Source organism: Gorilla gorilla, chromosome 6, assembly GCF_029281585.2.
Source record: "Gorilla gorilla gorilla isolate KB3781 chromosome 6, NHGRI_mGorGor1-v2.1_pri, whole genome shotgun sequence".
In the NCBI taxonomy this organism is placed as follows: domain Eukaryota; kingdom Metazoa; phylum Chordata; class Mammalia; order Primates; family Hominidae; genus Gorilla; species Gorilla gorilla.
The window spans coordinates 45,595,586-46,162,386 of NC_073230.2; the positions used below are offsets into that span (position 1 = coordinate 45,595,586).

A 566,801-nucleotide genomic window follows, 5' to 3' on the forward strand; every position below is an offset into this window, starting at 1 on the left:
CAGTGTCATAGAAAAAATAGCCCAAGATAAAATGAAAGAAGTTGAGGAAAAATCCATGCAATGTTAAGTTTGAAATGGAGATATCAATATGAGGTCCTATTTTTAAAAAATATTACTATTAGCTGTAACCCATGAAAAAGCCTAAAAAGAATAATACTGCAACAGCAATTAGCACTCCTAATATTCAAATCTTAGTTTTTAAATACAGTTCCCCACTTACAAGGAACCAGTACTTGGAGAAATGGCTCCTCTAGATCTTTGGATAGAAAAGAGCAAGATGAGCCTGGGACAACTTGTGATAAAAAGCAAGAAAAGGCTCAATGGTTAGGGGGGTCATATTAAAAAAGACACAGTGACCACACTGATGTGGCTCCTAAAGGTCACATTTGGGACAATTTAAACATCAAAAAATATATATAAAGGCTGTGAGTGATTAGAACACTTAAAATAATTTTTTAATCAAACAGCTCATACTAATACTCTAAAAGAATACAAAAAAGAAAATAGAAAAAGAGAAGGGAGATGTCGTCTTTACAAAAATATCACCTAACAAATGTAAATAGAATGGTAAAATTTAAAAATTACCATTTTGCAACCCCAAGTACAATTATTCATACACATTTTATTTATATGTCTTATAAAACCATTAAGGGACAAGTCATCAAGGAACAGAATATGACAAATATTACCCTATCATTTACTAATTAGAAAAAATATATATCTTAAAATTGAGAGATCTCTAAACCAGTACCTTAACAAGGTGATCAAACTTAGCATAAGTCACTAATAGTTGCTAAGAGTATTACACTTTGACATAATTGGCCCTCTGATGTGACTACAATGGGACTGAAAATATCATCTATGAAGTATTATTGCCAAAAATGTTTACTCTGAATCTTATCAAAAAGCCTCTAGACCCAACCAACAATTTACAGAAAATAGACGGAACAAATAGTCAAGCTGTTAGCGAAAGAAAAAATAAAGTCATTCTTGGACAATTGGTGGTAATTTAAATATGGATTATGTATTAGATATTACAGAATTATTTATAATCTTTTAGGTGTTCCTACATAGACTATGTAGGAAAATTCCCTTATTCTTAGTAGCTGCATGCTGAAGTATTTAGGGTAAATCTCATGCTGTCTGCAACTTTCTTTCATATGATTCATAGGGGGAGATACATACACACACACACACACACACTCGCACACACACACTAAGTGTGTGAGAGTGTATGAGAGAAAGAATATGTGGCAATATGTTAACCAGTGAGATCTGGATGCAGGTTAATATAGATGTTCATTATTGTATTATTTGTTTAACTTTTCTGTAAGTTTGTTTTTAAAAAATAAAAAGTGATTAAAAATTGTTCCAAGGGAAAGCTATACAGATAATTTTTTTCAATTGCAATGCTGAAAAAAAAAACAGTTTTTATTGCAAAATGACTAGCTTGATTATCTGTTCTTTCTTTGACAACATGGAAAAGGAGTTAATCCATTTCTTTCTGACAGTATGTACTTCCTAGCTTCCCCATAACTATCGACAATATCACTAATTTTCTTTCTACAAATGTGAAAATTGGTTATTGTTTATAAAATAGAAATGCAAAATATACTTACTATTTTATAATTGTTCTTTAAACAGAATTAATATGTTTTCATAAACTCCATTGTAACAATGCTATCATTCTCCACATTTAAAAAAATGTAATGACAGCCACTAAAAGAATAGAAATACAATCTATAGATTTGAAATTAATAAAGTGGGGGCCAGGCACGGTGGCTCCTGCCTGTAATCCCAGCACTTTGGGAGTCTGAGGCAGGAGGATTACTTGAGGTCAGGAGTTCGAGACCAGCCTGGCCAACATGGTGAAACGCTGTCTGTCCTAAAAATACAAAAATTAGCTAGGCCTGGTGGTGTGTGCCTGTAATACCAGTTACCTGGGAGGCTGAGGCAGGAGAATCATTTGAACCTGGGAGGCAGAGTTTGCAGTGAGCCCAGATCATGCCACTGCACTCCAGCCTGGGCAACAGAACTAGACTCCATCTCAAAAAAAAAAAAAAAAGAAAGAAAGAAAAAAGAAAAAAGGAAAGTGTTACAGAATCTTTTTATCAGTCCAATGCAGGGAAAGATATAAAAAGACATAGCTGAACTTAAAAATAATATAAACACTCTCTGAACCAGAAACTGAAAGAAAATTCAAAGTGGCCACCAGTGCTAAACCCACAGGCCTTCTGAGCTCTGGCGTGGAAGCAGGGTCTGAGGGTGCCAATTACCTGAGGCAAAGAGGCCAGAAAGAGAACCATTCAAGACAAGGAATCAGAGAGTCAGACTCAAGACTTAATGCCTGGAATTAGGGTAGGGCTGCCCTGGCCATGAAAGGGAATGGGGCTAGGGGAAGAGTGATGAGGAATACCCAACAAACTGTGACCAAAAAGCATGTGGTTACAGCTTTTAGGAAGCTATGGGCATAAGGAAATTGGAGGACACAGAAGTAGCCTCCTAAACAAAAATGGAAACCAACCACCCGCTGGCTCACACCTGAATCTGCATTATGTCTCTATCACAGAAGAAATTAAGAGCTCATTATATTATGTAAACCTAGTGAGAGAGAGAGAGAGACCTTTCCACCCAAAATGAGACTGCAAACTAAATTCCAAAACATAAGAAAGAAAGAGAGTGAACAAAGTCAATAATCGTAATTTTTTAATGAAAGTTTTAAAATCAGTGGGTTTCAAATGTACATGAAAAAGTAATAGCATTTATTAGAAACAAACAAAAATAATGAAACAGTTACATATGAAACTGAAAACGATAGTTTTGAGATAGAATCAAATATTTCAGAAACGCAATATAAAGTCAATGAAGTAATGTAACATGGTAAATTAGAAAAATGGAAGATGGTACTGAGGAAGTTCCACATGCAGTACAGAAATAAAATAATAACATGTTCAAATGAAAGAGCAATTATGATGCATACAGAAGAGATTGAGAAGTTCCAATACATACATAGTAGGTGTTTCAAAAGAAAAGATTGAACGGAACAGTAGAGATAAGTTACATATTTTAAAGTTTGCAATATTCAGTAGAGATAAATGGATACATCATAGAATAATAAAATAAAGAATCTATTAAGACTATAGGCCTGACGCGGTGGCTCACGCCTGTAATCCCAGCACTTTGGGAGGCCGAGGCGGGTGGATCATGAGGTCAGGAGATCAAGACCATCCTGGCTAACACGGTGAAACTCCGTCTCTACTAAAAAATATATATATGAAAAAAATATATATATATACAAAAAATTAGCCAGGCGTGGTGGCCGGCGCCTGTAGTCCCAGCTACTCCGGAGGCTGAGGCAGGAGAATGGAGAGGCTGAGGCAGGAGAATGGCGTGAACTTGGGAGGCGGAGCTTGCAGTGAGCCAAGATCGCGCCACTGCACTCCAGCCTGGGTGACAGAGCGAGACTCCGTCTCAAAAAAAAAAAAAAAAAAAAAAAAAAAAAAAGACTCTATAAATTGTGTGTAACTACAAACCAACAAAATTGCTTCAAAGAAAATATACAAATTGCTAATAAGCACATAAAAAGATGTTCAACATCATTAGTCATTAGAGAAATACAAAACAAAACCACAAGAAATAATTTCACACTCATCAGGATAGCTATTTTTTAAAAAATGAAAAATAACAAATGTTGGCAAGGATGTAGAGAAATTGAAACCTTGTGCATTGCTAGTGGGTATGCAAAATGGTACAGCTGCTGTGGAAGTTTGGCAGTTCCTCAAAAAGCTAAACGTAGATTGTGCACCCATGTACATAGCAGCATTATTCACAGTAGCCAACAGGTAGACGCCAACCCAAGTGTTCACTGAAGGATTAATGGATAAACAAAACGCTGTATGTACATACAATGGAATATTCAGCCATGAAAAGAAATAAAGAATTAAAACAAGCTACAGTGTGGGTGAACCTCAAAAACATTAGGCTAAAGGAAATAAGCCTGTCACCAGAGGATAGACACTCATCATTTCACTTATATTAGGTACCTAGAGTAGTCAAATTCACAGAGACATAAAGTAGAATGATGATTTGCAGGGACTAGTGGGAGGGGAGATGAGAAGTTATTGTTTAATGCTACAAAATTTTGGTTTTGCAAGATTAATCATTCTGTGGATAAATGGTGAGATGGTAGCACAACAATGCAAATTTACTTGATGCCACTGACCTGTACATTTAAAAAGGCTTAAGATGGTAAATTTTATGTGTATTATATTAAAATGTTTAAAAAGCTAGCACAGAAATACCATATAAGCCATCAATTTGACTCCAAGATATGTACCCAAAAGAATTGAAGGCAGGAACTAAAAATGATACTTGTATGCCAATGATCATAGCAGCACAACTCACAATAACCGAAAGATGGAAACAGTCCAACTGTTCCTCAAAAGATTAATGAATAAACAAAATGTAGTATGTGCACACAATGGAATATTATTCAACCATTAAAAACGAAGTTCTGATAGATGCTACAACATGAATGAACCTTGAAGACATTATACTAAATAAAATAAGCCAGGCACAAAGGACAAATATTTATAATTCCACTTACCTAAGGCACCTAGAATAGGCAAATTGATAGAGACAGATAGTAGATTAGAAAGTAACAGAGACCAGAAGGAGGAAGAATGAGGAGGTTTTACTTAATGGTTACAGAGTTTCTATTTGGGGCAATAAAAATGTTTTGGAAATAGGGTTACACATCATCATGCATATAATTAACGCCACTGAATTGTACACTTAGAAATAGCTAAAATGGTAAATCTTATGTTATGCATCCCTTATTACAATAAATTTATATATAGCAAAAATTGACAGAGATATAGAGAAATAATACATATCCAGAATTATGGTGGGAAATTTTTACCTGCATCTATCAAAAAACATTAGTGGACAAAAAAATTTTAAAGGATATAGTATATTTAAACAATAAAACCAAACTGCTTGATAGGATGGATGGATGTGGTGTATATAAACAGTGCTCCCAACAAATACATGAAATATAAGCCTTTTTTTCTCTTCTTTTTTTTTTTTTAGAGACAGAATCTCACTCTGCTGGCCAGGCTTGAGTGCAATGGCATGATCATAGCTCACCACAGCCTTGAACTCCTGGACTTGAGCATTCCTCACCCTGCAGCCTCCTAAGCAGCTGGGACTACAGGAATGTGCCACTATGCTCAGCTAATTTTTTAAGCTTTTGTAGAGATAGTGTCTGACTGTGCTGCCCAGGCTGTTTTCAAATTCCTGGCCTGAAGCAATCCTCCCACCTCAGCCTCCCAAAGTATTGGGATTACAGGTGTAACCCAAAACACCGGCTATGAAATATATTCTTTTAATATGCACATAGATTATTCAGAAAAGTTGAAATGCATTGAATATTCTTTGCTGATATCTGGTCAAAGAATTAATAGCATGTAAATTGTAACCTCTGACTATAATACAATGCTATTAGAAATAAACAATAAAGATTATTTAAAAGGAAAATTTCCCTTAAGCTTCAATACTTGAAACCTTTAAAATGTAATGAGGCTATTACAATAGAATAGTCATAAATTAACACTTATAAAAATACTATATATCAAAATTTATGAGATGCAGCTAAAGTGGCATTTAGAGGTAAATTTATTAGAATCGAATGGATATATTAAAAACTAAATGACTGAAAATTAAATCTTTAAATCAAGATATAAAAGAACAAGAATATTCTGAAGAAAACAAAAAATATGCAATAAAGATTAGAATAAAAATCAATGAAATAGAAAATAAAAGAAACAGCAGAGGGCATTCACAGTTGCTTTTTAACATTGATATTCTAGTCAAAACAATAAAATAAGAAAAATAAATATATGACACAAGAATTGGGAAAGAATGGATGAAACTCTTTATATTTTCATATTCCATTATTGTCTACAGTAGTCCTTCCTTATCAGCAGGGGATACAGTCCAACATCCCCAGTGGATGCTTGAAACCACAGATAGTACCTAACTTTATATATCATATGTTTGTTTCTGTACATACTTACCTATAATAAAGTTTAATTTACAAATTAGGCACAATTATAAATTAATCTGAGTGGCGAGATTCCCCAGTTTCAACTACCCACCATCAATCAAGGTCCAAAATAGGTGAGTACAGTACAATAAGATATTCTGAGAGAGAGAGAGAGAGAGAGAAAGAGAGAAAGATTTCATTCACAAACTTTTTATTACAGTATATTCTTATAATTGTATTTATTATTAGTTATTGTTAATCTCTTATTGTGCAAATCATTCTAATGATCTTTTACAAAGAACACCAAAAAAACAATACTGAAGCTTAGAAAAAAAAGACATAAATTAATGGGAAAATTACCAACTCCAAAGATTGGAAAACTCTATATTAAAGAATCTGTAATTATCTTTAAATAAATCTACAAATTAAATATAAACACAAAGTCTTACCTGACAATTTCACTGAAGTTGACAAAAGACTAAGAATTTCAAAGACAAATTTGAAGAGGAACAAGAAGGGGAGGGGGCATATTATATAAAGCAATAGTATTTAAGACTGTCTGGTATTAGCTCAGGGTATTAGCTCAAGCAAGTAGAAGTGATAGCTCAAAAGTAGATCTACTCACATATGGAAACCATATATGACAGATGTGTGAGAATAAACACACCATTCAATACAGAGGGCTGGGGAGGGGAGGACAAGGAGCAAGATGGCCAAATACAACCCTCCAGCAGTAGTCTCCCACTCCCCTGAAGGAACACCAAATTGAACAACTGTCCACACAAGAAAGCACCTTCATGAGACCCAACTCTTAAGTGTGTGAACACAGTACCTTGTTTTAACATCACGACATTTAACATCATAACAAGAAAAGAGGCACTGAAGAGGGTAGGTAAAACAGTCTCGAATTGTTGTCACCACCCCTCCTCCATTCCCTGGTGGTGACTTTGTGGTACCAAGAGAGAATCTGTATGCTTGAGGGAGAGAGAACAAAATAATTGTGGACTTTTGCATTAGAACTCAGTGCTGGCCTGTCACAACAGAAGGCAAGATAGGGCAGAATTCAGCTGGCATCCAAAAAGGGAGCATTTAGCCAGCCCTAGCAAGAGAGGAATCATTCATCCCAGCAGTTGGAACCTGAATTTGGGCTAGCCCCACTACTGCGGGCTGTAGGGCAATGGGCTCCTAAATAAATTTGAAAGGCATTCTAGGCCACAAGGACTTCAATTTCCAGGCAAGTCTTGGTGCTATGCTGGGCTCAGAGCCAGTGGTCTTGGGGTACACATGACTTAGTGAGATACCAGCTGGGGCAGCCAAGGGGGTGCTTGCATCACCACTCCCCCAACCCCAGGCATCACCACCCACAGCTCTGAGAGAGACTCCTTCCTTCTGTTTGAAGAAAGGAAAGGGAAGAGTACAGAGAACTTTGTTTTGCAACTTGGACACCACGTCGGCTACAGTATAATAAAGCACTAAACAGAGTCCTGAAGCCCAGAATTCAGGCCCTAGTTCCCAGATGACAGAAGGGAACCCACTGCCCTGAATGGAAAGACCCAGTCATGGCAGGATTCATCACTTGCTGACTAAAAAGCCCTTAGACCTTGCAGAAACTTCAGCAGTAGACAGGCAGTAGTTGCCACAGCCCCTGAGAGAGACCCATTACTGTACTGGCTTTAGGTGTAACTCTCTACATTCCCAGCTATGGTGGCCATGAGGAGAGACTCCTTATGTTCGAGGAAAAGAGAGGGAAGAGTAAAAAGGATTTTGTCTTGCGGCTTGGGTCCCAGCTCAGCCACAGTAAAATAAAGCACCAGATAGATTCCTAAGATTCCCAATACGAGGGCCTAGCTCCTGGATGGCATTTCTAGACCCACCCTGGGCCAAAAGGGACTCTGCTTCCCTGAAGGGACAGATCCAGGCCTGGCAGGATTCACCAACCTGCTGAGTAAAGAGCCCTTGGGCCTTGAATAAATATCAGTGGTAACCAGGCAACAGTCACTACAGGTCTTGGACAAAACCAAGTACTGTGTTGGTTTCAGGCGTGACCCAGCACAATCCCAGCAGTGGTGGCCATGAAAGTTCTTGTGTCACACCTCCCTCAAGTCCACTCAGTATAGCATGGGGAGATAGACTCTGTTTGTTTGGATGAAAGTAAGGGAAGAGAATAAGACACTCTGCCTTTTAATCCAGGGAATTTTTCTAGATCTTACCCAAGATCACCAATGTGGTACCACTACAAGTCTGCAACAGCCACAGTGATACTGAGCTTGGGGTGTCCTCTAATGCAGATATAGCTACAGTGACCAAAGACTTAGATGACAACACTCAATTTCATTTGAATACCTGAAAAGTATTCTCAAGAAGGATGGGTACAAATAAGCTAAGACTGCAAACATTAGAATAAATACATAATGTTCAACGCCCAGACACAAACATCCACAAGCATCAGGACCACCCAGGAAAACACAACCTCATCAAACAAACTAAATAAAGCACCAGTGACCTATCCAGGAGTGACAGAGATATGTGACCTTGCAGACAGAGAATTCAAAATAGCTGTTTTGAGGAAACTCAATGAACTTCAAGATAACACAGAGGAGGAACTCAAAATCTATCAGATAAACTCACCAAAGAGATTCAAATAATTTTTAAAAATCAAGCAAAAATTCTAGAGCTAAACAATTCAATTGAGAAACTGAGGAATGCATTGGAGTATCTCAATAGCAGAATTGATCAAGCAGAGGAAAGAATCAGTGAGCTTGAAGACAGGTTATTTGAAAATACACAGTCAGAGAAAACAAAAGAATAAAAAATAAAAAAGAATGAAGCATGTCTGCAAGATCTAAAAAATAGCCTGAAAAGGGCAAATCTAAGAGTTATTACCTCAAGGAAGAGGTAGCGAGAGATATAAGGGTAGAAAGTTTATTCACAGAGATAAGAGAAACTTTACAAACCTAAAGAAATATATCAATATTTAAGTACCAGGAGGTTATAGAACAACAAGCAGATTTAACCCAAATAAGACTACCCCAAGACATTTAACAATCAAACTCCCCAAGGTCAAGAATAAAGAAAGGATACTAAAAGCAGTAAGAGGAAAGGAACAAATAACATACAAAGGAGCTGAAATACATCTGGCAGCAGACTTCTCAGTGGAAACCATACAAGCCAGGAGAGAGTCACATGACATATTCAAAGTGCTAAAAGGAAAAAAAACTTTTATTCTAGAATATTATATCTGGCAAAAATATTCTCCCAATATGATGGAGAAATAAAGACATACCCAGACAAACAAAAGCTGAGGGACTTCATCAACAGCAGACATATCCTACAAGAAATGCTAAAGGAAGTTCTTCAGTCTGAAAGAAGAGGGCATTAATGAGCAAAACAAAAATAAAAACAAAAACAAAAATCCTGAAGGTATGAAACTCACTAGCAAAACTAAGTACACAAACACAGAATATTATAACACTGTAATTGTGATGTGTAAACTATTCTTACCTTAAGCAGAAGTACAAATAGATGAATCTACGAATCCATAAAAATAATAACTATACAACTTTTAAAGACATGGAGTAATAAGATATAAATAGAAACAACAAAAAGTTTAAAAGTAAAGGGGATGAAGTTAAAGTGTAGAGTTTTTATTCATTTTCTCTTTGCATTTTTTTTGCAATGAGGGCTAAGTTGTCATCAGTTTAAAATAATGATTTATTTGATGTAATGTGCAAACCTCATGGTAACCTCAAATAAAAAAACCTATAGCAAACACACACACACACACACGCATGCACACACACTTGTGCACACACACACACACACACAAAAGCAAGAAATTAAAATATACCACCAGAGAAAATCACCTTCACTAAAAGAAAGATAGGAAGGAAAAAAGAAAGAAGAAGGAAGGAAGGAAGGATGGAAGGAAAAAGGAAGGAAGGCAGAAAGGAAGGATAGGAGGAAGGGAGGAAGGAAAAGAGAAGGGGAAGGGGAAGGGAGGGAAGGAAGGAAGGGAAGGAAGGAAAGGAAGGAAAGGAAATGAAGGAAAAGAAGGAGGGAAAAACATAAAGCAACCATACCACAAATAGCAAAATAAGTCCGTCCTTACCAATAATAACATTGAATGTAAGTGGACTAAATTCTCCAGTCAAAAAATCAAGTGACTGAATGCATTTTTTTTAAAAGACCCAACTATCTGCTGCCTACAAGAAACACATATAAATCAAAACAGAGCAGGACAGGAGCAGCTATACTTTTATCAGATAAAATAGATTTCAAGACAAAAACTGTAAAAAGAGGGAAACTGGATCATTATATACTAACAAAGGGGTCAATTCAACAAGAAGATATAACAGTGGTAAATTTATATGCCTCCAACACTGGAGCACCCAGATATGTAAATAAAATATTATTAGAGCTAAAGAGAGAGGTAAATCCCAATACAATAATAGTTGGAGACTTCAATGGCCCACTATCAGTATTGGACAGATCATTCAGACAAAAAAGATCAACAAAGAAACATCAGATATAATCTACACTGTAGACCAAATGGACCTAATAGATATTTACAGAACATTTCATCCAGAATATACATTCAGCAGAATATACATTCTTCTCCTCAGCATATGGATCATTCTGAAGGATAGACTGTGTGTTAGGCTACAAAACAAGTATTAAAATATTCAAAAAAACTGAAATCACATCAAGTATCTTCACTGACCTCAATGGAATACAAGTAGAAATCAATAACAAGAGAAACTTTGGAAACTATACAAACACACAGAAATTAAACAATATGTTCCTGAATGACAGCTGAGTCAATACAAAAATTAAGAAGGCAATTGAAAAATTTCTTGAAGCAAATGAAAATGGGAATACAACATATCAAAATGTAAGAGATACAGTGAAAGCAGTACTAAGAGGGAAGTTTATAGCAATAAGTGCCACATCAAAAAGTGTAAAAACTTCAAGTAAACAACCTATTGACATATCTTAAAGAACCAGAAAAGCAAGAGCAAACCAAGCCCAAAATTAGTAGAAGAAATAATAAAGATCATAGCAGAAATAAATGAAATTGCAACAAAAAAGAATAGAAAAGATCAACAAAATGGAAAGTTGTTTTTTAAAGATAAATAAAGTTGACAAAAGTTGAGACAGACTGAGAAAAAAAGAGAGAAGACCCAAATAAATAAAATCAGAGTTGAAAAATTAGGCATCACAAGTGATACACCAGAAATTCAAAGGATCATTATAGACTTACTATGAGTAGCTATGTGCCAATAAATTGGAAAACCTGGAAGAAATGTATAAATTCCCAGATACATGCAATGTACCAAGTTTGAACCAGGAAAAAAAAATTCAAAACCTGAATAGACCAATAATAAGCAACAAGACGGACACCATAATAAAATGTCTCCTAGCAAAGAAGAGTCCAGGAACTGATGGCTTCACTGTTAAATTTTACCGAACATTTCAATAACCGATACCAATCCTACTCAAACTATTCTGAAAAATAGAAGAGAAGGGAATGCTTCCAAACTCATTCCATGATACAAATATTACACTGATGCCAAAACTAGACAAAGGCACATAATAAAGAAACTATAGGCCAATATCTCTGATATAAAACTGGTCATTCATCATGACCAAGTGAGATTTATCCCACTTGCAGAGGGGACCAGCCTGTCTCCCATGGGTCCCACACCCTACCCCAACCCTACAACTATGTGTCACTGGACAAGGAACCCCTGGCTTGCTTGGGCTCACAGCACAGACCCTCCAATTCTGGGCTGATTGCACTGACTAATTGCTGACACACATCTCTCTGGAGTAGAGCCCCCAGTAAACAAGCAAAGTGGTGGGGCAGCAAGCCAGCTGATACGGAGCCCAGAGGGTTGGGTGCAGGATCATGGCCAGGGTCAGCCATCCCTCTAAGCTTGACTTGCTCCCATAAGAGACTTTAGCTTTAAGGGACCTGTTGAACCTGACCTCTGCAGGGCGGTCTTGCATATCAGATGGAGCTGGTCGGACCTGAGCACTCCTTGGTCTGCTGTCCTCTCTTGGGGCCCCAGCCTGGCCATGCATGTTTATAGGGCAGTCTTGGGTACCCTGGAGGCCCTCCTCATAGCTTCTGCCCTGGTGAACTGTGACTGACTGGTGGAGGGCTCCAGTGAGGTGGCTCCTACAGCCACACACCAGTCTTCACATTTCCTCCCCATACTATAGCTTCCCCAAGCCCACATCAATTCCCCACATCACTTTGCTGACACGTCTGCAGGGGCAGGTTTTGTTTTACTTGCCCAGCCAGCACACAGGAGTGCAATAGGCCCCTCCACTCCTGCTAACTGCCACTGCAGACATAGCCTTGGTGGACACAGAGCCAGCAAGCCCTGTCCCCACCAGCACCCCTCCCTTGTGCTACACTGCAGAAAGAACAGGGGATCCTCTCACACCCTGAGAGATCACTCCTGCTCGCAAGGCACAGAGAAGGCACCCAGACCTCCAATGGCCAGCACCCCACCCCAAGCCAACACCAGCTCCAGTCCAATAATGCAAACAGTATTATGTAAAGAGACTGAATCTACAACTGATTGTTCTACTTGAAAGAGATGGGGAAAATGAAACCAACTTGGAAAACATATTTCAGGATATCATCCATGTGAACTTACCCAACCTAGCTAGAGAGGTCAACGTTCAAATTCAGGAAATTCAGAGAACCCCACTAAGATACCTCACAAGAAAATCATCCCCAAGACAAATGACCATCAGATTCTCCAAGGTCAAAATGAAAAAAACAAAGTTAAAGGAAGGCAGCTAGAGAGAAAGTTCAGTTCACCTCCAAACGGAAGGCCATCAGACTAACAGTGGATCTCTCAGCTAAAACCCTACAAGCCAGAAGAGACTGGAGGCCAATATTCAACATTCTTAAAGGAAAGAAATTCCAACACCGAATGTCATATTGGCCAAACTAAGCTTCATAAGCAAAGGAGAAATAAGGTCCTTTCCAGACAAGCAAATGCTGAGAGAATTTGTTACCACCAGACCTCCCTTTCAAGAGCTTCTGAAGGAAGCACTAAATGTGGAGAGGAAAGACCATTACCCGCCACTACAAAAACACACTAAAATACACAGACCAGTGACACTATAAAGCAATCACATAAACAAGTCTGCAAAATAAATAGCTAACATCATGATGACAGGATCAAATCCATACATATCAATACTAACCTTAAATGTATATGAGTTAAACATTTTAATTAAAAGACATAGAGTGGCAAGTTGGATAAAGAAAACATTGGTATGCTGTCTTTAAGAAGCCCATCTCACATGCAGTGACACATATAGGCTCAAAATAAAGGAATGGAGAAAAATCTACCACACAAATGGAAAACAGAAAAAAGCAGGGGTTGCAATTCTAGTTTCTGACAAAACAGACTCTAAATCAACAAAGATCAAAAAAGACAAAGAAGGGCATTATATAATGGTAGAGGGTTCAATTAAACAAGGAGATCTAACTATCCTAAATCTATATGTACCCAAAACAGGAGCACCCAGATTAATAAAACAAGTTCTTAGAGGCCTTCAAAGAGACTTAGACTCCCACATAATAATAGTGGGAGAATTTAACACCTCACTGACAATATTAGACAGATCACTGAGACAGAAAATTAACAAAGATATTCAGAACCTGAATTCAGCACTGGATCAAATGCATCTGATAGACCTACAGAACTCTCCACCCACAAACAGCAGAATATACATTCTTCTCATCACCACATGGCACATACTTTAAAGTCAATCACATAATTGGAAGTAAAACACGCCTCAGCAAGTACAAAAAACTGAAATTACAGCAAATAGTTTCTCAGACCATGGCACAATCAAATTAGAAATCAAGACTGGGAAATTCACTCAAAATAATTAAATTACATGGAAATTGAATAACCTGCTGCTGAATGACTTTTGAGTAAATAATTAAATTAAGGCAGAAATCAAGAAGTTCCTTGAAATTAATGAGAACAAAGACACAACATACAAGAATCTCTAGGATACAGCTAAAGCAGTGTTAAGAGACACATTTATAGCACTAAATGCCCACATCAAAAAATTAAAAAGATCTCAAGTTAACAACCTAACATCACAAATAAAACAACTAGAGACCCAAGAGCAAACAAATTTCAAAGCTAGCAGAAGACAAGAAATAATCAAAAGCAGATTTAATCTGAAGGAGACAGACACATGAAAAGTCATTCAAAAGATCAACAAACCCAGAAGCTGGTTTTTTGAAAAAAATTAATAAAATAGATAGCTTGCTAGATAGACTAATAAGGAAGAAAAAGAGAAGATTCAAATAAACACAATCAGAAATCATAAGGCAGATATTACCACTGACCCCACAGAAATGCAAACAACCATCAGAGAATATTATGAACACTCCTATGCATATAAGCTAGAAAATCTAGAAGAGATAAACTACTTCCTGGACACATACACCCTCCCAAGACTGAACCAGGAAGAAATTGAATCCCTGAACAGACCAATAACAAGCTCTGAAACTGAAGCAGTAATAAACAGACTACCAACTTCAAAAAGCTTGGCACCAGATGGATTCACAGCTGAATTCTACCAGATGGACAAAGAAGAGCTGGTTCCATTCCTACTGAAACTAATCCAAAAAAATGAGGGGGAGGGACACCTCGTAACTCATTCTATGAGTTCAGTATCATACTGACATCAAAACCTGGCAGAGATACAACAAAAAAAGAAAACTTCAGGCCTATGTCCTTGATAAACATTGATGCAAAAATCCTCAACAAAATACGGGTAAACCAAATCCAGCAGCACATGAGAAAGCATACCCACTACGATCAAGTAGTCTTTATCCCTGGAATGCGAGGCTGGTTCAACATACTCAAATCTATAAATGTGATTCATCACATAAACAGAACTGAAGACAAAACCTACAGGATTATCTCAATAGATGCAGAAAAGGCTTTCAGTGAAATTCAACATCCATTCATGTTTAAAAATTCTCAATAAACTAGGTATTGAAGAACATACCTCTAAATAATAAGAGCCATATATGCCAAACCCACAGCCAACATCATACTGAATGGGCAAAAGCTGGAAGCATTCCCCTTGAAAACCAGCACAAGACAAGGATGCTTTTTCTCACCACTCCTATTCAACACAGTATTGGAAGTCCTGGCCAGGATAATCAGGCAAGAGAAAGACATAAAGGGCATCCAAATAGGAAGAGGGGAAGTGAAACTATCCCTGTTTGAAGATGACATGATGCTATATCTAGAAAACCCTACAGTCTCAGCACAAAAGTTCCTTAAGCTTATAAGTAACTTTAGGAAACTCTCAGGATACAAAATCAATGTGCAGAAATCACTAGCATTCCTATAAACCAACAATAGTCAAGCTGAGAGCCAAGTCAAGAATGCAATCCCATTCACACTTGCCACAACAAGAATAAGATGCCTAGGAATACAGCTAACTAGGGAGATGAAAAATCTCTACAAGGAATACAATAAAGCACTGCTCAAAAAATTAGAGACGACACAAACAAATGAAAAACATTCTGTGCTCATGAATACAAAGAATCAATGTTGTTAAAATGGCCATATTGCTCAAAGCAAGTTATAAATTCAATGCTATGCCTATTAAACTTGAGATTCTTCACAGAACTAGAAAAAACTATTTTAGAATTCACATGAAACCAAAAACGAGCCTGAATAGCCAAAGCAATCCTAAGCAAAAAGAACAAAGATGGAGGCATCATACTACCTGATTTCAAACTATACTACAGGGCTATGGTAACCAAAACAGCATGATACTGGTACAAAAACAAACATATAGACCAATAGAACAGAATAGAGAGCCAGAAATAAGACCACACACCTACAACTATCTGGTATTCAACAAACCTGACAAAAACAAGCAATCGGAAAATGACTCCCTATTCAATAAATGGAGCTGGGATAACAGGCTAGCCATATGCAGAAGATTGAAACTGACCTCTTCCTTACACCATATACAAAAATTAACTCAAGATGAATTAAAGACTTAAATGTAAAACTGAAAACTATAAAAACCCTAAAAGACAACCTATTCTGGACATAGAAATGGGCAAAGATTTCATGACAAAGACTCCATAAGCAATCACACAGAAGCAAAAATAGGCAAATGGGATCTAGTTAAACTAAAGAGATTCTGCACATCAAAAGAAACTATCAGTAAACAGACAACCTACAGAATGCAAACTACGCATTTGACAAAGGTCTAATATCCAGCATCTATAGGAAACTTAAACAAATTTACAAGAGAATAACAACCCCATAAAAAAGTGAGCAAAGGACATGAACAGATACTTTTCAAAAGAAGACATACATACAGCCAAAAAGCATATTAAAAAAGCTCAACATCACTGATCATTAGAGAAATGCAAATCAAAACCACAATGAGATACCATCTCACACCAGGCAGAATGGCTAATATTAAAAAGTCAGAAAATAACAGATGCTGGCAAGGCTGTAGAGAAAAAGGAACACTTATACGTTGTTGGTGGGTGTGTAAATTAGTTCAACCATTGTGGTAGACAGTGTGGCAATTCCTCGAAGACCTAAAGACAGAACTACCATTTGACCCAGCAATCCCATTACTGGGTATATACCCAAAGGAATATTAATTGTTCTATTATAAAGACACATGCATGCATATGTTTATTGCAGTACTATTAACAATAGCAAAGACACGGAATCAACCCAAATGCCTATCAATGGTACACTACATAAAGAAAATATGGTACATATACACCATGGAATATTATGCAGCCATAAAAAGAACAAGATTATGTCCTTTGCAGGAACATGAATGAAGCTGGAGGCCATTATTTTTAGGAAACTAATGCAGGAACAGAAAACCAAATACCTTATGTTCTCGCTGATAAGTGGCAGCTAAATGATAAGAACACGTGGACACATAGAGGGGAAAAACATGCACTGAGGACTACTAGAGGATGGCGGTTGGGAGGAGGGAGAGGATCAGGAAAAATAACTAATGGGTGTTCGGCTTAATACCTGGGTGATGAAATAATCTTTACAACAAGCCGCCATGACAAAAGTTTACTTATGTAACAAACCTGCACGTGTACCCCTGAATTTCAAATAAAGGTTTAAAAAACCTGCACATGTATCCGTGAAATTAAAAAATAAAAGTTAAAAAAACATGTTAATGCTGCTTGCTTAACTAAAGGAGAACAGAGATATACAACTAAATGAAATCAGGAAAACAACGGATGAATAAAATGAAAATATCAATAAAGAGATGGAAACATTTTAAAAAAACAGAAATTCTGGAGCTGAAGTGTACAATAGCTAAACTTTAAAAATTTACAGTAGGTATTTAATAGTAGACCAAGTAGAAGAAAGAATCAGTAAACTTGAAGACAGCTCATTTGAAATTATTAAGTTAGGGAGTGAAAAGAAAAAAGAAAGAAGAGAAATGAAGAGAGACTAAGGGTCTTATAGGACACCATCAAGCCAACCAATATACACATTATAGTAATTCCAGAGGGAGAAGAGAGAGAAAAGAGGAAGAGAGTCTGTTTGAAGAAATAATAACCAAAAACTTCCCAAATTTGAGGAAATAAATGGACATACAAATTCAAGAAGCTCAAAGAACTTCAACTAGGATAAAATAAAAAAGAATTACACCAAGACATACTGTACTCAAACTGTCACATCACAATGAAAAAATCCTGAAAGCAGCAAAAGAGACTAATCACTTATGAGGGAACCAACTCTGTAAGATGATCAGCAGATTTCCCAGCAAAAACCTTGCATGCCAGAGGGAGCGGGGTGATATATTCAAAGTGCTAAAAAAAAAAAAAAAGAAAATAACTGCCAATCAAAAATACTATCCAGTAAAACTATTTTTCAAAAAATTAAGTGCAAATTAAGACTTTCCTAGATAAATAAAAGTTAAGAGAATTTAACACCTCTAGACATATCCTACAAGAAATGCTAAAGGGAGTCCTTCAAGTTGAAATGAAAGGACACTACATCTTAACTTTTAAAAAAATTACAAAGTCTTTACAAATTTGGAGAAGGAAGCTGGGTGTGGTGGCTCATACCTGTAATCAGCACTTTGGGAGGCCAAGGCAGGTGGATCACTTAAGGTCAGGAGTTCGAGATCAGCCTGGCCAACATGGTGAAATCCCATCTCTACTAAAAATACACAAATTAGCTAGGTGTGGTGGCACAGGCCTATAGTCCCAGCTACTCAGGGGGCTGAGGCAGGAGAATCACTTGAATCTGGGAGGCAGAGGTTGCAATGAGCTGATATCGTGCCACCGTACCCCAGCCTGGGCATCAGAGCAAGACCTGTCTCAAAAAAGATTTGGAGAAGGAGACTTTACTTATTGTAAAGGGTTACAGCATGCAAGGTGGCCATTCTTCAGGCAGGGAAGCATGGCCTCTGACAGAGACCCAGAAACTGGCACTTCAAAGGAATAGGGGTTGGGGTAGGAGGTTTATGCTGAATGAGTTGGTGAAACATACATATTTAACAGGTTATAGGAGGAGCTATGAATATTCATGAAGGTGGTTCTAATGCATGTGTGTTGAACACACATGCACGTTACATGGTCATACATAGCCCATGTTCACTTTGGGGTGGAGCCTTAACATATAAATGTATTACAGTTAGGCCCTAAATGTCAAAGGATCTTTTCAGAACACAAAGGCACTCAAGTGCATAACTCCTGTAAACTGGCCAGAAACAGTACATTGTTGGTGGTCTTCTTTTCAGGGGAAAATAACTAAAATCAGTGTCTTGTTCAATCAACACTGTAGTTATGGCTTGAGGAACAGAGGGACTCAGTTAGTCAGTGTTTGATGGTTGGTGAGCTGCAAGTGCTTCAGCATTGCTTACCTCAAGGCCAGTGCTTGTTTAGCTGCTAGAGAAAGAGAAAAACCTTGTGGCACTTAAAACATAGTTTATTATCTAAGTGTAGGAGTACATGACTTAAACCATTGCTTCCATGGCCTTAGATCCTATTTATAATTTGGTATCTTATGGCCCTAGAGAGCCAGTTCTGTCAGTCTTATAATCTCTATTTTAATATTAATTCTGGTCAGTTTTTGTATCTAAACCCCAAAAGGGAGGGAGTATGAATGAGGCATATATGATCTCCCACGCCATCATGACCAAGAACTCAGTTTTTAAGGTCTTTCTGGAGTCCCCTTGGCTGGGAGGGAGTCCATTCAGTCGTGAGGGGCTTAGGTTTTTATTTTTACTTTACAACAGCAATATAAAAGCATATGAAAATGTAGAGTTTTCTGGGAAAGGTAAATACGTAAATAAATATAGAATCCTCTAGTATTGTAATCACTTTTATTCTGGTATAGAAGTTAAAAGACAAAAGCATAAAAATAACTGTACACCTATGTCAACAGATATACAATATAAAAAATGTAATTTGTGATATCAATAACATAAAATCAGCAGGGGAGAGAAACGTAGAGTAGTTTTATATGCAATTGAAGCTGTTAGCAGTTTAAAATAGATTGTTGTAACCTTAAGATGTTTTACGTACTTCCCATCCGAACCACTAAGAAAATTTCTATAGAATATCCACAAAAGGAAGTAAGAGAAGAATCAAAGCATGTCACTACAAAAATCAACCAAACACAAAAGGAAGGCAGCAAGAGAGGAAAAGAGGGTAAAAAAAAATAGCTTCAAGACATACAGAAAACTATGAAAAAATGGCAAAAGTCTATCAGTAATTACTTTAAATGTAAATGGATTAAAACACCAATCAAGAGATATATTTGGCTGAGTGGATTTTTTAAAAATCCACTTATATGTTATCTATAAGGGACTTTAGATCTAAGGACATACATAGACTGCAAGTGAAAGAATGTAAAACTATATTCCATGCAAATAGTAACCAAAAGAAAGCAAAGGTGGTGTGTTAGTTCATTCTGATATTGCTATAAAGAAATACCTGAGGCCAGGCACAGTGGCTCATGCCTGTAACACTTTGGGAGGCCAAGGCGGGTGGATCATGAAGTCAGGAGATTGAGACCATCCTGGCTAACACGGTGAAACCCTGTCTCTACTAAAAATTCAAAAAATTAGCCAGGCATGGTGGCGGGAGCCTGTAGTCCCAGCTACTGGGGAGGCTGAGGCAGGAGAATGGAGTCAACCTGGGAGGCGGAGCTTGCAGTAAGCCAAGATTGTGCCACTGCACTCCAGCCTAGGCAACAGAGTGAGACTCCATCTCCAAAAAAAAAAAAAAAGAATACCTGAGACTAGGTAATTTATCAAGAAAAGAGGTTTAAATGGCTCACAGTTCTATAGGCTGTACAGAAAACATGATGTTGACGTCTGTTCAGCTTCTGGGGAAGCCTCAAGAAACTTACAAACATGGCATTAGGCAAAGGTGGACCCAAATTCTTACATGGCAGAAGCAAGGGCAAAAGAGATGGAGGCGGGAGGAGCTACACACTTTTAAACAACCAGACCTTGTGAGAACTCACTCACTATCACGAGAACAGCACCAAGTGCATAGTGCTAAACAATTCATGAGAAACCACTCCCATGATCCAACCATCTCCCACCAGGCCCCACCTCCAACACTAGAGATTACAATTCAACATGAGATTTGGGCAGGGACACAGATCCAAGCCATATCAGGGGGCTATACTTACATCAGACAAAATAGACTTTAGTCATTTATGCCTAGTGTTCCATTATTGGAATGCTAAGCTGCAGGAGATCTGTCACAGTGGTGGTAGAAACTCTAGGGAAAGGAGCAGGCCTTCTGAAAGGTTGGAAGGCTCTGCAGAGCTTCGGGGGGAATAGCTGAAGGCAGCTGTTCTCTAATCCTGAGACAGAGGGCAAAGATTATGTGCAAGGGAGTGAAGGGGAAGTTATCTTGATCAGGCTTGTTTGTTTGAAGTTGTCCAGGAATTGACCTTTGAACATCCATGCACGTGATGTTCCCTGAAAGGGGAATATATACACGTTAATTACCCACAGATAATACACGTTAATTACGTGCAGATTGTGTTTGCTCCAGGCTCTTGGCATGTGCCTGCACTGAATAAAAGCAAGCAGCTCCAGCTTCTCTAGGCTGCACTTTGGCCACTAGAGCCGGGCAGTCTGCTAGCTGTTCTTACACGGCATACCTGTGTCTGAGTACTCGTTTCATCCATCAGCCAGAGTCTGTGGGACAGACTTGGCAGGTGGTGCCGCATCTGAGGAACACTGCAACGGATCACAACAGAATCCTCAAAAACAAAGGTGAAGTGACTGTGCAGTAAGTAATTGGTGCCTGCTCAGGATTTCCAAGTTCAAGGGGATTTTCAAGCTAGGGTTTCACCATGAGACAACAGTTATCATCTCAACAGCAACAGTATATAAAAGTATTGAAACAGCTGCTTAAAGCTATTGGATCCTCTGTCTCAGAGGCCTAATTAAGGGACCTAATGCGAACTGTTGTTTCCCATAACCCATGGTTCTCAGAAGAAGGCACGCTAGACTTAGAGCTCTGGGAACAAGTGGGAAGAAATCTTAAAAGACATCATGCACAAGGGCAACGGGTCCTAGTAACATCTTTAATGTTATGGGCGTTAGGTAGGGCTGCTTTGTCCCTGCTCTATACAGAAGAGCCTAAAAAGGGAAGGGAAGAGGAACCATCACCTACCTTACTGCCCCCTCCTCCTCCCTCAGCCCTGCCGTTATGGCTATAGGTGCCACAGAAGAGACAGAGAATTTTCCTGAGCCCCCTCCCCCAGTAAATTGGAATAAAGACAAGGGATACACTACGGGACACTCTCTTAGGCAAGTGGCATTAGAAGAGGAGCTCTTGGCCTGCCCAGTGATGCAAGATCAACAAGGCAATTGGGTACATGAACCCATTACTTTCAACACTTATAAAGAAATAAGAAAAAGCATTAGAGAAAACAGAGCTGCTAGCCCATTTACAAAAGGATTAATTGAGGCCATAGCAGATAACTTCCATATGACCCCATGGGACTGGTCAGTGCTAGCTAAAACAACTTTAGAGGCCAGTCAATACCTCCTCTGGAGGGCAGAATATGATGAATTGTGCGAACAAGAAGTCAACCAGAATCAATTGGCCAGGCAAAACATAATGGCTGCTGTGCTCCAGGGGAGGGGTCCCTATGTCAATGTACAACAACAATTAAATTTTGTCCCCCAAGCCTAAGCACAAAGTGTCCTTGTGCACCCTCAGGTTTTGGGACTGAATCCCCAAAGATGGAGTTCAACAGGGATCTTTTGTAAATGTAGAACAAGGGCCTCAAGAGCGATTTGTTGAATTTATAAATCAGTTAACCAAGGCAATTAAGAGACAAATTAGTCATGCCCAGGCCACTGATATCTTATTGTTGCAACTGGCTTATGAAAATGCTAATGTAGACTGCCCGCAGACAATGCAGGCAATCAGAGGAAAGGCAGCTACAGTCGGGGAACTTATATGAGCATGTCAGCTGGTGGAGACTGAAACACACAAAGCCAAAATATTGGCTATGGCATTAAAGCCTCCTTCCCGCTGGCAAACTACTCCAGTTCTTATCTTATATTCCTGTAGTTATACCTACAAAGGTAGTTCACTACCCCATATCTAATGCTTTAACACTTTTCACTGATGGCTCTGGTAAAAATGGAAAAGCAGCTATCTGGTGGGAACCACATAATTCCCTCACTCGATCTGGGTTTACTAGTACTCAGAGAGCTGAGGTTGGAGCCCTGGAATATTGGCCCTGGAATCCTTTTCCGCTCAGCCCATCAATATTGTTAGTGACTCTGCTTACTCCATTTATTTATTGCAAAACCTTGAAACAGCCCTCATTAAGTCCACTCTTGAGCCCACCTTCTGTGTCCTTTTTCTTCAACTTCATTGCTGGATCAACATACACATCCTATTTTCATTACACACATTCAGGCCCACAGCTCACTGCCCAGTCCACTAGCTCATGGCAATGATCAAGCAGACCTGCAGGTTATGACGTCACTGCTTGAACAAGCCACCCAGTCACATCAATTTTTCCACTAAAATTGGAGAAATTTAAATAATTTCAGCTAACCCAAAGACTAGTGAAACAAATTATCCTGCAATGCCCTGATTGCCAGCTCACAGGCCCATCCCCTCCTTCAACAGGTGTTAACCCTAGATGACTAGAACCTAATGAGTTGTGGCAAACAGATGTTACGCACGTCCCTGAATTTGGAAAACTAAGACATGTACATATATCCGTAGATACCTTTTCCCACCTAATTAGTGCACATGCTCTTCCTGGAGAGTCCACCTGATATGTCATTAAACATCTTCTCTTAACTTTTGTGTTTATGTGGCAGCCCACAAAAATTAAAACTGATAATGGTCTGGCTTACACCAGTTCACAATTTCAACAATTTTGTCACACATGGAATGTCCAACATTCCATGGGTATCCCCTATAACCCCCAAGGACAGGCCACAGTAGAACGTGCCCACTCCACCCTTAAAAATATGCTCAGAAAACAAAAAAGGAGGAATATGAGTAAGGACCCTACAACACTACTAGCACAAGTCTTATTCACCCTTAATTTCTTAAATTCAGATAGTAAATTTTAATCAGCCATATAAAAGCACTTTGCTAAAACCTCCCAAGATGTAAAACCTCTAGTTTTATGGAAAGATGTAAATGGTAATCTACGGTGCAGTCCAAATGATTTATTAACATGGGGAAGAGGATATGCTTGTGTTCACACCCCCTCAGGTCCACTTTGGATTCCAGCATGACACATCAAACCATACCATGGCATGGCTGGGACCCAACCTGGTACCAGAAATGAAGGAAATGATCCTGCAGGACCCACAGCCCCAGACGATGCAGCTTCCTTGGACAACACAGGCCCTGGACATTATGCTGATGGAGACAACTCAGAAGGCTGAGCAAATCCTGCTCCAGACACAAACACTGTTCACTCCAGATAATCTGTTCTTTGCTATTCTCTCTGTTGGACATTGCAACTCTCATAGGGTATTGGTTTTTCTTATTCTCTCACTCTACCTGCAGCCTGTACCTGCTACACTCTATTAGGTCCATCTTCTAGATCCTCCTTTCTTCCACTCTATTACTTTGGCAGACACCCCCTTCCCAGCTTCTAACAATGAGACTGCTTGGCTAGGAGGGATTAATATACCCCTGGTGGGGTTTCTCAACAACAACCCTATAGAACAATGTGCAAAAACACCCCTGCTGGATAGACCCCCACTCCTGGGGGTCACTCTTTAATTGGAAAAGAATATTACTGATTATACTCATGTTTGCCTTATGTTATCTACTGGTTCTAGGATGCAAAGCCAGAACACAACTGTAACCACTGTGCCTGTCAAGCCTGTCACTGTGCACATCTGTGTGCTGCTTCAATCAACAAAACCTGATGCAAAAAACAGAAAAGGGGGGGATGTAGGACATCCATCAGAGTGATGGGAGAAACTATCGGGAAAGGAGCAGGCCTTCTAAAAGATCAGAAGGCTCTGCATAGCTTCAGGGGAGAATAGCTGAAGGCAGCAGTTCTCTAACCCTGAGGCAAAGGGAGAGGAGTATGTGCAAGGAAGGGAAGGGGTGATGTTCCCTGAAAGGAGAACAATAAATGTTAATTACCTGCAGATTGCGTTTGCTCCAGGCTCTTGGCACGTGCCTGCACTGAATAAAAAGCAAGCAGCTCCAGCTTCTTGAGGCTGCACTTTGGCCACTAGAGCCAGGCAGTCCCCTAGCTGCTCTTACACTGCATACCTGTGTCTGAGTACTCATTTCATCCATCGGTCAGTGAGGGTCTGTGGGACAGACCTGGCACTAAGCATGTGGGAGTTATTTATATCCTACTGCTCAAGATCATTGCCAAGGTCTGATTGCAAAAATTCAAAAAATTGCAACCTCAGGCATAAATGAGTTAAGTCAGAAACTGCCCTAGAAACAAAGAAGGACACTTCATAATGACAAAATGATCAATTCTCCAGAGAGCTATCACAATCATAAGCAAATATACTCAACATCAGAGGTCCCAAATGTATGAGGAAAATATTGACATAATTGACAGGAGAAATAGACAACAATAAAAATAGTAGGAGGCTTCAATATTCTATTTGTAATAGTGAATAGAATAACCAGACAGAAGATCAATAAGGAAACAGAGAACTTGCAAAACACTATAGCTCAATGGGACCTATAGACATATACAGAACACTGTACCCCAAACAGCAGAATATACATTTTTCTCAAGTGCACATGGAAAAATTCTCCAGGACAGACCATACGTTAAGTCACAAAACAAGTCTTAACAAATTTAAAAAGATTGAAATCATACCAAGTATCATTTACAACCACAATGTAATAAAACCAGAAAACAATAGCAGAAGGAAAACTGGAAAGTTTACAAATATGTGGAAATTAAACACCAAACTCTTAAACAAACAAGGTCAAAGAAAAAAATCATATAGGAATTTAGAAAATATCTTGGGACCAATGAAAATGAAACCACAATGTACCAAAACTGATAAGATACAATGAAAGCAGTACTAAAAGGGAGGTTTATAGTGATAAATGCATACATTAGAAAATATGAAAAATCCCAAATTAATGATCTAAAGTTACACCTCAACAGAACAGATGCAACTGATGCAACAGAAATGAAAAGGATTATATGAGATTGCTATGAACAATTATACAACAACAAAATAGAGAACCTAGAAGAAATGGATGAACAGCTAGAAACATAAAACCTACAAAGACTGAATCATAAAGAAACTAAAAATCTGAACATATCTATAACTAGTAAGGAGATCAAATTCGTTATCAAAAATCTTCCCCCAAAAAAAGCCCATTATTAAATGGCTTTATTGAAGAATTCTAAAAAATATTTAAAGGACAATTTATACCAAAACTCCTCAAAATCTTCTAAAATATTAAAAAAGAGGGAACACTTCCAAACTCGGTTCATGAAGCTGACATTACCCTGATAAGAAAAGAAAACTTACTATAAGAGAAGAAAAAATTCAGACCAATATCCATAATAAATATTAATGCAAAAATTATAAACAAAGTACTAGCAATTCGAAATCAACAGCACATTAAAAGAATTATACGCCATAACCAAGCAAGATTTATTCCTGGAATGTAAAGATGGTTCAAGATATGAAAATCAATCAATGTAAAACATAACATTAACAGAGTGAAGGATTAAAAGCACATGATCGTCTCAGTCAATGAAGAAAAAGCATTTGACAAAATTTAATACACTTTCATGATAAAAACACACAATAAGCAAGGAAAAAAAGGAATGTACCTCAGTATAATTAAGGCCATATATGCGAAGCCTTCAGCTAACATCATACTCAATGGTAAAAAGCTGAAAGTTTTTTCCTCTAAGATCAGGAATATGGCAAGGATGCTCATTCTCACCACTTCTATTCAACATAGCACTGGAAGTCCTAGAACAATGACACAAGAAAAACATATAAAAGGCATCCAAATTGGAAAGGTAAATGTAAAATTATTCCTGTTTATAGATGATGTGGTTTTATATTGTAGAAAACCCTAAAAGTTCAACAAAAAAAGCCTGCCAGAACTGTTAAACAAATTCAGCGAAGTTGCAGGTTACAATATCAACACATAAAATTAGTTGCATTTCTATACGCTAACAACGAACAATCCAAAAGGAAATTTAAGAAAACAATTTCATTTACAAAACCATAAAAACAATCCTTAGGAATAAATTTAACCAACAAAAATAAAAATATGTACACTGGAAACTACAAAATATTGCTCAAGGAAATTGAAAAAAACACAAATAAATAAATAAAAACATATCCTGTGTTCATAAATGAGAAAGCTTAATATTGTTAAAATTTCCACACTACCCAAAGCAATCTAAAGATTCAAGGCAATCTTTATAAAAGTGGCAATGTCACATTTTTTGCAAAAATAGCAAAAACCATCCTAAAATTCACACAGAAAATCAAGGGAACCCCATACAGCCAAAATATCTTGAAAAAGAAAAAAGTTGGAGGCCTCACACTTCCTAATTTCAAAACATTATAAAGCTACAGTAATAAAAACTATGGTAATGGCATAAAGACAAATGTTTTGACCAATGGAACATAATATAGAGGCCAGAAATAAACCCTTGTGCATATGGTCAAATGATCTTGGTCAAAGGTGTCAAGACCATACAATGAGGAAAGGATTATCTTTTCAACAAATGGTGCTGGGAAAATTGGATATCAACATGCAACAGAACAAAGTTGGGCATTTAAGCTACACCATAGATAAAAACTAAATGGATTAAAGATTTGAACATAAGATCCAAAACTCTGAGACTCCTAGAAGAAATTATAGTGGAAAAGCTTCATAATATTGGATTTAGTAATGATCTGTGTATAGTGAATGAGTTCACCATGAATGAATATTGATTATTATGATGTTGCCTGCTTGTATTATGTTTCATTTTTTAAAAAGCAACTTTTATAGATAGCATAATTTCATGAATAAATTTTTATGTCAATATCGTGCAGCCAAAAGTAAAAAATTATTAACAGTGCTTTCATTTGAATTCTTTTTTAACACAATAATTTGTTAAATTATTTTATTATGACACCAAAAGTGCAGGAAACCAAAGCAAAAATAGACAAATGGGACTATATCAAACTTAAAATCTTATGTGCATCAAAGGAAACAATTTACAGAGTGAAAAGGCAACCTATAGAATGAGAGAAAATATTTTCAAATCATATGTCTGCCAAAGGGCTAATAATCGAATATATAAAGGACTCCTACAACTCAACAGCAACCAAAAAAATCCCAAGTAACTTGATTAAAAAACTGGCAAAGGACTTACATATATATTTCTCCAAAGAAGACATACAAATGGCCAAAAAGCATATGACAAGATGCTCAATATCATTAAACATTAGAGAAATGCACATCAAAACCACATAGATATCACAAAAACAAACAAACAAACAAAATATACCAGGAAATAACAAGCATTGTCAAGATATGGAGAACTGGAATCCTTGTGCACTGCTGGTAGGAATGTAAAATTGTGTAGCTGCCATGGAAAACAGTATGAAGTTTCTTTTAAAAATTAAAAAGAGAGTTACATATGATCCAGCAATCTCATTTTGGATATATATCCAAAGAATTGAAAGCGGGATCTTGAAGAGCTATTTGCACGCCAGTGTTCACTGAAGCATTACTCACAATAGCCAAGAGGTGAGAGCAACCTCAAATGTCATTTAAAGGAAGAATGGATTTTTTTTAAAATGTGGAATATATATGTGACGAGACCAGCTCGGTCCGGGAGACCCTAACCCAGTGGCGCTAGAGGAATTAAAGACACACACACAGAAATATAGAGGTGTGAAGTGGGAAATCAAGGGTCTCACAGCCTTCAGAGCTGAGAGCCCCAAACAGAGATTTACCCACATATTTATTAACAGCAAGCCAGTCATTAGCATTGTTTCTATAGATCTTAAATTAACTAAAAGTATCCCTTATGGGAAAGGAAGGGATGTGCCGAATTAAAGGAATAGCTTGGGCTAGTTAACTGTAGCAGGAGCATTCCTTAAGGCACAGATTGCTCATGCTATTGTTTGTGGCTTAAGAATGCTTTTAAGTGGTTTTCCACCCTGGACGGGCCAGGTGTTCCTTGCTCTCATTCTGGTAAACCCACAACCTTCCAGCGTGGGCGTTATGGCCATCATGAACATGTCACAGTGCTGCAGAGATTTTGTTTATGGCCAGTTTTGTGGCCAGTTTATGGCCAGATGTTGGGGGGCTTGTTCCCAACATATATGCAATGTTATTCAGCCTTTAAAAAAAATCTCATCACATGGTACAACATGGATGAACCTTGAAGACATTATGCTAACTAAAATAAGTCAATCACAAGCAGATGGTCTTATTGATTCCTTTTAGATGCGGCACCTCAAATAGTTAAACTAATTGAAACAGAAAGTAGAATGGGGGTTGGGGAAAAGGGGAAAGTGGGTAGTTTTTCAACAGGTATAAAGAGTTTCAGTTTGTGAGATGAAAAAGTTCTAGAAATCAGTTGTACAACAATGTGAATACAGCTAACGCTATTGAACTATGCACTTAAAATGGTTAAGACAGTAAATTTTATATTATGATGTGGTGTGTGATTTTTTTTGGCCACATTAAAACAAAACAAAACACCCTGGCCCAGAGCCATCTTACAAAATTTCATTAAAATTAACATCATTCCTATCTGACTCTCTCCCCGACCTCTCCTTCTCCTCCATTCTCATCCCTCCAGCTCCAACTTCAATTGGGATCAACCATCACTGTCAGAGAGTGGGGAAGGAGGCTATTAGAAAGACAGAAGAAACAGACAGCATCCTTTTATCCAGGAGCAAGTTGTCCATATGTAAAGGACCTGGCTAAGAGAAAGGGGATGGCTTTCCTCTGAGAGGAGAATGAAGTGCTGATCAACATAAAAGACTAGGCATTCGAATTTCTGGTATAGGACTATAGTTTACAACTTAGAGTGAACTAGGAATGAACAGAAGAGTCAATAGACACACCCAGTTTTAATCTGCTGGCCAAAAAAAAAAAAAAAAAAAAAAAATCCTACTTAGCTTGTTTAAGGAGACAATAGGAAACAAAAATAAAGATGTTTTAAAATTATAGCCTGCATATTTTACCTGTTCAATATACTGGTTTAAAATATTAATGCATACAATGTTAATACAGAGAGAAAGTTGGAAAGGCTGTACCTAGATGGTTAACAGTTAACAGTAATCATCTTTGGGGAGGGATTGGAAAAGGGTGTGTTTGAAAGGAGATTTTCACTCTACACTCACTACATATTTATGCAAGCAGTATGTATTCCCATGTCACTTATGTAAGTGATGTGGTATTTTTAAAGTCAAAAGTTGAAATTAACATATTGTGCAGGTTTATTTCATATAGGTAATGGGTCTAAGTACTGTCTAACTTTGTTATAATCAGATATTAGTGAACCCCTGTGAAACACAAACTTTTTTTGAAACTGTTAGAACCCAGCATTGATAATAGAGCCAGATGAGAAAACTGTTTTTCTAGATGTTTCTTTTTTCTGTAGCTAAAAGAAGAAGAAAGAAAAGAGGAAGGAAAGAAGGAAGGAAGGAAGGTCCAATTTCCTTTTTCCTAAAATTTTAAACAGGCTAATTTTTAAAACAAACAAACAAAAAGTACCTCAATAACTCTATCAGTTTCTGATTATAGGAAGTGAGTTCACCACAAATGAATATTGATTATTATAATGTTGTCCGTTTGTATTATTTTTCCTTTTCAAAAAAGCAACTTTTATGGATAGCATAATTTTATGGAGAAACATTTATATCAATATCTTGCTGGCAAAAGTTAAGAATTACTAACAGTGGTTTCATTTGAATTCTTTTTTAAACACAGAATCAGCATCAGGTTTCACATGCTTACAAAAAGACTAAGAAAACCCCCAATAACTCCAAAAGGCAATGTGGATAACTCCCTTTGAAAATAATTAATGATAATTGTAAACATTGCTTTCCTGGATATTCTGCCATTATGTTGGCCCTTCCTCACACGTTACCACTAGAATCTTTAGGAGCATCTTCTTGCCAACATAAACTGTGTGAAAACTTTACAAACATAGCTGGGAAGAATAGACCAATGACCTCTGTATGACTTCTTGGCAGCTTTGCAAGTCAGAGGCCTAATTTGAAGTGTGGAATTGGTGGTTTGACCAGTTTTGGCTAACACTGGGTCCACATGTCAGAGAGATGCAGCAGCTCCCTCCCCGGGTCACCAGCTCAGTCCCATGCATGGTGAGTCACAATGGCAGAGGGTGCCTCCTTCCTGGCTGTCTTGACTCACTCAGTGGAGCAGGAGAGGATTTTCATGGGAGTTGTGGTCCTGTGTTACATGACAGACCGCAGTGAGCTAAACTGCTTCACCAAAATGCAATCAAATACCTCAAAGAAGGAGAGAACAGGATGGAAATGACCAAATTTACTGATGGTTTGGGTTGGCAAAGTTCTATAAAGTTCTAACATTAGCTCTGGCCTCATAAATCATCATTAGCTCTGTCTCCCACTTCTGATAGTTAAATTGCTGCAGTTGAAGTTGGCTTTTCAATAAGTTCTATAGCAATTTACATGCAGTCAAAGTTGAATGAATGGTAGACTCGCACGTTGTTCCCTCCATTTTTCTCCTGTAATGCTTGTCTTTCTCCGTCTTCCACTTACTGTCTTACTGCTTTATATCACTTATATCCTTGAAGATTAAAGTTGCAGCTGATCTATTTCAGTAAATATTCCCATATTTGTGTCATTCTCTTAGGATTTCTATTCTGTGTTCTCTTAATTTTTGCTCCATATCACTTATTACTTGATTTAAAGTCTTTATCACTTGCCACTCAAAGCACTATATTTTTTAGTCACTCCCTGTGTTTCTTCTCTCACCTGAGTTCACTGTGTCCATGTTTCCTTTTGGTCTCTTCTGCTCCAGCCTACTCTAAATAATGATATTCCCAAGATTCAACCTTGGTTCTCTTTCCTTCTCAATCTGTACACTCGCTTTGAGCAATAGCATCTATACCCATGCACATGATGATGTCTCTCTTGAGCTCTCCAGGTTTATCATCTAGTTGCCTTCTAGACATCCAGATGAACTACACCTATCACAGACATGAAATGTTGAAGAATGAGTTTATAGCCTTCCTCCTGAATTCCTGATTTCAGTTAATGGCAAAATTCCTTAACCAATCACCCTTTACCCACCCCTTTATTTTCCCAAATAAAGGCAATTGTCAGCTTTCGTCAATTCTACGTCTTTAATAGATTACATATTTAATACTTCTTTTCCATCTACCCTAATGTGTATTACTGATTTCCATTATCAATATATTTCTTGCAAAACTTCAGGCTTTCATCATGTCTCATATAGATTCAGTAGAGGCAACGTAGAGAATGGATTTGATAGAAGCATTGTGTTTACATGAAATTATAAACTAATATGTTCATTGCATCATTTATTCAACAAATATTTCTAAGCCCCAGTTCTGAGGCAAAAAACAAAAGGTATACCTAATTTAAAATGCAAAGTGGGAGGATGAGTGGCAGATGAATTGGGGATATAATGGTAGAACTTTCCCTAGTAATTTCAATGTTGACATTGTCATAATTTAAGTGAAACATTGCAAATATTTCAAGTAATTTAGATAGTTCTTTCATATTTACAGTAGCTATAGATCTCCCTACTACCTCAGCTCCATGAAAGTTTGGGAAGGAGATAAAACCTCTTCTGAACATATTTCTTTTGATAGTAGTTGAGACATTGAATTAATGTTTTTTAATTGAGTTGAAATTCACATAACATAAACTTAAGTATTTGAAAGTGAAAAACTCATTAGGGTTTACTTAGTACATTTCAAATGTCGTACAACTACCACTTCTGTCTAGTTTCAAAATATTTTCATCACCTCAAAGGAAAACCCCTTAACCCGTAAGCACTTTCTCCCACCCTCCCCCTACTCCCAAATAAGCACCAATCTGTATTCTGTCTGTATGGCTTTACCTATTCTTAATATTTCATATAAATGGAATCACACAACATGTAATCTTTTGTGTCTGGGTTCTTTCACTTTGCATAATGTATTGAGGTTTATCCACATTGTAGCATGTTTCAGCACTTTGTTCCTCTTTATGCTAAATAATATTCCATTGTAGGTATACATCACATTTTTTTCTGACCATTAATCTGTTGATGGATATTTGGGATGTTTCCAACTTTTGGTTCTTGTGAATGGTGGTACTATGAACATATATATGTACATATACTTGTTTGAGTACATGCTTTTAATTCTTCTGGGTATATACTTAAAACTGAAAATGATGAGTCATATGGTAAATCTATGTTTTATTTTTGAAGAACAACCAAACCGTTTTCCACAGCAGCTTCCCTATTTTACATTCTCACCAGAAATGCACAAGGGTTCCAATTTCTTGTCATTCTAGTGGCTGTGAAATCGTACCTGTGGTTTTGATTTTCATTTCCCTATTGACTAATGATTTTGATCATGTTTTCATGTCTTCTTGGTGATTTGTATATCTTCTTCGAAGAAATGTCTTTTCTGTTTCTTTTCCTATTTTTTAGTTGTGTTGTCTTTTTATTGTTGAGTTGAGGAGTTCTCTATATATTCTGGATATTAGAACCTTATCAATTAGATGATTTGCAAATATTTTCTTCTATTCTGTAGATTGAGTTTTCATTTTCTTGATAATGTTCTTTGATGTAAAGCCCTTTTAATGTTGATGAGTACAGTTAATACCAAAATTTTTGTTGTTGATCTTTATGATTTTGTTCAGCTATCGAGGAATCCACTGCCAAATTCAAGGATTTGCCAAGATTAACCCCTATGTTTTCTTCTAAGAGTTTTTGGTTTTAGCTCTGATATTTAGTCTTTGGCCTATTCTGAGTTGATTTTTGTAAATGGAGTGAGGTAGGGGTTCTCATTTCACTCTTTTGCTTATGTATTTCCAGTTGTACCAACAACATTTGTTGGTGAGATTATCATTTTCTTCATTTGGTGCCCTTGTTCAAAATCAAGTGGAAATAGTTGTATGGGTTTATTTCTGGACTCTCGATGATCTATATGTCTCTATACACCAGTGCCACACTTTCTTGATAACCATAGCTTCTTTGTAAGTTTTTAAGTCAGAATATATGAATTCTTTAACTTTGTTTTGTTTCAAGATTGTTTGGCTATTTTAAAATTATTGTTAAATTCTTGTAGAATTTAACAATGACAATTCCATATGAATTTGAGGATTAGTTTTTCCCTGTTTGTAAAAAGGCTGTCGAAATTTTGACAGAGATTTCACTGAATCTGTAGATGATATTAACATAAAAACTTTTGAGAAATTAAATTTAACAGCATTTGTGCAAAGAATGATTCATGAATTAGGCAGCACTCAGAATAGAAGAGGTTCAGAGCTCCATTTTGCAATATAGGCAGTATTTATAGACAGAACGTGATGTAAAGTGCAGAAATAGCTTGATTGATTAGAGCTAGACATTTGACTGACATGGACATGGTCTGATCAGTTGGCTGCCTGTGATTGGTAAAGATCAGGCTATGTGTTCTAAAAATCAGAACCCCAAGTTGTTTCTTTATGTACTAAGTTAGATTGTGATGCACTATGAAGGAACTCAAAGTATGGAGACAGCATCAGGTCAATGGCCTCCTGTTTATTTAATTTAACAATGGCGATCAGAAATATTGCCATCTTAACTATATTGCCTTCAAGTTCTTGAATACGGTATGCAATTCCAATTATTTACGTATTAAATTGCTTTTAGCAATGATTTTTAGTTTTCAGTATACAAGTCTTTCATTGTTTAAATTTATTTCTAGGTATTTTAATTTTTGAATGCTTATGTAAATGAAATTTTCTTAATTTACTTTTCAGTTTGTTCATTACTAGTGCAAAAAATACAACATAAATTTGTGTTTATCTTGTACCTGCAACTTTGCTAAATTATTAGTTTTAGTTGTGTCATTCTTGTTTTTTCAGATTCCTTGGAATTCCCTAGATACAAGACCATGCCATCTCTGAATAGAGAGTTTTACTTCTTCCTCTCTAATTTGCATGCATTTTATTTCTTTTCCTTGCCCAACTGCTCTAACTAGAACCTCCAGTACAATGTTGAAGAGCAGTGGTAGAAGTGGGCATCCTTGTCTTGTTCTTGATCTTAGGGGGAAAGCTTTCTTTATTTCATTATTGAGTATGATGTTAGGTAGGTGTGGGTTTAGGAATTTCCCTTCTTTTCTTAGTTTCCTGAGTGTTTTTATCAAGAAACAATGTTGATTTTTTTCAAATGCTCTGTGTCAATTGACATGATCACATGGTTTATTTCATTTTATTATTATGATGTGTTAAGTAAACTGATTTTCTTTTGTTGAACCACCCTTCCATTACTAGGATATACCCCACTTGGTCATAGTGTATAACCTTTTAATATGCTTTTGGATTCAAATAGCTGATATTTTGTTGAGAATTTTGAGTCTATATTCATATAGGAATATTGGTCTCTAGTTTTCTTATGGTGTCTTTGTCTGGCTTTGGTATGAGAATACTAGTAGCCTCATAGATTCAGTTAGGAAGTGTTCCCACCTCTTCAATTTTTTAGAAGAGTTTGAGAAGGATTGGTGTTAATTCTTTAAATGTCCAGTAGAATTCACCAGTGAAGCCATCTGGTCTTTGACTTTTGTTTTTTAGGTTTTGTTGTTGTTGTTTTTAAAGGACTGATTAAATCTCTTTGTTATAGATCTGGTTATAGTTCCTGTTTTTTCTTGAGTTAGTTTTGGTAATTGCTGTGTTTCTAGGAACATGTCCTTTTCATTCAGGTTATTTGTCAGCACACAACTGTTCACAGTCAAATCTTATAATCCTTTTTCCTTATATAAGTTTGATATATTGTCTTCACTTTCATTTCTCATTTAATTGAATATTCTCTTTCTCTTTTCAAATTTGGGGAGTTCTGAGACATTTTTCTCCACTAATGTAGTTTTTCTTTTTCTCTCTCTCTTTTCTTTGTGTGACTTCTGTAATATATATTTTGGTATCCTCGTTGATATCCCATAGGTTCCTTAGGCTTTGCTCATTTTCCTGTTATTTCTTTCTGCTCCTAAGACTGGATAATTTCAGTTTTCCTATCTTAAAATTTACTGATTCATCCTTCAACATGCGAAAATGTTTCTTGAAATTCTCAAGTGAAGTTTTCATTTCACTTATTTGTATTTGCAAGCCCAAGATGTTCTATTTGGTTCCTTTTGATAATTTCTATATTTTTATTGATATTTTCCTTTTGTTTATACATCATTACCCTAGTTTCCTTCAGGTTTTATGTTCTTGGCTTTGTGTCTAGAATTGGTGGGTTCTTGGTCTTGCTGACTTCATGAATGAAGCTGCGGACCCTCATGGTGAGTGTTACAGTTCTTAAAGATGGTGTGTCCAGAGTTTGTTCCTTCTGGCGGGTTCATGGTCTTGCTGACTTCAGGAGTGAAGCCACAGATCTTCACAGTGAGTGTTACAGCTCTTAAAGGTGGCATGTCCAGGGTTGTTTGTTCCTCCCGGTGGGTTTGTGGTCTCGCTGACTTCAGGAGTGAAGCTGCAGACCTTCGCAGTGAGTGTTACAACTCTTAAAGCAGCGCGTCTGGAGTTGTTCATTCCTCCTGTTGGGTTCGTGGTCTCCCCGGCTTCAGGAGTGAAACTGCAGACCTTTGCGGTGAGTATTACAACTCATAAAGGTAACGCGGACCCAAAGAGTGAGCAGCAGCAAGATTTATTGTGAAGAGCGAAAGAACAAAGCTTCCACAGTGTGGAAGTGGAGGTGCGTTGCCGCTACTGGCTCGGGTGGCCTGCTTTTATTCCCTTATTTGGCCACACTCACATCCTGCTGATTGGTCCATTTTACAGAGCACTGATTGGTCCATTTACAGAGTGCTGATTGGTCCATTTTTACACAGTGCTGATTGGTGCATTTACAAACCTTTAGCTAGACACAGAGTGCTGATTGGTGCGTCTACAATCCTTTAGCTTGACAGAAAATTTCTCCAAGTCCCCACCCGATTAGCCAGACACAGAGCACTAATTGGTGCATTTACAAACCTTTAGCTAGACACAGAGTGCTGATTGGTGTGTTTACAATCCTTTAGCTAGACAGAAAAGTTCTCCAAGTCCCCACCCAACCCAGAAGCCCAGCTGGCTTCATCTCTCAGTTTCCTTTAGTTCTTTGAGCATATGTAAGACAGTTGACTTAAATCATTATCTAATAAGTCCAATATCTGGGCTTCCTTAGGAATGGTTTCCATCAATTTCTTTGAGACTTCAGAGGCTACACATGAGTGAATGCAATTAAATCCACAATGTGATGCCTCTACATATTCACCAGAATGTATAACATTTAAAAAGGAAAAGAAAAAGGAAGAACACAAAACACAAATGAGTATAGTAAGTGTTGGCAAAGATGCAGAGTAACTGAAATTTTCATTCACTGCTAGGGCATGTATAAATTAGTAAAACCTAAAAACTATTTGGCAGTGTCTATTAATGTTGAATATATTGAATATATACCCTGTGCATAGTAACACTAATTCCAGGGATCTTCCAAAATCAAATGTATAACTATGTGCATCATAAGACAGGTACAAGAATATTCATAGCAGCGTCATTTGTAATTACCCCAAACTTTAAATAATCTAATGTCAAACAACAGTAGAATAGGCAAGTAAATTTTAGAATTATATACAAAAATGAAAATGAAACTATTATATTCTTGAATATGGATCAATCTTACAAATATAGTATTAAGCAAAAAGAGCCACATAAGAGTACGTATTATGTATGACTATTTATAAACATTCAAAAGCAGGCAAAACTAATTTGGTGGTAGGATTCAGAATTGTGCCTATCTGTGTGTAGGGGTATAATGACTAAGACTGAGCATGAGGAAAGCTTCTAAATTGCTGGTAAACATTTAAAATTTTGCTGTGAGGCGGTGGTTACACAAGTTTGTTCACACTGTCACTAAGACAAGCACTTATGATTATTATACTTATTTTGTATATGTGTTATGCTTTAAAAGGTTTTCACATCTATCAGTTTATAAAATTTTTTAAATTGTATTTTATCAGTATTGGCGAGGATACAGGGAAAAATTGCTCAAATACTAGCAGTGGGAATGTAAGTTAAAACAACTACTCAGGGGAGCAAATCAGTGAAATCTATAAAGGATTTACATCGTGCACACTTTGTGATGCAGTACATTCTCTTGTTGGTATCTGCACTCTAGAGAAATACTTGGACCTAAGTACAAAAAGGCATCTACATATATATTTATGGTACCATTGCTTCTCATAATAATATTAATAAACGTGAGGGTGGGGGAATGGTACATTAATTATGTATGTATATATATACACATATTAGTTCTGAGGACATGCAGCATTTTCAGAGAATGAGGTAGATTTATATACAGATATGGAAAGATTTCAATGATAAGTGTAAAAAAGTAACATCTACACTTGCAAATGCACAGGAACTAGGAGTCATCATCTACAGACTGGGTTTGTAATTAGGACCTAAAAGGGATATAAGCATAATTGTAACGTTTAAGCTTTTTTTTTTTTGCATGGACATAATCTTACTTGTGTAATTTAAAATTAATAACGGTACTTAGAATGACTTTGGAAAAATATACAAATAATGAAATGGGGATCCAAAGAATGTTCACTGTATACCTCTGTACTTCTAAAAATGTGAATAACTGTAGCATCAGTTGGGAGAAAAGTTTAATTAAATTTTAAATAAAACAATAAAAGGTGCCTAACTTCGTGTGAAAACAGACATATAGATATAATTAAATGTGACTACCCCTTAGAGATGTTAGTTATGAACTAGGAGCGCTGAGAAAAGGTATCCTAAATAGGTCTGGGGGAAGTGAGAGTTAGAAGAGGTGACTCTTGAGCTGAGTACCGACATAGAAATGGTATGCCCTGTTTTTATTCCTGGAGCGCTCAGCATGAGGTGCCCAAGAGGCCCTGAAACCCATTTCCATGACATTTTCCCACGAGCTGGAGCATAAACCCCCACCGAAGCGGAAGGCGCAGAAACGCGGACGAAGAGGAAGCGGACGCTTGTTAAACCGTGTGATGCACAATGCGGGGAAGTCCAACCAGCTCCGTGTTTCAAAGCTGGATGCCCAGATTTCCCACCCATTCCTACAGGCAGACCGGCCCGCCCTCTACCTCCTTCCCGCGTCGTTTACTGGTCAGTAGAAGATTGACAGGTCATCTGGCCAATAGGTTGGCTCCTCTATGGAGGCACTCAGGAACCAGTCGGGTCTTTGGTCCCTCGAGCGAGATGCGAGCTGTGTGCGTCGACGTCAGCGTGCTGACGTCACGGGCCGGAGGTCCCGGGGCTGCTGGGTGCGGGCGGTGGGCTGCGCGTCGTCCGCTGGACTGGGTCCCGGTCACGCCCCGCCAAGCCCCGCCCCTCAGGCCGGGGCGCGACCGCGGATCCGCAGTTCCCGGGCCAGCCTGGGGCGGCCGGCCAGGAACCACCCGTTGAGGTAGGCTGGGTTTCTCGTTCCCCTATTTGACAGGTTGGAAAACTGAGTCTCCTGGGTCAGATGACTTACATGGGGGCGTACAGGGGACCCGCGGACGGAGGCCATATCCTGGTCCTGTTCTGTTTACTGAGTCCTGCGCGAGCCTCCAGGGGAGGAGGAGGGGCGAGGCAGGCTGTGCTTATAATGGACACAAGAGTGAAGTTGCAGAATGCTGAGCCCCGCTGCTCCCACGGCGTGGGCCGGGATTCAGGGATGGATATAGGTAGCGGGACTGTCCCCATTCCTCCAGCCTGCGGACCCTGAGGAGTCCCCGGTGGGGTCGGCCCCGGGCTGGCGCCATGGGCCCCCAAGAAGGACCAAGAATTGGTGACTGGGTGTAATGCGTGGGTTGTCCAGACACAGGCGGTTGTGAGTCTCTTCTATTCATTGAGAAAAGTCGTGTTCAAAAAAAAAAAAAAAAAGAAAGAAAGCACGAATCATGAATGTTCTCCCTGTGGTTTCAGTTAACTGCTTCGCCTACTCGTAGATATCTCGCCATTGTTTGAAATCTTAGTTGCTTGAATACTTTTGATTTAGCGTTAGGGATTTTTCCCCCTCTCTTTTAGTTCAAACATGGGTGGACATTGTGGAACTTTTCTTTGTTCACTGTGTCATTTGTCTTCTATTTCACAGATGGAATCACTGAATTCATCACTTGACACAGTACTAGTTTGGATAAGTTTAGCAAGGTAACCAAGTAACGGGTCTAATTAAATCTTTACTGGAATTAGTCCAGTTTCCCACATTTCCTTGTTAGGAAGAATTCTGAAAGGTAATTCCCGTTTGTATACCGTATCTACCCATACGCCTCTTTCTGGAAGCAGGATCTCACAAAACGACTTATGGTATCCTTGTTTTATTGATGGATTCTGATAATTAAGGTGGTGGATTATTCATGTTCATAAAACGAAAACATACAATATGTTGTCGTGTAGAAGTCACTGTCTTTAAAATCTAACTGTCTCAAACATTGGTCTTTGAAAACTGCATTGTTGCATTGCCTAAAACTGCATGAAAGAAATGAAATGAAACAGCCTCTGAGGGATATTACCTTACTTATGTTCACAGAAGGATGGTGATTAACATCATTTGGATTTATTCAATGGACAGTTTGCCTGAGTGATTGTCTATGCCACTCATTGTTTTAGGTTTTAGAGATTGAGTAGTGAGCAATTTAGATAAGGCCCCTACCCTCAAAGACTTTAACTTTTGTTGGAGAATATAATAAACATGTAAATCAAAGAGACAAGTTTAGATAGGAATAAATGTCAGAAAAGATACTACTGGGTAGAGAGTTTGAGAGTGACTGCGTTGTATGGAGAAATGGGATGGTCAGGGAAGACCTCCCTAAGGAGGTAACACGAGGTGACATTTTGGGTGATAGCTGAATGTTTAGCTGAGTCAGCCATGAGAAAATGGGCTGGAAGTTTCTAGGCAGATATAAACAGTGTAAAGGAGCTAAAGGAAGAATGAACTTGGCATGTTCCAGGGACAGAGGGAAGCCCGTGTGGCTGGAGCTGAGTGAACCTAGGGGAGGGTGAGGTGAGGGGACAGTGGTCAGAGGTGACACTGGAGAGGTGTACAGGGATTGGATCATCTTGTATCCCATGTGAGCCTTACAGGCAGGCAAGGGAAAGATAATTTGTGTACTGCAGAGTCTTGTTTTCTTTTAGTGATACTCATAAACTCTAGCCAACTTTCTGCTTTGTTTTGGTTATGAAATCATTGCAGTAATTTATTGTGTATATATTTTTTCTCCAGAGGCCCTCTTAATGAAAAGATCTTGTTTCCTTCAGCACCTTATCCGATGTAGCTTGTTTCCTTTCCATTGTTATATGCAGAACTCAAAGTCTTTGCTTTTTCTTAAGCTCCCTGCTTTTAATCCTTTCTACTTCCAACCGTGAATACTCTTTCTTATTACCTGTACCTGCCTTCCACTTGGAAAGCAGTGGCAGTTGGTCCCTGCTCTTCTCCAAGCCAAATTCTAGGAAGCTGCATTGGCAAGTGGATTATTGTTCTTCATTAGAGCTTGTATTACTGACCAGGAACATAACGCTTGCCTTTTTTTACTACCTACGATATGCCAGGTATGTCACATACATTCTATTCCTTCCAACATGTGGCAAAGGAAAATATTAAGCCTTTTTGATAGTGAAGGAAACTTAGACTTCAGCTACTGAGCTAGTACTGATGGAGCTTAGATTTGAACTCCCATTAGGTTTACTCCAAAGCCTAATTCATTCTACCCCACCTCCTGTTAACCTCCAACCTTGCTACCCTGAACAGCAAGTCTCTATTACTTAAAATTATGTTTTATGATGTGGCATTTTAGAGATCACATGATTCACCCCTCTTAGTTTAGAGCTAGGGCTGTGGAGGCCCAGAGAAGTCAGTGAGTTTTAAAATAATGCACCTAATGGCCAAACTGCTATCAAATTTTCACCCTGCTCATTTTCAGGCTAGTGTTTTTTCTGCTTTATGAAAGTCTCCTATCAATATATTTCTGTACATATAAAAACATAATATTTCAACAGCATGAATTTATTGTCCATAAACTTGTAAAAGTTAATTTTAAAAAGATGAGACATTGCTTCTTCTTGGGCTACAATAACCATTTGCCTTATTTTCCTTCCCTTTTCTGAACAATGAACAGGTATAAACTTTCTGGATGAATCTGGTCTCTGTTAATAGAAAGCTGTGGTTTAAAAATGACTTTTAAATTTTTGTTTTAATTTTAGAAATGTTTGAAAAGGAGTTTAAAATGTGTTACTATTTTCCTAGCCTTAATCTTATGCTTAGAAATATGGGAATATTGCCTACAGTTTGCTAACTCATAGTTTCTCTTAGCAAGTAGAGTTTCTTCCTGTTATTGAGGAAGCCCTTAGGTCAGTGATATAACTTCTTTTTCTTAGTAATATATTATGTTTAAAAATAAGTCAAAATCAGTTTATAAATTAATATGAATAAGAAAGCTGTTAACAGTGGTCTTAAAATTTAAAAATGCCCATTATTTATTTCTAAGATTTGCATATTTTAGTAATTATGAGTGGAATATGGTAGATGAATAATAACAGACTAATAAATAGCTTAATTTACTTTCTGTATGTCTTTTTGACTCTCCTGTAACTTAATAGAATTTATCTTTTTCTTTAGAATAATTTTAATGGAATTAGTATCTTCTTTTTTAAATATTGGAAGGTACTTAAGTTTAAGCAAAAGAGAGTTTTTGCTCTTTAGGCCAAAATATCAAAACTAGACATCCTGGCTGTCTCTATTCTTTAAGATCGTTCATGCAACTAATGCCCATATTCTGAAGACCCAGGTCATCATGATTTGACCACCATCTTCTGCCATGAGCCTAGTGCCCCAAATTGGACTCCTGGTCTTTGCCTCAGGCTTTCCAGCTTCAGTGCCATTACTTGTTCTGCTTGGAATGCCCTCTGGATAGACAACTCCAGCCAGCCAAAATTCTACCTGTCCCTCTAAGTCCACTCAAATGCTGCTTTATCAATAAAGCATTTCCCGTGTCTCTATAACAGAAGCCTTCTTTTCTCATAGCACTTTTGGGAGCCTCTCTTTGACACCAGTTACCAGTCCTGATATCTTTAGTATTGCACTATTACATACACAGGTGTTAAAATATATGTTGACTTGAGCTTAAAAAACTTGACAATTTGTGTTACATACGTGCACAGTTTTTTGCAGATTGTAGAGCCCTGTTATTTTATTTACACTTTTATCATCTTATCTTTGAGAGACACACTGTTAGGCTTTTCTCAGCTTTGGTTCCACAGAACCTGTTTTCTGTTTTAGTTAAGGGTCTGCCTTCTGCAGTTATCAAGGGGTCCTTTGAGAGGAACTCATGTCTTTGGGCTATAAATGTTGAAGGCACACTGTCACAAATAAAATCAGTGTTCTCTGTGTTTATGGTATTGGAAAATACTAACGACGATTTCCACTTTTTAATATTATAGATGAGAAAACTGAGGCCCAGAGAGACTAGCCCTGTGTTACTTGCAGTGCTAGGCTAAGAAGCCTGGTCAGTACCCCTGGTTCATGGCTGCAGAGGCTTGTAGCAGGCTGTCATCAGTTCTGATGTCCTGTGTTGGAACTCCTGGCAGCCTCTTACACGATGTATCAGTACAGCTCAGGCCTTTCCAGTTGTTTTGCTTGCTTTATTTGTGAGCTGACCTGGATCCGGAAGATACCTCTTGTGGTGAATCAAGATTAAAGCTTTAACTCTCACCAGGAATCCCTGACTCTGAGCTATTTAAGCCTGGAGGATCTTCCTGAACAGGCATGGGTATGGAATCAAGTTCAGTAGGCTCTTTAGTTTAAAACCCTTCTCTTCTTCCTCTCTAGTTACAGTTTTCAAAATAGTATTGTGAGACTAGTGAGCATCCTCAGTGTATTCAATCTGGGGTTTGGAGGAATCTGGCCCAGGACCTTTCAAGTTGCAGTAATCATAGGTTTCTCTGTCCTATATTTTCCAGGACGGTATACTTTTCAAATACTGTGCATTATTGCTCACCAAAGTATATTCTTGTTTGCTTTTTGTTTCAGGAAAATATATTCTCAGAATTATTTTTTAAAATTAAGTATTTATTAAATTAATGATGTAGAAACTGAATTTCAGGTACCTTTTTCTATTTTAATTGCATGTTAAATTCCTCAAAGGTAACACAGAGGACGTTAGACTTTTCTCTAGCCCAGGGAGGAACACCAGCCAAGACTTGCCTTGGGCATTGGTGGTAATAACTGATGCATATAGAGGGCTTTCTTTGTGGCAGGAGTTGTTCTAAATGCTTTATTTCAGGGCTTCTGTTCCTCAGCACTGTTGATATTTTAGGCTGGGTAATTCTTTGTTGGGGACTGTTCTGTGCATTGTGGGATGTTCAGCAGCATCTCTGGCCCCTACCCACTAGAAGCTAGTGGTACCTCCTCTAGTCCATGTCTTTTCCATTTTATTTCCTGCATTGCATTTAGCATAGTGTTTTACTTATGGGAGATGCTTAATAAATATGTCCATTTGTTTGGGTTAGATGGGTTCCTACTCATGTAGTGATTTCTGTTTCTATATACTTGTATTCATTTTTGTAGCGTGTTGTTAGAATGACTTCACTAAATAGCATTCAAAATATATTGGAAAGAAAGATTACGAATTTAGTTAATTTGGGAGAGTTGGGAATATTTTTATTAATTTCATTGTAAATGAAATTAACTGGAGATTAAATATTCTTAGCTTATTTAATATACTGCTGACCCTTGAATAATACAGGTTTGAACTGCACAGGTCTAGTTGTATGTGAATTGTTTTAAATAAAACAGGGACCTGACCTAAAATAGTTTTCACAGCATGTGGAACCCATGTATGCAGGTGGTCCTGGAACCAATTCCCTGCATATACCAAGGGAGGGACTGTACCATATTGAAACTCCAACCATATGTGTAAGTTTGTCTAACTTTAGTTAGCAAGTACTCAGATGACTTTGTGCTTTCATACAGTGATAGTTGCAATTTTTAAACTAATTGAATACCTAACACATGCCAAGCATATCGTTGGGTGCTAAGAATATAGAATGTTCTCTAGGAGTTTTCAGTATAGTACTGAGAAGAAGACATGAACAATATGTGAAACATGTGAAAGACTGGAGGTGCTCTTAAAGGTATATGGGATATATATTATACATACGTGGTCAGAGAAAGTTTCATCCAGGAAGTGATACCTAAGCTACCTTGAACAATTAATAGGCTTATTCTTGCTGTTAATATGATAGTTTGGTGGTTCAAGGAAAAGGCATTCCAGGCAGAGGGAGAACTGGGGCAAAGGCAGGATGGCGAAACTTCCTGTGTCAGTCCATATGTGTCGCTTCCTATAGATACCTTAGGCTGAATAATTTTATAAAGAAAAGAGGTTTAATTGGCTCACAGTTCTGCAGGCTGTACAGGAAGCATGGCTCGGCTTTTGGTGAGGCCTCAGGAGGCTTACAGTCATGGCAGAAAAAAAAGCTGGAGCAGCATGTCACATGGCAAGAGCGGGAGCAAGAGAGAGAAGGGAGATGCCACACATTTTTAAACAAGCAGATCTCATGCAAACTCAGAGTAAGAGCTCACTCATCACCAAGGGGATGGTGGCAAGGGGATGGTGCCAATATATAGTATATGATATATACTATATATAGTATATAACCGATATAGTATATAATATATACTATATATATAATATATAACCCATATAATATATAATATATATATAATATATAACCCATATAGTATATAACATATACCATTCTTGAAAAACTTGCTCTCAAATAATGCAACAAAACAAGCAATAAAGAAAATTATGACTATGGAAATACATATATATATAGGCAGCATATATACTATATGTATTTCCATAGTCATAATTTTCTTTATTACTTGTTTTGTTGCATTATTTGAGAGCAAGTTTTTCAAGAATGCTGCTAGTTTCAAACTTTTATTGAGAACTTTATGAAATTAAAGAGATCCTGCTACTTTTGTTGTATTCTCTGCCTCTGTAATGTGCTCTGAGTCTGTTCTTATTATTAGACTGTAAAGCACACTTTATTTTCTGAATATTTTAGCCTGTAGTTGAATTGAGTCTTGTGATTAGTGGTCTTTGTGTGATTCTATTTGCTAAAACATGAGTTAGGCTGATGATAAAGGGGATCACGAGGTTACTTCGGTTGCTGATCTTCTTGAGGGTCTGATTTTCTTTATGACTGCCTAAGAAGTCTTTCAGAGAAAAGGATACTGGTGATTTTTAAAACCTAGGCATCAAGATTTTGAGACTGACTTTCTCTGTCTGTCACATGCGCTAACCTTTGGACTACAAACCTTTATCTGTGGTATGATTCATAATTTCTTTTTGGACCTATGTGCTGTTCTTGTATATCACATCATAGGAGATAACATAGGTAACTTCTGCCTGTTGATAGATACCCCTGGGCATAGATGTGAATGGCACACCTTTCATTAACCTGCTCTATTTTGTGACATGGGGAGTTGGTCTCAGCTGTCTCCTGGGGCAGTTAAAGTAACATCTTCCCTAGCATTGCTGTTAGTGTGCCACTTCCACCAACCAAGAGCCACCAAAGGGACAGTGAGTAGAAGATGGCTCTGTCAACTGGAGTGACATTTTCAGGAACACTTATCTCCCGCATTCCTGAGGAGTTTTATGTTGTTGAATGAAAAGAAACCTAGCTTGTCTATGAATAGCTGTGCTGGCTTTGCTGACTACTTACCAGCTGGCCCCTGGGAATTCAGCTTCTGTTTTCTCTGTATAGAAAGATAGGTCTGGGGAGGCGTTGAAGAATGTGTGATGAACACCTTCTTTGGGATGAAGGATAGTTACTAAAAGAAGAGTACACTTTTAGCCACTTGCCTATGATTCCTGGGAGAGCAGTGAGCTCACCGCTGTGGATACTATTGATTTTCAGATCTAGATTAATAAGATCTCAAGTCCTGTGCTGAAAGTTGACAGCATTTGTTTGAAAATTGCTTGTAGTAAGTATCGAAGGAATGACATTATGTGATGCAGAGATGTCCTCATATGCATTGGAAAATATTTCAAGTTCCTTAATTGAGGGACCTTCACCTGTCCAGATAGTAATATGACTCTTGACTCCTCCATTGCCAAGGTTGGTGATACATCTCTAAGAGGAAGTCGTAAATATTCATAGGAATATTTATATATACACTGAGGAGCAACACGACTCCTTGAGTGCTGGTCTGCTGATGGTTGACAAAACTAATGAGTCAAAATTGGCAAAAATAATGGTAACTTCGCACTAGCCATCAGGTATTTTATAACTGATGTATTGTGTGATTTTTTAGGACAGCTAAAAGTAGATTTTGTCATGAGGGACCAAGGAAAAGTTCTGGAAAAAGATAGTCAACAACCAAAAAATCAGCAGTATTTTGTACTTGTGGGAGTGACCTTATTAGTCTCCTAAAGGAAAAATTGGGTTACAAATAGCTCTATGACCTGGAAGATTAAAACAAAGGAGTTTCTAGGTGAGCTGTGGAGAAAATACAGCCATGTGCTGCATAACAACATTTAGGTCAACAGTGGACTGCATATATGATGGTGGTCCCGTAAAATTATAATACCATATTTTTGCTGTATTGTTTCTGTGTTTAGATATGCAAATACTTCTCATTGTGTTACAGTTGCTTATAGTATTCAGCACAGTAACATGCTGTACAGGTTTATAGCCTAGAAGCAATAGGCTGTACCATATAGCCTAGGTGTACAGTGGGCTCTACCATCTAGATTGTGTCAGTTAACACTGTGATAATGAGGAAGTCACCTAATGACACATTTCTCAAAATGTATCCCTGTCATTAAGTGACACATGGCTGTATTTAAGTTTAGGAGTTAGAGCCAAAGCTGAGAAAGGGGGAAAAAAGCTGCAAAATCAATTTGAATGCCAGGAGAAATCCACTTTGAGGAGAATAAAAGGTTGGAGACAATAGAAGCTGGAGGAAGGTAGCTATAGAGACCCCGTTGTTTCAGTTACTTTGGGCTACCTGACAGCAGCTTCTAAAAAAAAAAAAGAGAAACAAATGAAAGAATATTCTTAATCCCCAGGGCCCATCTTGAGAGAGACTTGCGTTGAACGAGTGGTGAGACCCAGCTCCAACATGCCAGCTGGCTGACTCAGCCCGTGCTAGTGAAATAACTGACTACCAAGTTGTTGACCCCTGCAGGGTTGATGAGCTAACAAGTATTTCATACCACCCAACATTACTGGGCAGCTGTGTGGCATCTTCCCATTTTGCCAACCTGTAGTCTATGGAACAACTTATATACATTGTCAAATGCCTTTCCTCTTTCTGGCTTGCTCTTCTTTGCCTGGACCAAGCAACAGTCCTAGTGGTGTAGTTATTGTCTATAATATATACTTGATTTTTTTCCATCTCTTCAGTCATTCCCTTGTATTATTTATGTATCTTCCCTATTCACTAGATGTAGGTTCTGCTGAGAGCATGAGAACTCTTGTATTAACTTTGAATCCTTTTAGATGCCTGTGTGGTGTTACATTTTTTCGGTGCTCAATGCTTATGGTTTACTAAAATGGGAACTCTTAGTGGACTTACATAGGGCCCACTTCATAATTGTTTTCTGTTCTACAAATAGATACAATTTATTAGTTTTTTTTTTCATTTTTATGGCATAGAAGAATATTCTTATTTCTGCCTATCTTATGTTTTAAAATTTCATCTCTATGCTCCCCTGAATTCCTGATTCATATCCAACTGCTTACTTTATCTTGACTTGGATGTTAATAAGCATCTCATGCTTTATGTCTAAACTGAACTGATATTCTTGCTCAAAACTGCCCCTTGTCTAGCTTCCCGCTTTCACTAAATAGCACATCCATCCTTCCAGTTTCTCAAGCTCTAAATCTGGCAGTTCTGTTTTAGTCCTCATTTTCTCCCATACCCCATGGCTAATCTGTCGCCAAATGCTTTGGGCTCCTTACTTGGAACCAATCTATTCTCATCCCCTCTACTGCCCTCACCCTATTCTATGGAGTCAGTACGTCATCTCTCTCCTGAATTATTGCCGCTGTCTCCTAACTGGTTTCCCTACTTCTTTGCTTCTTTCAGCAGAGCCTCTTAAAACTTAAGCTACATTATTTTTCTCTTCTACTGAAAATCTTCCGGTGTCTTCCCATCTCATTCAGAGTAAGACTTTACAGTGGCCCACACACAAGGCCCAGCCCTTTGTTAACTGATCTGTCATCATCTGAGGTGCTTCCCCTCTCTCACTTGGCTGCAGCTTCGCTGGCCACCTGGCTGCACTCCTCTGTGACCAGCTCCACCCCTCCTCAGAACTTTTGCCCCTGTTCTTCCCTCTATCTGCAGTGCCCTTCCTCCTTGTATCTACCTGGCATTTCTCCCTTATCTCCTAGTCGTTGCTCAGATGCTGCCTCAATGAAATAATCTCGACCCCTCAGTTTAAAATGACAATGTTTCCAGCCCTACTTTGTCTTCCATGCCCTTACTGTAGAAGGTAAACTCTGTGAGGATAGATGTTTTGTTCATCACCATGGGAGTGCTCAGAAGGGGACCTGACACAATTTTAGTGCTCAAACATATTTGTGGGGTGAATGAAGTAGATGTGATATATTCTTGGCAAACTTGAATTTTCAAACATTATCAAGTGCGGTTCTTAAACCATGTAGTTCACATCCAGATTCAGCTTCTCAATGTATATTTTAGGTTTGTCTCGTAAATTATGAAAACATTGATATGCATTTACCCAGCCATCTTTAAATCTTAATATTTATCTCTGCATTACGTGTCAAATGAAAGTTTAGTAATATTTTTAATATTCCTATAGGAAATAGATCACATAGAAATTGCGTTGCTTTAAAAAACAGTTGGAGTTCGGGAGATAAATTAATGTCTGCCAGAGGAGTGACTTAAAAGCACCATGACATGTATTTTTCCCCTTAAATTTTTCTAAGTCATTGATGTTAATTTCTAAACAAATCTGAGTCTTAAAGCAGATTGTTGAAAGGTTAAGTTCTGTTATGTGCACACAATTACTTTTATCTGCTGATGGTAACAGAAATCATTGAATGAGACAAGACTACAAAACAATGACCAAACTTTAACAGGCAGCCTTGGATGTGTGTGTGTGTGTGTGTGTGTGTGGGAAAAGGGCAGAACACAAAGCATTCAAGAGTGAGAAGATTTATTAAGATGGAATGAAAGCATTAATTACACCCCAAATGAATATAAATAACACTGGAAAATATGATGCCTAGAAAATAAAGATTAAGAATAACACCATGGAAATAATATATAAAGATGTTACCATGGAGTTGGGCTGTCGAAATTCATAAAGAAAAGTAAGGAGAGGAGCAGAAGGAAGTGCAGTTGAAATGTGCATCCAAGTGTAATAAGTCAGCCATGTGAATTAAATAACACATGGTGTGTCTGAGCCTTGGTAGGTGGTGCTTTGTAAAAGATCTGTCTTTCCCCAGGGGTCCCTGAGTTCTAGTGCAGGGAACAAATGAAGGAGCAACTTGGCTTGTAAAAGCTTGTGGTGTATGTTGTACACGTTTTTACTAAAGACCTGAGCAAACTTTAGACCCCAAACCATTGGATGATGTGACTCCACTATTTCACATACACCTTATAGCAGCAACAATAATAAAAGACCATTTTCAGTTATATAAGTGACATTGGCTCAAAATGCAAATAGAATGACTTCTATCTATTAGTCATGCATGCTTTAGAAGCCTTTAACTACCTCCATTTGTGTTTAGGTAATTTGATAGTTGTATTAAGGGCAGAATGATTTGGGTATCCGGAATTCTTATATGGGTTTTCCTTTAAGTCTATCGGTGCAACTCAAACTTGTGTATCTAGGAATTTTTATACAAAGGTACGTGTACAAAATTCATATGCATTCTGTTTTATAGCATGATTTAAGAGGTTTTTGAGGATGTTTGGTTTGTCTTTGCCTTTAAGTGTAGCGTACTTAAGAGCAAAGTTGGTCTCATGATTTTTTTGCCATGAAAATTTGCCTTTGCTTTCTTTGCTATACAATAGTTACCTCTTATCCATGGACAGTACATTTCATGCCCCCCCCCCCCCCCAGGGGATGCCTGAAACAACAGATAGTACCAAACCCCTATAAATATTTTGGTTTTACTTATACAATAATGGGCAGATAGCATATGCAGTGTGGCTATTCTGGACAAAGGGGTGATTCATGTTCTGGGTGGGATGGAGTGAGATAGTGGGAGATTTCATCATGCCACTCATGATGACACACAATTTAAAACTCATGAACATTTATTTCTGGAATTTTCTATGTAGTATTTTTGTAGTTCAAGTGTTTCAGGTAACTGAAACTGGAAAGTGAAACTTCAGATAAGGTTGGGGAGGGGGATTATGGCACATACATATGCTACATATGTGTATGTATACTGTATGCATCTTATGTTTAAATGTATTCATATTGTGTGTATGTGTGTATATACTGTGTATAGATAGACAGGTACAGACACAGCAGTGCCATCTCAAAACAGCCTTATGCCCTTACGTTTTTCCGAATGAATCAGAAATAAGTTGCATACATGATGACACTTATCCTTTAGTACTTCAGCGTGCGTCTCCTAAGAATAAGGGCATTCTCCTGTATAACCATTACTAAACTGTAATCAATTCTCCAATTGACTTTTGTGGCTTTTGTTTTTAATTCAAGATTCATTCTAGGCTTGTGCATTGCATGTGATGCTTGTGTCTCTTTATGCTCTTTTCTATTTGAAGAGTATTCACACCACTATCCTTTTTATTTTTGTTTTTCACCACATTGATTTCTCTGAAGAGTCCAGGATAGTCGACTTGTAGAATGTCCCATATACTGTTTATTATTATTATTTTTAATGACTAAATTCAAGTAAAACTTCTGGCAAGGATTTATCATAATTGATGTTATATAGTTCTTGTTGCAACGCATCAGAAGGCAGGTAATGCCAGCTTGCTCCAGTATTGGTGATGCTGTTTGATTACATGGTTCAGATGGTGACTGCCAGATCTCTCCACTGTAAAAGCATATTATCCCCAATGAAATTATTAAATAATCTGAGAGATGCTGCTTTGAAACTACAATATCATATCCCCCAACAACCTTTTAATAATTGCCGGCATCCATAATGGTCCTTGCCTGAATCTGTTACTACACTGGGAGTTGCAAACCATTGATTTTTCTAATTTTATTATTCCTTTTACATTTTTATGTGACTTTTTTCTGTATAGAAGAACTCTTCCCATGCCATCTGTCTTTTATTTACAATATTACCATGGACTCATGGAATTTTTAAATTTGTCCAATGTAAATTCCAACATTACTGTCATTATTCATTTTTATGTTTAAGTTGTCCCAAATGGACCAGGGGGAGCCCCTTCATGACAGCCTACACAATTTTTTTAATGGTTATAACTTTTTGTGTCTTCTTTAAGAAATCTTTGCAAAAAATATTGCAAAAAAATTGTCCTACACATTCTTCTAAAGCTTTGTATTTTTAATTTTTACATTTAGGTCTGTAAATCATCTTAAATTATTTTTTACCTGGTGTGAGTTAGGGTTTGAAGTTCTTTTCAGTTTTAATATCTGGTTGTTTTCTTCACTGTTTGCAGAAAACAGACTTTATTTTCACCATTGGATTACTTTGACAGCTTTGTCAAAATTGAAATGACCATATATGTGTGGGCCTATTTATATACTCTCTATTATGTTCTATTGACCTATTTGTTTATTCTTATGCTAGTACCATACTGTTTTGATTACTGAAGCTTTGTGGAGTCTTTAAGCTAGGTAATGTGTCTTCTATTTTTGTTCTTTTCCCAGATTGCTTTGGACAGGCTTATTTCTTTGCATTTTGTATACATTTTAGAATTAGCTTGTCAGTTTCTATTAAAAAAAAAAGCATGGTGGGATTATGATTGGGATTGAGTTGAATCTGTAGATCAGTTTGAGGAGAATTGATATCTTAACAAAATGAATTCTTCCAATCCATGAACATGGTATATCTCACGATTTATTTTCAACTACTTCCATTTCTCTCAGCAGTATTATGTAGCTTTCAGTTTTGCAATATTGCATATCTTTTATTAAATTTATTCCTTAGTGTTTTGTTTTTGATGCTATTTTAAATGGCTGCCTTGCCTTTCTTTTTTTGCTTTCTCTTTCTCTTCCTGTGTCTAGTTTCTTTTCCCACTCCCCTGGGTTGAAGGAACTGGTAAATATATGAATCACAAAATCATAAAAGTGAGCTCTTGTTAACAAAGTTTTGTTGTTGTTGTTTGTTTGCTTGCTTTTTTAAATGGAAGGCAAAAGTATGCGGCATGATAGATGTAATTATGGAGGTCTGTGTACACTCTTCTTTGATAGGGGCAGAGAGGGTTAGAAGAGTAAGAGGAAACAAAGGTTTCCCTGAGAAAATGGGCTTTGAATTAAGGCTTATCAAATGGGTCAGAACTTTAGAGATAAGGAGAGTGGCACTCAAGGTGCCACTGGAGAGAAAAATGCAAGCAGAGGTTTGTGAGAACGTAATGTCTTTAGGGAACTGCTTGTGATTTTTTACCATGATGAAGTGGCTGTGGAGAAGTAGGCCAGTGTTAGGTTAGGCAAAATTAAAGAGTTTGAGCTCTACCTGAATGAAGGTCCCAAGAAACCATTTAATAAATAACCTCATAAATTTAATTTGCTTCTCTAAAAAATCGGCTGCTGTCAACTAAGTGCTTTTTTAAAAAAATGAACTAATGCTTAATATTTGGAAAATTTCCTGTTACAATTCAGATTTCTGGCTTCCACTGATAAATATAAGTCTGCCCTCTCTTTCCACACATATAGCCCCTGAAGATCGGGCGCACACTCCTCTCCTGTTTGTTCCTCCTTGTCTCCTGAGGCCAACTGTCAGTTTCCAGTTTTCTTTCAGCTTACATTGTTGTTGTTTTTTTATGTCAGGGATGTGTTTCTCCCTGGCTCTTTCCAAAATCCTTCCCTCTCTATGTGTTTCTCTGTGTCTCTTTCAGAATAAGAGACTTAGCCACATTTTAAGAGAGTGAAACAGATATCCACTTGGAAATGAAGAGTTGTCCTACAAAATTTGAAATTATGCAAGTTACCCCTGCCACCTGCCTCCAATTAAAAACCAATCAAAATGTACATAATTTCAAAGCTTTTGGCCTAAATGAATTGTAAGTTGTGTTCGTGCATGCTTTTGAAATGCAGTGAAACGTTTTAATGAGTAAACAGAAATGTCTGTCCTCCTATTAGGATTAGTGTTGTTGTTGTTGTTGTTGTTATTTTGAGATGGAGTCTCGCTCTGTCGCCCAGGCTGGAGTGCAGTGGTGCGATCTCGGCTTACTACAAGCTCTGCCTCCTGGATTCACGCCATCCTCCTGCCTCAGACTCCCGAGTAGCAGGGACTACAGGCGCCCACCACCACGCCCGGCTAATTTTTTGTATTTTTAGTAGAGATGGGGTTTCACTGTGCTAGCCAGGATGTTCTTGATCTCCTGACCTCATGATCCACCCGGCCTCCCAGAGTGCTGGGATTACAGGCGTGAGCCACTGCGCCCAGCCAGGATTAGTTTTTATCTATATGTGTTTTGAATTATGTGAGGTTTTAGGAATAAGCTCTGATATGTTTGTCTGACTTGTGGGAGCAGTTGTGAGGTTTAAATGACATAATGTATCTTAAGTACTCAGCATTGTGCCTGACACAGTAAGTCCCAGTTGAGGAAGCTCTATTCATTTTGTTATTGTTAATATATGATATACAATGTTATGTAATATATAATTATGTTATATTAATATGTGTGGTTAGTTTATACTTTTGTCCTGTAGTATGTTGCAATCTTTAGTATTCTTGTGTTGTTACATGTTCTTGTTCAGATAATGTCAGTATTATCCTAGCTTTATTTAATAATAGGATAGATTTCCTTTTTAACATTCTGAATCAATATGTAGGATTTTGTCTTTTATTTCAAATATTGAAATGCCCATAAAACTGTCTGACTCCAGTCCCTTTGCTAGGTAATTATTTTTCACTATTCTTTTTTTGGAATGGTTTATTCTATTCAGGTCATTTGCTTCTTCTTAGTGTAATTTATATATTTCCAGAGTATTGACTTTAGTTATGGTTTTCAAATGGAATTAAAATATTACTTATACTTTGAAAGTGACCTCTTCTATAGTGGTACTTGTATTCCTTTATTAGTACTCCCTTTATTAGTATTTTACATTTGCCCTTTTAAAGGACTGATCATTGGATTTATCTGTATATTTTAAATTTGTTTATGAAGTGTTCATCAGGCACAAAAGTAGAGTTTTTGTTATAAAGAATCACATTTTTCCCACTCCCTAGCTTGCAACAGTTATCATCATCCTCCTTTTGGATTTACTAATTGTATTCATTGTTTTTCTTTTTTCTTTTCTATCCTTTTCCATATAGAATAGTTGCAGCTTTCTAACCTTATTATTTAAATGCCGAATTATTTAATTTTATTCTTTATTTTAAAAGTAAGTAGATTACTTTAAGGTAGTGATTTTGATAGTAAGCCCAAGTTTACAGCTTTCCATTGTTTTTACTGTCATTTTTTTCCAATAGTTTGTTTTACTTTTTAAATATTTTTATCTCAATGTTATTTTAGTAAATAGTACTATGTTATGGAAGTCTATTTTATGCACTGCTCATTCTCTATAGAGTTCCTTATTGCAAGATTTATTACGTGTTTTTTGGTGGTCTAGTTTTGTGAACAATTTTATAAATATGGCTTACCTCCTCAACATAGTATATAGTCTATGACTGTAAAGTTAAAAAATAATTATCTGTCTTAAAAATTTTAATTATAGTATTGAAATAATCTGTATTCGTATCATTAAAATATCAAATAGGCTAAAAAAGTAAATGTCAAAACCTTTCATTGTGATTATAATCTTCCATTTACATAGCATTTGCCTTTTTTTTGTTGTTAAAACATTTTGTATCTCTGTTCTTTCTGATAAAGCATACACTGATACTGAGTGGTGAATATTAAGCCTAATTTTATATATATATTTGGACTGAGTCTCGCTCTGTAGACCAGGCTGGAGTGCAGTGGCACAGTCTCGGCTCACTGCAACCTCCGCCTCCCTGTTCAAGTGATTCTCCTGCCTCAGCCTCCTGAGTTGCTGGGAGTACAGGCGCACGTCACCATGCCTGGCTAATTTTTATATTTTTATTAGAGACGGGTTTTACCATGTTGGCCAGGCTGGTCTCGAACTCCTGACCCCATGTGATCCACTTGCCTTGGCCTTTCACAATGATGAGATTACAAGCGTGAGCCACTGCCCCTGGCCACACTTATCAGTTTTTAAAAATCCCAGTGTTAGCCATACTTGCTGAGTTGAAAGAATATGTGTCAGAATTTTCAGAGCTTAATTATGCACCTTGAGTTATTGTGGACTTATTAAAAGCCTTTGTGTGAGCTGTGAACCTCCTCTGACTTTTATTGGGTGTGAATTAGTAATCATACCCAAATACTCGCAAGTCAGAATAAACAAATTATTGTATAGTCAAGTTCAGTGATTCTAGCTTTGCTTTGAGCTTGCTAACTGTAGTCCACTTAATAATTCCAGTTAAGGAAAATTATTGATAATTACTTGTAAGTTTATAAAGAGATACTGGGGGAATATCTGAGTGATGATACAACCTTTCTATAATTCTTTTTTTGGAATTACCACTTGCATACCATGTACAGAATGTGCGAGTATTTTGTAATAGCTATCCATCATTTAGATTGTGTCTGAATAATATCTCTAGAAGTTCCCAAAGAGTAGTTTGTAGCTGATGGTGCCAATGTAGGTCATTAGAAATATCTAGACTCCATCTCCCAAGAAACTACTCCGTATTATCACATTGGTGACATTATTCGTGTTTGAACCCAGACCTTCTCCTTGTTAACTGAGAAACCTGATTAGTCAGCAGCTTAAAGAGCCCACTTGCAAGTGGCTTTGCCTTGCATGAGTAGGCTCATGTCTCAGTGTCTGCAGTGAACACCTTAACTGCCATGTGGACTGAATGTTTACTTCAACCTGACCAGCCTGTTGTTTCCTTATGTAAAATGTTACATCTTAATCAGAAACATGGAATTAGAAAAAGGATGTGACAGGTATGCAGAGGATTATTAAATTAAATTGTTGTCAATTAATTTTAGGAATCACTTGGCCAATGGATGGGAGATAGTTGATGCAGTGTCACATTGGATCATGACACTCCTTTTCCTGTGTTTTCCTGGCTGACCCATCCTCTTTCTGATGGGCACATTCCCTCTTCTCCTCTTTAGACTTGAGCATGTGCCTGTCAGCTTGTTCTCATTGCTTGGCTTGCGAGCTATTTTGTTTCTTTGAGGATATAGCACATCTACTGTGATTCATTATGTGTTTTTTTAATAGTGTAACTCTCAGTATTACTTTGTTTCAAAATTATTCCCCATTGTAGACCTCATGATATATATCTATGGAATGCTTTGTAGAGTTTCATACATAAACTTCTTTTTCTCTGTTTTAAAATTTCACTTGTTTTCACTTGGCACGTTAGGAATTTGCTGACAAAATTTGATTCTTTGACTCCAAAAATATTTTTTAATTTGAAGTAATACCAAATAACTGGCCGAGTGAGTTTATTTAAATGCCTTATAGAATTTTTCACATAATATTTTGAGATGACTGGTTTTTACCCAGATTTCTCTATATAGTTGCCTCAGCTATTAATTTGGATGTAATTTATGAAATAAATTTTTAGAAAAAATATTTCTAAAATTGGGACTACTGGATTTAAATTTTAAAAGCCTGTTTTTTTCTGGACATTGTATTTAATATGGATCATATATGGCACACAGGAAAACAAGGCTGCTTTGAAATGTCAACGTAATTGTAATGGGCAGTTCGCCAAAGAAAGATTTGTTTGCTTCTGGCTTTATGAAACTTTTCCTGTAGAGCTTCGTGGTGAAGCTTCTCAGACTCAGGAGGCTAGAGTGTCACACACATGCATCAGCTCCCTAACCTTGCCCACTGCCAGTCCTTTCCCTGTGAATTTCTGATCCTGTGAGATAGCATTACCTTTTTTCTTTCTTTCTTTCTTTCTTTCTTTCTTTCTTTCTTTCTTTCTTTCTTTCTTTCTTTCCTTCTCTTTCTCTCTCTTTCTTTCTTTCCCTCTCTCTTTCTCTCTTTCTTTCATTTTTTTTTTTTCTTTCAGGGCCTTGCTCTGTCTCCCAAGCTAGAGTGCAGTGGCATAATCTTAGCTCGCTGCAGGCTGGAACTTCTGGGCTCAGGTGATCCTCCTGCCTCAGCCTCCCGAGTAGCTAAGACTACAAGTCTACACTGCCATACCCAGCTAATTTTTAAATATTTTGAAGAGATGAGGACTCACTGTGTTGCCCAGGCAGCTCTCAAACTACTTAGCCTCACAAAGTGCCAGGATTATATTTGTGAGCCACTGTGCCCAGCCACTTGTTTCTTTTTTTAAGAATAGCTTATCTACAAACCATCTTTGAGGTGTTTTCAAAATGTAGACAGCCTCATATAGGCAGACCTTAAGCAGAACTTTTTATTTTATCTAAGTTTGAATTACTGGTTGAATTTGACATATCAGTTTTCCAGGTCTTGTTAGCATGCCATAATGTTCCTCATGTCACATGGGTGCCTTTAGAATATGAAGATGACGCTGTCTTGCTGTGTTTTAGTATTCTGGATTAGCTTCCTTCCTACATCTCTCTTCTCTATGCATGCTTATTTTTAAAGCATCTGTGTTTTTTCAGGCCTCTTTCTCATACTAGCAAGGTAAGTTTATAAATGTCAGGTTATTCCCTCACTGTTCCCATTTCCTACTTATAGCTGCTTCACCTCGGAAGGTGAGGGCTCTAAACAGGACTTTTGTGTCATTAACCAGGTCTCATAACAGTGGGGGGCCTTGCAAGACAGCCAGCTCAGGCTGCTTCCTGCTTCCAGGGGCACCCAGTCCCAGGATACAGTGGTCATAGCCATGGCAGTCTGTCCTTTGGGACTCTCAAATCCCATGACTGTATTTCGCACACCATGTGAACACTTCTTGATGTGTCTCCTACTTTCTTCTGTGAATCTGGGGTAAGGCAGGATGATAGAGAGGAAAGAGCCAAGTTTTAATCCTAACTATACACTATCTTGAAATATCTCTTAGATGGATCCATGTAGGCCCCACCGTTTTTGCCTGTAAAAAGAGTCAGAAAGATCAGGCTGGCAAAGTCAATTGCCTCCAGGCTAGGTGAAGATTGAGGCCAACTGGAGAGTGCGTGCCCCACTGAAAGTGGTCAGCAGCTTGGCTTTATTATCATGGTAAGAGAATGCAGACCTGGTGATTCTATATCTTTTGACTTTTCAAGAGAAGCTGGAAATCTGGGTAAAAAGTAATTAATTAAAATGTTAGCAGTTAAGTCAGTATCTTAAGAAACACTGTACAAGACCAAGAAAACATGTCTCTAAGCCAAATCATCTCCAAAGACCTTTAGCTAAGATGATGACTAAGGCCTTTCTAAATTAAATATTTTTAATGTCTATTATTCCAACATTCTTTTGGAGGAAAACATACAGTGTCCTGGCTGCTGCCATAAGTAGTGCTGAGAAGGCTGGGTGGTTGGGTTGAGAGACTTGGCTTGGCTGTCAACAGGAGGTGCACAGTCTCTCTCTTCTTCTCCTAGGAAGACTGAGAGATTGTGGGGCTCCTGTAAAACGCAAGTAGTGGTAGCTCCTGCACCATAGCAGCTGCTGTCCACCATCTGGGTAGTGTCACTTCTGTGTGGAAGCAGATGGAGCTGATGTTTTGACCCGGCTCTGTACCCATCATGAGGTGCAGCCTAGATCAGGTGAAATTCAGGCAGCGTACAGACCTGTGAGCTTGAGAATAAATGTATAGGTTACTTTAAGCCATTGAGTTTTTAGTGATTTGTTAATGTAGCATAAATAGAAATAGCTGACTGATACTGTAGTATAGAGGAGGATAGTTACACATTGGTATGAAACAAGATATCAATCTCTTTTTCAAAAAACAACCAAAGGGGATTCTCATCTTCTCACCCAAATGTTTTTCTTTATTTTCTAATTCTTCACTCCCATACTTCCCACACAGTTGGGATAAATTCTGAATTGCAGATTTAGCTTCCTGTGTATACAGCCAATCAATACTTAGCACCCTCTTTAGAGAGGTATGGCTTTCCTTAAGCCAAGCCCAGAGAGGATCTCAGTACCCCGGATTGAATATTTAATACTTCTGAAATGACATCTGGAAAAATACCCAAGCTTTTCCTCAGAAACAAAAACAAACAGTTGTAATCTCCTGAATTCAACAGAGATTGCTGAGAGCCTACTCTCTGCTAGTATATGTGCTAGATGCTAGATAGAATTTATGCAGTTGATATTTGTTCTGTTCCTGCTGTCTGTCGTGTGCTGTGGTCAAATTCAGAGCCTTTAAGGAATATACTAGTTAGTGGGAGAGGCAGTGAAGTGGATAATTAAGGCCTAGTGTGGTAAGCAGTATCATTTAGTGGCACATCCACAGACATAGGGGAGCTTGGGGGAAATGCATCTGACTGCCTGGAGGTTGGAATATGGGGAACATTCAGAAAAGTCTCTCTGAAGGAACTCACCCCGTACTTCAGCTTTCTGAAGGATATGGTTAGGATGAAATCCAATAACCAGACAGTAGAAAGTGGCTGTAAGGAATGATCCTTCTCTTTACTCATTAAAAGGAAGGGCTCTTTCTCAATGAGTGTCAGAATCACATGGTTCAGGTATTGGGGATTAACCAAGAGCCACATGTGATATTGGTGCATATGCACACCAAAAATTTATAACTTGATTGTGTATGAAAATTCCATGACACTTTTTATGCACTTTCTCAGACTCTCTTGGCATTGCCTCAAGAACCTGCAGCCACTGGCTTTGCTGGGCAGGCAGCTCTAATCTAGTCTGTGGGGTTCCAGCACCTAGGCTAGCCAGTCCCACACCCAGTTTTTGTATCTTCCCTCAAGACTCGAATGAAATGCCATCCCAGAAATGTGTAATCTGGCTTTAAGAGAGGCTACCTTGGGCAGATGAAGCAACTAGAAATGTAGTAGAGTTAACTCACTATCAGGAGGAATTTGACAGGTGGAAATAGGCAACAAGAAGCAGCTGGGTAGATGTAGTCCTCCCCACTGTTCCCCTCAAAGCCCCCACCCCAAACTGCTCTGAGGCGTGGTTTCTCCATTTCACCCATCTGGAAATGTATCACCTGGCTGAATGTACCTGTCTGCCCTTAACCTGCTGTGTCGCTTCAAGGCTGGTGAAGAAGCTAGTGCAGTGCTTCTCGTTCTTCCCTGTTCCACTATTTTTAATTCTCATTTAACCTATATATTTTTTAAGGAACTCAGGCTAAACGTTCTATGTGTTAAGCCTGAGTTCCTTAAAAACATTTAGAAGTGTATCTAGTATATTAACTCAAATACATTTGTATTTAGAATGTTTTAACTCAACAATGAAATGAGTCACAGAAAAAGAAGCCAGTCTTATTTTAAGGGCTAATAATGCAGAAATCAAGAGTTTCCTACAGAGCATAAATTAGCTGATATTTCCTTAGTATTTTTCACCAGTGCTTCCCAGATTTCCCACTTTACAGTCTGCTTTGTAGGAGTAAGAAAGATTCTTGAGCTCTCCCTTCCCACTAGCCCACAGGCCCTTACCGATCCCCCAAATAGATTATCAATCAGCAGTAATTGTTTTTTTGGGGGGACGGGGAGTAGAGCCTGTCAACTTTGTTGACCTGCTGTTGTGTGCTGCAAGAGGCCATATGTGACTGTTAGTTTCACCAGCAGTAAGGGAGATAGAAGATAAAGATGGCCAAATGTTTCTGAGTTTGAATAGTATGTTTCTAACATGAGTCCCTCAAACTAATTTTTCTTCTTCTCTAATTTTTCTGTTTTTAAGTAAAATTTTCACTCAAAAAATTAATTCTAGAAGTCTAAACCATATGTTTTCATAACCTAACAGAGATTAACCTTGTCATTGGTTACATCTAGACCAATTAATTCACTGGATTAAATAGGTAAACTAGAAAGAAAAAGAAAAGCAAGCTCGCTCTCCTTTTTACAACTTCCCTTTTTCCCAGAGAAAGATCAGTTTGATTAGAGCCAATCTGCTCAGAGATGTCTCTGCTTTGTGTAACTTTTTTTATTGAGGTGAAAGTATCTATAAATTCTTGCTAATTAGCAGTTACACATATACATATGAAAAATAATGTAATGATTCTCATTTCCCAAGCCATGTATTTCCATTGTGTATTTAATGTCTTTTTTTATTTTGAAATATATTTCACATTTCTGAGATTGATACGTTTCTTAATCTTTCTTATTCACAAGAAGTGGGTTTGTGGAAGGAAAAAGGAGTGAAACTAAGAAAATGATTTAATTTCCTTGAAAATGATCTTCCTCCTAAAATCAGTCCTTGGTTTGAATTTTGAATTCGTTCAATTTTCTCTACATATTAGTGAATTTAATAATTTAAATTAATTTTAAAATATAGCTGCTAATTATTAGACTGGCTTAGAATTATTTGAGTTGCTTTTTCATAATGTAGGATATATTGTTGCAAAAATATGTCTGTATTCATTCATCCAGATTTCTTTTTTTTGTTTGTTTTGTTTTGAGACAGGGTCTTACTCTGTTGCCCAGGCTGGAGTGCAGTGGCACCATCTCAGCTCACTGGAGCCTCTGCCTCCAGGTTCAAGTGATTCTTCTGCCTCAGCATCCCAAGTAGCTGGGACTACAGGTGTGCACTACCACTCCTGTCTAATGTTTGTATTTTTTGGTAGAGACAGGGTTTCCCTATGTTGGCCAGTCTGGTCTTGAACTGCTGGCCTCAAGTGATCTGCCCGCCTCGGCCTCCTAAAGTGCTGGGATTACAGGTATGAGCCACTGCACCGGGCCTCAGCTATTTTCTTAAACTTAAAATATGTGTTTCATCACAAAAGATGTATTAATTACATTCATATTTACTTACTGTTTCAGAATTAACTCCTAGAAGTCTGACAGGTGATAGTGCTTTGCAAGCTTTGTGTTAAGAGCTGCTACTGGGGAATATGTTGTTGCTGTACCTTCCACTAGGGTGGCATTGATCTCATTAAGACAGAAATTATGTAAGAATGCTTTTAATTTGGGAGCTTATTATTTTCTTTCCTTTTACTAAATGCTTAAGTGGCTTCTTACTGAGTTTTTCAAAATGCTTTGCTGATTTGCTGACTCTGAGGAAACAAATTGAATGACAGAGACACATTACCTAATGTTGCCTATATTGGCAGAAAAGAAAGGGAAAGGCTGCTTAGGGTTCTTAGGACATCTGTACAGAACCCCAGCAAAGTGATGTTTGAATTTAGTGCCTCTCATTGTAAACATATAACAAGTGCAAAAAGTGTGAAAAAGGCCAAAGGAGAGGGAAAATATAATCTCATTAGTCAGAGAGAATCATTGGTAATATCTGATATATTTCTTTTTTTTTAACATTTTTATTTTTTTATTTTTTATTTTTATTATACTTTAAGTTTTAGGATACATGTGCATAACGTGCAGGTTAGTTACATATGTATACATGTGCCATGTTGGTGTGCTGCAGCCATTAACTCATCATTTACATTAGGTATATCTCCTAATGCTATCCCTCCCCCCTCCCCCCACCCCACAACAGGCCCCGGTGTGTGATGTTCCCCTTCCTGTGTCCAAGTGTTCTCATTGTTCAATTCCCACCTATGAGTGAGAACATGCAGTGTTTGGTTTTTTGTCCTTGTGATAGTTTGCTGAGAATGATGGTTTCCAGCTTCATCCATGTCCCTACAAAGGACATGAACTCATCATTTTTTATGGCTGCATAGTATTCCATGGTGTATATGTGCCACATTTTCTTAATCCAGTCTATCATTGTTGAACATTGGGGTTGATTCCAAATCTCTGCTATTGTGAATAGTACTGCAATAAACATACATGTGCAAGTTGGAAAACACTCTGCAGGATATTATCCAGGAGAACTTCCCCAATCTAGCAAGTCAGGCCAACATTCAAATTCAGGAAATACAGAGAATGCCACAAAGATACTCCTCGAGAAGAGCAATTCCAAGACACATAATTGTCAGATTCACCGAAGTTGAAATGAAGGAAAAAGTGTTAAGGGCAGCCAGAGAGAAAGGTCGGGTTACCCACAAAGGGAAGCCCATCAGACTAACAGCTGATCTCTCGGCAGAAACTCTACAAGCCAGAAGAGAGTGGGGGCCAATATTCAACATTCTTAAAGAATTTTCAACCCAGAATTTCATATCCAGCCAAACTAAGCTTCATAAGTGAAGGAGAAATAAAATATTTTACAGATAAGCAAATGCTGAGAGATTTTGTCACCACCAGGCCTGCCCTACAAGAGCTCCTAAAGGAAGCACTAAACATGGAAAGGAACAACCGATACCAGCCACTGCAAAAACATGCCAAATTGTAAAGACCATCGAGGCTAGAAAGAAACTGCATCAACTAACGAGCAAAATAACCAGCTAACATCATAATGACAGGATCAAATTCACACATAACAATATTAACCTTAAATGTAAATGGGCTAAATGCTCCAATTAAAAGACACAGACTGGCAAATTGGATAAAGAGTTAAGACCCATCAGTGTGCTGTATTCAGGAAACCCATCTCACGTGCAGAGACACACATAGGCTCAAAATAAAGGGATGGAGGAAGATCAACCAAGCAAATGGAAAACAAAAAAAGGCAGGGGTTGCAATCTTAGGCTCTGATAAAACAGACTTTAAACGAACAGAGATCAAAAGAGACAAAGAAGGCCATTACATAATGGTAAAGGGATCAATTCAACAAGAAGAGCTAACTATCCTAAATATATATGCACCCAATGCAGGAGCGCCCAGATTCATAAACATAAAGCAAGTCCTTAGAGACCTACAAAGAGACTTAGACTCCCACACAATAATAATGGGAGATTTTAACACCCCACTGTCAACATTAGACAGATCAACGAGACAGAAAGTTAACAAGGATATCCAGGAATTGAACTCAGCTCTGCACCAAGCAGACCTAATAGACGTCTACAGAACTCTCCACCCCAAATCAACAGAATATACATTCTTCTCAGCACCACACTGCACTTATTCCAAAATTGACCACATAGTTGGAAGTAAAGCACTCCTCAGCAAATGTAAAAGAACAGAAATTATAACAAACTGTCTCTCAGACCACAGTGCAATCAAACTAGAACTCAGGATGAAGAAACTCACTCAAAACCGCTCGACTACATGGAAACTGAACAACCTGCTCCTGAATGACTACTGGGTACATAACAAAATGAAGGCAGAAATAAAGATGCTCTTTGAAACCAACAAAAACAAAGACACAACATACCAGAATCTCTGGGACACATTTAAAGCAGTGTGTAGAGGGAAATTTATAGTACTAAATGCCCACAAGAGAAAGCAGGAAAGATCTAAAATTGACACCCTAACATCACAATTAAAAGAACTAGAGAAGCAAGAGCAAACACATTCAAAAGCTAGCAGAAGGCAAGAAATAACTAAGATCAGAGCAGAACTGGAGGAGATAGAGACACAAAAAACCCTTCAAAAAATCAATGAATCCAGGAGCTGGTTTTTTGAAAAGATCAACAGAATTGATAGACCGCTAGCAAGACTAATGAAGAAGAAAAGAGAGAAGAATCAAATAGATGCAATAAAAAATGATAAAGGGGATATCACCAGCGATCCCACAGAAATACAAACTACCATCAGAGAATACTATAAACACCTCTACGCAAATAAACTAGAAAATCTAGAAGAAATGGATAAATTCCTCGACACATACACCCTTCCAGGACTAAACCAGGAAGAAGTTGAATCTCTGAATAGACCAATAACAGACTCTGAAATTGAGGCAATAATTAATAGCTTACCAACCAAAAAAAAGTCCAGGACCAGACGGATTCACAGCCGAATTCTACCAGAGGTACAAGGAGGAGCTGGTACCATTCCTTCTGAAACTATTCCAATCAATAGAAAAAGAGGGAATCCTCCCTAACTCATTTTATGAGGCCAGCATCATCCTGATACCAAAGCCTGGCAGAGACACAACAAAAAAAGAGAATTTTAGACCAATATCCCTGGTGAACATCGATGCAGAAATCCTCAATAAAATACTGGCAAACCAAATCCAGCAACACATCAAAAAGCTTATCCACCATGATCAATTGGGCTTCATCCCTGGGATGCAAGGCTGGTTCAATATCTGATATATTTCATAGGTACCTTCTTGTAAGAATTCGGTTTAGGTTTATTTTACAGAGTTCTGAACATACTGTGTATGTGTGTATTCCATTTAGTATTCGATTTTTAATTTAGTTATCATAACCCAGGCATTTTTTCTAAGTCATTATAAATGCTTCATAAACATTTATTTTAGTGACTATACTGTGGCTATACCATGATTTATCTAATTATTCTAATTAGTTATTTAGGTTGTTTTCTAATTGATACTATTATAGATACCTTATGATAAAGTCTTTTAATATAGATTTTTATTGAAATATAATATACACTATTCAGTTGTGTATACATGTATATACTATATAGTATTTTGAATTTTTCATGAGCCAACACATGACTAAAACTACTGTGTACATCAATAAATTATCACTAAATGAACACAACTATGTTACCACTACTCAGGTAAAGAAATAGAACTTTACCAAGTCCCCTAAATATGCCCTCTACCCTCTGCCTTCTAATCACTGTTTCTTCCCTCTTTCTTGAAGATAATCACTAACCTGACCTTTAAGGCCATGAATCAGTTTTTGCTTTGAAGGTCTGTAGTTTGATTAATTTCATTTAGATTTAGGGTTACAAGATCAGGAAGTATGGAGGTTTTAAAGTATCTTATTTCACATAATCAAATTGCCTTCATAAATGCTGTGCCATTTTACCACCACATTGTTAAAAAGTATGAGAAAGACTTTTGTTCCTGAGTGTGGAAAGGAAGAGAAGTCAGGGTCAAGTGTAAAGAGACGAAGTTCTGGACAGTGAATAATAGGACCAAATGGGATCATATTGCTTTAGGGACATCTCAGCTGTCTGTTTCTAAATTCTATTTTATGGCTTTGAAAATCCTCTTTTTTACCTAGACATTGCCAGTCATTGTGGCAGAAAGAAAGGAGAGCGTGGTGAGCCACGTACTGGCGATTCATGTACCAGCTCTGGACACAAGTGGCATATGAACTTCTGCCCACGTTACTTGCCACGTTCATGGCTAAAGAACAGATATGAGTTCAGTAGAGCCAGGAGTATATAATCCCACAGGGAGAGGTCCTACAGGAAAGGAAACTAGGCTGCTTGACAATCATACCATCCACCACACTTTGTTTAATGTCTTTGTCCCATCCATAAGCAGATCAGATTATTTGGATTACTCATTTTTAATTTTTATTATAAAAGTGCACTCTGGTCTTGAGGGGCCTGCATCTCTGTATAGGACTATATCTTCTGTAATTATTGGTCGGGTGGTTTGCATAGTGCTAAACTTTTTGTTTAGTGTGTGCACTTCTTTTCCAAGAAGAGGCCTAGAAACATGCTTGTTCATTAAGAGGATGGGGAAATGCTAACTAACTTTAGTTTATAAGGTACTTTTGATGGAAAGAAATTCCTCCTCAGGAAGTAAGGATATTTGTGTGATTTTTGTTTTTCATTTGAGGCAGTGTCTTGTTCTGTTACCCAGGCTGGAGTCCAGTGGCATGATCATAGCTCACTATAACCTCAACTCCTGGGCTCAAGCGATCCTCCTATGCAGCTCCTGAGTAGTTAGGACTATAGGCATGTGCTGCCATGTGCCGCTGATTTTTCTTTTTTCTTTTTTGTACAGACAGGACCTTACTATATTGCCTAGGCTTGGAAATAAGCTTTTTTATAGCTAATTTACACATTCTGCTTACATGCTCCAGGAAAGCATTCAGTAAATGATTTTCTAGCCCATGCACAGTTATACTTACAGGACTGTGGAGGTTTTCTCCCTGGCACAGCAAGGTAACTGAGTCGTTCACCAAGAGGTTTGGTCCAGGTCATCAGGAACACCTTTCAGTTGTAGCTAACATCCTGTCTTCACCCTTTCCTACAGTCAGTTTGCTTCCTCTCTATTGCCATTCTTTGCTAAAACAGCTATTTTGTAGTATTGCTCTAAAACATTATGTGTTGCTTCTCATTTCTCTTTCTCTTTATGTCTTCATGAAAACATAAATCAGTCAAGGTACTCTGTTGTTCAGTTAGAGAAATAGTTGCACAGTGGAGAGGGTTGCACAGTTATATTTGATCAGCTTGGATTTAACATAGTGTCTCTTCTTTATTTCCCAAAGGTGTCTTCTCTTTAGGGATGGTGAGGTTGGAAAAAGGCTCCTGTAACCCTCCTCCAGGATGAACCACCTGCCAGAAGACATGGAGAACGCTCTCACCGGGAGCCAGAGCTCCCATGCTTCTCTGCGCAACATCCATTCCATCAACCCCACACAACTCATGGCCAGGATTGAGTCCTATGAAGGAAGGGAAAAGAAAGGCATATCTGATGTCAGGAGGACTTTCTGTTTGTTTGTCACCTTTGACCTCTTATTTGTAACGTTACTGTGGATAATAGAGTTAAATGTAAGTTGGTGGTTCTTTCATAACTTTTTAAGAAGTGTTTCCAGAGACAACAGGGTTTTTTTGTTCGTTTGTCTTATCATTTGTTTCATTTAGTAATTTCCATCTTTTTCCAAATGAAGCCATTGCTTTTCTCCTCCTGATTTGGACCTTTCTTGTTCTTTAATATTATTGTTTAAGGCAAATGTGATCAGTTTAAAACTCATGTTGTCTGGGGTTTTGAAATTTGAATTCCTGGTATTTTGCTCTGTAACAGGAGTTGACAAACTATAGGCTGTAAGACAAATTCAGTAGGCCTGTTTTAATAAAGTTTTATTGGAACGTGGCCAGGCCTGTCTGTTTACATATTGTTTATGGCTGGCTTTTGCACTGAGTAGTTGCAGTTGAATAGTTGTGACAGAGACCCTCTGACCCACAACGGCAAAAATATTTGTTCTCTAGTCTTTTTCAGAAAAAGTTTACCCATCCTTCCTCCAGAAAATGTAGAATGCTTTTGGAATATGTTTTAGATGTTTCATGTACTTTTCTAGTTCCCAGGTTTAAGATTTTGCATATGTTTGTTCTTTACTTTCTTGCAAAGAGATTAGTTATTTATATTTCATCAGAAAAGTTGTCCTGGAGGCATTTGGAGGTTTATGCAGTTATTCTGTATTACCAACTAATTGTTTAGACCAGTACTGTCCAATAGAAATATAATGCAAACTATTAAATATGTAATTTAAAATTCTCTAGTTGCCACATTAATAAAAATCAAAATAAACAGATGAAACTCATTTTAATAATATTTTTTATTTAACCCAATATATGTGTTTTCTTCCCAAAGCCTGTGGTCTGATTGTTTACATTTCTTACCAACCAATAGGTGAGCTCCTCCGGGAGGTTTTCCTCACAAGCAAAAAGTGTCTGCTTTCCTATTTTCAGCAGTTCATTTATTTCCAGGAAATGTTTGCTAAGACCTAGGTAGTAATCATTATTCCCTGTTGTTTATTTTTAGGGGGTTACTCTTTGCTAGGCACAGTGCTAAATGTTTTATGAGAATTTATTATAATACAAAAATATGAAAAGATGCTGAGATTCCTGTTTGAAAATTATTTAAAATTTTGCCTTTTAACAGCAAGAAGCAACATCTTAATCTAATTTTTGATTAGTATTCTAATTCATAGCATAATTTCAATTTAAACTCCACTCTCTTAATAATTAGGGTCACTGAATCTCATTTAATTTCATCATGAATCCTAATAGAGGAACTAAACTCATTATGAAAGCAGACAGTTACATTAGAAAATAATATTTGTCCCATAATCACAGTGACATGGAACATGAGTCCACTGTTAAGTTTCTGTTTACAGATTTTTCTTCTGTTAATTTTGCACTGTGGGATTGCTTAAGTTTTGTTTATAATCAGACAGCCCAGTGATATGACATAGTAATTTAGAGTCTCTTTTTGCTATGTGTTCCACATGTGCACATTAAAGAAAATATTTTAATTAATGTATATTTTAAAGGAGTAATATGATTTCAAAACTGTAGCTATGTAATGAGAGATGAAAAGGAAATGCGTCTTTTTTTTTTCTTTTTTGAGACAGAGTCTTGCTCTGTCACTCAGGCTGGAGTGCAGTGACACGATCTTGGCTCACGCAACTGCCACCTCCTGGGTTCAAGCAAATCTCTTGCCTCAGCCTCCAGAGTAGCTGGGACTACAGGGCGCACACCATCACGCCTTGCTAATTTTTTTGTATTTTTAGTAGAGACAGGGTTTCACCGTGTTGGCCACACTGTTCTTTATCTCCTGACTTCATGATCCACCTGCCTTGCCCTCCCAAAGTGCTGGGATTATAGGTGTGAGCCATCGCGCCTGGCCGGAAATGCATCTTTTAACAGGAAACACATCAGTAGTTTTAAGGGGGCACACTTTACACTTTAAATTTATTTTAACGTCAACAGCAAGTCCGGGCATTCATCGCTTTGGCTGCTTATATCACTGTATGCCTTTAAATGAGGAAAGTCATGGGGTAGAACTGGGGTGGGGTTCATGGGATCACACTTCTCATTTCTCTCCTTTCTGTTTTGTCCAGGGAAGTGGAAATGAAGTAGGCTGCCCCCTGTTCTTGTTCACAGACAAGTTATCTGTTTACATCTGCATGCAACGTGTTATAAATGAAAAATCACCAGGCCTAGCAATTTAGAAATGTGTTTTTATCCTCACTTTTCCACCAACTACTAGTTTCCCCAGCTGTAAAATTAAAAGATTGGAAAAGGGTATATGATCAAGCAAGAACATCAGGACTTTTTTTAGTATGATTGTTTTTCGATGCCCAATTTCTAGTTCTACTTGTTTTGAATTGTCAGTCTTGACCTGGCGTTTTCACTACACGCAGTACCATTCATTTTGCTTTGTTGTCTCTCTCTAACTCTCTAATCATTCAAATCCATTTTTTTAAACATGTCTTTACATTTACCAAATGCCAGAGAACAGGCTTCTAATTCAGATGTTGCAAGCTCTACCAAAAAAAACTATATGGGATTTAGAGTTTAGCTGAATAAATATGGCACATAATCTTATACTGCCTTGTGATGTACTCTTTAAAAGAAGAAAGAAAATGTCATAAAGGGTGCTTAGGGCTTTAGAATATGGAGAACCAGCTGTTCTTTGCAATTATAACAATAACCAAACTACTTTGCCTTCATGTATGACTTCCACCTTAGCCACCTTCCCTCCTTGCCACAGGGACCTGACTGGCACCATCCCAGCCTCAAATGCAGGGCTCGGTGAGCCAGAGAAGCCTAACACCACCTTAGTTCATTTTCCTTCTAGAAGATCTTAGGGCTGCTGATCTCTTTTCGGTCAGTCAAAAGGATGGTTTTGATTCTATCCAAGGCCTCTTGGTCCACCTTTGAGTAGACTGATTTCCCAAGTTGGATCTGGAATTAATTATGGCTTGCGTTCCCTGAGGACTCTTTTCCCTCTGCAGACTCTCTCCTACACTCTGTAGACAGTGTGAACAGGGATCAAAGTAGTGACAGTTGAAAGGAATTTGGTTTTCTTTTTAGCTTTTGATACTTGATTGAGACTATGGTTCAAAAAAAGCCTTTATCAATGCTTAGTGACTTTTTTCCTACTATTTTCTAACTGGCGTTCTAGAAAATGTCATAACAGTCCTAATTTGACTTAGAGCTGTCGTGACCAGGTCTTTGGCCTTGGGCAAGCTGTTTAATAAGTTCTCTGGGCCTTTTGATCAATTTAATAAACTAATACTGGTCTTGCCTTCCTCATGGGTTCATGTGAAGATCAAATGGAAAGATGTGTACAGCAGCCCCTTTGAAGATACAAAGGTCTGCATGATTATAGTTCATGTCATTTATTAATAACTAAAATAAATTTAACCCAGAAAGAAGAAAAAAATGCTGGTTACTGTTTTCTCACTATTGTTACATTTAAGTTTCAGGTACTTATTACCCTGCTAATTCTGATTCTATTACCTCATTCCTACTATGCTCTATAAATGGTGATGACCAAGTATAATAGAAATTCAGATGAGGTAGATCAGTGGCTTGGACTTGTTTGAGGGAGTGAATGGAAGAGATGGACTGTGAATTGGATTTGGAAGGATAGGTGGCAGTTAAGATGGGAGGATGATCTGGGAAAGATGATCCTTCAGTGTGGGAGCTTGGGGAGAGGGTTTGGAGATCACGGTGCATGGAAGTACTGAGGCAGGAGTGTGTGCTTATGTGTGGGGAGTGCGTGCTCAAGTGCTTGTATTTGGAGGGAACAGGGACAGAGGCTGAGAAGATACTAGCTTGGCTAGAAAGTAAGGTGCCTATTGGAAATGAAATTGAATAGGTAGGCTGGTGCTAGATTATTCAAGTTATTAAAAGGTATATAGAAGGATTTGTATTTACTGCAATGGTGAGCTGTTACAGATTCTGGAGCAGATTGGACAACATGATTTTGAGATTTTCCAGAAGTCAGTGACTTGCAGTCTACATCACAGCCTCCTTGACCTGTCCAGTTGGATGTCTGACTTAACATGTTTCCCCCAATGCATACACACACCTGCTTTCCCCCTTTTTCATCAGTAAGAAAATGCAGAGACTTAGGCCAAACATGAAAACGCATTTTGATTTGCTTGTTTTGTATTTTTCATGCTTCATATCCAGTCTAAAAGTAAGTCCTGTCAAATCTGCCTCCAAAATATATTCAAAATGTGACCACTTCTCTTCTTTTCCACTGTTTCTCTTCTTTTCCACTGTTTCCCTTCTTTTCCACTGTTTCCCTTTCTTTTCCACTGTTTCCAGCTTCAACCAAGCCACATTATCACTCATCCAAACTGCACTCCTGGCTGGTCGCCTGCTTCTTCTCACCCTGCAATTCATTCTTCTCACAGTAGCCAGGGTAACCTGTGAAAAACAAAAGTCAGATCATGTCACTTTCTGTTACAGCTCTTCACTGGCAGGCCATGCTTTTAGAATAAAATCCAAATGTCGTATTTTGGCTTGCAGAGGCCCCAGAAGCCTCTCAGACTTCCTCCCCACCCTCTGTTCCTGGCTCACGGTAGATGAGCACACTTGCCTTCTTCTGTTCTCAGAAAGGAATAAGCTCCTTTCTATCTTGGGACCCTTCTACTAGTTGTTTCTTCTATATGAAATGATTAATTTCCTTTATCTTTTTATAGAATTCAACTTCTTATTTTGCTAGTATCAGTTTAAATGTCTTCATTATTCTGTCGCACTGTCCTGCTTCTGTTGTCTGTGTAGCATTTGTTTTCTTATTTGCTATCTCTTTCACCTTGCCAGAATATAATCTCCATGAAGACATATTGTTTTGTTTACTGAAGTATTTCCTATATTTAGAACAGTGCCTGGTGCATAATAGATGCTCAGCAAATATTTGGTGAATGGATAAAGATCAATGTGGCAGTGGTGAGCAGGTGGGACAGATTGGCACTAAGAACATGAATTCAGAAGCAGGAATGTCATGGAAGGTGGTGGGAATAGGAGGGAAAGAACTAACCTGAGAGTCACTAAAGGAAGGAGTATGAGAAGACTTGTTGATAGGCCGATTTTATCATCCCCAGTATGCAAAGATGACTGAAGTTTCCAGTGGTGAAATCTAGAGGAGTAGTACCAGAACTGACTGGGAAGGAATTTTGTGTGAAACTAAAGATAGTTTATTTAACACATCTTGAGGTAGAGACAAAAATTTTGAAATGAGGATTTAGAGTATAAGTTAGGGATAGAGATATAAATTTTAGATAATGTCTGTTTAAAGCCAACTCCAAATCAGAGCATTTTAAAGTACGCAGATACCAGAGAAAAGCTATGGGCTATTTATTGCAAAACTCTATGGGCTGCTTTGATTCCTGTTCTCCCAGGAATAGCAAGGGGAGGTCTCTATGTGGTAGAGAACCCCTGTTTGCTGTAGGCCACTTGGAATAATCATTGTTATAATATTCTGGATGTTGACAAGTTTCCTTAAGTCTGGAGAGACAGTAATGAGACTAAATGGTTGTGTGTCTTTCAATCATTATTCCTCCTTCCTCCCAGGTTTTCAATTCTATTCATTTGTAGAGGTCTATAGCCAAGCACGTCTACAGAGCATCCATACTAATTACAAAGAAATGTAGACCTCCTTAAGGGATTTTAGGGCACAGGACAGTATTTATGGTATGCTTTCATTTTTGCATAACAAATACAAATATGTGAAATGATACCTAAGCTAGGAATACCCTTCCCTATGGCAACTTTCATTCGAATTTGAACCTGGCAAAGGTGTTCCTTAATGTTTTCCCTCTTATCCAGGTCTCTGGTTAACTGTCCTTCCATTGGTCCTCTTTTAAACCCTCTGCATTTGTTTGCTCCCTGTGATCAGGCTAATCCAGGGGCTCTGACAGTTACCCTGCTTGGGTGCTGCATTAGCTGCCGACACATGTCCCCTTACTTGATTTTTTAAAAGTATTATGCTCCATAGTTTCATTTGTCGAATTTTGAGCTCGATAATGTAAGATTTATTTTGACAGTAGCATTGGGAGAGGACAGAAAGTTGTATCAGGTTTGAGTCTAGTACTGTCCTTATTTCATTATCTATTCATGTTAAAAATATATTTAAATTGATAAAAGTGCAGAATCTTTAAATGCCAGGAGAAATAAAAATGAGAAACCACGGAGAATGTTTACACTTCTATTCTGTATCATGCTAATGGCCATCATTGACGTTTGCCCGGATGTCGGGGAGTCTTGGCCTTCCAAGGCCTAAGACAGTGGAGCGTGATCAGAAAGTAAGGTAGTCCTGGATAAAGGTGAATTGCCTTCTTTAAAAATATACTTTTGTGTGATGGAAGACTTTATCTTAGAAGGGAAAAAATAATTTTCTTAACATTTTAATTTTCCCAAATATGAACTACAGAAGCCATTATTTTTCACTATACATTTATATCTGTTGAATGAATGAATTCAGAGTTGAGGAATTGGAGAGTGCCATCCAGCCCTTTTCTATTAAAATTAAGAGAGTTCTTTTCTTCCGCACTTTAGCATTTCTGGGTTCTGAGAAGATAGGCAGGAAAGTTGGATAGGAAATCTTACCTTGTTTTATTTCCACACATAAACCTCTCCTTGTTTTTGCTTCTTACTCTCCTTTCTAGGTGAATGGAGGCATTGAGAACACATTAGAGAAGGAGGTGATGCAGTATGACTACTATTCTTCATATTTTGATATATTTGTAAGTATTTTTTATGTTTCATTTCAGATGTGATAAAACTGACCCAAAAGGCAGATTTCCTGTAAATAGACTTCAAATTCCATGCCCTTTTTTCCTCTTTTGAACACTGACCATATTTTCCTTTTCTTTTAATTCCCCACCCATTCAATGTTCTCTCTCTCTAAATAAGGAATTGTCTCATCATCTCAAGGAAATAAAAGATTAATGACAGGTAAGGGAGGGCAACAGAAGGAGCCATTCCTACTTTCTTGTTGGAGAGCTTTTATTCTTTCAAATGGCTCAAATAGAACCCATTGACATATCTAGTCACTGAAAGGAAAATTCACCTATTTATATAATAAGATGATGAAAATGACATCTTTTTTTTCTTGCCTTGTTTTTTCTTTCATAATGGGAGATTAATGTGAGACCTAATTTGCTATTGCATTAAGTTGTAGAGCAGGGATTCCCAAACGCTGGTCTACAGACCAGTGCCAGTCCCTGGTAGTCTCCAGCTAAATCACAATAATGAAGACAGTCTGGTGAGTTCTTCATAAAGCTATGTCATTTTTGTATATATTTTTTAAAACATCCCTTTATTTTCTTACTTTCAGCTTCTGGCAGTTTTTCGATTTAAAGTGTTAATACTTGCATATGCTGTGTGCAGACTGCGCCATTGGTGGGCAATAGCGGTGAGTATGCCCTGCATGAGTGGGTCATCTCCTCCAGTGCTGGTGGCCAAGTCCTGCTCTCACCAGGCCTGGGCTGGGAGAAGATACAGTTCTAATGCAGGTGGAATCCCACTAAGCTTTCCTGAGTCCCGTTTCCTCCATACTTAAGTAGGTTTAATACTCCAGGGCTTCTTTCCAATGTTAATGAGTAACTAGATTTGTCTCTTGGTGCTGAGCCAAATGAGGAATCTAGAAGCCCAACAGTGATTATTGGCCAAGCACCAAGCCACCCTCTACCTCATTTTGCAAATAAGAGATGAGAGGAGACCTCTGTCACAGAGATATTTGGAGAATGTCTTATTTGGTTGAAACTGCTTAGTGATTGTTTTCATGACATGGTCCGTACTTATTTAGGTAATTGCCTTACCCCCTCCTTTCTTCCCCACAACCCCCCGTCTTGGAGGGAAAAGCTCTCAGTCTTTCTGTTGTTGCCTTGGACTTCTCAAGGATGAAGACTTTTTTACTCCTCTGTTTCCTGGCATCTAGCACAGAGAGCTTTGGTATTCTTAATAAGTATTTAGAGATTGATAGAATTACTAGCAGTTCTGCCTGACAGATGTCTGAATATTTGCCTTTTGTAAAGCTTTAATAAGTCAGTTCTATGGGAAGAAAATGTGGAGCTCCTCAGAGTAGAGAGAACTGCTCAGAAATAACCTGCAGTTCTGCGATTAGAGGGTGAGAGCTCGGGTCTGGGTGGCCCAGACCTGGGTTTCTCCAGCTGGGAATAGGACTTGTGCTGCCCTCCTGAGTCCACTAGGGGGCGATGTCTGTCTGGGCCAGCTCTTCTGAGCATTCTCAGAATCACGGGGCAGCGGTCAGACTATCTGTTAATCTGGAAGCTCTCATTTCATGGATATAGGCTGACAGTCTTGGCCAGACTTGACTCCCTTTCCTGAATACTCTTTTGCTGATATCATCATAGCTTTTGTTGATTGTACCCTCCCATTTTTCTGCATTTTCTACAACAGATCCCTTTGGGATGTTGTATTCCTGAGTCCCCATATGTATGCTAGTATTTGTCAGACCATCCCTCTCAATGTTTGTTTTAGAAAAGTGTTTGACATATAGATATTCAGTGAGAGCTGTAAGACAGTATCTTCAATATCTGCTTTCAGATTATCTGAAGAATAAGTCTAATTTAGCAAATCATTTTATTGCTTCTGATTCTTGTTTTAAAAAACATTTGCAGAGAACAGTCTAGAAGCTGGAAGGAGGAGAAGTCAGCTGGTATTTAAAGAGTGCTTAGTGTGAGCCTGTAAAGTTAATTAGTGTCAGAATATAAAATGCTAAACTGCCTCCTCTCCCAAGCAGCTGTGTGTATGTGTGTGTGTGTGTGAGTGTGTGTGTGTGTGTCTGCAACTTTGTTAATACTTATTGAGCAAGATACTTGGTGTTCCCTGTCCTCCCTTCTGTCAGTCAAGCTACTATTGGTATTCATTTTGGTCAGGTTTCACCATGCTAAAAATATTAGTTGAAGGAACAGTGACAAGGCTCAGGTATTATGGTATCTCTGGACTTCACAACCCCTGGCGAGAGCCCTACCTATGCACTTTACCGGTCTCTTCATGTGCTTATAGAGGCTTTGGAATTGTACCTTCTGGTGGATCAAACTTAGTTATCTAGCACACCAGCCTGCTGAAATGTGGGAGAAGAAACCAGACACAGTCATTTAGGGATTGTGTCACATGTAGAAGCCCATTTTGCCCCAGTGTGGGTCTAGGGGAGAGAGACTGAGTGATATGGGAAGGAGCCAGGCTAGGCACAGGTTTTTCAGGCATTGCCTGCCCCTGGCTCAGACAGGTCTCTTGTGAAGAGGGAGGTACCTTCACAGTGTGAGATGCCTAGTGTGAACAGTGCTGGATTATGTGTCTTGCAGTTGACAACGGCAGTGACCAGTGCCTTTTTACTAGCAAAAGTGATCCTTTCGAAGGTATGGCCTACCACTTTTTCTATACAGTTACCATCTTCAGTGATGAAGCCTCGTTTTTCAGTGTGAGTTTGTGGTAATTGCATTTCCCTTTCCTGGTCATATCTTCCAGCTTTTCTCTCAAGGGGCTTTTGGCTATGTGCTGCCCATCATTTCATTCATCCTTGCCTGGATTGAGACGTGGTTCCTGGATTTCAAAGTGTTACCTCAAGAAGCAGAAGAAGAAAACAGTAAGTTCCTCTCAAAGTCAGCCTCCTGAGGCGGACTGGGTACCAAGCTGGGAGGAAGAGATGTGGTTTCTTGGTGTGAATGGGGCTGCAAATGGGTAGAGTTAGGCAGTGGTGGGGTCTTCATTCTTTAGTGGCTACAGCAGAAATCGAGAGAAGGGTTGGGTGGATGAAAGGGTAAGTAACAGAAAGCAGCTCCTCTCTCCAGCTATCAGGCCAGGCTTCCCCTGGAAGAAAATGTGAACACTGCTGAAAAGGGCATTCAAGCAATAACAAAAAATAGCCAGCACTTTTTTCTCCCCAGACAGCTTGTTCTTTTCTCCCTGTTAGCAATAGGCAGGACAGTAAGCATTTTGTGCATGTAAACAGAACTGTGCTGTTTAGGGTCAGAGAAAATAAAACCAATTTTAAGTGAGTGGAAGCAACTATTCTAAATACAAGCCAGTGATTCTCCAAAGTCTCCCATTGTGATCCTTACAGCAGTTGGTGGCTTCAGATGGGCCGCTGTTAGAACAGTTAAATGCCTAGGGCTGGGGACCATTGGTGGGTTTAGGATGAAGATTATTCACAGGAGGATGACAGCAAGCCAGAGCGATGCTCAGCCTTTCACCATCCTCTGAGTAGCTGAGTCATAGCTAACAAGGTGTACTCATGAATCCTGCCAAAGCTGCTATAATCTCATCATGGCTTTCAATATCCCAGAATATTCACTAGGAAGGCCAAATGATTGATTAAGCTTTATGGTAAATTACCAAGCTGAAATTCTTCTCCACATAATGTCCTTAATGGAAGCCCACATGCCCCACCCACCCATCTTAAAGGTGAAACAATCAAAGCTCATTTCAGACACCCATGCAGTTTCAAGACATGCTGTTTTTATGCCTCTGCTGGCCATCTGGCTCAATTTGCCCTGCCTCATAGGAAAAAAAAAAGTATCTTATAGAAAGTTAAGCATGATTATAACTTCAAAAAACAGCAGGATGCAAAATAATCTTGCAAGTGGTTTTATTTTGGAAAATCTCATTTACATAGAAGAAATACATAAGAAAAGAATAATTCAAGAGTAGATTTTAAAAACCCATTAATCAGACTGAGTTGTACCTTCTATCCTATGCCGTCTATTCCTTTGTGAAAGTGTATTTTGGAGAAGTTATAAGTAGAGCTAATGAAAGTCTTTTTTAATTGTATATAAATATAAAACTGAACTTTGTTGAAAACATATGAACTATTACTATGACTGAGGCTTGAATGGTTATAGGATTAAACCACATTCAAAGTGACTAATAAAGCAGAACACACAATTAATGAAAATTTTAAATTAGCACTTATTTTCATTGTCAGTAGCATGTATGACACACGTACCTGGTATCTGCTATTTGGCCTGGTGCTTCCTCCGACTTTATCCTGAGGTTAACTCAGCTTTCAGTCAAAAGAACTTAAGTGTTGGTGGCCTTGCGTGTGTTAGTGTTCCTCAGCTGTCCACGTCCTGCTTTCTTACCTTTTCTTTGCTTTTTTAAGACACTTTTTTTCTTTTGAAACCTTCTGGTTGCATAAATATTTGTCATCGTGATTGTTCTTTATATATTTATAAAAGGCCATCCCTGTATTGCACTTTACATCTGGCATCTCTCTAACCAGATGTAGCCAGCAGACCATTTGTAGGAACTGACCATGTTTTTTATTTTACTTTGTGTTTTGGTTTTGATACTGTGCTTTTTTGTAGGAAGGCAGGTACTCACAAGGGAAAGATGTAAATACTGAGTTATTTATTCTAAGACAGGACCTCACTTTATGAAGTGCAATGGCACAATCATGGCTCACTGCAGCTTTGGCTTACTGGGCTCAAGCAATCCTCCCACCTTAGCCTCTCCAGTAGCTGGGACTACAGGTGTGTACTACCACACTCGGCTAATTTTTAAATTTTTTATAGAGACAGGGTCTTGCTATGTTGCCCAGGCTGGTCTCAAACTCCTGGGCTCAAGCGATCCTCCATCCTTGGCCTCCCAGAGTGCTATGATGACAGGTGTGAGGCACCATGCCCAGCCTCATGAGGCACTTATTTAAACTGCTTAGTTATCTGTCCTTACAGTATTGTTTGTCATTTGTTAATGAAACTTATTGTTTGGTTGAAACATTTTTAAAGTACCTCTTTTTCTAAAGGTATTTCATTGTAATAATAATACCATTTTATTTTACTTAATCTTGCCGAAAAGCTACCAGAAAGGTGACCTCATTCCCAACATCTGAATTTCTTCTCTTCCAGGACTCCTGATAGTTCAGGATGCTTCAGAGAGGGCAGCACTTATACCTGGTGGTCTTTCTGATGGTCAGTTTTATTCCCCTCCTGAATCTGAAGCAGGTAAAAAACTTGATTATTATTTGTGCTTGTATCTCTCATTCAAAGGCTCTGCTCTTCCTTCCTTTCCCTACCCCCTCTATTTCTCAATATACTTAGCTAACATCTAACACGCCAGGCATTAGGGATATGAAAATAGGTGAGACACGGTCTCACATGAAACCAGTGGTAAGACACAGAGTTGTAAAAATAAATGTCATGGAGGAGTGATTAGACACCATGGTTTGTGATGTGTACCTTAGAAGACACACAGACAAGGGGAAGCATCTCAGTGCTCTTATTATTGCGGTTCATCACCAAACCAACCTCCCTCTAGGACTCCCATGTCTGAGAATGGCAGCACTGTCCACCCAGTTGCCCAGATCAAACACCAGAGCCTCACTGTTGGCTCCACCCCGTTCTTATAGCTCACATCTCATCATTCACAAAGTTGTTTCCATCCTCTCTCCCTTATTTCTACCTCCATTTTCTCATTCAAATCCTGCCACTTCCTATCAGCTCCAACCTCATTTCAGCGTTACTTTCTGCAGTTTCTGCAAGAGCCTTTGTCTCCCTGCCTCCAATTTTGTCTTTCACTAACCAGCAACCAGAGTGCTCTGTTAAAAATAACAATTACACTCAGCAACAAAAATAAACAACCTGATTAAAAAATATGCGAAGGTTTTGATAGACATTTCTCCAAAGAAGATAAACAAATGGCCAATAAGCACATAAAAGATACTTAACATCACTAATCATTAGGAAAATGCAAATCAGAACCACAACAAGATACCGCTTCATACCCATTAGGATGACTATTACAAAAAGCAAAACCAAACAAAAAGACAGAAAATAAGTATTGGTAAGGATATGGAGAAATTGGACCCCTTGTGCATTACGGGTGAGAATGTAAAATGATATAGCCCCAGTAGAAAACAGTATGGTGTTTCCGTAAAAGATTAAACATAGAGTTACCATATGATTCAACACTTCTACCCCTGGGTATGTACCCAAAGGAAATGAAAGCAGAGACTACAGCAGATATGTGTATACCCATGCTCATAGCAGCATTATTCACAGTAGCTAAATGGTGGAAACAAATCAAACAGCTGTCAGCAGATGAGTGGATAAACAGCATGTATGTACATCCAGTGGAATATTATTCTGCATTAAAAAGGAATGGAAAGCTGGGCACAGTGGCTCATGCCTATAATCCCAGCACTTTGGGAGGCCAAGGTAGGAGGATCGCTTGAGCCCAGGAGCTCAAGACCAGCCTGGGCAACATAGGGGGACCTTGTCTCTATTAAAAAAAAAAAAAGAAAGAAAAGAATAGAATTCTGACACATACTATAACATGTATGAACTGTGAACACATTATGCTAAGTAAAATAAGCCAGACACAAAAGGACTGTCGTATGATTTCACTTAGATGAGATACCTAGAGAAGTCAAATTCTCAGAATGGTGATGATGGCTGCACAACAGCATAGATGAACTTAATGCACTGGATGGTGTGCTTAAAAATGGTTAAAGTGGTAAATTTTATGTTAAATATATTTTTATATGGTAAAAAAACCACTATTTTTAAAATTGCTAACACTTTTTTAAGTGTCAGGTGCTGTTCTAAGCTTTATTAATATTCACTCATTTACTCCTCCCTTGTCTGCTTATCTTCTGAGATACAGATCACAAACCATAGTGTCTAATCACTCCTCCATTACATCCATTTTTTACAAGTCTGCGTCTTACCACTGATCTCTTGTAAGATTGTGTCTAACCTATTTTCATATTCTTAATGCCTGGCATATTAGATGTTTGCTAAGTGCCTCCACTCTGTGATGTAAAACTCGTATTATCCCTAATGTAGAGATGAGCAAATGTGGCACAGAGAACTGAAGCAATTTACCCAATATCACACTAATAATAAGTGGTGTAGCTGGGATTTGAAGCTGGGGTCCAGTGCTAGAGTTCATGCTTATAACTGCTAAAGTATATTAGCCTCTTGGTGTTTATGAAAATATAGACTTGGTCATGCCAGTCCCCTGCTCAAAAGCCTTCAGTAGCATAAAGGATAAAGAAATCAGTAGATCTTAGCCTGGCTGGAAGTGCCCCTGTGAGCACTGTCACCAGTTGTCTAGCTTCTCACCTTGTGACTGCCTTCTGGTGTGCTGTTCATAGCTCTTCTGAAAATGTTGTGCTCTAGAGCCCTCCAGCCATTGTCCACCTTGCTGTTTCCATTCTGAGCATGATCTCCTCTGCAATCCTAGTGTTTGCTCACATGTTCCCATGTTCTTCCCAGCCATGCCTACCCTTCCCATCACTCCCGGCAGTCTTAGAACATCCTCAGCATGTTCTTTGGAACGTCTTCCACAGCCCTGTCATCCTGTGTTGTCTGCACTGCCTTCAGCGCTGACCTGGTCTGTTTCTACTGCTGGGTTGTAAACTTGAGTTAGAGACTACATCATTGTATTCCCTACATTAGGCCTAGTTAATATTTTAACACACACACACACACACACACACACACACACACACACACACACACACACAGTGGTAAAAGGGATTCCAGACAGAAAGAGCCATGAATGATTGAAGGTTACAGCAATGTGAAATATCAGTGTACTGGAGGAACTCCAAGTAACTTGAGATTCCGGACTATTGGTGTTGGATCTGAAAGCAGCATACGACACAGAAACATAGATCCAGATGAAATACAGATATGGATTTGTAGAAAATCTGTTTCTAAAACAGTAAAAACTAGAATTAAGTATTAAATTTTTTATTACCTCATAAGGATTATTTCATTGAGATGTTTTGTGTCATAGGACTTTACTCTTTGAAAAAAGGAAATTCATATTAGATAGAGTTCATGCATCTCTACTTCTTTTTCTAAGACTAATACAGGTTCTCAGTACTAATGTGTTTTCTTAACTAGAGTTCAGAACATAGAATAGTAGTGATACAAGGAACACAGCCTCAAGCATGCCTCATCAAACTTTCTAGTTCTGGGATCCATCTGCATTTCACCTTTATCATTTACCACCACCTAGTGGTACCCTGGAGCATTACCATTTCCTTGAGTTAGGAAGGTAAACAACAACAAAACATTTTCATGGTGTTCCACTGTGTAGCTGCTTTGTTTGACAAAAGACAGGTTACTAATGGGCAGAGAAGGAGTGGTCAGAGTGGACTACCTTATTATATTTGCATTGTCTGAATGTTCAATTTAGGAAAGAATTAAAAATGAAAACTGTTACTGGAATTAATATGCCTAGAAAAAAAAGACTACTCTAGAGCAAAGCTTTTCCCTTATGCCAATAGCTAAAAATTGAAGCCTTTCAGTAGCTTGAGGTTCTAAGCTGCTGTTGCCCTGCTACAGCACTGACTTCCCTGGTACACATGAGGGCGTCCGAAAAAGGCCTGATGTGCCTTTTTTTGTCTTTTTTTTTGTCTTTTTTTCCTCCACCACCAAATACGTTACCTGGCTTATATTAGACTTATAACTGTTGAAGAAAGGGATGAAAAGAAAAGGGAAAGAAATAGGAGGCACCATAAACAAAAATGTTAGCATTTTTCCTTGTAAAGGAGCAGCCTGAATTTTAGTATCACAGGGATAGCACGGTTTATTAGATACACTTGCAAAGGATATAAAAATAGTTTGTTTGCAGGCTTGCTTGTTGATCAGACCGCATCCTGCATCCCTTTGTATTAAATGGAAAGAATTAGGAAGCATGATCCTCTCTCACATGACTGGATTGAAATTATGTGTGGTCAGAGAGCTTAAGTGAACCAGTTATGAAGCTGAAGAAAGGGTAACTCTTCACCTCCTAAACCATGGAAAGATTAACTTAAAATGAGGAATTGCTCAATTGCAGAATATAGCCTGTCCTGTGCAAGTCTAGATAAGGCATTCATTACAATTCTAAGTTGCCACCTCCCCAGAGTAGCCATGCATCCTGGTTTGCCTGCAGCAGCCTTGCCTTCTTCTGGTTGCCCCATATAGTTATTATTAGAAGCCCTTGTATCTCTCAGCAGTGTTCTTGTTTAGGTGATCATTTCTATAATCGCCCTATGTGTCGTGAATAGATTTGAAACACAGCTTTTTCCACCTTTTAATTAAAATTTTTAAAATTATTGAAAAGTCATTGCCAGGGATACTGAATAATATTGACTTTTTAAAAAAGCTTGATTGAGGTGTAATTTGCATATAATAAAATTCATCCATTGTAAATGTATAATTGCATGATTTTTAGCAAAATTTATAAATTTTTAATCAGTATTACAATGTAATTTTGGAACAGTTTCATTACTTGAAAAACTTCTTTCATGCTCATTTGCAGTTAATCCCCACTTCTACCTCTAATCCTAAGTAACCACTGATCTTCTTTGTATCTTGACATATTTACCTTTCCTGGGCATTTAATGTAAATGTAGTGATATGATACATGGCTTTTTGCATCCAGCCTCTTGCTTAGCATAAGGTTTGAGGACCAACCATGTTGTAGCATATATCAGTGTTTTGCTCCTTTTTGTGGCTGGGTATTATTCCGTTATATGGATATACAACATTTTGTCTGTATCCACAAATTGATGGACATTTAGATTGTTTCCACCTTTTGGTTATCATAAGTAAATCCAGCTATGAACATTCATGTACATGCCTCTGTGTGGATGTTTATTTTTGTAATTCTTGAACAGATTTCTAAGAGAGGATTTGCTGTGTCATGTGGCAAGTTTCTGTTTAACTTTTTTTAAAATTGTCAAACTGTTCTTGATCGTGGCTGTTTTTATTTTACGTTCCCTCCAATAATGTACAGTAGTCCTTTCTTATCCACAGTTTCACTTACCTGAGGTCAATTGAGGTCTGAAAATATTAAATGGAAAATTCCAGAAATAAACAGTCCATAAGTTTTTAATTGTGTGCCGTTCTGAGTAGCATGATGAAATCCCACACTCTCCTGCTTCATCCTGTCCAGAACGTGAATCATCCCTCTGTCCAGCAGTTCCACACTGTGTGCACCGCCCACCTGGTAGTCACTTAGGAGCCATCCAGGTTATCAGATCGACCATCCCAGTATCACAGTGCTTGTGTTCAAGTAATCCTTATTTCACTTAACAATGGCAAAGTAGTAATTCTGGCAATTCATATATGCCAAAGAGAAACCATAAAGTGCTTCCTTTAAGTGAAAAGGTGACAGTTCTCAACTTAATAAGAAAAGAAAAAAAAACATATGCTGAACTTTATCATGTTCGTCATATGGCAAACTTTTTCATAGGTATATATGTGTAAGAAAAAACATAATACTGATAGGATACAGTACTATCTGCGGTTTCAGGTATCCAGGGATAAGGGAGATTACTGTATATGCATTTCAGTTTCTCCATATATTCACCAATGCTTAGTATGGGGTCTTTTGGATCATAGCCCGGCTAGCAGATTTAAAGTGGTATCTCATTGTGGTTTTAATTTGTATGTTTGTAGTGATACTGAGATATTTTTCATGTTTCTATTATATGTAATTCATAAGTCTTATTTAGAGAAAAATCTGTCTCAAGTCTTTTGCCATATTTTTAATTGTTTTCTTTTTATTATTGAGTTGTAAGAATTCTTTACACATTCCAGATAAAAGTGCTTTCATATATGATTTACAAATATTTTTTCCCAGTCTATTATTTGTCTTTTCATTTCTTCCTAGAGTCTTTTGAAGCACAAGTTTTAAATTTTGATTAAGTGTAGTTTATGAATTGTTCTCTTATGGATAATATATTTGTGTTCATATCTAAGAACTCTTTAACTGTATGACATGAAGATTTTCTCCTACATTTTCTTCTAAAAGGTTTTTTAGTTTTACATCTTTCAATTAAGATTACAATACATTTTGAATTGATTTTCAAATATGGAGGAGGTAAGGGATTAATTCATTCTCTTGCTTTTGGATATTCAGTTGAACAGCACCAGTTCTTGAAAAGACAACCTTTCCCCATTGTACTGATTTGACACGTTTGCTAAAATCAGTTTACTATAAACTGATTTTGTGCCAAACCAATTTTTATTTTTTTAATTCTGCTTTCTTAAGGTGAATACTTATATGATTGATTTGATACTTTTTTTTCTTTTCTTATATAGCCATTTAAAGCCATAAATTTTCCTCTAGGAATTGCTTTAGTGATATCACATGAATTTTGATATGTTGTGTTTTCATTTGAATGCATTCCTTGGCTTTCAGCAGGTTGACACGGATGTGTCTGCATGTGGATCTCTTTGTATATATCCTAATCTGTGTTTATTCTCCTTATAAAATGTGTGGATTAATATTTCTCAGCCAATTTGAGAAATTTGAACCATTAATTCTTCAAACATTTTTCAGACATTTTCCTCCTTCTGGGATTCTCATTATATGGTTGATTGATATGCTTGATGTCTCTGAGCACTTCAACTTTTCTTCAGTCTTTTTCTTTCACTCAGAGATAGTTTGTTTTGACTGTCATTTTTTCCTGGGAATGGTCACACTCTCTTGATTCTTTGCCTATCTTGTGTGTTTTTTTTTTTTTGATGAAAAGTATTTTGCTGAAAATAAAGTAACTCTGGATTCTGATTTTTTTCCTGAAACATTGCTGTTCTTGCTCTTTATTTGTTTAGTAAAGAGTTATATCTTTATATAGCTGTGCTAAATCTGTGCTAAATCTGTGAAATCTATACACCCTGGGATGTGTGGCTGCTTCTGTCTTCTCTCAGTTTTTTGTTTTATTGTCCATTAATTCTTGCCTATATTTTTAAGCCTAGCTTCCTAGGAGTTACCCATGTCTAGAGCCTACTGATTAGGCAGAGCCTAGCTAGTGATTACACAGAGGATTGCACTCAAATACCTGGATCAAGGCTTCCATCCTCTGCCAGGTAGAAATGTACATGGGTTGGATAGCACCTTCAGCATTCAGGCCATTTTCAAGTCCTCCCCAGCTTTTACTTTCTGCTAAGTCCTTTCCTGCTCTCTCTGCGTATGCTTAGAGCTCAGGCTAATTGGCTGGCTTGGGCTCTCTTGGGTCTCCTCTGTGCATGGAGACAACACCAGCTGGGCATATGCTTGTCCCAGTGGTGACCACAACTCAGGCTCACAGAGTAGTTGGCCCTTTCTGCTCACCTGCCTCTGAATTTGTCACTTCACCGTCAGTGTCACTGGGCATGAGCGTGGCTCCCCACTCCAAACTAAGCGATCTCCCTTCAACTGAGTAGCTTTACTGCCAGTCCCCATGGCCTGCCTCACCCTAGCAGAACCTCCATGCCCGTTGAGCTGGGTACTGGGAGGTTGGAGAAGAACAGGAGCAGCTCCAGGCAAGACACAACTGCTATTCCCTGAATTCTGCAGTGTTTCAAACATAAACATTTCTCCAGTTGTTGTATGCTTTTGGTCATTTCTCCAGTGGTGAGATGGCTAGTTTTGCCCATTTTGCCACATTTTGGGGGTGCCTTTCAGGGAGAGGATTTATTGACTTCTTCACTTGGCCGTAGCAAGAAGTCCCTTTTAAAATATGTAAAGAAGACATACTGTTATGTTTTAATTAAGGGTTTAGCTTTATTTAGGACTCCCAAATAATTCCAAGACATGGCAACTCACTGTGGTTTCAGTGCCACTGGCCTAGCAGGTGGAAGTGAGCTTGGGAACAGGAAGATCTGGTGTGACCATCTTCCTCATCCTCCTTCCACAGTAAGGACAGGCAGTTCACCACCTCCTGTCTCTATGATGGACAGTGTGTTAATAGGGTAGAAAGTAAAGCCTTCAACAGTTAAGTCTTTACCTATTCATTTTACTACAAATTCAACCTAACCGTGTGACATTTATGAGGTTAAAATGTTTTCTTCAGATTATCAGGCATTCTTTCCCTATAACAAATTTGTTCTTGGCTATAATTCAGGTAGACATTCTCCTTAGGGGAAAAAAAATGTCCTTTTTAAAGTATGTTATCTAACAAGGTTCAGGCGCAGTTGAGAGAGGCTGCAGCTTTTACGTGTGAATTGATGGCATCTCTCGCCCACTACTTTGGTCTTCTCTCAGGGCCTCCTCTGCTTTTTTTTTTAATTCCCCTTCCCTGATTATGAAAGTCATGCATTTATAAAAGTGGAAAGAACAAAAATTAGAAATCACATATCCTTCAAACTATTTGGTAACATCAGTATTGACAGTTTAGTTTCCTTCTTGGGGTGGGTGTGTGTGTGTGTGTGTGTGTGTGTGTGTATGTGTGTGTGTCTGTGTGTTTAATCTCACATCATTGTGCCCATGCTGCCTATATTATTCATATTCTGCTTTTTAAAAATATAATTTAAAAATTATTAATAAAGTCAATTCAAGTTTATTGTAGAAATGTTAAAATATCCAGAAAAATATATAAAAGTTACATGGTTATTTTCTTCTACTCTTTCTCATTTGCACACATATATTTAGTTTTTAATTTTATCAAATGTGATCTCATGGCATATAAAGTTTTATTTGCTATACATTTGCTTTTACCTTACAGCGCATGCATTTTTTATGTTATAAATTCTATATAACCATAATTTTAAGTGGATACAAGATATTTTATGGAACTACAGTATTAACCTTTCTTCTATTCTCAGACACTTAGCTTTCTTTTCTAATTTTTAGAGAGAAGATCTACATAATGAATAATAAGCATTATTTCCTCAGGGATAGGTCTATCCTAAGGAAAGAATTCCAGAGTGGAATGACCAGGTCAAATCTAGGAATATCCTGAAGCTCATGAGACATTGATCCAGAAGGGCCAGACAGTGGTCACTGCCACAGTGCCCTCTCACTGCTCTCTCGCTCATCTGCCATAGCCATTGTTAGAAACACCTACATTCAATTATTTGTACCAAGCTCAACATTTTTGCGTGTAAAAAATATATGCAAGCTTGTCAGCAAAGAGGCAGAGGAAGAATAGTGATTGAGAATAGTTTTTGGTCTGCATGAATATTCTTAGTACATAAGTGAAATCCATTTTGACAGATTAGTGTAAGTGATAGATTATTGTTTAAAGGTTTTCCTGTTACAAGAAATAAAGTAAAGCTTACAAATAGCAGTTAACCTAAATCTCTTGAGGATTAAACATATGTTTAATGTTTTTATGTGTATATGTTATAATTTTAAACATATTTATTTATAATAGTTTGTTACTGTAATGGAATGAAATACTTTTTCTTTGTCCCCTTCTCCACCATGTAGGATCTGAAGAAGCTGAAGAAAAACAGGACAGTGAGAAACCACTTTTAGAACTATGAGTACTACTTTTGTTAAAGTAAGTGTTTGAAATGAAACCGTAACAACAAAGTAGTTAAGTATGGAGATTTCCTTTGAGTAGAGTCAAAGTAGAATTCAAAGAATAAGAGTGTAAGGATAGCCAGATTTATCTTGCATGAATTTATCGGTCACATTTTATTAATGCCAAGTGTCTTAACATTTTTTATACAGGTATACATTTATAAGGTTTGAAAATACATCAGATTTCTAAATTTCTAAAGAATAGAGATGAATTTATGTTAGTTTACTTAGCCAGAATGTCTACATGCCAGTCACATGTCATTGTTTTAATGACAGGTACTAATCTATGTTAAGAGGACAGCAGTCCTGTGAGATGCAGGTGCTGTTATCACCTCCATTTTACATTTGAAGCAGCAGAGACATAGAATGGGTCACTTATCCAAGGTTGCACAGCTAGACGAGGCAGCGCTGGGGCTCAGGCCCACACTTTCTGGTACCAGGTCCACTGCAGCCCCTCACTGGGACATTTCTCAAGGATTTTGGAGCCTCTGAGATGAAAGCTGCTGTACATCCAAAGCAGTCATGCTTAATGGGCTCCAAAGTGGAACACATCGTTAAATCCCTTTAAGTCATCAAAGAAAATCATTTTAACATCATAAATAGAAGGCAATTGAAGTAAATTGTAGTAGCAGCAAATCTGCCTGACAGTTTAACCACAGAAGGAAAAAGCTGCCAGATTGTGAGTCATTGGGAAGCTGGGATAGAAGCTGACTGGGTGGGAGAGGCAGCCAAGGTCACGGCGCATGGAGCCCCAGTGCCTGCCTCCTCACCCCCAGCACACCTCAGCCGCGTCTCTCCACCACAGTCATGTAGACACGAAGCAAAAATGTGGGCATGCTCGTAGTTGAGCCTTTTCTGAAATATTTTAACATGAATTCTAGTGTGACCACACCCATGGTCCTTCGTGTGTCTGTCACAGCCCCTTTTCAGCACACAGACTTTTATGTACATGTAAGGTGACCGTGGCATTTTGCCTTTTAATGCTATTTCTTAAATACTTTTGTCTTCTCTCTTTTTCTAAGTGTGAAAAACCCTCACAGAAAGTCATCGAGGCAAAAAGAGGCAGGCAGTGGAGTCTCCCTGCCGACAGTAAAGTTGAAATGGTGACGTCCACTGCTGGCTTTATTGAACAGCTAATGAAGATTTATTTATTGTAATACCTCACAGACGTTGTACCATATCCATGCACATTTAGTTGCCTGCCTGTGGCTGGTAAGGTAATGTCATGATTCATCCTCTCTTCAGTGAGACTGAGCCTGATGTGTTAACGAATAGGTGAAGAAAGTCTTGTGCTGTATTCCTAATCAAAAGACTTAATATATTGAAGTAACACTTTTTTAGTAAGCAAGATACCTTTTTATTTCAATTCACAGAATGGAATTTTTTTGTTTCGTGTCTCAGATTTATTTTGTATTTCTTTTTTAACACCCTACATTTCCCTTGTTTTTTAACTCATGCACATGTGCTCTTTGTACAGTTTTAAAAAGTGTAATAAAATCTGACATGTCAATGTGGCTAGTTTTATTTTTCTTGTTTTGCATTATGTGTATGGCCTGAAGTGTTGGACTTGCAAAAGGGGAAGAAAGGAATTGCGAATACATGTAAAATGTCACCAGACATTTGTATTATTTTTATCATGAAATCATGTTTTTCTCTGATTGTTCTGAAATGTTCTAAATACTCTTATTTTGAATGCACAAAATGACTTAAACCATTCATATCATGTTTCCTTTGCGTTCAGCCAGTTTCAATTAAAATGAACTAAATTATACTGTGTGCTGTTTTTTCAAACATGAATATTCCGCTTGATTCATGAGAAGTCAGGATGTCTGTTAGTTTTCTTTCATCATTCATTGTGTCATTGAAGAAAAACCTAATTGCCTGTAGTGGTGATGATGCTGGCTTGGGTAGAAACTGACCTTTTGTGCATATCAAGTCACTTCTGAAGGGGTGGCCTGCCCCTCCACACCTGTGGGTATTTCTAGTCGGGTGGGGCGAGAGACTGAGAAAAGAAATAAGACACAGAGACAAAGTATAGAGAAACAATAGTGGGCCCAGCGGACCGGCGCTCAGCACACCAAGGACCTGCACCGGCACCGGCCTCTGAGTTTCTTCAGTTTTTGTTCATTATTATTTTCATTATTTCAGCAAAAAGGAATGTAGTAGGAGAGCAGGGTGATAATAAGGAGAAGGTCAACAAAAAACGTGAGCAAAAGAATCTATATCATAATTAAGTTCGAAGGAAAGTACTATGCCTGGACGTGCACGTAGGCCAGATTTATGTTTCTCTCCACCCAAACATCTCAGTGGAGTAAAGAATAACAAGGCAGTATTACTGCAAACATGTCTCACCTCCTGCCACAGGGCAGCTTTTCTCCTATCTCAGACTTGAACAAATGTACAGTCGGGTTTTATACCGAGACATTCAGTTCCCAGGGGCAAGCAGGAGACAGTGGCCTTCCTCCATCTCAACTGCAAGAGGCTTTCCTCTTTTACTAATCCACCTCAGCACAGACCCTTTACGGGTGTCAGGCTGGGGGACAGTCAGGTCTTTCTCATCCCACGAGGCCATATTTCAGACTATCACATGGGGAGAAACCTTGGACAATACCCCGCTTTCAAGGGCAGAGGTCCCTGCGGCTTTCCACAATGCATTGTGCTCCTGGTTTATTGAGACTAGAGAATGGCAATGACTTTTACCAAGTATACTGCTTGTAAACATTTTGTTAACAAGGCACGTCCTGCACAGCCCTAGATCCCTTAAACCTTGATTTTATACAACACATGTTTTTGTGAGCTCCAGGTTGGGTCAAAGTGGCTGGGGCAAAGTGGCTGGAGCAAAGCTACAAATTAACAACATCTCAGCAAAGCAATTGTTTAAAGTACAGGTCTTTTTCAAAATGGAGTCTCTTATGTCTTTCCTTTCTACATAGACACAGTGACAGTCTGATCTCTCTTTCTTTTCCCTACAACTTCTATCTGTGCTTGTTCTAAGAGTGGATCAGATTTCAACAGTGCAACAGGGAGGCTTGCTGGGAGGCTGGAGTCTAACCAGGATGAGCGTCTCGTAGTGGAGAAGGGGCGAGGAAAGTCTCAAATGTCTGGCCTTGAGACTAAAACCTTAGAACTCAATGGTGTCATGTGAGTGAGAATCTCCTGTTTCAGGATTGGAGTTGCATATACACCAACCTCATAGATGATGCTTAAGTTGCCAATCAGGTTGTTAATTTAACCTGAGAAGGAGCTCTCACCCAGACATGCTGGGTGAACCAGTAGGATGTTGCCAATCCTCAGGGGAAGCCGAGTCTGGCTCAGAAGTCTTACCTCTCTAAGCACAGACCAAGAGGAATGACGTATAGTATTTGAATATGCTAGGAAGTCAGACTGTGGGAGCCTACAGTGATTATCTCAACGATTGAGTTATATATTCCCCTGGGACTGCATAGATTCAGCCCAGGGGCATGGGCACCCACTCTGCCATGTTTCGGTGGGGTAGGAGTGGAGCCATTTGTCCTTTATGCTCACATTGCTGAGCAATCCTCTGATAGACCCTTATCACTCATTTATCTGATGTTATTGTCCTCTAGTAATCCTTGCTCTGGTTGATGCTGAAATCATTTTGTCTCTGTAGAGGGACTTGATATGATTCCATTTATGACATTCGTTACACAGTTGAACTCAGGGCTTCTATATCCCTGGTTTCCTGTGGAGAAAGAAGCACATCACTGTTGCCCACATCTGTGATCCACCTGTGCTAATAGGTTCATGAGTCTTGTGTCACCCTGTTTACACTGAGGAAATGAAACCAAAGGTATTATTGTCTCTGAATCAGGTGCCTCTGGAAGGTACAGATACTGGGTGGAATGTTAGGATCATCTCCGTGCTGCAAGATGTCCTCTGGTCTTCAGGACAGTGTCATGGGAGTGGACCGAAGGTGCCATGTCTGAACAGTCCTGGGCATCAGATTCCCAACTCACCTAGTAGCTAATGAACCTTGAATATCAAATGCAGGGAGCCCCACCTACCCACAGCGTGGAGAGGGTGTTTGATAGTAATCTTGTATGTGTGAAGATGGATATTTTATTTCCATTAGCTGTGGGCTCTTGAAAGTGAGCAAAGTTGGTTGTGGTTTAACTGTCCTCGTTTTGTCTTACAACACCCTAGCCACTCCATGCACAGCCCCAACCGGTAGGGGCCGGTTTGACTTTGAGCATTTTCCATGAATCAACCACATTTGCCAGAGCACGTAAACAAAAGAAGCCTGAGAAAATAAAACACCATCCGCCACATCAGCGCCCTCCCACCACCCACTCTGCCTCCTCCACCAGCACCACCGCATTCTCTCTCTACATTGCTGAAGTTCGGGGCAGCCCAGCTTGCGTTGGGGAAGGAAATCGCTAAGAAGTGTGAAACCACAGGAGACATTGCCCAGTACCTCGGTTAGTGATATCAGCCCCACAAAGCCCTTCGTGATCTGAAAGTTTCCTCTCCCAGTGCAGAAATCATTCCAGATTTCTCTCTAGAGGCCAGGTATTTGCCCTAAAGAGATTCAATCAATTCATGAGAATCAAGGAGTAGATCTAAATTAAATTTGATCTTTCTTAAGTCTGGTTGGTCTTGCTTTGTTTACAAGTAGGATTCTCTACTTGGTTTCCAAAAGAACATGTTTCACAGAAAGAAGCTGATTGTAGGCAAACCAGAAAACCTTCCCCATGTTCAGTAACACATTGTTTTAATTCTAATATATAAAAATGTTTACTTTAAAAGGATTCACCGGAGAAAACAGAAAACACACAATCACTTATTTTTTCACCCACGTACCAACAATGAACATTGTTTTATCTTTGTCTGCAGAAATACACAGACACACATATAAATGAATGGCATGCCTATTTGTGTTATTACTCAGCAGAAAAAATGGCCAAAGGACATGAACAAATATGGCACAGAATAATATAAAATAGACCTTAAACATAAAAAGATGTTCATCTTCACTCACAGTAAGAAAAAAAGCAAATTAAAACCACAATGCAGTACTATTTTTACCTGTCAAATTAGCAAAACCCAACGTTAAGCAGTATGCTGTCAGTACTCACACACATTGTGGGAGAAGGGGTTAGGGCTATTTCTATGGAGGGCAGTTTGGCAGTACCCATCAGAATTACCAGTGCATATGTTCAAATGACATAAAACACTATCATTCATTTCAGCATTTTTTATAATAGCAAAAGACTGGTACTAAACCAAGGCACAGATTAAAAGTATGTTCACCAGTGAAAAATATCTGTATTTAGCTGGGCACAGTGGCTCACACTTGTAATCCCAGCACTTTGGGAGGCTGAGGTGGGCGAATCACTTGAGGTCAGAAGTTCGGGACCAGCCTGGCCAACCTGGTGAAACCCTGTCTCTACTAAAAACACAAAAATTAGTTGGGCGTGGTGGTGGGAGCCTGTAATCCCAGCTACTCGGGAAGCTGAGGCAGGAGAATCATTTGAACCCAGGAGGCAGAGGTTGCAGTGAGCCGAGATCAGCCACTGCACTCCAGCCTGGGCCACAGAGCAAGACTCTGTCTCAAAAACAAAAAAAAGAAAAAAAAAATACCTGTAGTGAAGTGCCCCTGTATATAAACATAAAAAGAGCTTCAAGATTTATAAATGGAAAGAGATGTGCAGATTAATATATGCTATATACTCCCTGTGTAAAAAGGGGAAATGAGAACATATATACATGTACATGGATACTTATATATGTACATCCATATTTAACTAAATAAAAATTGGAGTGTTTTCGAACCATGTAAGTGTTCAAATGTATTTATCCCACAATAGGATTTATGCTATGAATATTATTTTTCAACTCCATATCTATTTATTTTCCAGTTTTTAACCCATTTCCTTTTTGCCCCAAGAATACTCATTTCTAATCCTAATGCAACAGAAATGTATATGATGTTACATTAGGATTAGAGAGAAGTTCTGTTTAGAAATAACTCCAAGAACAGTTTTTGTTTTGTTTTGTTTTTAAGAGAGAGAGAGTCTCACCGTGTCGCCCAGGCTGGAGTGCAGTGGCGTGATCTCAGCTCACTGCAACCTCCGTTCTGCCTCCGGGTTCAAGTGATGGTCCTGCCTCAGCCTCCTGAGTAGCTGGGACTACAGGTGCACGCTGCCACTCCCGGCTAATTTTTTGTATTCTAATAGAGACGGGGTTTCACCGTGTTGCCCAGGCTGGTCTCAAACTCCTGAGCTCAGGCAGTCCACCCGCCTCAGCCTCCCAAAATGCTAGTATTACAGGCATGAGCCACTGTGCCCAGCCCAGGAACAGATTTGACATTTTATTTTCACGTTGAAAATCAGTCATATTTGCTTCAGCCTCAAAAGAGTGTGTTTATGTAAAAACAGCGAGCTGCACTTTTTTCTAAATGGGAAATGGGTTAAAGAATCTATACTTTTTGGAAGATGCGTATTTGTCTATGAATTTCTGATTGTTCATCTGGGTTAATTTGGGGCTGTTTGAAATAACACTATCGTGAATGAACATCCTTGCACATAAATCTTGGTACACCCCTTTCGTTTCCTTGGGAAATAGATGGGTCCCATGATAAGAACACCCTCCAGGTGGCGTGTGTTCCCCCCCGTGTGTAGTGAGCTCTGCGATGTTTCCTTACGGCTTGTGTGGAGCACAGCTGGAGTTCAGGCACTATTTCAGTCACTTGCTGGCCTCCACCCTGGCTGCATATTAGAATTATGAAAAGAGGATTTTCCAAGGTCCTGATGCCTGGCCCGTGATAAAGGCTCCCATAAGGAGAGCCCCTGGTAGGATGGATAAGGCAGCAGGTCTTAAGTCAGACAGTCCTGGAATCATGTGAACTCTGGGACTCACTCAGTGGTTAATTGGGCATATTTTTTAACCTGGAGACCTGGTTTTCTTATCAGTGAAACGAGCATAATGGCTGTAAGGTGATGCAGTTGAGAGCATTAGAGAGAGAGGATGCAAGCTGCCAAGCCATATTTCTGCTGCTCAGTAAGTGGCTGGTACTCACTATTCCTCAAACACAACAGAAAAAGCAAATAAATGAAAAAGAACCTAACAAATCATGGTGCAAGCTACGCATCTACTCAAATAACTTTTCATGGCTAATGAAAATCTTGAATTTCTAGCTGTTTGGCTGAATTATATTGGTGTAGTGTCTCTGGTTATCTCTTATTACTCAGAATTTCTCACTGGCAGTTATATAGGACTTTGATTAGTATAATGGGGAAAACATTAATCGTGACCTTCTTGAAAGACCAAAAACCTTCAAAAATGAAATCTATGAGGAAAGGAATTCCAAAACAGTAGAAAGAATGCATAATTAGAAATATTTTGAGAACTGTTGAACTGAAGTTTTACTTTTTTATAGTTGAGAAATATATGAAGTTTTTTTATATATAGTTTTTCCTTTTTTTTTTTTCTTTCTTTTGCTTTTTTGAGACAGAGTCTCCCTCTGTCGCCTAGGCTAGAATGCAGTTGCGCGATCTCGGCTCACTGCAACCTCCGCCTCCCGGGTTCAAGTGGTTCTCCTGCCTCAGCCTCCCAAGTAGCTGGGATTACAGGCACAAGCCACTACACCTGGCTAATTTTTGTATTTTTAGTAGAGACAGGGTGTCACCATATTGGAGTTTTTTTCTTTTTTATTTGACAAGCGTGTGGAGTATGCTAACTCTGTAGTGACTATTGAGATACGTGTTTTTATGTAAAACTGTATAAATCTTTGCCCAATTTTTCCATTGCACACCTGTGGGCGCTGCCTGTTCTGGTACTTATTTTGTCCAACCATGTGCTTCGGTCTTTAATCACAGAAGTCCTATATGATGGATGGGGGCTCAGCATATAAAAGTCTTCCCAGCATTGACAAATTGGCAGGTTGGCTTATAACCCTCTAATTATCTGAACAGCATTGGAGCAAGGAGGGGAAATGTGAACAGCCAAAGAGGCAATTTCCTTCCTACTTCATAGCCTAATACGGAAGGACATTTTCATGTGTTAATTGAAACTACAAGTAACCTGTTTTCACTCTAAGAGGAAATAACATAGAAGGTAAGAGCGGAGGTCCTGGAGCCTGGATGCTTGAGTTCAAATTCCAGCCCTGTTTCTTAGTAGCTGTTTGATTATGCGAAAGTTCTTTAGCCCCCTCTGCCTCAGTTTCCCCATCCATAGAACAGAGATAATTGTACATATAGAATTTTTGTGAGAATTAAATGAGTGAACACGTCCTTAAGCCAGGACCGGGTACATGGTGGGCACTGTATTTGTGATTGCTATCATTACTTCCTCAGGGTGTTAATCACTGAATTTGTAACTTTAGGTAGAAATCTGAAATTATTTAATCTAAACACATTCTTCTAAAGACAGATGAACTTAGGCAATGTGGGATGGTTAAGAACAAATTGTGGCCGGTCATGGTGGCTGAAGCCTGTAATCCCAGCACTTTGGGGGGCCGAGTTGGGCGGATCGCCTGAAGGCAGGACTGAGGTTAGCTGAGTGTGGTGGTGGGCACCTATAATCCCAGCTACTTGGGAAGCTGAGGCAGGAGAATCACTTGAACCTGGAGGTGGAGATTGCAGTGAGCCAAGATCATGTCACTGCACTCCGGCCTAGGCAACAGAATGAGACTCCATCTCAAAAAAAGGAAAAGAAAAGAACAAATGGTACAGCTTGTTAGAGCCAGACCAAGTGGCCAGGGCTCTAACTAGCTGTGAAGTGTGACTAGTATTCCTCCCACACCATGTGACCTCCCGATATGCGGTAGCTGTGCCGTGGTGGAAACGTACTGGACTAAGAACGATGCAAAACCTTCTTCTACCTCCTACCTCAGAAATGCACGTGGGTGTTCCAGAATCTCCTCCAAGGTGATTCTGCAGAGCTCTGAGCCTGTTTAGTCTCTGGAAGGAGCTGGGGTGTCAGAATGTTATACATACCCAGAGAGCACCATGAACCGTCCTGCTGTGCCTGAAATTTACAGTCCATTAGCACCCCCAAAAAGAGCAGCTGCAGATCTAGGACACACACTCACAGGGGTAGAATTTCTATACTCTTTACAGCCAAGGAAGCAATAATGGTAATTCCAGAGTAGGTCAATTTTACCCAAAGAGAAAAAACAAATGGGAAATTAGTGACAAACCAGTGGCCTGGAGTGTAGATAAGGAGAAAACACAGGTGCACCATTATTTCCTTAAGAAAATTCTCATTGACTCTGGTGAGGATGCCTTTAGTAAAGAAACAATGCATGTTTTGTTTTGTTTTCCCCAGTTGAAAGTAGGTGAAAGGAAAGACGTGATGTTGGATAAATGTGTGTGTGTGTGTGTGTGTGTGTGTGTGTGTGTGTGTGTGTTTAAATATACACACCCTCTGGGTTCAGAGGGACCTAGCTTTAAATTACGACTATTACTTTAAAAATAGTGACCTTGAGTAGGTAATTTAATCTTTCTCATCTGTGAACTGTGAGCCTTAATTGTACTGACCTCAACTGGCTCATCAAGGATTTCTGGATGCCTAGTGCATAGTAGACACTCACTGGGTCCCTATTCCCACCACCTAACCTCTCTGCGGAGAGTAGAGATAACTGTTAGTGCTTTTGCATATGTGTGGAATCTACTATGTGAAAGGAAAAGAAAAACTCTGGATCCCAATTCATCATGCTATGTTTTAGAAAAAAATAAGCCAAAAGCTGGGTCATGCGAGAGGCTGCCTTTCCTATTGTGCCTAAACAGAGAGCTACAGATGAAAGGTGAAATAGCTCCAGAGGTAGCTACTCTATGTTAACCATATCTTATGTAAAGTGCTGATTTATTGAGCGCAACATGAATGCATAATTGGCAGTTCCCCTACCTGCTCCCTTGCCCTTGCAACATGTGGATTGTTATACCCTCCCTCTCTCCCCTCCAGCCCACATTCCTTTTTTAAACATTGAGGCCCTCAATTTCATCTTTGGAGAAAGGTGTAGACCATAGACTGTTTCTGTGATTCCATGTTATTTTCTTCTGATCATGCCCTTAGCCTAGGCAAAATAAACTTCTAAGTTGATTGAGGCCTGTGTCAGACACTTTTTGGTTTGTTACTGTCTCTAGAGTAGAGATACCAACAGTGCGAGCCGATACTGTGGAGGACTTGCATGTGCCAGGTGTCATTAACTCATCTAATCCACATAACTCCAGGAAATGGGGCATTATAACTTCATTTTACATGAGGATATGATGGCACATAGAGTTCCTGGAACTCACCTGAGGTCACACAGATACTAAACACCATACCCAGGAGTCCTGGGATCAGAGAGCATGTGCTGAACCTCTCCATCACGCTGCCTCTCTGCTGTTAGGGCAGCTCTCACGGGGGTATCGTGAGGATCAGGAAACACAGTGTCTGCGAAACACTCTAGAGCTGAGCTCACACGGTACGCATCACAGTAGATGGTGTCCTAAAGCCACTGGAATGTCCTAAACCAGATGAATCTGACTCTGGTGACCTTTCAAACAGAAGCCACATGGGCTCCTTCGTTTGGTTGTAGTTCCTCTTAGAAGGTGTGATAACCACGATCTCAGGGAAAGAATTAGAAATGGGGTGTTGGACCATTCTTACAACCAATACAGAATTCCACAGCCCAATTGCCATGCTGTTTCTTACCTTGGATGTTCAATTTGATGTCATCCAATTAAAATACACATGGACAAAAGTCAACTTTTCATTTTTTTTAAATTTATTTTGCTTATTACGAAAAACACACCACATAATTCAACTAGCAAAGAAGACTGCTTCAGGGCGTGTAAAATGAAAGGCTTCCAGGCAGTTATGTGATTAAAGAACACTAAGAGAGGGACAAGGCTAGAAGCCGCAGGCTGTCTACACTATAGCAGGCGCTATTTGGGTTGGCTGGAGGAGCTGTGGAAAACATGGAGAGATTGGTGCTGGAGATTGCTGTGGCTATTCCTCATTGTTATTACAGAGTGAGGTTTTCTGTGTGCCCACTGGTTTGAAAACCATTATACAATGATGATAGAATAGTACACACATGAGAACTGAAATGGCCCAAACCCAGAAAGAAAGCCCAACTAGATCCTCAGAAGACACTTCTAGGGACAATAACCGATGAGGAAAAGATGGCCTCCTTGTGCCACTGTCTGTTATGATTTCTCTCCATTGCAGCAGAAAGCCGTTGTTCTAAGCAGACAGCAGGTGATGATGGCAAAATAGACCACACTCTTGAGGAGCAGGAGGAGGTACATGTAATATGCAGAGGTGTTTGTGAGCTGCAGCAGTAGTGTATCTAAGAGAAATTGCACATGTTCTTTTTACAGAATAAGATATATTAATGGGAGAGGGGTTCACAAATACTTATTTCTGATGATTTATGTTGAAGTGATATTCCACCACCACCAAAACCTGAAAGTAAACATCTACTGCTACCACCACCACCAAGAGTCAGACAAGTCAGAATTCAGCTTTCAAGTTGATTAACAACCTCTGCTAAATTCACTTAGAACATTCCCAACTATTAAAAAGTAAGGTTGCATTGTGGAAAATCAAAGAAAGTGGTTAATCCAGATTTGCTGATGTGTTAGGTAGTTGTGGCACACTCACCTGTCTTTCCTAAATGCCTCTAATTATGGCTATGCTATTATTGGGTGATTGCATTTAACATTATTTGAGGTTTTGCAAGAGATATGTGATGTCAAGGAATAAGTAAAGACAGTGGGGGTGGACCACTAGTGCCTACTCAATGAGCTACAAGAGTGAGTCTCTTCCTGCGGAAATTTCCATTTATATGTTTTGTTTTCATAAAGTGAGAATTCCAGAAACATCAGTCCTTGGTGTGGAAAAGCATCTCAGGAAGTGATGTGTCCGTGACTCCCTGCCCTTGGTCAAGTGAGGTGGTACTGCCCCTCCTTGCCTGGCGTGGCAGCCTAAGTCAGAGCCCCTTGGTATTGGAAATAGAGGAGGGTTGAGCAGGGCTAGAGCCAATGCTTCTAGTCACATTCTTTGTGCATATGTAGAGAGAAAAAGCCAGAAACAGGTATTCATTCTGCATCTCCTAAATGAGATGCCCTATGCCAGACATCTCACATTCATGCCTTTATCTCTTCAATAACTGTGAATCTTGTGTAATTATTCTTAGTTGGCTGATGAGAAAACTGTTACTCACAAAATGTAGGTCACTTACAGCTAATCATTGAAAGAGCTGGAGAAAGTCTAGTCTGCAAAGCTCAGGCACCCACCCAGCCCCAAATTATGTCCCTTTCGTTTCAGATTCCTGCCTTGTAATGTCTTGCTATCGGTAATTCTTGCTATTTTTTCTAATGTAGAAAAAATAGAGAACTTAGTAACTGCACAAATTCTTTGTTTGATGTCCTGATTTGAAATCCCAGACCTAGCTGTGTGACATGTATAAGGGATTTTTATAGTTATTTACTTTAAAGGGACTGTAAAATGGGAGAAAATACATTGTACTACTTTATAGGAGTATTAAGATGATTAAACTAGAAAATGCAGAACAAGCTCTTCTGTGTAAAAAGCACTTGATAAACACTAGTTCGTGTTATTAGCTGCTAGCAAAGACCAAAGACTAAAAACAAAACAACTCGAGAAGCAACATGGTATCATGTTTTCCCCAGTCATTAAACAAAAGACACAAGGCCGGGCACAGTGGCTCACGCCTATAATCCCAGCAGTTTGGGAGCCCGAGGGGGCAGATCACGAGGTCAAGAATTCAAGACCATCCTGGCCAGCATGGTGAAACCCCATCTCTATTAAAAATACAAAAATTAGCCAGGTATGGTGGTGTGCACCTGTAGTCCCAGCTACTTGAGAAGCTGAGGCTGGAGAATTGCTTGAACCAGTAAGGCGGAGGTTATGGTGAGCCGAGATCGCGCCACTGCACTCCAGCCTCGGTGATAGAGTGAGACTCCGTCTCAAAAAAAAAAAAAAAAAAAAAAAAGACAGACTGATGAATAAAGTCTGTTTTTCGAAATAACTGAAAGCATATCACTGTACCCTCTAATTTACAGTCATCTCTTACATGAAGCAGTAGTTAGGTTTGTTAATACAACTCCTAGAAAATGAGGGACTAATTTAAAATATCACTAGGTCCATTCTGCAGCATCCAACCTAGCAAAATCCATTCCCTGATTTTTCAAGCCAGAGAAGTTCAAAACTTAAAATGATCAGGAGGAAAGGAAAAACACAAAAACTTACCATTTGCATCTTTTGACCAATTGTCTTTGGGATCCATTGTGATTACATCTAGAAGAATGAGAGCAAGTACTAGTCAATTGTTCATGTCCATTATTTGTCAAGGTGTGTGTGTGTGTGTGTGTGTGTGTGTGTGTGTAATTAAATGAATATTGATAAAACCTGTCAACAGAGAGGCAGGAGGACAGTTATTAAAAATATGAGCCCTCAATTCCAGAAATAATTGGTCTGATTCTATGTATTCAGGTAGATCTAATTTATATACTATGTTTTTGCATATCAAAATGTTGAAGTTCGTGAAGAATACATTTTTCTTTTTGATCACAACTGGAGTGTAGTATCCAAGAACATTTGGTTTTCCTTCTGTATTCATAGCTCCTAGCACAGTGCCTTTTTATTTATCAAAAACAGACCACAAAGTATGTTTTTGATAAATACTTGTTCAGTGGAAAAATAAACAGAACAAGCGGCTACTTTACACCCTTCAGCAAACACTGCTGACCTGAAATCAGCAAAAACAATAATTTTGGGTTTTTTTTTTTTGACGCAGAGTCTCACTGTCGCACAGGCTGGAGTCGAGTATAGTATGGTGTCATCACGGCTCACTGAAGCCTCAAACTGCGCAGGTTCAGGAGATCCTCCCATCTCAGTCTCCCGAATAGCTGGGGATACAGGCACACTCCACCAAGCCAAGCTAATTTATGTACTTTTGTAGAGACAGGGTTTCGCCGTGTTGCTCAGGCTGGTTTCAAACTCCTGGGCTCAAGCAATCTTCCTGCCTTGTCCTCCCAAAATTCTTGGATTACAGGGATAAGAAACCACACCTGGCCAAGAATTCATTCCGTCCTAGAATCCACAACAGAATCTTACATGTTTGAAGGAGTCTGCCTTAGAAAAATTTCTCATCTAAGCAGAAAAAAGCAGTCATACCTTTCCAAATCATGCATATCCCCAATGTCCCAAGCAAGTACCCATGATTTTCTGGAGGTATAGTGTTTCCGGACGTAAGAACAACAATATTAATAAAAGCTAGCATCTACTGAGTGCTCATTATTGTGTCAGGCACTATGTTAAATGCTTCCCATGCATTTTTTTGTTTAATTCCCCAGTAACACTTAAGTGAGCATTATTACGTAACACGCACGTACATGAGTATTACATGGCCCCATGTTCTGAATGAGGAAATAAAGTTTAAAAAGTGCAGACAACTTGCCGAGAGTCATATCAGTGAACAGCAGAGCCAGTATTCAGACAGTAGTTGTAGGGGAAGAAAAGAAACTGGACATATGAAAAGTACTTTGTAGAAATAATTCACAGAAATAGATAGAAAGTAATTTATAAAGAGACAATATAATGTCACCATTGTGTACTCTAAGAAAATCTCTTTCAGTATGTTAATTACTCTCAGCAAATGGTCGTTTTTATTACAGGAGCTCAGCATTTCAGTGCAATTCTTTCTGGGACTAGAGAGAGAGAGGCCAAGTCACATTGACAGTTCTCTCAATAAAACCTGAGGTGAGAGTTGAATTTATCTGTGATGTTTAAAAAGAAAAAAAAGAAGAAGCAGCAGCAAACATGCATACAAAGACAACATATTTTAAAACAGAAGAAAACAGAGTTGCATTGGTGTGTTGGTTTATTATTTTTCTAGTAGATGTGTTCTTGTATATATGGACATGATTCTGGTGTGCAATTTTATGCACTCACTGAGATATTTATTTCATGAATTCTAAAAACATGGACTTGAGGTATGGGTTTTGGGTAAGTCTCACGAATGCAAACGTTAGTTATCAAGTCTGCATGTCCAGATATCTTTAAGGGCTAACTTTAATGGGTTTTCAATGTCTTTTTATTTTCCTTAGGATGACTTCATTTATTAAAAGATAAATGAAAATGACTATCACTTATTTCCATGAATTGATTGAGGAAAAAAGAATAAAGTAACTATTCCCCATAATAAAATCTCCAAGTGTATCCTGAGTTCTGTCTCTCTCTCAATCAAGGTTGGTTGCAAACGTGGACCAGATTAGTTTTATCTCCTTGAAAAGCACTTCACTGATTATATAATATGATCACTTCCATGTTATATGTTTAGCTTTTCTCAGAAAAACAAACTTCCAAGAAAGAGCATTAGAAATCTACTGTAGAATGACATTAAGAGAAGTGTCCTCCTTAACGTAGCTGCCTTGAGAAGCGCACGAAAGACATTTTACTGTTAGGCCGGGCACAGTGACGCACGTCTGTAATCCCAGCACTTCGGAGGGCTGAGGGGGCAGATCACGAAGTCAGGAATTCTAGACCAGCCTGGCCAACATAGTGAAACCCGGTCTCTGCTAAAAATACAAAGATGACCCGGACATGGTGGCGTGTGCCTGTAGTCCCAGCTACTTGAGAAGCTGAGGCTGGAGAATCGCTTGAACTCCAGAGGCAGAGGTTGTAGTGAGGTGAGATCACGTCACTGCAATCCAGCCTGTTCAACAGAGCGAGACTCCGTCTCAAAAAAGAAAAAAAAGAAAAGAAAAAAGACACATGGATGAGTAAAGTCCGTTTTTTGAAATAACTGAAAGCATATCACTGTACCCTTTAATTTACAGTCATCTCGTACACGAAGCAGTAGTTAGGTTTGTTAATACAACTCCTAGAAAATGAGGGACTAATTTAAAATATCACTAGGTCCATTCTGCAGCATCCAACCTAGCAAAATCCATTCCCTGATTTTTCAAGCCAGAGAAGTTCAAAACTTAAAATGATCAGGAGGAAGTAAAAAACACAAAAACTTACCATTTGCATCCTTTGAATAATTGTATTTGGGATCCACTGTGGTGACATCTAGAAGAATGAGAGCAAGTACCAGTCAATTGTTCATGTCCATTATTTGTCAAGGTGTGTGTGTGTGTGTATGTGTGTATGTCTGAGTGTGTCTGTGACTGTGTGTAATTAAATGAATATTTATAAAACCTGTCAACAGAGAGGTAGGAGGACAGTTATTAAAAATATGGGCCCACAATTCCAGAAATAATTGGTCTAATTCTGTGTAATTAGGTACATCTAATTCATATATTATGTTTTTGCACATCAAAATGTTAAAGTTTGTGAAGAATACTTTTTTTCTTTTTTGTCACAACTGGAGTGTAGTATCCAAGAACATTTGGTTTTCCTTCTGTATGCATAGTTCCTAGCACAGTGCCTTCCACAAAGTACGTTTTTGTTAAATGCTTGTTCAATGGAAAAATAAACAGAACAAGTGGCTACTTTACAGCCTTCAGCACACACTGCTGACATGAAATCAGCAAAAAGAATAATTTTGGGTTTTTTTTTTTGAGGCAGGGTGTCACTGTCACCCATGCTGGAGTGAACTATAGCGTGGTGTCATCATGGCTCACTGAAGCCTCACACTGCCCAGGCTCAGGTGACCCTCCCATCTCAGCCTCCCAAATAGCTGGGAGTATAGGCACTCACCACCATGCCCAACTAATTTAGGTACTTTTTGTAGAGACAGGGTTTCGCCATGTTGCCCAGGCTGGTTTCCAACTCCTGGGCTCAAGCATTCTTCCTGCCTTCTCCTCCCAAAATGATGAGATTACCGGCATAAGCCACCACACCAGGCCAAGAATTCTTTCAGGCCTAGAATCCACAACAGAATCCTACATGTTTGAAGGAGTCTGGCTTAGAAAAATTTCTCATCTAAGCAGAAAAGAGCAGTCATTCCTTTCCAAATCATGCATATCCCCAACATCCCGAGCAAGTACCCATGATTTTCTGGAGGTATAGTGTTTCTGGACACAACAACAACAATATTAATAAAAGCTAATATCTACTGAGTGCTTATTATTGTGTCAGGCACAATGTTAAATGCTTCCCATGCATTTTTTCTTTAATTCCCCAATAACACTGAAGTGAGTTGTATTATGTATGGCCCCATGCTCTGAATGAGGAAATAAAGTTTAAAAAGTGCAGGCAACTTGCCGAGAGTCATATCAGCGAATAGCAGAGCCAGTATTCAGACAGTAGTTGTAGGGGAAGAAAAGAAATTGGACATATGAAAAGTACTTTGTAGAAATAATCCACAGAAATAGATAGAAAGTAATTTATAAAGAGACAATATAATGTCACCATTGTGTACTCTAAGAAAATCTCTTTCAGTATGTTAATTACTCTCAGCAAATGGTCGTTTTTATTACAGGAGCTCAGCATTTCAGTGCAATTCTTTCTGGGACTAGAAAGAGAGAGGCCAAGTCACATTGACAGTTCTCTCAATAAAACCTGAGGTGAGAGTTGAATTTATCTGTGATGTTTAAAATAAAGAAGGAAGAAGCAAACATGCATACAAAGACAACATATTTTAAAACAGAAGAAAACAGAGTTGCATTGGTGTGTTGGTTTATTATTTTTCTAGTAGATGTGTTCTTGTCCATACGGATATGATTCTGGTGTGCAATTTTATGCACTCTCTGAGATCGTTATTTCATGTATTCTAAAAAATGGACTTGAGGTATGGGTTTTGGGTAAGTCTCACAAATGCAAATATTAGTTATCAAGTCTGCATGTCCAAATAACTTTAAGGGCTGACTTTAATGGGTTTTCAATGTCTTTTTATTTTCCTTAAGGTGACTTTATTTGTTAAAAGACAAATGAAAATGACTATCACTTATTTCCATGCATTGATTGAGGTAAAAAGAATTAAGTAACTATTCTGCATAATAAAATCTCTAAGTGTATCCTGAGTTCTCTCTCAATCAAGGTTGTTGCAAATATGTACCAGATTAGTTTTATCTCCTTCAAAAGCACTTCATTGATTATATAATATGATCACTTCCATGTTATATTTTTAGCTTTTCTCAGTAAAACAAACTTCCAATAAGAGCATTAGAAATCTACTGTAGAATGACATTAAGAGAAGTGTCCTCCTTAACTTAGTGGCCTTGAGAAGCGCACGAAAGACATTTTATTTTTAGACCGGGCACAGTGACTCATGTCTGTAATCCCAGCACTTGGGGAGACCGAGGCAGGTGGATCACTTGAGGTCAGAAGTTCAAGACCAGCCTGGCCAACTTAGTGAAACCCAGTCTTTACTAAAAATACAAAGATGACCCAGACATGGTGGCGTGTGCCTGTAGTCCCAGCTACTTGAGAAACTGAGGCTGGAGAATCGCTTGAACCCGGGAGTCAGAGGTTGTGGTGAGGGGAGATCACACCACTGCACTCCAGCCTGGGCAACAGAGTGAGACATCATCTCAAATAAAAAAAAAAAAAGATGCATGGATGAGGAAAGTCTGTTTTTTGAAATAATTGAAAGCATAACACTGTACCCTTCAATTTACAGTCATCTCTTACATGAAGCAGTAGTTAGGTTTGTTAATACAACTCCTAGAAAATGAGGGACTAATTTAAAATATCACTAGGTCCATTCTGCAGCATCCAACCTAGCAAAATCCATTCCCTGATTTTTCAAGCCAGAGAAGTTCAAAACTTAAAATGATCAGGAGGAAATAAAAAACACAAAAACTTACCATTTGCATCTTTTGAATAACTGTCTTTGGGATCCACTGTGGTGACATCTGGAAGAATGAGAGCAAGTACTAGTCAATTGTTCATGTCCATTATTTGTCAAGGGGTGTGTGTGTGTGTGTGTGTCTGTGTGTGTGTAATTAAGTGAATATTTATAAAACCTGTCAACAGAGAGGCAGGAGGACAGTTATTAAAAATATGAGCCACGATTCCAGAAATAATTCTGATTCTATGTAATTAGGTAGATCTGATTCAAATATTATGTTTTTGCACATCAAGATGTTGAAGTTCATTAAGGATACTTTTTTTCTTTTTGATCACAACTGGAGTGCAGTATCCAAGAACATTTGGTTTTCCTTCTGTATGCGTAGTTCCTAGCACAGTGCTTTACACAAAGTACGTTTTTGATAAATACTTGTTCAATGGAAAAATAAACAGAACAAGTGGCTACTTTACAGCCTTCGACACACACTGCTGACATGAAATCAGCAAAAAGAATAATTTTGGGTGTTTTTTTGAGGCAGGATGTCACTGTCACCCAGGCTGGAGTGGAGTATAGTATGGTGTCATCACGGCTCACTGAAACCTCAAACTGCCCAGGCTCAGGTGATCCTCCCATCTTAGCCTCCTGAGTAGCTGGGAGTACAGGCACTCACTCCCATGACCAGCTAATGTTTGTATTTTTTGTAGAGACAGGGTTTCGCCATGTTGCCCAGGCTGGTTTCCAACTCCTGGGCTCAAGCAATCTTCCTGCCTTGTCCTCCCAAATGATGAGATTATCAGGATAAGCCACCACACTCGGCCAAGAATTCTTTCAGTCCTAGAATCCACAACAGAATCTTACATGTTTGAAGGAGTCTGGCTTAGAAAAATTTCTCATCTGAGCAGTAAAGAGCAGTCATTCCTTTCCAAATCATGCATATCCCCAACGTCCCCAGCAAGTACCCATGATTTTCTGGAGGTATAGTGTTTCTGGACATAACAACAACAATATTAATAAAAGCTAACATCTACTGAGTGCTCATTATTGTGTCAGGCACTATGTTAAATGCTTGCCATGCATTTATTTGTTCAATTCCCCAATAACACTGAAGTGAGTTGTATTATGTATGGCCCCATGTTCTGAATGATTAAATAAAGTTTAAAAAGTGCAGGCAACTTGCTGAAAGTCATATCAGTGAACAGCAGAGCCAGTATTCAGTCAGTACTTGTAGGGGAATAAAAGGAATTGGACATATGAAAAGTGCTTTGTAGAAATAATCCACAGAAATAGATAGAAAATAATTTATAAAGAGACAACATAATGTCACCATTGTGCCATTGTGTACTACTCTAAGAAAATCTCTCAGTATGTTAATTACTCTCAGCAAATGGTCATTTTTATTACAGGAGCTCAGCATTTCAGTGCAATTCTTTCTGGGACTAGAAAGAGAGAGGCCAAGTCACATTGACAGTTCTCTCAATAAAACTGAGGTGAGAGTTGAATTTATCTGTGATGTTTAAAAAAAAAAGGAAGAAGCAAACATGCATACAAAGACAACATATTTTAAAACAGAAAAAAACAGAGTCACCTTGGTGTTTTGGTTTATTATTTTTCTAGTAGATGTATTCTTGTCTATACGTATATGATTCCGGTGTGCAGTTTTATACACTCACTGAGATCTTTATTTCATGTATTCTAAGAAATGGACTTGAGGTATAGGTTTTGGGTAAGTCTCACGAATGCAAATGTTAGTTATCATGTCTGCATGTCCAAATATCTTTAAGGGCTGACTTTAATGGGTTTTCATTTTCCTCATGGTGACTTTATTTATTAAAAGATAAATGAAAATGACTGTCACTTATTTCCATGCATTGATTGAGGTAAAATGAATAAAGTAACTATTCCCCATAATAAAATCTCTAAGTGTATCCTGAGTTCTCTCTCTCTCAATCAAGGTTGGTTGCAAATGCAGACCAGATTAGTTTTATCTCCTTTGAAAGCACTTCATTGATTATATAATATGATCACTTCCATGTTATTATATTTTTAGCTCTTCTCAGAAAAACAAACTTCCAAGAAAGAGCATTAGAAATCTACTGTAGAATGACATTAAGAGATGTGTCCATCTTAATGTAGTTGCCTTTAGAAGCACATGAAAGACATTTTACTGTTAGGCCCGGCACAGTGACTCACACCTGTAATCCCAGCACTTTGGGAGGCTGAGGCGGGTGAATCACCTGAGGTCAGGAGTTCGAGACCAGCCTGGCCAACATGGTAAAACCCGATCTCTACTAAAAATAGAATAATTAGCGAGATATGGTGCCAGGCACCTGTAATTTCAACTTCTCAGGAGGCTGAGGCAGAAGAATCGCTTGAAACTGGGAGGTGGAGGTTGCCGTGAGCCGAGATCACACCATAGCACTCCTGCCTGGGCTACAAGAGTGAAACTCTGTCTCGGGGAAAAAAAAAAAAAAAAAAAGACATTTTACTTTTAGAATTTAGTGTAAAGTAAAACAGATTATAAAACTGTAACTTGTCTCCTGTATGGTATTCACTGCCCTGGAACTTACTATGCTTTTTATTTCACCCTGATCACTGGAAAAATCAGAACACTTAAGCACAGTGGTAAAACTACCCTCAAGCTTTGCACTTTTGTCTCCTCTTTGTGTCTCAGCAAAGGAAATAGAAAATTGGGACTGTTTTTATAACCCCACTTCAGTTAGTTTCAGGAAAGGCTATACCTAATACAGTAACTACACGAATGAACACGTCCATGCTACCATTTTGAAAGCAAGCATTTTCCCTGCCATTGTTTCCTTTGCACTCCATTATAGCCCAGGAGAAAGTCAAGGCAACTGTCCAAATCACATTTGATCATTGCAGAAACTCAGGATCTGAAAAGCTAAAGACTTACCCTAGAAATTTGGAATGGTACATGGCAAAGATCTTCAAACATTTTGTTAATGCTTGTTCCCCCAGGCTATAAAGGACTTGTTAACCACAGGAAAAAGCACAAAATGAGTCCTTTTCATGCCCACTTTGGAGATGTTGGACTGTTATGTTCATATTCAGGATGTTGACATATAGTGACAGACTGGACCGCTGGGCCAGAGCACATTCAGCCCTTGGACCAATCGTCTAGAGATGTACAGAATCTGCATCAAAGACACTGTTTTGGGACCTCGTGCATGAATCATGAGTGACCCTGAGTGATCAGGAAGACAGTATATTCTCTGCACTGTCATGCATCATCCTTAGGACAGTAACTCATCCTTGTCTGTTCATCCACATTTCCACTAAGCCTGGCGTGTCATAATTGTACAATAAATGTTTATTGAGCTGCATTCACCAATGGCAGGAAATGCATTTATTGTGGAAAATGGAAGAATGTTTGTACATGTAAGCCTTACCAACCTGTAGTTATGAAATGTTACTTTATGGTGATATATAAAATGAAACTCTGAAAAACCCAAGGCCTCTGTAAAACTGCAGTGGCCAAGACTATTCTATGTTTTGTAGAGCCACACTCCACAGATAAACATTATCTACAGATAAATATGATCTACAGTTATCTTCAGATAAACATTATTTTGTCAACAATGAACCCATGGTTTGTAGGTTAAACTTTGTGGGTAGCAAGATTGAGGTGAGTGACGCTCCTGCTTGGGCAGAACATTCCTGAAAGACATATATATGTTATTTCCCGATCAAGTAAAGTCATCAAAAGAAGGGAGAACACTTTTTGAGCGTTTACCACGTGTCACGTTGCTAGATGCTTCTGTGTATGTTGTTTCTTTAATCCATCTAACAACCCTAAAAACCAGCACGTGACTTTCTTATTTTGGATAATGGAGCTGAGGCTGAGAAACCTTCAGTAACTTTTTCAATTTTGTTTTCTCCAAAACCTATACCATTTTAATTCTATAGAAAAGTAGCAGGGCATTTATGCTACCATTAAATGTAACAATTTTTAAGAAAGATTTATGTTTGTTTTTCATTAATACTGAAAGGAAAAAATGCAGCATTCACTTTCAGAGAAGTGTTCTGACAGATGATATGCGTAAACACATACCTGTCTTTATTGGAGGAAAGATAATTTCTTGATCAACTCCGTTTTTATTATTCTCATGTCTGACGATACATCTGTGTTCTTTCTCCAGTGACTTTTCTGGCACCGTTAACCAGCTAAATTTCATGTATGTGTCGTTAGTCTTCATGGTGTTCCCCTCCTGGGATCGCAGAATCGTGTTGCTCTTCTCTTCTTGCCAATGTATCTTAATAGTATCTGGGAAAAATCTCTCAAGAAGACAAAGGTATGTTCCAGCCTTCTGGAGCTTTGTTTCAGCAATTGAAGGAAGAAAAATAGTGGGCTTGGGGGAAGCATCTGCATCAAGGTGTTTATCTATGGGGAGAAATGAAATATGAGTTTAAAAGAATCATTAGAGAAACACACACATTGCACGGTTTGGAATGGCCTAGTACATAACCATAAAAAGAGAAGATGCCATTGAGCTGGTGTCCACTGCGGCCTTTCATCCAGGATAGGCTGCACGGTACTTATTATTGTGCTTATTTTACAGATGTTGAAAAGAGGATCAAGACATTAAATAACTTGCCAAAAGTCACAGCTCTCAAGTGTCAGATGCTGGATTAAAACCTGGCCTTTGTTTATTCTGCACATGCTGTGATGAGTGTGATTTTTAACTGCTTCCTACCAGGGCTTCCAACGTTCATGAGCATATTTGTTTTATTTTTTAATCTCTTTTGTTTCATCATAGTGAAGCAGGTTTTCAAGGTGGATGGCAGAGGAAAGTGGAAGGTCAGAAAACCTTAATGATCTCTCTACAGATGAGACTCTTTGGTCCTTTTCCCACTTCCCTTTTCCATCCTTTGTAACTTATGTTCTTTGGCCAAATATGACACATTCTCATGTTCTGCAATTTCGTGTACTCCCACTCTTCATTTAACTGATTCTGCGATGCACCATATTTATCTTGTTATTTACCTTATTTCCCATATGAATCAATGTCAAAATTTTTGTTGTTGTTGTTGAGACTGGAGCTTGCACTGTCATCCAGGTTGGAATGCAGCGGCAAGATCATAGCTCACTGCAGTCTCAACTTCCCAGGCTCAAGTGATCCTCCCACCTCAGCCTCCCAAGTAGCTGGGAGTACAGGTATGCACCACCATGCCTGGCTAATATTTGTTTTTTCTAGAGACATATTTCACCATATTGACCAGGCTGGTTTAAAACTCCTGCGCTCAAGTGATCTGCCTGCCTCAGCCTCCCAAATCCTGGGATTATAGGTGTGAGCCACCATGCCTAGCCATTTTGTTCACTTTTATTTTTAACATACATAGTCGCTTGTTTTAAAGAGAATCTACTTCCGCATGTACATACTGTCTATCAAGTTGACCGTGTAGCTTCAATGTGTATACCAGGAGCAGTCCCCCTAGTTAATATCTAACTTTATATAACATCTCAATTTCACATCTGCACCCTCCAAGTTTTGGGATGCAGCAGTATTTACAGCTGTACCTCCAGATTATTCACCATCTCTTGAATTTAGAAACAAAATGGCAACATTTCCAAAACTCTTATTTAAATTTTTTCTTGGTTATTTTCAGAAGTACTCTTGTGTTAATCTTCTCCAGTAATGCACTTATAAAAATTTTATTTTGCTTTAGAAAATATTCACCAAAAGCACATTTTATTTTGGAATTTCATTTGAAGTTTAAGAATGACTAAGAATGCACCAGGGGTGTATTTTTTATACTGGTTTTTATATAAATTTACCCCATTAATGAGAAGGTCTATGTAAATCAGTGTATCTATATTTTGACTCTTTATGTCTCTCCCAGAATTTGTATCTGTCCTAATATGCTATTTAACTGTTTTAAATCTCCGTTATTCTCTTTGTCTTAGCTTGCTGAATAAAATGTGTATGTAATTGCTCTATTAAAAGTCATGATTTCAGAGCTTCATAGGCATAGGGTCAAGATACATAACAAAGCATCATATGTTTACAAAGGCATATCACTTGAATCTGGAATGTTAATGGGTTATACATTCATTTTTAAGCTAATAACTGAAATTATAAATGTTACAATTCTTTCTATTTTGATTTCCAATTGAAACTCCAATGCTTTGGCTGGTTTGAAGTGAGTTTAATAATTCAACAATTTCTTAAGAAAATAAGAATTAAATTTCTCATTTGAAAAGAAAAGAAAACAATCTTGATAATTTCTGTCTGTGTAGCAAAGCTTCTGATTTTCATACAAAATTAGTAAACATATACAGAAATATTAATTTTTGAGCATGCTATACATTTAATTAGGCATAAAGTGCTCATCTTAATTTCATACTCTTTGTTTTTAGTGTAAATAGTATTTTACTTGTTATACTTCTGAGACAGTGTATATTTCTCCATCATATAGTTTGTTTCTAATTTTAAAAGCATGTTATAAAATATGATTAATTTTTCAATTGTACATTATATTTATATAATTTTAGTCTCTAGTCAATATATTTTCCAATCTAATTTTCATCCTAAGAACTAGTGTCTCTTCATGGAAATACTTCTAATTCATTGTACTAAAGAAATTAAAAATCAAATGATAAACTTGGACATTTTCTGTATGGTACCACAGCATTCATTGCCTCTTGTCCCCTTTCTTTGGCTAGATGCTTTAAGTTTCATTGTTTTCAGGACAAAATGAATCTGGAACTTCCATAACTTTCTCAAGGTAATAGTTAACAAATCATTAAATAGCGTACTCGATTATACATGGTAAGGGCCGATATTCTGGATCATCCTCTCACATGATTTTTAAAATACTACTTTTAAAATGTACATATTAAGAGTGTTTTTTATGGTCAAGTATGGTACATTTTTACTTACTTCAATAACAAATAGAATTTATATATTTTATTTATTTAAATAAACCTGTTGGATTCATTTATGTACATTTATTTGCATAATCAAATAGTATATTTGAGTTAAATTGTCTAAGTTGTTTGTAGTTTATTAAAATGCAGCATTGTAAATTTGCCAAGTATCAACTACATTTTTATAGATGGTATGATATATTAAATCTACATATGGATATTTATTTAAGAGTTCTCTATTTCTTATTTTTTCATTAGCTAAATAGTTATAGCCATTTTATGTCTAAATATGTATTTCAGATTTATGATGTTTCCAACTGGATTTAATTGATTTGATATCTTGACCATTTTTGGTAAGATTTTAACCTTTTTTTCCTGAGACATATGAACAGAACCATAAACTAATTGGCTATAAATCTTAGGACAAATATATTGGTGTTAGAAATGATATCAATTAAGATAAAGGATTAAGTAAAGCACATAGAACAACAAAAATAAAAAATAAACATCTTAATGCAATGTTTTTGCCACGTGATTAAAAAGTCTGCTAACAAGAAACGAATCCATAAGTTCAATTTTTTTGTGTGTGAGCTGATGTTAAGATAACCTTCCATTTGAGCAGTTAGAAGTACAGCTGAATCCTCTGGAGAATTGCTGCTCTGTAAATTCGATGGGCTGAGAGCAACTCTCCATAGTAGATCCCATTGTCTCTTTACATGTGAATCCAGAGAACATTTGTTGGGCAGCTATTGTGGGTTGGACAATGTGCCAAGTACTTAATTCACACTATGTCGTGCAATTCTTATACAACCCTGCTGAATTCATACTGTTATCCCGTTTTATGGATTAGAAAACTGAGGCCAGAGAATAATCACTCAATTTCACTAAGCAGTGAGCAGTGGAGCCAGAGTTCCAGGTGGACCTGACTCCAACACCCGGGCTCCTTCACAACAAGAGTAAACATGTGTTTGACCATCAGAGATGAATATGTGTCCACTCTATAGAGTCTATCACAAACTTACCTGTCATAATACATTTGGTCTCAGGGCCAAACATTTTAATGAGATCGTTTCATACATTATATATGAGCACTTTATAGAAGTCCATATATGCACAAAGCCAAATCCTATTATTTGTGCCATGTTATCTATGTTCTCTTTTAGTATGAGCATTTGTTTTAAAGTCTCTCCTAAGATTTCTACATGAAATCCCCATCCAATTCCTCTTTTTTCTAAACATTATTACATTATTCCAGTTTAATCATTTCCTGCCTTCCCTCTATTACCTTGGAAATGTTGTATTCTTCCGATACTTACCTGTGACAACAAGTGTTGTTCCACTGCCAAAGAGTTTCTTATAATAATTCCACAGTGATTCAGTCCATATCAAAAACTCTAATTCAGTTTCCCTGAGTTCTTCAAATTCTGGTGATCTGGGATTCTCAAAAGACCAGGGTTCCAGTCCTGGTTCATTTTGCTCATAACAAGTTCTGTTGCTCCACAAATCAAATAACTTAAAGCTTTTGGTGTTTTATTTATCTAAAAACAGTGATGTTTCAAAATCAGTTCAACATCGCTACCAGCACTGAAGTGAGACCAAAATGAAACAAGATATAAAAAAGCAATTTGATTAAAATGTTATAGGTCCCAGTGCAGTGTGGCTCGTGCCTATAATCCCAGCACTTTGGGAAGCTTAGGTGGGAGGATTGCTTGAGCTCAGAATTTTGAGGCCAGCCTGGGCAATGCAGTATCTAGTGAGACCCCATATTTACTAAAAATAAAAAAAGCATTAGCTGAGCATGATGTGCACGCCTGTAGGCCCAGCTACTCGAGAAGCTGAGGCAGGAGGGTCACTTGAGCCTAGGAGTTTGAGGCTGCAGTGAGCCTTGATCACACCACTGCACTCCCGACTGGGCAACAGGGGAAGACCCTGTCTCAAAAAAAAATGCTGTGGAAATATAAGAGATTATGATGATGATGATGTCATTGTTATGATTAGCAATCTGTTTGCTATGATTGTGTGCCTTGACATGACATTTTAACCCTATAGGACCAAGCATTGCCCTTACTAAAAACAATTCAGCATTTTGGAGTGGCAGTTAAATCCATAGCAATTAAGCAGGAAGAATAATTTCTCAGTTCCTCTGTTTGCATTCCACTTTGCTCTGGGATTCTCAAAGCCATCGTCCCCATCATCACAAGAAACACGCCTTCCACACACCCAATCTTTAGTAGGTTATCCTTTGCCTTACCTGCCGTGTTAAGAAAATCAAAGGGAACATTGGCTAAAGTCTAATATATGCAGTCAGTGTCAGTGTATGGAAATTCTTCACTTGTGTTTTTCAAAACAAGTGAGCCTTTTTCTAATCAGCAGCACAACTTATTTGCCCTCCAAGTTTCACCAGAAACTTCAGCCTCAAACTGACTTCTGTCTAGTTTATGCCGAAGTCCAGCTCGAAACACCTGGCTTGACCCTTCAAGGGAGAATGGGTAGAGAAAAGGCAGGAGGCCTGGTCCTCAAATCCATCTCTCTGTTGTCACTTTAGATCACTACATGTTATCTGCCTGACCATGTCTGCTGAGCATCACCATCTGCGCATTTCATTAAATGTCAGGATGCCCATAGCACTGATGCAGTGGTAATATGCAGTGGGTTTTTCATGACCATTCCTTTCATTTTCCAAAACGGAAGTTGAAGGTAATGCCCACTCTTCCATTTCCTTCTAAAGGACTCATGCATTGAAGTCTTTTTCCAATTTAGTAATAGAAAAAATATGATATTTGAAAATTTGGTGTGCTTCTTTTTATCAATTAGTAAGATGTATGTATTCCCCTACCTTTTTCTCCTTCTTTTGAGCATAAAATTTTAAACTATGCTCCTCGCTAGGTAATCACAGGCCTTTTTCCTTCTCCTTTCCTTAGGGCTTTAGATCATCTGTGTATATTTAATGGTCTGACTGTGCTTGTGTATTTTAATTTAGGTCTTCTCAAATAGATTTTGGAAACAGGTAGCTTAAATAAATAACAAAGAGTTTGTGCATTTAGCATGTTTCTCTTTTGTCCCCAGGAGTTGATTGTTTTGTAAGGCCAAGCTCAAATAAGACACAAGGAATGGATAATATGTTTGCAAATCTTAGCTCTGTGATAGGGACACCTACACACTAAATTTAGATAGAAAGTGCCAGAACCTAAAATGAGGCTTTTTTTCCAAAATTTTTCTCTCACAACATGGGGAGGTGCCTTATGTATGGTACAGTCTTTGTGTAACCTCTCATATTAAAAAATGTTCTTCTAATACTCTGCTTTGATCCAGAAGGACTAACTGGAGGAAATATCAACATGAAATGAACTCAATGAATGCTAGTTTTGGGGATAGCACTGGTAAAAGGAAAAAAAAGCAAAGAAATTTATCATGGATTTGGTCATTATTACTTGGAGCTACGGTCCTTGTAGTTTTTACTTACTTCATACAAATGTAGAATAACAGAATAAATCGGAAAAAATAATTTCCTTTTATTTTGTGAGTGGATCATTGTTTCTTAGAGTAAAATATTCAGGGACACCATCATATGAGGAATCCAAAATGGACAGTGAGACCTGAGATGCCTTAGAAATCTGCTCTGAGATAGATGCTTTACATGCATGTGAAGCATAAAACAAAAATTTTAATGAAATATAAGGGCAAAAAAGGCAATATTTCTCAACTGATATTGGTATTCATATAATCTTTGAGGTATGATCCAGTTAAGAAATTGAATGTTATAATTAGACATTTGACTTTTTTACTTGTATCCCTATAAATTTACATATTCAAGTTGGGGGAGGGGAAAATACATATTTTCTTAAACTTGTATAAATTTTCTCTGGAAAATGAAAAATCACCTTGTATTCAGGCAGATCATATTTGAGATAATACGTAAAACATTCTAATTACTTTTAGAAGCAGGTACAATTAGGCTTTTAGAAATAAAAAGCATTTTACGAATGGTGACATTTCTTCTGACGTGAGCTGTTGAATAGATGGGGATTGATACATTTATCTGTATTCCTGAGTGTATAAAGATCTCTCATGGGTAGTAACTTGAATTCTGGAAGAGGAAATAATATTTCTATCACCTACCAAGTGCCAGGCATTCAGCTACCCTGAAAAATTGCTGTTCGTATACTGAGGCCAGGAATGTGACATATTCAGGTAAGGTTGATCATTTTTTTCTAAAAAAAATCTATCAGTTTTTCATTACTGGAATAAAAACAGAAAAAAAATTACTTACCAGGCGAAGTTACTATGAGCCTAGTCCCTTTTGCAAACGTCTTGATCCAGTCAGTACTATCACACTGGTTTAAGCTTCTACAAAAATCTCAACCTTCTGATCCTCATGACATGACTAGCAATCCAACAACTTTGAACTAGCAATTTCATCTTCTGGCTTTTTTGGAAGTCCTTGAATATCAGTTTTGTGACATGTGATAGTTTGTAATTTTTCCTCATAAATTGTCTGCTTTCTTCTAAGGCAGTAATTCTTGAAAAGCATCAACAGAAAAAGGAAATGTTAAGATAAAAAACCAACAACAACAAAAAAAGAAAGGCCCGGCTCAGTGGGTCACGCCTGTAATCCTAGCACTTTCAGAGGCTGAGGCAGGTGGATTGCCTGAACTCAGGAGTTCAAGACCAGCTTTGGCAACACAGTGAAACCCCGTCTCTACTAACATACAAAAAAATATTATCCAGGCGTGGCGGCGTGTGCCTGTAGTCACAGCTACTCGGGAGGCTGAGGCAGGAGAATTGCTTGAACCAGGGAGGCAGAGGTTGCAGTGAGCCGAGATCGTGCCATTGCACTCCAGCCTGGGCGATAGAGAGAAAAAACAGCAGGCTCAGTGGGTCAACGCACTACTTTTCTAAATTACCAGGAAAAGTATTCAGAGAATTGTCGTTTTTTTTCTTTTTTAATTTCCAGGGGTTCAATTGTGTTGAAACTGCTTTGAGATTACATCAAAGGAAAAGCCCTTCTGTTCCCACAAACACCAGGGCCTCTCTGTTAGTAATTTGGGAAGATACTTCTGAAAGGAGGAAGCTCTTTAGTAACTGAAAATGCAAATGTGTCAACGCAGATATACTTGAGAAATATGAACAAAGGTCTCCACTTTCAAAAAGCCACTTGTATCATTTGGCAACACGATGCTTTACCAAGGCAATGCCAAATGAGGAAATGTTTTCCACAATGACTTATTATCATTTTTCCTGGAATAGCAGAAGAAATTTGTAGAATTCTATGTCCCATGAAGTAATACATTCTTTATTTAAACTATGGCATACCCAAAAAAAAAATTTAGTTATCTGATATGTTGAAAAATCTTCCATCTTAAGCTGGTGTCGGCTGTGTGATCTCCTGTGTACAGATGAGGTGTTCAGGTGCAAGGACTGAGGAGGACAAGCCTTGACGACCTCCATGTCCACTCCAGATCCACCCTGCTCCAGCCTAAGTCTCCTGAGTCTTCATTCAGGAAGGTATGAGTGAGGTCACAGAGGGCACCTATCCATACACGGCAGGCCACAGCCCCCACACCAATGGAGAAGACAATAGGGCTGGGTGAAAATTATGTTTGGAAAGGGTTTCTTCTTAATAGAAAATTCAAAATTATTATGTGGCGCTGTCAATGACCCTTTACACCTGTGATAGAGGGAATGATGCCCACTCAATCTCTTTTTGTCCTCTGGCCTTCCTTATTTCAGGACCATGAGGGGAAGCATCAGAAGTCTTAGCAGCTGTCAATATTTCAAGAGCCATGAAGGATTTAACGAATAAAATGTGAAGAAGTAATGAATTATAAAATCTTTTATTAAATTTACCAAAAAAATACAAGAATGATATGAAGAACACAGTATTTAGTTTTCCTAAGGGCATAAAATAAAACCTAAATAAATGGAGAAACATACATTGATGAATAAAAAGCTTCTATCATAAAGAGGCCAATACACCCTAAATTCATCTATAAATTTCCAGCAATTTTAGTCAGAATTACTACGACATGTTGTTCTTCTAGGGTGTGAGGTTTAATGTTAGGCTAGATAAGTTGATTTTAAATTCTACAGGGGTGAATAAATATGAGATGATTGAAAAAGAATTTTCTGAAAAATGGTACAGTGAATAGACATTTGGCATAGTAGATAATACTTGCCACAAAGCTACTGAGATAATATGATAATGATACAAGAATAATGAAATAGACAAATAAAACAGAAATTCTCCAGAAAATGTGTTAAGTATGTGTAGCCATTAAAAACATGCTGAAGCATTTTTAAATTGTAAGGAAATGGTGGATTATTTGGAAACAGGCATTAGGCAAATAATTACCTGAGAAAATAAAAATATCACTCTACCTCATCCCAGATAACACAGGGTCCAAATAGATTAAAATTAAAATGACAAAGCTACAGATGGCCAGAAGGAACATGTAGAAGAATAATTGCATCCATTGAGTAAAGAGGCATGGGATGCATTTACTCAATTGCATCAATTGAGTAAAGAAATGGGGTAGGAGAAACTTAAAACACATTAATTTTTAAGAAGTAAGAATGTGGAACATTTTCTATTTTTATAGTATTTTCAAATAAATGTTTTTGAAAGAAGAATAGACAATGAGGACTTGCTAAAAGATTTAGGGAGGAAAGTCACATGATCACATTTGCACTTGAGGAAGATAAATGTGCAAGCAGAAAGGAAGGGGCGCTCCCCAGGACAGCAATTTGGGTGAAGCAGATGGTTTTATAGGTGGTCGCCATAAGCCAATAAAAGGCAACAAGGACCTGCGTTGTTGCAGTGATGGTGGAGATGGACAGAGTGGCTGCAGCAATAAACATTAACAAGTTTACTCGAGTTTTTAAAATATTCTTATGAAATAAATTATTATCTCAGGAAGTTGGGCATGCCCTTAACATAGGCAAAATAAACTTCTAAGTTGATTGAGGCCTGTGTCAGACACTTTTTGGTTTGTTACTGTCTCTAGAGTAGAGATACCAACAGTGCGTGCCGATACTTTGGAGGACTTGCATGTGCCAGGTGTCGTTAACTCATCTAATCCACATAACTCCAGGAAATGGGGCATTATAACTTCATTTTACATGAGGATATGATGGCACATAGAGTTCCTGGAACTCACCTGAGGTCACACAGATACTAAACACCATACCCAGGAGTCCTGGGATCAGAGAGCATGTGCTGAACCTCTCCATCACGCTGCCTCTCTGCTGTTAGGGCAGCTCTCACGGGGGTATCGTGAGGATCAGGAAACACAGTGTCTGCGAAACACTCTAGAGCTGAGCTCACACGGTACACGTCACAGTAGATGGTGTCCTAAAGCCACTGGAATGTCCTAAACCAAACGAATCTGACTCTGGTGACCTTTCAAACAGAAGCCACATGGGCTCCTTCGTTTGGTTGTAGTTCCTCTTAGAAGGTGTGATAACCACGATCTCAGGGAAAGAATTAGAAATGGGGTGTTGGACCATTCTTACAACCAATACAGAATTCCACAGCCCAATTGCCATGCTGTTTCTTACCTTGGATGTTCAATTTGATGTCATCCAATTAAAATACACATGGACAAAAGTCAACTTTTCATTTTTTAAATTTATTTTGCTTATTACAAAAAACACACCACATAATTCAACTAGCAAAGAAGACTGCTTCAGGGCGTGTAAAATGAAAGGCTTCCAGGCAGTTATGTGATTAAAGAACACTAAGAGAGGGACAAGGCTAGAAGCCGCAGGCTGTCTACACTATAGCAGGCGCTATTTGGGTTGGCTGGAGGAGCTGTGGAAAACATGGAGAGATTGGTGCTGAAGATCGCCGTGGCTATTCCTCACTGTTATTACAGAGTGAGGTTTTCTGTGTGCCCACTGGTTTGAAAACCATTATACAATGATGATAGAATAGTACACACATGAGAACTGAAATGGCCCAAACCCAGAAAGAAAGCCCAACTAGATCCTCAGAAGACACTTCTAGGGACAATAACCGATGAGGAAACGATGGCTTCCTTGTGCCACCGTCTGTTACGATCTCTCTCCATTGCAGCAGAAAGCCGTTGTTCTAAGCAGACAGCAGGTGATGATGGCAAAATAGACCACACTCTTGAGGAGCAGGAGGAGGTACATGTAATATGCAGAGGTGTTTGTGAGCTGCAGCAGTAGTGTATCTAAGAGAAATTGCACATGTTCTTTTTACAGAATAAGATATATTAATGGGAGAGGGGTTCACAAATACTTATTTCTGATGATTTATGTTGAAGTGATATTCCACCATCACCAAAACCTAAAAGTAAACATCTACTGCTACCACCACCACCAAGAGTCAGACAAGTCAGAATTCAGCTTTCAAGTTGATTAACAACCTCTGCTAAATTCACTTAGAACATTCCCAACTATTAAAAAGTAAGGTTGCATTGTGGAAAATCAAAGAAAGTGGTTAATCCAGATTTGCTGATGTGTTAGGTAGTTGTGGCACACTCACCTGTCTTTCCTAAATGCCTCTAATTATGGCTATGCTATTATTGGGTGATTGCATTTCATATTATTTGAGGTTTTGCAAGAGATATGTGATGTCAAGGAATAAGTAAAGACAGTGGGGGTGGACCACTAGTGCCTACTCAATGAGCTACAAGAGTGAGTCTCTTCCTGCGGAAATTTCCATTTATATGTTTTGTCTTCATAAAGTGAGAATTCCAGAAACATCAGTCCTTGGTGTGGAAAAGGATCTCAGGAAGTGATGTGTCCGTGACTCCCTGCCCTTGGTCAAGTGAGGTGGTACTGCCCTCCTTGCCTGGCGTGGCAGCCTAAGTCAGAGCCCCTTGGTATTGGAAATAGAGGAAAGTTGAGCAGGGCTAGAGCCAATGCTTCTAGTCACATTCTTTGTGCATATGTAGAGAGAAAAAGCCAAAAACAAGTATTCATTCTGTGTCTGCTAAATGAGATGCCCTATGCCAGACATCTCACATTCATGCCTTTATCTCTTCAATAACTGTGAATCTGGTGTAATTATTCTTAGTTGGCTGATGAGAAAACTGTTACTCACAAAATGTAGGTCACTTACACCTAATCATTAAAAGAGCTGGAGTGAAAGTCCAGTCTGCAAAGCTCAGGCACCCACCCAGCCCCACATGATGTCCGTTTTGTTTCAGGTTCCTGGCTTGGTAATTTCTTGCTACCTGACTCTATTGTAGAAACAGAATAGAAAACTTACTAAGTACATAACTCTTTGTTTGATGGCCTGATTTGAAATCCCAGATCTAGCTGTGTGACATGTATAGGGATTTTTATAATTATTTGCTTTAAAGGGACTGTAAATTGGGAGAAAAATATGTACCATTTTATAGGAGTATTAAGAGGGTTAAACAAGAAAATGCAGAACACAGCCCAAGCCCTTCTGTGTAAAAAGCACTTGATAAACACTAGTTCGTGTTATTAGCTGCTAGCAAAGACCAAAGACTAAAACAAAACAACTCGAGAAGCAACATGGTATCATGTTTTCCCCCGTCATTAAACAAAAGACAGGACAGGAGGCCGGGCACGGTGACTCATGCCTGTAATCCCAACAGTTCGGGAGGGCGAGGGGGCAGATCACGAGGTCACAAATTCGAGACCATCCTGGCCAACATGGGGAAACCCCAACTCTACTAAAAATAAAAAAATTAGCCGGGCATGGTGGCATGCGCCTGTAGTCCCAGCTACTTGAGAAGCTGAGGCAGGAGAATCACTTGAAGCCGGGAGGCGGAGTTTGTGGTGAGCTGAGATCCTGCCACCGCACTCCAGCCTGGGTGACAGAGCAAGACTCTGTCCAAAAAAAAAAAAAAAAAAGAAAAAAAGAAAAAAGACACATGGATGAATAAAATCTGTTTTTTGAAATAATTAAAAGCATATCACTATACCACTGTACCCTCTCTAATTTACAGTCATCTCATGCCCCAAAGCAGTAGTTTGCTTTCTTAATACAACTCCTAGAAAATGAGGGGTTAATTTAAAATATCACTAGGTCCATTCTGCAGCATCCAACCTAGCAAAATCCATTCTCTGATTTTTCAAGCCAGAGAAGTTCAAAACAAAATGATCAGGAGGAAGTAAAAAACACAAAAACTTACCATTTGCATCTTTTGAACAATTGTCTTTGGGATCCATTGTGATGACATCTAGAAGAATGAGAGCAAGTACTAGTCAATTGTTCATGTGTGTGTGTGTGTAATTAAATGAATATTTATAAAACCTGTCGACAGAGAGGCAGGAGGACAGTTATTAAAAATATGAGCCCACAATTCCAGAAACAATTGGTCTAATTCTGTGTAATTAGGTAGATCTAATTCATGTATCATGTTTTTGCACATCAAGATGTTGAAGTTCGTGAAGAATACATTTTTTTCTTTTTTATCACAACTGGAGTGTAGTATCCAAGAGCATTTACTTTTCCTTCTGTATTCATAGCTCCTAGCAGAGTGACTGCCACAAAGTACGTTTTTGATAAATACTTGTTCAAAGGAAAAATAAACTGAACAAATGGCTACTTTACAGCCTTCAACACACACTGCTGACATGACATCAGCAAAAAGATTAATTTTGTTTTGTTTGTTTGTTTGTTTGTTTTTTGAGGCAGGGTCTCACTGTCACCCAGGCTGGAGTGGAGTATAGTGCGGTGTCATCACGCCTCACTGAAGCCTCAAACTCCCCAGGCTCAGGAGATCCTCCCATCTCAGCCTTCTGAGTAGCTGGGAGTACAGGCACATGTCAGCACTCACTCCGAGCTAATGTTTGTATTCTTTGTAGAGACAGGGTTTCGCCATGTAGCACAGGCTGGTTTCCAACTCCTGGACTCAAGCAATCTTCCTGCCTTGTCCTCACAAAATGCTGGGATTACAGGGATAAGCCACCACAGTCGGCCAAGAATTCTTTCAGTCCTTGAATCCACAACAGAATCTTACATATTTGAAGGAGTCTGGCTTAGAAAAATTTCTCATCTAAGCAAAAAAAGCAGTCATTCCTTTCCAAATCATGCATATCCCCAATGTCCCAAGCAAGTACCCATGATTTTCTGGAGGTATAGTGTTTCTGGACACAACAACAACATTAATAAAAGCTAGTATCTACTGAGTGCTCATTATTGTGTCAGGCACTATGTTAAATGCTTCCCATGCATTTTTTCTTTAATTCCCCAATAACACTGAAGTGAGTTGTATTATGTATGGCCCCATGCTCTGAATGAGGAAATAAAGTTTAAAAAGTGCAGGCAACTTGCCGAGAGTCATATCAGCGAATAGCAGAGCCAGTATTCAGACAGTAGTTGTAGGGGAAGAAAAGAAATTGGACATATGAAAAGTACTTTGTAGAAATAATCCACAGAAGTAGATAGAAAGTAATTTATAAAGAGGCAAAATAATGTCACCATTGTGTACTCTAAGAAAATCTCTTTCAGTATGTTAATTACTCTCAGCAAATGGTCGTTTTTATTATAGGAGCTCAGCATTTCAGTGCAATTCTTTCTGGGACTAGAAAGAGAGAGGCCAAGTCACATTGACAGTTCTCTCAATAAAACCTGAGGTGAGAGTTGAATTTTTCTGTGATGTTCAAAAAAAAAAAAAAGGAAGCAGCAAACATGCATACAAAGACAACATATTTTAAAACAGAAGAAAACAGAGTTGCATTGGTGTGTTGGTTTATTATTTTTCTAGTAGATGTGTTCTTGTCTACACGGTTGTGATTCTGGTGTGCAATTTAATGCACTCTCTGAGATCTTTATTTCATGAATTCTAAAAACTTGGATTTGAGGTATGGGTTTTGGGTAAGTCTCACGAATGCAAACGTTAGTTATCAAGTCTGTATGTCCAAATATCTTTAAGGGCTGACTTTAATGGGTTTTCAATGTCTTTTTATTTTCCTCATGGTGACTTCATTTATTAAAAGATAAATGAAAATGACTATCACTTATTTCCATGCATTGATTGAGGAAAAAAGAATAAAGTAACTGTTCCCCATAATAAAATCTCCAAGTGTATCCCGAGTTCTCTCTCTTTCAATCAAGGTTGGTTGCAAATATGTACCAGATTAGTTTTATCTCCTTGAAAAGCACTTCATTGATTATATAATATGATCACTTCCATGTCATATTTTTAGCTTTTCTCAGAAAAACAAACTTCCAAGAAAGAGCATTAGAAATCTACTATAGAATGACATTAAGAGAAGTGTCCTCCTTAATGTCTTGGGAAGCTCATGAAAGACATTTTACTTTTAGGGCAGGCACGGTGGCTGACGCCTATAATCCCAGCACTTGGAGGCCGAGGTGGATGGATCACTTAAGGTCAGGAATTTGAGACCAGCCTGGCCAACATGGTGAAACCCCATCTCTACTAAAAACACAAAAATTAGCCTGGTGTGGTGGCAGGCGCCTGCAATCCCAGCCAGTCGGGAGGCTGAAGTAAGAGATCACTTGAACCCGGGAGGTGGAGGTTGCAGTGAGCTGAGATCGTACCACAGCACTCCTGCTTGGGCAACAAGAGTGAAACTCCGTCAAAAAAAAAAAAGGACTTTTTACTTTTAGAATTTAGTGTAAAGGAAAACACATTATAAAACTGTAACTTCTCTCCTGTATAATATTCACTGCCTTGGAACTTACTATACTTTTTATTTTGCCCTGATCACTAGAAAAATCAGAACACTTAAGCACAGTGGTAATAGACTACCCTCAAGCTTTGCACATTTGCCTCCCCTTTGTGTTTCAGCAAAGGAAATAGAAAATTGGAACTGTTTTTAGATAAACATCATTCCGGCAACAACAGATAAACATCATTTTGTCAACAACGAACCCATTATTTTTAGGTTAAAGTTTGTGGGTAGCAAGATTGAGGTGAGTGACGCTCCTGCTTGGGCAGAACATTCCTGAAAGACATATATACGTTATTTCCTGATGAAGTAAAGTCATCAAAAGAAGGGAGAACACTTTTTGAGCGTTTACCACGTGTCACGTTGCTAGATGCTTCTGTGTATGTTGTTTCTTTAATCCATCTAACAACCCTAAAAACCAGCATGTGACTTTCTTATTTTGGATAATGGAGCTGAGGCTGAGAAACCTTCAGTAACTTTTTCAATTTTGTTTTCTCCAAAACCTATACCATTTTAATTCTATAGAAAAGTAGCAGGGCATTTATGCTACCATTAAATGTAACAATTTTTAAGAAAGATTTATGTTTGTTTTTCATTAATACTGAAAGGAAAAAATGCAGCATTCACTTTCAGAGAAGTGTTCTGACAGATGATATGTATAAACACATACCTGTCTTTATTGGAGGAAAGATAATTTCTTGATCAACTCCGTTTTTATTATTCTCATGTCTGACGATACATCTGTGTTCTTTCTTCAGTGACTTTTCTGGCACCGTTAACCAGCTAAATTTCATGTATGTGTCGTTAGTCTTCATGGTGTTCCCCTCCTGGGATCGCAGAATCGTGTTGCTCTTCTCTTCTTGCCAATGTATCTTAATAATATCCGGGAAAAATTTCTCAAGAAGACAAAGGTATGTTCCAGCCTTCTGGAGCTTTGTTTCAGCAATTGAAGGAAGAAAAATAGTGGGCTTGGGGGAAACATCTGCATCAAGGTGTTTATCTATGGGGAGAAACGAAATATGAGTTTAAAAGAATCATTAGAGAAACACACACATTGCACGGTTTGGAGTGGCCTAGTACATAACCATAAAAAGAGAAGATGCCATTGAGCTCGTGTCCACCGTGGCCTTTCATCCAGGATAGGCTGCACAGTACTTATTATTGTGCTTATTTTACAGATGTTGAAAAGAGGATCAAGACATTAAATAACTTGCTAAAAGTCACAGCTCTCAAGTATCAGATGCTGGATGAAAACCTGGCCTTTGTTTATTCTGCACGTGCTGTGATGAGTGTGATTTTTAACTGCCTCCTAGCAGGGCTTCCAACGTTCATGAGCATATTTATTTTATTTTTAAATCTCTTTTGTTTCATCACAGTGAAGCAGGTTTTCAAGGTGGATGGCAGGGGAAGTGGAAGGTCAGAAAACTTCAATGATCTCTCTACAGATGAGACTCTTTGGTCCTTTTCCCACTTCCCTTTTCCATCCTTTGTAACTTATGTTCTTTGGCCAAATATGACACATTCTCATGTTCTGCAATTTCGTGTACTCCCACTCTTCATTTAACTGATTCTGCGATGCACCATATTTATCTTGTTATTTATCTTATTTCCCATATGAATCAATGTCAAAATTTTTGTTGTTGTTGTTGAGACTGGAGCTTGCTCTGTCGTCCAGGTTGGAATGCAGCGGCAAGATCATAGCTCACTGCAGTCTCGACTTCCAGGCTCAAGTGATCCTCCCACCTCAGCCTCCCAAGTAGCTGGGACTACAGGTATGCATCACCATGCCTGGCTAATATTTGTTTTTTCTAGAGACATATTTCACCATATTGACCAGGCTGGTTTAAAACTCCTGCGCTCAAGTGATTTGCCTGCCTCAGCCTCCCAAATCCTGGGATTATAGCTGTGAGCCACCATGCCTAGCCATTTTGTTCACTTTTATTTTTAACATACATAGTCGCTTGTTTTAAAGAGAATCTACTTCCGCATGTACATACTGTCTATCAAGTTGACCGTGTAGCTTCAATGTGTATACCAGGAGCAGTCCCCCTAGTTAATATCTAACTTTATATAACATCTCAATTTCACATCTGCACCCTCCAAGTTTTGGGATGCAGCAGTATTTACAGCTGTACCTCCAGATTATTCACCATCTCTTGACTTCAGAAACAAAATGGCAACATTTCCAAAATTCTTATTTAAATTTTTTTCTTGATTATTTTCAGAAATACTCTTGTGTTAATCTTCTCCAGTAATGCACTTATAAAAATTTTGTTTTGCTTTAGAAAATATTCACCAAAAGCACATTTTATTTTGGAATTTCATTTGAAGTTTAAGAATGACTAAGAATGCACCGGGGTGTATTTTTTATACTGGTTTTTATATAAATTTACCCCATTAATGAGAAGGTCTATGTAAATCAGTGTATCTATATTTTGACTCTTTATGTCTCTCCCAGAATTTGTATCTGTCCTAATATGCTATTTAACTGTTTTAAATCTCCATTATTCTCTTTGTCTTAGCCTGCTGAATAAAATGTGTATGTAATTGCTCTATTAAAAGTCATGATTTCAGAGCTTCATAGGCATAGGGTCAAGATACATAACAAAGCATCATATGTTTACAAAGGCATATCACTTGAATCTGGAATGTTAATGGGTTATACATTCATTTTTAAGCTAATAACTGAAATTATAAATGTTACAATTCTTTCTATTTTGATTTCCAGTTGAAACTCCAATGCTTTGGCTGGTTTGAAGTGAGTTTAATAATTGAACAATTTCTTAAGAAAATAAGAATTAAATTTCTCATTTGAAAAGAAAAGAAAACAATCTTGATCATTTCTGTCTGTGTAGCAAAGCTTCTGATTTTCATACAAAATTAGTAAACATATACAGAAATATTAATTTTTGAGCATGCTATAAATTTAATTAGGCATAATGTGCTCATCTTAATTTCATACTCTTTGTTTTTAGTGTAAATAGTATTTTACTGGTTATACTTGTGAGACCGTGTATATTTCTCCACCATATAGTTTTCTTCTAATTTTAAAAGCATGTTATAAAATATGATTAATTTTTCAATTACACATTATATTTATATAATTTTAGTCTCTAGTCAATATATTTTCCAATCTAATTTTCATCCTAAGAACTAGTGTCTCTTCATGGAAATACTTCTAATTCATTGTACTAAAGAAATTAAAAATCAAATGATAAACTTGGACATTTTCTGTACGGTACCACAGCATTCATTGCCTCTTGTCCACTTTCTTTAGCTAGATTCTTTAAGTTTCATTCTTTTCAGGACAAAATGAATCTGGAACTTCCATAACTTTCTCAAATCACTAAATAGCGTACTCGATTATACATGGTAAGGGCCGATATTCTGGATCATCCTCTCACATGATTTTTAAAATACTGCTTTTAAAATGTACATATTAAGAGTGTTTTTTATGGTCAAGTATGGTACATTCTTACTGACTTCAATAACAAATAGAATTTACATATTTTACTTATTTAAAATAATAAATAAAATTTATTTTATTGTTGGATTCATTTATATACATTTATTTGCATAATCAAATAGTATATTTGAGTTAAATTGCCTAAGTTGTTTGCAGTTTATTAAAATGCAGTGTTGTAAATTTACCAAATATCAACTATAGTTTTTATAGACGGTATGATATATTAAATCTACATATGGATATTTATTTAAGAGTTCTCTATTTCTTATTTTTTCATTAGCTAAATTGTTATAGCCATTTTATGTTTAAATATGTATTTCAGATTTATGATGTTTCCAACTGGATTTAATTGATTTGATATCTTGACCATTTTTGGTAAGATTTTAACCTTTTTTTCCTGAGACATATGAACAGAACCCTAAACTAATTGGCTATAAATCTTAGGACAAATATGTTGGTGTTGGAAATTATATCAATTAAGATAAAGGATTAAGTAAAGCACATAGAACAACAAAAATAAAAAATAGACATCTTAATACAATGTTTTTGCCACATGATTAAAAAGTCTGCTAACAAGAAACGAATCCATAAGCTCAATTTTTGTGTGTGAGCTGATGTTAAGATAACCTTCCATTTGAGCAGTTAGAAGTACAGCTGAATCCTCTGGAAAATTGCTGCTCTGTAAATTTGATGGGCTGAGAGCAACTCTCCATAGTAGATCCCATTGTCTCTTTACATGTGAATCAAGAAAACATTTGTTGGGCACCTATTTTGGGTTGGACAAAGTGCCAAGTACTTAATTCACACTATGTTGTGCAATTCTTATACAACCCTACTGAATTCATACTGTTATCCCATTTTATGGATTAGAAAACTGAGGCCAGAGAATAATCACTCAATTTCACTAAGCAGTGAGCAGTGGAGCCAGAGTTCCAGGTGGACCTGACTCCAACACCCGGGCTCTTTCACAACAAGAGGCAACATGTGTTTGACCATCAGAGATGAATATGTGTCCACTCTATAGAGTCTATCACAAACTTACCTGTCATAATACATTTGGTCTCAGGGCCAAACATTTTAATGAGATCATTTCATACATTACATATGAGCCCTTTATGGAAGTCCCTATATGCACAAAGCCAAATCCTATTATGATATCTGTGCCATGTTATCTATGTTCTCTTTTAGTATGAGCATTTGTTTTAAAGTCTCTCCTAAGATTTCTACATGAAATCCCCATCCAATTCCTCTTTTTTCTAAACATTATTACATTATTCCAGTTTAATCATTTCCTGCCTTCCCTCTATTACCTTGGAAATGTTGTATTCTTCCGATACTTACCTGTGACAACAAGTGTTGTTCCACTGCCAAAGAGTTTCTTATAATAATTCCACAGTGATTCAGTCCATATCAAAAACTCTAATTCAGTTTCCCTGAGTTCTTCAAATTCTGGTGATCTGGGATTCTCAAAAGACCAGGGTTCCAGTCCTGGTTCATTTTGCTCATAACAAGTTCTGTTGCTCCACAAATCAAATAACTTAAAGCTTTTGGTGTTTTATTTATCTAAAAACAGTGATGTTTCAAAATCAGTTCAACATCGCTACCAGCACTGAAGTGAGACCAAAATGAAACAAGATATAAAAAAGCAATTTGATTAAAATGTTATAGGTCCCAGTGCAGTGGCTCGTGCCTATAATCCCAGCACTTTGGGAGGCTGAGGTGGGAGGATTGCTTGAACTCAGAATTTTGAGGCCAGCCTAGGCAACACTGCACCTAGTGAGACCCCATATTTACTAAAAATAAAAAAAGCATTAGCTGAGCATGATGTGCACGACTGTAGGCCCAGGTACTCGAGAAGCTGAGGCAGGAGGGTCACTTGAGCCTAGGAGTTTGAGGCTGCAGTGAACCTTGATCACACCACTGCACTCCTGCCTGGGCAACAGGGGAAGACCCTGCCTCAAAAATAAATGCTATGGAAATATAAGAGATTATGATGATGATGATGTCATTGTTACGATTAGCAATCTGTTTGCTATGATTGTGTGCCTTGACATGACATTTTAACCCTATAGGACCAAGCATTGCCCTTACTAAAAAAAAATTCAGCATTTTGGAGTGGCAGTTAAATCCATAGCAATTAAGCAGGAAGAATAATTTCTCAGTTCCTCTGTTTGCATTCCACTTTGCTCTGGGATTCTCAAAGCCATCGTCCCCATCATCACAAGAAACACACCTTCCACACACCCAATCTTTAATAGGTTATCCTTTGCCTTACCTGCCGTGTTAAGAAAATCAAAGGGAACATTGGCTAAAGTCTAATATATGCAGTCAGTGTATGGAAATTCTTCACTTGTGTTTTTCAAAACAAGTGAGCCTTTTTCTAATCAGCAGCACAACTTATTTGCCTTCCAAGTTTCACCAGAAACTTCAGCCTCAAACTGACTTCTGTCTAGTTCATGCCAAAGTCCAGCTTGAAACACCTGGCTTTACCCTTCAAGGCAGAATGGGTAGAGAAAAGGCAGGAGGCCTGGTCCTCAAATCCATCTCTCTGTTGTCACTTTAGATCACTACATGTTATCTGCCTGACCATGTCTGCTGAGCATCACCATCTGTGCATTTCATTAAATGTCAGGATGCCCATAGCACTGATGCAGTGGTAATATGCAGTGGGTTTTTCATGACCATTCCTTTCATTTTCCAAAACGGAAGTTGAAGGCAATGCCCACTCTTCCATTTCCTTCTAAAGGACTCATGCATTGAAGTCTTTTTCCAATTTAGTAATAGAAAAAATATGATATTTGAAAATTTGGTGTGCTTCTTTTTATCAATTAGTAAGATGTATGTATTCCCCTACCTTTTTCTCCTTCTTTTGAGCATAAAATTTTAAACTATGCTCCTCGCTAGGTAATCACAGGCCTTTTTCCTTCTCCTTTCCTTAGGGCTTTAGATCATCTGTGTATATTTAATGGTCTGACTGTGCTTGTGTATTTTAATTTAGGTCTTCTCAAATAGATTTTGGAAAGAGATAACTTAAATAAATAACAGAGTTTGTGCATTTAGCATGTTTCTCCTTTGCCCCAGGAGTTGATGGTTTTGCAAGGTCAAGCTCAAATAAGACACAAGGAATGGAGAATATGTTTGCAAATCCTAGCTCTGTGATAGGGACACCTACATACTAAATTTAGATAGAAAGTGCCAGAACTTAAAATGAAGCTTTTTTTCCCCAAAATTTTCTCTCACAACATGAGGAGGTGCCTTATGTATGGTACAGTCTTTGTGTAACTTCTCATATTAAAAAATGTTCTTCTAATACTCTGCTTTGATCCAGAAGGACTAACTGGACGAGATGCCAACATGAAATGAACTCAATGAATGCTAGTTTGGGGAATAGCACTGGTTAAAGGAAAAAAAAAGGCAAAGAAATTTATCATGGATTTGGTCATTATTACTTGGGGCTAATGTCTCTGTAGTTTTTACTTCATACAACTGTAGAATAACAGAATAAATTGGAAAAAAAGATATCCTTTTATTTTGTGAGTGAATAATTGTGTCTTAGAATAAAATATTCAGAGACACCATCATAAGAGGATTCCAAAGTGGATGCTTTGACCTGAGATGCCTTAGAAAGTTGCTCTGAGATAGATGCTTTACATGCATGTGAAGCATCAAAACAAAAGTTTTAATGAAACATAAGGGCAACAAAGGCAATATTTCTCAACTGATGTTGATATTGATATAATTTTTAACTTTGAAAGTATGAACCAGGTAAGAAATTATATGTTATAGGTAGACATTTGACTGTTTTACCTGTAGCCCTATAAATTTACATATTCAAGTTGGCGGAGGGGAAAATACATATTTTCTTAAACATATAAATTTTCTCTTGAAAATGAAAAATCACCTTGTATTCAGGTAGATCATATTTGAGATAATACGTAAAACATTCTAATTACTTTTAGAAGCAGGTACAATTAGTCTTTTAGACAGAGAAAGCATTTTACAAATAGTGATATTTGTTCTGAAGTGAGCTGCTGAATAGATGGGAGTTGATACATTTATCTGTATTCCTGAGTGTATAAAGACCTTTCATGGGTAGTAACTTGAATTCTAGAAGAGGAAATAATATTTCTATCACCTACCAAGTGCCAGGCATTCTGGTAGGTAATTTCCATATTTAATTTCATTTAATCTTTATAACATCCACTTTAGATAAGTAATCTCCATTATCTTCATTGTACAGATCAACGTGAAAACAGAAGTTTCAACTTTGTTCTGGTATTGAAAAATATTAAGGACATTTGAAAAGAATGTTTATGAAGTAGTGTGAAGTGAAAAAGCCAGATCTATTATTGTGTATCTAGTATGATTCCAACTTTGTAAAACAAACAAACAGAAAGGCAGAGAAAAATGTTTAAATAAAAATATAACAAAATGATAATGTGATGAGGGTCAATATCAAATTATAATTTTTTGTTTATTTTTGTGTTTTCCAATTTTTCTATAATGAACCAGCATTTTTATAATTTGAACAACTGGTAAATCAAAATACACTTCCTAAAACGAAGTTACATAGAAAGTGCTAGCTCCAGGAGTCGAGAAACAAAGTCCATACCTTTTCTTGCACCGCACTTTCCTGAAAAATCACTTCTCAGAAAATTACAAATTATGAATTTGATTGCTACAATTCTCATTAAGTCAATTGGATAAAAGAGAATCGGAAGGTCACTTTTTAACTTATAAGTTCATTTTATCATAAGATCTCAACCACTAAGGAATTAAAAATGTAAAACTGCTTTCATTTTTTCCGATGCTTTATCAACTTTGTGAAAATTCTCTGAAAACTTTCATTTCAGTGGATCTAACAGACTAAGAGTATCTTTATGAGATGTTTTCTCTTATCCAGGCAAAATTACATCTTTAAACTTAAGCTAACAAATAATAAACAAACTCATTGGACCAATTTAAATAACAATAAATGCAGCTTATGTTACTTCTAAATATGGTCACACCGAGAAATATTTTAACATTTGATATTAATCATTCTTTCGTCAAATTATCAAATATTTCATCTTTTGGTGACCAAATAAGGAGGGTAGCTGATTTTACTTTTTTTTTTTTTTTTACTTTTTTCCATTGGTTATTTTTAGAACTGAAGAAATAAAATCTCAAAACTAAACTTGTTCACAAAACTTTCAACAGAGAGATACCAATGGAACATAAGGCCTCCTCCATCCTTCAGAGATTTGCAGTTGGTCTAAGCTCCTTAGTAATGTCTCCCATGCTAGGGCAGGAAAAGTTCTGACTCCTAAGGCATGAACCAAGTCACCTGACCTCTCTGGAGATTTCACCATGATTAGTGACCAAACCAGGAGGGAATCCTAGAATTCTGAGCCAGCTCCTGCCTGCCAGCCTCCCATCCCTTCTTTACATTGCAAAATTTAAAGAAAACTTACCTGTAATGATAAGCTTTGTTCCGGGACCAAATACCTTGATTTTTTTGCCCAACTCTTGCCCACCACCTGAGAAGCCTTTATAAGAATCTCCCTTTGTGTCTGTCTTAAAATTGTGCCAACATTTTTTTCAATATTTACATAAATACATAAAAATTGGCCCAGCTGACATTAAGTCAAGACAAAGGTCAAACAAAATCACACTGGATCTGAATGTAATCAGGAATTTAAGAACTGACCTCACCCTGCCCTGGGCACTTTGGGTTATGTACATTCTCTCCTTGTATCCCATACATTAGAGAGTCTGATTTTACCTTTTCTCATGATTTTGCCTGAATCTTCTAAATCTTCCCTAAAAAGTTTTCTTGTATACACTTTGTCTTAAGTGTAATTTAAAGTTAATATTTCCTTAATTTTCAAAGAGAGACAATAATAGGATTCTTATGTTTGACATTTAATAAATAGATATTCAATATGATTTATAGGTATTTTGGGATTCATATGTATGGAGGGATGGGTATCTAGATTGATTCTAAAATAACTTCTTTTTGGCCAGGCACAGTGGCTCATCCCTGCAATCCTAGCACTTTGGGAGGCTGAGGCAAGCGGATCACTTGAGCTCAGGAGTTGAAAACCAGCCTGGTCAACATGGTGAAACCCCATCTCTACTAAAAATACAAAAAAAACCTAAAACATTAGTTGGGCATAGTGGCGGGAGCCTGTAATCCTAGCTACTCAGGAGGCCAAAGCAGAAGAATCTCTTGAAACTGGGAAGCGGAGGTTGCAGTGAGCAGAGATGATGCTACTGCATTCCAGCTGGGCGACAGAGTGAGACTCCATCTCAAAAAATAAAAAATAAAAATAAAGAAAGTAAGTTCTTTTTAGAATCCAGTTCTCACTGATAGAATACTGATGAGTTGTCTGATGAGTTGTTAGAAAATATGAATTCTTAATGATGATTCATTGCTGAAAGACTGCTACTTTTGACTTGAAAATATCTACACAGTTTCATCAAATTAAATCGTGTGCTACTCAACAGAGAATCTGAGGCAGCTCTGAGTTATGCGACTTAGCACTGCAATATAGCATAGCTGCGATAGCTCCTACATCAGTTTCAACATATCTAGCAAATTTGATGCCAATACAGAAAGACAGCTGAGTGGAATGACGTCAAAATGACTCATTCTACAGAAATACCCTAAAAATTATATTTTGAGTATTTAATAAATGTATATCCCATATGACTTTTTGGAGGAGAGAGGTCATTTCAGTGCCATAATTAGAAGTAGAAGAATTGTATTAATACACAAATAGTAATACAAATTAGGAGTTGTTACTAGAAAAATAGTCAACTAAAGAGTCCATTCATAGGGTCAAGCTACAGAAGAGGAAATATTCAAAGTTTAAAAATATGACTTAATATTTCTAAATATCACATAAGGGTCCAGACCAGGCACTTTGGAGTAGACAAGCTTAGATAGATCCCAGACTTTTCCACAGTGACTAGTCATGTGACTTTAAGAAAGTAACTGATCTTCTGTAGGCCTCAGTTTCCTCATCTGTGAAATGGGACTAAGAGGATCTCCTGCATAGGTCTGATGAGCAAGGAGATAAAGCATTGAAACTATTTAGCATGGTGTCTGGCTCTCAATAAACTTTACTAATATTAATTTTCTCCTTAAAAGGACAATATTGGGTCATTTTATCAAATCCTCCCACCAAACGCAATACATAGATCTTATAAGCAATAACTGCTACACAAATTAAGAAAGAAAATGAGCTCATGAACCCAAGACCTTCTGCTTCTCCGGCAGCCACAGGCCAAAGAACGTGGACAGGGCCCAATCAAGCCAGAATCTAGAATACTTATCTGCCAGACTGGCAGCTTTTGAGCGTTAAGACTGTGTCTTCTTTGCCCTTTTATCTCTAGCATCCAGAACAAAAACTGTTTTGATAAATATTTGCTGAGAGGATGAATGAACAAATGAATATGTAAAATGATGAAGACTCTTTTCATTGACCTTGGAGCTGACATGGCTGGTTGAACTTACAAATTCTATTAAACCGGGCCATTTCCAGGTGATATAACAAGAGTCCCAATTGCATAAATTTTGACTGACTTCAGCCTCCTTCAAAGAAACTAGAACACTAATAAGTGGGATGTATTGACCTTCTATAGTAATTTACTATAAGAAGTAATTTTTTTCTATACTATTTCTCAGGATGAGATCAAAATCAATAACATGGGTTTGGCAGGCCAGCAGAAGAAGGGAGCACTATGTTATATCTCAAAATACAGAGAAGAAGTAATTAATAAAACTCCATTTTTATGTCTCTCACTTAAAAGACCAACAAAAAAGTAACCTGGAGCAAGGACTTACACTAATGGTGTATAGACATGGGCCTCAAAACATTTTAATTTCTTGCCAGAGTCTATCTTTTGTGTGTGTGTGTGTGTGTGTGTGTGTGTGTATTCTTAAAGTAGAATTTTAATCCGCTTACAGACAGGGAAGGGAAGATATCATGTACAAAATCGTTTTGTTTCCATATTCAGCTAACCTGCAAAATTGCTGTTCGTATACTGAGGCCAGGAATGTGACATATTCAGATAAGGTTGATGATTTTTTTCTAAAAATCATCTATCAGTTTTTCATTACTGGAATAAAACCAGAAAGAAAAGTTACTTACCAGGTGAAGTTACTATGAGCTTAGTCCCTTCAGCAAATATCTTGAACCAACCAGTGGTATCACACTGGTCTAAGCTTCTACAAAAATCTCAGCCTTCTGATCCTCGGGACACAACTAGCAATCCAACAACATTGAACTAGCAATTTCATCTTCTGGCTTTTTTGGAAGTCCTTGAATATAGGTTTTGTGACATGTGATAGTTTGTAATTTTTCCTCATAAATTGCCTGTTTTCTTCTAAGGCAGTAATTCTTGAAAAGCACCAGCAGAAAAGGGAAATGGAAAAAAAAAAAAGCAGGAAGAGAAAACAGCAGGTTTAATGGGTCAACCCACTGCTTTTCTAAATTACCAGGAAAAGTATTCAGAGAATTGTCTTTTTTTTTTTTTTCCAGGGGTTAAATTGTGTTGAAACTGCTTTGAGATTACATCAAAGGAAAAGCCCTTCTGTTCCCACAAACACCAGGGCCTCTCTGCTAGCAATTTGGGAAGATACTTCTGAAAGGAGGAAGCTCTTTAGTAACTGAAAATGCAAATGTGTCAATGCAGATATACTTGAGAAATTTGAACAAAGGTCTCCACTTTCAAAAAGCCACTTTTATCATTTGGCAACACGATGTTTTACCAAGGCAATGCCAAATGAAAAAATGTGTTCTGCAATGACTTATTATTTCTCCTGGAATAATAGAAGAAATTTGTAGAATTCTATCTCCCATGAAATAATACATTCTTTAATTATACTGAGGCATGACCAAAAAAAACAAATCCAGTTATCTAATATGTTGAAAAATCTGCCATCTTAAGCTGGGGTCAGCTGTGTGATCTCCTGAGTACAGATGAGGTGTTCACTTTCAAGGGCTGAGGAGGACAAGCCTTGATAACCTCCATGTCCACTCCAGATCCACCCTGCTCCAGCCTAAGTCCCCTGAGTCCTCATTCAGGAAGATATGAATGAGGTCACAGAGGGCACCTGTCCATACACAGCAGCTCACAGCCCCCAATTCAATGGAGAGGACAATGGGGCTGGGTGAAAATTATGTTTGGAAAGGGTTTCTTCTTAATAGAAAATTCAAAATTATTATGTGGCGCTGTCAATGACCCTTTACACCTGTGATAGATGGAATGACGCCCACTCAATCTCTTCTTGTCCTCTGGCCTTCCTTATTTCAGGACCATGAGGGGAAGCATCAGAAGTCTTAGCAGCCGTCAATATTTCAAGAGCCATGAAGGATTTAACGAATAAAATGTGGAAAAGTAATGAATTATAAAATCTTTTATTAAATTTACCAAAAAAAATACAAGAATGATATGAAGAACACAGTATTTAGTTTTCCTAAGGGCATAAAATAAAACCTAAATAAATGGAGAAACATACATTGATGAATAAAAAGCTTCTATCATAAAGAGGCCAATACATCCTAAATTCATCTATAAATTTCCAGCAATTCCAGTCAGAATTACTACGACATGTTGTTGTTGTTCTAGGGTGTGAGGTTTAATGTTAGGCTAGATAAGTTGATTTTAAATTCTATAGGGATGAATAAATATGAGATGATTGAAAAAGATTTTCTGAAAAATGGTACAGTGAATAGACATTTGGCATAGTAGATCTTAATTTTTATCACAAAGCTACTGAGATAATATGATAATCATGTAAGAATAATGAAACAGACAAATAAAACAGAAATTCTTCAGAAAATGTGTCAAATATGTGTGCATATTTAAAACATGCTGCAGCATTTTTAAATTGAAAGGAAATGATGGATTGTTTGGAAACAGGCATTAGGAAAATAATTACCTTAGAAAATAAAAATACCACTCTACCTCATCCCAGATAACACAGGGTCCAAATAGATTAAAATTAAAATTACAAAGCAACACGTGGCCAGAAGGAACATATTGGAGATTTATTGTATCCATTGAGTAAAGGGGCATGGGATGGAAATGGGGTAGGAGAAACTTAACACATTAATTTTTAAGAAGTAAGCATGTGGAAAATTTTCTATTTTTATAGTATTTTCAAATAAATGTTTTTGAAAGAATAGACAATGAGGACTTGCTAAAAAATTTAGAGAGGAAAGTGACATGATCACATTTGCACTTGAGAAAGATAAATGTGCAAGCAGAAAGGAAGGGGTGCTCCCCAGGACAGCAATTTGGGTGAAGCATATGGTTTTATAGGTGGTCGCCATAAGCCAATAAGAGGCAACCAGGACCTGAATTGTTGCAGTGATGGTGGAGATGGACAGAGTGGCTGGCACAATAAACATTAACAAGTTTACTCGAGCTTTTAAAAGATTCTTGTGAAATAATTTATTATCTCAGGAAGTTGGGAATGAAGAAAAAGACACTTTAAAATTGGAAAACCCAGGTTCAGATTCCAGTTCTTCCACTCCTGGCGATGTGCCCTTGGGCACACACACTTCTCAGAGCCTGGGTTTCCTCATCTTTTAAATGGAGAGAATTAGACCTATTTCCCAGGACTTTTGTACGATATTTATAATCGAGCATGGGACACAGTAGGGGCTAAAAACTGATTAATTTTTTCTTATCATTTATGTAATAATTCAGACAGAGAGACTTCACTTCATAAGGTAGAATGGAAAGACCTTATTTCTGTGTCTTTTTATCTGAAAATAATAAGTTACTGTTACTTCGTACTGTCAATTACCCTTTGCACCTGTCATAGATGGGATGATGCCCATTCAATCCCTCTTTGTCCTCTGCTTTTCCTTATTCCAGGACCATGTGGGGAAGTATCAGAAGTCTTAGAAACTGTCTACATTTCAACAGCCATGAAAGATTTAAGTAATACAATGTAAAAAGTAATGAATTATAACATATTTTATTAAGCTTACAAAAAAAAAAGAACTATGTGAAGACCATGATGTTCAGTTGTACTAAAGGCGTAAAACGAAACCCAAATGAATGTGTATAAAGATAAGCAGTTTTGCCTCTAACCCTATGTTTTGGAACACACACATCCTCCCCGCCACATTTGTCATGTCTTGAGTTAACAAACTGAGGCAACTTAAATCCTGCTTCCAAGAAGATGGGCTATGAATGAACAAATATATAAATAACAAGTAAGTCAAGTGAGGTAAAGCACAAGTTGATACTGCATTGCTTGAAGTTTTGCATTACTTTTTCAAGTCTGATGATAATAATTTTCATAGAGAACAGCTTCAACCAAATTTGTTAGACCATCAAAAGATACGAAAATATATCTCACATTTCATTTCAGGGTTTGGTTGCCAACATGAACCAAAATAATAATTTGCACATTTTTTTCACATTGGTTTATCTTTCAGAAATTGTAATGGATCTTAATTAAATCGGGTACAGCAGTAAGTTAAGACACTTCTGAGAAAGGCCACCCTCTGAAGCAAAATAAACACATTATCTGACATGTACAAGAGATTAAAAAATCACATACTGACAATCTGTGGACCACTAACTTTCATAAATTAGCATGATTTGATTTCACGTATGTCATCACTTAGATAATATCAGATATGTTACAATATAGTCCAATGGATCTTCACTTGTTTCTAAAAACACCAGGGCAGTGTTTGGGAGAGGCCCGGTCACTGAACTTTCAATCAGATTCTCCCTTTTAGCAATTGTGCCACCTGTCTTCATTCTTAACCTGAAGATTTAGTCTTTTAGGGTTTCTTTTGCACTTGGGGTACTTAACATGCCACTATGCATATTGTAGATTTATAGATACTTTTCAACTGATACTGCTCCCACAGGCAAACATGCCTGGTGAAACACTTGTTTCTTTTTGGCAAACAAGAAATGTTTGCATAAAAGACTCGTGTCTGGAAGAATGTCTTGAGAAATTAATATTCTACTCTAAGCCCCAAATCTCCTTTTCACTTACCTTCCCCCTGCTCTAGGATGACAATCCATGGGCCTGTGCTTTCTGATAGTGAAAGAGAAGAAAACTCATAAATACAGTGTCTACCATGAGTCAGGCACTAACTATGCATTTATCTCTTTCTGCTTTACCCTATAAATGGTTATTACCATTAAAAGTCATGTGAGGAAACAGAATTAGGAAGTTCAAACTGAGCCAGGATTTCAGTTCAAGTTTTCCAGATCCCAAACCCTGTTCATCAATTACTTCACACTTGAAGAGATATGTGTGGAAGGAACGCAGTTCCCAGGTATAGTCTAGGTCTGTATAATATAGAGAATCTGTATCTCAAATGGCCGTATAGAGGATGCTGGGTATTGCTTTCTAGGAATCACAGAACATATTAAACGAAATAAAAAGCAGACGAAATGGTTGATTTGCATATTCTAAAAAGCATTGAGTAGTCAGTGCCAACACCTAGCAAAATAATCTGTAAGGAGCGGGGCTAGTTGAATCTGAATATCAAATTATATCTCACAATTTACTTTCTTTTTATTTGTCTTTCAGTGACACCAGGAGATTATAGCATCCATGGGGCCATTTGGGCCATGCACTTCAGAATGACAATCATTGCCGTCATGGCTGGCCTATTGCCCTGCACATGTCAGGGGGAACACAAAGAGTTTCTAAACCTGCAGTAAGTTAGAGAGAAGACTGGGTGTTCCCTGCATTGGGTCTGTAGTGTTTCGGTCGGGGACTCTGTTGAGACAGCCTACTCCAGTCTCAGATTTGACCACACAGGGTTGGGCCTAGTTTGTGGGTGTCTTTCTGGCAGGTGAAACCATAGCTTCAAGAGCTCCTGTAACCTCCCTTCAGATCTCATATCACAGGAAACTCAATAATAGTTGGGTCTCTGCACTCTTCTCTCATTACTAGGAGAAACAAAAAACACAGAAGTCAACAAAACACTATCTGCTTGAGAAAACACCCTTGCCATTCCGTCAGATGATACAATATACTGTTGCCGTTTACTGCAATAGGAAAGTCTGGGGAGGAAAATAATACATGCTTGGAGATTGGGGGAAGGGAGTGGAATTGGAATCAATAATTTTTTTTGTACTTGTCAGACATCCAAAAAGAGAGGTACTGAGCTAAATGTAATGGTATAGATATGGTTGCTACTATTGTTCTTGCTATTTTCTAGGTGTGGCTGGTAAGGCCTTGGACATGAACAAGTCCTAGGTCACTCTAAGAAGGCAGAAAGCAGGCCAGGGCTACCCAATTTGAACCAAGTGTGTGGCCAGCCAGTTGGGATTGGTTCCAGGTTTCAGAGTGAAGAGTAGGAAATTCCAGCCTTGGTTCAGCAGGTCCTTCTATTATAAGAATTTACTAATCTAATCAGAAAAAAAGCTAACCTCTATGTCCCACATGCCCATATGTGTGATGGGCATCCCAGGGAAACTGCTCTGATTAGTAAGGGATTTCAGAACAGTTAGGAAGCTGTAGAAACAAAGGGCAGTAAATAGCTATGGGAAGACAACATGGGTAGATGGAGTGTGAAGTCCATCCCTGCTGACATTTGTCCCCTTCTGAGCAGTGTGGTAGTCACATGTTTGGCCTATATCAGACTTGACTAGGGCCGAGGGGTACCACTGAGGAAGACGACGCATAGTTGTCACAGTTCCCTTTTGAAAGAAATGTGATTTTGCTGAAAGAAGTTCAACACAGACCACGAGAGAGGCAGGAAGAGGCACTGGACTGAGAATCTGAAATGCAAGAATGTGGCCCTACCTCGGTGGTTAAATTAGCTTGAGACAAGTCACTTGCTGTCTCTGTGTCCCCAGCTTCCTCATTTGAAGTGGGGACATTGGGCTAAATACGTTCCAAGGGCCCTCCCTGTTCAAACAGCCTATGAACCAATGAACAAGAGCATTAAGGAGTCTGTTGTGGTTGCAGGAGTATGAAAGCAGTCAGGGGGTGGTCATAGGAAGATTTTCTTACAGGTCCCTTCTGACTCTGTGACATTATGAGATCCCAGCAGGCACAGTAGTAAGTGGCTTCATCCGACTTGGCAACATTGTTAATGATCAGGTAAAAGATACCATCATGTTTATCATCTGCCTCCAAGCGGGGATTGGGCCTGTCTTGCTTGTAATTTTTGGCTGAGCCATAAAGGATTCGTCTCAGGGGCTCCCCTTCTTGTTGTTGATACCAGTGCACAACGGTGTTCTCGAGGGGAACCCCAGACAGCTTGCACCTTTTGTGCACTGTTCTGTCTTGTCTGCGTGTGGAGGAGAGTTGATCCTGAGATACCCTCATTTTGGTGTCTCCATCTGAAAAGCAAGGAGAGAAATGAGAGGCACTGAAAACAGTCAACTGTGGACACAAAGGACAAGAAAGGACTGAAGTCAAACTACAAACCCAAGCCAAAGACAAGAAAAACCCATGAGGTTGACATTGCCAGTGGCTAGTCAGAGTAGATGCTACAAGGGAGCACAGATTAATATACTGAAGATGTAGTGGCAGCTGTTGCTCTGTGATAGGGAGGGAAAGGTTTGTTTTAGAACCAATGAAAGTCCTTCACAGGGAGATCTGTTGCAGTGGTATTTGTCATGTTCTGGTGTAAAGAAACTATCAAATCCAAGAAGATCTCATGAAAACATTTATGTTATAATAAGTCAATGTTAACATCCCCTTTGGAGTAATTCCCTCCTATTGTTTTGGAGTAATTCCCTCCTATTTTTTTTTTAAGTGTTACTTTCTCCACTCCCGTTTTGGCCATATTTTGTCAGAGTCGTGGGTAGCTATGCATTATCATGAGTATTGGAGGAAAAGTATAATCACTGTGTACAGTAACAAATGATATTATAATTTCACAACCTCTTGCAGTACTATGTACATTTTATAGATTAGAAGTGTCCCCAAACTTCACAGTGTGATAAATATTAAAATTTCATGTAGTTATTGCTTTAGACACTGTGACGTTATACTCTATTGTGACTGAAGCAAAATTTTGGAGGAAAAAAATCTTTTTGGTTTATTATCCTCCACTCTTTTCCCATGCATAATTTTTAGTTTTTCAGAATTAAAGTTATAATTTACTGTTGTTTGGAGGACAATATTAGATGTTATTTTTATTTATTTACTTATTTAGAGACAGGGTCTAGCTCTGTCACCCAGGCTGGAATGCAGTGGCATCATCGTAGCTCACTGCAGCCTCGAATTCCTGGCCTCAAGTGATCCTCCCACATTAGCCTTCCAAACAGCTAGGGCTACAAGTGACTACTTCCACATTCAGCTAATTTTTGTGTGATTTTAGAGACAGGGTCTCACTATGTTGCCTGAACTGGTCTCAAACTCCCGGCCTCAAGCGATCCTTCCACCCTCGCCTCCAATCCTCACACCTGGGATTACAGGTGTGAGCCACCGCGCCTGGCCTGTTTTTACGTTTCTAAGCATCGCTATTTTAGCTGAGATAGCTCAGCAATTTAGTCATAAGGGAAAGGACACAAAGGAAGTGATTTGTTGAGCACTATGTCAGAAGCTTTCATATATGGAGGCTCATTTAGACGTCAGCAACTCTATGAGGTGACTAATGTTAGCCCCACCTGAAGCTGGATAAACAGAATGAAAAGGCATTAAGAACTTTCCTAGATCACATTGTCAGTAAGTGGCCCAGCAGGAATTTGAAACTCAGGTCTATGTCACTCAAAAGGCCTTGTATTTTCCAGCACTCTTTCATTCATTCAAAGTCAATAAACCAGCCCAAAAGCCAGCCCAGGCTCCAGAGGGGTGAGGCTGGATGATAAAGTTTCTCATTGAAAGAAGCATCAGAGGTTGGGCCCTTGGGCTCCTGCTCAGACTTTGCTCAGGACACATGCACCAGAGAACAGCGCTCTGTGGCCAGCAGCCAGGTGCCTCTAGGAGGTAGAAAAGGAGAGGTGTGTGTTTGCACAGGTGCAGCAGACGTGGGAGGTGTTTGTGTTCAGTTACAGTGGAGCATTTTGATACAGTGTGTCCCAGCAGGCACAGTAATATATCCCTGCATCCTCCTCAGCAACTCGGTGTATTCTCAGGCTGGAGGACAAGTCACTTTGCCATTTCCTTGCTTCATATCTTTCCTCACTAACACCTTGTTCATGGACAACATTTTCATTTGAGGAGATATACAGAATTCGCTTTAGGGACCGGTCTGGCTTCTGGTGGTACCAGTGTATACATACATTCTTCTTAAAGGTACTGGATTTTATCTGGCATTCAAAAAATGCTGTATTTCCTTTTTTCTTCGTGACAGATGTTACAAGTTGTGTTATGAGATTTTCTCCGCTTGTATCTGAAAGAAAAACCAAAAATTTTGAAATTTTTCAATATGAAATGTTGATGTTGATTAAGATAGTATGTTTGTTCTCTATTAAGGGAAAGCTTGGGTGTGAAGTTTACATTTTCTTCCTGAAGAGCTCAAGGTAATGGTGGAATTTGTCAGCTTAGCCTGAATGACCATGTGGCTTTGTTCCACCTGAAAATAGTGTGATTTAAATGTCCACGCTTAGGTTGATTCATATCTGCTATTGTGAATAGCACTGCAATGAACATACACATGCATGTGTCTTTGTAACAGAATGATTTATATTCTCTTGGGTATATACCCAGTAATGGGATTGATGGGGATACCATGCAATACTATGCAGCCATAAAAAGAACAAAATCATGTCCTTTACAGGGACATGGTTGGAAGTGGAGGCCATTATCCTTAGCAAACTAACACAGGAGCAGGAAACCAAATATCACATGTTCTCACTTATAAATGGGAGCTGAATGATGAGAGCACATGGACACATACAGGGGAACAACACATACTGGGGCCTATCAGAGGGTGGACGGTGGGAGGGGGGAGAGGATCAGGAAAAATAATGGATGGGTACCAGGTTTAGTACCTGGGTAACGAAATAATCTGTACAACAAACCCCATGACACAAGTTTACCTATATAACAAACCTGCACATGTACCCCTGAACTTAAAATAAAAGTAAAAATTAAAAATAAATAAATGTCCACATTTTCTGTGCCTCCCTTCCAATGAGCGAGATGTCCCTTGGGTAAAGCAACTCACACGTCCACAGAGAGGCCACCAGGATGCCCCGCAGCAGAAGGAGCATTCTGCAAGTTCTTGTCCAGAGAGGCGGCTGAATACAGGGTATTCTAATCACAGAGAAAATCTGAGGTCTGAGGTGGCAAGAGGAAGTGCGCTCTGCACACACAGCTAAGACGCACAGACTGCAGGGGAAGGGACCCATGCTACTTTACTCAAACATCCTGTGAAACTGGTTTTCTAACTCAGTGTAGCAACGGATTTCTCATTGCTGTGTGATTTTTACTATCTGAAGATGTTTGTGTAAAGAACCATTTTCTTGCTAAAAGATAAACATTCTTTATTGGTCTAAAACAGAGAGGGAGAGAGAGAGAAACCCTAAAGTCTGCCTTTGAGGTGCCTCAGGGACCAGTGTTCTAACACGGTTGCTCCTCACTGCACATCATCACCTAGATCCACTTAGCTGTGGATCCAGGCTAAGGGAAGAGCTAACTTACGTATGACCCGGCTTTATCCTGTAGACAGCCCAGCCACAGCAAACTAATTTCAGATTCTCTTACTTTTGAATGTTACCATTAAATGGGAACCTTACAGAGGCTGTGTCCTTGAAGTATACTTTTAAAACAAAACATTTTTAATACATTTTGAAAACAAGGGCCATTGTTATTTCCTATAATAAGACAAGTGTAGATTCAGTAAGAGTCAGAAAGAAATGCAGAGAAAACAGTCACTTTTTGTCCCCACCAACCAGAGACAACTACTATTAACAGTTTGGTGTATTCCCTTACAGGCTAATATCTGCTCATCTTTTTCATTTGCTTCACATAGATATAAGATGTGTGCTCGATTTTAAGCTCTGTCTTTATACCTTAAGGTAACACCAGGAATATTTTTCTGCTCTGTGGTTACTTTCTTATCACGTTCTGACACTTAGCAAGATTCCCTGGTTCACTACCACACTAACCATCAGATCACATAGGGGTCTGCAGATTTTATTTATTTTACATGGCCAGTCCCATGAATGACAGGAACAGAAAAACAAGAAATTATTATTTAATTGATCTCTTAGGTTTTGAACTTCTATGAGGTTCCTGTTGCTCATTTAGTATCTAGTTAGTGAAAGTAACTTAATTATCTGCCTTCCTTTTCTTAATATCACTTCCTCACTCTCCTACTAGTCTTCCTGTGTCTCCCAAACAAACTAGCTGTCCTCAAAGCCTGAGACTCACTTCCTGGGGGAACTCAAACTAAGACCGGTTGACTGTGTCCCTTTCAATACAGATACCCTCCCGGTTGTTATAACAGTTCCATGTCCCTCCAGACTTAAGAGTAGCAAGGACTTTTGTGTTGCAATAGCCCATTTGTGTAGTTACAACAGAGACTATGTTGTCCACCAACATAGAATATATTTACTATTGGGTCCTTTGCAAAAATAGTTTGCCAACTCCTGTTTTAGAGCAATTAAGGTTTAAAGGACTATGTTTTACCTTCATTTATTTTATTTCCAGTTCTTAACATTTCCTTGTGTGAATTCAAGTTTTTGACCCATATCATTTTTTTCTTTTGCCTGAATAACTTCTAGCATTTCTTGTGAAGTGCATCTGCTGGCAATGAATTCTCTCAGTTTTTATTTTGTCTGAAGCTGTCTTTATGCCAAGTGACAGTTTTTTCATTTAACACTTTGTAGATTTCACTCCAATGTCCTCTTGCTTGCATGGTTTCAGATGGAAAATCTGCTTTTTTCCCTGTAGCTACCTTCAAGAGTTTCTCTTTATTTTTGGTTTTCAACAGTTTAAATCTAATATGTCTAGGTATTTTGCTCTGTTTTTAATATTTATCCTGGTTGGTGTTTTCTTAGCTTTTTTGTTCTGTGGTTTGGTATCTATCACTACATTTGGAATACTCTCAGCCATTTTTTTTCAAATATTTGTTCTGCTCTTTGTCTCTTTTGTTTCAGGGATTCTAGTTACAAATATGTTTGAAAATATGATATTGTCCACAGTTCTGTTCTTCCATGAAGATATGCTTTCTCTCCTGTTCTTTCCTTCTCATCTCCTTGCATTGCAGTTTGGGTCATATCTAGTGGCCTATCTTTATGTTAACCAAATCTTTCCTTATCTCCATAGGGTCTACTGGTGAGCCCTTCAAAGGCATTCTTGATTTCTGTTACTGTGTTTTTTTTTTATGTCTTGCATTTTCATTTGAATTTTTTTATGTAATTGCTGTCTCTTTGCTGAAATTCTCTGTCTGACCTTGCATGTTGTCTACCTTTTCCATTAGAGCCTTTAACATACTCATCAGTTATTTTAAACTCCCTGCCTGACAGCTCAAACATCTGAGTCATATCAGAGTCTGATGCGTATGATTGCTTTGTGGCTTCAAGACTGTGTTCCTTCTTGTTTTGGGGTAAGGTACTTAGATTTTTTTGTTGAAAGGGGACGATGTTGTATAACACAGTAGATACTGAGATAACTATATTTGATGCTTAAAAATGCCTACATTGGCCAGGCACGCTGGTTCATGCCTGTAATCCCAGCACTTTGGGAAGCCAAGGTGGACAGATCACGAGGTCAAGAGATTGAGACCATCCTGGCCAATATGGTGAAAATCCCGTCTCTACTAAAAATACAAAGATTAGCCAGGCATGGTGACGCATGCCTATAGTCCCAGCTACTCGGGAGGCTGAGGCAAGAAAATCACTCGAACCCGGGAGGCAGAGGCTGCAGTGAGCTGAGATCAGCCACCGCACTCTAGCCTGGGTGACAGAGCAAGACTCCGCCTCAAAAAAAAAAAAAGAAAAAAGAAAAAAAAAATGCCTACATCTTTCTTTCTGCCAGACCTTTAGTGTGGGAGTTTGTGTTAATCTAGTTAGGAGTTAGACTGGGTTAGAAGTTTGTTGTTGCTACTAAGTTGTCTGGATTGGAGTTTGTTCTTCATAGGACATCAGAGACTTCAGATTTCTCTAATCATCCCTTGTTTTTGGCTTTGAGCCATCCCTTTGTTCTGCTCCCCAGAGACAGTCTGTCTTTTGAAGCTCTCTTCACTGCATTCTACTGTTGCTTTTGCTCAAGGTAGTATGGTGGTGAGGTGAGGAAGGGAGACATTCTCTGCTATTTTCATTCAGCTTCTGTCTTAAACAGGCAGGGTCAAACCGGGACTTGAGAATGTAACTTCACAACTGTTGCTGCTCTTATTCCAGAGGTGGCACATTTCCAGTCATAGGAGGCACCCACCAGTGTCCTTGGGCTATGATTTTGACACCCACCCTTCCGCACATTAAAACTCATTACTCTGTGGAGACAGGGATAAAGTATTGGGCAGAGTTGATGGTGGCCTCCTTTTCCCTCCCTCAACTAAAACGAAATTCCATGGAAACCTTCTCTTGCAGATTAAGTCCTTCTTCTACAGTGGAGAGGAGGTGGGGTAGGTCTGGGTGAATTTAGACAGTGGCTACTGTTCCCCTCCTACAGCCAGTACCAAAAAGGGGAGCTTTCTCTGGATTCTCCATGCTCTTCCCTGAAAGAGCCTGCATAGGGTTCCTGGAGAAAAAGTCTAAAAGATGGTGGGAAATTCCCTAAATTTTTGGCCCCCAGAGGCTCACACTCTCCCACTAGTCTGCATTCAGCCTTTATAATTTCACTAAAATGTCTAGTTTAATTTCCTATCAGTTTTCTTTCTAGCTGTAGAGACCACATATTAGATGCTATTTTTACCTCCTCTCTCAGAGTCAGGACACAGCGTGGTTACGAGGACAGACGCTGAAGCCAGAACCCCAGCCCCTCCCCACCCCAGTTAAGAACTCTGACCACAAAGTAAATCACATCGCTCTACCTCTGTTTCCTCCCCTGTAAGATGAGAATCACAACAGACCAATGTGAAAAGATGTCCCAAGGATGAGATGAGTTACATGTAAAGGATTTAGAGCAGTGCCCAAGAGGGAGCAGAGTACCCTGAATAAACGGCTGCTGCAATCACAGGCAGAAGCCGGGAAAAGGATCCATCCTGGTGGGTATCTACCTTGTCGGTGGATCATCTAATGCCCCCTCCCTTCCCTAGGAGGATCTGAGACCTGTGCAAAGGAAGTGTGCTGGCTGGACTGTAGGAGGATCCCTCAGAGTGGAATGAGCCTGAGGAGAGGGCAGGAGCTTCATTTCACACTCACCCCCAACATGAGTGGAGCAAATGAATGCTAACCTCTTCAAGGTCACAGGACACAGCTGAGGAAACATGGGCATTTGGGGTTTAAGAAGGTATTTTATCTTTCAAATTATTTCATATTAAAGTGGAAAAAAATGAAGATGACATTGCAAAAGTATTGCAATGGTTATATAAGATGTGTAAGATACCCAGCACATTTCCTGCCACTCAGTGATGCCCTCTTTGAGTCTGGATCATATAAACTTTCAGGTAATCCCTGGACCTTGAGCACAGAGTACACTGATTTCTGTATGTCCTAATGTGTGAACATAATCAAGTTTCCAGATGTTGAGGGGGAAGTCCTGGGAGGTGCAGTCCAACCCTGACAACCCTGCTAAGCCTATGCTCCTGTTGGAAGGGGGCTGGTACACACAGACCTAAAGAGGGATTCTATGTAGGTGAGGTGTCCTGACATCTCTCATCTGTGATTCCAGCAAGCACATAACTATCTCCATTTCCTTTTTCCTGAGAATTTATCTTGTAGGTCAAAACAGATCTAGGAACATCATTTTCAGCTGCAGCCCCTAAGTGAATTGAGCGGGTCATGTTGTTGAGGAAAATGCATCAAGTTATGTTTCAGCCAGTATAAGCGGCTAGATACCACCCCAGATAGTATTTGGACTTTTAATATTTTTCTCTGGAAATTAATATTTCAGGTTGCTCCAATTTCTTCTATCCAAAACAAGCTGTAAGCAAAGAAGAGAAATCCATATGAAGACCTGAGGTATAAAGATGCACCATTAAATAATTTATTTGCTCTCTCCTCAAGAGTCAAAATGATGGGGAACCCGTATGAGTCCAGAGAGAGGAAAAGATGATGCTTCCAGCAACGACATCCTGCTGTGTCCCAAGGAGAAGGCAGGGAAGTGTGTGCTTGATGCCCAGTGGGCTCAATAATCACAGCAGTAAATGACCTCATCTTCCTGTTTGTGAAATTTACTTTCAAGGTTGAAGTGGAAGGATGAGCATCATTGTAAGCCACAACACCTAATGGACCCTGAGCAGGTGCGATTGTCAACACACATCCAATGCCGACTTAGGTTTCAGCTGACACCAGTATTTGACTTCATTTTTAGTCTTGGCTGGATATTTTACAAGGTATAAAAGCATCCTTATCTTTTGCCCTGGGTATTTTAAATTTGTGCCAACTTTAACTCCCTGAGAATAACTGTAAGCAAAGAAAATTAATTCTCATGAACACCTGATATGTAAAGATGAAGTGATAAAGAATTTCTTCACCTGATATACAAAGTGAAATGACTGAGGAGCAAACCCCAAGGTGAATCCCTACATGCTCCTGGTGCTGACATGCTCTGGTCTGCCAGGCTGTGTTCCCAAGAAGAAGCAGGAAAGTGAGGATGCCTGTGCCTAGAATGTTTAGTGTGTGGCAGGGGTAGCTTGGTCTGAGCAGGTGTCAGGGAAAGAAGTAGTGGGTCACAGTGATTCCCTGACAACCCTCTCTGTAGAGTGCAGCGTTGTCAGATCTGAAATGGCTGACCCTCTAAATACTCCAGTGCCCGGGAGATCTGGCAATATGGTGATGGTTAGAGGAGAGCTCTTCTTATGAAGGGTGAGGTGTGGGTGAGTGGTGACAGTGGCAATTAACTTCATTTTCTCTCCCCTTCCCTGTTCCCTCCTATTTCGTTTTTCAGTAGCCCTAGTGATATGAGGATATGTGATATGTGGATATGAGGATATAGTGACATGTCTTTTGTACTCAAAGCAAAAATTACTCTTCCTGTGGGCTGAGTGTGGATCTAAAACTCAAGGTTATAAAAGACCTGTATTTCTCAACATATAAAATACTGAAAATTTGTGCTGATTTTATAACAAATTTTATAAATGAAAATAAAAGTACATATACATGGACAGTTGAGTACTTTTTTTAATTAATTGGGAGGATGCCATCTATTTCAGCCCCAGAGAGGCCAAATATCAGCTCAATATTGCTCTCCAGAAATTAGAGAGGACACTAGACAAAACCATCCTATGGAAATGGGATTGGCTTGCACTTGTACCAGACTGTGAAGCTTATATCTTGAACACTTTGGCCCTTAGACTCCCACTCACCACACCATAGTATGTAGGAGGGACCTTCTGAAAAGAACTTCTGACTCAGTAGGCCTGGGCTGAGGCTTGACTGACTGGATTTACAAAAAGCTCCTAAGTGAAGCCAATGCTGCTGGTTCACAAATCAAACTTTGAGTACCAAGGACTTAGAGTATTAGTCTAAATAATTTTATTTTCTAATATGCAATAATAACTCATATGATCAATGTAGTGCTTCAATTTGTTGAGCATTAGGCATGCCCCAAGCACTTGCAAGAACTTTATTTGTATTATTTAAGTTACTTTTCTCAACAGTTTATTCGAGTAATCATTATTATGTTCTCCATTTTACAATTAGGAAAATGAATCAAATATATGCTAACTAATTTATCTAAAGTCGCACAACTAATATGGGGAGGGTGGATGTGTAACAAAGGGTCATTAAAGAAAAATTGAGAAATTGGGAAACACTAAATATGAATAAATGTCACTCATGAGTATATCACTCTAGGACAGTGACTGAAAATCATTTTCTGTAAAGACCCAAATGGTAAATATTTTGGGCTTTGTGGGTCTCTGTTATAGCTGCAGTCATCTCTCAGAATCTTCAGGGGATTCGTTCCAGGATCCCCAACAGATACCAAAATCCATGTATGCTGAAGTCCCTGATATAAAATGGCATAGTACCTGCATATAACAAATGCACATCCTCATCCTCCTCTACACTTCAAATCATCTCTAATTATGTATAATACCTAATACAATGTAAATACTATGTATGTAGTTGCTATATTATATTTTTATTTGTATTATTTTTATTGCTGTATTGTAATTTTTTATTATTTTTTTCAAGTATTTTTGATCCACAGTTGGTTGAATTCGCAGATATTTAATGCACAGATAGTAAAGACTGACTGAATGTACTCTACCATTCAAGTGCAAAAGCAGCTAGCAAAAGCAGCCATAAACAATATATAAATAAATAGGCATGGTTGTATTTCAATAAAACTTTATTTACAAAACTGGAGACTGCTGGTCATAGACATAGTTTGCTGACCTTCTGCTCAATAGTAACCAGTAAATAACATGAAGGTTGGTATTTTTTTTTTCTGAGAGCTATAGAGTAGTGATATGATGAAGTGGAAAAACATAAAAATAATTTTAAGTGTGCCATATATAATTATATTTTATGTTGTTATATAAACAGTTTCATTATTAAATGCATAAATCAATAAAATATTGAAGCCATTATGGCATACATCTTTAAAAGTAGTAGCAGCTTTTTGTTACAATGTGTAAAATCTGTGCAAGTACCAAGAAGATGTTAAAATCACCCATCCTTTCAGAGACACCCACTCTTTAAACTTTGGAGAATTTTTTTCCTTTTGCTCGTTCTTCAATATATACATGTATGTACATGAGAGCTTACTATTTAAATCAGTTCTGTGTTCAATATCCTCCTGCTAATACATGGTGAATATTTTCAATTTTACTTATAGTTCTTCAGAAACACTGCTTAATTGCTACATAGTATTTCATTACTTTAAATTCACACAGATACGGTGTCTCTTTCCTTCCTGTTCCTCACTCTAGTGTGTCTCTAAGTTTTCTTCCCCATAAATCTCCCAGGAGTCTCTTAAAAAGTCATAGTGACTGCATCTTCTAAGACCTGACCTTGTGTGGCCACTACAGTCACTCTACACTGCTCTTTTGAGGATTAAATAAAATAATCCATGTAAAATACTTAACACTGACATTGTGAAAAGCTGAATTCCATCTCTTCATTCACCTATTTCTTGAAAAGTTCATGTTCTCAGGCTCTGTATTTCCTTAACAATCTTCTTCCCTTTGCTTTTATGTATGCATCAGGTGAGAGGTGAGGTCTGTTGAGACTCACTCAGGCGCTCAGGTCATTCTCCCTGTGGACCACCATGGTCAGGAATCATGGTGGACAGGATGCGGGACTCCAGATTCTGAGTCTGCACCTGGAAAGGGGCTGACCTGCCATGGAGGCTCCTGGTATTCCCTCATTGGGCTTTCAATAGCATTTCTCCTCTTATCCTATCAGGATGGTACAAGCTGATTCTCAGAAGGGAGAATGGAGAAAAAATACGTTGCAATTACTTCAAGGACTGTAAGTAGACTGCATGCATGGCAATATGCTGTCAGATATCCATAGTACTAAAGGTATCAATAGGAGAAAATTTTTGAAACTAAGGATTTTTCATCATTAATTTCTTTGTTGTTTGAAAGTTTCAAAGAAGTAAGAGAGGACTTTTACAGTTTTACAGTTTATATTTTGTTTCATTATTTTTTGAAAGTTCCCAACCACCCAATGATTAATCATGGAATAAACATAAAATAATTGTCAATCATTATTCCTTATTTATTAATTTCTGAGGGGTATTATGGTTATTTCCTTTACAGATGCAGGAAGCATGTATTATCTTTCTTCTTAACTATCTAATCCTATTTTACTCAAGATTTTTAGTTTTCTTTGCAGAACCCTGAAAGACAAGATCTCCAAAGCATAGCCCCCATCCTGAGATCCCCCACTGTGCCTAGGAGCTGGGTTCCAATGCACAGTGCTTGTTTTGTCCCAGCACTGAGCTCTGAGTGTGAAGTGAGCTGCATGCTCTTCCTTTAGGACACAGGATTTATACTTTCATCTCTCATATACCCCAAACAGGTGATTGTTTACTTACAGATCTACTTACTTGTCCCTAGATTTCTTCAGGATGGCCTCAGGTGCAAATAAAAAGCACACAATTACTATGTTTGACAGATCATTCTAACTGAAAACCTCCAATGCTCATGAACCAAATGGGAAAATAATGATAAGAGCAGGGAATATCTATGTAAAATATATACTGCTTCCTGCTTTCATTCTGAACCATTCAGTTACAAGAAATCTCTACGTAGTGAATTACTAGACAGATGAATTTTGCTCCAAGCCACCCACTCTGTATTTTCAGAGTTCCCAGATATCATAATGTTGTAGGAAATAGTGTCAAAATGTCCCTAATTTGGATCCTAATTGCTGACACTGATATGGGATTGGGAGAGGGATGCGGGGAAAGGAAGGGCGTGGTCCCTGTCGAGGGCCCCACCCCCAGGCCTGTGCCCAAGGACCTAGGTGAGGACAGGCACTCCTGCCTCCACGCCCAAATGTTGCATTTCCCAAGACCACCCTTGCCCGCCACGCCTCCATCCTGTGCCTATAAAACCCCCGAGACCCTAGCGGGCACACACACAAGTGGCTGGACATCGAGAGGAACACTAATGTGGAAAAGCACAGCTACAGAGACTGGCAGGCTGCAGGCCATCGACTGGCAGAACAAAGCAGAGTTTGGCGGGGTGGTTTACTAATAAAAATTAGTAAAAGTACATAGAATAATTTAAATAATTATTCCCTCGGGAATAATTATTCTAAAATTTTGGATAATTTCTTTCTGTTTTTAAAAAAATTATTCTATCAATACAGACATTTATATTTTTAAGAGGTTTTGTACACTTCAAGAACTTTTCTTTACATTGTATTGTGAAGATGTTTGAATTTTATTAATAAATGCATACAATATCATTTTCACAGGCTGCATAGTATTCTGTCATTTGAATGCACTATGAATCTAGTATCTCTTTCTCTGTTTCTCACCATTTAGTCTGATGCCTGAAAGGCTGCGGGAGAGCTCTGCTCTATGATCTGGACACAGGGTTCTGGCAGTGGATACCTCGTTGCTGCTCTCTGAGGCTGTTTTGAGTAGTAGATGAGACAACTACGAGAAGAGGGTGACACAAGTATTTCCGCAAGCCCGTCTATGCATCCCTGTCTGAAAACAGCTTATCATCTCAGATTCGCTGTTTTTCCTCAGATCTTACTGTCTACTTTAGCTAATATTAAAGTTAACAAGTAAAGGCCCATATAGGTTCAAGAAACCAAGTGTGGCCCACCCTGAGGGAATATGATGGTCAGGAATTACACAGACAGGATGTGGATCACAAAAGGCTGAGTGCATTGGGGTGGGAGGATAAAGACTGACGGATTGTCTCATTCCAGCCCCAGGTCAGCCTTTCCTGGAACCCCCTTTATTTCCTTCAGTAGCCTTCCTGGGTCCTTGGAAAAGGGGAAGATGAGGATGAATATGTTGTCCTGACCTTGGAAATTATCGAATAAGTAAGACAACACATGGCACAAATGCAAGGCGATATCTATATTTTTCCATGGGGGTGCCTAGTATGTACGCCTATAGGAAAAGTACATGGATTAAAGGTATTCTTCATTTCTTTCTCAATTATTTTAGAGATGGCATCATAAAATAATCAAATTTGTATCACTTTATATTTTGAAAAAATGGATAATTTATTGGTATTTCACTTATTCAACAAGGATTCCTAATTGCTCAAATTCTGGTCACCTGATTCAGTTCAAAATAATATTTGTGCCAGTAAATGTTTTACAGAAGTTGTCAGTATTGTCTTCTCCATGGGAGTAGGAACAATGTACTTCTCTTTACCCTTCTGTGACTGAGGAGTACAGACTCTGGAGCCAGACTAGCTGGGTCCAATCCTACACTGCCATGAACCAGCTGTGAGACCTGGATGAGTGGCTAGGACAAATAGATCTCACTTACCTGAGTAAAATGCACTTCTGTTCATAACAGAACAGACCTCAGAGGTTGCCAGAGGTTAAAGGAGTTAATAAATGCAAAGTATGGCTCATTTAACAGTCCGATGCCTGGGGCTCTTTTCTGATGGCATCACACTGTCACACCCCTTAGTGTGAAGTGAGGAACCATCTTCTTCTCTACAGAAAAAAGACACTTGCTCCACCCCGAAGTCACCTCCAAGAGTCTGTTGTACAACTGTGACTTTTAGATATTCAGGGTGGCCTCATGATCCAGTTTTAAAAAACAAAAAACATGCACTTCTCATCTTTGACCAGTCACTTTGAACTTGTAAGCTTTAATTTCTTTATTAAAATGGGCAAATAATAGTTTTGTTGCAGAGGTGTTGAAATAATTATATATGGGATTCCTATACACAACGATTGTCTCCCTTGGCCTAAGCCGTTTGCAGTTAATAGAATTATCTGGATGCTGACAGGAATGGGACCTTAGCCTGTGTCCACTCATTCCCAGACAAAACCTTAATTCATTAGGAAGTAGTGTTCAATGAATATCTGGGAACGTCATGATCAGGCATGCTTCCTGCTTAAAGCATTAACCCAAGATGGCTTCCCAGAAAGATCCAGAAGTGCTGCAGAGAAGGCAAGGCTGAGGCTGGGAGCCCAGCTAGGAGTCCATAGAGTTTGCTCCCATGGGAAGGATGTGGTTGGGCAGAGACCCAACAGAGGATGTTGTGTGGGACAGTGTGGCACTGATGCTGTGGGTCCTAAGCAGTGCAGTAGTAAATGGCCTCATCTTCCTTTCCTATGAAGTTTATGGTAAAGACTGAAGTAGACATTTGAAAATTTGTTCTTGCCTCAAGTTTCTTGTTTTTCTCACCTAAGCAAACTCGAACTGGGGCTTGTTATTGAAGTGATATTTGTCAGATGGCTCATAATTTAGATTCAGTTTCTGCTGGTACCAGTGTATAACTATATTTACAAAGTCTTCAGTGGACACCACACAAGATACCTAGACACTTTTATCTGTTGCTCTGTTGACAAAAATGTAGTTGACATTTTTGATTGCTTTAAATTTAACTTACCAAGTCCAACTGCAAACAAAAAAGAGAAATCCCCATGAACCTGGGACATAGAAAGAGGAAATGATAATGAAACACTTTCATCTGGCCAGGTGTGGTGGCTCATGACTGTAATCACAGTACTTTTGGAGGCCAAGGAGAGCAGATCACTTGAGGCCAGGAGTTCGAGACCAGCCTGGCCAACATGGCGAAACCCTGCCTCTACTAAAAATAAAAAAATAAGCTAGGCACAGTGGTGCATGCCTGTAATCTTAGCTACTCTGGAGGCTGAGGCACAAGAGAGATTTGCTTGAACCCAGGAGGCAGAGGTTGCAGTAAGCTGAGATCACGCCACTGCACTCTGGCCTGGGTGAAAGAACGAGACTGTCTCAAAATAAAAGAAAAAAGGAATCACTTTCATCTCTCATCTATGTTGAAGTAATTGAGGAGCAACTCACAGCTGCAGAGGAAGAAAAATATGAATTTTCCCAGCAGGGACAACCATATCCCCAGGAGAAGGACCCTGGTTGCTGGCTGGCCCCAGTCAGTGGGAAGAGAGCATGGCATGACTTGGTGAGAGAGAAAAATGTGGTGGGTCAGGTGGCCTCCGGGGACTTCATGGCCTACTGCAGAGCTGAGCAGTTCCCAGGAGCACTGCACTGACCACTGACGGGGTGTAGGGTGCATTACCTGACAAGAATGTGTCTGTGGAACGGGATGGGGGCAGCTCTGGAGTTGAACTAATTCTGCTTCAAACTTAGCTGTTCTCTCCTTGATTTTCAGACTGTACAATATTTTTCCAGATATATGAGCATATAGCTTTCTTTACCTCACGTAAAAATTGATCCCTCTGTTAATGTTTTGGGGATGCAGGACTCAGGAGTATAAAACATGGACAGTATTTTACAATTTTAAAAAAGGCAAACTGAAATTTTACACTAGCATTATTCATACCTCATTTAAAAAGCTATAGTCATTTCTGTTTGAAATACAGTAAAGTATTTGGTTTATAATTAATTGGGATGTCACAATGCAGATTATAACTCAGAGAAATCCAATTTCACTTATAAAGAGGGTGCACCTCAAGAGGAAACTTGATTGAAATTGCTGGAGGGACCGACAGGGCAGTCTGTGGGAACTCACCTTGGACTTCGGAACTATCTCATGAACACTATGTCACAGAGAGGGGTGTTTTTAAATAAAGTTCATTTTTACGTGTAATCATAAGCCTTTAAAATTAACGTTATATCAAACATCTATTGTAGACTTGCTAACATTGTTCTAAACGTTTTCTTCCATTACTTCCTTCACACTTCTCACCAGCGTTGAGAGGCAGTGGTATTATCATCTCTCTCTGATAGACAAGAACAGTGTGGCACGCATGACGTCCCAGATCACAAAGTTGGTAAACATGGGAGCTTGGATAACTACCCAATCCTCACTGAAGAAAACCTGACCAAATGTTGCAAAATGATGAAAATATTTTGAGAAGACTCTAGTAGAACATTAATTAGTTAATTAAAATAAAGAAAATAAGAGCAATCAGAATTTACTTTTAAGCATGTTCTCTACACATTTGTAGATAGTAATATATTTGTTTGGATCATTACACAGGATCACAGGATTAAATTTTTTTTTTCTTTTAGACAGAGTCTTGCTCTGTCACCCAGACTGGAGTACAGTGGCACGATCTCGGCTTACAGCAACCTCCACCTCCCGGATTCAAGCAATTCTCCTGCCTCAGCCTCCTGAGTAGCTGGGACCACAGGCGTGCACCACCACACCCGGATAATTTTTGTATTTTTAGTAGAAACGGGTTTTACTATATTGGCCAGGCTGGTTTCAAACTCCTTACCTCGTGATCCGCCCACCCTGGCCTACCAAAGTGCTGGGATTTCAGGCGTGAACCACCACACCCAGCCATGATTAAACGTTTTTTAATGGGTTTTACATTTACAGTTTTATATTCTGATCTTTTAATTTTATATTTAAAAATATATCAGGTCCTTCAAAAGCTCATCTGAATATTACTATTAATGACCTATGACAATATGCACCCTTCTAGACTAATTATCCTATCTAACATCAGCTGAGTTATTTGAAATCTTTATGTCTCAGTTCTACATCTATAAGTGCCTAAATGGCTTCCAGAGACTTAAGAAATTTACATGATCACATAATAATGATAATGAACATGAAGTATAGATAACAGTACCTGTCACGTACCTAGATATGGAAAACCCAAATTTCTTATGTTTTTATATTGAAAAGTCAATCGGTGGCCGGGTGCAGTGGCTCACGCCTGTAATCCCAGCACTTTGGGAGGCCAAGGCTGGCGGATCACGAGGTCAAGAGATCGAGACAATCCTGGCTAACACAGTGAAACCCCGTCTCTACTAAAAATGCAAAAAATTAGCTGGGCGTGGTGGCGGGTGCCAGTAGTCCCAGCTACTCGGGAGGCTGAGGCAGGAGAATGGGGTCAACCCGGGAGGCGGAGCTTGCAGTGAGCAGAGATGGCGCCACTGCACTCCAGCCTGGGCAACAGAGTGAGGCTCCGTCTCAAAAAAAAAAAAAAGAAAGAAAAGTCAGTTGGTACTTTATTGGCATTTTACTTGTTCTCTGAATACACGTAATCACTGGAACCCTGGGCACATGTTTCAGCACAGGTAGTAATGTGTTAATGTTCCGTGATGGTCAGTTCTGTCTCCTCCATGGGGACAGGAACAATGTGTCTTTTCTTTTATACTCCTGTGATTCAGAAGCAGTTTAGTGTCATATTCAAGAGGAACCAGATTACCTGGGTCCCTCCCTAGGCTGTCCTGCCACCTATCAGCTCTGTGATTTGGACAAGTGCATGAACTAATACTCCACTTATTTCAGGAGTTAGATATGTTTGATGAGAACAACAGAGCAGACACTATAGGTAGTGTGGGTTAAAGGAGCTAATATATGCAAAGAATTGAGAACACTGTAGAGAACTTACACACACACACACACACACACACACGATACAATTCTCTCTTCCTTTACAGGTAAGACCAAAGGTTATTCCAACATGAAGGGTCTCATCCAATGGCCCCTGGGATGACTTGGAGCTCTATTCTGACGATCTCATGCAGGCAAATTCTCCTCCCTACCCCTCCCAGAAAAAAGGGCACTTACCCCTTCCCGAATTTATCCCAGATATCCTAGCATTTACTTAGAGAATTGCAATCCTTAAACTGTTCGGTGTGGTCTCATAGACCAGCTCAAAGACGTGACTTGTCTGGCAGATCATGCAACCCCAATTCTCTAAGCTTTCATTTCCTTCATTGTAAACTGCACCAGTGATAGTTATATTGCAGGGGGTTGTCTTGACTGTACGTAATAAGGATCCCTCTCTCAACTGCACCTTGCTACTTACCGGAAGTCTCTAGGTGGTGATATGATGGACAGTGGCACGACCTATGTTCTCTCAGTCCCCAGACAAGTCTTTAATGCATTAAGAAACAGTGTCAAATAAAGATTCTGGAGCACAAGTCCTGGGATCAGGTGGGAATGAAGGTATAACCCATAACAGCTTCCTGGAAAGCCCCGGAAAAGCCTCAGAGTAGGCGAGCCTGAGTCTGGGAGCCCAGCTGGGGACTGGCTGTGGTTGCCCCTGTTGGGAAGGATGTGGTGGGCGCAGACCCTGGGAGGGGATTTTGTGCATGTTGTTTCTACAGTTCTAGTATGGTGTAATCCCATGCAGCACAGTAGTAAACGGCCATGTCTTCTTTCTCTATGGACTTGATGGTAAGGATTGAAGTGAGAGTTTGAGAATTCTTTCTTGCCTCCACTTTGTTGCTTGTCTTACCCATGCTGCGTCGAGCTGCGGATTTTGTTGAGACAATATAGATCAGGTGCTCCAAAGCCTGATTTGGTTTCTGCCGGTACCAGTGAATGACATCTGTTTCAAACTTTGTGCTCGATATCTTGCAAGGTATGTCAATACTTTTCTTGACTTCCGTGGAAATGGATAGCTGGAACTGCTCCACTTTTGATAATCCAAGTCCAACTGTAAGTAAAAGAGGAGAATTTCCAATGAACATCTGACAGTAGAAGAGGGAAACATTGAAGAATGATTTTGGTCACGCAGCTAGACTGAAATGTTCGGACAGCAACTCACAAGCCCAGAAGGAGGAGAAGGCGAATGCTTCCAGCAGTGACATCCTGTCTTCGGGGCGGTGTACCCAAGGAGAAGGCAGGAAAGTGCGGACCTGGTGGCTAGACCTGGTCAGGTTCTGGAGGGTGTGGCCTGAATTGGGGAGAGAAAGAAAATGGTTTTTTGGGCCCTTCAGTGCCACCTGCAGGCTCAGCACTGAGCCCCCCTCGTGCTCACCCTGCTTATCTCAGATCAGGCTAGCAATCTCGATGGGGTTCTCTGCACGAACGTGAGGGGGCCATGGGGGTTGCTTAATTTCTGTGGAAATGAGAAGGATTTCTAATTGCCTAGGAGTTGTTCGTGAACACTTTTCCTCAGCATAATATTTTAAATTGTTGCATATTTAATAAACATTAACTTTTATAATAGCAAATACTTATTGAGCATTTTCTATTTGCTAGCCTTTTTTTTTTTTCTAAACGTTTTTCGCCTTCTAATCTTCACAATGATCACTTACTATGGGTACTTGGAATTTTCATTTTTTGGATGAGGGAATGAGGCACAGAGTCATCAAGTAACTCCACAGAAGTCACACAGCTGATAGGTAGAACATGCTGGTAACAGTGCTCATTGAAGAAACTCAGAGCAATGGGGAAAGATAACAATAAAAACATCTACGGTCATATCATAAAGGCCCACTACTATTCGCATTATCATACGCTCACGTGTAGATATTTTCATTGTAGATACATGAATATTAATATGATTTTATGGACTATAGATATATTTACATGTATAGTGTTCTGTATTCTTTCAGTTCAGCTTACATTCTGAGCAACTTCCCACGTCATTGGAGAATTTTTTATTTACATATTTTTTTGAGACAAGATCTTGTTCTGTCACCCACCCTGGAGTGCAGTGGCACACTCATGGCTCACTGCAGCCTCAACCTCTGAGGCTCAAGCAATCCTTTCATCCCCAGCCTCTTGAGTAACTGGGAATACAGGTGCACACCACCATGCCTGGCTAATTTTGTATTTTTTGTAGAGACGGGGTTTCACCATGTTGCCCAGGCTGGCCTCCAACTTCTGAGCTCAAGCAGTCCACCCACCTCAGCTTCCCAAAGTGCTGGGATTACAGGTGTGAGCCACTGCACCCAACCAAAACATTTTTTAATGTCTAACTGTTCATCTTTATCACATAGGGGCTGCCTGACCCTGTGCAAACTTCTTAATCTCTTTGTGCCTCAAATCTCTCATCTGAAAATGGATACAATAATAACACTGGTATTAAAATTTTATGCAGACTAAACAGCTAAGTACACCTAGTATAGTTCCTGACATATAGTAAATTTTCAGTAATTATTAGATATTATTACTACTACTACTGCCACTACATTTTTATCTCCCCTCTACTTTTTATTTTTATTTTTGTAGAGATAGGGTCTTGCTATGTTGGCCAGGCTGGAGTGCAGTGGTGTGATCATGGCTCACTGCAGCCTTGAATTCCTGGGCTCAAGCCACCCTCCTGCCTCAGCCTCTTGAGTAGCTAGGACAACAGGCATGCACCACCATGCACAGTTTCCCTCCACTTCCAGCCATTTAATTTCCCCAACAGCTTTCATTGTTAAAATGCTTTGCTGACTGTTTTGAAGTAGTAACCTGGCTAAATCAAGGGAAAACAGTCAAATATTGTTAGTACTTCATTTTTCCACATTACAGAACTTCTCTTTTCCTCCATTCAGCTCCATTTTATGATGTCCATGTGGCTTTCTTGGAGATCTTCTGGTGCCTCAGGGCTCCCTTAACCTTGGACAGTGGTTGTCCCTGTCACTTTTGTCCAGCTCTGGCTCATGTTGTGTGGGACAGGTGTGAACTCCGACAGCTTGGGTCCTCCCTAGGAGACAGGAGAGGAAGCAGCTGGTTTGGATGGCTCCTCCTAAAGCAGTTGCCCTGTTCACCCTCTTTTCTGAAAAATACCGTTTTTGAGACACTCAATGCTGGGGAGTCGAATATTGAGGAGGTGGAGGTCAGCAGACCAATGGGCCTGTGGCTACAACTAGAAGGACTCACTCTTCCCCTGCACAGGATGTGTCCTGGGAATGGGAAGTAGGAGAGAGCACCCATGCTGCAGATTGAGCCAGTCTGCAGGGCCCCGCTTAGAGCCCTGGTGCTGCCACAGCCAGGGCAGCCACGGCCACCCTGGAACTCACTAGGCACGCTGCACACTCCATCCCTGCCAGAGAGTTCCTTTCAGACCCTGCAACTCCAGCAGCCGTGTGTGTATATGTGTGTGTGTGTGTGTGAGTAATGGAGGGGTTGTGAGGAGTGTATCTAATTGCTGGAGTCCATAGTCTACCTGACTACCTGGAATAAAGACTGAGAAAATGCATCAGGCATTCTTCTTTTCTGTAGAGGGAGATGAATTCATTCACTCACCAAAACCCATGAGGTGAAAATTCCCTAAACACAGGAAAGCGTTACTAGGAGTCAAGAAAAAAGACAAATGGACACGTTTAAGATACTTTTCTGTTTGGTTTTTTATTTGTTTTTTCAAACAAATAAAGTGAACAAAGGCAGAATTTATATTATTGAAAACATTGTGAGAAAACAGATACTCACTTTTCATAATATTAATAGTTTGCCTTAATTGAAGGCATTGTCTGTAGCAGGCTCTGTGCTGCAAGCACCTTTGTCCATTATCTATTAAGTGAGGATTCTTATTATTGTTCCCATTTTCTAGGTGGGAAAATAGAAGCTTTGACCTAGCAGGCATTTTATTCAAGATCAAGGCATTTTTACAGAGCAGGCATTTTCTTCAAGTATGAACTTTGTTCTGGCAGGAGTTAAGTGACAGGACAGTAATTTGCGACAGAGGGTCTAACTCTAGAACCTGTGCACTTAATGAAACCTTTTATTTCTCCCAAATATATCAATTATACAGATATATGTATACACAAACATATATATGTACATAATGTACTTGTGCATGAATAAATTTATTCTTCTTTTCTGTTGCAGATATAAATATTTCTGATTGTGCCATTTTGATTACCCAACTAGGAAAAGAGAGAGAGAGACAGAGAATAACATAGGCTTTTGAATGAACACCTGAAATATCAAAAGAGCACATTAAATTCTTTTTTAAAAGTTTCTCACACAATTTGAGCAAAGAGAAAAGCAATCTCATTAGCTCAGAGGAAACTGCAGAAGATTGCTGGTAACCAGGCATCTTGTCTACCCAGTCTTTGCCTCTGAGGACAGGCCAGAAGCTTCAGGTCAGCGTCAGGTGTGTGTGATTGCTGGTGTTAGGAAAGGAGGTAAATGGTTCAAGCAGGGACTGCCATTCCATGCCACTCATGAGGTTTCAGATATGTCTGGATAACATTAGCCAGGCTGCAACAACAACAAACCCACCAGTTCATTTATAAATAATTAGATAGATAAACAACAGGGAGATAGAGATAGAGACAGAGAAGAGATGGAGGCGGAGGCGGAGGCGGAGGTAGAGATAAGTGCATCTAGTGAAGATTGCAATATCAGCAATGTCCCTGAGGGAAAGTTTTCCTTGATTAATTGTCCAAACCATTTCACACAAGGGAATGTAGACAAAAGTGAAATTAAATAACAAATACTGGTAATGAGTACTTACTTGAGACCTTTCTCTACTCCAGGTTTGATGCTCAGCATTTTGTATTTATTATCTCAACTAATCCTCACAAGCGTCACTGGAGTGGGCACTACCATCTCTGCAACACAGAGAGTCAAAGCTGTGTCTTCACAGTCAAAGCTGAAGATGCTCAGGTTGACTCAAGCCCTCTGACTCCAGAGTCTGCGCTCCTTGACTTCACACCATGGTGTCACTTGTGCGAATGACTTTTTTTCATGACTTTTTTTTCATGAGTTTTTCTCAAGGCTCTGGAATGTAATGTCTGGTGGCTGAATTCAAACATTATTTTCATTAGTTCTTTAATGATTATTTTTGTGTAAACTAATTTTGTGTTTCCATGGGGTTAGGAAGCTTCATAGATTCAATTTATTTAAATTGAATCTGTCTTGTCTGTGTGGCTCTATCACGAATTACCTCCTAAACAGCACCCCCACTCTGCAGAGCACAAATAAGGCTTCCTTTTACTAATTAACAAAAGGCATGCCCTTAGGCAGAATAATTAGACAAAGACACCTTTCTCCAGCATGTCACAGCCCAACTCCAGAGTGTGCAGGGGGTGGGTGTAAGATGGGATTTTGGCTCCCACGGGCGCCCCTCACCCAAGTGACTTTGAGCAGGGCACAGCCACCCAGCTAACTTTGAGCAGGGCACAGTGGTGGAACACGCACGCGCTATCATTCAACGCAGAGGGGAAATGTACACAACCTATACCTGTCGTCTCTTGCTCGTTCTGATATTGTGGGGAGGCACTAAACTTACCAACTTAAAATAGTTTCCACCAGGTTAGAGCAGCCTCTTTCAGATGGGCTCGGTCTCTTTGTGGTGCCTGCTTAGGCTTTTCTGCGTTTCTCTCTCTTCCTCCTTCTCATCCCCAGGATGACATCTCTACACAGGGGCAGGGTGTGTGAGTGAGTTCTCAGAGGTGTCTTCCTGCTACTCTCTGCATCCTCGACAACTTCCAGCATTTTGCCCTGCTGATCTCGGGGATTTCATTCTTCCTCTGAACCGGCTGATGTAAAAAACCATACTGAACTTGCCACTATTGACTCCACACCATGCCCTTGGGGTGCAAAGTTCCCTTCCTGCAGCTTCTCATCCAAATCCCAGGTGCTGTGCCCTCTGGCCCCCTCAGTAGCTTTGTATCCTCTCAGAGACCCTGAGAAACATCTGGGCCTTCTACATGGACAGCCTGTGTGGAAAGGGGTGCTGGTTTGGGCTCACCTTTGCAAATGCCTTCCACTGTTGATGAAGTTCTACCAGGGCCGTATTAGGGAAGCTTGACAGGAGACAGACACTCGCAGATTCTCCTTCGTCTATCTCGAGTTTCCCTTGGGCTTTCTATCCCCTCTGGCATAAGGCCCTCAGACGCAAGGGAACCGGGAAGTACCTCCATGTAATGCTCTACCCCTCTCTCTCCCCGCACCGGCTCGCACTTCCCAGCCAGAAGGAACAGCGCTTCTCCCTGGGAGGGTGTTAACGTCACCCATATCATATGCTGAGTCTTCATATCTAGCAGCTGTAATAAAATTCTGTGTTGTTACTTTGCCAGTGTGGCCTTTTGACCTATGAATGAGAGAATCACAACTATAGAAAACTCTTTAAAAAAAAAATTGAACCTGATTTTCAATCCCAACATCTCACAATTAATTCAAAAAGTGAGTTTGTGGCAGGCTGTGGTGGCTCACGCCTGTAATCCCAGCACTTTAGGAGGCTGAGGTGGGCGTATCACTAGGTCAGGAGATTGAGACCATCCTGGCCAACACGGTGAAACCCCGTCTCTGCTAAAAAAATACAAAAAAAAAAAAAAAAAAAAAAATTAGCCAGGCGTGGTGGCGGGTGCCTGTGCGCTGCACTCTAGCCTGGGCGACAGAGTAACACTTCATCTCAAAAAAAAAAAAAAAAAGGTGAGTTTGTTCTGGGCAACTACCATCTCTTTCTATGGGTAGTAAATATCGTGGATTAGCTATAATAAAGAAAGGACACAAGGTGACGTGATTTATTTTGGAGAATAAAAATATGTTGGCCACATTTCCAAAACATGATCCTCATTACACATTTTGATCATTTCCTTAAGTCTGGGCCATCAGGTTTTGATCCCTCTCCAGGTATCCCACCCATGATATTATCAGCTAAAGCAAGTTCACAGGAACAGAGAGGGTTTTCTGTTTTCTTAGCCTTTTCCCCTCCAGTAAGAAGAAGGGTCCTAAGGCAGAATGCCGGTGGGGAGCGAGGTGGGGGTGGGGTGGGAGGTGGGAACTCTTCCAAATGTGTGTTCAGCATGACCCTTTAGCCATGGCTTCTTGAGTCACTGCCCATTCTGTCTTGACCTAGCTCTGCAGGACTAGGCAGTAAGTCCGGGCCAGTGCATAATTACCCACAAATGCCACAGTTCATTCCTATAAAGTTTTGTTTGTTTGTTTTTGAGACAGAGTCTTGCTCTATAGCCCAGGCTGGAGTGCAGTGCTGCAATCTTGGCTCTCTGCAACCTCTGCCTCCAGGGCTCAAGTGATCCTCCCACCTCAGCTTCCGGAATAGCTGAGACTACAGGCAAGCTCCACCACACCTGGTTAATTTTTGTTTTTGTAGAGATGGAGTTTCACCATGTTGCCCAGGCTGGTCTCGAATTCCTGAGGACAAATGATCTGCCTGCCTCAGCCTCTGAAAGCGCTGGAATTATAAGCCGGAGCCACTGCCCCTGGCCCTATTTCCATTAAGTTAATAAACCCAAAGAGTATTCAAAGTGGCCCAATAGTGCACTTGAAAGAGCAAGAACTATTTGTTTGGACATATAACTGCCCCTGTCTAAACATCAGTTATTTCTTTCATGAATAAGTTTATTTACCAGGTTCTTATGACAATCACCTGAAATTCTGAACATGTAGAACATCTATCCCGTTTTCTGGCAGCCAGTGGGAACTGAGTGGATATGAATTTCATCTTGTTCCTTGCTGGCATCTTCACCCTGAGCATTTCACCATGACTAGAAGTTTCTAAGAAATGAAATAATGGACCTTGCTTTCTCTCTGAAATAATCATGCAGTTTCAACCAACATAGTCTCTAAATAGGAACCCAAGTCAATAGGAAATGATGTCAAATCAGACACTTGGGGGTATAGGTACTGGCATTTGTGGGGTAAAATTGATAGTCATCAGACTCCCTTTCTGGTTTCCTGTGATCACAGAGGCATCATCTGAGGAACACAGGAAGTGCTGCAAGCTGAGACTGAGGCCTAGCTGGGGCAGAGGGCTGGACGAGGCTCTTCCACATTGGGAAGGATGTGGTCGCAGACATGATAACAGGGCAAGTGCCCATTACCTCAGCTCCAATGTCATGCTAGGTTCTTGGGGGCCATTATATTGGGTCATCATGTCTTTCTATTTTTCTGGGAATTTTATATTAAGAACTAAAGGGAAGTAGATAGAATTTTATATATAGAATTTATATACAGAATTTTATATATGGTTGCAGCTCTTTGCCTGTAATTGACCTGGAACAGGTTTTTTTTCCAAGTAAAGATCAAATCCTCAAAAGCCTGATTTGGTGTTGGTCAGTACCTGAGTGTGTGTGAAAAGTTATATCTGAATACCCTACAGTGAAAATATATGCTTCATTTCTGCTAATGAAATAAAGATTTTTACTTGCTTCAATTGTTTTTACCCAATTTCAATTAGAAACAAAATAGCATTTTCAATGAAACCAAAGTTATCAAGAAATGAGACATTCATTTTCAAAAAAATCCCTCAGCCAATCTGAGAAGTAGGGGAACAAGTTCACATTCCCAGAGTGAAGAACAGGTGCATATCTGTAGCTGTGATGTCCCGTCTGCTCAGGCTGAGTGCCCGAGAGAAGGCTGAGGAAATAGAGAACCTGGAGCAGGAGAAGCTGCACCAGGATGAGGAAGGGGAACCTCAAAGAGTGTTCACAGAGAAAATGGGTGTCCTTAGGCCCTGCGCCCAGATCAGTCATTTCTGAGGTTGCTGATTGGTCAGGATCACATGGGAACTTTACCCATAGCTGTATGACACCATGATAATCAGTCCATTTGCCAGGGTAAAAGTTATTCACCTTGTTATCTTGCTGACTCTTAGAAACTTTTAGAAAGATTCTTTTTCATTATTATTATTTCATCATGATTATCTAACTGATTTCAGGGGAGAGTTGGTCCAAGTTACCACATGTGCTATGACCTGAAGCCACCTGTCCACTTTTCCAGGTGAGAGTCCTCACTGGTTTATCTGGCCACCAAACGCTCACGGCACAGACCCAACACTTCCATGACCCACACACAGGGCTCTGCTCTGGACCCATGGTGGATGTAGGACCTGAGAGTCCTATTTGGTGTGGAAGTAGAAGAGCTACCTCATCACCTCCTCACTGGGAGAGGAGGGGGTTTCCAGGGAAATCCCAACAGTGCTTTTCAGAGAAAGTCTTTTCAAAATTAGAGTCCCCAGGAAAGCTCTTACTGTAATTAGCCTGGATATAGCTCATGAGCCAAAGGTTGGAGTCAACAGTTTTGTCTACCTCTTAGCAAGTCTTTGAGAAATATGGCCAACTACCCCAGGGTTTCTCAGCCTCTGCATTATTGACATTTTGGGCTGGATAATTCTTTGTTGTGGGGCTGTCCTGTGCATTGTAGGATGTTTAGTAACACTTCTGGCCTCTACTCACTAGATACCAGTAGCATTCTCACTCTGCTTGTGACAGTAAAAAATGTCTCAGACATTACCAATGTCCGCTGGAGAGGGGCTTGCCCTCCACTGTGAATCTCTGGTTTTGTCCCCTTCTTTTGTATTACTACCATTCTCCTGAGCTTTGAGTGTCAGCGGAGATTGGGACAAAATGAAACTCCCACTGAATATCCAGTATGTAAAAATTCTCATCACTTAATGAGCAATATCACTTAATCTTCTTTGCCACCATCTATTTTCTTGAGGAATTGGAGTGGATATTACAACAAATACCTCTATCACTCAGCATATAACACTGCAGCTTTGCTAGACCACTTGTTACCTGCTACTTTCATATAACACATGCTAGATTTCGTTTTTGTTAAGTCAAAGTCATAAGTTGTAGGGATTGTTAAAGCCCCTTATTTCATCAAGAAGGATGCCTTCCCTATAGTGGGAGCTCCATAAATATTGACTATCCTTAGGAGATAATTCATATGAGAAATCATATTAGAATGAATGAAGATGTGTTAAAAAAAAAAACCATAACTCTTTACTTTGTTATGGTGTCTACAATTTCCAAAACACTTTTACAAACATTGGCTTATTTAATCCAAACAATACTTTGAGGCAGGAAGGGATTCCCCATGGGGAAGAGGGGGTAATGTAAGGCCTCTCAGCTAGTAAATGGTAGAGCTGGAACTAAAACCTATTTCTTCAATGCCAAGCAAATCCACATAGTGTGCTATACAGGCGAGCATGCAATCATTCAGTCCTGCTTTTAATTCCAGTTCAGCCTGCTGTTAGCTTGACTTGTTGCTATCTGACACCCAGTGCCCTCAACTATGAAAATGAAATTGAAATCCCTATCTACCAGCATTGGCTTAGATAGGTGCATAATATGCCTGGAATAAAGTGGGAGCTCAGTGGGTTTCATATCTTTCACCTCCTTCCTCTCTACTCTGCCTCCTTGTTGAAGCAGGATGAGCACAGAGCTACTGTTAGGAGGCCTAGTTTGGCTTTGGGGTATGCTCTTTTTCTTAGGATTTTAGTTCCTTGACTTGAATGACAATACATAACATCTCTAGACAGAGGAATTCCCCATCATGAGGTGTGGTGGGGCTCTCAGCGTTGCCCTTAAAGTGGAGGCTTTGTGTGGTGGGGCCTCACGACCAGTCGTCAGGCTGCTGCACCCATCCTCTTCCCCCAGAGAGGTTCCCCACATCCACGCCCCACCTCGCAGCAAACATGGGCAAGGAGGGAACTGGCTGCAAATGTCCCATTTATCCTGTACCCGAGGAGGTGGTAAAAATTAATTCACTGAAGAGTTTGATTTAAAAAAATGAAGTTCTATAAATAACAACATATCTATAAATTTGGGATGCTTTTTCCTAAAATATGTCCTTTCGATATTAGAAGATGTGATGATGACAAAAGCTAGTTTTTACTGTTGCAACCAGACTGTGACAAAAATGAACTTTCTCCTTTTCTTGTTTGGCAAGACTTTTACTTGAATCTTCTGGCTCTGTGAAGCCTTCCCAGTGATGCATTAACTTCTTCCTTCTCAGAACATTTATCTATGTCATGGAATCAAGGACTCATTAGTTTCATTTTTTCCTTTGAAGAACAAGTGAATGGCATAGTGGTATTCCTATTGATATTCACTCAAAAGAGTCGGGCTGTTTGATTGCTGCATTATGTTTCATCCAGTAAACTGGAAGTCTTCCTGCTTCAACTTTTTCCATTAAAGGACCAAATTCCCAACTTGGATATGCTTACAGGAACACATTCCACATGCTTGTGAATATACAGAGAAGTCTGAGCCCCTCTTCCCTCCCTTGTCATTTATTCCAGTTCTTGCTGGGTGAGTGTGGTGTGGTGGGAAGAGGGTAAGTCTTATGGACCGTCACACTTGCTCTACATCCCTTCTCTGCTACTAGTGATGCCTGCATGATCTTGGAGGCTACAGAGTCTCTCTGAATCTCTGGTTCCTCCTCTGAGAAAGGAGATGACAATATTTAAGTGAGAAAAGCATGTAAAGTTCCCAGCATGACACTGACTTGGCCCTCTGCCCATCCAGGCCCTCCCTGGGCAGCTACACAGGAAGCAGAACATGATGTGGCCATCTCAGGCCAGGCTGCAGTTGGGTCTCAGCCTTTCCACCCTTTCCCATCCACCTTTGGATAACATTTCTGTGCTCCCCAGCGGACTGAGGGTAAGGGAGTGCAGCGGAAAGGTGATAATCAGGGGGAATATCTCTGTGTTCCATCTCGCTGCTTTTCTGTTGCTCAATAAACACAGTTTTGGTTACACTTTTTTTTCTTGCTAAAAAAAAAAAAAAAAAAAAAAAAAAAAATCTTAGAACCCAGAAGTCAGAAAAACTTGATTGCATAAGAAAATTCTCTGTAGAGAATTCGCTGCAGATTGTCTGTAAGTAAACACCGTTAGCATCAATTTAACCAACTTCATGTGACCCTGGGGAAAGGAGCTTAAGGCCGCAAGTGAAAAAAAAAAAAAAAAACTCATAAAACGAATTATAAAATTTTTTATTTCCCCCTGAAATGTCTCCATTTAAAAGTTCGTGTTTGGTTTTGTTTTTCTCATCACTGTAGGAGATCAAGGCAATAGATTTTGTAGTCAGACAGACCTGGATTCAGATCCCAGCCTCGCTGCTTACTATCAAGTATCTTAATTTATCAAAGTCTCAAATTTGTACTTCGAAAATATCTATAAAGGGCATTTGTCCCCGCAACAGAACCGCTGCCGCCATCGCTGTCATTTAAGATCACCCGGGTCTCTCCGCCGCCACCATGTCTCTGGGAAGCCGCAGCGCGGCGGTCCGACCACCCAGCCCCCTCCCGCCGCGCCCTCTGCCCACCTGCCCCCACAGCCACCGCCCCCGGCAGCCGCCCCATCTCCGCCCCTTCCGACCAGCCGAGCCTCATGGCTTAGATGGCGTCCATGGCCGCAGGGGTAGCCGTGGGCTCGGCTGTGGGACAAGTCATGGGCAGCGCCCTGACCTGAGCCTTCAGATGGGGGAGCTCGGAGCCCGTCCAGCCTGCTGCCCAGCAGACCCCCACACGCGCTGCCCCCCAGCCCCTGCAGATGGGGTCCTGCGCCTACAAGATCAGGCAGTTCCTGGACTGTTCGACCACGCAGAGTGACCTGTCCCTGTGTGAAGGCTTCAGCGAGGCCCTGAAGCAGTGCAAGTACAACCATGGTCTGAGCTCCCTGCTCTGAAGAGGTTGGTGCAGACTGGGGGGCCAGCCCTGCACCCACCTCTACCCTTTGCCGACAGCTGGACCACAACACCAGATTGTACCAGATGGCTGGGATTGGAAGTGAGGAGGTTTCTCACCCCACGAATAACCCAAGACACAAACGTGCAAATAAAAGAGTTTATTAAAAAAAGAAAATATCTATAAAAATGAGATAATAATAATGATAGTATTTTGTTAGGCTCAAATGACATAAAGCATGCAGTATAAAGTGCCATGCACTTAAGAAGTACTCAATAAACAGTAGCTACTATTACTACACTCATAAGAATATTTATTACATTATTCATTTTCACATAGAACTGAGCTCTTTCAGAGAATAGTCTGTACATTTAACTCTGTACATGTAAACTCACTGATTTTTCTGTTTTTCTGTGGCTAAGCAAAGAAAATAAGGAAAGTCAGAGAAATCTGCTGACCTATGGACTGCAAATTCAAATTCTGCCAATTTCAGAACACAAATATGGAGTTTTGATAATTACTCTGTAACTTTAGTTTATAAGTAAAATATAAAGAGAACGGGACTACAGTAAAGTATAGCACATGATTCAATCTCTCTGAATCCATTAGCACTTTGCTAATTTGCTAGTTAAAAGTTGACTTAAAAGTGACAAGAAATTAAATTAGGGATCTACAGAAGAGACACATCAATTATAGCAACAGGGGTGAGGGGATAAATTCTACTTGACATGAACGTGACAGGCATTTCTCTATCCTCAATCATCTAATGAGAGTTGAGATTGTTTCTCTATTTTAAACTTAGTTATTGTTGTAAAGAACACTACGAGCACAATTGGATTAATCATACTATCGATTCATGAAGCACTACAAGCATAAAGCACTATAATCATTTATCTAAATGTATATCACTTTTATGTTTCTTATTTGAGTCTACTACATGTTGGTGATTTATTTAATGAGTCAACAAATACCTAAGACTCCTTCACTTAACTCAAGAACAAAAGCATTATAAATAATCTACATGCTCCTCCATATTAAGAAATCAACTAAAGAAGTACTAATTAATGATGATCTCTCAAGATTTGTCCAGTTTCCTGTTTTTTTACTCAAGGAACAGTCACACATCCTGTTCTGTTGGAGATGGGACCTTGGTGGTTTTGTGGAAAGTGAAACAAAACTAATAAAACCTTCTGGCTCCCTAGCTTGTCCTACTTATCTGAAGTCAAACATAATCCACTTATTGGGCCATCTGCAGGATTTCCTCCTTGGCTTATCCAAGTCCATTTTCCACCTAACTCTGCCTTAAAAGTCTGACCTCCCTGGGCTGCGTGGATGGTCTTCCCTATCCTGCAGGTGTTGTTTGGGGGTAGAAAATGGAAACATCAGCAGGCAGCTGGGAAATAGGAGAGTGGGGTCAGCGTTCCCTCCCTGAAAAGGGGCCTTAAGTTGGCTGCATCCTCCCCACATTGGCCAATATACAGTGCTATTTGCCCCACAGCCAGAGCTGATGTCCAGGATCCAAGAGGTGTGGGTAGGAGTCGCCATTCTCTTCTATTTCAGTTAGCTCACTGAAAAAAGTTGTTTCTTTTTTCCCAAGACCTTTGATCTACAGGCTTGAAAAATCCTAGTGCTCCAGGAAGACATACAAGCCCAATAAGCTGCCTTGAGCACTCAAATCACTAACATTTTCTTTAGCTCAGCACAGTGATCAGTAGGAAACAGGAGAAAAGGTAAGATTTTGCTTTTTAAAAGAAGCAAACGTTGTTAGAGAAGAGGAAAGAAAAAGTAGTCAAGCAGAGCCCCTTCCAGGCCTTTCTAACCAACACATTTTACATATTGTCTCTAGGTGCTCAATAATGTGCAGGGATATGTTTAATATTATAAAACAGGAATTCTTTTTTTAAGTCAATTTTAAAATAAAATTAAAAAGTAATGTGTTTTCTATTAGACCATTTCAAAAGTACAGAAATGACACAGATAAAAATACTCATGAGCGCAATGTCTGGAGATAAGCATTTCAAAGTCTGTGCCCTTTTTTTCTCTACCCCAGGCTGCCTCTTGTGAACCCCTTCACAGGACTGAAAGCAAAAAGCACCCGAGACAAAACAGTCAGCATGGATTTCCAGGTGGGTACAGCAACTTCTAGAATTGTGGTTTCTATAAGATGACTCCTGGGCAGTAGACATTACTTTTTCCATAGTACTTGTATGTGTGGGGAGTTCGGCAACAGATGATATGGTTTATGAAAATATTGCTTTCCAAGATTTCCTTAGATTTTATTCAGATTTTATATTAACTAGATAATATAATGTTGATTCTATTATTCAGAGTCATTGTAGCTCACCCATCTCAGGTAGAAAAGAAAAGAAGTCGAACCCAAATCATCAGAATATTCAGGGCATCCATCCATACAACGCATTGACCCATTAGGTAAAATGAACCCCTCAATAATAATGAAAGTATCAATCTCAATTCAACAGATATTCATTGAGCCCCTACTATATGCAGTACAGTATATTCTAATAAGATGCTGTCAGTGTTTCTGTGAATCCAAAATTTAAACCATTTAATTGGTAAATATTAACTTAGAGCTGGTTTGCCTCTGGCTAGTTTTCCTTTGGTGTGGCCAAAATGTTCCTGGTGAAGCTCACCTTAACCAAAAGGAGAAGGGCAGGAGGAGTAAAGGACTATGAATTTCGACTTGTTTTTCCCCTATAATGGTCATCTGCACTATGCACAAGGCCACTGTCCTCTCCAGCTGTGTGTGAGTCAAAGGTCTTAGGGAACCATGACCAAAAGCTTAGAATTAAATTAATCTGGGATAACCTCTTGTAAGAGTTTCTTCATACTTAGCTATTCTCTCTATAAAATGTAATAGCCACACTATGATAGACGTAGCACTAAGCCCTGGATATATAAAGATGTGTATATGGGCCAGGCGTGGTGGCTCATGCCTGTAATCCCAGCACTTTGAGAGCCGAGGTGGGGGGATCACGAGCTCAGGAGTTCGAGACCAGCCTGGCCAACATGGCAAAACCCCATCTCTATTAAAGATACAAAAAGTTAGCCGGGCATGGTAGTGCGTGCCTGTAATCCCAGCTACTTGGAGGCTGAGGCAAGAGAATCGCTTGAACCTGGGAGGCAGAGGTTGCAGTGAGCCGAGATCGCGCCATTGCACTCCAGCTTGGGCAACAAGAGTGAAACTCCATCTCAAAAAAAAAAAAAAAAAAACAGATGTGTGTGTGTGTGTGTGTGTGTCTATGTTTTCTTGTATATATATAGTCATACGCTGAATAATAGTGTTTCAGTCAAAGATGGACAAATTATAATGAAACTGCCCTACACATGTGTAGCATTTTTTTATATTGTATTTTTACTGTACCTTTTCTATGCTATGTTTAAATACACAAATATTTATCAGTGTTACAATCGCATATAGCATTCAGTACAGCAACATGCTGTGCAGGTTTGCAGCTTAGGAGCAATAAGCTATACCATATATCCTAGGTATGTAGTAGGCTGTACCATGTAGGTGTGTGTTAAGGGCACTCTACAATATCTGCACAACAAGGACATTGCCAAAGGATGCATTTCTCAGGATGTTTTCCTGTCATTAAGGGACACATGACTATATATGTGTGCTTGCTGTTATTTTTTTGTTGTATCTAGTTTTGTCTCTTGTCAGATAACACTGGGCTGTCACAATATGCCAAGCACTAGGCCAAATCCTTGATATGCATCATGTCAGGAGTTCTCACAGCCACCCATATGATAACCACAGGACCATTGCCTCACAGGTGAGGAAATGGGGCTAGAGAAGCTCAAGGCCTTGCCACACAGCTTATCTGTGGTAAGTAGAGCCCCATTTGGACCTATGTCCTTCTAACATGACAGGCCCAGGTCTTGACCACTTTGTACATTATATGTATTCTCAGATAATTATTGAGCTGTTGAAAAATCAAAGTATCAGAGAAATTTGAGAAGATGAGACTAAGGATCATTCATCTCTGAACTCTTTCCCAGTGGAAATCTACTTTTCTCTATTTTATATTTGTAAGATCACATTTCAAGAAAGGGTTTCATGGCAAAAACATAAATTAAAACAACACCATCAACAATAATAAATTGCAAAGCCTGAGTTGAACTAGAAGTAATGAAAATTCATAAGAGATTTACAATCATGAGTTATATTCAAGTTGAGGACTGCCATTTTAGTGGTGAATGGCAGCCCAGTAGCAGAAAGTGGTTCAACAGAAGCAACCTCGGGCCTTTGCAGAGCATATGGGCCTTGTAATTTCTGCTGTGCATAATGCCTGGCTCAGAGTAGTCTATCAAAAGCTCATGGTTGGATGACCAGGCACGGTGGCTCACGCCTGTAATCCCAGCACTTTGGAAGGCTGAGGTGGGCAGATCATGAGGTCAGGAGGAGATGGAGACCATCCTGGCCAACATGGCGAAACCCCGTCTCTATTAAAAATACAAAAAAATTAGATGGGCGTGGTGGAACGCACCTGTAGTCCCAGCTACTTGGGAAGCTGAGGCAGAAGAAGCGCTTGAACCCGGGAGGCAGAGGTTGCAGAAAATGAATTTCTTCTCAAACCCCAATCCAAAGTGGACTTTGACTTAGATTCGATTAGTGGAAGTGTTTACGAATTCTGTACAAAATCAAACATCACCACTCAAGGCATGCATGTGATAGATTTGTCATTGCAGTCTGCCCTGCTCCTGGTTAGATCATGCTGCATTTGTTACATGTTAACCTCCAGAAAAATGAATACCATTTAATGTCATATCCATTTTTTAATTGAGAGAAATAGGAAGGTCAGAGAAAACTTATGTAATGCATATTGACTAGTACAAAAGAATCACACTAAAAATGTGTATATATTATGCCAGAAAAAAATATATAATGAGTAGGAGAGGTTGAACCAGAAAAATAAACATGGGTGACCTAGAAAAGCTGTTGGTGAGAGAGTACAACCCTGAAAAAGATGAGGCTGGTCACTTGTATGGACTTATGCAAAGCTTCTGCTTTGAGAAAATATATAGAATTTGGCAACTCCAAGTAGAGTCACCACATGAATGTTTATCTTAAAAACTGTTTACAAGCACACTGGTGGTAACTGTGGCTTCCCAATTCGTAATTATAAACAAAGACTCAGTAAACATTTATTGAATGGGATGGCTCAAACTGTCTGCTGCTGTGCACCTCCCACAAGGCACAGTAGTAGGTAGCTATGTCCTGTTTCTCTACATTGTGAATGGTGAGAGTGGATGTAGACGTTTCAGGTATCCTATCCACCTCAAATTTGCCTGACGGAATGCCGGATTCCTTTCTGACTGTGCCGTCATATGAAATGGACACCAGGAACTGTATGACTTCACCAGGTCTTTCTCGATACCAATATACAGATGTTGCAGAAATTGTTACTCCAGACACCACACATTCCAGGCGGGCTGTTTTTGACAGCATTTTAGTACTGGAAATTTGAGGTTGCTCTAGGTGACCTGCACCATATACACACACTGGGGAAAAAAAATGGGAGGGAGTAAATAAACCAAGAATTTGGAATTTATAAAAATATATAACAATAGAGAATATCAGTCCAAAGTGATTGGGGGAGTGAAACTACTTACGAGCCCCAAGGACTGCCAGCGTTGATGCGTGGAGCAGTGACAGCATGTCTGCAGGCACTGTGCTTTCTGCCAGGGCAGCCTGAAATCACCGCAGAGAAGTGTTAGACCTCTGTGGCTTGGCTGAGTCCACCAAGTCAAACTTCCCATGGGTGAGGGTGACATGGGGCCCCCTGCATCGTTGTAAAGCGGTGTCCTCACCACCTGTTAGCACTTCCAGTCTGTGTGAAGACAGTCCTGCAAGGTCTGCAGCCTGAGATCAGACCACATAGTATAGACGGCCACCTCAGACCACAAGGCGGCCACCCCAGCAAGTTGTCAGGCTGGTGTTGTTGGTTGTTGGGGCTGTGACATGCAGCATTGTCTTCTGAGAGCTTGTCTTCAACCAGCTGGAGAGATGCTGGTCCGTCAAGCCGCTTAGCTCTGCTCGGCTACCCACACAGCCTGCAGCACGGGGTCCTTCTGGTCACCTTCATGAGGCTGGGCCCTCCATCCCAGTTTGTTTGCTTCTGTTGAAGATTCAGGTTCCTGTCCCCTCCCTCAGCTAACTGAATAATGTGCGTCTCCTGAATCCCGGCTTCTCCTCAATAACAGTTTCCTATTGTCTGTTGTTCTTTCTCTAAGCCAAGACATTTAATCCGTCCCAAGGTATTTTTACAAACTGCTCTCCCCAGTGCATCCCTTAAAAGCTGCTGTGTTCCAGATTTCCGTGCTTAATTTACCCACTGGGAGCTGCAGCTCACTGCCACTGCCCAGCATCGCAAGAGAGTATCATAACCTTATATCACTGTCCTGGGGAAACAGCAAAGGTCAAATTACGTTTTCTACCAAATGCGTGTCACTTTTGCACCATCATAAAGTAAAAAAAAATCTTAAGTCGGACCTCAGTTAAATCGAAAGCTGTCTGTACCCATATCCAGCTAACTCTTGGACATTTTCAAGTACATCTGACACGGGATCTCAAACAAAGTCTGCTCATAGCCAGAGTGAACTCTGTCCCTTCCCCCAAACCATATCTTCTTCCGAGTTCCCTGTATGACATAACTACCCACATTGCCCAAGCCAGGAACTTGAGCATCGGCCTCAATTCTCCCCTCTAACTAATTCACCGCACTCCAATTCCTGAGGATTCTACGTCCTAAACATTTCCTGGCTCACCACTGCCTCCACCTCACGCACCTCCATGCATCCCATCTCGGCCCCTCCCACCCACCTTCCCCATGGCGGCTAGACTGACCTGGTCCTTTTCCCGCTCTAAAGTCCTCGCTCTCTCTACCTTGCCTCTGAAGATGAAGTCCAGAGTTCTTAGGATAAGAGGTTCTCTGTGATGTGGCCACCGCCTCCCTGTCCTTCCATCTTCATTTAGTCACTCTCTGCCTGGAATTCCACGACCCACTTCTATGGATTGACTTGAATTTTTTTGTGTTTGGACTGCATTCTACTCCACATTCCCTGGCTAATTCCTGTTTATCCTTCTGGGCTCAGCCCCAGGCAGTCTTCCCCAGGAAGCTTCCCTCACCCAGTAAGTCCAGGATGGAGATGCTTCAAATTGCTTTCTCTTCACGCCACCTAGTGCCTTCCTCTCTCCTAGCACCTCCTGCCCAAGTCTTGGCCTGTTTACCCATTTCTCTCTCATTCTAAACGACAGTTAAGAGTTCCCAGGGGAGTAAGATCATGTGCTGTTTATCTCTCTATTCCCAGGTGTTTGCTGAATAGATGAAAGGGTGGAGTGAGGGAATGGATGGCCATTGCAGTATTTTTTTGTCTTTCTGATGTTAACAAAACATCATCATTTAAAATACAGTTTTTAAAGAGTTACCAAGCAATGGACACTTAGTGAATGCCTTTAATGTGTCAAGCAGTTTGTAGCCATTATGATGTTTAATACCATAAATTTAGTATAATCTTCACAAAGCCCTACTCAAAGCAGGTCAGGTAATGGGTCAAGGTTTAACAGCTTGTTGGTGACAGATTTAAGATTAATTCTGTCGGGCTGCAAAGCCTGAGCTCTTTGAGTAGTTCTCTATGCCTCTGTTTTCTTATCTACCAAATGAGAATAAAATCACAGCCTACCTTACTGGATGTTGCAAAGAATAAATGTTAGCCCAGGTAGACTGTTTAGGGCAATGCCTGACACAGAGCAAGCCCTTGGAAACTGATGGTGATTTCTGTTATACTCTCCCATGCTGCCTTCTGTGAACTTGCCCCAGCTCACCAGCAGCAATGCACCAGCCATGCCCTTGTCTTGCTAAGACAGACTAGCTGGGAGGCTCCCTAAAGCAAGAGACGATGAGAGGGAAAGAACTTGGGACCATTTCTAAGAAACAAAACTTGAAAAGTCTGGTGATGATGCCTCTGAAAGTGAGATCACTTAGGAAAGATAAAATCTTGGTCTCTAAGCTGGTCTATCACCCTGGAGGTTGAGGCTGAAACCAGGTAGTATAATCCAGAGGGAGATCAATTTTGGACATTGCTGTTTTCTTTATTTTGGAGATGAGGAAACTGATGGCTAGGAAATTTAAGAACTCGCTCAAGGTCACAGCGTTCATGAAGAGTAGAGCAGGTGTTGGTGAGGAGTGAAGGTGGAGGTTTGTGGTGGTGAAGGTTCACTGCAGTGGCAGAGTCTCCTCTTGAGGAAATGAAAGATGTTCTGTAAGGAGGTGACTGGGGAGCTTGCTCCTCCATTTGGCCACACCCTGATAATCACCATTTCACCACATTTACTCTTGTTTGGAATAAAGCACTGAGAGAGGGGGCAGGCAGAAGAGGAGGCATCTCCTCTCTGTGCCCATTCAGTTTTATCAGCACAATTAGAAAAATGAAATGAAGGAACAACTCCAAAACAGAATGAAAGTTTCCTCCTGTACGGTCTCTGTCCTTCTCACACAAGTTGGAAGGCCTTAGCCGTGAACTGAGCCTTCAGTAGAGGTTAGAGACGCTGGGCTGTTTCAGAAGCAAGGCGTAGCTTTTTTTTTTTTTTTTTTTTTTCTTGTTGCTCAGGCTGGAGTGTAATGGCATGATCTAGGCTCACCACAACCTCTGCCTCCTGGGTTCAAGTGATTCTCCTGCCTCAGCCTTCTGAGTAGCTGAGACTATAGGCATGAGCCACCACGTCCAGCTAATTTTATATTTTTAGTAGAGATGGGGTTTCTCCATGTTGGTCAGGCTGGTCTCAAACTCCGGACCTCAGGCGATCTGCCTGCCTCGGCCTCCCAAAATGCTGGGATTACAGGAGTGAGCCACAGTGCCTGGCCTGCAAGACGTGTCTTAATTATCAATCTCTAGCACGAAAACAGAAGTTTAGAGAGCTGGACAATGAGTGAAGGAATGTGATGGACTGAGTTCTTCAGAATTGTTTGGACTTTACATTCATTCATCTTTTTTATGCTGTCATCAAGTCACACATAAACTTTCAATCTTCCATTGAAAATGTGTTTGCTTTTGTTTTTTATTTGTATAAATTTAAGGAGTACAAGTGCAATTTTGTTACACACATATAATGCACAGTGGTAAAGTATTGGCTTTTAGTATACCCCACACCTGGATAACACTCATTGTGATGTGAAATTACTTAATTTCCATCTGTATTCCTTCTGCCCCCCACCACCCTTACAAGCCTCCAATGTCTGGTTCCACACCCTGTGTCCACTTGTACACATTATTTAGCTCCCACTTATAAGTGAGAACATCCAGTATTTGTCTTTCTATTTCTGAGTTGTTTCACTTTAGATAATGGCCTCCAGCTTCCTCCATGTTTCTGCAAAAAACAGGATTTCATTCTTTTGTATGGATAAGCAGTATTCCATTGTGTGTATATACCACATTTATTATGGATGAATAGTACTCCACTGTGTATATATACACACCACATTTTCTTTATCCAGCCATCCACTAATGGACATTTAGATTGATTCCATATTTTTGCTATTATGAACAGTGCTGCGATAAATATATGAATGCAGTCTAATATAATGATTTATTTTTCTTTGGGTGGATATCCAGTTATGGGATTGCTGGATTGAATGGTAGTTCTATTTTTAGTTCTTTGAGAAATTTTCATACTGTTTTCTAGAGAAGTTGTACTAATTTACATTCTCATCAACAGTGTATTAAGCATTCCATTGAAAAGGCATTTAAATTCAGCTTAGACTTCAAAAAATTTCTTTTTTTTCTGCACATAGAGTGGCAGAGGGGTTTCCTGTTTGGTGCTGGAGGATCAGTAACACAGGCTTTCTTTTTTTTCTTTCATTTATTCTATGTTAAAAAAGACTGCTTTATATGAAGGTAGTGGGCATAGTGATCTTATGTGTATGGCTTTGCTTTAATACAAAAATCATAGTCATATAACTTAGCAGACATTTGGCTAAACCCCCTCATTTGTCAGATAGGAGAACAAAAGTCTAGAGAAGCTTGGGATACACATGTGTTCCACACTGGGGTGCTGTTCAAGGAGAAGTGGAAGGCAAATGTCTCATCCAGGGAGGACTGCATCACCCTGCCATGGCGACTGTCTACTCACATCAGTTCCTGTGCAGCCTGCCCACGGATGAAAGTACTGAGAAGTGGGCAGTCATGTTTCCTATGCTTCTAATTGCTGACTCTATTGCAAAATGATAACAGTCCCAGGGCCAAGAGCTTGGAAGCTGGAAACAGGAGTAGGCTCCCAGTCTCAGCTTTTCAACCATTTTGTGGTAAATCTCAGCAAGTCCTCCACCCTTGAAATCTCTTCCAAAATATTTTATTTGTGCATTCTTCAGGGGAGATGGTCAGATTCTTAAATGATCAGTCTCTAATAGCGCTGTCCAATAGAAATAAATATGAGTCACCAATGTGAGTCACACACTTAAATTTTTTTAGTTGCTGCATTAAAAAAAGTAAAGAGAAACAGGTAAAATTAGTTTTAATGCTATTGGCTTTAGTCGAAGATACCTAATCATTTCAACTTTTGATCATTATAAGAGTTATTTCACTTTTAACACTAAATCTTCAAAATATGATTTTAGACACACAGCCCATCTCAGCTCGGACTATTGCATTTGGTATGTTTCCCATGCTCAATAGCCACAGGTGGCTAGTGGCACCTGCATTCAGGAGCACAGGTCATCCTGCAAAGGCTTCAGAGACACTGAACTGGAGCATCTTTAAACAGACCCCTTTCGATGAGATATAGATCACTGAGTCTGCACAGGCTGAAAGCCTCATCTGTAGTGGGACCGGGGAAGGGACCTCCAGGATAGATGGGGAGGTGAGGGACAGGGGATAAGACTTTTTTGCTTCTATGCCACAGGGAAACCCAAGGGACCAAGAGTAAGTGAAAATGCCCAAGGCCTTGTTGGATCGGGAGGAAGAGTCCTTTTGTGTAGGGCTGGGGCAGCATGCAAGGCTGCGCAGGGCCCAGGCTGTGCAGTAGTTCATGCCCTCGATGCCTGTTCTCCAACTTCAGTACTGCCAAGGTACAGCTGCTGCCATCCTTGGCTGTGATTTTATCTGCTTTCAGGATGGAATCCCACTGCACATCCAACTTGGACATGGCCAGCTGGTGTAGTGCCTCAGGGACCTGGCCCTTCTGCTGCTGGTACCAGTGGATGTAGCTGATCCTGGTGCGGACCATGCACTGCAGGATGACCAAGCTTCCCTAGTGCCCCAGGACATGGGCCAGCTGCTCCGGCCTGATGAGCCACCAGCCAGCTGTCAGGGAGAGAGCAGTGAGGTAGGGATGACCCAAAGCCTTGCCACCTCTCCACAGGTCCTTAGGTAGGAGACTGACCTGGAAACAGAATGACCCAAAGGAAGGCAGGGCGGCCCAGCACGTCTCTGATCCTGACTGTGGGAGAGGAGCCCAGAGTGACCTGTTTCAAACTATGGACCTGAGCCACACTTTCCTGAGTTATGGTAGCGACCAGCTTAGGGCCTGAACTGCTATTTCCCTGGTGGTGCAAGGAGGTAACTGATGAGAGAAATGGGGGAGGAAGAAAGAAGTCCCAGAGGAGAGACAGAAATCTGACCACAAGGTGAAGGGAGGGATGACCAATGGCTAGAGTTCTGAAAAAGGCTTAAAGAGTGTTGCTGGTATAATTAGCAATAATAGCAATCATTGGTTGGACACCGGCAAAACTCTTGCACTGGACTAATTGGTTTATGGCCATTGCTTTATTAAATCCTAAAATAACTCTATAGGACAAATGTTATCTTCAGTTTAGAAATGAAGGAGTAAGGCTGTTATTTTAAGTAGCTTTTCCAAGGCTGTAACACCTAAAGAGAATCAGAGTTGGGAGAGAAGCCAGGCCAGGCTGGTGACAAATCTCCTGCTTCATGTAACCATCTTATACTCAGAGAACAATGAGTGTGCTGCTTGCTCCAGAGGAAGGGACAAACACAAAACAGCAATCCCTAAAAAAAACCCATGCCCACCGTCTAAGCCAGCATCGGAGTGTGACACCCAGAGGTCCTAGTAGAAGGAGATTTTCAGTGCCCTAAAATAACATGATAGCTGTGTAGTCTTGGGCAAGTTGTTTCAACTCTTTTTCCTCATCTGTAAAGAGAGGTGTCATAGGGCCACATGGACAGTAAACAGGAGAATGTGAGCAGAGCACGCAGCACAATCCCAGCTGCATAGACCATGCTCAAGAAATGTGGGGTGTTGTTGTTTCACCTGGAAACGGGATGGGTTCCAGTAAATGATCTCTGGGGTTCACACAAAGTAGAAATTATAGGGACTAATGCAGTTTTCAAGAACCAGGTGTGTGTGTGCTTGTGTGTGAGTGTGTGTGTGTCTCCAAAGGAAGAAGGCTAAGTCAGGCCAGCAGACAGAGAGGGCCTGGAGGCAGGACCAGCTCATCCTCTGCCAGTGGCACGTCCTTGGAAATGGTGAAGACTGTGCATTGGGAAGGGCCAGCGAAGGACACACCTGCCAGAGGCTTGGAGAAATAGACCCAGCCTTGAGTTCCTACTGAAATGAAGGTTCATTTTCAGCTTTGCTAATGACACCCAGGACCTCCTGAGTAGTCAAAGAGATGGCCATGAGGGGAAGGTTGTGGGCATGGCAAGAAAAGGGGTCTGGCTTGGGAAGGGAAGCTGTGAGTCTCTGGGCTCCCACGACCAGACCCAGTTCCTGAGCTTCTCTTCGATGGCAAAAACTGAAAGTCATGATTCCAGTTTTCAGCATTCTCACATGCAGGGCTTAGGGTTGTGCTGAGTTGGTGAGAAGGTGGTCAAGTACAAAGCTAGCAGAACGTTTTGACAGAGGGATATTCTGGGGCTATCATTTATGCCCTCTGTAGACCTTTAGCCCAGTGGTGGGCTAGGGTAATGGGAAAGAAAGTGACAACTATGGTCAGAAAAGGTCAACGCAGGGAAATGACAGGTAGAAAGTGCGAAATACAGACAGTGAGCAATGTAAATGGGCAAATTATTTGTCTTCAATCTTTCTCTATTTTCTAGATTTTTTTAGAAATAAGAAAATATTATTTTAGAGGAGAAAAAAATTATAACAACTACATATGTTTTCAATATTCAAATTGGTTATTTAATTGCACCTTGTGCTTATAAGGTGCAATATGCACATGAAAAAAAGTGATATGTTTCATTTTAGTCTCGTCATAACAAATCAAACCATATTAGAGTCACATCTGAGGTAATATACCAAGTCAACATGGCATTGCATAATGAAGTGCAGTGGAAAGCCTCATCCTGAAGGCATATCTTGAAGGTATATTTAATAGAAAAAAAAAACTTCAGTAATGCTCACAAGATACTTATGTCATCACCAATTCATGCACAAATTTGGTTATTACTATTCCATAATAAATTTGGTGACATTTGGACAACCTTATTGGTGAGAATAATTTTTGTAAAGTTTCCGCTTTCTAATTTTTTTGTTTGTTTATTTCAATAGTTTTGGGGGAATAGGTAGCTTTCGGTTACATGGATAAGTTATTTTGTGTTGTCAGTGTTCAAAACTATGTTTCTCTCAATTGTTGTTTTAACCATTTTAATTCAATTACTGATCATTAAAGACTCAAAAGTTGTTAGCAATAGCCAATCAGCCAATCATAGATTTTTCGTTTGTTTGTTTTTTGAGACAGGGTCTCACTCTTTAGCTCAGGCTGGAGTGCAGTGGTGCGATCTCTGCTCATTGCAACTTCCACCTCCTGGGTTCAAGAGATTCTCCTGCCTCAGCCTCCCCAGTAGCTGGGATTACAGGCGTGTGCCACCACACCTTGCTAACTTTTGTATTTTTGGTAGAGACGGGGTTTTGCTCTGTTGGCCTGGCTGGTCTTGAACTCCTGACCTCAGGTGATCTGCCTGCCTTGGCCTCCCAAAGTGCTGAGATTAGAGGGGTGAACCACCACACCCAGCCCAACCATAGATTTTAATAGAATCTGCTGTAAACCTGCAGCCATACATTCTGTCTGGTGACATTTGGTTTCCTTTCCTCTACTTGTCTTCCCAATTCGGTGGCCCTGTGCTCTTCTCGATGTAGCACTTACAGGTTCTATTTGTCTAAATTAGACACGTTTAAAATAATAATATTGGGGAAATCTTGGGCAAAACGCAGTCAAGGTGTAGGAGGGCTTTCCCTCTCAAGCCCTGGGTGGCGTTTGAAGGATTCTGACCAAGATCCCAGATCTCCAGGGAAAGAGAAATGCGATGCTGGGCGAGGGAGAGGTGTGTCCTCTCATCCCATGTCATCCAGTCACTGCCCAGGTGGAAGCAGACCTCAGCCAGCGTGGGATAGGGCTGCAGTGGTGAGGAAGAGCAGATCCAGGCTGAGGCGGCCCCTGCATGAAGATCCAGGGACTAAGGGCTGGACCTTTAAAGTCACGCATCCCCTGCATCTTCCACGTGATTTATCCGACCCAGGACAGTGCTCTTCTGGCCATGCTAGAATCTGAGAACTCATCTAATCAGACTTTGTCATTTTGTCATGTAGGATAAATTGGGTATTCCCAGGATGACAGTTATTAGCAAAATTGACAAGACTGGGACACCAGAAAGAGGAATGCCACTGAAGGGTTTTGATGAGAAGACTGTGGATGAAATTTTACTTCTTTTGTTTCCAATTTACAACTTCATAGCACTGTTTGTTGAATAAAAGTTTTTGTTAAATCTGTATTTTGTGGGAATTAGTAATCCCCTCTTTCAGCTTTATTGAGGTATAATTGATAAATAAAATTATATATTCCAGGTATACAACATAATGTTTTGGCAAATGTATACATTGTGAAATGGTTACCACAATCAAGCTAATTAATACATAGTTCCCTTTGGGTTTGTGTGGTGAGAACATAGTTACCTTTGGGTTTGTGTGGTGAGAACACTTGAGATTTACTCTTTCAGTAAGCTTCAAGTGTACAATATAGTATTACTAAGTATAGTCACCATGCTGTATTCCAGATGTCCAGAACTTATTCATCATAGAACTGCAGGTTTATATCCTTTGACCAACATCTGCACCTCCCTACCCCTATTATTTTTGTTATGTTTGTAATATACACAATGCATTTCTATCCTAGTTCATGGTTCATAGTTATAAATAAGTGTACATATATAAGGGGTTTATTCTTCAATAAAAGTATGCTTTTTTGAAAAAATAAAAAAGCAAGACAATTTGATTATGAAAAACTATTAATTATTTTTTTAAAAGCTATAGCAATTAACATATTGTGCTTTTGCACAAGGATACACAACATAGGGACTCAGCCCCACATGTAAAGTTGAAGTTGTGCACACACAGCCACCCCACCTCTGGTTGTGTCTTTAGAGAAACTGGCAAAAGTACAAGCCGACATGCACAGTAGAGAAGAAGAGAGAGCAGAAGGGGCTGAGTGAGCATGTGGAAGCTTCACTATCACAAAGGTGGCCTTGAACTGGGGATTAAGGACGGGTTAGGTCAGTAATTTGGGAAGAAACTGGCTCTCCACTTTAAGATTCCTACCTAACTCCCACCCCACGCACAAAAGGCAGATCAAACAAATACATGTGCAGAAGAAAACCTTCAAGGTATTGGGAGAATAAAAATGAGAATATGTTTATGCTTCAAGGTAAGGGACAGGCTTTCTTAAAAAGGTGTGATCCCTGAGGAAGGAGAGCAAGTTAAAGCAGATTCATTTAGTACACAACCTTTTCTTGCGTGAGGTCACAGGAAGCCAGAAGGAATTGCAGTTGTGGGATTATCATGCAAAAATGTGAGAAACTGTCAAAGCAGCTGCTTTGAGGGGCTGGGGGAGATAAGAGTGAGGCGGATTTGGTGGGCTGCGAGGGAGCCTGTGAGCAGCTTTCTAGAACACATTTCTGTGTCAGGCTCAGGACAGCCCCTCGATCTCTTGCCACTAGTGCAGCAGTTTTTAAAAGTCAGTTTGAATAAGAATCAGCTCTGGAGGTTATTTTAAAATGCACATTTTCACCCTTCATTCCAAGATTCTGTCTTATTGTGTTGGATGCTTCCCAGAACCTGTACTTTTTTTTTTTTTTTTTATTAAAAGCCTCACGTGCTTCTGATCCAGGTGGTCCATGGAGTACACTTTGAGAAACACTCTTCTAGGAGCCAGGACTATAAGGCTGATTCAAGGTTTAGGGTTCTGGAAGAAAGAGGATCCAATAGACAAGAGACCAGATAAACATGAACCCAGCACTGCTCCCCTGCAGTATTCTGGACTCTGGATTTCTTGTAGACTCAAGCTTCTCTATCATTATTCAGAAACCTCTTCCTCATGACCACATTTGTTTAATCTCATTCCTGCATACCGGGGCCTTTGACACATCAGCTGTGATATTTTCTAAACGGAAATTAATTCTTCAGGGTAAGCGTTGCTTCTCTGCTTTCTTCTCCTGCTGTTTCCTGGCTTATAATTAGTTTCTTATTCTTTACACCAGCCATGTGCTTCCAATTCATCAATCAGAATGAAGGACTGCATTTTGAGACAGGAAGAGTCATTTTCTAAGACCTGCCTCAAAGTCAAGATATTTTAAAGAGACAAAGATTTAAGACAGGTTACAATAGCCAGACTGTGAGCTCCAGTCAGTGAAAGAGAATAAGCCATATGGGTTCCAAATGAAATAAAGGAATGAAGGCTGCCTGGACTATCCGGGGGTAGGGGGGCAGCCTCCTTATTTTATGTCCATTCATCATATCCACTCTGATATTCTCAGACACAGGGTAGAGACCACAGTCAGTCCATCCACCTATGGGACTGCCCTTTTAGATAGACTTGGGCCTTTAAAACTAGCATTAGAGGGGGAGCTTCTATGTGTCCTCACTCTAATGGGGGACCACGTTGACAGTATGCATTTCTTGGTATCAAAGTTAGCTCAGATGCCGTCTCCAACAGCCTTGAAAGACCTGGTTATTCCCCTTCCCTAGGTGTACAAATTTCTCAGGTAACTGGTCTTCGATCTTTTGGGGGAAAAGGCTCGGAGAATCACTGCCATATATACTTGCTAGAACATTACAAGGTTCTCCCTCAAGGCAATCTGCCTTCCCCTTCATTCAAAGGACTCTGAGTTGGAGAACAGGAGGAGCTGACATCATTCTTTCATTCATCTTCTCTTAATATGTTCCAATTACATATATATATATATATATATATATATGAGAGAGAGATATATGTATTATATATATGAGAGAGATATATATCTATATCTCATATATCTCATATATATCTCATATATCTCATATATATCTCATATATATCATATATATCTCATATATATCATATATATCTCATATATATATCTCATATATATATCTCATATATATATCTCATATATATCTCATATATATCTCATATATATCTCATATATATCTCATATATATATGAGAGAGATATATATGTATATATGGAATACATATGTGGAATACCACTGTGGTAGCCCAATTTCCTTACCCCTAGGAACACTGTGGTTTATTAGCTGTCGCCCCAGATTTCTGTAGAGCGGGGCTCCTTGGCTGCTTTTCTGGCTTTATGTCTTCTCACACTAATTCTGCCCATTTGGACTCTTATTTTGAAATTACATCATCTCCATTGACCCTTGGGAGCTAATTCCTTAACAGCGTCTCCTATAGTCCACCCTGCCCCACAGGGCACAGCTTCCACCAAGACTCTCAAGAACACTGATTCCTCCCATTTCAGAACATGCCCTTCTTTCCCTAATTCAGAGGGTTCTCTGGGCTCTCGCAGGGAATACAGTTATCCAGTGAGTTCTCAGGTTTAGTGGGAAAGTCCACTCTAGCATGCCTACCTCTCGAAGCCTTTTAATGCCTCCCTCCGTAACTGTGTCCAGGCAGCTCCAACATCTCCGTATCATGTCATGCGACCAAGGTTTCCTCCATGTTTCCAGGGAGCCATCCTAGGAGTGTCTAAGGACCAACACCAGGAGCCCTGTCAGGGTACTAAATTATGAAAGCACCCCCGTAGAATTAAACTCTGCTTCTTCAGGCTTACATTCCACAACCCACCACTGAGCACCCTCCAAGTCTGCTTCTAGGCATGTTCTCCATGTCGGCCCGGAGGTGTGAACTCCTTGAGTGGATAATCCTTTTTATCTCTCAGCAGGGCTGTAGTGTTCCTCAATGGCCCATGCTGAGACCTGATCCAAATTATCAGTCTAATATCCAGAGGGGACATGGAATGAATTCTGCTGCAGGGCAAGGGTCAGATCCTTCAGATACTTGCATTAGGGCAGGGATGCTTGAAATGGTTGAAAACCTATGATATGACCCACAGGTTGGCGTACCCATGACTGTCACTTTTTTACCCATTCTCCTGCAGACCAATAGTACCATGATTTGATATGTAGAAAAAAATGTCAGCGTGTCCAAAAGATAGCAGATCTGATACACGTTAGATGTCTTACTGAAGTGCAAAGTTGTTATTCCAACATTTATCCTGAGCAATGAATAAGCACTATTTCAGCCTATAGACAATAATTGGATAAATGCTTGAGTGCAGCTAGTCTTCCCATATAGTCTCCTAAATGAATCCCTTTACAGATCAGTCCTTGAGGAACTTGTCTGTCTTAGGAAGCAGGTGGAATGTGTCTCCACCAGCCCATAGAAGAGCTGAAAGAACTTTGCTGTCAGCAAGGCTGCTTGGCTGACACAGCTGGGAGATTGTAGTTTGGTCTTTAGGTAACTCATGAGGGTGGGGTGGAGAACAGGGTGCAGCCGCTGCCAGGGGAGTGTGATATTAGGGGAGAGATGAGGAGTTAAGCTGTGTTTCTCTTTGTACAGAATACAGTGAATTCATAGGCAGGAAATGAGATGAGGCTGGTCTATCTTGTGTACCAGGAGTAGTCACAAGGCAGATTTTCAGTGTGGTGTAGCACAGGTCTGAATCACTGTGCCTATTCCCAGGTGGCACAGTAATAGACCCCAGAGTCATGTTCAATTAGATTTTCCAGTATAAATTTAAGGCTTTTCCCTGTGCTTGCATAAGTATGATACTTTTCTTGACTGATTCCTGATTCCAACACAACCCTGGAGTTGTAGGAGTCGTAGTACAGAAGACGCTGTGGGGCCTTCCCCGCCTGGTGTAGGTACCAGTGGATGTAGGCGGCATTTTCTACAGGAAGATCACAAGTGATTACAGCTGATGACCCAGGTGGCCTGGTGACTGACTTCGTTCTCCCTTCCAAGTTGGAAGATTTCTGACTGGCTGCAATGGGAACAACACAAAATGTAATGAGGCATTTCTTAGTATGGTATCCCTTGCAAAAGAAGAAAATAAACAAAACGAAACAAAATAAAACCTGTGAGCCTCTCTGTAGGCAGCACTCTTACCAGGAGGCAGGAAAGCTAGAAGCAGAGCTAGAGCCAACAGCATGCCTTCCTCTCTGGGGTCTTGGAAGTAAGGGACCAGATGAAGAGGAGCAGAAGACCCTTTCAAAACTCAGGTCCCACTCAAACAGGAAGTGTTCCCTAGCACAGAAGGCAGTAGGAGGAGCTGGTCTTCCTGAGTCACAGGCAGGGAGAAGTGATGGAGGCTCTGTCTTAGGGGACTCCCCAGCCTTCCTCCCAGAGGGGTGGTGTCTGGGAGGACCTGCAGAGGAGCTCCTGCCTCTCTGCTCAGGCCCCTTCTCCAGCGCCATCTTGTGGCAGCAGAGAGCAGGCCCTCTGCAGAAGAGAGCCGGGACATGGAGAGCTCAGGCCTCCAGCAGAGGGAGTGCAGATGTGGGGGAAGCTGACCCTGGCGCCAGCTGGCCAGGGCCATAGGACGGGGCAGTCCACAGCAGGCTCACACCCTGCCCTTCAGAGTTTCAGCTGTTGATGCTGCTTCCAGGGCCTTGTCCTGTCAGGAAGCTTGATTTGGTCTTTCAACTGCTTTTCTTTTCACATTCGCAAGGACACTTGGAGGCAAATACCCAGGGCCACTCTGAGAAGGCCTGAACCTGCTTTATTAACAGTGTAACACCTAAGGTTCTTGCCTAGCCACGCCATAGAATTGGTGTGGCGGCTGACCGCAGCGAGTGATAGAAACACGGACCGAGAGAGAGAAAAAGCTGTAGGCTTTATTGAGCAGAGTGAAAGTACAAAGCTTGCACAGCATGGAAGGGGTCCAGAATGGGTAGCCAGAGTTAGACTATAGGATTGCCTTTTAAACTCTTCAAGGCGGGAAATACCTGAGGCGGGAAGATGTTACCAAAGAGAGAAACAAAGGCAATTAACCATTTGTAACATGTCTTAGATCTTGAGGAAAACCGGAATTGCAACTTAGGTTTTATCTACTTTATGACCTTGCAGCGTCATGGCAAAGGAGACAGGATCTTACAGGACTTTACAAAGTATGTTTACAAGGAATTGGAATTGGGAGTATAGATTAGGTCCGCTGGTTACAGAAAAACGGGCAGTTAACGTTATTTTACTTTAGTTTTGGGGCGGGGGAAGGAAGAGAGGGAGAGAGAACACAGGGAAACTTACAGGAAAATTTTCGCTGTTCATAGCTTTCATGGGGAAGAAAACACATGCACAAATCCTGGTGTTCGGAATATTTTAAGCATATATCTTCAATATTATTCATCCAGGACCGAAGTAAGTCGTGATGCAGGAAATGAGTGCGTTTCACAGCTTGCTGAGCCCCTACTCGACCCTGGAAGCCCAGCTGGCCCCTCCTCTCAACAGGAGTGAGAATCAGGTATGTTGGTCGGCCATGGACTCTCCTCAATGGTAAATGGGTGTGTGGGGGTGGGGAGGGGGTGTGTGTGACCTTGTGTTTGTAACCTCTTTGTTAGAGGATTTCTGTTCATTCTCAAGTAAAAAGGCCACATCAAGTAGGAGTGTGAGATTGGCTCACGCCTGTATTCCCAGCACTTTGGGAGGCCGAGGTGGGCAGATCACGAGGTTAGGAGATCGAGACCATCCTGGCTAACACGGTGAAACCCTGTCTCTACTAAAAATACAAAAAAATTAGCCGGTTGTGGGGGCGGGCACCTGTAGTCCCAGCTACTCAGGAGGCTGAGGCAGGAGAATGTTGTGAACCCGGGAGGTGGAGCTTGCAGTGAGCCGAGATTGTGCCATTGCACTCCAGCCTGGACAACAGAGTGAGACTCCGTCTCAAAAAAAGAAAAAAAAAAAGTACAGGGTGCAGTGCCATATGCAATATGTGGTACATACTTGAACTCAAAACTTATTTGTTATTTATCTGAACTTCCAATTTACCTGGGTATTGTGTATTTTATTTGGCAACTCTACCCTTGGAAAGCAGGCTAATATCTGCAGTGCACCTGGATTCATAGATGAAGATATGGGTGATAAAACAAGTAGAGTAAAATAATTGGGAACATTCAGTAGTGTATACACAGATATTCACCTCCTCTATAACAAATATGTTTAGATTCATGTTTAAAATATTCCTAATAAGATGTAGAACAACATCCCTCTTGGTTGTGGTATTGGCCTAGCTCAGAGAATTCAGTTTCTGCTGTCATCACAGCTGGGAATGAGAAAGGGAGGGGCTCTGGTTGGTCTCCCTCTGCCTCTGGAGCACACGTGGAGGACATGAGGCTGCCGCAGGAGCAGCTCTGAAAGCTGAGTTCTTGGGGTCACTGTGAAGGAGGGAAGCTCAGGTGCCTTGAAGCCTGGAAAATCCTTGCTGGGACCGATGTCTCACGGTTTAAAAATTAGAAGGGAGAGATTTGCCATTACATTGCAATGCATAGAACACCCTTAAAACAAAAAAGCAATAAAGGAAAGTAACTCCACTGTAATGTCAAAAGAACTATACAGCTACAGTGCTGAAGAGACGGCAATACTGGCACTAGAATGAAAAGATTCATGGAACACACTGGAAAGTCCAGAAAGAGAGCCATGTGTATGTAATATTTTATCACATGATAAAGTTGTACGTTAATATCCTTGAGAAACTACTGGATTATGTAATAAGTTCTCTTTTGGGAATTGACTTACCATATGGAAACAATTTTTTTTTTTTTTTTTTTTTTTGAGACGGAGTCTCTCTCTGTCCCCCAGGCGTGCGGTGGCACAATCTTGGCTCACTGCAAGCTCCGCCTCCCGGGTTCACACCATTCTCCTGCCTCAGCCTTCTGAGTAGCTGGGACTACAGGCACCCGCCAACATGCCCAGCTAATTTTTTATATTTTTAGTAGAGATGGGGTTTCACCGTGTTACCCAGGACAGTCTGGATCTCCTGATCTCGTGATTCACCCACCTCAGCCTCCCAAAGTGCTGGGATTACAGGCGTGAGCCACTGCACCCAGCCAGAAACAAATCTTCTTAAGTTACTATGTTGCCAGCTACAAATGGAGATTTTCTTGTAATAAAACTGAAAACAGAAAATCATCAGACTTTAACCATGATGAATTACACACTTATTGTAAGTGAGATTTGCCTCTCTGATCCTAACATCAAAATAGACCCCTTAGAAAAATTGATAGGTTTTATTAAAAGTAATACACAAAGTTCAGTTCGCCAAAAGGTGCTGAAAATAATAGCAAACCACGAGAAATATTTTCAATACATTTGATAAAGAATCAATATCTCTAAAATGAAGTATATTAATTTTTACAAACCAATAAGAAAAAAATGATACCCAACAGAAGAATAGGCGAAGAGTATGAAATGGCAGTTGACAAAAGAAGAAGTATAAATGGCCTACAAAGTTGTTGAGTAATGCTAGCATTCACACAGGTAAGAAAATGCAAATTGAATTAACAAATCTCATTTTCTGAACCCCAGCGCTTGGATTGAAATTGCTATCGAATAAAGTATATGACTTAGGGAATGTTAGTTAAGCCCTTTATTTCTCATCTGGTATATTCAATGGTACTTTAACCCCTCAATGGGGTTTCTGTGAAGATTAAATAAAACTTACATGCAATGTGATTAGTACAGTAACTACCAGAATGTCAGTACCCGTGTTTATCATTAGCATATTATTATTACTACGGTAATTATTGTATTAAAATTCCCAATAGATCAGAGATGCCATCATTAAATAGTCTATGAATAAAAGCATTCAAATAAATGATATGGACTTCTTTATTCATACTTATGAAGTGTATGCACTTTTAGAGGCAAGACACAAAATCTAGACACTGGAAGATAAAAGATTGATTAAAATGTATAAAACCTTATCAGAATGAAAATATAAATATGACAGTCAAATAGAAACAATATATACTGCACTATGACAAACAAAAGACTTTTCTGTAATACTGAAAGACTTGTTCTGAATAAGAAAAAGTGAAAAAGTTCAACTGAACTGATAAAAATATTGTTACCTATAGGGTCAGGGAGAGAAGAGGAAAGAGAAATCCAGAATGGGGCCTGGTGAGGTTGCTCATGCCTGTAATCCCAGCACTTAGGGAGGCCGAGGCAGGGGGATCATCTGAGGTCAGGAGTTCGAGACCAGCCAGGCCAACATGAGGAAACCCTGTCTCTACCAAAAATACAAAAATTAGCTGGATGTGCTGGCGGGCACCTGAAATCCCAGCTACTTGGGAGACTGAGGTAGGAGAATCTCTTGAACCCAGGAGGCGGAGGTTGCAGTGAGCCGAGATTGCTCCACTGCACTCCAGCCTGAGTGACAGACTGAGAATCCGTCCCAAAAAAAAAAAAAAAAAAGAGAGAGAGAGAAAAAGAAATCTAGAATGTAAGTTAAAATCTCCAAATGCATCTTCTTTAGAATTATGACTTTAGTTCCATGTAAATAGTTTACATATGCAAAACAAATATGAAAGAAAACAAAATAATACAACAAATGTCTAAAATTTTAAAATGAAAACTGAACAAATAAACTAGCTATATCAATGTTGGCATGAACATGTAAAGAAAAATTATTTCAAATAATTTTGTTGAAAAAATATTCGGATTATGTACCCAAAAAGGAAAGAAAGAGAGAGAAAAGCAAGGAAGGAAGAAATGAAAAAAGGAAGGAAGGAAGGGAGGGAGTGAGGGAGGGAGGGAGGGAAGAAAAAATAATAAAAGCAAGCAAGGAAGTAAGAAAGGAGAGAGAATAAAAGGGAGGGCAGAGGGAGAGAGTGTTTAACTGCATATCTAGGCCTAGTGTTTTAGTGGTAATTATAATATTGCCTATATTGTTATAGACAAAAGGAGTAAGCAGCACTCTCAGCTGCGATCTCTGGACCATGATTGGATACATGATTCAGTATAAATACCCTTCCCATTTGCTGTCCAAAATATCTCGCTTCACAGCTGGACCCTAAGAAACAGAGTGAGTGGGCCTCCCCCATGTCCTAGGAGAGCTGAGAAAACCTTGCTCTCAGCCAGGCTGCTTAGCTGAGGCTTAGCTGAGATGGCAGCTTAGTCTTCAGGAAAGTCCTGGGGGAGGGTGGGGAACAGGGTGCAGCTGCTGCCAGGAGAGTGTAATATTAGGGGGGAGATCAGGAGTTAAGCTGCATTTCTCTTTGTACAGAATACAGTAAATTCAGGGCAGGAAATGAGAGGGGGCGGCTCTCTCTTGTGTACCAGAAGCAGCCACAAGACAGATTTTCAGTGTGGTGTAGGGCAGGTCTGAATCACTCTGCCTGTCCTAGGTGGCACAGTAATAGACCCCAGAGGCATTTTCATTTAGTTTCGGAGGTATAAATTTCCAGCTTATCCTTCTACTTCCATAAGTATCATGCTTTCCTGACTGACTCCTGATTCCAACACATCCGTGGAGTTGCAGACGTCATAGTACAGAAGATGCTGTGGGGCCTTCCCCTCCTGGCGTAGGTACCAGTGGATGTAGAAGGCATTTTCTACAGGAAGATCACAGGTGATTACAGCAGATGACCCCATCTGCCTGGTGCCTGACTTTATTCTCGCTTCCAAGTTAGTAGATATCTGACTGGCTGCAATGGGAACAACATAAAATATAATGAGGTATTCCTTAGTATGGCGTCCCTTGCTAAAGAAGAAAAAACCAAAACAAAACCCAACCTGTGAGCCTCTCTGTAGGCAGCACACTTACCAAGAGGCAGGAAAGCTAGAAGCAGGGCTAGGGCCCACCACATGCCTTCGTCTCTGGGGTCTTGGAAGAAAGGGCCCAGATGAACAGGAGCAGAAGATCCTCTCAAAACTCAGGTCCCACTCAACAAGGAAGTGATCCCTAGCACAGAAGGCAGTGGGGCAGGCTGGTCTTCCTGAGTCACAAGCAGGGAGAAGTGACTGAGGATGTGTCTTAGGGGACTCCCACGCCTTCCTTCCAGAAGGGTGGTGCCTGGGAGGACCTGCAGAGGAGCTCCTGCCTCTCTGCTCAGGCCAGTTCTGCAGCACCCTCTGTGGCAGCTGAGAGCAGGCCCTCTGCAGAAGAGAGCCAGGGGCATGGAGAGTTCAGGCCTCCAGCAGAGGGAGTGCAGGTATGGGGAAAGCTGACCCCTGGAGTCAGCAGGCCCAGCCCTAGGAGGGGGCAGTCCCACAGCAGGCTCACACCCTGCCCTTCAGAGTTGCAGCAGCTAATGCTGATGCCAGGACCTTGTCCTGCCAGGAAGCCTCTGATTAGGGCTCTGAACCAACTTCCTTTTCACATCTGCAGGGACACTTGGAGGCAACCGCCCAAGGCCAATCTGAGGAGGGTTGAATGTTCTTTATTAAAAGGACTGAGGATCATGTGTGTTGGTGGGCCTTGGACTCTGCTCTAAGGTAAATGTGTGTGGGGGGGGGGGGCGGGGGGGAGTACCTGTAATCCTGTGTGTGTGATCTCTTTATTAGACAATTTTTGTTCATTAAAGTAGGAGTGTGAGTTTGTTTGTTTGCTTGTTCGTTTTTAAAGTAGTACTGGGTGCCATGTCATGCAATATTTGGAACATACTTGAACTAAAAACTTGTTATATATCTGAACTTCCAAATTCCCTGGGTATTGTATATTTTATAATCAGCCCTACCTTCAGGAAGTGGACTGAGATCCGCAGTGCACCTGGATTCACAGTTGGAAATATAGGGGACAAAACAAGTACAGTAATATAATCGTGAAAATTCAGTAAGGCATGCACAGATTATCACCACCTCCGTAAGAAGTATATAGAGACACATGTTTGAAATATGCATAATGAGATGTAGAACAATGTCTCTCTTGGTTGTTGTGTTGTCCTAGCTCAAATTTTTCAGTTTCTGCTGTCATCACAGCTGGGAATGAGAAAGGGAAGGGGCTCCGGTTGGTCTCCCTCTGACTCCGGAGCACACGTGGAGGACATGAGGCTTCCGAAGGAACAGCTCTGAAAGCTGAGTTCTCGGGTCCTTGTGAAGGAGGGAAGCTTGCCTGCCTTGGGGCGTGAAAAAGTCTTGCTGGACAGAAGTCTCACGGTTTAAAAATGGGAAGGGAGAGGATTGAGATCACACTAGAATGCACAGAAAATTCTTAAAACAAAAAAATAATGAGAGAAACTTCATCAGAATGTGAAAACTATAAAGCTACAGTGCTGAAGAGAGGGCAATACTGGCACTAGAATGAGAAGATTCATGGAACACAGTGGAAAATCCAGAAAGAAAGCCGCATGTATGTAATATTTTATCATGTGATAAAGTGATATGTTAATATCCACAAGGAAATTGTCAATTATTTCATAAATTCTCTTTTTGGTATTGACTTACTGTATGGAGACAAATATTGTTGCATTTCTACCTTACCAGTTACAAATAGTGATTTAGTTGTAATAAAATGAAAATCATTAGACTTAAACGATGATGAATTGCATAGAAATTCTAGGTGAGATTGGCCTTTCTAAGCCTGATATCAAACTAGACACCCTAGAAAAATTGATAGATATTATTTTATTTTTCAAAGTTCAATTCACCGTAGGTGCCAAATATAAATAATAACAAATGAGGAGAAATATCTTCAACACATTGGATAAAGGGTCAGTATCTCTAAAATAGTGTATATTAATTCTTATGAACCAATAAGAAAAAATGAATCCTCCGAAAGGAGAATAGGCAAACAGTATCACAAGGCAATTCTCAAAAGAAGAACTATACATGACCTATAACATTGTCAAATATTGCTAGTACTCCTAAAGATGGGGGAATGCAAACCAAATTAACAAATCTCATTTTCAGAACCACAGACCTTGGATTGGAATCATTATCAAATTAAAGTATATGACTTAGGGAATGTTAATTAACCCCCCAATTTCTTATGTTACATTCAACGGTACTTTAAACCCTTAATGAAGTTTCTGTGTAGATTAAATAAAATATGCATGTAATGTGCTTAGTACATTAACTACCAGAATGTCAGTACCCATATGTACCATCAATATTATTATTATCATTATTCATTTTTTTGAGACAGAGTCTCACTCTGTTGCCCAAACTGGACTGTAGTAGTGTGATCTTAGCTCACTGAAGCCTTCACCTTCCAGGCTCTAGAAGTTCTCCTGCATTAGCATCCAAAGTAGCTGGGATTACATGTGTGCGCCACTACAGCCGGCTAATTTTTTGTATTTTTAGTAGAGACAGGGTTTCACCATGTTGGCTAAGCTGGTTGCAATCTCCCGGCCTAAGTGATCCTAACGACTGGACTGCCCAAATGCTGGGATTACAGGCATGAGCCACCGGGTCTGGCCAGTATTATTATTACTAATACAGTAATTATTGTATAAAAATTCCTGATAGATCAATCATGCCATCATTAAATAATCAATGCATAAAAACATTCAAATAAATGATATGGACGTCTTTATGCATACTTATGAAGTATGTGCACCTTTAGAATTAAGACACACAATCCAGACACGGGAAAATATAAGATTGATTAAAATGTATAAAAACCAAATATAGGAACAAAAATATAAATATGGCATTGAAATAGAATTGATACATACTGCGCTATGACAAACAGAGTGAAAAAGTTCAAGAAAACGGATAAAAATATTGTTACCTGTAGTGTCAGGGAGAAAAGAGGAATGAGAAATCTACAATGAAAGCTAAAATCTTGAAATGCATCATCTTTTACGATTTTGACTTCAGTTCCATGTAAATGTTTTATATATACAAAACAGATTTGAAACAAAACAAAGTAATACAACAAATTTCCAAAATGTAAAAATGAAAACTGAACAGTTAAACTAGCTGTATAAATGTTGGCGTGAACAAATAGAGAGAAATTACATCAAATGATTCTGTGGAAAAAGTATTCTCATTATGTACCCAAAAAGGAAAGAAAGAGAGAGAAAAGCAAGGAAGGAAGGAAGGAAAACAAGGAAGGAGAATGGATGAAGGAAACAAGGGAGGAAGGGAGGAAAGGATGGATGGAGAGAGGGAGGGAGGGAGTTAGGGAGGGAGAGAAAAATTAAAAAAAGCAAAGAAGTAAGAAAAAAGAGAGAGAGAATACAAGGGAGGGCAGAGGGAGAGAATGTTCAACTGCATACCTGGGCCTAGTGTTTTAGTGGTCATTATAGTATTGCTTATGTTGTTATAGACATAAGGAATAAGCACCACTCTCAGCTGTGATCTCTGGACCATGACTGGATAAATGATTCAGTATAAATACCCTTCCCATTTGCCGTCCAAAATATCTCGCTTCACAGCTGGACCCTAGTTGTACCTGTCTGTCATAGGAAGCAGAGTGAGTGGGCCTCCCCCATGTCCTAGGAGAGCTGAGAGAACCTTGCTCTCAGCCAGGCTGCTTAGCTGAGGCCTGGAGATGGCAGCTTGGTCTTCGGGAAAGTGGTGGGGGAGGGGTGGGGAACAGGGTGCAGCTGCTGCCAGGACAGTGTGATATTAGGAGGGAGATCAGGAGTTAAGCTGTCTTCCTCTTGTTCAGAATACAGTAAATTTGGTGGCAGGAAATGAGAGGGGGCGGCTCTATCTTGTGTACCAGAGGCAGCCACAAGACAGATTTTCAGTGTGGTGTAGGGCAGGTCTGAATCACTGTGCCTGTCCCAGGTGGCACAGTAATAGACCCCAGAATCATTTTCAATTAGATTTTGCAGTCTCAATATCCAGCTCCACCTCCTGGGTGTATGAGTATAATACTTTCCTGAACTGAGTCCTGATTCCAACACATCCCTTGCGGTGGAGACGTCATAGTACAGAAGACGCTGTGGGGCCTTCCCCTCCTGGTGTAGGTACCAGTGGATGTAGAAGGCATTTGTTACAGTAAGATCACAAGTGATTTCAGCAGATGACCCAGTCTGCCTGGTGACTGACTTCGTTCTCCCTTCCAAGTTGGAAGATTTCTGACTGGCTGCAATGGGAAAAACATAAAATATAATGAGGTATTCCTTTGTATGGCACCCCTTTCAAAAGAAGAAAACAAAACAAAAGCCAACCTGTGAGCCTCTCTGTAGGCAGCGTACTCACCAGGAGACAGGAAAGCTAGAAGCACTGCTAGGGCCCACCGCATGCCTTCCTCTCGGGGGCCTTGGAAGGAAAGGGACCAGATGAAGAGGAGCAGAAGATCCTCTTAAAACTCAGGCCCCACTCAACAAGGAAGTGATCCCTAGCACAGAAGACAGTAGGAGGAGCTGGTCTTCCTGAGACACAGGCAGAGAGAAGTGACTGAGGATGTGTCTTAGGGGACTCCCAAGCCTTCCTCCCAGAAGGGGTGGTTCCTGGGAGGACCTGCAGAGGAGCCCCTGTGTCTCCTCAGGCCCGTTCTCCCTCGCCCTCCTGTGGCAGCTGAGAGCAGGCCCTGAGCAGAAGGGAGGCAGGGGCATTGAGAGCTCAGGCCTCCAGCAGAGAGACAGCAGATGTAGGGGAAGCTGACCCTGGAGTGAACAGGCTCAGACCTTGGAGGGGGCAGTCCCACAACAGGCTCCTACCCTGCCCTTCAGAGTTGCAGCAGCTAATGCTGATGCCAGGAACTTGCCGTGACAGGAAGCCTCTTATTAGGGCCCTGAACCAACTTCCTTTTCGCATCTGCAGACACATGGAGGCAACCACTCAAGGCCACTCTGAGAAGGGTTGAACATGCTTTATTAAAAGGACTGAGGATCATGTGTGTTGGTGTGTCTTGGACTCTGCTCTAAGGTAAATGTGTGTGTGTGTTGCGGGGGGGAGGTTGTGCCTGTAATCCTGTGGGTGTGATCTCTTTATTAGAGGATTTTTGTTCATTAAATAAGAGTGTGAGTTTGTTTGTCTGCTTGTTTGTTTTTAAAGTAGTACTGGGTGCCATGTCATGCAACATTTGGAACACACTTAAACTAAAAACTTGCTATTTATCTGAACTTCCAATTCTCCGGGTATTGTATATTTTATTTGTCATCCCTACCCTCAGAAAGCAGACTAATACCTGCAGTGCACGTGAATTCACAGATGGAAATATAGGGGACAAAACAAGCACAGTAATATAATTGTGAAAATTCAGTAGGGCATACCAAGATTATCACCACCTCTGTAAGAAGTATATAGAGACACATGTTTGAAAGATGCATAATGAGATGTAGAACAGTGTCCCTCTCAGTTGTTGTGTTGTCCTAGCTCAGAGAACTCAGTTTCTGCTGTCATCACAGCTGGGAATGAGAAAGGGAGGGGGCTCCGGTTGGTCTCCCTCTGCTTCTGGAGCACACATGCAGGACATGAGGCTGCTGTAGGAAAAGCTCTGAAAGCTGAGTTCTCGGGTCCTTGTGAAGGAGGGAAGCTTGCCTGCCTTGGAGCGTGAAAAAGTCTTGCTGGACAGAAGTCTCACGGTTTAAAAATGGGAAGGGAGAGGATTGAGATCACACTAGAATGCACAGAAAATTCTTAAAACAAAAAAATAATGAGAGAAACTTCATCAGAATGTGAAAAGAACTATAAAGCTACAGTGCTGAAGAGAGGGCAATACTGGCACTAGAATGAGAAGATTCATGGAACACAGTGGAAAATCCAGAAAGAGAGCTGCATGTATGTAATATTTTATCATGTGATAAAGTGATATATTAATATTCACAAGGAAATAGTCAATTAGTAAGTTCTCTTTTGGATATTGACTTACCATATGGAAACAAATATTGTTGCATTTCTACCTTACCAGTTACAAATAGTGATTTAGTTGTAATAAAATGAAAATCAATAGACTTAAACGATGATGAATTGCATAGAAATTCTAGGTGAGATTGGCCTTTCTAAGCCTGATATCAAACTAGACACCCTAGAAAAATTGATAGGTTTTATTGTTTTTTTTTCAAAGTTGAATTCACTAAAAGGTGCCAAATGTAAATAATAACACATGAGGAGAAATATCTTCAACACACTGGATAAAGGGTCAGCATCTCTAAAATGGTATATATTAATTCTTATGAACCAATAAGAAAAAACTAATCCTCCAAAAGAAGAATAGGAAAAGAGTGTGACAAGGCAATTCTCAAAAGAAGAACTATACATGACCTGTAAAGTTGTAAAATATTGCTAGTACTCCTAAAGATGGGGGAATGCAAACCGAATTAACAAATCTCATTTTCGGAACCACAGAGCTTGGATTGCTATCATTATCAAATTAAAATATATGGCTTAGGGAACGTTAATTAACCCCCCATTTTCTTATGTTTCATTCAACGGTACTTTAAACCCTTAATGAAATTTCTGTGTAGATTAAATAAAATATGCATGTAATGTGCTTAGTACATTAACTACCAGAATGTCAGTACCCATATGTACCATCAATATTATTATTATCATTATTCATTTTTTTGAGAGAGAGTTTCACTCTGTTGCCCAAACTGGACTGTAGTAGTGTGATCTTAGCTCACTGAAACCTTCACCTTCCAGGCTCTAGAGATTCTCCTGCCTCAGCATCCAAAGTAGCTGGGATTACATGTGTGCGCCACCATAGCCGGCTAATTTTTTGTATTTTTAGTAGAGACAGGGTTTCACCATGTTGGCTAAGCTGGTCGCAATCTCCCGGCCTAAGTGATCATAATGACTGAACCGCCCAAATGCTGGAATTACAGGCATGAGCCACCGGGCCTGGCCAGTATTATTATTACTAATACAGTAATTATTGTATAAAAATTCCTGATAGATCAATGATGCCATCATTAAATAATCAATGCATAAAAACATTCAAATAAATGATATGGACGTCTTTATGCATACTTATGAAGTATGTGCACCTTTAGAAGTAAGACACACAGTCCAGACAAGGGAAAATATAAGATTGATTAAAATGTATAAAAACCAAATATCAGAACGAAAATATAAATATGGCATTGAAATAGAAACAATACATACTCCGCTATGACAAACAGTGAAAAAGCTCAAGTGAACTGCCAAAAATATTGTTACCTATAGTGTCAGGGAGAAAAGAGGAATGAGAAATCTACAATGAAAGCTAAAATCTTCAAATGCATCATCTTTTACAATTTTGACTTTAGTTTCATGTAAATGTTTTGTATATACAAAACAGATATGAAACAAAACAAAGTAATACAACAAATTTCCAAAATGTAAAAAAGAAAACTGAACAATTAAAGTAGCTATATCAATGTTGACATGAACACATAGAGAAAAATTATTTCAAATGATTTTGTGGAAAAAGTATTCTGATTATGTACCCAAAAAGGAAAGCAAGAGAAAAGCAAAGAAGGAAGGAAGGAAAACGAAGGAGAACGGATGGAAGGAAAGAAGAGAGGAAGGGAGGGAAGGAGAGAGGGAGGGAAGGAGGGAGGGAGGGATGGAGGGAGGGAGGAAGGGAGAGAGAGAAAAATAATAAAAGCAAGCAAAGAAGTAAGAAAAAAGAGAGAATAAAAGGGAGGGCAGAGGGAGAGAATGTTCAACTGCATACCCAGGCCTGGTGTTTCAGTGGTCATTATAGTATTGCTTATATTGTTATAGATATAAGGAATAAGCACCAGTCTCAGCTGCGGTTTCTGGATCATGATGGGATACACGATTTAGTATAAATACCCTTCCCATTTGTTGTCCAAAATATCTTGCTTCACAGCTGGACCCTAGGGGTACCCATTTGTCCTAGGAAGCAGAGTGAGTGGGCCTCCCCCATGTCCTAGGAGAGCTAAGAGAACCTTGCTCTCAGCCAGGCTGCTTTGCTGAGGCTTAGCTGAGATGGCAGCTTGGTCTTCAGGAAAGTCCTGGGAGAGGGTGGGGAACAGGGTGCAGCTGCTGCCAGGGGAGTGTAATATTGCAGGGGAGATCAGGAGTTAAGCAATGTTTCTCTTGTTCAGCACACGGTAGATTTGGTGGCAGGAAATGAGAGGGGGCGGCTCAATTTTGTGTACCAGAAGCAGCCACAAGGCAGATTTTCAGTGTGGTGTAGGGCAGATCTGAATCACTGTGCCCGTCCCAGGTGGCACAGTAATAGACCCCAGAGTCATTTTCAATTAGATTTCGCAGTATCAATCTCAAGTTCTTCCTTGTGCTTCCGTATGTATCATACTTCCCTGGACTGATTCCTGATTCCAACACAACCCTGGAGGTGTAGGAGTCATAGTACAGAAGACGCTGTGGGGCCTTCCCCTCCTGGTGTAGGTACCAGTGGATGTAGCCGGTACTTCCTTCAGCAAGATCACAAGTGATTTCAGCAGATGACCCAGTCTGCCTGATGACTGACTTCGTTCTCCCTTCCAAGTTGGAAGATTTCTGACTGGCTGCAATGGGAACAACACAAAATATAATGAGGAATTCCTTAGTATGGTACTCCTTGCAAAAGAAGAAAATAAAGAAAACAAAACCCGTGAGCCTCTCTGTAGGCAGCGCACTCACCAGGAGACAGGAAAGCTAGAAGCACCGCTAGGGTCCACTGCATGCTTTCCTCTCTGGGGCCTTGGAAGGAAAGGGACCAGATGAAGAGGAGCAGAAGATCCTCTTAAAACTCAGGCCCCACTCAACAAGGAAGTGATCCCTAGCACAGAAGACAGTAGGAGGAGCTGGTCTTCCTGAGACACAAGCAGAGGGAAGTGACTGAGGATCTGTCTAAGAGGACTCCCAAGCCTTCCTCCCTCCCAGAAGGGTTGGTGCCTGGGAGGACCTGCAGAGGAGCTCCTGCCTCTCTGCTCAGGTCCGTTCTCCGGCGCCCTCTTGTGGCGGCTGAGAGCAGGCCCTCTGCAGAAGAGAGCCAGGGCAAGGAGAGCTCAGGCCTGCAGCAGAGGGAATGCAGATGTAGGGGAAGCTGACCCTGGAGTCAGCAGGCCCAGCCCTGGGAGGGGGCAGTCCCACAGCAGGCTCACACCCTGCCCTTCAGAGTTGCAGCAGCTAATGCTGATGTCAGTACCTTGTCCTGCCAGGAAGTCTCTGATTGGGGAAGTGAACCACCTTCCATTTGACATCTGCAAGGACACTTGGAGGCACCACGCAAGGCGTATGTTTCTTGCAGCACTATTCACAATAGCAAAGACTTGGAACCAACCCAAATGTCCATCAGTGATAGACTGGATTAAGAAAATGTGGCACATATACACCATGGAATACTATGCAGCCGTAAAAAGGGATGCGTTCATGTCCTTTGTAAGGACATGGATGAAGCTGGAAACCATCATTCCGAGCAAACTATTCCAAGGACAGAAATCCAAACAGTGCATGTTCTCACTCGTAGGTGGGAATTGAACAATGAGAACACCTGGACACAGAGTGGGGGAACATCACGCACCGGGGCCTGTAGTGGGGTGGGGGAAGGGGAGAGTGATAGCATTAGGAGATATACCTAATGTAGATGACAAGTTGATGGGTGCAACAAACCAACATGGCACATGTATACATATGTAACAAACCTGCACGTTGTGCATATGTACCCTAGCACTTAAAGTATAATAAATATAAATAAATAAAGAAATAAATAATAAAAATAAAAGGACTGAGGATCATGTGTGTTGGTGGGTCTTGGACTCTGCTCTATGATAAATGGGTGTATGTGGGGTGTGTGTGTGTGTGTGATCCTGTGGGTGTGATCTCTTTATTAGAGGATTTTTGTTCATTGAAGTAGGAGTGTGAGTTTTTTTTTGTTTTTTTTAAGTAGTTCAGGGTGCCATGTCATGCCATATTTGGAACATACTTAAACTAAAAACTTGTTGTTTACCTGAACTTCCAAATTGTTTGGTATTGTATATTTTATTTGTCAGCCCTACCCTCAGAAAGCGGACTGAGATCTGCAGTACACCTGGATTCACAGATGGAAATATAGGGGACAAAGGAAGTACAGTAATATAATTGTGAAAATTCAGTAAGGCATGCACAGATTATCACCACCTCTGTAAGAAGTATATAGAGACACATGTTTGAAAGATGCATAATGAGATGTAGAACAATGCCCCTCTTAATTGTGGTATTGGCCCAGCTCACAGAGTTCAGTTTCTGCTGTGTTCACAGCTGGGAATGACAGGTGGGAATGAGAAAGGGAGGGGGCTCCGGTTGGTCTCCCTCTGCCTCTGGAGCACACGTGCAGGACATGAGGCTTCCGCAGGAACAGCTCTGAAAGCTGAGTTCTCGGGTCCTTGTGAAGGAGGGAAGCTTGCCTGCCTTAGAGCGTGAAAAAGTCTTGCTGGACAGAAGTCTCACGGTTTAAAAATGGGAAGGGAGAGGATTGAGATCACACTAGAATGCACAGAAAATTCTTAAAACAAAAAAATAATGAGAGAAACTTCATCAGAATGTGAAAAGAACTATAAAGCTACAGTGCTGAAGAGAGGGCAATACTGGCACTAGAATGAGAAGATTCATGGAACACAGTGGAAAATGCAGTAAGAGAGCCACATGTATGTAATATTTTATCATGTGATAAAGTGATATGTTAATATCCACAAGGAAATAGTCAATTATTTTATAAGTTCTCTTTTTGGTATTGACTTACCACATGGAAACAAATATTATTGCATTTCTACCTTACCAGTTACAAATAGTGATTTAGTTGTAATAAATAGAAAATCATTAGACTTAAATGATGATGAATTGCATAGAAATTCTAGGTGAGATTGGCCTTTCTAAGCCTGACATCAAACTAGACACCCTGCAAAAATTGATAGATTTTATTTTTTATTCAAAGTTCAATTCACCAAAAGGTACCAAATGTAAATAATAACAAATGAGGAGAAATATCTTCAACACATTGGATAAAGGGTCAGTATCTCTAAAATGGTGTATATTAATTCTTACGAACCAATAAGAAAAAACTAATCCTCCAAAAAAAGAATAGGAAAAGAGTGTGACAAGGCAATTCTCAAAAGAAGAACTATACATGACCTGTAAAGTTGTAAAATGATGCTAGTACTCCTAAAGATGGGGGAATGCAAACCGAATTAACAAATCTCATTTTCGGAACCACAGAGCTTGGATTGGAATCATTATCAAGTTAAAGTATATGACTTAGGGAATGTTAATTAACCCCCCAATTTCTAATGTTACATTCAACGGTACTTTAAAACCTTAATGAAGTTTCTGTGTAGATTAAATAAAATATGCATGCAATGTGCTTAGTACATTAACTACCAGAATGTCAGCACCCATATTTACCATCAATATTATTATTATTATTAGACTTTTTGAGACAGAGTCTCGCTGTGTTGCCCAAGCTGGACTGCAGTAGTGTGATCTTAGCTCACTGAAAACTCCACCTTCCAGGTTCAAGAGTTTCTCCTGCCTCAGCATCCAAAGTAGCTGCATGTGTGTGCCACTACAGCCGGCTAATTTTTTGTATTTTTAGTAGAGACAGGGTTTCACCATGTTGGCTAAGCTGGTTGCAATCTCCCGGCCTAAGTATTCCTAACGACTGGACAGCCCAAATGCTGGGATTACAGGCATGAGCCACCAGGCCTGGCCAGTATTATTATTACTAATACAGTAATTATTGTATAAAAATTCCTGATAGATCAGTGATGCCATCATTAAATAATCAACGCATAAAAACATTCAAATAAATGATATGGACATCTTTATGCATACTTATGAAGTATGTGCACCTTTAGAAGTAAGACACACAATCCAGACAAGGGAAAATATAAGATTGATTAAAATGTATAAAAACCAAATATCAGAACGAAAATATAAATATGGCATTGAAATAGAAACAATACATACTCCGCTATGACAAACAGTGAAAAAGCTCAAGTGAACTGCCAAAAATATTGTTACCTATAGTGTCAGGGAGAAAAGAGGAATGAGAAATCTACAATGAAAGCTAAAATCTTCAAATGCATCATCTTTTATAATTTTGACTTTAGTTTCATGTAAATGTTTTGTATATACAAAACAGATATGAAACAAAACAAAGTAATACAACAAAATTCCAAAATGTAAAAATGAAAACTGAACAATTAAACTAGCTGTATAAATGTTGGCATGAACAAATAGAGGAAAATTATATCAAATGATTTTGTGGAAAAAGTATTCTGATTATGTACACAAAAAGGAAAGAAAGAGAGAGAAAAGCAAGGAAGGAAGGAAGGAAAACAAGGAAGGAGAATGGATGGAAGGAAACAAGGGAGGAAGGGAGGAAAGGATGGATGGAGGGAGGGAGGGAGGGAGTTAGGGAGGGAGAGAAAAATAAAAACAAGCAAAGAAGTAAGAAAAAAGAGAGAGAGAATACAAGGGAGGGCAGAGGGAGAGAATGTTCAACTGCATACCTGGGCCTAGTGTTTTAGTGGTCATTATAGTATTGCTTATGTTGTTATAGACATAAGGAATAAGCACCACTCTCAGCTGTGATCTCTGGACCATGACTGGAGAAATGATTCAGTATAAATACCCTTCCCATTTGCCATCCAAAATATCTCGCTTCACAGCTGGACCCTAGTTGTACCTGTCTGTCATAGGAAGCAGAGTGAGTGGGCCTCCCCCATGTCCTAGGAGAGCTGAGAGAACCTTGCTCTCAGCCAGGCTGCTTAGCTGAGGCCTGGAGATGGCAGCTTGATCTTCGGGAAAGTGGTGGGGGAGGGGTGGGGAACAGGGTGCAGCTGCTGCCAGGACAGTGTGATATTAGGAGGGAGATCAGGAGTTAAGCTGTCTTCCTCTTGTTCAGAATACAGTAAATTTGGTGGCAGGAAATGAGAGGGGGCGGCTCTATCTTGTGTACCAGAGGCAGCCACAAGGCAGATTTTCAGTGTGGTGTAGGGCAGGTCTGAATCACTGTGCCTGTCCCAGGTGGCACAGTAATAGACCCCAGAATCATTTTCAATTAGATTTTGCAGTCTCAATATCCAGCTCCACCTCCTGGGTGTATGAGTATAATACTTTCCTGAACTGAGTCCTGATTCCAACACATCCCTTGCGGTGGAGACGTCATAGTACAGAAGACGCTGTGGGGCCTTCCCCTCCTGGTGTAGGTACCAGTGGATGTAGAAGGTATTTGTTACAGTAAGATCACAAGTGATTTCAGCAGATGACCCAGTCTGCCTGGTGACTGACTTCGTTCTCCCTTCCAAGTTGGAAGATTTCTGACTGGCTGCAATGGGAAAAACATAAAATATAATGAGGTATTCCTTTGTATGGCACCCCTTTCAAAAGAAGAAAACAAAACAAAAGCCAACCTGTGAGCCTCTCTGTAGGCAGCGTACTCACCAGGAGACAGGAAAGCTAGAAGCACCGCTAGGGCCCACCGCATGCCTTCCTCTCGGGGGCCTTGGAAGGAAAGGGACCAGATGAAGAGGAGCAGAAGATCCTCTTAAAACTCAGGCCCCACTCAACAAGGAAGTGATCCCTAGCACAGAAGACAGTAGGAGGAGCTGGTCTTCCTGAGACACAGGCAGAGAGAAGTGACTGAGGATGTGTCTTAGGGGACTCCCAAGCCTTCCTCCCAGAAGGGGTGGTTCCTGGGAGGACCTGCAGAGGAGCCCCTGTGTCTCCTCAGGCCCGTTCTCCCTCGCCCTCCTGTGGCAGCTGAGAGCAGGCCCTGAGCAGAAGGGAGGCAGGGGCATTGAGAGCTCAGGCCTCCAGCAGAGAGACAGCAGATGTAGGGGAAGCTGACCCTGGAGTGAACAGGCTCAGACCTTGGAGGGGGCAGTCCCACAACAGGCTCCTACCCTGCCCTTCAGAGTTGCAGCAGCTAATGCTGATGCCAGGAACTTGTCCTGACAGGAAGCCTCTTATTAGGGCCCTGAACCAACTTCCTTTTCACATCTGCAGACACATGGAGGCAACCACTCAAGGCCACTCTGAGAAGGGTTGAACGTGCTTTAAATTAAAAAGACTGAGGATCATGTGTGTTGGTGTGTCCCGGACTCTGCTCTAAGGTAAATATGTGTGTGTGTGTGTTGGGGGTGGGGGGGGGGGGGGGGGTGTGCCTGTAATCCTGTGTGTGTGACCTCCTTATTAGAGGATTTTTGTTCATTAAAGTAGGAGTGTGAATTTGTTTGTTTGCTTGTTTGTTTTTAAAGTAGTACTGGGTGCCATGTCATGCAACATTTGGAACATACTCAAACTATAAACTTGTTATTTATCTGAACTTCCAATTCCCCTGGTATTGTATATTTTATTTGTCATCCCTACCCTCAGAAAGCAGACTAATACCTGCAGTGCACGTGAATTCACAGATGGAAATATAGGGGACAAAACAAGCACAGTAATATAATTGTGAAAATTCAGTAGGGCATACCAAGATTATCACCACCTCTGTAAGAAGTATATAGAGACACATGTTTGAAAGATGCATAATGAGATGGAGAACAGTGTCCCTCTTGGTTATTGTGTTGCGCTAGCTCAGAGAATTCAGTTTCTGCTGTCATCAGAGCTGGGAATGAGAAAGGGAGGGGGCTCCAGTTGGTCTCCCTCTGCCTCTGGAGCACACATGCAGGACATGAGGCTGCTGTAGGAGCAGCTCTGAAAGCTGAGTTCTCGGGTCCTTGTGAAGGAGGGAAGCTTGCCTGCCTTGGAGCGTGAAAAAGTCTTGCTGGACAGAAGTCTCACGGTTTAAAAATGGGAAGGGAGAGGATTGAGATCACACTAGAATGCACAGAAAATTCTTAAAACAAAAAATAATGAGAGAAACTTCATCAGAATGTGAAAAGAACTATAAAGCTACAGTGCTGAAGAGAGGGCAATACTGGCACTAGAATGACAAGATTCATGGAACACAGTGGAAAATGAAGTGAGAGCTGCATGTATATAATATTTTATCATGTGATAAAGTGATATGTTAATATCCACAAGGAAATAGTCAATTATTTTATAAGTTCTCTTTTGGGTATTGACTTACCATATGGAAACAAATATTATTGCATTTCGTTCTTACCAGATATAGATAGTGATTTAGTTGTAATAAAAACAAAATCATTACACTTAAACAATGATGAATTGCATAGAACTTCTAGGTGAGATTGGCCTTTCTAAGCTTGACATCAAACTAGACACCCTAGAAAAATTGATAGATTTTAATGCTTTTTTTTCAAAGTTCAATTCACCAAAAGGTGCCAAATGTAAATAATAACAAAAGAGGAGAAATATCTTCAACACATTTGATAAAGGGTCAGTATCTTTAAAATAGTGTATATTAACTCTTACAAACTAACAAGAAAAAATTAATCCTCCAAGAGAGGAATAGGAAAAGAGTGTGACAAGGCAATTCACAAAAGAAGAACTATAAATGACCTATAAAGTTGTGAAATAATGCTAGTACTCCCAAAGATGAGGGAATGCAAACTGAATTTACAAATCTCCTTTTCGGAATCACAGAGCTTGGATTGCAATCATTATCAAGTTAAAGTATATGACTCAGGGAATGTTAATTAACCCCCCAATTTCTAATGTTACATTCAACAGTACTTTAAACCTTAATGAAATTTCTGTGTAGATTAAATAAAATATGCATGTAATGTGCTTAGTACATTAACTACCAAGATGTCAGTACCCATATGTACCATCAATATTATTATTATCGTTATTCATTTTTTTGAGACAGAGTCTCACTCTGTTGCCCAAACTGGACTGCAGTAGTGTGATATTAGCTCACTGAAAATTCCACCTACCAGACTCTACAGATTCTCCTGCTTCAGCATTCAAGTAGCTGGGATTACATGTGTGCGCCACTATAGCCGGCTAATTTTTTGAATTTTTAGTAGACACAGGGTTTCACCATGTTGGCTAAGCTGGTCGCAATCTCCCAGCCTAAGTGATCCTAACGACTGGACTGCCCAAATGCTGGGATTACAGGCATGAGCCACCGGGCCTGGCAAGTATTATTATTACTAATACAGTAATTATTGTATAAAAATTCCTGATAGATCAATGATGCCATCATTAAATAATCAATGCATAAAAACATTCAAATAAATGATATGGACGTCTTTATGCATACTTATGAAGTATGTGCACCTTTAGAAGTAAGACACACAATCCAGACACAGGAAAATATAAGATTGATTAAAATATATAGAAACTGAATATCAGAAAGAAAATATAAATATGGCATTGAAATAGAAACAATACATACTCCGCTATGACAGACAGTGAAAAAGCTCAAGTGAACTGCCAAAAATATTGTTACCTATAGGGTCAGGGAGAAAAGAAGAATGAGAAATCTACAATGGAAGCTAAAATCTTCAAATGCATCGTCTTTTATAATTTTGACTTTAGTTTCATGTAAATGTTTTATATATACAAAACAGATATGAAACAAAACAAAGTAATACAACAAATTTCCAAAATGTAAAAAAGAAAACTGAACAACTAAAGTAGCTATATCAATGTTGACATGAACACATAGAGAAACATTATTTCAAATGATTTTGTGGAAAAAGTATTCTGATTATGTACCCAAAAAGGAAAGCAAGAGAAAAGCAAAGAAGGAAGGAAAGAAAACGAAGAACGGATGGAAGGAAAGAAGAGAGGAAGGGAGGGAAGGAGAGAGGGAGGGAAGGAGGGAGGGAGGGATGGAGGGAGGGAGGAAGGGAGAGAGAGAAAAATAATAAAAGCAAGCAAAGAAGTAAGAAAAAAGAGAGAATAAAAGGGAGGGCAGAGGGAGAGAATGTTCAACTGCATACCCAGGCCTGGTGTTTCAGTGGTCATTATAGTATTGCTTATATTGTTATAGATATAAGGAATAAGCACCAGTCTCAGCTGCGGTTTCTGGATCATGATGGGATACACAATTTAGTATAAATACCCTTCCCATTTGTTGTCCAAAATATCTTGCTTCACAGCTGGACCCTAGGGGTACCCGTTTGTCCTAGGAAGCAGAGTGAGTGGGCCTCCCCCATGTCCTAGGAGAGCTAAGAGAACCTTGCTCTCAGCCAGGCTGCTTCGCTGAGGCTTAGCTGAGATGGCAGCTCGGTCTTCAGGAAAGTCCTGGGAGAGGGTGGGGAACAGGGTGCAGCTGCTGCCAGGGGAGTGTAATATTGCAGGGGAGATCAGGAGTTAAGCAATGTTTCTCTTGTTCAGCACACGGTAAATTTGGTGGCAGGAAATGAGAGGGGGCGGCTCTATCTTGTGTACCAGAAGCAGCCACAAGGCAGATTTTCAGTGTGGTGTAGGGCAGATCTGAATCACTGTGCCCGTCCCAGGTGGCACAGTAATAGACCCCAGAGTCATTTTCAATTAGATTTCGCAGTATCAATCTCAAGTTCTTCCTTGTGCTTGTGTAAGTATAATACTTCCCTGGACTGACTCCTGATTCCAACACAACCTTGGAGTTGTAGGAGTCATAGTACTGAAGACGCTGTGGGGCCTTCCCCTCCTGGTGTAGGTACCAGTGTATGTAGCCGGTACTTCCTCCATCAAGATCACAAGTGATTTCAGCAGATGACCCAGTCTGCCTGATGACTGACTTTGTTCTCCCTTCCAAGTTGGAAGATTTCTGACTGGCTGCAATGGGAATAACACAAAATATAATGAGGAATTCCTTAGTATGGCAATCCTTGCAAAAGAAGAAAATAAACAAAACAAAACCGGCGATCCTCTCTGTAGGCAGCGCACTCACCAGGAGACAGGAAAGCTAGAAGCACCGCTAGGGCCCACTGCATGCCTTCCTCTCTGAGGCCTTGGAAGGAAAGGGACCAGATGAAGAGGAGCAGAAGATCCTCTTAAAACTCAGGCCCCACTCAACAAGGAAGTGATCCCTAGCACAGAAGACAGTAGGAGGAGCTGGTCTTCCTGAGACACAAGCAGAGAGAAGTGACTGAGGATCTATCTAAGAGGACTCCCAAGCCTTCCTCCCTCCCAGAAGGGTTGGTGCCTGGGAGGACCTGCAGAGGAGCTCCTGCCTCTCTGCTCAGGTCCGTTCTCCGGCGCCCTCTTGTGGCAGCTTAGAGCAGGCCCTCTGCAGAAGAGAGCCAGGGGCCAGGAGAGCTCAGGCCTGCAGCAGAGGGAGTGCAGATGTAGGGGAAGCTGACCCTGGAGACAGCAGGCCCAACCCTAGGAGGGGGCAGTCCCACAGCAGGCTCACACCCTGCCCTTCAGAGTTGCAGCAGCTAATGCTGATGCCAGGACCTTGTCCTGCCGGGAAGTCTCTGATTAGGGAACTGAACCACCTTCCTTTTGGCATCTGCAAGGACACTTGGAGGCACCATGCAAAGCGTATGTTTCTTGCAGCACTACTCACAATAGCAGAGACTTGGAACCAACCCAAATGTCCATCAGTGATAGACTGGATTAAGAAAATGTGGCACATATACATCATGGAATACTATGCAGCCATAAAAAAGGATGCGTTCATGTCCTTTGTAAGGACATGGATGAAGCTGGAAACCATCATTCCGAGCAAACTATTCCAAGGACAGAAATCCAAACAGTGCATGTTCTCACTCGTAGGTGGGAATTGAACAATGAGAACACTTGGACACAGAGTGGGGGAACATCACGCACTGGGGCCTGTAGTGGGGTGGGGGGAGGGGGGAGGGATAGCATTAGGAGATATACCTAATGTAGATGACAAGTTGATGGGTGCAACAAACCAACATGGCATATGTATACATATGTAACAAACCTGCACATTGTGCAAATGTACCCTAGCACTTAAAGTATAATAAATATAAATAAATAAATAATAAAAATAAAAGAACTGAGGATCATGTGTGTTGGTGGGTCTTGGACTCTGCTCTATGATAAATGGGTGTATGTGGGGTGTGTGTGTGTGTGTGATCCTGTGGGTGTGATCTCTTTATTAGAGGATTTTTGTTCATTGAAGTAGGAGTGTGAGTTTTTTTTGTTTTTTTTTTCTAAGTAGTTCAGGGTGCCATGTCATGCAATATTTGGAACATACTTAAACTAAAAACTTGTTGTTTACCTGAACTTCCAAATTCTTTGGTATTGTATGTTTTATTTGTCAGCCCTACCCTCAGAAAGCGGACTGAGATCTGCAGTGCACCTGGATTCACAGATGGAAATATAGGGGACAAAAGAAGTACAGTAATATAATTGTGAAAATTCAGTAAGGCATACACAGATTACCACCACCTCTGTAAGAAGTATATAGAGACACATGTTTGAAAGATGCATAATGAGATGTAGAACAATGTCCCTCTTAATTGTGTTGTTGGCCTAGCTCACAGAGTTCAGTTTTTGCTGTCATCACAGCTGGGATTGAGAAAGGGAAGGGGCTCCGGTTGGTCTCCCTCTGCCTCTGGACCACACGTGCAGGACATGAGGCTTCCGCAGGAACAGCTCTGAAAGCTGAGTTCTCGGGTCCTTGTGAAGGAGGGAAGCTTGCCTGCCTTGGAGCGTGAAAAAGTCTTGCTGGACAGAAGTCTCACGGTTTAAAAATGGGAAGGGAGAGGATTGAGATCACACTAACATGAACAGAAAATTCTTAAAACAAAAAAATAATGAGAGAAACTTCATCAGAATGTGAAAAGAACTATAAAGCTACAGTGCTGAAGAGAGGGCAATACTGGCACTAGAATGACAAGATTCATGGAACACAGTGGAAAATCCAGAAAGAAAGCTGCATGTATATAATATTTTATCATGTGATAAAGTGGTATGTTAATATCCACAAGGAAATAGTCAATTATTTTATAAGTTCTCTTTTGGATATTGACTTACCATATGGAAACAAATATTGCTGCATTTCTACCTTACCAGTTACAAATAGTGATTTAGTTGTAATAAAAACAAAATCATTACACTTAAACAATGATGAATTGCATAGAAATTCTAGGTGAGATTGGCCTTTCTAAACCTGACATCAAACTAGACACCATAGAAAAATTGATAGATTTTATTGTTTTTTTCAAAGTTCAATTCTCCAAAAGGTGCCAAATGTAAATAATAACAAATAAGGAGAAATATCTTCAACACATTGGATAAAGGGTCAGTATCTCTAAAATGGTGTATATTAATTCTTGCGAACCAATAAGAAAAAACTAATCCTCCAAAAGAAGAATAGGAAAAGAGTGTGACAAGGCAATTCTCAAAAGAAGAACTATAAATAACCTATAACGTTGTCAAATATTGCTAGTACTCCTAAAGATGGGGGAATGCAAACCGAATTAACAAATCTCATTTTCGGAACCACAGAGCTTGCATTGCAATCATTATCAAATTAAAGTATATGACTTAGGGAATGTTAATTAACCCCCCAATTTCTAATGTTACATTCAACGGTACTTTAAATCCTTAATGAAGTTTCTGTGTAGATTAAATACAATATGCATGCAATGTGCTTAGTACATTAACTACCAGAATGTCAGTACCCATATTTACCATCAATATTATTATTATTATTAGACTTTTTGAGACAGAGTCTCGCTGTGTTGCCCAAACTGGACTGCAATAGTGTGATCTTAGCTCACTGAAAACTCCACCTTTCAGGCTCAAGAGATTCTCCTGCTTCAGCATCCAAAGTAGCTGGGATTACATGTGTGCGCCACTACAGCCGGCTAATTTTTTGTATTTTTAGTAGAGACAGGGTTTCACCATGTTGGCTAAGCTGGTCGCAGTCTCCCGGCCTAAGTGATCATAACGACTGTACTACTCAAATGCTGGGATTACAGGCATGAGCCACCGGTCCTGGCCAGTATTATTATTACTAATACAGTAATTATTGTATAAAAATTCCTGATAGATCAATCATGCCATCATTAAATAATCAACGCATAAAAACATTCAAATAAATAATATGGATGTCTTTATGCATACTTATGAAGTATGTGCACCTTTAGAAGTAAGACACACAATCCAGACACGGGAAAATATAAGATTGATTAAAATGTATAAAAACCAAATATCAGAACGAAAATATAAATATGGCATTGAAATAGAATTGATACATACTGCACTATGACAAACAGAGTGAAAAAGTTCAAGAAAACGGATAAAAATATTGTTACCTATAGTGTCAGGGAGAAAAGAGGAATGAGAAATCTACAATGGAAGCTAAAATCTTCAAATGCATCATCTTTTATAATTTTGACTTCAGTTCCAAGTAAATGTTTTATATATACAAAACAAATATGAAACAAAACAAAATAATACACAAATTTCCAAAATATAAAAATGAAAACTGAACAATTAAAGTAGCTATATCAATGGCATGAACAAATAGAGAAAAATTATTTCAAATGATTTTGTGGAAAAAGTATTGTGATTATGTACACAAAAAGGAGAGAAAGAGAGAGAAAAGCAAGGAAGGAAGGAAGGAAAGGAAATAGAATGGATGGAAGGAAGTGGGGGGGTGGGAGGGTGGGGGGGATGGAAGGAAAGGAGGAAGGGAGGGAGGGAGAGAAAAATGATAAAAGCAAGCATGGAAGTAAGAAAGGAGAGCGAGAATAAAAGGGAGGGCAGAGGGAGAGAATGTTCAACTGCATATATTAGCCTAGTGTTTTAGTGGTCATTATAGTATTGCTTATATTGTTATAGACATAAGGAATAAGCACCACTCTCAGCTGCGATCTCTGGACCATTATTGGATGTATGATTCAGTATAAATACCCTTCCCATTTTTGTCCAAAATGTCTTGCTTCACAGCTGGACCCTAGCTGTACCTGTCCGTCCTAGGAAGCAGAGTGAGTGGGCCTTCCCCATGTTCTAGGAGAGCTGAGAGAACCTTGCTCTCAGCCAGGCTGCTTAGCTGAGGCCTGGAGATGGCAGCTTGGTCTTCAGGAAAGTCCTGGGGGAGGGTGCGGAACAGGGTGCAGCTGCTGCCAGGGGAGTGTAATATTAGGGGGGAGATCAGGAGTTAAGCTGTGTTTCTCTTTGTACAGAATACAGTAAATTCAGGGCAGGAAATGAGAGTTGGCTGGTCTATCTTGTGTACCAGAAGCAACCACAGGCAGATTTTCAGTGTCTGAATCACTGTGCCTGTCCCAGCTGGCACAGTAATAGACCCCAGAATCATTTTCAGTTAGATTTTGCAGTCTCAAATTCCAATTGCTCCTTGTGCTTCCAATGTCATACTTTCCTGGAGTGATTCCTGATTCCAACACTACCCTGGAGGTGTAGGAGTCATAGTACAGAAGACACGGTGGGGCCTTCCCCTCCTGGTGCAGGTGCCAGCGGATGTATAAGGTACTTGCTCCAGGAAGATCACAGGTGATTTCAGCAGATGACCCAGTCGGCCTTGTGACTGACTTCGTTCTCCCTTCCAAGTTGTAAGATATCTGACTGGCTGCAATGGGAACAACACAAAATATAATGAGGCATTTCTTAGTATGTCGCTCCTTGCAAAAGAAGAAAACAAAACAAAACAAAACCCGTGAGCCTCTCTGTAGGCAGCGCACTCACCAGGAGACAGGAAAGCTAGAAGCACCGCTAGGGCCCACTGCATGCCTTCCTCTCTGGGGCCTTGGAAGGAAAGGGACCAGATGAAGAGGAGCAGAAGATCCTCTCAAAACTCAGGCCCCACTCAACAAGGAAGTGATCCCTAGCACAGAAGACAGTAAGAGGAGCTGGTCTTCCTGAGTCACAGGCAGGGAGAAGTGACTGAGGATGTGTCTTAGGGGACTCCCAAGCCTTCCTCCCAGAAGCGGTGGTTCCTGGGAGGACCTGCAGAGGAGCTCCTGCCTCTCTGCTCAGGTCCGTTCTCCATCGCCCTCTTGTGGCAGCTGAGAGCAGGCCCTCTGCAGGAGAGAGCCAGGGGCATGGATTGCTCAGGCCCACAGCAGAGGGAGTGCAGATGTGGGGGAAGCGGACCCTGGCGCCAGCTGGTCATGGCCCTTGGGAGAGGGCAGTCCCACAGCAGGCTCACATCCTGCACTTCAGAGTTTCAGCAGCCAACGCAGCTGCCAGAACCTGGTCCTGCCAGGAAGCTTCTGATTAGGGCCCTGAACCACCTTCCTTTTTACATTTGCAAGTCCACCCAGGGCCATTCTGAGAAGGCTTGAGCCTGCTTTATTAACAGGACTGAGGGTCAGGCATGTTGGTTTGCCTTGGACTCTACTCAAATAAAAACAACGGCAGTGGCTCTCACTAACCATCGGTAGGACATTTTAAGCACCAAAAGAATAACACCTACACAAATTCTTGAAAAACATAGTATAGCAAAATAAAGTCTCCTCTGGAGGTTGCTAAGACACCATCTCATTCTGAAAACAGAAAAGAAAATCAAACATTTACCTTGCCATTTCTGTACAAACATTTTAGAATACCACAGAGCTTAAGAATGAAAGTTCTTTTTTTTTTTCTTTAGATAGATAGAGTCTTGCTCTGTGGCTCAGACTGGAGTGCAGTGGCACAATCTCAGCTCACTGCAATCTCCACCTCCTGGGTTCAAGCAATTCTCCTGCCTCAGCCTCCCAAGTAGCTGGGATTACAGGCACGCGCCACCACACCTAGCTAATTTTTATATTTTTCATAGAGACGGGGTTTCACCATGTGGGCCAGGCTGGTCTTGAACTCCTGACCTCAAGTGATCCACCCACCTCGGCCTCCCAATGTGCTGGGATTACAGGTGTGAGCCACTGTGCCTGGCCGAATGAAAGTTCTTTTGTGGAAGTATTACAACCAATAAATTTAGGAGAAATGTTAAAATGAGAATATTAGCATTACGCAACCGTAATGATATGTTGAATTTAGACAACTACCATGAATTGCTTTATAGCTTTCACGTGCCCTGGCTCTATTTCTCTCTCTACTATTCTATTTCTCTATCTCCTGCATTGCTTTCTATCACTATGTCCTTCCATCTCTGTCTTTATGTCCATATTTCTTTTTTCTCTGTACCGTTGTTGTTCCTCCCTTTACATTTTTCCTCCTATAGCTCCCTCTTACAGCTCTCAGTCTCCTCTATTTTGCTTTAGTGCTCCTGTTTCTTACTCTCTTCATATCTTTATGTTTCTGTCTCTCTATCTGCCTATCTCTATTCATCTCTTTTTCTGTTTCTCTATTTGTATCTCTCCTATCTATTTACTTTCTACCTCCTTCTCTCCTCCTCTCTTTCCATTTCTTCCTGTGGTCACTATAGCTCCTTTAAAGTCTTTGTTATTCCAACACCTGTGTCGTGTCAGGATTAGCATCTGTTGTTTGGCTTTTCCGTTTGGAGATGCTAAGATTTTCCTCGTCCTCCACATGCGGAGTAATTTCGGATTAAATCCCGTACACTTTGAATATCATGTTATAGAGCTCTGGGCATTTTTTAAATATTACACAGAATGTGGAGGGGGTTTTTTTTGTTAGCAGGCAACTGATGCAGTTAGGGATTACAACTTCCTACTGGTGTTTGGTGGGCAGTTCCAGTCAGTTCCGTTTTCCAGCCTTTGCAGTACTTGTCTTGTCAGACCTGTCCTGTGTGTGCGCCACCCAGTGGCCATTCTAGGACCTGGGCAGTGCCTACTCCTGCTTCGGTTTGCAAGGCCTTTGGCTTGGAGCTGTTTAGGGTCATGTTTATGCGTGCACAGCTAGTGGGTGAGCCCAGGAGTCCAGACATCATTGCATGATGTTTCTTTCTTAATCTTCTTTCTCTCTGCAAGCTCTGCAATACTTTCTAGTTCACAGGAAATGCCCCTCCAGTCGTCTGGCCAGACAGGTGTGGCTTTAGCACACTGCATTTCCCACCATTGTGTCTCCCTCCAGGGCCAAGTGGTGAGAGGATAGAGAACAAAAACCACCAGGATTCTCTCTCAGGGCCACAGCTTCCCTGGTCAGAGAGAAGGATCCCTTTCCTAAGAGTTTTAGGCTCCTGGCTCACCATAGCTGCTGCCACTGCCACTCAGATTGCCTGGGGGCTGCGAGAGAATGGAAAAGGACAAAAAACAGAAAACCAGGGCTCTCTGACCACAGAGAGTCCCCCTTTCTCTCTGTCCTCACCTGGTGTACAGTTCTGCATTTCAGATTATCTTTGTACATGTACTCTGATTATCTGAGTACAGGCCAGGGGATAATTGAGGAAAAATAAATAAGAAACTTGCTGTGAATTCATAGTGCTTCACTTTTCGATTTCCTTCTCCAATTGACTTGCTATCATTTATTTTTCAAAGTCCTCAGATTCAGGGTTCATGGTTGCATTTGTGAGCCAGACAAGGCAGTGTGGGCTCACTGCAAATTTTCCAGAAGTGGAACTCATTCTTGATAATTCAAAGCTCCTTCGATTAAGAGGCGCCATTTATGCCCCCCGCCTTTTTTTTTTTTAAAAATACAAGAAGAACTCATAGGGCTCCAGTTCTGAATTGAGGCTTCAAGTGGCCTGATGTGCTTCTGCTAGCTCTTTGCTTTCTGTCATTGTCATTAGAACAAATCCAGGCTAGCCTGTTGGAGGATGAAACCCTGTGTGTAGTGGAGCTGATTTATTCAGACCCAGGCACTTTGACCAGGCAGTCCCCCTCCCAGCTAACCGAGCAGCTGCCTGACATGTGGCCAAGTGCAGCCAAGATCAGATGAGCTTGGTTTAGATCAGCAGAACAGTCTAGCAAACCTACGCATTTGTAAGAATTTGTAGATGATTATTGTGCTAAGCCACTGAGTTTGGGATATTTGCTACATGGCGTTATTGTGGCAATAGTATGGATAGACAGACAGACAGATAGAATATATGAAGAGAAAAGGAAAGTTAGAAATACATACAATTTTTTTTTTTTTGAGACGGAATCTCGCTCTGTCGCCCAGGCTGGAGTGCAGTGACGCGATCTTGGCTCACTGCAAGCTCCGCCTCCCTGGTTCATGCCATTCTCCTACCTCAGCCTCCCGAGTAGCAGGGATTACAGGTGCCCACCACCACACCCGGCTAATTTTTTGTATAGAAATATATATAATATTTTATATATTGCATATTATACATGTATAAATACATTTATATATATTTTTACAATATATAAATATGCATATTTCTTTCTTTTTTCTCTTTATATATATTTTTCTATCTCAATATTTACCACTATTTCTGTATATTTATCTCTATCTTCCTAACACTGCCGCACTCTGTGTGTCCACGTGTATGCTTCTGTCTCCACAGTTCTATCGTTCTCTCTCTCTCCCTATCTCTCCCCCTAACTCCAGTTCTCGCTTCTTGTATCTTTCCCTATTTCTCGTCTCTCTCCATCACTGTCCCTCTCCCTGTCGCTATATTTATATCACAGTTTCTCTCTCTTCTCTGTTGTTTTCTCTCTCTCCATCTTCCCTCCCTCTCTCGCTGTCTCTCTGTCCCTTTGTCTCTCACCCTCTCTCTGTGTTTTGTATTTCTTTCTCTGTTTTCTCTCTCTCTCCCCCGCCATGATAGAGAACTATACCTCTCCATGTGTCTCTGTCTCTTGCTCTTTTTGCCTGTGTGGCCACTGTCCTAGTCATTTGCTTTCCTTCTCACTTCCACTCTGCTCTCTGTCCCTCTTCAACTTTCTACTTTCTGTTGCCGTCACTGTCTCTATATCACGCCCTCTCCCTCTTCATATGAACACTCTGTCCCCTCTTGTGTCTCTCCTTTTGTCTCTATCAAGTCCTCCTTGCCAGTCTTCTGGGGTCCTGAGGGTGTGATCTGCTCACTATGGTGGGAGAGAGGTGCAAACTCACAGATGTAAATGTTCTTCTGCTTCTCCTCATAATTGTACCTTTACATATCAAGAGGTCAGAATTATGATGATGATGATAGAAGAATTGTTTAAAAAAATAGCACTGCCTTGGGGAGAAAGTTCTAGTGCACAGACAATTGCTTGTATTTCTATTTCAGTCTGCTGTGAGATGTTCCCTAGAAACAATCTGCTTACCATGAATTATTAGAATTTCCTCACCTCTAAATGGTTGTCTGGGCTCTCTGTATCACTTTGTGACCGCAGTGACGCAGGTCAATAGTGTTTTCAGTGAGCTTAAGGGGGCACACACCTCAGTATCAAGAGCACACAGCACAAGGCCTGGAACGTAGTAGGCATTTAATGTGTATCAATGAGGCTGGGCACGGTGGCTCATGCCTGTAATCCCGGCACTGTGGGAGGCCGAGGCAGGCAGATCAGTTAAGCCCAGGAGTTCCAGACCAGCCTGAGCAACATGGTGAAACCCAGTCTCCACAAAAAATACAAAAATTTAGCTGCACGTGATGGCACATGCCTGTAGTCCCAACTACTTGGGAGGCTGAGGTGGGAGGATCACTTGAGTCTGGGAGGTCAAGGCTGTAGTGAGCTGTGATCGTGCCACTGCACTCCAGCCTGGGCAACAGAGTGAGACCCTGTATCAAATATATGTATATTTGGATGGGATAAATGATCAGGTGTGTAGTTTAGAAGGCTATTATAAGGGTGTCAATAAGGCTAAATTATATAACGTATGTTATTTCCATAGAAAATTAAAAGGAAAAATGAACAATTCTGCAAAGAACAGGGTTTGTATATGCTCAGGCTGGGCTGGGGCATAGATGGGAATGAGTAACTCATGCACATCATCACTGATCATCCCGGGCTAAAATAGGAGTGGACAATGGAGAAGATACGAAGCCAGAGTGGATGGATGAAGGGTCCCCAGTTTACGTTCCTGTGTCCTGTGCTGCTCACTGGGTGCTGCATGTTCCCAGAAGACAGCAGCATCTCCTGCCAGTGCTGTGGCCAGGCGGTGTCAGGCATCGTTTCCAGGGAAGTTAAGTGTGTCCCAGAAACCTCAGCCAAAGCTTCACTTCCTGCCTGCTCTTCTTACAGGCCCTGTGGCTACCTGGTGCCCTGGGAATGGTCCGGTCATGGGCCTCAGCCCAGGATGAGCAGCCAACAATGCAATCCCATGAAGAGTGTGCGGAAGGGAGAGGTTACTTCTCAAGATGGAGCTGCCAAATAGGGACACTTTGGAGAGTCTGACCTGAGAACTTTTAGTCCAAGAATGTATTGCTTTGGAAAAGACAGAATAAAAGTCCAAGCACTGCCACTTAGAGGTTGTATGTCCTTGGGAAAGTCACTGTACGTGGCAATTATAACCTTTACCCTGGATACACCATTCATCTCCTGGGGCCAGGGATTGTGCCACCTTGTTCATTTCTAAACTAAATGATATCTAAGCTAGTCTTTACCACAATTTAATTCTTACAATAATACTCCAAAGGAGATATAATCAACCACATTTCACAGATGAGAGAGTTGGTATCTTAAAAAGGTTAAACTCTTCAAGGTCATTTGACGAATAAATAATGGAGCCTGGATTTCAACTGAAGTCTAACAAATTCCAAAATCCTGGCTACCGGCCATTTTATATTCATATATATATATTTTTTTACTATAAATTATATAACATATATACATATATCATATGTATATAATATATATATATTTCTTTTTAAGCTATAAAGTATAAGAGACCATGAAGAAAATTTCAGAAAGATTTTAGAAACTCAAGGGTCACTCTCAGCTGCCAGTAAGAAAACAACCTAAGATACTGTTGAATAGTATACATTCAGTTAATTATGGTGGACCTCAAAAAGTCATAGAAATTTCCTCTAGCACTGTTAAGTAAATAGTTAATGGCCTTTTATTAAAAGACTAACTTCTAAAGTCATAGCAGAAATTCTTGATCCACTAAATGATAGCAAATACCCTTTGCGTGTCAAACATTGTATATATTTATTCTTTTCTTGCAAGCAGAAAGTAGGTGTTACTTATCCCCATTTTTCAGATGAAATTGAAGCTTACAGAGAAGTTAAATAACTCCTTGAGGTCACCTAGCTAATAAACAGCACACCAAGAATTTGAACCAAACAGACCAGTTTCCAGAGCCTGTACCATAAGGGAACTGCTTGGCTGTTTATGATTCAGGGATTAATTTCTGTCTTCATGAAGCTGCTGCATTTTGATACAAAATATGTTATATTTCCGATTTGATATCAACTCCCAGCTTCATGCTTTAAAAGTAATGTTTTGACTGCATTTAGTTATTTGTACGAACCTGTAGCACCCCCTCCTGGCCATTCGAGGTATACCATACGTGTTATATTACCCCAATATTAGACCCCAACAAGTGGCAAAGACTTAATATAACGAATGGAAAGGGCCCCAAATGCAAGGCAGGTTCCAACTGCACACCTTATGTGCTTGATAGTTTTAGGCAAGAGACTCCTTCTTGCAGGGTTGTCATTTCCCCCGCCTCAAAATCAGAGGAGTGGGTGATGTTTTTGGTCTCTTCTAGTTCTAATTGTGATTCTGAATTGAATTGATAAACTGGATATTGAAGGAATAGGTGTGGTGAAATGAAAAATGGAAGCCTCTAGTTTTTATTTTGATCCAACAATAATGCATGTTATTTGCTTCCTCTTGACTCAACATTGCTCTAGGAAAATTCTATTCTATATAGACTCCTTAACAAAAACACATTGATTCCTAAAGGTCTTCTGAATGTTTGGATAGCCAATGGCTTTGCAGCCCAGCCTGGCCACTACATGAGGCCCATGACTCTAACAAACTTATTTCAGGCCAGTGTAAATGCAGTGTTCAAAAATCCCACCTAAGAAGGATGGGAGCACGGAGGTTTGTGTAGGTTAACATGCAGGTGTGTGCACATGTACCCAAGAATGCACACACACATACATGGACACAACTGCAATCGATACAAAAGGCTGAACTGTGCTGATTCTTACAGGTACTTGGTTCTGGCCCAGTCTGGAAAAAAAGAAAAGATCCTTAGTCAGTCTAAACATGCATACAAAATAGAATTCCCACCATGTTTGATGTTATCTATTTACAATTTTCAATGTTTCAATGTTTTGTGGTCTTAAAAATTACAAGGATTATTATCAATAATCCTTGTACCTAATGTGCCTTGACTCTGAAGGACATGGTAACTGCCTGTGGTTGGAAAATGTTTTGGCTAAAAGACAAGTTCTCCTCCCTCCTCTCATTTTTATATCACAGAGCTGCACGGGGGCTTGGATCAATGCCTGAATCCAGTGTTCCTGAGTGCAGAGCATCTTTGCTCTGGGTGAGCTTTGACCATCCTAGAGAAGAAGGCTGCTGCGGGGGTGGGACAAAGCCAAGACCAATGCCCAGCGGCCAAGGCCAGCCAGATGGCTCTGTGCTGGCAGCCAGTGTACACGGATTTTACCTGAAGGAAAATGTCACGTTTTCCACAGACAACTGAAGAAAAAGAGCTCTTTGGATTACCCTAATTGTGATTTACTCATTGGAACCACTGTCTTGGATTGTCCAAAATTAAGTCTCAAAGCTTAAATATGAGGCTTCAAGGAGTTATCCTGAAATCAGTGCTTGATATCTTCTTGTTTTTTGCTTGTTTTTTAAAACCTTAATTCTCATATTTTTCTGTCATATTTCTCAGTGCCTGGTACATTATCACCATTAATCCATGCCAGTTATGTACAGTTTTGCATGTTTGTTTTTTATTTTACTCTTTTCTCTCCTTCATTCCCTATTCCTCTTCCCCCATAGGTGCCCAGTCTAATGTATTTGATATCTGTCCTTAGAGCCTCCGTATCTGTGAAGACTAGAGTCATGCACTTCATCACATTTCAGTAACGATGGGCTGCATGTACCACAGTCCCATGAGATGATAGAGGTGCAGAAAAATTCCTGTCATCTAGTGACATCGTAGCCATCATAACATCACAACACGACTCTCATTTGTGGTGACCCTGGTGTACACAAACCTACTGTACTGCCAGTTGTATAAAAGTCTAGCACATCCAGCTATGCACAGTACATACTTGAAAATGATAATAAATGACCATGTTACTGGTTTATGTAATTACTATATTATACTTTTTATCATTATTTTAGGGTGTACAACTTCTACTTGTAAAAAAAAAAAAGTTTTAACTGTAAAACAGCCTCAGGCAGGCCCTTCAGTAGGAATTCCAGAAGAAGGCACTGTTGTCCTAGGAGATGACAGCTCCATGTGTGTTACTGCCCCGATGACCCTCCGTGGGTACAAGATGTGGAGCTGGACTACAGTGATATTGAGGATCTCGACCCTGTAGGCCTAGGCTAATGTGTGGTTGTGTCTTGGTTTTTAGCAAAAATGTTTTAAAAGTAAAAATGTTAAAAATAGAAAACAGTTTATAGAATAAGGATATAAATAAAATATTTTGTACAGCTGTATAATTTTTTTTTGTTTTTCTTTTTCTTCTTTTTCTTTTTTTTTTTGAGACGGAATCTCGCTCTGTCGCCCAGCTGGAGTGCAGTGGTGTGATCTCGGCTCACTGCAACCTCTGCCTCCTGGGGTCAAGCGACTGTTCTGCCTCAGCCTCCTGAGTGGCTGGGACTACTGGCATGTGCCACCATGCCTGGCTAATTTTTGTATTTTTTGTGGAGATGGGGTTTCACCATCTTGGCCAGGCTGGTCTTGAACTCCTGACCTGGTGATCCACCCGCCTTGGCCTCCCAAAGTGGTGGGGTTACAGGCGTGAACCACAGCGCCTGGCCTGTTTGTGTTTTAAGCGAAGTGTTATTAGGAGTCAAAAAGTTAAAAAATAAAAGTTGCTAAAGTAAAAAAGTTACAGTCAGCAAAAGCTAATTTATTAGTGAAGAAAGAAATGTATGTTTTGATCAATTTAGTGTAGCCTAAGTGTCCAGTGTTTATAGTCTACAGGAGTGTACAGGAATGTCCTAGGTCTTCACATCCTCTCACCACTCACTCATTGACTCACTCACCCAGAGTAGCTTCCAGACCTGCAAGCTCCATTCATGGTAATTTCCCTATACAGGTGTTACAGTACTTAAACTTTCATATCCTATTTTTACTGTAGGTTGTCTCTGTCTAGATATATTTGGATACACAAATACTTACCAATGTGTTACAGTTGCCTGCAGCACTCAGTACAGTAACATGCTGCACAGCTTTGTAACCTAGAAGCAACAGGCTACTCCTATAGCCTCTGTGTAGTAGGCTGTGCCAACTGGGTTTGTGTTCTACAACGTTGCATTCTACAATGTTCGCACAAGGATGAAATCGCCTAAGGACACATTTCTCAGAATGCTTCCTCATTGTCAAGCAATGCATGACTGTATATAGAATTGTTCATAAACACTGTGTTTTTCATCCATGTAAATGGCATGCCATTTCTACCTATCCACGTCTGCACACCAGCTCATGCCCCTCGTTCATGCTCCTTTCTGCTGCTCACCGCTCCACAGCTGGCAGCCCCTGCATTCCATCCATCCATTCCCCCAAACATGGGCATGTTGCTATCAGCAGGGAGCTGTGATGGACCCCTCACAGGGTCCTCTTATTCCTCGTGCAAGCCTTTCCCTGGGAAGTTCCTCCCAGCATTGCTGGTCAGGGGGAACACACACTCACATCTTCCCTAAATGCTACCAGTGCTATGGTGTTATCAGAAACTTTATTTATTTATTTTTTGCCAATATGATAGCTATCAAGCTACCCCATCTCTACTAAAAATACAAAATTAGGCCTTTAGTAGAAACCCCGTCTCTAGTAAAAATACAAAAATTAGCTGGGCATGGTGGCACACACCTGTAATACCAGCTACTTGGTGGCTGAGGCAGGAGAATTGCTTGAACCCAGGAGGCAGAAGCTGCAGTGAGCCAAGATCGCACCACTGCACTCTAGCCTGGGCAACAGAGAACCTGTCTTAAAAACAAAAACAAAAAAAATGGCACAGGTCTGATTATTAGGAAGCTGAGGTCCTTTTTTATACTTAGTATTCACTGAAGTGTGAATTACCTTTCATGTCCTCTAAACATACCAACAAGGAGGCTGGAGTTAGAACTTATGTTAGAGCCAGCCTGCCTGGGGCACAGCCTGGCCCTGCCATTTATTGACTGTGTGACTTTGAGAAAGCTTCCTCATGTAACTCTATCTTAGCTTCCCTGCCTGTAATAAGTAAAAACAGCAACTACCTCATAGATTTGTAAAGATTAAATAAAATAATACATGCAATGCCTGGCAAACGACAGTCAACGAATGTTATTATTATATTAACTATTGCCATATTATAAATATAAATAAATATAAATGATATAAACAAACTATAATAATAGTAATTATTCATTTATTCTTGACTTGAATGAGTTCCTTGTGTATTTTAGACATTTATCCTTTGTGAATTTGGGATGGTACAAATATCTTAGGCAAGTCTATCTTCTGTCTACCAACTAACTAACTATCTCAAATATCTTTTCATTAAATATAAATTCTTAATTTTGGAGTCAAACTCTTTTTTTTTTTTTTTTTTTTGGCCCATATACTTTGGGTATTTCCGAGTCCCATTTAAGAAAACTTTCCCCTCTCCAATATCACAGAAGTATTTTGCATTTTCTTCTCACACTCAGTTTCAAATTTTATTCCATGTTGATCCTGGGATTAGGGTTTCTGGACTTCCCTGAACTAATCGATCAGTCAGCCTCTTGTTCATTCACTCAGCACACAAGTATACAAGATCCAGGAGTGAATACAGCATGCAGAGAAGGTTGGAGACAGTGTGCCACTTGGTAGGGGAAATGAAGGGCTAGGGAGTATCATATTTACTCTAAATGTGGAAAGAATGTAGAAGGATGAGAGGACGGGGGATTTTGAGGATACAGGGCTTGAACTACGCCTGGGGGATGGGATTAGAGGCCAACAGGAGAGGGGAAAGCATCCCAGGAGAGGGGTTTTGCAACACGGCAAGAAAGGTGTATAGCTGAGGGGGAGAAGGCGGGTGGGGTGCTGAGGAGACGCCTCTGAAGCAGGCAGTGGATGAATACTGGGGAAGAGGTGAAGTTCAGCTCTGAAGACCAAGCAGAGGCTCCTGGATCTGGTATGACATGCAGCAGATATTCATCATTAGTGTATGTGTTTCTGAGAGGGAGAGGAGAGGAGGGAGTGGGGACCTGTTGGGTACTTAAAATGGGTGGGCAGTAGGGTACGAGGAAGACAGGAAGTCAGGTGACAAGGGAGACAACAAGGATCCAATTTGTCTTCTCTGGCAGTGTGAAGAACAGAACCCCGACTAGATTAAAGTGCAAGGTTGTATGTTTTGCAGGGAAATCATAGCAGGTGCCCAAAATCTGGAAAATGATGCACAAAGGAAGCTCCCAAGTCTTCAGACCCAAGATTCTGAAGAATGGAGGAGCCCCTCAGTGACGCACCATGGAGGGGTTTGGAAGAAAGTCCCTCAAGCGCGAAGTCTAAATCTTATGAATGCGGTCCCCATGTACAGTAACTGACACTTAGCTGGTGCTTGATATATTTTAATGAACAAATGAACATGTGGACTTGGAAGCAATAATTGGACACTCCAAAGGCAACATTCCTTGGACAACTGGAACACAAATTGAAGGACAGATCGCTATTGCCCCACCCCACTTCCAGCAACCACAGGAAGGAGGAAAAAAAAATTAGGAACAGTAACAGAGAAGGAACAACCAGAGAGGTAAGAAAACAAGGAAAGTTCGTATCTTGGAATCTTGGGGGAGAATTGGAAGTTTGGTGGCATCTCCAAATGCCACAGACAGCACTTTGTGATCACTGGTAGGGTTTTGGAGAGCACAGCATAATGACACAGAGTTTAATATTTACTGGTGGGAGAGGGTATAGGGTATCAGCCATGTGGCAAGGTGCTTATGGACAAGGCGCTCCTGGGCTGGACTGGTTTTACGGGGCATGAGAGTGCAGCAGGGTTTCTGGAGTGTTAACTACAGATGCACCCTGTGTAGGGTGCTGCGGGGAGGGAAATAAGCATGCAATTCTGACCCAACCCTCAAGAATCAAACAACCTGAGTGTTTGACCTGAGATCAGGGGGGACTGGGAATTAACTGGATTTTAGGAAACAAAGATAAAATTTAGATTTCTTTGGAAAGAGCTTCAGGGTACCTACCTGGCCTTCCTCTCAATTCGCATAGATGTAAGGGTTATGTCTCAAATATCTTTTAAGTGGAAAAAGTCACTATTTGCTGCTGCTTGTTAAGTGATCCTTAAAAGGTATTACCAATGAGTCACAAAATATTTGGATGGAATATTAAGCTTATTCGCGCATGGTTTATTTGGCTTTATGAACAACTTATCAACCCCCTACTGTGTGCCTTGAAGAACGCTGCCCGTGAACATCCAGGTGGTCTCCTGGTGATTCAGGACAGGATCATCATCAAACAGGGATGCTCCTGCAGGGCTCAAAGATGAACAAAACCACCTGCATCTCCATTTTCTAAGTCTTCCAAGAGAATATTGGTCATTGTCTTCTCTGTGCTGTTACCAAATGTCCGATTCCATTTACTGAAGTCCTAGGAAAGTCTCACACCAGGAAGACAGTAGCTACAGCACTGTGTAGAAAAGCTGTGCAATCTGCTCATCTCCAAGTTCTGACACGTTTGTAAGGTTTTTAGTTGAGTTCCAAGTAAAAACCAGAAGGCAGCTGTTAGTTGGGCTCCTTTGAAAAGAGGAGTAGAGTCCTATCAAGGCCAATCCATTGGCCAGTCTATTTCTAAGGCTTCAAGGTGTTCAGCCATGCAATTTTGCATGGAATAAAGCACTGAGCTTCCGCCATCTTTAAACTCATTGAGTTCTCATAACTTTTGTAGTTTCCCGAAGGCATTTTCTTTAATGGGCCATCTGAATGGGCCATGGGGTCATGCTGGGATTGTTCCAATGACCTGGTTAGAGGCTTCTTTATGTAAGAAAAGAGGGCTCAGAATTCTAAATGTGCACACTCCACTGGGCAGCCTAAGATGTGATGGATATGGTTTTCTGGCTGACTCCAAAGCCACCCCAGCTTTGTTAGGAAGAGCAGGTGTGGTGGAAGCAATGCAACAGCATGGTGTGGGAGCTTTTACCTGTCCCAGGGGCCCTGGCTACCCTGAGATAGTGTTAAAAATGGAAATTGCTGGCCAGGTGCGGTGGCTCACACCTGTAATCCTAGCACTTTGGGAGGCTGAGGCCGATGTATCACTAGGTCAAGTGATCAAGACCATCCTGGCCAACATGGTGAAACCCTGTCTCTACTAAAAATACAAAAATCAGCCAGGCATGGTGGCACGTGCCTGTAGTCCCAGCTATTTGGGAGGCTGAGGCAGGAGAATTGCTTGAACCTGGGAGGCAGAGGTTGCAGTAGGCTGAGATCATTCTACTGCACTCCAGTCTGGCGACAGAGCGAGACTCTGTCTCAAAAAAAAAAAAAAAATTCAAATTGCCGGGCAATTTTACTTTGCAATTATATGCATCACACAGGTTTACATGAGTGACTATTTGTCATATTGGTAGGAATGCCAGGTAGGTGTATGTTTAATAAGAACTACTGGCTTTCTTTCCAAACAGTTCAGACTCATAACTATTTGAAGGTCTGCATGACATTGGGTTTCTAAGAAGAATCTTAAATCATGGAGAGGAAGCTCAGAAAGGACCAAGGCCTGACTGGGCGTGGTGGCTCACGCCTGTAATTCCAGCACTTTGGGAGGCTGAGGCGGGCAGATCATGAGGTCAGGAGATCGAGATCATCCTGGCTAACACGGTGAAACCCCATCTCTACTAAAAAATACAAAAAAATTAGCCAGGTGTGGTGGCAGGCACCTGTACTCCCAGCTACTTGGGAGGCTGAGGCAGGAGAATGGTGTGAACCCAGGAGGCGGAGCTTGCAGTGAGCCCAGATCACGCCACTGCACTCCAGCCTGGGTAACAGAGCAAGACTCCGTTTAAAAAAAAAAAAAAAAAAAAAATGAAAGGACCAAGGCCTGGTTCAAGGCCATTTGGGATACAATACAAACTTGCCATTATATGACTGGGTGATGTGCCTAGGATGGGTTGGTGGTGTGAGAACTTGAACGGAATAACTGAGAAAGAGAAGTGGAAAGAACTTTACACTAGTAACCCCAGAAAGTCCTTGAAACTAACATTCCTTAGAAAATCCACTGAAATGGAAAACAATGTTCACTCCACATTCAAGGACATTTCTGGGGAATGCCACCACCACATGCCCATCCCCTCCATCTCCTTCGTTTTCAATGCATTAGGAATTCTTGGATTTTGGCAATTCCTGAAACAAACAAACAAAAATTCTGATAACTCTTATTTAGTGTAAAAAAAAATCCAAAGGCATTTTAAAAAACAGGACTAAATAGCTAATTAAAATCACGTCATTTCAGAAGAACTTGTTACATTCATCTAGGAACATTCATCTAGGGCTACAGTTATCTGGGCCATGTCCTGGCAAACTGTACACTGTGAGCAGCCACTGTGGGCAGGAGGGTGAAAGGAATTTAAGAATGATTCATCACATCTTCTGCTCCAGGAGATGTGGCAAGCCAATTATCTTTGCAGAACATTAGGTGCATTTTATTATTAGAGCTAATTTTTCAGTCTTGGCTTTTAACATCCTGTGTATACTCTACTGTCAGGAGTGGCTTTCTATTATGAATCTTACATTGCTGCATTCCACTTGCTGAATTATCAGCCATGCTCCTGGGCAGTGACATTTGCTTTTCTTGCACTAGAATAGCACTCATGATGACCCAGCTTCTCTGTGAATTAGCCCCTGGAAAAATCTTGGCTCAAAAACAGTTATTTCCCTATTTACACTTAAAACAACAAAGTCAGTAATACACCAGGAAGATTCAAACCATGAATCAGGAATACATACCAAATCTAAAAGTCCAATAATATACATTCTTGATCAGCCTATGTTGTATAAAGAATTATATTAGCAGAAAAGAGTCCAAATCAACTAAAAGGATTTGCGTTAAGAATTCTCTTCTGGAAATAATGGCCAAGTGAATTCACTTTTCTATTCCAACTGATCTAATTTTTATGTACCTACGAACATAAACATGCCAAAAAGGAAAGTGACCAGAAAATGAAGCTGGTGTGAGAAGAAATTGCTGATTATGAAGGTCGTAAGATTATCAGTGATTCACAGACTGGGAGTCCACAGCCGGCACGTTTAAGGGCTCTCCGTTGGCAACTGTTATTGGTGCTGCAGTAATTGCTGGATGTCAGGGAACACCGAGTGACCAGCAATGACTGGAATGAAGGAAGTGGGGAGGTGAGGTGGGGGCGTGGAGTGCAACCTAGTGGAAGAACAAGCATAGTTCTGCACAAAAAACAACTCCAATACCAACTGTTTCAAGCAGAGTATCCGACTGGAACAAAATTTCCAAAAAAAAAAAAAAAAAAAAAGACTCATCAAAAGGAATTAGGGTAATCGCTGGAGATTACCAAAGGTTTATTTGGAATGACACAGCACTAAAAACATAATTGTTACAGATGATTTGTGGATACAGCATACACCATCTATTTTACTTTAGAACAATCTGTGAAGATGAGTTGCATAAATAGAAAGAGGTGGAAATATAGAGGAGCTGTTTTTATAGTGTTCTTTTGGGGGTGGATGAATATGCCCCATCTTTCTACCCAATCTCATAAAGGCAGAAGAGAAGACTGCTTAGCTGCCCATCCCAACTAGCCTACCTCCAGCCACAGAGGCTGGACAGCTAGATAAATCAGGCCCTGCCTTCTCTGAGGGTGCCTCAGTGTAGTCGTGCTATCTGTCATCTCATCCTGAAAACTGCACAGTACAAACACAGATACTGTTGACTGTTTTGGCAATGGGATGGCTGGTTTTGCCATGAGGCAAAACTGCAGTTGTAATGCCAGACAGAATAAGAGCAATGCATGTATCAATGACATTTGAGAGGCAAAGAGCTACAATGGAAAGGAAAGAAGCAACTATGTATATGTAGTCTTCTGCATACACATAGATCCAGGAGTCATGGGAACTAGCTTGCGTGACTGTGTGTCCATATATATATAGATGTGTTGGAAAAGAACATTGAGAACTTTTGCAGCAGTTTAGTTTTAAACATAGTAAACCTGAAAGGGAGCGAGAGCACGTGCTCACACCTGGGCAGGGGAATAAGATAATCTTGTACTACAGGATAATTCATCACATCTTCTGCAGGGCAGCCACTCAATACGATACACCTGATGCAGAGAAATGAAAGTCTGATCTGGAGAAAGCTACTTTAGAATTGGTGGGAGGGGATCAAGTACAAGAGTCTCCACAGCTTGGACAAAGCACAAACAAACCTGTTATTGACAACATGGGAATGAGTGAGGATTTTTTCCTTAATTTACTTTTTTTCCTCTTACATTTTTTTGCACACATGCTCCATTGATACATCTTCCCAAGGTTTGTCTGGCATCAGTCTGTAAATCATTAAGAGCATAATAGCAAAAGTGAACTCTTCAGGTTTTCATGAAGGTTTAAAAACCCCGTAACTGAGCTCCTTCTTGCAGTACTTGTTGCCCTAATCCAAGCGTCGGGTGAAGTTCTCTGGAAAGAGGCCTTTGTAGGTGGCAAGGTCTCTGTACTGAAGCCAGTCTGATTCTTTCACTCCCACCAGCCAGCCTGCATCCTGAAAAACAATGACAGAACTTTCAGGGTCCAGCAAACTACTGGAAAATCCACACTGCCACAATTAATTAATAATGTGTTACATTAGTGTTGTGGTTCTGAACCAGGATGTCACATTACAGGTAAAGTGCTGTGCCGTGATCAATGGGAAGGCCTATCCCAAATAAGTTGTTAGTTAAAAAAAAAAAAGAAAAAGAAAAAGAAAAAGAAGGAATAACCATTTGCAATGACTTATTGACTGTATATAGTTAATTGACAATTAATATTAACATTATGACTGTACAAAGCATAGTTAATTGATATTAACTGGATTATAATATGAGATCTTAAAGAGGAGAAAAGGATTACAATTACAACCAGTGCAAAGACAGGAATACCATGTGAAAGCATTTCATGCACAAGAGCATGACCTGTTCTGGGGTCACAGTGTAAAAAAGGTTTGAGGTTGCTTGGGTTAGAATGGAATACTGATGAGGCCATGGAATATCTTATATTTCATCCCAAGCCACTTGCTTATAAGAAAGAACTCTGACCCCCAGCTCATATCCTATAACCCCAATAAACTACCTATGTAGGGCTCATCAAATACTAAAAGCTAGATGTGTGTTGCCTTATATTACTATTTTTGTTTTTATAACACCTAATTTTTCAAGTTTATATAAACTACAAAGCAGTTGGATGTCATGGCATTCTTGCTGGAAGCGCTTCTATATCCTTTATAAATTATTCCTCATAAACATTTGTCTGTCATATAGAAGTGCCATCACAAAAATGAAACAGTTTGCCCCAGAAAGGGTAAAGAACCCATCCATATATGGTCATGCAGAATGGGAGATGATACTTAAAACTGAGAAACAGAGGCTGTGGTCTGCCCTTGGCTTCCTGAAGATAAGCAGAGTCTAGCTGGAAAAGGAACAGTGGGAAATGAGACCATAGGAAGTGCAAGGAGTGGGAAATGACTATCTTTATTATGTTAACCAGTGCAGAAAGGGAATTCCAGTTCAGATGAGGGATGGCCAGGTTTAGTCTGAACCAACCCCCAACATAGTTCAAGTACATCAGATAAAATGAGGCCTCAAAAATTAAATGAAGAAGCTGAATTCATTCCCTTTTGATATAATCTGAGACTATAAATTGATGCTGCCATATAGACAAGAAATATAAGTATTTAGACAGCCCAATTTTTGAAGGCAGGAAAAAAACTGCTGAGGAAAAAAACGACTCAATAAAATAACTGATAATATCCTAGCTGATGAGGAAAAGTGCCCTCTTTAAAATTATGATGTCATATATGTGAAGGACAAAGCTATACTTAAAATAAAAGATGATAGCTAAATATTTTCTGAACCTCTTGAAAGCATATAAAAGGTCATTTTTCCCCCACAAGTGTCTATATTTGACTTTATTTACAGTGGGTGAAAAATCTAATGGAGCCAAGTAGAGTTAATCACTTAAAAATTGTTTCAATAAAGAAAACAAGTACAGGACTACACAAACCCACAATGAAGATATATTCCAACACATATATTCTGAAAGTCAACTTGTAAAGAATATTAGCCAACATCAATCTTTAGCTGAGGAAAATATGAAAAATTAAATATTAATTGCTTAAAATATGTGGTAGAAAAAGATTTCCTGTCTTGGTAATGGTAGAATAGCTTGTATTAGACAACTCCTTCTGGAGAGAATAATTAAAAACATTGGAATAACTATATATCTCTAAATATCTATATACACATATATGCAACTATTTATATAAACAAACAACTCTTGGTTATACAATATATAAAGTGTAAATTTATATATAATGGGATGGGTATAAATAATGGGTAAAACTATTTGAAGATGCTAGAAATGACCAAAAGGAGGCAGAAATTAGAAAGTATTTGACCCTTGAAAGTAGAGAACCGCAAGGGGTGAGATCTATGCTGATACAGCTTTTCCCCTGAGGATTATCCTCACTCAGTGTGATGTGGGACATTCACAGCATAGAGTGTAAGGCTGCCAGAGAAGCTGTACACTCAGCGGGGGTTATCTTGAAAAGAAAGGAATCACTGGGGGATGGGTATCCTAACGTATGTGGATAAACTGCCTTGAAATCCTGGGCTGACCCCCAAGCTGTGCATGCATAAAGGGTACAGACCCACCCTAACAAAGTATAAAACCAACTCCCATCAATTCAAGGGAATTATCCAGTAATTTATATGTCTGCTAAAACAAAAATAAGCAATTTTCAGATATAGAAAACAGAGTCAGACTCTTTACCACGTATGGTCTACCTACTATGTCTAGTATCAATTAAAAAATTATTAGACATGGAAAAACAGGAAAATATGACCAAAAGATTAAAAAGCAAACAACAGAAATATGCCCTGAGATGGCCCAGCTGTTGGAATTAGCAGTAAGAAATTTAAGTCAGCTATTATAAATTTGTTCAAGTATATAAATTGAGAGACAGTAATAATGAAAGACTATAAGTGGGAAATCTCAGCCAAGAAATGGAAACCCATATGAAATAACAATATGGAAATGAAGAATTGTAAGAATCTAATATCTGAGATGAAAAAGTCACTGGATAAATTTAACTACAAACTCAAAGTAGCAGAGGAAACACTCATAGCACTTGAAGGCAGATCAATAGAAATTATCCAACCTGACTACCAGAGAGAAATAGTGAAAGAAAAAGAACAGCATCTTAGCTATCAAGAAGTCCAACTTAAGTATAATTAGAAACCCAGAAAAAAAGAACAAAGAGAATAATTCAGAAAAAAATTAAAGATAAAAAGCAAATGTAGTGAAAAACATTAGGTTACAAGTCTAAGGATCTCAGTGATTTTCAAGTATGAAGACCATTAAAAAAAAAAAAACCTACCCAAGCACAATATATTCAAACTGATGAAAATCAAAGATACAGGGAAATTTATTAAAAGTAGTCAGGGAAAGTCACTTTGCATACAGAGAAGCAATATTAAACAAATGACAGCTGATTTCTAATTATAAACAATAGAGACCAGAAAACAATGAAACATGTTTAAAGAGTTGAAAGAAAAAAAAATCAACTCAGATTTCTACCTTAGTGAAAGTATTGTTAAAAATTAAGAAGAATAAAGACATTTTCAGATATACAGAAGCCAAGAAGATTTGCTGCCAGCAGACTAGCACTTCAGAAATAGCTAAAGGAAGTTCTTTAAGCAGAAAGGAAATTAAGACCAGATAGAAACTCGGACTTAAGGAAAGAACGAAGACCTGGAAATGGTAAACATGGTGGTAAACATAAAAGACTAACTTTTTTTCCTTTTATTTCTTTACAAAATAACTTCTGGTTAATGCAGACAAAAATCCCATTATAAATGGGATTTTTAATATCTTTGAGATGTGTGATGCTGACACCTTTTCTTTGTATTGGTAATTTATGCTTTGTGACTTTTCTTTCTTATTTCTAAGGTTTTAATAATTTTGTTAATCCTCTCAAAAACCTACTTTTGGCTTCATCAATTTTACCTGTTATAGTCCTTTATTGCATTCATTTGTGAATTTATTTTTATTATTTTCTTCCTTCTATGCATTTTTCTATTTAATTTCTATTTAATGATCATTATGAAATATTTTTTTTAACTCACACTATTATTTCTTTGACCCATGGGTTATTTAGAAGTGTATTTTAAAATTTTTAAATCTTTGGGGGCTTTTAAAGATATATTATTGTTATTAATTTTTTGTTTTTTGAGACGGGGTCTTGCTCTGTTACCCAGGCTGGAGTGCAGTGGTGTGATCATGGCTCACTGCAGCCTTGAATTCCTGGGCTCAAGTGATCCTCCCATGTCAGCTTTTTGAGTAGCTAGGACTACAGGTGCAAACTGCTGCACCCAGCTAATTAAAAAAAATTTTTTTTTTGTAGAGATGAGGTCTTGCTATGTTGACCAGGCTGGTCTGGAACTCCTGGCCTCAAGTGATCCTCCTGCCTTGGCCTCCCAAAGTCCTGGGATTACAGGCATGAGCCACCCTGCCCAGCAGATTATTGTTATATAAATTTCCAATCTATTTTATTGTGGTAGAGACTGCTTGACCCAGCACCTGATGTATCTTGGTAAGTGTGTTGTCAAAAGAAAGAACAAAATGTTGAACATATTAAGTCTTAACCTCAAAGGCAGTGATGCTTGAATTTATTTTTTAAGGGGAGAGCTCATAAATCTCTTTGAGAATAGTATGGAAGTTAGAGTTTTCCTCTCCAGAAAAATATGTTTACAGATGCATTTACTTGCTCTGCATACCATTTCAAGGGTTCACATATTTTATGAATGAGAACAAGACGGGAGTTCTCAGTACCTTACATCAGACCACTCTTTTAGGAAGTGATATTTTTAAAGAATCTCTTTAAGTTGAGGTATAATTTAAATACTGTGTAATGCAGAGATGATTAGGTATATATAGTTCAATGAGTTTTGACAAATACATGCAGACATCCCTCTCAAGATACAAAGCATTTCCATCACTCCAGAGGGTTCCCCAGGTTCTTTCCTCATCAATATCCACACACCCAGAGGCAACCACTTTTGAAGGGGTCTTTTAGTTCACATTCATAGTGTCTGCATTTCCTGAAGACAGGTGTTACAGAGACAACATTCCCAGAAAGTGGTTACGTGATAAGAAACAGTCAACTGTTTGTATTACATAAAAAAAGAATGCAACAGCATCCCAAAAGGGTGTCCTAGAAACCTGGTTAATGATCTATGCTGTCACAAGCCCTTAAGCCCTTTTTAGATGGCTTGTAGCATCTCAGAAAATAGAAACATCTTTAGGAAGTGATTGTGTCCAACAGACCCTCAGAAAAAAATCAATGTAGCCGAAAGCATCTTCCTATCTTTTCTTTTACCTGATCAGCTTCTGAATCTGAGGGGACCACCAGCACCACGTCACCCCTTTGTAAGGTAAGTTCATCAGAATTTGCTGCCTCAAAATCATGCAGTGTTTCCACCTGCAGAAGATAAGAATACATAAAAACCAATTTTCCAGCCAGATTACAAGCAGACACTCTTACAAGCACTCTCCAAGCTGGATGAAAAGAGGAAGATATTTGCCATATCCCAAGGAAGAAGAAGGCCTCTAAAGCCAGAAGGGAAGTCCTATTCTCTGATATGAGGCCATTCATATGTATATTTATTAATAGTAATGCAATGCCCTCTACAACAGGGAAAAGCACTATATTAATCAAATTTTAATTCATCTTATTTTTGTTAGAGATTTGCATTTTATTATCGCTGATGCTTTATTACTGTTTGTTGTTTAACTGGAACCAAAAATGTCTAAAGCTCCTCTAACCCCAGCTTCTGTCAAATAATAATAAGGAAAACCACCACTTGCAGGTTATACAGTAATTACTACTAAATAAAACTCTGTGATCAATTCTGTGTAAATATATTTCCTTCCTTCCCTATCCTACCTTATATACAATGGCAACCAGTTTCTTTTCCTTTCCCATTTTGAAAAAGATTTCCTTAAAATTTTATTATAGAAAAATATTTTAAAGTAGAAGAAATAACATAATGAACCCCTATGCGTCTGTCACCCAGTCTGAATCACTCTACCGTCATGGCTGATTTTATTTTTCCCACCTTTCCCTCAACTCCACCCCTGAGAGTAAACATTGGCTTTTAAAGTGTGTATTTCGCCATTGAGCATATTCATAGAATCACAAGCTGTCAGAGCTGGAAATGGATTGTTATCCCTAAATTAATTTTTCTGATTGGAAAACTGATACCCAGAGAGCGGGTCTATATGGGGTGCCTTCGGTTATTCTACAGTTAGTGAGGAGGCCAGAAAGGGCCCAGCAAGCTCCGGCCGTGCTTGGCACAAGGCTTCTTGGACTGCTTGTGCTCCAGTTAAAATGGAACCTGGCAGGAAACAACCCCTTATCTACAGGTTTAGCTTTTTCTCCAAATTAATTTATTCATAAATCCATTATAGCCACCCCTGTCCCCACAAGAGGTAGCAAGGTAGCAGTTACTTTCTAACGGAGAGAGACAAAGACAGAGAGAGAGAGAGAGAGAGAGAGAATGATACAACATTTTACACTTTAGAAGAAAAAGAGCTGATTTTTAAATGTAAAATCAAATTTAAAAACTTAAAATTCCTTTTCAGATTCTATTAGGAAACATCTGAGACAGGAAACACTTGGGTTGAGCCAGTGTTTTTAGGTATTTACTAAGTTTTTTTTGGTAAGAACCCTTTGGTTTATGAAGGCTCTAAGTAGCCTGTCTGAGCAAAACCTTCTTCCCATTAACTTAGCCGCCTTTTTTTTCTGCCTTTTGGTGCAAGTTCATTCATACATGAATCCATTAATTTACAACATATTTATGGGCTCCCTGCTCTGTGTCATGCACCCTACAAGGTGCCAGAGTTGACTGAAGGATTGCTGCCCGACCCCCAGGGGATATAGCCGAGTCAGGAGCTCTTGGTGATTCCAAGGCCTGGTCTGAGCCAGGCTCCACAGATTCACAGGCACCTGGGGGAGTAGAGAGGAGGGAGGGCTGGAAGAGACTCTCCCATTCATTACCCAGGGGCATACTGTTTGCCCTGTGGTGAATTTCCCTTTAATTATTCTTTGTTAAAACATGAAAATCTATTACTGTAGTCCTGGCTTGTCCAAGTGATGTTGTGGTGAAGGGAAAGCAGTTCAGAGAAATAATAATTGCAAAAAGTAAAAGTAAAAACTGGAAAACCAAAGGCTTGAGCAAAAGGGACTCAAAGCAAAAAAAGGATAAATGAGGCTTAAAAAATAAGAATACCTTGTAGAGAAAGCCAGGAGGCAATTCCTGAGAGGCCTCCCTTGCAGATGCTAGCTGGTCAGCAGCACCCATGGCTGGTGCAGAAGGCGTGGGCTGAGGGTCCTGGATAGGCTTCTGCTCCGTAGCCAGCTCCGGCGTCTCGCTGGTGGGGCCCGGAGGAGCCGCGTCCTCGGTGGTCTCCTTGGGCTCTGCACCTATAGTTATTTCGTTTTCTCCTTCCCCTTCATGGTTGGAGGCAGGCTCTATGACCACCGAAGGGATGACCTTCTCCTGGGGGAAGAAAAACCGTGGCGGTGCCCGGCAGGGCCCGGAAAACAGAACCTCCTTGTCCTGCACAACCTGCCTCAGTCCCCAGCCCAAAGCTGGGGCTGCCTCTTCCATAATTCCCCACCAGTCAGACTCAGGTCTGGGCCTTCCGCTGTGCCACAAAGCCTCCTTCTGTTCCTCCTGAGGCCTAAACCCTTAGTGGAATTAATTTCTGGATCCTTGAATAGCCAGGCAGTTTGGTAAGCATGAGGTTTCGGTGGGAATTGGGAGGAGGGATAGGGGATGGGAGACTGAGTCTTGAAGGGTGAGGGAGGCCATCCTGAGTGGGATTGCAGGAGGAGTCAATGCAGGCCGGCCTGGTTCTTTTTTTTTTTGAGACGAAGTCTTGCTCTGTCGCCCAGGCTGGAGTGCAATGGCGCGATCTCAGCTCACTGCAAGCTCCGCCTCCCGGGTTGACGCCATTCTCCTGCCTCAGTCTCCCGAGTAGCTGGGACTACTGGCACCTGCCACCACGCCCGGCTGATTTTTGTATTTTTAGTAGAGACGGGGTTTCACCGTGTGAGCCAGGATGGTCTCGATCTCCTGACCTCGTGATCCGCCCGCCTCGGCCTCCCAAAGTGCTGGGATTACAGGCGTAAGCCACCGCGCCCAGCCCCGCAGGCCAGCCTGGTTCTTGTCCCATGGAACCCTAACTCTTGCGGCTGGCAGTTCACCTCCTGTGAGCCCCTTCCTCCCCTCTCCCAGTCCCAGGAGGCCCCCAGTGCCTGAACCATGCTTGCTGATGAAGATCCAGCCGGGGTTTGGAGATCATCCACCAGTCCTTCGCTTGTGATTATCATTCCAGCCCCCCAGTGCTGTGGCCGCTGGAGGGACCATACCTCCACAATCCACTCCAAGTACTCTAGTGTCTGAACCAAAGGATTAGGACCACCCTTTCATTCGTTTAACAAAGATGAGCATGGAGGGGAGTTTCATCAGCAGAACAGGAGTCTTTCTATATTCCCTCTGCTATCAGCAGACTAGAGCACTAACATTCGTCAACTTGGAGAGATAATACCGTCTCTTTCCATGAGTACAACAACATACACAAAAACACTCTGGGCACTGTGATGAGAAAATCTAAGGGGAAAAAGGAATATTCTTTTAAGTTCCTTCTCCCATAACACTGTTATCTGCCTCAGCCCCCACCCCAAAAAGGGATAATGAAAGGGATAATTCCGTTTCAAGTTTTAAGTAACCCTGCAGAAATTTTTGAAAACTTATTGGGAGTAAAATCATCAGGAGAAAACAATGCATACCATTAAGCCCCCTCTTAACGTTGCCTTCTAGAATACAAAAGAACCAGACAGTGGAAGCAGGCCCTGGGGTTGGAGGCCCTCGCGGTGGTAGAGTATGTGGCTTTGTGGCCTCTCAATGCTGCTCTGAGGCAGTGCCGAGCAGGGCCCCCTCCCGCCTCATGCACGAACCTAATGGCCCTGGTCTCTTTGTTTCCCTTCTCAAAGTGCCACCCAGTGGTGGGCTCTTGGTAAAAGGGGCCTGATGGTGAATTTGGGGCACTCTAATGATAATAATAACCACCAAACAGTAATAAGAATAATAAGATCTAAATACTATTGAGTTCTCCCTGGGCTAAGTGCTCACTTCCTCACATTCTCTTTCTCCCGGCTCCATTCTCATCCTTTTCACTGTCCTGCTTCATTCCTTTCTCCATGTCACCCCAGTGTCCCATTCCCGTTTCCATGCTTAGGCCAGTCAGCCACAGGCCCTGAGGGCCTGTATGCAACATTGCAATGCTGATACTGAGCAGCTGGGATTAGTCTTTCTGAGAATCTGATAATAATGTTGTTTGGTGGAGTCACAAAATTGCTACAAACCTATTATACATCCAAAGAGTTATCACCATGAACCAATCAACAGAGCACCCAGCCCACGCTACTTCCCAGGAGCTCCCCTGGCTGCGACATGGGACACTCACCTGAGGCACTGTTGCTTCCAGCTCCTCTGCTTCAGGTTGGGCACTCTCTGCACCCTCAGTGGTTTCAGTTCCAATTTTGGCCTCCTCTAAACTTACTCCTTCCCCGGCAGGGACAGTGGCCTTCTCCGCCTCTGCTTCCTCTCCTGGGGCCCCCTCAGCTGCTGACACCAAGGTTCCAACAGCTGCATCAGCATCAGCTCCAGGTATGATCTGCAGGGCAGAAACCAGCAGGCCACGTCTGCATCTCCATGGGCCTCTGCCAGGAGTCAAACTCAAGCCTATTTCTAATCTCCCCTCTGTGGAGGCTATTCAGATTTGGAACATTCTTTGCACTCCCAGGATTTAGGTACAGCAGAATCTGCCATCTATTCATCAACACTCCGACTTCTCTTCTGCTGAGCTCCCAACAATTCTACACTCCTCAGCTTTCCCTGCTGTCAGGTGTAGCAAATGGGATTAGAATGGAAGTGACATACACCATTCCAAAGACATGGCTTTTAAGGTGTGGGTGGTCCTCTCCACAAGCTATTTCCATTTTTATTGGCTGGAAACAACAAATGAGGCCTTAGGGGAGTGAAAGAAATATAATTGAATCTCAGGACCTTAAACTTACCATGCCAAAGGAAAGCTAAGCTTGGGAACGGAGTCACACGAAAACCACCTTCCTTTTGTTCCCAAACACAGAGCTGTAATTTCACATGCTTCCTTCATCTTATGTAACATGCAGAACTACAGAGCGTGAGATGAAGGCATGAGTGACTTTGTCCCCACTCCCTCTTTTCACATGTGAAATGTAGATTCACTGAGCGCTAATCAGAGCCTCACAAGAATGTGACACTTGCCTCATTGCCTACCCACCCTCTTTTTTAAAAAAATTATTTCCTTCTTGCTTGCTATTTCCCCTTTAAATACTGAAGTTCTCAAAACTCTCTTCAGAAAAAGCACAGGTCACAGATCCTCCTTTGACTCGTGTCTCTTTTTCCTGGGTGCATCCTTAACCTTGGCTAAATAAGCCTCTCCATGACTGAGACGTGCCTTGGTCACTTTTTGATTTACATGGCACATCTGGGTCACAGGATGGAAGTGGCCTGGGTCAGAGAGAAAAGCCATATCAGAAAAGCATCCTCATCACACAAAGTCAAAATTTAGAAAGATTGCATTTTAGTATAAACTTTCAAATCTTTGTGAGGAAGGTTCCAGAAGCCAAATCACTTTCACAGGAAAAAAAAAATACATAAGGAAGCTTTCTCAATGAAAACCCTTGAGAATGAAGGGGAAATCATTTTTGTAATCAAATATGCATGGTAATGCTCCAAATAGCTGTAGAGCCTGTTATAGGCAAAATGCCAAAATCATAGTTTAGGTCCAGTAAGGAGAAGTGAAATAGAAAAAAGTCAGAATTTTCTTTCTAAGGTAGAAACACAGAAGAAGAGTTTTAAGTACTATTTAAAATTTGAGATAATGAAATAAAGGAAGTGCAATCAGAAATTTTAGTTTTGAACAAATGGGTTGGAGTCCAACTCTTTAAACAGGATTCTGACAACATCAGCTTGGCAGACTTGATTTGAGAGGTTCACGTGAGAAAGACTATGGAAGAAGAATCTCAGGTTGATCTTATATAATACATCCAGGACACATAGTTCAAAAATGGCTCTTACTATCTGATGGGATTAGGATTAACTATTTTTTCTTTGTTGAATACATTCTACCCAGTTCAACATCTTAAGTTAGGAAGGCCCTAATATTGCAAATATTAACTTTCAAACTCAGAAAACAGAAAAGGACAATGAAGAGTACCTTCGAGTGAGCATCAGAAATTGGAGATGAAGAACATGAACCACACACCTACACTTATAACAAAGCAGTTTTAAAAACATTTCTGCTGGCTCAAAGGTACAGGTAATAGTTTAAATAAAAATGCCTGTTACAGAATATATGCAGTACATTTTTCTATAAGATAATATTTTATTTGGGAATGAAAAAGAAATGTTAACAGCTATACTACTCATTATATGTCCAAGTATTTACTCATATTCTTAGAAACTTATTTCCCTCTCTTATGAGAATCTCCTATTACGAGGATGTGGCTCTCCAAATGTGCAATCCCTAGCCATGACATACTTCCTTCTTCCTGCCCTATCATGAAAGTACATGTGACATGGTTTGGCTCTGTGTCCCCACCCAAATCTCATCTTGTAGGTCCCATAATTCCCATGTGTTGTGGGAGGGACTTGGTGGGAGATGATTGAATCATGGGGGTGGGTCTTTCCCATGCTGTTCTCATGATAGTGAATGGATCTCACCAGATTTGATGGTTTTAAAAATGGGAGTTTCCCCACACAAGCTCTGTTTTTGCCTGCTGCCACCCATGTAAGATGTGACTTGCTCCTCCTTGCCTTCCATCATGATTGTGAGGCCTCCCCAGCTATGTGGAACTGTAAGTCCAATAAACCTCTTTCTTTTGCAAATTGCCCAGTCTGAGGTATGTCTTTATCAGCAGCATGAAAACGGACTAATGCAATATGGGTTCACAAAAGTAATGTTTTCTCATGAATTGTAACAGACACTTATTTAAAGTGAATTATAAATGCTGATCATTATTGAAGTGGGGTAACAAGTACATGAGGGTTTATATTTTGGCAAATGGCTGAAAATTCCTATAATAAAAAGTTTATTTTGAAATCGAATAGACTTTCATCACTGTTTTAAATAAACACCGACCTTTTTATGGATGCTATTGTTACTGTTGTCAAGAGAATAGTAATCAGAACATAAATTAGTAGGGCATCTTAATCCTGAGAAGAACAAGGAGCAATTGCTCATAGCTTTATTGTCGGAGACATTGACAGGATTTCTCTAGGATACTAAGGACCTAATAAAGTTTCTTCTATGTTAAATCTATACTGAAAGAAAATGTGCATGCAATAAACTTATGAGCTCAAATGTAGAAAATAAGTTGTGTCATGATTACAAGCTTATTCTCTCCATCTGTCTGGAAAATCACACCTATGAATATCCCACTAGTTTCAACAGCTTGGAAGCAGATGGACTCTATCTACATGCAGACGGTATGGACAAACAGAGCAGCAGACACCACCACTACACACACATGCAGCAGAGGCACTGCTACAGATGAAAAAGCAGACAGGATGTTATTCCATGGGCTACTCTCCCAAGTGATTATGCATAAATCCTTTTATACATATATGTTCCAACCACACATTATTACTAATTGGCTTTTTGTCTCAGTTGAATTGATACTACATCTCTGGGAGAGGATATCTTTCCGTGACCTATAGATGGTGTTGCCACAGGTAATTTTTTAAACTTGTTCCATACGAACATAATGTTTATCATTAACCTGTAACTTGTCTCTAGATATCTATCAATTTGGTTGTATAAGATTTTACCATCACTAAATATACATGTTATCACCTTTCCTTTGCTAGATAATTTAAGCAGGCAACGAAACTAGACTCCTATATTTTGCCATATACAAAAATTAAATAAAAATGGATTAAAGACTTAAATATAAGGCTTCAAACTATGAAACTACCAAAAGGAAACATTGGGAAAACTCTCTAGGACACTGGACTGGGCAAAGATTTCTTGAGTAATAACCCAAAAGCACAGGCACGCAAAGCAAAAATTGACAAATGGGATTATGTCAAGTTAAAAAGCCTCTGCACCGCCAAGGGAACAATCAACAAAGACAACCTGCAGAATAGGAGAAAATATTTGCAAACTACCCATCTGACAAGGGATTAATAACCAGAATACATAAGGATCTCAAACAACTCTATGGGGAAAAAATCTAATAATTCCAATTAAAAAATGGGCAAAAGATCTGAATAGACATTTCACAAAAGAAGACATAAATAGCAAACAAGTATGTGAAAAGGTGCTCAACCTCACTGATCATCAGAGAAATGCAAATCGAAACTACAATGAGATCTCATCTCACCCCAGTTAAAACAGCTTTTATCCAAAAGACAGGCAATAACAAATGCTGGCGAGGAAGCAGAGAGAAAAGAAACCTCATATACTGTTGGTGGAAATGTAAATTAATGCAACTATTATGGTGAACAGTTTGGAGGTTCCTCAAAAAAAAAAAAACACAAAAACTAAAAGTAGAGATACCATATGATCCAGCAATCCCACTGCTAGGTATATACTCAAAAAAAAAAAAAAAAAAAAAAAAAAAAAAGGAAATCAATATATCAAGGAGGTATCTGCACTCACATGTTTATTGCAGCACTATTCACAATAGCCAAGATTTGGAAGCAACCTAAGTATCCATCAACAGATGAATGGATAAAGAAAATGTGATACATATTTACAATGGAGTACTATTCAGCCACAGAAAACAATGAGATCTTGTCATTTGCAACAACCTGGATGGAACTGGAGGTCATTATGTTAAGGGACAAAAGCCAGGCACAGAAAGACAAACTTTGAATGTTCTTACTTATTTGTAGGTGCTAAAAAGTAAAACAATTGAATTCATGGAGATAGAGAGTAGAAGGATGCTTACCAGAGGCTGGGAAGGGTAGTGAGGAAGTAGGGGGGATGGTTAATGGGCACAAACAATAATTAGAAAGAATAAATAAGACCTAGTATTTCATAACACAAACAGGGTGACTACAGTCAACAATAACTTATTGTACATTTAAAAATAACTAAAAGAATATTACTGGATTATAATGCAAAAAAAAGGATAAATGCTTAAGGAGGTGATAGATATATTTACCCTGATGTAATTACTACACATCATATATCTGTATCAAAATATCTCACGTACCTCATAAATATATCCACCCCCTATGTACCCACAAAAGTTAAAAATAAACATAAAATAAAAAATAATAAAAAACAGGTATTAGCTGCTGTGACACCAACCACCAGCAGGTGGCGGCCAAAGGCTCTGCCTGACTGCTCTGACGTTCCTGACGTTGCAGGAGCAAATAACTTAGCCTCAGCACCTCAGCAATTTACCTGATTTCTGTCACATAAAAAAGAACTGCAGCATGCAGAAAACTAATTTTAAGAATGATAAATAAATATCAGGAAAATACTGAAATTAACAACTCTGGCAAAGGTAAGGTGCTAAGGAATTGGCACTTTAGACTTTACAGAGAAGCCAAACAATTTTAATGATCTACTTGGAAAACAAACAACACTCCTACACCCTACTTTGAGTCCATTAGTAATGAATTCCCATTTCTCGAGCTGCTGTTCACTTAACACGTTGATTTTACAGAGCTTAAAAACTACATAAACAGAGAAGGATCATCCACTATCTGCGTATCCTCATAGCTTTCTGTTTCTGACACTAGTCTGATGATCAGGGGGCCTCAGTCCTCCCTTTATGTCTGGAATCCCGTCCAGATGTTTTGCTCTTACCAAAATATTTCCAATGCCGTATTTACTGACCGCAAGAAAAGAACAACATAAAAATACAATGGAAAACAGGAGCCCATTTGTTCAGATTAGGTGTTAGCTGTAGATAAAATCAAGAAAAGAGTAAAAAGGTTTTCATCAATGAAAGTTATACCTCTTATTATTATTGTTGTTGTTATGCATTTCAATTTGTTAGCTATTTGTAGGGCTATAAAAGAAAAAAACATTTTCTATGCTGTGCTTGCTACAGTACATGTTATACCTGCTGGGAAAAACCACAATGATAAATGACTACCATTTGCTTTTTAAAAAATGTTACTCAGGAAGACCAGGGACTGAATCTGCTGAAAGTATTTCAAGCCTTTCATACCCAGTGCTATCAAATGTTTCTCTTCACTCTAAATGTTCAGAAAAACACAATTATCCTATCTTCTGCCCAACCTATACTATCTATTGGTCAAATATATTTATGGGGGAAACAGCTATCGCAAAGAGAGACTAAAAATGTTCTCCTTGACCTTGGGCACATATTTACTACATCCATGAGGTCTATGAGGTGCAGAAACTAGGAGTATTGCTAACCCACCTATCCATCACACAGAAATCACAGCAACCAGCACAAAACCTTCTGGAGAGAGTAGGTGGTGGCTCTCTGCACCATACATACCTCATTGCTTTCTTTTGTTCTTTCTTTTTCTTTTTTGAAATGAAGTCTCACTCTTGTTGCCCAGGCTGGAGTGCAATGGTGTGATCTCGGCTCACTGCAACCTCTGCCTCCCAGGTTCAAGCGATTCTCCTGCCTCAGTCTCCCGAGTAGCTGGGATTACAGGCACCTGCCACCACACCTGGCTAATTTTTTTGTATTTTGAGTGGAGACAGGGTTTCACCATGTTGGCCAGGCTGGTCTTGAATTCCTGACCTCAGGCGATCCACCTGCCTTGGCCTCCCAAAGTGCTGGGATTACAGGCATGAGCCACCGTGCCCAGCCCCTCATTGCTTTCTAATCTTCTGCCTCAATCATCTCCTTAGTGGAAAGCCACATAATTATGGCATTCATGCCAGGGTCCTCTAAACACCAGTTTAAATTTGCTTTACCAAATTTTCTGGAAACGTAATGACATGAATGAAATGCAACAATAGCCTAGGTTATCAATCATGTAAAATAGGGAAACACAACTGGGTGACAGAAACTAGCCAGTCCTGCTATGAGATGGTGCTGTGAAAGCAGGTCAACAAGGACCAAGACCCCCAAACATGTCAGAGTAGTGATAGGCTCAAGAGAACTTGTCGTCTCTGAGGTTTATGTCATGCATTCATACATTCATTCACTCATTTATTTATTTATTTGCTTGTTTTCTTTGTGACATTAGCTCTGACCAATGCCTGAAAGTAGTTTGTCAATCACGCAACTGCTCAGGATGAGACAATTGAAGATACTTTGATTATCCTTCTGCCCAGCATGAAATTCCATACTTATTTATAAAGTAGGTTATTGTAACTGATCATAGGCATTTTTCTAATAAAGCAATTAAAAAATTTTTTTCTAACAAATTTTAAAATAATAAAAGAAATAATTTATGGTAACATTTTGATATATTTAGTTGTATTCATTTTCTAATCATACAAGGGTTTATCTTACAAAACATGAGCCATGTTTCTGAGAAAAGTTATAGTAATGGATGTATAATACTTTATTGCTTATTCTATTTATCAAGTTATTTAACAGTTCTATTAGCATTAAACACTAGTTGGTTTCATTTTTAAATGTTACTCTAAAACTGTGAGAAAGATCTTTGGTTTGTAACCCAACAATTATTAGGTTACACATTTCAATAATTTAAATACTAAACACTGCTCTATTTCTTTAAGATGTCTCCATTAAACATGTTTTTGGGGTTTCTGCTTAACATTATAAGAAATTTTTTAAAAATTTCAAAAACATAGAATCACACAATGAACTTCCAAGTGCCCACCACCTAGGATCTTCAATAGACATGTCACCACATTTGCTTTATCACGTCTTCCCACCTATCTGCCTTGATTTGAGTCATCTTTCAGTCAATTGCAATATATCTTCATAAAATGCTTTTTAGGAATTCTATGGAAAGTCTCTAGCACCTTATGTAATTGGTAATGTCTTTCTGCTGCTTTCCTACATGACCAACTATTGACTTGGGGTAGAATTACTGTATTGTGTTTCTTTGTGCTCAAAATTTGTATGTTGTTCTAATAGCTTCTGACCTTTAGTATTGATGTGGATAAGTCAGAGAACAACCTAATTGTTGTTCATTTGTAGTGCTTTCTTATTTCCAACCTAGATGCTTGCAGAACTTTTTTTTTAAACTTTAAACTCAAATATTTAAAAGAATACATTTCAATGTAGTCTCTCCCCATTAAGTTTGCTTTTTTTGGTGATTTCTTATGATCCACATGCAGGAATTCCGTCAACTAGGAAAACTTCAGTTTGAGCATGTTTTTTTCTATTATACTGGCCACTTCTGCTTCTGTAACATTCTTATAGTCTCTTCTTCAGGATGAACTTCTACCCATGAGATGTATCTTCACTCCTTGGCCCCTAAATCTATCACCTTTGCTTGTGCTTCTCTTTATGTGTTGGGAGAACTCCTCCAGCTTGTCCTCATATCACTAAATCGATTCTCTATAGTGTTGCTTCTCGTCTTTACCACATCTCATGCAAATTTTAATTCTAATATTACATTTCCTCCCTTTAAAATCTTTTCTCATGTTATTGAGTTCCCTTTTCATCTGCCTTTCAAAGTGACTTTCTTTTCTTCTCAATATGGTTGCCTTATCATCTCACCCTTCATCTTTTGTTTCACCTATCGAGGTCGTCTTGAGTTTTACTGACAACAAAAAGGAAGGCAATTTTCAAATTTTTTCTTTGTATTTCAGGTAATTTTTGTTATTGTTGCATGTTCTCTAAAGAAACTTTTAACTCTGGCATGCAATAATTATTTTTTCTTTGTATTGCTCTATAGGTGTTTGCTAATCTAAAAATGTATTTATTTGCTTAGTTTTCTCAAATCAGGAGAAATCTCTATAGGCTTGATGTTTACAGTAGACGTGGAAACATTTTCTTTGTTCCATTTTACTCACTATCTGGGGACTCTTAGATATCCTTTTCAGAACAGGAGCTGGAGAGGGATTTATCAAGTCTTGACAGAGAATCACCTGCTCTGAATCCCCTAAATATATGTGTCAAAGGATATACTTCTGTGAGAGTAGCAGCAGGCCCCAAATGGCCTGGATGCTTCAGAAAGGAATCCCATACTCATGGCGGGGTAGATGCGAGTTGTCTCTGATCGAGGGTGGAGATGGATGACACTCTCAGATATTTTCCCTTGCCTGGCTCAGGTATTATGCGTCAAGGATCCATTTATACTTTGTTTTATGGAAAATTATCTTGGGTTTAGCTAACATTTCTAGAATATACTTTTGAAATGTTGACTTTCTTTTCTATATGCTGGGTTTTTTTCTTTAAGAGTAAAATCATTAAAATGAAAAAACTAGTAATAGTGAATCTGATTTTTTGAGTGATTTTTAAGTGTTTTCAGCTTTCTCGTGAATCTTCATTTACACATCCCAATGATAAATTTCATTTTTTTAAAAAAATGCTCCAAGTTTTTTTGTTGTTGTTTTTTCCAAGATGGCTGACTGGAGATGTCAGAAGCCAGTTCTCTTCAGAAAGGGGATCAAAGTTATAGACGAGTGGCCATGATCTGAATGGAAAGCTGAGAGAAGAGAGCCAGGACCTGTTGGAGTTCCCATGGAAATAAGCTGGGGTGTAGAAAAAGGAAAGCTATGAGAGTCTGGCAGAGACTGACTCTTAAGGAACTTAGAATTCGGCAGAAAGGGTAGGTGGGGGTGCTTCTCTACTCCCCTCCCTTCTGTGACAAACTGCTGACCACTAAATTGTCAGAGAGCACCTCTGCCCTTGTGACCTTGGGCAATGCTGTTGGTGGCAATCTGAGAACTTCCTGAGGACAGAGCAGCAGTGGCCAGCTCCTCCAGGTGCACTCGCACTCCCCGCAGGCCTGCACTGAAACGGCAGGTGCCATACCGGCTGTGCAGCCAGTGTAGGTCACTGCCTGCCTGAGGAACCTGCCTGTCTGTGTCACCAGACCCCTGCAAACATACCTCAGAACCCACTCTGACTTGGCAATGATAGGGGACTGATAGGGAGGATGCTAGGAAGCTCTGGGTACTCCAGAGAGCTAGCTCTTGGCAGAGGCCGCCCCAAGGGAAGGGGGAATACGGCCTGCCAAAGTGCCCCTTGGAACAAAGGAAATGCAGGCATGGTGCTGATTTCTGAAAGGGGTAGCACCAGTGGCTGGGAAAGATCATGGAAAAGAGGCCATTTCTCACTTCCCCCACCCACCATTGTGGATGCAGAGCAGACTTCCCCTGCTGGGGGCTTGGGCAAGTGCACTTGGAGAAAGCCTTTTCAGTACATTTCCAGATGGCCGCACCCCCAGTGAAAGTGAGCCTATGCCATTTGAGTTTGCACAAAGGGCAGAGCCCATCTTCCCCTCCCTAAACAGAGTGGGCAGCATGGTGGTAACAGAGGACAGACAACTCACAGAGCTGTCTACTCTGGATTGGGGGAAGAAGCTGCGCCCCAAGGCCATTTTGCTGATAGCCACCAGAGAGGTCCTTTCACAGACCTCAGTCACACTGCAGACCGGAGTCAAAGGACAGCATCTGTGTGAACTGAAGGTCACGAGTCCTGCAACAGGAAAGTGAATCACATTCCTGCCTATCTAGGATGAGAAGCTGCTGCAGCCCCCTAACCCTTATATCCAAGAGCTCAGCGCATCCTCCTCCTGTCACCCTTGTCAGGGCAGGTGCCTCCATTCATCATCCAGCTACCCAAGGGTAAGCCAGCTGTCATCCTTAAGTGCCACCTACTGGACTGGAGACTGAAGACCAAATAAAAAACCTGCTGCAGAAGGGCATAGTGCTAATGTATGAGATAAACTTCTTGAGACCTCCACACTCCCAGCCCCACAGAAGACAGTGTATCAGTTCATACACCCAATATACTGCTACAACAAGCAGTGTTTGAGAAAGCCACCACACAACAGATATCCATAACCAAGGAACCCATGTAGAGCCTTGGCCTCCTGAAAGCACCTAGAAACAAAGCCAAACAATCATATACAACAAACTCCACAGCCATATCCTCAAGGGAAAAAAGAGTAAAAATTTAAATGTCCCATCCAAAGGATGACTAATTTAAAAATAAGAAGTGACAGCTTCTTCACATGAGAAAGAATCAGCAGAAGAACTCTGGCAATACAAAAAGACAGAGTGTTTTGACACCTTCAAAGGAGTGCAGTATGTTCCCTCAAACATATTTGAGGGAATGATTCAGAAAAGTTTTCCTGATCTTGATAGAGAAGTATTTATTCAGATACAAAAAATTCAGAGAACATCTGGGAGGTACTATATGAGATTAACATCATAAAGAAATATAATCAACAGAGTATCCAAGATCAACACTAAAGAAAAAATCTTAAAGGCAGCTAGAGAGAAGTGTCAAATTTACCTGCAAAGGAAATTCCAACAGACTAACAGTCGACTTCTCAGCAGAAACCTTATAAGCCAGAAGAGATTCGGGGCCTATTTTTAGCCTTCTTAAAGAAAAAAAATATGCCAGCCAAGAATTTTATATCTTGTCAAGCTAAGCTTCATAAACGAAGGAGAAATAAAGTCTTTCCCAGACAAACAAATGTTAAAAGAATTGGTCACCACTAGACTGGTCATACAAGAAATACTGAAAGGAGTTCTCAACATGGAAGGGGAAGGATGATACCACCACAAAAGCACACATAAGTACAAAGTTCACACATCCTATAAAGCAATTACACAACTGAGATTATAATGCAACTAGCTGATAACACTATGATAGGAACAAAACCTCACATGTCAATATTAAACTTGAGCATAAATAGCCTTAATGTTCCACTTATAGATTAGAAAATTGGATTAAAAAAACAAAACCCAACCATCTGCTGCATACAAGACACCCATCTAACATGTAATGACACCCACAGGCTCCAAGTAAAGGGGCTGGAAATGATATATGATGCAACTGGAAACAAAAAGAGCAGGAGTTGCTATCCTTATATCAGATAAAACAGACTTTAAGCCAATAACATTAAAAAGAAAGACAAAGACAGCATTATATCATAACAAGAGTTCAATTCAACAAGAAGATTTAACTATCCTATATATATACGTAGATATATAGAGAGATACATATACATCCAACACCAGAGCACCCAGATTTATAAAATAAATGCTACTAGACCTGAGAAAAGAGATAGTCATCACTACAATAATAATGGAGGACTTCAATACCCCACTGATAGCATCAGACTGATCACCAAGGCAGAAAACTAACACAGAAACTCTGGACATAAATGTACTTCTGACCAAATGGACTTAATAGACATCTATAGAACATTCCACCCAACAACTGCAGAATACACAATCTTTTATCTGCACATGGAACATTCTCCAAAATCAACCATATGCTTAGCCATAAAGCAAGTCTCAATAAATTCAAAGCCCTGAAATCATACCAAGCATCTTCTCAGACCACAGTGGAACAAAATTAGAAATAAATACCATGAGAAACTCTAAAAACCACACAAATACTTGGGAATTAAACAACTTGCTCCTGAATAACTTTTGGGTAAATAAGAAATTAAGGTAAAAATAAAAAAATAGAAACAAATGAAAATAGAGACACAACATATCAAAACTTCTGGGATACAGCAAAAGCAATGCTAGGAGGAAAGTTTATACTGTTAAATACTTACATCAAAAAGATATACAGATCTCAAATTAACAATCTAATGTCACACCTCAAGGAACTAGAAAAATAAGAACAAACCAAACCTAAAGCTAGCAGAAGAAAAGACATAACAAAGATCAGAGCGGAACTAAATGAAATTGAAAATTTAAAAAAATCTTATGAAGGATCAACAAAACAGAAAGCTGGTTATTTAAAAGGATAAATAAAATTTATAGACTGCTATAATAATTAATATTAGGTGTCAACTTGACTGGACTGAGGGATGCCTAGATGGTTGGTGAAGTATTGTTTCTAGGTGTGTCTGTGAGGTTGGTGCCAGAGGAGACTGACATTTGAGTCAGTGGAATGGGAGAGGAAGACCCCTCCTCATTGTGAATTGGCACCATCCAATCAGCTGTCAGCATGGCTGGAACACCAAGTAGAAGAGGGGGATAAACTTGCTTGCTCTGAGTCTTTCTCTCTCTCTCTCTCTCTCTCTCTCTCTCTCTCTCTCTCTCTCTCTCCTGCTGGATGACTGCTTTCTCTCCCACTGCCCAAAACTCAAGGTTTTGGGACTTAACACCAGTGGCCTCTTGGGGGCTCTCAGGCCTTTGGCATCACACAGAGCTTCATTGTCAGCTTCCCTGGTTTGAAGCTTTCAGACTTAGGCTGAGCCTTGCTACTGGTTTCTCTCTGTCCCCAGCTTGCAGATGGCCAATCGTAGGACTTTGCCTTGTAATTGCATAAGCCAATTTTCCCTAATAGACTCCTCTCTCTCTCTATATATATATGTGTGTGTGTGTGTGTGTGTGTGTGTGTATATATATAAATATATAGACATAGATAGATAGCTATAGAGATATATCTATCTATATCTATGTATCTAGCATCCAGCAATTACTCTCTCTCTCTCTATATATATATCTATAGATAGATATAGATAGATAGATATAGAGATATATCTGTATCTAACTATCCATCTAGCTAGCTAGCTTTCTATCTATATAGAGAGAGATAGAGAGACAGAGAGAGAGGAGTCTATTAGGGAAAATCTCTCTCTCTCTCTCTCTCTTTCTCCCTATAAAAGTGAGAACACCACATGTTCTCACTTTTGAGTAGAAACTAACCAGTGGATACACACTGACATAAAGATGGAAATAATAGGCATTGGAGCTCCAAAAGTGGAGACGGAGAGGAGGCTGAAGGTTGGAAAATTATCTATTGGGTATAAAGTTCACTATTTGGGTGATGATTTAATAGAAGCCCAAATCTCACCATCGCAAAACATAACCATATAATAAACCTGCACATGTACCCTCTGGATCTAAAATAAAATTTAAAATTTTTAAATTAAAAAAATTAAAAAAATTAAATATACACTAAGGTAAATTATACAAGCCATAAGTACAGAATAAAGACATACATATTTTAAATTTCAGCCAAATGATATTCTTCCATGGCTATGGAACACTTTATACTACAGTTAGAGAACAGCCATCTTCCTGGCATTTGCTCTTACAAAGACATTTGACTACAGGACCACTGAATTCAAGGCTTACTGATTTACCCCAAAGATGGAGAATAATAATTCTGATTCTGATTCACAAACAGGTTTCTGCTTGACAGTTTTGATATATGCACATTCTGTAGACTGAGGGGGAAATGGATATTTATCATGAATTTACAATTTTCCAGACTGTATCTCAGGTGGTTTACATTTATTATACATTATTCTTCCAACAACCCTATTAAATATTCCTCCATTTTCAAGAAAAATTAACTAGTACTTCAAGTTTAAGTAACTCACCTAGTCAGTAAACAAGGACTGAAACAGTTTGTCTAACTCTAAATTCTGTGTTTTCTCACACCATCCCATAACCAGGAAGACCACACACTTCCCAAGTAAGGGAGTTCCACAGAAATTCTGAGACCTCCTAAATAATCTTTGGTTCCCAAGTGATGTTTGACAAAGAATGTGAGTGTATTCTTATAAACAGTTGATACATTCACTTAAATTGTTGGAATGCTACTCTTTAAAGTGAGATGCATAGATTATAAATTTTTTTCTTTATTCATGTACACATACTATCTGGGCATCAAAGCAAACATATCACAAAATGCCTCTTAATCAATAGCAAATTATACAATAAAAAGATATCAAGAAGAGTTTGGTTTGATAGAATTTCTCTACATTACTTAGGCCGGGCGCAGTGGCTCACGCTTGTAATCCCAGCACTTTGGGAGGCCGAGGTGCGCGGATCATGAGGTCAGGAGATCGAGACCATCCTGGCTAACATGGTCAAACCCCACCTCTACTAAAGATACAAAAAATTAGCCAGGCATGGTGGTGGGTGCCTGTAGTCCCAGCTACTCGGAGAGGCTGAGGCAGGGGAATGGCATGAACCTGGGAGGTGGAGCTTGCAGTGAGCCGAGATTGCGCCACTGCACTTCAGCCTGGGTGACAGAGCGAGACTCCATCACAAAAAAAAAAAAAGAATTTCTCTACATTACTTTTGCCTACTTTATTATTCTACATTATTTTGTCCTGTATTTGTCCTATAGATTTCATTTTTGTCCTGTAGATTTCATCGTTAAGTTATGTACAGGCTGGAAAAGTGGAAAAGATGACCAGTTGATCCATTGCACTACAGAACTACAACTGAGAACATTTAGAAGTTTCATTGATAGCTATGTTCACAAGTTAGAGATTAATCTGATCCCATGGCTGGAAGGACCATAGGGCCCAATGTTCTCATTTTAGAAGGGAGGAACTATTATAAAGTAGAAGCAGCACTAGAGATAGACTAGAGATTGGGTTTTAGTTTTGACTCTTCCACTAATTTGCTATGGAGCTGGAGGAAGTCCCTTTGGCCTAGCTGTGTAAACTCTTGGGGAAAAGTAACAAAGGAGGATAAATACAGTGGGAATCCTGGCTGCAGGGCACCATTGCCTTTTCTTGCCCATCTCTAATTCTAGATCCAACTTGAGCTCTTGACTTGTCTGAAGTTCCTTGGCATTTTAATGAAAATACAGCATTTTCTTCAGAATCCATTTTAAAGAAAAGCCCAAGAGGTAGGTAGGGTATCCAGATCCTCATTATGGCCCCAGATAGAAGATGATTGGACTATGGCACAGGCTGGTGACTGGTAAATCTCTTCACATGAACTATATTTAAAACAATTCGGGTCATAATTTTCCTTCAGTGTGACTGTAGGGGCAAGCTCTCTCTTGGTACCCTGGGTCCCTAGTAGTGTTCCCTTCAAAGCTGGCACTTGATATCGCAAATTTCATTTGACACATTTATGCACTTTTTTCTAATAAAGGAATTTAGTGGTGTCCCCCTCACAACCTTCAGCTCAATCATCTTTTTCAATCTGCTCTCCTGGTATTGTCTGCAGTCCCATCATGAACCCTCAGCAGCCGGGTCCCAGAGCAACTCAACTGCAGGCAGCACTGTTGCCATGGCAATGTCTGTTAGAACTAGCTCCATCACTTTCTTTAAAAATTAAAGTCTTCTACAGAGATCTCAAAGTTAATGAATTTTTGGTTAATTTGGCCTTTAAGTTTGTGTCAGAGTATCCAATAATAATACAGATCAGTATTTAAAGTTTTAATTAGTGATTTATCTGCAACATGTAAGGGAGAAGTGGATAGGAAAAGGGGACTTATCTTTTAATGCAAACGTAAATACCATGTATTGTTCTCTCTCAGAGATGAGGAGATAAGCACATACTAGTTTTTGGAGCAGCCACCGTGGACAGCTTCAATGGGGATTGCAAATAGTTTGTTAAAGAGATTGCTTAAGGGAGACACATTTATGGTACAATAAGCATTCTTCTATGGCTGGCTATGTCATCTTTGAATGATATGTAAGGTGCCTGCTGTTACACCTCAAACTGCCTTCTCCTAAGCAGGCCCAGGCTCAGGTTGGCAGAAGGCAGAGGGAAGGCTGCCAGACATACCCAGAGACTAGACTGAGAAACAGTGATCTGCAAATCACCTGAATGTCATTACACTTTGTTGGCAAACTCCCAAACCTGACCCTGTCAAGCACGACATATATCTCACTGTGCAACCTGGGACCCAACCCAGATGGCAGTGTGGGGCCTGAAGCTTGAGGAGGGGCAGGCAGCTGAAAGTCGCACTTGGAAGGCCTGACTGCCAACCTCTGAGTTCACAGCCTTTGAACTGGCCATGGCATTAGTAAGTAAAAGCCACTCCACAATGATATGTCATCCTGATGGCCTAGCAAACAGAGGCTGGAAAAAAGCCATAAACACAGGGTGCTCTTGTTACTACAAGGAATTGTTACTACAAGGAATTTTTAAAGTAATACATTTTGATTTTGGGGAGCAGAAGAGGTTATCATGTACAACTCTCTTAAAGGAGGAATGAGAAAACTGGCACAGAGGGTAAAATGATTTCCCTAAGGCCACTTCACTGGTTGACCATGCAGTTAGTTCCCCATATTCCTAATTCAAGGTCTTTCAAATACATCCCCTTTGAAATTTGCTTTGCCGCCAAAGTGGAAGATTAGGACACATATTACCTCTGAGAAGCTCAAGGTTGAGGCTACACAGAGTTTCTGTTTCATTTCAACTCCTCAGCCACAAACCAGGAACATCCATCAAGTCTAAGCATTAGTTGTGGGAAGGCTTTGTGTCCACTTGGACCCTAAGTTGTGACCCTAACGGCTTTAGTTAGATGTAATATGAGACGTGTTGATAAATATATTTTTATAAAACCTCCTCTTTTTAAAAGCATCTGGAGTAGTCAGGAGATAGACAGCTATGGCTTAAAATACCAGGATTTGAATCACATGTCACTACTTTCTAGGTGTGTGATCTTGGTTAATCAATTAATCTCTTTGTGTCCGTTTTCTTAATCTGTAAAATGAGGGACCTGATGGCTAAATAATCCTATTTCACGGGACTGCTGTGAGAGAATGCATGACAATGCTAGTGCTCCCTAGTATCTCTTATCACAGTATGGCCTTCTTTACTATCACCTTACTCTCTTTGATCATACTCCTTCATTTCAGGACACACACAGTAGTCCTCAAAGGCAGTATCTGAGCTGCTTGAGCACCGATGCTGGAACACAAGGCAAGTTGCTGGGGAAAAGGAAGGGATCTCTGATCTCAAATCAAGCACTTTTTCCTGATCATGTTTAATGTGCAGCTCATGTCTATGGAGGGCTAGCAGGAGGGAATCATGCAAGGGCCTTTCTGTCCTGGAGGTGAGGGATGGACAGAACAGGAACAGGCAAGAAGTGAATGAGAACTCAGCACACATGGCCTAGGGGGTTGGTTCCATATTATCCATGGACTAAACAAACCCCAACACTGCCACCGGTAGGGGAAGAGGAGTGAGCCAGTAAGTAGAACACATCTGTAAGGCTCTTGTAGGTCTAAATTCTGATTTCTGGGGTGGGACTGGGCTTCATATTGGGGTGGGGCTTTATTATCTCAACAGAGTTGTCTTTTTAACATCTGAATGGGTCTGGTCTTACAGAGGCTACCCAATTGTGTTGATGACCAGGAATGGTTTCAATGAGGGATTATGAATTGGGCCCAATACATATTCAGAAGAGAGAATAAGAATTTCTTATCCTGAAGCTAATGATAACTAGTCATATTAAATATATCAAGCTAAAGCTCTAGATTTAGTATGTGACAAAAAGTATACACCAAGGCAGACACAAAACCATCTTATAATCATGTGTTGTATGATTCCATTTATATCAGCTCTCTAGAATAGATAAATCCACAGCAGATTGGCAGGTACCAAGGGCCTGGGGAGGGGAAGATGGGAGTCACTGCTTAATGGCTATGGGGCTGTGATTTGAGGTGATGAAAATGTTTTGGAACGAGATAGAGGTGATGATTGTACAACACTGTGAATGTACTAAGTGCCACTTAATTGTTACTTGAAAATGGTTAATTTTATTTTATGTGAATATCACCTCAGAAGAAAAGTACATGCCAAAAGTAATACTTAAAAGTCACTGGGCATCTATCACCTAAAAATGGCTCCTCAATAGTGGAAGAACAACCTGAATCCTGAGTTCATGTTCACATAGATTTATAACAACACTCTGAATAAACAATGACATTTATTAAAAAGTCTCACTTGGCCCTGTTTGAGATGGGGCTTTGGAAATCACACTCCAGAAGGCAGGGAAGATGGTGTGTGTATGCCACTACTAGCAGTTGGTAGGTGGTTAATGAACACTTAATATCAGCCACATCTCAAAACAGCAGTGGCCCCATATTTCAGAGATGGCCACCTACAAACCCAGATCAACCTGCTCTGTGAGGTTGGGGGAACTGATCACTGTGTTGTTACTTTCATTTTATTCTTGGCTAATTTTATCTCTTCCCTATGACTTCCTGCAAAGACAGAGAGAAAGATCTAGGTTCAGTTACTTGTATCAGATTTGGATGTATCATGTTTGTAGATCATCTGCCCTTCTTTTTCCTTCTACAACCACATTGAAGGAGGATGCAGCTGAGAGGGCACTGCCAGTTCTCTGAATACTCACATCTCCTGGGCAATGAAGATAGAAAAATTCCCCATTCATTCACTGAGTATGAAGGTACCTGGAAAAGGGGAAGTCTTCTTAGAAAGGACAAAGAATTTTGATGGGACACAGCTTGTTTGGGAACCACATGGAAATTTGTGTTGATGAAGATCTAACAGGGACTGGGTCCCTTGCCATTTCTGACATGAGGCAACACTGGAAGAAGGGGCTGTTATTCTTTGCCTCTGCTGCTTTCTCCTCCCCAGAGTACATATTTCACATGCTTCTGCTTATTTGCTTCTCACCAACTTTTCATGACGATGATAACAATAATGATATCACTAAACTGTCATTAACTAATAACCTCTGCACGACAGATGTTGAAACTGACAACATGTTTTATTTCTAAGCCCTCATAGGAAATTTTTAAGGTGATTATTATTAACTCCATTTTATATTTGAGGTAAGTGGGGCTTAGGTGTCACAGAGCTGTGGGGCAGAATGAAAAAACTGACATTGCTTTTGATCATAATAACTGGCTTGCTTTTCCTAAATATAAAAAAGCCAAAGTATCTGAATGAAAAAAAAAGAGAAGGAAAATGACCATACACATATTTATACTTTAAGAAATCAAACTGCAGCCCCTTTAAGGACCCCAAGAGTACAGTGTCAACCAACTAACAAATCAATGACTTGGAATTTGATGGGCATGGATTATGCACTCTGCTGTGTGCTTGGTATCATGAACAAGAGTGAAACAGACACTTGTTTAGTTTGAGGGGCATTGAAAATGTAACTATTTGCTAATGGGAATGCAATCAAACTCAGAAAATAACCAATTCTGTGATTTTTTTTTCAAAGAAAGGTAAACAGGAACATCCATCTCCAAGGTTCTCATAAAAAAAAGAAAAATAAATACATATGTATGTTTCTTGACATCTTAAAGCATGCTTCAGTGTAAGCCCTTGGAGTTGGAAGATCATTCTATGTTAATAAGGGCAGACAATAATGCAAGCTTCCTGGCTTCCTCTGATCTTCAATGTCTTCTTCTGACATACTGGGAAATCACATCTAGAGGCACAGGGGAAACGCTAGCTCTCATGTTTACTCTGCAAAAGGAGAAAACCCAAATGCTGTTTCCTGTGAACATGAGCGTCACTGAAGGACACCTCAACCTCTGTGTAACGTGCATCTCAACCACCAGTCTGTGGAAACTAGGAGGCAGGAGCCATATCTATTTACCACATCCCTGTATTCTCCAGATCCAGAACAGAGCCTGACACCTACAGAGGACTCAAATATATCTGTCAACTGAGTAAAAGTGGAAGTGAGCACATGCATTCTGTTCAGACAGAAATATTCTAGCAAGATGAAGTTGATAGACTATAGTCTGGCAATTCTGATATGTATATATTTGTTGGTTTAAATTGGTCTTGACAAGTTAAGTGGTAAAATTTTTAAAAAACAAAACACAGCAAAAACCAAAGTTGTCCCCAGAATAATGGGTCAATAATGTTTCATAATCCAGGATTCCCCAACAATTCTAAGAACGTCTTTACCACAGTCTTCCTTACATTTATATGTTCTAAAAACTATGCTAACTCTAAATTTAATTACACGGCATTATTTTGAAAAAATAATAGGCAAAAAAGAACACTGGTATAATTCACATCATTTAAGCAAAATACAGGCACTGACAGAAATTTATAGAAAATTAGAAGGGACCTCTTTAGAAAAAAATGGAATAAATGTGGGTAAAAATCTAACCATAATTAATTGTAACCAAATAATACATTATGAATTGGCTCTGTGCTCATCTTTACCTGCTTTGCAACCTGATTCTCTAACACATATTGAAACGAATATTGAAATCATATTGAATTTTTTTTTTTTTTTTTGAGACAGAGTCTCACTCTGTCGCCCTGGTTGGAGTGCAGTGGTTAAGATCTCAGCTCACTGCACCTCTGCCTTCCGGGTTCAAGTGATTCTCCTGCCTCAGCCTCCCAAGTAGCTGGGATTACAGGCACCTGCCATCATGCCAGGCTAATTTTTGTATTTTTGTAGAGATGGGGTTTCATCATGTTGGCCAGGCTGGTCTTGAACTCCTGACCTCATGTGATTTGCCTGCCTTGCCCTCCCAAAGTGCTGGGATTACAGGCGTGAGCCACCGCACCTGGCCCCAAATCATTTTTTTTCTAACAAATATTTTCATTATTTATATAACATAGAAACATCTGCAAAAGTAAAGACAAGAGTGTTGTTTTTTTAAATGCATCCTGTAGACATACTAGTAAAATTTGATGTTGTTGGGAAAAACTGAAGATAATACTAGCTATATGAGAAATAAAACAACAAACAAAAATGTAATAATTAAACTTTTCTTAAAAGCCCTAGGTTTCTTTCGGAAACACCGTTAAAATTTCCCATGTTTGAAATTATACGTGCCTCTTTACAAAAAAAACAAAACAAAACAAAACAAAATACAAACAAACAAACAAAAAAAACAGAACAATCACAAACTTCATCTCAGATGAAATGCATTCTGTCAAAACTTGAACTAATAATTATGGTGACATTTCAGTAGTGAAAGGGATTACCTCAAAAGGTCATGTCAACTCAACGCTGACTGACGACAACCACAGCCAGCCAATTAATTAATGCTAGGGACACAATGTGGATTTTTGTTTTTACAATTAAATACCACGTATCTAGCAACCTAATAGACCTTTCTCCAGAGAAATATAACCCTAATATTATGTTAGATTATTATGACCAGAAGGAAGAAGCTATAAATCTACTTTAGGAAACAAAAATACATTTTATCTGATTCTATTTTCCTAAGGAGAAGGGAGAATGAGGGGAAAAATTGATTTCATCCAAGTATGTCCATGTTAAAAACATGGAAGGCAGCCACTACTGATGACCATTAGGCAAACTGAATTGCTGTAAACTGTCTCCTCTTAGTTAACATTGTTACTATTATTTTTCAGTCCATATGGAGAAATGAACTTGAATTTTTTCTCTGTGGAAAGCGTGGATCACACTGTGAGCTCTGCACCTATGATTCTTGCATCACCTGTGGATCTCAGGAAGTGCCTGAATCCTTCATTAGACTGTAAATTGCCTTATATTTTACAAGGAATCAAAATTTTTGATTCTCTACAGTTCACCTATGAGCTTCAGGAGAAAAGGTATTTTCAGAATGAAGCATTCTTCCAAATAGCTGCTTACCCAACATGAGAGAAGCTGGTTTGAGTGATGGTTGGTGCCTGTGCCACAGGGTGTTGAATATTTTTCATATTATCCTTAGTTTAAACGATTATCAAACATCCATATATATATATACACATATATATATAGTAGCTATTACATAGTAGGTACTTAATAATTGGTGGCCACTAATATTGTCCACTGGAAAACCATAAACCTGGATTCTGAAAAAAAGCAAAAGCCTACTTAGATTGGTTTGTTGAAATGAGGATGGGTGTGGGAGGTATGTGAACATGACACTCTTAGAAGGGATCATAGAGAATCAACATTCAGCCATATTGAACACAGTAGCTTGTCTATTCCACATTTCCAATCTATTGCACAACATCCAATGCTGCCCCTGCTCACGGGCATGATGGCATTAAGCCTTACACTGAATAGTCTTGGGCATAAAATCAATGAACTAGTTTTAAAACATTGGTGAAGATGAGGTTGGTGCTGCTGTTCAAAATAGGGATTTGATGAGAGCTTTTTCAGAATCGAAACAATTTCCCTCAAAACCTAAATCAATATCTTTTTAACTCCCTGGCATCATCCATATTCCTTTAAAAATAAATTATCTTCTTAATTATAATAGTAACGAAAAATTAAACTCCATTTTTCCCTTCCTTTGTTATTTAAATAATCTTAAAGCTAAGGTGAGTAGACAGATCACCATTGGACACCAAGTGAAAAAGTACTGTCTGCATGGACTTGCTGAAATCTCCAGTGAATCTGGGAGTGGCCCTGGACACAGCACTCCCTGGTCTAAAGTCCCTGCAAGCAAGCCCTCTAGGAGAGATTCAGTCCAGCTTTAAGTATTTTCCATTACTATCTTGCACTGTTATTTATTTTTCTACTTGATTAATGAACTGTTGATGTGACAGATGACCTACCATTTTCCCTGTAAAATGACTTAAGGCACCAACGACATGAAGTAAGACTCATTTCTCTAGTTATCTAATCTAGGGAATGTTATTTTTGGTAATAGAGAAATTGTTTTTCCTATTTGTACAGTCTATGAAGGGTAAATGGTACCCTGATTGAAATTGTTGGAAGACATTTTTCTGCATTTCATAAATAAATGACTTTTCACTCGCCATGGGTATTTTGTACTCTACACTTTCATGGGTATTACAATGTCCAATTCTACTTGGTACATATCAGAGCTCAGCCCAGTTTGCAATGTGGTGTTCTTTATGGCTGCATGGATTAGGGTAAGAGCAGGTTTCCAGGCAGACAAATGGATCCCCATCCCAGCACAAAAACAAAACATCCTCAAGGTCCGTATTATTATAAGAGTCATCAGCAGACTTAATTGTGAGCAAATGGTGGTGCACATAGGAATCCTTACAGATTCATGGAGTTGTGATATGGGATTTCAACACCTCATTGGACCTTAACCAACCTATGAAACTAATATTGTAAGTAATCAATATGTACACACAATGAACAAAGTTATTATTCTGTTTATCACATGCAAGTTCCCTAATAAAGGCACGTCTCCAGCTGTCACAGGTAGAACAAAGCATTAACAGGTCTGATTACTCACAAGTTCTACAACCCTTCTACTGTGCTATGCCTGTGGCTATGTACAGTTTTCTTTAGATCATAAGATAAGTTATCTGGATATCTTCCTTAATAAAAAATGAAAGAGAACAGGCATGAAGGTTATTTGAACCTGGGAGCTACGACAGATATGGAGCATGTTTGGCCCAAGTGAGGCAAAGATGAGAGCGATGCGTATGGTCATGAGATGAGCATGGCTGTGGCAGCGAGGCAGATGGAGGGTGAGAGGGAGGTGGTGCTCACCACTGCCTCCTCCACTGGCTTCTCAGCCCGAGTGTCCATTCCAAGGTCCAGCCCAACGGCAGGTGTGACAGCAGCCAGAGGCTCCTCTGCTTTTGGCTCTGTGGGCGGAGCCTGTTCAGATTCAGCCTTGGAGTGTTTGTTTTGAGGGTTAGGGGAAAAAGATTCAACAGGTAAATAGATAACATTACAGAATAGTGAACAATTAAAATTTTCTTTGTCATCCCATAGGCAACTAGCTTCATGAAATCCGTGCTGGAGAAAAGCCCCCATTTGCCATCATAGGCTTTTAGAGAATGGAAAAGACCAGAAATAAAATCTTATTAAGCTTCTGCTTTACCATCATCAAGACTGTCATTTCCCTTGAAGTCAGGCAAGACTTACCATTTTACCTACCCATTTTACTTACTTGCAACATTTTGACTACCCACTTACCTATGACAGCTATAAGAGGTTCTGCTATTTTCCAGAGAGAGAGAGAGAGAGAGAGAGAGAGAGAGAGAGACAGAGACAGAGACAGAGACAGAGACGGAGACAGAGAAAGAGGATTCTAGGAGGACCCACAATTATTTGCCAGTGGGAAGGAGTAAGGAAGAAATCGCAGGGCACACAGTTCCAGGGCCTTTCAGTTTTATGAATATGCATTGCACAAAAAAAATCAAAGAGTCATTCTAATAGTCAGACTAAAATGCATTCATTTGACCCAACAGGTCACCATGAAGCTAGTGTTCCACTTCCAAGGCTGGGAAGAACAGAATCAGCTACCTGGCTATTTGCTACTACAATCATAGATACTTTACTGCCTTGTTGTAAATTCCTGTTCAGTCCCTTTTTCCCTTTCTCCCTCCAACAAAATCCTTAGTAATGCATTTATTTCATATAATAGTTGTTTAAAGAACCACAGGGCAGTATTCTCCATGGTATCAATTATACCCCCTGAATTGTGTAGGCAGGGTGAGGTCTTTTTGTCCCAACAAGACATATAAACATCATCCTGATTTCAATTACATATATGCTGAATCAGGCTTCTGGCATCTCTTAGATCAAGGCCTTTTTAGTTTTAAAATTAGCAATATAAACTAACAGCAAGCCATTAAAAGCACCACAGCCAATGCATGTCACTACAAATACTGAAAATATTCCTTCTTTTTCCATTCTTATGAATATAAATAAACATATTTATCTAGCATGATTCTTTCACTAAATGAATGGCCATTAGAGGGCTCATAAGATCCTTTTCTATCACCAGAACACTTAAACTAAAAAAAGTTTAAAAGTGATTTCCCAGTGGAGTAAGAAGTCTCTAATTAATGCTGTGATTGGAGAAATCAGTAACTTCTATCCAACTCACCATAAGCAATCAAAACGCACCTCTATTTGTCCTGTACATTTATCTGAGTCAGTGCACATGGCAAGTTCCACAAAGAAGTGATGGAAAAGTTATGTTGAGATAATACAAAATGAATATGAATAGCCTAGTGTTGGACAAATACACAAAGTATTTGTCTTATGTTTCCCACCAAATCATTCCATTTTTATGCATGCCAGGATCACACGACTATTCTTTTCAAAGGACATAATAAATTCAAAGGACTGGTAGACAAGTGTGCAGACATTTGATTTTTATGGGCTTTTTTCAGCTTTAAGAGGTGGCCTGACATAATTTTTAAGGAAGAATGAGATAAAATTCACACTAATATGCTCTCAAGAGTCCTTTATGGAAAAATACTTCACTTTTATTGTTTGAAAAGAATTATCTTCATAATGGAACAAGTTTTCATAAGAGCAAACAGATACTGTAAGTGCTCAGGGAATGATCTTACCATTTCGGAAGTCAAGGTGATTTGCTATGACAGCCTGGTATCAAATGACCTTCACAATGAAGGATAAAAGGGTAATTTGAGAAAACACCAAGAAATCCACGAGCAGATGCTGTTCACTGCAAGCTGAGTCTACTCTATGGAAGAAGTAAGATCGAAGCCAGATGAGAAGCCAAGAGATGTTTTAAAACATGAGCCAAAGAAATATAACATCATATATTTTATAAAATGCAAAGATATCTTAAAATGCAAAAAATATTTGCACCAGAGTCTGGGTTTCTTAGAAGTCTGAAGAAATTCTGACATTTTTTTATAAGGCAAGAATAAATAGCTAGGGTGATTTTATAAATGAGTCTAATTGCATTTGCTTGTTGAAATTTGACAGTGCAGCTGTGGTCTAGTATAAAGAGAACATAGGATTGCTTATGTCCCCACAAGTCACAAGATGTTTCACATACAACAATAACACATGAAATTTTACAATATGGCATTACAACTTAACCTAAATTCCAGGAGGATAGTATAACTCACTAAATGATGAGTAACAATGAAGCATGGTTATATATAAAATCAGCTACCCAAATTTAGAAATAGAGGCCACCTTTCTATTCCAAGATAATGTAAAATTGTAAGTATTTTGTCAAGAAAGAGGGAAAAGCAAAGATAAAATGTGAGCAATCGCTTGTGGAGAGATTTAATATAGTCCTGTGGGAATTGTGCCCTACCTTCACTGTTTTTCCTACAAGATGCCTCCCTTGAAAGACATTGCAAATGGGTTGATCCCATGCCACACCTATTTTGGAGTGCTGAGAATGATTTCCTATTGTTTGCTTCAGTAGCAGTCATTACACACTCAGAGAAGAGGTACATCCTTTACAGATATTGGTGGCAGCAGATGCCACAATGGTTTAACTCTGAGGACCATAAACCAATTCTTCCTTTAGAATAAAATGAGGAGTGTAGCCTTGCAGCACCTTTTCTGGTATCCTTTGTGATAAGATGAAAGGTGGGTCAATACAGAGGAAGAGGAGATGGGTTGGGACAGCAGGGGCAGAAGTCTAGTCACATCCAATGTGGCCTTGTATCCAGTTTCTCCAATCCTGAGAGAGCTAATTTAGTGAGAACTCCAAAGGGCTTTAGAGGCAACCCTGAGCCCTGAGCAAGAGTTACTGATTCAAAAGGGTTTAAACCTGTACTCAAAAGATGTCCTGCGGGGCTGTATAACGCAGGCTGGGAGATGTACAGCTGATTACCAACTTCAACCCCTACCTCGCTCAGAATAGTCAATGAGCCAAACACAGACGTTTTCTTGCTCCTGGGAAGATCGTGTACAATCACGACTCACTGGGAGACATCAGTTCACTGTGATTTCCTAGATCAGAGGGCAGGACCAAGGTTAGCAGCATTTGCAATGCTGAACATGACAAAGCTAAGTTCCCCATGGAAAGAAGGGGCAAGATGTCTGCTTCAGAGAATACATACAAACAGAAGAGAAAGACAAGCATAGAAGCTCCTAGGACCAGCCATGGATGATAGGGAAAGGTTCACTGAAACTTAAAAACCACTGAATTCTAGACCTGAATCTTTTGCATCAGTGTAGTAGGTGTGAGTTTAATTATAACCAATTGCCTTTCCTTTTATACTGGTATTTCTCCATTTCTCATAAACCATTCATGATTGATAATTAAAAATTCCATTCTCCATCTCCATCACTCAGCTGGAGAATCACCAATGAACATGAAGAATGAGTTTCACTGGCTCCATTACTAACACAAGTATAATTTGTATTTGAAACATTTAAATATTTATTTGCAGGCCAGAGAGACTCTGCCTTTCAGCTGGTTGCCCAAAAGGCAAAAGTGTGACAATCTATTGACAAGGTATGAGAGACACACCTGTCTTTGCAAATATATCAAACCAGCCTTGAAGACAAACTTTCCAGAAGAGAATTCCTTACTTAAAATAGTTTAAAAGAAATCATTCTATTTAATCTCAATTCCAAGCATCCAATATGAAAGGCAGGAGCTGGGATAAGTATGCACTATTCCCATGAGAAAACCATAGTGCTACAAATAACCCTCATGAACTAGCCCTCAAAGAGCCCAAATCCTCTGAAGTGTAGCAATGACATGCTCAAAAGTGATATCTCTTAAGGTCTCTTCATTCATCTTTACTAGTAAGCTTTAAGCTGTTACTAAAAATGTTTCCCATCATAACTGCAACACTGATCTTTTAAGAATCTCCTCTAATGCCAGGAGTAACTATTTCTATTTCTTACTCATCCCCCAACTAAGCTTTTCTCTCTCCTCATTTGGTATCAAATTAGGAATCACAACTCTACTATGCATTACTGCTTTCTACCTCTCACAAAGTGGAGGGATGAGATGATAAATGGGGTAGTTTCAGGTTCAAGAAACAAACAAGGTTTTATTTTGAAGCATGAATTCTTGAGGCAATTTCCCTTTAAATACTGGAACTTGTTATATTCACATGGAAATACACATGTCTTTAATGGATTCACTGTGTTCTGCTGGGGTTCATAATTAGGAGACCAGTTTTTGCTGGAATGACTGTGCCTGTGTGAATAGAAATAACCAAATGCAAAGTCACACTGAGGTTTTACAGACACATTCTCTCCTGTTTTCTAGAAAAGTACAGGATCCAGAAACCACATTCTGGATATTCAAACTCTAGACAGCCTAGAATGATCAGCTTTAGAACATTCAGTGATAACTAACAACTTCCTGAGAGCACAAACCCAAATCAACTTACCAAGCTGCAGATCATACTCTGGTCTGTCTGCATTGTGAATAATGAAGTATCCTGGGGCTGAAAATCAAGGATAAAAATAGAAGATCTTTTTTAAAGATATTTAAATTAGCTACCATCAATTGTGTCTGCCTATCTATCTATCCATCTATCTATTTATCGACACTCTATCTATCTATCTAATTTTTTTTTTGAGAAAGGGTCTCCTCTGTTCCCCAGGCTGGAGTATAGTGGTATGATCATGCTCACTGCATTCTCCACCTCCCTGGGCTCAGGCGATCTACCTCAGCCTCCTGAGTAGCTAGAAGTACAGGCGCACATCACCACGCCTGGCTAATTTTTGCATTTTTTTGTATAGACAGGGTTTCATCATGTTGCCCGAGCTGGTCTCGAATTTCTGGGGTCAAGCAATCTGCCGAGCTTGGCCTCCCAGAGTGCTAGGATTACAGGTGGGAGCCACCATGCCTGGCCTCAATAAATATTATTTTAAACATGTTCAAGTCCCCTTTTATTTTAAATCATTAAGTCAAAACACGCAAAAGTAAGTTTTAATAATAGTTATTCTAAATATAAGTCTCTGCTAGCAGAATACTACGAGAGTCATTAAACAAAGGCCACTGGCTTCAGGGGCATCTTTAGTCCACAGCTTCTCTTCTGGCCGTTGATATCAAATCAGAAGTTAGTGGTTGAAGCTCCAAAATTTAAACTTTTTAAATGTTGTGAATTCAATCTCACTATATTACTTAAGTGTTCCTTCTATGGGTTATGTATGAACCATATGTTAACATTTCATAAAATATGTTCATTGACCTAAACAAATCAAGCTGGAGGAAATCTAAAGGAAAAGTGATCTCTAAAGGAACCTTCATCTCTCATTACATTGGTAGCCAGGCTTGCACCCTCCAAACAGGAGACCCAAGTGTCTTTCCTGGGAAATCTGCCAGCTCAAGGAAAAAAACAAAATGCCTGAAGAAATTGACATCAGGGGATGCCTAACAGAAAAGATGAGCCAGTGACTTTTGGTTGAAGATGGTGTTTTGAACACATGCAGTTGCCTCTGTTACCTCCTGAATCCAAACTAAACAACAATAAAGGGATTTTTAAGGCATAAACCTATAAGAATGAAAAGAATGAGAAGAAAGATAGAAACAACAAAATGTTGAAATTGGAAAGCAGATGAAAGTGTAGTAACTTGGTAGATCAAAGAAATCTGTATCCTAAGGTGATGCTAGAAATGCTGCAAATCAGTCCAATTTGTTCCTTAGAACTCCCAGTGGCGAAAAATTAGAAGCATAAAGAGCCATAGGAAACAGGAGTGAGGGTGGTGGTAACAACAGAAGAATAGTAAAAGTCTATTACAAAGTCATCAGACCTCAAGATATTCTTACCTACTAAGAACACCAAGCAACATCCTTGCCTACCCTAGCAGAAGACTTGAGATTAATTATATAGAGGCTGAAACAGGGTCCCTGGACTGGGGAACACACAGGCACATCAGGAAGGTAGAAGCACTGAGTACTTACATAATAAATATTGAGACCATGCACCCCTCTCTCGCCACTCTGCTCCCATTTTTTCCCCAATCACCTCCATTACACTAGTAGTCAGAGTTGAACTTCACAGACAGGAGACAAAATAAATCTTCCCTGGGAAATCTGGCCAGCCCAAAGGAAAAAAAAAAATGCCTAAAGAATCTGACTTCAGTGGCTCCCCAACAGAAAAGATAAGCCAGAAAGTCCTGCAACAATGCCCACAGTCAATGAACTCTATCTACCTGTACAAGGTTCCAGTTAGCTTTTCAGCATCCCACTTTTAAATATGAATATTCAGTCAAGATCACCAAACATTTGAGAAGTCTCAAATATAAAAGAGAGATGGAATAGAAAGGGTTAAGCAAGAGGAAGAAACAAAGATTTTGCAAAAATAATTCAAAAATGATTATGAATACCTTCAGAGATATAATGGAAGAGAATCATTCATGACACAAGAAGAAGATGCTATTGGAAAATAAATATGCAGTAAACAAAAAGAGTTATTGGAAATTGAAAAAATTATAGGGGTGAAAAACCTGTTAGAATAGTTGGCAGAGAAAGTAGAGAAAGACAACAAAGAAAAGGAAACAGCAAAGAAAAAATAATAGAATACTAGTCAGGAAGTTAAAATATGAAAAATAGAAGTGTTATGGAATGAGAGAACAAAGGAAAAAAATATATAAAGCGATGAAATATTTTTTAAAAATTCTCCCAAACCAAAACCCATAAATTTTGAGATTAAAAAGGCTTATACAGTGGATGAAGAGACTCAGACCATAACCCATCATTGAAACATTTCAGAAACACTGAAGCAAAAAGAAGATGCTACAAAGTTCCAGAGAGAAAGAGAGAAAAGGAAGATGAAAGAGGTAGGAGGAGGGAGATAGAGAGAAAGAATGAGGAGAGGAAGCAGGTTTCTTACAAAATATCAAGAATCAAAATGACAGTTTCTTGAAGGCAACACTAGGTGGTAGGATTGAGTGGAGCGATGGCTTTAAAATTTTAAGGGAAAATGATTTACAGCTTCGAATATAATACCCAAACTAGCAGTCCAGTATATTAATATATACGTAGGACATGTTCAGATGTGTAAGGTCACAAATATACACCTTCCGTGTATACACTTTTTTCAGAAAGCTACTGGAGGTTGTGCTCCACCCAAATGAATGAATAAACCACAAATGAGGAAACTTGCATCAGAAAACAGTGGAAGGACAGGAAAGAGAGGTGAAGGCAGTCCCCATGACCAACAGGATGGAAGAGCCAGTGAGAACAGCTCTACAGCAAGTCACAGTCATAGAGTACCCAGTTCAGACCACAACAGCCCAGAAGAGGAGGACAGATAGGCAATTTCTTCAAGAAGATGAAACTGATTGAATGTCTAGTGTTTTCAGCAAAATAGGAGATTTGTATAACTACAGAGTATGGGGTTGAGTATGTGATAAGTACCTAGAAAACTAAGGATATCAATCAAAAGGCAAATAAATAAGACCCACAATTATTACCACAAAGGAAAACAAAAAGTTGGCATGAAACAAAATGTGAAATTCATGACTTGGCTGTTAATAGCATTTTCATCACTATTACATTACCACAGATTGCCCGGATGGCTTTGATGGAACTCTATCAGAGGAAGGGCAGGAAGCAGAAGAGGGGGCGAATTGGGTGGGTAGGAGGTGGCAAATACTTTAAGTCTTCACCTTCCAGAGAGATGAGTCAAAAGATAATACTTTAGAAATCAAGAAGCAGCATTATAAGAAACCCATGCACACATATAGGGCGGAAACAGAGAATTTGTTGAAGGAAGTGAAACTATTTACCTCTAAGAAACAGGAAATGAAGGGAGTGTATGATGATCTGAAGTTTTAAAATAAAAGCCCTTATAAAAGTTGTTACTTTTAAAATTATGTGCATTAATAACTCTGATGGAAATACAAACCTGAAAAGAATGAGAAATTGATGACAGTGCCTATCATAACCTTTCAAAGGAATTTTCTGAAGATGGAAGAGATGCATTAACGTCTCTCTTTGTATTTGTGTGTATCTGTATTTGGATGTGGGAATATCAGTGGGTTTTTATCTTTTTACAGGTAATATGGGAAAATAATGAAACCTTTAAATAGAGAATTCTATTTATGAATATATTATGAATATGTATTTAGAGAATTCTAAATGCTAAATTATTAGAAACTGTGCATGTCTGACATTCTGAGGCAAAGCAGGCATCACAGACAATCCTGTTTGAGGTCTCCATTGAAGAGGTTGTCAGAACTGATCCAGGAGCCTGAGAGCCATGTGGCCGGGCTTTTACACAGGTTACACCTGCCTACCTGTTGGGACATACATATACACTGTCCTAATGGGACAGTTCATCTTGTGGTTTCTCTTTCACAGACTCTCAAGAAAAATACTGCCTTATTGGACACAACCAGCATATGGTTTCTGATCTTCCAACAGCTCCTTCCTGGAGAACTGCTGAAGAGGTAAGGCTCTGTGCAGTGTGGCTCCTATAGGAATCTCTAGAAGGAAGCTCCTAAAACCCTCTCACATTTTCTAAAGGTCCATCTCATTAGTTCAAAACAATCCTAGCTCTTCTTTCGAACAGCTGAATCCAGTGGATCTCTCAGATCAGAACAACTTCTAATTTCTAGCAGAGGAATCGGTAGAAGGTAGAAGCCCATGGTATAGCTAATCATATTAATAAAAGCTAAACTAAAGTCAGGGAGAACTTACTGTGTGCTAGCCTGCTGGGTTAAACACTCTGTTGCATATCTCATTTAATCTTCACAATAATCATACAATGTTGCTACTATTCTGTTTCCATTACTCAGTCTGTAAGTAGTGGGGTCCAATTTTGTGCTGATATTCTTAATCATTATGCTATACTAGTGGCACAGAGAACCAAACCACATTGAAAAAAATGTGCATCATTCTCAGCAGATGGATCTTGTAAGAAAATAGATTCCTTACCTGTGTGAATCCATTAAATGAACCACCAGAAGCCTAAACAGAAACGAAAATCAGATTGTGTTATTATTTTTCATTATCATTTTGTAGGACCAGTAAATATCCATTAGACAAGTTGGAAAATAAAGACTATCACAAGTTTTAAAATAATACAAAAGGTTGCTGTGCATGAAAGAACTTAGGAAATGCAAAGGCCACATTGTATGATTTTAAATAGGCTGACAAAAAAAAAAGAAAGGTTAATTTTACAATTATTGCTGCTGCATTATTGCTTGGTGCCAACCAAAACCCACTTTCTCTGTAACGAGAAGATGATTCCAGAAAAGGGCCATTAGGAGTTAAATTGCTTGTTTTTCAGGCCATTGATAGAATCTGGAAGAAACTTTTCCAGCGTTTCTACAATGCATCATTTTGATGAACAGCAATTATGATATTTTACAGTTTCAGTGGGCCTGGGTTGAAACATTTCGTGTGTTCTTTTTGGAGCGGAACCACTTCAGGAACAGTAAATTAGTCTGTGCTGCTCTTGGTTTAGCACATTTTTAGTACCTGCATAGTAAAAGTGAAAGTAGGGAGAATAAACTCAGAAAATGAGATGGTAACATAGACTGTCATTAATTCCCAACACAATCATTCTGCTTTGTGTGTATGTGTCTATGTTGTTGGGTTCTTTTTGTTGTTGTTGTTGTTGATGCTGCTGCTTTTTTTTTTTTTTTTTTTGGTCAACCTATTTGTGTTTGGTTTGCACAGATTTCAAGAAGTACATGACAATCTGTTAGAGAGATCAGGCCTCCTAGAAGATAGTGATGGATAATGAAGTAGGTGAGAGACATGAGGAAAAACAGAACCTACAGAAGTCTTTGGCTAGTCTATGCTACAGACCAGGGTAAGTACCTCGTCTTTGTCAGCCTCTATTTCTTGGTACAACAATCCATATCTCTGGTTAGCAATTTCATCTTCAGATAAATCTGAGTTGTTGATGTCCTGGTCTCGGGAACTAGCAGAACTCTCAGTGCTAGCATTCCAGGAGGTCCCCAAAATCAATGGTCTTGCTATCTCCTGGCTTTGTTCCCAGCAGCTAGCAATGGCTTGTTCCCTACAATCACCTGCTAGTAAGTCCACCTTCAGTTCTTCCTTGTGCTCAACTACATCTAAATGTGTCCAGCTATTATCTAAGCCTTCTGTATCTCTGATAGGCCAGTGGTTAATAGAATCCAGACAACTGGCAAATCCACTTGCTTGGCCATCTGGTATACCAGAGAATCCTGTTATATCCAAATTATTCGTTGCTGAATCCAAGCTTGGCTGCCAGATTTGACCTGGATCTGTTCCCCAAGAGTCTATCTCTGCAATTCTTGGCAAGTTAACAGTATGACTACGGTTCTCAGTTACTGTTCTTTCAGACCCTTCTATTAGTGAACTTTCTGCCTTACATGAACATAAATCTCTTCTGTTTGCATCTCTTCCCAGAGAATAATTAAGGTCAGTCCTAGACTGAGCTTCTACTTCAAGTTTTATTGCTAAAACAGCCTGATTTTTATCCCTGTCACCTACAAGAGCATTTAACACAGTCTCACACTGAATTTCTTCAGCATCTGTACTGTCTTGTGCTGGGTAAAATATCATATCATGGTTGGGAGTGTCTATTGCATTTTTCTTTATGTCTTTTCTAGTGAAATCCCATCCCTCAGGGCTGCCATCTTCAATATTAGATACAGAGTAGGTCTGGAGAGATGGACTCAAGATATCTGGGTGATTGGCAGGTTTGGCTCCAAAGCCTTCTATCATTCCACAATTATTGATTACCTTTTGAATTCCATCATGTAGACCTTGGTCTCTGTCACTAAGTTCTTTTGCCATATCTCCTCCTTCCATGTCCTTTTCTAATAGGTCAGTTTTCTCAAAATAATTTTCATTGGTGTTTGTACTTTCCTTATACCCTGCTCTTAGATCTTTTCTAGTTTCCGCTTCATTAATTTTTAAGGTCTTATGATCTTCCTTTCCTATGGTATTAAGAAGTTCTACCACTCTGTTTCCTGTCCTTTCACATGCTTTCTCTTCAAATTCCTCTGTACCTTCTAGTGTCTTGATATCAATAGCTCCAGTGTCTACCTTTTGACACGCCTCTACACCTGCCCACAGAGAATCTTCTATCTTCTGTTTCTCTTCCTCTTCATCTGACTTCTTCATATCTTCATGACTTTCTTTGAACAGGCCAGCTGTGTCCATGGCTGGCATGTCTGAGTCAAGTGGGTCATACAGCTGCTCCATCTCCACACAAGCAGCAATGGCAACTCCAGCCTCCGGCGCAGGCTTTGGGGGCAGTTGTTCATTTCCACCTGGAAAGGCTGGCCCCGGGGCATGCTCACCCTCTTCAGCTACAGTGGGCCAGTCAGCAGACGAAAGCAGTCTGGTGGATAATCTTATGTCTTGCTCTGTTTCGGAGGGACATGCAGAGTCTTCTCCAAACCCACCTGAGGTAATTTCTTGGCTGACCCTGTCTGTACTAGCGTCAGGGCCCCAAGTAAATGCACCTATATCATTTTGAGATCTTTGAATTTCTTCGGCCAACCCACTGTCTGGAGTTTCCTCCATGATCAGGTTACACAAGGAAAGACTTTCTGAAGAGTCAGTCTTTAAAGTATGCAGAAGAGCAAAGGAAAAAAAACAAAAACAAAAGATGAAACAGAACATGGTAAGATTTGATGAGAAACACAAAGCTCTTCAGGCGAGTAGCACCAGTAAAACCAAACTGGAAAGTGATTACATTCATTGGCTTAAAGTTTAAATCTATGACTAGCAATGCCATGGGGAAACAGTTCATTCTAGAAAATACACTATGTATGTAATGCATATCAAATACCAAAAAAATCCAGAATGTTCTGGATATTTACCTACCGGCTGTACCAAATCAGTGCTTGTCTGTATGGGTAAAGAAAATAGTAACAATAAGGCGAGAGAAGAAAATTCACTAACACAATAAAATCCTATGCTGTCTAGAGTCAATATTCTGCTGAAGGCTATAGCTTTTACTGGTTTAGGAACAAATTTTACAACTTGTTTTGTGATAGGAATGATTTTTGTTCCAAAATTGTTTAAGACCACCGTAGAAAAGGCACAACTGAAACACAAAGAAAGCCTCTTTCACCTTCTAGCATCAGCAAGGATGTTTTACGGCTAGTATATGACTTCTGCTTTAGCAGACTCTGAAATGCTAAGTTTCAAACACATAAGCAAGTTTGAGAACATCGGAATAAGATCAAGCACTAGAGGTCAAGAAATTACACAGTAGCACACACTTTGACACAGTATCAGAAGAAAATATTCCCCAAACTCATCCTATACTTGGCTCTGTCTTTGAGATGGGTGTTTAGATGGAGAATGGTCTGATATTAACCAGTCCGACTGCCTGCAGAGTTCTCTTGATGTCATTCCCCCAAATTAGCAGCCATTTTCTCCACATAATGAAAAAATCTTGCAAAGTTGAGAAGATTAATAGCTGTGAGCAATTATGTTCAGAAAGCTGTTGTTTTGCATTTTGATATCACTACCATTCCTAGCAAGTTTGTCCTCTGAAATGTTCAAAAGCTCTTTTTAGACAATACCTTCACCCTCTCCATACCCTCCCAGCTAGGAAAGGAAAATGTGTTACAGTTCCACTAAAGATATAAAATATTGGAATAACAAAAAATAGCATTGTCTTTTTAATCTCCAAGGAAATTAACACAGAGTTGAGGTTAGAATTCAAATGACTCGAACATCAATCCATGCATGCCTTTTTGTGAATATATGAGTAAAACTTTTCACTAGAGAAGATATAACTTAGTCATTGGTGGTTTTAATAGACATTTTCAATCTCCTTTCTTGAGCACTTCCCTTGATGCTCCAAGGATCTTAAAGAGTGCAGTATGAGCCCTGCGACTGCAGAAGGAAGGGACAGACATCTTTTTGTTTTGAAGGGAGAAAGAAAGTGGCAATGTCAATTCAGAAGTGGCATTGCCCATGAATAGCTAGATCTATCGAACTTTCCTTTTTCTGCCTCACAATAAAAGAAGAAAACATACAACTTAAGTTGAGTTCTTAAGACCACATCACCAGGGCTTTTCTAAAACAAAGACCCTGCTCCAAGGGATATGAGGCTGTAGAGGTGTGTGACCAATCACCTAATTTCACAGCACCAATAAGACCACCACAAAGCTCTGTTTGTGACACTTTCCCAAGTCTAAATTATGGAGTAGTTATCCTTACACATCAGATTAGCTGAAAAAACATCAGTAATAACATCTACCTTTTATTGATACACACCAGACACCATGCTACATACTCTACAATTATCTTATTTAAACCTCACACAACCTTCTGAGGTAGGCATCGTTACCCTTATTTTATAAATGAGAAAAAAATGATGCTTAGAGAGTTTTAGAAATTGCTTAGGCCGGCCGCAGTGGCTCACACCTGTAATCCCAGCACTTTGGGAGGCTGAGGCGGGCGGATCACAAGGTCAGCAGATCAAGACCATCCTGGCTAACACGGTGAAACCCCATCTCTACTAAAAATACAAAAATTAGCTGGGCGCGGTGGTGGGCGCCTGTAGTCCCAGCTACTTGGTAGGCTGAGGCAGGAGAAGGGTGTGAACCCGGGAGGCGGAGCTTGCAGTGAGCTGAGACAGTGCCATTGCACTCCAGCACTCAGTGAAACAGCGAGACTCTGTCTTAAAAAAAAAAAAAAAAAAGAAAAGAAATTGCTCAAAGTCTCAAGGTTATGAGTAGTAGAGTTTGGACTAAAATCCAGGGCTATCTGGCTCTAAAACTCAAGTTCTTATTAACCCAAGCTTCATTGAATACAATCATTTTTTTAAAAATGGTTCCATGTGCCAAGTAGCCCATCTCTTCCATTTTCTCATTCACACTTTCCTTGTCTTCTATTTAAGTGTGTGTGTCCTTCACTGCAACAGCTCCTTTTGCCACCAACCACCACAGAAAGAAACAAAGGGCCAAACTCTTGACCATTATTCAAATTATTGACCGTTATTCACCCAGGAGTCTGGTCCACTGTACTCTTCCTTCACCATCATCTTCCGGTTCTGATAATGCTCAAGACTTTCAGTGGCCTAATGATCATTCTAGGGGACTATATCATCATTAAATGTATGAGTCTTCTTTCTGTTGCAAATGAAATAAAATATAACAAGGTTTCCAAATTTCTGGGGATCAAGATACATGAAAACAGAATTATTAGTGGCTTACCGTCCATAGGTCCCAGGGCAATGTCTGAAAGCAAATAAACAAAAATACTGTTAGTTATACAAATCTAAAACATAAAAAAATGCTGAGGTGACAAAAGTTCTTGAAATCATAAGCATTTTTTAAGCATTTTGTACAGTACTGTTCAATGGAACTTTTTTTGGTGAAGGAAATGATCCATATCTGTGCTTATCCAGTATGGTAGCCACCAGTCACATGTGGCTATTGAGCACTTGAAATGTGCTAGGGTAACAAAACCACATTTTAAATTTTACATAATTGTATTATACTTAATATAAGCTTAAATGGCACTTAGCTTTGGATAGCACAGGTCTAATCAATCTCAACTTTCACTATGTGAGTAGAAAACTATATTTGAAACACAAATGAGGTTACTTTAATACACACACACACACACACACACACACACACACACCCCTCATTAAAATGAAGTAAAGAAGGTGTCCAAATATTAGAGCTTGTCACATCTTTGAGGAAATGCAGGCCCTAATCACTGCTAATGCTATATCCTTCCCATCTCATTCAAGAGGATATAGGATGACCAGCTTGATGGTAAATGAGCCCCAGAAAAATAGTTCTTCAATATGTTAAATTAGATGATAATACACTGCTCAATGAATTGGTAATCATACAAATTGGCAGAGCACCCCTTAAGACATGAATGAATTACACTTACTACTGGTGTTTTAATTATAAAGCTTATGAATCCCGGGGAGTGAGGCCAGATGGTTCAAATGGCTTTCACTATGGGTGAGGGGAGTAGGGAAGACTTCTCTTTCTATTTCCTTTACGATTGAGAATTGCTGCTAAAGCCACATCCCATTATGCCCATGTCTTTGTGACTAGAATGGATCCATGTTTATGCACTTATTTTGAACTACTAAATGTCAACAGCAAACTAGAGAGCCTGGCATTCCCACCTTAAAAATATGATGGTTTTCGGTTGAGATTGCAGAGGCCTCATTTGGGCTCTGTATTATAGAAAGCGGGCCCTGTGGTTCTGATACCCACCCACCTGGTTGGGTCCTGTTCTAACCGCTCTGCATGGCCTGCCTTGCATCTCCATGCAGCCTGCCTGGTCTCTTGCTTAGCATCTTCTCATAGGATGACTAAGACAGGAGAGAACAGCTCCATGGAAAGCCACAGTTTTTTGCACATGGATCTAATATATGTTTTCTGATTATCTAGATGATTCTCATTTCATTGCTTCATAGCCCCTTAAGAATCAAAGATCATAAAAGCTAGTGCATGTCTCTGTATAATGCACACATCACCAGTTATTTTCTTTAAAAGGAAGGCAGGAAATATGAAATGTCATGTTTATCAGTCCTCAGGATCATGAAAGGATGCATTAGTGTGCACAGATACTGCAGAGATCACAAGATGAGGTGTTCTGCTAGCAGCAAGAACACCACTTGAAAACATGGGGTCAGGTGATGGGTAAAGGAGGTCATTTTGAGTGAAGAGGAAAGAAACCAGGCAGACCTAACAGTGCTATGCTTTTTTTGTCATTCAGTCAAGACTTTTGTTCTTAGCAAAAGAGGAGAGGTATGATCAAAGCTGGACTGCAGGACAACTATAGTGTAATGACTCAGTTATGGCCACCAGGAGGCTAGAGGGTTTTATTACCTAGCCCTGAGGAAGAGCATAGGGACACACACAGCTTGCCCTCACTGCGGTGATATATGTCCTTCAGAACTAAGACTTTTGAAGATTAAACCAAGGTCATTTTTGTTTAATTTTGAAGAATCTCTTAGTCATAAGGCCACACACAGTTTCATGATTTATGGATTAATGTAATCATGAATTAACATAAAAGAGGTTTCTCTCCTGATTCAAACTTGTGGACCGAAATGCTATGAAATCTCACCCACTAATCATTCCAGCATCCACTGCAGAAACTTTGCATCTGCCACAAAAGAAATGAAGCATGGGCCGGGCATGGTGGCTCACGCCTGTAATCCCAGCACTTTGGGAGGCTGAGGCGGGCGGATCACGAGGTCAGGAGTCCGAGACCAGCCTGGCAAACATGGTGAAACCCCACCTCTACTAAAAATACAAAAAATTAGCCAGGTGTGGTGGCAGGCGCCTGTAGTCCCAACTACTCGGGAGGCTGAGGCAGGAGAATGGCGTGAACCAGGGAGGTGAAGCTTGCAGTGAGCCAAGATCGCACCACTGCACTCTAGCCTGGGCAACAGAGTAAGACTCCATCTCAAAGAAAAAAAAAAAAAAAAAAAGAAGCATGGAGAGTAAGGCAGAGGAAATCCTGTGAATTCTGCAGGCTGTCTATATAATGAGAGATCTCTGAGAAGGAAGTATACTCAATTATATGTACATTCACTTTGTACTTTTCTTGGTCACAAAGGTGGAACCCTCAAACTTGCTGACAATACTTTAGTATTTCTCAAAATATTGTTTTAGAGAACATTCCAATGAATATTAAGAAAAGTGTAGTTAACATAGATTTCTGTGGTCAAACAAATTTGGGAAACTCTAAGTTAAACAAATATAAACAGTTTTTTTTAATTGCAGAACTTCTCAGCCTTTAATATTCTAATGCACATCATGAATCTTCTAGAAGAGAGTTAATACAGGAGGCTTCCTGGAACTTTCACCTAAGAGACCCATTTTTTTTTTTTTGCAAAGCATCTTTAAGGCTAGTGTTTAGACTATTAATTTCTTACTTTATTAACACCTTGGACATTTATTGTTCATATTGCACAACAGGAAAGCCTTTAGAAGCCCAATCACATTTTAGAATAAAGCATGGAACAGACATAATCTTTATTTATTAACGTTCATATTGAGCCATTTATTCCCTAGCAGTTTACTGTGATATACCAAGAAGGCTTCAAGGCCAGGGAATCAAGCTAGGTCTTAATTCCTAGGTTGAATGTTACAATATTCTTGCACTAATTCATTTGAAGCATACTCTAGCAACTTTGGATTTGCCTAAATTCATATGTGGGGCTCCAACCATATGCAAAGTACTTATATAGACAATTTCTGTTTTGTCAAATTTTGAGTTAACTTCCTTCTATTAGCATAGACAGTTGTAAACTAACTATATTTCAGAGGACCTACCCACAGGTCATTATGGCACCTACCACCAGTATCCTCTGACAGAGAATGTAATGATAGTAACTATAAGAAAGGAAGAAATATGGAGTGTGAGGGAGTGGTGAACAAAAAGGCTTGGGGAAGCAAGGCGACTCTCCATCAAACCATAACCATGATCACAGGAGGGGAGCTTCTTCAATGGGGAGGATGAACACAGCATCATCAAGTTCAGAACTATCAACACTGAAAACGGCTTCTGCTGGCCTGTGCTTTCATGGTCATTGCAAACACACTTTAACTTGCAAAGTATGAGGAAGGGAAGTAGAGAAAAGAGCAAGAAGAGTAAACCCAAAACCAAAAGAAAGAGCTTCATCCAGGGAAACCATAAAATGTATCCTGTAAACCTGAACAGTTCTGAGTGCAACGTGGGCACTGGTAACAATTACTCTGGGAGAGAAAACAGGAATGTATGGTTATGCCAGCTCTATGGGTAGAGAAAGCTGATGGCATGGGAGGCTTAGAATAACTGATATAGATAAGGTCCCCTTTCTACCCCTCTTTCCTATTAGGAAATATCTGTCAACCAAAAAGAAAAATAGATAGTAGTCATGAAAGGTATAGGGATCATTGGTTAGCACACTGAGCTTATTGAGGTTTATGAAATATCTCCAAACATCCAAAAAGCACCTGATACCTGAGACATGGGTGAGTGGGTCACTCCAGCAGAACCTGCAGGTGTCACCTCGGGCTTGAAAGGATCGAAGTCCAGATCCAGCAAAGTCTCCTCTTTCTTCACCTCAGGGACTTCATTCTGTTAAAACAAACAACAAAACAAAATAAAACATGTATTAGCTTGAATCTGATAAGACCATGATATAGCCCATGTATACTCTCTCTAATATTATTATTGGGTATCTCCAAAACACACTTTTATAAGCATGGTGGCTCACCCATATGCACCCAGTCACTCAGCTAAATGCAGTGAGAAGGAAATAACTAACTCTGGCCAAGTATAACCTAAGTTGCCCTGGAATGTGTCCCAGGCTCTAGCTCTTGTCCTTTGTCTAGCTCCAAGTCCAGTCAACAGAGAGAATGTTCCAAGGATGTATCCTAATATACCAAGATGCAAGGAGTCTCCTCTGTCAGCTCAGAGAACTCGGATCAAGAAATTACAGATGACCCAATCGATAAAATGGGCCAAGATCTGGACTCATTACAGCAATACTGCTGATGTTCTTCTGGGAAGCTAAAATTTTAAAAGGAAGGTGCCATTGTGTACTGCTGCCCACATCCCAACGGCCTCATTCCCTCACTGGCACCCTACCCCTTGATTTGGTTATCATTTGATCCAGTCTTCATCCATAGCATTGTTAGTTTCAATTGTGTATGTGTATGAGTGAGGGCGAATGGGAGGGAGAGAGGAGAGAGACAGCCATGCCTCCCAACATTTGCTGCAAAATGAGCTCCCATTAACAATATTTTTGGATTAGAAAGAAGGTAAGCCAAATAAGGCACAGGACGAAAGTCCTGCTTTGATAATACAAAAAAATCTATAATACTAAACATTATCATTTGTTCATTTATTTGTGGTATCATAACACATGAAAACAATGTGGGCTTGAAGTCGGCATAACCCAGGCTCAAGTTACACAGTAAAGGGCCAGGCTAAGACAAAGTCCCATAAAGTACATCACAGAAAAGGGAGTTGGGGTCAGTTTTCATACAATTTAAATTACATGTGTTTAGCATTCAATATAAAATTCTTTTTAAAAAAACTTTGTTGCCTAGAAATTGAAGCGTCAAACCAATGGGTAAAGTATACATAAAAACAGATTTTTGGAGACAGATTTTTGAAGAATAGGAGTTATTTTAATTAATATTCATCACAGACATTAAAAACTGAGAAATGTATGAAAAGTGAGGGCCAGACACAGTGGCTCATGCCTGTAATCCCAGCACTTTGGGAGGCCGAGGTGGGCGGATCAGGAGGTGAAGAGATCGAGACCATCCTGGCTAACATGGTGAAACCCTGTCTCTACTAAAAATACAAAAAAAAAAAAGAAAAGAAAAGAAAAATTAGTTGGGCATGGTGGTGCGTGACCGTAGTCCCAGCTACTTGGGAGGCTGAGGCAGGAGAATCGCTTGAACCTGGGAGGCGAAGGTTGCAGTGAGCTGAGATCGTGCCACTGCACTCCAGCCTGGGTGACGGACCAAGGCTCCATTCCCCACCAAAAATAAAAAAAAATAAAAATAAAGAAAAGCGAGGTGGTATAACCTAAATACTTTCCTTAGCATATCCGTACTCGTTGCAGAAGAAAGCTGCTAATATGTCATGCTATTAGCCTTGCATTTTCTATTTTGCAGCTTAGTAACTCCCCATATATACTTTTTAAAAATTTCACAAGGATAGTGCCCTTCTGAGAGCTCTACTTTCTTTACTAATTACAATCACAAAACTATCAACCGATTCCCTATTCAAAATCTGCATGAGCTTTGTTTTTCCCCAACTTTTATGTAGGTAAAAATTATATTTTTAAAATTTAGTAAACATATTATACTTGGAGTATGATAGGCACTGTTTGAAGAACTTTACACATATGGACATTACCTCATGTTAACACACTTTGGTGCAATCTAATGTTGACAACACTTTATTGCCTTTAAAGCATTTATCTCGCCATGTTCTCCAAACTGCATTGTACCTGCCTTTTCAAATATAATCCTTACAAAAAATTGAGGGAGAGATGGCAGCGATTCTCCATTTGGGAGAATGAAGAGAATTGGCTGAATGGTGATCTATTGTCATGGCCCCCAGCTGCCATGTAGCAGAGGTAAGACTGCAGTTGGTACCTCTGACTCCAATGCCTGCCAGGCTGTCAACTGATGCCCCAGACCCAAGTTTCTTAATTAGGAACCCCAAGAATCTGCAGAGGAATTCTCAAAGTTCTGCAAGTTCTCCATAAAATTTTAGGTCATGTGAATATATTCATTATTTCCTTTTAAGCCTAATGAATCCCCTTAAGGAAGCTCAAATGGGAATTTAGAGATGAAGGATGAAATGAGGCATCAGACTATAATGGGCTATGCTCAGACTTTGATTGAGATCAATCCGTGGTTATACCCCAATTTTACCACTTGCTAGCTGTCTCTCCCTGGCCAATTAATTGAGCTTCTTTGAGCCTCGGTTTCTTCATGAATAAAATGGGATTAATAAGACCTAATAGGATTACCATGAGTAATAAAGATGATTAATGCACATGCACATAATATCTAGGAAATACTCAAAATGGAAATGGAAGCTAATGTTATTAATTACCATTAGCAACAATGCATACCTGTGATTATAGTTTGGCTCTGTGTCCCCACTCACATATCATTCAAATTGTAATCCCCATGTGTCAAGGGAGGGACCTGGTGAGAGGTGACTGGATCATGGGGGTAGTTTCCCCAATGCTGTTCTCACAATAGTGAATGAGTTCTCATGAGAGTTGATGGTTTTAAAGTGTGGCACTTCCCCCCTTGCTATCTCTCTCCTGCCACCATTTAAGATGTGCCTTGCTTCCCCATAACCTTCTGCCATGATTGAAAGTTTCCAGAGGCCTCCCTAGTCATGTGGAACTGTGAGTCAATGAAACCTTTTTTTCTTTATAAATGACTCAGTCTCAGGCAATTCTTTATAGCAGTGTGAAAATGGACTAATACAACATGTGAATATGTAAAATTACTGTCATCAAATATCCATAATGCCAATTTGACTGCTTTCAAAATATGTGGCTGGTTTTTTCAGGTTCAACTTCTACTTAGCTTTGCCCTCTTAATCTTGAGAATTATCCCTTAAGGTACTCATGTCAAAGAATATTCTGGTAAAGCTACAAAAATAGCAAAAGGATTTTGCCAGCTTATGTAGTATTCCTTTTTAAAAGGGCAGGAATGTACTCACAACTCTGTCACCACATGTTGAAACACAGAAAAGTGTAATTTTCCTTAACAAGACAAATGAATCCTGTACACCTTCATCACAATTAGAGTACACATGGTCTCAACATTCTTAGCTTTTTGGGAACTTGATTATAAGTACTGCTTTACCATCAGAAATCTACAAGGGGTGACTTGGAATGTGCTCCTAAGAAAGGAGACCAGCTGTGGAAACCACAGTGGGAGAAAATCTTCCAATAGGAAAACATTGCCAATTATAATCATCTGTACTATGTTTCATGAGGTGTCTTCTACTTGGGACATCTAAGTTTATTAGTAACGTACTGGACCTCTTCCAGTGCAGATGTGCAATTTGAGCATAATCTGTATGCCTAGCCTTGCCACGGCTTCGTGATAGATGGATTTTACTTCCCCATCCCTTACGTGGGGTTGACCATATGTCATGCTTTAGCTAATGGATATTAGTTAATGTAATGCAAACAAAGGCTGGAAATGTGCTTGCATGTTTGGTTGGTTGGTTTGTATTCCGCCACTCACCATGAAAAGTACAGCCTTGCATAGCTGCTAGTCCAAAAAGAATGAGAGACACATGAAGCACATGTGGACCAATCATAATCTAATTTTCTAATCAGTGTTAAAGATAAATTCATAAAAAGAACCAGAGAAAAGAAGACATTTCACTAACAGAGGAACAACATGAAGGTAGCAGTAGATTTCTCACCAGAAATAATGAAGCAAAAAGACAGTGAGGCAAAGTACTGAGAAAAAGAAACTGCCAACTTATAATTATATGCCCCTTGAAAATACTTTTTAAAATAAAAATTCAATGAAGATTTTCAGACAAACAAAATCAGAAGGAATACATCACCCTCATATACACACTACAACTAACGTGGAAGATATCTTTCAGGCAAGGGAAAATGATAACAGATAGAACTATGCATCTACACAAAGGAGGAGAACCAGAAATAGTAACTGCCTAGGTAACTACATGTGAGTTTTTATTATTTAAATCTTTTAAAAAGACAATTGGCTGCTTATACAAAAATAATAACAAAATAATGTGAAGTTTAAAATGTAGATAAACTAAAATCAATGACAAAAATTGCATAAAAACAGAAGTGGAGAAATGTGACTATATTATTATTAGATTTTTATACTGTACCTTAAATGACATCATATAATTGAAAGTTAGACTGTGATAAATTAAAATATACACTAAAACCCTAAAGTAACAACTAAAATGACAAAACAATGTTATAGCTAATAAGTAAATAAAGAAAATTAAAGAGAATAAAAAATGCTCAATTAATACAAAAGAAAGCAGAAATGGAAGGGTTAAATGAACAGAGAGACAATGGAAAACAAGTGATCAATGTGCTAGATTTAAACTTCACCATATGAATAATAACCTTAAATGAAAATAGTCTAAATCATGCAATTAAAAGGCAGAGATTATCTAATTGTACAAAAAAGCAAGACCCAACTAGATACTGTCTATAAGAAACTAACTTGAAGTATGTAGACACAAATAGGTTCAAAGTAAAAGGATATAAAGGATGCACCATGCCAATCTAACAAAAAGAAAGCTGTAGTAATTACATTAACTATAAAAAAAGTAGATCTCAAATCAAAGAATATTATCATGGATAAAGAGGATCATTGCCTAAACATTTATGCACTCAATTAGAGAGCTTCAACATAAAGCAAAAACCAAGAAAGCTGTAAAGAAAAATAAAAAAGCACACACACTTTTATAGGAAAGACTTCAATATTCCTCTTTCAATAATTGAAAGAACAAATGGAGAGAAAATAAGCAATGGTATAAAAGATTTAGATAACACTGTGACTAAATTTGACCTAATTTACACTTATAACATTCTATCCAGCAACAGCAGAATATATATTCTTTTCAAGTGCACATGGAAATGTAACATGATAAGCAGTATTCTGGGTCATTAAATAGGTCTCAACTAATTCTTTTTTAAAGGTCCTATCTGAGATTTTATTTCCAAAAACAAACAAACAAATGAACAAATAAACACAATGGAATCTCTTTCTTGCACACACACCAGAGACAATGCTAAAGTTCCCAGTATAACTCTATTATAAAGACACATGCATGTGTGCGTTCATCGCAGCAATATTCACAACAGCAAAGACATGGAATCAACATAACTACCTATCAATGAAGGCCTGGATAAAGAAAATGATATATATGACATATATATCATATATGTCATATATATCATATATGTCATATATATCATATATCATACATATCATATATATATCATATATCATATATATCATATATCATATATATCATATATCTCATATATCATATATATCATATATCTCATATATCACATATATCATATATCTCATATATCACATATATCATATATATCTCATATATCATATATATCATATATATCTCATATATCATATATATCATATATATGTCATATATCATATATATCATATATATGTCATATATCATATATATCATATATCATATATATCATATATCATATATATATCATATATCATATATATCATATATATATCATATCATATATATCATATATCATATATATCATATATCATATCATATATATCATATATATCATATATATATCATATACACACACACACACACGCCATGGAATACTATGCAGCCATAAAAAGAATGAGATCATGTTCTTTGCAAGGACATGGATGGAACTGGAGGCCATTATCCTTAGCAAACTAACACAGGAACAGCAAACCAAATACCACATGTTCTCACAAGTGAGAGCTAAAGGTTGAGAACACATGGACACATAAAGGGAAACAACACACACTGGGGCCTATTGGAAGTGGAAGGTAGGAGAAGGGAGAGGATCAGAAAAAATAGCTAATGGGTACTAGGCTTAATACTTGGGTGAGGAAATGATCTGTACAACAGACGCCCATGACACAAGTTTATCTTATGCAACAAACCTACACTTGTACCCCTGAACTTAAAAGTTTAATAAAAACTTGCCCTGTTAAAGAGTACAGCATGAAGGTGGCTGCCATATGCTTACTCGGTCCACTCTTGTCCTAGTGGCTTCATCAAGTGAGATACAGCCTTCCTCCTCTCCCTGGTAGTCTATCCTTTGTTTTAAGACCCCATGTGTCCCAGCTGGAAAAAACTGTCACTGAATCACTTCTGCCTTCAACTAATTTAAAAACATTCAAGCCACATAAAGTATGGTCTCTGACTACACTGGAATTAAATTGGAAATTGTTAACAGAATGGTCTCTAGAAAATCCACAAATATTTTAATCATCCAAAATGATCTCTGCAAAATCCACAAATAATACTCTTCTAAATAACTCAATGAGTCAAAAAAGAAATCAAAGTGGAAATTGGAAACCTGAATGGAAATGAAAACAATATATCAAAATGTATGGGATGCTGCTAAAGCAGTACTTACGGAAAATTTATAGCACTAAACTCCCATATAAGAAAACAAAAAGGTCCGAAATTATTAACCTCACCTTCTTTTTACCCTGAATATTAAAAAAAACATAAACAGAGCAATAAAACCCAAAGTAGAAACTGGAAATTATACAGATTAGAGTGGAAATCAGTGAAACAGAAAACAAAAGACAGAGTGAGAACAAGAAAAAGAGAGAATCAATAAGACCACAGGCTAGTTATTTGAGACGATCAATAAAATTAATCAACATTTAGCCAGTCTAATTGGAGTAAAAAGAGAAAGAGTGAACAAGGATGCAGATTACCAATATTAGGAACGAGAGAGGGAAACATCATCATAGATATTAGAGATATCAAAAAATAATAGTAAAGAAATATGATGAACCACTGTACTCCAAATACATTTGGCAATTTAGATGAAATGGACAGATTTCATGAGAAACACAAACTACAAATACAAAAATCTCATTCAAGAAAAATAGATACCCTGAACTGCTCTATATCTATTATATAGAAATATATCAAAACAAAAGAAAACACAACAAAACAGAGCCCAGATGAGTTCTCTGATGAATTCTATCAAACCTTTAAGCAACAAATAATACCAACACAAACTTAACCAGCAATTGATTTTCAGTTCAATTCATTCAATACCATTACCCTAGTATTAAATCATAAAAACCCTTTTCTTAAAAAAAAACCTATAAATTAATATTCCCCACGAACAGGAATGTAAAAATTCTAGACCGAGCTTTAGCAAGCTGACTAAAAGATACATAGATAAAAAGGATAACATACCATCACCAAATGGGGTTCATCCTAGGACTTCATGGATGGTTTACCATTGGAAAACCAATAAGTATAATTCACCATATTAACAAACTATAAAGAAAACTCATATGATCATTTAACAGATGCAGCAGAGCATTTGAGAAAATCCACATTAATTCCTGTTTAAAACTCTTTAAGTAGGAATAAAAGGCTACTTCCTCAATCTGATAAAAGCCATCTAATAAAACCTACAAGTAACAAACACCATGTTTAAAAGTGAAATACTACATGCTCTTCCTCTAAGATCAAGACAAGGGTGACTGCTTTACTACTTTTACTCAATATTATTCTGGTGGTACAAGAATGAAATAAGGTAAGAAAAATAAATAAAAGGCACCGAGATTGCAAAGAGAGAAGTAAACTTTCTTTATTCATAAAAGATATAATATATATAGAAAAATCCAATGAAATCTACAAAAAAGCTATAGAAACTAATAATTCGCTTTAGCAAAGCTGCAGATACAGCATCAATATACAAAAACCAGTTGTACTTATAGACAACAGTGTGAACAACCAGAAAAAACAAATTTAAAAACATGATTTATAATAACAATATAAAATACTTAGGGATAAATCCAACAAAAGATGTGTAATGTCTGTACATTGCAGGCTGTAAAACATGGCAGAGAGAAATTAGAGAAGACCATTAATAAAGGGAGAGATATACTGCGTCTATGCATCAGATGACTCACATATCATTGATCTATAGACTCGGTGCAACATGATTCAATATCTGTACTGCTTTGAATAGTATTTCCCCCACCCCCCAAATTTCATGCCTATCTGGAACCCATAAGTGTGTCCTTAACTGACAACAGGGTCTGAACCAATGTAATAAAATAAAGATTTTGATTAGAGTGGGTCCTAATCCAATGACTGGTGGCCCTGTAAGAAGAGGAAAATTTGGATATGTAGACGCAAGGAGAATGCCATGTGAAGACACAGAGCCCACAGACACACAGGGAAAATGCCATGTGATGACCAAGGTGCATATTGGAGTATTGGAGTGATGTATCTGCAAGCCAAGGAACCCCAAGGACTTTCAGCAACCACCAGAGGCTAGGAGAGAAGAAAGGATTGATTCTCCCCTAGAGCCTTCAGAGAGAGCATGTCCCTACTGACACCTTGATCTCAGACATCTAGCAGCCAAAACTGTTAGAGAATTTTTTTGGGGGGGTTTTGTATTTAAGCCACTCAGTTGTGGTACAGCAGGCCAGGAAATAACACAATATCAACTTACAGTTTATTCTGAAGTTCATATGGAAATTCAAAGGACCTAGAATAGCCAAAACAACTCTGAAAAAGAACAAAGTTGAAAGACTAACCCTACTGACCCTGATTTCAAGATATTATAAAATGACAATAATCAATACAGCATGCTACTGGCACAAAGGTAAGCAAAAAGATCAATGGATAATCACATGGTCCAGAAATATATCCATATATATACATATATATATATTGTATATACCATATATATATGGTATATACATATATATGGTATATACTATATATATATATGGTATATACATATATATTAGATAGATAGATAATTAGTTGTCTGATTTTCCACAAAGGTACAACTAATTTTCCACAAAGGTACAAAGGCAATTTAGTAGAGTAAGAATACTTTTCAACAATGGAATATTCATTTCTAAAGAAATAAATTCCAACACATACTTTGTACTACATAAAAAAATTAACTCCAAATTGGTCACAGGCCTAAATGTAACACCTGAAAATAAAACTTCTAAAAAATATTAAGAGAAAACCTTGCGATTTTTATCTTGGGTTAGGCAAAGACCTTTTAGATGTTACATGAAATATATAATCCAGAAAAAATGGATAAATTGGATTTCATCAAATAAAACATTTCTACTCTCCAAATTACACTGCCAAGAGAATGAAAAGAAAGCCACATGCTAGGAGAAAGTATTTGCAAATCTTATCTAATGAGGGAGTTGTATACAGAATGGATAAAGAGGTCCCAAAACTCAGTTAAAAAATAAATACACGAGAAAAAGTTTTTAACAGGCACTTCACCAAAGAAGATATATGGGTGTTAAATAAGTACATGAAAAAATACTTAACACCACTAGTCATTTGGGAAATGCAAATTAAATCAAAATGAAATACCACTATCACTAGAATAGCTAAAATTAAAAATACTAACTGATACGGTTTGGATTTGTGTCCCCACTCAAATCTCATGTCAACTTGTTATCCCAGTGTTAGAGGTAGGGCCTGGTGGGAGGTGACTGGATCATGGGGGGCGGAGTTTTCATGAATGGTTTAGCACCATCCCCCCTTGGTACTGTATAGTGAGTGAGTGTCAAGAGTTCTGGTTGTTTAAAGTGTGTTACACCTCCCTCCTCTCTCTCTCTTCCTCCTGCTCCTGCCATGTTAGACACCTGCTCTTGCTTTGCCTTTGCCATGAATAAAAGCTCCCTGAGGCCTCCCCAGAAGCAAATGCTGCCATGCTTCCTGTAAAGCTTGCAGAACCATAAGCCAATTAAATCTCTTCTCTTTATAAATTACCCAGTCTCAGGTATTTCTTTATAGCCATGTGAGAATGGCCTAATACACTAACCATGCCAACTGTTGGCAAAGATGTGGAAGAACTAGAACTCTTATGCAATGCTGATGAAAATATAAAATGGTACAAACACTTCAGAAAATCTGTCAATTTTTTAAAAAATTAAATTTATTCCTAACGTACGATCTAGCTAGTTTATCCCTAGGTATTCACCCAAGAGAAATGAAAGCATGCATGCACACAATATTTGTATACAAGTGCTTATAGTGCCTTTATTTATAATAGTCAAAAATTGGAAACAATTCAAACATCCATCAGATAACTTGTGATATATCCATAGAATGGAATACTACTCAATAAGAAGGAATGAAGTACTGATATGTGCTACAACATTAATTAATTTTGTAATCCAAAAACTATGCTTTCTGATACTAAATGATTCCATTTATATAAAATTCTAGAAAATGCAAACTAATGTATAGCAACAGAAAGATGACTGTTTGCCTAGAGATGCTGGTGCCAATGGGGAGGAGCAAGAGAAATTAAAAAGTGGCTCAGAAAACTTCTAAACTTCTTGGGGTGACATATATTCATTATCTTGATTCTGGTAATGGTTTAATAGTATATACGTATGTGCAAACTCATCAAATATGTGCATATGTAAATATGTACAGTTTATTGTAGATCAATCACACATCAATAGAGCTTACTAATAACATTAAAAAAAATCGAATAGTGGGAGATGGGTTAAACCTACCATAGCACATTCTCTTAATGCAGTGCTCTGCTGCTATTTAAAATAATAAAATAAATACTAAATTGACATGGAAATACTTTTGTTATATTTGTACTAAAAATCATAAATTAAAAATCTGACAGAATGATAACATTTCCAAAAATATACATTTTGGTTACTATTTTTTTTTTTTTGAGACGGAGTTTCACTCTTGTTGCCCAGGTTGAAGTGCAATGGCACAATCTTGGCTCACTGCAACCTCCGCCTCCTGGGTTCAAGCGATTCTCCTGCCTCCGCCTCTCAAGTAGCTGGGATTACAGGCATGTGCCACCATGCCCAGCCAATTTTGTATTTTTAGTAGAGACAGAATTTCTCCATGTTAGCCAGGTTGGTCTTGAACTCCCAATCTCAGGTGATCCACTCACCTTGGCCTCCCAAAGTGCTGGGATTACAGGCATGAGCTACCACGCCCGGCCACATTTCAGTTACTATTTAAATGGAAAAAAGTGGCATTTTACACACAAAATTAGTAAAAGTGAGTTTTTCTGGGGAATAGACTTTTACTTTTGAAGTTTTACTTTTTGCTTCTCTGTAATTTACTATTTTTTTACATTAACTATGCATCCTTTTGGGCATCATTTTTATAAGCATATCAGGTAAAAGAGATTTCAATATATAACTATAGCCATAAAACATTTAGTAGTGATGCATCTGTAGGTAGTTTGCAAGTATTTGATTGACCCAGAAATCTAGCCTCCAGAGCACACACACAACACATTTTCTGAGGATCTTAACCTTTAGAATTTGAATAAAATGTATAAAATCTGTAAACACCTCCAAAAAACCACTTAGAAGTAAAACATATAGTCTCTAAACCATCCTCATGGCTGCATGCAAACAGACAGATAAACACACACACACACACACACACACACACACACACACACACCCATACACAAAATTTCTTTAATCACAACACAGTATTACAGTAAGCCAGATTACCATGAGGGCATAGAGATTTTCATCTTTTCATCTTCTAGAGATTTTCATCTTTTATTCTTTCATTAAACATATTTTGAAAACCTTTACTATATCCTAAGTATTGTGCTGGACACTTGTGACTTCCCAGTGAGGCAAAAGAGGTGGAGTAGGAAGCTTAAGACAGAGAGGTTAAATAAAATCTTTAGGAACAAGGCCAATCAGAAGTTATCTTTTATGTAATAGAAATACCTTTCACGTAAAAGTCACAATTTACAATTTCTAACCGTGAGTAAAGTTTTAGCATTTCATCAACAATTACAATGAAGCAGTGGCCTAGGAAAGTTTACCTTCGTGGTTAGAAGCTTATAACAAGATTGCTCCAGATGGGTACATTACAGTTAATGTGAGTCATATAGCACATGGACAGGGTTCAAGTGCTTTATATTGCACTCTTAGAATGGAAAATCGTTCAGTCATTTACAATGATGTTGCCAAGTATTTGTTCCACAAAGTTTATTGTAGTATACTAGTCCTTCCTTATTTGGAGGAGTTATGTTCCAAGATCCCCAGGGGATGCCTGAAACCACAAATGGTACAGATAGTACTGAACCCTATACACACTATGTTTTTTCCTATACATACATACCTATGATAAAGCTGAAGTTATCAATTAGGCATAGTAAGAGATTGACAACAATAGCTAATAGTAAAGTAGAACAATGATAACAATATACTGTAATAAAGGTGAATGTAGTGTGAATGTGAATATAGTCTCTCGCTCGCTTGCTCTCTCCAAATATCTTACTGTTATGTAGTATTTTTGGATCATGGTTGACCATGGGTAACTGAAACCATGGAAAGTGAAACTGTGGATAAGGGGAGACTGCTGAACAGAGAATTAAAAGGATAGTATAATGCAGATCCCTTTACTCACAATCTAGACCTATCGATTGTTCTCTCACATTTGCTTTATGTGCATACCTATATTTACATAATCCCGAAATGCTCTAGGAATGAGTTGACACACAATAAACTAGACCTTCTAGGAAATTGTTTTCCTACTTTGTTTTGTTTTGACTTTGTTTTTTATTAGAACAAGTTGGTAGGCTGCAAAATCATTCCTAGTGTAGCACGTGGGTTTTGTTCATTGCTTTTACATATATTATGACTAATAGTATAAAGGCTGACAGTCATGAGAATAGAGTCAGCAAGGAAGAGGGATAGGGCCTATGTTATAATGAGGTTCTACTCTGACTAGTGGAAAGACAGATGACTAAACTGGTTGAGTAAAGGCCCTCCTACCACTATATCATGGTATTTACCAACAATGCACTGATATGTAACAACCTGAAGAACTTTGCTAATATCAACACTCAAACGAGTTCTAGAGAACCTGCATCCTGGATACTAAGGATAGAAAGAGTGATATTGATTTGTTCATTTACTGAATGCCTGGTACTGCTCTCTTTCGGGTGCTTACAATGCTGTCACACATAGCCTACAGCATTCTGCTTTCCACTTCTGCACTAGAAGAGGCATGGTTCAGCAGAAAGATGGCAGGTTTGCTCTTCTAGAAAGTAGGACTACTGACATGTAAATCACAGGATTGATGTCAAGGTTAAACTGAATGAGACCTTGCAGAAAGATATTTAGTAGCTTTCCCTGTTCTGTAGACAGAAAAAGCCTAGGCACTGTTAGCAGCTCTGGAGTCAGAACCTTGAAAGATAGTGAAGCCTAATGACCCAATGATTTTAAAACATTTTCAGAATACCAGATGATACATAAACTGCACTGCTTGGTTACTCCTGCTCAAGGAATGGAACAATGATGTTGGTAATCCACCAGGGCAATGAACTAACTAAATTTGGGCTTGAAATGCACTGTGTAGTTTTTCTTCCTTCTAATTTTCATCTTACTAATTCTTTCTGTCTTAAAATAATGTTAACGTGTTTACTTTGAAAAATAGCAAGGGAAAGAAGAGGCAGCTGGTCCAGAAATATGTTATGTTGAAAAGCCAGTGTGGTATTTAGAACCAGGTTACAGATACCCAGTAAGTGAGAGATGCATATGTTCATAACTGCAGGCTGGCCTCTCAGGATTACATGGGTGAAAAAACCATTTCATGGACTGATTCTGCAAGTTGAATTCTATTTCAGTTCAATTGGCTAGGGAAAACAGCATGATTTAATGAACTTAAAAAGTAAGATGCAGTATTAGGCTGGAAAACAGAGACATAAGAGTAGAAAAGCCAATGGTGCTCAATTGGTCCCAACACTCAGGATTGAAAGGCTGTGCTCATGTCTGCGTGGGAGCATGGTAGGCATTCCTATGGCGTGATAAACAGGGCTTGGAGAAATAAGATTGGATGTTCAAGGGATAATTCCTCTGGATTTGTAAAGGGGAAATCTTTGATCAGAGAAAATATGCGATATCATAGTTGGGAAAAGATTTAGGAAAAATAGTTGGGGGTATCTGCTATGAAAAAATCCTGAGACAGGCAATATTTTCTTCCTCTCTGCCACTGGACACAAAGATAGAGTCTCTGGCAAAGAGGGACCCTGCCCCAAGCCCTGAATCTAAGGGGACCGTCATGCTTTTGAGCACATTTCTTAAAGTTTCCTAAGTCTTCCTCTGGCAGAAGGGACCAGCTGCAGCTGCAGTGCCATCTGGTCAGGGCATCCTGAGCCTGTACCAGGACTGGGCTTTGGTTGCCATATCTCCTCTTCGGAGCACTCCCCAACGCTACTCCATGTGTACGGTCGATTATATGCTTCTGGAACTCTAGGGCTCCTATCCACAAAGGTGTTGTGAGCATGAAGATGGGGCCTGTTTCCAGGAGGGTGAGTGGTGAGATGGTGAGATTGTTCTTTTTGGTCAGCTTGGCATTTCACTTATAGAAACCCCTGAGACTGGCCATCAGAATGTTGCTGATAAGCTTATTTCAAGTGACTCCAACTTTTTATATGGAAGAGGTCCCCAGCAAAAAATATTTGCTCAGGGCCATAATACTAAAGGGAGGGTGAACATTGGATTTGAAATCCAGTCATCAAGTTAGAAGAAAAGCCAATCCAAAACACTTTCTTTTTTTTTTTTTTTTGAGACAGGGTCTCACTCTTGTCACCTAGGCTGGAATGCAGTACTGTGATCATAGCTCACTGTGACCTCGACCTCCTGGGCTCAAGAGATCCATCTGCCTCTCAGCCTTCTGAGCAGCTGGGACTACAGACACATACTGCCATGCCCAGCTATTTTTTTTTTTTTTGTAGAGACAGGGTCTCACTGTGTTGCCTAGGCTGGTCCCAAACACCTGGCCTCAAGCAATCCTCCTGCTTTGGCCTCCCAAAGTGTTGAGATTACAGATGTGAGTCACCATGCCTGGCCCCAAAACATTTTCTGAGGACAAGAATTGAAAAAGAGAGAGAAATAACCTTGCACATACACACATACGTATGTGTGTATGTACATATATATACACACACACACATATACACATATATACATGTATATATACATATATACACATATATACACATATATACGTGTATATACACATATATACGTGTATATACACATATATATACGTATATATGTATATATACACACATACATGATTGCTTTATTTTTTGTCTTGATCTCTTGTTAGAATCATATTTATATGGAATAGATTTGATTTCCAGGGACAAAATATCTTTTAAATCTTTATTTCTTACAGTGTTTTACCAAATACTCATTTCCTAGGAAAGCATATTTTGGGGGTGAAGGAGAGACTGAGAAATTCTGCCCTAAACAAAGTTGAATGGAACTTTGTTACAGAACTTTTCAGAGCCTTAAACATGCCGATGTAAACTATGAAAAATCAAAAGGGATGTAGCCCCCCAGTCTCATGTAAACAGAGACTCCCTTTTCAAAGCATCTAATGATACTAGTTTTCCTCATAAACATGCTTTGGAAAATGCTGTTTTAAAAGAATAATGTAGGGACACAAACACACAAAGAGGAAGGGAAAGAAAAAGAGAATGGATTTCTAAGTTCTTAGGATGGAAAAATAGGAACAGTTTTTTGGACCTTTGGAAGATCCATTTTTGTAAACACAGAACCAGAAAAGCAAGATAAACCACTGGGTCATAACCATGGGGCATCTCCCTACAAGCAGATTAAGAACATTTACCAGAAAAAATTCTATGCTACATTTAAAGTTTGGGCCATTAGAGGGTTCTCCAGATCTAATGGATTTCTGTCTTCAATCCCAGGACACACTCAGGAGAGAATCATCACTGTGATGGTGCTTGGTGGAGGAGACAAACAAATCCATCCGAGACTGGGTACATTTCAGTCATTACATTTTGAGCTTCTGGGCAGGATTAACACAAATGCTTTTCTTCCCCCATTAAGTGCATGATAAAAATAGCAAGCTGGGGACATAGATCAATCTTCTAAATGTAAATGACTCGTTTAAAAATTAATATTAAAATAAACGTAGATGGATCATCCTATATTGCTATATGTGTCAGAGAAAACCTTTTCAGGTACATCTAAGCTGTCTAGTTTTCAATGCTGTACTTCCTTGAAGTTAGCATCTCATTTTTCCCAGGTATTGTTATTTATTCTCTTTTATCTATTTATCTGTAGATTGTCAAACACATTATTGTCTGGATGATACAGTTCATTCACTTATAATACGTAGCTCGACCTATAATCTGATCAACACATCTAAGGTTATAAGCACACATGTGTATGTGTATGTGTCCAACTACCCTAAATATGGAAGACTTTGAGTCACACTAGTTTTGAAGGGAGCAGTTATGAATGGTCAATCATAGCACACACTTGACTCAGCTGGGTATTTCCCTGGAATAAATCTATTAATTCACTGTGGTGCTTTGTTAATGGTCACTGATTTGTGCCATGTGGAATCCTGATAACTTTAAACAGTGGCTTCCACAGTGTGGTGCCAACACCAGCAGCATTAGCAGCATTTTCCTCAGAAATGCAGATTCCTGACCTCATCCCAGACCTGCCAAATCAGAAACTGCTGGATGGGCTGAAGTAACATAAAATGGCTATTTATAGCTACAGAGGAACAAGCCACTGAAGAAACTGCCAAGATGCTTCAGGAAGAGAGAGCATCTGTATATTTTTAATTAAAGCCAGATTATGTCACTCAATAAACCAGAAAGCAGACAGAAATATAAATCCCTGTTTCACTCCCGCTTTTGACATCTTGACATGAGACAAATGGTCATTTAATCCATGGAAACACTCCAAGTCATACTCTGTGGTCCAGCTGCTAGAGCCATGTCGCTTTTCAGATTTAGAAAAATGGCAGAAACCCCTTTCTGACTCCTCCCCAGATTAGAAGAAAACAATATAAATAAGGCTGTGCCCCCGAAAATGCACTCCTATAATGTCTCTGGTGCTTAGTTCTTCCAAAATTGCCTGGAAGACTGAAGGAGGTGACACACAGCCAGTGAGATATAAGAGGTATTGATGGAGAGATGCTGAAAGCTCCCACATTCCTTTCCCAGCAGCCTTGGGGTTATGCATAAAGCACTAGCAAAGCCTAGGCGAGTGGACCCGGGAATAGTGTCCTCACAGGAGCTGCAGCTGGAACACGCTTCTGTTTGGAAAGGCACTTCATCTGCCCCAGTTCTTAACTTTTCCCATCACTCTCACTCAACAGTACCAGCAAAAGCCAATGCTCTTTTAAGTACTTAGGGGACTCTCCTGGCATCTGTAATTTTCAAAAGTGCTTTGATTCTTTTTCCCCCCACCATCAAGTGTCCTTACCTATGAGCCAGCAAATTACAAATAAAAAGAAAAGACATTTAAAAAGAAAGAACACTTCTGAACCTCATCTTTACTTCACAATGAGTCTGCATGTCATGTTATCTCTACTTCAGTTGCCTTGTCTACCAAATGGGGATGTCCTCAGCTAAGCACACAAGGCTTCTAGGTGACCAAAGTCTCTATTTGTGATGGAACTGAGAGGATGCTCTTGGAGGGTCCAGGTCAAAGCAACTGAGTAAGGGTATTGTTGCCTTAAAACACTCCCAGTTCGAAAACTCTTGTAGTGAACAAAGAGAATGAAGCTGGGCAGTAGCAAATGCAAAGGGACTGTACAACTTTGGAAATTAGAATTGCTCAAGTTTGTCCCAGGACAACTGGCAGATGCTGGGTAAGATCCTTTGGCGCTAAGACAGCTATCCCTGGCGGCATCTCGGTATCCACAGACATACAATCTGGCCATGCACCGATAAACACCATTCTCAAAGGAGCTGCTAAATCACATCTCAAGCCCCAGTTAATTTTATCAAACTCAGCGTCTTATGCATACAACAGAAGAAAGAAAACAATAGCTCAAAGCATTTTGCCTATTGATAAGTGTGCTTGAAAAGGATGAAAAATCATGATTTGCCACTGCATTGTGTCTGAGTTTTTATTTTCTGAGGTCCCTATTATTATCAGTACACCATCTCCCCTATTATTAATATGATGTGATTATAATCGGGATATTATGCATAGTGTAGTGATTGATGTACTCAGTAATTATAGTACTGCATTAGCACCTCTTGTAAAATGTAAATATTATTCCAGACCCTGAGAACACTGAGAAGAAATAGTATCACCATGACTTCTGTATGGTCTTTTACTTGTAGAAAAAAGAGATGGTTTCAGTGACATTAGAGGCAGCTCTGGAAGTCATGATAATTCTCGAGTCAATTAAAAAAAAACAAAAACAAAAAACAGCCACTAGCAGGAACAGGCCTGCAAGTAGCTGCAGTGGGATATGTGAACCCAGGTATATTCAAAATCAGTAGGAACACTGACTTTCATTTGCCATTTCATGTAAATAATACGCCCCTGTTGAAGGACAAAAGACTTAAAATTATTCACCTGTTTCAATTTCATTTCTGATCTCTACTAAGAATCAATATAAAAGCAATAATAGAAGACATAAACATGAAATAATATATAAAGAGATGTTTACTGAAGCGCTGCTGAAGCAACAAAAAGTTGGAAGCAACTTGTGGCCAATAATCAAGGGTTGGTACAACCAACTGAGAGAATACTATGGGCAAATATGTTTTTGTAAAGACAATATTACGACATGAAAATATGCTCAATAAAATTAAGTAGAAAGGTCAGAAATACATGATAGTACAATCTCAATTTTATAGTGCAAAATTGACATATACTCAGTGATTTGGGAATACTAAAAGAAGACAGATCAAAGGGCACTAGTGGTCATGTCAGAGTGGTATGATTTAAGTGATTATTAAAATTCTTTTTTTTTTTTTTTTTGAGATGGAGTTTTGCTCCTGTTGCCCAGGCTGGAGTGCAATGGCACAATCTTGGCTCACTGCAGCCTCTGCCTCCCACCTCCCCCTGCCTCAGCCTTCTGAGTAGCTGGGATTACAGGCATGCGCCACCATGCCCAGCTAATTTTTGTATTTTTAGTAGCGACAGAGTTTCCCCTTGTTGGTCAGACTTGTCTCGAACTGCTGACCTCAGGTGATCTGCCCGCCTCGGCCTCCCAAAATGCTGGGATTACAGGTGTCAGCCACCACGCCAGGCCTACAATTCTTTATTCTGGGAGATTCTCAAGATGGCCGACTAAAGAAAACTAGTACATGCTTCTTCCACAGAGCGGAAGCAAAATAGCAAGTAGATATTCACACTGTGAATAGATCACCTAAGAGAGAACACTGGGATTCAACAGAGAAGTGATGGGAAGCACTGAAAGCAAGCAAGGAGAGGGCAGCAAGGCTTTCCTCAGCTGGGATCCAGGAGAAGCTCCCAGACATGAGGAAAAGATAAGCGAGAATTCCCAGGACTCCACATACCCACCACCATCTTTTTACAACCCTAGCTATGGGAGAACCCCTCAACTGATGTGGGCTTCAAGATTTACATGGGCAGCTGCCTAGGGACCACACAGAGACATTGTTCCAGAGAGAGAACTCACAAGGAGCCCCATAGGCAACCATGTCCTGAGTGGCTGCAGCTTGTAGGCATTCTGAGCTAAGTCCCCAAAAGGACTGCATTCTGCTCTGGGGCGGATACCGCCACTGTCATGGCCAGGCCAAGAAGGGAGAGGAGAGGCCTCGCACTTTCATGTACTGCTAGGAGAAATCCTATGCACCTCTGAGGGCTGCTGTGGAACCAGGAAATGAGAAAACTGCACTCCCCACAGACCTACAGCTACCTGCCTATACTATACCACCTTAGAGGGGCCCCCACCTTCCCCAGTTGCAGTGGGTGCCATTCTGAGAGCCTAGCTTCCAAAGGTCTGCATCCCTCCCTGGGCCCAAGGCTGATGCTACTGCTGCTACCACCAGGCCAAAGAGGGAGAGGGGAAGCCAGGCACTTGCAGACACTTTGTGGACAAATCCCACTGCTGCTGCTGCAGGTTGCAGTGGGACCAAGGCACAAGGAAACTATGTGTCCCACAGCTACCTCCCTACTCTGCTCCCACCATGAGAAGCTTTGACCTCCCTAATAGCAGGTCCACAGGGAAGTTTGGTGCCTCCTACACCTGAATATTTTTGTCAGCAGGCTGGAAACCACCCTACCCAGCATGTCACAACCAGTGTCAATGTAGCTTGACCTCAGGACAAGCTACTGGATCAATCTTGTCACCCCAGTGCTTCAGCATGCTGTTCAGGGGCCTGGAAATCTCCCAGCCCAGTCTACCACTGTTGGCACCTGAATATTCCTCCTGGGTCTGAGATTGGGCCAGCCCAACCTGCCAAAGCTACCACAGGTGGCACCCACCAGAATGCACCACCAGCAGGCCAAGGGACTGGCACACCCAACCTGTCATAGCTATCACCAACACCAGAGTGGACCACTTGGGTTCCCGTGGGTTACTCCACCACTGCTACTGACATCACCCACATCACAGCAGCTGCCCAGAGATTTGAGAACCTGACCACACACTCATCCTACTGCTGCCACTACCAATATCTGAGCAAGCCACCTGGAGCCCAAGAATCAGCCTGTCTGGACTCACTAACACTGGAGCTAGTGTGACCCACATTGGAGCCAAGCACAAGCAATGCTCAGTCTACCACTGCCTCCACTGGGGCCCAAAGACTGGTCAACCTGGCATCCTTGTCCTCAGCAAAACTTTACCCTGGCCCCCTGCTAGCAAATGCACCCTAAGTCATTGAGGAAATCACAAGTACAACTGACACTATTTACAGCCAAATAAATCATACAAAGATCACACTACTACATGTGGCCAAAATCAAAGCCAAAATGTCCGACTCAACCAACAACATATATACATCTTCAGAGAAAAGCCCTCCCCTACAAAAACCAATTTCAAAGAATTGGAAGAAGCAACCAGATTGGAAATTGGAAGTTATACCAGATGCACAGATATCAACACAATGAAACAGAATCATAAAACAGCAAGGAAATATGACACTTCCAAAGAAACAAGATAAAGAATTCAAAATATTGCTTTTAAAGAAGCTCAGTGAGATACAAGAAAATTTTGAAAAACAAAGAAATCAGAAAAACATTTTAGGATATGAATGAAAAATTTACCAAAGAGATATTTTTTAAAAGAAACAAATAGAAATTCTGGAACTGAAGAATTTATTGACTGAAATACAAAACACATTTGGAAGCTTCAACAAGAGGCTAGATCAAACAGAAGAAAGCATCTCAGAACTTTAAGACAGGTCTTTGAAATAACCCAGTGAGAAAAAAATAAATAAAAAAAAATGGACAAAGCCTTCCTGATATTTGGGACAATATAATGCAATGAAATATTTGAATTATTGGCGTCCTTGAGGGCCAAGAGAGAACAAATGGGCTAGAAAATCTATTTAATGAAGTATTAGGTTGAAAACATCCCAAGTCTAGCAAGAGACCTAGCCATCCAGATATAGGAAGCCCAAATATCCTTAAACAGATACAATGCAAAAAGGTCTTCTCAATGCTATATTACAGTCAAACTATGTACTAAGGCAAAAATAAAAGACAGAATACTAAGAACAGCAAGAGAAAAGCATCTGTTTATTTATTTAGTCAGTTTATCTTTTAATTTAATCTGTTTTCTTTCAAGGCTATTACTAATATGTGAAGTTTTGTGACTGTCATAATGTTGTTTTCTGGTCATTTTTTGTGTGTGTATATATGTCACATATATATGTCATACAATGACATATATGTCACATATATATGTCATACAATGACATATATGTCACCATGGTTTGGTAGTATACTGCAGTAGTACCACTTGAGTCATTTCTCTTCTTCATTTGTGCGTTTGGTCTCACAAAAAGATTGCGGAGGGATGGAGAGAGGTGGGCAAAGGTAAAATACTACCTACTGGGGATATGTTCACTATCTGGGTGATGAGATCATTAGAAGCTCAAACCTCAGCATCACGCAATGTCTCCATGTTACAAAACTCCACATGTATCCCCTGAATCTATAATAAAATAAAAATAAAGAAGTCTCCCAACAAACAGAAGCCTAGAATTAGTTGAATTCACAGCCCAACCCTATCAATACCAGTCCTCCTGAAACTATTCCAAAAAATTGAAGAGGAAAGAACTCTCCCTAACTCATTCTACAAGGCCAGCACTATCTTAATACCAAAACCAAACAAAAAACACAACAACAAAAAGAAAACTATAAGCAAATATTCATGATAAACATAAATGCAAAAATCCTTAACAAAATACTAGCAAACCAAATCCAACAGCACATCAAACAGATGACACACCACGACCAAGTGGGATTTATATCAGGGATCTAAGGATAGTTTAACTTACGCAAAACAATAAACCTAATACATCACATCAACAGAATTAAGCACAAATCTACATGATTATCTCAATAGATAGAGAAAAAGCATTTGATAAAATTCAACACTGCTTCATGATGAAAACTCTCAACCAACTAGGAAATAGAAGGAACTGACTTCAAAATAACAAAGGCCATATATGACAAAAGCACAGGTAGCATCATAGTGAATGGGAGAAAAGCTGAAAGCCTTTCTTCTATGAACAAGATAAGGAACAAGATAATGATGCCCACTTTCACCTCTCCCATTCAATATAGCACTGGAAGTCCTAGCCAGAGCAATCAGGCAAGATAAAGAAATAAAAGGCATTCAAATTGGATAAGAAGAAGCCAAACTGTTCCTCTTTGCTGATAGTATGACCTTATAGCTAGAAAAAAATGAAAGAATCCACCAAAAAAAACCTCCTAAATTTGATAAATAAGTTCAGTAAAGTTGCAGGATATGTAAAAAAAATCAACATACAAAAATCGGTAGCATCTCTGTACACCAATAAAGAGCCAGAAGGGAAAGAAATCAATATGGCAATACCATTTACAACAGCTACAACAAAATAAAATACCTAGGAACAAATTTAGCCAAGGAAGTGAAAGATCTGTATGAGGAAAACTACAAAATACTGATGAAAGAAAATTAAAAGGACAAGGATCAGAAAAATTAATATTGTAAAAATAACCATAATGCCCAAAGCAATCTACAGATACAATGCAACGCCTACCAAAATACCAACAACATTTTCAGCAGAATTAGAAAAAATCATAAAATTTGTATGAAACCAAAAAAAGAGCCAAAATAGCCAAAGCAATTCTGAGCTACAAGAACAAAGCTGGAAGCATCACATTACCTGACTTCTAAACATATTACAAGTCTATAGTAACCAAAACAGCATGACATTGGTATAAAAATAGACACGTAGACCAATGGAACAAAATAGAAAGCCCAGTAATAAATCCACATTTTGACAGCCAACTCATTTTCAATAAAGGTATCAAGAACATATACTGGGGAAAGGACACCTTCTTCAATAAATAGTGCTGGGAAAATTGGATATCTATATGCAGAAAAATGAAACTGGATCCCTGTCTCTCCTGATATATAAAAATCAACTTAAGATGAATTAAAGGCTTAAACATAAGACCCAAAACTATAAAACAACAAGAAAAGGACATAGGGAAACACCTCAAGACATCAGTTTAAGGACAATTGCATGGGTAAGACCTCAAAAGCACAGATAACTATAATAATAATAGAAAAAATGAGGCTATATTTTTAAACTAAATGGCATCTGCACACAAAGGAAACAATAAATAGGGTGAAAAGACAACCTGTTGAATGGGAGAAAGTATTTACAGACAGACATTCAACAAGGGAATAATATTCAGAATGTACAAGGAACTCAACTCAATAATTAAAAAAACAAATAATCCCATGAAAAAGTGGGCTAAGGACATAAATAGACATTTCTCAAAAGAAAACATACAAATGGCCAACAGATATACAAAAACATGCTTAGCATCACTAAGTATCACAGAAATCCAAATCAAAACCAAATTGAGATGTCATCGTACCCCAGTTAGAATGGCTATTATTAAAAGAACAAAACATAATAGATGCTGGCAAGGATGTGGAGAAAAAGGAACTCTTATACAGTGTTGGTGGGAATAGAATTGGTGCAACTAGTACAGAAAACAGTAGGGAGATTCCTCAAAAAAACTAAAAATAGAACTACCATAAGATCCAGCAATCCCATTATTGGGTACTTATCCAAAGAAAAGAAATGTGTATATCAAAGGAATACCTGCACTTGCATGGTTATCACAGCACTATTGATAACAGTAAAGATAGAGAATCAGCCTAAGTGTCCACTGATGGGCAAATAGATATAGAAAATGTGGTACAGACACACAATGGTATAGACACACACACACTACTGAATCAAAAAAGAATGAAATAATACCGTTTGCAATAACATGGATGGAGCTGGAGGTCATTATGTTAAGTGAAATAAGCCAGGCACAGAAAAGACAGATGCCACAAATTACTAATATATGGGAGCTTAGAAACAATCGATCTCATGGAGATAGAGGATAGAATAATAGATACCAGAGGCTGAGAAGGATGTGTGGGTGGAAGGAGGAGATAAAGAGAGGTTGGCTAGTGGATGCAAATGTAGTTAGATTGAACAAATAAGCCCCAATATTCAATAGCAGATTAGGGTGACTGTAGTCAGCAACAATGTATTAGGTATTTCAAAGTAGCTAGAAGAGACGACTTGAAATGTTACCAATGCATAGAAATGATAAATGCTCAAGGTGATAGATACCCCAAATACCCTAACTCGATCATTCCACATCCTATGCATATAACAAATACATGTGTCCCATAAATATGTAAAATATTTGGTATCAATAAAACAATTTTTAAAAATAAGATAAATTATTCATTTTATACTTTTCAATATTTTTCCAATTTTCTATAAGTATATACTACCCTTAATTAAAAAAAAGATAATTTTCAAATACCATACATCTCCCATTTAAGAATGCTTCAGACTAACCAAGTAATTAAAACAAGCCTGAATGACAATTAAAATTATATTGTTGGTTCTGGCACCGCCACTTTCTTTAGGGCTAGCCCCTGAGAGTCCTTCCACCATGCGACTTTCATGGACATACCAGCTCTGAACCACGCACTTACCTGGGAAGGTGTTGTCACACTGATTTCTGGAACAAAGTTGTCCTCAAAGAAACTGATGATGTTCTCCTGCTGCAGTTCCTTTGTCGGGGTAACTTTAGGTAGAGGTGGGACAGGAGGCCCTTTCCTTGTCTAGGAAGCATTAAATACAAACATTAATCCAGCCGAAGACAATGTGTCAGACATGAAGAAAGGTCACTTGAACAGAGCTACATGGACAGATTAAGCTCTGATTGAAACTTGTATCTGCATATAGCAGCAAGCCTATCTGATACGGGTAAAGAATGCTGTCTACTTGTGAGGCTCTCTGAGCCCTGATAAGCCATGGTTCAAGGCAAAAACAAAACTGAGGCTATAAGAGTCCATTCATCTCAACTCAAGTACAATACACAGAGCTGTAGGGCCAGGTACATATACTTTAAAGGTTAAACAAGGGCAATACCCTCTTCTGAACTAAACTGAAAATAATTTCTCATTTTAGAAATAAATTAAAATTTCAAAACTAAAGCAGCTTTTCATTTGAATTGGTGAGACCTACTATAGGCAGCTTACATTTCACTTTCCATTCAAGGATTTTGAAAAGTAGAAAACTTTAAAGGTCTGTTTAATACATGTATCTTCCCAAGACTTTCCTTAGTTCAACTACATATAGATGGTCCTCAACTTACGATGGTTCAATCTATGATTTTTTTGGACTTTAGGAAAGTGTAAAAGCAACAGGCATTCACCAGAATGTGTGAAGACACTCTCTCATGAGGCGGGGCAGTGGCAGTGAACCACACTTCCCAGTTAGCCCTGTGATCACGAGGGTAAATGACTGCTATTATGTTCTACAGTGTACTATAGTCAGTAAATTACACAAGATATTCAACACGGTTATAAAATAGGCTTTGTGTTACATAACTTTGTCTAACTGTAGGCTAATGTTAAGTGTTCTCGGCGCGTTTAAGGTAGGCTGGGCTAAGTCATGATGCTCAACAGGTTAGGAGTATCTAATGCATTTTAACTTGCAATATTTTCTACTTATTATGGGTTTATCAGGACACAATCCCTTTGTAAGGCAAGCAGCATCTGTACAAGAAAGCTTGAACTGGACTGGGGACTATAAATTTGTCTACAGAAATTTCATTTTCACCCAACATAGGGAGAATAAAGGTGGTAGTTTCTCTCTACAGTTACCTTTGCCCAGCCCTTATTGTTTCTCTTCAATTATTTCTTCAATTCAATTTTATTAAGTGGCCACTCATATGCAAGTGTGTGTACTAAAAAATGTCCAGGTGTACCAAAAAATGTGAGATGACATATAAACATAACTGCTTTTCTTGGCGGTACCTGCCAACTCTAAACCACTAGGAGAGGGAAGGTTTCATGCAGAGGTAGGATTTAAATGGAGCATTGAAAGAAAAGAGTTTTGTAGCAAGAGATAGGAGAAGAGAGAGCATGCTCGCCTGAGCATGCCGAGAACGTGGTAAGAAGTCCCAAAAAACTTGAATATAGGGCATGTGAGGAAATATCAAGTCCAATAAGAAAAGCAGGTGGATACCTTCATGACAATCACAATGCCTAAAGCCTCACATCTCAGTCTCCCTAACTGGAAACTTCTCTTAAAGCCCCGGCACCGTGGGATTATCCTAGACGGGGACCACCTTCACCTCATCATGAGCTCTATCCCCCAATATATTTGACCTCTTCCTACCTGTGAAGGTGACCGAGGCCGTGCTGGTGCGGGAGACGCAGGTGCTAATGTATGATTTGGACTTGCTGTCGGGCTCGGGAGGGGTGAAGGCTCCTCAGGCGGTGATGGTGTCTTTGCAATGCGGAGAGGACCCGAATCACTAGAGGAACACAGGGTATCGGGCAAGGGGCCTTCTCAAGAACAGTACTCATCTGATCAGGGGTTTTCCATCTCAGAGAAACCCAGAAGCCTAACAGGTACTGTCTGTTGTCCTGCTCTCCCCTTCCAGGTTAATTCTGGTTAATCGCAACAGTGATGGTGATAACTGGTACCATTTATTTGCACTACAGAGACCTCATTCATATATTATCTTTTGTCTTCACAGTAGCCATGTTTTATTGTCCCCACTTTACAAGTAGTAAAGTGGGGCATAGATAGGTTAAAAATAAGAACTCTAAAATCACCCAGCAATTTAGTGAATCTGAATTCAGGTCTTAGTAATGCAAGCCCTCTGTACTTTCAAACAAGTTCTGCAAGAATCTTCCAAACATAAGCTGAATTGATTTTACTCGTTTCACTTTCTATTTACAAGAGAATCTTGCCATGTCACAATCTATAAAAAACTATGAAAATTGTAACTTTTATATTAAAAGGTAACCTTAGGATAGTGTTAGTAAGGATTTTGTAGAAGTGCTTTCTAATAACATTTGGAAATAAACTCACTAATTATTTCTCTTTCTAAACCTTATAAATAACTACTCAACTCAGGCATCTTGAAATGTGCAACAAAATCAGACAAGATTCAGTTTCGTTTACTAAGAACCCACCATGTTCCCGGCATGTGGCCAGACGCTCGGGAACAGCCCAAATGTGATGACTAAGAAGCACTCAGGACACATCCTACTGTCTAAGAATTTCTAAAGTCTACAGCTCGAAGAAACAGAGTCTGTACCCCAAAATAAAAGAGCATGTACACAGCAGCATGGTCTACATATTCAAAGGGCTGAGGAAACTGGGTCATTTAGCGAGAACACAGACATGCCACATGATTGGGGTCATATGCCAGCAATCATGGCCTCAGATGGAAACATAGCCCCAATCTAAGCTTAATAGAGATGCCACTGAGCTCACTCACCACCTCATTCTGCAGAGGAATATCAAAAAAAAATGAAAGGAACATTCATTAAGTGGTCATGGCCCCGCTGTTTCTTCACTGTATCTCATTTGGCAACATTAAAATTTTCAGATGAATTTGTCCCTTTCATTTCCATGTAAGGGAACAACCCTAAATTTTTTCATGCACTTCATTTTTAAAACACTCAAATGTCATTCTGATATTCCCATTCCAATTCTTCCTTTGTGCCTAGCCCCATACTGAAATAACCATACTGAAAACAGTAACTCTGCCTCTCTTATGTGTTCTTTCAGGCAATATTCTTTCCCTTAGTAAGAGAAGATATACTACTGCTCACATAGCATAGAAACCATAGCAGAACCTATAAGTAGGGCTAATCCAAAGAGCAGAGAATAAGAAAATTAATCTCTAGAGGGATCCAAACATTAACATATGTAGAAGTTGGTTCATGTGTATGACTATGTGTGTTTTCATAAATGTATGCAAATAAGTGTTTGTATTAAAATGGCAAATATAGAATGTCAGGACTGTATATTACCGTGGAAACCATGTAGTTCAATAGTATCTTTTTTTTTCTACTGAATTAAAAAAAATGAGACCTCTAACCAGAGAGGTTTTGAACTTACTCAAGGAAGGCAAAGCAAGTTAACTGCAAAATCAGAAAACCGAAAGCTGGGTCTTCTGACTCCCAGCTCACTAGCCTTCAATCTCTGAGTACATAAAGTCTGCGAAGGATGGAATAAAAAGGATTCCAGAATCACTGGAGAAAGCTGGTGTGCAGCCGAACCCTGGCAAGGTAGACAGTTCACCTATGGATCATTGGGGCTCCGGGGTATTTGACTGGCATACTCATAATGCAACGTGCAATAAAACAAAAACAGCACCAGATCAAGAGTCAGGAGGTAAGAGGAAGATGAGATCTCACCTACTTCCTCTTTCCTTTCCCAAAATGGATTCATGAAAGATGTCAGCATCAATGATAACAATCAAGACAAACTGTCATAAACTTTGGGAATTCCTTTCTTCTCCAGAGAAAATATTAAGTGCATAACAAATTATATATTATAACAAGCATATACATTATATATTAAAATTTCACACTGTTGCTATCAGGCCTCATGGAAAGCAGAGAGAGGCAGAGAGGCAGAAAGTCAATGCTGTTGTGACAAGAAGAAGAATCCTAGTTGGGTCACTGAAGGCCAGAAATAAATGTAAAAGCACAGAAATAAAATTAGTGTCAGCTTCTAGGGTGAAAAGGCTCCTGTGGGACTTTTGTAGGATAAATAAAATAGTACAGGCTGGTCCACAGATTGCAGAAATTTTAACAAGCAGGACATTACAGGTGCTCCAATGAGCAGGGGCCTACCTGGGCGCTCCTTGGATGGTGAAGGCCTTGTCGGCATGCTGGTCACCCAGTTTCGTCATCACTTCATACAGTTTGTGGCAAAGCTAAGGGGACAGAGGCCACTTGTCTATTAGTCACATGTCATTCTGGTGCCAATTCAGGCTATTCTCCCCAAGAAAGAAATTGCTTATTGAGAAGCTATAAATTTTATGATAGTTTGGATGGCCTCAGGATAACTGAAATTCTGTATACGGTTCAAATTTAAAATCTATGTCAAAACTGAAACAAACGAAACACCAGTAAACTAAATATATATATATTTATTAACCAGAGTACAAAGCAGAAAACAAAAGCTTACTGTTTACATTGACTCCACCCTTTTGAACAACAACAACAAAAAGCAATCAACAACAGAGTTGTTGATTACCTAAATATTTTGAGAGCAATTTTTCATTAGCCTAAAATACCACTGGGAATTCCAACTGTATAAACTGCCTGGTAAAAGAAACAACACTGTAAAACTGTGGCAAAATCTTCAAAAGATACAAAGAACTATGTGATCACTATGAAAAACCGTAGAAATGTTACCGAGGGTAATAACACACTGCTAAAAGAAACATACAAAAGGGTGAATTCTTTGGATAATTCTATCCCATTTCATTTGCTTCCAAAATAAACCTTCCTTTACTTTATATTCCATATGCAAAAATTATCGTCATGACTCACCACCGCAATTTCCTTATGAAACTTGGCTTCAAGGCTGGAGACGTTTTTGAAAGTATTAACATAAAATCCAACTCGTCTGCCATGTGGAAACACAAAGAGGAAAGAAGAGAGAGGGAAAGACCAGTCAGCAAAAATAATTTTAATAGCAATGAAATGTATGAAAACCCAGGTTTCTTTTACACCATTTTGAATAACTTTGGACTAAATAAAATACTGAACCCAAAGCAAGACCAACATTTCCTCATCTGTTAATGAACAAAAACAAGTATCTTTTGGCATAGAGCATGACCTCTCCTAAAATTCAGTGCCTCAAGACAGTGATTCTCAAACCTTAGTGTGTATGAGAACCACCTGAAGGGTGTGTTTTTGATCCAGTAGGTCTGAACATGGAGACTGAGAATTTGTATTTCTGATGAGTTTCTAGGTGATAACTGATGCTGCTGATTCAGAGACAACGCTTATGGAACCCCCGCCCTAAGAACTTATTTATATTTTAGTTACTGTTTCTTGCTTTCAAGATTTGAGAAGTTAATTATTAACTTTTATAAACTATAAATGGTCTAGTTATTATTATGAGTTTGGACTCTGAAATTTGTTTCATAGAAGGAAATACAAAACCCGTAAATTAATTCTAATTGCTCATCAAAAATAAGAGCGTGTCATCACTGAGTAAATGAAAACATAAGCTGCCCGTTCATAATAGCAATGAGATTAACTTCTTCTATGGCTTATCTTTACTTAAATCCCTAACATATTTAACTTAATCTTAATTTTCTATACCTACAGTGATCATGTGACCCTGATTTCATATATTTTTCTTTTAATTGATTTTAAAAGATTGTATACTTATTCATAAATACATGTGCATATACCTATTCATATGCATACAAATACACATGCATATAGACATCTATTCATTAATAAAGAAAATCCTCCACAGTGTGTTTGGGAAATGGTAAGCCCCCAGGAAGATCAGACCAGAGCCTGGGAGAGGAGAGCCTAGTGAGGAAGCAGATGGTTCTCTGGGCCAGACCATGAAGCACAACATTTATTGGCAGGCAGTGGGCAACCCCTAGATGTGTCTGAGATAGGGCAAAGGAGAAGACTTGCACCTGTATTTGAGGAAGCTAATTAAGGCAGCAGCTTGACAGGCAAGGAGAGACCCTACAGGCTACCTGTACATTACGCAGAGGGACCCCACTCGCAGTGTTTGCAGAGAAGTCTTCTGGGGCACTTTAAGTGGCAACTCATGACCCCTTCTCCAGGGCCCCAATCAACTGGGACAGTAATTCTCAACACTTTTATTCCTTCAATTACTTCCTTCAATTACTCAACAAAGGACCTATCCAACTCTGGGTACATGCATAGTGGTAGGTGAACATGTCTCTAGGAACGTACAATCCAGTTAGAGAAGCATCCAGAGGGGCTGCTTTATTTATACTTACAATGGAAATATATGTGTGTGTGTGTGTGTGTGTGTGTGTAAGAGAAATAAGCAGATTTTATATATATGCGTATATATATTAGAAATAAGCAGCTTATAAAACCACATGGGAATGTTAAGTTACAACAAGAAGGCATACATGATTACATATCAAAAGTGAGTGGATAGGGGCAGAAACAGAGAAACTGAGAAGAGAGGAGAGCAATGGGCCCTGTGACAGCTGCAAACATCTGCTTAAGAGGACAAACTTGGGCTGCAGAAAGAAGTGTCCAATTTAAATAGAAGGTAGGTACAGATGGAAGAGGTGTGTAAGTTGAACTTCACTGGAGAGTATTATTTTATTTTTATTAATTTTTTCTATGGTAAAGAAAACCCTAATGAATATCTGTGATTAAGGTTTTGTACACAGCTTATTGACTTCCTTAGGACAGATTTCTTCAAGGTATTTGCTGGTAAAAGGAGTGAATCAAATAAGCACTGATGTTCACCGTCAAACTGCTCAACTGCTCGCACTAGACTGGGCCACTTATAGTCCCTTACATTACCTTACATACAACCTTTATAAATATGATAGCCAAAAGTTAGCATCTCACTGACTTTGAAGTTTATATTTCTTTAATTAAAGTTAACACTTTCGTTCATTTATTTATTGCTCATTTGTATTCCTTCTTTTGTGAATCACCTATTCAAATTTTTTTATTTCTTAGTATTGTTTTTCTTATCAATATGTAATGGCACTTCTATTAAACATATTTAACTTTGGATGCATTAGGCAAAAACAAAAAAGAAGTCCCATTCTTCTATATTTCAATTTTGTTTTCTGATATACAGCATATCTTAAGTTGTCAAATCAATTATTATCCTGAGAAAATGGTGTAGTATCAGAAATATCTTATTTAGAATAACTAAACATCTATTTCTAATATTTTGTGTTTTAATTTAGAAATTAACTAGCATGTATTTAATTAGGATAAAGTGTCCAACATTTTTGATACAACTGATAGTGATTTTCTCCAATTTATCAAGTCAGAGATCCTGCAAAGAGGGGAATGCCTTTAACTAGTTGACTATTACAGCCCTAGCACCTAGTACACGGCAAGCATGAATAAATGAATAAATTCCATAATTGAACAAACAAGCCAGTGAATGAAGAAACTTGGCACTCATTCCACTATAAGAGCATATTCCGATGTGACCCTGGCTTGTAAAAACTTAATGTAACCAGCAGTAGAACATACAGACACAGAGTACCAGCATACCAGGCTCTTGATTCTGATATTATCTGCTTAAAAGTTGCATTCTGCAAGTTCTTTATAAACAAGGGACTCTGAGACATCACCATTTCCCCAAATGTGGCATCCTCAGGACCCTTCTTATTAGCTGTCAAAACCAACTTAATTTCTTTATTAAGATGTTTCTTTGTTCTCAGAAATAAAGGAAAAATTAAGTTGAGCTTATCACAGCTACAGTTTGCAGGCCTGAGCACTCTCCCCTTCGCAATGCCCTAAGGAAATCTTTCTCCCGGAGGGGAGTGTCAGTGCTTCCCGCAGACCCTCTTGCAGTGGAGGAGGCAACCCCTGCTGTCCTTCACTTACTATGGAGATGGAGTACGAGGAAGAGTTTTCTCCTAGCTCTCTTCTGATTCTCTAAGCTCGTTTACACTCCATTTCAGGATTAATGGCACTCATATTAAACCTCTTCAAAGCTTAATATCAACCTCTCAGCAAGACTCCTCAACCCCAACCACAATCCACAATGGCATGCCTCATGGTTTCCCCTCTCTCCCTCACCAAATCCTAACACTAACACAGCAGATCTCAACAACCATATGACTATCCAGCCAAAACATGAGCCCTCTAACTAGGGACCCCAGCATTCTATTTATACACATTCTGCATTGGCCTCTGACATCTTGGATCTTGCCATGACACACAACTATTTCACCTCTGAAATGGGGCAGATTAGTGGCCCACCCACTAACCTAATTTCCTGGGCCATGACCTCCCTCATTCATTCATTTCCATTCCACCTGCTTTTTTCAAAACCTCTGTGAGATCAATGCACTTTTCTTCCAGGCCACTACCCTTGATCAGGTTGAACATCCTGCTTTATCAAGCTTGGGCCCTGTGGTATACCCCTCAACACTCTCTGGTCAGTCCTATCAACACCATTCCTCCTTGTCCTGATCCCGTTTGCCCCACATATCTTCAGTCCTAAATTATTCCACCTTTACCACAACTATGCCATCTTCTCAAAATGACAAGTTATTTTTAGAAAGCTCCCCTTGCCCTCTAATTTCCCTATACCAGCTGCCACAATTCCTCAGGCCCATCATAGTTAGAATCCTCAAAATAACAGACACCTGTTGCTGCTTCCTCATCTCCAATGGAGTCTCCAATGCCTACAATCAAGCTTCTGATCCCAACATCTACTGAAACCCCTCTGGACGTTTACCAAAGGTGATGCCTCTTTAGTCCTCATCTGCTTGATACCTCTATTGTAAATCATAGTCCTGGCACTCCTCATTTTTAAAATTCTCTCCATTCTTGCCTTTTTGAGATATCCCTCTGTCATGGCTCCTTCTACATCTCTGATTAATTTTTGGAAGGCTTTTCCACAGTCCCCTCTTCTTTTGCACATTCCATAAAATATTAGTGCTCTCAAAGGTTCTGCTTTGATCTTCATTTTGCCATTTGATCTATCCGACCATCTAATTCATCAACTCTCATGGCATCATTACCACCCATATGGTAATGACTCCCAAACCTCTCTTCAAGCTTTAGACTTAGCTTAATAGACATATCTTTTTGAATTTCCTAATGATTCTTCAACTCAACATATATAAGCCAGACTCAATCTTCCCAAAATTTCCTTTTCTTTATATATTGCCTATCTCTTTGAGGGACAACTTCCCTAAACATCCAAACTATAGTCTGAGTTACACCATCTCATGTCACTCTCTACTAAATTATCGTTTTTTAAAATTTTTTCTGCATTGAACTTATTGTCTGATATCTTATTTTTCATTTCTTTTAAAGGTAACTGCCTTTCCCTGTCCTTCAATATAAGCTCCAAGCAAATAAAAACTTTCAGTACAGAATCTTTAACATCTAACGGAGTTCTTCACACACAGTAGGTGGTCAATAAATATTTGTTGAATGCATGATAAATGTATCTGATCCCTGTCTTTCTCCTGCTTCATCACCACAAGCCCCTCCTAGACACTATCACTCTGACCCTGAGTTACATTAGACTAAAGTTCCATGAACCCAGATATCTGCTTCAACCCACAGGCCTTTATTCATACTCTATGTCAGCCTAGAATATCCTTTTCACTAAATGGTGGCTTTACTTATTTTACAAGATTTACCTCAAGAATTCTCTTTAGAGTCCTTCCTTCTTGGTGATACCACTCTATCATCTCTATCTATATAATCTATAAGCTCCTTTACAACCTGCAATCATATTCTAGTATTTCCTTTTTTAAAATTGAACCTGCATCCCCCTCTAAGCAGTAGTTCATTTCTCCTTCATGAACTACTAATCTTTGAAGATCAGTTTAAATCCAAAATTTTGAAAGTTTTCTACACTTGGCAGTAATGGAGGAATAGAGAAACAAAAAAGACATAAGGCACACAAAGCAATTACCAAAATAGTAGACCGAAAAGCCTACATTATTGGTAATTATATAAAGGTAAATGGACTGAGCACAGCAATCAAAAGGCAGAGGCTGGCAGAATGGATAAAACACACACCATGTGCACACACAAATGATCCAACTAAATACTGCCTACAAGAGACACACTTTAAATTCGAGATAGGTAGAAAGTTTAAAAACGGAAAAAATAATATTCCATGCAAAGAGTAATGAAATGGCTATAGCAATATCAGACAAAATAAGAAGGACAGTTTATAAAGAAAAAACAGTCAATCCATCAAGAAGATATACCAGTTATAAACATATATACACCTAACAAAAGAGCCGTAAAATACATTAAGCAAAAGCTGAAAGAAATGAAGACAGGAATAAGCCCAATAATGGTGGGAGACTTCAATATCTCACTTTCAACAAGGCAGAAGATAGTAAGGAAATAGAAAACTTGAACAACATATAGTCAACCTGAACCTCACAGGCATATATAGAACATTCCACTCAACATTCTGAAGGATTATAAATAGTTTGATGCATTAATAACTAACATGTAATATGTTTATTACTTCATACCCAGTATTATGCATTTCCTCATAGGAGGCAAAGAAGATACAAAATACTAATTTCAATTTCAAGGTTGAGTAATACGGCTTGTTAAAGAACATATGTATTTATGGAATAACTTGAAAAATTATGACTGAATGCAATCTCATTTTAGATAAAGAGAGGCCCTAGATAAAAGCAGCAGGATTCACAGGAAAACAAAACAAAACACCAAAGTGTTTTTAAATGCTACCTTTAGGATTTACAAGCTTAACAATCTAAGGTAAGGTATTTAATTAATATGATCTTTAGCTTCTCATCTGTGAAATAGAGAGATCTGTAATTGTAATGATTAGAGGTTATATATGTAAAGTACATAAAATGACACCTAGCAAATAGGAAGTATTCCAAAAAATGATCTTTGGTATACAGCATACACAATGCACACATATTATGGTTGACTAATCTGGATTTCATTAAGAAATATGCTACACAGAAAGGAAGGCCTAAGTCAGGTTTTGATCGAAAGGCAGGATCTGGATTGAAAAACTAGTTTTGACTGATGTTATTTCCTAAGTGCCAGAGTGAGACATTAGATTGATTTCAAAAGCATTGAAACATTTATACTGTGTATGACCAGAAAAGGGGAAAGGTTTCTTTCCAAAATTATCCCTCAGATATTCCCTTTGTTTTTAAGTCCCTACAAAGTCTTTCACGCTACAAGACACTCCAACAATTACTTTACTTTGAATAACCAAATACAATTTAGGAAGGGCACAAAAGACTGAAATAACATCAATGCTAGTTTTGGATGTAGTAGAGATCACTAGAAAAACCTTAGTTATATACCCAATACATATTAAGGCAAATAATAAATATCTGTCTCTTGGCAATTCTGGCAATTTCCCCAAAGTTTCATAATTGGCACTGGCAATTTCCCAGGGGTATTATCTCATCATTGAAAGCCTTGAACACTGTGGTACCCAAGACTTTTTGAAGATCAGTTTAAAAAGCGATTAAGCAATTACATTAGAAATCATAAAAAATTCCTTTACAGGGGAAATAAAAAGTATAACTGTCTTAATTGTATGTAAATGACAACCTGTGTTTGGAACTAAATATCTGTTGAAGATGTTGATAAGCTCTGGAGAACTACCAGTTGAGATGATGAGTATCTTAAGTAAGGACAAAAACACTGATGCTAAAGATATATGTAAAGATTTTGGATAAAAGTATTCCATGAAATGTAAGAGCAAAAAAGTAATATCTGTATTTTTTTTTTAAAAAAGCCATAGCATCATATAATTTGTGATTTTAAATAAATGTGAATAACTAAATAAATTCAAATCATAAATAGATATTTGTTTTATCTCTATCCCTAAAAGTTGTATATATTCAGGTTGTTTAAATCCTCTCTGGGGGAGAGAAGAGGTCTTCTTTAGGCACATACAGTGAGGTCCTAAGCAGGCCACAGAGATGTCAAGGTGAAGCTTCTGAAAGAAAAGGTGTACAGGAATAGGTCAAAGAAAGAAATGTAAGGACAAGATTACCATCATAATACACAACAGGATGATGAGGGTTAGGGTGGGGACAGTGGGACCAGAGAAAGGGAGAGTGATCCAGAAGCCCACACCAAAAAATGATGGATTGTTTATTTTGATGGCTCTTTGGTTTCCTGTAGGTAACAATTGCAAAGCTTTGAGGTTTCGGAACCCAGAAATAATGGCACCAAAAAAATAAAATAAAATAAAATAAAATAAAATGAAATAAATAAAAAGAAAAAGAAATGCAGATGTAGAGAGAATGAGTAAATTCAGATGAACAATGACATAATTTCACATGTTGGACTTTGGGTGATGGCTGGACACTGAGGTAAAAACTAGCCAAAATTTCACCCAGATATTTCAGTTCAGAAAGAAACACAGAGTGCCTTTCATTGGCAAAAATTAAAAACACTAGAGATGAACACAAAAATGGCCAAACTCTAGTATAGACCCTCAAAATGCTTACAATTTTGGTGGGTAAATAGAAGCTCTAGAATTTGTATATAGGAAGGCTTTAGAGGCAAATCCATCTAGTTGGAAGTTAGAAATAGAGGACCTGATTTAAAATAACGTGGCATTATTTTAAGCACAACTCTGGCTAATTTGGGGTGTGAGCATGAGGATGCTGATAGAGATTAAGGATCATAAGGTCCTATTTCGTCCAACAACTTCTTTGTTCTACCACTGAGTAGGAAAAACAGAACAACTATTTAAAAATGTACGTAATTCCACGAGAAATGCAGAGTAACGTGTAAGTAAGAATATCTGGTGCTTAAAATACAAATACAGTTCAGATTTAAAAGTCAGGGCTGAAAGTAGAGGCTTACCATCTAAGCCAGATGACTAGATGAGCTCTTGGAATAAAGGAAGTTCCTCCAAGAACTGAAAGGATATTATTGTTAAGTTTCAAGACGAAGGGCAGTCCTCCTAATGCCTCTAATTGAGATTTAGGTCTCCACTTGAGAAATAGATCAAGGTCTAAAATTGTGTCATCCTATATGGCAGCTACTAGCCACAGATGGTTATTTAAATATAAATAAATTAGAACAAAATAAATTAAGTTTAAAATTTAGTTCCTCCTTTTTAATCCTAGCCATATTCCAAGCAATCAATACCCACTGGTGACAAGTAGCTACCATACTGGAAAGCACAGATAAAGAACACTTTCACTGGACAGTGTTGAAATGTCACAGTAATAATAAAGACAAGATAAGGGATATTCACTGATCTTGAATTTCTAAAAGGAACATGTGCAACCCATAGAGAAACATTTTTACCTTGACCATAATGATGGTAACTCTTCTTGTAAGTCAACGTTAAACTCTTCAAACACTTTCTGTGCTTTCTGAAATTCTTCTTCTGCCTAGGAATTAAACATAACATGTGTTTACACTAAGAAAGACCATTTCTATACACAACAGCATCATTTAATATAAAATAAGAATAGTCTTATGGCATCTTGGAAATATTTTGAGAAGGAGAGTATTTGGTTAAAAGCACATCCTTGTTTTTCAATTAAACATGAAACACTAAGACTCCCTAAAACTGGAAACCGGATTGATTACAATGGTTGCTCTTGCAGTTTCTGGCTGATTCATTTATTCTACAAAAATGTGTTAGCTGCCTGCCATGTAGATAGCTCTGCTATGGATACTGAACATGAATGCATCCCCAGGAAATTCCCAGTCTAGTGGAAAGTCTAAATAATTACATTACAGGATGTATTTACAAAAGGGACTTACAATGTGTTATAGAGCATGCTATATGGAAGGTGGTGCAGAGAAGAGAGAAGGTAATTTTTTAACTGAATCCTAAAGAATCAGAAAATGTTTGCTAAAGGAGGGGGTAAGAAAGACATTACAATACGTAAAGGTGGAAAGCCTTGAAATGGAATTCCAGCTTACCATGTGAACTTGTCAGACTGCTTTACCACTGTGTACTTCACAGGTTGTTTTGAGTATTAAGGAGAGTTAATGTAGACGAAGTGTTGAACACAGTGCCTGGTATCTAGGAGGCCTCTCATGAAGGGAATTTGTTATTGTGAACTTCTCAGAAACTGATGTGTAGTTCTGGCTCATGGTATGTTTATGGAAGAAGGCGAGGAGGGGAAAGGAGACTTGAAAGTTGATCAGGATGGACAGGTGAGTTACAGCCAAATTGTGAGGATCTTTTATGCTGTACTAAGAAATTAAGTATTTTTTGTAGAGGCAATAGAAACCATTAAAAGACTTAAGCAGTTGAGAAACATATCTCGATGTAGAAAGACCATTCAGGCAGCTGTGTGTAGGCACATAGGAAAAGGCATGACTGGAAGAAGAGGGTATAGTTAGGAGGTGACTTCAGTTAGTCGGCATCTGTAACTTGCTGACATACATGGCGAAAGCTACTAAAAAATGTTTTCTAACAGAAAATTTGTTTTATGCAAATCCACACGTCTGTACTCTCAGACAATCAAAAGTCACCTCTGAGAATTTCAGCTTGGTGTCCCATCTGCATCTGCATTTCAGCACTGAGGGTGGACCACAACCATCTAAGGAAGTGCAGACACACTACTTTCTTTGATCCCGCAACATTGTAGGTCAAAGTTTATTCTGATCAAAATGTGTGAGTCAGTATCCCCCATATGAACTGTACAATATAATGAAAAGCCTTATTTTAATTAAAAATAATAAAAAGCACTATGTTTCAGTTTAAATTCTGTTCAGATTCCAATCTCCTTTTACAGAGGAGGCATTTAATTTTAAAAAGTAAAGCTGCAACAGGTCATAAAATACGGAGAGTGGTATTCACCATGGGCTCAATCCCTACCTTAGATATTCGACTCTCATCCTTCCTCTTGGAGCTCTGCAGAGCTTCCAGATGGTGGCGGGCACTGTCATAGTCCACTAGCTTCCTGCTGCGCTTGGCGATGCGATTCTGTCAACAGGAAATGCACTCACTAAGAAAGAAGCATGGACATAAGAGTCTCCCTTTGACAGCCAGGTGCCAAAATGCTTTCCTTGGCCAGAGCTGCTGAGGATCTTGACTGGAGATCAAGATGAGCTGGAGTTTCACTAGCTAAGTGACTCCTGAAAATCAGATGAACACCTCCAATCCTTTGTGTTGAAGCCATTAGATAAATATCTTCCCTTTTGATAATAATTAGGCTAATCACGAGCAGCTGAGGGCAGAGTTTGCAGTCAAAGACCAGAAAATAATCCACAATTGGTCAGGGAGAGAAGGCAAAACTACACTCATCATTCTCTAGTCTAAATCTTTAAATGTTCTATTCTGAAGATAGTGGGAAACTATGTTACATTTGGTTTTATAATTCTGGTAACACTCACACCAACAGCAATTCTATAAAAACAGATTTACTTCCTAAGAAATCTCTTTTCCTACAAGTGATTCTCAATACTTTGTTCATTAGAATCCCCTGGACTAATGTGTCATTTGGAATAGGTGGTGGCCAAAGACACAGGGCCAAAGGCACAGATTGTGCTAATGGGCAAGCTCTTTCCCACGGGTCAACATTGGAAGCCATGAGAAAGTCTGAGAACAAGACATTCCCTAGCAGTGTGGATGAGAATGAGGTGATACATGGCTGCTAGGGGATAGGCGTAAAGCCCTGCTCATTTCTATGGAACATTTCCTCTTAACAACAACAACAACAACAACCACAAAAACAAAAAGCTTTAAGCCGCTTGAGGACGGGGCACCAAACCCTTCTACCCACAGGTGCAAGCAAAGATCTACTGCTTCTTGGGGAGCAACAAAAGTAAAACCAATGTGGCTCTGGTAGAGACGGAGAGCCTTCTGACCTCTAGATTTTAGGCAAAAATAATTGCTGTAGGCAAAAGGGTAAAAGAAAAAGTCTCAAGGGGCATAAAATCTTCCTAGGCCCAAGACCTGACTCCTACAACAAGTAGTGGACTGCTCCAACTTGGGCAGGGAAGGAAACTCTCGCTCAAATCCAACCACAGATATGAGGCTGACTTTGCCTAAAACAAGGCCGGGAAAGGATTTAAAACAAACAAACAAGCAAAACAACAACAACAACAAAAACAGCCCTAACTCCACTACAAGCTATAACACTAAAAAACAAGCAATAGTGGCCTACCACTGGAGGAGGACAGTGCAAGGAGAGAGACCCCTTCTGCAATACAGGCATACAAAGACAACTAAAATCTAATAAGCAGCAGTCACACTGAGAGAAACCTCCCAGCACCTAAGGGCCCCCAAATCAGGCTTCAATCTAAGAATTTGAAAATATTACAGATATTAAAATATAAGTACAAGGCATTAGCAGTCCAATTCTGGAGTAATTTGAAAGCTGCGGTGCACTGAAGTAACAATAGCAAAAATAAAGACCCAATGCAGCTCAGGTCCTGATTAATTGATTCCAACTCTCATATTAACGGCCTGACAAAAAGGCTGGCCAATTTCCAGACATAAATATTATTTCAGTACTCACTATCCTATACATGATGTCTGGCATTCAGTCAAAAATTACAAAATACACAAAAACAAAAAAACAACAACCCATGAGAAAAGGTAAAGCAAACAACAGAGACAGACTCAGACATGACTCAGATGTTGGAGGTAACAAACAGGAATTTTAAAATGACTACGACTAATATGTTAAAGTATCTAGTTTGAAAAAGTCAACAACAAAAATAATCAGATGGGGAATTTCAGAAGAGATATAGAAACTTTAATGGTCAAATAGAAATCAAATGCAAACACTAGAAATTTTAAAAATGTTATCAGAGAGGAAAAATTGATTCAGTGGGCCCATTACTAAACTCAAAAAAGCTGAGGAAGTAAATAGTGTACTTGAAGACAGGTCACAATAAATTATTTCCATTAAAACACAAAAAGGAAAAAGAATTGAAGAAAACAAAGAGAGAATTGAGCATCTAAGACCTACAATGCAATATAAAATGGTCTAACATAATATAATTGAGGTCTCAAAAAGAGATGAGAGAATAATAAGCAATATTTCAAGAGATAATGGCTGAAAAATTTTTTTTAAATAATGAAGACATCAAAGTATAGATGCAAGAAACTCAGAGAATACCAAAAAGGAAAAATACCAAACAATACACATCTAAATACATCATAGTCAAACTACTTAACATCAAGAATAAAAGAAAAACATACAATAAAAAGGTAAGAATTATGGGATGCTAATCTTCAGAAACCATGCAAACCAGAACACATTGGATGGTATATTTACAGTACTGAAAAATAAAAGTTAAAAGAAATCTGCCAACTCAGAATTCCACACCCACTGAAAATATCTTACAAAAGTGAAGATGAAATATTTCTTTCAGACAAACAAAGGCTGAGGGAATTCATTGCCAGCATAAGAATTTTAATATGAAGTGGAGCTACACAGAAAAATGAGTACCAGAAATGATAAAAATCAATGTAAAATATAAAAGATTTTGTTTTCCTACTTTTAATTGCTTGAAAAGGTAACTGATCATTCAGAGCAGAAAAACATAACTAATGTATTGTGGGGTTTATAACATGTAAAAGAAAAATGTATGACAATAACAGTGCAAAGGAAAGGAGGTGGGAACTGAAAGTGTACTATTGTACTGTTCTTAAATAATACATGAAGTAATATACATTATTTCAAGTTAAACCTAATATGTTAAAGATGTATATTATACATTATAAGGCAGCAACTAAGAAATAAGTTAATAAAGAAGTATCTATGTGCCCCATAAATATGAACAATTATTATATGCCAAGTAAATAAATTGTTATACGTCAAATAAATGAGAAAAATGTAAAAATAAGTAGAACGAATAAGGAAGTATCATAAAATATATTGATTCCTGAGCCCTACACTAAGAGATTCTGATTTAATTAGACTGAGGCAAGCCCTAGATATCTACAGTTTAAAAAAAATCTTCCCCATAGTCCAGTTATGCCCAGCTATTTGAAAAATAAGAACTAACCCAGGAGGAGATGCTTTAAAAAATTTGATATGGTAGGAAAAAGAAAAAAAAACACAATAATATAAATGGTTATGGCTTACAAGGCATTGTCACATCTGATGGATCCTTCTAGCAACCTATAGAATGAGTGTTTCAGGGATTATCTCCATTTTACTTTTAGGAAATGTGCAGCTGCATGAGATAACCTCTAATTTGTCCGAAATTGCTTAGCAAGTCTGTGGCAAAAGTGAACTGAATTAGAAGTTGGCCCCAGTGACCAGCGCCAGGAGTAGGGTGAGGCAGGTGAGACAGGGCACAAAATTTAAGAAGGCCCCTTACTCTCAGGGTCATGTGAGTGCAGGGTTAGCAACTTCCTCCCTCTAATTTGCACCATGGGTTCTTTGCTCGCCTCATCCAATCTCATCCCTGCTTCTCAGTCTCCGTTAGCGCTTCTTCCAACAGCTCCCACCATTTCTCTGACAGACTTTATGAGTCAACTACAACCTGTCACTCTATGCTATTCTTCTACACGCCCTTCAGGACTGGTGAGAGGTGGGTTGGGGCAGTTAACGTCTTTGGCTATTTCTAATTGCTTTCATTTTCCCTGCACCTACCACTTACAACTAGTATACTAGCAGAAAGCATGGAGATACACACCCAGTCACTCAAAGTATGCAATGAGTTAGCCTAGGCAGAGTAGAGTGGAAATCCTTCAATTAGGTATGGTGAACACCATGTGCCTATAAGGTGACAAGGCTCATTACTTTTAGCAAAAATGTGTTACCTTCAAAGGAGGCTATCCCTTGAAGCAGTGGCCTATGTAACTATATGCAAACTCTTATAAAGCCCTTCCTTATGGACTTGCCTTCTAGCCTGGGGCATTCCTTTAATATCTTCCAAGTAGCAAATCTTGATTCTCTGAAGATGAATTTGATTTTTGAAAGCATCTATGAATCAATAACTTTTAAGTCTTAGAATAAGATGGAAGAGTGCACTGGGTAATCTTATTTTTGTTCAAAAACAAGAAGCAAAGTAAATAATGTGACTCATTTTCTTATGTAATTTTTAAGTCAATTACAAGGATAGCTTACCATGGTAGAAATGACTATTTTGAAGAATATCACTCATTTTGATGTATACATTTTGGGGTTAGAAAAGATAAATCAATCTTATTTCCTTACCTATCTGATATTTGGGAAACTTGGGGGAAAACCCCAAATCTCCTAAATAAGGGTAAGGTTGACACACATTAGCTTTTCTTATGGAAAATTATATAATTCTTATTTAACCATCCAATAGGAAACTTAATTAAATTACATTATAAAATTAACTTACATTTCTTGAAAAGAGAAAAAGAAGTTGTTGAGATTTCTCATTGTGCACTGACCCTCTATAGTTAAAAAATAATTTATTATACATTTTTTATACTTCCATAATAATCCCAATTTGGAATTCATTTTGGTACACTGCAGTAAATACATGCTTAGTTGCTCATGCATGGCTGCCAAGATAGAATCCAAACTATATTTTACAATAACTGCTCACAGCTGTAAGCCTGCCTGGGTTGGTGACAAGCAGGCTCTTATTATAACATTGATTTCAGATGTCAATGCTGCATAGCAGAAACCATAACGCAGGGTATCCCGCCAATCACAGCTGGAAAAGTTAAACATCATCCCCTCATGAATGGTCCTTCATAGCCCTCACTGATGGGCTCAAGTAAATATTTGGAAATTTGCCTGAGGTTTTAACTGCACATGGCCTGTTGATTTCAATAGGAGGCAAGGAAGTCAACTGTGTTCCATGCTTTAAAAATTCTCCACTGAGTATTTTTGTAAAATACTCCACCGAGTATTCTACTAATAATTACTTTAAATGTAAGTTGATTAATCTTCCTTTCCATCATAGCTCATTCATTACATAATCACTCAACACTATTTTTATAAAGTGATGGAGTCTATACCTACTTCTAACTTCCCTTCACTGAATAAAGGCAGACAGAATAACTTAAGTCCATTTTCACAGAAAAACTTCTTTCAAATATTAAATACAGCTATCTTCTCACTCTCCAATTCCAAATTTTCTCCTTTCCAAGTTAATAGCATAGCTATTAAAAGTTAATAGCATTTTGATTTCCTCAACTGTTACTTGTGTTATATGGCTTCACAATTATCTATCTTGGTTGATAGCCTCTATGTATGCTCCAGTTTCCTAAATGTGGCTTGAGGGAGACAGAGAGAGAGAGATTCAGCCTCTTTCCATAGAAAACCTTAACGTATATTTACCTTACCTTCAGGGCATCCAGCAAAAGATCTAGATGATATTGTTTCCAAATCTCTACATGGTTCAGAAACTGCAGGATCATCTTTGTATATGACCTCAACCATGGACCCCAATAAAAGAATTACTCAAGGAAAAGTTATATTGAGCTCTTCATCTTTCTGACATGGAATAAACTGAGAAGACCAGCCAATATAATCTGTCATAATTTTATTTTAATCTTTCTGTGTTTCAATAAACGTAATTCTGTATGTGCTTGTATTCTGAAATTACATGCTCCTAGACAGTGTGGCCAATTTCTAAATATAGTACAATAACTAAGATCTTCCCATTTTATTAATGATACTAAGTTTTTATTCCTGAAACTCAAAAAACTTTCAGATGTTTGCTTCTCTAGTTAGTCACAGCCTTTATTTGCTTAGCTAAGTCATACTATGAACATATATCATATGAATAATTTGAACAAGTTGTAAGCTGCTTTGGAATTTTCAGGTAGGAAGACACAATTTAACCTCTTCTGATTTCTTAAGTATTGCTTTTAAGGAGATTAAATTACCATGCAATAAAGGTGATGGTAGCAAGATGGAAGAATAGGAAGCCCTGGACTCTCCTTCCCCACAAACATACAGATTTAATACAAACACAGGAATCAATTTTTGTTTGTAAGACACCCAGAAACTAGTTGAATAGCTCCTTAACCCTTGGCAAGTGCAAATCCAGCCACATTGAAACAAGCAGGAAGAGGGGAGCTACATTCTTGCTATCCCTAGCACAGTGCCATATAATGAAGAGGGAACCTCCAGCTCCTTACTTCTCAGTGAAGAGTGAAGAAGTTGGACAGCACATCTAGCATCCCAACTTTTCTGACTTCTACCCAAGGGAGTGCCTTCTACTTGCCTATCTGGGATAGCTGACAGGTCCAGCATACACTAGTCCCTGGGGTCTACAGAGGATAAAACAGAGGTTTGAACAAGAATGCAGGCACTTGCCATGGCTCCTCTCCCTAGCTTAGTTTAGAGCAAGCAGGAGGAAACAAATAAACAAATAAAAACACACTTCTAGGTAGTATGGCCTACCATACAACTAGTTGCCACAGCCCCTCCCCTCAACTGAGGGATAAAACAAACAAACAAACAGTAAAAAACACCCAGTTTCCTGCTTCTATCTATGCAGGGAAAGAGTTGAACAAGCATCCAATGATACAACTTTTGGGGGCTTCCCAAGAAAATGGCTTCCAAAGAAAATGAGTCTTGCTTGTCTCAGAGCACTGAAATGACCCAGCATTCTCTAGATGCCTAGGGGGTGCTAAGAACAAAGAAAACAGTCAGAATAGTCAAAAGTTTGAGAGGCTTCCAAAATCTATGACTGGGATGATTGGTGAAGGTCTTCTCCTATATGGAGCTAGTCCACAAAGATTAAAAGAGGCGGCTGTTTTGTCTAATATGAAGATATCAACATAGAGAACCAAGGTAAATTTAAAAACAGGGAAATATGTTTCAAACAAAGAAACAAAATAAATTTACAAATATCAACCCTAATGAAATGGAGATATATGATGTGCCTGACAGAGAATTCAAAGTAACTGTCACTCAGATCAGGATAATAATGTATCCGCAAAGTGAGAAATTAAACAAAGTGATATAGAAAATATCAAACAGAAATGACAGAACTGAAAAATACAATAAGTGAACTGAAAAATTCACTGAGGGGGCGTTCAGTAGAATATTAGATCAAGCAGAAAAAAGGATCAATAAACTCAGACAGTTCATTAAGAATCATTTGGTCAGAGGAACAAAAAGAAAAACAAATGAAAAATAGTGAAAACAGTTTAAGGGATTTATGGGACACCATTACATAAACCAATTTATGCATTATGGGAGTCCCAGAAGGAGAAGACAAAAATAATCAGAAAGCTATTGAAAGAAATAATGACTGAAAACTTCCCAAAACTGGGAAAGAAAATGTTCATTCAAATTCAGGAAGCCCAAAAACTCCAAATACAATGAACCCCTAAAAGTCTACACAGAGACACATTATAATCAATTGTCAAAGACAAATATGGAATTTCAAAGTAGCAAGAGAAAAGTGACTTGCTCACATACAAGGGAATCTCTGTAATACTATTAGTGGATTTTTAGCAGAAGCAGGCCAGAAGGGCGTCAGATGACGTATTTAAAGTGATGAAAGAAAGAAAAAACTGTGAAACAAGAATACTTGTTTCTTGCATTCTTAAAGAAGAGATAAAGACGTTGCTAGACAAACCAAAGCTGAAGGAGGTCATCACCATTAGGCCTACCTTATAAAAAATGCTAAACAGATTTCTTTAACATGAAATTAAAGGACACTAAATAGCAAACAATAGCATAAAAAAGTATAACATTTGTTGGTAAATGTAAATATATAGACAAATACAGAATACTTTATTACTGTAACAGTGGTGGGTAAATCACTTTCAATTCTAGTATAAAAGTCAAAAAGACAAAAACGCTAAGCATAACTATAACTAAAAAATATATTTATGGAAACACAATATAAATATATGCAAATTTTGACAATATAAAGTATACATGTGGTGAAAATAAAAGTGTAGAGTTTTTATAGGTGATTGATGTTAATTTAGTTCTTAGCTTAAAATAGACTGTTATAAAATATTTTATCTAAATTCTGTAATAACCACAAAAATGCATATGGAAGTTACACAAAAGTAAAACAAAAAAATCAAAGCATATCAATACAAAGAAACAACAAAATACAAAAGAAATTAGCAAGAGAGGAAAAGAGGAACAAATGAACAATAAGACAAACAGAAAACAATGAACAAAATGGTAACAGTAAATCCTTTCCTACTAATAATTACTTTAAATGTAAGTTAATTAAATTCCCAGTCAAAAGACATAGAGTGGCTAAATGAATTTAAATAAAAAAAGATCCAACTATTTATTGTCTACAAGAGATTTACTTTAGATTATAGAACACACTTGGCTGAAAATAAAGAGATGGAAAAAGATATTCCATGCAAATGGTAACCAGAAAAGATTAGGGATGGCTGTCCTTATCAGACAAAATAAACCTAAATTCCAAAACTGTCACAAGAGAAATGGAAGGACATGTAATGATAAAAAGGTCAGTCCCTCAGGAAGATATAGCAATTATAAATATAAAGCATCTATATATGTAAAGCAAAATGACAAACTGAAGAAAGAAACAGACGGCAATATAATAATAATACAAAACCTTAATACCCCTCTTTCAATTACAGATAGAACCACAATTTCAATTACAATTTCAATTATAGACACAATATCAACAAAGAAACAGTAGACGTGAGCAACTATCAAATGGACCTAACAGACATATACAGAATATTCAATCCAACAACAGCAGAATACACATATTTCTTAAGTTGCACATGGAAGATTTTTTCAGTATAGAAAGTATGAAGGGTCACAAAACAAGTCTTAACAAATTTAAGAAGACTGAAATTATACCAGGTATCTTTTCCAACCACAATAAAATCAACTAGAAATCAATAGCAGAAAGAAAACTGAAAAACTCACAAATGTGTGGAAATTAAACAACACAATTTTGAACAACCAATGAGTCCAAAAAGATATCAAAATGGATATTAAAAAGTATCTCAGCGCAAATGAAAACTAAAACAAGTAGCAGAAAAAGCTGTACTAAGTGGAAAGTTTTAGTGATAAACGCATACATTAAAAGGAAAGATCTCAAATAAACAACCTAACTCTACATCTGAAGGAACTAAGAAAAGAACAAATGAAACCCCAAATTGGCAAAAGAAAGGAAAGATAAAGATTAGAGTGGAAATAAGTGAAATAAAGATTAGAAAAACAACAGGAAAAATCAAGGTAACTATTAGTTTTTTTTTTTGAGCAGATAAAATTAACAAACTTTTATCTAAACTAAATAAGATAGAAGACTCACATAAATAAAATCAGAAATGAAAGGTGATACATTACAACTGATGCCATAGAAATAAAAAGGTTAAGAGACTAATATGAACAGTATATACTGGCAAACTGAATAATATAGAAGAGACAGATAAATTACTAGATACATACAACCTAGGAAGACTGAATCATGAAGAAATGGAAGGTTTGAACACATCTTTAAGTAGTAAGGAGATTTAATAGGCAACCAAATACCTCCCAACAACAACAAAACCAAGACCAGATGGCTTCATTGGCAAATTCTACCAAACATTTAAAAAAGAATTAATGCCAATTCTTCTCAAGCTCTTCCAAAAAGATTGCAGGGGAGAGAACACTTCAAACCTCATTTTCTAAGTCCCTGATATCAAAGTCAGACAAAGACACCACAAGAAAAGAAAACTACAGACCAGTTTCGTGATTAACATAGATGCAAAAAACCGCTACAAAATACCAGCAAACTGAATTCGACAGCAGATCAAAAGGATCACACATCATGACCAAGTAGGATTCATTCCTGGGATGCAAGAATGGTTTAACATATGAGAATCAATTAATGTGATACACCACATTAATAGAATGAAAGATAAGAATCGCATAATCCTTTCAGTAGATGTAGAAAATGCATTTGATAAAATTCATTATCCTTTCACGATAAAATGCTCAGCAAACTAGAAATAGAGGGAAATTACCCCCAACATATCAAAGGCCATATATGAAAAGCTTACAGTTAACATCATATCCAGTGGTGAAAAAGTGAAAGCTTTCCACTGACATCAGAAACAAGACAAGGATGCCCACCCTCACCACTTCTTTTCAAACGAAAAAATTAGGCAAGAAAGAGAAATAAAATTCATCCAGATTGGAAAGGAAGAAGTAAAATTGTACCTTTTGGCAGATACTATGAGGTTCTACATGGAAAACCCTAAAGGCTCTACAAAAAAACTGCCAGAACTACTAAACAAATAAGAATAGTTGCAGGATACAAAATCAACATAAAGTAATTAGTTGTCTTTCATCATACTACCTGACTTCAAACTATACTACAAGGCTACTGTAACCAAAACAGCATTGTACCGGTACCAAATGAGATATATAGACCAATGGAACAGAACAGAGGCCTCAGAAATAATGCCATACATCTACAACCATCTGATCTTTGACAAATCTGACAAAAACAAGCAATGAGGAAAGGATTCCCTATTTAATAAATAGTGTTGGGAAAACTGGCTAGCTATATGCAGAAAACTGAAACTGGACCCCTTCTTTATACCTTATACAAAAATTAACTCAAGATAGATTAAAGACTTAAACATAAGACCTAAAACTATAAAAACCCTAGAAGAAAACCTAGGCAATACCATTCAGGACATAGGCATGGGCAAAGACTGCATGACGAAAACACCAAAAGCAATTGCAACAAAAGCCAAAAGTGACGAATGGGGTCTAATTAAACTAAAGAGCTTCTGCACAGCAAAAGAAACTATCATCAGAGTAAACAGACAACCTACAGAATAGGAGAAAAATTTTACAATCTATCTATCTGACAAAGGGCTAATATCCAGAATCTACAAAGAACTTAAACAAATTTACAAGAAGAAACCAAACGACCCCATCAAAAAGTGGGCAAAGGCTATGAACAGACACTTCTCAAAAGAAGACATTTATGCAGCCAACAAACATATGAAAAAAAGCTCATCATCATTGGTCATTAGAGAAATGCAAATCAAAACCACAATGAGATACCATCTCATGCCAGTTAGAATGGCGATCAATAAAAAGTCAGGAAACAACAGATGCTGGAGAGGATGTGGAGAAATAGGAACGCTTTTACACTGTTGGTGGGAGTGTAAATTCGTTCAACCATTCTGGAAGACAGTGTGGCAATTCCTCAAGGATCTAGAACCAGAAATACCATTTGATGCAGCAATCCCATTACTGGGTATATACCCAAAGGATTATAACTCATTCTACTATAAAGACACATGCACACATATGTTTATTGCAGTGCTATTCACAACAGCAAAGACTTGGAACCAACCCAAATGCCCATCAATGATAGACTGGATAAAGAAAATGTGGCACTCATACACCATGGAATACTATGAAGCCATAAAAAAGGATGAGTTCATGTCCTTTGCAGGGACATGGATGAAGCTGGAAACCAACATTCTCAGCCAACTAACACAGGAACAGAAAACTGAACACCTCATGTTCTCACTCATAAGTGGGAGCCGAACAATGAAAACATGGACATGGAGTGGAACATCACACACCGGGGCCTGTCGGGGGGTGGGGGACTAGGGGAGGGATAGCATTAGGAGAAATACCTAATGTAGATGATGTGTTGATGGGTGCAGCAAACCACCATGGCACACGTATACCTATGTAACAAACCTGCACGTTCTGCACATGCATCCCAGAACTTAAAATATAATAAAAAAATTATTAGTTGCCTTTCTATACACTGGTAACAAACTGAGAAAGAAGTTACGAGAGCAATACCAATTACAATAGCATCCAAGATACTAAAATACTTAAGAATAAACCTAACTGTGGAAGTGAAAGGATTTATACACTGAAAACTATATAATATTCAAAAATAAATTAAAGAAGGCACAAACAAATGGAATGGCATCCTGGGTGCACAGACTGAAACTTACTATTGTTAAAATACCCATACTACCCAAAGTGATCTACAGATTCAATGCAATCCCTATCAAAATCTTAATGGAATTTTTAACAGAAAGTTTTTTTTTAATTCTAAAATTCACATGGAAGCACAAAAGATCCCAAATAGCCAAAACAACTTTGAAGAAGAAGGATAAAGCTAGAGGCATTACACTTCTTATTTCAAAATTTGTTACAAACCTCAGTAATTAAAACAGCATTGTCCTGGCATAAAGACAGTTATACAGACCTCTGAAACAGAAAATAAAGCCCAGAAGTAAATCCACAAATATTCAGTCAACTGATCTTCAAAAAGGGTGCCAAGAATACAGAACTGGGAACAGGCAGTCTCCTCAATAAATGGTGCTGGGAAAACTGGATATTTACATGCCAAAAAATTAAATTGGACCTTTATATTATACCATACACAAAAATCAACTCAAAATGGATTAAAGACCTGAACTGTAAGCTCTGAAACTGTAAAACTCCTAGAAGAAAAGTTGAGGGTGGGGGGGAAGCTTCATTTTCTAAATGAAGATGTTTTAAAATAAACATTGGTGTTAGCAATGATTTCTTGGACTTGACACCAAAAAGATAGGCAACAAAAGCAAAAATAGACAAGAGGAACTGCATCAAAGTAAAAAGCTTCTGCTCAGCAAAAGAAACAATCAAGAGTAAAATGCAAGCTATAGAAAGGGAGAAAAGATCTGCAAACCACATGTTTGATGAGGAGTTAATTTCCAAAATATACAAAGGAACACCCAGAGCTCAATAGAAAAAATAACTAATAATCTGACTTAAAAATAGGCAATGGACTAGAATAGCCATTTCTCCAAAGACCTACAAACAACCTCAGAGAAGCAAAGAATACATAGAATGATGGTTGCCAAGGGCTAGAGAGAGTTGGAAAATGAGAGTTGCTAATTAACGGGTATAAAATTTCAGTTACGTAAGATGAATAGGTTCTAGAGATCTGCTGTGCCTACAGATAACAATACTGTATTATGCAGTTCAAAATCTGTCAAAGGGTATATCTCATGTCATATGTTCTTACCGCAATAAAGTACAAAATATAAATAAAATAAAATAATTTTGAAAATAAATTGCCATGCAATAAACAGTACTCTGAAGTGATTACTATTGTGAGACTGTCTGCTCCACAAACATTACAAATCCCAAGGCAAAAATTGAGTGACTAATCAAAATTATCTGAAGATGTCTCAAAACATGTTCCCTGGTGCACACGGTCTTACAGAATTTTTAACAATTTAAATTTTTAATTTCTCAGAGAATTTTTAAAACCCAATTCACACCTGTTAATTAGGTTGCATTTGCCCAACTACTTAGTAAAGCACTTTGCTGCCTAATATGGTAACATCATCGAAAATCTACTATTTGGATTTGCTCTATGTGGCATTTTGTCAATAGGTCTAACACATTTAGTCTGATCCATTTAGTTTCATTTACCATATACCAACCCTGATAATTTAAAAGCCATCTTCACCTCCAGAGTCAATTCCAAATCTACAATATTCAATCCTTCACTTGTCCATTTACCTCTGTAATAGATTCAAGGGTCAAATAAGATCAATGTTTCAGACACAATATTTTTAGGTCCAGATGCAAATGTATTTGAAATGCTTATATCTTAGCACTTTAACTTCAACCTGAAAATTTCAGTGAGAGAAAAACTATCCAGGTTCACTATAAATGCATGCAAAATAGACAGTAAAGAAGGAAAGATCAGGTTTTGCTCTCATATTTACAATGAAATTTCTCCCTTCCTTGTGACCACTGGTTATTCTAATGGAAATCCTTGTCAAATGCTATATAATAAAAGTTTTGATTATAAAGAAGATTGGAATTTTTGGTAGCTCTGGTTTATGATTTTATATCTATAGGTTTAAAAAGACTTCTGTAGAATAATAAAAGCTGAAGCAGTTCACTAAAAGCGAAATGTGATTTCTGTAATGACATTTCTTTTCAAACTGATAGGAACAATATAAAACTCCCACGCTTAAATAAATGAAAAGTTACCAACTATCTTTGATGTCAGTTTGAGGACTTTTAATAATTCTTCTCTTGCCCATGTTTCAATAACTACATGACCCCACTCAATTCTTCCCTTTACAGAGTAAAATACCTTTATGTCAGGAAATTGCCCCAGGTAGGTATCCAGTGTTAGCAAGGACCCATCCACAAGTTTTTGATGGAAGTCTTCCCACAGCACATCACATTTCTAAAAGAAATAAAGAGATCACTGCTGAATTATTTTAATTGGATACCTTTCACCAAACTTCTAAAAAAAATCTGAAACTATAAAATTAGACAAGTAATACTTTCCCAGATATGAGATGCTAGGGAAAAAATGAGAATCATTTAATAATGCAATAAAATTTTAAGGCAATTTGGCCACTGGTTCTAGTTAACAAAACAGGCTAGCTAAGAGCTCAGCTCATTAAAACTGTATTTCTGATTCTAAATTACTAAAGAATGCAGAAACTTCAAAAGATCCCCATAACCCTATAGATGGACTTTGGGGCTAAGAGACTGAGAATAATTCCACTAAGACAATTTGCTTTTGAAGCACTCCATGAAATCAGAAAAAAATCCACCACTGAAACAAACAACAAATCATTTCTGAAGCGTCCCCAGGGAAAACAGAAAAGTTACAGTCATATTGGGAAAGGTCTTACCATTTATGGAGTATCAATTATGTTAAACATACAATGAATATTAGGTATTATTATTATTACAACTAGTATTCCTACTGTCACTATGTTAAGGCATTCTCAAAAATTGTTTTATGAGAAAAGACTTTGTTATTTCCACAATACAGAAGAGGACACTGAAGCCCAGAGATGTCACATAACTTGGCCAAGGTTATGCAGTTGATAAATGACAGACACAGGTTTCAACTCAGATTTGTCTCCTTGAACTCAAAGCCATGATATGAAAGTCAGGATATGACTATCACACCAGGCTGCCTCACCAGAGGACTTTTTATCCCAGCTGTGTGACTCTGGGGAAATAGACCTCCCTGAATTTCAATTCCCCCAGTTAAATGAGTTGGCAATGTAAAGTGCTTCACAGAATTTCAGGCAAATAGCAGGTACTCAAGAATGTCATCTTCACATTTCTCTCACTAGCACATTGCGGGTCTCTTGACACAGTCTGCTATTTGTCACCAATCTCTACGCTTTCTTCCTTCCTAACTGAACCTCCCATTTTAGCTCAGCCCTTGGCCACCTAGGATAAAGACTCTACTTCCCAGACTCCTTTGCAACCAGGTGCGGTCATGTGGCTGTGTTCTAGACAATGGGATGTACTTTCAGGAAGTGTCCTGAAAAAGAGGGAAGGAGTGGGCTGTCTTCCAGACTTCATCCTCCTTGCTAACTGGCATGCAGAAACGAGAGCTGATGGCCAGCGCTCAGAGAGTCACCTTGCCCGTGAAGGCATGCCAAAAATGGCAAACTTGGGCCCCTCATACTTGTGGGGCCAATATGCAACGCCTGGACTGCCGACCTTTAAATTCCTCTATGTGACACGTAAGTTTTCATCTTGTTAAAACGCACACACACACTTTTAAAATTTGCTTTTGTTTCTTTCTCACACTTCGAAAAGTAGTCCTAATTTTTGCAAATCTCAATTCAAGAATTTTATGCAAACCAAAACATTTAAATCCACTCTTTAGAAAGGCTCAACTGCTGACGTGAGTAGACCCTCTGAACATGCAGTATTCAGTTTCTTCATCATCACAAGAGCCTATGTTTGCATCTGCAACTGAGGATTCCAAAAAACCGGGCGGCTGCAAGAACCAAGGTAGGATAACAGTCATTTCCTTTAAAAAAGAAATGCCAATAGTGACCTTTGCCACACATAGAAGGTAACATGGTGTTCTGAAAAGTTATTAACACAAGTTTCTATTATTCCCTTAAAAATTATTTTTTTTGCGACGAATTTTTAGTTATACCACTAATTAGAAATTTACAAAGTATTTAGCAACATGATGTTGAAATACTGTGTTTTAATTGAAGAAATGTGAGAAGATGCAATTACTTAATCATTGCATCTGAACGTAATGTGTGTGGTCTGGTTTGGCCAAATCTACATCCTGAAAGTTTTTGAAAGATGTAAAAGAGCCAACAAGTGCTTTCCTCATAAATAAATCTCTGTTAGTATCTCAGTTATAAGAAGATTATGAAGCTCAATGTCAGGGTGTCAGAATTGCCATGGAGCAGCCTAGGACTCCACTGTTAACGCAGGTTTTCCAAGGCTGCACAGACATTCAGTGCATCACCTATCAGACCTTCCCCTGAGCTCTGGCTGCCACATCAAATTTAGGTCGTCTGTGCCTAAATGAGCTGCAATAACTCACCCGGAGTAGAGAACATGACAAACAACTGCTCTTCGTTTTAACAAAGAACTTGGATGTGAGATAATCTGTGACTGGCAGTTGTCTCACATCAGTAATCATAATATGTACCAAACACTGAGTAGGTAGAGGACATCCGCACAAAGGCAATAAGTGTCTTATTAGTAGATACATTTTTTTTTTTATTTTGTAGATGAGGAAACTAAAGCCTAAGAAGATTAAAGAACTGGTCCAACGTCACACAGCGCTACTCAGTCTCTGGTCCATTCTGCTTTCCAGAGAGCGAAACCCACTTGCTCACTCCTGTCAGCCAGAAGCCTGATTTCAAGTGTTAAGACATGTCTAGGGCCAAAGCCTTCCTGAAGTCAAATTCCTTTTCACAGTCTGACTTTGTGCTTGTCTTTGTGAAGTGAAGATTTGTGAATGGACTAGCTGGTGTTAAAGTGGAATGGATGCTCTTCTGAACTCCTGTCCCTGCATTTGGGGAGGCACAGTCAATAGGGGGATTGAGATGAAGGGGTGAAGTTGGGACAACACAAATCACACCATGATCCATGTCTGCTAGAAATGGGCTGTTAAGGCTTGTAGTGGGGACAGAAAAATGATATTGTTATTTTGCAGAAAGGAATCTTAAAACACTGCTCTCTACCCAAGTGGTTTTATGATCATCTTCACTTTTATTTTCTTCGAGATGGAGTCTTGCTCTGTTGCCCAGGCTGGAGTACAGTGGTGCGATCTTGGCTCACTGCAACCTCCACCTCCTGGGTCCAAGCAATTCTGCCTCAGCTTCCTGAGTAGCTGGGATTACAGGCGTGTGCCACCATGCCCGGCTAATTTTTTTGTATTTTTAGTAGAGATGAGGTTTAACTATTTTGGCCAGGCTGATCTTGAACTCCTGACCTCAGGCAATTCACCCGCCTCGTCCTCCCAAAGTGTTGGGATTACAGGCATGAGCCACCGCACCTGGCCCATCTTCACTTTTCACTCTAAGTTTGGAATCATCAGGCAGCAGAACTGCACAGTGCCTTCTGAGCACACTGTCTTGCCTCATGATTAAGACTGTAAAGTGGAAAGAGCAAGTCAGGGGACATGTGGACTGAGCAAGGGTCGTGGGAGCCTCATGGAAGCCACCCCAGCTCTTACCTCACCAACCATTTTCACATCTTCCCGCCCATACCAGTCAGGCTCATAGACTTCATGCAGCGACTCCGTGAGCTTCATGGAGGCCTCCTGCATGCCTAGTGTTGGAGAGAAACAACTCCTGTTACACAGAAATGAGTGAGGATTCTCTTCTCCCTTCCTCCACTTTCTTAAGTGAGAGAAAAATATTGTACTTGCTAAACATTTAAGGAAAAATTATAAAGGCACAACTGCTGCTTGTATCTGCTCTCGTATCTTTCTTTGAGGGTCTCTAAGACTTATCACATTGCACATTTTCTATTATTCACTTGATAATGATAGATATGGGGTCTTGGGAAAAATCAACAAGTATCCTACTCTGAAAACTACAATAATCATAATGTGTCCTATTACGTGTGCTGTCACTTGCCAAGTGGTATCGGATGCTAAGAACACTGGTCCATAAAACTGCAGAGTTCTCAAACTAAAATTAGTCCTAAATGAATTTAAATACAAGGCATAAAGCATTTTTAGAAGGGACCAGAAGTAAAAATCAACAGGATTACAGGGCATAACGGTCAAAAGTGGTTAAGTGGCCTAAAATTTTTACAAAGAACAAAGAAAAAAAGTTTGTCATTTTCCAGTATAGTAAGTCCTCACTTAATGTCATCTATAGGTTCTTGCAAAGTGTGACTTTAATTGATATGATGAATAATGAAACCAATTTTACCCAAGGCTAATTCATATAAATAAGAATTAAGTTCCCAGGACATATTTTTCGTCACAGACACATCACAAAACTTCTAACTAAATGTCAAAACACTTCTAATATTGAACATTGAAATAAATGAGAGCAGTACATACATTTAAGGAAGATTAATAAAAACAAGTAAGATAATTATTTACTTACTTACTCCAGTTTAGGGTCATGGGTGACCAGATCCTCTCCTAGAGGCTCAGAGCACAAGATGGGAACCAGCCCTGGACAAGATGCATATCATTGCAGGGTGCACTTACAAACCCACACTCACTGACATGCCAGTAAACTTCACCTGTATATCTTTGGGACGTGGGAGGAAGTCAAAGTACCAAGAGAAAACCCAGTGTACAAATTCCATACGGACAGTGGCCCTGGCTGAGATTTTTTTTTTTCTCATCATTATTGTAACAGATGATGTTGAATGAAACAATGCTATTTGAAGATCTGCTGTATTATTTAAAACTATGAATGAAGTTTTAAATCAAAACTCTTAGAAGTTTTAGGGTTCCTAAGCCTTTGGGTCTGAATTTTCATTAGGGATACATTTGATATGTTGCAAAACTATGGTTTGCAACATCAAAGAATAGCATTAAAGATATATGCTTCTGAGCACAACATGGTGACATAAAGTATCACCCAGTCCTTTTAGTCTCTCCCAAGGACCCCCTGCACAAAGGTTAATGTATGTACTGAAAAGCCACGAAGACAGCTCATGGCTGAGAGCAAAACAAGGGGCCAGGAAGAGCTGGGGACTTGGAGATGCGCCTCCGGCAGAAGACTCTCCCTGACAGCCGGAAGGTGGGACCTGGCCACATTGATGTCTTGGCCTTTGTCACTACGGGGGATAAAAGGGGGCTGGAAACAGGGAGAGGAGAGGAAAATCAGAGCACTGTCATGAGAAATAAAAAACACATCCTGTAAACTTAAGGTCAGTGAATCCTAAGATAAAAATCATTTGTTAAACTGAAAACTCAACATTCTTGCTGGATTGGAGGTAGCTAATTCTGGGTTCAACTGTGAGAGAAAAGGACAAACTAAAAGATGTCTGAAATGACAGAAGTACATCCTTGAGGAGTATGTATAAAAGTCCACATGTAACTTGGTGTTTCATAGCACTTGTGCTCTCTTGAGACACAGCCAACATCTCCCTTCCCTCAGAGCATCGCTGGGCACATTCCACGAAGCCCTTGACAATGAGGTGTCCTGCCTACATGAGCTGAAGAGACTTGACCACCATCAGACGAAGCCCTTGCAGAGTCTGGGGTAGGAAGAAAACAGTATGACTCAAGACTCTGGGGACTCTGATGAAACAGAGTCGTGCAGGTGAAGGGACAGCAAATAGGAGACAAAACCTGAATCCAACCCATCGCACTCTGAATCCAAGCAAGGGGGGATGCGTTCTCTCATGATATGGTCAACACTGAGGTGGAAGCTACATTATGCCAAGTGTCCAAATTCACCCTCACCCAAGTACAAGCAAATCTCTATCAAGAAATATACCCCTCAAATTCATAACAAACATTAGTCACTAGTGGACCCCCTTCTATAATCCAGATGCCAAAAAACTTCTGGCATTTTCTTTAAATCTTTGTCTTAAGTCTGATGGAAACTATACACAGCTGTGTAGATAGGTTTTTAACAATGTCTTAAGAGAAGAAAAAGAAATTTGGCACTGTAGACCAAATAATCTTTGTGATGAAACATAAAATCATGAATATAACCTTAAAATAAAATTATATAAGATTTTAATCATCAAGACTAAAAGCATGATGTTGCAGGAAATATGTCTATTAGCAGCTAAAAGAACTACTAATTACAGGGTGGATAAGTGGTGATGGATCATTTGGACAGAAGCCATTTTGACATGGAAATTGTTTTGAGAACATCTACTCCATAGGATGCACTTTGACGGATACACAGGTGAAAGGCTTCAAGCCTAGCTCCAGACTGGCAGAGCTTTTAGGGATTTAGGGATTACTCTTCTGACAGAGTGTGATGGGGGAAAAAAGCTAAAATACAAGTTCCTTTCAGAGTAATTTGGCAACATCAAAGCAGAAAAGGTGCTAAATGCTACTTCCGAGATTGAATAATATACAATATCCAAAATTTTCTTAAAAGATTAGTGATTTCTAAAACTGTAAGACAAATGCCCAGCATCATATACAGAAGAATTATTATTATTTTACTACTGGATGGGAACCACTTCACTCTCTTCAAAATTTTGGACCTTCTCCAAGACATTTCATATAACATTGTCTATTCCCATTTGCAGCCAAATTTGTGAGCTTCTATTTTCATCCTTTAAGACTTGTTGCATAGATTGCACTACTTTATAAGTCTACTCCTTGCTTAAATAGCCTGAGAGTATGTGTTTTAGTTAAAAATAACATCAGTTAAAATAAATTACGACAATAACAAGCAGCAGCGATAAACCATTAAAAGAACGTCTAAAATACTGCAAGTATCTAGCAGCTTTGTCCCATTGCTTAGACGAGAGCTGTGTAAAAAGACAGCAGCTGCCTCAAAGCAAAGCAAGAGTGGGCATCTTTTTCCTAGATTCTTAAGGAGAGCAAGGATGGGAACAAGAGTTGGAATAAAATAGGCAGTTGGTGAGGTAGCTCAAGAATAGTCAACCCTACCCCTTAGTCATGCCTACACATAAGACACATAAATGAAGAACTATTAATGACACCACATGCACCGTGCTCCATTTAGAGAAAAATCTGGCATGTTCATCATCCCTGTGTCTGGCCTCCGCTGCACCTGCATGCCAGTGACTCCCAATTCTAAATTCCTACTGGACATCTCCACTTGGATGTCTTACTAATACCTCAAACTTCACATGTCAAAAACAAACTCTTAATTTTCTTGTCCAAACCTGCTTCAACTCCTTTTCTCAGTTCTCATGAATGCCATCCAGTTGCCCCAGTTCGAAAACTAGAAGTCATCCCAGATTCATCCTCCCAAAGCTGAGTCACCAATTCCGCCTGATTCTTAAATCTAGCCCCTTCCTTCCCTGCCCACTGCCCTTCCCTGGATTAGATACTCATCACCTATGATTTAGATTAGATAACATAATCCACATAACACGATTTAGCAAAGTAGTTGGCACAAGCAAATGTCCAACTGTCAGCCATCACAATACAAAATATTTTTGGAGGCAACATAACAAAATAATTAAGACTATTATTTGCAATTAATCAGCCTTTGTTAAAAGCTTGGTTCCATTACATGTGATTCATGTGATTTTAGGCAAATTATTAATCATCTATAACCTCAGTTTTCCAAGATGTAAAATACCAATAAATAAACCTGCCACAAGGTTGTAGGGAAAATTACATAAACTGAGACATGTCAATGCTTATCTCAGTACCTAGCATATAAGTGCTCAATAAATGTTAGCTAATAGTATTATTGAACTATTGGACTAGACTTCTACTAAATCTCCATGCAATTTCACTTCTTCCAGCCTGAATTCCACACAATCACAATAACTATTTTTCTAAAATGCTAATCTGATCATGGGACGTTTTCCCTTGTCTACAATAACTCTAACAATGACTCTCCTGTCTATTGATAGAATAAAATCCCCATATGATATGATACATGAAGCACTTCTTTATATAAATGCTGCTGCCTTTCCATGTTTCATCCAGCTCAGTTTTCTGCTTGCATCTCACTGCTCTGTTTGTTCCCTCAAGAACCCATGCTTCCTTCTGATTCCTGGCCCAGTTGTTTCTTCCACCTGCAATGTCCCTCTGAAATCTATCTTTCTCTAGAAAACCTAATGACTTGATGGCCACCTATGACCCCACTTCTTGGGTTCATTCAAGTGTAAGTTCCTTGGAACAACCATTCCTGCCCCAGTCTCTTGCCTCTCCTAAGGTGTGAATCTGTCCTCTGTTATGATGGCACTCAATGCACATATCTATTAAAATACATATTACTATGCCTATCTGGCCTTTTTATTTAACTGTCTTCTCACTCTGCTGTGAGCTCTTTGCAAGCAGGCACTATGTCTTGTTCATCTCTGCATCTCCCTCTCCTAGAACAGTGTCAGGTGCACAAATGGAGCTCCAGAGATGTTTGCTGCTAAAATGAATGCAAGCATAAGATCTGCCTCACGAAGCCTAAGCATCAGCAGAAATCATAAAGACCCATAGAGGAGAAGCCACCCAGAGATCAGTCACAATAAAATGATTAGAATTCATTTAACCCAACTTCACAGAATCCCAGTTTTGGGGCCTTTAGGGGCTTCTGAGAGAACTGAAACATTTAATAGATGAGGAACCCAAAGCAACTAAGAGGCTCAATGATTTTCCCACAATTGCCCCAGGACCCATGACCCTCCAGGGCCAAATATCACTTTCTCCTATGCTGCCCTGATGCTACCTGTGTTATAGCAGGATTAGTGAGCCAGAGTTGTCCTTGGGAAAACAAGAAAAATTGCCCATGAAAGCCTTTGAAAATGTAAATTATGATCTACTTACGGCATTGATATGGTTTGGCTCTGTTTCCTTACCCAAATCCCATCTTGAACTGTAATAATCTCCATGTGTTGTGGGAGGGACCTGGTGGGAAGTAACTGATCATGCGGGCGGGTTTCTCCCGTGCTGTTCTCATGATAGTGAATAAGTCTCATGAGATCTGATGGTTTGATAAAGGGGAGCTCCCCTGTACATACTCTCCCTTGCCTGCTGCCACGCAAGACATGCCTTTGCTCCTCCTTTGCCTTTGCCATGATTGTGAGGCCTCTGCAGCCATGTGGAACTGTGAGTCCATTAAACCTCTTTTTCTTTATAAATTACCGAGTCTGGGGGCATGACTTTATTAGCAGTGTGAGAACAGACTAACACAGGCATATACCTTGTTTTCAAGTTTGGTCCCAAAACCCAAAATGTGTTCCCAGGAACACTATTCATTCTTCACGAGGCTTTGAGAAGAGAGAAGGGTCCTGCAGTCAAATAACTTGGAATTCCTGCCTGTCCCACAGGACTTCTGAGTTGACTTTAGCATATTAAGGGCTCTGAGAAACTCAGTAGTAGCCTGTTTAAAAATTCATTCCAATCAGCTGTGGACAAAGTAATTTAAGCAGAGATCTCTTTTTTGGAGCATCGCTTGTTAACATAGTCAATCAGCAAACCCAAGATGGGGAAAAGCTGATAGAATTCCTTTCTCCGTCATACGGAGCTGTGGCCACTAGCCCTGGAGTGCAGGTGCCATCTGCCAGAAAGGCTTATTTGATGCTTCACCCAGCTTTTCTCTGGAGATCAAGCCTCATCCTCAGGGAATTCTTCTAGATCACATTAAGGAAAAGAATTATGCCAGTCTTTATAAGCAGCACGCTCCACACCAAAGAGGCAGCACAGACCAAATCGAATAGACTTGGGAAAGAGAACTCACTCTTTCATTCAACAAACTTATCCACATTTTCAAAAAAATCAACTAACCCAGAAAAAGTCCTGTGCTTGAAATAATATGACTTCCGTGTTCAAATCCTAAATCAATAATAAAAGAAATACTTAGAGTGGCTTCTATTTTCTGACTGAACTGTTACAAATACTTAAGGTTGATTTGGGAGTAATTAATGATGAGCTCCATCAAACTGTGGAAGTTAAATTCTCTGAGACTTACTTCTTTGCAAATGTAAAATCAAGTTAATGACATTGATAATATGGCTATGTTGGGAAGTTAGAAACAGGTAATATGCCTAAAATGCTTAGCACAGACTCTAACACATAGTAAGTGCTCATGAAAAAGTAATAGTAGTAGGTTGCCATTATTCCATTGTATAGATGAACTCTGACTTGTGAAACCAATGCCTTACCATTGGTCATGTAGTTCAAAGGCAGTAAAAGACAGTAGATAAAACCAGGGCTCTGGAGAAACACAGAACGAAATATGCAATCTGGCCCTGTTGTTTCCTTGGCATGCAACCTTGGATGAGCTATTTAAATTCTATTTTAAAAAATCACTTTTTCTTTTCTTTTTTTTTTTTTGAACAGGGTCTCACTCTTTCACCCAGGCTGGAGTGCAGTGGCATGATCTCCACTCACTGCAACCTTCACCTCCCGGGTTCAAGCAATTCTCCTGCCTAAGCCTCCTGAGTAGCTGGGACTACAGGCATGCGCCACCACGCCTAATTTTTGTATTTTCAGTAGGGTTTTGCCATGTTGCCCAGGCTGGTCTTGAACTCCTGGCCTAAAGTGATCCACTCACCTCAGCCTCCCAAAGTGCTCGGATTAAAGGTGGTGTGAGCCACTGTGCCTGGCTATAACTCACTTTCTTATCTATAAAATGAAGATAATAAAACTACCTGCCTTATAGAGCTGTCATGAGAATTAAAATGATATGCCTGGACTATAAAATTCATAAATATCTTTTAGTTTAAAAATCAATTTTGCTAATTTTTATTATTTTGGCCATTTTTAAATTATTGATATTTTTATTATTTCATTATTTAATAACATGTTTATATTCAGTTTTATATATCCACATTAAAACTGTGAGAATAAATTCTTAGAATGAAACTAGTATGTTAAAAAGCATACCAAATAAATAAATAAATAAATAAATAAAAGATTTTACCAAATGCTCTCCAGAAAAGCTATCCTCCCAGCAATACATGAATGGAGTCCACTTCCCAGAGCTTTACCAATTCTAAATATGACAGTATTTTATTTGTAATGTGTTTGAACATTTGGAGGAAAAGTGATAAAATCTTCTTTTCGATGCTACTTAATATTATTTGATTATTCATGAGGATAAGGCTTTTTCGCGTTTATCATCCATCTATAGTTCTACTTTGGCTAATTTTCCCTTAGAGTTTTCTGCCCATTTTTAATTTAACCAACTGACCTTCATTTAGTTTACTCACTGAGCTCTTTATATCTTCATTTACTTTCACTATGTTGTCAAAATGGTGTTTTTAAAAAACATATTAAGTTTTACATACTTACGACATCAAATCTCTTCATCTTTATGGAGAGATTTAGGGTTTCTGCCTTGCAAGTAACCCTTATAAAGACCTTCTCTACAGCCTAGAGACTAAATTTACTGTATTTTATTCTAGTACTTTAGCACATTTCTTTGCACAGCGATGCATAGCAGACACACCTGACAGTGATAACTTAGGCATCCCCTGAGAATCACCCTGTATGGTAGATGCACCTGAATATGTGCTCAGAGTTCTGAGCTAAGGAATCTGGGAGTGGCCAACCGAGAGATTAATTCCTTGTCTACAAGGAACACCTGAGCCCTGAGCCTGTCCCATTGAAGGTGAGTCATACAGGGGATTGAGGCCATGTGTTTTGGGTTAAACGAAGGTTGCCAGGTGGAGGTTGTTAGGTAGAGGATGCTAAGCAAAAATGTTACAGAAACTGCATTGCTTTTTGCAAACGGATGTAGTTCTCCTGCCCAGCCTGCCACCACTTGGCTGTGCAATACTCCTGCCCAGCCCTGCCATGACTAGGCCCACTCTCTATGTAAGTTTCCCACTAATAAAACCCTGTGTCTTGTTTGCTGACTCTGGGTCCCTTCTTCGGCCTCTTGAACCTGGTGCCATCCCTACTGAAGTTAATAGAGTCCAGTACAACAACATATTTACATCTTTACAATATCTGGAATTAGGAAGGAGGGAGTAAAGCGTGAGGTTGAGAATTTCACTCTAAGTATTTGGCCAGTTTTCCCAATACCCCTTGTCAGATGATCCATTCTTTCCCCACAAAATCTGCCTTATGATACATCATATCCGTGGGCACACTTGGCTGTGACTCAGGGCAGGCAGCGTGATGATGGATAGCAGGCACAGGCTGAGCCCACCTCCCTATTGCTCTCTTCTCCCTCCTCCAGTGGCCTCATTTCCTTGCCTTACATGGCTGAGTCCAGAAACTCATGCTAGGGCCTCTCCATGCCTGTGCATTGCACGTCGGTAGGGATGCAAGCGCTGCTAATCCACACAAGTCAAAGCCAGTCCAGGGCCATGTTTGCTGATCATCTTCCACCTGCCTCTGCCACCATGTCTTGCCCCTTCCAGTGAGAGGGCTTAGGTGCGTGTCTGTGAGTGCTCCACTCTTGGGATGTGGTCTCCCTCAGGAGGTAAGCCGGCTGCAGCTTTTCTTAAACAAGGTCTCAAGCTCACTCTAAGAAATTTTCCTGGAAATCTCTGGCATGTGGGTGGCACTTATTTCTAGTTTCCAGCATAAGGGCACACATATTTTTTCCTTATATATTCTGATTATCATTTCAATGGGAATTTGGGGGTGAGTAGAATGGAACACCTGTGTTCAAGCATCCATCTTGCCAGGAAGCCAAATGGCTTTGTAATTGACACTCAATCCTGTCACTCATGAATTCCAAGAACAACCTGTGCTTAGTAACATGCAGTAAACAACTCATACACATTACCTTTGATTGCTGCTAAATATCCTCGGAGTTCTCGCTGAAGTCTGGTACCCTCTGCCTAAAAAACACAAGCACAGATGCTAAATATCTAGTCTATATTCTGCATGAAAACATGTAAGAAGTGTTAAGTCTCAAAGTTACTATTGCCAGAAGCTCATTCTTGGAAAAAAACATAAATATGTGGACACAGACTAAACAAGGCAATAATGTCCATCAGTCTAGATATTTATAGAAATTTTGTTCCACTTCAAAGAGCAAAAGGAGAAGGCAAGATTTTGCTAACAGATAATACAATTCATTACACATCTTCTAATTCAAGAGCTATCAAATTTCTAGATTTTGACACATGGGTTATAATAGCAGGGAAGTGATCACCATTATCTAACATGGTAGCCACAAGCCACATATGGCTGTTGAGTACTTGCAATTGAGATGTACTGTAAGGGTATTTTCCATTTACAGTGTAACTGTATTTTATACAACATATTTTAGAGACTGAGTACCAGAAAAACCTCATTAATTTTATATAGATTACATGTTAAAACAATAATATTTTAGGTATATTGAGTTAAACTACATTATTAAAATTTCATCTCTTTCTTTTCACTTTAAGGATGTAGCCACTAGAAAATTCTAAACTATGTAGTTTGCATTATATTTTTATTGGACTGCATTGAAATAGAGAAACTGTTAAATTGTAAATGTTGACACATGAATGCCTGTTTTGGTTTGGATACTTTTTTAGAAACTCCGAGACTCTCTGAAACTAGGATGAGACTGCAAATAGTTTAATTTGGAGTTAGTCAAAGAAATGCCAATAGGAGAGTAGAGAAGTGAGGCAGAGAAGGGAAGATAGCTGATACAGACATCATTATCAAGCAAGTTACCACTGTGGGCAACTGGACCTCAGTTCCACTGGGGAACTCTGGAAGACAGTGTCAATGAAACACCCTATAGATACCCTAACTGAAAGGCAAGGAAGCTGAGGCATTTATCCAATATCTCCTGTCAGCTATGTTTCTAGAGCTGCTCCTAGGGGACATTAATTCCCCAATATATCTATATAGAAGCAGAGAGGGCTCCAGAAACCAGAGAAGCCCTCAGGCAAAGAGTTGCCAATGCTGGCACGTCAGTCTTGTGGGCTCAGAAAAAGGTACTAGGGGCATACGTCTGAGCACCAACAGTAGCTGCTATGACTCTACAACTGAAAGTCGATTTAAAACATGCATGCATTTTAATTGCATAGTCATTTAACAAAATTGCAGAGAGCTAGCATACAGGACTCCACCTTCAGCTCAATAATAGGACAGCAACTTCAATAGCCATGTTCAATTTAACAAACATTGTTAGTATTTGCCCAAAAGAGTGGTGGTGGGGGGACCCTCTTTCCTCATTATAATCTAGTGGGGGAGTTAAAATATATAAGCAAAAACAATTGCACTGCAAGGCATATTACATTTAGCATTGCAACAGCCATTCAAAGTGTTGAAGTACAAAAACAAAATGCCCATCACATTTAAAGATAATGATTAATACAAATAAACTGAAAAGAAATAATTAAGACTATGCTTGATGGCAAAAGGGATTCTGAATTAGGATATTTTCCATATAACACTTGCATTGTGCAGGTAGAGTGGCATTATTTCTTTGAAATCTATGTAACACTCAGGTGAGGTATTCTGCATTTGAGTTAAGCTCAGGTTATTTTTGCAGCTCTATAAACCCAGTTACTACCAGACAAAAGCTTAGGATGAGTCCATTTGCTGGCACATATGAACTTCAAACAGAGTGGTTCTATTCAGAATGGCAAAGCAGAAATCAAAGTGCTAAACAATTGACTCCCTTTCTAGTGTCTCAACATGGTTTTAAATCAAAACTCAAGGTTTCTATTCCCTTGTTGAAACATGCAGAAAGTTTGTGTGATGGCAAACTTCCATCAGCTAGAGAAAATAAAGCAAATCATGGTGGGGTTCCAAACAGCAAAGTGTAGTAGAAAACTATTTCCAGAGAGAGGAAGAGGAGAATAAAGAGAAAATGCTGATGATAAACACTTGAGTAAAAGTAGTCGATGAAGAGGACCCAGAGAAGTCAGGATGAAGTTCTCAATACCACCAAGAAAAGCATATTGCAACAAAAGAAGTGGGTCTTTCCCCTACTAAATATCCATTATATGAGAGCATTGTGTCACATTCTGAGTACATAAAAAGTGGAAAAAATATGGCTTTGGTAGATTTTATTGTCAATCTATGCTGCACCTCCCTACCAGATCTGTCATTGGAGAAAGATCATACTTCCTCCCTCAGCGACATCAGGCTTGGCTGTAGGACTGTAGCCAATGAAACTTAAGTGGAAGTAACATGTGCTACTTTCAAGCTGAAGCTATAAAAGCCATCACATGCTCCTGCCATTTCTTTCCTCTCCCCATACAGAATTTGTTTCTTCAATCTGGATCCCAGAGTGAAGGGACCACAGAGCACAGCCACCACCTGCATTTTTGTGAGTGAGAAACTAACCTCTGTTGTTGAAAGCCACTGAGATATTGCTACCTTGGCATAACCTAGCCCAAACTGCCCAATAAAATGATTCACCATCAACAGAGGAAATGCTAAAATGTGGAGAGAGGCTGAAATCTAACCACAACAATAAAAAGCCCAATAGAATTAGTGAACAGAAAAGAAATAAAAGCATTTACAGAAACATTTCAGAAAAATCAAACTGGAAAGATTAAGGACAAACTGAACGGTTCACAAATGGAAGCCCAAGTGGTGGTCAAGCAACGGAAAGAGATAGAATGGAACTGAGAGAGAAGCAAGCTCCAGAATCATTTATCCCATCAGATTTCAGATAATTTAAGAGAGAATAATATCTGAAATTTACCTGGACAAATATAGACCCAAACCAATCTAAAGCCTAAAAGCCCTAAAAGGTACAATTAGGAGGGCTTGAATCCATTAAGGCCACATTTCTCAAACTAGATAATTGTAGAATCTGGGGGCATTTAGTGGTTTGTCTAGGGCACATACATCCACAAAACAAAGCTAAAAGATCTCTCTGGAACATCAATTTATTGAGGTGAAGGGAAAGAAATGGAAGAGAAACCATTATTTTACAACCACTAAGCCACCTCCTAAGAAGTCGGATAAAAAAATAGCATGGGGATGAAACACAGAACTTCACAGATTTCTGCTGCTTTCAGCTGTCTGCTTTAGGATTCTGCTGTACCAGTCACGGTCCTTCCATGGAAATGTGTGAGGGACACCGAGTTAAGCAAGGCTCACTTCTCACCCAGAAGGATGTGTTCCCTCAGTTATACAGAGCCGGCCATGAAAAGGGATGGTTATGAGTCACCAGGATTGCTCAGAATATCCAGAAATAGCAAAAAAGTAGCAGGGAAGGGCATTCTTTTCTCAAATGTTCCAGGAACAAAGTTATGTGAAATTAACCCCACAATTAACTAATTGCCTTTTCCTTCAGTAGAAATAAAGTGAAATAATTCAGGCTCCAATCCATATACTGGATTCATCTTGTCGAAGGGAAACACTGCAGAGCTTTTTTTAAATGAAATAAGAAATCTAGAAGAGATTTTTTATATAAGAGTGGAACAAAGTTCAAAATTGTACAATAATTGCTTAATAAATGAATTCAATTTAAGCAGATAAACTAAAGGCTGATTTAAATGACTTTCTTCTTTTCCAATTATTAAAATTCTTAATTTTCCCCATGAGTATTTGGGTTTCATGAGTCACTCAGTAATAGCCACACTGAATTTCGTCTAAAATTCTACCTTAATCAAAAAGGTAAAAAGCTCTGGAGAAAAATCCTCCACCTACAATATGCCATAAAGTAGTTTCTCCTGTACAAAACTTATTGCATAATAAAATTTCCTTAAGATCGTTATTCTGCAGGAATAGCAGATGTTTGAAATTAAACAAATTCTTATAACATTGCTCAGATTTCACTGAATTTGAAGCTGATTCCAAATCCCTTTGTAAAGTATCATTTTAGTAATTCAACCGTGAATTATGTATTGCACATGTGTGTGCAGAAAACAAAGTTCTACACCCTTGAGATTATATGCCTGTACTTTCCCTTCTTGTTTCTTTATATCATTTTCTACAAGACATCAGGAAATTATTGTTCTATGTCCTGGTCACAGGGATCATGGCAACAGGAGGGCAGGGGAGTCTATTATAATTAAGTTGTCTGAATTGCCTAGTAATACTCCTCTTTAGAGAAGATCCAACTGCATGAAGGTGCGACGGGTGTGGGAAATTATTGAGTCAAGCTGTTTTTTGTTTAGATACACTAAATTTTGAAGCGCTGCAATATATTAATATTAGTAAATACATATGCCAAGACTTCAAGAGTCTTTAAAATGGTATAATTTTGTTAGTTTACCTTTAACTCAGTTATTTCTGCCCAGAAGAAAGGAGCCATAGTTGAGGCATTAATTTAATTTAGTTGTGGACAAAATTCATAGAATGAATTAATGATTTCTAAGGAACTAAACTTACAGCAGCAGCAACCACTGCACAATTTAGGGGCACCATTCCCATGTACTACCTACTACCATGTGCATGACACCCCGGGGCAGGGGTGTGCATCACTATGGCCCCAAATGCACAAGAAAAAACAAACCTTGTGGATTTTATTATTAAGGTTAAGCAGGTCTGGAAAATATCTCAAAGCAATAGGAGTTTAATACCTGTTAAATAGGCAATGGCCTGTTGAATTGGCTTGTTAATATATGGTCAGTGTAGCACTGACTTATCTTTATAAGTAACTTTTGTTATAAAAAGAAAAAGAAAGACAAGAGGAAGAAAATATCACACACGGTATGGAAAAATTTTTCATTAAGTTGCCTCTCCAACTCAGAAACTGTGAGCTGACATTTTGAAAAAGGCTCAGATGGAAAGCCAGCAGTACTAACATCTGCATGAAAGGTGGATCTTAGGAGACATAACTTCATAAAGTTGCAATTTTACAAAGGTGAGTCCTGTCATCTCATCTGTGATCATAAGCCTATAGACATTCCCAGAGTTACATTATTATTTTTGGCCTTTGATGACATTTTTCTCTTGAAAATGGCTGAAGTAACATATCAAAATTAAAACTGGCTCAATTTCTCAGAGTTCAGACAGGTTAACTCAATCTTGAAAGCAATGATAATAAACTTGCTGATCATTTTTGAAGCTTAGAAGAAAATTAGATTATCAAGGAGATGAGATTTAATGAGGCCATAATCAGCACCTTGATTAACAGATGACTAATAACATAATATTTGAATCCACTTATGATCAAAGACATTAGGCCACTGAGCACTATAGGCACTCCTGGCTTGTTAAGAAATAGAGCTCTCCCTATGAAAAGTTCATGTGCTGTTAAATGGGAAGATGAGAGTTTCTCATAAGTAAAAGCACCAGGGTCTCTGAAATTTACATTTCTGTTTCCTTGCTTTGAGCTCTTTGCACTATTGGAGCTGTCTGTCATTAAGAACCCAGCACTGACTTCATAAAACAATTTCTCTTCTTTTATTTCTTTTTTTTCACAGACATTAATGCAGAAGATACAAGATAAAGATGAAATAAGACTGGATATTTGCAGTCATATTCCTGGGATGATGAGGCAGGGAGTGCATGGAAGGAAGAGAAATGTCAAAGAGAACATCTCAGTTTCCACAATTTTATCCAAGATTCGTGGCCCAATTTCCAACTATCCCTGTCACCAATTCCAGGAATATCTACGACCTGAAGGCTGATGATCACATACTTTCTAGCTTCAACAAAACAAAGTTAGAAATCTAGCTAATAATCACATGTACAATCTCTCCATTTATTTCCCTTAAGCCAACTAACTTTTTTGAGTTTATACAGATCTCCATTCGGATCTTCTGGAAAAGCAAACCCATAGTGTGTTAAACCGCCATCAAATCATCACAGCATGCAGACTGGATACAGCTGGAATATCTGCTTTATTGCCTTGAATTTGTGACCCTTGAAAAACCACTCAGTTGTTTTTCTGTCTGTGTGTGTGAGGAGACTTGAATTATAAGGTGCATCATGGGCATTATGTAAAATCTTTTCAGCCTTCACCTTAATAGCTAGAGCACAGTATTTAATATACTGGTAGGGGAGAAGCACGGAGAGCTGACCCAAAAATCAAGGGAGACTTTAAAGGAGCCCCACTTCCAGCAGCAACTCCTCCTGTGACTTGCTGTTCAGTGTCTCCTGCTGTGGGTATAGATGCTAGCTCTATCTATAACATTCTATCGTGACCAAATCAGACAGCACGTACAAGGACTAGAAAAACAACTGCTGTGTCAAGGCACAGAGATGCACTCACGGTAGAGAAGGAAGGGCCTTAGCTATCATTACTCCAGGCCTAATCAACAGCCAGAATGTTTCTGAAACTGCCATTTATGATGTCTGTATTAGTTTGCTTGGGCTGCCACAACACAAAACCACAGACCAAGTGGCTTTCTCACAGTTCTGGAGGCTGAAAGTCCAAGATGAAGGTGTTGGTAGGTGCAGTTCCCCCCCGTGGCCTCTCTCCTTGGCTTGCAGATGACCACCTTCTTGCTGTGTCCTCGTGTGGCTTTTTGTCTGTGTGCATGCGTCCCTGTTGCCTCTCCCTCTTCTTATGAGGACACCAGTCCTGCTGGATTAAGGCTCACATATATGACCTCACTCAACCTTAATCACCTCCTTAATGGCCCTATGTCCCAAAATAGTCACATTCTGAGGTAGTGGGGATTAGGAATTCAGCTAACGACTCTGAGGAGAACACAATTCAGTCCATGATGTAACAATGAAAGTTTAAGATCTGGCAAAATAATCACAAAGTCTAACACCTACTGAGTGGCCACTTTGATCCAGGCATGGTTGTAAGTTTCACAATTCTGTTAGCTCATACTCCTCACAATAATTGCATATGGTTGGCACATTATTATGAGAAAACAGGCACAGAGGCTGAGAACTTGCCCAAAGTCACACATCTAATAGGTGGTAAGCCAGAATTGGAATCCAGGTAGGCTGAGTTATTTTAGCCCTATGATCCGCCTCAAGAGCCCACCAGCTTGACCCCTGCTCTCCCACCTCTGTGCCCCAGGCTGTAAAGGATGATGAAGGATAAAGCTGCCCAACAAGAAGCAACTGTTGATAAATGAGGATAATGTAACTAAAGGCACCATTCTCCATGCTCTCAGGATACAGTCCTCATCTGTGAATAAAGATATCAATTGTTCACTAGTTTTTCTCAAAGTCCCATAATTCCATGGAGTTTATTCCATGTGATTCATATCACATAGTGGTTAAGTCTACGGGCTCTGAGATCACACTTCCTGGCCTTAAAATCTGAGCTCTGCCACTTCTAACCATGCAACTTGGGGTAAGTTACTTAATCTCTCTAGGCCTCCGATTCCTCATCTATTAAATGAGGATGATAACAGTACCCACCATCTAGAGCTATCATGAAGGTTGAGGGAGACAAGTTACATAAAGTATCTGCTGAGTGCCTGGCACATATCATGCACTCAGGAAATGCTGGATAACACTATTATCATTCAACTAACACTTTGTAAATGATAAATTATGCAAAGGGTAGGTGTTTCATAAATGCTTGATTGACCTAAGTTCTGCTACATGTCATACTGCAAATGAATATCTTCATGAGGAAGATGCATGATGAAAAACCTTCCCAAAACAAGCTACTTGGGAATTTATAATGCTTCCTTGTTTTTTCATTTGTACTTTTAAGTATCAAAGACACAGTTATATTTTTCAGAAAGTTATTTTATAGCTTTGAATATTGCAGTAATAGAGGCTCCCAGAGTATACAAGAACAATTTATGCAGATGTAAAAGAACCAACTAACAATGGATATGAGAAAAATCAACCGAATATGATAAACTACTGCCTGAGGAAACAAGAAAGCATGAATACTAAAGGAAAAAAGAATAAGTTCATTTCCAAAATGAAAATTTTTATGACAGATACTCAGTTTTCTCACGTAAAACAGAATTGTAATTATGGATTGCCATGAGAATCAAGTAGATAATATACAAAACGCTTTCTAAATGTCAAAGCCCTTTGTAGAAAGTCTTCAATATAAAAATACTTTGTCACTGCTTTTGCCTAAGCCAGTCAAATAAGGCTTGGAAATTTGGAAATTGTTAAAGCCCCTTGGAAGATTCTTATAACTAATCAGGTTTGGGAACATATCCCAGCAGATATGCAATCAAAGAAGCCATTATCTTTATTATATGTGTGCAATCTCAGGCTTATATCCAAGTGGTTAACATCATAGAACGACTCTTTAGAGACACAAGTCAAATGTGTGACTTGACTCATAAGTCTGAAATAGGACCCAAGAATCTGTATTTTAAAAAGCCTCTAGGTGATGGTTATTGGGAAACTTTAATTTTTTTCACTGTGTCTGTCACTTAATGGACACTTAAGTGTGTATGTAGCTCTAGTATGAGATTTCTAAAAAGACACTTAAAAATATGTCTGGTTCCAGGTTTCAGTCAGTCACCATAAGACATTCCTTCTAGTGTATGTCCTTCCTTTAGATTGCTATGCCAATGGCAAAATCCATGTTGGGGCTTACAAGGTGACTTATAAGAGAGAATCACCATCAATGGGAATGAATAAAACTCATGCAAATCTGAAAACCAACTGCAGCTCATTTCTGCAGTTGTTCAAAACCATTTCCAATAGTCTCCCTGGGCTTGGATGAGAGATATGCCTCATTCTCTGCATCCCATTACCAGAATGGTACAGTCAACCTGGGAATCATTTAGACAGATACATCCAAACTAAATAATGAGTTTAATTCACAAGGGGAAGTGGAAAATATATGGAATTAGTCTCTAAATAAATGCTGAGGAATGGGACTCTAAACCCTCCCTAGTTGGCATGGTTAATTAATATTGTAGGGTAAAATGCAATTAAAGTAGGTAACAGAATAGGACAGATAAAAGGAAACCATCAGAGAAATAACATGAAGAGCTTCCTCTAGGAGTGATTTCTTAAACTGGGGACAGGCTTCATAGGAAATGGCACAGTAATGCCTGTGACATCTGCAATTTGACTGGGTCAATTTTTAGTTCCACTTAAATTAAGGCTTTTCATTTAGATAGGCCAGAACTGAAGAGATGCTCTTACTGATGAAATAAAATAAATAAGAATAAAGAGGTTAACAGATAAACAAGTTAAACAAATGTAACAAGTTTTTGTTTTCTTCCTCCTGTCTGGCACCATGGACAGCAACACCCTAGCATTCCCATGAAGTAGGCAGACTTACCTGCCAGTGAGGAAAGAGGAGATTTATTGGATGTGTTGGAAATGAAATAAATAGAAAGACTATAGATAAATGCAGAACAGTTTGAAAAGCAAGGGCCGTTACATTCTTTTGACACCTACAGGTTTCCACTATCTGCTCCCTTCCACAGAAGTCAATTTTATTGGCAATCATAGCCGTTTATACTTATATTTTAAAAACTTTAAATCAAGATTGTGTAATCAAAACACATATTAACACATATTTCCCATAAGAATAATATTACCAAGGAGAGTGGCAGTCTTAACTAAGAGCTCAGTGGCCACATTCTCTTGTTTTTTGCCATATAATGAATACAACTATATCTAAATTAAACTAAGAATCTCATAGCCAATCACATAACAATTTCATACTATTTAGCAAGCTATGTGAGCAGCTTTACAGGGTGATGATTTTTGCAGAAACGAACAGGAGACACCCATTGAACCTGGGAAATCTAGCTGAAAATGGGGTTGTGGAAAGGTATAGAAATCATTTCTTCTAAGAATACCAATTGGGTTGAGAGAATACTCATGCACAAATGACAAGTGATGAAACTAGGATATCAAAATATATCATAATTATGGAAGTATAGTGACATCATCAAGAGATTCTGTATCTTTTCCCTACTAGTTTAATTGCTTCAAAAGAAAGAAGACTTTTGTGCACTAGACCACAAGCTTGACCAAAACAGAAATTTTTCTCTAAATTGTTCATTTCTTTCAGTGCCTTGTACAATGCCTTGAGTCAATGAAGAATCCTTTTGATAAAGATTTGTGTATAGGGAATTTATTCTCTGTTACCTTAAATAAAGTGTCCTGCTCCCAGCTCAAGTCAATTCCTCAGTTGTGTATTAGATACCATCTCCTCCTGCCTACTCAAGGGAACAGATCAGCTGTTCTTCCCTTTGTCTGATGAATCACCACATTTTCATTCTGGCCTAAATGAGTCCCTCTCACATATTTCTGCCTTCTTAAGAAAATGTTCTTTTGACCCTCACTCCTTCTCCCAGCTATAGTCTTGGTCTTTGACCCCCCTTTGCTTCAAAAGGCAAAACTTGAAAATTGCTGCCTCCAGGCCTCTAAATACCATTCCCTTTGCTCTGCTTATTCTTGCCTTACTTGGTTTTCTTTCTATAGCTCTCATCATTTTCTAGCAGACAGTATAATCTACTTACTAATTGTGCTCTATTTATTGTCTGCCTCCCTGTTTTGGAATGTAAGATCCACAATGGCAACGACCTTTGTCTGTCTTGTTCACTGAAGTTTCTGGAATACCTAGATCAATTCCTGGCATGCAGAACACACTCAGTAAATCCACAGCAAATGCATGCCTCAATAGTTACCTGCTATTGTTTTAAATGGGCCTCCACATGATATCATCTATCAAATAACCTAAAAACTTCCTTAAGAGTTAATACTAAGATGAAACACTTTAAAATTTGGAAAATATTTACACAATAAGACGGTTTTCAACATTAAAGAACTCCTGCAGAAATTTACAGCTACAACTAAGAGTATATGCTATGGTTTCAATGTCCCTGCCAAAACTCATGTTGAAATTTAATTGCCGTTGTAACAGTGTTGAGAGGTAGGATTTTTATGAGGTGATTAGGCCATGATGGCTTCACCTTCATGAATGGATTAACGCCATTATCATGTGAGTGGTCTAGTTATCATGGGAGTGGGCTCCTGGTATTAAAGATGAGTTTGGCCTGACTTCTTCTCCATTTTGTGCACTTGCTTTCACCTTCTGTCCTTCTGCCAATGTCTGAGCAGATGCTGATGCCACGCCCTTGGTCTTCATAGCCTCCAGACTGTGAGAAATAAATTTTTCTTTATAAATTACCTGGTCAGTGGTATTCCATTGTAGCAGCAGACTGAGACGGAAAATTTATACCAGAAAGTGGGGCTGTTGCTATAACAAATACCTGAAAATGCAGAAGAAGCTTTAGAATTGGGTAATGGATAGAGGATGGAAGAGTTTGGAGCAGGCTAAAAAGAGCATTTATGGCTGTGAACAGAGCATTAAGGGTGATTTTCGTGAGGGCTCAGAAGAGGAGAGCTATAGGAAAAACCTAAATCTCCTTAGAGATTACTTAGGTGGTTGTGACCAGAATCATAGTAAAAATATGGACAGTAAAGGCCATTCTGGTGATGTCTCAGACAAAAAAGAGGAACAAGGCATTGGAACCTGAAGAAAAGGGAATCCTTGTTATACAGTAACAAAGACCTTAGCTGAATTGTGTCCATGCCCAGTGGACTTTATGGAATGTAGAAATTGAGGGTGATTGATATGGTGTGGATTTGTGTCCACACCCAAATCTCATGTTGAACAATAATCCCCAATGTTGGAGGAGGGACCTGTTGGGAGATGACTGGATCATGGGGGTGGACTTCCCCCTTGCTATTCTCATAATAGTGACTTCTCATGAGATCTGATTGTTTAAAAGTGTGTAGCACTTCCTCCTTCACTCTCTTCCTCCTGCTCCAGACAAGTAAGATATGCCTCCTTCCTTTTCACCCTCCACCATGATTGTAAGTTTCCGGAGGCCTCCCCATCCATGCTTCCTGTACAGACTGTGGAACTGTGAACCAATTTAACCTCTTTTCTTTATAAATTACCCAGTTTCAGGTAGTTCTTCATAGAAGTGAGAGAATGAAATAATATGAATAATTGGCACCAAGCAGTGGGGCATTGCTATAAAGATACCTGCAAATATGGAAGTAACTTTGGAACTGGGTATTGGGTAGAGGTTGGAAGAATGTGGAGGGCTCAGAAGAAGACAGAAAGATGAGGGAAAGTTTGGAACTTCCTAGAGACTCATTAAATTGTTGTAACCAAAATTCTGATAGTGATATAGTCAATGAAGTCCAGGCTGAGGAGGTCTCAGATGGAGATGAGGAACTTATTAGGAACTGGAGCAAAGGTCATTTGTGTAATTTGTTAGCAAAGAGATGGCAGGCATTGTGCCCCTGCCCTACAGAGATGATTTAAGGTATCTGGTGGAAGAAATTTCTAAGCAGCAAAATGTTCAAGATTTCACCTGGCTGCTTCTAGCAGCCTATGCTTATATTCACGAGCAAAGAAATGACCTGAAGCTAGAACTTATGTTTAAAAGGGAAGTAGACTGTAAAAGTTTGGAAAATTTGCAGCCTGGCCATGTGGTAGAAAAGAAAAACCCATTTTCTGGAGAAGAATTCAAGTTGGCTGCAGAAATTTGCATAGGTAAAAAGGAGCCAAGACAATGGGGAAAATGCCTTGAAGGCATTTTTTTTCAGAGACCTTCTTGGCAGCACCTTCCATCACAGGCCCTGAGGCCTAGAAGGAAAGAATGGTTTTGTGGGCTGGCCCAGGGCCCTACTGCCCTGAGCAGCCTCAGGACACTGCTCCATGCATCCCAGCCACTCCAGCTCCAGTCATGGTTAAAAGGGCCCCAGAGAAGTCTCAGACCACTGCTCCAGAGGATATAAGCTATAAGACTTGATGACTTCCATACAATGTTATGCCTGTAGGTATGCAGAGGGCAAGAGCTGAGGCATGGGAGCCTCTGCCTAGATTTCAGAGGATGTATGGAAACACCTGGTCCGGGCAGAATTTTGCTATAGGAGCAAAGCCCTCATGGAGAACCTCTACTAGGGCAGTGCCAAGAAGAAATATGGGATTGGACTCCTTACACAGATGTCCCACTGGGGCACTGCCTAGTGGAGCTGTGAGAAGAGGGCCACAGTCCTCCAGACCCCACAATGGCAGATCCACTGACAGCTTGTACCCTGCACCTGCAAAAGCTGCAGGCACTCAACACCAGCCGATGAAAGCAGTCTCAGGAACTGTGCCCTGCAGAGCCACAGAGGCAGAGCTGCCCAAGGCCTTGGAAGCGCACCCCTTGTGTCAGTGTCGCCTGAATATGAGACATGGGGTCAAGGGAGATTATTTTGGACCTTTCAGATTTAATGACCGCCTTGCTGGGTTTCAGACTTGCATGGGGCCCGTAGCCCCTTTTTTTGATCAATTTATCACTTTTGGAATGGATATATTTACCCAATGCCTGTATCTCTATTGTATCTTGGAAGTAATTAACTTGTTTTCTATTTTTACAGGCTCATAGGTGAAAGGGTCTTGCTTTGTCTCAGATAAGACTTTGAACTGTGGACTTTTGAGTTAATGCTGAAATGAGTTAAGACTTGGGGGACTGTTCAGAAGAAATTATTGTATTTTAAAATGTGAGAAGGACATGAGATTTGGGAGGCCAGAGAAGGAATGATATGGTTTGGATTAGTGTCCCCGCTCAAATCTCATGTCAAATTGTAATCCCAAGTGTTGGAGGAAGAACCTGGTGGGAGGCGATTGGATCATGGGGGTGGACTTCCCCCTTGCCATTCTTGCCATTCTCATAATAGTGAGTGAGTTCTCATGAGATCTGGCTGTTTAAAAGTATAAAGCACTTCTCCCTTCACTCTCTTCCTCCTGCTTCAGCCATGTAAGATGTACCTCCTTCCTCTTCACCTTCTGCCATAATTGTAAGTTTCCTGAGTGCCCCCCTATCCATGCTTCCTGTTCAGCCTGAGGAACCATGAGCCAATTAAACCTCATTTCTTTATGATTACCCAGTCTCAGGTAGTTCTTTCTAGCAGTGTGAGAGTGGACTAATACAGTGATGCACTAGGATATCTGGTGGAAGAAATACCTAAGCAGCAAAGCATTCAGGTTGCTGTGTGGTTACTTTCAACTACATATAGTGGGATGCTAGAGAAAAGAAATTACTTACATATGCAATTTATAATTCAAAGGAAAGCAGAACAAAAAGATTTGAAAATTCACAGCCTGACTATGTAAAGAATAAAAAGCATGTCAGAGAGACAATGCTAAGGGTATAGCCAAGTGATCATTTGTTAAAGAGATTAATATGAACAAAAAGAAGCCAAGTGCTATTCATCAAGACAATGAAAGACCCCACAATCATTCTGAAAATTTTCTAGGCTGCCCCTCTCATCACAGTCTCAGCGCTCTAGAAGGGCTGAACAGTTTTGGGAGATGGGCCTGGGGCACCCTCCACCCTCCACAGGCTCACTGCCCAGGACAACCAAGGGACTCTGCTCCCCACTTCTCAGTGCAGCACTCTTTGCCCAGCCCAGCTGTGGCTCAAGTGGCCCCAAGAGCAGCTCAACCCACTGCTCCACATGTTACAAATGGTAAGCCTTAGTAGTGTCCACATGGTGATAATTCTACAGGTGCACAGAATGGAAGAACTTTGAGGAAATAGCTTCTTCCTCCCATAAGATTTCAAAGGATTTCATAAAAAGCTTGGAACTCAGGCAGAAACTTGCCACAAAAGCAGAGGTGTCACAGAATCTCTACTAGGGCAAAGTATAGTGGAGCCCTGGGGTCAGGGCTGCCAGTGAAAACATAGAACTTGTAGGGCCACCAGCATGGAACTCCAACCCATTAAAGCTGGGTGAACTGAGCCTAGCAAAGTCACGGGGGCAGGACTTCCTGAGACCATGGGGGCCCAACCCCAGCCGCAGTGTATCTGGTAAGTGGGATATAGAGTCAAGGGTGATTATTCTCCAGCTTTAATGTTTAATGTTTTCTCTGTTGGGTTTGGGGCTTACCTGGGACCAGTTATCTCTTTCTTCTTATCTATTTATCCCCTGTAGAATGGGAATGTCTGTCCTACGCCTGTCCCACCATTGTATTTTGTAAGTAGATAACTTGTTTTAATTTCACAGGCTCACAGCTGAAAGGAATTAGCCTCAGGATGAATCATGCATTCAGTCTCATCCACATATGATTTATACAGGACTCTGGACTTTGAACTTTTGAATTGACGTTGGAATAAGTTAAGACTTCTGGGGCTGTTGGGATGGAATAAATGTATTTTGAATTGTGAGAAGGACATGAGTTTTGAGGGACCAGGAAGGAATTCTATGGTTTGAACATCCCTGCCAAAACTCATCTTGAAATTTAATTACCATTGCAACAGTGTTGAGAGGCAGGATCTTTAAGAGATGATTAGGTCATGTGGGTTTCACGCTCATAAATGGATTAATGCCATTATCATGGCAGCGAGCTAGTTATCATGGGAGTGGGCTTCTGATAAAAAGGATAAGTTCATCCCAATTTCCTCTGTGTCACGTTAACTTGCTTCTACTTTCCACCCATCTGCCATGGGATGGTCTTCATCAGATAGCAGAGCCAATGCTGGCACCACATCTTTGGACTTCCCAGCCTCCAGAACTGTGAGAAATGAATTTCCTTTCTTTATAAATTACCCATTCTGTGGTATTCTGCTACAGCAGCAAAAAAAGACTAAGACAGCATCTCTAGGTAAACTTTATTTCCAGAGATGCAGACATGCACCAATTCACTTATAGAATACTGCGCAATTATTGAGTTTAAAGATTAATGGAAATCCAGTATGAATTCAGGCAACAAGACTCATAATTACAAAAGAAGTTTCTCATACCAATTAGTTGATATCAATTAAATATATTAAGGCTCTCTGGTAAAAATGTTATCCCATAAGAGAACAGTCTTACTCCAAAACCCAGTATATTAAAAATATTTTAAAATTGTACAAATTGAAGAACATAACTTGGACTTAAAGACAAGAAAAACATTCTTAGGCATAATTAAAATTATTTATTTTATTGTTTGTAAATGCATGTAAAATTCTTAGAAGACTGAAACTACTGTGTCCACAGATACCTATGGGCATCATGGAACTAGGGCAGCTTTTGAGCCAGGAGTGACCAAAACTTTGCTCTAGTCTCTGTAGTCCAGGTTAGGATCAAGCCCAGGCCATGTCAGGCATTCTCCACTGGATAAAAGAGGTATAGTAAATGACAATATAAAAAGAGGGGTGTTGACAAATGCACTCACATGTTCATTGCAGTACTATTGACAACAGCAGATTTATGAAATTAACCTAGGTACCTATCAGTTGTGGATTAAATAAATAAAATGTGGTACATATACACCACAGAATACTATGCAGCCATAAAAGGAATAAAATTGTGCCCATGAACCCTCTGAATCTAAGAAGTTGAAAAATAAATAAATAAATAAAAATCAAAAAAATAAAAAATCATCTTGGCTATTATAACTCCTTTGCCTTTCTCTCTCTCTCTCTCTGTCTCTCCCCGTATGTGTGTATGTATATATATGTATATGTATATAATCTTAGAATCAGTTTAACTATATCTATAAAACATTCTGTTGGAATTATGATTTATATGGCCTAAATTCTATTAGACATCAACTTATCAAAAAAAAGTATCCAAAAAAGAATACTTTTTTGGAAAACAAACCATCTACATTCCAGGAATAAACTCTCCCTAGTCATAGTATATTATCCTCTTAATATAGTGATGACTTCAATCTTCAAAGTTTCATTTATAAATGTTTTGCATGTATAGTCATAAATAAAGTTTACATAGAGTTTTTAAAAAGAGGGCTTTGATATTAAACGAGTGAGGCACATAATATGCAAAGCAAAGGGTAAATACAGAGAATAAGTGTGACAAGCAGGCAAGTCAAAACTGGGATGTACTTATTAGGCACCTAGCAAGTACTAGAAGCCATTGAAGGTTTGTAAAAATGACTAAACGTTGAGTCTTCCTTTAAATATTTTACAATTGAATGAAAACATAGATACACAGCTAAATTACTATCATGTAAGAAAACTAGATAACAAATAACGTACTACTGAAGTAAACAGAGGAAAAGAGACTCCTGACTGAGGGGATGGGGAAAATACCACTAGAATATTCCTTGTGAGTTGACCTTAAAGAAGGATGGGACTTGAGCATAAGGAGATGGCAGATCCGGGAAGGAAGGGCAGTCAAATCATAAGGAAGTAGCTGCAGTGAGGGAAGTGGAAAAGAGTTTGAAAGCCAGCAATTCAGTCCCAAAATTATACTGTCAGACATAGACCACCAACTATTCACTGCACCAACTTCCTTTCCGCCTTTAATTACATCAGAGCATCTTAATTCAAATCAGCCTCCTTAACGGGATCCCTAAAGAGAAAAGCCATTTACTTGGCTGATAAGCAGTTGAGCTCTGCCAAAAACTAAAAGGGGAAGTGTGATCAAATCCTTAGGGATGGCCAAAGAAAGATTTAGTACTATGAATGTGAGAGAAAGCCCAAAGCAAACTCTAGGTACAAATAATTTGTGTTCTATAGAGTGGGCACTGAATACAGAAAAATTCCAAACAAGTAGAATTTGCTCCAAGTCATGTAAATATATATTCTTAAGAGGGTATCTTAAGGAAACTACCCCAGACAAGAGGTCAGAGATTTTTCTGTGTAAAAATGTATGTGTGGGCCGGGTGTGGTGGCTCACACCGGTAATCCCAGCACTTTGGGAGGCCAAGGCAGGTCGAATCAGTTAAGGTCAGGAGTTCGAGACCAGCCTGGCCAACATGGCAAAACCTGTCTCTACCAAAAACACAAAAATTAGCCAGGCGTGGTGGCAGGCACCTGTAATCCCACCTACTCAGGAGGCTGAGGCAGGAGAATCGCTTGAACCCGGCGGGCAGAGGTTGCAGTGAACAGAGATAGCGCCATTTCACTCCAGCCTGGGTGACAGAGCGAGACTCTGTCTCAAAAAAAAAAAAATGTATATGTGGAGCCAGATACATTTTTTAACAAGTGAAAAAAGGTAGAGAGATTTTTGGAAAAGTGCAGATTGAGTAGAACATACCCCTCCATGCATCATCTCTTTTTTTTTAATACTTCATTAAAGGAAAGGAAATATTATCACTCACCCCATTCCTATGTTGCTTTCTTGATCTACAGACTTTTCATTCTCTGTTGGAGGGATTCCCATCCCCTCAGTCAGGAGTCTCTCTTCCTCTGTATACTTCAGTAGTACATTATTTATTATCCAGTTTTCTTACATGATAGTAATTTAGCTGTGTATCTACGTATCTGAGACCAGGACATTGAGTAGGCGCTTCCCATGTACACTCTTTGCTGAAATGTCACCAGACATTGAAAATTCTACTGAGATTTCCCTCAGTGGAACAGGGGTAATTAAGGCCAAATCTACCACCCTGTGAAATGTATTACTACAGCTATCATAGGAAACTCCTGATGAGGTAGAGTAACACTGGTTACAATGAGCTGCTTGGGATCTGTGGGGTCACTGCATGAGGTGGAGAAAAAAGAGTCAAGCAAGGATCTTGTACTTCCAAAAACCAAGAACCACATTTTAATTCTTTTAGAGTAAATGCAAACAAACCATACATTTTATATTGATAACTGCCATCCTATTAAAGCCTAAAAAGCAAACTGCTCGCTAAGTTAATATGGCCATATATTAACTGTTACCTTTTCCTCGGGGCATTAATAATGCTTATCCTTTAGTACACTTATATGTGTAATAATGTTTGTAGGTTTAGTATTGTTATAGCCCATGGGTCAAATTTGTTCTATAGACATTGATTTATTTTACAAACTCCATTATGAAATTGAATTAGGTGCCAGTATTTTAAACAAGCGGGATACTTCCTGTGATGCACAGGCAGAGTGAGTGAGTATAGCGGGGAGACTCTCAGAAGGCATGGTGCAAGGAGTGAGGGCAGAGAGAATGCAGCAGGCATACCATCAGCAAGTGGGAACTCAGCTACGGTGCTGAGCGGGCAGAGATTCTTGGTCAGCAGGCCTCCAGAGGGGAGAGAAGGGGAAACTGTAGGAGGGTATGAATCAGCCTACAGCTAGAGAGCTAGAGAGCAGGGGACCCTGGACTGGTGCAGCACAGGAGACAAAGAGATGGCCCACATGGTCAGGAGGCTGGTTACATAAGGGAGACTGCACAAATAAATATACGTATATTGAAGATAATGAAAGCAGGTTTCTCACTCTCAAAGAGGGAAGTACAAATCTAGAAAGGGGGAAGGCCCAGCCAGGCATGGTGGCTCACGCCTGTAATCCAGCATTTTGGGAGGCCAAGACAGGCAGATCACAAGGTTAGGAGTTCGAGACCAGCCTGGCCAACATAGTGAAACCCCCATCTTTACTAAAAATACAAAAATTAGCCGGGCATAGTGGTGGGCGCCTGTAATCCCAGCTACTTGGGAGGCTGAGGCAGGAGAATCGCTTGAAACCAGAAGGCAGAGGTTGCAGTGAGTGGCGATGGCACCTCTGCACTCCAGCCTGGGCAACAAGAGCGAAACTCTTGTCTAAAAAAAAAAAAAAAAGAGGGTGGGGGAGAGCCCAAATAAAGCAGGAGACACTGAACTGCATTTGGAAGGGTCACGGTTTCAGACAGATAGATAATATAGATGTCTGTGTGTATAAATACTTGTATATACACGTGTATTGTGTGTGTGTATACACACATATATATCCTGTCCACTTAGAAGGCCTAGAAGTATGATACCCTAGAAACAAAGAATACACCTAGAACCCAGATCTTGGTTTCTAAACCCCAGTCTCCACCAAAAGAAACCAGGATTTCTTGGAAAAATAGCTGATTCCAAGCTATTTTGGCAAGGGAAAGCATGACAAGATCCTGAAACATCTTGTACCAAAAAGGTAAAAATGTTGTCAGAGAATGATGCAGGTCTGTCAAAAGGACAAACGAGTCAACTCCTAGGAGCTTCCACTGGCTAAATTTGGAGGAACTGCACTCCAAAATAATGAATGGTAATGTATTATAACCCAATGAATAACATAGAAATCCATAAGTACATGCTGATATAATTAATTAATTAAGAAAGAAAAATTTTTACCAGGAGTGAGGACAGAGATAACAACATTTTGCAAAACGATTGTACAATGTCACAATACTCAAAAATTTTACCATTGAGTAGAATGCTAATTAATAAGTTTAGAAGGAATTCAAAATAATTCAAAATGTAGCAAGCATCAGAGTAACAGCTGATTTAAAGAAGTAGCACTAGTGGATAAAACTAGTAGGTGACAGTTTGATGAGAAACAGGACATGTACAGTCTCAAACTATATCCCCACAAAATATTTATTAATATTACTTATTAAATATTTATTAATTGTAAGAGAGAAAATATTTATGTATTAACTCTATACTAGAGATACCTGGCAGATATCATTTTATCTTACTAGAGATACCTGCATATCATCTGTTGAGCTCTGCCAGTACAAAGTGATTAAAGTTAGCATCACTAGCAGTGGCACAAATTAACACGATGTGTGTTCTGACAGCATACACTGGGCATCACTTTCTTCTGTAGTAATCTTCCCAGAAGCTAATTATTAACAGGAAGCTAATTATGAGAAAAGTATTGGGCAAATCCAGAGTGAGGGACACTCTACAAATAAACACTAGGCAGTACTCCTCAAAAGTGTCATGATCATGAAAGGCAAGAAAACACTGAAACGCTCTTCCAACAGAGTTAGTTTAAAGAAACTAATGAAACCTGACAATTAGGGGCAACATGTGACCCTGGATTGGATACAGGCCCTTTAAAAAACACAATTAGGGCATATGTTGCAAACATTTTCTCTGGGCCTCTAACTTGTCTTTTCATCCCCTTCACAGAGTCTTCTGCACAGCAAAAGTTTTGTCATAGGCAAAATTTGGGGATCTGCAAATTAGATGGTAATACGGGATCAATGGTAATTCACTGACTTTGACAGAAGGAACTACTGCTGTGTAGGATAGTGTCGTTTTTGGATACTGATGATGGATGGATGGATGGATGGATGGATAGATGGTTGGAGGCATGGAGGCATGGAAGCATCCATATATAGATAGAATGATACAGTAATTGGGAAATCTAGGTGAATGGTACACAGCAGTTCTGTATACTATTATTATAGCTTTTTGTAAGGTTAAAATTACTTCTAAATTTAAAATATACAAAATAAAATTGGGAAATTTTATTACAATATGAATTTAATCTTTTCTTGAAAATCTGATGTGGCAACATGGGGCCCACATCCTCCTGTGATTTGTGCGCACTGGAGTTGACAGCTGCTTCTTTAGGTCCCATGAATCCTGTAATTCAGCACAGTCCTCACCACTCCTTACTGTTTTATACCTTGCCTACTCAGCTTGTTTATGTTCCCTGACACATCTTGGCAAGAATGTGAGTCTGTGGCTTCTGCCTTCAAGTGTGTTTGTTCTGACAGAGGCAGTGAGGCAGTATGCTTTTTCTAGGTAAGCCTATGAAAGGGGATATATTTTAAATGAAGTTTCAATGATGTAATTATGGAATCATTTGCAGTTATGTGTGTGTGTATACATATAGTTGTGTTAGTTGTGTGTATATATATAGTTGTGTATTATATACACAATCTTATATATCATCTAATATATATAATATATAGTTGTGTATATATGTAGTTGTGTGTGTGTGTGTATATATATATATATATAGAGAGAGAGAGAGAGAGAGAGAGAGAGAGAGAGCCTTTGCATCCTGTACTCAGTCTTCCTTGACAGCGACATTTTACAAAACTATTGTACAATGTCACAACATAGATGCAATCTACCCATCTTATTCAGCTTCTCCCAGTTTTACCTGTACTCATTTGTGCATGTGTGTGTGTGTGTGTGTGTGTGTGTGTGTGTGTGTGTTTAGTTTTATGCGATTTTACCACATGTGTAGGTTCATGTATCCATCACCACAGTCAGGATACAGAACTTTCCAGTCAGGACAAGAATCCCTTGTATTGACTTTTTATAACCACATCGACCCCAAACCCCCATCACTCACTCTTGGCAACCACCAAACTTTACTCCATTTCTGCAATTCTGTCATGCCAAAAGAGTTACATAAGTGGAATCCCACAGTATAAAACCTTTTAGAATTGGATTTTTTCACTCAGAATAATTCCCTGGAGATTCAAGCAGGCTTTGGTGTGCGGCCATAGTTATTTTCTTTTCATTGCTTACTAGAATTCCATAGTATGGATATACTACAGTTTGTTTAACTATTCACCCCCTGAAGGACATCTGGGGTGTTGCCAATTTGGAGCTACTATAAATTAAGCTGCTAAGGGCATTTGTGAACAATTTTTTTGTGAGAACATACATTTTCATTTCTATGGGATAAATGCATAAGAGTGCAGTTTTTGGGTTATATGGTATACATGTCTAATTTTTTAAGAAATAGCCAAACTGTTTCCCACAGTGGCTATGAATCATTTCACACAATGTATGAGTGATTCAGTTTCTCCAAATCCTTGCCAGCATTTAGCATTGTCACTAGTTTTTATTTTAGCCATCCTGAGAGATATGGTGATTTCTTGTGTGGTTTTAATTTGCATTTCTCCGATGGCTAAATAGGTGTTAAAAATCTTTTCATATTCTTCTTTGCCATCCACATATCTACTGCAATAAAATATCTATTCATGGTTTCTTTTTTTTTTTTTTTCTGAGATAGTCTCACTCCGTCACCCAGGCTGGACTGCAGTGGCATCATCTCGGCTCACTGCAACCTCCGCCTCCAGGGTTCAAGCAATTCTCTCACCTCAGCCTCGCAAGTAGCTGGGACTGCAAGCACCCACTACCATGCCCGGCTTTTTTTTTTTTTTTTTTTTTTTCAGTAGAGACGGAGTTTTGCCATGTTAACCAGGTTGGTTTCGAACTCCTGACCTCAAGTGATCCACCTACTTCGGCCTCCCAAAGTTCTAGGATTACAGGCGTGAGCCACTGCACCCGGCCTCTATTCATGGATTTTGCCCGTTTTCTAATGGAACTGTTTAACTTATTTTTACTATGGAGTTTTAAGTTTCTTTTACGTATTCTGGATACTAGTCCTTTCTTGGATATGTAGTTTGCAAATATTTTCTCCCAGTCCATAGCTTGTCTTTTCATTCTCTTAACAGCTCTTTTGCAAAGGAAGTTTTTAATTTGGATGAGGTCCAATTTATCACATTTTCCTCTTTTGTATTGTGCTTTTGGTAGCAAATCTAAGAACTCTTTACCTAACCCTACATCCCAAAGATTTTCTCCTATTTTTTCCCAAAAGTTTTAAAGCTTTATGTTTTATATTTAAGTTCTTGATATATTTTCAGTTAATTTTGTATAAGGGTTAGTTTTAGGTCAAAGTTCAGTTTTTTGGCCTATGGATGCCCAGTTACTATGGCACCGTTTGTTGAAAGGTTATCTTTCTTCCACTGAATTGCTTTTAAACCTTTGTCAAAAACCAGTTGAGCGTATTTGTGTAGGTCTATTTCTTGGTTACCTATTCTGTTCTATTAATCTACATGTCTATCTCTCTGCCAATACAATGTCTTGATTATTTCACCTATGTGGTAGGCCTTAATATTGAATAGAATTTTTCCTCCTACTTTGTCTTTGTCATTGTTTTAATTATGATAGGGTCTGTGCATTTCCACGTAAATTTTAGAATAAGTTTATCTATGGTCATAAAAAACATGCTGTAGAAATTGCAGGAAATTGCATTAAACCTATAGGTTAATTTGGTGACAACTAACATGTTTACTGTGTTGAGGCTTCAAATCCATGAATACAGTACATCTTTCCAAGTATTTAGTTCTTTTTGATTTCAGTATTTTATAATTTTAAGCATATAGATCCTGCATGTGTTTTGTTAAGTTTACGCATATATATTTCTTTTTCTTTGGAGTGATTATAAAAGTTGTGTTTTTAATTTTTATTTCCACATGTTCATTGTGAGTATATAGAAATGTGATTGATATTTATGTGTTGATCTTATATCTTGTGACCTCACTGAACTCATTTATCTGTTAGAGTAGTATTTTCATTGACGTCTTGGGATTTTCTATCTACATAATTATGTCATCTGCAGACAAAATGAGTGTAATTTCTTCATGAGCTATACGCCTTTTGTTTCCTTTCATTTTCCTTATTGTACTGGGTAGGACTTCCACTTCTACATTGCATAGTATTAGCGAGAATGCACATCCTTGCCTTGTTTTCAATCTTTGGAGAAAAGCATTCACTCTGTTACCATTAATTATGATATTAACTGTATGTTAGGTTTCTTTGTAGATGTTCTTTACCAGAATGAGGTAATTCTCTTCTATTCATAACTTGCTGGGCATTTTTATTGTGGAGTGGGTGCTGAATTTTGTCACAAATTTTTTCTACATCAATTTATATGATCATATGATTTTTTTCCTTACCTTGTTTATATGGTAAATTACATTGATTGATTTTGGAATGTTAAACCAGCCTCGCATATCCTGAATAAATCCTATTTGGTCAAGGTGTATAATTCTTTTTACACATTGTTAGATTTCATTTGCTGATATTTGAAGGATTCTTACATGTAACTTCATGAGACATATTTGTCTGCAGTTTTCTTTTTTTCATACTATTGTTGTCTGGTTTTGGTATCAAGGTAATACAGCCCACATAAAATCAATTGAGAAGTGCTCCCTCCTCTTCTATTTTCTGAAAAAGATTATGTAAAATTGATATTAACTCTTTAAATGTTAGAATTATCCAGTGAAACTATCAGAGGGTGTGGAGATTTTTTTTTCAGATTTTAAATAACAAATCCACTTTCTTTAATAATTATTAAAGTATTCAAATTGTCTATTTCACCTTGATTAAGTTTTAGTGGTTTGTGATTGTAAAGGAATTGATCCCCTGTGGTTGTCAAATCTGTAAGTATAAAGTTGCTTGTATTATTCCCTTATTATCCTTTAGATGGCTACAGAGGCTATAGTAATATCCTTTGTTTCATTTCTGATGTGGGTGATTTGTGTCTTTTATCTTGTTGTCAGTCCTGCTAGAGGTTTATTAATTTTATTGATTTTTTTCCAAAGAATCAGCCTTTTGTTTCATTTTTTTCTCTATTGTTTTCCATTTTCAGTTTCATTGGTTTCTGTTCTTTTTTTATTTCCTTCCTTCTGCTTGCTTTGGGTTTATTTTATTCTCTTTCAAGTTTCTTGAGGTAGGAAATTAGATTATTGATTTGAGACCTTTCCTTGTTTCTAATGCAAGCATTTAATGCTATAAATTTCCCTTCCAGCATTGCCTCGGCTGCTTCTGGACAAGACACTTTCATTTCCAAGGCCTTGTATTCGCTGAATCTGGCTTTCCAGATAATCAGTTTTTTTCCCAGGACCCTAAGTCCAGAGTTCTAATGCCTTCTATAATTTCCCCTATTACACCAGACTATCTTAAAAGAGCTTCATGAAACTCCTTCTCATTAAGGTGTGAGCAGGGACTTTCATTTCTTAACAGGGCATCCAGCCTCCCGGCTCTACAACCTTGGAAGAAGCGAGTTCCATCACTACACTCAAAAATCATGCCTGTTAAATATCAGATCATCTTAGTTGATTTGATCTATGCAGATCACAGATAATCCAGAGCATGACCACCAAATCTTTATCCATATTTATAATAGACGCTAAAAATAGACATCAAACATAGGATTAGAAGTTTCAAGGACAAACCAGAGGAAGCACTTGTAAAAACTTGCATGAGTAGATACAATGCATTAGTCCTCAATGTGTTGTCCCTGGATCAGCATCACTGGCATCACTTGGGAACGTGTCAGAAATGCAGATTCTCAGGCCTCACCTCAGACATCACCTGCATTGAAGTCACCTAGAAGGCATTGGTACAGCACAGGCTGCTGGGTGCGACCTGCTGTACCATCACCTTCCAGGTAACTTCAAGGCAGCTAATGTTTGAAAAACACTGCTCTGGAGGGCACAAAACTTGCCATCTTAGGTTCTCATTCAGAATCCAGAAGGTCTAGTAACCTGACAGGATGCTGTGTAGGGCAACTGAGGCTCTCCATACTGCCATTTAGAATTGGATCATTATTTAAAACAGATCTGATGGGATCACATTTAATCAAGGCAGTGGCTATCTCACAAGAAGGTCAAGATTAATATTTAATGAAAGGTAGATACATTAATATATTCACATCATGGTTATCTGTGGCAAAAACAAATGTTCTAAGGTATATGCTAGGCCTATCTGCTCAAGCAAATTGCAAAAAGCTTCTGAAGGTAAGTATAATTTATCGTAAATTAAAATTTTATCCACACATTAATATATATACTGTGGCAGTATATTTTTATTTTACATTCTTTCTTAAAACTTCTAAAATTTTTCTCTTTAGTCATTTATATGTACATATACTAGGTTCTTAAAAATGTCACGAAACTGCTTGCAAAAATACATACCATATACAACATCTCTTCCATCCCAGAAATAAAAATGTACTCTAGGAATGCACTCAAAGTGATAATTTCTGCCACTAGTTCAGCTTCAAGTTTAGCAAGTATTTGTTAAGTTTACTTGCAAAGCACTAGCTCCCATAGAAATAAAAACATAAAAGCAGCAAAACACGATCGCTGTGCCCAGGAGGGGTGAGTTCAGTCTAAGGCAAGGACGTGGCCAAGCTTTAAACATCTGCTAGAGCATCCAACTCATGGGAGGCTGGTCCGAATTCTCACCACTGGAGAGGATTTCAGGGTCCCAGGGTCTCTTCTCTTTTTGGTTCATATTACACAAAAGTTAGCCTATCACTCCGTCGTGGCCATGAAGGAGCTGCACAACACTGCTATGGTATTTCAGTGAGGGAATGGAAGTCTATGGAGATGCTAGAAGGAGAACCAAGGCTCTCTTTCCTTTATTTGAACTATTGTTCTTAGATGGGACCTGGATGAGGGTGCTCCCACCTGCACTCACTAAAATGTGTCCAAATAGTTGGTTATCTGGGCTCAACCAGCCCTCAAGGTATCTTCTTTTAATTAGCACACTTGCCACAGGTGCAGCATCTTACTGGGCGAGTTTATTAGCAGGAAGGAGGGAGAGAAACCAAGGACCTTCTTTCCACAGTGGGACCTTTTTTTCTGCTCATTAACAGATCTGTCAGCAGAAAACTGGTAGAATTGAAAGCAGGTGATGTTCACACCAGTCAATTTTGCTACTTGTTAGCAGCTTTGATAAGAGACCAAAAATAGAACAGGGAAGAAAGGCCCTCTGAGGAGGAAATGAAATCAGATTTTGTTCTTCCTGCTGGATTTCTAAAATCCTTGCTCTCCTTAGCATGCATTGTCATGGAAAATTCCAAGTTCTTTGTAGAAGAGTTCATTCTATTCCCTGATGTACTACTCCTAATTCATTCCCTCCTTCCTTCCTTCCTTCCTTCCTTCCTTCTTTCTTTCCTTCCTTCTTTCCTTCTTTCTCTCTTTCGAAATGAGGTCTCACTGTGTTGCCCAGACTGCAGTGTGGTGGCTATTTACAGGCACGATCCCAACACTGATCAGCATAGGAGTTTTGACCTGCTCCATTTTCAACCTGGGCAGGTTCACCCCTACTTAGGCAACCTCATGGTTCCCCGCTACTGGGAGGTCACCATATTGAAGCTGAAATTAGTGCAGGAACCCAATCAGCATAGCACACGACAGCCCAGGACTCCTGGGCTCAAGTGATCCTCCAGCGTCACCCTGCTGAGTAGCTGGAACTACAGGCATGCACCATGGCACCAGGCTCTCCTTGTTTTAATTAAGTAGTTTATGAAACATGAACCACAAAAGCTACAGCAATTGGGAGTCCAATGGACAAAACAAAGTATGTACAGACCCTTTATCGATGCTCTCAGTCTCACACAAACCATGTTGAAGGAAAAGAAGTTTGAGATCAAAAGGAAAACTTAGGGTTGGAATAAAATAAAGAAAAGCCCCAAGCCAGAGTTCAAACACAGACCTTTCTGCCACTTTTGTTTCCAACATGAACAAGCAAGGAATATATCAATAACTATAAGGATCTTATGATTTTATAAAAGGAATCTAAAAGCAAGATAATTGAGCCCCCATAAATGTTTGAATAATTCTAGAACATCCTAGAATGGTCTACTTCTTTATTAAGCACTACTTGAGTGTGGTCAGGGGACTATAATACAATGCACAAATCCAAATATGGTTTCATTTTATACTATCAATAGTATCTTTTGGGATATAAAATATATATACTCATAGAAAAAATATGGAATCTAGGTTTCCTAGATTAGATAATGCCTTTAGAGTATGTAGCCTTTAGATAATGCTTTGTCTCTTCAGAGTACTGATTCACCATCACATTAATACTAAGAATAATAGACCTTGCAGATGTAACCATAATCTTGGCAGATCCTTCCTTCTAGGTTAATGTTTCTACATAAGTACCACTTCTTTTTCAGCATACCCAACACATGCAAATTGATGACCAATACATATTGGGGGTAAGAGGATTCTTCTCTCCATAGAGCATTAATAAAATCAGTCTTCAGCTACACTTCTCAACCTTTAATATGTTTCAAAAGAAAATTAATAAATCCCTCCCCTTCTCTTCCTTCTATCCTCCTTCCCTTTCTCCTTGTCTCTCCTAATATACAAACAGGGGTAAGGCACTCTCCTTCCTCACTCCACTATAATGATTATAAACTTTCTTTTTCTGATTTAAAAAGATCAAAATGAGGATAGGAAAATGCTAGATATTTTAGATGCAAAAATATTTTCAAAGTGAACCAAATAGGGTCAAGAGACTCCCTGAGAAATAACATTCCCTACATTAACAGTCTATTTGCCTTACTCTTATGAAATAGAATTACTTGTTCAAATTTCCCCAAGTTTTGAAGTTTCACACATGTTTTAAAATCTGCTAATATTTCTTGGGAGAACTAAGGTAGTAGTCTTCACGGGTGCTAATATACTATGCCCCATAACATTTGAAGATGAGTATTGTATATAGTGACCAAAATAGATAGCAGGACAGCAGTTTAAAGTCACCCCATGCTGCTGCTGCTAGTGGCACAAATCATTCTGCCAATGTAGTTGATGATTTAATCAAATTGCACTTTTCTCTAGTACCTTCAACAAAAAACAATCCTCACCTGGGGCAGTCAAGAAAGCTGGAAAAAAAAAAAAAACAATGAAAATTCACTGTAATCGGAAAATGCAAAGTGCTTCCTGGCATGACTGCATTACTAAACCTGATGCTTCCGAAGTTAACCTTCTGGGGTGCTAACAACATTAAAGTGCCATAAAAGTGATAGAGAAAAATTCCAAGAGCAAAGAATTAATTAGCTCCATGGGGACATGCCAGACAGGAAAACAAGGTTTCGAAGGGTACAGTGTGAATCCTTAGGTAGGGAAAACTGTAAACATGAATCACTTCTTCAATCTAAATCCAATATTTTAGAGCAGACATTTGGGATTGCCTGCAAAGTCACAGGGCACTGATGGACAAGTTTGTGTATGGGAAGTTCCTGCAATCCAAGACAATGATCTATTTGAGAGCTACCCACATGCAGGAGATGTGTGAAAAATCACCAAATGAGAACAGAAGTTGATGTGAAGACCCTCTTCTCCTAGAGGAGACTAGGAGACTACTTATTCTGTGGGCCCAAGTCCAACATTTCTCTAGGAATTCTCTTTTCTACCTTTATTAAGCCAAAGCTCTCTGTAATATTGGTTCATTTGGCCACGATCAATTTTTCTCTCCGTTACTGTTTTGTTCTCTAGCTCCCCTCTCCCTTTTCTCATGTTCAGATAGAACACGTTTGCTATCCCATTCTTGGTAAACTGACTACCTATCGCACATGCCAACACTTAGTCTTGGGATGAAACTGGAGACATTCAGGAATGCGTACTGGCAAAACTGATCTACCTGGCTCCATACCTGCTGAAATGTATAACCCCTCTTGGTAATGAAAATATAATGTCTTGGTGAGGGAAACAGCAGGAACCCTGATACACAAATGGAAGAAAGAAACCTCCAAGGTCAGGAGCAAAGGGGGCAAAATAAAACCTGTGATGATTTCCCATTATTGGTGTCATCTCTGAGGCTATAATTCCCTCTGTGGACACTGGTAACTCCATTGACAGCAGGAAAAGAAATCCATGTCCTTATATTGTTCCCCACATAATCTGACTTTATAATGCCCAAACCCCATTTCCCAAGCCCTTCTCAGCCTGCCTTCTTCCTACCCCACCTCTAAGATGATCTCTAGATTTGAGGCTTCTAACCTCAGACGGCCCCATTCCTATCTTCCCCTCCCCAGCCCTTATGTGTGTTACCTAAAGAGAGATATTCTAGCCAATTATCCAAGCCTTAGAGATCAAGACATAGTTTAAAAATAGTTTCTATATCCACGTGTCTGTTAAACACATACACTAAAGGAACAAACATCACAATCTGTTTCTCAACCTCTTTTTCATTGTCATCTCCCCAAGGAGTCTTTTAAGACTTTTTTTCTGAATTACACCCCCTGTAAAATTTTAATACCATAAGTATACTGTATGTCTGTTTATCTAAGATATGTTTATCTATGCTTTATACACTAAAAAGGTTTTCTTCACCCACCAAGAACCAATTTTCAGCCCCTTAGGGAAGATATTAGTATAATCCCTGTTGCGAATGCATGCTCTTGAAGCATGCAACAATTAAGGTCATTTTACCAGAAGTGTTAAACTACTGCTTTTCTAATGTTCAATGAAATATAAATCTTCAGAAACACCAGCATTCCTATAGATCCGTCATCTGTATTACAGTGGTCCGAGACCGGGCCTGGTAGCTCACACCTGTAATCCCAACACTTTGGGAGGCCTAGGTGGGTGGATCGCTTGAGTCCAGGAGTTCAAGACTATCCTGGGCAACATGGCAAAACCCCATCTCTACTAAAAACACAACAAAATTAGCCACATATGATGGCGTACACCTGTAATCCCAGCTACTTGGGAGGCTGAGGTAGGAGGATCACCTGAATCCAAGGATGTTGAGGCTGCAGTGAGCCAAAATTGTGTCACTGCACGCCAACCTGGGCAATCTGAATGAGACCCTCTTTCAAAAAATAAAATATTATAAAAAACTAAAGCAGTCCAGGACAGCAGAGTCTTTATCTCCTGGGATTCCAAAACCTACTCTCTATGGCCCTTTCCCCATCTTCAATAGGAAATTCTACAGAATTAGCAAGTGTTACTCTCAAGTTAGTGCCAACTCCATCTAGTCTTTTTTTAATCTTAATGCATTTTACTTATATACTAAGACACAAACACATTTAAACAATTTCCCACTCCAGAAACTAAACAAATGGACTCACTTCTTGCCGTTTGAAGTTCTGGACATATTCTTCGAACTGTTCGTCTTTCGTCTCATCAGCTTTCCCCAGCTTTTGGAGGACCTAATTTGCAAATAAAACAAAATGGTTTAATATAATAATGTTTTCAAAGAAAGATGTGCATTTTCTGTTAATGGAGCAAGGCTGTTGTTTTGCTCTGAGGAGTAGAGCAAAACTATCAGCACTTCTAATTTTTCTGTTCTGGAAGCATCTTGGCTTGGCAGCTCTGGAGTTGAACAAAAAAAAAACTGAATCCCAGTCCCGCCCCTCACAGGCTGTGTGGCTTTGAGCAAGTGTTGTGCTACACTGCACTTATTTCTTTATATAACTGTTTCCTTTAGCAGGCTGTGCGTGACTTAGAGACAGAAGCTATGCCTTATTTGTCTTTTTGTCCAAAGCATCTGGCACAATGCTGAATGCATAATTGGTACTCAACTGCTTGTGAACAGTAGACCAAAGCTGTCTGACTAAAGCATTCATCCACTTCAGTGGTCCCCAAACTTTTTGGCACCAGGGACCAGTTTCATGGAAGACAATTTTTCCACTGACCAGAGGGTGGCGGGGTGAAGGGTTTCAGGATGACTGAAGCACACTACATTTATTGTGCACTTTATTTCTATTATTATTATTACATTGTAATATATCATGAAATAATTATACAACTCACCATAATGTAGAATCAGTGGGAACCCTGAGCTTGTTTTCTTGCAACTAGATGGTCCTATCTGGGGGTGATGGGAGACTGTGACAGATCATCAGGTATTATATTCTCATAAGGACCTTGAAACCTAGATCCCTCGCATGTGCAGTTCACAGTAGGGTTTGCTCTCCTATGAGAACCTAATGCCGCTGCTGATCTGACAGGAGGTGGAGCTCAGGTGGTAATGCTCCCTCGCCTGCTGCTCACCTCCTGCTGAGTGGCTGGGTTCCTCACAGGCCACAAACTGGTACCAGTCCGAGGCCCAGGGTTTGGGGACCCTTGATCTACTTCATAGGGACAGTATTAGAAGCCAGGATGATGGTAAGTTCCGTCTCACCATCTTCTGATACTCCCTTCAACTCAATAAACACTCAAAGAAATCATGGGATACTCAAGGCCCCATGCTAAACACGGGTCACCCAGAAATACTAAAAAACAAGGCCCCAACACTTGATCCTAAAAAATGTATATTTTAGCGGAATAGACAAGGCAGGTACACAAATAACAAATCAAGGATAAGTTAAAGACACAGCATAGAGTCTCTTTGGGACACAGGACGTAAGTAAGAAATTGTACTTGCTGCCTTTAAAAAGTAGGGCAGAAGGAAGATAACTAATATACTTTAGGAATATAAGAACTCATTTTCCTGCATAACAAAATAAACGATACACATCTCTTTTTTAACTAGACGTTTTCATAGCTCGTATATTTTCCCCAAGATACATTTATAATGTTATATTAATAAATAAACCTAAGTATCAAAGTAGTTACCCAATAAGTCAGAGTTCATGCAGATTTCTTCAAGAGGTCAATTTTCTTTGGAGCAAAAGTAATTATTCTAAACGAAAAATGATTTTGTATTCTATTCTAAAAATAGTTGTTTATAAAATGTGCTAGTATTTCTTCCTTTTCACTGTCATTAACAAAGATATATGTTTTAAATAAAATTGTAAACAGATTCACACATGTATTACCAATTATTCAATATCACTCAATTTCATTTCACAAACCAATACTACATGTAAGTAATATGAAAATGCTATTTTTCATTGTAAATGTATTATTTTTCAGAAGCTGCAGGAATCTAGTATCATAAATATTAAAAGGACACATAATCACTGTATTAACTAATACTCTCCTGTCACTTATAGCAGGGTTTCTTTGAAAGGTGGAGCAGAATACACTGCATTTTTGGAAGAACAGGACATTATAACTAGGGAAGAATTGATAAACATAAGAAACATGAAATTATGTATATATGTAAAAAGACTATAACTATGTTAAAAAGTTAATAGTGGCTATTTCTGGGTGATAAGATTAAGGGTGATCATTATTTTCTTCTTTATAACTTTCTATATTTTCCACAGTTTTCTCAATGGTTAAAGTAACAAGAAAATTCATTAACATAAATACGCAAGAGTTTATCATACTATAAAGTTTTTGTAAGAAATGTACACATTAGATTTTAGTACAAGTTAAGTGGATGTATTAGTAGCTGGTTAAAAACTCCCAGCAAAAAAATTCCCATCAAAAAATATTGATAAGCAAATTAATATAAACTGAAAATAAGACTTCCAGAGGCAACCATGAGGGACCTATATCTGATTGAGTGGCTCACATGTAAGATAAAGATATTAATAGTGCCTACTTCACAGTGTTGTACAGAACCACCAAGGATACACATAGAAATACTAAGCTATGATGGCCAGCATATAGTTAATGCTCAATAAATAATATCTATTATTATTATAGTTATTTTTATCTAACCCCACTGAACTTCACCAATGTATAAGCTTATACTGAGAAAAAGCCAGGGAGAATGTTGAAAATGTTACATGACCAGAATCAGGATTCACAAAAGACCTTCTTTAACAAGATGAAATTCAACAAGGATAAAATTTAGGACAAAAACATAACTGTACAAGCACCAGATTTATTATTCAACTTGCAACCAAAATGCAACAAGACAGGTGTTAGGGATGGGTGGTTTCCACCCTTAAGTAGAAGTAAGGGATGACTTAAACAGATCGTCAATATGAGCCAACAAAGTGATGTTGCTGCCAAAGCATCTAACGTAATTTCAGTCTGCACTAACAAAACTTAACGGCTATCAGGAAAGTGGTTCTGGACGCTTTCAGAGGTGGACAAGTTGGTAAACGCACAAATACACAGAAAATCTGGAGCCAAAAAAAGGAGCTCTCAAAAAGGCAAAGATAGTTGATACTATGTGATGAGAAGAACACTTGATATGATTTGGTATATTAGCAGGGAGAAGAGAAGACCCAAGGAAAAGAGCACAGCCATCCTCAAACACCGGAAGGACCATCACAGTAAAGAAGGATCAAACTTGCTCTGCCAGGAAGACCCAAAACTCACATCAGCAGGCAAAAAGTACATTAAAAATTTGTTTTCACAAAAAGTTTTCGTCTTAGTTTCCTAGAAATTAAATAGTTTGTTGCTAGAGTTAATGCGCTCACCATTCCAGAAGTTATATGAGCTTCACCAATAGTTAGGGTCCCAGAGAAGAGACTTACTCATCAAACAGGTAAATAGACTAAGTCACATTTCAAATACATTCTGAGAATCCATAATAAATGTATTACATTAGGCATTTTCCCTAGTGAAGAATGCAAATCATAATGAACAGTAGCAAAGAAGAAATCCTCTTCATATTTACTAAAGACTGTGTGTCAAACACTGGGCTAAGGGGCTGCAGGAATAACAGGCTGCATTCTAGGGACTGTGATCGTTCAATAGTATTCAAGCCCAGGGTGGGAGGTGTGGAACTGGAGTGGACAAGGGTGGCATGATAGGCAGAGGACAGATTACAGAAAGGCTTAGGCAGTAAGAATCAGAACTTTGATTTTCTTGTACAGACCATGGAGAGCCAATGAAGTGTTTCTCTGGAGGGAGCCACATGGAGAGGTCTGCACTCCTTGGTGACAATGTTAGGGACAGATTAGAAGAAGGCAAGATAGGAATAATGAGACCAGTTAAGAGGCTTTTTAATAGTCCAAGCAATAAATGACAGAACCGGAGCTAGGAAACAGATCAGTCTTTAAGAAACATAATGCACAGTACATAATGGCTTATGAGATGAAAAAGATGAAGGACAGAACAGAGTGAAGGATGACCTCCGATTTCTTTGGGGGAGACTGAGTAGGCATTGATTCCTTCAAACAAATTAGACATCATTTTGGACATGCAGGGTTTGAGACAGCTCTGTGGCATCCAGGTAGAGATACAGTAAATAGCATGATATGGCCAAGGTTCTGAGAGATGCTCTGAGCTACACTTATACTTTGGAAATCACCGGAGTATGGTGGTAGTAAAGCTGCTAGAGTGTATAAGAAAGCCCAGAGAAAATATGATGTTCAGAAAGAAGTGGTCTGAAGACAGTCCAGAAAAATCATTATTTGAAGAACGGGCAGAGGAAGAGAATCCTTGACAGGAGACTGGGGACCCAGAGGTATGGTCAAACCGGGAGCAAATTCATAGAAACCAAAGGAGACAGTTTCAATTGCTACAGAGAACTCAAGCAAGTTAAAAACCAAAAGCCCTGAAAGTGTCCACTGGATTTAGGAACCAGAAGGTTCCTGGGATCCTTCCCAAGGGCTATTAGTGGAATGGCAGTCAGAAAACAGATCACAGTAGATTGAGCAAATAGGAGGAGAGGAATCAGAAGAGCAAGTAGGTACTCTTTCCAGAACTTGGGGACATGAAGAATCAAAGGAGCAATACCTGACCCTGTTTCTAGGCCAGAGAGAACTGATCAAAGAAAGGAGGCAAGAGCTATAAGGGGGTCACGCAGTAAGAAAAGTTTCAAAGGGGGTGGCAACTCAGATTCACCAGAAAGGACCCATCTTACTCAGGAAGAGGCACAGCCATTCCTCAGAAACATGAAGGATTTCTGAGAAGGCAGGGAAGATTGCCTTTGTAAAGGCCAAATTGGAAGGAATGCACACACAGCAGATCCATCTCTCCTGTGGGGTAAATGACCAGATCATCTGCTGAGCAGCACTGGGGTGAGGTCACGGGAAAGGTCCCCAGGAGAGGGGAGTGATTCAGATGTGGAACTGGAAAAGATGAGAATCAGAAACACATGACATGAATTTTAGATGAAACTGAAGGCCCCACTGAGGCAAAGACCATGATGTGCAGTTGCCTACATGTAAGCAGTTTTGTGATTTTTCTCCAGCGGCCTCAATGGAGGTGGGAAGATTGATCTGCTATATAGAAAAGATCTTAAGACACCAAAGACAGTGAAAGCTAGAACGGAGATGACTAAAAACATCTTTTGCCTTGCTCTGTGTCACGAGTATTTGACAGTGAGCTGATAATTTAAATGACCTCTCTCATTAACCACTCCTTTGGCAGTGTTGAAAACACCAATTAAACCTGAACAGTGTGGCACTATTGATATTACAGGAGGATTACTATGTATTTATGTATTTGATATGCAGATTTTGACATCAACATGACACATCTTCCACCTACAGGCAAAAGGAAGAAAGTTCAGTGCCTCGTGCATTTTGGTTTAAGACTTGAATCTTTTACTTCAAAGACAATTTCATCTACATTGACACGTTAGTATTTTGAAACAGTAAGATTTTTGTTGTTACTTTTAGTGCTGCTGTTTTTCAAATGCAAAATAATACACTATGTTGAATAAGCTTTTCAAATTCCACTTCCTTTCAGTGAGATTCTGACATATTCTGTTAGGGATGTGTGCTCCTCCTCCGACCCTCACCCCAAGCTCAGAAGTTGTGATCTAGTCCTAAAAGACATCATGACATAGGCAAGTAAAAAAGTAAATAGGAAGGAACAGCAGGAATATGGTAACTTGGAATATTTCATCTTAAATCCTCTTTCAATCTCTCCTAAGGCAGCTAGTTCCTCAGCTTGGGTTACAAGGGCTGCCCCAACGATAGGGGCCTCACATTCTCTTTTAGGGCAATTGCCTGTGTATAAAGTGCCCAAGTCAAGTCCCTAAAAATTTAGAACTCTTTGGTTTGGGCAGTTTCTCCATACTATAAAGCCAAAATTCTGATCAAGTTTCAAGTCTTCATAGTCCAATACAAACTAAATCCTACTATAGTAAGAGAATAATTGCCTTCTCTTACCATTTTAAGTTAGGAGTGGAATATTGTGTTGGCAGCTTTCAAAAAAGTGGTTGGCATTTAAAGTCAAAGATAAAGTTCACAATCTTCCATTCCACACAGAAATAACTTCTGCTAATCAGGGGAAAAGATCAAAGAAAAGTCAAGCTATGAGAAGGTGTGACCCCAAGCAAAAAAAAAAAAAAAAAAAAAAAAGCTAGTCCTACAATCAGAAATGGGGCAGTTGATGAGAGGAAAGGCTGCAGGCCACAAAGCAGTTCAAGGTGAAGGCCAGGCATGGCTTGTTACTGAGACAAGAATGATGGCAGGGTTGGCCACCAAGATGCCTTAGTGGCATTCATCCATTGGATGAGGGCTCCAACTAGACAAATTTTCAACTCTGGGTGACTCACGCTTCCTTGAGCCAGACTCTAAAAGTCAAGAATAAAATCACACAATTTAATTAGTCTTCTTTAACAAGGAGACACCTTTCTCTTCACACTTTCTGTTCTTAAAAAAAAAAAAAAAAAAGAAGAGCACATAAAATAATGTGTACATTCTCCATGTAGTTAATCAGGAGTAAACTAAATCAGAAGGCCATGGCCTCTTCTGAACAGGACATGGAGGGGTGGTCTTCCGCTTGTGCCCATGTCCAGATGATTCATTCATTCATCAGTCCATATACCCACCTATCCATCAAGAGTTCTTATCCTGTGCTCACCCTAACACTACAAAGTCCCATAACTTATGACTGGAGAGGCCATCAGGGGAGGTAAGTGCAGGGTAGCTGCTTGTCCTAAAGCTTCCTGCTGGGCACGTCCTACACTGTTTCCCAAACTTCAGGGTACTAGTCCTTTGACCTCTTTCCGAGTGTGTGTCAGGACTTAAGGAAGTGGATTTAATTTGCCCTAATGTGAGAGGACTAAGATGAAACACTAGAAATGCATCTTTTGGTGTGGTTCATGGGCCTTTAAGGTCCTCACATTGTCCTCCAGCTTCCCCTCTGGGGGATTTATTTCTATACCACTATGACATCTACTTCTTACCTTGGTAGATTTTAACAGTGCATTAGCCATCACATCATCAAAGCCTCTGAGGCTGGCATGAGCCTTCCTGCCAATTCTGGGAAACACTTCTGGGAAAGTAAACAAGAATAGATAAGAGAGAATATTCACAGCCTCTGTCCCATTTGAATGTCCTTCAGACTTTAAAAGGTTGAGAATGACATACAGTAGAGAAATTACATGTCTCATACATGAGTAGGTTTATTCTAAGTGGGACAGAGGCAACTGAGAATTAGAAAACTAGGGAGAAAGGACAGAGGCAACTGCGAATTAGAAAACTAGGGAAAAAAGAAAATTTAGTCCCTAGATGGGAACAGAGGTAAGTGAGAAGGGCCCGAAAAGGCAGTGCAGTAAGCACCCGCCAAGGCTGCTTTCCAATCACACATCTACCTGAAAAGGTATCATGTTGCAGAATGCTGCTCTCTTCTCTCCTTCCTAATCCTTTCAATTTCAGGACATTTAGTCCTCTGACTTCAAGAGAAAAAAAATATTGGTGGGGAAAAACAGCTTGAGGAATATTGACTTGGCAAAGATTTCAGTCCTGGCATCCAAGATGGTCCTCTTCTCCAGGAGTTGCTGCCTGATGGCTCTCCCTCCAGATTGAGTCGCCTTGTCCCAGAATTACTTTTTCATGAAGCTGATATCCTCAGTATCCAACCCAGAGTATAATAATTATACCAAAATCCAGTGGAAGTCTGCTAAAGCCTGTGAGTCATCCCATGACTCACCAGATAAACACCAGATTTTCCTTCTCCAGTGGCCCCATTCACAAACAGAGCACTGTCTCATGTCATTATTGCACAGGATAATGCAATGAATCTCCAACCTCTGTAGATCATGTAAATTAGTCCTCACGTTCCTTAGCTAGGCAAAGGGATCCTCCATATACTACCAGCCAGATGTTTGAGAGAAAGCTTACATCTGCCACACTGGTAGCAATCTATCCTGCATCAGAGCTGCTGTAAACACACGTGACTGCAAAAGCCAGAGAGGGTTCTACATTTGGGAAATTCGCTACAGAACGGGTCTGTTCCTGATTGCTTTGTACAGATTCTTCAGGCAGTTTTCATGTCAGTTATCCATTAGACCAATAAAAGATGAGTTAGCAATGTAAAAACTGACCTCCTGTAATCCCAACACTTCGGGAGGCGACACCAGGAGAATTGCCTGAGCCCAGGAGTTGGAGACCAGCCTGAGCAACATGGCGAGACCTCATCTCTACAAAAATTAAAAAAGAAAAATTGTCTGGGTGCAGTAGCTCACACCTGTAATCCCAGCACTTTGGGAGGCTGAGGCAGGCGGATCACAAGGTCAGGAGTTTGAGACCAGCTTGGCCAATATGGTGAAACCCTGTCTCTACTAAAAATACAAAAATTAGCCAGGCATGTTGGCGCGCACCTATAGTCGCAGCTATTTGGGAGGCTGAGGCAGAAGAATCACTTGAACCCAGGAGGCAGAGGTTGCAGTGAGCCGAGATCGTGCCACTGCACTCCAGCCCAGGTGACAGAGCAAGACTCTGTCCCACAAAAAAAAAAAAAAATTAGCCAGGCATGGTGGCATGTGCCTGTGGTCTCAGCTACTTGGGAGGCTGAGGCAGGGGGATTGCTTGAGCCCAGGAGGTTGAGGCTACAGTGAGCTATGATCGCATCACCTCACTTCAGCCTGGGTGAGAGATCAAGACCCTATCTCAAAAAAATAAAAAATAAAAAAACGCTGACCTGCTGTACAAATATTAAAGAAGATGTTGACTCAGGTAGAACAGAAATTCCACAAAACTCTACTCAGGATTTCAAATGGGAGCTGTAAGTTCCCTAAGGCAAGAAGGGGCTGCTTGTGATGACGGGTATGAAATAGATGAAGAAGATAGACAGAACATGTTCTTGCTTTTCTTCCTCTCATAAAAAATGCCCACTTTACTAAATCTATAATTCTCTAAGTTATTAGCTATGACCTATGGAAATTTACAATATATCAAGCACAGATCTAAGTGTCCTATATCTAAAAATGTATTTAATCCTCCTGATAATCTTGTGAGTTAGGTTACTATGATTGTGTTCATCTTACTGATGAGAACACTGAAAATTAGAGAGGTGAAGTAGTTGATCTCCGTCTTACAGCTGGTATGCAACCAAGTTTATGTAAGGCTAGGATTTGGTTTACAGCTACCCTTCTGATTTACCATGATCTTTCTGGAATAGTGTTTCCCAAAATGTGTTCCATGGGAAGTCATCTCAGGAATCTCTATTCAAAAAAATCCAGGCGATTCTGTTTGAAAAATACCAAAGACTATATATCCATCTACAGAGTCTCAAAGAATACTGTTAAAGAAAAAAAGGAAGAAATCGCAATACCCATAAAGTACAATGTGAACACGTATCAATCAATGATTATTTTTTTACTCATTAATTAATGAGGAAACTGGTAAGATTCTAACCACTATACTATAATGCCCTAAAAACAGGAGCAGAGAAAGAAACACAGCCTGGTGACCACACTCCTCTACTTTCCCCTTGACAATTAAGTCATTTTCCTCTATTTTAGATTCTACTCTGACTAACTGTATCATATTGTCAGGAACTCAAATGTAATAACTGCTTGATACATACTTTTGTTAAATGGAAACTATATGACATCATCTCCCTCCCAAAATAGGTTATTGTATTAATTCAAATACCCTAGGAGAGGAAGCAAGTTATACAAAATATATGTTCTCCCTACTCTGTCATCACTTAGAGGAACCTAATTAGCCTCTGATGAGCAAAAGGCCAAAGAGGACATCCCCTCCTTGTAAGAATATTATGGATCAGGCCACCAAGGTGTCCCATAGGAGCAGCAGGAAAACATAAATGACCATGGCCTCTCTCTAGATACTGGGTTCTATATCTGGGGTCCATGAACAGATCCCAAGATGTCTAGGAATTGCCTGGAATTGTGGCTAATATAATATGGCTGTGCCTTTTATCAGGATGGGAGGAAGGGTCTCCTGGTTTCTGTAAGGTGAAGAACCACTGAATTTTAACAGACTTCATGGGTACAAGTGGAAAGAAAATAAGTGCTAATATCAAACAAAACTGGGCCTCACTTGATCACTTTTGAGAGCTGGATAACCTTTGCAAAATGTTTAACTTGGTTGAGCCTCAGTTTCTTCATCTTTAGAAATGGGAGGATACCAACTCTAGGAAGACTAAGCGAGAACACAAGCAAAAGCTCCTAGCCTGATCTGAAAAGTGTTTAATGAGGGTTTATTCTTTCTTTTCTCGTTGACTTCTTATCTTCACTTTAAGTTGCAATATCAAAGGTCTGACAGGGAACTTAGATCTTCCAGTTGATCCAATGGAAGAGATTCTTACGAGATTCTTACGTGTTTGGCCAAGCTCACATCTTCGACTTTCTATGATACAGATGGATCTTTTAGAGCTAAAGGGATACTGTAGAGTCTATGGAAACACCTGTGCTTAGAGAATTATTTTCTGGCAACTCTCTTTCTGCAGCTCAGTAAGTGTCTCTTGAGCAATTCTATAATTTCAAGAACCATACATGTGCCAGCAATGTTGCCAATGCAACCAAGAAAGCCTAGAGTGGTGGTCTACATTCCTAGAAATCATCTTTACTGGTGGTTTCTCATATTTGAGCAGACTTTTGTAGCAGCAGGAAATGGAACCCTTCCATGTGACCCCATTCAAACCTGACCAAATCCCTCCATCAGATCTGCTAATACCTGTCTTCCTGAATAGGAAAATCTGGGCTTGGGGAATAAGGGTGGATCCGGCTTTACACCAAGAACAGCTTGCTTTTTCCCCCTTAAGGTTTATTTTCAAGACTTAAAGCTATTTGAAAGTTCAGTTTGTTTGTGGCAGAGGCGGGGCTGTTGTGATTTGGTTTGGTTTTGGTGGAAAGAATAGTGTGACCAGAATTCTCACACCAAAATTTCCACTGCAGTCCTACCTGGGGCCACTGAGTGACATCAGGAGGGCCACCCATCCTCTTTGAGCAAACTTTCTTCCTGTTTTTATTAAATGATGCCTTTTGGTAATTTGCCTCACAAACACATCATAAATGAAGAAAAAGAGATAGGCTACATGGTACTTACGTAACTTTTGAAAAAACATTCTGCATAATCTCAGATTGGTAGATGTTCTGCACAATCTCAGAGTGAGGTACCACCAAAACTCCACAGGTTCTTAAGTGGTCCCTCAAAAGCCATGCAATATGCCCCAACTGCCAGGACATAATTACCAAGGATTTCAAACAGATCCAGCAGTATGTGCGTGATCACAAAGGCAATTTCACCGATGGTTTCTATCTTTAATGTTTATTGATCCAAAAATAAAAATAACCTGATACAAAGCAAATTATACACACATTGCAGGTTTGAATGGAAGTTAAAAAATACACGGGGGGATGATTGCTAATAGACCAAAAAACCAAACCCTACTTCCTCTGGTAATGATTCCTAGTTGAAGGCTGGACACAGTATTTTCAGTTCAGTTTGTCCATGTGGTCGTTTTCTAAAGATTGCTCAAGAAGGAACTCTGAGTGCCTTCATAACCTTCCTTGAGAACCTGGACAGAGGGTAATGGAAGGTAGCAGAGAGATGCTGCCCCTTCTGGCTATCTGAGGCTTCCTATGTCAGAGCACACAGCTTCCAGCTCTGGAAGTACTAAAAGCTGAAAATACTTCTCACCAGCAGAACAGGCAATCAACACAAATGAATAAACAGACAAATGAATGAATTTGTGAAGCACTAATTATTTTTGTATACATTTCTATACTTTGATCCGTGCTTTGATTTTCCACTTTACACAGCTGTTTTAAAGTCTGATCTGCATGAAGTGAATTTCTAAAAAAAAAATTAAACACTATTTTGTAGGAGACCTATGTTTCAGATTTAATTTGAGCTTCTCAAACTGAAATTTCCATGTTTATATGATTAACATGGATATTTTATAATAAAAAGTTGAATACAAAACCTGCAGGAATTTTTTAAATAAAATTGGGACTTCAAAGAAATATTGTGTTACCAGTATGTGCTTTGGGCAATATCATCACATTCTCTTGTTTGCTATTTGGGTATCCGGAGGGGTATGTTTTACGATGCAGTGTTTGGGATATAAGAATGACTGCATGATAGATGGGTGGGAAGGATAGAATTCTATTCTGGTGACCCTGGGTAACACACCTACCAGCCTTGCATACAGATAAGTAAAACGTGATACTGGAATTGCATTTCACTAGCTATTCACACCATCTGTAAATACTGGCAGACACTTCTATGCTGCATTCTCTCCAGTTGCCCCTCCAGATCCATTCTCCACCCTTCTCCACACTGCTGGGTGCTCCAGGAAGCTAATCCCTAAGAACCGCATCCTGCCCAGACCCTCTGGCTTCCCTCTAGTCTCAATCAATGGCAAGCATCAGCAGGAGATGCAAGGGCGGGCAAAGGTGGGAGGAGGGAGAGCCTGGGGTTCTGGTTCCCCTGGCTATCTCCCAGCCAGCCACCACCAGCAGCCATCTCATCCTCTTGCCTTTCAGGTGGCCCCAACAATTGCATCTCCTCTCCATGTGTTTTGATAAAAGCTCCCTCCCCTTGCTTTTAGGCCTGGGGAAAAATGTCCCCAGCAGCCTCCACTGCCGCTAAATCCCTCGCTGGTTTCCCATAACCCTCCCCACAGAGAATCTAGAAATAGAATTTGGGTCTCAAAATTCTTAGCTCAAAATCTTCCACTACCTTTGTACCCTTCAACTATGAGAAGTAATGAATTAAAACAATCCAACACACCTCTAAAAAAGCATCACTGTGCGTTACAGTGTAGAAACTGTGCAGAAACAAACTGGTACAATTCACCAGACCAAAAACAACTTGCATGCTAAGCAAGCCTGAGTATACTAATCCCACAACGATGGGGTCTGCCAATCACACACTTTTCAGGAACATAAGCCCTGCAGTTGACAAAGGATAATTATTAAAAAGTGTTTAGTAGGATGTGTTCAGCTGTGAACCCAAAATATGTGAGACAAGTCTCAGTCAACTTAGAAAGTTTATTTTGCCAAGGTTAAGGACAAGCTATGACACAGGCTGAGGAGGTACTAATTACATGTGCCCAAGGTGGTTGGGGCACAGCTTGGTTCTATACATTTTAGGGAAACATGCGACATCAATATGTGTAATATGTACATTGGTTCCTCTGGAAAGGCAGAACAACTTGAGGTGGAGAAGGGGGCTTCTAGATCATAGGTAGAGAAGAGACAAACAGTTGCATTCTTTTGAGTTTCTGATTAGACTTCCACTGAATATACAACTTACAGAAATAGTCACTTATGCCTTCACTGGCTTAGTGAAACAATAGGGCAGTGGAAGCAATCAGATATATGCATTTGTCTCATGTGAGTCTCAGGGTGATGACTTTGAGTTCTGTCTGTCCTTTGCCTACTAGGAATTTCCTTGTGGGCAAAAATTTTTTTTTTTTTTTTGTGACAGGGTCTCGCTCTGTCACCCAGGCTGGAGTGCAGTGGTGCGATCTCCGCTCACGGCAAGCTCCACCTCCTGGGTTCACGCCATTCTCCTGCCTCAGCCTCCCGTGTAGCTGGGACTACAGGTGCCCACCACCACACCCGGCTAATTTTTTTGTATTTTTAGTAGAGACAGGGTTTCACCATGTTAGCCAGGATGGTCTCGATCTCCTGACCTCGTGATCTGCCTGCCTCAGCCTCCCAAAGTGCTGGGATTACAGGCTTGAGCCACTGCGCACGGCCCCTTGTGGGCAAATTTTGAGGGAGGTATGCAGCCTTTTATCTTTGTATTAAACAGCCATGTTATTTAGGAATAAAATGGAAGCAAGTTTGCCTGACACAGTTCCCAACTTGACTCCTCCCTCGGCTTAGTGATTTTGGGGTCCCAAGATTAATTTTCCTTTTATATGTCCTTTGACTGAAGGTATCTAAAATGAAGTGGCATCATTCATCTGGGGTAATATCCAAGGTTCACTGTCCCATGCCAAGGAAATCAAGGTTATGAACACACAAGGAGTGAGGTTAAGAGAGGAGGCTTAATAGGCAAAAGAAAGAGAAAAGCTCTCTGCTGCAGAGAGAGGGGGTCCCGAGCAGGTCTTCTGGTCCACAGTGAAATGCAGATTTTATAGATGAGCTTGAGAAGGCAGTGTCTGATTTACATAGGGCACAAAAGATTGGTTGGACAAGGTGTGCCACTTGCACAGGTGAAGAACTGGTTAGGACTAGGTGTGCCGTTTGCATAGTGCACAAACAAGCTGGCTGTCTCACCCTAATCTTTTATTACGCAGTTGAGTTGTCTACGTGGCCAGTGCCATGTTGTCTGCTTTTTCACTGTGGTAACAAAGAAACAGAAGATGGATCCTCCATGTTGAACATGCCTGGTTCTCAGGTAGCCCTTTTCTATTGGCACAGCTGCCAGCATTCACCTGTGCAAGCTTCCAGCTTGCTTATCTATGTTGGCAGCTCAATTTTTCAGGCTGATTGTTTTTAGAAAAGCAATGATTTAGGGGCTTTGTTTTTTGTTAAAAGGGAAGCCTTGCTGAGGACTCCTTTACCCTCACTATCTGCCTAAATAATTTATTTCTAGCTGCTGTATCAAAAGGGCAGAAGTTGTTTTCCCCTTTTAATGACTGCAAGACTTATCACAAAAGTTTACTCAACATAGCTTCATCATTATTGGTAAGATGTTGATTTTCCTCCATTGAGAATGCAAGGCAATCACAACCAATTTCATAGGTACATAAGAGACAAGGTACATAAGATCTGGCTCTTTTGAAGAAATTAACAAGCTAATTCTCAAAATCACCTGAAAAGGAAAAAGATGCAGAATAGTCAAAACAATTTTTGGGAGAAAGGAGAATAAAGAAAGGATGCTACATCCCACTCCAAAGCTCTTCAGAGACAAGAAGCCCAACTTTCAGAATACAAAACTGAAAATGTGATGAGTTATTTCTGCCCTGCTAAAAAGGTAGTTTCATTCAAAACCTTTGACCCTAATACCTAGAAAAGACTAAGCATAGTAAAACTAAACAACAACAAACAACTAACTTCCTATGAGCCTTATTTCATGTCCACAGGGAAATCAAATCCCACATATGGTCTTGGTGTAAAGCACAGGGGCTGTAAGGTATTAGAAAAATCGGTGTAGAAAAAAGCTGGACTGTTTTCAGAAAAATGACCAACCATGTTACTAAGACAAAACCTCTCTCTATGGACTGCATTCTCACAAGATAATTACTTTAGATTCACCAGATATACTGGTTCTACATCTTATTATATGAAATAATATGGAAGTATTTCTCTGCCTTCTATTTAAAATGATCGAGATATGTTTGCTTTCTAAAACTTTAGGTGTTGTTATTCCACTCCTGTGTATCTGTTAAAGCCATAATTTATAACACTTAATATTTGATTAGTTAGAACATTGAAATAATGTTGTTGTCTGATCAATACAACATCCTGGTTATCTGTAAGGAGTAAACACTTCCAACTCTTGTTATAGCATAGCTTCCAAGAATAAGTTAGTCATCTTGATGAACGTATGAAGCAATAAGTATGCTGATTCTTTATTGGATGAAATCCTTTCATTCCCTTACATTTCCTCCCCTAAATCCTTTCCACTTAAAGTGGGTCCTCACACCAGCATCAGCCTCACCAGGGAGCTTGCTAGAAATGCAGTATCTCAGGCCCTATTGCACAGTACAATCTACAGTTGTTAACAAGATTCCCATGCAATTCATCTGTGCACTAAAGTTTGGAAAGCCTGTTCTAAATTACAAACTCAATGTCAAGCCCTATAGGTAAATGGAGGAACCAACGTCATTATTCTGGGCATTTGATGTTGATGCAGACAAAGATCAGATAATCAAATTGAAGCTGTAATGATCACACGATACACCACAAATGCTGGTTATTAAAATGCATGCATGATCTCTGTTTCGCATTTCCCTCATTCTTGTTTAAAATTATTTGTATAGATTTCGGGTATATAAGTGTCATTTTGTTACATGGATATACTGCATAGTGGTGATGTCTGGGCTTCCAGTGTAACCATCACCTGGATAGTGTGTATTGTACCCATTAGGTAATTTATCATCCCTCCTCCCTCTCCCACCACTCACCTTTCTATGTCTCCAATGTCTATTAAAGCAGAGGACGGAAATATTTCCAAATGGTTAAGTGTTTTGGATGGTTGGCTGGGTTTTGGTTGTTTGTAGGTTAATTTGCATTTTAGTGAAGCCATCACAATTAGATTTTTATAAAAAGATGATTCTGCAAATCTCCATAGGAAGTGGAATCATTCTGATTAGTCACATTTTTGTCGTAAAAATGTGAATTAAATTTGAATATCTGGCTCAGTGACATTCAACAACTTCACATAAATGAAACAGTAACATCCATGAAGCTATTCCTGACCATGACCCAAAATGATAAGCCATCAGTGGCTTGCTCAAAACCCCTGTGGATGATCCTGCCCTTTCATGTGGAAACAACAACTGAAACCAGATGAGCTGCACCTGGTTTTGGATTTCAGAACCACTGTTTCAAGCAACTCAGATTACAAGCAGGGGATTTTAACATCAGGCAAATCTATGTCAGATTTCCTACGATGACTTTTTACATAAAATAAGAAATAGGCTTTAACTCTATCTTGTGTGCCATAGCATCATTAACAATGAACCAATCTTCACTTCTTCCTCCAAAACCTAAGGAATAATCAGCAACCAAATCCCTCCTCAGCAAGTGGCTGTGAACAAGGCACCATGTCTGCCCTGTTCTGAGCATCTGCAAATAGGAAGAATAGTCAATTCTTTCTGCTTCTTTCAAATTTACAGTTGAAGTAAATGCAGGTTTTCTCTCCCCATCATTTATTGCCTTCTTTCTTTTTTCCTTTCCCTCCTCACCTCTTATTAGGAGTCCCCAGACTTTGTTAGCATACAGTATATTTAAATTATGCTGCGAAAGGTGGCCAGTATTAGAGAAGAAACTTTCATTTTGTATAAGTGTCTGTCTAAAGAGTCTGAAGGGCTACACATCCTCCAAGGATGCCCAGGACCTAAATAGTGCAAATACCTTCCCCCACAGCCCATGGACCCAGGGATGTGAGTGGAGAGCCAAAGGGATGCTAAGGAAAGAGGAGAGAGGAAGAGAGAAACAGAAAGAATGAGGGAGAGAAACATCCGTGGCTGCACATCCCAGGTAGGCTGCCTATGAAATGTTAAGCAACAAACTGTTAGAAAATTGGAAAAGTAAAGAAATGTCTGCATCACACTCAGGAATTAACATGGGTGCAAGAGCAACTGAAATGCACTTCCTTTTAAATTCCTAAATTCCTTTGTAATTTAGAATATGGAGTGGACATACACTCTCCTGAGTGTTAAAGGCCAAACTAAAGGATTGCATAACTAGTTGGAAAAACAAGAGATAAAAAGTGTAAATTTAAATAATTCACTCTCAAAGAAAATTATTCAGGAAACCAGAAAACTTCATACAGACTTAATATGCCAAGTACATTTTGAATCTCCAAGAGGAAGATGCAGAATGTAGTGTTCTCCAATTTTTCTTTTCTGACAAGAGAACCCTTTTGTCAAAAATGAGTATCTTGCAAGACTAATCTGTACCAAATGGACTTGGAGGGAACTCTGGGCCACACCATAGAGATCCAGACCCCAGGACCCCCTGCACTTCAGAAACAGAGCTCCTCGGCCTGGCTGGCATAAGGACCACCTGGCAGGCTTCTGATGCAGGAAGTCTGCACAGATCATTTGGATGAGCACCAGAACTGCTCTCATTTGCCAGATATGGGCAAATCCCTATGCATATTCCTTAGGAGTAATTATTTTAATTTAATACCCAATTTATACAACACCCAGAAGTAAGCAACATGAACTAATAATTAGATGTCTTGATTTGGCCAAGTGCAAGCTCTATCACTTGGAATAAGTCACCAAGGCTCTGTGAGCCTCCTTTCCTCCTCTGTTTACTGACCTGCATCTCCAGTCAGGGTCCTGAAGACCACTTGTGCCCAAACACAATCTCTACATTATAATCCCTGCCAGGTGTATGTCAGGTTACTGGGATGCATACATCAGCACCATTAATTTCCCTATGTAAATAATTCAATATCAGCCAGGCTCAAATAAGGGAAGGGAAGAGCTTTGGAGAAGGTTCATGACCTTGACCCCGCTCTGCCAAGTAGAAGCTAAAGTTTTCTCATCTCCTCCTCTTCTCTTTCTCTATCGCTCTTTCATGATGCAAGTGACAACTAATTAAATAAAACTATCTGTGAAATACATGTACATTGAGACCTTCCAGAGACAAAGATGCAACCTTCTGCCAGCCCCAAATCCAATCTCTGCTGTTCCCTGTGCCCAGGGGGATGGACCCAATGGACTGCATTACCCAGGTTCCCTTGATCTTAACTTCCTGTAAGCCAGTGGGAGAGACCCCAGCAGGAGAGGAAAGGTCAGGCCCTGCTCCATCCTGCTTTGAACTATTTCTGGCAGTCCCTAGGTCAATTCACACCTGTCTGGAGACTTCTCCTTTATGACTTCTGATCTCACTGGGACCGGCTGTACCATTTTCTCTCCTTGCCTCTTCCGGCCTTGCAGTGGTTATAGCTTCATGCTATTGTTACTGGTCTTTGGGGGCCTCAACTCCACTGTGGATTCCCTTAACACTTCCCAAACTTCCACAAACACTCCATGCAGTAAAGCCTCTTGAACCATCTGTGCTAAACTCTGCTTCCTGCCTGCCGAGCTCTGGCTGATAGAGTCCCAGACCATCTCTGGCCCTGGGGATCATCACAGTTCCAGTGTACCCATCCTGAACCCAAGGGGGCTGCAGACAACCATTTTGTAGTTTTAAAACACACACGCAAATATACATAGTCACGGAATAAAAAAACGATGTCTGGAAATAGGTTACTGAGGGTTCACACGCGCCATTTTAAAGCACACCAAGCAGTGTGCACTTAAGTATACATTACACTGAGTTAAAATTCTAAAGTCCTAATTGCAAAACAAGCCTGCACCCAAGGAAGGACAACAGATATTTATTCAGATTAAATATTGTCCTCCTGAGCTTTCACTACACTTCATGGGGCCTTGAGTATTGCCAAAATTTGATTTCTGTAAAATAAAACTCCAAAACTCAAATTGATACACATTGGAGCCTGGTGGTTTGCACAGCAAAGCCCTCTGGGTAGGGCTGGAATCACATGCTTGGAGTCTCATCCTCCAACTCTGCAGGCTAAAAAAGAGTTTGGTTTTGGCTACAGATAAAAAAGACAGATCATTTCCTGGTTTCACCAGAGTTGTTAAGAGTATTGAGCTTATTAGAAAATTTACAACCAAAGAGCTGGGGCTCTTTAAGCATCACTAGACTCTGCCTCCAAAAGAGCACTCCTCATAAGGTGCTGGGGGCCTTAGTGACCCGCAGCCCCAGCTGCATCCTTTCTGCCACATCACATTCCATTGTCCACACTCCTCCAATTCCCCTGCCTGGCTGGGACTAGCTTCCTGACACCAGGAAGATGCACAGAGCCACATTCTGGGTATTTTCATCAAGCCCACCCAAGCCTCTTTCCCTTTGAAGCCCATGAAGAATCTTGGATTTGTGCACATTATGATTTCTGGTGGCTTCCCAAATTCAGCAGATAACCAGGTAAATCTGAAACTCAAATAACTCCAAATGCATCCTGGGCCTTCCTGTCTGCTCCATGTGTATGTCTCAGAAGAATTCACAATCATGTTCTCTAGAAGGCTAAAATCAGTAAATGAGCGTTTTTGTGAAGTCACAATGTGATTTAGCCTTTCTGGAGTACACTTTGGCAGCATTTATCAAAATCCTTTAAAATGTCTATACTTATTGACCCAGCAATCCTACTTCTATAAATATGCTTAAAAAAAAAATCAAAGATATGCCCAAAGATAAGACTACAAGAATGTTCATTATAAATACTTTACTTATAATAGCAAAACAGTAATGACAAACTAAATATCCAAAAACAGTTAGTTAAATATATTACTGGCATTTCCACTTCTTACATTATGAGTGGGCTAGAAACCCAGAACAACTCTCCAACTCAAAATTTCCAGACAAAATATAAGCATTGTTTTCAATGCACTGCTGAGCTAGCAGAAAGTCAGGAATTCCACAAGGCCAATAAAATGGTCTGGGAGGCTTTAGCCCAGAGGGCATCTTCCACTGTTTTGACAGCTGCACTGGTGGGACCAATCAGATATAAAGTTTAGATACGGCTAAGCCAGAGTGAGAAGTCTACCAGGAGATGCACACCCTCTTCTCCCTAGCCTTAACCTGCATAAGGTTAAGACCCCAAGGGGTTACACTTTCAATGTGAATTAAGGTACCTGTAAATGGTGAATTAGAATTATACCTGTCCCCAGAAGGAGAGCATAAAGAAAAGTTGCCTGTTTTGACCTGGCTATTGGGGGAAGTGGAAAGAAACCCTTTCCTTGAAGTGGTGAGCACAACTTGGCCATGGCATTTGAGGTCCACAGTCCCATGTCAGGGCAAGAGTTAGAATCTCAAGTGGAGAATTTCATTTAATGCAGTTCTTTGGGAGACCAGTGAACAATCACTTGAGGCCAGGTATTCAAGACCAGCCTGGGTAGCATAGTGAGAACCTGTCTCTAACACAATTAAAAAAAAAAAAAAATTAGCCAAGCATGGAGGCTTACACCTGTAGTCCCAGCTATGGGTAGAAGGATTGCTTGAGCCCAGGAGTTTGAGGCTACAGTAAGCTATGATCATGCCACTATACTCCAGCCTGGGTGGCAGAGAGAGACCCTGTCTTTAAAAATAATAAATACATACATACATAAATAATAAAGCAGTTCTGAGCTGATGAATTCATAGTCCCCTCATTGATGGTAACTGCAAGGGCTGGCCTTGACAAACAAAAATCTCCTCTGGAGGAATTTAACTTCAGCCCCATCTTCAAAGAATTCCCATGTGTTAGGTTCTGAGGAATATTATAATAAGGAATGCTACGCTTAATAATAAATTCATTTCCAGAATCTTCATAAACAGAGGAAAATATTCACAGTATTTTACTATGTGAAAAATTCTCTATGATAATAAGAAAATTATAAAAATTAGATAGATCTGAAGGCTATGAGCAAGTATGTTTCCACTGCCTAAAGTCAACAGGGATCAAATTATGGGTTTTCCCACTTTTTTCTCATAATTTGTAGTGTTTTCCAAATGTTCTATAAGCATATATACTTTAGATATTAGAAAAAAAATGTATTGAGAAAGCCAAATACCACATGTTCTCACTTATAAGTGGGAGCTGAATATTGGGTACACATGGACATAAAGATGGCAACAACAGACAATGGGGACTCCTAGAGCTTGTGGGGAAGGAGGGAAGGAGGAGGCTAAACTAACTATTGGGTACTATGTTCAGAATCCATTGTACCCTAAACCTCAGTATCACACGATATACCCAGGCAACAAACCTGCACATGTACCCCCTGAATCTAAAATGAAACTGGAATAAATAAAATAAATATTAAAAATAAAAATCAAAAGAAGATAAAATTAATTGCTTTAATTTGAAAAGAAAAAGGAAAAGAAAGCTATTCAACAAAACAGCCTTGAAAAGAACATCCCAACCTTTAAAAAAATGTGATCGAATTCCTGCTATCTTTTGGTTCCCCTAAAGAAAATACTAGCCGAAGCACTGATGTGAGCATTGCATAACTTTTACTGTTATTAGACACCTGCTGTATGCCAGACCCTGCTAGGCATAAGAGGAAAAAAAATGAATGAGAAACTGCCCAGGCCTTCAGGAGCTCACAGCTGAGATGGGGTTTCAGAAATGAAGTAAGCGTAAAGCCCAGTGTGCCTGACAGGCTCACTCACCAGATATGGGGAGATACCAGGGAAGGCCTTCGCTCACTGTAGTCCCACAGTCAAGGAGGGCTTTCAGCCTTCTTCTTAAAGGATTACTGGGAGCGACTCAGGCAGAAGGGAAGGGAAAAGGTGCTTCTGGCAAAGGAGAAAGCACGTCATTCACACCACCCTCCACTCCTGCACTCTCTGCCCCCTGCTCTGCTTTATTTTTCATCACAGCAAATGTCACTACATTATTTATGTAGTTGTTTCCTCATTTGGTATCTGTTTCCCAATTCCACTGTAAGTTTCATGAGGGAAAGGGCTTTGTCTGGTATACCGCTATCCCCATTATGTGCTAGACATAAAGATGGCAACAACAGACACTGGGGACTACTAGAGTGGGAGGGACGGAGGATGGCAAGAGGGGACAACTAACTCTTGGGTACTATGCTCAGTATCTGTGCATACATATGCTTAAGCAAATTGACTTGGATGAATGAATGAAAGAGAGGCAAGAAAGAAAAGTATGAGTGTAGAATAATACTATGCTTCAGTTCATTGTCTTTGGACCACAACACCAACTTCCCAAGAGCAACAGGGATCCCTTGAGGAGGACAAGGGGATGATATGGTCCAGGACAGCTGTGTAGAGGACTGATTTGGGGTGGGAAACAAGGGAAGCATGGGACAAAACAGCAGGCAAGAAAGAGAAAGTGAACAAAGGTGCGGGAATAGCTATATCCACTCATTCATCCCACAACTACTTAAACTACACATGATTACATGAAAGTGACACAGCTATAGTAGTTATCACAGCCATGGGTATAGTAGTTCCTAACCCAGGTGATGTGGTTTGGCAGTGTCCCCACCCAAATCTCATCTTGAATTGTAGTTCCCACAATCCTCACATTTTGTGAGAGAGATGAGGTGGAGATAATTGAATCATCAGGGCGGTTTCCCACTATCCCTGTTCTCATGATAGTGAGTGAGTTCTCACAAGTTCTGATGGTTGTATAAGGGGCTTTCCCCTTCACTGGGCACTCATTCTTCTCCTTGCTGCTGCCACGTGAAGCAGGATGTGTTTGCTTCCCCTTCCGCCATGATTGTAAGTTTCCTGAGACCTCCCCAGCCATGCTGAACTGTGAGTCAATGAAATCTCTTTCCTTTATAAGTTTCCCAGTCTCTGATATGTCTTTATTAGCAGCATGAGAACAGACTAACACACCAGGCCCTGCTGTAATCTCTGGAGATAACGGCTGTGAACAAGACAAAGGCCCTCCTCCACGGAATTTATATTCTCTTGTGAGAGACAGTTAAAAAAATTAAATAAAATAATTTTAAATAGTAATTCATCCCAGCACTTTGGGAGGTGGAGGCAGGTGGATTGCCTGAGCCTAGGAGTTTGAGACCAGCCTGGGTAACATAGCAAAACCCAGTCTCTACTAAAAATAAAAAAAAATTAGCCAGGCATGGTGGCACACGCTGTAACCCCAGCTACTCAGGAGGCTGAGGTAGGAGGATTGCACGTCAGCCTGGGTGATAATGAAGCCCTGTATCAAACAAAAAAAAAAGTATTTCATGTTATATGAAGAAAAATACAGGAAAGGAAAAAAGAGAAAGATCCATGAAACATTTAAGAGGTAAAAACCGCAAGACAAAGTGACCACAAAGCTGCCTATGAATTTTCAGAATGCTCCATCTTGACTTCAGTGCTAAAGTAAAGAATCTTCCTGAACACTCTAAGCACAGTTTCTAGAGAAAGTCCATCTAATCAAGAGCACATAACAGATGGCTCTTGATCTAGTTCCACAACACACAGCTCAAGGGCGATGCACTGATGGTTTGGGGCTGCCATATACCAGGGGTTCTGCACCACCCACAGGCGACAGAAGCAGGTGGAGTGCACCTGGCCAAAATCCATTGCTTGGGATTCCAAAGAGAGAGCCTTTGGCAATGCAGCTCTGCAATTAGGGGTCTGGTTTTATACTGCATCTTTGCTCGCTCAGAGAATTGAAACTCTTCTGGACCTAAGGAGTTGTCTCCAATGCCAAACGTTAAATCTAAGGAACAGTTTTAAACACTGATTAATGCTATTTTTAGTCTGCAAGATGGTGGGAAAGACAGAAATAATGACGGGAAGGAGGGAGGAGGTGGTTAGTAAACATCTGGTTAAGAAAGACATAAAGCATTTCCTTTTAATGGAATGTTTGTAGGTTAAGAGATGCAAAACAACATGTTATGTAACAATTTTCCTATCTCGAAGAAAGTTGCCTTAGAAAGACGCTGATGCTGGTTCAGCATTTGTCCTGAGACACATCCTGCTGACACACTGTACTCCGGTGACCCAGGCCAGTCAACATGGGGACAAAAGGCATCTAGAGTAACAATTGATGAAAGAAAATAATAGTGTCCTGTTTTTGCAATTGGCACGTATACAAGAAACAGACCTGCATAAAGAAGCTTATTTTGCATTCTTCTACTTGTAGTCACTCCTTTTAATCTATACTGGCAGCAACATACCAAACAGGAAACAGTGAGACATAAGGAAATTTATATATAGATTCTGAATCCAAGAACAGTTCATTTAATGAAAAACTAAAGTCACAAAGGACATGCCCTTTCCATGTTCACGTTGTCAAACTGTATAATTCATGTGTTTTCCAGCCTTCTCAGGTTCCTAGGGGCCCACAAAGTGTGCAGCTTGCCAGCTGCCAGCATTTTGTAACATGGCCTGTGAGCAAACCCAGCAGGCCCACTACTGAAATCACAACCAGTTACCCAGCCGTATTACTTCAGCTTCTCTCCTGATTATGGCAACAGCAAATAACAGAGCAGTCAAAGGACTGTCTCATTTACAGCTCACCCGCACAAGGTGAATATAGATGAAGGACGATGAGGTGTATATCTAATTTTTAGGCAGGAGAACAACAGACAGTGGTTTCTACAGAATGTCCTGGAAGAAAGTCAGGCACACTGGGTTTCCCGATGGAATGGGGAGCCAGGGATCCCAGCAATACGCCCCAGTCAGCCCTCACTGACAATAGGCTCACATGACCAGCTGGATCCCTGAGTCAGACTATATAGAAACAAATGGAAGTTCCACCTTGTCTCTCTGACACTTGGGGATGTCTAATTTTCACAACTTCACTTACTGAATACTTATGCTGCGCCAAAAACGGTGCTGCATGCTTTATTTCACTTAAGCCTCACAAATACCCTATAACATAGGTACCATTACTAGTCCCATTTTACAGATGAGAAAACTGAGGCTTATAGGTTGGAGTAATTGGCCTAATGTCGCATAATTAGTAAGTGATAGAACTGGGACTAGAATTCCAGATCTGTGCTTTCAATAACCTATTCCTGCTTCAGTATGCCGAGCTTGTGGATCATCTCAGGTCAGGAGATCCCGTCATGCTCCTCTTGCAGCTGACACCTATGGTGCCTGTATACATGGATTAGTGGCTGGGATCACCTAACCAGTCCACTTGAAGCACAAAGCAATATGATAAAACAAAAGTGGCATCCACAGATAATTCTTCTGTTTCATATGGAATTCTGCTCATTGGTATACTGTGGTTACAAAAATGCCCACAAAATCTTTCATTTCCTGTATGTAGTCTGCTTCGCAGTGTGACCCTTCAGCTCCTCCCATGAAGAGGTGAAGGCTATCTCTCCACCCTTGAATTTGAAATTAGCCAAGTGATTTTCTGTGGCCAATGAGAATTTAACAAACTATAGGCAAGCGGAGGCTTGAAAAGTCCCTACTCATGATTATACTTTCTTTTGCTTAAGAATCCTGGGCCCTCCTCTCTGTGGACAAACCCAGGCTAGTTTGTTAGATGACGCAGTACACACAGCCATCTCATCCCAACCGCCCCAGCCAATAGTGAATCAACCACCAATCAGTCCAACCAGCCCCAGAAACTTGCAACCTCAGTTGATACTAGCTGAGACAGCCCAGACCAGGAGAATTCCCACCTGGCCCACGGAATTGACAGAAATGATAAACATTTGTTGTTTTCAGCCACTAAGTTTTGGGATGGTTTGTTACACAGTGCAAGCTAGCTGGTACAAGAATTTAGAAAGTAAAGCTCTGACATCTTTGCAGTATTATTAGTAGTGCAACGTGACTTGGGCCACATTCCTCTCATCCAGACAGCACTGCTAGATGGGTTATGTCTGTTCAAGAAGAGAACTTGTTCTAAATCCAGCCCAGTAGCACAATGCATGTTTGTTTGTTTGTTTTATTTTGTGTTGTTTGCAGCCTACCTCATTCCCAACAGTTTTGAATTGAGTACCACTCCTAGGGTGGTTCCTAAGGCTAGCTGCAGCACAGCACAATCACCTGGGTAGCTTCGAAAAAATACTGATGCACTAGGCCCATCCTCAGGGATTCTGATATCCTTGGTCTGGGGTGAGGCTGCAGTCTGGCTATTTTATTTTCTAGAATTAGAATGTGATACCTCTGCCATTGGCTAAATGATATGTTATATTTATTACTTGTTCTCTCAAACTTGGGCTATCAGGAAACTTTAAAAACCCATGCTTTCAATTAAAGCAAGTTAACTCTTTCACTAGGAAAAGTTATCTTTAATGAAGCATCAACAGATGCTTAGCCTTTGCCTTTCCTGAAGCACTTAAATGTCAGTATTTGCAGGCCAGTAACCAAGACCCACAGCAGGCATGTGGTTAAACTAACAAGGCAGGCATATGGCCATTGCCACGTGAGATCTCAGCAAGTCACTGAACCTCTCCTATATTCATCTTTCCTATTTGGAAATAGGTAGGTGTTGAATAATGAACCACGAAGTTCCCCTCCAGCCCTGAAAGCATGACTGTTTAATAGTTACCAACATTCCAAGCTAAATGAGCAATACCTGGTTCCTCTCATGAGGTTAGACTGCTAGCCCTGTCTTATCCTCCAGAAAGTGTCATATGTACAGCCCAGAAGTACCAGCACAAAGGGTCATGCATCAGTCACTGACTCAGTCAAGAAGCAGAGTGCCAACATGTGTCAAGCATTGTGCTAGGCACTGCACAACAGAAAGAGGGCGAAATGCTGGCATTCCTGAGCTTATCGTGTTTAGAGAGAAGCAGAGGAGAGAAAAATAAAACCACAGAGCTTCATGACTGGCACTTGATTGAACCCTAAATGAAGGAGAAAGGTGGAACCACTTCCGGTTCAGATGAAGGAGGGTGCTGAGAACTGAATGTTTGTGTCCCAGCGAAATTCATATGTTGAAACCCTAATCTTCAATGCCATGGTACTTGGAGATGGGGCCTCTGGGAGGCAAATAGGTTTAGATGAGGTCCTTGGGATGAAGCCCCCATGATGAGATTAACGTCCTTATAAGGAGAGGAACAGACACCAGCGTTCCCTCTCTCTGCCATAAGAGAACACAGCAAGAAGGTGGCCATCTGCAAAAGCAAGAAGAGGCTTCTCACTAGACCCAGAATCTCCTGGCATCTTGATCTTGGACTTGTAAGAAAAAAATAAGTGTTGTTGCTTAAACCACCCAGTCTATATGTTTTTTTTTGTTATGGCAGCCAAGGCTGACTAAGACAGAAGACTTTTCCAAAAACGATGGGACTTCAGATGAGGGCCAAGTAGAAAACAAGGTGGGGAAGTGAGATAGGTGGAAATGAAGGAGAGGAAGAAAAAAGTCATTTCATGGAAGGAAACGTGAGGCTAAAAGGGAAAAATGAAAAAAGTCAGCAAGGTAAGCACAGAGCAACCTCCCTAGACAGAGAAAGAAAAAAAAATGGTTTGTTTAATCCTAAGCAAAACACATTGACACTTTCTATTCTTTCCAATAAACCTGACATTCAAAAAAGAAAGTCACCATTGTCTGGCAGCACTAAGCAGCTAGTTGTCTGACAGGGCGAGGCCACATGATAACTGCTTTAGAGTTTCCTTTTCTAATTAAATCAATTAATTTTAAAGCACGTCTTAAATTGGGGTGATGTCGTTTATAATACTTTGACAGCATCAAGAAGGAATCGCTAGTTCATAAATATGTATTATCAGCTACTGGCACAGCAGAGAAGGGAAGAAAGACTTAAAGGCCTTTCACACCATGAAAGTGACAGATCCGAGGCAAAAGTTGAGGAATCCTAAGTCCAGAGGGGCTGGTAAGACTCACAGTCCCAGCCTCTGAGGCAATATTGGGCTTGTAACAAAATACTCAAAGGAATCATGATTTGAGCACAAAAAGAGGGAGAAGAGGGGAGGGAGAGGAGAGGGGTATGGAGAAAAGCGGAGTGAAAATGTAAGAGAAAGAAAAAAAAAAACCAAAAGCATCTTTTATTTGTGATGTGCCATTATTAAGAATACTGCAGCTAAAGGAATAAACAAACAAAAATCATCAATGCAAGGAGTGTGTCTTCATACTTATTTTTCCTCTTCTTTAAAGGGGTAAAGCTTAACTTGAAACAGAATTCCAAGCCATCATTAGTCTCAGATACAGCTTACCTGAATGTTTCTGTAAGTTCTCCTTACTGAGCATAGCCACGAGTACCTGAATTCAACCCTAGTACCTTGAAGTCAACTACATTTGCACCCAGTTGGGAAACCAATTGTTAAGCATGTTATGTTTTCCTATTTGAATTAAAATGTGTTTTCTAAAGAAAAGGCATTAGAAAGAGATTTTTCAGGCCTATCACTACACATGCAGATACTTGTTAAGCATTGAATGATGAATGAATGAATGAATGAGTGAATGGATAACTACTTTCCATGGTTCACCCGGGGGCAGCCTATTAATTGCACACATAAATGCCCCCATAGAACCAACCAATCTTCTGTAAGGAGAAGACTCTCTAAACCAATTCTTTTTCATTTATTTATTTCAATCACTTATTCTCAAATACTATTCTCAAATTCTATTTGAGAACCTACTAAGTCAGATGCCTTAATAAACACATCATGATTAAATTATTTCATTCTATGGTATTTGGTGAGTATTCACACCTCAACTTCCTAGGAGGCTACGAGCTCCACAAAAGGAAAGGCCTGACTTAAGTAACTTTCCAAAAGTCATACAACCAAAAAGTACTATAATTGGGTTTTGAGTCTAAGAATCTGGCCCCCAGGACCTGAATAGCTGTGAGCTACAGTCTTTCTCTTGGGGGCTCAGTAAATATTTGGGGAATGAAAGATTTACATATGATCCATGACTTTAAAATACCTTGAGAAGAGCAATAATACACATTACTTTTAAATGAATCATATTTGAAAACAAAAATTATCCCAAAAGTGTTAGGAATAATTCTGATTTAGATATAAATGCTCTGTTACCAAAACATGGAAAGTCTAAAGAAAAGAAATACTTCTTATCTCAAAGACCAGCAAACACCACCATTAGCATTTGACATATTTTCTTATGTTCTTTTACTGCAATTACTTATTTATTTTTACACTTCTGGAATCATGTTTTTCTTCAAATTATATCCTAAGAATGTTATCACCTCACCACACATTTTTCAAGCATCTTAGTCACTCCATAATATGTTACCCCATGAATAGACCCCAACTGGTGTGATCAATCATTCCCTTCTCGACAAACACTTGGGTCGCTTCCAACTTTTTACAATAATGAAATAATTCTTTAGGGTTATTCTCCTCAACTGTTCTTTCACAGTTTCTCTATTGAATTAGAACAAATCCCTAGCGTTTTTAATTAAATGTGTAGTTGAAGTAAAATATCTCCACAAATTATGTGAAAGCAAGGGCATAACTAGGGTTTAGATGCTGTGTAGTTTCAGATGATGGGTCTGCGGCTCCATCACCATCACCCGGGGACTAAAGTGGAGATGAGGTGACAGAACCCCTGCACACGTCAAGCGGGGATCAGGGACTATACAGACTGTGACTCACTTGCAAGGCAGTGTGAGAGATGGGAGGGCTGTGGAACAGCCTGACAGAAAAGCAGCTGCAGAGAAAAGTCCTCAAGTGGCAAGGCGGTGGCCACCTGGACCTGGTAAGAGGGCTGGTGGTGAGGTAAGAGGAACAGAGCACAGGTGAGAAGAGAAGGTACTGAGCATGTGGACCTGGGGACCAGAGAGCTGGTGCCCAAAGACCATGGGGAACAAGCCATGCCTCAGGGCCACCATCATGAACCAAGGACAGCACAAAACCAGGAGACCCTCAAAGATGCTGGGATGATCCAAATCCTCAGATATTCAGCTCACTCCTATTACCTAATAGATGGAAAGTGAATTGCCATCTACAGGAAATAAAGTGTCTCCTTCCCAATACTTAATATACTGCCTCTGTTCTCAGGCATCCTTCTGAATTAAGAATGGCTATTTGTAGGTCGAAGTGGTGAAAAAACCTTATCAAGGTGAACATAAGTTTTATCTATAAATGCATACCATAAAAAGAAAAGAACCGGCCGGGCGCAGTGGCTCACACCTGTAATCCCAGCACTCTGGGAGGCCGAGGTGGGCAGATCACGAGGTCAGGAGATCGAGACCATCCTGGCTAACACGGTGAAACCTCATCTCTACTAAAAATACAAAAAATTAGCCGGGCGTGGTGGCGGATGCCTGTAGTCCCAGCTACTCGGGAGGCTGAGGCAGGAGAATGGCGTGAACCCGGGAGGCAGAGTTTGCAGTGAGCCAAGATCGTGCCACTGCACTCCAGCCTGGGTGACAGAGTGAGACTCCGTCTCAAAAAAAAAAAAAAAAAAAAGAAAAGAACCTTCCTGGGATGAATCCTACTTTGTCCACATAAATGATTCCTTTAAATAATTTAATATGATTTATTATAATTTTATTTAGAGTTTCAAGCCATATTATTCCAAGCCCCTGTTTTCATGAGCTATGCTTCTTAAGCTAAGAAGTGTATATAATGGTTTGCTAGGGCTGTCAATAACAAAATACCACAGACTGGGTGGCTTAAAACACAAACATGTACTTTCTCACAGTTCTGCAGACTGGAAGTCTGAGATCGAGGTGCCATCAACTGTTTCCTCAGGATGGCTTCTCCTTGGCTTGCAGGGGGCTACTCCCTAGATACCTCTTCACATGGTCTTTTTTTCTGTGCACGTGCTCTTTCATAGTTTCTGAGTAAAGTCTAAATCCTAATCTCTTTTTATAAGGACACTAATTATGTTGGATTAGTGCCCATCCTAATGACCTCATTTTAACTTAATCACCTCTTTCAGGGCCCTAGCTCTGAATACAGTCACATTCTGAGGTACCAGGGGTTAGGGTTTCAACATATGAATTTGGGGGGTGGGGAGGTCACAATTCAGTTGGGGGAGTGGGGAGGTCACAATTCCCATGTCAGTGGGAGATGAAAGCAAAGGGAGGCTGAGCTGCAAGAGTTCCGGGTCCTTCACCTCCTCAACCCATCTCTCCCTTTCAACCAGTCATCACCCATTCTTATCTTTTCCCCTAGTTTTATCAGCTTTCTGTAAAACAGTTCTATTTAAAAGAGAAAATGCTACTAGGCTAAAAACACTGAAATAAAAGTCAATGCAACATTTACAAAATTATCACTTTCCATTTAAAAATCAAAGAAAAGATATCTTCATATGAAAATATTAATATTAACAGGGACCACCTTTAGAAGAAATGTGTTTTTTCAAAACTTTCTTCCTAAGTCCCCCACCACCTGCTCCTTTCCCTTACTCTCTGTTTTTTATTTTTGCTTTTGTTTTATTTCAGGGACCTGTTTGCTTTTGTAGTATTTTCTACCTATTAAGAGGTAAAACTTCTTAACTGCTATGATCAAAACCAATAGTAATGATTTCAGGAAAAGCACCTTGAGACAAAAGCATCTCATCCTAATATTGTCAGGCTATCAAGGAGCTCAAACTCTCTTGAAACTCATTAATGTCTTCTTTTGTCTTGTTTCTTGTTTTGTTTCGTTTTGAGACAATCTGTCTGTGTTACCCAGGCTGGCCTCAAACTCCTAGCTCAAGAGATCCTTCTGCCTCAGCCTCCCAAGTCATTAGTTATTAAAATATGCAAGGACCTAACACCATAAAAACCGTAGAAGAAAACCTAGGCAATACCATTCAGGACATAGGCATAGGCAAAGAGTTCATGACTAAAACACGAAAAGCAATGGCAACAAAAGCCAAAATAGACAAATGGGATCTAATTAAACTAAAGAGCTTCTGCACAGCAAAAGAAACTATCATCAGAGTGAACAGGCAACCTACAGAATGCGAGAAAATTTTTGCAATCTACCCATCTGACAAAGGGTTAATATCCAGAATCTACAAAGAACTTAAACAAATTTACAAGAAAAAAAACATCAAAAAGTGGGCAAAGGATATGAACAGACACTTCTCAAAAGAAGACATTTATGCAGCCAACAGACACATGAAAAAATGCTCATCATCACTGACCATCAGAGAAATGCAAATCAAAACCACAATGAGATATCATCTCATGCCAGTTAGAATGGTGATCATTAAAAAGTCAGGCAACAACAGATGCTGGAGAGGATGTGGAGAAATAGGAATGCTTTTACACTGTTGGTGGGAGTGTAAATTAGTTCAGCCATTGTGGAAGACAGTGTGGCAATTCCTCAAAGATCTAGAACTAGAAATACCATTTGACCCAGCAATCCCATTACTGGACATATACCCAAAGGATTATAAATCATTCTACCATAAAGACATATGCACATGTATGTTTATTGTAGCACTATTCACAACAGCAAAGACTTGGAACCAACCCAAATGCTCATCAATGATAGACTGGATAAAGAAAATGTGGCACATATATACCATGGAATACTATGCAGCCATAAGAAAGGATGAGTTCATGTCCTTTGCAGGGACATGGATAAAGCTGGAAACCATCATTCTCAGCAAACTATCACAAGGACAGAAAACCAAACACCGCATGTTCTCGCCCATAGGTGGGAGCTGAACAATGAGAACACAGGGCGGGAACATCACACACCAGGGCCTGTCAGGGGTTGGGGGCTGGGGGATGGATAGCATTAGGAGAAATACCTAATATAAATGACGAATTGATGGGTGCAGCAAACCAACGTGGCACATATATACCTATGTAACAAACCTACACATTGTGCACATGTACCCTAGAACTTAAAGTATAATAAAAATTAAAAAAAATAAAATACAATACACAAAGATAGAACTATCATCACAATGCATTGCTATCCATGAATCCTTCAAATCATATTCTGTAAGAGTACCTGTCTGCCCATGCAGAAATATGTTGTCATCAAATGGATGTTACTAACCTAAGCTTTCAACTGCAGGAAAAGCTTATGTTTTAGCTGCTTTGCACTATTCAGAAAAACTCAAATTGAAAATAATTAGAATAGTTTTTAAGCCAGGAAATTGAGTTTTGTGTTTACATCATTCGTCTAACCTCAATAGTAATAATAATAATCAACCCATGTGATTATTATGACTCTCCATTTGAATCTATATTGAAAATTTTGATAGCACTTAAAATTAATGAGGCAGCTGTAACAATATACCAAGTATGAATGAAAATATTTATATATTCTATTATTCATATTTATATTTTCCTATTACATATTATTTTGATCTAGATTTCATTGGCAATACCCCTAAAATCCTACAGATTTTATAAATGTTATTCCAATTTAACTTTTCCAAGTGTCTTCATGCTTCCCAAGCTTTTAAGAAACACTAACTTTAAAACAAAACCAATTTTTCCTTATTACTGTTGGGGTATTACGTGCAAATTCAAATTAAGCCAATTTAGGTACACCATTTACATAATGCATACTTCCTAATATGTAAAGAATCCTTTGGGAGGCCGAGGCAGGCAGATCACGAGGTCAGGAGATCGAGACCATCTTGGCTAAAATGGTGAAACCCCGTCTCTACTAAAAGTACAAAAAATTAGCCTGGCATGGTGGCGGGTGCCTGTAGTCCCAGCTACTCAGGAGGCTGACGCAGGAGGATGGCATGAACCTGGGAGGTGGAGGTTGCAGTGAGCCGAGATTGCGCCACTGCACTCCAGCCTGGGCGGCAAAGCGAGACTCCGTCTCCAAAAAAAGAATCCTTCCTTCTAAAGCTATGACTACTCTGTAATGGGTTTGAGCTAATATCTCCCCAAATTCTGAAGCAAATAAGTGTTATCACACATGGCTGCTGAACTGGTGAAGAGGCATTATTATGGTTACTATGACTATACTAATTATTCTGAAGTTGCTCCTTGATGCAACAGGAAGAGTGCTGTATTTGATTATTGATGTCTGTCACAGGCATAAGGGGCAGGCACAGAAGTACAGGCAGTGCCTAATATCCACACCAACTCCAGGACCATGACTGACTTACCACACCTTGTGCCCAGCAGCAAGACATCTAGTTTGCATTAGGCCACGTGTGCAGGAGGGACCAATGGAAGGGAATGGAGTTAATGAGAGCTGAACCCTGACACTGGCGGGTCTACAAACATGTAAGAATTGCCCAAAGGAAACTCAATGATTTTGTAACAGCTCTACATAATGGGTGATACAGATGCTATTATTATTGAGTTATATAAAAACTGATGCTTAGAGAGGCACAAGGTAACACCTGGGTCAGAATGAGACTCAGAATCCAGGTTCCTCCAACAGCAAAGTCCATGCTGTTAGCTGTAACTATATTGCCATTAGAAGCTACATGTTTTAACATTACACTTTTAAAATGATAATGTAATCCAACCCTCATCTATTTTTGCTGATAAATATAACCTGCATCATATGAAAGCTGAGAAATAATTTATGCTACCTAAAGTAATAGTCTAAAACCCAGAAATGACTTTTGTACAAATACTCTCATCTTTTTCTACTGTTTAAAAAAAAAAAAAAAGAAATGCCCCCAAATTAGGAACGCTAAGTATGCAATTTACAATCATAAAAAGTATTTTTTAAATTACTATACACATAATTTCTAGTGATAGCTAGAATTTTAATGTGTATTCATATCTATCTATATTACAAATATCGTATTTGTGTGATTATACCTTTGTATCTAAAGAAAACAAATACCAACTCACATTATAGGAAAAACAGAACCACCTGATAGAAGTACTTGCTGTTAGTGCAAAGCATAGTAGAACTGAAACAGAAAAAAAAAAGGAACATAAAGAAAAATAACGGCTGGAATAGGGCTGCTTCCATTTTATAATAAATTGATATAACATATATATAAAAAATGAAAACACTTTTTTAAAAGAAATTTTCAAGGAAGTTAGAATTCAGAAAGTTTTGGGATGAAAAGCAAATCCCAGCCAGGGTTTTGACAGGTGGGGAGGTATAAACAGAGTAATCCGTGTGAGAGGTTGGTTATGAGTACCATTTTGATTAGGCTGACCACAGCCTTAGAGGCGATAGAAAAGTGGCATTAATAGGTCTTTTGAGATATTATGTATATGTTCTTTCTTATTAACATAGAAATGGAAGCAATTTTCATAAAATTGGAAAACCAAAATATCGTAATTATGTTACATTTGTCAGGTCACAAGTTTCTTGGAAATAAATTACTGAAACAAATGAATTACATTTTTTCAATCTAAATGGTAATTCTCCATGACAGCAAAAATCTTACACAACACTGTACTGAGTGTAAATGGATGTTCAAGTAGATTATAACACTGCAACCTGCCTGGAAGTTGCCTTAACGAGTCCTGGAATTGGAGGCCCAGGACTCCAAGTCTGTTGGCAAGACTCAATCTCAACCTAAATGCGGCCTTTTGGTGAGGAAAGAATACTCAAAGAAGTAGCACAAAGAACAACTTTAAGCTAAGTAATAAATCCTGTATTAGTAATGCAGACTTGATGGTGAGGCCAGTCTTCAAGCTTCTCATTGGTTTTATTTTGCGGATTAGTGAGACAACATATGATCATCCAGAAACCTCCTGGATTAGTGAGTTCTGATGTTTGTATCAATCAGAAAAGCAGAAACCACTTCAAGGATTTACAGTACAGTCATGAGCCACATAATAATGTTTCGTGTCAAAGACAGATCAAATATCTAATGGTACTCCCATAAGATTGTAGTGGAGCTGAAAAAGTCTTACCACCTAGTGATGTTGCAGCCATAGCGATAACATGGCACAATGCATTACCCACGTGTTTGTGGTGATGCTGGTGGAAACAAACCTGCTATGCTACCAGGCACATACAAGTCTAGCATACGCAATTATGTACAGAACATAATGATAGTGATAAAAAAAATGGCTGTGTTACTGGTTTCTGTATTTACTATACTTCTTATCATTAGGGTGAATTCCCATCGATTAAAAAAAAAATAACTGTAAGTCAGCCTTGGGCAGGTCCTTCAGGAGGTGTACCTTCCAAAAGAAGGCATTGTTATCCTAGGAGATGACAGCTCTATGTATGTTAGCACCCTGAAAACCTTCCAGTAGGACAAGGCGTGGAGGTGGAAGACAGTGATACTGGTGATCCTGACCCTGTGTAGGCCTAGGCTAATGTGTGTGTGTCTTCGTTTTTAACAAAAAAAATTTTTATATATATATATATTTATATACATATAGAATATATATAGAATATATTTAGAATATATAGAATATATTCTATATATTCTATATAAATAGAATATTCTATTTATATAGAATATATAGAATATATTCTATATAAATATATTCTATAAAATATATATTCTATAAAATATATATATTCTATATAAATATATTTATACTTATATATAAATTTAAAACTAGAAAAAAGCTTATAGAATAAAGATATAAAGAAAGAAAATATTTTTGTACAGGTGTACGATGTGTTTGTTTGGAGCTGTTATTACAAAAAACTTCTAAAAATTAAAATGTTTATAAAGTAAAATGTTACTGTGAGCTAAGGTTACTGTATTACTGAAGAAAGAGAAGTATGATTTTGATAAATTTAGCATTGCTTAAGTGTATAGTGTTTATTATCTACAGTCATGTGATGCCCTAGGCCTTCACATTCACTCACCACTCACTCACTGCTCACCCAGAGCAACCTCCAGTCCTGCAAGCTCCATTCATGATAAGTACCCTATAACGTTTATCTTTTTTTTTTTCGAGATGGAGTTTTGTTCTTCTTGCCCAGGCTGGAGTGCAATGGCACAATCTCGGCTCACCGCAACCTCTGCCTCCCAGGTTCAAGTGATTGTCCTGCCTCAGCCTCCCAAGTAGCTGGGATTATAGGCATGTGCCACCATGCCTGGCTAATTTTGTATTTTTAGTAGAGACGGGGTTTCTCCATGTTGGTCAGGCTGGTGTCAAACTCCCAACCTCAGGTGATCCGCCCACCTCGGCCTCCCAAAGTGCTGGGATTACAGGTGTGAGCCACCACACCTGGCCAGGTGTACCATTTTTTATCTTTTATACCATATTTTTATTGTGCCTTTTCTATGTTTAGATACACAAATCCTTACCACTGTCCTACAGTTACCTACAGTATTCAGTACAGAAACATGTGGTTCAGGTGTGTACCCCAGGAGCAATAGGCTATGCTATACAGCCCTGGTGTACAGTAGGTGCTACCATCTAGGTCTGCTTAAGTACAATCCATGATGCTCACACAACAATAAAATTGCCTAACGATTTCTCCTCATTTTACCCTCATCATTATGCCACACACGACTGTACAGGGGATGCAGGGGCTGAAAAGCCAATAAGGAAGAGTCAGGTATTCCAAAGATTAGCAAATGTGGAAGGCTGTTCCCATACCTGAGCTGAAGGGACCAGGGAGGAGGTGATATTATTAATGAGCCCAAGGGCCAAGATCACCTGAAAGAAGCTGGCACCAGAAGCCAGTCCATGGGAAGCTGCTGGTAAAGCAGCCACCCAACGTGAAGTGGGAGCAGGAGGAAGACCTTGTTTTCTCACTTCCTCTGACCCTCTGGTCTCCCAGCAGGACCTCTCATTGGCCAATCCCAGCCAGAAGCCAAGAAGCCAACCAACAGGGAGTGTGGGATAGGAACAGCCTGCAGTGTCCATCCCACCCCCAACACAGAGGGCAGAGGAAGGGTGAGCATGGCCTCTGAAGACAAGCAGGCCCAGGACCGTGGCCTCCAAGCTCCAGCACAATATCAGCATCCTCAACAGCAAAAAGCGCCTTACTGTACCCTGCCTTGGTGTGGTACCATCTCCTACACCCAGAGAATGAAATATGTCATCATGATTAGTGTTATTGACAAAATGGTGTCAAGATTCCGATTCATTACATAGTCCGTACTCTCTTTTGAAGGCTCTGAAAAGAAATTTTCTGCTGTTGTCAATATCAAAAATATTTGTACCTCCCTGATGTAATTACAAAGACTGGGGCTTGTGGACACTGGGCTGTGACACTGCTCGGGCTTCCCATGTCACACTCTCCATCATGGCCAAACTGGTTCAGCCTCAGTCCTCCTTACATGGTTTCTACTTTTTCTTTTTTCTTGTTTTTAATTTTTGCTATTTTGTACCTTTCGTATTATTGTAAACTGACTTAAACAGTTTATGGATAAAGCAGGAAAGAAATACATACATGTATACACACATACATACACTCCTATGAGTGACACACAAGCATAATTTTGAACATGGGCTAATGACAACCAAAATATAACATGAATCCAAGGTGTGAGCTTTGGTGTCACAGCATATTGGGTTTAAAGCCTATTAACTCCACGTTTTTCAGACATGTTGTAACTATTGTGTGTCTTTATTTACTTTTCAATATTCTAAAATGTATACTTTGCTTTCTTGACATATACAATACAGACTTTTAATGTTCATGTAGTCAAATCTATCAACCCTCTGTGGTTTTTTGCACTGATTGCATGCTTAGGGAGACTCTCCTGACCTGAATTTATTTTTCCTTCTGATTAATTTATATTTCCTTCTGATTATTTCATGGTTTCTTTCAATAAAAATAGTTAATGCTTTAAAGCACTTAATAATACCAAACAATTGTATGGAACCTGCTTTGTGCCAAATATTGTTTTAGATTATAGTTCTAAATAGTAACTAATGTAGTAACTCATTTAATTTTCATGACTGTCCTAAGGAAGTAGCTACTATTATCATCCCCATTTTACACATGAGGAAATAGAGGCCTATAGAGGTGAAGTAACTTGACCACTTGCTAATAAGTGGCACAGCTTGGACCGGAGTCCAGGTTCTACATAGATTTCAGTGCTCAAACACAATGCCATGCTGCCTCTGGAATGGATTTTGATGTTAAGTATAAGGCAAAGGTGTAAAATTTTGTTTTTTGCTATCCTGAATAGTCAGCTAACAACCCTAGCAACATTACTGAATCATCTTGATTTCCCACAACGAGTGATGCCAACTTTATCACATATATTCTTATTTTCCTTGACATCACATATGTGCCAGACGACAGAGATGAAGCAGTCTGTTATTCCTATTGCACACTTACAGATTCAATAACTAAGACAACTGAGAGGTGATTTATCAAAACCTCTCCACTGGAGACTTCTGCTCCCCACGGCATCTGGCCGGCAGACCATGAGTCATGCTCTCCAGTGGCCCCTCTCAAACAGCAGGATCCTCAAGACGCAAATGAACACCCAGAACAACACTGAAAATTAGAATTTCAGCCAAACTATTGCTCCCTCATTAGGATTTCCTCTAATTACAAGATTTAGGAAGCTGAAATGAGATTTGCCATTGCAGCTGCTGTTCACACAGCCTCTGCCACTTACAAGGGAGAGAAAACGGGTGGCCTGAAAAATGTAACAAAGAACACTTATTACAAGAATAAATATTTAGGGAGAAATAAAAGAATAACAGGAGTGATTATCAACATTACGTTCATGTGGTAGGACGATGGGTGAGATTTTTATTCTTCTATTCTATTTTTTTCTAGGCCTTCCAAATTTATCATTCAATACTATTACCTTAATAAAAATCACTATTAAGGCCAGGCACCGTGGCTCACACCTGTAATCCCAGCACTTTGGGAGGCCGAGGCGGGCAGATCACGAGGTGAAGAGATCAAGACCTTCCTGGTCAACATGGTGAAATCCCGTCTCTACTAAAAATACAAAAATTAGCTGGGCATGGTGGCACACACCTATAGTCCCAGCTACTCAGGAGGCTGAGGCAGGAGTATCACTTGAACCCAGGAGGTGGAGTTTGTAGTGAGCCAAGATTGCGCCACTGCACTCCAGCCTGGTGACAGACCGAGACTCTGTCTAAAAAAAAAAAAAAAAAAAAAAAAATCACTATTAAAACATTTCACAGTGATGGAAAAGTGTAAGTATACCCAGATCTCAAGTTTCCTGTTGCATCTTTCAAACATGAACAAATACGTACTTTCAACTCTACTCGATATAAACCCTCCATTGGGCACTGGGGATATAGTACCAAAAAATATTTAGTCTTATCTATAACAGTTTAATTTTTTTAACCTAGATAATACAGTCATTAATACTGGTATAATTAAATATTAATTTTCAAAATGTTTATGAATGTAGAAAATGGAGAATGAGCATTATATGTCAAAGCAAGGATTCTAAGGGAAGTCTCCAAAGGACATTTATTTGGTTTGGCCGTGTCCCCACCCAAATCTCATCTTAAATTGTAATCCCCATGTGTTGGGGGAGGGACCACATGGGAGGTGATTACATCATGGGGGCAGTTACCCTCATGCTATTCTCATGATAGTTAGTGAGTTCTCATAAGATCTGATGGTTTTATAACCATTTCATTCAAACCTCTCAAACAAAGTTCATTTAAACCTCTCCTTCCTGCTGTCATGTGAAGAAAGACATGTTTACTTCCCCTTCCACCATTATTATAAGTGTCCTGAGGCCTCCCCAGCCATGCTGAACTGTGAGTCAATTAAACCTCTTTCTTCTACAAATTACCCAGTCTTGGGCAGTTCTTTACAGCAGCATGAAAATGGACTAATACAGCCATATTGATGCTCCTTCCACTTTGTTCATCTCCACCTCTCGATCGCTACCCAGGCTCTGCTACTCACTTTCATTCTGTTCCTAAGGGGAATTCACCTGAAATCAGAGCCAAGCAGAGAAGTGGCTGCCCTGCCTTTCCTAACCTGGTAGGGATATGGTGGCAAAGGCACCCCCTGGAACTTCCTCCACCACTGTTATAGTTTTTATTTAGCTTCTGTAAGTTACTCTCTTAAAAGGAGCCTTCAAATTCTAAGTTGGAAAACATTTTATAAGCCTCTGGGATAGACTGCCTAGTGACTAGAGTTCCTGAACACCTATTGAGATGTGGTGCTATGTAAGATCACAGGACATAAAGAACACACTTGACAACCAAACACCTTCGCAACATGCCTTTGATGTAACCATCATTGCTGGAGAATTCAAACCTTTCAAAGGAGTCCATATTACTTTGGAAAGGTCTAATTAAAAAACAAATAAATGAACAAACAAAACAAAACAACTTCTTAATATTGAGCTCCATGACTCATGCTTATAATTCTTTTTATTGGTCCTCTTAGTTTATATCCCCAGGGCAGAAGTAATAATCCCTTCTCCACACAACAGTCCTTCATGTTTGATTTAATATCCTCAGATACTGTAATCCCAGCACTTTGGGAGGCCGAGGTGGGCGGATCACGAGGTCAGGAGATCGAGACCACGGTGAAACCCCATCTCTACTAAAAATACAAAAAATTAGCCGGGCGCAGTGGCGGGCGCCTGTAGTCCCAGCTACTCGGGAGGCTGAGGCAGGAGAATGGCGTGAACCCGGGAGGCGGAGCTTGCAGTGAGCCGAGATTGCACCACTGCACTCCAGCCTGGGCGACAGAGCGAGACTCCGTCTCAAAAAAAAAAAAAAAAATATCCTCAGATACTAAACTATGGCGATTTTCATTATAATGTATTGCTGCTCTATCTTCATTATTTTTACTTGTTTTCATACTTAGCCACCCGAGAATACCTAGAATTAACCATCTGAGGCCTTCCAGGAAATGGTATGTTAAGTGCTGGTTTTCAGGAGAAAACTGGAGAAAAGTGTGAATTAGATGGCCAGATAATCATGATCTTTGTCTTATTTATCAGAATATAGGAGACAAAGGCAAAAGAATAGGGCATGGGGGTTGCTCATTGTTCTTTTCTATTTTTATGTTTTTTTAAAACAGGCTAAAGAAACGAGACAGAACCCCCAGACTCGTGCCTGAGAGATCTCACTTAAGTCTTTACTATGTCTAACACAAGGACAATGTGCTAGGCATGTGGTTACAAAGCTGGACTTACAGTCAGAATCCGGACCCTGCTAATCAACAGTTGTGTGACCTTGGGCAAGTCACTTAAGCTTCCTGAAATTAGTTTTCCCATCTATACAAAGGAAATGATAATATCTACCTGGCCGGGCTGTTCCGAGAAACCAAATGAAATAATACATCTAGGGCTCATGATATGCTTTTGATAGCTAGTAGTGATTATTATTATTTCTTAAAGAGGATTTATATGGGGTTCTGGTCAACCACCTTATTCTTTTCTAGTCTACATACGAGTCAACTGTACCAGTGTGTAATTCAGAAATTCAGAAATAGATGTTTATGTAGCAGGCATAGGCAGACTACTTTATTATAATTTTTCTAAAAACTGCTGAACAAATGACATCCAAAAACTAATTTGGAAAATCAAAATAACAAGAGGAGCATGTGGACAAATGTACATCTGTGGCCAGGTCTCCAAACTGCATGCAGTGGAGTAAATCGCCTTACTCCCATGACCTCCCTCTTCATCCCTAGGCTGTAGTTCCAGCCCCCGCCCTGTCAGTTACAAGTTCTCATACGAGTCTTTGCTTCTCCATAAGCAGATGCTAAGAAAGGGTATCCACTGAAATGCCACCCCACTGTGAACTAGCACATTACCATTGTGGTTTAGATTCTTTATTCCCTTGTGAGTTTGATTAGCGTAAGTTGACTGCAAAGAATTCTGGATACTGACCAAGTTTCCTGAAGGCAAGAATATCACCTTTTTTGTTTTATCCTGAAAACCAGCACTTAACATAGTGTCTCATACACCACAGAATGAATGCAGCAAACAGCTGTTGAACAAATAAGAGGGAGGTGGTGAGAGAGGAGAAGGGAGGGAGGAAGAAAAGAAAGAAAAAAAAAGAGAAAGAGGGAGGGAAGAAGAGAAGGAAAGGAGAAAAGAAGGAAGGGCACAAGGGAGGGAAGGAAGGAAGAAAAAAGGAAGGAAGGGAGAGAAAGAGAAGGAGGAAGGGAGGGAAAAAGAGAAAGAAGACAGGAAGAAGGGAAGGAAAGGAGGAGGGAAGAAGGAACATAAAAGAGGAAAGGAGAAATGAATGAATGAATGAGTCAAGATAATACCTGTGAAGCCTCTTGGAAGTCACCTCTACATCCCTCTTAGCAAATACCAAGGGCTTAACATTGGAAACAAACACAATAGCTGCGTCACCTGTGCAGGCTCTGCTATAAGTGACAACACACGACTACACTGTACTTAGTGATAAATGACAGAGATTGGGCTGAAATCAGTTGTTGACACTGCCACACGCTTATAGGTGATGCCCTTCCAGTAGCCCCCAAACTTTTCCAGGAGAAAATCATACCCACCACTGCAAAGTCAGAAAGAAAGACATCAAGAATAATCAAGTGTGCAATTACTTATTAAAGTTGGTTCCCGTACCCACTGAACAGGCAGTAAGAAGAATTGCAGTGTCTCCACCCTCTCCCCAAACAGCAGGTGCTAAAACCTACTGCAAATACAAGGACTGAGCAGGTTATGTTGTTAGATTTAGTAAATAAAAATGCATGCAATATTTGGGAAATACATGTGCTGAAAACAATTCCCAAAGAACTTTGACTTATGCAAGTGATATGTTAGTATTTATCATATTAGATTTTAACGAAAAATTTTTTTAAATATTGCATCATTTAAACTCACAATAGGTGAGCTGCAGAGCCTCACATCTGTAATCTCAACCCTTTGGGAGGCCGAGGTGGGACGATTTTTTGAAGCCAGGAGTTTGAGAACAGCCTGGGTAATATAGCAAGACCCCCATCACTATGATAACAATTATTTTTTAAATTAACCACATGCTGTAGCACGTGCCTGCAGTCCTAGCTACTTGGGAGGCTAAGGCGGGAGGATCACTTAAGCCCAGGAGTTTGGGTTGCAGTGAGTTATGATCACACCACTGCACTCCAGCTTGAGCTACAGAGTGAGACCCTGTTTCTAAAAAATACAAAAAACAAATTAAAGAAACCCCTAACAAACTCATCACATGTCAATATAATAACATCTTATGACATTTTTATGGTTTTTTCTTACATTTTTACAAATATCTTTACTGTTTACTCTCCAGCCTAATAAAAGACAGCTAGATTCTTTTATTTACTTCTGCTTTGAATCTGTTGAGATATTGCATGTCACACAGCTTCTGGAAAACTCCATTGTACACTTGTAAGAGAATGAGAGTGATGAAAGCAAATCATATCTTAGTGTTATTATGAAAATAATGCTGGCCTCACAAAGCCCCTGAAAGGGTCTTGGGCTGCCCCAGGAGTCCCTAGACCAAACTGCAAGAACTACAACTCTAAGCCAACTAAGGACAGATGGAAAGACCACAAAACACCCAGAAGAGATTTCCATACCCGCTGTGCTGGTGTCCATCACCGGTTTCTAGCTGTTCTGTAGTGTGCAGTGTCTTTGACAAGGGGAGAGACTAAAACACCCATTCTTGGCCCCAGTCCAGGGCTGTCTCCAGTGGCCACTCTCCACTGGGATGTTGGTCCAGTGGAAACATGGCCAGACTCTCTACCACCTGTTGGCTTTGCTTTCCCTTCCAGTGCCATTCTTCCCAGAACAGTATCCTTAAGCTTCAACGTAGGTACGGGTGACAAACCAATCAAGTTGGCTTCATTTCCAAACCCACAAATCCTAAGTTGCTTTACAATGTAATATACATCAAGTATAGGCTATCTTCTCCAGAGCAGTAGCTACAATTGTTAGAGTATATTATCTTGACTTATGTTCAGGTATCGGTTGGTATGAAGTGAAATCTTAAGAGATAACTTAATATCCTAAGACTTAAGAAATGCCTGGTCCAAAACTCTTCTTACAAAAGAGGCAACAGTTGTGTCACAAGTGCAATGACATTTATGTCAATTGTTGTACTCCCAGAATAATTCCTTAGGGGAGAATGAAATAATCAAAATTGATCATGGGAAGACATCTTTTATATCTGTACCAAATCTGAAGTATTGATGTTAATCCCTACATAACCTAAATGTAACATTGAGCTAGCTCCTCTCTCACCAAACCTTTTGTGTAAATTATGCCTAGGGAAAGAGAAACACAAAAGATCAAGAAAATGTACACAATGTATGCCAGAAAATGCATACCAGTCCCAGACTCATGAATAAACACTCAGGTAAAAAGCACTGTCACATAAAAACATCGATGAATCTCCAAAATGTTGATCTCCAAAATGTCCAGTCGACTTCTGATGCTCACATACATTTACAGATTCTCATCAGAGCACTACATCAATTTTACGTAAATAAAATACCCTCCTAGATTTTGATTCCAAACTAGGAAAAAATGCTTAATTATAAGACTTTTCTACTTACTTTTTATGTCTTTCTCTTCCTAATATTGGAGGCCAGAGGAAAGATGAAAAAAATTAACAAATATAAATAGTAAAGCTTCATTATTATATTCCTGAATTCCCCCAGTGAGATGCTACAAGAACAAAAGGCTCTGAATTCCATTAAGCATGTAAAACCCTGCATTCTTTATCTCCTTATTAGGGGTTTACAATGCACAATCGCAAAATAAAGGCCCTGGGAAAACAGAAACTTTAACTGATTACCTCCCAGATTAGTTTCTCTTGAACTTCACCTCTTTTTGCACAACATCTATTCACATCACCAAACCCCTGTGGCCCACTCTCCAGGTTGGATGTCCTCCCATATCAAACCTAGGGTCGCCAAACCCCAGGAGTATTAGGCATGATGCTCTGTACGAATGGACCAGATCTGTAACTGGCCCACTTTCCTCAGCCTGTGATATTCACCCTCCATATCAGTGCTATGACCTGAGGATGAGAAGTCCAAGAGATATGGGATGATGATGATGATGATGATGATGATGATGATGACGATGACGATAAGGGTCTGAGAAGTCAGGAATAGTTGTACTTGTTCTCAAAGCAGAGCCCCACACTGAAGTTCCTCTACCACAAAATCAATTTATGCCCAAAGCACCTAACTTTGTAGGTATAAGTCTGTACTTTAACCTCAGAATAAAATTAGGACATTCCTTTGATCAAAGTCACATCTTATTACAAAAGACTTTTTTCAATTATACCTTATTTTGCATACTCTGGCAAAACTTGGAGTTTAGACTGGGTTAAGCCTATTATATTTCTTTGATATGTTTATAAATTATTTCTCAACATGAAGACATAAAATGGTCTACTTTCCATTCATTCATTCACTTCAAATATTTACTAATACTCTAGTAGGTGCCAGGCACACTCAAGGCTGAGGAGCAATAGAAGAACAGACAAAAGAAATGGCTGTCATAATAGATTGTTCAGCTGTGGTTGGAAAATGAGAGGCAATTATTTTAAATAATAATTAAAATACGTCATACATTAAATGGCAAAAAAAAGTGCCAGGGAGAAAAATAAAGCAGGAAAGGGGGGAAAGAGTGTTGGAGGAATTGCAATCTTAAAGAGGGTATTAAGGGAAGGCCTCACTTGAGAAGCTGATATTTGAATAATGATCTAAGGTCGACAACAGAGTGAACCCTCCAGATAAATGGGGACGGGCACTCTAGGACGATGACACTGTAAGTGCAAAAGCCCAGAGGTCCCACAAGGATGTCAGTGTGGGTAGAGGGGAACTGGCCAGGGAAGGGTTATAAGAGGTAATGGAAGTAGGGATCAGGTCAGATGGGGTTTTGTGGGCCTTTTTAAAGGACCTTGGCTTTCTTTCTGAGTGACATGAAAAGTTGCTGATACGTTTGGGACACAATAGAGCCTCACTCACCTTTTAACAGGAACAGACTGATGGTTGTGTGAAGAAGAGACTCTAGTGGAGCAAGGAAAGGACAAGGGACAGTTAAGAGGCTCTCCAGTAACTCAGGCAGGATGTTACGGTGTTGGTAGTAGTGGAGGTGTAAAAATGGTAGCATTCTACATCTATTTTAGAATTTGATGCAGATGAGCTTGGCTGATGGACGAGATGAGAAGCATGAAAGAGAGTCCTCGAGAATGACTCCATGTTTCTGGACTGAGCAACCTGAAAGATGGGATTTGCTGAGGTGAAAACGACTATAGGGGGAAGAGGTTTGCAGAAGACGGAGACGGGGTGCTCATTTTTTCATGCACTAAGTTTGAGATGCTATTAGATGCCTAAGAAGAGATGTCAAGTAGGCAGCTGGATACACAGATCTCAAGTTCAGAAGAGAGGCTGAGGCTGGAAATACATGCCTGGTATATAAAAACATGAGGTTGAATGATGTCCCCACAGAGTGAATAACGTAGATTAAAAAAAGAAAAGAAGCCCAAAGCCTGAGCCACAGGAAACTCCAACATTAAGAAGTCAAAGAGATAAAAAGGAACCAGCTAAAAAGGAATTGAGTCTAGTACCCTGGAAGCCAAATGAAGAAAATAGTTCAAGGATGGGTAAATGATATATTGTGCCAGATAATTCTAAGAGATGGAGAAGTGACCACTTAATTAAACAAGGTGGAGGTCACTGATGACCTTGATAGCAGTTTAAGTGCCATGGTCATGTAGAAAGCCTGACTAGGGTGGGTTCAAGACAGAAGAGGAGAAATAAAAAAGCATATAGATCAGGAATTATTAGATCATGTCCAGGCACCCCTGAGGGGTTCCCAAGAGCTTTTCATGCATCAACAGAGTCAAAACTACTCTTATTCTTTCCTAAGTTTATGGCAGAGTTGTTCAAAGATTCCATGACATACAGATGACATCCTGTACTGACAGCTAATGAGATGTGTGCTTGTGTATTACGTTTTAAATGTTTTTAATTTCTAATATGGGAAATACTAATGAATATAACCAAAATAAACTACAATTCTTTGGAGGTGTTTTTAAGAGTTGTAAAGAGGTCCTGAGATCAAAAAGTTTGAGAATGGCTGAGTAGACAGACAGACATGCATGCATATACTTATAGCAAAGCTCTAGCCTCAGAAGTCACATCGGGGACGCACAGGGTCCTAGTCAAAAGCTGATTCTATTCAGTGCAATATGTGACTGTCTGAAAAGCTCTAGCCTGAAACAACCTTATTTATTCAGGGCCGGATGTCAAAATGAATAAGACCATCCTTCACTCAAGCACAATTTGGTCCATAGATTCAAATTCTCTTTAGCATTATTATATTTTTGTCTAAGGGGAAATTTAGTTTAGAATGGTTCACCACACATAAGAGTCAACAATGTATTGACAGTCTCATGGCTTATTACTGATGGGAATAGGGAATTATTTTAATAAAAGATTAAGGTTAAAAGAATCACCACCATCCCATTTATTCATTTTCAAGGATAATACGCATCAGAGCTCCCTTTCACTCAAAACATATGAAGAGCCCAAGATTACATTTCTGTATCTCTGTGTAGTAAAAAGAACAGATAACTTTAGAAATCAACAGACCTGGGCTTGTCCACTTCCTAGTTCAGTGACTTTGGCAACATACTTGACACCTCTGAGACTTTATTCTTCAGTCTTTCAAGTAGAGATTTCATAAGTTCGTGACAATCAAATAAAATATGCTATACAAAGAACCTAATAGAAAGCCTAGCGAAAAGTAGCTATTCAATAAATAGTGAATTTTTTTTAGTATTTCAGTAACTAAGCACAAGCCACACACCTTTTAATACTTAAACTTGAAATAATAATATGAAAACACTTGTTCAAAGCAAGAGAGAATAAAGGATTTATTGAGACAATACTTACATGTAGACATTCATAGTGAAGCCTTCTGCATTCATTTTGAGGATGAACCCCTCTGTACAGGATAGACATATTCTATCAGGTATTTATTTCCTAAATGCTATTGTGTGCCAGGCACTGTGGTGGACAATAAGAATACTAAAGAAAATAAAGCAGAGCCCCTGCCCCCAGGGAAGCTCACAGTCCACTAGGGAAACAAATTCTGAACAAAACTGCAATAGAGAGGGATAAAGCTGTGTCAGCCACGCACTGGGTGCCCTGGAGGCAGACTGAGGGGGGCCAGGAGCCCCTGCACTGCTTACTACCCACGAAGTCCTATAATCTCCCTTCCAGTGAGTAACAACTCTTGAAAAATATCCCTAAAGAACCCTGCTACTACCATTGCCATTGACACATCTCTGAACTTACTGAGTTCTGCTCTATAATGACAGGGTTAGAGAGAGACAGGATGGTCATGTGTTTCCGGGGTTTAGCATTTGATTAGCAACAATCTAAATCCATGGAAAAGACTTGTTTATAACCAGTTTATTTATACATGTGCATTTCTTTTTTAAAAAAAATAAGGTCATTAAGAGCCCATTTGTTTTTATATATTTGACTTGTTTCAATTCATTTTAGTCATTGTCCTTTCATGCTCTTATTGCAGCATTTCAGGCTACTGGGAGCACCTTCATGTTGGCCTCTGTGTCCTTTTGAAGTGACTCCAGGTAGTCTTTGACAGCCTCCTTGCTTCAGGGGATAACAAGCTATTCCAGATGCATCTTATACATTTCCTACCCACACCTAGAATCAGCTATTTCTGCAAGGAGCCCTGGTAGTAGGAAGTTTTAGTAGGATATGGTTTCGTTTAGTAAGAAATGTGGCACTGCTGCATGGCTGTCATTGCTTTGAGGCCTGAATATCATTCAAGATGTGGTCATGTTCATGAGATGTCGCCGCAGTCAGGTTAGTCATTTACTACCACCTAGCACCGTCCTTTTCTGACAATGCCATCCATGAGGGGATGTCCCCTGAAGGCAGTTATTCTGCCAAAAATCAAAGCTCCCTGCAGAGATATGCCATTCCTGCACTGGTAGGTCACTCTTGGCATATGACCATGAATCACGTCATGTGGCAGAAAAGGAAAAGAACCTCCTAGAGATTTGGAAGGCCAGTTTCTGACGAGAGAACTAGGGAATCAACATTCCCAGGCATCAGCCTTCCTGGAAATTTTCCCTCTGCACTCTCTGGGGCACACGGCCTGATTCCATCACTGCCTCAGCAGAGACCTGAGCAGATGGAGCTGAAATCTTGCAACTTCTACCTAAATAAAATGGCCATTATGTAAATATCGGGCTTGAATCCAGTGTGCAAGGGCATATGTGTATTTCAAATAGCCATCAGGTCTACATTTCTCCCACGTGCTTCAAGCTTTAAACAAAAATTTCCTATCCCTTCTGAGTAAGAATTACAAAGTTCATCTCTGAATTCTCCATGACAACCAAGAAAGGTGGCAATTTCCACCCTTGGGAAACAGCAAGCTACATGTTCCAACCCTCAGACTTCTCAGTCCATGATTCATCATCATAATCATCATCACAATTCACACAACTGTTTATTTACGGGGTGCCAGTTAAGTAAGAAGTATCTCATTTCCCCTCACAAGAACCCCATGGCATAGATACCACTATTATTCCATTTTTACGGTGAGGATTCTGAGAATCTACAAGGCCATGTGTTTCAAAACTATTAGGAGGCAGTGCCAGACTCAGGTCTGACTCGAGGTGGATGCCCTTAGCCATTACTCTGAGAAAGAAGGGAACAAGTATCCTTTCTCCAGTTGGCAGGACATACAGTAGGGAATATGACTTGGCCACTAGCTCCCAGCTAGTGGGGAGTGGAGATGCATAAACTCTGCTAACTAGGGCACTCACAGGGGCTTTTGCAAAGTAAGAAGATGCTGTCATTTGATGGTGACAGCCGCGCTCAAGTCATCTGTAGTACCAGGTCCTGACGACACAAGCCTGGCTTAAGAAAAATACATTCCCTTTACACATATGGATCTTTGAGGAAACAATGCAGAAAAAGTGCTTTATACTAGGTTCTGCTGTTATTTTACACACCACAGAGCCAAATTTAGCCTAAGCTTCTAATACATGGATCTGTCCAATAGCCTCACGGTCCACCGTGCCAGTGGAATTTTCCTGTCTACTCTTAATAGGCTATTTAAATGCAGCAAGGGCTATTTTTGAAACATTTTTCACCATTTGAGTGTGGTATATGGTAGAATTTCTAAATCTCAATAATGCTTCAGCACTGATTACTGCTTCTGATGGGAACATTAAGTATAAATGTATGCATAACTGTGGATACACAGAAGATTTCACTTACATAATCCTTAAACCAAGGGATAGTGAAGTAGCAGCTAGCCTGAGAGATTTTTTTCTAAGCTTCATCTCTTTGCACTGAGATAACTTTCACACATTTCTTTTGAATTTAGCTTTCACCTTTTTCACCCTTCAAAATAATCTTATCCTACAAATAATGGCATGCTACATTAAATTACACCTAAAGATGGCCACATGAAGTCCAGACATGGAACTAAAATATGCCTGGACTTCCAAATATTTCAACAGGAAGGCAACCATCCCAGCATTTGTTTAAATATGAAAATTTTCATCGTGGAAATTTTCCAACGAACACATAAGTAAAGAGAACAGTATAAAGACCCCCACAAACCCTTTACCCAGCTTCAACCCCTTATCAACATTCTGCCATTCTTGTGTCACATGTCAATCTCATCAGAATTTTTAAAAGGGCATTCTCTGAGCAAAACAAGCCTTCTGTCGGAACTACAGTGGTGTCTCAAATTTTGTATTTTCTATAATAACATAGATTCTTCTACCTTGCGGTACCAATCACAGAATATATCAACTCAACAGCATCTGCTCAATTTCCAAACTACTCTAAACAGTAACTCACACTTGCAACAAATCAAGATATGAAAGTGCCAATTGCTAGTGAGTTAGCTCTAAGCAACATAGACTGATCTTTTCTCATATATATATATATATATATATATATCACATTCATGTAAAAATACAAGGTCTGACATGGAAGGAGGGGTCTAGAGCTGATGCAGAGTATAAGTGACAGCAGGTGGCTCCAACCAGAAACACAAACGTACACACAGTCTACATTCTGCCACACCAAGTAGGGGACACAGGTCCCAGTTCTGCTTCTCATCATTATCCTCATCATGACTATTTATTGATGATCTGTGCTATCCTGCACCCTGTGCTAAGCACTTTACATGTCTTCTCTTTCATCTCCAACAGGATAGATCTATTTTATCTTCAACTTGCAGATGAAGAAACAGAGGTTTAAAGAGATTTCATGGCTTGTTCAGCAGAGTCTAGATTAGAAACCAGGTTGTCCTAACTTCGAAGTCTGCATTATTTCTCCTATCACACACTTTGGTCCCAAGTATTATTGACCCAAATATTAGGAATTGTGTAAATACACACACACACACACATAAAATCCACACCTATTCTGAATCTCTAGTGTGCTAATGAATAAAATGACCAGTACCTGTGCAATATCTGGTTAAAATCTGAGACTGTGGGGCTCTCACCAATTTTACAACTTTTTTCGCTCCTGAAGAGAATAAAAAAATCAAGGAGCTGCGGCCATGCTGATCTAGACACTGAGTCGACACTGTTTACTGTACTTCAAAGCACCTTTAATATTAGGAAACAGCTCTGGGTGCTAATGTTTCCTGGGGCAGGTGGGTCAGGAGGTTTCAAAGCTGTGACTATTTAGTGCCACCAAAAACCAATCTTGACATCGATCTAAACGTGCTTCAGGAGAGGTGGTTCCAGGAGAAACTGTCAGCTTAAACTCTCTGAGTTATCTGTGGTATTTAAGTCTAGGTAATAAAAGGCTCTCTGATACTTGGATCACATTTTGTACTGAAATCACCTGAAAGGGTATTTGGGGAGATTTTGACAGTTAAATAATGAAAGCTTGCAAACAAGAAAGCACTATGTTATAACCTAAGATATTCACAGGGGGCTGGGAAATGCAAAGGTAAGTCCTCTGAACTTAATTCTTTGAAGAAAATATTTAATTAGCAAATGTCTTACATAATGGAAGAAACCTTCAAATAGTACAAGAAGGTGGTGCAAGAATGGCCCTGATTTGATATACTGAAACATCATACCATGTGTATGCCAATGTCTTCAGTCCATTCCAAAAGAAAACTGTCATAATAATTGTGCTGCCAACGGTGCTCATTCTCTAACCCTAACCTACAGTATTTAATATTAATCTCCTCTATAATCGTGGGTGATCAGCTAGGCTCCACAGCTTCAAAATGCTGAACTTTAAACAGCTTATTAATTACTCTGTGTGTGTGTGTGTGTGTGTGTGTGCGTGTGTGTGTGAGAGAGATATAGGGTCTTAGTTTTTCACCCAGGCTGCAATGCAGTGGCGTGATCTCGGTTCACTGCAGCCTCGACCTCCTGGGCTCAAGCGATCCCCCCACCTCTGCCTCCCAAGTAGCTGGACTACAGGTGTGCACCACCTCACCTGGCTAATGTTTTTGTATATTTTTCTAGAGATGGAGTTTGGCCATGTTGTCCAGGCTGGTCTCAAACTTCTGAGCTCAAGTGATCAGCTGTCTCGGCCTCCCAAAATGCCAGGATTACAGGCGTGAGCTACCACGCCTGGCCTTATTAATTACTATTAATTAAGATGGAAGATGGGATAATATCTTCCATCTTATCCCAAATAGTATTTTTCTCCCAACTTTAGTTCTGCATCGCTCTCTCAATAAACCATACACAGTGGGGTTCCATATCATCTTGAATCTTCTCCATTAAATCTTGGTTTCCTAGATATAAGAAAGCTTCAGAACACCAGGCATACGTGTAATCACCATACTGCTTTTCCTTTCTTGGTGAACTGATCTGGGAAAGCAAAGGGAACTAAAATTTACTAAATGTCTACTGTATGTGCCAGACATGTTAATGGCACCACATCAAAATGAGCCTGTCAAGATGTAAAACTCCTTTTTTAAAATTTTTGCCAATATGCATTACTCACATCCCTGCCTCTGTTCTGAACCTAACCAACTCTCCAATTATGGGGCACCATATTGGATTAAGAGTTATGTGTATTTATTAGAAAAAAAAAAGATAATCGGGGGAAAAAAACAGATATTTTCAGAAAACCCATTAGAACTGGCTTTGATTCTAAATGTTATTATTACCTCCAAACTATCATTATAAAGACTTGTAATACTAACTTGAATATATATTTTACTAGGATTGAGGCCATAATTGTTAAAAATTAATTGAATACTTAATGGGCATCTGAAGTTCAAACACCCTCCTCCACACCCTCTCCTGCCCCCAAACAACCACTGACTACTACACAGTCAAACAAATATAATTAATTGAAATAATAATTTAACAAGAAATTATAAGAATAATTATTATTTTAATCATATAATTAAAACTCACTTACAAAAGTAGGTGAGTCCATTCTTTAGAATAGAAAATACCATATTCCTATTGATCAAATTCCAATTTCAACTAATAAATTTAATTGATATTGAAGTCTGACTATCCAACATTAAAGTAGAAATAAGATAATCAGAGATTCAGACCATAAAAACTGCAAGTGTGAGCAGAACACTTCATAAAGAACAAGCAATATCCTTTTCTAGAATAAATGAATATGGTCAACACTCAACTCTTGGTGAGGTATAATTTTACTTCTAGATTGCATCTAATTCTCACACCATCACTTAACCATCTCTGAATCCCACCAAATTCCTCATTCCATTTCTCATTCCTACTTTTACCTTAATCCTCATCTCAGGGTTGATGTGACTGTAAAGCTTACATATCGGATAAGATTGCCTGTCTCATACACTAGTTGGTAATTTTTTTAAATAGCAGAATGTTTAATGGCTTGGCTTCCAGACTGTGTCAACCTACCCCGAGCATCAAAACAGCTGCATCCAAACCATAATGGTCACATAAAATGTCATGTATTCTTGCCACTAGTTATTTCATCACAACAATTTTGTAGAATACTGTTTCTGCCCAACCTGAAGATGAGGTTTTATTAAAATTATATCTCTAAGAATACAGGCTTTGCATTTGATTGCTGACACAGTATTTCATATTACGTAGCTCTCAATTATTAATTGAGTATGTGAAAGTTTAGTTTGGGGTAAACACACCAACCTGATACATCCTTAATCAATGCCAGTTTTATATACCCAGAAAGGGCACCTGTGAACACAAAATTGCAAATGTTGGACCTCATCATAGGCAAGATTTTAGAGATCACTTAAAACAATTTAGTGGGTGGAAATCACCAACAATCACAGAATGGATAAAAACAGTAAACTGTCTTAATGAGTTCTTGTTGCTTGAAATAAAATTTCAAGGGACACTATCACACAGGGCTTCAAAGAGTGCTTTATCTGAAATGACATTGATGGAGTGTTGAAGTGTTACTGGGGGGTCTTTGTTCTTCCAGCTCCCAAGATGATGGCGGGCCGCTCCCAAGATGAGGTGGGCCTTTTGTTCTCTGACCCGGGGTTCTCGGCCTCACAGATTCCAAGGAATGGAACCTTGAGCCACGCGGTGAGTGCTATAGCTCTATTAGAAACCATGGGTCACAGAAGAGAACCGTGGAACCCAGTGACTAGTGTTCAGCTTGATTAGGGTGAACCCGGGCACTTAGCTGTGCAGGAACAATGGTGAGCCTTTAGCCCAATCAGGAGCAGCAACGGATGCCGCGCTGGATCAGGAGCACAGCGGACACCCTGCCAGATCTGGAGGGGTAGAAGTCAGCGGCGGGTCTGTGATGGCGGCATTCAGCAGTGATGGATGGTGAGTGAAAGCTCAGCTCGAGCCAGAACAAACACAGACCAGAGGAGTGTGCAGTTGCAAGCTTTAACAGAGTGAAAACAGAGCTCCCATACAATGGGAGGGGACCCAAAGGGGGTTGCCCATTCCCGGCTCGAATGCCTGGGGTTTATATCCCAATCATTGTCCCTCCCCCTGTGCTCTCAGGCGATATATGATTTGACTATTTCTTTACCTCCTGCTTTTAGCCTAATTTGTATTTTAGTGAGCCCTCTTTACTACCTGATTGGTTGGGTGTGAGCTGAGTTACAAGCCCTGTGTTTAAAGGTGGGTGCGGTCACCTTCCCCAGCTAGGCTTAAGAATTCCTAGTCAGCCTAGGAAATCCAGCTAGTCCTGTCTCTCAGAAGTTCCCTGGAAAACTAAGTGGGATAACTCAAAAGGTGGCTCTATTGAGGACAATGACCACAAGGCCATAGATGCATGTGAAAGACTAATATAACTTTCATAAAATGTAAGAGTAAAAATGTCCCACCTCGAAGGTAAGATATAATTGTATATTATAAGTGATTTCAAAATGTTACTAAATTAATACACTAATATTATAAGTTGGCATTCACCTTATATATTTGCAGTATAGCCTTAAAAGTTCATTTATAAACAGGAGGGATATTTTGAGAGGGAATCTTCTCACCAGTTGTCTTATATTCAGGAGAATGCGGTAAATATCATTATCATAGGGCTAGGTTACCAGGTCTCCTCTGATTCCCACGGCAAGCTCTCCACTTCCCTAAAGCTAAGGGAATTTTCACATATAAATAAATTATGCCAACCTGTCTTTCTCAGCCAAGAGAGAATAATTTAAGAATCTTGGAAGCCCAATGCCTCCTTTCTTTTCTTTTCTTTTCTTTTTTTTTTTTTTTTTTTTTGAGATGGAGTTCCTCTCTTGTCACCCAGGGTAGAGTGCAATGGCATGATCTCAGCTCACTGCAACCTCTACCTCCTATGTTCAAGTGATTCTCCTGCCTCAGCCTCCCTAGTAGCTGGAATTCCAGGCGTGCGCCACCATGCCCGGCTAATTTTGTATTTTTAGTAGAGACGGGGTTTTACCATGTTGGCCTGGCTGGTCTTGAACTCCTGACCTCAGGTGATCTACCCACCTTGGCCTCCCAATGTGCTAGGATTACAGGCATAAGACACCACGCCTGGCCCCAAATGGCTCCTTTCTATAAACTCGGCACTCATAAGTTAGAAAGGGTCCCAAAAGTGGAACGATTCTGCAAAGTTCCCCCAAACCTTATCATCCCTCCACCACTAACAATAAACACATAACCAAACTGCTGACAAGCCTACAGCTGTCCTCAGCGTGCCATCTTTACCACCTCCCTAATTCTGTTCACTGCCCTGACACTTGTCCCAAGGAACCAACTATATCCCTTGAGGTCTGTGTAAAGCCATTCACATTTCTCTGATGTCTTTCACTGCACATACTGCTGAGACCAGCTTGGTCATGGAGACTCTAACCCAGCAGCGCTAGAGGAGTTAAATACACACACACAGAAATATAGCATGTGGAATGGGAAATCAGGGGACTCACAGCCTTCAGAGCTTAGAGCCATGAACAGAGATTTATCCACATATTTATTTACAGTAAGCCAGTGATAAACATTGTTTCTATTATAGATTAACTAAAAGTATTCCTTATGGGAAACAAAGGGATGGGGCAAAACAAAGGGATAGGCTCTGGCTAGTTATCTGCAGCAGAAACATGTCCTTAAGGCACAGATCGCTCATGCTATTGTTTGTGATTCAGGAATGCCTTTAAGCGGTTTTCCACCCTGGGTAAACCCACAACCTTCAGCGTGGGCATCATGGCCATCATGATCATGTCACAGTGCTGCAGAGATTTTGTTTATGGCCAGTTTTGGGGCCAGTTTATGGCCAGATTTGGGGGCCTATCCCAAGCAAGGTATGATCATTCCCTCTTCACAGCTATCATGGCCCCTTCTGAGCCATGTTTGATCAGAAAAAGAAATGACCTTGGGTCCAATGATCTCAGTTAAAATTCAGTTTCTGGGCCCGGCACGTTGGCTCAAGCCTGTAATGTCAGCACTTCGGGAGGCCAAGGTGGGTGGATCACCTGAGGTCAGGAGCTCAAACCAGCCTGACCAATATGGTGAAACCCTGTCTCTACTAAAAATATAAAAATTAGCTGGGCATGGTGGCGGGCACCTGTAGTCCCAGCTACTTGGGAGGCTGAGACAGGAGAATTTCTTGAACCCAGGTGGTGGATGTTGCAGTGTGCTGAGATCATGCCACTGCACTCCAGCCTGGGAGACAGAGCAAGACTCCATCTCAAAAAAAAAAAAAAAAAAAAAAAAAAATCAGTTTCTCCCACTGTGTGGTCTCACCTGGTGATCCTGGGCCAGCTACTGAGACTCCCTGCATCTCGGTTCACTAATCAATAAAGAGGAAATAGCAATACCTGCTTCATAGCTGAATAAATAGGAGCATTGCTTTGAGAAGCCAAGGCCAACCTGTGGCATATTCTAGCCCCAACTGCTGTTAAAGCTGGGGCTCTGTTATTGTACTGACACACCTCCTCTTGTAACTTCTTCTGAACCTGCATTATCTCTCCAACTAAATTGCAAGTGATCCAATTGTAATTGAAATCCAATTAAAGTTATTCAAGTAGTAAAACAATGCAAGTACTTTGTTTCACTACTTCTCTCTATATCTTACAAAGCACTTGGCACACAGTAGAGGCATAATAAATATGTTGGCTACATGATACAAATGAAAGGCTTTTTATAGGCAAGAAACCATAAAGCATCTTAACAATAGGGTAAACATTTACTTATTTTTGTATCTGTAAAAGGATCTACTTCACTCTAGTGAAGCAGAAACTATTCTTTCAGTGTAGAATCATTTCTACTAATTTTCTTTGGCAGTCTTCAAAAACAATAAGATAAAGAAAAAGGAAAGAAAAAAACAAAAGCTCAAGCAACTCCCAGTGTGCCCTACCAAATGTACGTTTCAAGGGAGCAAGCCCAGCTGAATTAACAGAGGTTACATCCAAAGGGTAACAAGCAGCGTTCCTGAGTGGCTCTTACATTAAGTCAAATGAAAATATTAAAGGACCTGTAATTTTCCCTTTATTGCTCTCAGTTCCATCACAGGAGCTAACTGTCTCTATAAAAATAACAAATGTTAATTTGCTGCATTACTTGATAGCTTTGCTTTGCAAAGAAGAATGCCACATTCGGTCCTGCTTTGATTCACTTTCATTCCTTCATCAACAAACATGTATGGGGCACCCACTGAAATGCTGCATCCTGTTCAGGGATCTGGGGATACAGTAGTACAGTAGTGAACACACAGTCAAAAATCCCCACTCAGAGCTTGCATTCAACTGGGTAGAGAAATAACAAGACAAGTAAGTAAAACACATAGTGCGTGAGATGATAGTAAGGCTCAGGGTATAAGAAGGAAGCTAGACGGGAGAGAAAAGGAACAGACAAAGCTGGCAGGAGGGTGGTGGGAAATGAGGTCAAAGAGGGAACAAGCAGCTAGGTGATGAGGGCCTGTAGGACATGGCGAGAGCGGTGGGTTTACCCGGATAACATGGAGAGCCAACCGGGGCTTTGAGAGGAGGCCTGACAAGTTCTTGGCGTTAGCATGCTGGTGGTCGTGTGGAGTAAGGGTGCAGGGGGTCACGGGAAGAAGCAGGAAGCAAAGCTGGGAGACCAGTTCCATAACTAGATAAGAGATGATGGTGCCCTGGGTCAGAGTGGTGAGGAGCGATCGAATTCCAGGTATGTCCTGAAAGTAGAGCTGCCATGATTTATTGATGTTATGGATGTGGGGCAAGAAAGAAAGGAGTTTAGAGTGACAAGGTTTCTGCGAGGTCCATGTTACAAGATACATGAATGATCCCAGTGAATTCCAAGTTCCTTCCAAGTAACTTCTACTGATGTCCCGAAGACACTTTCCTAAAACGCCCTCTCCTCCTAACCCTAGATACCAGCTGTTTGGAGGACAGCAACCTACACTGACTGCTTCCCTACCTGGTATCAGACATTGTGCAAGATGCTTTGATTCCATGTGATCTACTAACAACCTGTGAGGTCTTGGTTATTGTCCTGTTTTATGGTTAAGAGACCTGAGACTCAGTAGAGGTAGGTGATCTGCCAAGGCTTCATCTGGGGAAGAGGGGGTACATATGAATGGGGTGGCATCTCTTCCACTCCAATGGTTTGCTGTCAAGAGGGAAAGCCAAGCCAGTATTACCACATTTTCATATTTGTCTAGAGAAATATGAAATCGAGACTACTATGTGGATTCTCCTGATATTTACATGTATAGTTTAAAAAAAAACTATGGGCCAAACAAACAAATCTGCATCCCAAATTTCCCCTAAAGGAAGCAAGATAAAGACATCAGTGCTGCTTATTCTAAATTATTTCTAAATTTTTAAGCAATATTTTTTTCAAATGATGATCTTAGGTGATGCAAAGGCAATTAAACCCTTTAAAGAAATCTAAGGCAGAGACTAGATGGAAGTAAAAAAACAAGGGGGGGAAAGAATTTTAAGACGGATGCTTAGGCCACTGTTGTGGTGTACATTACATGTGAAATGTACCAGAAAGAACACAAACAGCCTTTGCCCTCCATGAGAGAAACTTGCTAGAGGAAAACAGGGACAGGAGTCTGCTAATGGCCAGGGCTCTGAGCTCCATGACCAGGGAGGGACAGAGGGGAGTTGTGCCCTGGTTGCCCTGGTGATACACAACGACGCTGCCCCGCCCCTGCTTTGGGGACACAAGCAAACTGCTCCCCAGGGCTTCACTCCTGTGTGTCTTCCCTTCCTCTCCTCCACATATCACAGCTCCCCCTTTCCCTCAGCAGGAGGCAGATTAGGGGCCCAGGTACATGGGGTAGTGCTGTACAGGTGGGAGGTGCTGGGAAGACAAAGGTCATGCTGAAATTAGGCTGTATGAAAAAGATATGTCTGCAGTCTGGGCTGAAGGACTCTATAGCCAGGAGGATAGTCCCTGCCATGTTTCTCTCATAGATAAAGGGTATCAGAATGGCCAGTGAAGCCCGAATACAGAGTAGAGGTTGTGGAGAAGTGCAAGAATCCTCCCAAAGGAGTTTAGGACAAATATCAATCAGGGTGTCCAGAAAAGTCCAACTTTATTTTTTTATCTCATTTTTAATTTTAGATTCAGGGGTTACATGTACAGGTTTTTTACACGGGTATACTGCTTGATGCTAAGGTTTGGGATATGACTGTACCCATCACCCAGGTAGTGACACAGTACCCATCTGGTAATTTTTCAACCCAAGCTCCTCCCCCCACCTCTAGTAGTTCCCAGCATCTACTGTTCCCATCTTCATGCCAATGTGTGCTCAGTGCTTAGCTCCCACTTATATGTGAGAACATGCAGTATTTGGTTTTCTGTTCCTGCATTAATTCTTTTAGGGTGTTGGCCTCCAGCTGCATCCATGTTGCTGCAAAAGATATTATTTCATTCTTTTCTATACCTGCATAGTATTCCATAGTGTATCTGCACCACATTTATCCAATCGACCATTAACAGACACCTGGATTGATTCCATGTCTTTGCTATTATGAATAGTGCTGTGATGAACATATGGGTGCATGTGTCTTTTTGGTAGGGTGATTTATTTTCACTGGGGTATATACCCAGTAATAAGATTGCTGGGTCAAATGGTAGCTCTGTTTAATTTCTTTGAGAAATCTCCAAACTGAGAAAACTCCAACTTTAGCTTGGATGTGAGCAAGTGTGAGAGAACAGCTACTGGTGTGAAAGGTTTGAAAGTGGCCGGGAAACAGAAGGTATTACTTGCCCTGTGGGAGAGAAGGAATAAGTCTATGGAGGGGTAGAGCCTGCTTACAAGCAACCAGCTTCTAGGAGCCAACAGTGGGCTTCCTCCAGCCTCTTGTCTCAGTTCCAGCCTGGGCACACACAGGATTGGCTCTTCAGACAGAAATCAGGAGCCCGGTGAAATTATTAGTCCTATCAGGCAAGAAGTATAGGCAGTAGAGGGTAAAAGTTTTGTATGTTGAGACACTACTGAGAGGTGGGAGGACATGAAAGGGAGAGGGCAGAGTGGATTATTCACACCCAAATCTTAAACTGGGACCCTACATTATAAACATACCCCAACTTGTGCTTTCATGTTGTAATTCTATAATTTCATGTTTGCCTGATGCAGTCAAACACGATCAAACAAAAATGAAATGCGGCGGGAAGGGAAAGATGAGAAAGGATGGGATTCTGAGCCTCTTCCTCTTTATTTATTTTTTCAAACCAGAAATCTAAAACTGTCCTTTACCATACCTCTTGCCCACTCCCACATGCCAAATCTCACCAATTCTACCTCCCAGTGGACCCTCAATTCCATCCACCACCTTCAGGCCACTGCCAGCACCCTGAGGTAGATAGCCTCCTGGCCTATGCATTTATCTCTCTGTTTTCAGTCTCACTCACCCCTCCAGCCCATTCTCTACTCCAGTGTCCAAATGACCTCTCAAACACATGCATCTGATCATACTTCTCTCTGGCTTCAACAGTTTCCCACTAACTCTTACAGAACAAAGTCCCCTGCCGCCTGGCCCATAGCAACAATGCAACAAATAGTCATTGAATAAGTGAACGTTTTGATTTTACATCATTTCATGTATGCTACTCCATTTTGAGTCAGGATAAACCTCTGAGCTGACTATCAAAAAGCACACATAGTTCTTGTCAACCATTAAAGTAAACTAAAAGGGCAGAGAAAAAAACAGCCCATGGTTTTGATACAATAAATAATAAAGGTTTCAGATTCATAGTCATCCATTTGATTATGACGTATGAATTCATAGAACTCATGCAGATTTGTATATATGATTGTATTTCCATTTAACAGGAATTTGTCATCATGAAAGTTATATTATGTTAAATAATTGCCCTCTATTGAATATTTGCCCCATAAGAGGAACAGGAAAAGGGTTATAATGAATCACTGACATCACAAGATCATGTATTTGACCTAGATGCCTCTGAATCAGCTCTGCAACTAGGACTTCAAGGTAAAACATATGTTTTACAGTCAAATATGAATATTTTAATTCAAGAGATATGCTCTGAGGTAATTCACTGTCTGAGATTTCTTAAGCAGAATTAAATACTGTATACATTCCCCATGCTGAGGTGAATTATCTTTTTATTTTTTTTCCACAATGAAAATAGATTTTTATCAACTCTCACAAGCAGAGGCAAAAATTACTCCTACCAAACACCAATGATACTCACAGGATGTGACATTAATGTCTAATAGGCTTAGCCAGTCTTAAAAAACCCCACCCATCACAACTCAATGGAAAATACTAATACCATATGCTGAGATATCTTAAAATTTGAAAATAGCTTTATATTTCCATCTTGTTTATGGTAACTTGTATTCTTGTTTTGTGTTTCTATGGGGTGGAATCTGGCAATCTTTTCAGGTGTAGTATCTGCCTTGGCACCTGGCTCAGAAAGAGTTCCCTTTCCTCAGTCCCTGCATGTGCCCGCCCTTATCCTCTGAGAACATTTATTTTATCTTCCTCACATTAGTCTTCATCTTAGCTATGAACTTATTTTTGTATAGAGCATATAGAATAAAGCTGGGGTCATTTTTTCTTCAAATGATGAGTTGTTGGCCCAAATAGATTTATTGAATGATTCTTACATACCTTTGACTTTATGTTTAACTTTCCATAATTTTCCACTGATTTGTCTATTTATATTTGTAATATTTTAATATCCAACAAGATAAGGTCAACTTCCTTTTAGTGAAAGCAAGTTGTTAAGTTAGTCTGTTTAAGTCATTACTTGTGTTTGCAATGTTTTTTGTTGTTGTTGTTGTTCTTTTGTTGTTGTTGTTGTTGTTGTTTGTTTTTGAGACTGAGTCTTACTCTGTCACCTGGACTGGAGTGCAGTGGCATGATCTCAGCTCACTGCAACCTCTGCCTCCCAGGTTCAAGCAATTCTCCTGCCTCAGCCTCCCAAGTAGCTGGGATTACAGGTGCCTGCTACCATGCCTGGCTAATTTTTTGTATTTTTAGTAGAGATGGGGTTTCACCATGTTGGCCAGGCTGGTCTCGAACTCCTGACCTCGTGATCCACCTGCCTCGGGCTCCCAAAGCGCTGGGATTACAGGCGTGATGCAATGTTTTAATATCTTACAACACAAGGTCTACTTCCTTTCACCAAAATTTTCCAATTTATAGTTTATATTTTATAGGTTTATCAGCCTGTTTCTAATTCCGTATTTTCTTGATGTGGCTTCCAGCTTCTGTTCTTGATTTGTCATCTTAGTTATGTTTATTTTATTAGCCTTTTCAAAGAATTAATTCGTACTTTAACTGATTAATTTTTTGGTATTATTTTATTGTCTCATTCCTTGATTTCTGCTTGTAACCTTGATATTCCTTTCTCCTCCTGTCCTTAGATTGGGTTTTCCTGGCTTCTTAAGTAGACACTCATTTTCTTTAATTTTATCTTTTCCTGTATAACATAAAAGCATTTAAAGCAACTGCTTTTTCCCTGAATATAGCTTTGCTTGTCTCCCATGACATTAGTGTGTAACGTGCTCAATGTCATTAATTTCTATATAGTGCCTAAATGTAGCTTTGATTTCCTCTCTTTGACTTAAGTTACTTAACATAAATCTTTCTAATTTTTCAAGTAAATTGTGATAAACCTTTTCAATTGTTTTCTAATTCTTTGAGTTGTGGAGAGAATGTGGTCTATGTGATTTCTGCTTTTAGCAATGTAGTGAGATGAACTTCATTGTTTCTATATACTGTTGACCCTTGAACAACACAGGTTTCAACTGCACTGGTCCATGGACTTTCTTCCACCTCTGCCACCTATAGGACAGTAGGACCAACCCCTCTTCTTCCTCATCCTCCTCAGCCTACTCAACGTGAAGATGTTGAGGATGAAGACCTTTATGATGATCCAATTCCACTTAATGAATAGTAAATATATTTTCTCTTCCTTTTGGTTTTCTTAATAACATTTTCTTTTCACTAGCTTACTTTACTGTAAGAATGCAGCATATAATACACATTACATACAAAATATATGCTAATCAACTGTTTGTACTATCGTTAAGGTTTCCAGTTAACAGTAGGCTATTAGTAATTAAGTTTTGGGGAGTCAAAAATTATACGTAGATTTTTTACTGCATTGAGGGGTTGCCACCCCTAACCGCCACATTGTTAAAGGGTCAACGGTAAATATATATCTACATATTACATCTACATAAATTGCTATGTTCTTATACATAAAATTTGGTCTGTATTTGGTCTGTATTTGTTCTGTAGCATGCACTTGTATTAATATTTTATCATTAATATTAAATAAATTTGAAATATTTTAAATATTTATGTATTGTAAATATTATTTTAATAGTAAAATAATAAATAGTTTTAGTATAAATGAATTAACAAAGCCCCTACTTTCCAATAGTATTTATTCCAACAGTCCACTGTTATGAGTCTCCTCATACAGAGCACTGTGATATAAAACATCATTGTATCTTTTTATTTTCTTATAATATATTCCTAAGAGTGGAATCACTGAATCAAAAGTTGTAAGCATCTTTAAGGACCACTCCCAAACAACAATTTGAGAGTGGCCTTTGGATTCACTCCTCGCCAAGAGGTAACAAGGTTTTTAAAATACATTTTTATTTGTGATAGTTTAAAAAAATAAAAGATAAAAATCCCACTTTAAATGCATTTATTTTATTATTAATTAATCTTACCTTTCCCATACCTTTCTAAATTATTTTTATTGCTTCTTTTGAGAACAATCTAGGCCAATCATGAGTTTTAAGCAAATATTTAAATTTTTCTTTGTATCTGTTTATCATGTCACATTCCTGTTATAATATTCCTTCCATTCCATGCCTCTTTGAGTTACCCAGAAATTCCAGATTAACATTAAAAAATAGTATTTAATGGTGGAATCCTCTTCATATTCCCGATTTTTAAATACAATGACTTCAGTGTCAGCATACTCTGATGTTCTCGTAAGATTAATATTAATATTTTTATCATAAAAAAGGTTTTATTTTTAAAACAGGAATGAGTGGTGAACTTTATCATAACTTCTATATATCTATTGAGATTATTACTTACTGATTGGCTACATTTTTATGTTGAACCATAGGAAAATGTCAATCTTTGACCATTTTTTACCTAGAAAGTATGGTAATTTTCTATTGTTCAACCTAACATATTAAATGATATGCTAAATATTAAACCATCCTTGCACCGAAGAGACAACTCCTACCTGGTTACAGAGGTTAATTCTTTCAGTGCCCTTTTAAATTCAGTTTGTCAGTGTTTCTATATGAGATTTTGTATCTGCATTCATGAGTTAGCTTTGGCTGGGTGTTCTTTACTCAATCTTTGTTATAAGGTAATTTGCATAAGACATTAAGACACTGTTATAAAGTGACAGGTACTACCACAAACATTACCCATGCTGGCAGTGAGCCACAGATACAGCTTGTCTTCTGCCAAGCAGGAAACTGTACTCAAAAGACGATTACAAATGATTGCTCATTACGCCAGTTCACATCTTTTCCTTGAAGCTCATTAGCACGGAGACGCCGAACTCTCTTGAGGTCCTTGTTATCCAGTGGATCTCCTCTCCTGCTCCAAAACAGCCTTTCCCATTGTCAGTGAGCAGTGCCACCTTACCAGCTGTGCCCAGCCATAAACCTGCCCTTCTGTAATAGAAATCAAGAGAGAATGTCCAGGCATCCAAATGTCAAGGCCTCATCCACAGCCACCATGGCTGGCCCTTCTTCGCTACTGCAACAGTTGTCCCGAGAATTCACTCTGATACTAATTGGAAGCCCTCATTCCCAAGAAGCAGGTGTCTGACTACACTTCTTTCTCCAGATCTGTTAAAATAGCATCTCATTAAAAGCAACCTCCCTTGGGAGATAAGGCCAAAGACCTCTCTCTTATTTCACACTTAAATTATTTTTTCTCTTTGCTTAATCCAAGTTCCATTTTGTGAAGGGGCTTTTAAGCTCAAACAGTTACTTTTTTCATGATCTAGAACACTCAAAGCTGTATTATAATAATTAAATTTATGATATTTGAAAATCCAAGCTATGCCTTATTCATTTTCTTATTCTTTCAAGCCCTCCCAGTATCTATAGCACAGTTCTGCTCAGTAAATACTTGCTGGATTCAAAGTATTAACATAATCGTATTTTTCAGAGGTAAGGTAATGGAATGGAAAGACTAGGACCTCAAAATGCTAAAGATCTGCCTGGAAATCCCAGCTCCACTGTGTAACTTTGTCTGAGTGACTCAAGCTCTCTGAGTGTCTGTTTTCACTTTTGCAATATGGACTAATCAGATTGCTGGCAGCTCTCAAGAAGAAAGCAAACATAATTTATATAATATTTGAGGTGAGCAAGCACTCTCCTCACCTTCTCTACTCCCTCATTATAAGATCCTATAAAGAACCACAGAAAACTACCAAAGGCCTGTGTATTGCTCAGATCCCAAAAGCAAAACCATAACTACCTGTGGGTATCAATGCAAAACCATTAGCAAATTTTCTATGTGGATCTAAACGCCCCAAGGAAGGCAGCAAATAAAAGTCCTTCAACCTGGTCATCTCACCATTGATAATGGAGGATGTTAAGCACAAGCCATCTGAGGACAGCCCAGACACTCTACAGCCCAACAGTGGGCAGCACCACAGACGCCAATAAGGGGGATGAGACACCTTGTCCCAAGGTCCACAGAGGCCCACCCTGACCACCTGGCAGCCCTCTCTCAGAGCCTCCTCCACCTCAGCTCAGTAGCCCAGCTTTCTACATTGATTTCTGTGTCTGTTTCCCATAGCTGTTATAACAACTACCACAAACTTTGTGGCTGGAAACAACACAAACTATTTGTTCTGGGGGTCAGAAGTTTGAAATGAGTCTTACCAGGCTAACATCGAGCTGTCGGCAGGGCTGTGCTCCTTCTGGAAGCTCTAAAGGAGCATCCTTCCATTGCCTTTTCTAGTTTCTGAAGGCTGCCCATATTCCTTGGTGCATGGCCCTGCATCACTCTGACCTCTGCTTCATGGTCTCATCTCCTTCACTGATTCACTTGCCTCCTTCTTACTTTTATAGCAATCCCTGTGGTTACAGTGAGCCTACCCCAGTAATCCAGAATAATCTCCCCATCTCAAGATCCTGAACTGAACTACATCTGCAAAGTCTCTTTTGTCAGGTAAGGCAAGATATTAAAAAATTCCGGAAATCAGGATGTAGACATCTTTGAGAGTACATTATTCTGCCTACCACAGTTTTCAATACCTTGACGTGACACCCTGAAATGATGCACCAAGAACACTGCTTCTCTTCTGTGGTATTCCCACTGAAATTGTGTAGCCTAAATCATGGAATCCTGAGGAAACAGACTGCCCAAATTAAGACACATTCTCCAAAATTACTGGTGTATCGTCTTCAAAAAGTCAATATCCCGGCCCAATGGAAGGCTGAAAGTTGCCTGAGATTAAACTAAAAGGATATGATGTTGTAAAGAGCACAACTGACAACACCTGAATCAGGTCCAGAGATGAGAAAATAGTACCATATCTATTTCCTCATTGCAAATATTGAACCTACTTTATGGCAGGTGGATCACTTGAGGTCAGGAGTTCAAGACCAGCCTGGGCAACACGGCAAAACCCCCTCTCTGCTAAAAATACAAAAATTAGCCGGGCATGGTGGCATGCGCCTGTAATCCCTGCTACTCAGGAGGCTGAGACAGAGGAATCCCCTGAACCTGGGAGGTGGAGGTTGCAGTGAGCCAAGATCAAGCCACTGCATTCCAGCCTCGTGACCGAGTGAGACTCTGTCTCAAAAAAAAAAAAAAAAAAAGCCAAAATAAAAAGTTAAAATCAAGCCAGAAAATATCACATAAAAATCACATTAAGAAACTCAATCCTCATTTCTCAGAATTTCAAAGCAAAGAAAGAGGCTACATGAACCAGCTTTTAAATGCTTTTCTATTCTCTCAACCTCCTTTGGACTCCATGGGTGCCAGATCCTTCCTAGCACCCGAACCATATTTGGTAGTTAGCTAGGTACAAGCTACAGCTACGAACGTACATGCTTCCATGGTGGCTTAAAACAGTGGTTGGTTTCTAACGCCCCTAGACTATGCAAGTGGAGTTACATGGAGTGTGCAGAAGAAGAGCCAGGCCTCCATATCAGTCTTCCATGGAGGTTCTGAAACCCAGCATGCCAAGGGCTTGTCAGATCCAGTAGACCAAGCATCACAGCTCAGCCCTCCCTGCTCATGCAGTCTGGTCATTTATGTGACACTTCCCTGAGGCCTCAAAGGATTGCTAGGTCCCAGAGTGGACAATGCTACCAATCCAGCTAAACTGTATTCAGACCATGCTCTCATCCTGGAAGCAAAAATAAGAAAAGAGATGCACATTTTGACAAATCTGACAAATACGTGACTGTGTAATTCAACACACGTGATGTCCTTTCTCTTCAGTGAATGCAGGGTGGAGCAGAAAGAATTTAGGTTATATGTCAGAAATAATTACAGTAGGAGAATTATATCCTATACTGATTAAGATGTTGAGAGAATTTCCAGGAAGCTTCAAAAAATAGACACACAAGTGTGATTGTGCCTGTCTGGAATGGGATGATGTGGTCATTTGTGAAAACCACATCTGGGGAAGATGAGTGGTCCTCATTCACCTGTGCTCTAAGATCTTTGTAAATAGGAGATTTTTGCACTATCTCCAACAAGGCACACACAGAAACAGTGCATAGCAACAGATCTAGAAAACGAATAATCATACATTGTGCAGGCAGACGAATTTTGACTATCCAATGATGGCAGGACAGATTGCAACAAGAGCAAAGGACAAGGTGATAAACCCTCCTATCCCCCAGCCCAGAGCCTCTGCAACTTCGGCAAGCCCAGTATGTCTGTGGACTGGGCAATGCTTGTGTGCTGATGTGGGGTAGAGAAAGGAGATATGCAAGAATGAGGACAAGCACACACTGCCCCAGCCCTGCACAGGGCAGTTGAGAGCTTGGGATGAGTCTACGGGCCTAGGTTGGGATCCTGGCTCAGCCATGTGTTGCTCACATGAGTAGAATAGATTACTTCATCCCATGGAGCCTCAGCTTCCTCAATAACTACCTCCTAAGGTTCCTGAGAACTGGAAGAGTCCTTCATCCAAAGACCCAGCTCTTATTATTATCACCAGGAATCCACCCTGTTATAAAAGCTCTGCACCAAATGAACTATGTTCCCTCTTCAATCTCCCCTCTGCCTCAGGAGGACTGACTTTGTCATCTAAAGCAAATGATGGCCGATTCAAAGTTCTTTTTTCTCACCCTTTTCTTCTCAGGCTGTCTCTAAGAACAGCATTTTCCTTCATTTTTTTTTCCTAATAGTTTTCTTTATTTGGAGGTACAATGTGATTAGTCAAAGTAGACTATCATTTTTATTCCCTCCATCCTTCATAAAAATGACAAAGGATTAACAGGTGATTCATTTGGAAGTTAGTAAAGATTAATGAAGGATATTTATCACATAAACACACATTTCTGTGGCAAAGATAAAGCAATTAGCTTTTCTTCAGTGAAGTCTGAAGCCTTTTGGGGTACTGATCCCATAATAAGTATGGCTACAGAACCAGAAAGGCCTAGACAGAGGATAAACTGTTATGCAGTAAGGAGGCAGAGCCACTCAGAGCAGAAAGGGCGGGAGAAGGGGACAAGAGAGGAAAGGTGAGGGGATGAGGGGAACATGGGCTAAAGTTTGGGTATTGAAAGATAAAGCAAGAGGAAGAAAGGGGTTTTTAGGGGGCTACACTGCCATGACACATGAAATGATGGAAAAGAGATGAGATGGAAAGCATCTCTAGAACATTCTGCTGTATATTAGTCAATGTACTTCGCCTTTGGGCCCCTTTTTGAGAACCTTCAGCAGAGACTTCTGGAACTTTCTAAGGCTTTTGTGGAGGTCACATTTGGTTCTCTGTGAAAATGTAAGGTAAAGTCCATTTAATATTTCTTTTGATTTTTAGAATTTTGATCCAATATTCACTGTAGACTTATAATGGTTTTCTTTTTGTTTTTTCTTTTTTTTTCTTTTTTTCTTTTTCTTGAAACGAAGTTTCACTCTTGTCCCCAAGCAGGAGTGCAATGGCACGATCTCGGCTCACTGCAGTCTCCGCCTCCTCAGTTCAAGCAATTCTCCTGCCTCAGCCTCCCGAGTAGCTGGGATTACAGGTGCCCGCCACCATGCCCAGCTATTTTTTTTAAAATATTTTAAGTAGAGACAGGGTTTCACTATGTTGGCCAGGCTAGTCTCAAACTTCTGACCTCAGGTGATCCACCCACCTCCCAAAGTGCTGGCATTACAGGCGTGAGCCACCGCACCTGGCCTTTATAATGTTATTTTGAGTGCTAGAAGTCTAAACTCGTAGGAAAGAAAGCCCCTCAGTGCGAGTCTATGGCCATCCCTCATATGCATGACCTCACTTACTCCTCACAACTGTGTGGTGTAGAAAACGCTCGTGTCCTTATGTTACAAATCAAGAAATGAGTGCTCAGAGAGACTGTGGAACTCGTGCAAGCCTGCACAGTAAGTAAATGGGAGAGCTGGGACTCAAACCTAGGTATTGTACTAGGTCAGTACAAGCCCAGTCCCCATGCTTTAGATTTTGGGGTATCTTTGGTTTAGGGATTTGTTTTTTGCTTTTTGCTTTTTAAAAAAATTGTGGTGAAATTCAAATAACATGAAATTCACCATTGTAACCCTTTTTAAATGTGTAACTCAGGGGTATTTAGTGCATTCACACTGTTGTGCACCGTCACCACTGTCTAGTTCCCGAACATTTTCATCATCCCAAAAAAGAACCCTGTATTCATTAGGCAGTGAGTCCCTATTCCTCCCTCTCCACATTTCCTGGCAAACACTAATCTGCTTTCTGTCTTTATGGATTTGCCTATTCTAGATATTTCATATAAGTGGAATATCTACAATACATTATGTGGCCTTTGGTGACCACTCCTTTCACTTAGCATGTTTTCTACATTCATCCATACTGTGGCACGTCTCAGAACGTCATTCTCTCTTTTTTTTTTTTTTTTGTGAGACAGGGTCTCACTTTGTCACCCAGGACAGAATGCAGTAGTGCAATCTCAGCTCATTGCAGCCTCAAATTCCTAGGCTGAAGCCATCCTCCTGCCTCAGTCTCCTGAGTAGCTGGGGCCACAGGCAAATGCCACCACACCTGGCTAATTTTTTAAACTTTTTTGTAGAGACAGGGTCTTGCTATGTTGCCCAGGCTGGTCTTGAACTCTCGGCCTCAAGCAATCCTCATGCTTTGGCCTCCCAAAGCACTAGGATTACAGGTATGAGCCACCGTGCCAGGCCAATCATCCCTTTTTAAAGCTAAATAATATTCATTACACTGTATGAATTTTCACATTTTATTTATCTTTCCTCAGTGAATGGACATTTGTGTTGTTTCTACCTTTGACTGTTATAAATAATGCTGCTGTGAACATTCAAGTCCGAGTTTTTGTTTGAACACTTGTTTTCAATTCCTTTGAGAAATCCCCATGTTTTTCATCATTACAGTGCCCAACTCTTCAAAATGTGACTAATTCCCATGACAACCACCTAGCTTTGAGGGATCCAAGGAGGCTCAGAAAAGCATTCATTAATGGAGATGGTGACTTAGAAATGACACATTCAGAGAAATGCCCTAAATTCTACCAACCGAAAATTTCTCAATTTCAGTACTAATTTCTAAAGGTCCCAAATATTCATAGAAGATCCACCCAATATGAAAGCAACTAACCAGTACTTCAAATCACCTCATTTTCTTAATTACAAGCTGCACTTTAGCTAAATTTCCAAAGCAGAACATGCAAAATGCTAACATAGTTAAATGTCTATTTGGTTATACATAAATGGTGCATGTCCATTAATGTATAATACATTTTGAATGCAAAAGGTAAATACCCTTTATGATTTTTCAAGCTACCATCAAAGAGGCTCCAGTGGTCAAGAGCAGGAGGGTGAGAGACCCCTTCAGGGACCTCAGGACCCCCGGTGAAGCAAGGTAGGGGTATAGTAAGTGGAGGAAAGCAGTTGAGGAAAAGAAACCAAGAGGCTCTGTTTCTACTACTGGAAAATGGTTTAATTAATATCTGCTAAGTCATCGATATCTACGACTGCACAATAAAATGAAAGTGCAGGGGGTCCAGATGCTATAAGGATGAAGACAAGGAACCCTGTACAATGTTCTCAGTTTATTTGAATTACATAGACCACTGAAGGCAATGAAAATAGGACCTGAGACTTCCAATACCCAGGTCTTTGTGGGATGAATTCCTGATGTTAAACTCCATTTACAAAGCCTTATGAAAATTACTTAAAACACAGAATTTTCTTTTAGCTTCCCCCTTGGAGAAAAGGCTGATATAAGTCAGTGATTTTCTTTTTCTTTTTTTAATTTGTCACATTGATTTTATTTCTCTTCTTTTTTTAAATTTTTTTCAATTTTAATTTTTAGTAGAGATGAGGTCTCACTGTGTTGTCCAGGCTGGTCTCAAACCCCTAACTCAAGTGTTCTTCTTGCCTCCACCTCCCAAAGTGCTGGGATTACAGGCAAGAGCCACCATGCCTGGCCCTTCAGAGATTTTCTGTGGCTCTTCTTAGAACCCCTGTAAGAGCATCCGTGGGTGTTGCTGTGCATAAGACACAGCCTGGGTGGCATGCAGGATTGTGAGTATCTGAGCACGGCTCCCGGTCAGCTTTCCCAGGTGCAGCTTCACAATCACTGTCAGCGGCTCTGACCATCCAGCCCTTTATCTCTCTGCTCCTGGTGTCCTCATGGGTAAAACTGAAGGCAACGTGCTCTCTCTGCCAGTGAAGATTAACTTAGACAATAAACAATTGCCTGGCAAGGTATCTCTCCTCTCTGCCCCGGCAAGGTATCTCTCCTCTCTGCCCCCTTCTTCCACCTTTTTTCACTGGGGAGCTCCCTGTCTTCCTAACATACTATTTTGACCCCTCTCTAGGCTTTTGGGGTTCTGTAGCACACCTATTATCCTGGTCAGCTCCCTGAAAACCCTCAGACTTGAAACGAGAAAGGCTAACAGTTTTTGCCTTTGCTGTGTATCTCCCCAATCCTCCAATATATTGATGCCAATAATTGTCACTACAGACACCAATAATCAATACTGACATCAAACAGGAGAAAGAAGGCTGAGGGCTGCATGAAGAGGTAAGTGATGGTGGAAGGCCTGGTCCCCAGACACTGTCATCTGTGGCGTGATTCATGGTTTTAACCCACATGTGCAGTCCACATCAGCAATCGAAATTATGCAATGACCATGTTCTTCAACCTGTCCATTTCCCCTGGGCAAGCCCACATTAGGAATATTCCTACAGAAGAATTAGGGCAAAGGAGATATGAGAGTTCTAAGCAACACAACAGGCAGTTTAAATGAGCTAGTGTCTTTTTGTTGCTATATGAACGTGCTTTACAAAGTCAATGATAAATCATCATGAGGCAAAGAGCGATATTTTAAGCCAAAGCAAAGCTTTGGTAAAAGCCCAGTGGGCTCTTGGCCCCAATCCCATTTGCTGGAAAGGTGAGATGACTGTGAGAAGAGGGTGATCATTCGATCACAAGGCGGAGGGAGGGGCCAGTTGCTGAAATCAGCTCTCTGTGTTCAGGCTCGACTCGGATAAATAGGAACTGTTTTCAGAGCCAGCTAATAGTATCAAAGTCAGCACAAGCAGGAATATGCACGCAGCACACAGGAGGGCAAGAGCAGAGCTGGTTTTGGAGAAACACAGGCTCTCTCCTTCGATGGAGGTTTCCTTTTATTTCTGTTTAACTTGGGTGCCAATAAAGGCCCTCGAAGTCACCCTGAAAGGCATCTGCTAAGCCTCCCCGCCATGCTTGATTATACCTAGAAATCCTCCTGCCCAAACTCAGCCACAGTGACCACTGGCTGAAGCACTTTAGGCATTTTGTCAGAAACTGCTGGCACACTGTAGAGAGCCTGAGGACATCCCAGGAATTCCACAAAGGCAGTCAGTGAAGAATTGGGTCCAAACAATGGTCCATCCTTATTACACCCATTAAAAACCACATTCTCCAAGTGGACCGAACCAAGAGGTGCTAAGCAGAAAGATCTGGATCTAAGGCTATCTTCTGTATGATCTCAATTTGTAAAATTTATCTTTTTTTTAACAAAGTTGGGGCCATACTGTATAAGGTGTATATATACATTTAAATAGTGGTTACCCCTGGGTGATAGATTGCAGGTGCTTGTGTCAATGAATACATATTACCTTCACAATTGTAAAGTATCTATTTCTAAAAATGGAAATTTAGTTACAGATCATACAGACAGCACTCAATAATCATTAATTCATCCAGTCCATAAGCATTTTCAAAAACTTGCTCTGTTCAAAAACCAGTAAAAGGAGGAAAGCACATAATATAAAAGAAACTCAGCTGGGCACGGTGGCTCACGCCTGTAATCCCACCTGAGGGATCCCACCTGTAAATCCCACCTGTAAACCTCACCTGAGTTCGAGACCAGCCTGACCAATGTGGAGAAACCCCATCTCTACTAAAAATACAAAACTAGCTGGGTGTGGTGGCGCATGCTTGTAATCCCAGCTACTCGGGAGGCTGAGGCAGGAGAACTGCTTGAACCTAGGAGGCAGAGGTTGCAGTGAGCCAAAATCGCACCATTGCACTCCAGCCCGGGCAACAAAAGCTAAGCTCTGTCTCAAAAAAAAAAAAAAAAAAAAAAAAAAAAGAAAAGAAAAGAAAAGAAAAAAGAAACTCAGTGAGTTACAGAAAACACAAATCCACAGAGGGGCACATACAAATAAAAAGCCAATTTTGTTGACATTTTATTCTAATAAAAGTATAAAACACTAGACTTGGATTATTAAAAAAATAGAACCTACCATGTTTTGAGAACTTACTATATTCCAGGCACTATGCTAGACTTTTACTTGCACTATCTACTAATCTTTCAGTTATCCTTTAAGTTAAGTGTTTTACACATGTTACAAATGAGGAAAGTGAAATTTAGGGAGACTCCATTGCCAAATAACAAGTAATTGGAAGAGACACATTTTAAACATGTGTCTATCCATCTTGATTTGCCCTATAAATAAATAAAAAGTAATGTAAAACATTTAGTAACATAGCAAACAAAAAAAATCATTTAATTTCAACTTATGAGCTCATAGAGACAAGAGTTAAGGAGTATAAGGACAGAGCAGCAGAATGAGAGAATAGAAAGGAAGAAAAACAGAGAAGTGAATGGTACCCAGACATTAGATCAAATATCAAGTTTAATGATCCAGCAATCCCACTCTGGGTATTTATCCAAAAGAACTGAAAACAGAATCTTGAAAAGCTATTAGCATTCCCATATTCACTGTGGCATTATTCACAATAGACAAGAGGTGTAAACAAACCAGATGTCCATCAGTAGATAAATGGATAAAGGAAATGTGATACATACGTAAAATGGAATGTGATTCCACCTTTAAGAAAATTCAGCAATATGCAAGAACATGGATGAAACTTGAAATTAAGCTAAGCGAAAGAATCTCATCACAGAAAGACAGATACAGCATAATTCCATTCATATGATGTATCTAAAACAGCCAAATTCATAGAATCAAAAAGTAGAATGATGGCTGCCAGGAGATGCAAGGGGGGAAATGGGGAGTTGCTAATCAATGAGCATAAAGTTTCAGCTTAGCAAGATGAAAAAGTTGCAGAGATCTGCTGTACAACACTGTACCCTATAGTTAACAATACTGTACTGTACACTTCAGAATTTGTTAAGAAGGCAAATCTCATGTTAAGTGTTCTTACCACAATAATCTTTTTTTACAGGATGTAAACATCTCTTATCTGGACAGTCAGATCATATTTATTCTCCAAGATTGTGAATATCTGATTCATCCCTACATACAGCCTTAATGGCTAAACCTTCGGTCTCCATTGCGGAAGGCACAGCCACAGTAGGAAATACCACTTTGGCTTCTGTACCCTGGCTGGAACAATAATTCCACACCTGTTATTTGCAGCAGCCCAGCAGAAATTAAACCAAGAGTTGAGTTCTACCCACTGGCCACAGGTCCTCACACATAACTTTTCCTGCTTACATTAGTTCATCTTGCCTGCAGGTGTCTCAAATATTTTTCCGGTGCATGGGACTCAGAAGGTTTCATTAATTCCATATACCATAAATGTTAGTAATAGGAGCTAATTATTAAAACCTTGATTTTACTGACAAGATAGCTAAATCACAGGAAAAGAGATGAACCTTTGGGTGTTAATCCTCAAACACGGTCTGTCTGCACAGCTTAATAAGTGGACTAAGTAAATGACCCAGGTCTAAGGACACACCTCTGATTGCTCACTTCTGTTCCAGCTCTAACATTCTAAGTTCAATAAACACTGCTAAGACTGATTTTTGTTTCTGTCTTCTTTTTTTTTTTTTTTTTTTTTTTTGAGATGGAGTTTTGCTCTTGGGCAGTGGCACAATCTCGGCTCACTGCAACCTCCGCCTCCCAGGTTCAAGTGATTCTCCTGCCTCAGCCTCCCGAGTAGCTGGGATTATAGGCATGTGCCACTACACCCGGCTAATTCTGTATTTTTAGTACAGACGGGGTTTTTCTATGTTGGTCAGGCTGGTCTTGAACTCCTGATGTCAGGTGATCCACCCACCTCGGCCTCCCAAAGTGCTGGGATTACAGGCATGAACCACCGCATCCGGCCTGTTTTTGTCTTTTTACAAATATCACTGTGAAAATGCCACTGGAGTTTCACAGGGGGCTTTGGAGCTTAAATAGAGGGCAAGGCTGGTGTCTTTTACATCTTACCCACATAATACAGTCCTTTTCTACAGCCTAAACAGTTTTCGCAAAGGGCCTCAGAAACATTGATATGGAGAGATTATCCATATGAAAGAAGAGCGAGAGAGGAAATGTCTTTCTATCTTGGTCTTATCTAAAGATGGTTCTCTGCAGGAAGGGGAATCAGGGTTTTTCAAAAGGTCCAATGGGTCTCTTTCCCCATGGTTGAAGATGAGGGTACCCGAGAGCCAGTAGATGATGTCAAATGGTCTGTCCCCATCTGCAGTTCTGGGACACCTCTTTAGAACACTTGGGTGTGACCAAAGGAAATATGTGTTATATACTATGTGTTCAAAGTTTAAACAAGGTGCTTCCCCATTTGGTTCAAATAGATATGTGGGTTATACACTTAGATCCTCTTTTATGCCATCTATTCTAAAGGAAGGTTAAAAGCATATAAATATAGCCCTAATTTGCCACCTTGAGAAAGACATTGAAATCCAAAGAAAATAAAAATAGCTACCATTTACTTTCTATGGAAATACTACATACTGTGCCAGTACTTAAAATATTAGTTCTCACTCTAACTGCAACCTAAAAAAAAATAGCATCATTTTCTGCATTTTGCTAAAGTCAAAACATTGGTTCAGAGAGACTTGACCAAGACCACACAGCTGAGAAGTGAGAAGGTCAGGATTTGAATCCATAATTGACTCATTCCAAAGGTCTTCCCATCATTCTGAACTGCTTCCAAATAAATTGTACCAAAATCTTTCTGTAATTCTAGCATTTCAGCTTATATTTTACCAAAGTCACCCTTTCTAAAACGTCTTGGCCAACTCCAAATAGTCCCCTTATAGCATCATCACACCTACCATGGCATAGGACCCAATACAGGCAGAACTTTCACCTCACAATTCAAGTAGAAATACTGCCCAGGGGCCAAATTGTAAAGCTCTGTATTGAGGTGACTGCCTTCCAACTAATTAGACTAAAAGTACCTGACAATGCTTCCAAGGAGGTCTTAACTAAAGAGATCAATCTTTTTAACAGGTAATCGGGATAATTTCTAAGCAATCAAGCACCTGCTCATTATCCCCTGTTCTGAGCTGAGAGTATTTCTCCACCGTGCCTGGATCATCTCTGAACCTTTCATAAAATGCTCTCCACTTCCACAGTATGCAGCCTCAGACAGTAGGTGCAAAATTCAATTTTTACAAGTGAAAGTATATTCTTAAGTTGAACTGTATGAGATTGCTGATATTTGACAAATTTTGATTCACAAAAAAATGGCAATTTCAAACGGTTCAAAGTAAACCTTAGGACAGAGGTTTAGCTGCAGGAATAAAAGCCAAAAAAAAAAATAGCAGCTTCTGTAGATATAGAAGTCTCCTGCTTCCTCATGCAACTGTGCTAGTGTAAGGAACCCAGGATGCCACAGCAGTTCCATAGTACAGAGGACCCACGCTCCTCCATGCTCATATTCCTGCTGTACTCAACATGTGACATGGCAGGAGTCCACCCCATAGTCTAAAGGTCACAGCCCCACCTCCCACCATGGCATCCACATCCAAAGACTGGGAAAGGGAAAGGCAGCGGTGGAACACAAACCTCTCCCCTTAGGATCAAGACCTAGAAGTTTTCTATGCACCTTCTGCACATCTCCCACTGATGCGAGCTTAGCCACATGACACATCTAGCCACAAATGATGCTGTGAAATGCTATCATTTATCATATATGGGTAGTTATATCCCAGCAAAAGTTGGAATTTTATTACTAAATGAAAAGGGAGGAATTGATACTGGGGGCAACCTGCAATCTCTGACATATAGTAAGCAAAAGAATTGCAACTGGCATACAATCCTGCAGTTTCCATGATGGATCATGTAAAATTGACTGAACTGGAAAGCTCTGGAAAAGCACCTGGAAAGATGAAAATTGACCTATTGAAGTAAGCTTAAATTAAGTGGAAATCAGAATTCTTGGCATATGGAAGTTGCTAAGAAGCAGATATAGAACACGCATGAGTTCTCTGATGGCCTGGGAAACATCTGCCCTTTGGAGAAATCGGCCCTTTGCCAATTGGTAGAGCACATGCATCCAGGCTTTGTTCTCATCTTTCTCAGTCTGTAAGGTCATATTTGGAGGCACATCTTTATTTCTGGTGTTCAACTTAGGATGAGCTGTAAAGGTTTTGTAAGATGTTCATCTTGTAAGAAATGAAATTAACTCATATACTCAAGCATTCTTTATGATTTTTCCAAACCATCTTTCGAGGCACTAAGGCCCCGAGGTAGAAGTGCCTCTTTCCCAGATCCCACAAGACCTTAAGCATCATATTTATTAAAGCAGTTTAAGTTGCTGGGATACAACTACTGTGCAACCAAAAAGAGCTGATTATCACATCAGTTTGCCCCACTTTAGGAAAGTCCAGTATATTAAAGAAAACCCTCTCCAAAGTTAAAAAGAAGGTAACTGGAAGGTCCCAGTGATATAAGTATAATGACACATAAAGCAATGAATGAAATGTAAAGGCATAAAACCTTTTCAGGTGCCAGACCACTTGGAATTACTCCCCTATACTACAAGACACCTGATATTCTCTCAACTCAATATTGCAGAATAACTTCACCAGAACTGATGAAAAGAACATTGCACTGCAAAGTCAAATGAGACTTCCAAGATCAATTCCATATTTAACTAGCTAAGTAGTCTCAAGCAAATTGCCTAACCATTCATCTCTGTGCTTCAGTCTGTTCATCTGTAAAATAGGGATAATAATAGCACCTACTTCATAGGTTCACTAGGAGGGTGAAATGAGTTAATATATGGGACTGCTCATCACAGAGCCTAGCAGGGGAAACACCCAATTCTTTATTCTAACTGGACTTGGCACAAGAATTAAGATACCTTGAGTGCAAATTTTCCATTACCCTTCATTAAGTCTAAAAAGGGAGATAAAATCTGGAAGCCCCAGCTCATAGAGCCCTCTTTCCCAAAGTGGAATGAAGGTGCCCCCTTCATCCATGGTGTCTGGCAAGCTCTGCCACAGGAGGATATAACAGAAGGAAGAAGAAAGCCTTCCCCTCTGCAGAAAAGAGAAACAAAAGTGGAAGAAAATATACCCCAATTTTCTCCTCTCCTCCCTGAGAAGTGAGGATAATGTCAGGGTCAGAGGGGAGCTACAGTCCTTATGCCCCACTGAACACTCTGGAAAGATCACTTCTTGGGCTGCCCCTCTCACCAGCCTAGGGCACAGTTACATCCTGTAGCTGCACAGTGTAGCCAGGCTAAGGAGACCTGAAGTTGAGATTACCCCAGCTGCCCTTAATACTCATGTAGTGAAGACACAGCAGGTTAGCTACTGTAGCAGTGGCCACGTGGTTCTGTAGCAAGGGCTGGGGATCAGAGCCCAATGTCAGTGCAGCCAGATGGCAGAGCAATGAAGGTGAGCCTGAGCCAGTGGGTGCATGCCATGCCACTGGCCTCCGCTAGAGCCAAAGATGGAGATCATGAGTTAATGAACCACATACACATGCAGGGAACACCACTCATGTGAGCATAGGACACTGCTCCCAGAGGACACGAGGCAGAATCTAGCACACCAAAGAACCTCTGACACCACGAGACTAGCTGTATCACAATCCTTCCCCCAATCATCTACGCAGACACCATGTGTACATCTCCTCTGCACAAGCAAGTCGTAGTCTGAGTTTAAAATGGTGACCACTCCCCCACCTGATTCAAACACAGAATGTGGACAGTTCATGAGAGAAATGTCCCTATGATTATGTGTGAAATATATAAAGATAAAATCAATTATCACTAAACAAATATGAGTCCCATGGGGATGCAGGAGTGAAAAAAATACAACTCGGTTAGCGAAATCAAACTTAGAACATGAAAATATAGGCTTTATAAATTCTCACAACTGTGGACAGGACTATAAATTTGATGCAGCTTTGGAAAACTGTTTGGTACCATCTCTAAAAGCTAAAGAGGGCCTACCCTAATGAATCATTCATTCCACTCTCAGGTATTAACCCAAGATAAATAAGTGGTTTTTTCTACCAATAGACATGTATAAGATGTGTTCAGCTCCCTTATTCACCATAGCCTAATACTGGAAACAGACGAAATGCCTAACAGGTGAAGAATGGGTAAATAAATTGTGGGATATTATACACTATAATATAATTTATCAATAAAAAAAGAAGGAACTGCTCCTACAGATGGCAATATGGATGAATCTCAATACATGATGAGGAGCAAAAGAAGTAAAATTCATAAGAGTATATACTATATGATTCCATTTATACAAGGTTCAAGAACAATTGAAATTAATCTATGGGGTTAGAATCAGAATAGTGGCTACCTGGTAGTAGGAAGCGAGCAGAGGAGAGGAGGTATTAGCTGGGAAGAGGCATGGAGGAGCTAATGAATTCTGGAATTGCCCTGTGACTTCATCTGAGTAGCAGTAACACAGGATAGATATAGATAAGATATAGATACAGATAGATGTAGATATAAATATAGATAATGTAGATGTAGATATAGATTTTGATTTAGAAATAGTTTACATAAAATTTTTACATATATAAAAATGTATGAAGCTGTACGGCTAAGATTTTTGCTACTTACTACATGTATTTCATACCTCATTATAAAAGCTTCAAAACAACACACGTGCACAGTCTTTTCTACTTCAATTTAAGGAAGCAAGGTGTGAGAGGAATGTGTGTTACCCCAGGGCTGCTCTACACCCAAACTCTACAGGGCATCATCTAATGTACGTTGGAAATAAATGTAGACTTCCCCTGGTCACCTCTGATAGAAGGTTCCTCTCATTTACCTGGGCCACCTCTAAACAAAGATCTCTAGATGCCATGAAATGGACAACTAGAAAAAGTCATAGGCTGTGGTGACTCAAAAACTGAATTACCTTAAGAAATTTTATTATCCCTTAAATAACAGATGAAAATAATTATTTTAGAGATGTGTGACAAGGAACCTGGAGTGGCAGAAGGCGTGCACCACGAATTTATGTTGAAACTATCACAATACTTGGGCCAAATCCTGAGGGACCTAGAAAATCTGAGTCTTCAAGGGCAAGGACCATAACCAAACCAAGAATAAACCATGCTGGGTGCCCAGGTGCCAGCAGCTCTGTCATCCACTGATGACTTAATTCTCCTTCCTGCTCTTCAAGTTTTGCAGAAATATTTAAGCCAAGAGTCCCTTAATACTTTAGACTTATTGGTGGTGTTTATGCTTTTTAAGTCATAGATCTTTTTGAAAATCTGATAAAAGTTACAGGCACCCAGAAAAAAGGTATAAGATATTGCATATATCTTGAGGTATCATAAGTAATACTTAGTAGCTCCTAACTATGGAATGGAAAAAAAAAAACTGGAATTGTAGAACTACTAAGGGGAGTATGAAACATTTCCTCAATAATCCAAACCAGTTAGCAGACAGTAAGTGTAACTTTATTTATACTATGGCTAAAAACTAATTAGTTCCTTATATTACTTTATGTTTAGCTGGAGTTATGCTTAATAAATATGTTAGTAACACCAGACATCTCGTACTATGATCTTGCTTTATTTTTTAATGAGCAAATGAGTTAATAATTGTTTATTAAACAGAGTCCATTTCATAAGAAAAATATATTTTTGAAATATGCAGTAACAACATAGGTTAACGCAAAAGACAATATAAATGCATTATTGCTTATAACTCATTATGATTCTATCTGATTTAAAAGAGTTGCATAGGCCGGGCGCGGTGGCTCACGCCTGTAATCCCAGCACTTTGGGAGGCCGAGGCGGGCGGATCACGAGGTCAGGAGATCAAGACCATCCTGGCTAACATGGTGAAACCCCATCTCTACTAAAAAAAAAAAAACAAAAAATTAGCCATGCGTGGTGGCATGCACCTGTAGTCCCAGCTACTCAGGAGGCTGAGGCAGGAGAATGGCATGAAACCGGGAGGCAGAGCTTACAGTGAGCTGAGATCGTGCCACTGCACTCTAGCCTGGGTGACAGAGCGAGACTCCGTCTCAAAAAAAAAGAGTTGCATAAAGCAATTACTATAAATCTTGTTGATGAACATAAAATATATAAACATGTAAGGTGTTTGACAATCACAATACAACAAAAGAGAGAAAATGGAGCTACACAGGAGAAAAATGTTATATACTATTGAAATTAAGTTAGTATTAAACTGACCTCTATTGTGACAAATGTAGATGTTAACTGTAATCCCAGGGCAACCACTAAGAAAATAACTCAAAAACTATTTGTAAAAGAAACAACAAGGGAATTAAAAGACCATACCAGAAAATATCTATTTAACACCAAAAGCAGGCATGAAAAATAAAACAACAAAGAGAAATAAGATATACATGACAAACATAAATCCTGTCTTTTCAGTTAATTATGTAAAATATAAATAGACTTAATACTCCAATTAAAAGGCAGAGATTGGCAAAATTGATCCAAAAAATCTAACAAAATACTGTCTATGAGAGACAACATTTAGATTCAAAGACACAAATAAGTTGAAAGTACAAGGATGAAAAAGATATCTCATGCTGCCAGGCATGGTGGCAAGTGCCTGTAGTCCCAGCTACTCAGGAGGCTGAGGCAGGAGGATTGCTTGAGTCCAGGAATTCGAGGCTGCAGTGAGTTATGATCGTGCCTGTACTCCAGCCTGAGTGACAGAGCAAGACCCTGTCTCTTAAATAAAAAAAAAGATACATCATGCAAATATTATAGTAACCAAAAGAAAACTGGAATGGCTATAACAGTATCAGATAAAAATAGACTTTAAGACAAAAGTTACTACTAGAGACAAAGAAGGACATTTAATAATGACAAAAAGGTCAATCTATGAAGTAGATGTAACAAATATAACTATGCACCTAATAAAAGAGCACTAAAATACATGAAGGATAAACTGACAGAGCTGAAGAAAGAAATAGACAATTCAACAATAATAGCTGAAGACTCCAATACCTTAGTTTCAATAATGGATAGAACATCTAGATAGAAGATCAACAAGAAAACAAACCAACTCATCCTAACACACATCTATAGAACACTCTACCCAACAACAGCAAAAAACAGTTATTCTCAAGCATACATGGAAGATTCTCCAGGATAGGCCATATGCTAGACTATAAAACGAGCATCAACAAATTTTAAAAGATTAAAGTCACATAAAATATTTTCTCCACCTACAATGGATTCACTGTCTATACTTAACAGGAACAACTATGGGCCAATATATGTCCCCAGGAGAGCCCTACAAGGACTTAGGTCTCAACCTATAGTTTAGGAATGCCAGTGGTCCCCATAGTCACAAGCATTTTATAAAGGGATGGAAACAGAACTCTGGATACCATTTTCCTAGAGACTCTCAGAGAAAATATTGTGTTATAAAATCTGTAGGTTAAAAAAACAGGATGTCTTACACAAATGTCTCATATATTAAAGAATTACAGAGTAATTACAGAGAAAGGTATTACACTGTTCTTCAACATCCTAGGAGTGCTGCCATAAGTTGGGAGATCCTCCCAAGGTTTGGACCATCTACGCTATTTAAAGGTTTGTAACCATTATCAGATAGAGGAAAAGATTGTCTGCTATGAAAGATTCTCTTCCCTAATTTAGGATTCCTTCCAAGCTGCAAATCACCTGAAGCTGATTATTCCTGAGTCCAAGACCACTGCCTGCAAAATAATCAAGTCAATACCCATAATTAAGTCAAGTTGCCAGCCTTAATTATATTTCTCTCTCGCTCCTTCACTCTCTCTCCTTCCCTCCTTCCCTCTCTGCCCCACCCCTGTGTACATTATATACCAATTCATTGGAGATATATATATATATATATGTCTGTGTGTGTGTGTGTGTGTGTGTGTTAAAGAAGCAGGATGTCTTACACAGATGTTTCATATATTGAGGAATTACAGAGTAATTACAGGGAAAGGTATTACACTGTTCTTCAACATCCTAGGCAGTGCTGCCATAAGTTGGGAGATCCTCCCAAGGTTTGGACCATCTATGCATCTATGCTATATATATACATACATACATACACACACACACACACACACACACACACACGTGCAATTGATTATATGTTGATTAAATGTTAGGCATCCAAATGCAATTAAGACTTTTAAAGACAAAAGCATCTTTATAGATGGGTGACAAGAATTTGATAAGGGCTTTCTTTTTTTTGGATTTCTGATGGTTTAAAATAGGAGACCCTTCTCTCAACAAATCCATGAAAGCATACTGGGGTGGAGTTTACTGCTGTTGTAAAAAACGATTTTGGATGACAGATAGTTCAGAGGGCAAGTCAGCTCTGCACCAGTGTCCTGGCTCTGTGTCAAGGGGGCAACTATGCCCCATAAGGACCCTTCAACAGGTAAGGGTAAAAATCTGATCACACAAACAAGGGATTGCTACCACAGCAGGACCATCCCAATTAGGGTCCACTTTGCCTAGTTAAATATCCAAATGATAGAAGAGATCATTTATAAGGCCAGTGTCTGCAGTCAATTCTCTATTCTACAGTTCTTATTTATGCTCAACGAGTAAGGACAAAGTGTCAGAGGTATAGAATGCTTCCTGACTCCTGTAATCAGCACACCCTTACTCCTCTTGTCTGATGGCTACAATTCATTCTTAGGATCTTAGCTTGAAATCTACCTACTTTAAGTAACTGTGTTCAAATCCTCTGACTCTAGATTAGTTCCCTAGTTACATACTAAACTGTATTTTTATCATACGTAAGTTAAAATTACTATTTTTAACTAATAACTATGTACTTAGTAGTGCGTGCAAAAGTTTATCTCACTATCAACTCCTGCTGCTCTGTATGCTCAACCAGGACAGCTCTGTCAACTGCTATATTATGAGTCTCTAGCAAGTGCCTTCCACATATTAGATTCTCAATAAATAGCTCTAAATAAATGAATTCTACCAGATTGACTTGACAATAGAATAGATAACTAATAAAGCATATGAATTTAACATCCTTTACTCAACAACTTTTAGGTGCCTTGATAAAAGTGCATTTATGCATGGGTCTATGCATATTTTATTAAATCATTATAGGCACATAAAGATAGGGAAAAATCATATATATATTTATTAATTTGTTAAATCATTATATATTCAAGCTCTTCCCATTTATGAACTCAGCTTTCAACTAAATAACTGCATGAGAGTAAGATGTAAATGACCAAAATGGTGGTTTTCTCGTTTTTGTACATCTGTTCTAAGTAGGTTCAGGGTGATCAAAATTGATATATGATTATCACACAGCAAATATTTCAAAACTAAGATCTTATCCATGGCTTTATACGACATCACTCCTCAGAAGAGATTTGGTCAATTTGTGTTCAGGAAGTACATCTACAGCCAAATAGTACACTTAAATTTAGATTTCAAATCAATAAGAATGATGTTTCAGCATTTCCATGTGGAAAGGTGGCCCATAGATGCAGTCTCAGAAAATCGTGATTATTATCACTTCAATTTTGCATGATGCTGTATAGATGGTCTTACTATATTCTTTCATGGGTAAATTCCTTAAACTCTGTGGTGACAGCATTTCCATTATGTAAATGTTAGCCATTTACTGAGAATGTAGGAAAAATTATATCTGCAACACAAGGAATCTTTACATCTTTTGTCCCTTTTACAGGAGCCCACTGGGCCACTTATTTTCTCAGAAGTTCTATGCAGGTGGCCCCTAGTGTAAACGGCTAGAAAGTCTTTTAAAATTGTGTTTGGACAGTAAGGTGGAAATTTCCAGACTTTATAACATCAGAAAATGCATCATTTTAAGAAAGATTCTTTCCCTTCTCTACTTATTTTCTCCTAAGGTACTTCACAATATTTCCTGTTTGAAATTTAGTCATATATATGAATGTATGTAATATATGTAACTATAAATTTGTATGTATGAATACACACACACACACACACACACACACACACATGCACGCACAAACACATCCCCTTAGATGAACTGCAATGGCCCAAAAGATAGTCAACTTACAGGAATGGATACCAGAGGTCCTCTAGGGTAGTGTTTTTCAAATTGTGGGCTTAGAATAAATTTAGTATGTCCCAAAGATAATTTTCTCAAAAGTGGAAGAGTAGAGTGGAATGAAATAGATAATTCTAGGCACAATGTGTGAGGATATTGAATCTTTCCTGACTTTGGAACACAGGCACTATGAGCAAATCTTGGGGGAGGGGGAATTTGTATGTGTATATGCACAAGTAAATTTGAGAACGGCTTGTATAATTTGGGAATGGTTTGTATAATATTCATGGATATTCATTTGTAAAGAGCTCACATATGTGGAGCTCAGACATACTGAAGCTGAGTCTAACCCAGGAGAGAGAGGCTTCCAGCCCCTGCCTCCACCCTAAGACCCACTGGTGAGGGCACCGTACTGTGCTCTTGTTCCCTGCAGTGCTCATCCAGGGATAAGAACGGTATCCGAATGCTGGACTCACATTAGGGACCCTTTCTCACAAGGCTGTAGTAAAAACCATTGACTCATTTAAAGAAGGGAAACTCACCATGGGTTCCTGAAATTATCAGAAGAGACAGGGACCCCCCAGGAGGAGTAAGAGATTTTCATAATAATTGGGTAGAAAGGATAAATCATTTAATTTGAATATTTAAAGAAATGTGATCTAATTTCATACACCAAGTAAAGGGGGCTATATTGTTTATACAAATATCTCAGCTATGACAAGTTGTTTGGTCTATTAAAAAAGCTAGTTTTCAAATGTAACCAAATATGCTTGTGTTAAAGGAGAATGGTAACTTTTATTAATGTTAAAATCCGAGTTCCTACAGTTCTTATTTTCTGTTGTACTCATTCCTAGAGAAAGAAGGATACATTAGTATATATATGTTTGCATTAATAAAAAAGGCAGAAGAAGGAAACTCTACTCTGTTAAGAATGTCCCATAATTATTATTTTTAATTTTTGAAGTTTCTAATACAGCCAGAGAAAATAACGCCAGTGGAAAAGAAGGCATAAGCTTTGTAAAACATAGATGCAGGCAACAAAAGAGATTTCAGATGATCTGAAAAAAGAGAAACCCCGATATGTCTCAGAGATTTGGTCTCTGAAGTGTCCTCGGAAGTAAACGTGGCCATATAAACTACTCTTCTACAGATGGGCCCTGGGCCTCACAGTACAAATCTCCTTGACAGAGGAGGATCTTCCTTCTCCCATTCTTTTTATACACGCACACTATCCACAATGTTTCTCCTTGAGAACGAAAAATGCAGGCATCAGCAAAGCGACAATTGAGAAAGAATCCAAATGTCACACAACCAGACAGATGGAAGGAGACAACATTGTTTTCTTACCATATCACTCAATCAACATTGCGCCGAAGCACATGACTCTGCCAATATTTGACTGTTTGACTCACAAATATGAAAATTCCACATGATTCAGCCTAATATTTATAGCATTCCCACCATGTATAGAATCCATAAGGGTAGTTACATTTGCTGTACTATTTTCACAAAATGACAAAGCAAATGACGATGAAACCCTTATGATAATTTCACAAAAGTCACAGAAAGAATCGTGGAAGGATTCTTTAAGACAATGTGTTTGCAGGAGTGGGAAGTTAACAAGCAAGGACATGGAAAGGCAAATCAGTACATCGTCACTGAGTACATACAATTCGCAAGATATTTGGTCCTTGTCCTCAAGTACCTACAATTTAGTTTGGAAGATGTAACGCATGAAAAAAAATTGCACCTAAGACAATTATATAATAATCACTTGGGACAGAGAAAATGACACAAAGAATATCAAACTGGGCAGGTCCTTAGAATTTAAATAGTCTAACTCCCTTATTATTATTATTATTATTATTATTATTATTATTATTATTATTATTATGATTTTTGCGATGGAGTTTGCTCTGTCGCCCAGGCTGCAGTGCAGTGGCACAATCGCGGCTCACTGCATCCTCTGCCCTCCCGGTTCAAGCGATTCTTCTGCCTCGGCTTCCCGAGTATCCTGCTCACTACAGTCATGGTAAAAAAAAAAAAAAAAAAAATTTTTTAAAGGCAGTGCTTCACTGATTTAAATATTGCATAGAGGTCAAAGAGAGTTAAGACCAAATAAATGCCACTGGATTTCACAAATAGAAGAAGATGGGCAAAAAAATAAATAAATAAAAATAATAAAAAAATAAATCCCAGAGAGATCAAGTATTTAAATAAAAAGGCATTTGGTAAAACATGGCAGGCTGACTGCATGTGCTTATTTCCATCTCATTCCAAAGCCCAACTAAAGCGACAGTAAAGGAATAAAAAATTATGAACATACAAGGACAAGAACAGGAAAGCCAGCATTAGTGAATACGAGAGTTCCATACATTTTACAGATGCTAAAAAGGATGAAAGAATGGAAACAAGTCAGCAGAACAGAGGAAACTATAAGAAAAAAAAAGTGTGCCTATACAGGAACAACCAATGAAAAAGCAACCAATTCTCACTGCACAGTTACACACACAAACACACTCAGGGTTAGGACCTGGTCCCACCACACACCACACACCATAGAAGGTAAGAATGAAGCACAACACTGACAACAGGGGACTGTTTGAAAGCCCGGGAATATAGGATACTTGAGATTTCAGGTCCATTCCTCAACCCCAACACTGGCAAAAGAAGACCCAGGATGACATGTATGCAACAGGTCTACAGAAAAATCAGCCCAGATTACCACAAAAGGGCAGAGGCATCCAAAAAGGATATCTCCAGGATGAGAAAATAAGCAATTACATTATTTGATATATTGAACCTCGAACAATAATATTGATAAACATTTGACATATCTGATGAAGCAAGAAGAAACAACTTTTTAAAGTTCATTTAAAAAATAAGCAAATTTTTAAAGGCAAGGCAATTATTAACTCCAGGAAAAACAAAAAGCTGCATGAAAAACTTAATCCTCACATAAGACTTCATGAAAACTTTAAACTGCCACTCATCAAAGGGTACCACTAAGAAAGTAAAAAAGCAAGGCACTGTCTGGAAGAAAATATAAGATGTCCACCTGATAAAGAACTCATATCCTGAATACATAGAAAACTAAACAGCAACAGAAAAAAGACAAGCAACCCAAATAAAATACTGGCAAGAGACTTTAATGAAACTTCACAAAAGAAGATATCAAAATTACCAATAAGTACATGTAAAGGTGCTCATCAGGGAAAAGAGAGTAAAGTAATTTAAAAGGTATGAGCATAAAAAGACAAAGAACAAGAAAGGCAAAAGAAATGGTAGGTAACTGGGATGGAAGAAACATTCTGTTACTTATCTGGGTGGTAGCTATGCAGATATCCATATACATAGAAACTCATGAAGCTGAACACTTAAGATTTGTGCACTTTATTCAATAAAAATTGGACTTCAGTCTTTAAAATGTAATCTTTTGCAATAACAATTTTTGTTCAGTGTATAATTAGGGGAAGAACTAGAGGAGAAATAAGTTAAATTTACATATCTTCACCATACATTAAAAGATAGATCAAGAAACAGCTGTATAAGCATATTTTTGAGAAATCTCATGGTTAGCACTATTGCCTCTAACAAGATTGTAGGTTGAGGAGAGGGGAACAGGGGACTGTTATTTTTCTTTTTTTTTTTTTTAATTTTACCTTAAGTTCTGGGATACATGTGCAGAATGTGCAGGTTTGTCACATAGGTATACATGTGCAATGGTGGTTTGCTGCACCTATGAACCCCATCATTTAGGTTTTAAGCCCCACTTCAAACTATACTACAAGGCTACAGTAACCAAAACAACATGGTACTGGTACCAAAACAGATATATAGACCAATGGAACAGAACAGAGACCTCAGAAATAACACCACACATCTACAGCCATCTGATCTTTGACAAATCTGGCAAAAATAAGCAATGGGGAAAGGAGTCCCTATTTACTAAATGGTGCTGGGAAAACTGGCTAGCCATATGCAGAAAACAGAAACTGGACCCCTTCCTTACACCTTATACAAAAATTAACTCAAGATGGATCAAAGACTTAAATGTAAAACCTAAAACCATAAAAACCCTAGAAGAAAACCTAGGCAATACCACTCAGGACATAGGCATGGGCAAAGACTCTATGACTGAAACACCAAAAGCAATTGCAACAAAAGCCAGAATTGACGAATGGGATCTAATTAAACTAAAGAGCTTCTGCACAGCAAAAGAAACTGTCATCAGAGTGGGAGAAAATTTTTGCTATCTATCCATCTGACAAAGGGCTAATTATCCAGAATCTACAAGGAACTTAAACAAATTTACAAGAAAAAAACAACCCCATCAAAAAGTAGGCGAAGGATATACAGTTTTTCATGATAAGCTTTTTACTAACATATTTTTTAACTGCACACATAAAAATGTTAAACAAATATTAAATATGTGATTATTTATATAAACCTGGGATGGAGAAGGTCTTTTAGGGACGCCTCTGTGAATATCATTTATTTTGCCACCCAGTGTCCACTCCCCGTTCTGTACTCTAAGTTCCCTACCTCCTCCACTAAGAGTCCATATCGTTCAGGGGAATCTTCATTCCTGGCTTTCGCACTGGCTGGTGACTCAGGCCCAATTCAACCAGTCCAACCCGTGGTCTTGGCCCTTGCTCTCAGAGATGTTTTTTTCTTCCAGAGATAGGCACAAGGCCCAGTTTGGGCCATTGAGAGTTATACCAAAGAGTTCTGTAAAAATGCTGAAGGAGGCCGGGCGCGGTGGCTCACACCTATAATCCCAGTACTTTGGGAGGCTGAGGCGGGCAGATCACGAGGTCAGGAGATTGAGACCATCCTGGCAAACACGGCGAAACCCCGTCTCTACTAAAAATACAAAAAAAAAAAAAAAAAAAAAAATTAGCCGGGCATGGTGGCAGGCACCTGTAGTCTCAGCTACTGGGAAGATCGAGACCATCCTGGCTAACACGGTGAAACCCCATCTCTACTAAAAATATAAAAAATTAGCCAAGCGTGGTGGTGGGCACCCGTAGTCCCAGCTACTGGGCAGGCTGAGGCAGGAGAATGGCATGAACCCAGGAGGTGGAGCTTGCAGTGAGCCGAGATCGCGCCATTGCACTCCAGCCTGGGCGACAGAGCGAGACTCTGTCTCAAAAAAAAAAAAAAAAAAGCTAAAGGAAAGATATGGTCCGCATATACTTTTATATATACATATGTATAAGAATATGTATATAGGCTAATATAGGTAAGATATTCATATATCTTATGTGAATATATAGCTTTTATTCATTAAAAGCTAATCTAAATTTATATGTACAAGAACCATATATAAATTGTTAGATATTATTATTATTAGCAATTAAATTTCTTTTTTCCTTAAGCCAGTTTGGGTTGAGCTTTCTGATACCTGCATGTAGCAGGATCCTGACTAATTCAACCACGCAAAAGAGAAACCAGACAAAACCAACCAATAGATGTAAGCAGATATACATAAAACATCAACAAAAACATTTTCTCAGTAGAAATCACCAAACAATTTAAAAGTAAATAGAAAAGGAAGAAAGAATGGTTGTAACCCTTAGGCTTGATAAAGTTTTTGCCCTTACTAATAACAAGACAGAATTGCTACAGAAAACGGGCAAAAATATAAAAGCACAATTCAAGAATAAAAACACGAATGCACAAAAGCTTGCTTTTTAAAAATCAAACAAATGAAATTAATCATGAACAAATTTTATCCAATGACATAGCTAAACATTGTTTTAAATTTTATTATCCAGAGTTGGCAAGTGTCTCATGGACTGCTGATGAGAATGTAAATTGGTACACCTTTCTGGAAGGCAATCTAGCTATAATAAAAATAGGCAAACCTTGGATGCAATAAGTCTTCTTCTAGGAATTTATCTAAGGAGATAATTAAAGAGGTGTGCAAACATTCTCCCTACAAATTTGCTCATTGACTTGTATTTCCATATAGAAACACTGGAAAAATGAATATTCAAAAGATAAGGCATTCAGTATAATCCATACATTCCAATAGTGTTCAATAATTTAAAATATTGATGGAAAATGTGTACATGTATAGAAGGATGTTCATAATTATGAAGTGAAATAAACAGGTCTTCAACTATACAGCAATGAGCCTGTTTTGGTTGTATAAATACATACACACATGGAAAAAGATCTACTCAGATACATATCAAATGGTAGTAAAATTTCCGAGTAGTAGAATTATGTGCTTCGTAATTTGCTGGAGTTTTTTTCTGCTTATATGTACATTTCAGCCTTGTGGTTTTTTCTGCTGACTAATACATTTCAGCCTTTCTCCAATGAATCTTCACTGACTTTCAGTAAGAAAAAAACGTATTTAAAATTCCTAAAAAGCCATGTCACCTCTAAAAGTGATTTCAGACATGCAGTTGGAGCCTAAACATATGCACGCTTTTAGGTGAAGCACAGATGATAAGAAAGTCAAGGGAGTGGACTCTCTTTTAAGAAAATTTGGTTGTAAAAACAAGAAGCAAAGGGTCTCAAGGACATATATGGTCTATAGTTATTGAGATGAAGAGTCTTCTCTGGAGAAGAGGAAGAGGCCAAAGGTGTAGAAAGAGGGAATCACGTGGGGATATGTCTAATGGAGCCTCTGACAGTAACATACTGTGCTTTCCTTTCTCCAGCGGCCTCCATTTGGGCTGGGCTGCTTTACCTGGATGCCCACATGCCCTTTTCTCTTTGTGCCAAGCATATCCTGATGCTACACAGACTCAGAAAGGGGGGCAGAACTCACCCTGGGGAAGAGCCTATACTCTCAGCCTCTTAGTGTTTGAACCTCTATACTAGGTGCGGCAGGCACTTTTCATCAGCACCTTTCCCCAGGGAAGAAAATAGGATGCTTGAAACCCCCAAGAGGGTCTCTCACCCCCACTCCCATAGAAGACTGACCACCATCCACAACTGCAGTCATAAAGTACACTTGACCTTGATCGTGAAAAAGTGAGTTTTGACAATTCACAGGACTTGAATGCTCCGTAAGAGATTAGGTTTTCTTTTCATTTATTTTGAGCATATTAACAGCTGGTGACCTAGATTAAGAAATAATTCAATATGTGAAAAGGTAGACCATATCACTAAATTCTTTCACAGATGGAAAGTGGATTCAGTGAAAAGCCTCAGACCGAAGAGTCAAGTAATTACTTGGAAGGCAGGAGGAGGAGTACCTACAAGTGGGTAAAATGAAGTGTGGAAAAAGGATGACAAAACCTGGCCCAGATCCCAAGCCAGCAGATCCCTGGCTACTTTCTGCACAAGTAACCCGGGCCTGGAAGGCAGCAGGCAGCCTTGCTAATTCAGCTGCGGAGGGAGAGGCAGGAGGAGGATCACTTTAGTTCAGGATGAGCTTGGGTAGATATTAAAAGAAATACAATCCTCTTACTGCATGGAGAGTGTGCATGTGTGGAGGGAGGGACTAGAGGCAGCCACCAAGCCCCTGGGCCTGGGAACAAAAGGGATCAGTGCCCCCTCTGCTCAGCAACTCATGGTCAGCCGGAACTGGGAGGCAGCCTGAGATTGAGATTGGGTCTGAAGAGGGAAATTCATTGCCATCCTGAGCAACATGGCAAATCTGACTTCCAATAAAACAGGAAAACGCTAAACACCCCATACCCTAGGGACGGAAAATACTGCCACGTGAAAGAGAACACAGTTCAAGTGATACCAATCATGGGGCTCATTAGCCGGTGTTGATTTTCAAGTACAATGCTCAAGCTACAATATAAAGGAAATGTCCTTTGCTCAGGACACAAATGAAGACCTCAGGGCCGTCATATACAGCAGTCACCAGGGAAGCCAGGCAAGCCTGGTGCCTGGTACAACTCCCCTCCACCTGCTTTGGGCTGTGCTTGCTATGGACCTGGGTTTCATTCATGCACATCTCTGGGGAAAAAAAAATAAATTACTGTGGGCAATTTACTGAGGGACTTGCAAAACAACAGAGAACCCAATTTGTGCAATCTGGATTTTTTAAAATGCAATAAAAGGTCCTTCTTTGTGCAGAAATATGCAGAAAGGAACTATTAGGTTCAGGTCATATTTATTTTTGACCTTCTAAAGAAGGACACTGGAGTCAAAAGGGACACAAACATATAGACCAAAAATAAAAGTGTGTATATCTAGATCTCTGTTTTGAACTCCAGAACTCACCAGACAGCACTGTGTGATCACGATCCTACCCTATTGGTCCTGGGAGATTTTTGGTGGCTTCTCTGTTAAATCGTTCGTGTCTACTGCACTTAAGTAGCCACAAAATCCCCCGCAAGAAAGACGGCTGCTGCAATCTCCCGCCCCGATCTACGGGCCGCGTCCCCGCGAGCTGCCTGCGGGCGCGCTGGGAGCCGGCCCGGGGAGATGCGAGCGCAGGGAGATGCGCTCTGCTCCGGGCGCAGCGGGCGAGCTGCCGCACCTCCTACTTCTGTTGCCTGGCTTGGGGCCAGGAGAGCGGCAACCCGGGGCCGGCTCCGGGGCTGGACATATCCGGCGCCTCCGGGGCCAGGGTCTGCGGGTCCCTGGCGCTGCGTCCTCCCGACCCGCTCCCCGCGGCGCCCGGGTCGCGCCTTGCTGCAGTCACCGAGCTGAGGGCAGGGCGTCCCAGCGTCCCTGGCCCCGGCCCCGCTCCGCAGCGCGCCGCACCCCGAGGCTCGGGCCCCGCACAGCTGCAGCCGGTGCCCTCCGGCCAAGCCCCCGCCTGGCGTCCCCGGCCCCAGCCCCGGCCGCCCGCCGCTGACCTTTTCCTGCGCGCGGTTGAGTCGCTTCTGGACGTTCTTGGCGAAGATGCCCGTCTTGATGTCGGCCATGGCTGCGGGTCCGGGGAGCTGCGAAGAGCAGAGCGCGCAGCGGGGCTGGCGGCGGCGCGGAGGAGCGGGAGGAGGAGCGGGAGGAGGAGGAGAGGGCCGAGCAGGGGAGGAGCGGGAGAAGCGGCGGGGAGCCGCGGAGCGCGGAGGGGTGAGGGCGGGGCGCGGCGGCGGGACCAGCTTAAAGCGACAGAGCGGGGGCGGGATGCGTCGGGACTGGCTGTGACATGGGGAGAAGGGGCGGGGGAAGAAAGAGAAAGAGGCCAAGAAAAAGAGAGGGAAAAGCCAGAAGCCAGATTGTCTCCTCGATGATAGAAGAGTTTCGAGAGGAGAAAGGGAACCAAGCCTAGCAGAAGTCCCTGGGCCCAGGGGCAGCTTGGGGGTTCTTTTAATGCAGTTTGTATTTGGGGAGAGTGAGGGGACCTGATTCTTTCCGGCAAAAAAAGAAATAGGGGAGACAAAAAAGGGAAGAACCCTAGGGATGTGGAAGCCAGCTGGATTGGACCTGCTCTGAAGTGGAGGTGATGGGGCTGGTCCCTTGCTGCTCCCAAAAGTTTCCAGCTAACAGAGGCCCCTCCATCCACCCTGGGTGTTGCAGAAGAAGGTATGGAGGTCGCCCTACCCTCAGGAGGCTCACAGCCCAGTGAGGGGCCCTGGCTGGGAAACCAACCAAGTCAGAGCTGCAGGAGAGAGGCGTGTGGAGAGCAAAGCGGGGAGAGACCATCGCTGACACTTGTTTAAACTTTAAAACAAGAGTTAGCAGGGCGGGGAGGTCCGCGTTGAGAAAGGTCAGCTTCCGGAAGACAGGCGATGTGTTTTGGTCATCTCCAAAATTCCTGTGCTGGGCAGAAACCTTAGAATAGACTACTCTTCAAGAAATGGTGCATGGAACAGTCAAGTCCCTTATAGCTTCGCATCAACCATGGAAGACCCAGTCCCCCCTAACTTGTTGCTTCCTTGGAAACCTTTTGGCAACCTTAACAGGGACTCACCATCCCTATTATTCTTACTAATGCTTGGGAGAAGTACGAATAATAGGGATAAACCTGCCCTACACCTAGAGCTCTTGTTGGCTCTGACCAGTGGTCAAACTATTCATATTCCATTCTCACTGAGAGTGTGAGGAGAAGAAGTCAGGTGGTGCCCTGCAAACAGAGGTCAGAAGTGGTCACTCACAGTGAATCCTATGAGTCCAGGTGAGCATCCTACTTACCTCTGGGGGAAACTGTTACATTGGTAGACCTCAGCGAGCTGCCACCTGGTGTTCACTCTTGTGTCACCCTGTAGTCCCCTCACCTTGATTCTAGAATGATGCTATGGCCAGCTTTAATCAATAAGATGTGGTGAAAGTGACGCCATGGTAATTCCAGTCCCCCCCCCCCCACCCACCCAACCTAGAAACCAGGCAAGTTTTGCACTCTGGGGATTCCTGTGACACCATATAGGAAATTCAGCTAATTCAGCTACCCTGCTGCAAAAATAAAATAAAATGAAATAACAAGGAGAGGCCATACAGAAAGGGAGAGGCCCTGAGATTACGCAGAGAGAGAGAGAGAGAGAGCAGCCAAGATGTCCCAGCTGAGCCCATTCTCCAATCAGTTCACTGGCTGGCTGCAGCCACACAAGCAACCATCAGCAAGACCAGCAGAAGAACCACTCAGCTAATCCCAGCCAGAGTGCAGAATGTGAGCAAACAAAACAGTTTTTATGAGTCGATCACTTTTATAATGCTTTATTATAAAACAGTAGGTACCTGGAACACCTGGTCTATGTGCTTGGCTCTTATTTCCCTAGGATAAATATCTGCCCCAGTTTCCTTAGGAATTAAGGAATTTCCAGGACACAGGACACTTAGTGCTAACATTGGGAAAGTTCTGAGCAAATTTGGATGAGTCCTACTTATAACACTCCAAGTAAACAGAAGTTTATTTCAGAGAGATAAAAAAAAAAATCCACCACTTGGTCAACATTCAATGAAAAAGGCTATGCTCAGAAACCAGGAATTTGAGTCACCTCCCTCAAACAGGGGCCTTTGGGGCTGTAATGGTTATACTGAGTGTCAACTTGATTGAATTGAAGGATACAAAGTATTGATCCTGGGTATGTCTATGAGGGTGTTGCCGAAGGAGATTAACAGGCAGAAAAATGTGAAAAGAGAGACTGGCCTGGCCTCCCAGCCTACATCTTTCTCCTGTGCTAGATGCTTCCTGCCCTCGAACATCAGACTTGAAGTTCTTGAGTTTTGGAGTTTTGGAACTCGGACTGGCTCTCCTTGCTTCTCAGCCTGCAGACAGCCTATCGTGGGACCTTGTAATCGTGTGAGTTAATACTTAAAAACACACATATATATATGTGTTCCATCAGTTCTGTCCTTCTAGAGAACCCTGACTAATACAGGGTTCAGAATCTCAGCTCTACCTTGGGATCTTGACTATGAGGATACAAGTCTCAGAATGCTGGAATATACCAGAAGTGTTCTAGAGAATATCAGTCCATAGTCACTCTTGCACTGTGAGCCCCAGAGCCACCTACACTGGTTTTAGATACAGCTCCCTCTGCAGACATCACTGCCCCCCCTCTGTCAGGCAAGGGACAGGAGTTCCGAGTACCAGATTTACTTTTTCTCTGCTTCCTTAGAGCTCAAGCCCTCAGTCCCCAAAGTACCAGCTTTTGTCTGTCCCGTAATTATTCCCACCCCACCCAACCACATTTTTGGAACTCAATAAATATATTTTAAAATAAAATTGCAAATTATTAATTTTTCTTATTATTCAGATGCCCAAATCTAGTTATGTAACGTAGGTGGGAAAAGGAGGCTTGTCATTTCGTAATAATTCTATTTGGAATACATGCTGAGCATATTAAAAAGTTGTTACATGCAAACTGTTATCAAAACATTTCACTCCAACAGAAAGGTAAATCGGTGTCCACTTTCAGGTTGCCAGGTGGCTCATTCTAGCCATTCTGGAATATTGACTAAGCACTTTAGCTGGTATTTAGTAGCCGTTCTGTAAATATTTGTTGGAAAATGCATGTATGCATGAGACTAGCTCATGAGCATCCATCATGCAAGATACGATGATGCCTGGCATGCTAGAGGGGGGAGGTACCCACTCCTTAAGAACCCTGAGCTAGGATTCATGAATTCTTCCCCAATGTATCTTTAGAAACCTAAACCTGGCATGTTGGATTTGCACAGATGCTCACAGAGTGGATGAATCTAGTTTGCCAAACCTGATAATGCAGGTAAAAGAGACCCCTGAAACATGTGCCAATGCGTAGCTTTGTAGATCTTTATTTATTTCCGTTCTTTAATAATGCTGCTGAAACAGAGGTTGTGGGGGAGTGAAGGTCCCAACTACAATGACTTTAAACATTGTTATTCCATACAGCAGAGTTTTTCTTCACACAAAATGTTATGTAAAACCCAAATATATTAATCAGATGGGCCTCTCTGGTTGCAGAAAGTGTTGGGTTCCCAGAGCCCCACCTATTAGGCCACTGTTTACTCCCCAAGCTCTCTAAGGGCCCTCTGCAGAACTGCAACACTACGCTGCCAAAGGACGGGGGTCTACAGGACAAGATGATCTCAGCAGGATCATTCAACTCCAAAGTGGTAGGGCCATGCTTTCATGCATACTTCCTTCATTCTCCAACCATAGGACATGTCCACAATTTCTTGATGGCTTGTACCTCTTCCTAGTATTGGCTATCCATTTTTCTCCCCCTTCAGTCAAGGAAAAATACGATCCATCCAATCCCTATAGATTTACTGCTAATGAAAAGTAACCACAATTTTTTCTAATTTCTGGGACATGCTTAGACATCAAATTATATTCAATCTTTATTTAGGTAGGCTTCACAAAAAGTATCACAACACCAACTCTAGATTTTCATCCATACAAGGCAGAATTCCTGAGTCAATTTTCACTTCTGATTCACCTTCCTTCCTTCTAAGTTGCACTTCAAATTGGCTGATAAGTCAAAATATGCAAAATGTGAATTATGACAGATATTGATAATGGATGGAATAGCCCCAAAATTACCACTGTATTATCACAGAACTCATTTTCCACATGTTTCAATGGCACAGAAGTTTATCTCTCTTATCTTTATATCTTGGCAGTCCAATTTAGAGCCTTAGAGAATTCTAGGACTTTGCTAACACTCATAAGAATTATAATATAACACCATATATAATGTGATTTATATGCTAAAACATATTCCAATTAGCTACAAGTTTTTTCTAATTATTGGTTTCTTTGTGTCATTGTATAGATAATTGAAGAGACATTCCATTTAAACATTTGCAGGACCTAATTGAAATTGGGGTCTCAATCAAATTATGACTACTTGCTATACTTAGCTTTTTGTTCAAAGAATCAAATAACTTTTATTTTCTCTCACAAATGTCACTTGAAAATGGTAGTGAAAGTAGGATGTTTTTCAAAAATATATATTGACTGAGTATCTTCTGCATTTCAGGTGAAAACCATCAAATATAGACTCAGTCATGCTTCAAATTAGGCCAAGTATATACATTTTAGCTCCACATATATTTTTAGTAAATTGTGCCTGCATGAATACCCTCTTTCTTTCCCAATTTTACCAAATAGGTTTGTCTAAAAATAACAACTTCCTAATACATTAATAATGCATCACTAATGTATCCTGAAATGCTAAATAGGAAGCAAGAGCTTTGTTTTACACAGTCATTGGCCACTAAAGAAAACAATGACATTGTCTTAAATTGCCTAATAACTTTAACATATTTGAATACCATCTTTGATGCTTTTATGCAAAGTAGATGCAAAACGACTCCTATACCCCAAACAAATTGCTTGTGCATCACTTAATAGCTTACAAGCCAATTGAGAGGTCAGGGAGCAAAATAAAACAGAAATTCTAATTAGCCACAACTCTTTCTGAAGAAAGAGACAAGTTCCTGCAAATATTTGATGCTATTTTCCATCCACAAATAAGCTATAAAAATTCCGTGTACAATGCGAGAATCAGCACATTTGTGCTACTGAGAGCACCTTTGTAATTGCTTTTATAGCTCCAGCTTGGACAAACCCCAGCTTTGTAACAGTGAGCTACTTCAAAACCTTTTAACAAATGCTTAACTTTATCATATATTGGCAGAGACTTCTTTGGTTCAGGGAACCTATTTTTAGTTAACTTGATCCACATTTATATTTTTGTATGAATATGACTTTCTAGATGTGCCCACCTTTGCATGGCAGCTCCTGTGCCCTCACCCGGCTGTTTTCTGCCTCCTGCCCTCCTTGAACACAAGGACTCTCCCAAAGCTGCTCCTGGAGCTGTGGCCACCAGCACAGTAGAGGGATTACCTTGCACCATGGGATCCCCCACTACAATGTGCCACCACTCAGAGCCCTTACTTCAGTAAAAGCCCCTGGGTAATGGCGAAGCCAACTCACTGCTCACCCTCATCGGGATTATGGGTATGATTCCATATGCAGGAAGCCTGGATTAATTATGGTGCTCTCCCTTGTGGTAAACAGATCCCAACTTGCTTGCAGTAGAGCCTCTTCCCTCTCCAGAGACCACACAACCTTCTGGCTGGTCTTACATTGACACTTTCCTCACTTTCTTTACTTCTTTTCTCTAAAGGCCCCGAACAGGCTGCTGCTGGGAGCCGCCTCCAGGGAGATCAGGGAGTTAGGTAGTGAGGGAGGGAGGATTTCCTATTTCTGTTACTTTCAGTGTAACTGCTACAGTTCAGCATTAAAGCTCAGGCCTAAAGAGGCTTCAGTGGGCTAATCTAGGAGGAAATCTGTTGTGGATGGAATCGCGTCCCTTAAAAAGATATGTTGAAGTCCTAACCCCAGGCACCCGTGAATATGACCTTATTTGGAATCACGGTCTTTACAGATACAAGACGTAAGTTAAGAGGAAGCCATACTGGAGTAGGGTAGTCCCTTAATCCAATATGATTGATGCCCTTAGGAGAGAAGAAACATGGATACAGACACACAGAGCAGAGAACACCATGTGTAGACAGACATAGCAGGAAGGAGGCCATGGGATAACAGAAGCAGAGATTGGCGTTATAAAGTTGCTCGCCAAGGAACACCATGGATTGCCGTCAGCCATAGGAGCGAGGAGAAAGGGCATGGCGGTGCTGACTCCTTGATCTTGGACTTCTGGCCTCCAGAGCTGTGAATGAATAAATGTCTGTTGTTTCAAGCCAACCATTTTGTTACAGCAGGCCTGTATTAGAGAACTAATATGGAATCCAACCTGTTTCTTCTCAAAATAGGGCATCTCGGAAAATTCATCCCCCAATCCAAATGACTGACACAGATCTCCAAAAACAAGATCTTCATTAGTTGGAACAGCCTGTGTTCATCTGTTGCTCTCTTTTGAAACAATGTATTTTTTAAGTGTATTATTTGTCCATATTTTCCTTCTTAATTTAGTGGAAAAATCAGTAGCTTTCCAATAAGCCTGTTTCCAGTTGGATTCTTGGGAAGCAGAGGCTGAGATGGAGTTTGGGTACACATTGATTACAGATCAACGAGCCTGTGACAGGAAGTGGGGGAAGCAGGACTGGCAGAGGAAGAAGTCCAGTCCAGCAAGGGCTCCATCCTGAGCATTGCCAAGAGTGTCCCCATCTGGCTGATGTGGCTGAGCCTTTACACCCTGCCCACCAATCACCCCAATGCATGTGGCCCAAGAAGAAGCGTGAGCACAGCTGCTGGAGCCAACCCGGAAGGCGCAGGCAGGTGGAGGTGGAGGCTGCTGCTGGCTGTTGAAGTGGCATCAGGGCAGCGGGCTAGTCCCCTACTCTCTGTGGTTCCAGTGTAGAGTTCTGAGCCCATAGTAGGCATGCGTTCCTCAGTTCTTCTCCCCAAAATAGCATCTTCTGTTTCTTCACCCTCCCATATTTTCATGCCTTGTACCTACACTGAGGTGTTTCTGAAGATATCTTAATACTGACTCAGCCATACTCTCAAAGCCCAGACTTTTACATTTGAATATGGGCCATTTGCCTCTAACTGATGAAGTTAATTATAGACACCTGTATTGTCAAGCGTCTCCACTCTACAGCTACCCGCTTCCCAATTATAAAAAATAAGAAAGAAACTCGTAAGGAGATACTTTGAGACTATGCCAATATCTTGCCTCTTGTCACACTCTCCCTCTCCCACTTGAGCATGCATCATGATTCTTGCCTAAATCTCTTTTCACTATGATGGCTTATAATCGGCGATTTTCTAAATCCATCATTGCTACTGTATCGATTAGTCAGCATTCTTCTGTATGAAGAGCATTCCCCTTCTTGTCATTCATTTATTTAAACTTATTATTTATTATCTGGACTCACAGATTCTTATTTTATTGTTGTCTATTATTTATTTACCTTGATATTCCAGTTATCCCAGATTTGGCCAGTGAAATCCCCTTAAATTTTTTTTATACATCGTCATCATTTTTGAATACTTTCTTATTTTCTTCTGGTACAATGAGATGTTCCAGGTACATCTTGTATTTTCTCTGCCCCAGCCCTTGAATAAGCACTCTTTCATGGACCCCTGGTTCCTTTGAGTAGTGAATGGTATTTAGAAACCAAGATCTGTTCTCTCAGTTTGCTTATTGCTACAGTGTGTCATTGTTTGTAGGTTTTTCAGTGGACGACATATATATATACAAATGTGTGTATGTGTAAGTGTGTGTAAAATATGTTTATACTGATGCCTCTACTTTGAATTTGTCCAAGGTTGTTATTTACCTTCCCCCATTATGTATTTATTTCTATCTCCCATCTTCTGTGTTGCTCTGGCCCCAACAACCTCACTATATTCACTCATTCGCTCAGTTCTACAATACCCACAAAATAGTTTCAGAATATTCATACCACTACAACAAACAAGCCTGTTAATAGTTCAAGATTTGATTACAGGTACTTCTTCAGACCAAAGCCAAAGTACTGTGCTCTAAACTTATTTGGAATGTTGGCACAAAATCAGACATATAAACCAATGGAATAGGATAAAGACCCCAGAAATAAACCTTTATATATATGGTCAATTGATTTTCCACAAAAGTGCCAAGACCATTCAATGGGGAAAGGACAATCTTTTCAACAAACAGTGTTGGTAAAATGATATATCCACAAGCAAATAAATGAAGTTGGGCACTTATGTTATTCCATATTCAAAAATTAACTCAAAATAGATCAGAGTCCTAAACATAAGACCAAAAACTATAAAAGTCTTAGAAGAAAATGTAGGGGAAGAGCCTCATGACATTGGATTTGGCAATTATTCCTTGGATATGACACTAAAAGCACAGACAAAAGAAAAAATAGATAAATTGTACTACATCAAATTTAAATACTTTTGTGCACCAAAGGACACTATCAACAGAATGAAAATGCAAACCATGTAATCAGAAAAAATATTTGCTTATCACATATCTGATGAAGGATTAATGTCCAGAATATTTTTCAAAAAAACCCTTACAATTCAGCAACAAAAAAACCAACAACCCATTTAAAAAATGGACAAAGGACTTGAATAGACATTTCTCCAAGGAAGATATGCAAATGGCCAATAAGCACATGTAAAGATGCTCAACATCACTAATCTTTAGGAAATACAGACCAAAACCTCAGTGAGATATCTCCTCACATCCATGAGGATGGCTACTATTAAAAAAAAAACAAAAGAAATATAGCAAGCATTGATGAAGATATGGAGAAAGTAGAATCCTTGTTCACTGTTGGTGGGACTATAACATGGTGCAGCTGCTATAGAAAACAGTATGGCAGTTCCTCAAAATATTAAAAATAGAATTACCATATGATCCAGTAGTTTCACTTCTGAGTATATACCCAAAAGAATTTACAGTAGGGTCTCAAAGTGATATTTGTACACCCATTTTCATAGCAGCATTATTCACAATACCCAAAAGGTGGAAGCAACTCTAGTGTCCATAAACTAATGAATGGATAAACAAAATGCATAATATACATGCAATGTATTTGTGTCCCCTTTACAAAGGAATGACATTCAGGTACATGCTACAATATGGATGAACCTTGAAGATATTGTGCTAAGTGAAATAAGCCTCTCATAAAAGGACAGATGCTGTATGATTCCACCCATCTAAGGTGCCTAGAATAGTCAAATTCACAGAGATAGAAAGTAGAATGGTGGTTGCCAGGTGCTGGAAGCAATGAGGAGTTGTTGTTTAATAGGTGTAGAGTTTCAGTTTTGCAAGATGAAAAGTATTTCAGACATGGATAGTTGTGATGGCCTCAGAACAATGTGGATGTACTTAGTGCCACAGCACTGTACACTTAAAAATGGTTAAAATAGATGAGCCAGGCATGGTGGTGCACACCTGTAGCCCCAGCTTCTCAGGAGGATTGCTTGAGTCCAGGAGTTTGAGACTACCCTGGATGACATAGTGAGTCCCTGTCTCTTAAAAAAGAAAAATCTTTTAATAGATACAGATTTAAAATGGTTACAATGATAAGTTTTATGTTATGCATATTTTACCACAATAAAAAGAATTTTTAACTTCATCAGGGAAGTTCCTTTACTAATTGAAAGCCATTAAGTTCACTTGTTACTGTTTGCATTTAGTTTGGGTTTTCCCCCACCATTTAAATTTTATTTCATTTTATTGGATATGTAAAGCATGAACATACAATTAAAAGTCAAAATTGTATAGAAAGTTATACTCGGAGAAACATCATTTCCTCCCCTCCGCTGCAACCCTACCTGCTCATCTCCTTCCCTAATTAGTAACCAGTTTCATTCATTTTTGTATGATCAGTCTTCTGTATCTTTTTACAAAATTATGCAGATATGTGTATATTTTCTTGTTTTCTGTTCTTTTTTTTCACAAAACATAGCATATTGCATATGTTCTCTTTTTTCATTTTTAAATAAATTCTGGAAACTTCTCCCTTTCAGTTCATGGAGATGTTTCTCATTTTTTAAACCAGTTAATAGTACCCCATAGTATGCATGTACCATAGTTTATTCAACCAACTATTATTTTTCTTATCTACCTTAATGCTTAAATTATCTCAGACCTGGCCAGTAAAAACAGTCTTCTTTATTGTATACTTTAGGTGGTTTACAGTATTTTACAATGACAATACTGCAATGAATAGCTTTTGCTTATGCTTTTTCACATTGTTAAACGTGTCTTCAGGGTATGTTCTTAGATGTGAAATCCACAAGTCAAAAAAAAATACATGCATTTGTAGTTTAGCTCAGTATTGCCAAATTCTCCTCCATGGGATAATAGCATTTTATATTTCAACCAGCAATATATGAAAGTGCCTGTTTCCCTACAATCTTGCCAATTTTGTCAAGATTTTGGATTTTTGTCAGTATGATACGGAAAAAAAACTGAGGGAATTACAAGCTTCAAATAAATAAGAGATTATTCCCTAAATATCTAAGTTAAGAAAAGAGACTATGAAAGTTCATGACTCTTAATTTCAAAGTCTGTGTCATCTGCATCTGTAGGTCTGCTGCTATGAATGCTTTTTTAAACTAAATTATGAATAACATTTTCCTGCTTCTTCACATATTTTATACTTTTTAAATTTTATGATACATATATCATGGACAAAAGAGAAGAGACTGAATCAAATAACATTTTTCCCAAAAACAGTACACCTTTTTTTGTCAGATAGCTAAAGTAAAGGGATGATCTCTTCTATCTCACTAGGAGTTAAGCTGGGTAGGGGATCAGTAGCAGTTTTGGCTAGTTCCAGCTCAGAAATGGTTATCTTGAGAGTGAGGTCAGGCCCATTCCTCCATCAGGGCTCTGCAAATGTTTCACCAGGATACTAAAGACTATAAGATTTCTTTCTCCTTTCCAGGTTCTCCAGGAGTTCATCTCTTTGATCTCTTCAGGATGTCATCTGGGTGGCATCTGGGGTTCTGATTTAATTAATTTATCTTTCAGTTTCAAGTGTTTTGGAGGTGATGTCTTACTTCCCCAGGCCATGATGCAGGCACAGTGAGACTAAGGGATAGCTCTAGCCACCACTAACTCAGAAAAAGTAGGAAAGAATTGTTGAATATGGAGGGGCTAGCTTTACATATGGGGCTACAGTAGTTCAGGCATTTTCCCTCAGTTAGCAGAGGGAAGTGAGGAGGTGTAGGCCATCATTTTGTCCATGCTTCTAGGAGTCCTTGCAGGGTAGTAAATTCTATATCTTGGAAGAGTGCAAATATATTATAGACTCTCCCTTACCCAGTCTTATGCTCAGAGCTCCCTCTGTCAAGCACTCAGAATCCAGCCCCACACATGCGCCCCTGGCTCCTGCCAGAAGTTCTATCTGGGAATGGCAATCCTTTGTGGTATAGGCCTTTTCCTCGATTTTCAGGCCTTGTATTGTCTGCATTTTCAGGCTGAGACATCCTGTGACCTCTCCCTAGTGACAGGCCTAATGACAAGGGAGGAGGGAAGGAGCAGATACTGAGTCACATCCCTACCTCACAAGGGAGAGGCCTTTGGATTGTCTTCAAGGGTCTCTTGATGGGGAAGGATGGACTCCTGAAGGCTCAGAACTTTCAGGGAAATGTATACATTTAAGGTTTTCAGGGTTCAGGGTTTTCAATGTAGATGTCTCATCCCATGTGTCAGTGTCTCTTTCTTCTGACCTTGGCATTGCAGGCCTGCATAGCTAGAAGTTTAACCTTAGGTGCTCTGCTTCTCTGATGATTAAGTCCTGGGCCCCATCTTCAGCTTTCTCTGCACTTTCACTGCAGGCCACTGCAGAGCCTCCTTGCTTCCTACAATGAAAAAATATCCTGATGTTTACATTGATCTTTCAATTGCCAGTTAACTGCTTTTAGTCTTTCCTTATCTTTTTCTAAAGTGTCAAATGAGTTTAGCAACAGGCATCTAATCCTACTGTCTTTTTTTTTTTTTAAGACAGAGTTTCACTCTTGTTGCCTAGGCTGGAGTGCAGTGGGGCGATCTCAGCTCACTGCAACATCTACCTCCTGGGTTCAAGCCATTCTCTTGCCTCAGCCTCCTGAGTAGCTGGGATAACAGGCGCCCACCACTATGCCCGGCTAATTTTTTTTTTTTTTGGTATTTTTAGTAGAGATGGGGTTTCACCATGTTGGCCAGGCTGGTCTCAAACTCCTGACCAAAGGTGATCCACCCACCTCGGCCTCCCAACCATTGTCTTTTTAGTTACTATTTCTCTGGGACTTTCAAAGGCTGGCTGATGCGTTTCACCAGCTAGGACTTCCCCTTCTGTGTGTACTGTCAGCATTTATCACTAGTGAAAGTTTTCACAACTGGACTGTCACCTTGTGCCACAAGTTACATGGCACTTATCACCAAGGATATAGGGTCCTCACTGCCAGCTGGGAAGAAGGCAATTGAGCTCCAAAAACAGACTTGAATATTCGCTTTGTTGGACACTCCAGGCATTAACTGCCATGGGTGAAGTTCCCCAGGCAGCAATCTCTGAGACAGAGTCTAATGGATGGAAAGCTTATTAGAAACCAACATCCGTGGAAGGGAGAGGGAAAAAGCAGATTTAGGCAGAAAGGGAAGTCAACCTGCAATGCAGACCCAATAGCCTCAACCAACCCCACAAAGAGTTCTAGAATAAAATGGCCAGTCACAATTTTCCTGGGTTGGGCCAAAATTCCTCAGTCATTGGATATGGACTGCCCCAAGAAAAGCATGACTTTGGGCGAGTTGGCTTTCTGCAGCTGAAGCAACCCCTGAAGGGATTAATAGCCCAAATCTGTCATCTGACAGCATTCCCAACCGCTGCACCAACAGGTCTTCCTTCAAGGGGTTTTTGAGGGGCGCATGCATGCCACCAGACAAGACAACTACTCCCTCACATGGAAATGGCTGCTGGGCCTTCCTCACTCAGAAAGAGCTTGTCCTTCTCTGCAACGTCGATCATTTAGACCTCAATGTGTTCACAGCCCTTCAATGTCATTAAAGAAGAGGAATTTTTAGGTTATCTAACATCATTGTTTGGGCAGAAACAATGATGTTTCACAATTTCAACAGCCTAATCGGTAGTGAAACTCCTTCAGCCTATGAATTTTTAATTTCAGTTTTTCTATCTTTCTATTCTATAATCCCATTTAATTCTTCTTTTTTTAAGTTTATTTTTCCGTGAGTTACTAGGGTACAGGTGGCATTTGGTTACACGAGTAAGTTCCTTAGTGAAGATTTGTGAGATCCTGGTTCACCCATCACCCAAGCAGTATACACTGCACCATATTTGTTGTCTTTTATCCCTCACCCTCCTCCCACTCTTCCCCCCAAGTCCCCGAAGTCCATTGTATCATTCTTATGCCTTTGGGTCCTCATATCTCAGCTCCCACATATCAGTGAGAACATACGATGTTTGGTTTTCCATTCCTAAGTTACTTCACTTAGAATAATAGTCTCTAATCTCATCAGGGTCATTACAAATGCTGTTAACTCATTCCTTTTTATGGCTGAGTAGTATATCATCATACAGATATGCCACAGTTTTTTTATCCACTCGTTGATTGATGGGCATTTGGGTTGGTTCCACAATTTTGCAACTGTGAATTGTGCTGCTACAAACATGTGTGTGTATCCTTTTCGAATAATGACTTCTTCTCCTCTGGGTAGAACTTCCAGTCTGTGCTGATAGTCATAATTTTGTCATTTAATTTCTTGATTGCTTTAATCATTATTTTAACATTCTTGTCTGATAACTCTAATATTTGGATTTCCCATGCAAATATTTTCTTGTCTTTTTCCTCTTCTTTTTCCTCTTTCTTTTCTTCTCCTTTTCTTTCCTTTCCCTCACTCCCTCCCTCCCTCCTTCTCTTCCTTTTATCCTTTTTTCTTTTCTTCCTTCCTTTTTTCTCTTTTTTTTGCATGCCAGGTTATTTTTGATTGAATATCAGACATTGCATGCAATATATTGTCAAGATGAATTGAAGCTCTAAACAATGATATCTTACTCTGAATAAGATTTAGTGAGCAGATAGAGGAAAAAAGATCTTCTTAATCCCAATAGAGATTGAGCTCATTCAAACTTTTTTTATTTTTATTTTTGTAAAGGCTGGGCAATTTATGATTTATCATCACTTAGAGTATCTATGCTTTTGGTGATCCCAACTGAATGCTCAAGGTGTTTCTTACCAGGTTTCTTCCTCTTCTGCGGGTCTGAAGTTTGATTGTTATATCCCAGCCCCATGAGACTTACAGAAGTTCTGCTTAGCCTTTTTCTCCCTAAGCTTTAGATTTATCCTCAACTTCCTAGCCTTGCCATCACCTCTTAACCAAAAAGCTTGGAGGGGAAATAATGGTGCCAAATGTCAGCCTCAGCTACCTCTCTTCTCTCTGCCTTCTCAAGTACTCACTGCCTTGGTAGCTCTCTGATGCCTTCGGATGGGTGTGTGTGTGTGTGCTTGTGTGTGTGTGTGTGTGTGTGTGTGTGTGTGTGTGTGTATGCATGCATGTTAATCTGCTCTGCTAGTCTACACATTCTCAGCAGGAGAATTGGTCTACTACAAAATAGTCCATAAATGCCAGAAGCATGATTCCAAACTCTTGTTTTATTGAATTCATGTTTTTAGTAACTTGTTTTACAGCAAAAAGAAGCTCTGAGGAATTTCCTTCTGTTCTCTGAGTTGTATTTTTATCTATATGGTGTTCTGTTTGTCTTTTGCATGAACAATTTCTTACATTAACTTATTTTTTCTCGGTATGTTTACAGGTTACTGTTCTGTTTCTTTTCATCTTAATTATGCTTCCCTGGTCCCACTCTGGCATTCTCTTTTTTCTGATATAATGTAAGTGATTTCTTGACTTTCTTCCCTTTGTATCTAGGACTAAGCTTGTTTTCTTTCCCCCAAGTCCAATTTGAGGACCGAGCAATTCATGTTCTGCCTGCTTTTTTTAATGCTGGAAAAGTGGCAGAGGGTGAGAGAAAGTTTAGGGGAGGCTCTGTGCAGTCTTCGTTTAAATGCCTCCACTTTTCACTTACTCATTCATTCAACAAATATTTTTTCAGTGTCTACTATGTACCAGGCACTTATCTAAGTACTTGAGATCCATCGAGGAACAAAACACATGAAATCCTTGTATTTGTGCCTTATATTCCAGTGAAGGAAACAGACAATACGTACGAAAACATTAGATAAGTGCCTTTGAAGGCGATGAGTGCTACAGATGCATCACAGAGAATAAAAAGGATGAAAAGTGCGGGGGAAGGAGACAATGGCAGTGGCCATTTTAATTGGATAGATAGTGTGAGTCTCACTCAAAGGTGAAATTTGACCAAAGATTTGAAGGAGGAGCCACACGGATAAATAGAGGGAAAATATTCTAAGCAGTGGGAATGGTCACCACAAAAGCCCTCAATCAGGGGATGCCTGGTGTGCTCCAGGCAGAGCATGGTGGCCTCTGGGGCTTGAGTGGAGCAACCAAGAGAGAGAATAGGACACGGATGAATCAAGGAAACAGGGCACTTCACATAGGCTGCTAGGCCTTGGTGAGAACTGTGACTTTTACTATGCATGAGATGAGAAGCCAGCCTTTTCCCTCTCCTCTCTCCTCTCCTCCCCTCTCCCCTCCCTCCCCTCCTTTCTCTCTTTCTCACTTTGTTTCTCTTTCTTTCTTGCTTGCTTTTTACATTGAGGTATAACATTCATACAGTAAAGTCCACAGATATTAAGTGTATACAGCTCAATGGATATTACTGCTGTCAACAAATATATATTCACCACACAAAGTTATTGAGTGTCAGCAGCACCCCAGGAGTCTCCTCATTGTTTCCTCCTGGTCAACACCCTCCCAAAGGAAATGACTCTTCTGACTATCATGTTCAAAGATTAGATTTATTTCTTCTGTTTTTGAACTTAATATAAATGGGACCATTCAGTAAGGATTCCTTTGTGCTTCTTCCACTGAGCATCATGGCTGTGAAATGCATAATGTTTTGTGGAGCAATAGTTCTTTTTTATTAGATGAATAGCTACTCCAGAGGCTGAGACACGAGAATCGCTTGAACCCAGGAGGTGGAGGTTGCAGTGAGCTGAGCTCACACCATTGCACTCCAGCCTGGGTGAGGGCAAAACTGTCTCAATAAAATAAAATAAAATAAAATAATAAAAATTTAAAAATGAATATTGTATGAATATATAATAATTTATCTCATCTGCTGATGAACATTTAGACTTGTTTGGAGTTGGGGCTATTAAGAATAAAAGCTGCCAGTGACACTTATATGTGTCTTTTGGCACACACGTGTGCCCACTTATGTTGGATATCTGCCAGGAGTGGAATCAAAGCTTTTCTTGAACAGAGTAGTGACATTATCTGATTTAATTTTAAAGGGATCATTTTGTTGAGCATAGCAAGAGTGTAAACAGGGAAGCCAATTAGGAGTCATGATAGTGATGCAGGTGGCATGATAGTGATGATGGTGGCTTGGGCCAGGTGGCAGCACCAGGGGGTTACAAGTGAGGTCTTGGGGAAAAGTGAAAAGAAAGCAAAGATAAGGCTATTCACTCAGGCTGCTTCTCTCTGGGTGGAGAACATTAGTTAAAATCCACATGGTTTTGTTGATTTACCAATATGAATTTTGTGTATGGGGACAGAGGTGGAAGTAAGAGCTCAGCCTGGTGTACTCAAGAATTTTTTGTTTCTTTCTTTGGACATTAATTTTTGAAATTTATTGAATTAGCTTATAGTCCTTTCCTGGTTTGATTACAATTGGCATTGTTTTTCTGGTTTTAACTATTTTTGCTCACTCTGTTAGATATTGAGAGAAAAGAAAATGTTTAGACAAGTTCCAATTCACCATTTAAGGCTAGAACTCATCTTTTTGTTGTTTTTTTTTAAAAAAGAATATTTTTACATCCATTAAGATGGCTATAATTTAAAAGTCAGATTACAAGTATTGGCAAGAATGTGGAAAAATTAGAACCCTCATATACTGCCAGTGGGAACGTAAAATGCTGCAGCCACTTTGGAAAATAGTCTGGCAGTTTCTCAAAGAGTTCAACACAGATTTACCATACGGCCCAGCAATTACACTTCTAGGTACATACCCAAGAGAAATGAAAACATATGACCACATGAAGACTTGGGCAGAAATAATCATAACAGCCTTATTCATAATAGCATAAAGGTGGAAATAATCCAAATATTCATCAACTGATTATTGGATAAATAAAATATGGTATATCTATGAAATGGAACATTATTCTGCCATAAAAAGGAATCAAGTACCAATTCATGCTACAACATGGATGAAGCTTGAAAGCATTAGCTAAGTGAAAGCAGCCAGACATGAAAGGCCACATATTGTACGAATCCATTGATGTGAAATGTCCACAATAGATACAGTTAAAGAAACAAAGATTAGTGGTTGCTTAGGACTGGGGAAGCCACGAAGAGATAAGTGGAAGATAGCTAAGAGCCTTTCGGAGGTGATGAAAGTATCCTAAAATTCATGATGGTCATAGTTACACAACTTTGTGAATATACCAGTGATTTCTACACTTTAAATGGGTAAGCTGTATGGTATGTAAATTATATCTCACTAAAGCTGTTAACAAAAGAAAAAAGAAAAAGAACATTTGTGACATATTTAATAAAGAGAAATAAAAATATAAAATGGCCTATAATCTTACCATCCATAGTTCTTTATGACATTTTAAAAAATGAAATAATAAATATACAATCATGTCATCTGCAAACAGAGACAATTTGGCTTCCTCTCTTCCTATTTGAATACCCCATATTTCTTTTTCTTGCCTGATTGTCCTGGCCAGAACTTCCAATACTTGTTGAATAGGAGTGGTGAGAGAGGGCATCCTTGTCTTGTGCCGGATATCAAAGGGAATGCTTCCAGCTTTTGCCAATTCAGTATGATATTGGCTGTGGGTTTGTCATAAATAGCTCTTATTATTTTGAGGTATGTCCCATCAATACCTAGTTTATTGAGAGTGTTTAGCATGAAGGGGGGTTGAATTTTATGAAAGGCCTTTTCTGCATCTACTGAGATAATCATATGGTTTTTGTCCTTCGTTCCATTTACATGATGGATTACGTTTATTGATTTGCATATGTTGAACCAGCCTTGCATCCCAGGGATGAAGGCAAACAGAGAGCCAAACCATGAATGAACTCCCATTCACAATTACTACAAACAGAATAAAATACCTAGGAATACAACTTACAAGGGATGTGAAGGACCTCCTCAAGGAGAACTACAAACCACTGCTCAAGGAAATAAGAGAGGACACAAACAGATGGAAAAACATTCCATGCTCATGGATAAGAAGAATCGATATTGTGAAAATGGCCTTACTTCCCAAAGTAATTTATGATTCAATGCTATCCCCATCAAGCTACTATTGACTTTCTTCACAGAACTAGAAAAAACCACTTTAAATTTCATATGGAACCAAAAAAGAGCCAGTATAGCCAAGACAATCCTAAGCAAAAAGATCAAAGCTGGAGGCATGATGCTACCTAACTTTAAACTATACTACAAGACTACAATAACCAAAACAGCATGGTACTGGTACCAAAACAGATATATAGACCAATGGAACAGAACAGAGGCCTCAGAAATAATGCCACACATCTAAGACCATCAGATCTTGGACAAACCTGACAGAAACAAGAAATGGGGAAAGGAGTCCCTATTTAATAAATGGTGTTGGGAAAACTGGCTAGCCATATGCAGAAAGCTGAAACTGGACCCCTTCCTTACACCTTATACAAAAAGTAACTCAAGATGGGTCGAAGAGTTAAATGTAAAACTTAAAACCATAAAAACCCTAGAAGAAAACCTAGGCAATACCATTCAGGACACAGGCATGGGCAAAGACTTCATAACTAAAACACCAAAAGCAATGAAACACAAATCAAAATTGACAAATGGGATCTAATTAAACTAAAGAGCTTCTGCACAGCAAAAGAAACTACCATCAGAGTGAACAAGCAACCTACAGAATGGGACAAATTTTTTTGCAATCTATCCATCTGACAAAGGGCTAATATCCAGAATCTACAAGGTACTTAAACAAATTTACAAGAAAAAAACAAACAACCCAATCAAAAAGTGGACAAAGGATATGAACAGGTATTTGTCAAAAGAAGACATCTATGTGGCCAAAAAATATGAAAAAAAGCTCATCATCACGGGTCATTAAGAAATGCAAATCAAAACCACAGTGAGATACCATCCCATGCCAGTTAGAATGGTGATCGTTAAAAAGTCAGGAAACAACAGATGCTGGAGGGGATGTGGAGAAATGGGAATGCTTTTACACTGTTGGTGGGAATGTAAATTAGTTCAACCATTGTGGAAGACAGTGTGATGATTCCTCAAGGATCTAGAACCAGAAATATCATTTGACCCAGCAATCTCACTACTGGGTATGCCCCAAAGGATAATAAATCATTCTACTATAAAGACACATGCACATGTATGTTTATTGCAGCACAGTTCACAATAGCAAAGACTTGGAATCAGCCCAAATGCCCATCAATGATATAGACTGGATAAAGAAAATGTGGCACACATATACCGTGGAATACTATGCAGCCATAAAAAAGGATAAGTTCATGTCCTTTGCAGGGACATGGATGAAGCTGGAAACCATTATTCTCAGCCAACTAACACAGGAACAGAAACCAAGCACCACATATTCTCACTCATAAGTGGGAGTTGAACAATGAGAACGCACGGACACAGGGAGGGGAACATCACACACTCAGGCCTGTCAGGGGGGTGGGGGGCTAGGGGAGAGATAACATTAGGAGAAATACCTAATGTAGATGATGGGTTGATGGGTGCAGTAAATCACCATGGCACATGTATATGTATGTAACAAACCTGCACATTCTGCACATGTATCCCAGAACTTAAAGTATAATAATAAATTAATAAATAAAAATTTAAAAAGAAATTAAAAAATGAAATAATGTATTTATGTAATTAGAACAGTCCACAAATAGAGAAAGGCACAATATAGTGAGAACTTTATGTTCCTTTCCTCTCCCCTCAAAGTCTTTAGAAGTAACTACTACTAAGATCTGTTTTACTTTTCTTTCAGAAGACATTTTATATGTATGCCAGCATATACCCAGTGCACATCACCTTCATCTTCATTTACACAAAGGCTCATAATATCCACATGGCTTTGCACCTGACATGTGCCAGTTATTATTCTTTAGAGACCTTTCAATAGAGGTCCACATGCAGCTTTCTCTTTTTTTCTCTTCCCACCTTCCCAGCTGGCCTCCCTCCCTCTCTTCTAGCCTTTCTTATTTTCCTCCCAGAAAGAAAACTGGGTTTCTTACTCTTACTTTATAGAAAGTGAAGGGGAAAAGTTTTGTTTTTAATTGTATGCTTTTTTAAATCAGAAAATTCTACTAAAACAATACCCATGTCTGTTTCTTTAAAGTCATTTACATTTTTTGTTTTTCTTTTCTTTTCTTGTTTTTCTTTTTGTTTGTGTTTGTGTTTTTTTTGGTTTGTTTGTTTTTTGTTTTTGTTTTTGAGACGGAGTTTCACTCTTTTCCCCAGGCTGGAGTGAAGTGGCATGATCTCAGCTCACTGCAACCTCCACCCACCCGGGGTTCAAGTGATTCTTGCCTCAGCCTCCCAAGTAGCTGGGATTATAGGCACCCACCACCACAGCCGGCTAATTTTTGTATTTTTAGTAGAGACGGGGTTTCGCTATTTTGACCAGGCTGGTCTCGAACTCCTGACCTCAGGTGATCCACCCTCCTGGGCCTCCCAAAGTGCTGGGATTACAGGCTTGAGCCACCATGCCTGGCATTTTTTGTTTTTTCTGATTATATAAATAATACCTTCTGGTTACAGCAAAATTAAGCAATGTGTGAACATTTAATTAACAAAGACTTATACAGTACTTACTGTGTGCCAGGCCTTCATCTAGGTCCTTTAAATATTGACTCATTTAATTAAATACTCATAACAAGCCTATGAGTTAGGTCTTATAAATTTGTTTTACTAGTGGGGAAACTGAGACATGAAGAGATTAAGTAAATTTCATAGTTAAAAGGCAGCTGAGTTGGACTTCAATTCCAGCCTGACTCCAGAGCTCACTCTGCTCCATGGCCTGTCTCCAGACTCAAAAGACACTAGAGACACAGAAAACTCACGTCCTGCAGTAACCACCATTGACTTTATGGTGACAATTCTTTCATAATATTTTTTGTGTATATTTATGAACAAACACATATTTTTATAAAATTAAAACATACAGCTATACAACATACATACTCACATATATGTAAAATCAAGGGGCTTTTTTTGGTCATAAATTTCACAAAAATGAGATTATCTTATATATACGTACTCCTCTGCATCTTTCATTTCTAGTTTAACAGTTTCATAAAATTCCTCCAAGTCAATTAGTGTAGCTCTAGTGATGGTCTAGTACCTGCATGATATTCCTTGGTCCAATATACCTCAATTTCTTTAACCATTTCCCTGCTAATGTGTATTTACCTTGTTTCCAGGACTTGGGGGTACCACAATTACACTGAAATAAACATCTGAGTGCATACTTCTTTTTGAATTGGTAATTTTATATCTAGGGATTAGATTTCCAGGTGTTAGTTTCCTTTTTAAAAAAGAACAGATTTTGCCAGATTGCCTTCACAAAAAATTGAACAATTCACATCTTCATCAACAGTGAATGAGGATCCCATTTTCCTGACAGTCTTACCAGCAACAGGTGAAAGTCCTTTGTAATTTTTGCTGATATCATTGGTGCACAGTGGCAATTCATTGTTAGTTTAATGTATTTTCTCCCTGACTACTAGGAAGCTGAAAGGCTTGTTGTTGTTCTGCCAGGACATTTGGATTTGCTGTTCTGTGCTTGCCTGCTTATATCTCTGCCCATTTTTCTATTAATCATCTTTTTTCAGTTATAATTAATATAGTTCTTTGTACTTAATATATCCTTCAGCTATTAGATCCATTACACACTTTCCCCAATCCATTATTTGTACTTTACTTTTGTATGTCTTATATTTCACCTTTTAAAATGTCTTAATATTTATAAAAATCAAATCTGACTAATTTTTATAGTAGCTTATAGGTTTCCTGCTTCATCAATCTCCAACTTGTACTTATGGTCTCCTACATTTTCTTCTAAAGTTCCATCCTTTTATTCTTTACCTTTAAGATTTTGATCCACCTGAAATTTGTGTGTAAAATGAGAGGCAGGAACCAAAAATTATTCTTTCCCAATGCATAGCTGATTTTGCCTATGTTATTTATTAAATAAACCACTGTTCTGTGATAAATTAATATATATTTATTATCTATTAAATTCTCACAGGCTGCAGAATCTATTTTTGGGAACTGTATTCTATACAGTTCCACTTATCTTTTTGCCTACTTCTATGATAATATTATGCTGTTTTTATTACAGAGACTTCACTTCATTTTAATGTTTTCTAAGGTCCCTTTTTTCACATTTTCTTGACTATTCTTGAACATTTATTCTTCCATGTGAACTTTAAGTTTATTTAATCCAATTTAAGCACACATGTCAGTGTCCTCATTTAGATTGCATTCAATTTTTACTTAATGGGAAAATTCATATTTTCATAATATTAAATTTTCTCATTCAGGAATGTAGTATATCTTTCTGTTTATGCATGGTTTATTTAATGTCCTCATATAGAACTGACCTCCATACACCCTTCAGGATCTTGAACATTTGTCTCCCAACTTTTCTGACACTAAGTGCATCTTCTGAGTATATTCCCATTGTCACTAACATTCAGAACTTTCGCTCTTGTCAAATTGCTTCAATTTTGGATATCTGTGTCACTGGAGAAGTGAATCAAGCTAAATGAAGAATGCCCTTATGTTTTCTTCTGTGTTCTCTCTCTGCAAAGAGGAGAATGATCTTCCCCAGTATTGTGCTTTCTGAGACACACCTAGTGGATGATCCAAATGGTCCTTGATTCCAAGTAAAATGGCAAAGATCCACATGTAGCTGGATCCCACCTGTGATCACAATCTTTCTACGCTCTCAGATTCCACCTTACCTCAATGTTTGAAAAGAAAAAATTTCAGACCAAGAAGCAGCTTCTCCACTCCTGGAATCTCTGCCTTGTTCAGCCCATCTGCCTCCACCATGTCCACCAGGGTGACCCAGAAGTCCTACAAGGTGTCCATCTCTGGCCTCTGGGCCTTCAGCAGCTGCTCTCACATGAGTGGGCCCGGTGCCCACCTCAGCTCCTTGAGCTTCTCCCGAGTGGGCAGCACCAGCTTCCGGGCTGGCCTGGGCAGAGGCTATGGTGGGGCCAGCAGCATGGGAGGCATCACTGCCGTCTTGGTCAACCAGAACCTACTGAGCCCCCTGAACCTGGAGGTGGACCCCAACATCCAGGCCATGCGCACCCAGGAGAAGGAGCAGATCAAGACCCTCAACAACAAGTTTCCCTCCTTCATTGACAAGGTACGGTTCCTGGAGCAGCAGAACAAGATGCTGGAGACCAAGGGGAGCCTCCTGCAGCAGCAGAAGATGGCTTGGAGCAACATGGACATGTTCGAGAGCTACATTAACAACTTTATGCAGCAGCTGGAGACTCTGAGCCAGGAGAAGCCGAAGCTGCAGGCAGAGCTCGGCAACATGCAGAGGCTGGTGGAGGACTTCAAGAAAAAGTGTGAGGATGAAATCAATAAGCCTTCAGAGATGGAGAATGAATTTCTCCTCAGATGTGGGTGAAGCTTACATGAACAAGGTAGAGCTGGAGTCTCGCTGGAAGGGCTGACTGAAGAGATCAGATTCCTCAGGCAGCTGTATGAAGAAGAGATCCAGGAGCTGCAGTCCTAGATCTCGGACGCATCTGTGGTGCTGTCCATGGACAACAGCTGCTCCCTGGACATAGACAGCATCATCGCTGAGGTCAAGGCTCAGTACAAGGTGATCGCCAACCGCAGCCTGACTGAGGCTGAGAGCACGGACCAGATCAAGTATGAGGAGCTGCAGATGCTGGCTGGGAAGCGCTGGGATGACCTGGGGCGTACAAAGACTGAGATCTCCGAGATGAACCGGAACATCAGCTGGCTCCAGGCTGAGATTGAGGGCCTCAAAGGCCAGAGGGCTTCCATAGAGGCCGCCGTCACAGACGCAGAGCAGCCCGGGGAGCTGGCCGTGAAGGGTGCCAAAGCCAAGCTGTCTGAGCTGGAGGCCGCCCTGCAGCTAGCCAAGCAGGACATGGCGCAGCAGCTGCGTGAGTACCAGGAGCTGGCCCTGGACGCCTACAGGAAGCTGCTGGAGGGCGAGGAGAGCTGGCTGGAGTCTGGGATGCAGAACATGAGTATCCATACGAAGACCACCTGTGGCTATGCAGGTGGTCTGAGCTCTCCTACGGGCGCCTCACAAGCCGCGGCCTCAGCTACGGCCTGGGCTCCAGCTTTGGCTCTGGCGCGGGCTCCAGCTCCTTCAGCCGCATCAGCTCCACCAGGGCTGTGGCTGTGAAGATCAAGACCCGCGATGGGAAGCTGGTGTCCGAGTCCTCTGACATTCTGCCCAAGTGAACAGCTGCGACAGCCCCTCCCAGCCTGCCCCTCCTGTGGCTGCCCCAGAGCCGGGGAGGGAGGCCGCTGTGCAGGGGAGCAAAGGGAACAGGAGACCCACCTGAGGCTCACCCCTAGCTCTCAGCCCACCCACGGGGGAGTTTACTGCCTGGGGACACCCCTTGCCCATGCCTCCAGCTACAAAACAATTCAATTGTTTTTTGTTTTTTGGTTTTTTTTTTTTTTTTTTTTGTCCAAAATAAAACCTCAGCTAGCTCTTTCAAAAAAAAAAATCAGTCCCACAAGGTCCCATCAGTCTCATTCTGCAGGCCAATGAGGATTTTCTTCATATTTTCAATGTGTTGAGAAGAATCTGCAGAATGTTAGGACATATATAGACAGATGAAAATACTCACACAAGGAGTAAGAAAACCTTCAGAGGAGGCAAATTTGCAAAGCAAGAACTGTGCCCCTCCCCAGTTCTAAGTCAACAACCACCCCATTAAGAGTCTATCTTAATTCTGGGGCTGTCAGCAGGTTTCCTTTCGCCTGCTCTTATTTGTTCATTTTATGGAACACAGTAGTCTGCCTTTTTTTTCATGTCTAAACTCATTTCCTGTTGAGAAAGTTCATAACCATGGCACAACAGTAATCATCTTGCATAAGTTACTCAGCTCCTTTCTGCTCTTGTTTCCTCATCTCCAAAATAAGAATAAAAATAGTACTTCTTTTATAAGGTTGTGTTGAGGATCAAAATAGCTAATATATGTTAAACCCTTGGAACAGTTCCCGGACTATAATCACTGCTGTATAAATGTTTGCCATCATCCTTCTTGGATGGTTTCAGTGCCCCTCGGTTACCTTTGCCATGACTCTTTTTTATTTATTTATTTATTTATTTGAGATGGAGTCTTGCTCTGTTGCCAGGCTGGAGTGCAGTGGTGGGATCTCGGCTCACTGCAACCTCCGCCTCCTGGGTTCAAGCAATTCCCCTGCCTCAGCCTCCCGAGTAGCTGGGACTACAGGCATGTGCCACCACACCCAGCTAATTTTTTGTATTTTAGTAGAGATGGGGTTTCACCATGTTGGCCAGGATGGTCTCAATCTCCTGACCTCATGATCTGCCCACCTTCTGCTCCCAAAGTACTGGAATTACAGGCGTGAGACAGTGCACCCAGCCCCCAGGACTCTTATTTTCTAAATCCTATTAGAACATCTTCTTTTTCTTTTTTTTAAAGTCAGGATCTCACTCTGTCATCCAGGCTGGAGGGTGGTAGCACAATCATAGCTCACTGTCACCTGCAACTCCTGGGCTCTAGTGATCCTCCCACCTCAGCCCCACTGAGTAGCTGAGACTGCAGGTGCATGCCACTACATGGGGCTAATGTATTAATTTTTTTTGTAGAGATGGAATCTTGCTATGTTGCCCAGGCTGGTCTTGAACTCCTGGCTTCAAGAGATCATCCCATATCAGCCTCCCAAAGTGTTGGGATTTCAGGTGTGAGCCACTGCACCAGCCCTATTAGAACAAATTTCTAAATTATATGGGAATGTACAAAAACAAAAGATAAATCTGCCTGTAGAACCTTAAAACAGTTTCATGGTCCTCATAAGGTTCTTCATATTCAGGAGAGCGGGCATTGCAACACGTAAAGCCTATCTCGAAGAAAGAGACTTTTGCCCAAAGTCTATATAGACTAAGCCTCTGTCTACATTATGTCTTCTTCTCAAATCACCTCCTTGACTTCACATTACCATAATAATCCACATCCCATTATAAACTTTTAGCTTTTAGCCAGATAGGCTGTTTTGCAAAAGAGGAAGGCAATGGCGGGCTTTTGATGTTACTTTTCAGGAATAGTTTTCCTTACCTTCTTCCTGTTGGGCCCCTGGGATCTTATCTGCCTTTAAGTGTTATAATAATTCCAGGTGGATTAGAGTATCCAATATGCCACTGAAATCTACATCTCCCCTGATATTAACCATACACCAAATAAAAGCAGCACATAATAAAATCATCCACATCCCAAAATAGAAAAAGCACCCAAATTGTTTAAATTTTACATAGGGAGTAAGTTGTACCACACTCTATGCTAACCATGTTTATAACCATTTGTGCTTGCACATATGTAATTTAAACAGCTGTTATTGAGCATCTGCTCCACGTATGTCGGGCACTAGACTGGGCACTGGCAACATACTGGAACAATAACAGGGGTGGTTCTGTTGGGGAGGCAGCTAAGACAGACCAAACAGTGGGAGCCCCAGAAGTTTACTCAATAATCATGCTAATTAATACAAGCAAACCTTCCAACTGAGTTCAGTGTTCCAGGTAAAAAGGAATGTAATACAAAAAGCTGACCTGGGCTTGTGGGTCATGGAAAATTTCTCTGAGGAAGAGACATACGACAAATAAAGAATTGTGAAGTTACCCAAGGTGAGAGAAGAAAGAACATATCATGAAGCTAGATCAGGAAGTACCAAGGCCCTATGGTGGGAAGGAAGATGGCCAGTAAAAGATGCGTGAGTCATTCATGAGACAGGAACCACTGGCAGAAGACAGGATTTGTGGGGGAAGAGCCTCAGTTCAGTCTGGGACATGAGGTGTCTGAAATACCTTTGAGACATATCAAGGGAAAATATGAAATAGGTGGTTGGATATATACATCTGGAACTCAAAGGAAATGTCTGAGCCAAAGACATAACTAGATATAAATAGCTTACAGATAGCAGTTAAAATTAATGATCTTGGATACAGTTGCCTGGAAAGAAAGCATATAATGAAAAAAGACCGCCTTGACAGACTTCACTTTTAATGGCTGAGTAGCAGATAAGCCCACCAACTAGGTTAAGCAGGAGCATCAGAGAGGTAGAAAGGACACCAGGAGAATGTGGTAGCACCCAAGGCAAGGGGAGGAAGAGCTGCAAGAAGGTGGAAGTTGTTAATAGTATTTAAGAACATTGCTGAATCATGTAGTAAAATAACGTCTGAACATCATTGGATGTATTTAAGGACAGGGAGATCACTGTTGACTTTATCAGAGCTGGTTCAGGGCAGTGATTGTGGGAATGGGAGAGTGATGGGCCATGACATTCGGCCTTAAATAGGTTGAGGAAAGATTGGGAGTTAAGAAAGTGGAGACAAAAATTTTAGGCATCTCTTTCAAGAAATCTGGTTGTGAAGGAGAAAAGAGATATGCAGTGGTGGGATAAAAAGTGATTTGAGTAGCTGTTTGCCTGGATTGGCAGCCTGAGCTGCCCCACCCTTCCAGTGCAGCGATCTGGGTGCAGAGGGGCCCTCTCCACTCCATGCCAGACAGATCTCCAGGCATTCAGACACCTGCTCACTGGAACAGCAGTCTGAGTTACCCCAATCTTCCTGTGCGGAGATCCTGGTGCAGGAGGCCCTCTCCACTCTACACCCAGGCAGAATCTCCATGCGTCTGAAGCACCTACCCTCCTGGGTTAGAAGTTTAGGCTGCCCCCAATCTCCAGGCAGAGAACTCAGGGCTGAGGAGGTCTTGCAGCTCCATGCCGAGGCACACCTCTGGGTGCGAGGTGGCCATCCACTGGATTCTCCCTCAGTGCTGGTGCTTGTGCCTGCCATCAGGGGACCTACAGGTGGACCTGCCTGGTCTGGCCCTGCCCATCTTGCTTCCTCCCCTCCACTGGGGCTGAGGAGGGAGCTCAGACCACCGTGCACTCCATGAATCAACCCATTTCCTGAGGCAAGCGAGAGCTTCTTCCAGTAAATAAGGATCACATATATTCCCATCCACATAGCATTTTTTTTTGAGACAGGTTTTCACTCTGTCACCCTGAGTGTAGTGGTGTGATCATGGCTTACTGCAGCCTTGACCTCCCGGGCTCAAGCAATCATCCCACCTCACTGTCCCAAGTAGCTGGGACCCACAGGCACATGCCACCATGACCAGCAATTTTTTTCATTTTTTGTAGAGACAGGGTCTCGCTATGTTGCCCAGGCTGTTCTTGAACTCCTGGACTGAAGGGATCCTACTTCCTCTGGCTCCCAAAATGCTGAGATTACAGATACGAGCCACCATGCCGGGCCACACAGCCAGCTCTTACCCATAAGCGCCATCTGTTGGCTTGTAGGTCAAATTGCACAGCCCAATATAAAACCTGGTGATAGAAGTGCATAGGGCTATGCAAGCAAAGCCAAAAGACCCTACCCAGCATTCTCTACAGTCACACACCCTGGGGTGGGAAGGAAGGAAAGGGAAAGAAGAAAAAAACAATAATATTATTGGAAAAAAAGAAAGAAAAAGAAAAAATTCTACCTGCATGAAAATAGTTACTAAAATTAGAAGGGCAAGCATCTCTAGATGAAAAGGAACTAGTGCAAGAAACCTGGCAAAATCTGAATGTAGTGACAGTACCAAAGGATCACACTAGCTCCCCAGCAATAGTCCCTAACTAAAATGGAAACTCAGAAATGATAGCTAGATAGATAAATAATTCAAGGCATAGATTGCAAGTAAGCAGCAATGAGATCCAAGACAAGGTTGAAAATCAACAAAAAGACATTTCTAAAGCAATCCAGGAAAGGAAGGAAGAGATAAACATCTTCAAAACAAATCAACCAGAACTTCTGGAATTGAAAAACTCACCTAAGGAATTTCAAACTATAATTGAAATCTTTATGAATAGACTGCACCAAGCAGAAGAAAGAATTTCAAAGCTTGAAGACTGATTTTTTGAACTACCCAGTTAGATAAAAATAAAGAGAAGAGAATTTTTTAAAATGAACAAAGTTTTCAAGAAATATTGGATTATGTGAAGTGACCAAGATTATGAATTACTGGACATTAACAATAGATACAGAAGAGAAGAAAACAACCACGAAAACATTTGAGGCAATAATTCAAGAAAAGTTCCTAATCTTGCTAGAGAGATAGATATCCAGATACAAGAAATCTAGAGAACACATGTGAGATAGTGTACAAACTAAACATCATCAATGCATATAGTCACCAGACTGCCCAAAGTCAATGCTAAAGAAAAAAATCTTAAAGGCAGCAAAAGAAACAGGTCAGATCACATACAAAAAGAACCCCATCAGGCTAACAGTAGACTTCTCAGAAGAAACCTTACAAGCCAGGAGAGATTGCAGGCCTATTTTCAGTATTCTTAAAGAAAAGAAATTCCAACCAAGAATTTCATATCCTGCCAAACTAAGCTCTATAAGCAAAGGAGAAATAAAATCTTTTCCAGACAAGCAAGTACTAACGGAATTCATTACCACTAGACCTTCCTTACAAGAGATCCTTCAGGGATTTCTCAACATGAGAACAAAATAATGATACCTACTACCACAAAAACACACATAGCCCGCAGACCCTATAAAGCACCACACTATAGAAACTACAAGGCAACCAGTTAACAACTTCATAACAAGATCAAAACTTCACATATCAATATTAATCTTGAATGTAAATGGTCTCAATGCCCCACTTAAAAGGCACAGAGTGGCAAACTGGATTTAAAAAAATAAGACCCATTCATCTTCTGTTTTCAAGAGGCCTATCTCACATGAAATGACACTCATAGGCTCAAAGTAAAGAGTTGGAGAAAAAAATCTGTCATGCAAATGGAACACAGAAAAGAGCAGGGGTCGCTATTCTTATATCAGATAAAACAGGTTTTAAACCAACAACAGTAAAAAATGACAAAGAAGGACATTGCATAATGATAAAAGATTCAATTTACGGAGGACTTAACTATCCTTAATATATATGCACCCAATATTGGAGCACGCAGATTCACAAAACAAGTACTTCTAGACCTATAAAAAGACTTGGACAGTCACACAACAATAGTGGGGAACTATCAACACCCCACTGACAGCATTGACAGACTATCAAGGCAGAAAACCAACAAAGAAACTCTGGACTTAAATTCAACACTTGACTGATTGGATCTAATAGACATCTACAGAAAACTCCACCCAACAACCTCGGAATATATATTCTTTTTATTTGCACATGGAACATACTCCAAAATCAACCACATGGTAGGTCATAAAGCAAGTCCTAATAAATTCAAATAAATCAAAATAATTCCAAATATCCTCTCTGATCACAGTGGTATAAAACCAGAAATTAATACCAAGAAGTCTTTCAAAACCACAAAATTACATGGAAATTAAACAATTTGCTCCTAAATGACTTTGGGATAAACAAATAAAGCAGAAATAAAAAATTCTTTGAAATAAATGAAAACAGAGACACAACATACTAAAATCTCTGGGACACAACAAAATCAGCATTAAGACAAAAGTTTATAGTGCTAAAGACCTACCTCAAAAAGTTAGAAAGATCTCAAATTAACACTCTAACATTACACCCAAAGGAACTAGAAAAACAAGGACAAACTAACCCTTATGCAAGCAGAAGAAAAGACATAACTAAAACCAGAACAGAACTGAACAACATTGAGACCCCGAAATCCATGCACATAACCACATAACCAAATGTTTGTTCATTGAAAGGATAGATAAGATCAATTGCTGCTAGCTAGATTAGTGTAGAAATAGAGAGAAGATCCAAATAAGCACAATCAGAAAGACAAAGGTGGCATACAACCAATCCCACAGAAATATAAAAGATCCTCAGAGACTATTATGAACCTAGAGAAAATGGATAAATTCCTGGAAACACACAGTCCGCCAATATTGAATCAGGAATAAATTGAAACCCTGAATAAACCAATATTGAGTTCCAAAATTGAATCAGTAATTTAAAAAAAAAAACAAAAAAACCTACCTACCCAAAAAGCCCTGGACCAGGTGGATTCACAGCCGAATTCTATCAGACATTCAAAGAGGAGTTGGTACCAATCCTACTGAAAGTATTTCAAAAAATCAAGGCGGAGAGACTTCTCCCTAACTCCTTCTATGAAGCCAGCATCACTCTGATACTAAAACCTGGCAAAGACACAACAAGAAAAGAAAACTACAGGTCAATATCCCTGATGAACATAGATGGAAAAAATCCTCAAAAAATTACTAGCAAAGCAAATCTAGCAACACATCAAAAAATTAATCCTCTGTGATCAAGTAGGCTTCATTCCTGAGATGCAAAGTTGGTGCAACATATACAAATCAATAAATGTGATTCATCACATAAACAGAACTAAAAACAAAAACCATATGATCATCACAATGTGGAAAATGTTTTTTAATAAAATTCAACATCTCTCCATGATTAAAACCCTCAAGAAACTATGCTTAGAAGCAACATATGTCAAACTAATAAGAGCCGTCTATGCAAACCCACAGCCAACATCATACTGAATGAGCAAAAACTCAGACCATTTCCCCTGAGAACCAGACAAGGATGCCCACTCTCACCACTCTTATTCAACATAGTACTAGAAGTCCTTGCCAGAGCAATGAGGCAAGAGAAAAAAATAAAAGGCATCCAAATAGGAAAAAAGTCAAACTACCTCTCTTTTCTGATGATATGGTTATATACCTGGAAAACCCTAAAGACTCTTCCAAAAGTCTCCTGGAACTGATAAATGACTTAGTAAAGTTTCAGGATACAAAATCAGTCTACAAAAATCAATAGCATTTCTACATATCAATAACCTTTAAGCTGAGAGCCAAATCGGGAATGCAATCCCATTTACAATAGCTGCCGAGAGAAGGAAGGGAAGGGAAGAGAAGGGCAGGGCAGGGCAGGGCAGGGCAGGGCAGGGCAGGGCAGGGCCTAGGAATACATCTAACCAAGGAGATGAACTACAAGTTCTACAAGGAGAACTACAAAACACTGCTGGAAGAATCATAGATGACACAAACAAATGGAAAAACTTTCCCTGCTCATGGTTTGGGAGAATCAATATGATTAAAATGGCCATGCTGCCCAAAGCAATCTACAGATTCAATATTACTGCTATCAAGCTACCAATGTCATTTTTCACAGAGCTGGAAAAAACTATTCTAAAATTCATATGGAACCAAAAAAGAGCCAAAATAGACAAAGCAACCCTAAGCAAAAAGAACAAAGCAGTAGACATTACGTTACTTGACTTCAAACTACACTGTAAGTTAACAGTCACCAAAACAGCATGGTACTTGTACGAAGACAGAAAGATAGGCCAATGGAACAGAATAGAGAACCCAGAAATAAAGCCACATACCTACAGCCATCTGATCCTTGACAAAGTCGACAAAAATAAGTAATGGGGAAAGCACTCCCTATTCAATAAATAGTGCTGGGATAGCTGGCTAGCCTTATGCAAAAGAAAGAAACTGCCCCCCTCTCTTTCGCCAAATACAAAAACTAATTCAAGATTATTTAAAGACTTAAATGTAAGACTTCAAACTATAAGAATCCTAGAACAAAACCTAGGAAACACCTTTCTGGACATTGGCCTTGGAAAATAATTTATAACTAGGTCCTCAAAACTACAACAAAACCAAAAATTAACAAGTAGGACGTAATTACACTAAAGAGCTTCTAGACAGCAAAACAATCAATACAGTAAACAGACAACATATAGAATGGGAGAAAATATTCACAAGCTCTGCGTGTGACAAAGGTCTAACATCCAGAATCTGTAAAGAACTTACGCAATCGAACAAGCAAAACCAAACAACCCTATTGAAAATGGACAAAAGACATGAACAGATATTCTCAAAAGAAAAAAAAAAAAAGCCGGCTGGGCACGGTGGCTCATGCCTGTAATCCCAGGACTTTGGGAGGCCGAGGTGGGCAGATCACCTGAGGTCGGGAGTTTGAGACAAGCCTGACCAACATGGGGAAACCCTGTCTCTACTAAAAATACAAAATTAGCTGGATGTAGTGGCGTATGCCTGTAATCCCAGCTACTTGGGAGGCTGAGGCAGCAGAATCGCTTGAACCCGGAAGGCGGAGGTTGCAGGGAGCGGAGATCACGCCATTGCACTCCAGCCTGGGCAACAAGAGCGAAACTCCATCCAAAAAAAAAAAAAAAAAAGAAAGAAAACAGAAAAAAAGAAAAGAAAAGCAGCCAACAAACATGAAAAAATTCTCTTCACTACTCTTCAGGGAGCTGCAAATCAATACCACAACACACCAGTCAGAATGGCTATTACTAAAAAGTTAAAAAAAACAATAGATGCTGGCAAGACTGTGGAGAAAACAGAATACTTACACACTGTTGGTGGGAATGTACAATTAGTTCAGCCACAGTGTAAAGCATTGTGGGGATTTCTGAAAGAAAAAAGAACTACCATTCAACCCAGCAATCCCATTGCTGTGTGTATAGCTGAGAGAAAAGAAATCATTCAACCAAAAAGACACATTCACTTCTATGTTCATCACAGCACTCTTCGCAATAGCAAAGTCATGGAGTCAACCTAGGTGCCCATCAACAGTGGATTGGTTAAAGCAAATATGGTGCATATACGCCATGGAATACTATGCAGCCATAAAAAGGAATGAAATCATTTCCTTTGCAGAAATATGTATGCAGCTGGAAGCCATTATCCTAAGTGAATTAACATAGGAACAGAAAACCCAATGTTGCATGTTCTCACTTATAAGTGGGAGCTAAACAATGGGTACTCATGGACACAAAGCAAGGAATAATAGACACTGGGGACTACTATAAGGGACGGGGAGGGAGTGGGGCAAGGGCTGAAAAAAAACTACCTACTGGACACTGCTCAGTACCTGGGTGATGGGATCAATTGTACCCCAAACCTCAGCATTATGCAATATGTCCAGCTTGCACATGTAATGCCTTAATTTAAAATGTGAGTTGAAATTATTTTTAAAAATTAATTTGAGATTGAGAGAAGGCTTTGTTTTGCTTTACCTTTTTAATTATGAAAATAATTATATATGAAATAGCATATACAATATGTATATATATGTGTGTGTATAGATAGGTGTGTGTGTGTGTGCAGTTTAAAGAATAAAAATAAATATCCATGGCTTCACATCCACCTTCAGGAAAAGAACATTACCAGAACTTTAGAATTTCTTGTGGTCCCTCGCCAATCGTATCACGCTGAAGGGAAATTATTTTTAAGATAAAAGAGATTCGAGCACATTTATATGGTAATGGGAAGCATCTAGTTGAGAAGAACTGATTGAATATGCAGTAGATTAAAGAAAAGGATATTTGATAGTGAGGCATTATTGCAATAGCAAGAGTGAATAGGCTGTAAGGCACAGTAGGAGGTGTGGCCATGTGTTAGAAGAGGTGCAGCTCTGATGAGGGGAAATTAGATAGGTTTGGTGTTAGAAAGTTCAGGAAGTTCCTTTTTGATGCTTCACAACTCTCAGTAAAATAGGAAATGGGCTCATCTGCTGAAAACAAAAAATCTTCAAGGAAAGATGGGGCGTGATTTGAAGTAGTCATTGTTGAGAGTTGGAGGATGAGTTGCTCAGAGAAGTTTAATAGTTCTGCTGACCAGTGTTGAGGGCCTATTTGAGGCTGATCATGTATTTTTTTTAATTATACTATAAGTTCTAGGGTACATGTGCATAACGTGCAGGTGTGTTACATAGGTATACATGTGCCATGTTGGTTGTTGGTTTGCTGCACCCATCAACTAGTCATTTACATTAGTTATTTCTCCTAATGCTATCCCTCCCCCAGCCCCCCACCCCCCAACAGGCTAGGGTGTGTGATGTTCCCTGCCCTGTTTTGGTTACTGATTTGGTTACTGTAGTCTTGTAGTCAGGTAGCGTGATGTCTCCAGCTTTGTTCTTTTGGCTTAGGATTGTCTTGGCTATACTGGCTCTTTTTTGGTTCCATATGAACTTTAAAGTAGTTTTTTCCAATTCTGTGAAGAAAGTCATTGGTAGCTTGATGGGGATGGCATTGAATCTATAAATTACCTTGGGCAGTATGGCCATTTTCACGATATTGATTCTTCCCATCCATGAGCATGGAATGTTCTTCCATTTGTTTGTGTCCTCTTTTATTTCGTTGAGAACTAATTTGTAGTTCTTCTTAAAGAGGTCCTTCACATCCCTTGTAAGTTGGATTCCTAGGTATTTTGTTCTCTTTGTAGCAATTGTGAATGGGAGTTCACTCATGATTTGGCTCCCTGTTTGTCTGTCCTTGGTGTATAGGAATGCTTGTGATTTTTGCTCACTGATTTTGTATCCTGAGACTTTGCTGAAGTTGCTTATCAGCTTAAGGAGATTTTGGGTTGAGACAATGGGGTTTTCTAAATATACAATCATGTCATCTGCCAACAGGGACAATTTGACTTCCTCTTTTCCTAATTGAATACCCTTTATTTCTTTCTCTTTCCTGATTGCCCTGGCCAGAACTTCCAACACTATGTTGAATAGGAGTGGTGAGAGAGGGCATTCTTGTCTTGTGCTGGTTTTCAAAGGGAATACTTCCAGTTTTTGCCCATTCAGTATGATATTGGCTATGGGTTTGTCATAAATAGCTCTTATTATTTTGATATACGTCCCTTCAATACCAAATTTATTGAGAGTTTTTAGCATGAAGGGCTGTTGAATTTTGTTGAAGGCCTTTTCTGCATCTAGTGAGATAATCATGTGGTTTTTGTTGTTGGTTTTTTTTATGTGATGGATTACGTTTATTGATTTGAGTATGTTAAACCAACCTTGCATCCCAGGGGTGAAGCTGACTTGATCGTGGTGGATAAGCTTTTTGATGTGCTGCTGGATTCAGTTTGCCAGTATTTTATTGAGGATTTTTGCATCAATGTTCATCAGGGATATTGGTCTAAAATTCTCTTTTTTTGTTGTGTCTCTGCCAGGCTTTGGTATCAGGATGATGCTGGCCTAATAAATGAGTTAGGGAGGATTCCTTCTTTTTCTTTTGATTGGAATAGTTTCAGAAGGAATGGTACCAGCTCCTCTTTGTACCTCTGGTAGAATTCGGCTGTGAATCCATCTGGTCCTGGACTTTTTTTGGTTGTTAGGCTATTAATTATTGCCTCCATTTCAGAGCCTGTTATTGGTCTATTCAGAGATTCAACTTCTTCCTGGTTTAGTTTTTGTCCAGGAATTTATCCATCTTCTTCTAGATTTTCTAGTTTATTTGCGTAGAGGTGTTTATAGTATTCTCTGATGGTAGTGTGTATTTCTGTGGGATCGATGGTGATATCCCCTTTATCACTTTTTATTGCACCTATTTGATTCTTCTCTCTTTTATTCTTTATTAGTCTTGCTAGCGGTCTATCAATTTTGTTGATCTTTTCAAAAAACCAGACCCTGGATTTATTGATTTTTTGAAAGGTGTTTTGTGTCTCTATCTCCTTTAGTTCTGTATTTTAAGTGACATCAATCTGCTCTGTTGTGTGTCTTTCTCTTTCTTTCTCCAGGAATATTTGGTGGTATGGTTTGGCTGTGTCCCCACCCAAATATCATCTTGAATTATAGTTCTTATAATCCCCATGTGTCATGGGAGGGACCCGGTGGGAGGTTATTGAATTATAGGGGCAGGTACCCTCTTGCTGCTGTTCTTGTAATAGTGAGTGAGTTCTCACGAGATTTTCTCCCCTTTTTGCTCGGCACTTCTTCTTCCTGCCATCAAGTAAAGAAGGATGTGTTTGTTTCCCCTTCAGCCATGATCATGAATTTCCTGAGGCCTCCCCAGCCATGTGGAACTGTGAGTCAATAAAACCTCTTTCCTTTATAAATTACCCAGTCTTTGGCAGTCCTTTATAGCAGCGTGAGAACAGACTGATACATTTGGCCATTTAAATGTAAGTGTAGAAAAAAAGAAACTTGGAGAGTTGCAGTTCTGCTGGACATATGAAGAAAATACTGAGGATCAAAGTAGTAGAGAATATTAGCAAGAGCTTAAAAAGAAATCCACATTATGATAGAAGGGAGAGGAACAAAAGAGAGTCACAAGACCAGAATTTCCAGTGAGGATGGAGGGTGGTCAGCCAGGAGTAGGAGGCTTGAATGAATGATTTGGAGGTAACAGAAGTTTGGATGAGAACACAGCCCAAGCTGCAGTGGGAAGGATCACTCATCCTCCACTCCCGGCACTGCCTTTATTTGGAGTGGTTCTCTTTGTCCTTCATTCACCTCTACTCTGTGAGATGAAGAGCTTCTCTGATTGGTAAGCTGAGAGAAGAAGTTATTCATGAGTACCCAGTTATGTTCTCCCTTGCACTGCCCCAAGGAGCGCATTCTGATCTGCTTCGCTGACTTTCTCCTGGAGAAGCCTGTACCCATTCAGCCAGGCAAATGCATTTAATTCTAGGGCCCACTATCGGGAATCTTATTGTTGGCTGCATGGCTAATTCAGCATCTGTAATAATGATGAGAAATTCATTTCCATCTATCTTGCTCTTTCTTTATCTTATAATTCGTTCAGAACTTAATTAGAAAAGAGGAGTGTAATTATTTATGGCCCATCTTCAATCCAACACCATAATTTTTAGAGATGGAAGCTTGGGAAGTGTGGAGGGGAAGGCCATTAGAAACGGAGTGATCAAAGAACAGAGAGACCGAAGTGTTAGATGAGTTGTTCCAATAGATGTTGGAGTCCCTCAGGATGTGGGACTTGGGACAGAGAGGAGGGTTAGCAACCAGGTTTCACAATACTTAATCAATGGGGAAGACTGAGCACGAGATCAGGTCAAGGGTATGGTGTGAGCCAACAAAGAGCTGAATTTTGTTTTGTTTTATTTTTTAAAACTGCCCATGTCTAATGTTTGGAAATGGCAATGGGAACAAACAGGAAACCAGCTCCATGACCTATAAATGGGTCAACAGCAAAGTCATGTGGAGCATGAGAGAGATGATGGCATAGTGAGATTAACAGCCACGGGAACTCAGGCTTTGGAACTGAAGGAACAACAGGGCTTCCAGGCAGGGATGATTTAGTCTAAACAGTTTGAGTAGTCAGGAGTTCGCTTCCTCAGCCTGGAAACCGAAGATGAAAGGACTGATTCCCAGCAATTGCAGTCCCTACTCACATGGGCCAGGATGGGGACCAACCCAAAAGCTGATAGTTTTTGTGTTCATGCACAGCTGACCCTAGAGGTTTCAGGCTTCATTCGTGTGACTTAGGGAGTTGGTCCCACAGCCTAGTGGATTGAGGTGAGCCCTGTGGCTGAAAGCTCATGACGCAGGCTATAGGCACCCCCTCCACCACTACAGCCATCCTCACCTGTGTACACATGCACCTAACTAAAACAGAGTGCTGAACACCTCCAGATGCACTCTCCTTTACTAGGAAATCAAAAGAAACTTGTGGACAAGAAGACTTACCCATAAATCTTCTTAGTACCCATTACTTTTTGATGCACTTTAGAGAAGGCTTTGCAGCCCACCACAACAGGGCTTCTATCATAAGGACTTCTAACTGAAGTTACAAAGGGAGCTGAGGAAGGCAGGCCGGTTGCAAGGTTAGTATCTTCTACCCTTTAAACAGGGAGTGAGAGTAGTATCAGGTGTGTGACAAAACAGATGTATGCAAATAAATAAAATGAATTTTTAAAAGCAAATCTCGTTTCCCTTTATGCATACCCATTCCTTCTCAGCCATGGATAACTGGATATCGATCTTGTCTTTTTCTGCTATTCTATTCTCTCCTGTTTTAAAACCTCATCTCATTGAGGTAAATATTCCATTGAAGTGAACTATTACCTCCGTGGAAGCTCCTAGCTTCCTCACTGAAACTCCTTCCCTCCTAAGGTCTTCGCTCACCTCTTATTGACCCCACTTCTATTTCCACAGGCACTGGTGTTCCAATCTTTGGGCAGCATCAGGGAGAAGTGCCTGCTTCCATGCACTGACACACTTGGGTGGAAATGTGAGGGAGTCACACACATCTCCATTTCCATCCACATCAGCTTGGCCTTGGCACTCAACTGCAGCAGTTTCCCTCAGCTCCTTCACCCTAAATGTGCCCAGCGTTGTTTTTTTGGTGTGTGGCAGTTAGACTACTTTCAGGTACCTAGGTGGGCCCTCCTCCAGCCTCATCATTGGGTGACCCTCTGGAAACATAACCACTTCCTCCTGTATTCCAGCGCCTGGTGCGCCCTACAGCTTGAGATCACTTTATCCGAGCAGCACGGGCTGCTGCAGATTCCATCTCTCACAAAACAAACCCCATCAAGAAGCAAATCCTCGATTGTATTCAGACAGATTCCCCAAAAGAACACTCGGAGATGAAGAATTGGATGCACATGATTTATTAAGAAAATGCTTTCAGAAATAAAAAGGAAATAAACCAGTAGGGGAGTGAGGGTGGGGAATGGGAAGCAAAGGGGAAGAAGGCAAGCCAGGGTGAGCTTTCGGGCAGATTCATGGGGAGGATGGCTGCAGCCTGATCCCTCAGGTGAACTCTGGAGTATAAATGAGCCTCAGAGATACCTGGACCTGAGGCAGGGATCAGGCAGTCTTCTTCCCAACTCCACACCCACACCCACTAGTCATTGGTAAAGGGCCATCAGGTGGGGCACCAGCTCCCAGCCACCTGGAACTCTGAGCTCCGGCAGAGAAGGCAACGCTGAGAGCATGGGGAAGTCCCCTGCAAGACGTGCAGGTGCAGACCTTTGAAAGCAGAAGAAGCCTTCCAACAATCCCAGGGGACCGACAGGGGACAGGGCAAGGGGGCAGGGCATGATGCTCTTCCCTGCCTCCAAAATCCTGTTCCCCAAACTTTTCCTCATCTTCCAACTCTTCCAGCATAGCCCCATATCTTTACCTTGACGGGCCAGCCAGCAGCTCTTCTGGTGCGTTTACCCTCCCCAGGTCCTTTCATCTCAAAACCAACCTGCTCACCATTGCCAGCTTTGTCATGTTTGTCACGTCAGTCCTTGGTTTTGTGTGTCTCGTGTGTGTCCAGGTGTGGCCATGTGCACACACATGTATATGTATGAAAGCATTAGTCACAGGGGAAGAGAAAGCAGAACTCACCATTTTTTGTTTCAAATTATCAGCAATCCACATCTTCCCACAAAGCAGGAGCATTGCCTTTTCTGAAGCCCATCTATCACTCCCACTTCTTCATTGGGTGCCAGCTCATCTTAACCCACGTTGCTGGGCAGGGCCTCAGATAGAACTCACACACTCCCTTTAGGCTGCTCAAGCTTTTCCTCTGCTGTCTGTGCATCCTGTCACGCCTACCACAAACTGTCCCGAACAGTTCTCAGTTTATTCCAGCCACACCCTGGATCTCCTTAGCGATGTGCTCATTTCTTTGAAAGTTGCCTTTAAGACACACCCATCACTCCTGCTCACCCCTCGAATCCTGTCATTGGTTGAGGTTGATTCAATTGCAGTCGTGCACTGCAAAACAACGTTTCAGTCAACAACGGACTGCATCTAGGACAGTGGTCCCATAAGATTATAATGGAGCTGAAAACTTCCTATTACCTAGTGATGTATTGATCCTCACCCTGGGTAGGCCTAGGCTAATGTGTGTGGACCTTCATACTTAATTTTAAAAGTTTAAAAGGTAAAAATATTTTAATAGAAAAAAGCTTAAAGAATAGTTATAAAGAAAATATTTTTGTAGAGCTTTACAATGTGTTTGTGTTTTAAGCTACATGTTATTACAAGAGTCAAGAATCAAAAAATTAAAGTTGGCCTGGTGCGGTGGCTCACCCTGTAATCCCAGCACTTTGGGAGGCTGAGGCGGTGGATCACGAGGTCAAGAGATTGAGACCAACCTGGCCAACATGGTGAAACCCCCTCTCTACTAAAAATATCAAAATTAGCTGGGCATGGTGGCAGGCGCCTGTATCCCAGCTACTGGGGAGGCTGAGGTAGGAGAATCACTTGAACCCGGGAGGCAGAGGTTGCAGTGAGCCGAGATTGCACCACTGCACTCCAGCCTAGTGACAGAGCAAGACTCCATCTCAAAAAAAAAAAAAAAAAGTTTATAAAGTAAGAAAGTTACAGTAAGTTAAGGTTAATTTATTAGTGAAGAAAGATAAATATATTTTTATCAATTTAGTGTAGCCTAAATGCACAGTGTTTACAATTTGCAATTATAAATTGCAGTAATGTCCTAGGCCTTCACATGCTCTCACCACTCACTCACTGACTCCCCAGAGCAACTTCCAGTCCTGTAAGCTCCATTCGTGGTAAGTGCCCTATATAGGCGTACCATTTTTATCCTTTGTGCTTAATTTTTACTGCACTTTTTCTATGTTTAGATATGCTTAGGTACACAAATGCTATTGCGTTAACAGTTGCCTACGATATTCAATACAGTAATATATTGTGCAGGTTTGTAGCCTAGGAGCAATAGGCCATACCATGCACCCAGGTGTGTAGTAGGCTACACCATCTAGGTCTGTGTAAGTGCACTCTAGGATGCTTGCACAATGACAAAATTGCCTAACAACACATTTTTCAGAACATATTCCTGTTGTTCAGCAACACATGACTGCAAATGTCCATTCTGAGTTAAAGGATCAGCCATAGGATTTCCCAGATCTGCCCTATTAGTCACATCCTCTCTTTCCCCATACAAACACCATGTGCCAAAATCATATCCACAAGGGAGAGTAGCAGAACAGAAATTGAAGTGCCACTTTCGCTAATACAGATGAGGAGGGCCAGTGTCATAAAGCATCAGCTAAAGTGTTTCTTGTGTTTCCCTGTACTCCTTATCTTTACCCATTTGGGCCACACTGAGACCTCCATTACTCCAGGGGGAGTCCTGATGTCAGAAACAGCAAAGCAAGGCATCAGATTCTTAAATAATTCTAATTTTGGAATATCTTGTGTGCCTTCTGCAGCAGGAGAAAGCCGTCTTTCTGACAACTCCTTTTTTATGATATTGGGATGTGTTTCTAGAGCCCAGATTCCTTCTATTGTTTCCTGCTCTCTTCAAGCAGTCCCAGCTGAGTTTAAAAATTGGCCAGCTTGTCAGCTGGTCCTACTTTCTTTCTAGCAAATGTAAGGCTAACACCGGATACTGGACCAGACTGCTCTCTACTTCTTTTATTTTTGCTTTTGGAATTAAACATTTCTTTTCTTAACATAATCATCCATAATTTACCTTCTGGGGTTCTCCCCAGTATGAAATATACACGTAGAACAAGTTCTCAGTCCATTTGAGAACATCTATTTCACAAACAAATTCTACCCACTTCTGCACTTCTTCATATCTAAATGAGGTAATTTTATCTAGGAAACATCTTCCCATTACCCCATCATCTGACCCAGGCTGGGACTACATTGCTGTGCTTCACCCTGGCTTGACTTTAATTGTGCTTTTTCTCCTCTTCCCTGCCTCTCTGAGCAGCCCCGATTCCCATAAGCAAAGTGTCCAGGCACACCTACATTTTGCTTCTAGACTTTGAGTTTATAATAATTACACATGAGTCAGGATAGGCTAAGCTACACTGCACATCTTAGGGACTTGCAAGATAAAGGTTATTTTTCACTCACATTGTATGTCTTTCGTGAGTTGCTTCTGTTGCGTGCCATCTTCATTTTTGGACCAGCTAGTGAAGCAGCCTCCACCTGAAATATTGCCAGTTGCTGGGGCAGAGAGAAATGAGACACGGAGAATCATGTGCTGGCTCTGAAAGCTTCTCTGCGAGTAACATGCATTGCATCTGCCCTTATTTCATTGGTTAGTGAAAGTCACAGGACCACTTCTGAGTTCAACTGTGTAAGACTAGAATGCTCCCACAGAAGCATCTAAGGACGAAAGTTAAAATATTTAACCTACGAGAATACAGTTGATCAGAATGAACCTTGACTCAGAATGACATAGTCCTTGTATAATAAGTCCCTAGGCACCTTCATCTATTTCTTGATAAAATAAATTCCATCACCCATGGTGACTGAAACCACAGTTTGAGTCATGAAATTTTGAACACACTAAAGGGTTAAATAATCAGCAACCCCAAGTCAAGTGGATACATGAAGAGAAGGAGGAGGTAAATCCAAGACTGCACAAGCCAAATGAAGCCACGAAGTGAGTCTCCCCACGGCTCCTTTCTTGGCTCTGCAGACACAATCTGGGGATACAGATCCAGGGCCACCTGCCTCTGTACAACACTAATGAGCCGAAAGCCCTGAATGTCACACACTTGAGCTCCAAGGCGGATGTGTATTGTAGCTGCTTTTTGTAGTTTAATGTCCCTGTGTGCTCTCCTGGCTGAGAAACAGATTAAAGGGGAAAACAAGCTGTGATAGCAAAACAACATTCTCCCCACGGCCGCCTGAAGGCCTGTTGGAAGCTCTGCCTTGTTTTGAAGGCATTCTTAAGTGGAACTAAGAGAATCTCATTTCCCAATAATCTCATCACAGCCGCAGCCACCCATCAGCCTCCACCACTCACTGCATAGTGAGAAGTGGGCCTCCCCTGAAGTACGCTGATCCTCAAGTGCAGGTTTTTGCCGGTGTCCTCACTTGGCCAGATACCAGCAAGGCAGAATTCACAACCCACTCCTCATCCTTTCTTTCTCCAGCATTCCCTCTGGAGGGGCCAAGGATCAATAACCAAACAAGGAGCATGCCAATGTCATAAACAGCTAAGCCTATCATTTATCATCTAAACAAGAATGCTTTTGAGACCAAAGAAGTTTGCTAAATTAAATGGGGTATATAAATTGAAATATTCATTGACCCTCAAATAGTTTTATGATGATAAGTTTATAAAATAGTTCTCTGAAACCTATTTTTAAAAATAAATTAATTTCTAACAAATAAAAATAACAGTCTCATGTACATGAAATAAAATTTTTTGAAAACTTTTATATTGTTTGAGCATTTAAAATAATGTAAGCAAAATGATGATTGTTAGTACATATTCACTTACTGTAATCTGCTTCTCAGCCACATCTGTTCTCTGCCACTGATATTTTTCTAAAAAACTTATCCTTTAAAATGATTTGATTTTTTTCCAAAACTTTTTTAAGTGTGCCTTTTATGGTTAGTAAATTTAAAATTCTTCGTATGTTCACTTGACTCTTCTCTGTACACCATGATGTATATTTAAATTGAGAAAATGCCGTCTTTATAGGCACTAACGTGCATCATTTAATGTGCTTATTGGACATTTGTATGTCTTTTGAAGAAATGTCTACTCAATTTGCCCCATTTTTCAATTGAGTTTTTATTGTGATTGTTGTTGAATTGTAGAAGTTCTTTATGTATTCTGGATATTAACCCCTAATTGGAAACATAATTTGTGAATATTTTCTCCCATTCTGTGGGTTGCCTTTTTACTCTGTTGTGTCCTTTGATGCATAAAGGTTCTTAAATTTGATGTAGTTTAATTTAGTTTTTCCTTTTGTTATCTGTTAAAATTAATTTTAAAAGATAAACTCTTTAAATAATATGTATCTATGATTCTTTTAAAAGAAATTCAAATTTAGATGATGTAAAATTAGTAGATTTTACCTACAAAGCAAGGTATTGCAAAATATAATAATAGAATTTCAAAATGAAATGTTACACTCCTTTTGAGCTCTCATTGTTTAGTTTTTTCAGTTTCTCTATTGTTTTATTAAGGAAACATTTCAACAGTTTTTTGTCTGCAAATATTGTTTTCAAACTGCAGTTTTTAAAAAAAACTTCAAATGCTGAGATTTGGGGGGGCTACATTTGTTAAATATTTGGAACGAAATGCAGACAGATTTTAGATTACTTAATCACACAAACGTTCAATACCATTTGCAAGACACTACTTAATTTGATATACAAAGTAATTCTTCAAAGGCTGAAACATTTCTAAACTTCAGTTGATGACGGGCAGCAAAGGAAAAAAATCCATATTGCCTTTTCATTAGTGTTTTTAGTTTTCACTCTCAGCTTACATACACACATACAATGCAGTTCAATTGTACTGGTATATACAAACATTTTCATAAGTAGAGATGTTATTTTGATTACAACATGTTTGAATGCAATTGTGAATTACGTTTTTCTTAATTTAGTAAGAATTTTTTTTTACCATGAGTGCACAGCATAAAAATTTGTATTTATATTAGTACAGCAAAAGACAAATAACTTATCCCTTTCTTAGTTGAATTTCCTTGAGAAACAGACACCGAGGCTAGGATTGAGTGCACATAGTTCATTCAGAGGTTCAGGAAACCATCAGGAGAGTGGGAAGATGACATTAGAAGTGAAGGCAGCCAGTAATAGGCTGTTCCTAAGCTAGCTAATATGGTGGGCTTAGCCTTGTAGGAAGCTCTGGGTATCCCTGTAAAACACACTATCCCAGGCAAGGGGCCAGGGAGCTGGGGCATTGATACCCCTCTTTCCTTTTAATTATTGGCTAAGAAATGCTCCTGAGGGTAGTGCCCTAAGTACTGCTGGCCTTATAGGTGTGGCAAAGTGAGTTAGAACAGCTGTGAATAGCAGTCTACTGACAAATACACATGTACCAGCTAGCACATAAACTGAGATGGTTTGAGCAGGGCGTTCACCGACCAATTCTGCTTCAATTTTTTTGTTGAATTTGTATCAGTCTAGATCAATCAGGAAGCAAAAAACACCCAGTAGCTTAAATAAAAGGAGTTTTATACAAGGGTCAGCAAACTGTCCACAGGCCAAAATTGGACCTGCTTTTATAAATAAACTGCGATTGCAACACAGCCACACCCATTCATTTGCATATTGTCTATGGCTGTTTTTGTGTTACAACAGCAGCGGTGAGTAGTCATGACACAGATGTATGGCCCACGGAGTCCAAAATATTTACTATTGGGCCCTTTACAGAAAAAGTTTGCCTACCCATAATTTAATACAAAGAATGAATAAGCTATGGTAGGACAATAACTATGAAGATTCAAAGAGAAATCTAAAGTGCAGAGGGAAATATATAAAAAAGAACAACTTTGGGGGGCCCTTCCCCAAGGGTAGGTTCAGAATTCATTGAAGAGGGTGTGGACAGTGGAGAGGTTGCTAGGTTGACCAGGCCAGAGCTGGCCCACAGTGGCCAGGCAAGCAAGAACAGACGTTTATGTGCAGATGAGCCAAGGCTGGTGGGCCAGTGGGCAGAGTCTGGGTGCCACCACAGGCGCGAGGCCTGGGGCATGTCGTGTTTCAATGGTGGGGGGCACAGAGTCAACCCTCCAGGCCAAAGGTGAGCCAAGGCTGATGGGGGGCACACAGAGGGAATCAGGCACCCTGAGGGAAGCAGGGCACTGCTGAAGTTGCTGCTGGAACTGGGAGCGGAAGTGACCACCTTGTGTGGGAATCTACCGCACTATGTGTAAGGCTTGGGTTGGGCTCCATGGCTGGCTGGGATAAAGGTCAGGCAGGCAGCTCACTAGATGACCATCCCCATGTGACCACACATGTGCACATGGTTGGGGTTTAGGAAGGAGTGCAGGGAGCAGCGAGCTGGGTAGGCCACACTCTCAGTGGCTCCTGACTGCAGTGCCACTGCTTGAATTGAAGGTTGCAGAAAGCTCCTGGCAAATGCAAGAGAAAGCTGTACCTGTAGGAACCTAGCAGTGAAGAGACAGAAAAAAAAGTGCCGCATCCAGAAGTGGGTGAGTCACACTGGAACCAGGAAGGAAACCCCTTCCTCCTGCAATGTCTTTCCAGTGGTCTCTACTTACAAAGCTTAACATTGTGCCAGCCAGCAAAGGAAAACATATACAAGGCCCAGATCTATTATCAGTGAGCAGGCAAAAATATGAATCTGGAGCTTAGAGGCAAGAAATTGACAAGAAGCAAAAAGTTGACTCTTCTTCAGTAGCTGAAAATTTAGTACTTAATTTTTCATTAAATATGTACCTTCAATATTTTAAGCAACTGATACAAATGTTTTAAATGAAACAAATATTATTAAATAATAAAATAAAAATAAAATCACTGTGCCAAAACCACACAGACTTTATTCTATGTGTTCTCTAGCAAGACTACTCAACCTCTATTTCCTCTACATATGTTCCACATCGCCTGTTTATTTTGATGACTAGTCACCTGGAAGCCTTTGTGCATTCTGTACCCCAAAACGTGGGCCAAGGCACAGCCCACTGGCACATGGGCATCCACATAAAATACTTCTCCACCACTGCAGAGAGGGGAGGAGGAAGTTGTCATTGGCTGCTTGTAGCTGAGAACACTTTGTTTTATCTGAAAGCAGTATGTGTCGTCATGAAAAAGGAGATGTAAATAATGTTGCATCTGTATACATATGGGGAAAGAGTAATAAGTTATCTCTGATTATTTTCACTTGTTAATATGAAAACTATGCTCACTGCACAGGCAAATCACCCATGCCTAGCTGAGATCATGGCAGCAGACAGAAATACAAAGTGCAGGTCTACCAAACCCATCCCAGCTTATTTTAATGTAACTACTAATAGCAAGACTTTAAAACAGATATATTTAGGACAAAAGATAGCCTGGTCATGTTTTAGCCAGGTCTTTCCCAGGCAAATTTGGATGAAAAGTTACCCTACTGATTCCACACTTCAAATGCTGAAAAGCTGACATGGAGATTGTAGTTTAGACCTGGATGACCACACAAGACCTCATCCACCTGTTCTCCTCCCTTGAATCTCAGAGACCCTTTTATCCAGTCCACAGAGAAAAGGGCAGGTCTGTGTTATTCACCCAGGCACAGTGTATCAGAGAAGATGCGGCAGAGCTGCAGCACTGTTCAATGCAAGAACCTAACCCAGTAGTGAAGCTTGGTCCAGAGTGGCTGCTTAGGTCTGATTAGATGAGATCAGCCACTCTTTCTTCCATGAGGATGAGTGAGTGGAGGGATAGAGAGAGATGCAGAATTATGGGACAAAATATCCTGACATGGCACCACCTACCTCCACTCATTCACGTCTGCCTCATCCTCCTTCAGCACCCACATGCCTTACTACACATCTGGCGACAGTCCTATCTCTCCTTCCTCAAAAACGTACCTAGACTCTATTCCCATTCTTTCCATCCCTTTCCAACTGCTGTGGTTTTGCCTTTCATTTTCTCCAGCCTGAACTCCGACAACAGTTTCCTCACTTGCCACCACACTGACCACATCTGCATCCCTCTACAGATGTGGTCAGCTCCCTCTGATGACCTTGTGTTGTGGATGAGATGAAGCTCAAACTCCTTAGCCTGAAAGATAGTGGTTCCCGAAGCTGCATGTACATCCCAGTTATCTGGAGTTTGTCTTTAAAACTGAAACATGGTGGTCTCCATCTCAGGCTTCCTGAATCCCTGGAGGTACAGGAATTTAATAATGCTGTCCCTACAAGGCCCTTCACAACACAGCACCAATCTCCTTTCATCACCTCCTGCAACCCTCCATACCCTGAAGCCACATAGATTATTTTCCATTTTCCTACTGTGACATGTACTTTCATGCAGTGAGTTTTCATATTCTTTCCTGGAGTATTTTTTTTGCCCTCCTTGCCTTTATACTTCCAGATGCTTCAACATTTAGCCCCAATAACATCCGCTCTGTGAGGTCCTTACTCATCCACTGTGAAGAGGTGGGCTCTCCTTAGTGTCTTACAGCGCCTATACTTAGCACAAATTGTATTTTTTCTTGGAGTTTTAAGGGGCCCAGAAAGTAACATCACTCTTCCCTGCTTAGTTCAAAGAGAGACACATTATTGAATTCCTGTACCTCCGGAGATTCAGTGAGCCTGAGGTGAAGACCACTATTTGTTAGTTTTAAAGATAATTCCAGATAACTTGAATGTACATTCAGCGACGTCAGATGGAAATGAAAATATCAGCTTCATTACTGATAGACTGCACTCTGGAAGGTCAGATTTGTGTGTGGGCATGGGGGCTTAGTACCACACTTTTCTGTCTGAATTACACTCCCTTTAGATGGGCAGAACCTGCCTTGCTATGCTGCTTACCTGGAAGTAGAGTAGCAGAGAGCCTAACAGTAGGAATGGAGTGAGGGGAGAGAAAGAGAGGCAAAGAAGCAAGTCCATTTTTCTCTTCCAAACTCTTCATCAGATAATCCACTGTGACTGACCCCCAGTGAAGGGCTGAGGAGAGGAGAGAGGTGGAGAAAATTCTAGCGTGGTCTGGTGGAAGTCCCTCATGGAAACATAAGAATTTTAGAATAAATGCCCCCTAAGAGTACTGTAATTATTTTTATATGATCATCTTACTCTATTTCCTAGACTTCTAGAATCCCAAAGATGGGATTTTTTCATTTCTTCTGCCTGGTACTAAATTCAGTACATGTTTGTTAAATGAATGCTTAATCCTGAAGTGTTATTTAACACATTAGATTTTAAAGACAGTGATACCTCAAATTTTAAAATCAAACAGCTTCTAGTCATTTCAAATTCCCAGCAGTCTCTCTAATGTAATTACATGGTTTATTGGTTACGTTTGGACATTGTCTACAAGTGTTATTTGTGGTAGACTTTATCCCCCAGATAGCTGAGTCTTCCATCTATTTTTAGTTGCTTTCTTAATTTAAATTCAAATAGGACAAAAGCCAGGACCTGATGTCCTGCTGCTGTGTACATAGCTTAAGAATGATTTCTAAATATTTGCTACCTTTTGTAAGAGAAACAGACCTTGTGAGGCATCACATATCTAGATGGATTGGAACCAGATGAGAAGCATATGGTCCTTATTTCCAAAATCCTTGTTTGCATTGGAGAGGGGTTGGCAGTTGAAAGCTGAAACCTCTCCTTCTGAATAACCAGATAAAGGGAAAGTGTCTGCCTACTCAAGTTGTGGAATAGCTTGGAAATCAGTAATGAAAAGAGGCCAAAACAGACCTCGGCTATTGGAGAGTAAAGTGGACAGAAAAAAGGCATTGAAACCAGAGGCCTTTGGCTTGGAATGTCAGCAGGTCACTTACATCTCAGTACCAGTTTCTTCATCTTGAAGGGGAGTTAATATCACTTTTGCAAAGTTGGCTGTGATAACTGAGTGAGGCCAGGTGTGGTACCTGGCCTAGCAGACACCAGTCTCTGTCTCTTATCCATTGGACTAATAGCACACCAGCATCATGGACTAGCAACTCTGCTTCTCTGTCAATGTTTGTGGAGACAGGGGTGGAGATGTTTTCTGAGCAAATTTATTTTTCAAGAACTCCTTCAGAGGCATTGCCTGTATGTCCTATGGTTGATATTTTTTCATTTGTGAAAATGTAAACACACGCTTGGGCACTTTCACCATGTTACCATTGCTATACTGTTTACCTTTTTTACTTGAATGCAAGCTGTGAGTTTCAATGCTTATCTGGTCTACTTGGCTAGGATGACATTTATGCTACTTAGGAATGGTTGACATTTAGATCTTAGCAGTAACTGTTGGAACACTTCCAGGTTAATCTTGGATAATTGGTTTAAATCCAATTCTTTTTGTTTTTCCCTGAGAGGAATGATAAGAAACTATTAACAGTGATTCCTTTTGGGTGAAAGACACATGACGGGAGAGGAGGCAGCCTCTAAGATGGCCCCCAAAGACCCCCACCTCCTAGTGTTCACCTCATTGTGCAATCCCCTCATATCCAGTGTAGACTGGACTTACTAACTTGCCTCTAATGAACAGAATTCAGCAGAAGCAATGGATGTCACTTCCAAGATGAGGTTTTAGAAACACTGTGACTTCCAACTTGGGTGTTTTTTTTCTTGCCTTTTCTCTCCTCTGCTCACTCAGAGGGCCTCTGATTCCCATATTGTGAGCTGCCCTATGCAAGACTCCTGTGGCAAGGAACCGGGGGAGGCCTGCAGGAAACCGTCTATGAGCAACTCAGGCCCTTAATCCATTGCCTGTGATGGACTAAATTCTGCCAAAAACCAAATGAGTGAGCTTGAAAGAAGACCTTCCCTTAGTCAAGCGTTTAGATGAGACTGAAGCTCCAGTCAACAGCTTGACTGAAACCTCTGAGAGACCTCGTGCCAGAGACAACCAACTAAGCAGCAGCTAGACTTCTGACCCCGAGAACTGTGACGCAATGGTGCTTTGTTATATTAAGCTGCTAAATTTGGGGGAAATTTATTGCACAGCAATAGATAACTAATAAAGGAAGAGATGATGAAAAGGGTAATAAAAAGCAGCTTCTATCTTTTATTTTATGCCTGTTTTACTGTATAAATTTTCTCATTTTATATATGTGCAATATTTACTTTTTAAAATATTGTCAACAGGTGTTATTTAGGCCAGTAGATTACGGAAAATCCTGCAAATTGGCTCACTCAGTGCAAACTCCAACAGCTTCTATTGCCTTCCCGTACTACAGAAGCTAGCAAACTAAAAAACAAACAAACAGACAAACAAACAAAACCCCCTGCATCTCCTAGACTCTCTTGAAACTGAGAACCCATATGTGACCTAGTTTTTATCAAGCAAACGTACTGCTTAGGTAAAACTTCGAAAAAATTAGCACTTAGGGATGATGGGATGTTCTAGCCAATCTGTGGGTAGAGATATTCTGCAGTAACTATAGTGGAGGTTCTATGGTCTAGGTATAAACTAGACTGTAGTCCTCAAAATCAAAAGTGTAAAGGGATAGTGTGAAGTGGCCATGGAGTTTCCATAAGAGCAGTTTCATAGAACTGTGTTCTATGTGGTGCCATTTTTCCTGTTTGGGCAACATCCAAGATAAGAACTTAACTCACTTAACACTTCTCCCTCCTGCTTTTCTCCTCCTTCCCAAATTTCATTTTATTTATTTTTTTGAAAGAGTCTCACTCTGTTGCCCAGGCTGGAGGGCAGTGGCATGATCTCAGCTCACTGCAACCTCCACGTCCCGGGTTCAAGCGATTCTCCTGCCTCAGCCTCCTGAGTAGCTCGGATTACAGGTGCACGCCACCACGCCCGGCTAATTTTTGTATTTTTAGTAGAGGCAGGGTTTCACCATGTTGGCCAGGCTGGTCTCCAACTCCTGACCTCACGATCCGCCCACCTCAGCCTCCCAAAGTGCTGGGGTTACAGGCGTAAGCCACTGCGCCTGGCCCCCACATTTTAAATAATTAGCATTAATTATTTATATTAATTATTATATAATTATATGGAATTATTATAATAATTAGCATTAATTATTTAAAATGTTAAGCTAAATTTCTTTTGGTGGCTTCAAAACTGACAGTATAATGGTTACTATTTTTGTTCAACTAACTTTATCTTAACTTTCCTTAACTTCCTGTAAAACTCTACCCTTTCCTCCAACTTTCTTCAGCCTTGCTTCCACCAAGACTTTTGAGAGTGAAAGAAGGCACTATTTGTAATTACACTAGGAAAAGAGGCATAATCAAATCTTATATGTTCATGCCATATAAGTAGGATCATATTCCTGTCAGTTCTCTCCACCTGTCTGAAAATACATGCTTACAATCTTTTATTAATCAAAACATAAGATCAATAAGTTCAAATATACAGAAAAATATAGAAGTATGCAAAAATGTTGGCATATTTAGATTCACCATATAAGTGAGATCATGTGGTATTTGTCTTTCTGTGCCTGGCTTATTTCACTTAACATGATGTCCTTCAAGTTCATCGATGTTGCTGTAAATGATGAGATTTCTTTCTTTTTTAAGGCTGAATTGTATTCCATTAAGTAAATATACCACATTTTCTAAATCTAAAAAAGTCAAACTCATAGAAGTAGAGATTAGAATGATGATTACCAGGGGTTAGGGGTAGGAATTGGGGCGATGTTGGCTAAAGGATACAAAATTTCAGTTAGGAGGAATAAGTTCAAGAGAGCTGTCATACACTGTAGTGACTACAGTTAATAACAATGTATTGTATTCTTGAAAATCGCTAAGAGAATAGATTTTAAGTCCTCTCACCACAAAATAAGTATGTGAGATACTTGATTTAACCATTCCACAATGTATATGTATTTCAAAACATCACATTGTACACAATAAATATATGCAATTTATTATTAATTTTAAAAACAAATGGTTTAAAATGCTAACATTAGTCACTTCCATATGGTGAGATAATGGGCAATTTTTATTTCCTTCTTCTGCATATTTTTTATGCTTCCTAATTTTTGCCATTATCCATGAATTATGGACGGGGGACGGGGGGTTAAAATAATGTTTAGTCTTCTAGGCAGTGGATATTTAGGGCATTAAATCCAGGGCCTGACTCCACAGCTGAGATGCTACTTGTGGCGATCATCTTCTCCCAAGCTCCACATTTTAGCTTTGTACAGAGTGATGTCATTGTAGACCCTGAAGTGGTTCATCCTGTGGTCACGGCGTTCTGGGTCGACCAAGGCTTCTGAGTCCCACCCAATTTCCTGGTTTTCAGTCTGTGCCTCCGGGTACTTCTTCGTTGGCCCCTGGGCAGCATGGTGAATGAGATTCAGAAACCTGGCGTCTGCGGGTTCCTCCAAGTTATCATGCCAAGACATAGGCTTCCTCGTAATCCTGTGAACCTTGCGCAGGGGATTCACGTGGTACTGCGTGTAGAGTTTCTGGGTTCGTAACTCTTTGAGGTACAGCTCCCGCAAGATCTGGTTCTGATGGACCTCATCTGTGACCACCCTCTCTTTCGGGTGTCCCGCCATAGCCTTGGAGCTGCTCCGTGGGTCCGGGGCTCTCTCGGCGTCCTCTTACCACTCGCTTGGCTGCGGGCCTTCTGCAGTCTCTAGGCAACGGCACCCCACTCCGTCTCCAGGCAACAGCGTTCGTATGATACCGCTCTGACCTCTCGGAATCCAGCCTCTTTACTAGAACCGCCTCTGGATACTGCCAGGAAAAAGGCTTGCCATCAACTGGCAAACCCAGGAGATAATGAACATAAAACTAGACCTCACGTTGTCCAATCACCTCCCTCCTTGAGAACAGATTCGATGCTTTTCACTCCCCTACCTTCTCTGCCCCTGGTCCTGCAGTTTGCTCTGTGGTTACAAACCAAGTTCCACGGAGAAGCCAGTTCAAATGCAGAGGCTTGTGCAGTCTGGCTGCCCAGGCAGGAGAGGAAAGTCGCAGGCCAGGCCGATGTTCGCTTGCCATGGTCTTGGATTCCCCGTGTCTGCCAGGTCGCTGCTGGGAATCCACAGTCCTGGCAATTCTGGACCGCCTGGGAACTGCCCCAGTAGGAGGGAAACCATTTCTCCAGGGTGAGATTTGTAAGCCGTCAGGTCTGGTTGGGGGTGGCTGGATAGGGAGTGGGGACTAGAGTACAGGGGACTAGAAAGAAGGGCTATGAGGAGGGTGAGGGGGAAAGATAGGGGGGCACCGGGAAAGGGGTGCCTGACGAACAGGGCGGCGGCACACGGACGCCCTAGTAGTAACAGAGGAAGGGCCGGGCAGGAAGTTCCTTGAGGTAGGGTACTGGGAAGGGGCGACATTAGTCAGCTTGGGCAAACGGGTAGGGCAGAAAATCGAACAACTTGGACGGCTCTGGAGAGGAGGCTGAGGGCAGGAAGTTTGAGGAGTAACGGGGGGAAGGAGGGCTGGAAGACGAGAGCGGGAAGGAACAGAAAGAAAATGAGGCTGGGGTTGAGGCCGAGAAATTGGAGGTAGCTTTCTAGTCATTTTTCCAAATCAGCGCTGTAGTAACTCACTTGTCCAAACGAGTCAAAATGAGTAACTGAGATGTGCTGAGACCGACTCCAGCTTTTATCCCCTCAGGACATTCCATCACAGAATGCCTATTACGAAATGTACATTTATCTCCTTAGGTCATTTCATCACAGAATCCCTATTATGAAACGTACATTCTCCCCTTTGTTCTAGTGAGGAGGCCCCACCAATCAGAGAAAAGATCTGTTTCTTGGTTTAAGAGTGATCATGGGAAATAGCAAAGAAAAGAAATGGGGGTGTAATATTAGTCCCTGTTCTTGGGATATTACGTAGTTTTGCCCCTGGACAGGCAAAGATTGATCAAGGGGCTAACAGAGGTAGGGGCTTGGGGCCTAGGAGAGCAGTTCTGAAGCAAGAATTGGGAAAATGGGAAGTCAGTATCCTAGTCTCTTTCCCTTACTACATTGTTCAAAGCCCTTTCACATTATCTACCTCACTGCGTGAATACGCATGATTAGAGATGTTATGTTCATTTTACCAGTGAGGACACTAAAGACCAGAGAGGGAAGGACCATAGGCAGGCAGTGGGTGGGTAAGCAGGCGGGACAAGAACTTGGGCCAAAAAGAGGGGGCAGGTAGGAGAGGCCACAAAATGGCACAAAGCGCTGACCAGCACCATTGCCTCCCCCTGTGTCTCTGCACAGGATCTTGGAGGGGATGTCTCAGAGAAGAGCTGTAGTTTTTGTAGCTTACCTCTTGGTCCCTGTGCTCCCTTGGTTTGATGACTTAATCTTCACTGGAACCAGACACACAGGGTCCAAGCTGGCAGGATGACTGCCCACTCCTGAGCACCTAGTGACTAGATTTGGACTTCCAAGCTCACTACCTGAGATGCCTAACTCCACCAGATGATGAAGGAAGCTGCTGCCCTCCCCTCTCTTTTGTCTGAAGTAGCAACCCTCTCTGCTGAACATTCCTGGTTTCTTTGAATGCCATTCACATCATAGTCTCCTTTGGTCACCTATTCTCTCCTGTGCTTGTATCATCACAAGATTCTGAATTTTCTCCCTTGGCCCAACACCCTTTTCCTCCCATGCTGCATAAAACTTCCAGTTATGCTTTGGAAGTCCAGCTACATGATTTTTAGCAAACTTCCCTTTTTCCATAGACTGCTTCTTTATTGACAGTTCCTTGCCTCTCGTTGCTTTAATTGTAACTTGGATTTCTCTTAAGGACATTGCTTCCTTTTTATCTCCAGTAGAAACTACTTATTCTCTCAAACTCTAAAGTACTTCAGAGTAAGAATGTGGTTTATAGAGTCTCCTCACTCCTTCCGACTCCTTGAAAACTGCTCTGCATTATTCCTCTCTTCATACTGGAAAATCTCTTGCTCCTTATGAGTTATCTTTAAACTAGGAAAGAAAACTTACTGGGAAATAAAAAAGTAACACCTTCCTTATAATGACCTAAATGAACAAAAATGTTAATTCATAATTCAGAAAACTTTGTCTATTCAGAAAACAAGTATGTTCTCTATTCTCACTGTGTATTAGTCTGTTCTCATGCCGCTAATAAAGATATACGTGAGACTGCGTAATTTACAAAGAAAAAGAGGTTTAACAAACTCACAGTTCCATGTGGCTGGAGAGGCCTCATAATCATGGCAAAAGGCAAAGGAGGAGCAAAGGCACATCTTACATGGTGGCAGGCAAGAGTGCATTTGCAGGGGAACTCCCCTTTATAAAACTATCAGATCTTATGAGACTTACTACCATGAGAACAGCAAAGGAAAGACCCACCCCCATGATTCAATTACCTCCCACCAGGTCCCTCCCATGACATGTGGGAATTGTGGGAGCTACAATTTAAGATAAGATTTGGGTGGGACACAGCCAAACCATATCACACTGATTGTAAACAACAGCCAATAGATTGTTTACTTTTGACCAGGTTGAAGGAAGAGTCAACATATAGTTCCATAGAGCATGTTGCAGGCAGTGAGGGAAGAGAAAGCACAGGAATTTTTGAAGATCTTTCTAAGGTCCCTTCAATTTGGAGAATAGCACTTAAGAATCTGGGAAAGCCAAGAAAAGAAAGGAGCTCAGTTCCTAACCACAGAATGACACTGGTGGCAGGATCAAGAAATAGCAGGTGCCTACATGGACTTTCCATTATGGAGACCCAGGTCCTGCAAGCAGCCTGACCCATGGCTGGCTGAGTTACTTTCCACTAAGTAGACCACAGATCTGAAAGAAATATATGTGAGGATAAAGTTACCAGAGTGCCTAGTTTTCTTCCCAATCCATCAATTATTTGAAGAACTGGGCTCAGCAGGGCTTCTCCCAAGGTGCATGAAACCTGGGAGAACCACCATGCAGGGAGCCACAGTAGAGGCCAACATGTGGATAGTTTGGTGGCTCTGCCTCAAACAGAGGACAGAACAAATGAAACAGAAACAAATATATTCTTAAAAATATTTTAGAAGAAATTTTCTCTAAAATGAAGGAAGGTAGCGATCATCTGATCAAGAAGAAAATTTACAATGGCTGGCTAATGCCACAACGTTCTGGAAAATTTGCTGAACTACCAGGTTAAAGATAGCCTTATGAATGCTCCTGTCACCTATTAAGCTTAAAAACTGAGGCTGAACTCACACATCTTCTAAGTAGCATTAAATGCTGGCAGATAATGGAGCAAGTTTCAGAGGAATGCCACTTGGATGTGGTCTGCAGGCTGGCAGCTTCAGCATCACTTGGGATCTTGTTAGAATGCCAAATCCTGGACCACTATCCCGGACATACTAATTTGAATTCTCTGGAGGTGGAACTCAGAAATCAGTGTCTCAATATGCCCTCCAGGTGATTCAGATGCATGGCTAACGTATGAGAGGCACTGCTCCAAACTTTAGTAAAACAAACACATGCAGCTCATGAATTTTACATCATGCTAGGTTGTCATTTGCATATGAAGGTAACAGACAGCCATCTCTTCTTTGTATAAAATCAGGAAGTATATTTCTCATGAGTATTTGAAACAGGAGGAATTGAATAAAGGAATTCAGTTTCACTGTTGATGTAAGAGCTAAGATAACAAATGACATTAAGACACTTTAAGATTAGCCCAACAGCCAGTCCCTGGGCTGTCTGGACAAAGGAGTCAGGCCAGGGGCCAGAGTTGCCTGAAGGAATCTGGAATCCTGGCAGGCCTGTCCAGTGGGGATGGAGATAGTGCTTTAGACAACGGGGAGCTGGTGCCTGAGATGCTGACTGAGATGGATTGGGAGAAAAAGACTCTGCTTCACCTTCCTCCATCCTTCCAGTTTCTTGCAGACATTCCTGTTGGCGAAATCTAGCTGAAAAATCAGCTGAGTCAAGAACCTATGGCTCAGGGCACAGCAGGGGAAGGGCAAGGAAGGACTCTGAGGGCCAGCAGGGCAGGGACTGGTGCAAAGTCTATACCCAGTCTACCAAATGATAAATCAAACTAAGTCACAAATGGGGAAGGGCGTGAAAAGACTGGCAGCAGTGCCGTCTTCCCAGGCTTAGGATGTGGTTGTAGAGGGCCTTGTGCTGAAACAGGCCTCAAGTGGCTTAATGCTCAGCTGTTGTCATCTGAAAATTCTTAATAATTTTTGAGGAAAGTCTCTACATTTTCATTTTGAACTGGGCCTTAAAAATTCGGTGGCCACCCCTGACTGAGACTAAACAGTAAATTATTTAAAAATAGAAAAATAATGTTCATAGTACAGAATGTAGATGTTATACCTGTTTATCGAAAAGCTACATAATGTTAAAAATAACAATAACAGACAAAAATCCTAATATGTTCTGACACAATCTTAAAGCTTATAGAAGGAAGTCTAAGTGGGTGAGCACTGTCATCTTCCACAGGGAGAAGTAGGTTTTGTTTTGCTTTATGAGGTTGAATGAAGATGACTTGGAATGTTCACTTTTAAGTATGTTACTTAAAGTTGAAACAAGATCAGTCTTAATAATTTTCAAATTACCACAGGGAGAAGAGTGAGATGACCTAAAAAAAAATATATAGGCCATGTAGCAAAGATACAAACTAAGAAAGCACACTTAAACAAAATGAGAATGAAACTGCCTCTGGTAATACCTGCAAATGGTATTTACTCATGTATTGAATCACAAAATTAAACCCAATGAGTTAATGTCTGTATGAGATACAATTAAAACAGTGCATCTTGTCGACACTAATATTAGTGTCGACAAGAGATACTCCTAAAGCAAGTGCAATCGAAATTTTAAATAAACAGATGGGCAAAATATGTCAGGGGAAACTTGCCAAAGAGTGTTACTTTGTTGATGAAAAGTGTCAAACTCTGTAAAATATTTGAAAAGATTTATTCTGAGCCAAATATGAGTAACCATGGCCTGTGACACAGCCCTCAGGAGATTCTGAGAACGTGTGCCCAAGGTGGTTGAGATGGAGCTTGGTTTTATACATTTTAGGGAGGCATGACACATCAACCAAATACATTTAAGATATGCATTGGTTCGGTCCAGAAAGGTATAACAACTTGAAGGCAGTGTCATTAGGGGCGTCGAATATCCAAATACAGACAGTGAATCCATACAGGTATGCAGTAACCTTAATTCTTGCCTCCTCAGAAGAAAGAATTTGACTGACAGCTTAAGGCAGAAAAAGAGACAGAGGCAAGTTTCAGAGCAGGAGTGGAAGAGGTTTTTGTTTGTTTGTTTGTTTGTTTGTTTTTTGAGACGAGTCTCGCTCTTTCGTCCAGGCTGTTGTGAAGTGGTGTGATCTCGGCTCACTGCAACCTCCGCCGCCCCGGGTTGAAGTGATTCTCCTGCCTCTCAGCCTCCTGAGTAGCTGGGATTACAGGTGCCCACCACCAAGCCCTGCTAATTTTTGTATTTTTAGTAGAGACAGGGTTTTGCCATGTTGGCCAGGCTGGTCTTGAACTCCTGATCTCAGGTGATCCACCAGCCTCAGCCTTCCAAAGTTCTGGGATTAGAGACGTGAGCCACCATGCCCAGCCTGGAAGTTTATTAAAAAGATGTAGAGCACGAAAGAAAGCAAAGTACACTTAGAAGGACAAGTGAGGCATTTGACCTTTGGACTTGGGGTTTTACATGCCGGCATATTTCCCGGGTCTTGCGTCCCTTTTCCCATGATTCTTCCCTTAGGGTGGGCCACCACATGTGCGGTGCCCTCCTTGTGCTCGGGAGGTGAGCACGCACAGTGTGTTTAAGAAGCTGTACAAATGCCTGCCTGAGGCTTTCTTCCCTTTTCCGGTGGAATGCCCCTGGAAGGTCATATTCCACCTTTTGTCTCTTAATTTGCACGCCCCAGCTGACTCGCCCAACTCCTGAAAGCTGCCGATTACCAGTCACAGGTGTTTCCTATCAACATAGGGAGATTGCCTTTCCCAGGTGCTGGCTGCGACCAATTATTATTTTCCAGTGACAGTTAACAACCGCCTGACCATCACCTGATGGTCACCTGACTTTCCTGGTAGGGGTGTGGGGGAAGCCCTCTCCTGCCCGACCCATGCCTGGCTAGCTATCTCCTGTAACGAGGGGCTTCCAGGTTATACAGGTAGATTTAAAATTTTTCTGATTGGCGGCTGGGCGCGGTGGCTCACGCCTGTAATCCCAGCACTTTGGGAGGCCGAGGCGGGCGGATCACGAGGTCAGGAGATCGAGACCATCCTGGCTAACACGGTGAAACTCTGTCTCTACTAAAAACACAAAAAATTAGCGGGACGTGGTGGCGGGCGCCTGTAGTCCCAGCTACTCGGGAGGCTGAGGCGGGAGAATGGCGTGAACCCGGGAGCTTGCAGTGAGCCGAAATCCCGCCACTACACTCCAGCCTGGGCAACAAAGCGAGATTCCATCTCAGAAAAAAAAAAAAAAAAAAAAAAATGTCTGATTGGCAATTGCTTGAAAGCGTTATTATCCATAGAAAGGAATGTCTGGGTTATGATAAGAGGTTGTGGAGATCAAAATTGTATCATGTAGATGAGGCCTCCACGTAGCAGGCTTCACAGACGGTGGTTTGTAAATGTTTCTTATCAGACTTAGGATGTGTGTTACTGTTAATGCTGGAAGGTATAATGAGGCATGTCCAACCCCAACTTCCCATCGCGGCCTGAACCAATCCTTCAGGTTAACTTGTAGACTGCCCTGGCCTAGGAGGAAGTCCATTCAAACGGTTGGGGGGCCCTTAGAATTTTATTTTTGGTTTACAACTTTATGTGGTTGAAGAGTCAAGTTCATAAGAGATTCCTAATTGTCATGAAGCCATAGCATCAAAACATCATGGGAGCAATTCTTTTCATTTATAAGCTATTCTTGAAAAAGTTTATGAAAATGTAATATGCCAAAGCTGATAAACCCTTTAAGTTACAAAGCGAATTTCATTCCAAGAGAGCTACTGTGTGGCGATATTTCTAACTACACCTTACCTTCTGGGTCTGCACCCTCCATTACAACAGCCGCTGGCAATACTTGAGCACTGCAGAGTGTCTGAGAGCATGGCCTGTCTGAAGTGAGACACACTGTAAATGTAAAATAAGTACCAGCTTTTTAAGGCTTAATATGAAAAACATGTAAATTGCCTTATTAGTAATTTTTTATACCTATTTTATGCTGAAATGATAATGTTTCTGGATACATTGTATTAAATAAAATATATCGCAAATTTAATTTCACATGTGTCTTTTTAATTTTCTCTTTTTTTTTTTTTTGAGATGGAGTCTCGCTCTGCCACCCAGGCTGGAGTGCAGTGGTGTGATCTCGGCTCACTGCAGCCTCCGCCTCCCAGGTTCAAGCGATTCTCCTGCCTCAGCCTCCTGAGTAGCTGGGATTACAGGCATGTGCCACCACACCTGGCCAATTTTTGTACTTTTAGTAGAGACAGGGTTTCACCATATTGCCCAGGCTGGTCTTGAACTCCTGACCTCGTGATCTGCCTGCCTCGGTCTCCCAAAGTGCTGGGATTACAGGCGTGAACCACTGTGCCCAACCATCTTTTTAATATTTTAATGTGGCCTCTAGAAAATTTTAAATTACCTGTGTGGCTTGTATTATATTCTACCAGACACTGATGTTCCAGATAATCAATTTTATTAATATACTTTCAATGTAGTTCATGTAGTTTCATTAATTTTGCTTTACTTTCATAATAAATGCCTGAAGGAAACTGAGGATTTGCTACTTGGTTACCTCTGATAAATTCCATCTTTATTGCATTAGAATTAATCTTATGAAAAAGCTACAGTTCTTACCATCAGCATCAACCCCTTTATATTTAGAGGTTACGATCATTTTTATAAAATAATAAAGGTGAGATCAAATTAATATTCAGATAATTTCATAAGACAAGAGAGTAATAGTATCAGAAATGAACTCTTAGCCAGGCATGGTGGCTCACATCTGTAATCTCAGCACTTTGGGAGGCAAAGGCAGGAAGACTGCTTGAGGCCAGGAGTTTGAGACCAGCCTGGGCAACACGGCGAAACCGTCTCTGCTGAAAGGAAAAAAAAAAAAAGTAAGTGGACCGTTGGCTGGCTGATAGGCACCCCCACCATGAAAAACAACTCAGAGAGTTTTGAGGTCAGTTTGTGTAGGAAAGTCTGAATTCAGCACATCAGAGCTGATGTAGAGGAATCAAAAGTCATTTAACAAAGTTTAACTTTTATGAAAATCAGATGTAAAGAAGTCAAAGATTATCTATAAGAATCCTGCTGAAAATATAGAATGTGACAATAATACAAGCATAGTAACATAAATCTCTTCCAGTCATTGACAGATTACACAGTAAAAAATTGTTACAGCTGAATAATGCTATATTATATATACTTACATATATAGTATTATTCATATATGTATAGATACAGATAAATAGATATAAACCTATAAACATCCTATCCCTTTCTTTGAAAATATACCTCCTTTAAGAAAAATATAAACATATCTTCTGATTGGGCCCAAAGATTCAATAATGTGGAGGTGTTCCATTGTATTAGACCATTTTCACACTGCTGATAAAGACATACCCAAGACTGGGTAATTTATAAGGAAAAAGAAGGTTAATGGACTCACAGTTCCACGTGTCTGGGGAGGCTTCACAATCATGGCAGAAGGCAAAAGGCATGTCTTACATGGCGGCAGGCAAAGAGAGAATCAGAGCCAAGTGAAAGGGGTTTCCTCTTATAAAACCATCAGATCTCATGAGACTTATTCACTAAGATGAGAACAGTATCAGGGAAACCGCCCCCATGATTCAATTACATCCCACTGGGTCCCTCCCACGACACATGGGAATTATGGGAGCTACAATTCAAGATGAGATTTGGGTGGGGACACAGCCAAACCATATCACCCATCTTCTCAAATCTACAAACAAATTAAATGCAGTTGCAAACAAAAATACTTACTTTTGTGATTTGATCAAATAGTTTAAAAGGTCATGTAAAATAATGTATAACTGAGAAGTGCCAGAAGACATTCTAAAAATAAAAAATAATGAGATAGGTTTGTCCTTTGCACATAGAAACACATGAAATTATAGCAATTAAAATAGTACAGGGAAAGGATTAGACAATGAATGAATCACAGAAAATTGGTATATGATAAAGGATCACTTAGAATAGGTGTGGGAATTCAGTCAATAGCAAACTAGTTCAGAAAAATAAAGGCTAATTCCTATCTCACTTCTTAAATCCAACAAAAATACAAAATGGATCAAAGTTTGTAACATAAAAAAGAAAATCATATATATATTCATCTACATTACCTTGGCTTACTACTACGGTTTGCATTTTGTGGCTTGTTTACGCTTATGTGTTTAATCCATCTAGTGATATCTATTTTTGTTCTTCTAGTTCTAAAATGCTTTTAATTTCTGCTATTCTCATTACTGCCTTTTTCAAACATTTCTCAACATTCTCACAGGTTTTCTTTCTAATCACTCACAGGTTTATTCTCATATATTGACTTAGAACTTGTAGAAAGCTGAAACTGGATCCCTTCCTTACACCTTATACAAAAATCAGTTCAAGATGGATTAAAGACTTAAATGTTAGACCTAAAACCATAAAAACCCTAGAAGAAAACCTAGGCATTACCATTCAGGACATAGGCATGGGCAAGGACTTCATGTCTAAAACACCAAAAGCAATGGCAACAAAAGCCAAAGTTGACAAATGGGATCTAATTAAACTAAAGAGCTTCTGCACAGCAGAAGAAACTACCATCAGAGTGAACAGGCAACCTACAAAATGGGAGAAAATTTTCACAACCTACTTATCTGACAAAGGGCTAATATCCAGAATCTACAATGAACTCAAACAAATTTACAAGAAAAAAACAAACAACCCCATCAAAAAGTGGGCGAAGGACATGAACAGACACTTCTCAAAAGAAGACATTTATGCAGCCAAAAAACACATGAAAAAATGCTCACCATCACTGGCCATCAGAGAAATGCAAATCAAAACCACAATGAGATACCATCTCACACCAGTTAGAATGGCAATCATTAAAAAGTCAGGAAACAACAGGTGCTGGAGAGGATGTGGAGAAATAGGAACACTTTTACACTGTTGGTGGGACTGTAAACTAGTTCAACCATTGTGGAAGTCAGTGTGGTGATTCCTCAGGGATCTAGAACTAGAAATACCATTTGACCCAGCCATCCCATTACTGGGTATATACCCAAAGGATTGTAAATCATGCTGCTATAAAGACACATGCACACGTATGTTTATTGCGGCATTACTCACAATAGCAAAGACTTGGAACATTTATTGCGGCACTATTCACAATAGCAAAGACTTGGAACCAACCCAAATGTCCCACAATGATAGACTGGATTAAGAAAATGTGGCACATATACACCATGGAATACTATGCAGCCATAAAAAATGATGAGTTCATGTCCTTTGTAGGGACATGGATGAAATTGGAAATCATCATTCTCAGTAAACCATTGCAAGAACAAAAAACCAAACACCGCATATTCTCACTCATAGGTGGGAATTGAACAATGAGAACACATGGACACAGGAAAGGGAACATCACACTCTGGGAACTGCTGTGGGGTGGGGGGAGGGGGGAGGGATAGCATTGGGAGATATACCTAATGCTAGATGACGAGTTAGTGGGTGCAGTGCACCAGCATGGCACATGTATACATATGTAACTAACCTGCACATTGTGCACATGTACCCTAAAACTTAAACTATAATAATAATAAAAAATAAAAATAAAAAAAGAACTTGTTTTTATTATGTTTTAAAAGCAGTCTTTAGGGATTTTGATTGGAGTTGTGTAAAATACACAGATGAATGTGGGAAAAATTGGTACCTTTATAATTTGTCTTTCCAACCAGAAATCAGAAATATCGCTTAATTTCGTTGATTCAATTATACAAGTATCTCCGTAACTTTAGTTGTTTTCTTCAATATTCGCCTTTCACATTTCTTTTTCTTTTCTTTCTTTTTTTTTTTTTTTTGAGACATTGTCTTACTCTGTCACCCAGGCTGAAATGTAGTGGTGCATTCATATCTCAATTTTTTAGAGACGGGGGCTTGATATGTTACCTAGGCTGGTCTGGAATTCCTGGCCTCAAGCAATCCTCCCGCCTCAACCACCCAAAGTGCTAGGATTTAGAGGCATGAGCCATCACACCCAGCCTCTCATTTCTTTTTTAATTTGCTTCTAGGTGTCTTACAATATAGGTTTCTATCATATTTTCTTTCTTCCTTGGAGTTTGCTTGCAAAGTTTCGACTTAATCGTGCTCCTCAGTTTTACGGTCGGATGGCTTGTCATTTTTGTGGGTTTGTCTATCCATTAGTTATTAGTTGTTGTGCCATTGGGGGTGCATACGTAGGCAGTGATCTCTTGAATGGCTGCATCAGTCTTAGTCTTCCTGGTTTCTCACTTGCAACATGCACCTTCAGGTACTCTCAAATGTCTCAGTGGTGAATTCCATGCAGACTAGGGAACTCCTTCCTCTGCAAATTCCCCTCACTTCAGGAACTTGGCTCTTTAATTCCTAGCTGCCTTGGTAGCCCTGAACAATTTGGGCCTGCCTAAGCTGGTGAGACCGTATCAGCCTCTGGTTCATTTTGGACTCTGTTGGGCCTCTACGCCTGCAGTGTGGATTGGCAAATGCTCTGCAGGTACAAAGCTTTGGAGGAGGCCCAGCTCACCTCTTTGAGTTTCCTTTCTCTCTCCTAAGCCCTGACTACCTTGCTTGCCCTCTGATATCTCCAAACAGTTTTGTTTTGTTTTTTCATGGGAGTCCTGGAGGTGGCATTTTTTTCCAGCTTTTAGAATTGAGTAAGTCAGATTATCAGCCACTCTGTCAAAGCCAAACACAAGCCCATCCGACCAGCTTCTAACTGGTTAAACTACACTGCATCCTTTCACTTCAGTTCTCAACTGTGATCACATTTTTATCAAGTGGGAAATGAAAGTTAAGGAAATAAATTGTTCTAAACAGGAAACTTGGATAATGTAGTGAAGATCACATGACAAGGCAGACATCTGTTTTCAGAATATAAGGTTTTGAAGAATATTTCCTAATTGAAAATCTAGCTTGGTGAGGTGAGTCTCTGCCCTCATGTCCCCACCAAATCCACTTTGTTCCATGATCCTGCAGGTACCAAGACTAGGATAACAGAAAGGGGCCTCTGATAGTGAAGAAAGGGACAATCACTCTATCACATGGTAGCACACAAAAGATATGCCTAAGGCTGGTTGCAGGTGTGAAAGACCTCTGTCTATTGGGTAACCAGCTCCCTTCACTTCTCTGGATCATTCTGACTGAACCAAGTGGAGCTGACAGAAGCTGTCCTCGAGTCCCCAGGGCATGGGTGGCAGCCGGTGGGCTCCAATGAGGCCATTTGGGGGACAGGAAGAAAGAATTGGAATGGGTTTCCCTGCTGAGTGTGATGGGGAGGCCATGTGTGATTGAAGGGATTCGCTTTATTTGGAGCTTTAGCTATTATACCTGACTGGCTTTGAGTGTGACCAGGTGGCTTCAAATAGGAACACCATGTGTTCCGAATCAAGCCAACTCATGGGTGCATCTGATTGGCAGGCTATAATTTCCTTGAAGTCTGTCTCAGAAAGGTAGGCTTTCCACAGTGGGGAACTAGTCAAAGGCAGAAAGGGCATTCAAAAGATTTGGAGCACTTGTGAATGATAGGACTCCCCAAGAGATAGAGACACCAGGGACAGAAAGCATCAAAAAATGACTGTTTCTGATTAAAATACAAAGGAAGGAAAAGAAATCTTAAACACTTCCAGAAACAGATGAGGCAATGACGTTTATGACTCATTAAGGGATTATTCTGGGCCAAGCTGTTTAAATCCTTACCACAAGTCTTGGAGGCAGGCATTGTTATCCCCATTTTATAGGGAGAAACTGAGGTGTCAAGAGGTGAAGTGAACTGTCCCAGACCCCACAGGTTATACATGACAGGGCCAGTGTAACACAAATGTCTCCCTCTGAAACCTGAGCCACTCACTGCCCACTCCATACTGTCTCTACCTTTGGGGTAGATCTCAGTGGCGGGAGAGTCTCTCTGTTCAACGTTGGTGTTGACAGTCATAACAAAGTTAAGTGAGGTTTGGCAAGTGGATGTCCCGTATGTAGAAAGATTTCACTGGACATACTCTTTTTTAAAATTTTTATGACTCCAAGGGAAGATACAAATTACTTTTTAAAAGTTCAGGTATGTGAATAACTTCATTTTTGTGACAAGTGAAAGAATGCCCTGAAATTGTATATGAATGCAAATCAGTGTGGTATTTTATATCAATTACATGACAGACATGACTCACATAAATATGGAAGAAGGAGTGACCATTTACTAGCATCCTTGGAAAATAGAAAGCAGTGTCCCTTGAACAAAATTTCATTTTACCTGGACTGCGTTTAACTAACAGCCAGCATAGGAATCACCTGGCAACGCGCCTGGGATCTTGAGATCGCAGCACTGGAACTACAGGAACTTTCTCAAGCTCTGTGGAAAAATCTGCCTGGTAAGAGCTAAAAACGTCCCATTGGTCCAATTTTAGAACTTTCCCTCTGAGTCTTTTAGAAGTAACAGAAACCCAGAGGGGAAAGCAGGGAGAAATGGAAAGAGCTGTGACCCAGAAGTGGAGAGGGGCTCCGTCAAGCCTGGGTCTGGTACTCCTTAGCTTCAGCAAGTCACGTCACCTTTCCAGCCTGTTTCCCTCTTCTGTAAAATACAAGTTAATATGACAATATAATTAATACATTAAAATATATAAAATCCCAGATTTTAATAATATGCTATTCAAATATATTAATATGCTTTTTAAATATACTAATATGCTTGTAGTGTTTGTCAAGTTCATCTCACCACATGTCCCTTGTTTTCTGAGCTTGCTGGGGGATTGATGCTCCATGGAGCGCTGATGGGAAACGCTGGACCAGAGCCAGTTCCAAAGACTTCCTTCTGAAAATCCTAGGTTTGTTCTGCAGGTGTGGCCTAACAGCTCCATCTTTTTGTGTTCAGAAACATTCATCCTGTGCTATCACATGCGGCATCGCCTCAGGTAAGACAAGCAGAACAGGGAGCAAAGGAAAACTTTCATTCATTGACTCAACACACATTGAGTGCCCACTAGGGTCAAGTATGAGGACCCATCTTGGCAATGGATTTTAGAGACGACAGACAAGCAAGGGTCTGTGGAGAAGTCTTTCCATCTGTAGTTTCCAAGGAGTCCTGAGACTTGCAATCCACTGCTGTGTTTGAAGGGTTTGCGCTGGGTTGAGGAGGAGAGTTTACCTGGACTATGCTTGTACGGAGGTGTATGGCAACAACATAATATTGAGACAAAAGCAGAGCCAGAATTGCTAACCACAGGCCAAGAAAACCAATGACATATCTAGGGGAAAATGGAAATATTTACTCCAAAGTATTAACAGTGATTACCATGAAGTGTTGTAATTAGGAGCAGCTTTAATTTTTTTTTTTTTTTTTTTTTTTTTACTTTTTTTTTTGGAGACAGAGTCTCGCCCTGTCACCCAGGCTGGAGTGCAATGGCGTGATCTCTGCCCACTGCAACCTCCGCCTCCCGGGTTCAAATGATCCTCTTGCCTCAGCCTCCCGAGTAGCTGGGATTACAGGCACGTGCCACCACGCCAGCTATTTTTTGTGTGTTTTTAGTAGAGACGGGGTTTCACCATGTTGGCCAGGCTGGTCTGGAACTCCTGACCTTGTGATCCATCCGCCTCAGCCTCCCAAAGTGCTGGGATTACAGATGTGAGCCACCATGCCCGGCCACTTAATTTTTTTTTTTTAATGAACATGTGTAGCTTTTGTGATCAGAGGAAGATAAAACAGCTATGTTTTATCAATACCTCTACGCTTATTAAATACCTCCATGTTCGATTTTTAAAAAAATTATGGTCAAGACATTGGTCTAAGTGACAAAATCATTTCAGCTTCAGGAAGCTTCCAGGGAAAATAGGAAATAGACAAATGATTTGATATTTAGTTTTTAAATAGTATAAAAAGAGACTACAGATGAAAGATTTGGAGCTCTCACCTGAAATCCTATGGGAGTGATTATACATGGCGATGCCAAAGGGCAGGCTGCCACGGTGGCCACTTAAAACGGTTTTCTCCCCAACACGGGGCATGTGCCCTAACGCGACATACGAGCTTATAAATATCTACGTTTGCATTTACAAGCTAGACAACTTTAATTACTTTTTTCAGTTATAGCTCTTTCTGTGAAGTCTTACTTCAGTTGACAGCTGAAGTCACCTCAAGTGGGAGGTGTGGCCTCATGTGCCCACTCATGGGCCACACATGCTTGGCCTTCTGACTCCGCACTAGTGTAAACCATCTACACCCTTACATTGGATCCAAGAGCCAACACTGCTCTGTTAACAGCCTACCTCTCCCAGTCTTTGGCCAATAAGCACCAGAGAGAAAGTCACAGTCTCAGAGATGGACGGGCACTGACTTGTTCTCTGACCTCATCGGGCTCCTCACACAGCCTTGCATGACAGCTTATCCTCCATTCCTTGGAAGCAGCCTGAAACCCTCAAACTTGAATACAGCGCCCAGCTCTCCTTTTCCTACTCTGTTTTTAACAAACCACATCTTCTTTTTCTCAAAGAAACGAGCAGTCTTTGGGCAGAACTCACTCACCTTCCTGCATCCCCCTCTATCAATTGGTCTGTGTCCCCCACTCTCCCCACCGGGGAAGGGACGTCTCAGCACCTCCTGTGCCTGTCCCCTGGGCCACTCCCTCTCACTCCCGTCTCTGCAGGCCCTCACTGCATCTCTTCACTCTGTGTCTCCAGCCACTCCCTCTACTTGCCTCTTTCCTGCAAGCATTAAAGGTGCTCAAGCCTCCTCCATCTGAAACAAACTCTCCTTCAAGTCCGTGTCCTCCCCTGGTCCTTTCTTCCTTTGCCGTATTCTTTCTGTTTGAGACCTGGTGAATTTGAAGTGACTGGGAAGGGTCACAGTGGATATATCTAGTCGGATTTGGATATGCGAGTCTGAAGTTTTGGAAGGCTACCTGGGCTAACGGCATGGAATTAGGCATGGAATTAGGGCATGGAATTAACTAGCAAACAAAAGATGATCATCAGAAATGCAGGAGTGAAGGTGATGGCCCAGGGATGCGGTTTAGAGACCAGAGGTCTAAGGTAGTGAAACTCCTCAGGTGCCACAACTTTATGAAGCTTGAAGCCACCTACACCAGAAGAACTTTCTTAAATCTTTAAAAATTATAACAACATATATTGAGCAATAAATATGTACCAGTCATGGTTCTAAATGCTTCATAATTTTCACAAACAACAGGTAGATATTATCAATGACTTCACTTTACTGAAGAGGAAAATGTGGCTCATAAACGTTGTGTAACTTTGGAAGAGTTGCAGCTAAGCAAATAATGAAACCTGGCCAGGCATGGTGGCTCATGCCTGTAATCCCAGCACTTTCGGAGGCTAAGGCTGGCAGATCACTTGAGCTTAGGAGTTCGAGACCATCCTGGGCAACATGGTGAAATCCTGTCTCTACAAAAAAAAGCAAAAAACAAAAATTAGCCAGGCGTGGTGTTGTGTGCCTGTAGTCTTAGCTACCTGGGACTATAGGCGCCTCCCTGAGCCTGGGAGGCGGAGGTTGCAGTGAGCCGAGCCACGGCACTCCAGCCTGGGTGACAGAGTGTCAAAATAATAATAATAATAATAATAATAATAATAATAATAATAATGTCTCAAAATAATAATAATAATAATAATAATAATAAAACCCATGTCATGGCATTCTAAAATCAGCTTGTGTTCCATATTCTATAAAATAACTTCTTGACAGGGAGCAGATTAGATGATATGAGAGGTCAAGAGAGTTTTTACTTAATTTGTGTGTACACATACATAGAGTTAATGATAAAAAATGCTTTATAAATAATTGCTTACAAGGATTAATTTGCCCAAGAACTTCACCAATATACAAACTATAAAGGATCATGAAATTATTTTAAAAAATATTTACAAATTTATTTAGCAACTATTTATGGAGTGTTTTCATAAGTCAGGTCTGATGCTGAATAGCACAAATATAAAGATGGGCTAGAGGCAGCCCCAGATCTCTGGGGGCTCCCTGTCTTGTGAGGGATACAGCTGTGCACATACTAACTGCAATGAGGAAAAAGCCACGAAAGAAGTCACTAGAAGACAAGCAGCCTCGTGCTTGGGCTCCAGAGTCAGGCGGATTGAGTCTTTGTTGTTTTATTCCAACAGAAAAGGAACACTAAGTCTCATTGCATTGTTGCAGAGATTACAGGGGATGGTATGCACAGACTCCCAAAGGCAATCCATGAATGGCAGTGGACGCTTTAGGATGATCATGAAAATAATGGTTAGTATTATTAAGTCAGTGTAAACACAATTGCAGTTTTTGCCATTGAAAGTAATGGCAAAAACCACAATTACGTTTGCACCAACCTAATATTTACCAACTCTTCCTAGAGAGAGAGTTAAGTAAGCCTTCTTGGAAAAGGTAATGTTTAGATTGAGGCTAAAAAGTTAGAAGGAAGTTTGCCAAGCAAACTAGGAGGCTAGTTCATCCCAGACAGCAAAGACAAAATGTACAGGATGGCAAAAATGAGAAAGAACATTCCACGTACAGGGACCTCAGGCAGTCCAACTTGCTCAGAGTGCAGGGAGTTGCAGAGGGGTTGGGGAAATGGCCTGACCATGAAGAAAATTGCTTAGGAATTTGGATTTTTATCCTTTAAATCAGTGAACTTCAAAGTAAAGTGCATGCTCTCCTAAAAGTTAACAAAATGATTCACTGGTTTACTGAAAGTAAGATTAGAACTTCTGTGAGTACTTTAACAAATTTTTACCTTTTTAATGTTTACACTTTGCCTGTTTTAAGATGAACACACTGATTTTGCATAGCAGTACATTTATGCAATTTATAAATAAATATGCATATTTTGGGGTGAATTCCAAAAACTTTTATGCAGATAAGGGTGTGTGAACAAAAATGTAGAAAGCCACTGAGGAGTTCCAAGTGGGAAAATGATGTGAACAGTTTTGGGCTCATGGTGAATCTCTCTGAGAGTAGGGAGGAGCACAGACAGAATGTGGCAGAAAACAAAGGCAAGGCCAGCCAGGAAGTGGCTGCAATAGGCCAAGCAGTGTTTCCAAATTCCCAATAGATTAGTCTTTGGGATTTGTGAACAAAACTGTGGAACTCCCTGGAATTGTCATGAATTCCTCAAATCACAAGCTATTCTGTCATGTTCAAAACATTTTATTTACCTGTTTTTAAATAATAATGAGTAAGCATAATAATATAGGTAAATTATTTTTTCTGGGATGGGTTATACACTAAATATTTTAATTTTCTGCTAAAAACAGATATAATAATAAACAGCTTTAAAAATTGGACCAATATATTGTGACAAGATTATATATTTCAATAATACGTAAAAATGTTCTCTATCTGATAATAAAAGATTATAAGCTGAGAATATTAACATGCAACAAATCGCTGTTAAAATCACCTAAAATTTTTAAAATACTGGCTGGGCGCAGTGGCTCATAATCCCAGTACTTTGGGAGGCTGAGGCGGCTGGATTACCTGAGGTCAGGAGTTTGAAACCAGCCTGGCAAACACGGTGAAACCCGTCTCTACTAAAAAAATACAAAAATTAGCCAGGCATGGTGGCGCACACCTGTAATCCCAGCTACTCAGGAGGCTGAGGCAGGAGAATCGCTTGAACCTGGGAGGTGGAGATTGCAGTGAGCCGAGATCATGCCACTGCACTCCAACCTGAGCAACAGAGTAAGACTCCGTATCCCCACCAAAAAAAAATTTTTAAATACCATATTTAATATTTAAAAGTTATTAATTCTTAAAATGGAAATGTTAAATATACCAAATACCAATTGTCCTACTTAATAGCCTCAGTTTTTTTTCATGACAAACATTCCAAATGTAGAAAAAATTTCTTTCATTTCACATTGACATTGGTTAATTAAGAATGCACCAAACAGCATCTTGAAGTTGGATATTAGGGCAGTTGCTGCTTCATTCAAGTTTAATCTTTTTTAATCCAACGAAAGGATTTTTTTCATTGCAATGAAAATATTTTGTTTACTTGCCCTGATTTTGGTTTTGTTATTGAAATTTATAATTTATATTGCTTTGCTAATTCAGATTTTTTTATTTTTATTTTTTATTTTTTTTTTTTTTATTTTATTTTATTTTATTATTATTTTTTTTTATTATTATACTTTAAGTTTTAGGGTACATGTGCACATTGTGCAGGTTAGTTACATATGTATACATGTGCCATGCTGGTGGTATATCTCCCAATGCTATCCCTCCCCCCTCCCCCCACCCCACAACAGTCCCCAGAGTGTGATATTCCCCTTCCTGTGTCCATGTGATCTCATTGTTCAATTCCCACCTATGAGTGAGAATATGCGGTGTTGGGTTGTTTGTTCTTGCGATAGTTTACTGAGAATGATGGTTTCCAATTTCATCCATGTCCCTACAAAGGACATGAACTCATCATTTTTTATGGCTGCATAGTATTCCATGGTGTATATGTGCCACATTTTCTTAATCCAGTCTATCATTGTTGGACATTTGGGTTGGTTCCAAGTCTTTGCTATTGTGAATAATGCCGCAATAAACATACGTGTGCATGTGTCTTTATAGCAGCATGATTTATAGTCCTTTGGGTATATACCCAGTAATGGGATGGCTGGGTCAAATGGTATTTCTAGTTCTAGATCCCTGAGGAATCGCCACACTGACTTCCACAATGGTTGAACTAGTTTACAGTCCCACCAACAGTGTAAAAGTGTTCCTATTTCTCCACATCCTCTCCAGCACCTGTTGTTTCCTGACTTTTTAATGATTGCCATTCTAACTGGTGTGAGATGATATCTCATAGTGGTTTTGATTTGCATTTCTCTGATGGCCAGTGATGATGAGCATTTTTTCATGTGTTTTTTGGCTGCATAAATGTCTTCTTTTGAGAAGTGTCTGTTCATGTCCTTCGCCCACTTTTTGATGGGGTTGTTTGTTTTTTTCTTGTAAATTTGTTTGAGTTCATTGTAGATTCTGGATATTAGCCCTTTGTCAGATGAGTAGGTTGCGAAAATTTTCTCCCATGTTGTAGGTTGCCTGTTCACTCTGATGGTAGTTTCTTTTGCTGTGCAGAAGCTCTTTAGTTTAATTAGATCCCATTTGTCAATTTTGGCTTTTGTTGCCATTGCTTTTGGTGTTTTGGACATGAAGTCCGTGCCCACGCCTATGTCCTGAATGGTAATGCCTAGGTTTTCTTCTAGGGTTTTTATGGTTTTAGGTCTAAGGTTTAAATCTTTAATCCATCTTGAATTGATTTTTGTATAAGGTGTAAGGAAGGGATCCAGTTTCAGCTTTCTACATATGGCTAGCCAGTTTTCCCAGCACCATTTATTAAATAGGGAATCCTTTCCCCATTGCTTGTTTTTCTCAGGTTTGTCAAAGATCAGATAGTTGTAGGTATGCGGCGTTATTTCTGAGGGCTCTGTTCTGTTCCATTGATCTATATCTCTGTTTTGGTACCAGTACCATGCTGTTTTTGTTACTGTAGCCTTGTAGTATAGTTTGAAGTCAGGTAGTGTGATGCCTCCAGCTTTGTTCTTTTGGCTTAGGATTGACTTGGCAATGCGGGCTCTTTTTTGGTTCCATATGAACTTTAAAGTAGTTTTTTCCAATTCTGTGAAGAAAGTCATTGGTAGCTTGATGGGGATGGCATTGAATCTGTAAATTACCTTGGGCAGTATGGCCATTTTCACGATGTTGATTCTTCCTACCCATGAGCATGGAATGTTCTTCCATTTGTTTGTATCCTCTTTTATTTCCTTGAGCAGTGGTTTGTAGTTCTCCTTGAAGAGGTCCTTCACATCCCTTGTAAGTTGGATTCCTAGGTATTTTATTCTCTTTGAAGCAATTGTGAATGGGAGTTCACTCATGATTTGGCTCTCTGTTTGTCTGTTGTTGGTGTATAAGAATGCTTGTGATTTTTGTACATTGATTTTGTATCCTGAGACTTTGCTGAAGTTGCTTATCAGCTTAAGGAGATTTTGGGCTGAGACAATGGGGTTTTCTAGATAAACAATCATGTCGTCTGCAAACAGGGACAATTTGACTTCCTCTTTTCCTAATTGAATACCCTTTATTTCCTTCTCCTGCCTGATTGCCCTGGCCAGAACTTCCAACACTATGTTGAATAGGAGCGGTGAGAGAGGGCATCCCTGTCTTGTGCCAGTTTTCAAAGGGAATGCTTCCAATTTTTGCCCATTCAGTATGATATTGGCTGTGGGTTTGTCATAGATAGCTCTTATTATTTTGAAATACGTCCCATCAATACCTAATTTATTGAGAGTTTTTAGCATGAAGGGTTGTTGAATTTTGTCAAAGGCTTTTTCTGCATCTATTGAGATAATCATGTGGTTTTTGTCTTTGGCTCTGTTTATATGCTGGATTACATTTATTGATTTGCGTATATTGAACCAGCCTTGCATCCCGGGGATGAAGCCCACTTGATCATGGTGGATAAGCTTTTTGATGTGCTGCTGGATTCGGTTTGCCAGTATTTTATTGAGGATTTTTGCATCAATGTTCATCAAGGATATTGGTCTAAAATTCTCTTTTTTGGTTGTGTCTCTGCCCGGCTTTGGTATCAGAATGATGCTGGCCTCATAAAATGAGTTAGGGAGGATTCCCTCTTCTTCTATTGATTGGAATAGTTTCAGAAGGAATGGTACCAGTTCCTCCTTGTACCTCTGGTAGAATTCGGCTGTGAATCCATCTGGTCCTGGACTCTTTTTGGTTGGTAAACTATTGATTATTGCCACAATTTCAGCTCCTGTTATTGGTCTATTCAGAGATTCAACTTCTTCCTGGTTTAGTCTTGGGAGAGTGTATGTGTCAAGGAATGTATCCATTTCTTCTAGATTTTCTAGTTTATTTGCGTAGAGGTGTTTGTAGTATTCTCTGATGGTAGTTTGTATTTCCGTGGGATCGGTGGTGATATCCCCATTATCATTTTTTATTGTGTCTATTTGATTCTTCTCTCTTTTTTTCTTTATTAGTCTTGCTAGCGGTCTATCAATTTTGTTGATCCTTTCAAAAAACCAGCTCCTGGATTCATTGATTTTTTGAAGGGTTTTTTGTGTCTCTATTTCCTTCAGTTCTGCTCTGATTTTAGTTATTTCTTGCCTTCTGCTAGCTTTTGAATGTGTTTGCTCTTGCTTTTCTAGTTCTTTTAATTGTGATGTTAGGGTGTCAATTTTGGATCTTTCCTGCTTTCTCTTGTGGGCATTTAGTGCTATAAATTTCCCTCTACACACTGCTTTGAATGCATCCCAGAGATTCTGGTATGTTGTGTCTTTGTTCTCGTTGGTTTCAAAGAACATCTTTATTTCTGCCTTCATTTCGTTATGTACCCAGTAGTCATTCAGGAGCAGGTTGTTCAGTTTCCATGTAGTTGAGCGGCTTTGAGTGAGATTTTTAATCCTGAGTTCTAGTTTGATTGCACTGTGGTCTGAGAGATAGTTTGTTATAATTTCTGTTCTTTTACATTTGCTGAGGAGAGCTTTACTTCCAACTATGTGGTCAATTTTGGAATAGGTGTGGTGTGGTGCTGAAAAAAATGTATATTCTGTTGATTTGGGGTGGAGAGTTCTGTAGATGTCTATTAGGTCCACTTGGTGCAGAGCTGAGTTCAATTCCTGGGTATCCTTGTTGACTTTCTGTCTCGTTGATCTGTCTAATGTTGACAGTGGGGTGTTAAAGTCTCCCATTATTAATGTGTGGGAGTCTAAGTCTCTTTGTAGGTCACTCAGGACTTGCTTTATGAATCTGGATGCTCCTGTATTGGGTGCATATATATTTAGGATAGTTAGCTCCTCTTGTTGAATTGATCCCTTTACCATTATGTAATGGCCTTCTTTGTCTCTTTTGATCTTTGTTGGTTTAAAGTCTGTTTTGTCAGAGACTAGGATTGCAACCCCTGCCTTTTTTTGTTTTCCATTTGCTTGGTAGATCTTCCTCCATCCTTTTATTTTGAGCCTATGTGTGTCTCTGCACGTGAGATGGGTTTCCTGAATACAGCATACTGATGGGTCTTGACTCTTTATCCAACTTGCCAGTCTGTGTCTTTTAATTGGAGAATTTAGTCCATTTACATTTAAAGTTAATATTGTTATGTGTGAATTTGATCCTGTCATTATGATGTTAGCTGGTGATTTTGCTCATTAGTTGATGCAGTTTCTTCCTAGTCTCAATGGTCTTTACATTTTGGCATGATTTTGCAGCGGCTGGTACCGGTTGTTCCTTTCCATGTTTAGCGCTTCCTTCAGGAGCTCTTTTAGGGCAGGCCTGGTGGTGACAAAATCTCTCAGCATTTGCTTGTCTGTAAAGTATTTTATTCCTCCTTCACTTATGAAGCTTAGTTTGGCTGGATATGAAATTCTGGGTTGAAAATTCTTTTCTTTAAGAATGTTGAATATTGGCCCCCACTCTCTTCTGGCTTGTAGGGTTTCTGCCGAGAAATCCGCTGTTAGTCTGATGGGCTTCCCTTTGAGGGTAACCCGACCTTTCTCTCTGGCTGCCCTTAACATTTTTTCCTTCATTTCAACTTTGGTGAATCTGACAATTATGTGTCTTGGAGTTGCTCTTCTCGAGGAGTATCTTTGTGGTGTTCTCTGTATTTCCTGAATCTGAATGTTGGCCTGCCTTGCTAGATTGGGGAAGTTCTCCTGGATAATATCCTGCAGAGTGTTTTCCAACTTGGTTCCATTCTCCGCATCACTTTCAGGTACACCAATCAGACGTAGATTTGGTCTTTTCACATAGTCCCATATTTCTTGGAGGCTTTGCTCATTTCTTTTTATTCTTTTTTCTCTAGACTTCCCTTCTCGCTTCATTTCATTCATTTCATCTTCCATTGCTGATACCCTTTCTTCCAGTTGATCGCATCGGCTCCTGAGGCTTCTGCATTCTTCACGTAGTTCTCGAGCCTTGGTTTTCAGCTCCATCAGCTCCTTTAAGCACTTCTCTGTATTGGTTATTCTAGTTATACATTCTTCTAAATTTTTTTCAAAGTTTTCAACTTCTTTGCCTTTGGTTTGAATGTCCTCCCGTAGCTCAGAGTAATTTGATCGTCTGAAGCCTTCTTCTCTCAGCTCGTCAAACTCATTCTCCATCCAGCTTTGTTCCGTTGCTGGTGAGGGACGGCGTTCCTTTGGAGGAGGAGAGGTGCTCTGCGTTTTAGAGTTTCCAGTTTTTCTGTTCTGTTTTTTCCCCATCTTTGTGGTTTTATCTACTTTTGGTCTTTGATGATGGTGATGTACAGATGGGTTTTCAGTGTGGATGTCCTTTCTGTTTGTTAGTTTTCCTTCTAACAGACAGGACCCTCAGCTGCAGGTCTGTTGGAATACCCTGCCGTGTGAGGTGTCAGTGTGCCCCTGCTGGGGGGTGCCTCCCAGTTAGGCTGCTCGGGGGTCAGGGGTCAGGGACCCACTTGAGGAGGCAGTCTGCCCGTTCTCAGATCTCCAGCTGCGTGCTGGGAGAACCACTGCTCTCTTCAAAGCTGTCAGACAGGGACATTTAAGTCTGCAGAGGTTACTGCTGTCTTTTTGTTTGTCTGTGCCCTGCCCCCAGAGGTGGAGCCTACAGAGGCAGGCAAGCCTCCTTGAGCTGTGGTGGGCTCCACCCAGTTCGAGCTTCCCGGCTGCTTTGTTTACCTAAGCAAGCCTGGGCAATGGCGGGCGCCCCTCCCCCAGCCTCGCTGCCGCCTTGCAGTTTGATCTCAGACTGCTGTGCTAGCAATCAGCGAGATTCCGTGGGCGTAGGACCCTCCGAGTCAGGTGTGGGATATAGTCTCGTGGTGCGCCGTTTTTTAAGCCGGTCTGAAAAGCGCAATATTCGGGTGGGAGTGACCCGATTTTCCAGGTGCGTCCGTCACCCCTTTCTTTGACTCAGAAAGGGAACTCCCTGACCCCTTGCGCTTCCCAGGTGAGGCAATGCCTCGCCCTGCTTCGGCTCACGCACGGTGCGCGCACCCACTGGGCTGCGCCCACTGTCTGGCACTCCCTAGTGAGATGAACCCAGTACCTCAGATGGAAATGCAGAAATCACCCGTCTTCTGCGTCGCTCACGCTGGGAGCTGTAGACCGGAGCTGTTCCTATTCGGCCATCTTGGCTCTCCTCTCAATTCAGATTTTTTTATCCATTTCTAATTTCCCAATGAAGCATTCCAAAACAATATTCATAGCTTCTTTTCTTTGCATTTCTTCTGTTAAAGTATTTATAAACAACTATAGCTTATAGCAAATGTTCAAACACTGGAAAACATCAGGAAATACAAGGGAGTAGTATTCAAATAACCTAACATTTGGATCTCCTAGCAAGGTTAACACTACTAGACAGAATCAAGTTTCAAAATTGCCAATTTAAAGACTTATTCTACATTCATAATGTATTATTTCTTGGAATCCCCCTCATAAGGTTTATGTAAAGTGAACCATAGGTATACATTTCTTAATATTTATTTTGATTTGCAAGAATCCTTGCTTGGAGCAGATAGGACCATAGTACACTCTTGGAACACAGCAACTGCTACGAGCCAGACTGTTGGATTAGATGAGGATGACGTCCCTCCTCCACACTCCCATTCCCATTTCCCAAAATGTTGACCTTAACCTTTGACTCTCTTGCAGGGGTTTCCTGCTCTTAATGTCAATGGATTCCCTTGAAACAGTAATGATCTCTTTGTTGATTGTTAAGCTTCAATCATCACAGAATTATAATACTTTTTTCCATTGTCTCAATTTCTTCACTGATTTTTCTCAAGATTTCCAAAAACCAATTTTGCAGTCAATCCTGAGAAAGAATTACTTCATGGGTACACTAAATACAAGTGTAAAGTCACAAAGAACTAAGCTAGAGCAGCAGTAGTGGGTTACAGAGGAGGGGTGGAT

At 39.7% G+C, this 566,801-nt stretch overlaps 5 protein-coding genes, 2 long non-coding RNA genes, 3 pseudogenes and 4 gene segments (V, D, J or C); 5 read left to right on the forward strand and 9 right to left on the reverse strand.

The window, feature by feature from the left end:
* The first annotated feature begins 38,987 nt into the window (after positions 1-38,987).
* Positions 38,988-91,551, forward strand: STARD3NL (STARD3 N-terminal like). Of its 7 annotated transcripts, XM_019031265.4 has the most exons (10): positions 39,020-39,245; positions 39,918-39,973; positions 68,273-68,555; positions 75,191-75,268; positions 75,862-75,939; positions 77,855-77,908; positions 78,018-78,135; positions 80,396-80,491; positions 89,685-89,757; positions 90,803-91,551. In XM_019031265.4, the coding sequence occupies exons 3-9, from the start codon at positions 68,331-68,333 to the stop codon at positions 89,738-89,740; spliced, it is 705 nt and encodes a 234-aa protein (XP_018886810.3). In that variant the 5' UTR covers positions 39,020-39,245; positions 39,918-39,973; positions 68,273-68,330; the 3' UTR covers positions 89,741-89,757; positions 90,803-91,551. The 7 variants fall into 7 exon arrangements, with proteins under 7 accessions (XP_018886807.3, XP_018886810.3, XP_018886812.3 ...); XM_019031262.4 differs by lacking the exon at positions 39,918-39,973 and having other exon boundaries at positions 38,988-39,245; XM_019031268.4 differs by lacking the exon at positions 77,855-77,908 and having other exon boundaries at positions 39,046-39,245.
* A 21,019-nt stretch (positions 91,552-112,570) lies between these two features.
* Positions 112,571-120,260, reverse strand: TARP (TCR gamma alternate reading frame protein). Of its 2 annotated transcripts, none has more exons than XM_031012687.2 (2): positions 119,652-120,260; positions 112,571-112,894 (listed from the first exon to the last, which is right to left on the reverse strand). In XM_031012687.2, the coding sequence occupies exon 2, from the start codon at positions 112,880-112,882 to the stop codon at positions 112,706-112,708; it is 177 nt and encodes a 58-aa protein (XP_030868547.2). In that variant the 5' UTR covers positions 112,883-112,894; positions 119,652-120,260; the 3' UTR covers positions 112,571-112,705. The 2 variants fall into 2 exon arrangements, with proteins under 2 accessions (XP_030868547.2, XP_030868548.1); XM_031012688.2 differs by lacking the exon at positions 119,652-120,260 and adding an exon at positions 116,698-116,810.
* Positions 120,261-123,022: 2,762 nt separating this feature from the next.
* On the reverse strand, positions 123,023-181,883 carry LOC101141518 (T cell receptor gamma constant 1-like). The segment is given in 6 exon segments: positions 123,023-123,576; positions 125,515-125,562; positions 128,691-129,020; positions 136,940-136,991; positions 181,410-181,726; positions 181,838-181,883. Coding segments are annotated over 6 exon segments (936 nt in total).
* LOC101141150 (coiled-coil-helix-coiled-coil-helix domain-containing protein 10, mitochondrial-like) lies at positions 175,772-176,242 on the forward strand (annotated as a pseudogene).
* Positions 181,884-200,257: 18,374 nt separating the features above from the next.
* On the reverse strand, positions 200,258-201,307 carry LOC101146182 (T cell receptor gamma variable 8-like; annotated as a pseudogene).
* Positions 201,308-206,011: 4,704 nt separating this feature from the next.
* On the forward strand, positions 206,012-234,412 carry LOC134758911 (uncharacterized). Its single transcript, XR_010134639.1, has 3 exons — positions 206,012-206,264; positions 215,280-215,386; positions 231,326-234,412. It is a non-coding gene; the product is annotated as an uncharacterized lncRNA (long non-coding RNA).
* Positions 209,361-209,976, reverse strand: LOC115935257 (T cell receptor gamma variable 4-like). The segment is given in 2 exon segments: positions 209,361-209,818; positions 209,934-209,976. Coding segments are annotated over 2 exon segments (426 nt in total).
* LOC109027786 (T cell receptor gamma variable 2-like) lies at positions 218,307-219,109 on the reverse strand. The segment is given in 2 exon segments: positions 218,307-218,951; positions 219,067-219,109. Coding segments are annotated over 2 exon segments (570 nt in total).
* LOC101142765 (probable non-functional T cell receptor gamma variable) lies at positions 223,209-223,919 on the reverse strand. The segment is given in 2 exon segments: positions 223,209-223,692; positions 223,809-223,919. Coding segments are annotated over 2 exon segments (435 nt in total).
* Positions 234,413-239,548: 5,136 nt separating the features above from the next.
* LOC101142148 (amphiphysin) lies at positions 239,549-486,553 on the reverse strand. Of its 4 annotated transcripts, none has more exons than XM_004045328.5 (21): positions 486,267-486,504; positions 389,913-389,993; positions 358,571-358,625; positions 349,429-349,523; positions 346,054-346,149; positions 331,889-331,996; positions 330,358-330,443; positions 321,898-321,973; positions 321,193-321,275; positions 318,713-318,851; positions 317,020-317,148; positions 291,706-291,822; positions 287,934-287,957; positions 285,586-285,609; positions 282,691-282,723; positions 278,192-278,248; positions 273,603-273,728; positions 249,797-250,006; positions 247,555-247,824; positions 245,643-245,744; positions 239,549-240,770 (listed from the first exon to the last, which is right to left on the reverse strand). In XM_004045328.5, exons 1-21 carry the CDS (start codon positions 486,333-486,335, stop codon positions 240,663-240,665), a joined length of 2,088 nt encoding a protein of 695 aa, XP_004045376.2. In that variant the 5' UTR covers positions 486,336-486,504; the 3' UTR covers positions 239,549-240,662. The 4 variants fall into 4 exon arrangements, with proteins under 4 accessions (XP_004045376.2, XP_063564547.1, XP_063564548.1 ...); XM_063708477.1 differs by having other exon boundaries at positions 273,609-273,728; positions 486,267-486,474; XM_063708478.1 differs by lacking the exon at positions 486,267-486,504 and adding an exon at positions 482,032-482,330.
* On the reverse strand, positions 282,888-285,566 carry LOC134756428 (uncharacterized). Its single transcript, XM_063708479.1, has one exon. It carries the CDS (start codon positions 285,379-285,381, stop codon positions 283,552-283,554), a length of 1,830 nt encoding a protein of 609 aa, XP_063564549.1. The 5' UTR covers positions 285,382-285,566; the 3' UTR covers positions 282,888-283,551.
* On the forward strand, positions 449,499-466,688 carry LOC134758912 (uncharacterized). The gene is made up of 4 exons (XR_010134640.1): positions 449,499-449,613; positions 452,375-452,537; positions 454,318-454,472; positions 466,453-466,688. It is a non-coding gene; the product is annotated as an uncharacterized lncRNA (long non-coding RNA).
* Positions 486,554-509,500: 22,947 nt separating the features above from the next.
* Positions 509,501-510,909, forward strand: LOC101143375 (keratin, type II cytoskeletal 8-like; annotated as a pseudogene).
* A 28,797-nt stretch (positions 510,910-539,706) lies between these two features.
* Positions 539,707-540,291, reverse strand: LOC101143746 (protein CFAP144P1). Its single transcript, XM_055347650.2, has one exon. It carries the CDS (start codon positions 540,289-540,291, stop codon positions 539,884-539,886), a length of 408 nt encoding a protein of 135 aa, XP_055203625.1. The 3' UTR covers positions 539,707-539,883.
* Positions 540,292-566,801: the final 26,510 nt, after the last annotated feature.

Coding starts and splice junctions, on each gene's coding strand:
- STARD3NL (XM_019031262.4), top strand. CDS start 68,331: ATGAACCACCTGCCAGAAGACATGGAGAACGCTCTCACCGGGAGCCAG. Junction 77,909..78,017: donor CAAAAGTGATCCTTTCGAAG/GTATGGCCTACC, acceptor CATATCTTCCAG/CTTTTCTCTCAAGGGGCTTT. Junction 78,136..80,395: donor AGAAGCAGAAGAAGAAAACA/GTAAGTTCCTCT, acceptor CTTCTCTTCCAG/GACTCCTGATAGTTCAGGAT.
- TARP (XM_031012687.2), bottom strand. CDS start 112,882: ATGCAGATGCTTCCCCCAAGCCCACTATTTTTCTTCCTTCAATTGCTG.
- LOC134756428 (XM_063708479.1), bottom strand. CDS start 285,381: ATGTTCTGTTTCATCTTTTGTTTTTGTTTTTTTTCCTTTGCTCTTCTG.
- LOC101142148 (XM_004045328.5), bottom strand. CDS start 486,335: ATGGCCGACATCAAGACGGGCATCTTCGCCAAGAACGTCCAGAAGCGA. Junction 389,994..486,266: donor TCAACCGCGCGCAGGAAAAG/GTCAGCGGCGGG, acceptor TTTGCAAATTAG/GTCCTCCAAAAGCTGGGGAA. Junction 273,729..278,191: donor AGAGTATGATCTGCAGCTTG/GTAAGTTGATTT, acceptor AAACACTCCAAG/GCTGAATCTGAACAGGCTCC.
- LOC101143746 (XM_055347650.2), bottom strand. CDS start 540,291: ATGGCGGGACACCCGAAAGAGAGGGTGGTCACAGATGAGGTCCATCAG.